Source organism: Acomys minous (assembly GCF_964271855.1).
Source record: "Acomys minous genome assembly, chromosome: 1".
Classification (NCBI taxonomy): domain Eukaryota; kingdom Metazoa; phylum Chordata; class Mammalia; order Rodentia; family Muridae; genus Acomys; species Acomys minous.
The window spans coordinates 113,010,106-113,586,821 of NC_140483.1; the positions used below are offsets into that span (position 1 = coordinate 113,010,106).

The 576,716-nt window shown below is 40.1% G+C and overlaps 3 protein-coding genes and 1 long non-coding RNA gene across 4 annotated transcripts; 2 read left to right on the forward strand and 2 right to left on the reverse strand.

The window, feature by feature from the left end:
• Positions 1–39,274: 39,274 nt before the first annotated feature.
• Positions 39,275–68,175, reverse strand: LOC311600708. The gene is made up of 3 exons (XR_014780323.1): positions 64,685–68,175; positions 47,815–47,939; positions 39,275–42,425 (listed from the first exon to the last, which is right to left on the reverse strand). It is a non-coding gene; the product is annotated as an uncharacterized lncRNA (long non-coding RNA).
• Positions 68,176–68,182: 7 nt separating this feature from the next.
• Positions 68,183–70,520, forward strand: SOX17 (SRY-box transcription factor 17). The gene is made up of 2 exons (XM_084786609.1): positions 68,183–68,764; positions 69,231–70,520. Exons 1-2 carry the CDS (start codon positions 68,458–68,460, stop codon positions 70,208–70,210), a joined length of 1,287 nt encoding a protein of 428 aa, XP_084642735.1. The 5' UTR covers positions 68,183–68,457; the 3' UTR covers positions 70,211–70,520.
• Positions 70,521–175,206: 104,686 nt separating this feature from the next.
• RP1 (RP1 axonemal microtubule associated) lies at positions 175,207–471,853 on the forward strand. Its single transcript, XM_084776855.1, has 32 exons — positions 175,207–175,267; positions 193,912–194,062; positions 195,811–196,449; positions 197,169–197,340; positions 240,254–240,417; positions 245,906–245,992; positions 254,289–254,421; positions 273,101–273,252; positions 276,611–276,689; positions 282,507–282,582; positions 283,972–284,048; positions 284,311–284,342; positions 284,496–284,625; positions 290,725–290,828; positions 292,494–292,670; positions 294,967–295,179; positions 309,546–309,723; positions 319,022–319,156; positions 344,115–344,314; positions 351,068–351,154; positions 361,804–361,936; positions 362,599–362,750; positions 365,067–365,221; positions 378,203–378,261; positions 378,578–378,619; positions 397,585–397,748; positions 435,367–435,586; positions 447,786–447,940; positions 450,051–450,129; positions 461,795–461,876; positions 470,021–470,094; positions 470,196–471,853. Exons 3-31 carry the CDS (start codon positions 195,823–195,825, stop codon positions 470,079–470,081), a joined length of 4,125 nt encoding a protein of 1,374 aa, XP_084632981.1. The 5' UTR covers positions 175,207–175,267; positions 193,912–194,062; positions 195,811–195,822; the 3' UTR covers positions 470,082–470,094; positions 470,196–471,853.
• Positions 231,343–231,639, reverse strand: LOC311600063 (signal peptidase complex subunit 1-like; the record flags this gene model as incomplete). Its single annotated transcript, XM_084786318.1, has 1 exon — positions 231,343–231,639. One exon carries the CDS (start codon positions 231,637–231,639, stop codon positions 231,343–231,345), a length of 297 nt encoding a protein of 98 aa, XP_084642444.1.
• Positions 471,854–576,716: the final 104,863 nt, after the last annotated feature.

Genomic DNA, 576,716 nt, shown 5'->3' on the forward strand with positions numbered 1-576,716 from the left:
GTGAATATTGACGTAAACATCCTTCTTAGAGTCCCTCATCTCATTTCTCTTGTATGCTGGTTAGTTTTTGTCAACTTGATACAAACTAGTGCCACTTCAGAAGGACCCTCAACTGAGGATCTGCCTCTGTCTGATTGGCCTATGGGAATGTCTGACGGTGAGTGTGTGCTGGGAGAATTAATGACTGATACAGGAGAGCCCTGTACACTGTGGGTAATGGCACCCCTGGGAAGGTGACCTTGGGCTGTATAAGAGTAAGCTGAGCGAGCCATGTGGAGCAAACCAGTAAGAAGCATCTCTCCATGGTCCCTGCATCTGCTCCTGCTTGAGTTACTGCCATGATTTTCCTCTATGACAGACTGTGATCAGGATGTGAATGCCAAATAAATTTTGTAAATATACTCAGAAGTGACATTTCTGGGTAAGATGGCAATTCCATGTTTAACTTTTTGGAAGAACACTTTACACACACACACACACACACACACACACACACACACACACACACACATTTAATTTTTCAAGACACAGTTTCTCTGTGTAGCCTTGGATGTCCTAGAATCCTAGAATCACTTTATAGACTAGGCTGACCTCGAACTCACAGCGATCTGCCTGCCTCTGCCTCCCGAGTGCTGGGATTAAAGACTTGCACTGCCATGCCAGACTATTCATATTTTTAATACAAATATTCTCCAGACTTTTTTGTTTCTTACAACATTTGGATTGCTTGAGATGTGTGTAGAGGAAGTTTTGTTTTCTTTAAAAACTCAGTTATGTTGCTGAGCATGGTGGCGCATGCCTTTATTCAAGTACTCTGGAGGCAAATACAAGTGAGTCACTATAAGTTGGAGACCAGTCTGGTCTACAAAGTCTAAGACACCATAGGACACATAGAGAAACCCTGTCTCAAAAACCCCAAACCCAAAACAAAACAAACAAAACAAACCCCTCAGTTATGTTATGTAAACAGGCTTTTCTCTTAATACCAAGTGTGGGATATGGGACTGCTTTGGTTTGTTCACAGCTGATAATTAGCTTATGTGGCTCTGAGAGGGGTGTGGTCTTTGCCAGCTGGAGTTAGTGGAATTTTGGGGATTCTGGAAGAGTATAAATATTAGAGCCCAGAGAGAGGCAAGGGCTTCGAAGAGATAGATGCAAGAGAAAGATGGCACTTGTTTTTCCTGCTCATTTGCTGTTTGCTGTTGCTGGACTGCTAGATATCCTGATGACTGAGATTGATCACGACCCAACTGGAACTAATTCTAAAGAGATCTACATCTCCTTTCCCTTCGAACATTCTTTCTCTTTAACCTAAGGTTGGAGGGTTGGAAGGAAGGCAGAGGCTTAAGGAATGCCAAATAAATTAGAGTTTAAAAATAATGCCTACAGATATGACAGTAAATACTATTCATAAGGAGTATAAGCATAGTTGATACACATACAGATTCTACATTATAAATTATTTTAACTTAGATAGCTTTTATTTAATAATATAATTATTCACCTTTCCTATATTCTATGTAGCAAGAGCTACGGTCAGGAACTGGTCTGATACGGTGCCCTACATGTGAGGGGAGATCATGTGAGAGATGTGCTGTTACTCACTCCACCTTGCACATGTGGAAACAGAGAGACAAAGAGATTAAGTGGCTTGCCCCAAATCACAGAGCTAAGAAGCAGTAAAGAGGGCGAGCCAGTTTTCTGAGTCCACAAAACACAGGCCTTGTCACTGTTTTGAGCACTTCCTCTATGGCATGCCATCTTCTGAGACATGTCAGGATGAATACTAGAAACAACGCTTCATAAATCATGAAAGCCACCCACGTATTGAGCTTTAAGACAAGGTCTCCATTGGAGCAGATCCAACATTTGGTGTCAACTCCTCTATTTTTTTTCATACTCTTCCATTCTTCCTTCATGAGATCCAGATGTCAAAGGGAACTAGCTTACCTTTGCAGTTGATAGTTATAAAACAACCACATCTGTCCTATATTATAACTCCATGATTGGACAATGCACTGTCATGGACTTTTGTGACATCACAGTAATGCTGATGAATGCTCCTATTCATCAGATGTCAGTTTATTACAAATTAATATGGCATTCTGGAATATGTGACAGAGACTCAGATGTTCTGAGAGTCCAGTGTGTTGATTGCATTTATGTTTTGAGATGTTCTTTACCAGCTGACAGAGATAGCTAATCCATGATGTCATATGGACTTACTGAAAACCATGATTTTTCTTTTGTTTCATAGCAAAGTTATTCTGTTCATACTCATAATTTGGGGGTGGTTTCCTCCACACTGTACTGGACACTCGGGGTGTTTTTAGCAGCCTAGTGCTGCCTCCTGTGAACATCATTTCATTAGGATCTATTCACCTGAGCATCCATCTCTTCTGCTCCACCCTTCTTGGCTTTTGGTCAAGATTTACAGAGCTGACTGAGACCCATCAGACAGCAATGGGTGTATTTAATTTTAAACCCTCTGGGAAAAACTGAAGTCCATAAAGCTCCTCTGGGAATTAAAAGGCTGTACAAGGAAGTCAGAGATTACACCCAGGGTAATAAGAACTTGCTCTAAGGAGGGGCTACTCTTAAAATAAGATAAATTATAGCATTCATGGCCATCAGCAGCCCCTTCTTTAACCCCTGTGTCATTGTGTCATTGTCACACATCACCATTATTGCTTTTCCATCCTTGACCCAGAGAGATGCCCTGGCTGTCCACCTACTCTGTGCAAAAAGCAATGGTGCCTCCCTTCTGCCAAGACAAATATCAACCTGCTCTCTATGCCCAGGATTCAAGTGACAACATTTAGCTAAGTCATTCTAGGGTCAGACCAAAGAGACAACCAATAGCCAAGAGGAGGAGAGGGGTTAACTCCATGTTTATCCCAATGGGTGCTGAAATGTCATTGTCTGATGATGGCCCTGAACCATCCAAACAATCAGTCTGGGAAACAACTTGGTCTCATGGATCAGTTTACAATTCTGGAACTTTCATGCTTGTTAGCATCAGGCCTACAAGAGTGAGAAATAGATGGTGGAAAGAGAGGAAGGGAGAAAGAAAAAGCCAGGGTGGGAAGAAGCTCCTACAATGGGTACTGGCTGAGAGCAGACAGCTTCATACTCTTGACATTTCTGGGCCTTAGTGAGAGCTGTTCATAAGCTCATGGAAATGGCAAAGGGCTATGAAGAGATCAAAACCAGCAAATGTTTATTAGCAGAGGTGTGTGTGTGTGTGTGTGTGTGTGTGTGTGTGTGTGTGTGTGTGTGCGTGCCTACAGCCCTTGCAATGAGAGTCTAGGAGCTGGCTAAAGTTTAGAGCTGCAGAAGATGTGCACTTATAGCAATCATGGAAGGATGGTATTTTAATCTTATTTGATAAGAAGAGATATAAAAGTCATCAAGAGTCAGGATCCTCATGTCAGTAAATGATACAGCCAGGTATCTTTCACTGCTCTGACCTCAGCTCCTCCTCACATCCTCCACATAGAAAGCAACAGACATGGCTTGGGAAAGAACTGTAAAAGCGAACAGCATCAGGTCAGCAGGCTTGGGAACGAGCAGCTGCTGCAGGCAGGTGGGCAGGGAGAAGGCCTGAGAAAACTGACAAGGAAGTTCCTAGTGCCTGGCCCTGGGAGAGCATTCCACATCCATTGTTCTGCCTTTATTACACAGCTCACTGTCTATCATAGATGGAAGTGAAACTGGTCTGGAGTGGCTTCCTCTTCCCACAGTCTTCTTGGCTGTGGATGATAGATGACTTTTAGCTATAATATCCTTACAGATATGAAAATTAAGCTGATCTGTCCACTTGCTGTCCAAGCCTGACTTTTCAAATTTCTATTCTAGGTTGAGAGATAATGTATTTGCCTTTGTGGACTGCTAAGACTTTCTTGCTACATCATCATCAGAGAATAAAGAGAATCCATTTCCCTGGCCATGCTGTAGGCGTGGAGCAGCCATTCTCTGTACTCCAAGAACTCATTTTCCCACTTAAAGGTTTTGCATTGACTGATCCCAGCTGACTGGTTTTGTTTTTTTGTTTTTTTGTTTTTTTACATACATACCTTCACTGATGCACAGTGATTGTGTGTGTTTATGGGATCAGTGTTCACATCTCAATACCTGTATACAGCCTTCAGTGATCTGGTCAGGTGATTGTCATGCCTACTCCTACGATGTTTGTCATTTCTTTATCTACATTTGTCACTTCTGTGTGTTGAGACCGTACAAAAGTCTTTATTCCTATAGGTCACAGTTTATGAAGCAAGGTCTGGTGAAACTAGCCGTCTTAGGCTGTTTTCTCTTGGCTGAAGTTTTCTTAGGTTTTTTTTTTAGTAGTTCATCGCCTTAACCACTTGGCCACCTCATCTTCCTAGGTTTCTAGAATACCCAGTTTCTTAACCCTGTTGCCCTATGCATCTGCTGAACAATAGATCAGCTTTAAAAAAAATTATGACCTAGAAAGCATATGCTACATCTTTTATGTTGCCTTTCTATCTAGAGCCAGCCTGGTGGGTTGTTCAGATCCTGGACAGCCTGGTGATACCCTTGCATCTGCCATGTCTTTTTGGTGCCATCATTTCTGAGACCTTTGCTTTCCTTCCTCTTTCCTTGTTATACTCAGTCTCTAAGGGTTTGTCCCCGCCCCCAACAGATTCTGCTAATACACAAAACATGCTGAAATTGCTTTTCTTGAAGCTCATTCTAGCTGCATTTATTTTCCTTGGCAAACCCTGAGTAAGCTCCTTCATCCAATGGATGTTTTCCTGTTGGTAGACGAACTGCTTCTAGAAACATCTCTAGGAACCCAAAAGGTAGGCACTACCCCCTCTGCATTTTGTAGATGAGAAAATGGGCTAACAGCTGGAGGTTGTGACTTAGTGGTTCAGTACTTCCGACGTATGCACAAGGCTCTGGGTTCAATTGTTGCATTTTGAATATAAGATATAGACTCTTAGACATAGCAGACCATTTTCATTTGCTTGTATCTTTCTTTTCCATTTGTAAAATTAAACCAAGAAACAAAACCTGAAGGAGCTGGGGATTCTGAGGTTAAAAGCACTGGCTGCTCTTCCAAAGGACTCTGAGTTCAATTCCCAGCACCCATATTGCAGCTCACAATTGTCTGTAACTCTGGCTCCAAGGGATCTGACACCCTCACACAGGCACACATACAGGTAAAATACATAATGCACATAAAATAAAACCAAATTATACGTAAAAGAAGAAACCAGAGACAATGAGATAATTATCTTACCTTCTATACTGTGAAATTATTTATTGGCTTCTAAAAGGACCGTCTACTCTTTTATACTGTTGAGAGGGAACTTTCTGGTACCCTATCTTATTAGGAACATCTGACTAGGAACAGAATTCTTAGATTGCCTGTCCATTTGTTGAAGGTTTTAAGAGGAAACTGTTAACATAAATCTGACTTCTGTAGATTTGAGTTATAATCTGGACATGACTAGAAAGGAAGTCTTAATAAATATGTTAAGTTTTATTTCATATGTATGTGGGTGTTTTATTGTGGAAATGTTGCCAAGCATTTTGATCCCATTTTCCCAGAGAAACTTGACAGTCTGGAGAATAGGGAAGCCGGGAGGAGTGGAGAACAAAACCCAAAGCCACATCCTTGAACTCTTTTGTGTGTTTAGAACAATGTCTAGTTGAAATCAAACAATATTGATGCTAAATATGTCTAGAGTAGTCCTTGGTGAGGGCTCACGCTTGATGGAAGGCTGCACCAGAAGAGGCATTGGGAGAGGTGATGAGAGGGCCCAACGCTGTAGCGCAGGCAGCAGGGCGCAGCAAGATACAGTATCTTTGCAATAACCCTGTCATCGCCCCTGCAGGCCTACAGCTTTAAAATTCCGCGCCAGCACCCAGTGAGCTGAGAACAAAAGCCCGGCCAGGCCGGGTGGGCGCAGCTCGTAAAGGAGAAGTCACGAAGTCTGGTGCTGTGGCCAGGTTTCCTGCGGAGGCCGAGGCGTGGCCGCGCCTCCGGGAGGGGACCGGAGGGGACGGGAGGGGACGCGCGCCGTTCGGCAGGCTGCAGCGCTGGCTGGCCCGCGGCCAGGGAGCCCGACGCCAGCGCGGCCGGGCGGTGGGAGCGGTCGCTGCGCAGGGACACAATGGCATTATCTCGGGCCAGCCGCGGCTGCAGAAACGCGCGCTTCCTGTCCTTGCCCCGCGGCACAAACTGTCCGTTTGGCGCTCGCCGCCCCGCAGGGCAGAGACGGCTGTAGCACTTTTTCCCTGGGAACTGCAGACGCTGCAGCGCGCAGTCCATTGTGCTCACCCCACCCCTGAAAGGAGCACGGTGCAGAAAGCCCTGGCTCTCAAAGCAGCTGGCCAGGGCGGCATGGGTGCTGCTTGCTCGCTGCAGCTTCGCCTGGAGGGGAGAATTGTCCCAACGTGTTTTAAATCCTTAGATACTCACCGTAGCCCCAGCATCTTGATTTTTTTTTTCTCACCCTAAGGGTGAGTCTTTCTGTGTTGCTCACACTGATCTGAAACGTGTGACCCTGTAGCCTTGGCTTCACTTCTGTAGGAAAAGTGGACGAATGTGACCCAAAATGCTTACTGTTCCTATCTAACCATCAGCTCTCAGGGTATTATTTTACTATGCTTGGGATAGATCCCAGGGCCTTTTACCATCACCAACCGATTATGACATTCCTAGCCAACTCACTGTTCGCATATTTGATTGAATTATTTTCAAACTTACTGTATTCTTAAGCAAAGCCATGGATTAAACTGCAAACTTTTTTCCTTTCTTTTCTGAGACAGGATTTCTTTGTGTAGCTCTGGTTGTCCTGGAACTCACTCTGTAGACTAGACTGGCCTTTAACTCAAAGATCCACCTGCCTCTGCCTCCGGAGTGCTGGGATTAAAGGCGTGTGCCACCACTGCCTGGCTTAAACTGTAAACATTTTTTTTTTAACTGTAAACATTTTTAAAAGCCATTAAACCCACTTAGTAGCGATGGGTCTAAGAGACTAAGGAGTATTTTTTAAAAATTGTTTGGTGTTCTCAGGCTTGGCAAATTTCATTTAGATTATAAGCATCTAGGACTGGCCCATGCCAGAAAGTCTAAAACTTTGAGCCGCCTGCTCTCAGAAGTCAAGAGGTTACCAGAAAAGCTCTCAAGCCTCTGCTCCTGGGTCAGCAAGTTATTGGCAGGAGGAAGTTCACAAGAGCCAGAGCTTGGCAGAAGATGTCCCAAACCAAAGAGGGTTGGGAAGCTTGGCTTAAGGGTGAAACAGAACTCTCTAGGTGAAGATACTTGTTTCATGATCCTGGAAATTTCTCTCCATGCAGGGCAACTCTATATTAGACAGAGCTGAGGAGAACAACTTTTCCAAATACGTGGCCTCGAGTGTGGTGACACACCTGTAGTGCCAGCCGATGCAGAGAGAATTGCTGAATTACAGGAGTTTGAGGCTTTCCTGGGAGAAATGACAGACTTCAACTCAAAAATAAACTCAATTAATAAAATATATTAAAAAAATAAACTCAAAGGCTGAGCATGGTGGCACACACCTTTAATCCCTACACCCAGGAGGCAGAGGGAGGCCAGTCTTTTGTGAGTTCAAGGCTGGACTGGTCTATAGAATTGAGTCCAGGGTAGCAACGGTTCTGTTAAAACAACCAACAAAACCCAATTCAGATGCATCTACCTCTGCCTCCCATGATGGAATAAAAGGATATTATTTATCATGTGAACACACTTCAATTCTTTTGGCAGTACATATTTATATTAATATGAATACATATATTTATATGAATTCAGTATATAAAATATATATTCAAGGGTGTGACCAATTGGTTTATGGAAACTCTGTATTTAACTTTTTAGAACTTACTAGACTGTCTTCCAGACAAACAGCGTTATTTTAAGTCCCATTTGGATTTAGACACATCCTCAGGAGCAATTTTTTTTTTTTTTTTTTTGCTGGTCATTCTTTATTACATTTGGCTCTTGATTTGTTACTATAACCTGCTTGCAAAGTCCTTAGCTCCCAAAGTCCTGTAAAAGCAGGATATGTTCCTGTTTCCAGTCCCTGCCCCTGGCCTTCCTTTAGGCTAGATACTAATAACACAATTTCTCCAACAGGTTCTCTTACCTTCTACCCAACTCCTTAAAGACCAAGCTTACAGGACAAGGGGATGGGGCGGTAGGGGGTGGGGTGGGGGGAGGGAGCCTGGCATTTGAAAACCAATTCATTCAATTAGGAGGTAACATTCAGAATACAAAGGAACTGAATAACTCAACAACAAAAGGATAATAATAAAATAAATAACAATACTAGGGCTTAAAGTAGGCAAAGGATCTGAGTATGCATTTCTTAAAAAGAAGGCATACAAATGATAAACAGTGTATGAGAAATGCTCGGTTCACTAACCATCAGAGGATGCACATTGAAATTCACACTAGAGACCATCTCACCTGCATGAAATGATTATAAATTAAAAAGACAAAGGGAAATATTTGCTGGTGAGGATGCAGAGAAGAGAACTTCTACTCTACCGATCTAAGTTACTATAGTCACTAAGAAAAATACTACAGAAAGTATTCGATAAAACATTTCCTCAAAGGGTAAGAAGTCAACACCCAAAGATCTAATCTGCAACAGAATACGGACAAGAGCAGACATCTGTTTGATGTGGTACATGAAACACTATTTAGAAGAGAAAGATATGTCCCTTCATTTTCTGTAGTGGTTGCGACTGAACCCAGGGCCCTGTGTACACATGCCAGCTGCCTCAGGTGTACGGCCAAAATATAGAATCCATTGAGGTGTCTGTTAATGAATTTTAAAAATGTGGTATATGCACAGTGGAATAGTTTCAGCCCCCAAAGAGAGTTATGTTATTTGTGGCAAACGTGGATGGAAGTCATAATGTTGAGCAAAACAAGCCAGACATAGATATATAAATGCTATATTTTACTCTCCTAAACACATTCAACTCATAGGACAAGTGAGCAGAATAGTAGTTGCGAGGGGTCATGGAGGGGATAGGGGAGAAGCTGTCTAAGGGGTACAAAGTCAGCCTCAGACAGAGAGAGGTACTATGGCTGTTATTTCACACAGCATTATCACTGTTGGGAATATGGTATAATGTCATATCCACAACACCTCCAGGAAAGAGTCCAAATGTTCTTATCACAAAATGCTCAGTGTTTGATGAAGACATGTAAAATAACTATAGAGTTGCTTATTATGTGTGACTAAACCAAGATATTACACAATAGCCTATAACATGCACTGTTATTATCTGTTAAAATTGTTCTTAAAAGGTGATGTTTTCTGCTCTATATGTGTAATGGCATGCAGCAGTATAAAGCCTCCATAACTTCACTTTTAAGATAAATAGAAATAATCTAGACCACTATGGTGTTTTTTTCTGACATTTTTAGCAGAATTGAATTTATCAGATAGCATGCACTTTAGAATCATTAAAATTAAAAAAAAAATTATAGTTAACCTGGCTAGGTGTGGTGACACGTGCCTTTAATTCCAGCACTCAGGAGGAAGAGGCAGGCAGACTTGTATGAACCCAAGGCCAGCCTGGTCTGCATAGTGAGTTCCAGGACAGCTAGAGCTATGTAGAGAGGTCCTGTCTCAAAAGACAAAAAGAAAGCAGAATTATACTTAGCTTAATATTTTATAGTGTATAGGAAAGAGCTTTCAAAGGATAATAAGATTTCTGTTTTCATGAGTAGAATTCAATTCAAAAGGAGATTATGAGGTTTCAAATTGAGTTATGAGGTCTCTAAAATTTGAAATGATACCAGGGTTCGGCTCTTAATTTCCCACTGCCGTTTTAATATGTATCATTTTACAAATAAGTTACTAAAAACTTCATTGTAAAGAATTTGGAAATGGCTGGGTGGTGGTGGGGGGGCAATCTGTAATCCCAGCACATGGGAGGCAGAGGCACGCAGATTGCTGTGAGTTCAAGACCAGCCTGGTCTACAAAGCCAGTCCAGGACAGTCAAGGCTACACCGAGAAACCCTGTATCCAAAAACAAAACAAAACAAAAAAAAAAACGAAATTGGAAATGAACATCAGGCAGTAAAAAGACAGTGACTAATCAGAGAACCCCAGGCGTCTTGCCTTTGAAGCACTACTTAGGGAATGTTTTCCTAGGTTCAGTTTCAACGATATAGATGCTGTTAAAACTGTGGTTTAAGGAGGCCAGCCTGTATCTTGAGCTGACAGAAGAATTTGGTGTCGTCTGAGTTCTACTGATTTCTCCAGCATTCAGACTGCAAGAGTCATAGGCTGCTGTAGGATTGCGCCAAGGTTCTGGATATCTGATATACCGCCAGGCAATGCATAGAACTGTTGTACTATCTGTGTAATGTTCCTAAGTGGGCTGAGCACGAAGCTGAAAAAGCAAAGACTGGGTTGCCACGGGAAGCACCAAGATATTGAGAGTCATGGGATGTGACTCTGAGGAAAGCTGCAGGCGCTAGCTGAAGCTGGACCAAGAGAGAGTTCATAATCATCACGGGCTGGAAAGTCAGGAATCCTATAGCCCGTAGGAGCTCAGATGTTACACACCGAACTGCAGCACTGTTTTCTTTCTTGCTGGGTTTTAGTTTTGGATTTGGTGTTATCTTTCCTTTGCATGCCCTGTCTCTCTCTCCCTTTTGGAATGAAAATGTCTGCTGTATACCACTGATTATCAGAAGTGTTTAACTTGTGAGGATTTGTTTTTATTTATTTATTTATTTATTTATTTATTTATTTATTTATTTTATCTTACAGCTAATAGACCTTGAACTTTTGAGTTGAATTGAGACTGGTAATACTTTGAGATTTTTGAAACTGTGCTATTTGCGTTTTTGCATTATGCGGTCCAAGTGTGGAGTGTTGTGGTCTGGGTCTGAGATCTGAACTCTAGGTTCTGAGCTGGTCTTGTGAGGCTGCCGGAGATGCTAGCAGTAGGATCTAGTTAGAGCAAGGAGGTCACAGGGGTAGGGTCTATACGCACATATCGTCCTTGCTGTTTTGTTTTTGTTTGTTTGTTTTGTTTTTCCCCCCCTGTCCTTTCCATGTTTCCTGATCTGTTAAAACGCACAGAGTCCTACCTGCACTCTCCAGCCACCATGAAGCCACTTGCCTCCATGGCTTCCCTTGATGAACTATATACCCTCAAATCACTAGCCAAAATAAAAACTTCTGCCAGGGCTGAAGAGACAGCTTCCGTTAACAGCCATTGATGCTCTTCTAGAGGACACGAGTTTGGTTTTAAGAACCCAAGTCAGAGATATGATAGAGAATAATTTAGGTACAAAGCTTTAGACTCACGTAGATAGGATGGACAGTATTTTATTCAAGGTTGCCAAATACAAATGAACTAAACATTTTGAGTGTAACTTTTACATAAGGCCTTCCTGATTGTTTCATAACCATTCTTATTGTATGTAGTTTACTATAAATAAATAAAGTCCATATGCATAAAAAAGAAAGAAAGAAAGAAAAGGAATCCAGATCAGGCAACTCACAACTGTCTGTACCTCCACCTGCAGGGGATCTGACCTCTGACCTCTGCAGGTACCCACACTTGACATAGACTCACACAGACACAGATACACATAAATAAAAATAAATCTTAACAAAAAAACCTTTCTCCCTTACATTGCTTTGCAGATGTTTTGTCATAGCATTATAATGCATCAGAGATTGAAGCCATGCCTGCTTTCACAGAGGACCGAGGTTCAGTTCCTAGCACCCACATGTTGGCTCAAAACCATCTGTAACTTCAGTTCTAGATGGTCCAGCATCTTCCTCTAACCTCCACAGCTCCAGGCATGCATGTAGTGCACAAAAATACATGCAGGTTAAACACTCATATGCAAAAAAAAAAAAAAGTAAGTTAATCTAAAAATAGTATAAAGTGATTAGCCCACCCACCTTGCTCAAGGGCAAGTGATGTTTTTGCATAATATTCATAAATACTTTCAGGGCTTCGTGACACACCCCTGCGATTCCAGCCTTCAGGAGGCTGAAACAGGGAATCTCAAGTTCAAACCCAGGCTCAGAGATTGTATCTCAAAAAGTTTTGGGAAAACTATGAAGACTAGCTACATGTGGTGGCACACACCAGCACTTGAGGGCAGAGGCGGAGGACCTCTGTGAGTTCGATAATAGCCTGGTCTACACGGTGAGATCCAGAAGAGCCAGCACTACCTAGTGAGTCCCAATCTCGAACGTCAAACCAAAACCAACACAAGACCTAAGAATTTTGAATACTTCCTCAAATTCAGTATTTCAAGAAGTCTTTTTTTTTTTTAGTTAAAAGTAGACTCAGTAATTTTTTCCTAAGTAAGTCAGAGTGATGAATCAGCAAGAATATCTTAAATAAGTATTTTTAAAAATATTTTCTTGTCCAAAGTAAACAATTTATTTCAGAAGGATTATCTCTATTGTCAGGGAAGTTTGGGGAAAGAAAAAAGTCACTCAGCTGAGGAGGCTTCCTGGTAATCAGGGAGGCCATGTCTGCATCTCTGGGAGGTCTGACTTGAGTAAAGGAAGCTGAGTGAGGAGATGTTACTCATTCAGCAGGGGGGGAGGGGGTGGGCTCCTGCTGCACAGACTTCTGGGAGGAGGGAATGCTGTATAGCTTCAGTGACAGCCTCAGACACTAAGTGAGCAGCAGGAAGGGTAGTCACCAAGGCTGCTGCTCTTAGTTTGTCTGATTTTGAAGAGATGAAAAAAACAAAAACAAAAAACAACAACAACAACAACAAAAACAGAAGCATTCTCTGGTCTTCCTCAAATAGAGGAACAGACAAAAAACAAAACAAAAACTATAGCCTTTTACTCATGTTTGCCTACACACTTAGTATGTTCCCGTAGGTTATATGCCCAACCCTCTCAGAACTATTTTTCTTCCCAAGTGGAAGCTGTTTCCATTAAGCACTTGCGTTTCATTATGGAGCCCTCGTTCCACCTGTCTTCAGTGACTCCCCTACTTACCTCACAGAAGCACAGCCACCACTTCTGTTTATTTCACTTAGGGCAGTGTCTTCAAGGTACAGCTTGATGGATTTATCAAAAGATTTATCATCTTGTAGCTAGAGCCCCAATCAAGAAACTTGACATTTCAGGACCAGGCAAGATGGCTCACTCGGTAAAGGAGCTTGTCAAAAAGTCTAAGGACCTCAATTCAATCTCTGAGTCCCGCACGGTAGATGGAGAGAACTCACTGCTTCAGTTTGTTTTCTCACATCCATCATGCACTCTGAACACTTGCAACCCAACAGTGAGTATCACACAAGTCCCAAGAGCCTGAATTTTGGTTAAGTTCTACCGTACTAGGGAGACCACGGGGACAGCCATGTCCTCAGTCAAGGATGAAGGGTAAGGCTGTGGTTTCCAGGCCTCTTCTTTCTATTACAAGAAGCTGTACATTTTGAGTTTTTCATGTTAGGCTTTCCCTGGCTGTCAAAGAAAAGCCCACAGATCAACGTAGGTCTTCCCAATGCAGAGCCAAACTGAATTCAACAAAGGCCAAGAGCTGTTCTGCACGCTGTATTACAATGTAGATGAAACAGATAAAGTTGAATAATTTACTGTGTTTCAGAACATACGTATGGACACATAAACAGCCTTGTGGCACATGAATGAAGCTAAAATTAGATCCATTTTAACTCTTTTGAGAAATATATCTGTGATACGCCTAGATTACCAGGTAAATGCCTTAGGCCTCACTCCCATGTGTGTAACTTGCTGAGGTAGCCTCTTGCCTAGGAAGGCCTGCCTGGAACCTTCACAGCATGTGCGCTGCACTTTCAGGGCACATTGGATTTGACTGTGAGTCAGTGTCAGACATTTATCCCTGGGCCCTTCTGCTTATTGTATGCGTAACTTGACTGTTCCATACAGTCCCAGCTGTTGCCGCCTTTTATAAATGCCTGGTGAATAGATGTAAATAAATAATTGCCACCCCTCAACACCCACAGTTTTGGAAGCTGCACTTTCTGATACGAAAACTCTTCTTCCTTGAATAAATTACTTCGTTTCTTTTTCTGGGACACTGGAAAACAAAGGATTTGTCCCAATATTGACCCTATGAGAAGGGTTTCTTTAACCAAGTGCCTTAGAAACTTTTGATTAAATAGAAGCCTTGTGTTATCATCATAAAAGTTGATGTACACACTCTATCATCTTGTTTGGAGATTGTGAGAAATTATTTTAAAAATCTATGTTTTTAACCAAATCATATTTCTTGACCTAGACACAAATGACCCCCCCCCAGTTCCATTAGAAAAAATAATCTAACATTGAATGCTTGCAATCTCAGCACTCAGGAGGAAAGAGTAGGAGGATGGCCATCAGTTTGAGGTCAGTCAGGTCTGCAAGGCTAGTTTCTAGCTAGCCACAGTTACATAGTGAAATTCTAATTCAAAAGGCCAAAGAAAACAATGACAAATACTAATATACATATATGTACTCTTATGTATGTGGACACACACACATATATATGACAGTACATGAAAGAAACATATTCCTTCCTTCCTTCCTTCATTTCTGAGACAGGACCTCATTATGTAGCTCTGGCTATCCTGGAACTCACAAGGATCCAACTACCTGTCTCCCAAATGCCAGGATTAAAGGCATGTGCCAATATGCCCAGCAGCTTTTTGTTTCCTTTTAAAAACACAAAGTGGAGTCAGGAGAGATGGTCTAGTGAGTAAGAGGGCTGCTGCTCTTGCACATGATCTTAGTTCTATTCCTAGATCAAAAAAGCTGTCATTCTAGCTCCAGGGAATCTGTCACTTCTGGAATCCACAGGCACTGTACTCTTATGAACAAACACACACACACACACACACACACATACACATACACATAGACACAAAATAGATATTTATGGCCTTTAATTTCAGCCACCCAGGAAGCAGAGGCAAGCAGATCACTGTGAGTTCAAGGCCAGTCTGGTCTACAAAGTGAGGCCAGAAAAGCCAGGGACACACACACACACACACACACACACACACACACACACACACACACTTGTATGTCATTATCTATTTTTAGAGAATTGAGGACATGCTTTTTAGTGTTGATTCCAACACAACATTGGAACAGAATCTACCAGTCGATAAACTAATTCTTTACAAATTTCCAAATATCTTTCCTGAATTATTGAACAATGGTGTTCTCATAGATAACAAAGTGAGCAACCTACAACTTGTCATGTAAGGAGCTATCCACATGACCAAGGGGGCATTTCAACACTACAAATCTGTCTACTATTTAGCCTTAGGTTGAGGACAACGGAAAAAGCATTAAATTGTAGAAAGACTCTCTTTTGTATTGTATGGATGCAACACCTGTCAGTTAAAAAACCTACGAACCTATGCTTAGGCAGGAAATAGGGATGGGACATCCGGCAGGCTGAGAGGATTCTGAGACAGAGTCAGGCAAGTGAGATTCAGCTAGCAAGATATGCGGAAGATGAATGCATGGTGCCTCAAGTAATGCATGGCTCAAGTAACCAGCCCTGTGGCAGAATTTAGATTAGTATAGTGGGCTAAGTTATGAGCTAGTCAGAGAAGGATCTAGCTGTATGGCCTGGGCATTTGTATAATTAACGAATCTCATGAGTCATTCTGGGAGCTAAGGGGTGGGAGGAAAAAGCCACCCGCAGCTTAGCGGCAACCTACTACTATATTAAATTATCATGACTAGGCAAAACTACTGACTGTTTATGGTTGTGCTTGTGTTGATAACAAAAATTGGAGATTTCAGACCAGGCATGCTAATGGCACATCTTTAATTCCAGCACTCAGGAGGCAGAGAGAGGTGGATCTGAGAGTTTGAAATCAGCCTGGTCTATGTAGAGATATATATAGTAAAACCTTGTCAAAAAAAAGTTAAATTAAAAATTAGAGATTTGAATAAAATAATTTTGGGTCTATAAAATTATAGTTTATTTAGAAATTTTAATTTGAACCAGGAGCCATTTTATTTTTTCGCTTGTGTTTGTTAGATATTTTTTAATTTTTAATTTTATGTTCGTGGGTGTTTTGCCTGTATGTGTGTCTCAACCATAAGCAGGAAAAGGCCAAAAGAGGGTACTGCATCTCTTGAGACTGGAGTTAGGGAAGGTTGTGAACCTCCATGTTGGTGCTGGGGATCAAACCTGGATTCTCTGCAAGAGCAGTCAGTGCTCTTAACATGACGAGTCATCTCTCCAGCTCCTATCACACACACGCACGCACGCACGCACGCACGCACGCACGCACGCACGCACGCACGCATACAACTTAAGTTGCCAGCAGAAACAGTACAGTAAGCTGGCTGGGCACTGAGTCATTGCACTTGAAGTATTTTATGGATATTAGGGATTATCAGACATAACCTTTACTTTTTCAGATTCTTGACAAAAGGGAAATAATACAGAATTCCCACAAATAGAGAAATGATGCATCCTCCTCCCTTGAAATGGGGTTTTTATTTGCATATATTAATACAAAATAATGGATTTCATAATGACAGTTTCATAGACATATATGATGTGCTTTGATTGTTGTCAGCCCTTGCTCTTCCTGTATGTCGCTCTCAGGACCTTCTGCCCTTAGCCTAGTGCCCTACTGTGAAGCCAAGAGGATATTGGAAGAATTTTTCTTTGCCGGCAAGTATTAGAAAGACCATTAAGATGTCTAATTTGTCCTAGTAGGTCTTGTGAATGATTCATTGGGTGACTTAGTGAAATCATTTTCCATGCATGACTGTGTTTCCCTGCCATGAAAGTGAAGCTAAAAATAGACTGTCTCTATGAGTTATAATAAATCCTAAATGAGTAATCTCTACAATGATATTGTCACTTTTTCAGACTTAAAAAAAATAAAGCATCAGAGAAACACCTATTTTATTATATAGAAACATGTCTAGGAGTCATATGACTCAAATGTAGAAAACAGAATGGAAGACTTCTTCAACCACTTTTGTTGGAAGGCAGGCACAACTGATTAGATTCTGATGTTCTTTGAACTTGGCTGGGAAACTCAGATCCTCTGTTCCCTAAGCCAATTTCTCCTGGGCAGAGTGAGCTCAGGGCAGAGTACCCTGTTCTGTGCTAGGCCACCAGGGAGCTGCTGGCCTACTCACCCTGCAAGCTCACCCAGAGATAAGCCCCATGATGGATTTTCTCTTGCTAATATAGTTTACAAGTGCTGGATATTCTGACTTTAAACAGAAAATTTCTAATCTACTTACATTTAAGACATGATTTGTTCTTAGATTTGAATGACCAGTTAGTTCTTATGGCCAGGAAGGTTTCACAGCAGTTAAAAAAAAAAATCAAAGTGGAGCATGCCTTTGCCTACTAGTTTAGAGCCTTGCATTGTTCTTTCAGGCTTTTACATCTTTACACTTATTTTTTTTTTTTTTCGTGACTGCTTCATAAGAGGGAAAGAGAAATCTTCGGGTGGTTGTGGTGTCTGGGTGAGAACTGTCCTCATTAGGAATGGTGTTTGATGTGTGACCACTTGCTTCCTAGTTGGCAGAGGTGTTTAGGGAAGTTTTAGTGGCTCAGCCTTCCCTGGAGGGAGACGGGAGATAGGCTTTGAGATTAACCAGCCTCACTTTACTTGCGGTTTGCTGTCTCTGCTTTGTGTCTTCTGCTAAAGATGTGAGTTCTCAGCTTCCTGCTTTTGCTGCCATGCTGCCACTTGCTACCATGTCTCCCTGCTGTAATGGACTCACTGGATACCCCTCTGGACTACAAACCAAAACAAACTCTCTCTTCCTTAGGTTGTCTTTGGCTGTGACATTTTATTACAGTAGCAGAAAAATAAAATACAGAAGTTGTCATGATTAAAGATTTTCTATTTATTTTTATTTGTTTCACAGAGTATATATATATATATATATTGTGTAGCACATCCCTTGCCTGATGCTTGACTGAAAGCAGGCAAACTATACTCTGGGGGAGACTATGTTTGGGAGGAATTGGGGTTTGAGCACAGAGTGGGGTCTAGCAAACACTGGAGCTAGAGGAAGCCAAGAACCCAAATTGCTGTGATCAGTGCCTTCTCAGTGGCTGATGAATTATTCATTCACCTAAAGATGAGACAAATGGCATTGTTTAGGGCAATTAGGCCCCATATACTTTGGGAAGTTGTTGGTCTTATACACTCTAGCATATCATTGGGTCACACATACTTTGGAGGTGTCACTGGATCTTAGACACTTTTAGGGATCATTGAGTCCCACACACTTGGGAGATTAGGGTTGATAACTTTCGGGAGATTATTTGTTTTCATTCGCTTCAGGGGTCATTGGGTTTCAAATACTTGGGAGAGTCACTAGCTCCCATATATTTTGAGGGGGGTTTCTATACTTTGTGAAGTTACACGTTTTCAAGTACCTTAGGGTCACTGCTTCTCATACACTTTGTGGGAGTTGGGTTTTAAATACTTTGGAGGAACATTGGGTTGTATATGTAAACACACACACACACACACACACACACACACACACACACACAGAGAGAGAGAGAGAGAGAGAGAGAGAGAGAGAGAGAGAGAGAGAGAGAGAGAATTCTCACAGGTGCCAGGATCATGGCAATGAAAGGACACCTCCCTGTCTTCTGGGGGCTATAATCAGGTAGAAAGGGACAGACAATTCGACTGGAGGAGTTACACTTTAATGTGGTGAGTGTTATGTGGGTTTTAGAGCATGCGTACTACGCCAGTTCTGAGGCTACAACACAAGGCTGGAGTTGGTGTATCTGGGAAGATGGAAAAGGTCCAAATGTGATTATTACTCGCTGCTTTTGGGAGATATAAGACACTTCAGTTCTAGCTGGTGGGAGAGGCAAAAGAGGGGGATGACGCTCAGAGGGTCAACCTTGCACATCCTGTGCTAGAGAAGGTCATCCCCAGCTGAGGTCAGCAGCTGCTGAAGCCTGGAGGAAGGTGTCAGTACCAGCAACAGTCAGGGGCTTTGTCCTATGGAAAGTACACAAGACTGAGGCTAGCGGCTGATGAGGGAAAAGAGGAAGAGAAGCAGAGGATGAGACTGTCTCCTCTGGGATGTCTTGGTGTCATTTATAGGGGGCATGCCTTTGATCTTGACTGTTACCTCTAATACCTGTTGACTACTGTCTTGGGAAAACCGTGGGTCTAATTTCTGGGTCTCAGGGTCCACCTGTAAGATCAGTAACAGGACCCCGAAGTGTCACTGCACTGCATGGGTTAAATATGTTGATCCATGTAAGCCTCAGGTCAGCAGCTAACTCATGCCAAAGCCTCAGTTAGCTCCCTGACTCTTGAGGAAGACTACACTGGCGTTGGGCAACTTAATTTTGTTATAATGATGCAAAGCTACATTCTGATGTTAAAAACACATTGTCTGGGGCATGGAGAGATGACTTGGTGGCTATGGGGCCTGACTGCTCTTCCAGAGGACCTGGGTACAATTCTCAGCACCTATAAGAGGCTCACAACCATCTGTAACTCCAGTTTTAGAGGCGCCAACATGCTTTTCAGGCGTTTTCAGGATCTAGGCATGCATGCAGTACACATACATGGCAGTCAAAACCAACCATGTACTAAAGTAAAACTAAATTTAAAAAAAAAAAGCACATTATCTTCACCCTTGTCAGTAGAATTGACCCAGAGAGTGCTGCTACAGAAACCCAGGAGCATCTTTAAGCAAACCTTAGACTTCTAGCAATTAGAACCATTAGTGAAATAAACTGCTTTGCCTTATGAATTGCACCCTCTTGCATCCTTTTGTACCAGCAGAAAATAAACCAAATTGCTGTTGTAAAACTGATCTCCCTTCCATTAATTGCTACTAACATTTTGTTTTTCAAAAACTGTATTACTCTTAGCCCCTTCAGGAAAAAATTGTTTTTAGAAGCTTTTGGTTTATATATGCATAGCCTCCCTAACCCATCCATACCTGCAGTTACAACTGATGCAGCTACAGTGACACGTTGTTATCTTTCAGGGCCATGGTATACTTCGGTGTTCACCAACTCTTCATAGCACTGACTAATAATACACATTTAGATTATGATTTGAAAGCACATGCACCCTAATTGCGAAACTGAGCACCATTGCATCTTAAGATCCTCCTCCTCATCGTCCTGCCCTCACTAATGAAGCTTGAGGAAGCACTCTGCTGAGCCCACCAGCAGGCACTTACACTACCCCTGCAAAACTTGGAATCTCATCTTCATCTGCACATTTGCCTTTATTCTAGACACACGTGACCCCGTGGCCTCTTAGCTCCTTGGCCTAAGGACCCTTTTCTCTGCTTAGCCTTCACTTCCTGTTCTCACGGTTCAGGCTGTGAAGTCGGAACCATATTATCTCTTCAGTGGCTCCACCTCCACCCTCAGACCCAGACAACCTCTTCACTGACACGGAACCTGCAGCTTGCTCAGATCTGCCATAGTTACCCTTCCTCTCTCTAGGCCAGTTTTTACTCCCCCTCCCAATCACTAATTCTCATGTATGGTCCCTTCCAGGTGACTTGTCCTGATGTGCAGCCTGGATACTCTGGTCTATGATACAAACCTTGCACACATTCCAGGCTCCATGCTCTTATTACACCTGGCAAGCTTGAAACTCAAGTGATCCCAATACACTCTTTACCTTTTGGTGTACCAGGCAGCTGAGGGCTGTCGATGGAGAGCCCAGCAGCCAGAGTGGGATTACTGCACGTGCTCCCACACCAGCCCCACATGGTCCACCCCGCTCCTGGCAATCTCACATGCTTTCCTTGCCTACTTACTCTCCTGCCTTTTGACAAAGCTTTTTCATCTCCAAATAGCTTGCCTCCCCCTGTTGGCTTGTCTTCATATGCCATTTAAAAATTGCCCCTGGTGGTGGCACATACTTTTCATCCTAGCACTTGCTTAGTTCAAGGTCAGCCTGGTCTACAGAGAGAATTCCAGGACAGCTGGGGATACATGGAGAACCCCTGTCTCAAAAACAAACAAAACAAAACAAAACAAACAGAAAGAGAGAGAGAAAGACAGACCAACCAAGACTTCCCCAAGTTTGTGTATGCACACTCTTTTCTTCTATTTTTTCCTCCTTCTTCTTTTATCAAACTCCTGTCCCTCCTCTAAACCAGGACTTGTACCTGTCAGAATGAGAAGTAGCCTTGTGGTTCCAACAATATGGAAGCCATTGGTGATCTTAAAGAAAAAAATCTGTACTGAAGTGAGGTGAGAGAGAGCTTTAGGATATGAAGAAAGAAACCTGATGGGGAATGGAATTGCTCCATCATCTTCTTACTCATCCTCCATCATCCCCTTACTCATCCTCCATCATCTGCTTACTAACTCTCCATCATCCCCTTACTCACTCATCCTACATCATCCCCTTACTCACTCACCCTCCATCATCCCCTTACTCACCCTCCATCATCCCCTTACTCACCCTCCATCATCCCCTTACTCACCCTCCATCATCCCCTTACTCACCCTCCATCATCCCCTTACTCACCCTCCATCATCCCCTTACTCATCTTCCATCATCCCTTTACTCATCTTCCATCATCCCCTTACTCATCTTCCATCATCCCCTTACTCATCCTCCATCATCCCCTTACTCATCTTCCATCATCCCCTTACTCATCCTCCACCATCTTCTTACTCATCCTCCATCATCCCCTTACTTATCCTCCATCATCCCCTTACTCATCTTCCATCATCCCCTTACTCATCCTCCATCATCCCCTTACTCATCTTCCATCATCCCCTTACTTATCCTCCATTATCCCCTTACTTATCCTCCATCATCCCCTTACTCATCCTCCATCATCCCCTTACTCATCTTCCATCATCCCCTTACTCATCCTCCATCATCCCCTTACTCATCTTCCATCATCCCCTTACTTATCCTCCATCATCCCCTTACTCATCCTCCATCATCCCCTTACTCATCCTCCATCATCCCCTTACTCATCCTCCATCATCCCCTTACTCATCCTCCATCATCCCCTTACTCATCTTCCATCATCCCCTTACTTATCCTCCATCATCCCCTTACTCATCTTCCATCATCCCCTTACTTATCCTCCATCATCCCCTTACTTATCCTCCATCATCCCCTTACTTATCCTCCATCATCCCCTTACTTATCTTCCATCATCCCCTTACTCATCTTCCATCATCCCCTTACTTATCCTCCATCATCCCCTTACTCATCTTCCATCATCCCCTTACTCATCTTCCATCATCCCCTTACTCATCTTCCATCATCCCCTTACTCATCCTCCATCATCCCCTTACTCATCCTCCATCATCCCCTTACTCATCTTCCATCATCCCCTTACTCATCCTCCATCATCCCCTTACTCATCTTCCATCATCCCCTTACTCATCCTCCATCATCCCCTTACTCATCTTCCATCATCCCCTTACTCATCTTCCATCATCCCCTTACTCATCTTCCATCATCCCCTTACTCATCTTCCATCATCCCCTTACTTATCCTCCATCATCCCCTTACTTATCCTCCATCATCCCCTTACTCATCCTCCATCATCCCCTTACTCATCTCTACTGACTTTTCTCCCTTTCCTTCCATCTCATAAATGTTCAAAAGTCTCTATCACCTTAACTACAGCAACAATAACAAAAAACATCTTTCTGTTCTCAATCCTGTGGCTACTGGCCTGTCAGTTGCCATTCCTCATAATACAATTTATCAAACGAGTTATCTCACTTCCTACCTCCTCACCCCCATCCAAACCATTTACATCCTATTTCAAGATGCTTTTATTAGGTCATCAGTGACTTCTAAACTGTGAGGACTACCTACCTGCACGTCTCAGCTTCCGAGGATGTTGTCCTCAATGCAGCTGCACTAAGGGGAAAGTGACTTCTCGAAGCGCATTGTGAAATCAGCTCAAAAAATAGGTGGCATTTTTGGAGACTGCACACTTGGAGACTGTGCCTAAGGGATGAGAAGCCACAGTAACACAAGCCCACCACTCCTCAGAGACCTGCATGCTGGCCTGTAAAGTGAGTCAAGCATACCTTACATCACACATGGGCTGGAAGACCCCTTTGAGAACGCACAGGGAAGAAGAAGGAATGGCTTCCTCTGCTTAGCAGAGATCTTGAGTCAAATATGGGTCAGGCTAGAGTCTGAGAGGTTGGTGAGCCAGGGCTATGCATTGAAGACCATGTGTATGGCACACAGGAAACCGCTCTGCCAGGTGTCAGAGTGAGACTCTGGGTGAAAGCTGTGCTTTAATTGAATCCTGGTCTCTGGGGTAGTTCACCAGTGGAGTGTAGCATCAGAATCTGTAAGTATGGTCCTCATTATCAGAAAGTGCTGGATAAATGGGGGGGGGGGAGAATGATGAAAGGATTACTTATGTGTGTGTCTGTGTCTGTGTTCATGTGCACATACATGGAGAAGCCAGAGGAAAACCTTGGGTATTGTTCTGGAAGCGAAGACAGGATCTTTTTCTGGGATTTTTGGCCACCAGTTAGTCTAGGCTGTTTGGCCAATGAGAGCCCATAATCTGTTCTTCTCTAGGAATAGGATTATAGCACATACATGGCTTTTCACATGGATGCTGGGAACAGACCTGAGGGCCTTATGCTTGTGTGCTCAGTACATCCGTAACCCCTTGTTTGAGTACATTAAGCTGACACATTGTTTGCATTGTTTATATTTAAAATGTGAATGTATTTCAAATGTTTAGAATGTAACCAGGCACAGAGTACGTGTGGAAGTGAGATAAAATGTGCAGGCACTGGTAGCTAAATACCCAGGGTTCCTATCCCAGTGTCACTATTTTTCCATGACTTTATGTAAGTTCTTTAACACTTTGGCATCATCTGCATACTGAAGTTGCTGATAACATCAAACTGACAAAAGTTATCATGAAGGTAAAATGAGTTTGGATGTGCAAAGTCCCCAACCCAAAGTCTGGTAATATTTCCCAATAACTGTGCAATTACTGCTAAGTAATGAAAATTCTAATAACGTACAGTACAATTAAATAATTGTTCCTACTATGAATGAATCCTTCTAAGAGTTCTGAGTCCTAAAGCCATCTCTCCCACCCCATCAATACTCCTTTCCTGGTCTGTCCCACATACTTGTGGTATACATCACACTCCAGATGTGTCTGCAACACGTGGGGACTTGGAGGTAAGCATCATAACATTCCAGAGTCTATGACCCTTCCTTCTTATCCTAAGTACCACTGAGAGAGTTATTCACACGCATGTGTGATTTTCTGGAATTAAGCTCAAGAAGGCGAATGAAGTAGCCATTTGAGGCTAGAGAACGGCCCAGCTGGTAAAGGCACTTGCTAATCAAGCTGGATGAAGGTGGTCGCCAGAACTCATGTAGAAAGCGAGAACTGACTCCCGAAAGTTATCCTCTGACCTCCAATAGCATCATGCCTGTGTACTCATCCCCCACACCCAGGCACTAATAGTGTAAATGGAAAAAATTAAATGTAAAAAGGCAGGCGTGATAGAGGCATGGCACCTATATCTACAGAATAACAAGTAAACAAACAAAAAGTAATTTGTCCCAGGAGTGTAGTGTTGAGCGTTCCCATGACATTCTCCATATTTTCTGTTTATTGGATGTTGGTTTTCAGATGTACTGTTCAGCTGATTCCCCGCAGTTAGTGTTTTTTTGCTTTGTTTTGTTTGTACAGAAAAACTGTACCAAGCCAAAGTGCAGAACAACAGACAGCAGCTTTAAGGCTTTCACTTTCAAAGAGTTTCCAAGCACCCAGCCCTTTTCCTAAAGGACTCTTTTCCCTTTTATGGATGAGCACCTGGCTCCAAGACAGAGTAAACAGAACTTCCTGCCCCAGGGACGGGCTGGCTCCTGCAGGAGCCCAGGGACCCTTTGGGAAAAGTTGATAGGAACTGTGAGCGGTGTGTGACCTGAGGCGCTGGAGCCAGCTGAGCCAAAAGGGAGGAAAGCACATTTAACAGCCCCTTTGTGTGCACTCTGGTCCCAGAAGCACTTCTGGGAAAGTAAGTCCGGTGCCGTACACACAGTTCTTCCAAAGAATGGCAGGGAAGCTGGCCTGGCGAGCGCCAGGCCCAGATTAGGCGCCTGAATCCTCGACCCAAGTAACTGGAGGAATTCAGAGATATCTGGAATATTCCCACAGTTCAGAGGTCCTGAGCTTCAGTGCGTGGGGCTTTAACAACCAGCAGCAGCACTTGAGTGGAGCTCAGTGCAGGAGCTTAGCATGTGAGAAGGTCCTGCATCGAACAAAGAGGACAGAAGGAAACCAAACGGGTTCTGCCCAGCGTTAATGGAGTTGAAGAGTACATACGTGTTTAATGCTTGCCAGGGGCATTAAAATTAAAATGTTTTTCTCTCTCTTGGAGAAATGCTTTCACTATTGTCATTTAAAGCACAGGGAAATATTAGAGAGCTGACCTATGGGCTGGAGAGATGGCTCAGAGGTTAAGAGTGCTGACTGCTCTTCCAGAGGTCCTGAGTTCAATTCCCAGCAACCACATGGTGGCTCACAACCATCTATAATGAGATCTAGTACTCTCTTCTGGTGTACATGCAGACAAAATATGATAAAGAAATAAATCTTAAATAAAAAAGAGCTGTCTTATGGTCTTCACATGCCTCCCATGTCATATGGTCAGTCTGCTCATTACTTGGCATATATGCATGCACACACAAACAAAATAATAATAAAATAAAATAAATTGTTTGAACACAAACCAAGAAGTTTTGATTGCTAATTTAATATAGAGTAAGTAAATATGTTACCATGTTATTATAGCATGTATACTCATAAAGCATAAACAAGAGCAAAATTTCAAGTGCGACATAATTAAATATAAGCTAAATATTTTTAGATTTTTTTTCCTTTGTTCTGACAGTGCTGGAGATTGAATTAGGGCCTTTTGCAGACTGAGCATGTTCTCCACCACCCTAGCTTAAGCCCAGAAATTTTTATATTTTCTTTCGAGTGACAGTAGATTGTCTGCTGTTGGGAGAATGGGCATACACCATGGGCTGAAGTCCAGTCTGCACTCTCTTTACAGATACTTACTGTTTTGAAGGTGAGCAGCCTTTGGCCCAAATGGCTGAGCCATCCCTGTGGGCAGTGTGTTAGTCGCCCTGTTGCCAGGTGACCTTCCTGGCTTCTGTGGGTTTTCCATAAGCACTTCCAGGAAGCAACCAGCATGCTAGTGTGTCCCTATGTCTGCTTCTGCTAATATTAGATTTGGAAACTTAAAAAGTGAGCCTAGGGGGGAAGGGAGGAAGATCACAGAGGGACCCCACAGTGGGGCGTGGTTGAAGTACATTATATATTCGTATGAAAGTGTCTTTATGAAGTCTGCTACTATGTACAATGAGAATGTGCCAAAGGGTATGTCCCATTGTGTTCTAGCATCGTCCACCACCTGAGGGCTTTAGAGAACTTGAATAAAATTTGTAGCTTTATTCCCCAGCCAGACATAAGAGCCTCAGAATGAACTCAGATTTGCTCTTTCCTTCTTATGCTAGAAATAAAGGCCAGATATTAAGCTTGCCACTGTTAAAAATGAGCACATATAAAGTTAAGAAAATAATGCCACTCAGAATAACAAACTCAGGTATAATTAGAAAAAAAACAGTAAAACATTGTTGAAAGAAAAATTTAAATTTCTAAGTAAATAAAAATACACTTGATAGGTTTGGAGACTTGACAGGGTTAAGATGAGACTATCTTCTACTCCACCTTCAGCTCCAAGCACATTCCTACCCAAACCCAAGTGCCCTGACGCTCACGGATGGAGGCCTGGATAAGCACAATGTGGCACATTTGTATCCATGTGAAACATTAGTGGCTCCTTGCCTGTAATTAGAGTTTCTGGTATAGGAATGACTTGGGACTTGTCTACTTGGAACAAGGGCAATTTATTAGTGGCTATACAATGAAAAATATTTTCTTTTCCCCAGTACTCAGTAACTGCCTGTCCAAAAACTCTCACATGATGAAAAGGTGATGGGCACTGTTTTATAGATCTTGTGTAGCTAGCCACAGCTTCAGTGAGTTCAGAACAATGACCACATCATGACCAGAAGACACTGTTTCACAGCAATATTCCCAGAAGTTCAACTTTCACATGTTTTTTATACGTTCCCCAAGGTTTAGGGGAAAAAATGTGTAAAATAGACAGGCAGGAGAAAGGCTGCCTTCCATAGGTTGGCAATTTCAAAGTTGTAAATTGGGCTATGGAATCTTTCTCTGTTTTGTTTTGTTTTGCTTTGCTTGAGACAGGGTGTCTCTGTGTAGTCTTAGCTCTCCTGGACCTTGCTCTGTAGACCAGGTTGGCCTCAAACTCTCAGAGATCTGTCTGCCTCTGCCTCTCAAGTACTGGGATTAAAGGCATGCACTACCACTCCCTAGCTGGACTGTGGAATCTTAAGCATCAAGTTGGCTTGGGGAATAGTTACGTTTTACTTTAGAATGGTATTTATGTTGACTAAAATGTACTTGTTATTTGTATGTGTGTATGTGTGTGTGAGTGTAGCATGTGTGTACAGATGCTCTTGCTTATATGTGCCCTCACAGAGGAGATGTGAGGTGTCCTGCTCTATCAACCTCTCTCTCTCTCTCTCTCTCTCTCTCTCTCTGTTTTATTATTTTAACACAGTCTCTTGCTGAACCTAGACATAAGCTAATGGCCAGCAAGACTCAGCAATGTCCTTAGTCCTTCCTCAACATCCCTGGGCTTACAAAAGTGTGACTTCACATATAGTTCCCCGACTCCCCACCCCCACCCTCACCCTCATCCCCCTGTAGATTCTGAAGATTTGAACTGAGATCCTTGGCTTACATATCAAGAACTTTAATACATGCAGATTTTCTATTTTAAAGATCTTTTGGTTTTAAATTATGTGTATGTATATGTGTGGTGGTGGTCGTGGTAGTGTATACTTGAATACAAGTGCCTTTGGGGCCCAAAAGTGTAAGATCCCCTGGAACTGGTGTTATAGGCAGTTGTGAATCCTTGGACATGGGAATTGGGAAACTCTTCAAAAGCAGTAAGTGCTCTTAACTCCTGAGCCATCTGTTCAGACTCAGAGTTAATACTTTAAATGAACAACAAATAAGTAGCTATTTTAATAACATATTCTGTTTTAATTTCTAGTGTAGTTAAGAAATACTTGTGATACACATAAGAAAAATGTTTGGTTGTTCTCAATAATTTTCAGGGTGTGGGTGTGGAGGGCTCTGAAGACCTTGAGTCCCACAGGTGTCATACTGACCTCATTCATTTTTTTTAAATTTTAATTTTATTAATTTATTCAGATGAAAACTCAATTGTTATCCCATCACTTGTATCCTCCCATTCCTCCCTCCCTCCCGGTTTCACCCTATTCCCCTCCCTTAGGTCTATGACCGAGGGGGACCTCCTCCCCCACTCTATGGTCATAGGCTATCAAGTCTCATCTTGGTAGCCTGCTTATTCTTTCTTTGAGTGCCACCAGGCCTCCCCACCAAGGGGAGGTGGTGACCTCATTCTTTTGGTAACACAGCTGCCTCCCACCTGAAGGCTGTGAGATGATAACCTACAGATTCCAGATCTCAAAGTCCTCCTCACATTTACATTCCTTATCTCACCCTTAATCCCTTGACATTCTTGTCCTCTCCCTTCCTGAAAACCTTTCTCCCTTTGATGTGATGACACCAATCCTCTCCATATCTCTTCCGATTTTCTTTTCGTGTCTTTCCAATCCTCTGGTTGCTCCTTGCCCTGACAAGGTTACAAGCCACGTTTTTTTTTTTTCTCCTCTTTTACCTTATGTGTCTCCTGGCCCTTCAAGGCTTTGGCTCCAGTTATGACCAACACTCAATGATTTCCAAGACTGGCTTTATGTCATGGGCTTTGTGCCACCATTTCCCATTGCAGATTGACACCCAGCAAGCATCCCAAAGGGAAAGTGCCCAGCCGAACACATGAACTTCCCCTTCCTAAATTCACTCTTTGGCTTACAGGCACTTTTTTGGTCAGTGATATTGTTGTGCATTTATTTGGAAACTCAAGACAATAGCTTTTGAAAATAAGCTCATGAAGTTATCTTTGGTGCCTCCTTTTCCAGTGTTGTTCCTCCCAATACGGACCTCTGGAGCTAAGTGCAGCTTCTAGACACCCCCTTGCCTTTTTTCCTGGCTTTCCCTCCTCTTATTTACCCTTACTTCATCCTTTTCCTGGACTGCTAATCAGCTCACCTCCAATTTTCCTCTTAATTGCTTACCAGCGTTTCCTTTCAAGTCCGCACAATTGTCGTTGCACTTTGGGTATTTATAACTCTCCCAGTCCCTCTCCTGACCCTACAGGAGAACACTCACACTGCTGAGCAGCTGGAGTCACTTGGGGTCCTTCAATTTGCTGGACTATCAAGCTGTGTCTCCTGCCATCCCTAATTTCACTGTTTCCCACAGATGCCTTTTGACTCTGCTGTCACCAGGTGGTTTCGGAATGCCTCTTCCCCTCACTGTCAGAGAATTCCCCCGTGTATCTTTGCTGCACTCTATTTGTTCCAAATCTCTTGTTAAAGGTCAGCTCCTTTCTGAGGTCTCCACCCCCTTCTCAGCACAATGCTATCCCTGCCCCAAACTTCATAATCAGTTCACATCAGCCCTTATCATATCTCACTGTACTGCGGGGTGCTTGCTTGCCCGGCTAAGGCTAATTCCCCTCTGGACTCTGAGCATTTGACTGTCTCCTTGACGATTACCTCTGGCCACACCCTCTGATAGGCATGTAAGTTGATTACCTGGATGGGAGGATTCCTTCACTTTCTCTCGGAGCCAGCTATAGCCACCCATATTTCTCCATTTCAGACGTGAAGGATCATAGCCCTATCTCAGAGCACAAAGAGCATCAAAGAAAGATGCTAGTGATGCTGGCAAAATGAAGTATCCCTCTCACAGGCGGCAGAGATCCTCCCTTAGACTCCCGTCATTTGCTTCCTTTTGTAAGGTAACAGTGTGAACCAAGATTTAGAGCGGGGCGGGGGAAGAGATTCTGGATGAAGAACTCATGAGGAAGAAAGGGAAAATCAGCCAAGAGACTGGAAGGAAAGCATCAAAGATGTAGGGGGAAGTGTGATGAAGCAGGACCAATGAATAATGTACTTTGCTGCCAATTAGGATTTCAGGAGCATGAGGTATCCCCATCAGCATGCAGCTTCCAGTTCTTTTCAGAAGTCAAGCACAGGCAGGCTCCCTGACATTGTCTTTAAAATGTGTGTGCCCAGTGCACATGTCCGTTGATGCTTTCCCTGGGAAGATCCTGGCAGGCAAAAGGCCTGGGCCCTACAAGGAGAGGAAGATGCCTTTTGTTTTGTTTTGTTTTTGAGAGAGGGTTTCTCTGTGTGGCCTTGGTTGTTCTGGGATCACTTTGTAGACCAGGCTGGCCTTGAACTCACAAAGATCCACCTGCCTCTGCAATCCTGAGCACTGGGATTATAGGAGTACAGCACCACGTCCTGCTGAGGAAGATGTCTTTTGAAATACAGCCAACTATTTTTAGGAAGATGTACAGATGATAACCCAATTGTGATGAAGCCACTCTAATAATGACAGGCTTGGTGGAAAATATTGATGAGATGTCCATAGACCTCATGTAATATTTGATTTTTATCACCAGAGACATTTATATGAATTCTAATAACTAAAAAATTCTAATTCTCATTCATGTCAAAGATCAGAAAGAACTCCTTCCCAAAGAAAACACAAAAGACCAAGTCTGATGGATGTGGTGGCTAGTGCTCGGGGCCTGGGAACTGGGGGAAGGAGGGAGGGGAGTTGAGACCTTGTGCCTCACTTGGGTTACATAGTGAGATCCTGTCCGGAAAGGCAGAGACCAAGGCTTTAGTCTTCAGTTAAAGAATACAGAGCTATGCATTCACTCACTCTCTGAAGCAAAGGGCAGCAAGATGATTCATCCAGTAAAGGTGATTGATTGCTGCAAAGTCCTGAGTTTAAACCCGAGTACCTCTGACTTCCCCTACACAGGCATGCGCACGTATGTGTGCCTTCCCACTCCCACGTACACACTAAATGTGAAAAGAATTAAATGTAAAACTTTGCAGCAGAACACAGCTTATGAAACCAACTTCACGGGCTGGAGAGATGGCTCAGAGGTTAAGAGTACTGACTGCTCTTCCAGAGGTCCTGAGTTCAATTCCCAACAACCACGTGGTGCCTTCTAACCATCTATAATGAGATCCGGTGCCCTCTTCTGTCATGCAGGCAGAGCACTGTATACATAATGAATAAATAAATCTTTTTAAAAAGGAACCAACTTCATTTTTGTGATAGCTTTTTCCAGAAACTGAAAATTAGTTTTGAATAAAAATGGATTCAAATATTGAAAGGACTGTTATACGGTAACGCTTAAAAGCAAGACATGCATTGTTGTCACACCTCTTCCTACACCTACCTACTGTCAAAAGAATGCACAAAAGCTGTGGTTTTTTTTTTTCAAAGTCATAAGTTATAAAAATCTGCGATTCAATATTCTCTCCTATCTGTTGTTAAGGGGTATAGGAAAATCCTGTTAATCTAGATATTCTCACGTCTGCATTGATACTTTCTCTCTTGTTTTCTAGTTGTCCTTAAATATCAATTATCCTGAGCATTTGGAACACAGAAGTTTGTATCACCCGAATAAGGTTTTGTCAGCTCTGAACAATAACCCTTCTTCTTCCTCTTCAGGAAGCTGGGTGTCTGGGCAGAAAACAGAGGCAGAAACATTTCTGTCAAATGTAGTGCTTGGTTTAGCATTCTGCCCTGCCACTTGTCTTCTTTAGTACTCTGTCTAGATCTCTCAGACCTTGCATGTTTGAATCATCGAGTCCCCCAGCCTGAAGGCAGAGACGATATTGGAACTAGCTTCTGTTTGTAACCCAAAACACCTGAGGGCCAGAGAGCTGTCCTCAGCACACTCAGAGACAAGCACAGGTGGACCTCAGCTTCCTGACTCTAGCCATGTGTCACATCCACCCCATCCTTTCCTTTCTGCCTCAGGCCAAACCACACATACTTTAAGAAAAGTGGTGTTGGTTGTCATGGAAGAAGGAGGCACTCAACAGCATTCTCTATGTGATATGTGCTTACAAGTAATAAAAGGGAGAAGTCTGGGGTCTGGTGACTCCCCAGAACAACAAAAAAGGGTATTTTTACAATTGAAATAAAAATAATACAAATACTGATAATGTTTTTAGGACTGTACAGAGTCAGCTCATGTAACTCCAGAGTTTCTCAAGTAAAAGACACCTCTGCTGTCTAAAAACAAGGGAAAGGAGTTACTCTATCCCAATCAGTATTCTGCCCTCTATTAACTGAATGTCTGAATCAATTAAAAAAAAAACCAGAAACCCAAAATAGAACAAAGAAGAAGAGCATGCTCCCAAGTCAAAGAGAACTCTCAGAATTATCTGAAGACCTTCCTGTTTCTTCAGCTCCTAAAGCAGCATTCAGGGCAATTAGGTAAGTTGTTTACCAATGCTGGCCGTTCCTGACAAACCCAGGGTGTGTGCCTTTTACAGAAGCATGTCAATCAACAGGGCTATACATAGAACAGAGGGGTTTGTTCAGCAGCCAATGGGTCCCCACAGAGAACAGGCATACAGACTGACCAAAGAGAGGAAACGCGTTTCCCTGTTTCCTTATTTGTAGGCAGGCAATGCATAGTCTGTATGCAGTTGGTTGACTATTCGAATAAATACTGAAAAAACTTAAATGCTCATTGGTATGTATAATGTCACTATTACCAAGAATGCCGGTATTATATGTGTTATACTTAAGGGAATCACAAGTTTAAACTCAAAAGGAATTAGCAAAACTAAATATAATTCCTGTATAGTTTGAAAACCCATACATTAACTACTGAATTCAGTTGGACTATGTCCAAAACACAGATTAGCAGGTATTTGTGCAATGGTAATGGCTTTCTCATATTTCCTTAATGATGTTATAATTACCTATGGAAATACAGAAAGCCACTTCCCATCCGCCCAACACAAACATGTCACCTCCTGTTTTTCATTTCCTCACAGTGCCAGTTAGCACTTCTCAATATTTTCTGGGCAGTCATCAGTCCTAAAGTTGTTTTTTAAAGTTTCTCCCTTAAGGATTATCTCATAGGCTGGTACATTTGCATAGGAGGTAACAAGGCAGGTTGCCCCTTGGCAGTCCTGGAAGAGCTTCTGCTACACCGCCTGAAGTGTGCTAGAGTGCCTTGGCCTTTTCTGATTCCCTTTGCAATGAGTCCATACAGAGTCCCAGTGAAAGTCTGTCCAACCTCTGCCAAGCCAGGACCAGCTTCTCCCTCTTTCCCTTCCTTGAGTTTATGTACAAATCTGCATGGGGACAACAGGGCTTTCTTCATAGGGCTGCTTTAGGGTACCACTCAGATAACCCAGTGAAGAAGTCCCTTAGAACATTACTCAAATTTGACCACTATTCTTTATTTGTCCTGATGCTATTTAATGTCAGCAATCATAATGTTTCCTGGGTTAGCTATTGAACTTCCATATCAGTGATCTTTCTCTTGGTGCCACTTACTGCCCAGTATCAAAGTCTCCCCATGGCATCACTTCCTGGTTACCTCAGGAGTCACTGGATCATTGTGCTCACCATGCATGGGGCAACCTGCCTCCTTTGACTTTGAGGCATGCCATCCTTTTGCATCCTTCTGCTTTGGGTTGGGAGAAGAGGAAGTGTAATCCCTCTCACAGAGAGATTGTCTCTGCTTTATGGTCTAATTACCCAAAGAAATATCAGTCATGTGGACAACTGGCCAGGACCATAGCTCTGTCTACTGGTTTGTCAGTCAGTGGACTCCAAGTGTGAAGCACCTGGTGGCAACCTGGCCACAACCAACTCCTGGCCTGCCTGAGATGGACAGAGAGGACAGGGGCCGCTTGAATCCAGGTTTGTTTAGACCAGCTCTTCTCAAGTCTTTAAAAAACAAAACAAAACAACAACAACAACCAAGCTCTTTGTTATTTAATCAAATCAATTTGAGGGTTGTTTATTTTTAACCTTTCAAACTGGAGACCTTATTGCTATGGCAACTTAGGAACCTCAGTGATCAGACCTGCCCCTGACCTTTGAAGACTGTAGCCTTCTGGCGAAAATGTTGCACCAAGTACTCCCTTTTTCTGAAATTCTTTTTCATTGCTTTGCTTGAATAACTTTGATTCATTTTTCAAGAACCGCATCTGGTAAGCGAACCCTGGCTTCTCTTGACCCCTTCATACCACATATATTACATACTAGCTGGCAGTGTACTTGCTGGGGACTCCCCACAGACTGTAGTATCTCTGACATTGGTATTACACCTTTCAATGTTACAACACAAGAATCTGTATCCAAGCACTTTTGTACCTTAAGGAACAACTAACGCCTCAGAAATAGAAGATAAGTGATTGCCTCAATAATTTAAAATTTGATTTCTGGGTGTCTTGGTTAGTGTTATTATTGCTGTCACAAAACACCATGACCAAAAGAAACTTGGGGAAGAAAGGGTTTATTTCATTCATTGCTCCATATAACAGTTCATCATCAAAAGCAGTAGGGGCAGGAACTCAAGCCAGACAGGAACCCGAAGGCAGGAGCTAATTCAGAGGCCATGGAGGAGTGCTACTCTTAATGGCTTGCTCCTCATGATTTGCTTAGCCTGTTTTCTCATCGAACTGAGGATCACCAGCCCAGGGGTGAAACCACCGACAATGAGCTGGGCTCTCTCTCATCAATCACTAATTAAAAAGATGTTTTTACAGGCTTGCCTACAGTCCAGTGTATAGATGGTTTTTTCTTCCTTTTGGAAAAAAACCTTTTTATTGACTGTGAAATCTACACCATGCACCCCAATATCACTATCCCATGGTATCTGCCCTTGCAAGCACCCCCCAAATAAAAGGAAATAGAATAAAAAACATCTTGTTGTAGAAGCTGTAGTGTATCACAGTGTGTCACACAGTATACCCTTCTGTCCCCACACATCTTTACTTGCAAATGTTTCTAGGCCTCTGTCTTCTGGTACGGTATCTATACTGGATCCTCTCAGACCTTGATACTAGACTTCTCTAGAATATTTTGTTGATGCCCTGTGCCATGAAGATCTGCAGGACTGGCCCTTTCATGTGCTCCAGTAGATCATAGATGCTCCAGCAAATTATAGATGGGGTAGGTGTTGGGGTGGCCAACGCCAAAGCCCTGGATCTGGGTCTGGGAGGCAGCTGAGTTGGTCAGTCCTCTAGCTCTCTTTTGCCCACACCACCAGGGTGAGTTCTCCAGCCCTGCCCCATCTCGCTCACCCAAAGCTGCAGTCCACAAGGGGCAGGCCTCCTGCTCTCATGACCTCAGTGGTGGCTAGAGGCATTTTCTTAATCGAGGTTCCCTCCTTCTCAGATGGCTTTAGCTTGTGTCAAGTTGACATAAAACAATCCAGTACACTGTGTTTAGAAATATCACTTTCATTGGGTCAGTTGTAGCCAGGCATGGAAAACACTGCAGTTATAAAGGCCAGATGGTACCTCCCAGGATCCACAGAAGGTGAATGTGGAGACAGAGAGGAGAAATCAGATTTGAGGTATTCAAAAGATAACATTGAATATTGAAGAAATATAGGATAAAGACAAGAAAGAACCCCAAATAAGTCCAATTTCTGGAGTCAGGAAAACACAGAGAGGAGGTATTTTGAAGTTAAGGAAAGAAAGTATTTTCTTAATTGTCAAATTAAGATATATATATATAATCTTAAATATATCTTCCATATATATATATTTTCCATATATATATATATATATATATATATATATATATATATATATATATATTCCCTTTAAGAGGTACAATACAGTGTGGTCACAAGAGTTTCTAACTACTTCTATTTTCTAATTCCAGAAACTCTCAAAAACCAAAATCTTTCTCAGGCCCCTCCCTGCCCCATCCTCTGGCCTCCAGCAATGACTAATCTCGTTCTGTCTCCAAAGATTTTTTTCTCTTCTGGGAAGTTCATGTACCATGCTACATCTGTAGCCAGTAGTGTCTAGGCTCTCTCACTTCTCATGGTTCTTAAGTGTTATCCTTGTTAAGCCTAGTCCTGGTGCTTCAAGCCATTTTGTGGCTAAATCATTCCCATTGTGCAGCTGTTGTGCGGTTTGCTGTCTAGCTGGTGGATACTTTGGTTGTTACTACCCTTTGACTATTGTGAACTGTGCTCTGCAAACATAGAGCAGGTTTTCATGTAGATGTACCCTTTGGTTCTCTGGTTATGTACCCCGGGGTGGGACTCTTGGGTTACATGGTAGCTCTACATTGACCATCTGGAGGAACTTTTATTTGATACTTTTGTCAATGATTTGGGAAGACTCCCTCTTTCCCCTTAGCCAGCCTTAGGCACCCTTTGTTATAGACTGCTGTTTTGATGAGAGAGCAATTTTAGTTAATGATTTTGATTTGCATTTCCCTGGCCAATTATAAGGATGAGCATTTCTTTCATGTGTTTTTGACTATTCCTGTATCTTCTTTGGAGAAATCTTTCCCTGGCTAGTTATAAGGATGAGCATTTTTTAAAAATGTGTTTTGACCATTCCTATCTTCTTTGGAGAAATATCTCTTCTGAGTGTGTGTGTGTGTGTGTGTGTGTGTGTGTGTGTGTGTGAGTGTGTATGTGTGTTGTCTATTTTACTTCACAGTCTCGTTTCTGTATCTGTTTAGCACATTCTGGAAAGTTTGAAATTCAAAAGTGCCAGTCCTCCAATTTTGCTCATTGTTCCTAAGGTCATTTTGACTTGTCAGGGATCCATGAATTTGGATATAAATTTCAGGTTCTGCCTGGACCTTTGTATAGTTAAGTCAGCTGAGATGGTAGGAGGCCATCTTAGCTTCTTTTCAAGTTGCTGTGATAAAGTACCAGGACAAAAAGCAAGCTAGGGGACAAAGGGTGTATTTTAGCTCATGACTCCAGGCCCAGCCCATCACAGCAGGGGAACGCGTGGCAGCAGCATGAAGCAGCTGGTCACAGATCGTCCCCTGTCTTCAGACAAAGAGGTGCTCACTGCTCTCCGTTGTGTGCGGTCCAGGATCCCTGGCCCGGAGTGCTCCAGGCCACAGTTAACATGAGTCTTTCCATATCATTTAATGTAACCAAGATGGTTCTCCACAAACACACCCCGAAGCCCACCTCTCAGTCTGTCAAGTTGAGAATGCACATTAACACCCTCATGTTGAATCCATAGAGTCATTTGAAGAGTATTTCCATCTTACAGTATTAAATATTTTTGGCTAAAAGACCTGGGCTATGCTTTCACCTGTTTAACTGATTCCAGACAGCACTGTTTTCAGTCTCTACTCTTATTTTCACTTATTTATTAAGTTTATTTGTAAATGTTTTGCTGTCATCGATATTGTGATGTTATAATAGAAATTTTGTAATTTCTTTTCAGGATTGTGTATTGCTGTTATAGAGAAATACAATTTATTTCTTTAAAGCAATGTTATATTCTGCAATTTTCTAAGCTCATTTATCATCTGGTAGGTTTTTTTAATATGTATTAATTCTGTTTTTGAAATAATAAATTTTAGGTAGTTAATGTGCTGTTGAAAAAAAGGCCTAGGCCTCAAAAAGAGTCTGAGTTGGCCTGAGCCATACCATTATTGTTTTGTTTTAACTACCCAAAAATCCATTTTTAAGGGAATGAAAAACTGAAAATTAAGTTTTAGAATTTTTTTTTTTTGAGACCAGTTAAAAATATCTAGGTCCATTAGTGGCATGGAGACAAAGAGGGAGGAGAATGTGGAGGTGTCTGTCTTCGCTTCCTCTTGATTTTCCCATAGCTGACATTCCTCCTCCTCCTGCAGCGCAAGCCCCATGGCTGCACAGCTGCCTGGTGACTTGCTGTCAGGGATGCTCTAAGGTAATAGGTGTTTCCTTTGGATGGCATCCAATACTGGGCAAGAATGTGTCTGCCTGAAATGACATCCCTCGTCAGGGGATTGGTCGGCTACAAGATGCTGAGTCCCCTTTGCCAAGGAATTCCACAGATAGCACTGATCTCCACATTCTAGTCTCCTGGTTCAAACAATATGTATTGTATGACGCCCAGGGTGCCAGTACTTGTGTAGAAACCTATCAAAACATTTTGATTAAAACTTGTGAACTGGCCCCAGGCGTGGTGGCACACACCTTTAATCTCAGTGCTCAGGGAGGCAGATGCAGGTGGATCTCTGTGAGTTCAAGGCTAGCTTGGCCTACAAGGTGAGCCCAGGACAGCCAAGGCTACACAGAGAAACCCTATCTCAAAACTAAAACTAAAACAAACAAACGAAAACATAACATCCCCCCAAAACTCAAAACCAACCAACCAAACAAACTAACTAACTAAAACAAAACCCCCAAAACTTGTGAACTCCAGAAATAACTCTAAGAATTATTTTTACAGGAAGTAGGCACACACATACTGAGTCTTCTTTATTTCTTTAAAAAGATGATGAAAAATTCTTAGTTTTAAATATATATAGCTACTTTTAAGCCTATGTATGAAAAATCATGACATTTGTGATTTTCATGTTTTAAAGTGATGTCTTAGTGATCAGCAATTGATTTATGTCTTCATCGGTGAGTCATATTGAAAGAAAAACAGTTTTAGACCCATTGAAAAATTAAACTAAAATAATCATAGTAATAACAATGATGTATTTATTTATTAAAGAAATTTCATGTATCCACCTACCAAGCCATTTAAAAATAGGTTGACTTTTCTCTAGATGAAACTTCATTGCCCTAAGTCCTGAATTTAAATTGTGGCTTAAACCATTCTTCCTGTCAAAGTCATCATTCCAGAGGCTGAAGTGTTGGCTCAGCAATTAAGAGCACTGGCTGCTCTTCCAGAGGACTAGGGCTCAATTCCCAGCACCCACATGATGGCTCACAGTCATCTGTAACCCCTCTTCCAGGAGACCCGACACCCTCTTCTGGTCTTCACAGGCACTGCATGCATGTGGTATACAGACACACGGAGGCAAAATACTCATGTACAAAAAAATTGAAAAATTTTAACTACAAAAAAAAAATCGGCCGGGCGTGGTGGCGCACGCCTTTAATCCCAGCACTCGGGAGGCAGAGGCAGGCGGATCACTGTGAGTTCGAGGCCAGCCTGGTCTACAAAGCGAGTCTAGGACAGCCAAGGCTACACAGAGAAACCTTGTCTCAAAAAACAAAAAAAAAAAAAAAAAAAAAAAAAAAATCATGTTTCAAAACAGAAAAAAAAAAACAGAAAAGAGCTTTGACTGTGTTGTTAAAATGTAAAAAGACCTATGTGACAACTAATTGAGGGAACATTTTTTTTGATGCTCCACCTCATCATCCTCGCTAAGTCAGGATCCTAAGTGTCCCCCCCCCCTTCATAAAAGGGATCATTGTATTATCCAATTCATTGAAAACCAGCATGGCTTCCTCTCACAACTATGACTAAAGCCGTAAACTACTATACCAAGTATCAAAATTATTAGTTATTCAAAGATCTAACTTTATAAGCTATGGTGTATGCTCTGAGAGAACATGGAGTAGCCCTCTCTCCCCGAATATTTGAGTCAAACTGAGGCTAGTTCATGCTCTCATGAGTTGTGGAGTCTGAAGCTATGGAGAGCAGGACAGGACAGGATGGATCACTGATGCTTGTGGTGCTCACAGATCAAGTCCCAGGTTATTAAACAGGGGCCAGGGAAGGAATTCCCAGAGTATCTGGGAGAGATGCTCTTGATAACCTTGTACGTTCTAGAATTGGGGACACGTGTCTAAGAAGCGGCCTCCTGGTTGCTGGTTTATTTGGGGGGATTTATCTTGTGCAGGGCGGTCCTCATTTGGCTCGTTTAGAGAAACTCAACGGAGCCAATTGCCCACCCAACACTCAGTGCTTACTCTCTGCTCTGTGTGGCCTGAGCTTACTAGGTAACGACATTCCTCCTCCCGCTGTCTTTCCAGATTTCCCAGTGCTTTCAAGGGAGGGGAGAGCGAGGGGCAGACCTGCTCTCTAACTGGCATCTTCTCTCGACGAGCATCCGTTCACCCACCTCATCTGTCTTCCTCCCTGCTTCTGGTACCTAACATATTTCAGTTGCTTTGAATGAGTTCTGGCCTTGGCATCTCCTAATCCTCCCTGCTGTCTCCACCTTAGCCAAAGCAGCCTCATTAACACCTTGTGGACACTTAGACATTGTTCCGGGTCTCAAGGAAGATCTCTGGTCTTGGAAATCTTATCACCCAGCAGGCTGAGTAGTGTATTTTGGCTGGGTCAGGCTGGCAATGATGTGAGTGCTTATTGAGAGAAAATAGGTAACGCAGTAGAGTATGCACCCTAGGGTTGGGAAATGGGGTTCTCATATTCTATTGCACTTCTTGATGGGGGATCTTATTGAAAAGAAAGCCCTCACTAGTGTATTTGAAACATACTTCTTTTTAAGAGAATGTTTTAAATATATTTTTATTTATCCTTTGAGAATTTCACACATGCATATTACAGGTATATTCACCTTCCGTCCTTCTCTTGATCCACAAGCCTTCTCAGGTTTGCCTATCTTCAGTATTGCGGACTGAAGGAAAGGAGGCTTCGAGAAAGTAAAGGAAGAGGAAAGTGAGGCGTGTGTGTCGTAAGCCAACCTCTCTGGGCTTTCTCTGCACCTGTGTGGGGCCTGCCTGGGCGGGCTCCAGGTGTGGTTATTCATTCTCCTGCTGCCGGGTCTGCCTTTGTGACGGCACTCTCGGCACTCTCGGCACTCTCGCCAAAGGGTGGCTGAGGCTGGCGGAATGAGTTAAAGATACACTGGGTGGGGTTCGACGGTGGTGTTTGCGCAAGCGCATAGGAAGGCCCTGTGCTGGCCTTACAAGATCTCACTAGAGGGACAACCGCTTGAAAGGTGAAAGGCTCAGAGCTGTCTCCCCTGGGCCACTTGTAATAAGCAGCAGGACTCAGATGTGGCACTCTACAGGTTCAGCCTTCGTTAGTTATGTGATGATACTTATCTGCTCCTGCTGGCTCCTCTACCCTGACCAATCCCATCCTTACATAGATTAGCCAGGGTTGACTGCTACAGCTGCTACTTTAGGAATGCCCATTTAGGGTAGTATAGAAGTCGAGGAGCTATGTGAAGATGTGTCCACTTCTCAGTTCACAGAGGGCTGCATCCTCAGGAACCAAGAAGCGACTGCTTTGAAACATATAACCAGCTAGTGGTAGAACATGCACACGTCCACTGTTCCGTATCTACAATGCTGTAATCCAGCGAGCTCTAAAAATACAGATTAAGCCCAGCCTAACTAGTTTCTTGGCTAGTCAAAATATGTTATTCCAGCCTGCACATTGCTTTTGCACAGTTCAGTGCGGTGTGACTCCTCCAACATCACGATCCTGCATTAGAGCTTTGTCCATCTGCCCGAGCCTGTTGACCTGCACCCCAGGGGCACCCACCGGTGGGTGGATGTTCCTGTCCATAAGCACCAATAGCTTTTCTTGACTGGCAGTAGGTGAGAGCTGTGCCCTTTCCCTCAGGCAGGCTCATCCTCCTGGGCCAAATCCTGCTAAATGAGTAAGCACATAGCAGAAAGTGAAAAGTCGTATTTGCTGTTCCAAGTTGCTATGAAAAGCTTTCCTCTCTGCACTCCAAAGAGCGTTCTTATAATGGGCAGTCTACTTCAGATGTGAGGAACACGTGGACTGAACGAATCCTTTGGTAGGTCCAAGATCCCTCAAGTAAAATTCTAAAAACATTAATAACAAAGATCCAGGACTGAAACTCACACAACTTTACAACCTATCAGACACTGAGGGAAATGGGTGTTAAGGTCTTGTTTCAATTTCATTTATTTTGCACAGTGAAAATATTCACATTCGTGCTCACATTTCAATGTTTGCCTGCAGGGTACTGTAGCAGACCTCTGTGCAGTTCATTGTTTTTCTAACAGGCCCAAAGGCTTTGAAATAAGCATTTGGATCTTGTAGTTGGCCAGTTATGTTGGCATATGGCTACACTGGGGAGCCTGAGACAAAAAGATCTCAGGTTTGAAAGCCAGCCTCAGCTACAGAGCAAGACCTTGTGTCAAATGCAATAACACCACAGAGTTCCCGTAAGCTGTTTATGCACGTGCCAGAGGTACACTCACTAGTGTACGGAGAGCACACCTTGTACCAACAAAAACATTGTTCCTGGAGGCTGGAGATACAGCTTAGTTGTTAGAGTGTTGTAGAATGCTTGAAGTCCTGGGTCAAATCCTCAGTACTCCTATACCAGGCCCAGTGGTACATGCAGCATTCGGGATGTACTCAGGATGCAGGCGGATCAGCAGTTCAAAGTCATCCTTGGCCAGCTGAGTTCAAGGCATGCCTCTGATACAAGAGCCCCTGTATATCAAAACAAAACAAAACAAAACAAAACGTATTCAGGGATGGGAACAAAGCTCAGTGGTGGACACTTGCCTAATATGTGAGGCCCTGGGTGCTGATTCCAGCAATGCTCTCACACAGTTATATAACATACTTTATTCTAAACAGAAGGATATCTGGCGTACATATTATAACACAGTACTTTCTAGCTGTGAAGTTTCTGATACCCAGAATGCTAGCTAACCATCTTTGTTTTGTAGATAAATATAATTGTCATTGCACAGATATTTTTAAAAACACCATATATTTAGTGTTAAATGCTTTCATATTTTATTTTAAATATGACTATATTTTTAAATGAAGAGATTTAGTTGGGCATGATGGTGCATGACTAAACCCTACTCTACAGAGCAAGAATTCATGCAGGGGGGTTGAGAATTAGAGCACCTGAGCTACGAGCTGTGTAAGAAGATAGCCAGGAAGGAAGGAAGGAAGGAAGGAGGAAGGAAGGGAAGGAAGGAACAAAGGAAGGAATGAAGGAACGAAGGAACAAAGGAAGCAGAAAGACATTAGAAAATCCTAAACATCACATTGGGTGAGGTGGCACACTCCCTTGATCCTAGCACTTGGTGAGGCAGAAGCAGGCAGAGCAGGCAGATCTCTGTGAGTTTGAGGCCAGCCTGGTCTACAAAGGGAGTCCAGAAAAGCCAAGGTTACATGAAGAAAGCCTGTTTTGAAAAACCAAAAACAATAATAACAACAACAATAACAACAACAACAACAAACCAACTTTATGTGAAAACTGTTTTTGACAGTGAAGAAGCATTGCTAACTCTTTCTCCAGTTTCTTTTCATTATCTTTTGTCTGTTTAAATGGTTTATCTGGGGCCATTGTGTGCAAACACAAGGCCAAGAAAGCCACTCAAACAATATTGTAACCAAGGTGGTATCTATGCTGATTTTTAAACCAACACCCCAAACTATAAAATTACATAAAACTCCATACATATTCCAAGAACATATTTGAGTTTTCCAAAGTTCTAGAAACTCTGCTTTGAAAGCCGTGTGGAAACTCAAGGCCGATCCAACAAATGTGTCTTAAGTTCTCCAAGCAGATGGACTTGGTCTAACCACAGGTCTGACCAATGATGGGTAAGAGTCAAACTATCCTTGTTATACAGTGGATGTTCAACATATTGCTAACGATGCCTGGCAGTGAATTCAGGTGACATTTTAATTAAAGCTGGTCAACTCATATGTTTGCTGGGGATTTAGTTGTTCTGAAATGTGAAACCCATCTTTTGTTGATGGAGAGGGAACTTCTGGAGACAATTTCTTTATTTTATTCCACGAACTTATGCAGAACATTTTGCTCATCACATCCATTTATTTCCAATTTAATCGGATTAGATGCTAGTGTGCTTTCTGTCACAGGATGATCTGCCTGATGTTGTTTGAAAGGCTGAGGGGCAATGGCGCTTGTGGAGAAAAGTGCACTTAGGTGGATGGAAGAGGACAGCAGCATCTTTCTGTCACCACGGTAGTGAAGAAAGTTGCCTCTGCTTTGAAAACCTGCAAGTTTTAATCTTGCAATCCACATTCACAAAACTGGGTGTAGGAATAAGGCAAGGCTTCAGAGACCCCTTAGGTTCAGCTTTTGGGCTTGGTATCTAGGACATTTCTCATGCGACTTTAAGTTTATTCCACACTATGAAAAGAGTGAAACACACACATGAGATGGGTTGGAAATAGAGGGTCCCTGGCTTCTTAACAGCCCCTAACTGTTCACCCTGAGAACATTATGAAAGACAGCAAAATTAAACGATGTTTAATGAAATTCTTGCAGAAAACTCAGCCGCTCTGCGGCAAATCATGCCATTGAGGAGTGAGTGTGTAGTGTTCTGTGAAGAGCATGAGGTTTTCTAGATGTGGGCAGGGCTCAGAAAGAGCATCCGTCCACACTGATGGTTCTTATTGTATGGGTTAACATTCACCACCCACCATCTTTAATATGTGGTACCACAGGCAAATTCAGTATTTCCAAATAGCATGAAACCATTCTAGCTTAAACTAATATGAAAAAAATATTACAAGTTCTAATTTTGTCTTCCAAATTTTATTTCTGTTTTTTTTTTTTTTTTGCTTGCACTAAATAATGACATGGTGTTTATTTGCCTAACTACAATTTTCTGTAGTATGATGCCACAAATGAAAATGAAGCAGAGCCATTGTGTTCAATATATGGTATTACTCCATTACTCTAATGTGCACATTGTAAAGTAGATCAATTTTGGAATTATCCCAGTTCTCAATATAACGATCAATACCAGGTATTGAGGCTAACCCCTGTTTTAACAACACAGGATATACACACACGCTATACGGTTCTGTCTCATCATCAGTCCTTTATGTTTGGTCAGTAACAACCTACCCGGAGCCAGTAGATCCTTCCCTGCCGTAATTCCATCTGTTTCCTTGCAAGAATTAATGAAAATGTTTAAAAATCCTCCAGTTTTCTCAGATACTTTATTATTTTTTAAGTAGATGCGAGAGGGGCAGGTGATTGCATTTGTAGCCCCGAAAGACAACATGAACAGGACAAAGGCTTCTTTCTCCAGTGTTGGAAAACTCAAATCTGAAACCATGTCCTCGTTGGTGTCGACTGAACTGTCTTTACAGACCAGCGATTTGAATCTAACTATATTGCCATGAGAAAAAGAGATCATTTTATCCTGCTCATCTGAGTCTTTTCTAAATGTGGTTTGTCTTCCCAGTGGGAGATTTTTATAATTCATTACTCTGTAAAAAACAAATGTGATGCTGAATAAATGGTTAGCGCCACCTGTTGGCTACTCAGAAGCACAGGCGATTTTTTTCACAATTCTTTTTCTTTTTTTATATGCACATTGATGTTTTATGAAAACCACCATAGTTCAATTCTGGTAATGATAGTGATAAATACAGAATTCTTCTAAGTTACAGCTTCTGTTAGTGTCCAGTAGCTCTATGTGCAGTGACAGTCTAAATTTCAATTATAAATGGAAATTTTAAAAAATTATCAAGTACAAGAAAGACCTTCATGATACCACACATTATACATATATATGTTTTTATTGTTTATCTTGAGTACATCAGATCACTTACAAAAATCTTTTGAAACACCATTTTTATTCTTCTTTTCTGGCATTTAAGAATTTGAAATAATTAAAAAATTAAATTCCAATACTTACCTATATTAAGGATTAGTGGGTCACAGATGATGCTCAAACAACTGAATTTGCACGTATGAAATAATAAAGTTGGATTCCTACCTTTAGCCAGAATGACATTTAACTCAATGGGTTTATTTACTTTTTTCCCTAAATAGGTTTATTTGTACAAATGAATATTTTTCAGCCTTTAAAGGAGAGACATTCTGACACTGCTGCAACATGGATAAGTCTTGGAGATTCTGTGCTAAGTGAAACTAGTCCTTTGTAAAGGGCCAATAGTGTGTAATTTCTCTAAGATAAGATAATCCAATTCACAGAGATAGAAAATAGAAAGCTACCTGTCCCTGCTGGAGAAAGCAGGAGTTGGGAGATGTTGTCTAATGAACAAAGAGTAGGAGCTGGGGACCCTGAAACAACTGCTCAGCAAATGGGAGCCCATTTAACACTGTACAACCTACTCTTTAAATGATAGACAGCTGGCCATGGTGGTGCACATCTTTAATCCCATCACTGGAGCCCAGCCTGGCCTACACAGTGAGTTCCAGGACAGTCAGAACTATGTGAGAGACCACAACTCAATACAAAACAAACAAACAAACAACACGAGGCAGGGGGTTGGGGTGGGCCATAGAGACAGGCATTACAAAACAGGTAGCAGTAAGGACCACCGAGACTTGGAAAACCTAAACCCAAATGTATGGGTAGTGCATTCACAATGGTGCAGCTGCTGTTAGAAATGGTCTAGATGATGCTTAGATGGTTGCACAGTCATCATATGGCCAGTGTTTCTACCCCCAGGAACTTGAAGGTGTAAGCCTGCGTTAGAAGACTGTGCATAAGTGTTCATAGTAGCATAATCTGTAAGAGCCCCAAATAGAGACAATTGAACTGCTTGCAGCATACCCGTAATTGAGTAAGGTGATTTGAACTATTGACCAAAATGAGATGTTGGCCCACGTTTACAACACAGATCAGTCATAAAAACCCTGTACATAAAAACCCTGTGACTGAGGGAATACAGTCACATAGACACACAGACACACACACACACAGAGAAACAGGTATGATAATGATTCTATTTATGTGAAGTGTTGAAAATAGACAAAACTGGAGGATAGAAGTCAGTTTAGCATTTTTTTAGGGTCAGGTTTAGGGTAAATGAGAGTAACAAATTTCTTTGGCAAATGATGAAATATTTTAACACTTATGGTAGTGACAGAGGTACGTGTGTGAGTACAATGGAAACCACTGATCTGGACACTTTCAAATGAATTCTAGGGGCTGGAGAGATGGCTCAGAGGTTAAGAGCACTGACTGATGTTCCAGAGGTCCTGAGTTCAATTCCCAGCAACCACACGGTGGCTCACAACCATCTGTAGTGAGATCTGGTGCCCTCTTCTGACCTGCTGGCATGCATACATGCAGGCAGGATATTGAATAAGTAATAAATACATCTTTAAAAAAAATAAAATAAAATGAATTCTATAATATGTGAATTAAATATCAATAAGAACTGTCATGGGAACTAGAAACATGGCTCAGTAGTTAAAAACACTTGTTGCTCTTGCAGAGGACCCAGGTTCAATTCCCAGCACCCACATGGCGGTTCACAACCATCTGTAACTCCAGTACCAAAGCACCTGATGGCATCACACACTCACATGGTACAGACAAACAGTCAGGCAAAACACCCCCCCCCCCCACACACACAAATAATAAAATAGACCTCTAGTAACATTTTTAAGAGAAACATGAATCACCATTTCTAAAGTGTAACTTCAATTAAAATCAGCTGTAGAGCTGGGAAGAGGCATACAGATCTCTGAGTTTAAGGTCAGCCTGGTCTATAGAGTGAGTTCCAGGACAGCAGGGCTACACAGAGAAACCCTGTTTCAAAAAAATTTGTAAAAAGGGGTATATAATATGCGCTCTCTGTTGATTAGAGGAAGGAGCAAGTGGATCATGTCAAAGTCTTACAAGGTAGGAGGACCCACCTTTGATGTCCAAACAGCACCCTCAGTTGCCTTGCGCAGAATTTCACTGACTACTGTTCTCCAAAGTACCTGGTACGACTCACCATTAGAAGACTCTCCAATTTCAGATTATAATACAAATAGCATAACCCAGAGAAAAGAGAAATGAGCCAGTATGAGGGAGGGTCTGGCTCTGATTGGCTGCAACTCTTCTCCACTTACCACATGGATGTGAGGTTTAGCACTCAGCCTTTAGAGAGCATCTCAATGTGCAGATGCAAAGCAGGGAGTTTCTGTCTGTATCTCTGGAGCTGTTTTCCCATTTCTTGTTGGGCACTTGTGTCTCCCTATTAAAGATTTTCCAGTTGTTGGGATTCCTTAGACCTTGAGAAGACAGCTTCCTCCCCCTCCTCCCCTGCCTTCCTTCATTTCTGATGCTGGACATTGGCCAGCAGAGTTACGTGTGATTCTTAGTTGATCGCATACCTTAACAGTAGGCAGAAGTGGGTTTCCCTTTGTTTTCAGTTTCCAACAGTGTGGTAGTTAAAAATTGGCTCCTATCAGAAGACTCTCTCTACACCTAATGTACTATGCCTTGTGCATACTTGATTAACCAGCACAACACGTACAGCAAAGAAGCAGGTGAGAGATTTATCGATTCTGGCTGCGGGAATGGAAAAGCAACCTTGAACACTTCATGAAGCCCCATAATGGGCTTCACAAATCAGCTCTGCAGCCAGCTTAGCCAGGCAAGAATTCAAAGTTCTTATTTTTTTTAAACAGATATAAATTGTATTTATTTTGAATAGAATTAGTGTTTTAAAAAATACATTTTGCTAGCTATCTTGGGAAAATATTTCCTACTGGCTAATACTTTGAAATAAATTTATAGGATGAATAATTGCCTTAAAGTTTAGAACCTACTCAAGGTAAAGTCCAGTGATCTGGCAATTCTAGAAAATTCTAATTGGGCTACAGATAAGAACAGGTCAGTATTTAATGAGCTGATATTATACCACAAATATTTGTTTTGTGGGCACGCAATCCATCTGATTCTAATATGTTAACAAAAAGTATTATGAGGCTGGGTCTTCTGAAACTAGATATAACCTTTCTTTAAAATTCTAAATCACATCAGAATAGAAGATAAGAACTGTTAAGCCATCTTTCTACTAATTAACTTAGAAAAAGAAATACAGAGCATAATGATTGCACATATATTTACAACAGTAAAATTTACTTTTCTACCCAAATTTTCATGATGATCTGTTTGTTGGTTTGAGAACTCTAAAAAGAGGTCTGTCTTTCTTTGAGTGTTGGTTCTCATTCATTGTGGCTTTCTGTTTACAGTAGTGATTCTACCACCCAGTGAAAGTGGAGAATCCCTTTTATATTATCTTATTTTAGAGAAATACATTAAAGTGGAAAAATGTAAACCATCCCGTTGGCTGACAAGAAATCTGGTGGTGCATGCCTTTAGTCCCAGGGCTCAGGAGGCTGAGGCAGATGCATCTTTGAGTTTGAGGGCAGTCTGATACACAGAGCAAATTCCAGGACAGCCAGGGCTACACAGAGAAAGACAGACAGAGAAAGAGGGAGGGAGGGAGGGAGGGAGAGAGAGAGAGAGAGAGAGAGAGAGAGAGAGAGAGAGAGAGAGAGAGAGATTCTTTCAGATAGCTAAATTTTTCGCCCTTGGACAAAATAAAAATGTCCAAAATTTTCAAATTGGACTTCCATAAAAGAACCAAAATGAGTGAAATTCTTCATTCTGATTCTGTCATGACTACTTATTTGGATACAGAGGAGGAGGAGAGGGATAAAAACTTCTTGATTTTAAAATGCATGGTAAGGCTTATCACTTAATGCTACAGAGAGTCTCATATTTATGGTTGTGAGCCTAGCCTTTAACGGCTGAGCCATCTCTCCAGCCCCTCATATTTTTTTTTCTACCAAATGTTTCCAACAGAACATTTAGCACTGCCAGCTTTAGGAAGACCTTCCCTTTGTAGACAGGAGGGACAAGTTAGGTGTTTACAGGCAGCTGTCAAACATTCACTACACCTCATTACAGTAGAATGTCTCCTGCCCTGTACCTGTGATGCCTCAGTTTACAACGAGAACTTCAGCAATTTCTCCTTTTTCTGCTTTCTTTGATTTCTGTAGTACTGAGAACTCAACTCAGAGCCACCAGCATGTGAGGTAGTCGCCCTACCATCCTCAGACCTGATTTCCACATTTTACGTACACTCTTAAACAAAACCAATCTGGCCACCATAGCGCCAGACATGGAAAGCCTTTTACTCCCCAGGCTCTGGCAAAAAGCAAGCGTTTCTCATTAAACACAGGGGTCACATGCCCTTCAGCCTACTAGTAAGGTTGTTTTAGGTCACGTGCAGAGAAAACAAAATAGCCACTACTAATGAAAATTTTCTCCTACAGAAATATATATATATATATATATATATATATATATATATATATATATTTTTTTTTTTTTTTTTTTTTTTTTTTTTTTTTTAGGCTGCCTCAGCCTCAGTTCTTACATAAAATCACCACACGCTGGTCTAAGGTCTTCTAAAATGTCTCAAGTCTCAGGGTAAAGAAGGGAAGGAATGTTTGATAAAAACACACTGGCCACACTGGCCACACTGGCCAGCCCATTCGTATATCAGGACAGAGGGAGCATGCTAGGTCGGTTTTTTTCTCATCCCTTTCTTCCCTTCCCACACCATGTTGAACTTGATGGACCGAAGGTAAGCTTCTCCATTGTTTCAGTTCCTTGGAATTCCTCAAGCCTAGTTGCCACTTGTTGTTAATAAAACTGAAAGAAAAAAAAAATGAGCGAGAGCCGCCGCCGCAGACAAGGCGCTTCCTCACTGCAGGAAGAGAGGAGAAATCTCATTTAAGACGCTAAAATAAATTTGCACAATGCTTTAGGCAAACTGAAAACAAATAAAAAACCTCTTTTAGAAGTGTCCGTGAATTCGTTTCCAGTAAGCCCTGGTGTTTGCATTTTTATCTGTTGGTCTAAAAGCTTATGGATAGAATGTTTTTCTATGAAATGCTTTGGGGGTGGGCAGATGATCGGTTTACTGCTAGGGCAGACCATGCTGGAGAGAAATCCCGACTGTGCCACTACGGCCAAGCTGGTTTTCAGCCCCAAACCAGATCTTCAATATTTCTGTCCCACGCCCACTACCCCGCCTGGATTGGCTCTGGTTTCTATGTTTTAACATAACTGCATTATTAAGGTAAAATTCATATACAATAAAGTTCACTTGCTTCGAGAATACAGTTCAGTGGGCTTTAGTATATTCTGATGTGCAGTAATCACTACTGTCAAGTTATAGCATTTTCATCAAATAACCTCAGCTCTTGTCCCTCAGGAGCAGCCTGTAGCCCCGCTCCTCCATACAGTGTCTACTGAGGACATTACTTACCAACAGTTTTAAGAAATGTGTGATTCTCTATGACAGGTCTCTTTAAACATTCCTAATGTTTTCAAGATTCAGCGTCTCAATTAATTTTAAATTAATTTGGGAACACTTTTAAACTTACAGAGAATTGCCCACCTCTTCTGGGTATCAGCTATCTACACTCATCAGAAACGTCACCCAGGCGACACCCATTTTATAGAAAACGTGATAGACGAAGTTAACGAGATTCTTTTTCTCGTTTATCATTTTGCAAGCAATCGGGGATTAAGAACCAAAACTAGCGCCCCTCCTCCCAGCAGTGCTGGTGACTGAATCCAGGGTCTTGGGATGCTTGGACAACTCTATCTACCAAGTTCTGCCTCCAGTCCCTCTTTTAAAACTTTCAACATGGGACAGGGCGCTTACTCAGTGGGCAGAACACCTGCTAAACCAGCACAGGAACCCAAGTCTGATTACATGCACCCCCCCCCAAAAAAAAAAAACAGAGGAAGAAACAGAAGGATTCCAGTGGCTCATGGATCAGCTAGTTTAGCCAATGAATGAGCTCCAGGTTCAGTGAGAGACCCTGCCTCAAAAAGACAGGGTGAAGAAGCAACTCAAAAAGACATATCACTGCCAAAATTCCAGCCTCCTTAAGTGACCAGGCATCCACACACACATGCAGCCCTCCTAACCTTTACCTCACAACAAATACACAAATTCTCCTTATATTATGATAAAATAACACATCCTTTGGCTAAGGAGGGGAACTCCAGGGTGCTTGGCGGTACAGACTCCCAAGGCCCTCTGCAGATCCACTAAGAAAAATCTCCTGTGGAAGGAATCTGGAAACCAACTGGAAGCATGTGCTACCATCAGAATTTATAGGATAAATATAGTACACTCTATGGTCTTATATTTGTTATTCGCATTTAGTCATATAGAGCACTATTGCAAAGATATTTCATTCGAAGTATATTGTAAAAGGTAAAATATAACTCAGTAGTCAAATGTTTGCCTAACTATAGGGATCAGTCTACAGCACACACACACACACACACACACACACACACACACACACACACACACACACACATACAAGACCACATGCTCACACTCATGCACACACACTCACACATGCTTACACCCTTGCCACACTCATGCATACTCACACATGTATACACATGTTTTCATAAACACATGCTCACAGACTCACATTTATGTACACATGTAAGACACATGTCACATCACATCTTGAACCACCACTGGAGTGTTGTTAGTGAACAGAAGTTCTTCCAGCAATGGAGAGAAAGACACTGGCTCACTGGAAGGTGGTGGAGCTATTCCTTTGGTTATACAAAGCCAAACTGGTGGTTTGGAGTACAGAAAGAGCACAAGCTATCAAATGAAACCCAAATCCTTGGTTTGGGACTCTCTGTGAGTCACTGCTCACTCTAACTCCATTTCCCTTTGGGAAAAAATGGAGGCAGCTGAACACCTACTGGCAAGGTGATTTCTAAAGTAAAGCAGAGCACATATACAAAAATACTCAGCAAGGTATTATATAATGTGATATTTTTCAAAATGTAATAATAATAAATTCTCAAATCCATGTATTTTAAAAAGCTATAGTATTATAACAACTTTTCACAAAGCAATATACTATTTTAGGTATATTTTGTAAGTCCAATTATAAAAAAAGAATGAGTCTGTGAGAGAATTTACTTTCCTCCTCTGTGCAGTCCTCTAAAAACTGTATCAATTCTGATAGCATTACAGTTTTATATCCTATGTTATTGAAAATGCCCTCTCAGAAATATGGGAAGACAACTGAGGGTGGACGTTCAGTTTGAGAAAATGTATAGAAATGTAAAGTAGGTAATAAAATTCACAGACCCTTTCTGCTACTTAGGGAGAAATTCTGAATGACTATAGTTGTATTATTGAAGAACCTTTGAGAACACAGCTGAATTTAAAGTGAAACGAGTGCAGACAGATCTTCCAAGCATCTCTCTGTGTACCAAATCTCATAGTGGATGATGATTACAAACTCTGACGTTTCTGATAGCTTTGTCAGACTTAGAATGGTAATATTTGGTGCAGAGCACTGATGTTTGTATAATTTCCCACGTATGGAAATTTGCCACAAAGACTGTTTGGTTGCTAAGATTTTAAGGTCGCTGAGAAGGACACTGAATGTTTATGTAGATATGGTAGAAAGAAAGCATGTCTTTAAAGTTCTGGGATCAGAGGCTGGCCACCTAGCCTGATTCCACAAGAAGGACAAACAGCCATGGAAACTGCCAGGGCCACAGATGTGATGTAGCTGTGCCTTCTGCTGCCAGTGCCCTCAAGTGCCCTCGATTCAGACCCCCAGTCAGTCTTCCATCAGGAGAACACAGAGAGAAATATTTGGTATGAAGGAGTAGCTATGGCTAATCAAATGGGCTTAAATATTTGGCAGCTGAAGAAAGAATTCAGCCGTGTGGTTGAGAAGCGGGTCACTGGAAGGTTATGTTAACCCGAAAGCTCCCATTCCCCATTTCCTCCAGCCTTTTTACCCTAGACACACCTACACTCCATCCCAGCAGAGATGCCACAAGATCCATGTTTGCACTCCTGGGGGTGATGATCCCAGTTTTTCCAAGGTGACGTCAGTATCGGCAATAAATGGAACACGGTCCACACAAGTTTTCCCCTTACAATTTTAGTTGAGGATCTTATTTTTTGAACTTAGGACTAGTGACAACATTGCAAGATGTAAAAAACAGGAGACTGCTCCCTTGAGCCCCCCTGGTCTGTTGATAAGACCTTTGTATACACCAGACCAGTAAGGGCAGCATAGAAACCAGGATTTGAGTTCAGCCACTCGTAGTGCACAACACGCCCTTGTATTTTGCGCACTTTCATTTGTCTAGTGGTTTCTTCTCATTGTTTGTTTAGAGGTATCATGTGCATCAAGTTGAAAGGAAAGGGCCGATCTGGTATCTGTGAGCAGATATGCTGTAAGAAACCCTACTTTAATGAACTTTTAATACCAAATTGTGACTCTGTGCTACAAAAGACTGAGTCCTTTTCTCCCTAGGAATAGTAATCCAGGCACAGAGCAAGGGGTGGGGCAGGAGGCTGGTTCTCAGATCTCTTTGTTTGCCATGGGTGTAGGAATCTTTCTTTAGTGCATCTGCAGGTGGCTTGACAGAGATTCCTTCTTCCCAGCTTCTGGCTCCAGGTGATAACTGGTCTCTCAGCCCCTCTGCAAACACCTTCAAAGAGTACACTGCAGATATGAAGGGCGGGAGACTGGCTTTCTCCAAATACAGGGAGACTGTGCTCCGGGAGCAGGTGAAAATCATATTCTTAATCACAAACAAACACAATTAGCTGGCAACTAGATTAAGATACCTAATCAGGGAAAATTATTTAGAGGCTCTTACGAGCAGCACCCTTTTTTGGAGAGTTCCCTAGTTCCCCTTTGAGATAATACTGTGTTAATGAAAATACACGTTCACAGGGGTGCCCCTTTTAGAGGCATTCCTTCCCTTACAGTGACATAATGAGGCTTCAGTAAGAGAGATAAAAAGCTGTAAGAGTAAAGAGTATTTTCAAGCAAAAGAGGAGATACGAGAAAGTGTAATCAAGTCTTTGCCAGCTTCAGTCCAACCGCTGGTCATAGAAGAAAGCGTTGGCAATCCTTTATTCCCTCAACTAATTCGGTTGCATTCTCTACTGCACACTACAGCACTGAGCACAAGGCATGCCAAAGCCATGCACAGCGCAGGCGACTTCACAGGGAGCTGGCGCTAACGGGCTAAGGTTAGATGACAAGCAAATAAATGTAACGACTGAATGTAATAAGTAAAGAAATAATGGAGCAGACAGGAGAACAGTGGCACCAAGTTGAGGAAGAAGAGGGGAGCCTGATTATCATAGGCGGGGTCGTCTCAGAATGTGTAATCAGAGTTAGCCCCAGAAAATTATCTGTGTCCTTAGTAACCTACACAGGGAAGAGGACAGACGCCCTGAGGGAGAACGATCTTGCCATGTTCTAGAGCAGCGAGAGCCTAGCTGGCTGGAGCTTTGTAGTAGGAGATGAGGGTAGAAAGCTAGAAAGAGCATACACATTCCTGGAGGACCATGAGGCTACCACTGTGGCTATGTCATTTGCAATAGGATTGAGCTGGAACTAGAGACTATGATGCTGCAAATGTGCACCGACTGTCCTCTTGCTACTTAAGAAATGCTCAAGTCAGGCTGAGGATGTAGCCTGGTGTGATGGTAGGAGGAAAAGCCTAGGTTCAGTTTTCAGCACTGAAAAACAACCAAAACCAAAACCAACTCAAATCCTGTAGGAAAGTAGTCAATGTATCTTATTGATCATCTTTATAAATAAGGTATTATAATTTGTTTGCTAACCAGAATAAGCCCTGGCAAAAGCAGATCATAGAGACCCTGTAAGTTACTGACTGCTGGAAATTTATAACTGAGTAGTCATGAAAGATGCACTTTGCAAGTCTAGCTAAATCCTACTGAGGCCACACCAGTTGCTACATGCACATTTGACTGCTATCTGTCAACTCCTTCATGCTTGGAGCCCTTGCTTTAGCAGAGGTTGCCCCTTCTGCTCTGGGACATTTTACCAACAGCTATTGTGTAGGCTTGCCTGGGCCTCTTGTGCATCAGGAAAGGGAGAGACTTGCTCAAAGGGAATACCTGGGGTAAGTGCCTCTCTTAGTTTGGGTTACTGTTGCTGTGATGAAGCATCATGACCAAAGCCATTGGAGGAGGAAAGGGTCTGCTTCTCTCACAGTTACATATAGCAGCTTAGCATCAAAAGCAGCGAGGGCAGAAACTTCACACAGGGCAGGGACCTGGAGGCAGGAGCTGATGCAGAAGCCATGGAGTGGCGATGCTTACAAGACGACTCATTGCTTGCTCAGTCTGCTTTCTTGTAAAACCCAGGACCAGCCTGGGGATGGCATCACCCTTGGTGGGCTGGGTTCCTTCCTGTCTGATGAATCTAGTCATGTGACCTAACTGGACCTGACTGTTTTGGGCTCTGAGCTTTTTTCAGGGACAGCAGCTCATGGTTGGATGCAGATTTTAGAGGTGGTCAAGTATGTTTCGGAGAAATGGGGGTTGGTCTTGGTTTCATGTCTCCCCGACGAACTTTGTCCTGTGGAAGGTGGCCGTGACTCATGGGAACTTAATCATGCATAAAAAGCAGTATAAATTAGATGGGCCAGTCCCTACCTTGAGACAAGTCAGGAAATTCGACTTGTTACACATTATTTTCTTTGTGTAAGGTCATTGAGAGTGATGGGAGTAGGGCAGAACAGAATGGTGACCATAGTCTGTGAGATAGCTCTTCAAAGATGTCTATAAATAATTCTGAAAATCTTACTGAGTGTTCTTCTTTCTTCTTGTGGTTTTGTTTTGTTCGTTAAAAAATAAAAAATATTTACTTTATTTATTAATTTTCTGTGGTGCTGGGGATGGAACCCAGGACCTTGCCTATCCTAGACAAGTGATCTACATTGAGCTTTGACGGTTTTGAGTAGGGAAAGTCCATGCGATCAAGCAAATTTCTAGTCTTGCATAATCCATGATTGCAATTCCAAAAATCTTATTTTTGTTTTTTTCATGGTACAGTGCTGTAATTTCAAAACTCCGAGGGATCCTGTTTAAGCCAAACAGAAATGATGCTTTATGATTTAGTTTTTAACTGTTTTCCAAAAGAATTTGCGAGCAGGAAAAGAGACTGAGTAAGAAAAAAATTTTTTTCTTTATGGCCACATTGATTAGCTGAATTGAAAAAAAAAATGTTAATGTGAAAACTGGGCCTAGAGAAATGTGTGTACAGTCTCAGAACCTACGAGATAAGGCAAGAGGACTGACAGATTCAGGCCTGGGCAGAGCAGGGAGGCAGCTCAAAAGCAAAGCAAAACCAAATGGAAATTTAAATCAGCAGCTCTGCTTCCTTCTTCTTAAGCATTTGTTTACTTGGTGTGTGAGACGCACGCACGCACGTGTGCTTGTGAAGGTAAGAGGACTGAATACAGGAGTTGCTGTTCTCTTCTGACCCTGTGGTTGCCAGGCTTAGTGAGAAGTGCCCTAACCTGCTGAGTCCCCTCAGGGACCCCAGCTCTTTGCTTTTCTTTCTTTGGGGCATGGAGGAAGGGAGGTGCTGGAGAAGGGACACCCAGAATTGCTGGCACACCTGGAAGCAAAGAAAACAGAGGACAGATTGGGAAGATGCTGTGGCTGGGGCATGATTACAGCGAGAAGGCACACAGGCATGCAGGGGTATGGGATAGTTCTCGGTTTCCCGTGGGAAATGGCTTCTACATTCCTGCACATACACCTTGAATTAACTGAGAAAACTACTATAAACTACTATATAACACTGAAAGTCAGTATTAGAAAGAACCTTAGGATGGGATTGGAGTTGGATGTATTGTCAACTCAAGGCATATATGTGCACATGTGTAGGAATAGTTACATATCTTGTGGCCATGGGCTTACATATACGAAATCCCTCATTCGTGGGGCCTATGCCTTATGGTCCCCCCAGAAGACACCTGAAGGCAAGCATAATACCGCCCTCTATATTACTGTTCATCCTATACATACATTTCAACGGTAGTTCTATTTATAAATTAAGACACGTGGTAAAAGGTTAATAATTATAGCAATATACTACAATAATTTATTTAAAACTTTGAATTGTTCATTTTTAGAGTTTTCCATCTAAAATTTCTAATCTGTGACCCTTGCCAACTGAAACCACACAAAAGGAAGGTGTGATTAAGGGACTGACGTGGTCCCTGGCTGCTCAATATGCCTAGAAGTAGTGATGCCTCAGGGTCCAGCAGAGCCCAGGCCTTCCATTCTTTTTTTCAGAAACAGATGCTCCTGACTCCCTGCAGACAGGGCCAAGGCAAGGAAAGTACAGGATGAATCTTGAATGTCTGATTATGCCAGATGTATGAAAATGGGCAGAAGTGACTAGGAATGGAAAGATAAAGAGAAAAGCTCAAAGGGTGGCTTCAAGGTCAAATCTGAAACAGTAGGAAACCTCATCTGATATCAATTAAGGACAACAAACTGTCCAATACAGAACCTGTGAATCGATGCCTATACCAATAACACACACACACACACACACACACACACACACACACACACACACACACAAATAAAAATAAGGAATGCATGAATATACAAGGGATAACAAGAAGAGAATCTTTTCCTTGTCATTTGTCAAGTACAGGTCCGGCCCTGAGTAGAAGTCTGATAAGGCAGTTTCTCCTTTGGGGGAAAAAATCCCAAATATTAAAGGGGAAATGATGACGTCAAAGTAGAGATACTGAACACACTGATGTGGACAGGTGACTGAACATCACCAGTGCCTTTCACACCCACACAGGAGTGCACACCATCCCCCAAAAGTTTCCTGCAAATAATGCACAGGCCAACATCAGCCTGACTAAGCTGTGAACGTCCTTGCAAGGAAAGACTCTGAAAGCTAAAAGAGACTCAGAAAAAGATGATGAGACCTGACAGCAAAATAGTCTGTACAATTTCATAATTTAGACCCAGGAAAATGACAATACTAGAGCAGTTTTCAAAATACACCAGATATGAGACTTAGGTGACAGTGACATAAGGCAGTGTCCTACACAGGTTTTCTGTTTTTGTTTTTTGTCAACAAGATCTGGGGAAACCTCACGTGAGAAAATGCTTCCATAAGATTGCCTGTAAGTAAAGGCTATATGGCATTTCTTGATTGATGCTTGATGTGGGAGGTCCTAGATCACCATGGGTGGTACATCCTGGACAGGTGCTCTTGCGTTATATAAGAAAGCAAACTCAACGAGGCACAAGCCAGTAAACAGCGTTTATCCATGGTCTCTGCTTCAGTTCCTTCCTCCACGTTCCTGGTTCCTGTTTGAGTTCCTGTCCTGATTTCTCACAGTGATGGATTATGACATGAGAGTGATAAGCTGAAACAAACCCTTTTCTTCCCAAGTTGCTTTGGGTCATGGTGTTTATCATAGCAATAGAAAGCAAACTAAGATAGGTAGTAACGATGCTCACTTTGTGATTGCTTACATGGCTGCACACTAACGTTAGGGGAAGCCACACTGGAAATGTACAGCAAGGATGAAACATCCTGCTACAGATTAATGTCTTAGAAGACTGATGTCATATATACAAACAGTTTGACATACAGAATGTTACTTGTATACCCATATTAGCACCTATAATCTATAGTTTTATGTTAATGTCTTATATGACAGGACATATAGGTTTTGCATACTAACTACTATTAGTATATTGTTTTTATGCATTTTTATATATTTAGAAAGAAAAAAACAAGAAAGAACCAATGTAGGGATCTTTTGTTTATTTACCTAAGGAGAGATGGGTTAAACAAGAAAATGTCAACAGTCAGGAGGTTCTCTGTGAGGAAACTGCAATGTGTTCATCTATTTTGTAATTGTTTTGCATGCTTAAAAGTATTTCCAAATAAACTGTTTTAGGATAATAGCTTGTACTTACACAGATGTATTAGTTAGAATCACTTTCAAATATGGGAGGATTTCTTTTTTTAAATTTTTTATTAATTTATTCTTGTTACATCTCAATGGTTATGCCATCCCTTGTATCCTCCCATTCTTCCCTCCCTCCCATTTTCCTCTTATTCCCCTTCCCTATGACTGAGGGGGATTACCTCCCCCTGTATATGCTCATAGGGTATCAAGTCTCTTCTTGGTATCCTGCTATCTTTCCTCTGAGTGCCACCAGGTCTCCCCCTCCAGGGAAAATGGTCAAATATGAGGCACCAGAGTTTGTGTGCAAGTCATACCCCACTCTCCACTCAACTGTGGAGAATGTTCTGACCATTGGCTAGATCTGGGTAGGGGTTTAAAGTTTACCGCCTGTATTGTCCTTGGCTGGTGCCTTAGTTTGAGTGGAACCCCTGGGCCCAAATCTGCCTATCATAATGTTCTACTTGTAGGTTTCTAGGACCCTCTGGATCCTTCTACTTTTCTATTCTCCCATGCTTCTCTCATCTAGAGTCTCAATAGGATGCCCTCCCCTCTGTCTATGGGAGGATTACTGTGCCTTAAAATTCTCTCTAGGAGAACATGAGGGCAGGATATGAGGTATGCAATCTTTCTCAGAGTTAGTATCCTATAAATGCCAGTGCAGCTTTAAGGGAAACATGAAGTGATGTGGGGAGAAATGTCAAAAAGAAAGAGTTGTTAATTCTGTTTCTACAATCTAAGTCTTAGTTAACCCCTGGAGTCATCTGTCAGATGACAATGAACTCAAGTATGCCCATTTAGTCCCAGCTCTGTCAAACAGAGTCTATTTCCCTTGGATCAAAGATGAGACCTTCTCTTACACAAATAAATTAAAACATTAAAAAAAAAACCTCTTTTACTCTATGGACAAAACAACATCCTATTATAATCATTTGGCCTCTACTTCATTTCAGCATAGTCTGCTTCTTTCTTTTTTCCTAGAAATGCTTCCAACTTTTTTTTTTTAAAGACAATTGAATACAAGACAATTTGAGTGGCTTACTAGCTCTGTTGGTATCAAGTTATTGAACAACCAAGCTAGAATCTGGAATTCTTTTTCCTCTACAGCACAGAAAGGCCTGGGCTGGCCTGGAGGATTTGTGCAGTTGTGGATGTTCATCCTTTGATGAGAATGGCTGTCTGTGTCTGTGTGCCAGGCATTGTCACCAAAATTAAACTGTGCCTTTAAAGCTCCAGGAAAAGGATTTAGCCCCACACTAGGCTCAGGCAAGGGCTGCCTTCCTTGCAAGGTGTCTCTTTGTGTTTCAGTTTTGTTTTGTTTTGTTTTTTTAATGGAATGACAAATGTTTTATGACTCTGTGTATTTTCCTTTGTGTGGCTTAGGATTCTATTTATTTATTCTTTAATAGAGATATTTGTTTTATGTATATGGGTATTTTGCCTGCATGTATGTATGTACCCCTTGTGTGCACCTAGTGTCCTCAGAGGTTGGAAGAGGGTAGCTGAGTCCCAGGAACAGGAGTTACAGATGAGTATGAGCTGCTATGTGGGTGCTGGGGATAGAACTTGATCACCTGGAAAAGCACCAGTGCTCTTAACCACTGAGCCATTTCTTCAGCTCCTAGGCTTAGGGCTTTAGAAGGTTAGTATGACTTCTCCCAATTTTTATTCTTACCACCAGAGTAAAAAAAAAGTTTGTGTTCAAACATAACCAGAAAACACACAATAGTTTGCAGACTCCTCCCTGAAAACTTTGGAATAAATGCTGGCAAGAGCTGGTGCTAGCAGATATTTCTACTAGAGATGTGAGCGTGCTATGACGTCGACTTGTTCAACTGCTCCTTTCATTCACCCCTACACAGTGGCAGCTTCTATTCCCCTAGGCACACATTTTCACTGATTTAAGTACTTACTATGCGCCTGGCCCTGTTTTAAGCCCTCTATGAACAATGAGCTTCTCTCATCTTTATAAAGATCTCAGAAGTTACTGCTATTATCATTGTGCTTCAGTTTACAGATGGATTTTAAAGAGATTCCATAACATTCCAAAGATATACAACTTGTGTGTTACTTAAGTAGAATTCAGTTGTAAACAGCTCATCCCTCCCCGGAGTTTGTGCCCACTAACAAGCGAGTCATGATGTATCTTTAACAGGGACTGGATAATTGTGATTAAGTGAATGGTCTTGTCTCGGGATGATTGGAAACATCAAGTAAATCATTAAGTTGCTTTGTCTTTTAACTTTCTGTTTTACAAGAAGGTAAATGAAAATTTTCTTTCCTTAGGAACAACTAGAGTGCGGAGAATTTACCAGTTGCCACATTAGAGCGTTCGCTAATTGCTGTGGTTCTATGTTTTTAACACCCGCTTGATAATGTGTTTTGAAGTCACCGCTGATGTAAGTAGGTGATGGGTGAGATCATAACAGTTCATCAATGTTCACTAAGTCCTTTACAGCTCGAGAAGACATGGCACACAGTGATAAAGTGTCAGTTTCCTTATATTTGCATGTTAGCTCCAGCTTTGAACTCTTTTCTTCTAACTCAGTTGAATTAGAATTTGTCCCTATGAAAAGATGTCAAAAAATAAATGAGATGTCATGTAAGAGTTAGACTGTCTTTGTTTGTTTGTTTGTTCATTTGTTTTTGTTTTTGGAGACAGGGTTTCCCTGTGTAGCCTTGGCTGTCCTGTACTCACTTTGTAGACCAGGCTGGCCTTGAACTCACAGTGATTAAAGGTGTGTGTCACCACACCTGGCGCTAGACTGTCTTTTCTAAAACCTAGATATTTTAATTTTCTTTTTCAATCCTGGAACTTCCTCTATAGACCAGGCTAGCTTTGAACTCATAGAGATCTGCCTGCCTCTGCCTTCAGAGTGCTGGGATTAAATGGGTGCACCACCACCACCACCACCATCACCACTGGGTAAAAACCTAGGTATTCTAAATGATGCTTTCTTTCTGCATTGTTGGTATTTCTGATTAAAAATAATTACCATGACGCAGTTAATAAGAACACTGAATTCTTTTCCATCATTCCTTAATCCATCACTACCAACTTCTTTCTTAATCTAGTCCTTGTAAATTCCAATTGGTCCTCATTATTTGTAAACATGCCTAGAAATAAATTCAAAATAAGACCTGTTACTGTTTTCAACTAGAAAAATTGGATTGTTCATGAATGCTTGTTATGTGACCATAGTCACACTGGTTCTCTTTCTACCTCAGTCTCCTAAGCAAAAGGGGACTAAGGGGTAGCTGCTTTGCTAACCTCCGGGGCAGCTGTGAGGGTCAGATGATCAAAGAAAACTGCTTTATAAACAATACTGTGTTTATGAAGAAACTAAGATAGACGTTTGTTTCCTTCTGTATCATGGTTACAGGTCACATCATCAATGTGTATCGTCAGCCTGGGTTTCTGCACTGAGAGCATTAAGAATAGCCTCAGGATTTAAATGCCCTGTGCTGTGTGATTTCAGTTCCGGATTGAATTATTGAAAGAGAAGTGGAAGGAATGCTATTCTCCAGAAGCTCTGTGACTAGTTGAGCCTCTAAGGTCTGTGGAGCCGGTTCCCAATGCTTTACTCAGAAAGAAGATGACGCTAGGACTGAACTGGACACTCTTTCCATTATCCACAACTACTAGTGAGTGAGTTGTGTGACCCAGGATGGAAAGATGGAGACAATAGGGAAGGCCCTGCATTGTTATGAATAAACCAAAGAAAGGAAAGTTGTTGGCAAGTCCAACAGATGGATGAAGAAGAGCATTCAGGTGACCAGCCGCTGAAACCCAGGAAGGCTTCCTAACGCTCCCTTGCCTGCTTTTAAGCTTCGGAAGCTAAATTAAGTTCAGATTCAAAAATCTGATCTGCTTGGGAGCCAGGTGCATACAGGAGGTTATGAGTGCTGTCAGGAGTGGCAGGCCCTACAACCTATTTAACTTTGATCGTGTGCATGATCACAGAATGCATACCTTGCCCTAAGGAACCATCTGGCACCATTCAGTCAGTCCTCCTAGGGGACCTTGGAAGCAGAGTTTTCAGAGTAGAAATGCACCTATTGCCTCTTAATACGAAAACAACACAACACAACACACAACTCAGTGTGCTTGACTCGCTGTGGTCAGCATCAATTTCACACACCAGGAACAGATTCTTACAGGAGCGTAGACTGAGGCCGGGCAGCTGGATCTTAATAAGTCAGCGGTAAAGACTAATAACAAAACACTGGACATTGCTGGGAAGCATGCCCTGCCCTCGGTGCTCTCCTTTGGATGAGAGTGCAAGTTCTCCTAGGAAGCCCTGGCCTCCTCTAGGGTGTGGATGGCAGCAAAGGTAACAGGCTGCAGCAGCCCCCACCTTTATAAAAAGCCAAGCCACATTTGAATTGCCTTTAAGTTCAAAGAAGACCCCCCCCCCCACGAAATGCGAATAAGGCTTTCTTTAATCCTGGATCTCAGACCACCCTTCCCAAGAGAACCTCGGGGATCCAGAGACCGGGCAATAAAGAGAAGTAGTCCATACTTTATCTGGGGCTCACAGTGGGGAGTGTGGGTTCTAAGAAAGCTTTCCGACCAGCTTCTGGGCTAGGAAGAGAAGCGGGAACAGCGCATTTCCTGCTTCGCCCCGCTAAAAACTCAGCCGGGGCCAAGCGGGAAGGAGGACGTGGTCTTGGAGTCGCCAGCTGCTAGGGTGGGGCTTGGGGGACAGCCAGAGAGGAGCCACAAAGTAGAGGAGGATTCAGACAGAGGATTACATGAGACCCTGCCCACTTAGGATGCGCGCCCCCATCTTTGTGGGTACTGAGTCTCCAAAGCTAATCCTGGGGGCCACACTTTCTTAGCTACCACTGGAGAGGCGGGTGAAGCCAAGACTGCAACGTCTGTCCTGGATGTCCAGGGCCACCATTAGCGGCGGGTGACAGCTATCGCTCCTGCCACTCTTTTATCTCCTCTCTTGTCCACTGCTAGCAAATTTCGATCTCCATCCCGGACCCACTGGGGAACGACCCGGGTCAAAGGGATTACGAGAGGGACGCGAAATGTATACAAGGGAAAAGAGAGGGCACTCGTTTGGTACCCGGGTGAGAAGTGCCAATCGGCGATGTCGCCGTGCGTGGCCCTACCTGAGAGGTGCAGAGCCCCGGAGCTCGGAAGCTACGTGCCTTGTCACTTTTCTCTTTCCAGAGGCTTCCAGAGGCAGCCTCTGAGGTACGGTTTTTACGTCGTCCAGCCGTGCTATAGTCTCTTTATCTTAGAGGCCGCCGCGGGCTCTGCCCAGGATGACGGCCCGCACTCTCCTTTCTCCCTCCCCCTGAACTTGCTCTCCAGGGGCCACGGAACTGCCTGGGCGCCCACGGGTCCTGCGCAATTAGACTTGAGTGCCCTTTAACAGGCTCTGGCTATCCGAACACAAACCCCACAAAACCTGCGAGAAAAACTTGCTCACTCAGGAGCTGGCGATAGAGCATGGCTTTGACTCTTCAAATTCCGAGCCACAGTTGATCACCAACCCGCTTGTTATAGGCCCTAGCATTCGCGGGCACAGCTTCTTGTTACATTTAGTCGTTTCCTTGCCCAGCCTTTTCGGGCCTCAGAAGTCGCTCGGGGATGTGGCGAATTCAGCAGCCGCCCAGAAATCCTGCACTGTGCGTGTGTGACACCGCTGCAGGCTGCGGCAGACAGGCGTGCCAGGCTCCTACTCTTGATTCCCACCCCCACCCCAGTAAATCTCTAGTGTTGAGGGAAGCAAGGCTTGCAGGAAGCCGCTCCGGATGTTTGCTTCTTTACATGTGGCATTTGTGGCTGGCTTTGATAACGTCGTGAGCTGGGCTCCAACACCCATTTAGTGAAGAAACTGAAATATAGTCCACTCACACCGGGGCGGGTCTGCGGTGCGGTTGCCCCCAACACTCCTCCCAAAGTATCTGTCAAGAATGGTCAGCAGACATTAGATCTAGGTAAGAGGACGGGAAGGGAACTAGTCTTGGGAAAGCGCCATATTTCCTGATAGATTTGTTAAGTAAAGTACTACCTTGTGACTCCAAGGGAGGCTTTTTAAAGAAATGGAGCAGAAGAGTCATAATGTGTTAGTAGTTTGTGCTTCCTTTCACACAGATCAGTATTTAATTTTCAAGGATGAGTGCAAATAATGCCGGGGCACCCATGGGCTTTCTTTCCCAACACTTTCTGGGTGTTCTAGGTTCCCCTCACCGAACAAGAACAGAAGGAGGAACCCATGTAAAAATGATGCAAATACATTTTCTAGACTTACACCTGTATTATATTTCTGTTGTCTCTTTGCTTTCGGAGAAATCAGTCAAGACAGAGAAGATACAGAAAATGCACTCTGGACCCGGTACTGTTTTCAGGCTTCATTTCAAACAAATCTCTTAGTTTGTAAAAGATTTCACACACACAGAGAGAAAATTCGGCCCTGGGATCTTTGAAAAGATGTCTCTTATGAGCTGCAGAAGAAAGAGTCCACCATGGAGGTGAGGGCCTGCACTTTCCCGAGCTGCTGGTAAGCAGGAGGGGTAAGCAGGGAGATGCTTTCTCAAAACAAACAGCAGCAGCAGCAGCAGCAACAACAACAACAACAACAAAAAAGAGATTAAAAAAAAAAGAGCAACTGGCTAGAGATTTAACTTGTATTATTGCTATATCTACCCCTATGGTTTGCTCAGTTAAACATTTGAAATACATTTTTTTGTCTTACTTTTAAGGCAATGTGTTTTTTAAAGAAAAATATAAAGCTTTGAGGAAAAGCACATCACCAGTTAAATTTGAGATCAACTGCTTTCAAATCACCAATTAAAAAAATTTTTTTTTCCTCTGATTTGTTAAGGCAGATTTAACACCCCACCACCACCACCACCACCACCATGAACCTTACAGACCGGGGGACTTTAACTGCAGTGTCACTGTTCTTTCTATACAACTACTAGCTGTATACAGGACAGAGGTTCACTGCTGCTTTACAAACAAAGCAAATTAAGGAAAAGCTGGATTCTGTATGAGGTGTTTGTTTGTTTGGAGAAAAAGTAGTTCCAGAAACAGATGGCCAGAAGCTAGCAAAAGCTCTCTGCTTTTTGGAACCTGCAGTATGCCAGACTTGGTCTCTGAAATAACGCACAAGAAAGCCTTAAACATGGTATCCATCATAGGCACATGCAGGGCCATCCCGGGCCCTGAAGCAACTGATACTTTTTAATCAGCTCTTCATAGTAAGCACAATCAGTTTTGGAAACCGCTGTGTTGGTCTTTCTTTTTCTTTCTTTCTTCCTTCCTTCCTTCCTTTCAAGACACGGTTGCATGTAGCTCAGGCTAGCCTCTAACTCCACATGTAGCTGAGGATGATCTTGAACTTATTATTCTGCTTCCATTTTTTCAAGTGTTGGAATTATGGAATCACAGGCAATAGCCATCACATGGGCTTTCTTCTATGCTGGATTCTTCTTGCCTGGTAGGTGAGCATTCTAACTGAGCTATATGCCCCCACCAGCCCTCGGATTTTCCTCCTTCAAAATTATGCAAAATAGCTATGTTAGTTCTCTTAGAAAACAACACAAATATGCAAACAAATTCAAATGCAAGCCGGAGCTTGCGTACTTTTGGTGCTCCTGGTTTGCCGGCTGGCTGGTGTGATCAAGGTCCTGCCTGTGGAGCAGGCCCGTGGACACTCAGTTTCCCCACCTGGAAGCTATAATGCTGGCCATTCGAAAGACTAGTTGGGGGCTGAATTAGTTTGCTAAGGTTTGGAGGGTGCTGAATGGCTGGCTCCTGGGAAAATGTGTTTAGAAAGACATAGAAAAGTAGGTTTAGGTCTGAGATGAATCTAAGATTTTTTTCTTTCATTCCAATCTTAAGAAATACATAGAAACTCTGTAACCATTTGTCAGGGTAACCTACGGATTTTGCTGCTTAAATGGACTGACCTTTTTCCTCCAAGGAGCGTCACAGGGCTGCTGTCTTTGCATTTTATATTATATTTTATTTTTGCGGCGTTTGGGATCTAAAGAGTAGCCTCTTGCTACTCCTTAGAAATAAAACCAGGTTTTGTCTCTTTTATTGAACACACGAGAGCAGCTTTTGTTATATATATTTTGTTTCACACAGAAATTTTCAAGGGTTGACTTGAACTTTTAATTCGTTGAGTGGTGAAATATTAGTGATGTAACATTTTATATTCAACTTCGTTTTTTAAATTAAAATCTACCTTGGACATTTTTGATATAACATAAACATGTTGACTTCTTGGGAGAAGAACAGGATTACGCCCCCCACCCCCCCCCCCCGAAAAACCATGTGAAGGTAATTACCTCCTGTAATAAATACGTGTTTTTTCTTTTCAAATAATGGAATGGATAGCTAGTGTGTTAATATGAACTACCTCGGACCAGTGCTTCAATATTCCGGTACAGTGAGCACCCCCAGGCAGCTGTATTTCAGCAGTCCTATTCGCCGAAGTCGAGAGGACTAGGCGCCAGAGCCCGGCTCCAGCCAGTTTTCCCTCCCCGGCAGGTGTAGCCCTAGACTCTGCGGGAGGAGGGGAAACGGGCGGGTGTGGGGTTGAACTGAGACTTGGGACTCGGACCACCGGCTGGGCGGGGGCCTAGCGACTAGGGTCCGGCCCGCCCCCGCCGCGCCATTGGCCGCATCTATAAAGAAAAGGGCCAGCGGCCTGGGGACACCCGCAGTGTCACTGAGTAGATCTCTAGTGCAGGCGGCGGGTGCGTTAGGACTAGGTGGAGAAGCAGCGGGAAGTTTGCGCCCCAGCTAACTTTACACAGCGTCCGTCTGGGCATCTCCAGGCTAGCTTCCCATCCCTGCTTCAGAGTCCAGGGGAAGCAGCGTGTCCCGGGGCGGGTAGCGGAGCGCGGGGTCGGTCTGGAGCGCCATGAGCAGCCCGGATGCGGGATACGCCAGTGACGACCAGAGCCAGCCCCGGAGCGCGCTGCCCGCGGTGATGGCTGGGTTGGGCCCCTGCCCCTGGGCCGAGTCCCTGAGCCCCCTCGGGGACGGAAAAGTGAAAGGCGAGGTTGTGGCGAGTAGCGGGGCGCCAGCCGGGAGCTCCGGCAGAGCCAAAGCTGAGTCTCGCATCCGGCGGCCGATGAACGCCTTCATGGTATGGGCCAAAGACGAGCGCAAGCGGCTGGCACAGCAGAACCCGGACCTGCACAACGCAGAGCTAAGCAAGATGCTAGGTGAGTGCGACTGGGGGAGCTAGGCCACCACGGGCACTCCAGCGTGTGGCTGAGCCACATCCTTGGGACCGAGGGTGCCTTTTCTTTTTCTTTTCTTTTCTCTCTTTTTTCTTTGTTGAGTCTTGCCCCCACCCCTGACACAACCAGTGTCAGGCTCGGTCCCTTCCTCCAGTCCCCTCTCTCGCGAAAGCCGTCTTGGCTTTTTGGTCTTTAGCGCCCAAGAGTTTCTCAGCGCTTCGTAGCGGCGATCTGGACACCCCGGGTGCCTACCCCTTTGAGTGTAGGAGACTTTGTCAGATTTTTGTTTTTGTTTTTTTCCGAATTAACCGGAGATAGGCTAGGGAGAAAGCCTCTTTTAGGCGGTCTGTAAAGACTGGTTCGCTCCACTGAAGGTTGCACGGCAGAGGGGCCTGGGCGCGGGGGCTCAGCTGGCTACCGCTGAGGGCATCTCCGCCTTCCCTTGCAGGCAAGTCCTGGAAAGCGTTGACGTTGGCGGAGAAGCGGCCCTTCGTGGAAGAGGCAGAGCGGCTGCGGGTGCAGCACATGCAGGACCACCCCAACTATAAGTACCGGCCACGGCGGCGCAAGCAGGTGAAGCGCATGAAGCGGGTTGAGGGAGGCTTCCTGCACGCTCTCGCTGAGCCTCCGGCCGGCGCCCTGGGCCCGGAAGGCAGTCGCGTGGCCATGGATGGCCTGGGCCTGCCTTTCCCGGAGCCGGGTTTCGCGGCCGGTCCGCCGCTGCTGCCCCCGCACATGGGCGCCCACTACCGCGACTGCCAGGGCTTGGGCGCGCCCGGGCTCGACGGCTACACTTTGCCCACTCCGGACACATCCCCGCTGGATGGCGTGGAGCAGGACCCAGCCTTCTTTGCTGCCCCGCTGCCAGGGGACTGCCCGGCCGCCGGCGCCTATAGTTACGCGCAGGTCTCGGACTACACGGTGCCCACAGAGCCTCCCGCTGTCCCTATGCGAGTGGGACCGGATCCCTCGGGTCCTTCGATGTCGGGGATCCTGGCGCCCCCCAGCGCCTTGCACCTGTACTACGGTGCGATGGGCTCACCCCCGCCGAGCGCCGGGCGCGGTTTCCACGCGCAGCCCCAGCAGCCGCTTCAACCGCAGGCGCCACCACAACCGCCACCGCCGCCGCCACCGCCGCCACCGCCGCCGCAGCAGCACCCTGCGCACGGCCCAGGGCAGCCTTCGCCCCCTCCCGAGGCTCTGCCCTGCAGGGACGGCACGGAACCCACCCAGTCCACTGAGCTGCTTGGGGAGGTGGACCGCACAGAATTCGAACAGTATCTGCACTTTGTGTATAAACCTGAGATGGGTCTTCCCTACCAGGGACATGACTGCAGTGTGAACCTCTCAGACAGCCATGGAGCCATTTCCTCCGTGGTGTCCGACGCTAGCTCAGCGGTCTACTACTGCAACTACCCGGACATTTGATGGTTGCCTACCCCAGATCTGCAGGCCAGAAGCAGTGTTACACACTTCCTGGAAAGAGCTGTTTTGTTTTTAAGTTGCCTTGGCATATAATTTATGGTAATTTATTTTGTCTGCCACTTGAACAGTTGAGGGGCTACATGAGATTTTGTTTAAAATGCATTGAGGGACTTGTTCCCCACATCACTGTCCGATTTCAACCAGTTTTAAATATCTCGCCAACTTATGCCATTTCTTGAAAGTGTATTTATCCAAAGAAATTTTGTCATGCGTGTTTTTTAAATCTTAAATAAAATCTGGAATCTTTTAAAAATCAACCTCTATCACACTGGCTTTATCAAAAATTAAAGGTCAACAGTGAATATTATACCATTAGAAGTGTAGAGTTAACTTAAAAATTTTCATTTTCTTACAATGGTAAACCCAAATGCATTCAAGAAACCCTAAATATTTATAAATGATGGGGTGTTCAGATGTAATGTAATTGTTCAATTAAAGAAAAAGTCTCCTGAGAATGAACTTGCTAGGTACATTCCAAATGATCCTGGTTTCTAAAAATAATATTGTAAATGTTTTTAATTCTGTACACTTTAAAGAGAGGTCAAAAAAATTCTGGCTTTTCAATCATGATCTTGAGATCTGCCAAAAAGGGTTTTTCAGATATGTTTTCCACTTGTCTTTTCTTCCAAAAGTCTTGCTCCCCTCATTCCACAAAATTTACCTTTAATCCTCGCATACTTAGAGTCACAGGAACTAATTAAAATAAAAATTGTGTTGTGACTATCAGTGAACTTTATGTAATGTCAACAGTGTGTTTTACTATAGGTAGCAAATGTGGATGGCTGCATTCCGACATTTTGCAGTTTTCAGACTCCAGGTTCTTCCTGAGTGTGCCTGGTGTGCTTTACACAAGTGAAGACACAAGCCAGCCCTAGCACACCTTCTTCACACGCTATTGTAAAGAAATAGGTACAAGGCTTCAGCCCTTAGCCCTGGTGAGAATCCGCTGTCCTAATTACTGCTATACAGACCCGAGACCATGGGAACTGATGACTTGTAGTGGGCATTTCCTGTGCCAGATGTTTCCTCAGTATCATTCTGTACCGTTTGTGTCTGGGCAAGCCTTCCAGTTGGGCACTATTCTCATTTTTCAAGTGATAGTGATTTAAAAAAGAAAAGCACATTTCTGGCAAGTTTACAAAGGTTTGGCAAAGTCATCTCTCCTACACCCCGCAGGCTGTGGACTAATGCATGTGTCGCCTTGTGTAGGGGGCATAGTTTAAGCACTGGGATTCATATTCTGGCCAGCATGTAAAGTAGTTACGTGGTGGGGATCCCTAAGACTGGATTCTCTTGGAAATAAAATAGCAATGTGCGTTTTTAAAAGGGAGTTCCTGGTTGCTAGGCATGGAAGGGTAGACAGTTTCAGTGACAAAAGATTGAGCCTATTTTGATTGAAAATAGTAGAACTGACTATAATCGTTTTAAAAATTCTATTTAGAAATTCAAAGTTCACGTGAGGGTGGTTATCTGACCTATTTCCTTTTCCTTTCTCCCTCGAAGCCCCTGCCACTAGGCATGGAAACCAGAGTCTTGTATAAGTTAGGCAAGTGCTCTACAACCAGCTGCGTTCCTCAGGATTACACACACACACACACACACACACACACACACACACACACACACACTCGCCTCCCCCTCCCCCAATCCTTGGTCTATCCAGGAACTCACTATATAGATTCTCAGCCCTCTGCCTCCCCATTGCTGGGACTAAAGGCATACACCACTATGCCGGGGAGCATGATTTTTATTCAGTGTTTTTCCTTGTTCCATATTATTTCTTTCTCTGATCCCAGAGAGGTTCTGCTTCCAGCTTAAGTTCATTTCCTAGGATTTCCCAGAAGTTCTCAATAGGCTATGGAAGCAGGCAGAGGGGTTTAGCAAGCTCACTTTTAAGGCCACATGGTGGCTAATTGAGATTTCTCTAGACATTTTAGTGTTTGAACCCAAACTGTTGGAAGCTTGGCTGCTATCTCTTGACAAAATAAAGAGGGTAAGCAGGGAAAAGGGGAAGGAAGAAAAGGAGATAGTGTCTAGTGTAAAGCCCAAATCTAATTAAATGTCACACTTTTAATCACTCCTAAGGCACAGATGGGACTACAAGGCAGCCAAAATTATTAAGACAACGTTATTATGTGCATGGAGGCCTCTTCATCCTCATACACAACACCTGTGTGTGGTTACTGCAAACCAGTTCCTCTTATGATCAAATTATCTGCTAATGTTTGCTTTGTTATGTGATAGTCATCTCATTTTTTTTTTTTTACTGTTTTATGGAGGAACATACACATAAATGACACCCTACCTCCTCTTTCTGAGACCCTTTAGTGTGAACATTTAGGGCAGGTTTTTGTTTGTTTGTTTGTTTATTGGGTTCTAAGCGGCCTTAGATGTAGCAGGCACACAGAGGACACTCCCTTTGTACTTAGGTACAATTCTGGAAGTGTGGGACTCTTTGCAACTCTCAAAGGGTTACAGAAGCCTTGGGTTTGCTCAGCAGAACACACAGACAGCTCCAGCAGCCAAACCAGATGACAGGCACCAGATATTTGAAATTAAAGAACTGTTTCATAAGGAATTTTGTTTTCCTATGATATGCCTCAAGAAACAAACAGATGCTATTCTCCTGTGTTTAAAAGGAGCCTCTAACATACGGGTAATATGAAGATGTGAGCTTTTGTCAGCGCCACTGTGATGGTGAGATCTAGATTGGAAGATTGGCCCCAGACAACCTACTTTAGGCCTTTATGCCTATGCGGCATTCCTTCCCACGTTTTAATCTGAGTGGGATTTGCTACTCTCCAACTCCCTAAAAGGTAATAGAAGTGAAACTGTGACAGTTATAAGACTTGACTTGTAGGAAGGCTTGGCAGATTTTGTTTCTTGTGTTCTTGGAAAGCCTGGACCATTGAGTTAAAAGATTAGTCACCACTTAACCAACATGGGAACCGCACAGAGATAAAGAAGAGAGGCCTAGGCTTCTCACACCTAAAGTTTCAGAAGCCTGGGAGAAAGAGGAATGGAAGGATCCAGTGGGTCCTGGAAAACTACAGACGAGTCTGGGCCCTGGGGCCCTCCGCAAACTGTGGCAACAGCCAAGGAAAAAATAGGCAGTAAAAACCTTGAACCCCTACCCGGACTAGCCGATGGACATTCTCCACTGTTGAGTGGAGAAGGAGATCTAACTTTCACACAAACTCTGGTGCCCCATATTTGAGCATGTCCCTTGGACGGAGATGCCTGGTGGCACTCAGAGGAAAGATAAGAGGTCACCAAGGAGAGACTTGATACCGTATGAGCATATTCAGGGGGAGGAGGTCCCCCTCAGACACAGACTTAGGGGAGGGGAGGGGAGTAGGGGGGAAGTGGGAGGAAGGGAGGAATGGGAGGATACATGGGATGGGCTAACAACTGAGATGTAATATGTATAAATTAATAAAAATGTATTAAAATAAAATAAAATAAAATAAAAAAAGAAGAGAGGCCTAGGGTTTCTCTGAAGAGGGAGAGGGGCTCAGTTTCTCCAGGCCACTCACGCCCGATTGGAACTGAAACAGTTGAATAGGAAAATACCCAGAAGAAGGAAGCTAGGGCTCTAATTCAGTGTTAAAGTGCTTGCCAAGATAGATTTGATCTACAGCATCACTGAACAAAACAACTACAACAACAACAACAACAACAACAACAACAACAACAACAATCAAACAGAAGAGTCTAGGCATGCTATATGTTTGTTTGGTTTGTCTGTTTGTTTTTGAGAGGGGATTGCTGTAGTCTGGCTATAGACTTCTGAAACACCTGTTGTCCTTAAGCCCTTGTTTTAAATTAAAGAAATATAGGTTTTGGTGGCAAAGGCTTTGGGTCCCTTTAGAGACATTATTAAAGTGAAGGGCAGTGGTTAGGGTTAATATTGCTAGGATGAAACACCATGACAAAAAGAAAGTTGGGGAGGAAAGGGTGTATTTGGCTTACACTTCCTTCCACATCATAGTCCACCATTGAAGGAAGTCTGGACAGGAACTCAAACAGGACAGGAACCTGGAGGCAGGAGCTGACGCAGAGGTCATGTAAGGGTGCTGCTTACTGCCTTGCTCCCCTTGTGTTGCTCAGCTTTCTTTCTAGTATAACTGAAGGTGGCCTCATCTTCAACGGGCTGTGCCTGTCTTCCTATGTCAATCACAAATTTTAGAAATGCTCTAGAGCCTTGCCTACATCACTGTCTCAAAGGAGGCTCCCTTCTTCGCTGATAGCTGTAGCTTGTGTTTAAGTTGATGCAAAATTAGCCAGCATTGATAGGATATAAAATGTGAACAAGAATTGAAAGACTCTGGTATCGTCACATCTGTAGATGGACACACACACACACACACACACACACACACACACACACACAGAGATCCAGGTCCAACCACTGTGATATAATCCAGCCTGTAGCTAATCTTTGTTTTGTTTTGTTTTGTTTGCTTTTTAAGACAGAGTTTCTCTGTGTAACCTTGGCTGTCCTGGAGTCCCTTTTGTAGACCAGGCTGGTCTCAAATTCACAGAGACCTGCCTGCTCTGCCTCCCTGAATGACAGGAGTACAGGCATGTGCCATCCGCTACTCTTTTTTTTTAATTATTTTATTTTTGTACATATACATTTATATTACACATATATATAATAGATTACCTATGGCAAGAAGATCCATGACACTTTTTTAAAAAGTATATAAAACTTACCTTGGAAATAAATTCATTATAGGTAAATTGATTTTTCATTATTTCTATTTTCAAAGTTCTTTAGAATTGTCTAGATGTGAGAATCCAAACTTTTCCTGGCCGGATATAGCCAGACTTCAGACTGATATAGAATCTGAAAACACTAACAATAAAGCTGTTTTCCCACAAGAGGACACGATGTGCTCTCTTGAAAGCCACCAGGTGCTAAACGTCAAGTAAGTTTGTAAATTGATTGTACAAGTAGCCAAGATGATATCACAATGAAGTGATTTTACTTTCTTTTTCATCTCACTCTGCAGACAGTACCCACGCCCTCTTTAAGTCTGTGGTGGGACTAGTAAGGAAAAGTGCTGGCAAACCAAAGGAACTTAGGGCAAGCGGAAAGGAGTGCTGGGATCCAAGTATACTTACTTAATTTTACATTCTTACATGGTTCATTTCGTTTTAAATCCTCAGAACTGTGTCTGTACAGAAAATGCCATTCATGTTCAATATCCACTCCCCACTCCGCCCCCCAATTGTCCCCCCTTCCTTTGACTTGTTTTGACAGTAGTGGTCAGGGAGAGGTATTTTACAACCATTAGTTCAGCACAAATTTATTCTTCCTGCTTACAAGGTGCTTCCTTTTGGGTCCAAAAGATTCCTCTGAAGAAAAGTGGTTTCGATGTTCGCATCTGGAGGAGGCTGGGGGAGGGGCTTCCACTCCTCCCACATACTGAGCCTATACCCACTGAGTATTTCATTGGCTCTCTGGTCTTAGGTCTAGCTGTATTTCCTCCAGTTTTCACTCCCATGCCTTTTTCTGCTTTTCTAAATAAGAAGGTTGCTGTGTGCTATTTCCTCCCCCCTGAATAACCAAGCAGCGTTGGATTTAAACTGCTTAGTGTCTCATATATAAATGCAGAATCTCCACCACTGACCCTTTAACTCCACTGTGAATACTAGAAATTGTCATGGCCAAGTGCTTGGTACATAGCAGGTCCAAACATAATATTGTGGTTGATAATGGTGCTCTTTATTGTATAAAGTTCCTAACAGCTCCAAGCAAAACCAATTTGATTGAAAACCAGAATAAAAACTTATTCTTGGGCCATTAAAAGGGCCCAACAAGGTAACAGCCCTTGTCACCAGCCCTGACAACCTGAGATCAGTCTCTTTGACCCATAATGGTAGAAGGAAAGAACTGACTTCAGCAAGTTGTCTTCTGACCTTCATAGACACTCTGGCAGGTGTGCTCAAACACACACACACAGACAGACAGACACACACACACACTCACACAAACACTCACACACACACTGACACACACATTCACACAGACACACAAACACACACACACTGACACAGACACACACACTCACACATACATAGTTGTAAGAATAAAACAAAATTTAATTATTCTTGTTAAGAAGCTACCTTCGAGAATTTTGTTTCTACTGTAACCAATATCTTGTTAAACATTTGTCAAAATGAATTTAGAAGATATATTCACCAAATTGAAGTCACTGAAGATAAGGGTCTGCATGAAGATGAAAACAAACAAACAAACAAACAAACAAAACAAAAAAGACAGGCCAGGAAGAGTGTGATTTTCAGCTTACTGCTCCCTTGCAAAGCACTTAGTAAACCATTAGAAAAGCACATTAGTAGATGTAGTTACCCACTTGGTTGGCAGATAAAATACACCTGACAACCTGTTAAAGAAAGATAAGAACTGCAGCATGTGTACCTATCAGATTCTTCGGGAGAAGTGAGGCAGGATTGGAACATTTGTTTTTTTGTATCCCTGTCCTGGTACTTGCTAAATGCACAAAAAGTTGATAGAAGGACTCCTGTAGTTGCTGGTGTCTCTGTTTTCTTTTTAAAAAAATAATTTATTTTTTTATTTTATATGCATTGTTGTTTTGTCTGCATATATGTCTGTGTGAGGGTGTCAGGTCCCCTGGAACTGGAGTTACAGACAGTTGTGAACTACCACATAGGTGCTGGGAATTGAACCTGGGTCTTGTGGAAGAACAGTTAGTGTTCTTAACCACTGAGCGATCTCTCCAGCCCTGTGCCTCTGGTGCCTCTGTTTTCTGTTGGTTCAGCGGAGAGAATTCAATTAATTCTTGCTTTGGTGGCTGTCATTTTTTCTCTAATATAATATGTTGGGACATAAAAGTTAAGCAATACAGAACAGCAAGATATTGGAGCTAAGAGCCACTGAGGATGGCTGAATAAAGCTCGGAGTGTTCTCAAGAAGAAGAAGAAGAAAAAAATCCTCTGCATCTGGAGCCAGAGGTTTGGTTTACCTGGTTCAGGAACACAGTTCCCGTAGGCTTGACGAAGTTACTGACATTTTCTGAGCTCTGATCTACTTTTTATTTACCAAACAAATAAATAAGGAAAGCCCAGAGTGGTGGCACATACCCAGGAGGTCTACAGGTTATTTCCAGGACTGCCAAGGCTATACAGAGAAACCCTACTTCAAAACAAAACAAACAAAACCCAAGTAAACAAAAGCAGGGAGAATGACCAAAGCTTTATGCCTGTATGACAAAGCTAACAATAGAAGTCTTAGAAGATCTGCTCAGGGATCCTAGGAGATCGTACAGAAAGGCACTCAGGGGTGTTGTCCTGGGTGCCTCAGAAGGTGGTCCTCTGTTCTCTGGCTCATCGTTTGAATTTGGTGTATGTCTATCTAGCTATCTATCTCTGCAGTCTTGGGCTCAAACATAACTCAACTCTTCCACTGCAAAAGAGAAAGACATCAGAACTCACCTTCTCTGCCTGCTTTGATTGACAACGGAACAAGAGTGCCAATATTAGTCTTGAAAGAATGTACATTTTGGGGGCCCAGGATCATCTTTGTTTTGTTCTGAGCTTTGGATTGCTCAATGTCTTTGAGTATAGAAGAGAAATTATTTTCACCTAGGTTAAGTGGATAGAACATCTCAGTACCCATACACCCCAGTTTTCAGGAAACCCTCAGGGTATTTGAAAGAGGATCAACCAATGGAGATACTCTCTTTGCATCCTCCCCCCTCACCCCCTCAACACTCACCTTGACTAAAGCCCTCAGTGGTAGTTTCACACCTTTTCCTTTTAAAGGAATGAGCAGGCAGAGTAAAATAAGGGAGGGAGGCAAACTGAGACCCTCCTTCTCAGTTCCCTGTAGTGTTAAAAACCTGACACTAGGTCTCTAAAGCTCCCAGCCCTCAAAGGTTATTTCCCCAAAGCAACAATGAACAGGGCTGAAAAGAAAAACCCAAAGCACCCAGCGTCAAAAGGAAGGATTCTGTTGCATTTGTGAAAAATTAAAAATTTAGATTCTTGCAAATAATAGTAGGGAGAGGAGGTGCACAGCTACCAGGTAGGTGCCAAAAGCAGAAGCTCCCACGCCAGAATGTCAAGCTGAAAATACTACGGAAGGAGCTTTAGAAACAGTACAGGCTGTGGACTTTATGTACTTAATAAAATAATTAAAAATTCAAATCGTGGATAGCTTGCAAAAACACAAGCAAAGTTAGATAGGCTGGGTGTGAAAGGGTTCGCTCTTCCGACTCAGTCCTTCAGTGTCACAATCAATACATTTTTAGCCCCTCCCCCTCCCGCCGTTCCCCCCCCCCCCAGACTACTTATATTAATTCTGTTCATCTGGTTATTTAGTAGTCGAATGTAGGTTTGTTGGTTGTATTTACTTCCTTCTGTGAGAACTAAAAATTCCCTATCCACCTCCGCTCTATGAATGTGGTTACGTGCATCTCTATTTCCGTCCAAATTTTTCTTGGGTTGCTCAAGCATCATTTAGCTTTCCACCTCTTTTGCTTCTTAGCGAAAGTAGGGTCTTGGGTCCCTACAGGAAAGCTAGGCTAGGGTGTAGTCCCTCCCCCCCCCCTCCCCGAAGCGGCGTTTCTGCGAAGTGACATTTTTCAGAGGAGTTTTTCTGTTTTGTTTTTCTTGAAGGGATATGTTCAGCACGCAGAATGTTGATTTATCCTCTTAATTAAAAAAAAAAAACCTCATTTACTTTTTGCAGCATTTCCCCAAAATCAAGATTGCCATCTCCTTAAGGAGTTGTAGCCTCGCATTCACGTCCCTTCCACTCCAGGAGAAACCGTGTTTGCCCCGCCCAGGTCCTTTCTCCAGTATTGTGTGGCCCGCTCCTGGGGTCGGGTGCAGGCGGCCATAGCACACACCAGAGGTGCCGGCTTCCTTCGCCTGAAGTCCGCGCTTAGGCTGCGGTTAATCAGGGGACATTTAAACAAATCTCTGGAGTGACATTAACTAAGAAGGTCAAAGAGCACAGATATGATAGTGGGGACAAAGGCGGGGAGTGTGGGTGGAGGAGGACAGCCGGCTTGCGGCTTGCGCTCCAGATATTTCCTGCTCAGTTTTACCTCGTGCGGTGCCCAGAGGCCTTCCGAGCCAAGGTCAGAGAACTTGGCCCTCACTGAACCGCATTTGCTCCGGTTCAGAAACCTGCCTGCGGAGCTGAGCCTTCGGAAGTGACTTCTAAGACCCATTTTCCTGCGATCAGGAGAAAAAATTTTTTAATCTAAATTTTTGTCGTGTGTGTGTGTGTGTGTGTGTGTGTGTGTGTGTGTGTGTGTGTGTCTGTCCCTGAACTCATGACTCATGACCCTTCTACTTCGGGCCCCCGAGTGTGGGTTTACTGGGAGGGGAGGCCAACTCTTAACTGTCATTTTCTTTCTTTTTTTCTTTCTTTCTCTTTCTTTCTCTCTCTCTCTCTCTCTCTCTCTCTCTCTCTCTCTCTCTCTCTCTCTCTCTAAACTGTTACTTTCTATTGAGTGCCTCTTTATTGAACCAGGTAGGTGCCAAGTTCAGACTCACAAACGGAGTAGCCCTTTTGGCATAGTCTGACTCAGTACACCTTCTCTTTCTAGGGCATGGGTGTGTTGTGTGGCCAGCATGGGCCATGGTGCAGAGCCTTGGGCCAGAGGGCTGAGATGCACCAGTGGTGCTCAGTGACAGCATGGCCATGCCTCTGCCCTTGGGCTGTGTCAGGGAGCCACTTTAGGAGCCTGGAAGTGAATAAAGTGTTAGGCATTGGCTAGCCGCTCCCCTTTCCTGTAGAGAAAAGCTCAGGCTCACAGCCCTGGACTTCAAGGTTTCTGAGGCATCAAGATGTGGGTAAAGCCAAGTGACCAGCATCTGGCCTGAGACTCTACACACAGCTAGTGAAGAGGAGGAGTGGCCAGGAACCTGGGAACAGCGGGATTATAGAGGACAGGACGTTTCCTTTGGGGGAATGGTGATTAAATTTAGGAAAGGAAACCAGACGTTTCCTTGGTACCAAAGTACCAACTGTTATCAAGGACAGACAAGTGCTGTAGGTCTTGGGAAAGGTTTTAGGGTACCTTCTAATGAGGTGTGGTTCTCCAAAGAAAACAGAACGACCTTGTTTCTAAGTTTTAATTTTACTTAATTTTTCAGAGCTGAATTCCTTCTTCATTTTTTGGGTGAGGAGTTGAGAGTTGGGGAATAGGACAGAACATGGCTGGTCATGAATGTCTCTAGACAGGTCTTCACTAACACAGCTCAGCAAAAAGCCTAAAACATCTGCCTAGCACACTGGAGCTTTGGCGAGCTGGTGTTGCTTAAATTTGTCTTAGAAAGGGGCCTCTATTTGTGAACAGAGCAAGCTTCCAGAATCTTTGATGCTAAGGGATAGAAACACTCAGGCGTGTAAAGAAAAAGAATAAAACGGCGGGGCTTAATTTTATCACACCAATGCAAGGACATTACTCCTCTGCATGGCATTTATGTATGTATATATTTGCTTACTTCCTTACTTACTTATTTTCCATATCAATTTAGACAGCCCAGGGACACAGTCCTTACAGCTTTGGAAGTAACTTCTCCATCCCTAACTGCTCAGTGTTCCCTGCGACATATCTTTCTTCTGTGTCCACAACCACAGAGACATACAGGATGGCATTTCCATCCTAATTCCAGGCTCCCTTTTCCAGTTGGGGTATTCCCTGGCATCTGTGTATTCCTGGAAAGTAGGAGGCATCACTCATCTCATCTCCAGGCCTACCTAAGCTTGCCTGTGACTTAGTCTCACTTACACCCAGAGCTCTCTACCAATTATGCAAAACCCGAGTTGCTTGCAAGACCGGTAAGAAGACCCAGGGAAGCGCATTTCATTAGCAAAGATAAGGGGTGAAAACTGTGTGCGCTTTTACTGCAAACTCCTAAAAGACAGGGTCTTTTGTGAAGGATCCCTTGGGTGGTTTCTGCCAGCTCGTGGGGAGTGCAGGCATGGCAGGCTAGGGTGGACACTCTTTGGAGCATAGACCTTCAGCTGCCTGCCTAATCCATTGTTGTCTAACCAGGGCGTCTTTCAGGCATTTCCAGGACCATAAAACAGCAGGCTGGGATGCGTCCCTAGTAGCTGATTCAGCTGAGAGAGTGACTTCTGCCTTAACCACTGTAAGTCCTTGTGGTCTCTGATATGGGTCTCCCCTGATATCGGTTGTTAGTGTTTCGTAGGCACCTCTCTGAGACATATGCGCTCTCCTGTTGGGACAAGACTGCGTACACAGCAAGGCAGGCATTTGGACAGAAGCTGCTACAGAGACAGAGGTGGCGCTCAGAGGGGATACAATGGGGCCAGGTCAGTGCTCAGGACAGCTCTCTAGGCACGAGGACCTTGTGACCCTGAGCCCACCCTCCTTTTACCCTCCAGTGCCCTAACTCAACACTGCCTGGAGCAGAATTCTAGGGATTGAACAAGCCCCTCTAAGTTGTTACCCTTTGCCAGCTTTAGAACGCACACCCTGGGTTCCCCGTGGAGTCGGACTAAACCTTCCCTGCAGCTTAGCTCTGGGGAATTGAGCCTGCCGTGCCACACCTGGTACCAAGAATCTGACTGATCTCCAGGGCCAGACCTCCTACCGCCCTCCAGCGACCAGGACTTGTATATTGTGCAGTGGATTCTCTCCCCGACCCGCCATGTGGCTGTGGCTTCCAGATGCAATTGCAAACTCATCATTATCACCGCAATTTGTCAGCTCAGCAGCACGCCCAAGAGTGTCTATGTTATGATGGTGGATCCGGGAAATGCTCCTGGGGACAGCTCAGGCACTAGCTGCTGGAGTCCTCTCTGTTCAGCCCTCTGAGTTCCACTGCTCCTTCGCTACGTATTAATTATTGCTACTGTTGGAACACGGGAAACATTTATCCTTCCCAGAGTAAAGGCCAATATTTGACGTTGTTAGCATTGCCAAGGGGGATATGCAGAAGTGTTTATGCAGAATCGATTTCTATCTCCATATATTATTTCTGCACTAAGTACAGATTGCATTTAGAGAGTGAAAAATAAATGCACAGTAGAAGGAAATACTATTTTCTTAAAAAAAAAATGGATCTTTCAGGCTATTTTAAAAATTAGTTTATTTATTCATTTTGCATCCTGGTTGTAGCCTCCTCCTTCCTCTCCTCCCAGTCTCACACTCTTACCCTTTCCCCTCTCTCCTATTCCTCTGAAAAGGGGAACCCCCCCCCCCCACCTACTCCAGCTCATCAAGTCGCACCAGTACTGAGCATCTCCTTCTCTCTTGTGCCCGCTTTCTGGCTATCTTAAAGCATTCTTTCCGTAACATTTATTAGCCTTTATGTGTCAAGTTTTTATTGACATATTTGTAAATTTGAAAATAAAGCCTTTTAAAAAGCCACTGGGACCATAGTAGGTCCCAGCACCTGCGAGGCAAAGGTGTGTCAAGCAGATCTTTGTTGGTTCAAGGCCAGTCTGGTCTACATAGCAAGTTCCACGCTAGCCAAAGCTATATAGTGAAAACCCCATCTTTTTTTTTTTTTTTTTAAATATGTGTAGGAGCTGGAAGGTGGTGTGGCTTAGTGGGTAGAGTGTGTCTTGTGGCCCCATGAGGACCTGAGTTCTGGTCTCCGACACCCACCGAACAGGCAAGCGGCAGGTGTGGTGTCTACAACTTAAGCACCAGGGATGTGGTAAGAAACAAGAGGATCCCTAGAACTCACTGGCAAACTAGCATGGCTGAATCAGTGAGTTTTGGATTAGCGAGAGACCCTGTCACAAAAAATACAGTGGAGAGTGATTGAGGAATTACTTGAAGTTGACCTCTAGCCTCCAAACACACATGCACACACAAACACACACAACTTATATATGTACACACACACACACACACACACACACACACACACACTTGGCATGTATGCAGAGTTTGTAGTTTGCAAAAATTACACAAAGTATGTTTGTGTCTGGGTCTCATAGGAAACAGGGGACATATGTAGTGGGTGATGGAATAAAAATCAATGAGAGCCTCTATTAGGCTAATCTGCTAAGGCTGGAAGTTCACAGGGCAACAGCTGCTTAATAACCAGTCACCAACCTAGGCTTGTAGGGTGGAGAGGCAGTTACTAAAGCCAAGGGTAGGCTAGAGCGCCTGTCAAAAGGAGCTAGCTATGGCCTTGGGAAATGGAATGGACTGACTGTGGCCTGTGGCCCAGGAAGATGGTTCCAGGAAATAAACCCCAGGGAAAATCCTGTTTCCTCATTTCCTGGCCAACCTACACCCACACAGTAGGGGTGAATGTGGTTGTGGAAGAAGGTGTGGACATGCATCTAGATGGGGCCAGGGTTTTCAGCATGCCTGTGGGACCGAGGCGCAACTCCACTGGAGGACCTGGCACAGAACTCAGGATGAGCCGGGTGATACTGCCTACACCTGTGTGGAGTGTTGTGAACAGTCGGAAGGAATGCCAGCTGCAGTGGTTGTTTTCAGGATGTTTGTGGTTCCAAGTGGGACAGAGAAGGAAGGGGGGGAGGGAAGGAGGGAGGAGGGAGGGAGGGAGGGAGGGAGGGAGAGAGAGAGAGAGAGAGAGAGAGAGAGAGAGAGAGAGAGAGAGAGAGAGAGAGAGAGAGAGAACACAATGCTGTCAGGCAGAAGGCCCTCTCCTATTTTCTCCAGCTGAGCTCATTTCCTAGAAAATTTAGGCAACACCCTCCTAGGAACTTTTGTTTTACACCTTAATAATGCTACACTTTAGAGAGCCAGGTAGGGTGGGACATTTGTGATCCCAGCCCTTCAGACGCTGAGGAGTGAGGACTGACAGTTAGCTACCAGTCTGGGCTACACAGTGAAGTTCTGTTTCAAAAACAAGCAAAACAAAACCAAGACAAAATAGTTAAGCAGAGCAGCTGGGGTGGCGGGGGGTGGGGGGGCAGGGGGTGGTAGGGGGGGTGGCGGGAGAGACAAAGAAAACCAAAACTAACCATTCTAGTATTAAAAAAACTTCAGGATGTTATTTACTGGAAATACAACTCTTTAAAGAGACTTTTAAAAAAGTTTAAAGTAGATTGTTTTTTTTCTCTTTCTTTCTTTCTTTCTTTCTTTCTTTCTTTCTTTCTTTCTTTCTTTCTTTCTTGTATTGGCCTTTGGCATACTAGGTCTATCCCAAAACCAGACCTCCATTTCTATAATAACTGCAGCTAGTTCAAGCCTTCCTGCTGACCATACAGTTCCCATTTTGCTGCTTACGATGTTACTTCAGATGCTGTGTGATCTCAGATATTTTCAGACCAAATCTCAGTTCTGGGTTTGAAAAGATTTGGATACTTGTCCCCATATCCACACTGTAGACATGGGTAAATCGATCCTTTACCTTGGCTTTTCAAGAAGAATGTTTATGGTCAAAATGCAATATTTTAACGCTCACCTAATGAGCCATTAAGAACTGGAGAGATGACTCTGAGGTTAAGAGCCCTGTCTGCTCTTCCAGAGGTCCTGAGTTTAATTTCCCAGTAACCACAGGGTGGCTCATAACCATCTACAATGTGATCTAATGCCCTCTTCTGGCCTGCAGGCATACTTGCAGGCAGAATACTGTATATGTAATAAATAAATAAATAAATAAATAAAATCTTTAATTAAAAAAAAAAAAAAGAACTGGAGACAGACAGGGCAGTGGTGGCTCACTTCTTCACTTCTTTAATTCCAGCACTTGGAAGGCAGAGGCAGGTGGATTACTGAGTTTGATGCCAGCCTGGTCTACACAGTGAGTTCCAGAGAAACCCTGTCCGGAAAACCAACCAAACAAACAAACAGAAGAATTGTGGACAGAGCTCCCTTTGTTGTCCAGATGGGATGGGATGGTAGCATTTGCTGGTGTCTCCCCAATCTGTGTTCCATCGGTGAGGCCTTCTGCCTGGCATCCAGCCATGAGATTGGTAAATGTAACTTTGCTCAGTGAGACCTGCACACTGAACTGTTATTATCAAGTTGAAGGATGGGTATGTGGCCAAATTCAGGCCCAAAGGAAGAGTATGACCGCAAGATCCCTGGGCACAATTGTGTGATGGGCTATGATGGCTGAAGCCATCTTGTTTACTAGAGGAGAACTGTAGGAAATCAGAAGTTAGAAAGCATCAGTGAGAGAGAGAGGACAAAGACCCGAGAGAGTCTAAGTTCTAGGTGACAGTATCTGAACCTCCAAATCAAGGCTCCTGGGAGACAAGCCCTAACTCGGAATGCTCAGTTATGAGAGCAAATTTTAGCTAGTTCATTTATTGTTTACCATTCCCCTTCCCCCCTAGCTGTGATGCACAGGTCAATAATCTTAGCATTAGGGGAGTCTGAGACAGAAGAATTTCTAGGTTCCAGGCTAGCCTGGGCTACTAGCGAGACTACGTCAACAAAATAAAACAGAGCAGAACTACCAGCACGGCCAACAAATACCCTTGAATTGGTTTCTTGCTTGAAAGAAAAGGATTCATAACATAGGACCAGGAGAGAGTCAGGCTGGGATGTGTGATTATTCGTTGCTCTGGAAAGTCCTGCATGAAGTGCCATGGGCCAGGAATTGACATTTGCACTGTCTGAGAAACTGGTAGGAATTCTGTGTTGGCTTCTGGTGTGGACCAATGTGTTTTAAGTTGAAATGTGTAAGATGTCCCAGGGAGCTTGCTCACATGTCCACTCTGGCAGAGTAAGTCACACTCTTCCAACAAGCTCCCAGGCAAGATTGATGGCCAAAAGAGTAAGGCCTGATATTTGTGACCCACACTGACTTCTTAGGGACTGTCCTTGACCTAAGACATGCCAAGTATAGGAGCATACACTAAAGAGTCACTTCAGAAAAGCCTTTCAACTAGACAGTTTTGAGTGACTTCTTGGTTATTGGCCATGTCTTTTTTTTGTTTCATCATTGAGCAGTCTGTTGTAATCTGTGGTCATCTTTCTCTTCTCCAATGTCAGTCCCTCTTTCATTCACTCTTGCCATTGCCCCCCCTCCATTCCCCATGCCCAAGTCTTACTGTATAGCTTTGCTTAGGCGGGACTGGACCTCCATCATGTCTCTGAGCTCCGGGATTGTAGGCGGGCACCGCCACCACACGGGACCTCTCTATAAGGGGTTACTGAACTGGAAGGAGACCATGAGACATTGAGGCGAGGCGTGGACTCCCATTCCTCACCCCATGGAGTGTTTGCACTGACCTCACCATCAACTGCATTATTGTTTAACCTCACAAGAATCTCTTTCTTGTTTGCTTGTCTCTCTCACTAGATTAGAGATACGCCCTACCGGTAACACAACTTGTCCGAATTAGATACAAGGGTTTCACTACCTTTTATGAGCCAGTGACTCTCAAATGAGACTGCACAATGGAATTGATGAAAGGCTTTTGTTTGTTTGTTTGTTTTTAAGATCCCTGGGAGTTTGAAATGTTACATAGCAGGCTACTATTAATTAATTTATTTTTTCCATTAATTTACTTATCTCTTCACTCTACATCCTGATCACAGTCCCCCTCCCTCCTCTCCTCTCACTCCTCCCTTATACCTCTCTTCCCCATTCTCCTTACCTTTTCTGAGAGCTCCTCACCCCAAGGGTACCAATTTGCCCTGGCAATCAATTTGCAGCAGGACTAAGCACATCCTCTCCCACTGAGGCCAGAAAAGGCAGCCCAGGTAGGGCAAAGGGATCCAAAGGCAGGCAACAGAATCAGAGATGCCCCACCCCCCACACTCAAATTGTTAGGGGACCCACACGAAGACCAAGCTGCACATCTGCTACATATGTGTAGGGGGCCTAGGTCCAGCCCATCCATGATCTTTGGTTGGTGGCAACCTACTATTTTAGAAGCTTCCTAAGTATATAGTCAAATAAGAGTATAATAGCAATTATCCTACATGGGAGATGGTGCTCATCCCAGAAGCTCAGTACTAGTTGTGGGATACTTTCCCTTGAGTTGTTGGTCAGGGGTGTTAAGAGTCCTACAAACAAACAAACAAACACTTTTGTTACAAACAAGAATTTGATAAAAATCCTATTGCTGAAGACACCACAGATTCAGTCACAGGACGTAGAGAAATCAAGCTTGAGCTAACCAGGAAGCTGGCTAACTCTCATAGTACCAAAGGCTCCATGCAAACTCTTACAGGGCAGGGAGGTCATCAACAGTCTTATCCAGCTATGAAACTGTGAACTGCAATACAGACCAATGTTGCAAGAAACACCCATGGGTGCAATAGTGATATGAATGTTACAGAGAGATGACCATCTGATTTCAGATCGAGTTTAAGGGTTGTACACAAGGAGGAAATACATGCCTGGTAATGTAAATATGGCCAAGCACCAGTGGTTGGAGAGCTCAAAGGCCACAATGGTGAAGCTACTACTGTTATTTTGCTAAATAGACATAGTATTAAACTACTCTCTGTAGGTTTGTACCCATGGATTGGTTCAGCTCTCAGGTTTCATCAGAAAAAGGTTCTTTGTTTGTTTGTTTGTTTTTGTTGTTTTTATTTTTTCTGGAATAGATGATGTTTAATGCAGAAACTCAAAACTGGTCAAAGTGCAGAGAATAAATGAGGAAGCAGTGCTTTCCCACAAGTGGAAAATTTGTATCACAGCCCTCCCAAAGGCTCAGGGATGATCATGCAAGAGAGGGAGGAAAGATTATCAGAGCCAGAGGTCAGGGAAGACCAAAGCAAAATAGTGTCCTTTGCTCATGTCCGTAGACTCAGAACAGCTGTACTGGCCTGCACAAGATCAAACCAGGCAGCACTCCAGCAAGGTGTAGGGTGGGGCTCATGTTTTGGAAAGTTTATGGCTTCTCAGGGAGAGAGAATAAGTTTTCTTTAATGGTGTGGCTACTGATAGCTCTAGTATATTCCAGGGTGTAGCCCCACACTGAGATTATATGGACAGCACAAATTGGAGTTGATGGGTTATTAAATAAATAAATAAATAAATAAATAAATAAATAAATAAATAAATAAGAAAAGAGGGTCTGGACAGATGGCTCAGTGGTAAAAACAGTGGTCTAGAAGAGGCCATGAGGTTCGATTCCAAGCACCCAAATGTTGTCTATAATTTCAGTTCTAGGGTATATGACACCCTCTTCTTACCTGCATGGGCACAAGGCATGCACACACAGACTGCACAGGCACACATGAACTCTGTGACAAGAAAATCCAGTCAGAGTGTGGAAAGAGGGATTCCTAGGATCGTGGAAAACCTCACACATCTCTGTGGACATCGGGATGAATTCATTTCCAGGTTAGGATAAAAGAGCTAAATTGCTGAAATCAGGTAAGAGAGTTCAGGCCAATCAGGAAGGAGCTCTTATCGACTTTGCTGGCCAAGTTGCAGAGGAGTGGTATTAGCAATGCTTTGTTTCAGGGGGTTTCCTGCTAGAGCTAATTGTACCTGAACACTAGGAACCAGGTTTTATAAACCAAGAAAAAGCCTTTCCTCATAATCATCTCTCTAATAATGCCCTGAGGCAAAGTTCCAGTCCCTGCCCTCAGTGTTCTGTTTAGCATGTTAAAGGCCCTGGCTCAGACTTTGCCCCTCCCCCATGCCTAAAACCTTTATTCTACAGGGACACACCCTATGCCTAACCTGTGGTATACTGAAAGTCCTGAAGATGGCTGGCTTTCCCAGAGTTTTCCTGAGGTTTGAGAAGTAGCTGGAGAAGAAAGCTGCCAACTAGCACCTTCTAGAATCCCCCTCTAGAGGTCTAGCAGATGAGCTCTTTGCTCTGAGAGAGACAGTACCACCGGAGGGACCCACACTGCGAGGGAGAGGGCGGGAGACGCTGGGGGAAAGGGGAGACAACTTGAAATGATGGGAGCAGCAGGGCCTCCTGGCTGGGAGGCCTTTCTCCTCCTAAGTGAGCCGAATGTTCCACAGGCCACCCCTCTAGGAATGGGAAAAAGGAGAGGCACCTTCCTTTCCCTGCTGTAGCGTGGGGGCGGCTGTGGAATTGTGGACCCAAGACTGATGACCGTCAGGCCTCTGCCAGGGGTGGGGGAGGGGGGCTAAGGTGCAGGTATTTATAGCCAGGCCTGCACGCCCTCTGTTACTCACAAGGGTTGGCCCAGCTTGAAAGCATGAACAATCTCTTCCGGGCACTCCCTGTGTCCACTTCCTTCGGATCACAGGGCCCCCTCCTCTGGCTGACCCATGGGGTCAGCATCCTTTCTGGATGATCCGCCCCTGTTTCTCCTTGAGACTGGAGGCTGTGTTTTAGCCTGTGGGGCTCCGAGGAGAAGTGTTTCCTCTGTGTACCCCCTCCTCCACTCCCCTCGGGGGTCCTAGAACAGTGCAATTTCGAAAACAGAAAGTTTAGTATAGTTACAAGTTGTGTGAAGAAACCGTTTGGAAAAGGTTTGAAATCTTCATCTGTCCAAATTGGCGAAGGAACACCAAATATACAGAGGCAGGAGCTTTTGGGGTACCTTTTAGGGAGTGTTTTCAAGTGCCTCCACGGGGAGAATAAGGCAGGGGGAGGCCTGGCCTTCGGCTTTGAAGGCTCAGGGTTCTGGGTCAGCCACACAGAACACCTGTTTTTAGAAAGCAGACAATAAGTACAGGCAGAGCCGCCGTAAGGATGAACACTGCTTGCATAAAGCCTGGGCAATGGTATTAGGAGCTCTGCGTATCTACGTTCCTTGGACTTGATATTTCTATCGGTCAGAGTTGCTGGAGGCGGAGGGCGCGGCAGGGCGTGGCTACTATTTCACCGCGCAGGCTCTGTCCCCATCTAAGCCACAGGAACATCTAGAGTAACTGATTAGTTTACTGAGCGAGTCATTGACGTACAAGGATTTTATTTTTATTTTTTTGCTCCAAGTAGGCTTTAACTACACTTTCTTAAACCTCCCAGACTGGAGATCTTGGGGGAGATTTTATTACTTTCTAGTTATGTTAAAAACCTAACTGCTTTGAAAATGAAGAATACCAAGAACCAACTTAGAGAGAAATCTCAATTCTATTTAAGTCTTATCCAGTCTGTGTACTCCTTCATGGCTGAAGGAGGGATCCTATTTCCTAGTTACTGAGGATGGGCAGCGGTGCCTCCCTGATAGCAGATATCACCCCCCCCCCTTTACTGCCGCCTTTGTGGGTAAGGTGTTGAGTTTGTGTGTGTGTGTGTGGGGGGGGGACTCAGGAAGGAGAAATACGGGGTGCACACGTGACTTTCTCTTACTAAGCTACTTAGCAGTTCTGCCTGATACTGCCATGCAGATTACTTACTGAGTAAATACGACATGTCTGGTGGGCCACAAGTGCAGCTCTACTCTGCTGCAGTGGGAGACAGGACTGCAGCTGTCTCTTGCCTCGTATCTGGACTGGGGGTAGCCCACAGACTCCGTGCTGAAGCGCTTTCATTCTCCTGGATCAGCAGCCAGATGGCCAAGGCCTGGCCACTTTACACAATGTCCTGGGGACCCCAGGGAAGCCATGCCGGAGCCAGTGACACCGCCCTTGATGAGTCCTTCCCGACCCTGTCACTCACTCCTGAACTCTTTTGTTGCTTTTTCTTCCTTAAGACTTACTTTATTGGTGGCACTCAGAGGAAGGATAGCAGGCTACCAAGAAGAGACTTGATACCCTATGAGCACATACAGGGGGAAGAGGTCCCCCTTAGTCACAGTCATAGGGGAAGGGAGTAAGGGGAAAATGGGAGGGAGGGAGGGAGGAATGGGAGGATACAAGGGATGGGATAACCATTGAGATGTAATATGAATAAATTAATACAATATATTTAATAAAAGACTTACATTATTATTTTATTTATTTAATTTAATTTAATTTTTTTACTTGTGTGAATGTTTTGCCTGCACGTCTGTATGTGCATCATACGTATGTAGTGCTCTTGAAAGCTGGAAGAAGGTACCAGCTACTCCGTCGGGAGCTGGACTGACAGGCAGTTGAGAAGTACCTTGCTGGTGCCAGGAACTGAACCCAGGTTCTTTGCAAGAACAGCAAGTGCTCTTAACCACTTGAGCCATCTCTACAGCCCCTTACCCTTGTGTTCTTTGTTTTCTCTGTTTAGTTTGATTACTAGGCATGAAAGTTAGAACCAGAGCTTAACTAACCTTTTTTTTTTAAATCTCCTGTGAGAGTTTACTATATAATGTATAAGATGTTCCAAATTACACATAGTAACATACACTTGCTTAGCCCCTGATGTCGTAGTCCAGTCCTTCAGGCAGACTTAACATAGCACTACTTTTGGGTTGTTATGCTTTATTCGTCCCCAAAAGCAAAAGCGGACAGTGCTGACTACACAGATGCATGAACAGGCAGGTGGGCGTCTTCACCTCTTCTCTCTTGAGTTTCTTTCTGCTGGTGCTTCAGTGCCTTTGGCCTCCAGAAGACTGCAACCACATGAAGAGCTCCACGCAGCCCCGTTGCTGGACAGGTGATGAGTTTCTGCCAGCTCTGACCAGAAAATTCTGGGGCAGTTGCATCCATATCTTCAAGTCAATTAGTGACTGTGTCTTGGGGCACTAGGCCTTAACTTAGGCTGGACCTGGTTTGTCAAGGATATGTATTATATTTCTAGAAATATTTGAGGGCGGCTGCTCAGCGCTATTTAGCCGCCCACTGTATAGGTTCATCTCACTTTTAAAATATATGAGCCATGGAGAGCACGTGAGGGCCAACAACCTGGATATGTCAGCAGCATACCACATCTGTACATTTTTCCTAAGTTTTATATAAGTCTTCTGTTTCAGTTTGCCTTTTTTGATGTGGCGCTAGGGAATTGAAGAAGGGTGCTTCCTTGTCAGAGCCGGTGTGTGCGCGTGTGTGTAAGCCCAGGTTTCACAGCTGCCTTTCCTTGATACTTGGTAGATACTCTTTTCACTGTTGGTGAAGATTGGTATCTGACACTCACTGTGGTCTCCGTGACATCCCAGATGGCCTCAGAATTTCTGGGCAATTGTGAAAATCTTAACTCTCTGCTAGATTTCTCCTGGCACCAGCCCCATTGGAGATGGGTGGTACATTACTTCCAAAGAGAAATGATTTTATTATTTAATCTGTCAAAAAAAAAAAATCTGCCCCCACAAAGCTCCTTAGCAAACAAACTTCTTCTGTTGGATCCCATAAAAAAAAAAAAGCACTAAGTATCCTCACTCACATGGCCCATAGTCACCCTTTGCAGTGTATTTATTTCTAGTTTGTATTGCTGTTTTGCTTTTGAATAGTGTCCTGACTACTTAGCAAATTGTGCTTTTTGTTTTTTTTTAATGCTTTGAATAAGATGCCTAGAATGTGGAAACACCTGACTCAGAGACCAGCCCTGACTACAGGCAGCACAACTATCATATGATTCTAATTTGTCTTCCTTGCTAGAATTACTTTTTCTGGCCTGGAACTTGCTATGTAGACCAGGCTGGCCTCAGAGATCTACCTGTCTTTTTCTCCAATATGCTGAGATTAAAGGTGAAGTTTACTTGCTGGTGCTGGCATTGTTCTCAATGACAACTTTGTGAAGCTCATTTCCTGTTATGACACTAACTTTGGCTACAGCAACCAGGTGGTGGACCTCATGGTCTCTAGGGCCTCCAAGGACTAAGAAGCCCTGGACCACCCACCTCAGCAAGGACATAAGAGCAAGAGAGAGGCCCTCGGCTCCTGAGGAGTCCCTGTTCCAACTCAGCTCCTAACACTGAGCATCTCCTCTCACAATTTCCATCCTCGAGCCCCAGAGAAGTGGGAGGAGCCCAGGAGCCATACTCTCTTGAAGACCATCAATAAAGTTCACTGCACTTAAAAAGAAAGAAAGAAAGAAAGAAAGAAAGAAAGAAAGAAAGGTGAAGCTACCCTATATGGCTCCCTTTTTAGCAATTCTTTATTCCCAGATAGCAGAGTCCCATATTGTTTGATTGTTTGTTTGTTTGTTTGTTTTCTTTCAAAATTATTTTGGTCATTTTAGCTCTTTTATATTCCGTACACATTTTAGGGTTGGCTTGTCCAATTCCCAATGACATCTGTTAGTATTATTTTTTTCAAGTTTGTTAATAAGTTAACTCATATACAAAAGTTTATACACATTACTGTTTGGTGAAATATTTTAGATTTAAGTTTTTATTCTTGTTAATGTATGCATCTATCTGCATGTGTGTTTGAGTTTGGGAACACATGTGAACTCTTGAAGGTCAGAAGAAGGCATCAGATCCCCTGTAGATGGCATGGAACTCTGGTCTGCTGCAGGAGCAGCAAGCACTCTTAACCACTGAACCATCTCACCAGCTCCCAGTTCGATGAGTTTTGACAGGCATATACATGTACATTGCCGTCCCCTATCAACATGTCTACCATTTTAACATAGTTCTCATGTCTCCTCTTAGTCCATGCAGCCATTGGGCTGGCTTTACAGTTTGTAGTTTAGGATTGTTTTTCCTACCATTTTTTAAACTTATGGAATAACATTAAATTTGCTCTTTTATGTGTAGCTTATTTTGCTCAACATGATGTTCTTGAGGCTCAGCATCATTAATGAATATGATACTCATTTCCACTTCATTGCTAAGCAACAGCCTAGAGCATAGTTTATACCATCTCTTGTTCATTCATTCATCAGATGACGGACATCAGGGATTGCAGATTGAAGTAGTCTGAAGAAAACTGTTATAACCATCCTGGATAACGATCACTATGTAGATATATGGTTTCCTTTATCTAGGTAAGTAATAGTGCAAAATTGAATGAATTGCATGTAAATATAGATTTACTATCTTGAGAAGCTGTCAAACTGCTACAACAGTCCCGCCACCAGTTAGCAATACCTTTAGTTACGTCTCATTCTCATCATCAGCTTCTGTAGCATCTTCTTTTGTTTGTACTGTTTTGTTTTTTGAGACAGGGTTTCTCTGTGTAGCCCTGGCTGTCCTGGAACCCACTCTTGAGACCAGGCTGGTCTCAAACTCAGGCATCCACCTGTCTCTACCTCTGAAGTCCTGGGATTAAAGGAGTGCGCCACCATGCTGGCTGTTATGGTATCTTTAAACTTCTAATTTTCAGTGGATACATAACAAGTGGTTCCTTACTGTGATGAAAATTTTATTTCTCTAATATTTAAAGACTTGGAGCATTGTCATGAGCTCATTTACATGCATGTACCTTTGAAAAATAGGTGTATTCAATCTTGTAGTGCCCTTCAGATGAGTTTTTATTTTTTATTTTAAATAATCAGACTGAATGTATTTGTGTATTTTAAAATACAAGTGTTTTGTCAAATATTAGTGTTGTGAATCTTTCCTTTTATCTTTTTTGTAATATTATTATTATTGTTGTTATTATTATTTAATTTTTGCATGTGAGTCAAGCATCACTGTTTTTGTGTATGGATATTCAGTATCCAGTATTATTTGTTAAAGAGATTCATTGTTCCATTTACTTTTTTTTTGGCATGATTGTTAAATATCAGCTACTAATACATCTGTGGGCCTATTTATTTTACATTCAGTGTAACAGTAAATGACGCATGGAGGCAATAGCATGCTATCCCGGATACTGTAGAATTGTAATAAATTGTTGACTAAATAATAATCTTGAATTTAGATAGTATACATTATCCATTCCATCCTCTTTTAATAAGAAGTTATATTGTAGCTAGCAAGATGGTTAGAGCATTTGCTGCTTTTACAAAAAATCCAGTGTCATTTAACAACTCTTACATGGCAACTCACAATCATCTGTAAGTCCAATTCTGGTGCACCCAGTGTCCTCTTCTGGCCTCTGTGGGCACCAGCTACACACTTGGCACACATATTATACATGTAGGTAAAACACTCACACGTAAAATAAAAATAAATACATCTTTAGAAAAATGGCATTGTCAACTTTAAGTATTTCACCTTTTCTAAATATTATCTAAGTATTATCACTTGGTAAATTTCTCCAAACAAACAAAGAAAAAAACAAAAAACAAAACCAAACCAAAAACAAGCCTGTAGGAACTAAATATTGAGTGAAATGTGTAATCAATTTGAAAAGACTTAACTCTAATAACACTGATCTTTCCAACAATGAATTATATCTCTCTGTTTAAGATTTCTTTGATTTCTCTTACTAGTGTTTTTTATGTTTCACTATCTAAATACTTTATATATTTTATTAGACTCAACTCCAAATATGAGTTCTTATGCAATTACTAATTATGTTTAAATTTCTAATTGTTTGGAAATGTGTTTACTTTAAAAAATCATCTGTTGACTTTGATAGCTCACTTATCCTACTACTTTTTTGAAGACTATTAGAGGTTTTCTTTGTAGATGATTATGCTATTGTCTTAGTCCACGTTCTATCTCTATGAAGAGATGCTGTGACTCACCAAGTCTTATAAAAATCATTTCCTTTTGGCCTGCTTACATTCAGAAGTCTAGTCCATTATCTTCCATGGCAGAAATCATGGGGGCATACAGGCAGGCATGATAACGGAGAGGTAGGTGAGAGTTCTGCATCCAGATAGAAGAAAGCAAGAAGAGACAGAGACACTGACCTGGCTTGCACTCTTGACACATCAAAGCCAACCCCCTTCCTTCAACATCACCACACATATTCCAACAAGGCTACACCTCCTAATAGTGCCAGCTCCTGTTGATCAAGCATTGAACCGCATGAATCTATGGGGCACATACTTGTTCAAAACACCACAGCTGTCTATGAACCAAAAGAATTTTAATGAATACTTTCAAATTTGCAAATTGTTTTTTCTTTTTCTTGTCATAGTGCATGGGCTGAGTTTCTGCATTGTGAAAAGAAGAAATGTTCATGACTTCCTTCCTGTTCTCATTTACAAGTCACTTGCCACAAAAGTAAACATACATGTTTTATTCCTGGGATCTGCCTCCTTTACACCCACTTTAAGAATAAGTGCATATCTTGAGAAAAGGACAGAATGAGTTTTGATGGTTAGGGAGCAGAAAGGTGCATGAGTTAACATTTCTGGAAAGTTTCTTCCCTGGGAATTGTGGGCATGAATGCCCCATTACCCAATATGAATATGATCGCCGATTGACACAGTTCAATGTTATTGTTTTTTTCCCTCAGACAAGATGCCACTGTGTATCATAGGTTGGTCTTGAATTCATGTTGATCCTCTTATCTCATGCCCCACATTTAAAAAATTATAGGTGTATATCATTAACCCCAGCTTAATAGGATGTGTCTTTGGGGAAGCTGGTCTGAGAGGAGAATGGTGATTCATTTAGTGGAAATGTTTGCTACTTGGGCCATGTCATGGCCCAGGTGTACCTTTGAGTATGAGGAGGTGTATGATGCTGCATACGATGTCATAGTGGGGCTTGGGACAGGACAGCTTTCATTTGGCTAAAAGGAAGACTGTGGCTAATGAAAGGTATGGGTGACAGAAATATGTTATCACAATAGTCAGGATTTGAGAGACAGGGCAACTGCGGACTTGGATGCACGTGGGAGAAGTTGTTACAAAGGTCCCTGGCTTGCACAGCCTGAAGCTCTTGGATGCTTCAGAAAGCCCATGGAGGGCAAAGGTGTGAAGGTGTTTTTCTTGCCAATCAAGAACTTGAGGTTAAACTCAGGCCTTTCTTTTTTTCTTTCTTTCCTTTCTTCCTTCCTTCCTTCTTTCTTTCTTTATTTCTTTCAGTTTGGTTTTTCAAGACAAGGTTTCTCTGTGTATCAAGCCTTGGGTGTCCTGGATTTGCTTTGTAGACCAGGCTGACTGTGGACTCAGAGATCCCCCTGCCTCTGTCTCCAGAATGCTGGGATTAAATGTTTGAGCTACCATACCCTGATAAAGTCAGGCATTTCTTGTGTCTTGCTGTATTACTAGGCATTGACAGTGTGTATATCAGACAGGTTTTCTAGCACTCGCTACACTCCAAGCCTTTAACTTTTTTTTTCTTACAGTTTTCCAGAATGGCCTTACACTCACTTAGTATGTTGTCTTTGCAGGTCTTGACTTTGTGATGTTCTTGATTTAGCCTTCTGGGTATCTGGGGCTATAGACACATGCCTCTATACTCTGCCTTCAATTTTAATATGAATGTATGAAATACAATAAATGAGAACCTTTTGAAATGGAAGAGTTTGTTAGATTATAAACTCTTAAAATTAGACTGAAGGGTTAGTATCCTGATTCAAGGCAGACTCATTACATCTTTAGTCAAAAAAGCTGTGGGCATGGCAAGTGTACATACTGCAGCTGCTCCAGCATCCTCACAGGTGGAAGAAAGAGAATGCGTGCAGAAACCTTGGGGCCGGGTAGATGCTACATTATGGAACATACAGCCCTTGCGCTTGCACTTGCACTTACATTCGAGCACGCATGCACGCACACACACACACACATACACATACACACACACACACACACACACACACACACACACACACACACACACATACTCGTCAGCCTGTCTGGGTGGGGTGAATCAAAGGGTACAGTGAAGTACAGGGTTGTAATAGAGATGGGCAACACTTACTAACTTACTTAAATTTCCCATAATGAGTTAAAAATGAGGCGATGATCTGAACATATTCCCACTTTCTCTTATCACACCACCATCCATGGCAGTGGGCATTTCTTGGAGATATCAAGGGAATACTTATTGTTCATGCAGAGGGTGGCAGCTCCATTCAGCTGGGAGAAGCTATTTAAGAACCCATGGTCTTGGGCTCTTTCCAAGGCATTGTAAGATTATTTTATGGTGTCTGATTTACTTTAAAGTTTCTTGTTATTGCAGTTTAAAAACAAAATTTATCCTGCACACATCCTGTTTAAAACAGAATTTTCTTCTCTGTTAGGTAGAGATAAAGATGTAAGAAAGTACACTCTATCACACTGGTTACACCTTGGTACTGCATGAAAATGGGCCATGGTATTTTTAATGACCAGACTGATGGTCAAGGGAACATGAAATACACTTGAAATGGTAGTTGTGCTATGGCTGGAAGAATGTAAAGAAAGTGGCTGGTGTGTGTGTGTGTGTGTGTGTCAGAGAGAGAGAGAGAGAGAGAGAGAGAGAGAGAGAGAGAGAGAGAGAGAGAGAGAGAGAGAGAACTGTAATCCAGGGCTTCACACATGCTATACGAAGACTCTACCTAGAAATTACACCTTTATCCCCAGTGTGGTAGTTCTAATTGTCGTAAGTAGAAGGAAAAAAAATCTCCTTTTTCCTCCTCCTTCTCCATTTCTACAGTTTCCTTTTCCCTTTGCTTAAAAGTATACGTTCTCATAGCCGCCATCACAACCCTACTTCAGCATTTGGACTGATTGAATATCTGTGGTGGTTTGAATGAAAATTGAGAATGGCCTCCATAGGTTCATGTGTTTGAATGCCAGGTCCCCAGCTAGGGTAATTGTTTGGGAAGGATTAGGAATGTGTCTTTGGTGGAGGAAGTATGGTGCTAGGAATAGGCTTTGAGGTTTCAAAAGCCCACTCATAACTCAGTCTCCCTCTCCCTGTCCCTCTCCCCTACCTCTCTCTGTGGTTATAGTACAATAACATTGTTTTCCATTTAATTTTTTTAAATCCCTCTAAGCCCTCCCATTTAACCCCACCCTGCTCTCTTTCAAATTCATGGCCTTTTAAAAATTTCATCATTGTTACTAATATATGTAACTTTATATAGTCCATATAATATTACTAGTATGTATGTGTTTTCAGGGATGACCACTTGGTATTAGATAACCCAGTGATCATCACTGGGCAAAATAATTTCTTCCTCTCTCGGCATTCTTTAGTTGTTGATAGTTTTTGTCTAGGCCTGAGGCCTTGTGGGACTTTCCCTCTGCTATGTTAACTTGTCTCTATTGGTGCCTCTTTTGTTCAGGTCATGTTTAGGCATCTGTGTTGGTGAGACTGACAACATGGCTGTAGCTACTCTGACATTTCTATGACACATAATATCAGAGCGAAGTTCATGCTCCTCTATGTCTTAGGATTTTCCCACAATATTTCTTCTTCTGAAACGATCCCTGGGCCTTAGGTTCAGGAGTTGTGTTGTAGATGCATCAGTTGGGTCTGAGCTCCACAATTCCCCATTTTGATCAGCTGTGGCTCTCTGTTAAGTCTCTTTTATCGAAAACAGAAATCTCCCTGCTGTGTGGGAGAGATCTACACTTGTCTTTGCATCAAGATAAATATTTAGAATGCAGTTAGGGTTTAGGCTTACTTAGTAAAGTTGCAAGTTGTAGATTCTCCTCCAAGATCTAAGACCTCATTAGCCCTGTAGAGTTGCCCAGGTTTCTAGTAGCAGGCATGGTTTCCCTTTTGTTGAGTGGGCCTTAAGTCTAAGCAGAGAGCTGTTGGTTGCTGCCAAGGTATGCATGCCACTACTGTTCCCTTAGGGTTTTCGTGCCATGCTAGTTGCTGCTGTGGTTCATAGATATAGATCAACTGGTTGCTTCTCTCCTTTGTAAGCTTGCATGCCACCTGGTACCATGAAGGCTAGTTCTTAGGGAGGAACCTTTCTGGATAGGTCCAGCTTGGACCCTCTGGGCCCCGTTTCTGAAATGCCTGAATTCTTGAGCAATAGGGACTTACCTTCCACTCCTGATGGGCAACTAAGTATAACAGCAATAGCCTGTAATGTTTTGGGAATCTTTTGGAAGACCCTGAGCAACAAGTCAAAATAGGGCTTCTTATATCTGGCGTTGGAGTTTTTGTTAGATAGTTTATGGTTCTTGAGAAAGCATTGTCAGCCCAAATGGGAAATTTTCACTTAAATCACATATGTTTTATGTATACAGAGACTCGCATGTGTTACCATTATTTTTAGGTAGATAGCTTATGATATGATTTCTTATGACTTTTCAGACATTCATACTGTTATTTTACCTTCCTTCTTCCTTCTTCTCTATCCTCCCCTCAATTACAATGCTCTCTGTTTATACTTTAATAGTGAGGTTTTAAATAGTGAATTTGAATAGTAGAGTATTTCTGAGACAAGGTCTCACTATGTAGCCCACGTTGGCCTCACAATAAGGATCCACCTGCCCGAGTGGTTATGCTTAGACTTGAAATCTTCCTTTCAAGATTGGTGTCCTTAAAAATCTGTTCTAGCCTGTATTTCCCATGAAGTAGGGATTCATAAAGGCTCCTTGTGATATATTCAATGCAGAATTAGCTGTATTGTAAACAGTGAACATTATTCTCATTTTTCTGATTTTTCACCTGTAATAAATAAAGTTAATAGCTCCTGATTCAAGTGGAAAGATTTCAGTGTGTTTGTTTATTAGCAATAAATCATTTCAGAACTAATCTAAGGATTGGTCAGTTGTAGAACATTTCCCTACCATGCATAAAGGTTCCACAAAGAATAAAACCATTGATATTAAGAGGAAACTTAAAATGCAATTTAACTAGTGCTTCCTTCTTGCTGGTGCTCACAACCTTGCTGGTGCTCACAGGAAGGCACCACAGAGGAGTCCCCACCTCCCAAAGCTCTCAGTGACTTCCTGAGGCCCAGGGAGAGGGGTAAGTACACTCTCAAGCTCACAGCCTTCACTAGGCAGGAATGTGATTTGGCACAAGAAGCAGCCGAATTATAAAGGTGCCATCTGTAGAAATAGGCACTATGAGTTAAGTTCAGTTCAGAAGTAAACAACGTGCCAATTCTGCGCTGCTGAGTGGTATGGGATGTAAGATGGGAAATCCGTTCCACCGACAGGAAAAGTCGTTATGTATCTCTGCCGTCATCATTTCTGGATGACGCACATTAATGGCAGTAGAAAGGTAAATCAAATAAAGAGAGCTTTTGCAATTGATCAGAGAAGGAATCTGATGCCGGGTCCACTGTTCAGTACCTGAGCAGAGCTCTCTGCTCAGATAAAACCCAAATTGCAACACCCAGCTCAAGCAGTTCAGTGCCCAGCGCAGGCATTACGGATGGCATCTTTATAGCTTGCTTCTGCTTCTTGTGCCAAATCACATTCCTGCCTAGTGAAGGCTGTGGGCTTGAGAGTGTACTTGGCCCTCTCCCTGGGGCTCAGGAAGTCACTGAAGGCTGTGGGAGGTGGGGACTCCTCTGTGGTGCCTTCCTGGACTTTTATCCTCTTAGCATCCTCACCTGCATCTCCAGGAGAGGTCTGCTCTTTCTCATTCTAGCTTCAAGGAGTTGGGTGTTGGGGACTCAGCTACTTTTACTCTTTCCTGGGATGCTGTGCTTTTGGTCACCTTGAAGCATCTTCTGGAGACCACATGGGGCTTCCAGTTTCTACTTAAATCATAAATATACTTGTCATTTCTAGTTTCATGCTTAAAAATTGGGTAGGTCAGGCACTTGCTCTATGCATGCATCTCTAGCCCTGAGGGGTCCTAATCTTTGGGGCTCGGGGTGGGGTGGGGGTGATGTGGGGGCTTGTGGGGGGAAGGGGGAGGGTTGACAATGCTGTGGCACCAGCAAGAAGGAAGCACTAGTTATTTGCATTTTAAGTTTCCTCTTAATATTCCTGGGTTTATTCTTTGTGGAAGCCTTATGCATGCTGGGGAAATGCTCTACAACTGAACCATATCTCCAGTCTTTTAAACTATTTATTGTTAACAAACAAATTAGCCAAACCAGCATCATTCTTTCTGCACTCTTTCTAACTACACAAAGGCTTCTGTGTTGGCATCCCTTAGGCTTTTTCCTAACATAACTATAGTTATGTGTTTCAAAGTCTAATATAACCATGCAGCAAACAATCATAATAATTATGAACACCATTTTATTTGTATGTCTTTGGCTCTATGCTTCTCTGCCTGTCCATCTTTCTCTGTTTCTGTTTCTGTTTTCATTTATTTTTGCTTGATTTGGCAATGCTAGCAAGCAATTAAACCCAGGCCTTGCATATGCCACACAAGTGCTCTGCCACTGAGCTATATCCTTAGCCCAGGTTTTTGTTTGTTTTTTTGTTTGTTTTGTTTTGTTTGTTTGTTTTTCTTTTTCTTCCAACTCCTAGTAATCTGTGAGTTTCTGGACCTTTGTTTATTATAGATATTTAAAATTTTATTTTTATAATGTGTTTATTTTTAATTTATTCCCTTTACATCCTGATTGTGGCCCCTTCCTTCATCTCCTCCCCATCCCTTCCTCCCTCTTCCCTGCTCCCTCCCTCTTACCCTTCTCCCCTAGTTCTCAAAAAGGAGGAGCCCTCCTCCCCTATCATCTGACCCCGGCTTATCAAGTCTCTTCTGGACTGCCTGCATCCTCTTCCTCTGTGGCCTGGCAAGGCTGCCCTGCCAGGGGGAAGTGATCAATGAGTGGGCAGCATAGTCCATGTCAGAGGCAGCCCCTACTCTCCATATTAGGGGACCCAGAAGGAAACTGTGCTGCCTATCTACTACATCTGAGCAAGGTGTCTAGGCCCTCATCATGAATGGTCCTTGGTTGGTGCATCAGTCTCTGTAGGTCCACCTGGGTCCAGATTTGTTGGCTTTGTTGTTTTTCTTGTGGTGCTCCTGTCCCCTTCAGGTCCTTCTATCTCCCAGCTCTTCCATAAGTCCCCTTGCACTCTGTCCCAAAGTTTGGTTGTGAGTCTCAGCGTCTGATTTGATCCTTTGTTGGGTGGAGTCTTCCAGAGGACCTGTATGGTAGGCTTCTGTCCTGTTCCCTCTTCAAGAAAAAGTTCTATTTGTTCTTCTGAATGATAATTAAACATCCTCCCTGGGCTTCTCCTTGATACTTGTTTCTTTAGGTCTGTGGATTGTAGGGTGGTTATCCTGAATTACATGGCTGATATGTGCTTACAAGGAAGAATATACCACATGTGTCTATCTGGGTTTGGGTTACCTCACTCAGGATAAGCATTTCTAGTTCTACAATCCATTTGCCTGAAATTTTTGAGATTTCTTTGCTGTTAATAGCTGAGCAGTATTCCACTGTGTAAACGCACCACAACAATTTCTTTATCTATTCTTCAGTTGAGGGACATCTAGGTTGTTTCCAGAATCTGCCTATTATGAATAAAGCTGCTGTAAATATAGTTGAGCAAATGTCCTTGTTGTATGGAGGAGCATCTTTTGGGTATATGTTCAGGAGTGGTATAGCTGGGTCTTGAGGTAGTGCTCTTTCCAATTTTCTGAGAAGGTGCCAAATTGCTTTCCAAAGTATTGTACAAGTTTGCACTCCCACCAGAAATGGAGGTGTGTTCTCCTTTCTCCACATCCTTCTCAGCATATCCTGTCACTTGTGTTTTTGATCTTTGCCATTCTGATGTGTGTAAGACAGAATCTCAGAGTTGTTTTGATTTGCATTTCCCTGATGACTAAGGACGTTGAGCATTTCTTTAGATGTTTCTCAGCCATTTGATATTCCTCTGTTGAGAACTCTCTCTTTAACTCTGTACCCCAGTTTTTAATTGGATTATTTGGTTTAGTGGTGTTTAATTTCCTGATTTCTTTATATATTTTGGATATTAGCCCTTTGTTGGATGTAGGGTTGGTGAAGATCTTTTGCTGGTCTGTAGGGTGTCATATTGTTCTGTTGACAGTGTCTTTTGCCTTACAGAAGGTTTTCAGTTTCATGAGGTCCTATTTATTAATTGTTGACCTTAGAGACTGAGCTACTGGTGCTCTGTTTAGGCAGTTGTCTCCTGTGACAATGATTTCAAGGTTCTGCCCCATTTTTTCTTCTAACAGATTTAGTGTCTGGTTTTATGTTGAGGTCTTTTATCCACTTGGACTTTAGGGCTGTGCAAGGTGATAAATATGGACCAATTTGTACTTTTCTACCTGCAGACATCCAGTTAGAACATCACCATTTGTTGAAGATGCTATCTTTTTTCTATTGTATGATTTTGGCTTCTTTGTCAAAAAGCAAGTTCCGTTGGTATGTAGATTTATTTCTGGGTCTTCCATTTGATTACATTGATCCACCAGTCTGTTTCCATGCCAGTACTATACAGTTTTTTTTATTATTGTTGCTCTATAGTACAGCTTGAGGTCAGGGATAGAGATACCTCCAGAAGATCTTTTATTGTACAGGATTGCCTATTATAGATTTTTTAAAAAGTTCACTTAGACTCAGAGAAGCCAAGGATGGGACCTGCCACAGCCTCTCATGTCTATGCTTATATGGGAGAGAGAAGGACTTTACCTAGTCTGGTGGGTAGAGGTATATCTTCCTTTAATTAGTTGTCATTTTATCTTATTCATGTTACAGTAAGAGTTTAACTTTTAAAATAAGATACAATTATCTCTCAATAGTCTGGCATAAGATATTTTTAAAAATTTAAAAATTTCAACAGTCCTGAATGTATCCAGACTTTTTTCTTGACACTATTCCCTAAACAGTCCTGCATGGTAATATAGCAATTCTGCTATATTAGAAAATGTAAGTAATAAAGTCATGACTTAAAGTATAAGGGATATATTACAGTAGGTTGTGTGTAAATCCTATGATATTTTATAGAAGCATTCACAGACTGTGGTAATTCTGTCAGGGCTTCTTAGAATTCATATCCCACAGATACGGAGAGAGAGAGAGAGAGTGCGAGAGAGAGAGAGAGAGAGAGAGAGAGAGAGAGAGAGAGAGAGAGAGAGAGAGAGAGAGAGGGAGGGAGGGAGCATTAGCTAATCTTCGAAGGGAAGAACACTGCCACAAGCTATAACATACATGAGCCTTGAGGCCTTGTGCTAAATAAAATAGCACACTCATAAGGAGACAAATACTGTGTAATTTCATTTCTTTGTGGGATGACTGTGAAGTGAGTCCTCCTCCTTATCTCTTTCTGCAGTCTCTTTCTGACACAGGATGTAACTAGTGGAGTTTATGTGCTTCCACTGATGAGGAGGAGGAAGGAAATGCACATTTTCTCCCAACATCTTAGCCTAGATCAGGAGGAAAAGCAGGTAGTGAGTGAAACACTTGGAATGTCACGAGTTGGGTCAACCATGAGGATGTCTGAGAAGCTAGACTTGATCATGCCAGTGCTATACACGAAAGTATAAAGGACGTTTCTGTTGAAAGAGTGGAGCATCTGAGAAGTGGAAGTATAGAAGTTTGATTGGGAATGGTAGACATATTAGTTACTTTTCTGTTGCTGTTATAAAATACCATAAACAAAAGTAACTTATAGAAGGAAGTGTTTATTTTCACCCTTTGCTCTAGAGGGAGAGTCCACAATGGCAGAGGAGGAGTGGCAGGAACTGGAATATGTGTGTGTGTGTGTGTGTGTGTGTGTGTGTGTGTGTGTGTGTGTGTGTATGTGTGTGTGTGTGTGTGTGTGTGTGTGTGTGTGTGTGTGTGTGTGTGTGTATACCTCACATAGAAATCAAAATACCCAAACTGGAAGTGGGATGAGGAATAGATTCTCAAAGCCCAGCCGTAGTGTGGTATTTCATCTAATAAGTCTCCACTTCCAGAAACAGCATGACCAGCTGGGGACGGGTGCTCAGATGCATGGATACATGGGGACACTTCTCATTCAGACTGCAGAAGTAGGAAACACACAGATACAGTAGCACAGTGGTTTCAGTCCTAGGCAGACCCCTCAAGAAGATGACAAAATACAGGCTCTTGTGTTGCTGAGCCAGAGTCCCCAGGTTAGGCAACAAGCTTCCACAATTTCAGAGTAACCAGCTAAGTATTGGTGTAGTATGATTGTAAAAAACTGCTAGATAGAAGTCACGGAGGAGCCAAAAGAAATTATACATAGGCAAACATCTGGCAAGCTGGAAGTTGCTACAGATGTTCTGATATGAATAACATAACAACAGTGAACACTGAGCAGAAATATATTTAATAATTACATTTAAAATATGCTAAAGAAAATATATCTTCTTTTTAATGTGGTCAAAATAACTATTTGTTTGTAAGGAGTACTTTTTACCTATTTTATTGGGGTTTTTTATATCTCTTCCTCCCTTCCAACCCTTAACCACCCTACTGCCTTCCAACTCCCCAATGCTAGGTAGGAGAAAAAGAAGATTAGAGGGGAAAAGGGCAATATATGTCTCTTTACTACTTCCTGCTGCTTAGGGACGTACTTCCTTGGGGCAAGTCCAATCTTCATGGTCAGGATACCCAGCAGTCCAGTAGGTCAGCAAACCAGCAATAGCAAATGCCGCAGAAGGACGAGCCGCAGCCACTGCAGGTCCATTCTCACAGGGTTCTGCCATCTATTCCCTCTCAGGGTCCCCAGAATTAAACTATCTGCAGCTGGCACAAATCACGAGAGGATCAGAGTTGACAACTGTGAACAAACTGAACCAGCCCCATATCCCACACCTAGGATTAAAACAAAAACCATGCTTACATAATGTATCTGAGTTTTTAAAGAAACCAGAACTTCTACTACATTTGTTACCTTCTCTAAAATTGAGAAGTAGCATTGATATGGGAGAAAATATTAGAGAAGGATGCTATGCTGGTATTTTCCTGTGGAATGGGAGTAATTAACTTGCGCCAATATTAAAATGTATGCCGCTAGATATGCAATGAATGACTTATCTAGACTCACAAAGCATAAAGGTAGCTGATATTTAAGGCTGACATTTAAGTTTCCTCTAGACAGGAGAGTGCTCTGGAGCCAGTCTTGTTTCTTATTAGACCTGTGCTTTGCCCGCTGTGTGGAAGGTCAGAGTGGAGAAGGCAAAATGTCCACAAATGGGCCAATTTTCAGGAAGCCCTGGAACAGAGGTGCCTGGGTGGAAGTGGGTGAGCTATGGCTTTAAGCTGGCTTCCCCTTCCCTTTGCTTCCTTGGATAGGACTATAATTCTTTTTGCCTGAAAGTATTATTATTACTGTTTTTTAGTTTTCTTTTGTGATCCCAGATACAGCTTGAGAAAGCCTGGACTTTAAGATGTACACAGTGCCAGCTTTTCTGACTTAGGTCTTTAAGGTTGAAATTTGAAGACTTCTGAGGCATTCTGTCATATGCATTCTGTAAGCAAAGGCTTCTGGGCAGAAGACTAGCTGTTTCCTCAGACTTTCAAAGGAGCTGTTGTCTAAAGTGGTAGTTAGCAAACCATAATGCCAAATTCTAGCTTTCTGTCAAAATATGGCAGTGTCAATCACTGCGGATAACAAAGCATTCCACGTCTGAACTATAAAAAGTTCCAGGATGTCATCAAATGTAACACAGAAGGCCAGCCTTCTACTTTGGGTCTCAGCAGTGTTTGGACTGGCATCCCGCTCTCTTGCTCATCTGTTCTTCAGGCTGTAGACATCCTGAGTGCACTGTGGATTATCTTTTGCATCTCTGTTTTCAGCTTTGGCTTCCTTGTCAGGAGAAAGAAGGTAGCACATCCACGGTCTGGTTTATTCATAATGAGTTACCTATTGCCCAGAGCTCATTGCTTTGGCCATTACATTAACTGGAGGATTTAAATAATCTTCATCTGCCAGGAGCCATCCTAAACTAGAGTTTAGGCTGTGGCTCTAGAGGCCGAGACCCAGAGAACTGCTCAGGTACCACAGGAGTGGAACACATGAGATGCTCAGGTACTACAGGAGTGGAACACATGGAGCTTAGACCCAGAGAGAAGTTCATGTACCACAGGAGTGGAACACACACACAGCAGAGGCAAAAACAAGATGGTGATCCATGTAGATAGTTCATTTACTGTATTCTCTCATGTCTCAACCTTCCCAACCACTGTCACTAGGATTTGAGGACCTCTTCTCTTCATCCCGTTACACAGTACGGACAATTCCTGGTCTTCCTCCTTCTTTCCTCTTCCCCCTCCCTCCCTCCCTCCCTCCCTCCCTCCCTCCCCCTCCTTCCCTCCTTCTCTTTTTCCTTCCTTCCTTCTTTCCCTTCTTTCCTTCCTTTTAGGTGCTGAGGTTTGAACCCAAGGTCTCACTCATGCTGGATGAACACTATACCACTGCGCACACCCTCAGAGCCCTTCCTGGCCCCAGTTAATTACTTCTCCTCCAGGCTATTGATTCAATAGTTTAATACTTACTTGCTTATAAGGTTGGTGTCCACAGCTACCCTTCTCTGTAGGTAACTCACAAGAACTGTGCTCATCACTTAATAGGTCCTGAAAAAAGTAGGGGCCACGTTGCTCATGAGGTGCCCAACTGTCAAGCTTGAGGATGCGTCTTATTGGGTTGGTAACAAGGGCTGTACCGGGGGGTTTTTATACAGCAGTGCACAAGAATGTTTTTTGAAAAGCCTGAGAATATATGAGCATGCCTTAAGTCTTCCATGGATTTGGCCATCTGGCTTTGATAAGGGACAACCCAAGTAGGGCTAGTGTTAATTTTTACCTATTTAAAGTCTTTTTCTTGTCTGTTAGAGATTTTTTTCTGGTTGTTTTTTTCTACTTAAGATATTATAATATTTCACTATTTAAAATTTTCAGTAGGACTTATTGAAACCTAAAAGGAAAATAGCAACCAAATGGTGTCACATAAAACAATGTTTTGCTGCATTATCTATTCTAGTTCTAGCAAACATAATATTTTGCTAGTTGTGGTGGCTCACACCTCTAATTACAGTACTCAGGAGCCTGAGACAAGAGGTCAAGGCCAGCATTGGCCACACAGTGTGTTCAAAGTCAGCCCGAACCATATGAGATCCTATATAAAAACCCAAAGCAAAAGTTTTCTTGTAAGTATCCTAAACAAATCTGAAAATACAGGAAACAGGTTTCACTTATGACAATGTTCTAAGCAATGCACAGGAATCAACTTTGTAAGAAATACACAGGGATTATGCAAAAAATTAGAAACTACTTTGTAGAGAAAGGTTTACATCTTGTAGATTTTGAGGAACAATGGAAATAGAGTGAATGGTACATATTTAAAGTCCACACCTGTTAAGTTTGGAATATGTGCAGCTCCAACAGCAGATGCTCCACCCAGCCCAGATGTTTCCATGTGTTCTTGTCAGTCCTTCCTTCCCTCTCCTGACTCATCTCCACCAGCCAGAGATCTGTTTTTCCTATGGACGAGTCTATGATGTCTGCAGCTTTGAATAATGGAATTGCATGGTTTGGTTCAGACTATTTGAGATTTAAATATGGAGTTGCTGATGCCAGTGATCCAGTCCTCTCTTGTTGCTGACTAGTGTTTTATTGTGTGGATAAAGCAGAAGTTATTTAGCTGTTCAACTATTGTCGGAATTCGGATTGATTTTAGTTTTCTGTTATTACTACTACTATATATACTAATATATATAATATATTATATATAAAACATATAATACATAGTGATCTAAAATATTTGAATAGATACCAATTTTCTTTTCTCTGGGGGTAGGTATTTAGAAGTGAAGACAGTGGGCTAGAAGACAGTATTTACTTTAGCTTTTAAGAAAAAAGTTCTTATGCCTGCGGGTGGTGAGGCACATCTTTAATCGCAGCACTCAGGAGGTAGAGGCAGGTAGATCTCTGAGTTTGAGGCCAGCCTGATTTACAGAATGAGTTCTGGGACAGTCAGTGCCATACAGAGAAATTTTGTCTCAGAAAAAACAAACCAAACCAAACAAAAAAACCAAGCAAAACCCAAAGTAGTTCTATCACTTACTGTCTCTGCCATCAGTATTTGTAAGCTCTAGTCCTCTTCAGCCTTAACCAACACTTGATATGATTTGGTGATTTAATTTTACTCATTCTAGCCATTTAAATAGGCTTTCAGCTCTAACTTATTATAAATTACAGTCATACTGTATTTTTTAGACCATAAGAGGCACCTTTTCCGCCCAAAAGTGGGAGGAAAATTAAGGTGAGCCTTTAGATCTGATTGCTGTCCATTGGGCATCAATAAAGAGGTCACTTACCGATGTCTTCAGTGTGCCATCCGAGGAATGCACGCACGGTTCAGTGTGTCCTTGGGGAACAGGAAAAGGTGTGGGTGGCATCTCTGAAATCCCTTTGCACACAGAGCTTGGTCTTCCCCCTGCCCCCCCCCCCACCTGCTGAATGCCAGTCTTAGCCAGGTAAGCAGGTGTGTGTCAGCTTGCTGCAGGGAGCTGGGCAGGGGGAGTACAGTAAAATGTGTAGCAATAAGGAAGCTCTAGCTACCATTTGTCCCACCTTGACTTTAGTGGGGCCACATTTTGGGCTTTCCAGAAAACTAGAAAAGTGCTGGATTCTCTAAGTCTTTCCTCCTGTTGAATTAACACTGCTTAATATTACTGTATTTTGCTGTATTTTAATAAATATTTTAATATAGTAGTACTAATTTTGTTCAGAATATTTTTTTCTTGTTTTACTGCTCTAAAAACTGGGTGTGTCTTATAGTCAGGTGTGCTTTATGGTCTGAAAAATACCATATATACTTACGGGGTGTAAAGGGGTGGTAGGATTTATAAATGCAAAAAAGTATAATTATATCAAGATAATTGACAAATACTTTACACTAAATGCCTAACTTTCCTTGTGAGAACATTTTAAGTTACTCTTTTAGTATCTGTGAGATCCACATTATATTATGACCTACTGCATGAAGTGTGGTAAATCCCAAAGATAAAACTTTCATCCCTTCTGTTTATTTAAGACTTTATCCTTTGATCATCTTCTCTCCTTGAGTCTTCTTTTGTGAATTTGTTCAGATTCTATATATAAAGGACACAATAGGCAGAACCTCTTTTACAGAGCTGGATAGAGTATCTATCAATCATCTATCCATCTATGTCTGTCTGTCTGTCTATCTATCTATCTATCTATCTATCATCTATTATCTTTATCACTGATTGATCTATTTCTTTATCTACTACATATATCTATCATCTATCTATCTTCCTACTTATATGCTTATCATCTCTATCTGTCATGATCATCATCATCTATCTCCATCAATTATCATTTATCTATTATCATCTCTATTATCTATCATCTATCTATCTATCTATCATCATCATCATCATCATCATCTCTATCAATCATCTATCATCTATATGTTTCTAGCCTCTTTATTTAGTCATTAGTTGAAGGAAACAGGTTAAATATCAATCTTAGCTATTGTGAATAATGTTTCATGGGACATGGGAACACACATCTCTGTAGTCACTAGAGTGAGATTGCCAGGTCATATGGTAATTCTATCTTTAATTTCTGAGAAACCTCATAAATTTTACATAATGATGTTAAAATTTTAACTAAAAAGTTAACCTTTTCTACCAAAAATGATTTTTTATTTTTGATTTTACCTTTGAGATTATAATATAATTATATCATGTACCCTTCCCTTTCCTCCTTTCAAGCCTTCCCATATACCCCTCCTTGATCTCTTTCAAATTTATGGCCTCTTTTGTCATTAATTGTTGAAGCATGTATGTTACTTTTATCTCTGTTTTCTGGGCTGTTTGTTATTGGGTAACCAATTACTGTGCTCTTCCTGGAGGAGGGCTAGTTTCCTCACTCTCAGCATTCCTTAGATGCCTGTAGTTCTTTGTGTAAGGTTGAGGCTTTATGGGCTTTTACTCATCCACTTTGGAATGTCTATTGGTATGGTCATGTTAAGGTAGCCATGTTGGTGAGACTTCATGGGTGTAGCTTCTGGCATGACAAGGAGATACAGTTTTACAGCAAACTCCCTGATTCTGGCTCTTACTGTCTTTCTCGTCCCTCTTCTGCAATATCCCCTGGACCTTAAGAGTGGGAGTTGTGCTGGGCACAGTGGTGCACACTTGTAATCCCAGGACTCGGGGAGGGAAAGATAGGTGGATCTACAAAGTGAGTCCAGGACAGCCAAGGCTACAGTGAAACCTTGTTTCAAAAGAAACCAAAAACCAAAACCAACCAACAAACCAAACCCCTGCCCCCGCCCTCAATGGAGCTGTTTTGCAGATTTCTGTGGAAGCTGGACTCTACGACTCTGCGCTTAATTGACTAATCTGGGCTGATAGGGGCTCACAGAGACTGAATTGACAGCCAGGGAGCCAGAATTCATCTGACCTATGCCCTTTGCATATTGGATACAGTTGTCTGGTTTGGTTTCTTCTGGGACTCCTAACAGAGGGAGCAGGGATTCTCTCTGATTCTTTTGCCTGCTTTTGGGTTGCCTTGTCCAGCCTTAATACAAGGGGAGGTGCCTAGTGATGTTTAAAAAAACAAGTCCCAAATGTTCAATTTTACCAATGAAGACTCTAGAGCCAGAGGCTGGGGTGAAAACCTGCTATCTCAGAGAGGCAGAGAAAACACCCAGCTGATCTTCCTACTCAGCTCACATCACGATTTATGTAAGTTCCCAATGAAGCTGCTGACCAGTGATAAAGACTTATGTTTTTGGCTTTAGGAGTGTCCATGTGTGTTCTCTGGTGGACTTACCTCACGACAATTGCATGCATAACCCTGTGCCATATTTTCAAAACACTTTATGAAAATAATTTGAAATGTAATGCTTTTTTTAGTAGTCAAATAAATTGCTGTTTCTCCTTCAAAACTCCTTCAGCAACTGATCCTTAGAAGCCATTTTAACTCAATATGAGGCATGAAGATGGCTTAAGATAAGCTTCTTTGGCACTGGTAGACCATCTTGTTTACACTAGCTCTGGAGCTTGACCCCTTGATGGAAAGCTCATGCATGGTGGATGAAGGAAGTTCACTATAGCTGCCTATACCCCAAACCCAGTCATTCTTTAAAATGACATCTCAGACCTTCAGCTTTGCAGCCCTCTCCCTACCCTTTCCCCATCTCATTGGTAACTTTCTACAGTACAGAAAGTTTTCAATATAGGACCCTCTAAAGTTTTTTGGAAATTCTTCAGAATGCCAACAAGGCTTCAATTTCAGTAGTCTCCTATTTCACTAATCTGTGACTAGTAAGATAGTCACCCTATCTACTCTTTTTTCAAACTTAGGACCTCATTTATTTGAGGAGTGAGAACTACAGATTTTTTTATGTCTTGGGAAGAGAATATCAATATCTACAAAAGTAGAGAGGCAAAGTAGGAGTAAAACACAGCAACCCTGTTTCTTTACCAAAAAAGTATGCCACCTTTCTCTGGTTGGATGTAACTACATGGCTGGTTTTACATTCTTGTATTTGATTGGCTGTTGGGGTTTTTAGAGAGATTGTATTATTATTGGTGAAAAGTATTATTAAAAAAATCTGAAAGAGTTGCCGCTTGCCAAATTTGATTGACAACAAGTAAGCCTTGTAGAAAATTTATAATATAGGCTCATCATAAGTAAAATAATTTGTATTTTTTATTCTAAATCCTCAATATAATAGCCAGCATTCTGTCACTATGACAAAATACTTGACATAAATTAACTTAAAGGGAGGAAAATCATATTTTTTGCATGATTAGTAAGTTTCAGTTCAAGCTGGCCAGAATGACTCAATCTTTAAAAAAACAATATATTTTCTTTAAAAATTTAATTTAATTTATTTTTTTTAATGCGTTCACTTTATATCCAGATTATAATCCTCTCCCTCATTGTCTCCCAATTGATCCCACCCTCCCTTCCTCATACTCTCTCCCTCATTCCCCTAGACCACAGAAAGAGGAGACCTCTTCTCCTAATATGTGACCTCAGCCTATCAAGTCTCATCTGGACTGCCTGTATCTTCTTCCTCTGTGGCCTGGGAAGGCCACTCCACTAGGGGGAAGTGATCAATATGTGGGGACCAGAGTTAATGTCAGAAATAGTCCCTACTCTTCATATTATGGGGCCCACATGGAAACTGTGCTGCCTACCTTCTAAATCTGAGCAGAGGGCCTAGGTCCTCACCATGTATGGTCCTTGGTCGGTGCATCAGTCTCTGCAGCACCCCTCTCCTCCACCCGGATTTGTTGGCTCCATTGGTCTCCTTGTGGAGCTGCTGACCCCTGTAGGTCTTTTAATCGCAGCAGAGGCAGGTGAATCTCTGTGAGTTTGAGGCCAGCCTGTTATACAGATGAGTTTCACAACAGCCAGGGATCTACACAGAGCAACCCTGTCTTGAAACAACAAAAACAATACAACAACAACAACAACAACAACAACACACACACACACACACACACACACACAAAGTTTCATCTCATAGTTGCTTGGCTTTCTTGCTTTGGGCATATGATAAAGCAGAAGAATATGACAGGAGAGAGTTTTTGTTGGAGCAAAGCTGCTCATCTCATGGATGCCAGGAAGTAAATGAGAGAGGATTCAGGTACACACTCAAAGGCATACCCCAAAGACTTAGCTTCCCCCCACTAAGCTTCACCTCTGAGCGATTCCAACATCTTCTAAGAGTTCTATGGGTTAAGGATCAAAATTTATTACACATAACCGACTAGGAGACACTTGTGATCTCAACCATAGACCTAGATTGTAGAGAAGCAGTGTTTTATCACTTCAGAGATCCATCCTAGGAGTGGTTGATGGGTGAGAGATGAACATGTTGGTTAGGGGATCATCGAGCTTTGTTTCTATCCTCATGTTTTGTGCTTCTGGGTACCAGAAACTACCATGAGAGTCAAGACCTATCATGATCCACAGTGCTCTGCCTCAAAGAATACCAGGACCAGGAGAGGTAAAGCATGTAATTTTACTTTAAAACAAAGAATCGTGAGACTATTGATTGTTTCTAGCTCTGGATGCTTAAGTACCTTGGATGGGATGTGACTGGAACTCAATAGTACAGTGTGCTCAGGAAGTTCCTTGGTTTGACTCCTGGTACTATCCTAGCCAAAGAAAACAAAAGCAACAACAAAACACTAAAAGAACCCCACTAAATTTAAAAAAAAAAAGGGATTTAAGATGTATTTCATCCTGATATTTCAAGCCCAAATCTCTAGCTATTGAATGAAACTAGGAGTGTGTGTGCATTTACATTACTGGTACAAAACATTTAATATTATCAATTTTTACATGTTGGGGCCTTGAATGAATCCATTGAGAGTCTGTTTTTGGTCTATCATGCACAGAAGAGGAAGTAGGTCAAGGCTGGAATCATTCCAGAGGCTTCTTCTGCAGAATTCCTGAGTTCTAGGTCAGAACACCTACACCTAGTCTTTCCAGATGACTGGGAAAGAATCTACCTTTTCTCCAAGAACGCAGAGTGATTGATCTTAGAGAGGCATTGATCTGGTTACATTTTAGGGACTACTGGACAATCTAAATTATTTGGTCCTTTAAAGTCATAAAATCCAAGAATCTAAGCCTCGGCCTGTCTGAAGATAGCATCTAAGTTAAGAGAATATAGATGTTTCTCCAAGAAGAACCTTATGGTAAGATGAATGTTCTAAGTAAAGATATCATCAGAAATTTTCCTAATAGAATCTTGGCCTTACAATTCTGTTTCTTTGATAGCTGTGCCTTTAGTGCGTCATTACCACACACAACATACTGTTCTCGGAGAGCATACGCATATTGTTTTCACAGCTAGCATGGTTAAACATTACCCATTGCAGTCATGCGTTTAAGCGGGACCTACATTTTTTTTGAGATGCAGAATTCCAATGCTTCTGGTAGGCACTGTGAAGCAAGACCCCCTATAGAGAGAAGAACTTCCTGTTGGACTGCATGTGGCACTCTACCTGTAGACAGTCTTGTCCACTGGGCCAGAACTGTAGCAAACTCATGTAGTCCAGGAACCTTTTGTCTCTCAACAAGGCAGTGAATATCATGTTGACTCCTTGGTGTCCACTACCAGACAGGCCTGTGTCAGCACACTGCTCCACAAAGATTTCAGCCTGTTTGTAACTATCTGTGTTTAGACACACTTTGCACCTTTTGGAAAGACATTTTTAACTCATCTTTAATTAACATAACCTCAGACAAAATATGATTCTGCTTAGGTCTCTTGTTTTTGTGGGGTTTGTTGTTGTTGTTTGCAATTACTTAAAGGAGGTACAGTGGCTAATCGCTTCTTATCTCACTGGAGTCTGCAATGCATACTGGTGTCAGATGTAGGCCCCTTCCTTTAGGATCACAGAGCAGATCCCTGGCTGATTCTTACGAAGTCAAACCTTATATGTTTTAAAAAATATTTATTTTCCTGTTATGAGTGTTTTCCTGGATATATATATATATATATATTATATATTATATATATATATATATATATATATATATAATATATAATATATATATATATAATGTACATGAGTGTCCATTGAGACCACAAGGCCATGTGGGTGTTGGGAGCTGAACCTGCATCCTCTCAAAGAACAGCCAGTGCTGTCACTTACTGAGACATCTTTCTAGACCCTCTAGTTCCTCTATCAAATCTGAAAAATTAAAAAAAATACACGAATGAAAGAAAGAAAGAAAGAAAGAGAAGAACCAACTAGAATCTCCTAAATCTAAGGCGATGTGAGGAGGAACAGTGCTGTGCTCTTTCATGTAAACAAACTATTCTGTCATCTAATGCATCTTATTTCCTAATTTAGAATTGCACCCATATCCAGGAATTCTCTTTTTCTCAAGCAGAATCAGACATCTTTATGGTTTCTCATGATGCAGTTTAAAACGAGAGGAAACATGTTTCAGACATTTTCCTTGAGCCTTCTCCTCTGGGCAGGAAGTGGGCAGTGTCAGCTGAGAAGGTGGAGGAAAAACCTGTCTGCTTGACAAATTGCCTTCCTCCCCTCCTTGGTGTTTTCTTCCCTGGATTTTTAACTTAGAGACAAAACTATGGTTCAGTGATATTTAGGTGGCAGGAGAGACACAGCCAAAACACAGCAGAGGCCAGCAAAGAGGGCACTGTGTGCAGAGCTTGCCCAAGCCCATCTTACACCCTGGAGTTTCACAGCTGCCTTCCTCTGCAAAAAAATGAGTCAAGGCCTTTAGAGAAACGGAGGTTCATTGGCAGCCCATCTCTATCAGCATCTCACTTGGTGCCTTTAGATGCCCGTCGTCTCAGTTTCCTCATCTTTGTAATGGTGGCAATAACATGGAACATTCTATAACAGGAAAATGATATAATTAATTCAAATGTCTCCCAAAATTCTCAAAATGTTAGTGTACAGATCTATGGAAGCACTTGTGCTCGCTTCGGCAGTAAATATACAAATCTATAGAAGGACTACTAAAGTAATCCTAGGGGAAAAATGCATTTCTCTTCTATTTGGGAGGGATGCCAATGTTTGCAAATTATTCCACAAGACAACCAAAAACAATATAGTCTTCATGGGCCCAGTGTGAGGGTTACATTTCTTTGTATTCCTAGTTCTTTGTTTTCCCCAAGTTTCTTCCTCTTTGATAAAATGAGGGTTATTAATTTTGATTATGTGCATGTGTGTGCCTATGTTGGGGGATGAAGATATTAGTGCAGGGGATGAAGGAGTCCAGAAAAGGATGCTGGATTTCCTGGACCTGGAGTTACAGGCAGGTGTGAGCCACCTAACACAGGTTCTGGGAATCAAACTTGGGTCTTCAGGAAGAGCGGTGCATACTCTTAACTGCTGAGCCATCTCTTTAGTACCTCCGTGTTTCTTTTTAACTGTTAAAAATAGACCTCATTAAATAAACATTGCTTACTTACTCTGCATGAGCCCTGTGCAGTTCTTTGTGGAAACATAAAAACGATGAAATATTACCTGCTTCTTACAGAGCTCACATCACCCGCGTTTCCCTGGAAATAAGCATTTTGGTATCGTTGAACTGATTGTGGACTTTTAACAGGTATGCTTCCTAAACTGTGAGGAGAAAACCGTGGGGAGTGCCTGAGGCTAATGTCTGCAGCACAAGAGCCTTTTATCAGATAACAGAATGTGTTTCTTAGAACGGAAGCTCAGAAGAACCAATTTTGTCAGATTGCCGACCTTGACCTTCTGCAGCCAAAACTCCTGCTTCCCTGTGTTTTTAAAGGAAGCACGTTTGAAAAAAAAAAAAAACCTCCTGATCCCAGATTCGGTGGTTTTCCTTAAAGCTTGTTTGGAGAGACAACAATGGAATTCTGGGAGAGATCTGACATAAGTAGGTTCATCTGATGTATCTCAGGAGAGAGAAGTGTTTGTTTACTCTGAGCAGTCCTCTATATTTCTATGTAGGTGCTATTATTAGATGCCTTTGAAGTGGGAAAGTCATAGGTCAGACCTGGATGTGCTTAAACGTTTTAGGTTGTTTTTCTCTTGTGTGTATAGAGTAAATGGATAAGGAAAACACCTGTTTGTTGAAAGTAAATTCTGAGTGAGGCTCACGGAGCAATGGCTTGCACATTTCAGCTCTCTCTACAGCGTCTGTCGTTATTTATCTTATGTCCTAGGCTACTCTAACATAGTGTTCAGATGTGGCTGTCAAAAGAGAATATGGTTATTCTTGGAACTGTGGAAATCTGTAGAAAAGTGTGTAGTATCTTCAAAGTTAATCTGAAAGAACTCCTGCCCTGACCACAAATATCATGAGTACCAAATACAATAAGCTGTATGAAATAACTTTCGAAATTAGTTATAGGAAACAATTTTATTTATTTGGATTTATGTCTTGAAATCCAAAACATAAAGGCGAATCTGGGTGTGGTGCGCATACTTATGATCCCAGTGCTTAGTAGGGAGAGGCAGAGGACAAGAGGAGTTCAAGGCCTTGGCTACGTAATGAGTTCTAGGCCACTCTGGTCTACACAAGACCCTCTCTCAGAAAACCAACCAACTGAACTAACATTTAAAAAACATTTTAAAAATTATATGCAATGCAATTGCTTTTATTCCTTTGCAGCATTCTAAACTCTTTTCAAAGGCATACATTTCTCTCATTTTTAGTAGACTAAAGTGAGTCCCTCTGTGATAGTGAAATGTGTGTACAAATTATTTTAAAATAATTTCCTGCTTGGCTATTAAAATTCCACATTGATCATTCATCTTGTAAAAAAAACTTTTATATATTCTTAAAATGGCAACTAAAAGTAAGACACACAAAAAGAGAGATATAAAAGAGAATATGAGGACTGGAGAGATGGCTCAGTAGTACATGAGGATCAGCATTTGGATCTCAGCACACATGTAAAAAAGTTGAGTGTAGCTACAATATCTATAATACAAGTTTGTGTGTGTGTGTGTGTGTGTGTGTGTGTGTGTGTGTGTGTGTTGGGGTGGTGGTTAAGGTGGGAGGCAGGAGGATCTGTGACACTTGCCACCAGTCTCCCGGCTTCAGCGAGAGACTCTGTATCAAAAGAGTGAAGTGAATGACAGGGCAGCACAGCAAACAGCCTCTGTCCTCCACGGCTGTGCTCACGTGCGCGCACACCCCCCTCCACCAAGACAGAGTGCTGCTGAACATGTGGATTCATGTGGTTCATGCATTTAGAGAATAGATTGTAAAGGTAAGATTATTCAAAAATTATAGAAGACAATCATCCTTTTCAACTTTTGCACCCAAAAAGATGAGGTAGACATAGACTTTCAATTCTTGCTAATGATATCCAAAATTTCTAAACAATTTACAGCAGCAAATATTAGGAGACTTCAAAAGATATAGAAGAGAAACAACTGACTAAGAACCTTAGGGCCTGAGTGAATGTTTATGTTATCTTGTATACCCTAGATGTAGTTAGAGAAAAGTCATAATAAAATCTGCTCTCTCTGGCCAAGGGGCAAAATAGGTGGCACCCAAAAGAAAAACCTTTTATGCAGTTCTACTTTAATACTGCAAACCCAAATAGCAACAAAAGCAAGACTGGCCTCTCTTCTCTTAGACCTCTCTGATGGCAGAAGCCATTCAGTATGAAGGTGGCCATGTCCCACTGCCGTGCTGTCATCGAAGGCTGAGTGGGGTGTGGAAACTTCATCCCTCCCCTGCAGTGTGAGCATCACCACTTGCAATGACCATCTACCTCCCCTTCTGGGATGAAGTCAGAGAAAGGAGAGTATGAAGGAACAACGATGGGTCTTTCCTTCCTTCCTTCCTTCTCCAAGGGTGTATCAAAGGACATGGCTTAAAACAGGAGATTCAAATAGGATATAGATTCAAATACCCAATATACCCTCAGTGTGTGAATATCACTCACTGTAGCAAGATACTAGAATTGCACGATACAGATTTTATTATTATTATTATTATTATTATTATTATTATTATTATTATTACTTTATGCAGATTACAACTCAATTGTTATCCCATCACTTGTATCGTCCCATTCCTCCCTCCCTCCTGCTTTCATCCTATTCCCCTCCCCTAGGTCTATGACTGAGAGGGACCTCCTCCCCCACAATATGGTCATAGGCTATCAAGTCTCATCTTGGTATTCTGTTTATTCTTTCTTTGAGGGCCACCAGGCCTCCCCACCAACGGGAGGTGGCCAAATATGGAGCACCAGAGTTCATGTCAAAGTCAGTCCTCACTCTCCACATAATTGTGGAGAATGTCCTGGCCATTGGGTAGATCAGAGTAGGGGTTCAATGTTTACTATTGTATTGTCCTCGGTTAGTGCAATAGTTTGAGCAGACGCCCCTGGCCCCATCCACCCATCATGATGTTCTTTTTGTAGGTTTCTAGGACCCTCTGGGACCTTCTATTTCCCTATCACCTATATTTCTCTTACCTAGAGTCTCAGTCAGATGTCCTCACATCTATTCCAATCTCCTGGTTAGCGAAGACTTTCATGGGACATGCCTTTTGGGCTAGTGCCCAATTATAAGTGAGTATATACCATGTGAGTCTTTCTGCTTCTGGGTTAACTCACTCATTATGATCACCTCCAGTCCCATCCATTTGTCCATAAATTTTGGGATTTTCTTGTTTTTAATAGCTGAGTAGTATTCCATAGTGTAAATGTACCACAGCTTCTTTATCCATTCTTCAACTGAAGGGCATTTAGGCTGTTTCCAGGTTCTGGCTATTTGAATAAGGCTGCTATGAACATGGTTGAACATATGTCCTTGTTGTGTGGTGGAGCATTTTCTGGGTATATTTCAAGGAGTGGAATAGCTGGGTCTTGAGGAAGTTCTATTCCCATTTTTCTGAGAAAGTGCCAGATAGATTTCCAAAGTGGCTGTACTAGTTTGCATTCCCACCAGCAATGAAGGAGTGTTCCTCTTTCTCCACATCCTCACCAGCATGTGGTGGCACTTGAATTTTTGATCTTAGCCATTCTAATGGGTGTAAGATGGAATCTCAGAGTCATTTTGATTTGCATTTGTCTGATGACTAAAGACGTTGAGCATTTCTTTAAGTGTTTCTCAGCCATTCGATATTCCTTTGTTGAGGATTCTTTTTAGTTCTGAGCCCCATTTCTCAATTGGGTTATTTGTTTTGGTGGTGTTTAATTTCTTGAGTTCTTTATATATTTTGGATATTAGACCTTTGTCAGACATAGGGTTGGTGAAGATCTTTTTCCAGTCTGTAGGCTGTCGCTTTCCCATACAGATTTCTAAGCCACCACAACAAAACACTTTTGATCAATTATGAACATAAAGAGAAACAAGCTAAACAATTAGAAAGTGGCAACAAAGAAACAAGATAGCTCTGACTAGAAACAGATGATGTAAAGAGGAACCAGGCAGCCTGTGCCTGAGAACACCTTTAATTCCACCACATGAGAGTCTGAGGCAGGAGAATTACAAGTTACCACACGATCCATGCTTAGATATGGTGCAATCCTGTCAAACAAAGCAAAACAAAACCAATCACACCTAAAACTGTAAAATCTGTCACTGAGAAATAACCACAGAGCTCAGTGAGAAGGCTGAGCAGAGCAGTGGGGACACAGGTGCAAGGATGTACAATGTGTAAGACAGAAAAGAGAGACTAGAGGCAAGCAGAGCAATGAAGAAAAAACAAAGCAAAAAAAGTAACCGGCCAAGCTCTTAGGAACCTGTGGGACTCCAAAACAGCTCTAACGTCCACGCTATCAGACTCTGAAGGAAGAGGAGATAGTGTGTGTGGTTGAAATTTTAGTAGAAATAAAAGCTGAAATTTCTTCAAATTTGGCAAGATTCATGAAACTAAAGATACAGAATTTGAGCAAACTCCTAGTAGGATGAACTAAAATATTTTGGTGCCAATGGACGCCATAACCAAATTTTTGAAAATTAAAAACAAAATAAAAACTTGAAAACAGCCAGAAAGAAATATTTTGTTTTTAGTAGAATGCAGGTAGTCAGGTAGTATGAAGGGGGAACTGGGAATATGGTGGTTGTATTTAAATGAGGAGAAGGATGGGAGGATAGGGCAGAGGATTGATATGGGGAGGACAATTAACACTAAGAATGCCCAAAAAGCATATAGAAACCTACTGTGTTTTAAACATGTGTGTGTGTGTGTGTGTGTGTGTGATTGTAGTTACCATACATGGAGGAATACTGCTCCTCCCAGAAGCCACAGGTTATTAATCAACAAGAAAAGCTTCTGTATAAATTATCTCCTGTCAAGTTGTTAGCCAGGCTCTTGATCACCCACTGGAATGAAGGACCTTATTTCAAAAGACAACACACACTTTGGTCACAGGACATAGAGAAATCCACTTAGTACTGACTTGGAAGTTTCTTCACTGTTGGCTAGCTTTCATAGTGCTGAAAGGGACTTTGCAGGCTGCTGGGGGAAAGAAACCATCAAGAGTCTTAGTCAGCTATAACCCTGTGAAGATATACCTAATGGTACAATAATGGCATGGATGCTATGGGGCAACCAACAGCCTTATAATTGGACCTAAGGCTCATTCTACAGGTGGGAATTTATGCATGGTTCTGTAAACCTGGCTAAGAACTTTTTGCCCAAGTAGTCATAAGACTCTATTATTATTATTTAGGTGAAGGGTCATAGTATCAAACTACCTTCTAAATACTTATCTTTATACCTATAAACTAGTGAAGCTTCTCATCAGAGAAGCCTCTTTATGCAGTGGATGTTGATTAATAAAGAGACTCAGAACTGATGAAAGTGCAGAGGATAAGTGATGGTGGCGTGCTAATCCTAACTGGGACATCTACATCATATCTTCACCCCAAGGCTTGGGGAGCACACTGGAAGAGGAGAATGGAAAGACTGTAAGAGCTAGGGTTCAGAAGGATTGTTGGGGAACAGCGTCTTCTGGATATAACAGACAGGGCCATTTCAACCCATGAATTCACAGCAGCTTTTGTGGTTGTCAGCACAAGATCTGCACATGATCAAGCTAAGCCACACTTCAGTGTGGAGAGGGGAGGGGATCATGAGGCCCAATCTCTAGCTGAGGAACTGTTAGCTGAGGGAAAGAGACTCTTTCTCCCCTCCCCCCTCTTTTTTTGGTTTTCTGAGACAGGGTTTTTTCTCTGTAGCCCTGGCTATTCTGGAACTTGCTCTGTAGATCAGACTAGCCTCAAACTCAGAGAGATCCACCTCCCTGTCTCCTAAGTGCTGGGATTAAAGGCACATACCACCATCACCACCACCACCACCACCACCACCACCACCACCACCCCCCAACAAGTCTCTTTTTTTTTTTTTTAGCGGTCTTTCACATGGTAGGTTATTCACCCATGCAAATACAGCAGCATTAATAGAATTCAGTGGATTAAACAAGAAAAGAGATGGAGAGAACGTAGAGTTGGGAGGGGTCAGGAGATCCAGGGGGAGCTGAAGGGGAGAATGGGTGGTGGATAATTTGTATAATTATGTGTAAAATTACTAAAGAATAAATAAAAATTAAAAATAAATTTTTTTCTAACAATATAAGTGTCAGTGATTTTTTTCTCATCAAAAAGCTGAAAAAGAAAAGAGATAAAAGGAATGAACGTCACAAGGTCATATAGATAAGGCAGTGGGACTTAACAAGCCTGGACACACATCACGATACACCTGAGAAGTAGGAATAGACGGCATCTCCTTTGCTTGATAGAACCATAGTGACTGGCATTTTAACGGTGAGAGATTGATTGCTTTCCTCTAACATAGGGAAGACATGAAACTATGTCAGAAAAATTCTCACCCTACTGAGTGAGGGTATGGCCCATTTCTCTGTCTGTATCTCAAAAGGTGCCACCACCCAGAAGAGTACATCAGTGCAGAACTTCCCTTATACTGCTGCTTTATGGATGTACTTGTCCCACTGTCAACTCCTGCCAACAATTAGGCTACTTCTCATCTCTCTTGTTTTATCACAGTGATGAAGGTATTGCTGTACAGATCTAGAATGACTCCCAATAGAGGATTAGTACCAAGGCAGGCACTGTTAGGAGGTAGTAGAAACTTTAAGATGTGAGGCCCAGAAGGAAGCTTTCAAGCCACTAGGGCATGTCCTTCAAGGAGCTCATGGATCTCTCTTCTCTTCCCCATTCTCTTTTTAATGTGGAGGCATGAACCTAGCATTTGATGTTCTGTGCACTCTGCTGTGATGCGCTACCTTACCACAGATCGGCAAGCCAGGGGTCAAACCAGGTGAAACTCGGAAATCATGAGCCAAAACAACCTTTTTCTCTTTGTTAGTTGATAATGTCCTATATTTGGTTACGGTGGCTATAACTCAGATACATAGATATGATCAAACAATGTGTGCTCTCTAGGGACTAGTGTTATCCACTCAGTTCCCATGAAATCCACGAAGCTGGCCCATGCCTCAGTCGTTTATTCTTCACTCTTACATTAGACTTCCTATGCTTTTTGAGGCTGGATAAGATTCTCCTTTATGTTTACACTGTTGTCTATTACGACACGCCAGGAAGTGGTTCTTGGCTCCTCAAGTACCACAATCCATAGACGCTCAAGACTATTGTATGAAATAGTGCATTATTTTCATCTCACCTACACACATTCTCCTTTTTATTTTTAATAGTTTCTAGATTTCTTTATATCAAATGTACAATAAATGCTATATAAATTGTGTCAAGGTACTCATGCTCTTTGGGACCCAAGCAGGATGAGAAAGCAAGCCCAGGTCCTTCCTGCTTGGAGCTGTATGCAGCTAAAATTGTAGCTCTGTGTCCCCTACCTAGAGTCTCCTGACTTTCCACGTAGAGCTCAGGTCATGTGTTGAACTCATGTATGTTTCATGTTTTGTAAAACAGGTCATACATGAGCCTAGAGCCCATCTTCCTGCCCAGAAACTTATGAGAGAAAAGAATTTACTTTGGTATGCAAGCTGTTAAAATTTCCACCTTAGATTTCCACTGTGTGGCCAGCATTAAAAAACAAAAACAACCCCCCCAAAACAAATAACCCTACAAAACAAACAAACAAACAAAACCCACCAAAACTAAAAACACCAAACCAAACAGGAAAAAACCCTAAAACCCTTTACCTGAAATCCATCTTAACACAGTTTTCATGCCTTTGAAACCTTTCTTTAACTTCCCCTAACAAAAAGTTCTTATACCCTATTTAGTAATTTTAAACTTGGAATTTTCAATATATAGTTTGTTAAATATGTGACTGTGATCTGAAAATCCAGGGCCAATTGCCTAGTGTTTTATTTATTAGTTTATCTGCCAATGGACACCTGGCAATTTCTATGCAGTCTTTATTTTTTATTAATATCTCCCAACACAATTCCTACTGCAGTCCCTCAGATTGAGTCCTTGTTGGGGTAACCTGTGCAGATCCCCAAAAGTCCAAGAAAGACCCGGCTTTTAATGCAGGCAATGTGGGGCTGTGCAGAAGAGAGAAGACTTTTCTAAATGGAACACCAGTAACATGGCTGTAGTAAGTCTCAAAGCTTTTCATGTGTGCTCAAAGAAACCAAAAAGCCAAACCAAACCAAATCAATCCAAACCAAATCACACCCCCAACACACACACACACACACACACACACACACACACACACACACACGCGCGGAAAAAAAAGAAAAAGAAAAAAAGAAAATGAGAGCACCTTCAGACAACCATCTGACCAGCATTAGACACTTAAATTCGAAGCATATTATTATCAAATGTATAAATGTAGATGTAAAAACATGGAGATGAAGAAGACTGCTCAGGGTTATCTAAAAAAAAAAAAATAAAAGGAAAATTGGATTTGACTACAGAAAAATATGTAATGTTAAAAAGATGAAAAGTTTCAGAGTTAAAAAGCAAGTGGCAGATTGAGAGGAAATGTTTGCCACACAAATGGCAAAAGTTACCTTCTGAATTTCCATAAAGAAAAAAGTGACATACCAATAGAAAAGAAAAAAAGGCTATTAACTCTTCAAACAGCAGAGATGGCCCCAAACCTGCTTAGAAGGAAAAACACCACAGCATTGTTCTAATGATGTTACAGCTAAACAGAATTTTCTCTTAAAAATTATTATTAGTTTTATTTTGTGTAGCATGTACATATGCATATAAGTGCTGGGATCCAAATTTGGGCCCTCTGAGACACTGTAAGCATTCTTTTGGGGTGGGGACTGCTGGGGTTCCAACCCAAAGCTTCTGTAAATGAAGTAAGCATTGCACTGTATGCATAATCTTTACTGGGAATCTAACTGGACAATTTATGTGGTGGTGACATATCACACCCTGGTTAAAAGGGAACCTCTGTCCATTGGTGGAAGAGACGTCCCTGAAACACAAGTGGAAAATAAGAGTGCCTGACTATTACTGATAACCGGAATATTAATGTGACAAACAGAAAACATAATGTATTAAAGATTAAAAATTGACAAAACTGGGAATGATACAGACAAAACAGGACCTTTGTCTCTGAATAGTAGAGTGAGGGGAGGTATTCACTTTATATTTCATATAGTTTTCAAAGGAATTCATTTATCTTTTTATATTTCCTTCATTTTTGACTAAGGTATCAATCATTTTCATTCATTCATTCATTCATTCATTCATTCATTCTTCATTCAGCCACTCATCTTATCTTCTATCATTTGCTCCCTGTTATTCCACTCACTGTACTGTAAACATTTACTTTAGCGCAGGTTGGGATAAGGATGCACATGTGTTTTTTTCCTCCCTGGAGCCAAGTACTAAACAATCAACACCACATAAAGCGTCTGGTGGGATCGTCTCTTGCACACCATCTGGCATGGCTTCCCTAGCCTCTGGCCTGTGTCTGCCCTGTAAGTGACAGATTAGCAGGGGCACATCCTTTATAGTCGGAAGGGGAGGTCAATAAAATTTGCACCAGTCTTTCCAATTTAGTATCATCCTAGTCAGGACATCCAAAAATAAAATTTGTTTCTAAAATAGAACAGGAGAAGAAGAAGAAGAAGAAGAAGGGGGAAAAAAGCCAGAATTGAAAACAAACAATTAATCTTCGTATGTCATAGATTCTATGAGAAAACTTATTTAAAAGAAAAAAAAAGGAAAGAGAAAACAGTTGCTCATTCAGGTGCAATGATTTTGCTGGTTGAAAAAAGCAGAACAAAAATAGTGCAGTCAACAGTCCAGCGTGATAAAAGACACCACACAGCAAAACAGGAAACTGTTTAATGGAAAGGAATAGTTGACCTCAGAGGAAGAGAGAGACATGAGGGCATCCTTGGATGCAAAGGTTTTGCATCACTGAGCAGTTGTTTTACTGGCCAGATTTGAAATGCACACAATAGGTTCTTCTGTGTCAGTCTATTAGCTTACCTCCCCAGGAAGAGAAATAGCTCTTCAAATGTAGAATGATCAAGCATTTGGAAGCCCATTATACCAGGAGAAATATATTGATTTAAATTCTAACACATGTACTTCTAGATATCAGTATTTGTGTGTATACCTGCATGTGTGGATATGTATGTGTGTGATTTTGTATTTTAATTGCTTTTAGTCGATTTTGTGTGCAGTTGGGAAGATACCCAAATCGAAAGTATTTTGCCCTAATGTGAAAAACAAATACCCCTTCTCTGTCCCCCTCCCCTCTCTCACACACACCTCAAACTCTGAAAGGCATGTGTAGTGAAGAATTCTGTGCACTTAAAAAGGGAAAATTATCTCTTTAATATTCCGTATAATTTGATTTTACTTCTAGTCAGAACCTGGGAACACAGCAATCCAGAGCTGTTTCTTGCCAGAGAATTTGTCTCAGTGTGTAAAATGGGTGTGTGTTAAAGTTTCTCTTTATTTAGAAAAGAGAATTCAAGATGTTTAGTTCTTCCTTTGATGATTTGAGCAAACCGTCTTCAATGAAGTGAAGGAACATGCGGGAGGCTGCTGCAAGGCAAGCTTTGTTTGAGCCTCCATGGTCCTCTCGCTAGAGAGGAAACAAATGCTGAAGGGGCCTTGGGCACTTGTTCAAGACAGAGGCAGTAAATGGAAAAGCTGTTTGTTTTCACTGCAGTGCTGGGGATCAAGTTCTGAGCGACACCTGCAGAAGAACTGTGTATCTTGAAGGAGTCACAACACTGCCAACACTGCAGAAGGGCTTCTTTCTGTAAGTCCCAAAGATGTGCTGCTGGTGTCCTCTGGGACCCTTCCTAGGGACAGGGATAGACTCAGTATAGCTGGAACCCAGGGACATCCAGGAGATGATTCTAGTACTGAGACTTTTGGGAATGGGAGGGTTGTTTTGTTTTGTTCATCACTGTTGTTTTCCCAGACTGTCAGCTGCTTCCTCTAAGCTGGTCCCTAGAAAGATCTGCCTCCACTGTATTTGGAGGTGGGAGTTGAGAGTGAGGTTGCAGACCCAGCTGCTGTCCCTGGGGACAGGAAGGGGCATCTTGTGGAGTCCCCCTATTTAAGGAGGGAAAGCAGGACAGGAGGTAGCTGACACGTAGGGGTCCCAGCAGGCTTCCTGAACTGTGATCCAGGTCCCTCTTCTTGCCAAGGCTCTGTGGAGGAGCTGACTATTTGGCCTAGAGCCAGAGGGCTTGTAGCCAAAGGGCACTAAATCAAAGTGAAAAAGAGGTGACATTTTAAAAGCAAAAGACATTTCTTGTTTGTTTGTTTTAGAGGGCAGAGAGAGTTACTGTAATGGAAAAAGTGTACAAGATGTGAGAAAACCCTGCCCAGAATAAAGTTATTTGTTTGTAAAAGCAATTAAACAACGTCTCCAATATTTTTTTTTTATTGAAGATGATGCATGTGTTGGGTTTTTGTGAGGATTGGTGACCCAGGTCACTCATAATCTCCACCAGGAGGCTTTGTATCTCTGCCCATCCCCCACCCTCTCTCTCTTTTCTTCTCTCATCTGTCCTAACCCTAGTTTAGATACCTCTGTTCCTGGCGAGTGTTACCAATTAGACATTCTTACACAGAAAAGTGTTTCTAAAGTCTTCCTTCCCACAACCAGCCCAGAACTTGGCACTCTCTCCTAGGGAAAGGTACTTGGGAAAGTTGGGCCTGGGCCTCAGGAGTAGTGTTTTTGGAATACAAATATTGGGGTATGTTTCCCCAAAAGAGAGTGGACACCTAGTCATTTGCTTGACCTCGTGGTCATAGCTTCAACCTTTTAATAAACACAGTGTATTTCAGGAACTTGAAAATGCACTTGATTAAGATAAACCAGCACACTCTTATTTACAAGGGAAAATTACCAAGTGACCAGAGCATAAATTGGAAAGCAACGTAGTGGGGTGGAAAGAATGCTAACTTTATTGTTCTTTAAAATTTATTAGCAGTCTCTAATGAACCTCTGTTTGTGCCAGGCAGTGAGGTTGCAAAGATGAAAGATACCCTTTCTGATCCATGGAGACTCATGAACACACATGTACACACACACACACACACACACACACACACACACACACACACACACACACACACCCCATAATGTCTCTAGGAAAAGCTTTGCAGAGTAAGACTTTGTGAACGGAGGCATTAAAGCAGAAGCGTGAGCTAGGGGTGGAGAAGAGTGGTCAGTAAAGCTTTCTTAGGCAGACATCTTGAGGCTGAAAGGTGGTGACGCCTGACCAGGCAGGGGAGAAAGAGGCTCTGCAAAGCTTGGTTGTGGCAGATCAAAAGCAAGTAGGTGACTATGGTGCTCTTGGTTGGCTAGAGTAGGTGATGCTGTGTTGGGAGACAGGTAGGGAGGGATCTCAGAGGGTACGGGTGCCCGTACACCAGGAGTTAGAGATCGGCTCTGTTGTCTGAGCAGTAGTATGGTGTACTAAGGCTACTGTGACAGTTCTAGCCCGGAAAGGTCTAAAGAGAGCGTGAGGTCTCTACAAACCATTTGGGACTCTATGCCATGTGATGGAAGCGTGTGAGTGATATACCTGACTTCCTCTGGCAAGGGAGTGATCAAGGGTTTTCTTTTCTCCCTCCTTCCAGTGTTTTATGACTCCTTAAGCAGCTTTCCAGGACCAAAGAGAGGTTAACTTGGAAGGCAACTGTTAGCAAAGATGCAAAATAACCAAGTCCTGGATTTGAAAAAGTTGGCACAGGAATAGAAGACAAGGCCAGTTTCCAGGTGGGCTGTTAAGATAGGATCTGAGAGTTTGTTAACTGAAGGGGAGAGGGTTGGAGGATAAGAATGACTCTAAACTCTTATGTGTTGTATATATCCCAGCCCCCGCTTCCCAAAGGTAAATGAAATCTAGATTTGGGGAGCTGAGATCCTCCACAGGGGAGCATTCCATTCCAGTGATGGTGTTCTGTAGGACTGGATCTTGTGGGTGAAGATAGCATATTCTAGATCTAGGGTTCTCAGCCTCAGCTGTAGATCAACTGTCTTACTAATTGTTTGTTTTTAGTGTGTGTGCTGGTGAGGCTGCATCAACCTGAGGACCATAGTGAAGGCATAAACAAAAGGATTTCAGGTCCTCATCAATTCCTCAGGCATAGACAGGGAGGCACTGAGCTGGTGGTCAGAGCCATGGCTTCAGATGAAACCCAGCTAGTGCAGTAGGAACTACTCAGGGTTGCCTGGCCAGACTGATAATACTTCCGTCTCTGTTTAGGGGGAGGGAGCTGTGATGTGCAGCCAGCCGTGAGCTGAAAATGGCAACCACAGAAGCCATCAGTGGACAGGAAGGCAGAGAGAGGAGCAGCTGGGCCAGAGTTGAAGTGAGGGGAAAAGATAAGACTCAGATTGAAATGCTGATGAACCTTATACATCCGGAAGCATTTAAAAAAGAAAGCTTCGGCTTTGATATTCTTGTGACCTTGGGCCCATCAGATAATTTTTAGAGTTTGTCTTTTCTTCCTGTATCTCTTCTGATAACTGCTACTCTATCTTAAGGGTTGAGGAAAAGTGAAGATAAAGGAGTAAGTGTAGGAGGAAGTTGTAGCCACCTAACACTACAGCACACAGGCATACCCTTGAGGGGTTTTACAAAAACTTGAAAAAACATAGTTTGGGCACGGTTGTAAAGATCAGGCAGCATTTTCTAACACCATGGCAAAAAGTGTTAAAAAAAAAAAAAAAAAAAGAACGAGAAGCATAAATCATAATTCTGGTTACTTAAGAGTTAAAATTTCAGAGCCGGGGATGTAGGTTGGTGGCAGAACTTGCCTAGCATGTATAGAGAAGCCTTAGGCTGAGTACTGCATTAAAATGAAAAAAATGAAAACAAAGCAAGCCAACAAAATGTACCAAACATTTAAAACCTTTGGTATTAAAGGCACCATCAGCAAAGCTTGGAAGATCGAAAGAACTTTGCACAGCGATTAACCAACCCACCACCAGCATAGATACAAGGGCCCCACCCTTCCTCAAAGGACAAAGATGTAAAGAGGTGAGCTACAGCAGGTGAAGCTGGAATGGCCAGTAGCTGCTTTCCATGGCATTTATCAGGCAAATGCACATGGGAACTGTAATTCCTACCTACTTCTGTACAGGGAATAAAAAAAAGGCCAGGCTGATCCATGAGGGTATACAGATTGAGAGGACCAAGAGACTCCTATTGCTGGTAGGGGTGTAAGCCAGGGATATTGCTTGATGAGCAGTTTTGTAATGCTTAGGACTATGTTCCTCGGCAAGGTACATAAAATAAAGGATACAGGCTGTAAGTGGAATTTGAAGGTGAGTAACTGGAGACCTCTGAGGGGCATGTAGAGATGGGAACAGGACAACAGAGGTCTCAAGCTGCGCTTGGGTGGAAAATAGGAAGGGTACCCCCCACGTGATGGCTCCTGCTTTTTAAGCAAGGCAGTGTTAATGTTCAGTGGGATGGGGTGTGGGCTTCTGTGAAAGAAAGTAGGCCAAGGGGAACAAAGAAGAGGGAGACCCAAAACTCTCCTCTCCCGATTTTGTTTGCGTTCAATGAGCTGCCGAGGCACACAAAACGTTAGTGATGGTCTCAATATGAAGCACAAGATATTAGCCTTTGCCCCAGATTATTTCCTTATCATTTCAGTGGATTTTAAATTTTATCACACACACACACACACACACACACACACACACACACACACACACACACACACAAATATAACAAGACCAGCAAGATGGTGACATAAGTTCAATCCCCAGTACCCATAGTGTATAGAGAAGCGATTCTGGCGATTCACACGTGGCATGTGAGCTTGCGTGCATATGGGACCATGTACATGCAAATAAATGCCTAGAAAACATTTTATGTCATTTAAACAAAATTCAAAAAAAATTAAATATATTTATAGGGTACAATGTGATAATTCCATATCTTCTTCTCAAATGTCCGTGTTCAGTAAAAACATATAAATATCTTGTATTAATTTTTAAACTACAATAAGCGTTTATCACACGAAAGTGCAGTACTTGCCGCTCAGTATATTTACTTTATTCTAGTCCTTACTAGCCTCCGTTTCGGGACAACAGAGCCCAGATTGTTTTCATGGGTTTGAGGAGGAGCTTTTCCATGAGAGCCAGTGTGCTGCACCGGTTTGTTTACAGGTGGGATTAAAATATATTCACAGTCCTGAGGATCACAAGAGCCGTAGTTTCTATTCAAGTTCCAGTGCGCAGCATTGAATGTCCACCACCACGGCAGCTAAAATATACTGAGAGCCACCATATGCCCCCGATGCGAGATGTGATGGTTTTTCTTCCTGAGGGATTTAAAGTGTTAATCTGGTCACTTGTGTTAGAGAATGAAAGTGCCACAGCTAAAAAATATTCATGAAAAACAGATCCTTTTTCACAACTTCTTTTTTTTTTTTTTGTTAAGTTAAAACTGTTAATAGTGGTAATAAATGTAACAGATGAAACATTTTGGAAAAAATAAACAAGAGAAATAAACTTTAGGCTTACTTCATATTTGTGAGGAAGAGTTTGTTTTCTTTTTATTTCTTCCATTAATCTATTTATTTACATTATATAACTTTACATGGCGACTGCAGCCCTTCTCTTCTCTCATTCCTACTCTCACACTCTCCCAATTCCCTTCTCTCCTTCTCCTCAGAGAAAGCGGGGATCCCCATGGCTAGCAACCTGCCCTGGCACGTGAAGCCTTCTCTACAGTAGAGGAGAACTGTGACATGGCTGCAGCAAGGCTGAGGAGGGCAAAAACGAAGACACAGGAACTTCGATTGAGCGACAATTTCGTTAGTTATTGTGTCACTGTGACGAATACCTGAGAAAATAACCTGAAGGAAGGCCAGATTCATCGTGGTTCCTGATTCCAGATGATCCAGCCCACCACTGTGAGGAAAGCACATTGAAGGGAAGCAGCTCACATGTGGCAGCCAGGAAGCAGAAGACACACCTCTTCACTGGCTTCATCCTTTACTCCCTTTAATCCATCTGAGCTCCCTAGTGTGAGTCTATGTGGTACAACTGCCTATATATGGAGGATACCCCTTCCCCTGAATTAGTCCTCTCTGGTTTTATAAGTCTTTTAACACCTTTTTTTTTTTTTTAGCTGAGAAGAATACTGACTTTTGGCAAGATGGCCATTTTTTATTATTAATCCTCCCGATCCCTGAGCATGGAAGATCTTTCTATCTTCTGAGATAACTTCCTCAATTTCAAACTCAGTTATAACACTCAGAGGTAGCTTAAGAGGGTGCGAACTCTATAGCGAGCTACTGTAGCTGTGCAGTTAGCCTCCTCGCTTCCTCAGTGGAGTTCAGCTTAAACCTGGGTCTGAAGGATGAGAAAGAGCTGTCCAAAGAACAGGCCTTCTTTCAGTTACCTGTCTACTTCTGTGCCACACACCCTCTGTGGACCCTCTTGCCCCTGAACTACAAGTCAAAACTTCTCTTCCTCCCCCTGAGCCACTGATGTCACATCAAGGAGAAAGTTGAGAGTCGCCCCTTTCTGATCACTTCTTTCTTTGTTTTGTTTTTTTTCCTCCACCTCTTCCACAAAAGCATTAGCTAAATGAAAACAAGGATTTTTTTTTTTCTGTATCCCCAGTGCTTAGAACACTGAGGACACGTGAGAAATAACTCTCTGGCAGCCTTTGCACTGCCTCTGACTCTAGTGTTGTCCCTCGGCATGTCTGTTATCCTGAGCTACTGTTGCCACCATCTGGAGATCTGCTCACCACACAGCTACAGAGGCTGTAACTGTTCGGAGAATCCTTTTGGCTCCAAACTGGGTCAACAAAGAGAACGGGCTCCATAGGCTGGGGGTGAACTGCATACAGCGGCTGCGCAGTAGGGCAAGCAGCAAAGTACGGTTGGTTGCCAGGAAGAGAGTAAGGACTTTGGAAGGCAAAGTCCTGGTCCACAGTAAGAAGCTCGGATGCAATCCCAAAGGTTGGGTCTCTGAGCTCCAAATACCACAAGCATGCATTTAACTGTTGTTTCCAATGACCAAGGTTTATTTGGCAGCTGAAATGTTTAAGCCGCTCTGGGATGTCCCCACCAAGACTCAGGTGGCCTGTGATTTCAGGGCTGGGGACTGTGCTGACTAATTTAATGGAGAAACCATGAGGAGTTTCCTCGATTGCATTCAGAGTTTTGCCACTAGTGCTCTGCTCTTGGCACTCTGATCTGCAAACACTGTGCTTCCCGGTGAAGGCTTGGATTCCAGGACACACTAAGGGAGTGAGCCAAGGTGAGAAGAAAGATCATAATGTAGCTGAGGAGTCAGAATTATCCAAATAGCCCGATAACCCCTAAGAAAATAGAATCACTCATTGAAAGTTTCCCAGCCAAATCCCACAGGAGCTGCCTCTGGGAGGTAGCAGATAGCTAGAGGAAGAGAAAGCCCCTTGTTTGATGAGGCGTGGAAAGAGTCCTCTCTTGAATGTAGTGAAGATAAAGCCACCAGACTTGCCAAGTTGACTGGAACCTCCACACATAGCTCTTACAGAACAAAAGAATCCAGCCATGTTTAAAGCAGGGGTTGGTTGTGGGCAATGAGGCCCATTTCAATCATAAAGAAGGGGGAGATGGGATACATTACTCACACTATTGAAGGAAAAAAGTAAGTAGAGGCAGCAGCCAGGGGCTGAAAGGCACGCTTCCTGGTCCGGTGGCAGGAGAAAAATCTGAATGAACTACAGATGATGCAGGTGAGAGACATCACAACAGGGGTGCTCAGCAGGAAAGCCCAGGCCTTAGAATCCTCAGCAGAGAAGGACACTTGGTGAGTCATCCCTGACATCAACAGAGGCAATCAGCAGCTGTGGAAGAAAGTGTAGCTGCCGCTTCACGATTACAGCAAGAAATTAGCCAGTAAAACAGAAGCAGGAGCCGAGGAACAGAGAAACTCCCTAACCTGTGGACCTAAGTAGTGCTTGACAGAGCGTGTATGTAATTGTAATTATGAATCCCCCAAAGGGCAACATCAAGATAACACCTATGAACTGAATCAAGAATAAGCCTCAACTACCTTTCATGGTACCAAAAAACATCATGCAAGCTTCCAAATGAGGGAGGCAACGGACAGTCTAGCAATGGTGCCTATGAACCACGTCATGTGACTAGGATGGCACAATAGCACTAAGGGTGCAGTGCTGGCATACCTGGAGGGCAACCAATAGATCTCTAATTGGACTTAAGACCTACCCAACAAGAGGGAGACTATGCCTGGTACTTGAAATTTAGCCAATTGTTATTATTATGTCATAAACAGTTGTCCATATACCTACAGTGTAGTCTTCACCCCTCGTCAAGGAACCTTTTTGTATAAAACAGCTGGTGAAAGCTGGCTCCAGCTTTGGCCTGAGGTAATGCTCTCTAATCATTAACTCCTGTTGATGATCCTTCGGTGTTGCTTTTGCTTTGCCCTGAATGAAATCTACAGCAAGGCTACTGTGCTTCCTATGACTCAGTCAACATGTGCAAGACGGCGCTGCTGTGGGCTAATTTCTATGTCAGCATCGTGTGTCCAAGATCTTCTTCCCTGCAAGTGGGCCTGCCTGCAAGAAGATGCTGGGAAGGTCAGCTAAAGAAACGCAAACTGTTAACTTGCAACTCAGGGGTAAAAAAAAAAAAAAAAAAAAAAAAAATATATATATATATATATATATATATATATATATATAATCTGTTGGATAAATGTTTTGTGTATGTCTATTAAGTATATTCAACCTATGGTTTAGCTTAACTCTGAGACTTCTTTTAGTTTGGCTCATTTAGAGTTGAGAGTACAGCTTAAATGTTACCTACTACTATTAAATCAGGTCCCATCTTCCCCCTTGTGTCCAACACTGTTTGCTTTAGGAAGTTTGAAACTATAATATTGAAACACATATATATATTTATAAGTGTCATATTTTTATGAATTGTTCACTTCCTTATCTCCTCTAATTTTTGATTGAAGTTGAACCTATCAGATATTAGAATGGCTTTGCTAGGTTATAATTAGCTTCCATTAACTTAATAGACTGTTTTCTACCCAGGGGCTTTCAATGTGTGCATGTTTACCAGTGAGGTACTTTTTTTTTTTAAAAGACAATAATAGCTAGATTTAATTTTTTAATCTACTAAGGTACTATTTTTTTCTTTATTGATGAGCTGAAGTAATATAAAGTTAATATTGAGAAATGCTTTCTAATTCCTGTAACTCTGTTGTTTGCATTATTGTTTGTTCTTTACTTTCTCATCTATTAGTGCTAGAGGCTTTCTGTTTGCTGTGTCAGATATGATAGATTCTGTCATATTTTTTCTCTCTCAAGAGCTTTATGTTTTTCCAATGCATTTATTCTTGAGCCTTTCTCTCTCACCACTATGGAGGGTGACCAGGTGTCTCAGTTGTGCTTGTGTTAAAATGTCATTACTTTCATGCCATTTTAAGAAGATGATTTTGTTGGATTTCAATAGCCTTGTTTGACAGCTATCAACTTGTAGAACATGTGAACTATTAAAATACTTCCCTGATTTCCTACGTCTACATATTGATGGCTAAAATTCTGATGCTATTTTGATATTTTAGTCTTTCTGAGTTGTCATTTTTCTATTAAACCAATCGATATCGTTGTTTTCTCCTTTGTATTTTTGACATCTTGACCCTAATGTCACAGAGAAGTTCCTCACTGGTCACCCCCATCTTGTATTCTAAATTGCTCTTGTGTTTGAATGTCTATTTCATTGTCTAGATGTGGAACACCTACTACAATTTCATTCAGTAGATTATATATGTTTTTGTCTTTATCTCATTTTTTTCCTATGTACATGCAGCCATGAGCATGTGCACTTGCACACACACATATGTGAACGTACATACATACCTGTATAGATACCCAACACATCCACATGCCTTAGCTTGATATCAGGTGGTTTCCTCAATTGTTCTCTGCCTTTTATATTGAAGCAATCTCTCACTTGAACCCAAAGCTTTCTAATTTAGGTAGATTACCTAATCAGCTTGCTCTAGAGATCCTCTGACTCTAATTCCTGTAGGTTGAGAAGCTGTGCCATTATCCCTGCCCAGCTTTTACATGGATGCTGGAAAGCCAATGTTCAGGCCTCATGCCTGGGCAGCAAGTACTTTACCCACAAAACTGTCTCTCTTGCCCTCATGCTTTTATCTTTTAATAGCAATAAACATTATTTAATAAGAAAGTACATGTTTTACAAGATAACAAAAAGCTACAAACTAAAAGTATCTTGAAGAGAAAATTCTTTCTTTAGGATTAATTGTGTGATTTGTTTTAATTTCATTGTACTACAGTAGCTTACAAATAATTTGTATGTTCTAAAGACTCTTTTCATGTTTTAAGGGAGCAAGGTTTGCTTCAAGAACCAGGAGAAAGCTTCTTCTATAAGGAAGAATGAAACCAATGTGCTTGATATGGCAAAATAACAGCTGTACAAAATTTGATCCCATCTGGCATCTGACATCCTCTATATGCAAGCTTATAGCTTCCTTTTACATTTTTATTTATTTTTACTTTGCATATGCCACACACAGGTATAGAGAGGAGAGGACAACTTTCAGGAGTCATTTTTACCCACCATATAGAAGTGGGGATTTGAACTTAGATCATTAGACCATCAGTTTGGGCATCAAGAGCCTTTAACAGCCGAGCAATCTCATCAGTCCAAGGTTGCTAGCTTTCTTAATGTAAGGACCAAGAGGCATAGCTCTAAAAATGTCAACGAACAGAAATCTTGCCTACTGATTCTACCAGGAATCCTCACAGTATCTTATTTGGCATAGGCTAGAGAATTAACAGTTTGTGGACCACGTGTGTGTAACATTGGTCTTGGTGTTCTATGTGTTGCTGGCTTTAAAAATTCATCTAGGAATTTGCTTGGAAGGAAACTGCAACTTTCATTCTAGGTAAAATAACAGACTAGAGGCTGAGTCTGTGAACGTGTGTTAGAATAGAAAAAAAGTGGACAACATCTCAACAGAATTTATTATAAAGGAAGAGGAGAAGGAGCTCTTCAGAAGCTATCAAAGGGCGTTAGAGGACTTCTGGAAAACCTGTCGCAGAGGAGCTGAGCACAGTCCAGCAGCACAGCTCCTAAGCAAGGGAGGCAAGCAAGCAGAATCACAGAAGCAAGTGAATTGATTGTTTTGGTTTTGGTTCTTTCTTTTCTGAGTGGTACTGGAGATTGATTCTTCGAGAGCAGGTTACCTTACAAGAAGTCCACCCCCCTAAAACAGAAAAGACATTCAAACCAGCAGATTTGTGCACACCACAACACAGAACCTTCAAAACAAGCCAACACAACCTCCCTGAAGCCCACAATTCCTTAAATACTAAATCCAAGATTGTGAAATTGGTGAAATGCCAGATAAATATCTCAAAGTCTTCTGGTAAAAATGACCAATGACCTAAGAGAGGATATAAACAAGAGGACAATTTCAATCCAGGCTGTGAAAGGCAAACTCAGCAACACAAAGAGAAAGGTCAGCAGAGTGGACAAGGAATCCAGGAATGTAGGAAACAGATTAACAAGGAAATTGTGATTTAAAGGAAGAAGGAGAAAGAAGAAGCAGGAGGAGGAGGAGGAGAGGGAAAGAAATCTGAACAAGGAAAAATTCAATGACTCCAGTAGAAGACTTTAACAATGGGTTGGCCAAAACAGAGAAAATAGATCAGACATGAGGGATGCTATTAAAATAATGCGTTAAGGAGGAGGAGGTGGAGGAGGAGGAGGAAGCAAAAGGAGAAGAAAGACTCTGAGTGTAACCTTTTTAAAAAGAAAGGGTTGCCTGATTTTGAGATGGGAAACTTGTATGCATTAAGAAGATGCATGGGAGAGATGGCCTGCATGGGTGAGGAGAACATTACCAGTGGAGGAACTAATGATTATGCAGGTTTAAGTGGAGATAGAGGAGGAAGGTGAAAACACTGAATCTGAAAGATATTTATGAAGTCTTCTCTACAGTAGATGAGAGCTGTGTTACGCCTGCAGCAAGGCTGAGGAGCGCATAAACGAAGAAATAGTAACTTTGATTGAGTGCCATTTTGTTAGTGGTGTTTGGCGTGCAAACGTATCTCATTTAACTTACAACATTCCATCCTGGCCTCCTAACGGCTTACATTTATCTCAAATAGTGTATAGCACACTCTGTCCATCTCTAAGTGTGTCTCTCGCTTCAACATTTTTGCATTGCTCAAGAGTTCAAATACAAACACAAATACAAAGTGTCTCTGAGATTCAAGGCAAAATTTTCACTACGAAGCCCTATACATCAGAAAAACACTTTGTATACTGCTATATACAGTTGCACAAGTAAAATTTTCATTCCACAAGGGAGGTATGGGGCATAGAAAGGACCAAAGAAAGATGAAAATCCCTGGGGAAACATTAAATTTGTAGTTCTATTCTGGCATCCAGACTATGTGTTTGTGTGATATAAATTCCAAGGAGTTTGGGAAGCCCCACCCGTATGGCCTGGCTATCTGCAGACCTTTGTTTCAAGGCTAACTACAATCACTCCCTGTGGTTTTTCTTGCACATATTCCACATTCTTGAGGTCTCCCATGCCTTTTGTCTTTAGTTTCTCTGCTCCATGCATCTTCCTTTAGGGGTTGCTTGTGGAATTCTGATGTAGTCATACATTGCTTGGCCTCCCTGATTTTCCCTCAAAATGCATATGGAAGCCTACATGACCCTGTAAGTCTTGCATTTTGCATTGCTGCACCATCAGCTTATATGGACAATGCCAAGATTCCAGCTGAAGCAATGACTGAACCCTACTGTACTGACCACGGCCCTCAGGGGCTGACTCTTTCTCTAGGGGAGTCCATACAAACAGGGCATCCCAGAGCTATCTTCCCAAAGCAAAATTGAACATACAGATAGGTGGATGCCATACAATTCTTGAAACATCCCTGAGACATCTTTCCTGTCATATTGATATAACATACTTGTTTTCTTCCTAATGTCATGAATCTCTTTAGCAGCCAAATTTTACTGGGCCCCAACTTAACAACTACTTCTTTTCTAGGCAAAAATACACTAAAAACCTTTTTTTTCCTATTCCTTTAAAAATTAATAATTCTTACCATAAATCTAGCCAAAAGCTGTTAGAAACAAAACAAAACAAAACAAAACCATGCTGTAAGTTGGATGATGGGCTAAACAAAAATTTAACTATTCTGTTAACTATGTAGCTTCAAAGGAAACCTCAGGACACGGACAGAACTCAGACCATGTCTTTGCCAGAGTGTGACACGCATGGTCTTAGCTCAGTTCCCTCTAGAGTCCCCACTCCTGTCTATAACCTCCTTAGAACAGTCTTCATTGTGTCCCTGCCAGCCTCTGACTTCCTAAGCTTGACCACAGTTACCCAGTGTACTCCTTTCTTGCCACTATTTAAAAAGTGTTGAAAACTCTCCCCACAAAACAGCTCTAAAATCTTCTGCATCTTATCATCTGGAAGAATAAGAGAGATGACCCCACTCCTTACAGGAATTTTCTGCATGAGTCATTTGCCTCATTACTGTATCAAACATCTGTTTCTAAAGTCCAAACTTGGGATAATTTTCTTTTGCGTCCTTGCTCCTTGCACCAGGATTTTCTTTTACTCAACAGCACATCAATATTCATTGCCTTTACAATGATATTTGGTCAAGTTTCTTGTCTAGGTCTCTGTTTTCCATCGTTATTAATCTATAGTATAATACACTCACCTTTGGAGAGTATGTTGTTCAGCTCACCATCTTGTTTCTGCCATTTTGAGTTGTTTGCAGCAGGAAGGCACAGTTCCTGTGCTGGCTTCTGAAGGGAAACAGATGTTTTGCTATCACCATATTCAGTGTAATAACAGTGGAAAGTAACGAGGCTCCTCTTTCAGCCTCCCTGGAGTTGGGCTTGGCGGTTAGAGCGGCCAGTGTCTTCTTTTTGCCTCGAGTGACTAGTACCACTGCCAATGGATTTTTCTCTCCCTCTTCTGCTATTGTTGTATTTGAAGTTGAGTCCAGCAGGTTTGAATTTTGTTCTGTCTCACCATCACCACAACATATAAGGTGTGTGTGTGTGTGTGTGTGTGTGTGTGTGTGTGTGTGTGTGTGTGTGTGAATACTATCTATCTTGTGGGAGATGCTGTTGGAACTGTAGTCTTCAAGTGGTAAAGCCTCTGGTGACCCAACACTTGCTTGCAGATGGTCTTTTAAAGTTAGATTTCAATATGGGAAACATTTCTGAGGTTTGCTCATGGTGGCACATGTGTGTATCTGGCTTACTGACTTTTCCTTGGGAGATAACATGGAATTTTCTTCCTCATTGCAACAATGGTGCAAATTCAGGCACTTGCTTTTTCCATTCCCCTGTGATTATCTGTCTCACAACTCTCTAAGTGGTGTTTGGAAGTCGACTTGTTGAATCATGACTTGTAATAGAATGTTAACTGTAATAGATATGCTGTACATTGTTAATAAAATAGACAGTTATAATCCCAACAACAGTGTATTTTTGAACATTCTGCCTTCTTTGCCTCAAAAGGTAGAACTGTGCATTTTCCAGTTTATGGATATAAGAGGACACATAGGGATTTAACTTGTATTTTCTCAATGGCTACATGAGCTTTAGGCTCTTTGGGATGGATTAGTGTTCCCTACAGATATATAGATGCATTCATGATGGTTTGGTCCTCAGTCTGGGATATCATTGGAAGATGGCTAGCCCTTTAAGAGGTGGCACCATGTGGGAGATCTTCCTTTGAAAGGGATATGGGGATCTCAGTCCCTATCTCTCTCCCTGTCTTTTTGTTTTTGTTTGTTTGCTTTTGAGACAGGGTTTCTCTGTGTAGCCTTGGCTGTCCTAGACTTGTTTTGTACACCAGGCTGGTCTCAAACTCACAGAGGTCTGCCTTCCTCTGCCTCCATGAGTGCTGAGATTAAAGGCATGCTGCATAGTGCCTGGCTCTCTCTGTCTTGGAGTGCCGTCTGCCTTACTGTGAACTTTTCAACAAGATACTCTTGTCTTCCCATAGGCCATGAATGAAAAGATGCAGTTGAACACAGACTGTGAGCCACAACAGGCATTCCTCTTTTTAAGTTGATTATCTACTATAGTTTGTTACAATGCCAGAAAGCCAACAGCCATGCGAATAGAACCATGCGATATGAAATCTTCTGGGTTTGGCTTCTTTCGGTCAGTAAAAAGCATTTCTAATTTATTTATCTTGTTGAATAAATCACTATTTTATCCACCTTTTCTTATTGTTGGCAAAGATTTCATTTTATGGATACCTAAGATGCTTATCCTGCAAGTGTTGAAGAGCGCTAATTTGGAAGTGTTATGAGGAAACCTGCTAGAGACATGCGGAGAGGCTTTAGGAGAGTGTATGTTTCCATCCACTTCAGTAAATACAGAGACCTGGGGTTTCTGGGTCAAACGCAATCATATGCTTCACTCTATAAGAAACTGTGAAGCTGTTACATTTGTATTTCAGCCAACAATGTGGGAGGTTTCTGCTGCACTGCCTTCCAGTGAGGACGTCAGCTTTTACATTTCAGCTATTTAGGGAGGTATAATTTGCCTTTCCCAGTGACTACTGCTATGAGAGATCTTTTCACATATGTTGCTTATGTCTTCAAAGGTTTTGTTCTGATGGCTGAGCTTTAGTTATTCTTCATGTATTTGTCTTTTTGTATATAGCAGAAATCACAGAGGCTGTCGGCAGGTTTTGTTCCAGATGAACCCCCGATTTCTGGTTCCACTTTATGGTGGCACCGAGATGCTACATCCGTCAGAGGGGAAAGAAATGGTGTCCTCACACGGCAGAAGAGACAGATGTGTCCTAGAGCACTTCTGCCCACTTCATGCTCCTTATATAGGTAGTAATCTCTGTTGTGGGTAAAAACCTCACCCCTGATCACCTTCCAAAGCTTGGACATCTTTGTACTGTTGTCTTGGCAATTAAATTTCAATATGAATGTGGGAGATGAGATCACCATTCAAACTACAGTGATATTATAGTTACACTCCTTTACTAGGTAGGGATAGAAGCATGTACTTCTTTTATCTGTGCCCTGACTTTTCACTCTCTTAGCATTGTCATTTACTGAGTGAAGGCTGTAAGTCTTGTTTTATGTCTTCAAATCTCCAATCTTATGTTCTTTTTCAGAATCGCTATGCCTTTTCTGGTTTCTTTTTCTTTTCCTTCCTTCTTTCCTCCCATACTCCCTTCCTTCCTTCCTTCTTTTCTCTGCTTTTTTGCCCTTTTTGAGACAGGGATCCTCTGTGTAGCCTTGGCTGTCCTGGAACATCCTCTGTAGACCAGGCTGGCTGTGAACTCAGAGATGCACTTGTCTCTGCCTCCTGAGTGCTGGAATTAAAGGAGCGGGCATTACCACCTGGCTCACTGGTTCTTTTTTCAGTTAGCATTCAAAGTTGGTTTGTCCATCCCTCTAAAGCTTTGCTGAAATTTTGATTTGTATAATACTGAGGACAAACTGAAGAGAATGTGGATTTGTTAATATTATGGTTTGGATGTGATCTGTCCCCTAAGTCTTACATGCTGAATCCTTGGTCTCTGACAGGTAGAACTTGGGAGCCAGCTTGAAAACTTCAGCAGGTGGGACCTGGTAACTTCATGGTTTGAATTGTTTTGTAAGTAGTTTAGTAAGAGCAAGCCTTAGGGAACATGTAGGCCCTCTCCCCTCCCCCGTCTTTTCTCCTCCCTCCCCTGTTTCTCATTCTACTTCCCTTTCTATGTTTTTAGTTTCCCAAAAGTTGAATAGCTTGTCCCACATACTTCCACTACTATGACGCACTGCTTTTCTACGTGGCTAGAACCAACAGAATGACAATTATGGATTTAAATATCTGAAATCATGAAATAAATTTATTTTAGTTGTTTGTATTGGGCGTCCAGTCAAGGAAATGCAGTCTCACTGTCATGCTTAGTAATATTTACTCCTTGTGTTATGGCTCTGAAGGGAAAGGTATCCTAGCAATAGGGAGCCAAGGAACACCATAAAGTCACACCGCACAACAAACCTCACACAGAGATTTATTAGGAGGGAAAACCCCAGGAGGGTGGCTGCCTCTGTTTGGGTGAGAAGCAGCAGAGAACTGAGTAGAAGAGAGGGTCTCTATAGCATTTGGGTTGGGGGAGGGCAGAGCTTTTCAGGGTGGAAATTTCCAGGGTGGGGATTGATGGGATTTCAAGTCCAGAGCCTGGGTTGTTACTCGGTAGCACAGGGACTTGGTCCTGCTGTTAGGGCAGTTGGAGTGTTGCGTGGGTGGAACCTGGTCACTGGAGGTTCTCAGGGGAGGAGACTGGCCACTCATGTGCCTTGAGGGGCTGGCCTTATACCTTTCTCAATCATAAACTGACATGTCAGTTTATTTCAATTTTAGTTTCTTTCATTGGTGTTACATATCTTTTAGCATACAAACCCTTTACAGATTTTTTTTCAAGTTTAAATATTTAATTTTTAGTCTTATTGTGGTTGATAGTGCTTGTGTATGCATGTGCCCACCTGCATGCACATGTGCATATGTGCATACGTGTAGGAGTACACACTCATGTATGTGAGTGAGGGCATACATGTGTCACAGCATACATCTGGAGGTCATAGAATAGTTTGGAGCTTTGGTTTTCTCCTTCCATCTTCTGTGGAATGGAGTCTCTCTATTGTTTTTCACTGCTGCATATACCAGGGTAGCTGGCCCATGAGTTTCTGGGATTCTGCCCCCTTTGCCTTTATCTTTCTCTAAGAGGACTGGGATTGCAGATGTGCACTGCTGTGCTTGGCTTTACATGCGTTCTGGGAATTCAAACTCAGGTTTCCGGGTGTCTGGAAAATGCTTTGTCAGAGAGTCATCTCTCTAGTCTATCAAGTGAGCTATGAAACACATTTCTTACACAGCGTTCTTGGGCCACCACACTACCTAAGTGCTCCTTTGTCCACTATACAGGGGTACCGATGCATGCACGCCACAAGGTGGCGCTTTCAAAGCAATTTAACTCCTGATGTTTTGGACTTGCTGGAATTGGAAAGGCAAGGCAGAACTTAGGAGGAAGAATTCAGACATCAGGGGGTTGTGGTATTGTGGTAGGTATTATAATCATAACATAATCAGACCTGTCTGTGGCCCTTTCTTGATTAGCATTGCTGTCATACTCAGCAGGTGTACAGATGATACAAAGCTACTGAAAGTTAATTGTTATATTTGGTGTTACTGTAAAAAGTCTAGAAAAGGGTGGATGAAAGTGAACAGGAGGAAATGCGGAAGGTTTACCTTTGTTGATGTAGTACATAGTGAAAGGGCTCTGGCCAGCATGTGGCAAGCACGGCTCTGGGGGCCCTTCTCCCCAATTCCCTTTGCCTTGCGAAAACACTGTTGGATTACATTCCTAAAGCTAGCCACTAAGGTCCCTTATTTGGCCACTTCCTCCTCCTGAGGCTGACTACCAAGGTCCAGCTATCAAAGTATTGAAGTCCAGCAACCAAAAGCTCCCTTTGGCTCACCTAATTAACACGGCCAATTAAAATTAAACACCTCATCCTAACACCATGTTCCCCCTTGCACTTTTATAAACTGCCGTTTTCCTACATGCCAAGTCCGTGTCCTCTCTCTCTCCAGAGGCAGTCCTGTGTCCTCATCTGGGACAAGCACCCATCCTTCCTCCTTACCATTCTCACTCACGCTCCATCTTCTGTCTTTGTGTCTTATGCCTTGTCCTCTGTCCCTCTGGGGCAAATACATCTGCTTTTGTGCTGAGAACTTGGTCTTGGTGGCCCTGAGCCAATGCCCTTCATTGCACATTGCATTGGAGGGTTACATTGGAGCATGAGGTGGTGGGGGAGGACTGGGGTGCACCGCAGACAGTGCAGCAGTGAGCACGGCAGTGCTGGCTATCACACTGCCCTCTCACGCAGCATCACCAAGAGTGTGTCTGTAGAAGCCAGCTGACAAAATGTTGTTGCTAGCCCCAGGGAGGAGCTCCAGTTAGTTGCTGTCAACTTTGTCACTAAACACCTTGTTAATATAGTATCCAACTGTCTCCCCATCTGTAGTTTTACTTTCTATGGCTTCAGGACCAGTGGTAAGCTGTCATTCAAAAAATATTAAACAGAAGATGCCAGAAATGAACATGTCAAAAGTTTTAAGTTGCTCACTGCTCTGAATTGCACATTCAAATCCAGCTTTACTGCTTTCTGCCCCTCCCCCCAACATCGGTCAATCACACCAATGCACTGTTGTGCATTCAGCACTTAAGTGTCCTCCCAGTCACCAGGCTGACTACTGCAGTGTCGTGTGTGATACCTCTGCTCAAGTAATGGCTATTTGCTTCATAATATCCCCAAGGTGCAAGGTGATGATGATGTGTGCAGTTTTATTATAGAATATTGTATATAGACTATTGTGTCATTTTGTTGTTATTTTAAATTGCTTACTGAGGGTTAATGAATGATTAATTAATCACCTAATTAATAAACTTGATTAAAGACATATCTGAATAGGAAAACAAAACATGGTATATATGTGGATTTGACCTGCTTTGGACTTGGCATAAATCTCCTCCAGTTAAGGGGGAACTGCTTGAAAATCGATCAAGCTAAACTTTTTTGATAAAGGAAACAGGATATCAACCTACAATCTGTCATGAACTTCTCATTCCAAAACCTGCTTGCCTTTGAGCAGGGCTAAATTTCATAGGCTCATGTCTATGTTTGTTCTAAGGTCTTAGTGTTAAATACTTAAAATGAAACATCACATTAGGGTCACTGTATACCTAGAGCCAGTGTTATGGGATGGTTAAGGGTATCCTTCTGGACCAGACTGCCCCAGTTTCTTCCTCTGCTGATAGAAAACAGTGTAAAGGTTTATTGTGGTGGGTATCATGGTGCTGAGTGCCCTGAGTGCAGTGAGGCCCATACTGTGATTTCCGGGTTGTAGTACATGAAACTCGCAAAGAAGCAAGTATCAGTTTGTTTCCCATCATGACTCAGGAAGCACCATTGCATCCCATGTATAATTGACAGACAGAGCATAATAGCTTCCTAGGGCCACAGAGTTCCTAAGTGTCAACTCCCTGGCTGAGAACTATAGATTTTCTGATTGTAAATGTAAAAAAAAAAAATGCTTATCTATTATAATAGACTGCCTATGTAGATTAAGATAAAACTAGACAAATAACTTAAACTTTTCCCCTTAAGCTTAATTAAGGATGTAACACACCACACCACATCACACACACACACACACATACACACACTTGTAAATATAAATATATTCGGATATCTGTAACAAATGTTGCTAAAATCCTGCTTGTACCTACATGCAGCATGTGGCAGTACTTTAACATTTTTCTTTCTGTTTTGAAGAAGGAGCTGATTGTGGCTCTGACTTGTTTCCAGGTGCTCTAATGGCAAAAGACTGGGAAGTTTACATAGCAAATATTTATTTCTGAAGTCCTAAGCCAGGTGACTAGAATTAGGCATCCAGGAAGGACTTTTTTTTTTATATTTATTTATTTATTTATTTATTTATTTATTTATTTATTTATTTATTTATTTTTGGTCTGTCTCTCAGTGTGTCCTCACACAGAGAAGGATAAGAGAAATTTCTGGGGTCTCTTTTACAAAAGGACTAACCCTTCACCCTTGATCAACCACCTTCCAAATACCCTAGTTCTTGTTATTATTACACTGGGGATCAAGATATGAATATGTGGATTCTTTTCCCATAACAATGGCTTGCTGGAATTGATGTCATGGCTTAGGACGGACTATAACTTACTGCTTGAGAAGGGTATATGTGGAGCATCCATTGTCTAAAATGGTTGGACCAGAAGTGCTATATATATACACACATACATATACATATATACAATATTCAAATAATTAAATATTATTTAGTTATTTACAATTAATTAAATATTTACAAATAATTAAAAGTTTGGGAGTTGGGACCTCAGTCTAAATGTGAAGTTAATTTGTCTCATGTATACACAGCCTGAGATAAATTTATGAGATAAATTTTAGTGCAGCTGTGTTTGGACGAGGATCCTTCACATGAGGTCAGGCATGCCATTTTCTATCTGTGCCGTTATTGGTGCTCCTAGGAAGCTTTAGATTTGGGGACAATTTGGATTTCAGTCTCCTGGATTAAGGGTACTCAACCTAAACAGGCAAATATTCATGGATCCTTCAGTTCTAAAAAAAAATAAACAAAAGCCTCTCACCCCAATCTCCTTAGTCTGGAACAGAAGACCAGGAAGCAGCTCCTGTCCTGCTGAGGTCAGTGTGTCAGAGTTTGAGCACGTGACCAGAAAGCTGCCTTATAGTTCTACCAGGACTCATGCAACTCCTGTTAGACACCACATTTGCTTCTCGGGGAGTTAATGTCCAGAGAAGCCCAACTGGGAAGTGCCAGCAAATGGTTAAAGTGCTAAGAATATTTAGTTACACTTAGAAAAGAAAAAAAAAAAAAAGGTCTGTATGCAAATAATTTAAATAGGTAAACCGTGGTAATAGGTTGCTTAAGTTAGTGGAATTACCTTCCAGGACCCAATAGATCTTGGCCTGTTTGCTAGAAAGCTCACTTTATTAGAGTTTTTGTGTTTTGTTGCAAGACTACTGTGACTCCCCTTCCCTCCCGTGAGAGGCTTCGAAAGGCAGGCAGGAAGCAGCCCCTCCCAGGGTAAGCAGAGGAGTCTCAGGCTTGGTGCTTGTTGGCAGCCCTTTTGCCCAGCTTCAAAGGGATTGGAAGGGTGGTGACAGGCTCCAGCCTTGGAATGCAGACACTTCTCAGCGGAGGGCCAGGCTCAGCCCTGTGGGAAAGCCCCCAGTTCCTGCCCCTCTGAACCGATAGGAAACACTGGCCTGGTGCTTTCCCTCCCTTCCTGGCCCTGGTGAGATGTGAGTCAAGGAAGAGGGCAGTGAAAGATCAGAGCAGGCCTTTCCAGGGATCTACTAGACACCCCCCCCCCCCACCGCCCCGCGCCCCTGCAGCCCTGCCAGCCCCAGAACAGCAGACCTTCCCTGGGAAAAGGGGCTGCATCAGCATAGGAGGCACTGTGACTACTAAAGATGTAGTTTACTGACACAGTAGCTACAGGACAGTGGAGGAAGAAAAGGAGAGAGAGGAGTCCAGCACCATCCGAAGGTTGAAGGTTCCGTTGGGACCCTGGGAGCACAATAGGGCAGCCGAAAGCAAGTGGAAAGACTGACATCACAGACGGAAGGGAGGGAGGCTACCTACTTCTGATGAAAGTGTCTTCGTGCCCAACAGCTGGAGCTTGAAAAGAAGCTGGAATGCTTAAAATAGCTCCCGCCAGCTGTTACCTGATTCTGGTTCTAGATACAGGGACAGTTGGTCATGACTGAGAGTTGAAGTGGCTTTTGGAGGTGTCGAAAGTGCCATGGTCCAAGATATAGGCTATATTCATTCGTTATCTCAGACTGAGTTTAGCTTGTAGGATATAGTGGAGACCTGTGCTCTTGATGATTCCTTCAGTAAACTCAAACACGTTAATGAGGTCCATGTGCACGTTTTGCCTCTTTACACACAGTAGGTGTACAATGACGATGCTATTACTGTTTTTCAGTTTGTGGTTGAACCTAAGGCTTTACACGTATGGCAAGTGCTCGCTCTATCACTGATTTCCACCCCAGCCTCCACAGAGGCATTATCCAATAGAAGGGGAAAGCTCAGTTTCTCTCACCTAGCTCTTCTTTACTTTGTAGATGGCTTAACCTGAGCTCAGTGGGAACAGAAAGAATTCCAGAAGCAGCAGAACAGGCCCAGGCTTCTGATTGGCCAGCCATGGCTTGGCTCCTGTACCATCCTCTTCTGCTTAACTGGTCAAGAAATGGTCAAGAAGCATAGGCGCTTCCGGATAGAATTGTGCTCTGTAGCTACATTCCAAGGCAACATGTGAAGGAGCCTTGCCTCTTGTGTGCTCTGTTTTACCGGAAGATATTTTCTGAATTGAAAATTAAACCAAACAGAATGTAACATTGGTCTGGGTATTAAAATGAGCAGGACACCACAAAACAAGAGCAAAATCCCCAAAACTGCATGAAAACATAGGCAGAGGACATGACCAGACTTTTTCTCAAGACGATGTACAAATGGCACACAGAGATTTCAGAAATGATTAACAGCATTGATCATTTGACTCCACCCAGGAGGGGATCCAAGCAGATGCTGAGATTCACAGCCAAACTTGGAGTGGAGCTCAGGGAGTCTTATGGAAGAGTTGGGGAGCAGAAGGACCTGGAGAGATCAGGAGACCAGTGCAGCCAACAAATCCAGGCAGAGGAGGGGGTGCTGCAGAGACTGATGTGCCAGCCAAGGACCCCAATGCATGGTGAGGACCTAGACCCTCTGCTCAGTTGTAGTTGATAGGCAGCACAGTCTCCTTGTGGGTCCCATAATACGGGAGTAGGGACTACTTCTGACATGGACTCTGGCTCCACATGTTGATCATTTTCCCCTGTCAGGGCAGCCTTACCAGGCCACAGAGGAAGAGGATACAGGCAGTCCAGATAAGACTTGATAGGCTGAGGTCAGATGATAGGGGAGGACGGCTCCCCTTTCTGAGGACTAGGGGAGGAAAGGAGGTGGTATGAGGGAGGGAAGGTGGGACCAGGAGGCAGCTAGGGAGGGGGATACAATCGGGATGTAAAGTGAACAAATTTAAAAAAAAAAGCACACTGAGCTGTTATCTCTCACACATGATGGCTGTCGTTAGAAGTTTTCACATGTTTGCAATGATGTGAGGAAACGGGAATCTTGGCACGCTATTGGAGGAGGGAATGTAAAATGGCCCCACTGGTACAGAAAATATTGTAGAGATTGCTCAGAAATTATGAATAGAGATGTCACACGCCAGCAACCTCACATCTGGGTGCAGCTACTATGAGCTTGAGTTTGGAATAGCATCATAGCTATGTACAATGTTGTTCACCCCAGTGAAGAAGTCCAAATAATGTTAAGTGCCTAGTGATAGCTGAATGGATGAGAACGTGCGTATATTTATAATCTTTCTCTCTATAGAGTAGAAAACTCTTCAGTCATAAGAATGAATACTGGATTAAGGGTGGTGGAATGGTGGTGGCTACTTATAATACTAGTACTGGGGAGATAAAGGCAGGAGGATCTGAGGTTCAAGGTTAGCCTTGGCTATATACATTTAAGGCTAGCCTAGGATACGTGAGCTCCTGTCTTAAAAAAGGTTAAGAGAGTATACTGTGTAAGCTGTTCTCAAAATGATTACCCCAATCCAATAAAGACACAAATAATTTAGTGGGTTTTGGATATATTTATTATCTTGACTGTACTAATGGTTTTATAGATACAAGTATATATTGACATTTATAGAATTATAAGTGTTAAATATTTTCAAAATCCTTGTATATCAGTTATAGGTTAGTAAAGCCTTTGAAATAAAGAACAGTCTGAGATGTTGATCCAGGGACCACATGAGGGAAACCAAAATAATGGAGACTTAGAGACATGGGTGTATTTACCCCATACTAAGGTTTGTTTTCACCACCTGTGCCGTCTACACTGCATAACATAAGCTTTGTGTAACTCAAATACATGTTTATATAGGTGGAAGTTGAGAGAGCATGTGTATTCATGGCTGTACTCCCTATAGGAATCTAGCCTGTGAATTCTTGGAAGGCCAAAGAAATTGTCTTTTCCCAGGCTCATATTTAAAGAAAGCAGGTTAGTTGAACCAATTTGTTTATTTATGGGCTCATGACCTCACTTCTTTGTGTCCAAGTAGATTACCACACCATTTCCCAAGCAGCTATTCAAAGAATATTTACTTCAAAATGAAGTGAAATGTTTCTTTGATTCCATGCCATGCTATATGACACTACAAAAGATGGACTGATTAGTAAAAGCACAAAGTGGGATATTTTGTCTGCTCTCTAATTTATCTGCTTTAAATCGACCATTACTTACTCAGAAGGAGAGGGCTGTACTCACAGCCTCACAACAGCAGCTGGGTGTCCCAGCCCGCATCATTCCGTGCCAGTGCTTGCTGAGGGGGTCATGTGAGGTACTTGCTGTTGCTGTAGGTAACATTGTTGACAGTGCAAACACCACCATTCTCTCTGACCAGCTCAGGCAGGACAGACTCAAAGCAAGCCCAGCCTTTGGCTCTTGATGCAACAAAGGAATTTCTGCAGATGCTTGAGAAATAACAGGTAAAATACGTGTTTTCTTTCTCCTTGCCTTTTTTATTTTTGGCAAGGAATGATAATCAACCTTAAATTTGATAAATAGGCTTTAGGAAGGGAGGCTATCTGCAAATTTAGTTAACGCAGAAGATTTCTGAATGGTACACAAGGTCTGCCAAAGAAGGTGACAGAAGCAGGAAAGGCCAAGCTGCCAAGGGCTGGTCTTGGTTGTTATGGGAAAAGGGAGCACATATTTTTCTTGTGAGAGATCTGTATCTATATCTATATCTATATCTATATCTATATCTATATCTATTTCTCTCTATATTTTTTGAGACAAGGCTTCTCTGTGTAACCTTAGGTGTCCTGGACTCACTTTGTAGACCAGGGTGCCCTCGAACTCACAGTGATCCACCTGCCTCTGCCTCCCTGAGTGCTGGGATTAAAGGCATGTGCTATCATGCACAGCTTCTGCAAATACTTTAAAGATATCCTTCGAGAGAGTTGAGATAAATACCCTCATGCGGATGAGCATGTGGCTCATGAGTGGGATTTGGGACACCCTTAGGATCTTATGAAACCACTGGGAAGGGACACACAGATGTCATCAGCTCGAGGTTTTCAGTAACCATTGGTATTTACGTGGCCACAGAAGGCCACGGTGAGGTGGACAGGATGATGTGCGGGGACAGTCTGTTACAGTATGACTCTGTGTGACTTCAGAAGGGTCAGGTCCAAGGTGTGAAATGAATATAGAGAGGACAAGATCAGGGACACACTGAAGAACTCTGCTCCCAATTTAGAGAGAACGCTTTGTATGGCTCGGTGGTTCATAACTTGAGTTATGTTTATTTCTCATATTGGTGCTACAATCCACACACCTAATTAATAATAATGAAGCCACCAGGAGATTTCAGTCTGAAGCTGTGTATAGGTAAAGAAAGACCTCATGGGTGTAGACATAGAGCCAGAGGGCTGTTTCCGCTTGTTCCTCTGTGTAGCATGTGTCTTTCTGAGGGAAGATGAACACCTGAACTCTCTCAGGGACAGTGGACTTTGAATAAGATCTAAGTGATACACTTTAGGTCAAGAGGGAGTTATTTTCCTTTGAGTTCCTGGGTGCTCTGAGTATGGTACCAAACATTATTCATGCCTCTATAGGACTGGAGTTGGGAGGAGCACTAGAAATCTACTGAGGCCTCCATAGCGTTTCTGATGTGGAGGGAGGCCCAACGTCTTTGAGCAGGCACCCCAAAGATGCAGGCCAGAGCCCTCCAATACCTGGCTCAATAATATATTTCTTATCCATCACCCATCTCACAACCACATGAGAAGAATGTTCCTGGTGCCAATGACTTCTGAATAGAAGGCAGCATTTCTCACTTGTTCAGAAAACCCTCTTTAGGGCATTTACCATATGTAGCTTATATAAAAGTTAGCACACGGACAATTTATCAAGACACAATTGACATTGTCGTTTGCTAACCATTGCAGTGTTCTGTTGGGCTTCTATTTTCATACCTCAAATTGAGAATGATAACACTATGGTTATGAGAGGCTGCATTGAGCCCCGAGTGCATTGTGAACACTCGGTGTAGAAACATGTAGATTTGTTTCATTGACATGGTCAGGTTGTCCAAAGAGGAAGATTCACAAATGGGAGAGCATTTGTGTCATCTCTGGTGATACTATTCAGTGGTACCAGGTGGGCCTTGCTCTGTCCTCCTCCAGTCCTTGGAGACAGGAGCCACTTTGCAAGAATGACAATCTCTGGATGCTTACAGAGCCTGCTGCTGCTGCAAACAGTCACACAGCAAATGGACATGATGGGCAGGCTGTGATCTTGGTGAACTACAGGATCCTGGCAGACAGGGTGCCTCATAAGAATCGTCTGCCAATTGAGCCCCAGCCTGAAAACAAATTAAAATTTAAAAGGCTTCTATAGATTGAGCTTCTTAACAAACTCCAAATCCCTTACCTTATTGATAAATTTTCAGTTAATTATTGTCACAAAAATATGGTATTCTGTACCTCTGCCTTTTTGGTGAAACAGAGCTTACTCATAATATCACACTCTGACTGAGAGAGAACACAGTGCTTGTTTAAATTACTAGCATGGGCACCTTAGCAATCAGTGTTTAGTTTCTGTTTATATTTATTTAGGGGCTTAGATTCATGTAATGGCAACATAACATGAAAGCAAAGTGTCACCCATAGAGACTGGTATACTCAGTAGAGATTTGGACACTTGCATTGTTGAAGCTTCCTCCGGTGTAGTGCAGGGCCACAGTGGGGACACTTGGCAGGCAGTGGTTAACTGGCCAAGTCCACAGACAAGATGATTTTCAGCTTTTTAATTAGTGGTGAGCCAACTTTCACACTGATTCCATTTATCCCGCATTTATTCACTCAAAAAATATTTTAATATATATTTTTTTACTTAAAAATTTCTTACAGGAATATACCATATATTAACTATATTTCCCATGCATTGCTAGTCAAAGATTTTTACATACATTTTAAGTAAATAAAGCCTCAAGTTACATGTTAAACAGAAGAAGAATCAATAAAAAATATTGCTAGAGCAATCTGTAAGACATGCTTGGTTGACGAATCTACATTTCAATTCATTATAGATCTGAAAATATGCAAACAAATAAATGCCATACCATTACTATACTCAGTGGGAGTACTGAGAAATAAGAGGGAAAATAACTGTGGCTGGGGAACATGGATTCAAGTTAACCCAAATACCACGTTCCAACACGATTAGGATCCTGTTATAGAAAATAAAATCTATAAAGATCTATTATTAATACTTATAAATATTTGCCAGTTAGTAGTCAGCCACTTTTACATCAATAAAAGACACAGAAAGCTGCTAGATTTTTAAATAAGTTTTATTTCACCTGGGCCTGGGCAAATATTAACCTCCTAAACTACCTTGTTATCTCAGAGCTCGACATCTCGTGCTATTTGCTCTAATAATCCCCCTCTGGGCTACTTCCCATCCCAAATAATATAAATCCTTGCATATGCTTTTCACCTGGGCTGCTTCTCTCCAGCCACGCTGGTTCTCAGAGTAAATGTCTCTCAGCCGTGTGGTTCTTTTTAAAGCTAACTCATTTCAGTCTCCTTCTCTTCTCTACTTGTGATCCCCTTCCTGTGATCCTTCTGTCCTCCAAGCCTGTGGTGAACCTTAGCTCCATCTACCTCACTTCTGCCTTGCCCAGGAAATGTTATTTGGCCAATCAGGGATAATTTTAGAGGCAAGGTTACACAGCATCATTTTTTTCACCAGAATACTGATAATTGGGCTTTTATTAAAGAATTGCATGAGTCACACCTGAAGGTTCCTGGCAGATGAAAGGACGCAGCCTTGAGGATGTGATGGCATTCACCCATGACAGAGAAAGTGGTTCTCTAAAAAAAAAAAAAAAAAAGTTTAAATAACCCAGACTTAGTCTGGCAGGCTACAGAATGATTCCTATTAAGGCCTTCCCTGGTGCATTCAGGTCTGTAAGTGTTGTAGGACCTGAGCCCTAAGGATGAAAAGCACTTGGCGAGGACTGAGAATACAAGGTTGCTGACCATGCTTACACTCACCCGTGGACCCATCTGTGGCGTGTGAGGGAAACTTCCTCCTCCAGAAGGAAGGCACATGTGTCATAAGGGCCAGCGTTCACAGGTAGCATGCATTCCCTGCATACACTTATAGCTATGTCCTAGGAAGGGTGCATCCTGTGGTTCATCCCTTGGAGGTCAAGGAAGTCTGAGGCCCATCAAGGAGGCAAGCTGCAACTCCAGCTAGCTTCATGCTTCAGCAGTCAGTTAGCCTGTAGGCTTCTGGGAATATCAGGATTGCCATGCTCTTCCATTCAAAGGTACTAATTAGGTACTTTCCTATTGCTGTGATTAAAAAAAACCCACGATCGAGGGAACTTATAGAAGAAAATGAATCCATGATGACAGAGCAGAGAGACTGAGTAACAGAATTCTGGAGGGCTGACTCGCATCCTGAGCCACAGGCAAGAAGCAGAGAGCAAACTTGGGATGAAGTGATGCTCTGAAACCTCAAAGCCTCAAACCTCCTAGTGACATACTTCCCCCATGCAGGCCAGATCTCCTAGACTTCCACAAACAGCACTACAAATTGGGAACCAAGTTTTTTTTCTTATGTGCATATATATATATATATATATATATATATATATATATATATATACATAGCCCCATCCCTCTTTACATCGCAGTCCCTTCCTGGCTCCCTCTTCCCCTCCCCTACTCCTCATAACAGGGGGTCCACCCCTTTCCACCCACTCCAGCCTATCGAGTCACATCAAGAATGAGCATGTCTTCTTCCTCTGTGGCCTGGTGAGGTAGCTCTGCCTGGGGCAAGTGATCAAGAAGCTGGTAACAGAGTCCATGTCAGAGATAGCCCCCACTCCCCTTACTAGTGGATCCACAGGAAGTCTGAGCAGCCCATTGGTTATAACAATGTGGAAGACCTAGGTCTAGTCCATGCCTGGTCCTTGGTTGGTGCTGCTTCAGTCTCCACAGGCCACTCTGCACCCTGGTTAATTGATTCTGTCAGTCTCCTTGTGGAGCTTTTGTCACGTCTGTATCCTTTCCCCTTCTCCCCACTTTTTTTTTTTAAATAAGACTCCCTATGCATCACCTAATGCCTGGCTCTGAGCCTTAGCATCTGTTTAGAGGCACTGGTGGGTGGACAACTCTGCTAGGTTCCTTTCTGAAAGCATAGCAGGGTATTGTTAATAGTGTCAGGGGGTTGGCTCTCCCTGAGCCAGGTAGGTCTTGGATAAGGCCAAGCATTGGTTGGACACTCCCTGAATCTCTGCTCTATCTTTATCCCTGCACGTCTTGTAGGCAGGGTAATTTTTGGGTTGGACCTTTTAAAATATGAGTTACTGTTCCCCTGCTTCTACTAGGAGTCCTGTCTAGTTAGAGGGTATGCCCTTCAGTCACCACTGCCCCTGCTACTAGGAGTCTCTGTTAGTGTCCCTCTCATATCCTCCCCCGAGCCTACCCTGACTTAGGTCTCCAGGTCGTCAGAGATGCCCACACCCATAGTTTCTCTTTTCTCTAAGGCCCTTCTGACCTCTTGCCCCTGCTCTCCTCAGGTCTGATCTCCATCTTCACATCTCTCTGGGCTTCCCTTTCCTACCTTGTTCCCTCTCTTCAACCACTACCTCTGTCTTTTCTATTCCCCCTTCTGAGTGATAGTTAAGCGTCCTCCCTTGCATCCTCCTTGTTACTTATCTTCTTTGGGTCTGTGCATTGTAGTATGTTTATCCTGTAATATAGGGCTAAAATCCACTTGTGTCTTTCTGGGTCTGGGTTACCTCAATTAGTTGGGAACCTAGTTTTTATAAGTCAGAGCCTATGGGAGGCATTCTTGTGCAAATCAGGTACCATGAGGGGGAAATCATAACACCATTAACAGCATATGTACCATGTTCCCAGTTATTTTCTAATTGGTGATAAGACCCTTTGTGTTGAGGGCTATGAAGGTAGTCTGCCCTCTGCCTTCCATAGCTACATCTGCCTTCCTGGTCATCTGTGACTTTCAGGAGCATGACTCTGCCTTCTGTCTCCTGCTTTTCTCTGTGAGTGTGGTTTGTGTCTAAACATGGAGCTATGGCCATATTGACTAGAAGTTTACCCTGATCCAATGTGACTTCACCTCGCCTAATTACCTCTGTAACAAGCCTGTTTCAAATGTAGTATGTCCTGAGAAGGCAGGGTTTGGCTTTGGCATGTGATGCTGACACTGGCCTTGTGCCAGGGACAGGGAAAGGGTTTTGGGGAGCAGTTTAATCCATAACCCTATTCTTCTGATTCCACCTCTCTCAATCCATTCTCTATCAGCACTCACCAAGTAAAATAGGAGAAGGGACACTTGAAGCTGTGTCTGACAAGGTTGAGCTTATCTGAGCTATCCTGAGAGAGAATATAAATCTGCAACTAAGTCCATGTGTAGACTTGTTCCACATCACTCAAAAGCCACACATTTTCCTGGCTATAGTCCCAAGGAGAGGGAGTCAATAACCTTCCATGAAACCTCCACCCCCTTATTTCTTTTCCTCAGTGGCTGGAACCACATACCACTCAAGTTTAACATGTCTACCATTCCTCCCAGGGTGGCTATTGTTGGTTAATTATTTTTCCTCTAGCATGAACTGTGGTTTTATTGGCAGCTCTTAGATGAGCTCACAGGCACTTGCTAGTGGCAGTGATAGAACCCAGAGTCTGGCACAAGGTAGGGAGAGTTCACAGAGCCAGGGCCTAAAGAGTGTGGTAGAAACCAGCTAATGTCAGTAGTGGGGAGAACTCTCAGGACTTAGCCATGGCCTCTGGTGCCAGTTCCAGAAAGACAGAACCATCTAAACAACATGTAAGCTCTGGCAGTAGGCATAGCTCTTTGCCTGGAATCCTGGGGGCTCCCTGCTTTTCCTACAGTTCATTTGAATGTGGACGATTCTATGACTCAAAAATGGGCAATTTGACTTTTGCTTATTCGTTATTTATTTATTTATTTATTTATTTATTTATTTATTTATTTACGTGTGTGTGTGTGTGTGTGTGTGTGTGTGTGTGTGTGTGTGTGTGAACCATGACCTGTGTAGGGAGGTCAGAGGACAACTTATGGGACTTGGTTCTTTCCTTCCACCTGGGGAGGAAACTTAATCCATCAGTTACCAACTGAGCCATGTCCCTGGCCCAGCGATTTGTTTTTGTGAAGAATTGCTTCTTTTCTTGCAACAGTAGTTATAGAACCTGGGACTTGGACGTCCTGGCAAACATTCTACCTCTGAGCTACACTCATAGCCCTGGAAAGTTATTTCTGTGTCTGAAACCCTGTTGAAGAATCAAGTAAAAGTTAGTCACTTGTTTCTTGGACAATGGGACCTTCTGGGTGTAATACTAATGTGATAATCTTAGCACTTAAAACCTCCACTAATAATAGACTCTCGAGTTTAAATAGAGATATTTGGATATCCTCTCCCTCTATTGCACTGCCTGTTACAATATTCGTTGTAACATAATGCTTTTTTTAAAAAAAAATTGCCATAAAATGATGGCCCTTGATTAGGAGTATGACATAAAGTGGACCAGATGTCTCAGCCTCATTTAGTTCAATCAGCCATCGCCTTCTTTTTGTCCAAGAAGAATGGGACAGAGAAGCTCCGGAGAGGCCTGGCCTTTGTTTTCCATGTGGACTGTCCAAAGCAAACAGAGCTGAGCTGTCCATATCTGCTGGCTGCTTTGGGTCTGCTGTGTGGACTTAACCTTTTAGGAGGTGGGCATTGTTACTGTGGAGAGAAAGGAAAGTCAAACTGTCAGTGTTCTGTCTTTATTATTGAGGACCCCCCCCCAAAACCCCAACAAAACAATCACAACACCCTCCTCCCCAGCCTTGAGAGAAAGAGGACTGAGAAATAACCCAGCTCTGGGGTGATGCTTGAGAAACAGGCTTCATGTGAAACTGGAGGGACCAGCTGTCATCAGAGCAGCCTCACCTTCATCCAAGGTTAGATAAGAAACCATTTTAGAAAGAACAAGTCGTACTCAACAAGGTCTATGAGGCAAAGAGTAGAGTTTGCAGTAATGTGCAGTAGGGTCAGATATCAAAGTAGGGATCCAGAGGTGAGAACCAGATGCACAGGAAGGCTTCACAGTGCAAGACCATAAGCAACGCAAGCAGGCCAAGGCTGGTGGGCCCATGGAGACTCTTGATCTTAGCTTCGTAGCATGTGCACAGATGTGAGAAACAGGACCCTGGACCATTATCAGGCAGTTTATAAAGTTCTACTTTAAAATTTAGTTTATATTGATGTTCCTGTTATCCACTGTTCTTAAAACAGAAGCTATGTTTTCAGCTATGTCTGCCTAGTTGTTCAACCTGGACTGACTCAGCTAGAAATGAAAAATAAATGTGTTTTACCTCCCAGCCTGCTGTTGGGGCCCCAGCACTTAGGGCTTGGGATTCAGCACCTAGCCTCCTGCGAGGTTTTAAAGTAGCAGCCTTCCCCTCTCACAAGATTCTCCATCCACGGCCCTCTTGGAGGAGGTTTCCACAAATCACTTTGTAACTTCTACTGAAGTTGAATGCATAACTGTGGCAAAACCAGATGTCTCGGAAGCCTCATCAGCAGCGGAAACTTTCCAGTAGCTGCAACTATTCAAGTGTGAACATAGTGCTGGGCTAATGAGTCCTCTGCGGGAAGATGAAGCAGATATAGAGGAATGCCAAGTCCTTGCACTGCTTGGCTCCCAGAACCTTGGGAACCACCACAAGGGGTGATGGGAAATGAAGCTAGGATTGGCTGGTCTGGGTGCTCCGATGGAGGACTTGTGGGAGCCCAGAAGCTCAGCTTGTTCATACACAGTTGAAAAGAGAGGCGAGGTTATTGCGGGAAGCTGAAAAAGGAGTGAGAGTTCTTATGGATAGACAAGGAGCTGAAGAAGGAGGCAGGCTCAGCGAATTTCAGCAGCAGCAGTCTTGTAGGAGACCAGTCTTCAGGCTGTAATTCGTCTGGGGGATGACAGTTTGGTGGACGTTTTCTTTCTCTTTTTCTTTCTTTCTTTTTCTTTTTTTTTTTTTTTTACATTTTAATCTTATTAATTTATTCAGATTACAACTCAATTGTTATCCCATCACTTGTATCCTCCCATTCCTCCCTCCCTCCTGCTTTCACCCTATTCCCCTCCCCTAGGTTTATGACCAAAAGGGCCCTTATCCCTCACTGTATGGTTATAGGCTATCAAGTCTCATCCTGGTAGCCTGCTTATTCTTTCTTTGAGGGCCACCAGGGCTCCCCACCAAGGGGAGGTGGTCAAATATGGAGCACCAGAGTTCATGTCAAAGTCAGTCCCTGCTCTCCGCATAACTGTGGAAAATGTCCTGTCCATTGGGTAGATCAGAGTAGGGGTTTGATGTTTACTATTGTATTGTCCTTGGTTAGTGCAATAGTTTGAGCAGACTGCCCCCCTGGGCTCTGATTGGTGGACATTTTCTAACATACTACCAGCTTTGCACTTGACCCAAAGAAAGCTTTTGCATACCTCTGGGCTTAGTCTGGAGAAAGCTTTCCCACTTCATGAGGCTGGGGTCCTGGGGTCCTTGACACGGCTGTGCCCATCATATCAACAATACACATTCACTCAGGACTTCACTCACTCCTTACAGAGGATATGCACCTGTGACTCTCCTATTCTACTCTACTCTATTGCACAGGAGGATGACTTAGGTTTTTATTGCTGCAATGAAAAACCACGATAAAAAATCAAGTTGGGGAGAAAAGGGTATATTTGGTTCACACATTGTAGTCCATCACTGAAGGAAGCCAGGGCAGGAGCCAATCAAGGCAGGAACCTGGAGGCAGGAGCTAATGCAGAGGCCATGGAAGGTTGCTGCTTATTGGTTTGCTCCGCTTGCTTTCTCATAGAACCCAGGGGCCACCATCCCAGGAATAATAACATCTACAATGGGTTGGGCCTTCACTCATCAGTCAGCAATTAAAAAAATGCTCTACAGGCTTGCTTTTGGCCTGATCTGAAATTTTGGAGGCATTCTTTCAATGGAGGCTCCCTCCTCTCTGATGATGTGTCAAATTGGCGCAAAGTTAGTCAGGACAGAACACATCATCCTGATGCTTCAATGCGTAGTCCTAATCTCCGTCTTCCCAGATGTAACTATGAGGATGCATGTAGCTTGAAAAGGAGGCCAGTGAGGTTCTGGAAAATGCAGTGACTTGAAAGAAGCCTGGGGAATGTTTGATCCCAAAGATGGCTAGTTCTTTCCTACCAAAGAGTGCCAGTGGACAGAGCAACGTGCGGCATTTTAGCATGTTTTGGTTGCTCTTTTAGAAGATTCCTAGCATGTCTAGGTGCTGTTTACATATCTTACTGAGTACTGAGTACAAGCCAGCAGCTGCTGCTGGCTTATGCAGCATCATTAGCCTGGAAGCTCAAGCTTCCACTTCTTTTAGATTACTTAATGGAAATCTGATTTACACAGGGTGGGGGTGGGGCCCTTCTCATGCTTTAAAGAATTCATCAAAGCTATGGTGGTGAGGTGATGCTCAGTGTGGACAGTGCTATCAGTAATGCACAACTAAATTTAAAGATAGTTATGAAGACCCCGCTTGATTAAATCATTTGAAGAGAATATATTTTAGGTTTCGTTGTAATGTTTCTTTAGAGTTGCCAGCTACTATTCTAAACTATAAGATGAATTTGAAAATTCTTTGTGTATGAGTTAAATGTCTCCCACCCCCCCCCACATTTATTTATTTAATCACTTTACAACCTGACCCCAGCCCACTCCCTCCTCTCTTTTCAGTTCCACCCTCCTACCATCCTCTCCTCATTCTCTCCTCTCTTCCCCCATTGGTACCAACCCACCCTGGCACATCAAGTCATAGCAAGACTAAACATACCATCTCTCACTAGGCCTGACTAGGCAGCCCAGCTAGGAGAAAGGAATCCAAAAGCAGGCAACAGAGTCAGAGATAGCCTCGACTTTGGGGATTCACATAATGAGCAAACTGTGTATATGCTACATCTGTGTAGGGGATCTAAGTCCAGCCCATGCATGCTCTTTGATTGGTGGTTCAGTCTCTGTGAGCCCCCATGGGACCAGGTTAGTTTATTCTGCAGGTCTTCTTGTGGTGCCCTTAACCCCTCCAGGTCTCTCTAGCCTTCTTCCTACTCTTCCACAAAACTCCCTGAGCTTGGTCTATTCTTTGGCTGTAGGTCTCTGCATCTGTTTTTATCAGCTGCTGGATGAAGCCTCTCAGAAGACAGTTATGCTAGGCTCCTGTCTGCAAGCATAACAGAATATTATTAATAGCGTCACAGGTTGGCTCTCTCATATGGGGTGGGTCTCAAGTTGGGTCAGTCATTGGTTAGCGATTCCCTCAAACTCTGCTCCATCTTTATCCTTAAACTTTTTGTAAACAAGACAAAGTTTGGGTCAAAGGTTTTATGCATGGTTTGGGGTCCCCTCCCTCCACTGGAAGTCCCACTTAGATACAGGAGGTAGGAATCTCAGTTAGGGTCACCCCATAGATTCCCAGGGGCCTTCCTGTCCAAGAGATGTACCCCCAATTTCCATTCTCTCTCCAGTTCTCTCCCCATCCTTTGCTCTCCCCACACTTGATCCCTCTTCCCCACCCACTCTCCCACTCAATTTCCTCCCTCCATCTACTTCAGATATGTATTTTATAAGAAAATGTCCTCAACCTAAAGAAAGATGCCCTGTATGATAGACAGGGATCTACTGGATACAGTGTTTTCTCTGCTGGAATTGGAATTAGGCTTTTAGTTTAGTTATGCCTTGCTATGTTCTGGTTCTCTACTGTGCCTCTGTATGTTGGAAGAATGCAGCCTGCTTTTTAGTTTATAGGAGCTCATGGTTAAGCTGCTAGATTTTTAAAGTATCATAATATTTAAAGTCTATGGGGACTTTTAAACATAGGTTGTATTTTACATTTTGAGATAAATATGAGGCTTTGGAGAAAAGGAGAAGATAACTTCATATTCGAAGTGAATTCAAGTTGACCAGGGTTGTGGTAATTGGTTTTAGTTATGGATTTGACACCGTGTAGACTCACCTGGTGTGGTGCTTTGAGTGAGAATGCTCCTCATCGGCTCATAGATTTAAATGCTTTATCCTCGGTTGGAATAACTGTTTGGAAAAGAATAGAAGGTGTGGCCTTATTGGAGGAGGTGTGTCACTGAGTGAGGGTGTTTCAATTTCAATAGCCCTCAGTAGGCCTCCCTCTCTCTCTCCTTCCCTGGTGCTCCTGTTTCAAAGTTACTTTCATCTCTGTTCTCATGAGAGTCGGGCATATCCTATTCTGTCAAATATTTCTCTGATTCATCACTTTGTCTGCTTCTCAGTTAGGCATCACATTCAAACGTGTCTGCTTCCTTCTACAGACTAACTTTATCTTCATTGTTTAGGATTAAAGCTATGTACTAAGGGCATGTCTATATCCTAGCCAAAGGAATTAAAGGTGTATACCAAAGTTGTGCCTATATTCCAGTCAGAGTGATCATGTTGCTGGTTTATAATCCCTCTACAGTTAGATACTATTCTGTTTTATTTAGATTATTTTAAATATTTTTCTTTTTATTGAAAATAGATTCTTTTCTCACAAACTATATAGCCTGATTTCAGTTTTGTCTCCCTAACTTCTCCCAGTTCCTCCTCACCGTCTCTACTATCCAGACCTACTCCCTTTCTGTGAAAAGAACAGGCTTCTAAGAGATGGTGATAAAATATAACAAAATAAAATATAATAAAACAAAACACAAACTGGATTCCAAAAGGCTTGGGCAGACTTACTTCTCCAGCAAGGCCACGTGACACACAGACGACTACTTTTTTAGGTTGGTGTACTGGCTAGTTTTATACTACCTTGAAAAACTAGTCATCTGAGAGGAGCAAACCACAACTGAGAAAATGCGTCCTTAACACTGCTCTGTAGGCAAGCCTACAGCACATTTTATTAATTAGTGATTGATATGGGAGGACTTAGCACATTGTGGGGCTTGCCACCCGTGGGATCCTTGTCATGGGTTTCATAAGAAAGCAGGCTGAATAAGCCATAGGGGACAAGCCAGTAAGCAGCATCCCTCCATGACCTCTATATCAGCCATTGCTTCCAGGCTCCTGCCCTGTGTGAGTTCCTGCCCTCACTGCTTTTTATGATAACCTGTTATATGGAACTGTGAGTGGGATAAATCCTTTGCTCCCCAAATTACCTGTGGTCGTGGTGTTTTACCATACCAAAGTAACCATGAGACAGCTGGCTTCCTTCATTATTGCATCCCTCTTTAGTAATGCCCATGGTCTTACTATTTGTAGTATTCTGAGGTCTTCAGTGAAACTTAGGTTTTACCTTTACAAATTCACATCATGGCTTAAAGAGGGCTTCTCTGTAGACGCTCCCACCTTACCATATAACGCCTGGCTTCAGGTGCCATCAAAGGATTTCCTCCATCTTACATTATTTATGCCTTCAAATCCAGTACCAGATGGGTGGTTCTGCCAGGATCTGCTGCCATCTTGAGATATAGCTCAGCTCCTTGGACCACAGCTCAGCATTAGGTTCTGTGTTTCCTTTTCCTATTGAACCAGAACAGAGCAGAAGGTTTCTCTTTGATCTTGCTAATATCTTTAACAAACATAGCTGTCTTCTTAGCTTCCACCTGAATGCTCTTCTGTCTTGAAATTTCCTCTACCAAACAAACTAGTCTATCCTTTTAAAGCCTAGCTTCATTTAGTTTCTTAGGGCATTGGGAGAATAAAGCCATATTCTTGGTCAAAATATCACACAAATGGACACAGTCTCACTTTCTGTCTGAATTTCTGCCTCCCAAGCTTCCACAGAAATGGTCCATTAGGCTCTGCTCCCAGCATTTAATGACTGTTTCAGTCCAAAGTTCCAAACTCTTTCATTCCTCCCACAAAATGTTACAAAGGCTTAAAAGCCACCTGGTCAAGTTTATCACAGCGGCAACTCCATTTTTGGTTTCAATTTCTGTCTTAGTTTTCTTTCCTGTTGCTGTGAACATAAGAAGAAACTACAAAAAAAAGGGGGGGGATTAGGTTTGCAATTTCAGGTTATAGTCTGTAATTGTAGAAAATAGGGGCAAGAACTTGAAGCAGCCAACCACAGAACACCCACCATCAAGAGCAGAACACAATTAATTAGTGCATAAATGCACCTACAAGTGCTGTGTGAGGGAGAAATTCGTGTTCTCTTTTTCTTAGTTGAGCAGATGGTCTCAGGGATGCTAAATGTGTTAATGAAATAATAGAGTCGTAAGTCACATAATCTCTGTCTTTCCCTTTCTTCAACGTAGATTTAGTGTGCACTGAGAAGTCAGGGAAAACAAACTATTTCCCCAAATAGGTAGATTCTTTTAGGTAACTTTCCATTTTCTTTGTTTCAATGCTTCATTGCTAAGACTGAGTTAGATATTGTCCAACCAAATTTTAATTCCAAATCTGCTGTGAAGTCTGGAAAGCTGCCTTAGTATGCTGTTTAAGAAGTGCCAATCTAGTCACCATAGCCTTTGTGAAGGAAACAGACACCATGGCTTGAAATTTCCAGATTTCTATTTGGTATCTCAGTAGACACACAGCTGCAAATCAATAGCTACAGACAGCTTAGTTTAACAAGTCTTAACATTTTCTTCAATGAGAGAAAATTCAGCATGTGATGATGAGGCCAGTCAGCACATTTTTTTTTCTATAAAGATCTGTGAAGCTGAAAAGCAGGATCACTTCTGAAATAGGAGCAGCCAGGAAGCACCAATGACTCACATTCCCAAAAGAGTTTACTCCTCTCTTGTCAAAAAAAAAGTTTTAGTTAAGAAAAGTTTCAGTTTATTATGACATGTTTGCATGACATGTCTAGTCCTAGTCATTTTCAGATTATATGCATCGGATCTAGGAATGAGTTCTAAGATTCTTTTAGAAACTTTTCCAGGAAAAAAATTGAGGGTCAGGTTATAACACGTGGTGCCATAAGAATATAATAATGGATTTTACTTTCTTTTTAGCCAGTGTCTTGCTATACCCCAAGACTTCTCTCAAACTCTTGGTCTTTCTGCAAGAGCCTCCCATGTGATGAGGCTACAGACATATGCCACCACATGTGATAACCTTTTGGAGTCAAAGATTTAGATGGGTCCAGAGTCTTTGATACCACTGTGAAATGGTCTGTAATCTAAGTGGGGTCACTGTGCTTAGGAGGACTTCTGTTTTTTTGTTCTGGTCATGGCTAGGCCAGAGACAAAAGCAGTTGCTATAATGCCTGGCATGAATCAGCCTTTAATAACTGGAGATATTGTTATATATTTCAGTCACCTGTTTGAGAGGGAAAAACAAAATGTGCTTTAGATATTCCCAGGACATTGGGATAGTTCGCCATGTGCAAATAGTGAAAGGCCTTGAGTTCTCACACACCAGTGCAGAGCTTGTAGGAGAATACCTATGTGGTTCAGTGAAATTGCACCTACGTTAAGTGTGAAAACTTCCCATCAGTCCTCTATTTCATGTACAGGAGGAAAATACATGGAAACTTTGAAACATGTTTGGAATCTGAAATTTTAGGCTGAAGAGTTGGAAGGGGTTGATATCAAGACATCAGAACAGATGTCAACTAAAATGCCCTAAGCAAAGGCTCTGGAGTCATCAGCTCTTGGTGCATCTACTCTTAGGCTGGATAACACATGGCAATGATTATGCTTACAAGAACAAGCCTCTGTGGTGGACAATGACATCAAGATTGAGTTTCAGGAAAGATGGCAGTTAATGGTGAATAGAGACGATAGAAACTGGGTGCAAAAGGAAAGGAAAGGCTAGGATTGAGGGGGACCTAGGGAAAGTCAACTGTAGCTTTGAGGCTCAGACTAGGATTAAGGGTCTAGGTTGCAGCAGAAAACAAGACCTAGCCATTCAGTGTGCTTTAAAGTTCAGAACAAGGGAACTTTTGTATTAAGATCAATCACAGAGGAAGTGAGACCTAGACAGCATGCTGTGGATTTTACAATAGGAAAGGCACTGGATACTAACATGACACTTGGACATAGCTCTGATGTTCTGTTCCTGTGCCACATTATCAGGTAGAGCTGGTGTCAGGGCCCTAGTGGGTGTGGGTATGGGCGACAGTACTGAGGAAGCACATTAGTAGCAGGCTTTGCAGGAAGAGACAGTTTATGGATACAAAACTATTAGGCTTTTGACAAAATCCAACACCCCTTTACTACAAAAGTCTTGGAGAGGGATACAAGGGACATAGCTAAACATAATAAAGGCAGGTTACAGTAAGCATATAGCTGCTATCAGCTTAAAGGTAAAGAAACTCAAAACAATTCCAGTAACATAAGGAAGAGGACAAGGTTGTCCACTCTCTTCATATCTATTCAATATAGTACTTGAAGTCTGAGCTATACCAATGAGACAACTGAAACAGATAAAGGGAATACAACTAGGAAAGGAAGAAACCAAAGTATTTTTTTTTTTTGCAGATGATATGACTGTACATATAAGTAATCCTAAAAATTCTGCTTGGAAACTCCTACAGTAACTAGAAACAAAATTAACTCACAAAAATTAGTAGCCTTAATACAAATGACAAACAGACTGAGGAAGAAATCAGGGAAAGAACACCCTTCACAATAGCTTCAAATAATATAAAATATCTTGGAGTAACTCCAACCAAGCAGGTGAAAAACTTGTATAATAAAAACTTCAAGACATTGAGAACGAAATTGAAAAACATACCAGAAGATGGAAAGATCTCCTATGCTCATCGATTGGCATGATTAATATAGTAAAAGAGACCATCCTACCAAAACCAAAGTATTGATTCAATGCAATCTCCATCAAAATTCCAATGCACATCTTCACAGATCTTTAAAGGACAATTTTCACTTCATATATAAATAGGAAAAACCCAGGACTTTTAAAACAATTCCAAATAAAAAAATGATGGAGGAATCACCATCCCTGATTTCATGTTGTACTACAGAGCTATAGTTATAAAAACAGCATGGTACTGGCCCCCAAACAAACACTTCAATCAATGGAATTGAAGACTCAGACACAAATCCACATACCTATGGAACCTGATTTTTTATATAGAAGCAAGACATATATATGGGAAAAAAGAGAGTATCTTCAACAAATGGTGGTGGTCAAACTGGATGGCTCCATGTAGGAAAATCCTGATAGATCCATATTAACCACTCTGTACAAAACTCAACTCCAAATAGTTCAAAGACCTCAACCTAAAACCAAGTACTGTTGACTCTTTTTCTGAACAATTAAATTTTACTATACAACCCAACTAGCTTACACAAGAGGGGAAAAAGGCTAAAGGGAAAAAAGAGTGAACCTTCGGTTATCCATTCCATGGGACAGGTTCCTAGGTTCCTCTGGCCTGCATGCTGGTCCAGCCTGTTTGCTGATCCTCCTTCTGATCCCCGTGAGCTCAAGCCCGGTCTGTCTGACCCTGCTGCTCCTCTGTCCTCTCTCCTGTCTGCCTGCCTGTCATGTACAAAGGGCGGTCTCCCTCTCCCATTGAGGGTCGATTAGAAATACAGTAGTCCATGGGGAGGCCCCAGGTGCGCTTCCTGAATTCCAGGCCCAGGATGGCTCCACCCAGTCTATCTCAAGGTTAATCTCAAGGAGTATCCATGGTGTGTCCAAAGACAAAGCCCGCCAAGACTGCTTTCACCTGTGACAATGCCTACAATCCTTCCCACAAAGCACACTGAACCTGATGGAAGAGAAATAGCTTTGAATTAATTTGCAAAGAAAAGCTTTCTGAACAGAACAACATTAGCACACTAACATCAACAATCAGTAAATGAGTCCTCAGAAAAATTCAAAACTTCTGCACGGCAAAGGGCACTATCATTTAGACAAAGTGGCAGCCTAAAGAATGGAAATAATTTTTTTTTACTAACTAGACACCAGACAAGGACTAACATCCAAATTATATAAAGAATTCAAGAAACTAGATTCAAGAAAACAACCCAATAAAAATTAGGTATCAGCTGGGCATGGTGGTGCATCCTTTAATCCCAGTACTACGGAGGCAGAGGCAGGTGGATTGCTGTGAGTTTGAGGCCAGGACAGCCAAGGCTACACAGAAAAACCCTGTCTCAAAAAGCCAAAAATAAAAGTATCAATATGAACAGAATTCTCAAAAGAGAATTGAAATGGCTGAGAAACACTTTAAGAAATGTTCAATGTCCTTAGCCATGAGGAAATGCAAATCAAAAGTACTTTGAGATTTCATCTCATACCAGTCAGAATGGATAAGATATATACAAGTGACAGCTCATGCTGCCAAGGATGTGGAGTAAGGGGAAGACTCATCTAGTGATAGGGGGAGTGTGAACTTGTACAGCTCCTATGGAAATCAGTGTGTGGTTCCTCAGGAAGATGGGAATTTATGTACTCAAGATCCTGCTCTTGGGCATATACTCAAAGACTACACCATCCTACCACAGAGACACTTGCTCAACAATGTTCATCAATACTCTATTCATAATAGCCAGAAATTGGAAACAACCTAGAAGAATGGATAAAGAAAATGTGGTACATTTATACAATGAGGTATTACTCAGCCATTAAAAGATGAAACCATGGAATCTACAGGTAAATGGATAGAACCAGAAAAAAAAAATCACCCAAAGTGAGTTATAACAGACCCAGAAAGAAAAATATGGTATTTGCTTATATGTTGATATTAATTAAGTCAATGCTGAAGAACCACAGAGGTTAGATATAGAGTAAGGGACCAGGAGGTACAGATAGGTCCCCATTAGGAAAGGCAAATAGCAAAGTTATGGATAGGTGTGCGTCAATGGGAGGAGGATGGAAGAAGGGGAAAGGGACTAGAGATGGAAGACAAGGCTATTAGGTATGGAAACCTAGTATAACAGAAGTTTAAAAGCTATATACATATATGAAGATGATCTAACTGAAATCAGTAAATAATTATAGAGTCAGAATCCCAACTGGCTATCCCTTATCACTAAATGAAGTTTCCATTCCAGGATTGGGTCACATCTAATTGAATTGTTGGCTAAAGGGGTCTCATGATATCCCAAAACAAGCCAGGATATTACCAAGACTATATAATTTGGTCTTCACAGACTTAAGGCATGTCCCCACCAATTGCTGAAGACAACAGTTGCACAACATTTTTTTTTTTAACAAGGATAAGTCACACTGGTGCCTACATAGAGCCTTCATCCCTACATTATAGCATCTTTGGTACAGAAAGGTGTTTGCATTCTACTGAAAGAGAAATGTAAACACCAGCCTATCCACAACCTCTTTGAACAGTGGTGTCCCGCCTGAAAGATATGCTGGGGCAAAAGTGACACAAGGCTTGTAGGAGTGACCAATCTATATCTGATTTGATCTAAAGGCTACTCCACAAGATGGAACCCATACTGGATACTGCTTGGGTGACCAAGAACCTGGAACTAGATAGCCCAGGATCCTGGGGTAAAATTACACACTACTGAGAAGAAAAAAAAAAAGACCCTTAATGGCATTCTGATACACTATAGATTGCACAGCTATCATTAGGGAAACTTCCTCCTACAACAAATGGGAACAAATACAGAGATCCACAGCCAGACTTTATGCAGAGGATGAGAGACCTTGGACCACTCAGCCATAAAAGAGATGTCTCCATGAAATTCTTCCCCTCGAGGCTCAGGGAACACAAAGAAGGAGAAGGCATAAAAAGTGTAAGATCCAGAGGATATGGAGAACAGCATGAAAACAAGGCCCTTTAAACCACCATGAACAAAACTCATATGTACTCACAAAGACTGAATAAGTATGTACAGGACATGCATGGGGCTGCACTTATATGTTTTGGCTTCCATACTAGTGTTTTGAAAAATGGGATTCCCAAGTGAGAAAACATGTAGGCTTCTGCTTCTCTGGCCTGGTCTTGGGATCTTTTCCTTCTGATTGCTTGTTTTGTCTGTTTCCAATGTGTTAATTTTTGTTTCATCTTATATTGTAGAGTAATTTTAATTCAGCAACATGGCTGCTCTGGGAAAGGATCATATGCAAAGACCTTCTAGAAAGGAAGCAGCCATGTTTGAAAGTGGCATCCAGTTGAAGGAAGACAAAGTGATGCATCAGAAAAGGATGTGACAGAATGAGTCAGAGATAGAATATCTAACTCCCACAAGAGCAGGACAGGAAAGAAGCTACCGCAGAACAGCAAGGGAGAGAGAAGGGAATTTTTTTTTCCACCAAGAGTTTTTACTGGGATGCTTTTACAGAGAGAGGCTGCAGAGAAAACAAGCTAAAAACCAAGAAAAAAAAAAAAAAACCAAGCCAGAGAGTGAACGTGAGCTGACATGTGGGGGTTTTGAACTTGGGACCTCAGCAGGAGTAGTAAGTGCTTTTAATCATTGACCCATCTTTCCTGAACCAAGCTCATTGCTTTTAAAGTTACTTCTCCAGCTGTGGCCTATAGCTTGAGCTGAAGACTCTGTCATTTTGAAATTCACCATGTTTCTCAAATATCACGTTGCCCAAGTATTGAAAGGAAAAGTATTGAGAATGGCCGAGTTCTCAGGCCAAGTTCTTAGCACACAAGAGATTTATTGGCCACAGAACAACAGAGGGCAGAGATAACGGACAAAGACAGGAGATCGAGGAAGAGGAAGAGGGGGAAGGAACGAATGAGAAGGGAGAAAAGGAGAAGGGCAAGCGGTGTTTGTCATGGGCGACCAAAATCTGCTACAGGATAAAGAAGAGACAGACATTGCACTTAGGAAAATGGGAACTCTGTGTTAGGATGAGGTTTTTTTTTTTTTTTTTTTAATTTTAACTGGGCATGTTAATTAGGCGAGCCGAAGGGGGCTTTTGATTGCTGGACTTCAATACTTTGATAGCTAGACTTTGGTAGTCAGCCTCAGGAGGAAAGTTTGGCCAAATGAGGGAATAGAACTTGCAGGCTACCTTCAGAAATGTAATCTTTTTTTTTCCTTTTCTTTCTTTCTTTTTTTTTTTTTTTCAGCAAGGCAGAGGGAACTGGGGAGAAGGGCAAGGCCTGACAGAGCCATGCTAAACCATACTCAAGCTGGCAAGAGTCCCCTCATTCCCACCTTTTTGTTTTATTATTTGGGTCGGTGGGTTTGGGGTAAGTGGACACTGTTCTCTCTGGATGCTTCCTGCTGACATTGGGGGTGTTGTTCTTAGGGGACCCAAGGATCTAGGGTAGTATTTGGTAAATATGTGACTTTGAAAAGTGTTTGTTGATGTAGTGATCCTTATTAATGTTTGGAGATTTTTTTTCCAAAATGTATCTTTCCTCTTATATTCATTCTAGAACCAGCATTTTATTACACAGTATATTATTAAAGACTCATTTTCATCCTGTTATTTTCACCGGTCTTTTCTAAACACTTCTGTTGTTTTGTTAGCCTGGATTCCATTTTTTTCTTTCCCTTTTCTCCCACTCAGCTCTTCTCACCTATAGCGATATTCTTGTACGTCCCAGCCAATCATCTGGCTTCCTACTCCTTGTATTAACTGGCTTGTTACCTCCCCCACACCAGCAATTTAATCGGTAATCACTCACAAGCCTGGCTAATCTCAGAGCCATCTGCCATGTGTTGCTGTGACCTGTGCACGGAAGGAAACCAGCTCACAGGGGCAAGGGTTGTGGCTGCACTAGGAAAGGAACAGAGGAGCCCATGCTAGGGTACCCTTCAATGCAGACATCGAGAGGTTGAGCTACTCCTGTGAATAGGCAGAGCCAGTCCCTACTCACCATGAACCTGGGTTGGCAGCTCCAAGTAGAAATGGGCATAAGCCAGTGTCGACCACAAGGTCTCTTTACACTGACCAGTCCTCAGGGCTGAGGGTACAGGGAAAGCCAAATGCCCCCTCCCCTGGCCCCAAGATCTCTGTTGTGCATGGGAGACATAGCTCTTTGTCTGTGGCTGGGAGATACAGTCCCTCTCTGAACAAGCTTATTGTTGGCAGCCAGTCTGTGTCTATTCAGGCAGGAACTGGCACATCTTTCCTTCCTCTGTTTCTCTGCCTTTATGAGTATCCCACACTCTGTTACAAATGCATTGCTATGTGCTATGGTACATTTTTGAAAAGCCATAACACTATCTGTGATACATACAGAGTTATTTAATGAAAAATACTTTATTTTGTACATTAAAATAGTATAAGCATAAATACAATTATTATGGTGTCTTGAAGGAAATATTAAGAATTGAAGTTCAAACTTTGATTAAACTTCAGTGGAAGATTATATAATCACTCCCTTCTTTCACTAGGTTTCTTGGAAGGAAAGACTTGAGAAGGCTAAGGAAATAAACGGCCACCAGAGGGCACTGTACTTATGATAGAAGCTGTTCACTGGCGATAATCAATTGTAGGAGTGGAGAACACTGGCGCATAGGATTTAAACCAGAATTCAGGCGTTTCCATTTAAAAATAAACTTAAAATATAGTGTATGTGTGTGTATCTCTGTGTGAGATTCCATACTCGGGACTATCAGGCAGGAAGATCCTGGATTTGAGTCTCTGCTGAGTTGCATAGGGCATCCCATGCTAGGCTAGAAGTAAGACCCCGACTCATAAAACAAAACCAAACAAAGGACACGTTTGATATTTTAAAAAAAGTGTTCTTGGCTGATGTTGCAGTTTAATGATAGAGAATTGCTTAGCATGAGTGTGGCCCTCAAAACAAGTTGGTTAATTGTGGCTGAGAGCGAACACCACATCAGCTTCATAGCTCTTAGGTCCAGCTGTTTATTATTATCTTCAGCTTTAGCTTTCATTTCAAACTATGTGCATCTGTGTGTGTTTGTGTGGCTATGTGCATGTGAATGTCGGTACCCGAGGAGGCTAGCAGAGGACATTGGATGCCCTGGAGCTGGAGGTACAGGAGGCTATGAACTGGCAGACATGGGTGTTGGGAACTGGACCCTGGTCCTTGCAGGTGTAGCAAGCACGCTTAAGCTAAGCCATCCCTCGGTTGCTCATTGAAGTTAGGTTTAAGTAACCTAGAATTATAAATTTTACATAGCTGAAATGAAAAGGAAAAAAAAAAACATGACAGGGAAGGGAAGCTCTCAGTGAGTGCAGCCAGTGGTGAGGCCTGGGATAGAGCTGCGATTGGGAAAGAACACCCACACACCCTTCAAAGGTAGAGACGCTAATGTCTCTTAGCCTCACTTGCTCTTAGCCAACAGGCTGTGCGATTCAGTCGAAGTAATTTCAGCGTATTTTTCTCACTGTCACAAAGAGCCTTACAACAATCCCTTTCCATTCATACAGTTTCTTTTCTTTTCTTTTTAAAAATTTCAGAATCTCCTTTCTCTAAGCAGAACGTTTCTCTCACTGCCCTAAACTAGGAGCTTAATGGTACTGTCTGGATGGAGTGAGGTTTGCTATGTTTCCTTGTAGTAAATTGGAAGCTGCTAGCAACTTAGTATTCCCCTGTGACAGGGCACAAGGAGCAACCAGGAATGACTTATGTTTTCTGAGGATGCTTCTGATAACTTATGTGACATCTTAAGGATTATTGGTTAGTTTCCAGAGAAGTATAAGCCGAGTCTCTGCTGATTACTCAAGGCAGGAGCTCTGCTGTTCTGCTTGGCTAAAATAATTAGGAATTGCTCCGTAAGTTGACATGTCTTAGGTTAGTTATGTGTGTTGAGGGCAGCTGCATTTTCTTGCTCGCCCAGGGAAAGATGAAATAGATTTGTGCTAGTGTCCCACACATTCTGAAAAACACTCCACACACGAGGCCATTCCCTCCAACAGGGAGACACTGTGGAGAAATGAAGAAAGCCATTTTTCATTATTTTTTTTTAAATTAAATACTTACTAGGTTCTGACCAACTGGCAACAACGTAATAATTTGGCTTAAATTAAAAATAAGTATCCATCAAGCAACAAAATTGTATGTCTTCATTTGAGTTTTAAAGGCATTCTTAGAATGTATAAAGCGCCGCAGCCGCTGGCTGCATGCCAATATTCATGAGCATGTGATGGTGATTCAGGTTAGTGTGGTCACAACCACCTTAGTTTACGCGGATGCACTCTGTGACATCGCATAATCCTGGAACCGCCTAACGGTACCTCTTAGAGCGCATCCCGTTGTTAAGAAATGCATGGCTGTATTTTGACAATTCTTTCTTAGACATCAAACAGCATTTCATTCTCGTACTGTGCAATAATTAGAAATAGCCTTAATTTTTTTCTTTTTATGAAGCAGGATTTTTTTTAAAAAAAAAAAATGTAGCCTAGGCTGGCTTTTAATCCTCCTGTTTCAGCTTCTCAAGTACTGGGGTTCATTTTGAAATTTAGTTTATGGTACATTTAGATTAGTTTAATTTGCTCAACCATTCATGTAGGTGTGAAACTGTAGTGTCGTTTTGCTTCTATTTGTTCCTTCAGGATAACCTAATCTTTTTCATCTTAGTCCCTACCAATTGCAGCCGGGTGACTTGATCGTGGTTATTTTCCTGCATGGGTGGTCCTACTACTATTTCCCATAGCTGCTTCCTGGCTGTCCTAGGACCCTATGTCTAGAATGCCACCCCATTCTTCTTACTCTCCTCTCTCCCCAAATCTCCAGCACTACATAGTAATAACTTTATTTTGGCAAAAACAGTACAGTGATGCTTTTTTTTCCTGAGATTTTATGTTAAAAATGAAACACATTGGCCCAAGTTCTTATTTACTATTTCCTTTCTTTTATGTTGTTTATCAAACCACAATTTTGCCAGGCTTGTACAATGCAAGTTACCCATTTAAATGCAGATGTGACAAGCATTTAGTAAAAGCCATGTTGTCATCTGTTTGTGCAAATATTTCTAGCTGTCTCTGTGCTGGATTCTTCACTTACACTGTATTACTACTTTATAATGTTTATTATAGTTTACAACATTATATTGCTTTATTTATTTAAAAGACTAAATAAATCATTGATTGTTTTATTCCTTTTTATCAAATCCATTATTATATTACTTGAGATCTACTCTGGAACTGTTTGGGAATAGTTTTCTTTCTGTATTGATTGTTCTTCGGTCAACCCAATGGTTTTTGGAGACGTCTCACTGTTTCCTCTCACCATAGTCTCCCCCTTCAGATTATATGATATCAGGATGTTTTATCCTTGCTCAAAAGTCTTCAGAATGTTTTCATGTCACCTCTTTAGCCTGCCATATTCTATTCTCTACAGTATGGCCTCAGCACATACAACACAGTGTTGAAAAGCATTGCTGCCACATGGTTATAGGAACTCACTATTTCTTTTTTTATTTTATTGTTTTGGGTAAATTTTTCTTTAACCCCAGTTTTTCTACCTAGGAGGCACAGAAAATAATAGTCTGTATTTCCTTGGGTTGTGAGGAATGAATAAAACTCTTCATTTAAGCATTAAACAGAGGCCGGCCCGAACAGAGTCATGCTGGGAGCTGCTTACCATCCTCCTCATTGCTATTACTATTGTTATTATTACTGCCCCAGCACTGCTCGATAAGGCTGCCGGTCAGTTTTGTTTATGGAATTTTGTTGATCATCAGTTCAGTTCTACTCTGCATTTTAGAATTATAAATTTGAAATGTCAGCCAGGTGAGGTGTCGCATACCTGTAATCCCAGCATTTGGGGAGGTAGAGGCGGGTGGATCTCTGTGAGTTAGAAGCTAGCCTGATCTTCAAAGGGAGTCCCGGACAGCCACGGCTATACAGAGAAGCCCTGTCTTGAAAAAACAAAAACAAAAAATTTTTCCTTTTTGAAATTTCTGTGAAACTGAGAACTTTGGCTTGGTATTCAATCACCCCCACGCCTGCCTTTTTGGTTGTTCTGGAACCCAACACACAGTCTGTGTATGGAAGGCTGATGCCTCTCCCTTCTCCAATTTCATTTACTATTCCTTATCTTCCTCCCTCTCCTCCTCTTCTTTTTTTCTTCTTCCTTGAGTCAGAATCTCACCCTGAACCCCAGGCTGGCTTCAAGCTTGTATTAGTTCTGCCTCAGCCTCGTAATGCTGGGATAACAGGCATGTGCCACCACACCTAACATCCTCATGTCTGCTTCCTGTCTTTCTTTCATCTATCTGTCTGTCTGTCTATCTATCTATCTATCTATCTATCTATCTATCTATCTATCACCTGTAATCTATCTTACGCATACGGGTGTTTTGCCTGCATGTATTTCTGTTCATCATGTGCACGCCTGGTACCCATGGAGGCCAAAAACGGTGTCAGATCCTCTGAGACTGGAGTTATTGACAGTGTGGGCCACCATGTGGGCACTGGGAACTGAACCCATGTCCTCTGGAAGAGCAGTCAGTTCTCTTAATCAGGGAACAATCTCTCCAGCCAATGAATCCATCAGATGGTGTGGGACTTAGTTACACATGGTTGTGAGACATTATGTGGTACTGGGAATCAAACCCTGGTCATCTGCAAGAGAAGCCAGCGTCACGTAATCTCTCCAGTCCCCCTCAACTGTGATTTTTAGGATCTTTTCCATATAAATGATTACTCCATTCTTTACGTTGTTGATACACACAACACTGTTAATCATTCGTGACTGTTTTCTATCGTTCCTCACAAACTAGTCATAAGCAGTCTGTATGTCAGTTATCCATTAACGTTCTGGGCTTTGCAGTCAAAATGCTCAGAATGTTTCTGCCATTTCTACAGCCTATGGTCTTGGTTTCAGTTATCCTGACTTCCTGCTTGGCTTATTACAGTACCATCCTTATTGTTTCAAATTTGATTGGACTTTTAGCAATACAATCTAGTTGACTATTCTTATTTCCTCTCAAAAGACCCTTAGGATTTCTTGCAAGGCAGAGCATTACTACTGTTCATTTTAATGTCAACGTGCCAGAGATGAGAATTCACCTGAATAGGGAGCCTAAACTAAAACACCAGTCCCGATTGCATTGCTTGATGTTGGAAGATGCACCGTTATTGTGGACAGCACTGTCTGGTATCAGCCCAGGTAAAGCGGTGTGTGAGAAGGAAAGTCACCCCCCCCCCCCTTGGCTTACTTGGCCTTCTTAGCTGTGGCTGAGTTAATTTGTCCTGTTGCTGCTGCTGTTCCCTTTGCTGCTATGAGAACTGAGCAGTCATCGTGGACTAGGGAATCAATGGATCTTCTGGAATCTTCCGGGATTCTAGCACTAGATTGAAACTAAAGAGGAACCCCGTCTTGAAGACTGAGCAACTACCAATTGTCAGTCCCCACCTCCGTTGAGAGACAGCCATTGTGGGTATGACAAGTGCTGAGGCACCCAGCCCCAAGCACCAAGCAGCTATCAGGCTCCTAGCTATCAGCTGTGATTCTGCTGTTATTAGTATTTAAACAGGACTTAATAAATTCATAAATACCCACAAAATTAGAAATCAACTCTATGGTTTTATTTGAAAATGTATTAATTTTCTCGCATATGGTTTCATTGGACAATCTTTTTCTTTCTGCACCATTATGCATTTCTGCCCTCATATTGAGCATTCTATTGTATCTGATAATTGCTCTACTGGCTGACCTTAATACTCTTTGTGTTTGCATTACTACAGTTTGGGTAGAGTGGATCCTAGAGTGGATTTCTGTTAGTTTGTCCTACTTGAATTCGTTGAAATTCTTGGATTTTTGGATTCATGTCTTCCATTAGATTTGGGAAAATTTCAACCATTTTTCTTTAAATATACCCTCTTCCTTCTCTTTTATCCTTCTGAAATTCCTATAACGCATGTTACAATGTGATAGGACTCTACAGTTCCTTAAGTTGCATCCACATTTCTTTTGTTCCAAGTCCTTTAAGCTCAAAAATTTTCATCATTGCCTTTTCAAGCTCTGCTCACTCATTTTTTCTTTCTTTCTTTCTTTCTTTCTTTCTTTCTTTTTTTGCATCTGTATGGTGAATTGTTATTCTAATTCATGTATGTTTTCTGTCTGGAGTTTCTTTTTAGACTTCCTACCTGAACTGATATTCTTATTTTGTTCATACATAATTTTATTGTCTTTATCCATATCCGCTTTTATTTATTTAATCACCTTTAAGATTGTTATTCCTATAGTATTTGTCTTCTCTGTGTGCCATGTGAGAATATTCTGGTAATTTTTGTTGTTTTTCTTACTTTCATTTAAAGTACTTTTCCTTAGTGTGTTCTTGTTGCTGTTGATAGTGTATGTCTATATGTGTGTGTGTGTGTGTGTGTGTGTGTGTGTGTGTGTGTGTGTGTGCGCATGTGTGTTTTAAGTAGTGTGCTTGAACCTTATAACATGGGAACTCTAGATATCAGATTTGCTTTCTTACTCACTGTTTGATGTTCTTTACCTTTTTATTTGTAATATATCTCTTTTCCAGACTACAAAAGAAAGCCTGACATTGGGTGTTTTCTGAACCCATGTCTTTTTTCATATATGATGACTTCTAGCTCTCCCTGTATGCATAATTTCTTTTCACTCTCCTCATCTTTAAATGCCTGTCTTTCTTTTTCTCCTCCATTAATTAATTAATTTATTCATTCACTTTACAACCTGATCGAGGCCCTCTCCTCCTCTCCCCCCATTCCCTCCCCATACCCTTCTCCTCATTTTCTTCTTCCCTTCTCTTCAGAGAACGGGAGGTCCCCCTTGCACACTATCCCTCCCTAACATATTAAGTCATTGCATGACTAGGCACATCTTCTCTTACTGAGGCCATACAAGGCAGCCCAGTTAGGGGAATGACATCCAAAGTCAGGTTTCAGAGTCAGAGAGGGCCCCTGCTCCTGTTGTTGGGGGATCCACATGATGGCCAAGGTGAAAAATCTGCCACTTATGTATAGAGGACCTAGGATCAGTTAATGCATGCTTTTTGCTTGGTAGTTCAGTCTCTGTGAGCCCCCATGGCCCCACCCCAGGTTAGTTGACTCTGTAGGTCTTCTTGTGGGGTCCTTGACCCCACTAGCTCCCCCAATTGTTCCCTCAACTCTTCCATGTGACTCCCTGAGCTCTGTCTGATGTTTGGCTGTGGGTCTCTGCATCTGTTTCCACCGGCTGCTGTGTGGAGCCTCTCAGAGGACAGTTATGCTGGGCTCCTGTCTGCAAGCATAGCAAAGTAACAATAATAGTGTGAGGGATTGGTTCTCTCCCATGGGATGGGTCTCAAGTAGGGCCCCATCTTTGCTTGGCTATTTCCCTAATTTTTACTCCGGTTTTGTCCTTGCACATCTTGTAGGCAGCAAAAAATTGGGTCAAGGTTCTGTGGGTGTGTTTGTCTTCTTATCCCTCTACTGGAAGTTGTGCCTGGCTATAGGAGGTGGCTACTTCAGGCTCTACATCCCGCCCTTTGGAAGACAGCTTCACTGCAGAAATTCCAATGCCTAACTGCACTGAACCTTCCCACATCCAGTGAATATGAAATGGAAGGACAGACCATCTGCAGGTGCTCATATATGTGTAGGTAGCCACACTGTTGTTCAGCTGATGGAAACAGTAAGGAGCAGCATGTGGAGATGGGGCTGGACCTGCAAGAGTGCTAGCTTGGCCTGGGTCCACTAGCATAGAATAAACCTTAACTCTCCACATTTTGCTCTCTGCTTGGCCCTTTACTGGCCAGTTTTTCCATAACACAGTACACATTCACAAAAATATTTCTGCTTCCACATGTGGTCAGAGAAGAGTTCCTTTAATAGTTATTTACTGGAGGAACTGAAATGTTCCTGAAAATTCAAGATGATAAGTATGTTTCTGGTGTCTAATGAGAGTGTAGACTGAGGAGTCATTCATGATGGGACAGCGCAGAAGGTTCTGGAGAATTGATTTATGAAAAGAGCCTGTGGAACCCACTCTGCTCACCAGAAAATGCCAATGTCGTGTGGAAAGGTAAGGAGTCAAGAAAAGGTTCTAAGACAAACCAGAGCTGAAGAAAGAAAGAGATTTGTGGTAAAAAAATTAATCATGATGTTTGGATAAGGAGCCAGTCTTTTGTGTGACAAGATATTTTTTTTTTCTGGGGAGAGGCAACACACATGTCTATTCACCCAAGATAGGAACCCCATGACAGACAAAGTTTAGATACTACTAAAGTCCAATTTGGTGAGCCAATGAGTTTTATTGGGGTTACTTACAAGAATGTGGGTAAGGAGTTACAGGAGAAGAAATGATGCAAAGACAGCTGCATGATCAAAGCCCATGCCAACATGGGTGACATCTTACACAAGCTGAGGACCTGGAGCATACTGCACAGCCTGCAGCCAGCTCAGCAGGTTGGAGAATGTCCTTTCCATGTGACTCAAGTTGGTCTAAATCTGTTCCAGGTAGCTCAGCTGGTTTAGGCTTCTTCCCTGAAGCTGGTAGCTTCTTTTCATCTTGGCTCATCTCAGAATCTTCTTTGCAGCTTGAGTTGTTTGAGAGAGACTCTCAGGTGTCTTTTTCTGGGAAGGAAGGGTCTAGTGAATCTGGTCTGTTTCAGGGACTTCTTGAAGCTCCTTTGAGTTGTTTACCTTCTGTTTTAAGGGGCTTCCCCAGGAGATACAAAGTTTCAGGCTTAGAGGAAATTGCTACACAACACAGACAAAGTAAAGGAGAGATGGTGCAGAGTCCGGGGATAAGGCTTAGTGGTAGGGTACTTGTATGAGGCTCTGGTTTCAATCCTCAGTGCAAAAAAAAAAAAAAAATACAGGAATGAAAATAAGGAAGAAAAGAGAACTTAAGCGAAAATTTGGAGCACATTGAAAAGGAAAAGTGGTCAAAACCATGGCGTAAGATACATGGGATAAAAAACAAAACAAAACAAACAAACAAAATAGATACATGGGTTGATACAAAATCAGAATAGTAAACCTGTGTCCGATCACAATTTGCATGCCATACTAGAGTATAGGGGCAGTTTATTCCAGGCTATGAGGAACAGGGGGTATGTTTTAGAAGAAGGCTGATACGGAAAAATGATTATTTTATTGTTGAGCATCTATTATGATGATGAGTTCTGTTGACTTGAATTCAGTTAGCTCTCCTATCCATAGGTTTTTCATTTGTAGATTTAGCAAATGAAAAACACTCAAGCTTTCATCTGCACTAACCATATAGAGACATTTTCTTGTCATTACGCCTTAAACAACATGGTACAAGGACTTGACAAATAGCGTTACACCGCATTAGACAGTATTTGTACAACAGTGATGACTTGACAAGTATGGGTTAATATAAAACATTACACCATTTCCTGTAAGAGACTTGAGATCCTGTAGAACTTAGTGTCTGGAGGGGTCAGGGGTCCTGAAATCAACTCCTCACGCACAGAGAGGGACAACTGCATACATTATTTATTTGACCCACCCTTCGAGCTTATAAAGTACGCATTGCTGCATGTGTTATAACAAGGGGAGTAGGACATAGAGAAATTAAGTGACTAGACCAAGGTTACAAAACTAAACTGAGGAGGAAGCAGTTCAACCGAAGTTTGATCAACTTCAAAGAGCGAATAAGCACTGCCACCTTGTTCCTCATGACTGGACTATAATGTCATCAGGAACCAGACAAGATTTATGAATACAGAGGTGACAAATAGGCAGTCTCATGACTGTTGAAGGTGTCAGAGGGATGATGCTTAATGCGAATTCTTGAATAGAGGCTTCTGGAGTTCTCCAGACTCATTAATCAAATATTGGTCTAGGATCATTGGCATTACAAAGCACCAGCTTCGCAGAAACCATAGTCTTTGACACACTGTGGTGTCTGAGAGAGCACAGAGGAATGGGCTGGACACCAGGTACACTTGATCTCCATTCTCAACTGAGTTTATGGGAGTGTAGTGTGTACTACAGGAGACACTTAAAAAAAGACAGCCTAGGCTGGAGAGATGGCTCAGCCATTAAAGGCTAGGCTCACAACCAAAAATATAAGAAAAAAACAGCCTGCTTTCTGCAGCCATATAATTAAGAAGTTTTACCTTTCTTAAGAGGCCCCTACATAATCCTTTGGCACTTGGCGTTCTTTCAGTGTTGAAATACAACAGATACATGTGAGCTGTTTATCACCCACAAACTGTAGGATCAATGATAAAACTAGAAATGTTACTTATGCAGGCCATATCTAACCTGAATTCTTTAACTGCACTTTGAATTGGAGCTGATAATGATGCCACCATGAAAACACAGATTTCTTTCTTTCTTTTTTATTAATTTATTCTTGTTACATCTCAATGGATATCCCATCCCTTGTATCCTCCCATTCTTCCCTCCCTCCCATTTTCCCCTTACTCCCCTCCCCTATGACTGTGCCTGAGGGAGACTTCCTCCCCCTGTATATGCTCATAGGGTATCAAGTCTCTTCTTGGTAGCCTGCTATCCTTCCTCTGAGTGCCACCAGGTCTCCCTATCCAGGGGACATGGAAAACACAGATTTCTTGTTGGTTCATGAATTATGGCTACATGGACAGTGATAACTATAGTTAGTTTATATCAAGTTAAACACCGTTGCTCCTCTTGTCTACATTTCTCTGTTTTCCATGCCTTCTCTCCCCTTTCAATAGGTGGCTTGTGACAAAGTCAGTATGAATAGGTGAAGCACACCGTGATGTGCTTGGAGACAATCATCTGGACCACATGCTTAACCTGGTTCTTCCCTCCCAGGGAACTTTCTTATTCAGTGCACAGGTAGGAAGCCCAGTGGGAGACTCGATTAGGTGAGGCTACTTTCAGTCAGTTAGCCTTTAGAAGGGTTGGGAGTATTATACGAGACTTCATGGGTAACATACTCAAACTCCTTTCTGATTAAGCAGTAGCAGAGGAGTGCAGAAGCAGTGGCCTTGCTATGGCATGCTTTGCTGAGTAGCCACATCGTTTACACTTGCAGCCACGTGCGTTATAATTCCACCTGCTGTGGTCATAGTAAAGACTAGATAAATCGTATGAAAAAGTTCTGTGTCTTTTTCTTGTCACTATCATGAGTAAATAGCATCTCACAATCATCTATCAAAGAATGACTCATCAGTTAGGACTGGGCTCCACAACTCTGCATTTTGATTGGTTGTAGTGTTCTGTAATGGTCTTCATCTGCTGGAAAATTTCCTTGATGAGGGGTGAGAACGACACTTACTTGCACGTGTAGGGATGCATATTTAAAATGTAGTTAGGTATCATCTTGGCTTAGTAAATTGATGGTTGTATGTTAAACTCTAAGACATGTGGCTTCCCTAGCTGTGGATAGTTGGCTAGGTTTCCAGTACTAGGTATGATTTCCCTGTTATTAACTGGGCTTTAAGTCCAGTTAGAGAGCTGTAAGATCCAGAGAAATAGGAGGTTTTCTGTGAGATTATGTCTCCTAGAAATGTCAGAGAAGCTACACCTATGGTGTGTCACCAACATGGCTGTCCAAACATGAATTGAACAAGAACTACCACAATAGACATGCTTACCCGGAAGGGAGAGAGTGCACAGGGCCTTAACCATACGCAAAAACTAAAAGCTACAATAAAGAAATGTTGAAAGTTGGAGCAATAGTTCTCCCCAGGGAATAGCACACTGGCTGATTGTACAATAGCAGATTGTCATCCATGAAAACATACACTTACCAATAGCATTATGCAGCCTGAACAGGTTGTATTTATATGCTTAGGAACACACACACATACACCAATTAAAGAAAAAGAGGCCATGAATTTGAAAGAGACCAAAGTGGAACAGACGGGAGGGGTTGGAGGGAGGAGAGGGAAGGGGGAAAAGATATAATAATTATTATTTTTTAAACAAGAAGGAAAATTAATTGGACTATTATAATAGGTAACTCAAAGTTCCATGATCTGGTAACACCAAGCAGGAATGGGGGTCTTTCCGGGTTGCCCGTATTTCCCTGCATTTTTTAGCCTATGGTGAATTACCCTCTTGTGTGCAGGGGATCTGCTGTGCTTTCAGGGCTGTCAGGGCTGTCAGGGCTGTCAGGTTCAGCAGGAAACGCTGCTTGGCTTAATTTCGTAGAGTCATTTCAGGTGCCAGTATAAGCTCTCAGCTGTATTTTTCACCGGGGTTGATTATCTTTGTGGTTTTTCTATGTCCACTCTTAAGCCTTTCCTACTTTCTTTCTTTCTTTGTTCTTCTCTCATACAATGTATCCCTGGCCACAGAAATTTTGAAAAGCCAAACAGAGAAAAAGAACAACCTCCCACTCCAAAAGAAAGATTCAATGACAGACCATTTTTTTTAGCAGCATAAGTTTTTTTTTAAACATAAGTAAATGAGGCAATTAGAAGAGAGATATTTGCAGTACTTTCTGCAGAAAATGATGCCTGTAGGAGAGACAATCTAAGCAAGACTCTTAACAGGGAGACTTCAGACTCTCAGCGTGCTAGGAGCCACTTTGTTTCCCCGGCTGTGGCAGCCTGGAGGTGAGCTCTTTCTGGTGATTAACATCACCTTGGATTAAACTAATTGGCTGTACCCAATCCCCGAGTGCACATGCTAATGATAAATACAGAGACATTTGTTTCTTTACACGAAACAAGCTGGTTGCATATTCAGTGACGTTTACATGATCCACTCAAACGACTCAGTTCTTTCTTCATAAAGAAGGGTTCAAGTTCTGGTAAGTAGAAAGCTATATAAAATATTTCTTCTAAATTTATGCTTTGTTCATTTTATTTTGTTTTTTTCCCCTTTCACAGTTAGATTGCAAGCCACTCTTTTATCATTAACCAGTAGAAAAATAAATGTTACTAATTATTACAGTCTGTTACTCAGATCTGACAGCAATTTCTGAGTATGCTGATATTGAAGTAAGAGAAAGCTTTAGTGTCAGGAAATTGTGATTCCAGGTTGGAGAGATATGAGGAAGTTTTATTGTATTTTTGCTTATAATAGCATTACCTATTTAACATAGAAAGCTTCAATGTGTTAATGAAAAAAATCTGTTTATCATTCAAGTGCTATGACTACCACAGTAAGTACTGTATCTTTTCTCTGGGTTTCTCTTCCCTCCTGTCCAATAGGGCTATGGAAAGTTGGGATGAAACAAACTTTGCTACAATATCATCTGTGAATTGCCCTGACAATAAACCTTCTGCTTTTTACTAGTTTTCTTTTTTTAAAAATTAATTTATTCTTGTTACATCTCAATGGTTATCCCATCCCTTGTACCCTCCTATTCCTCCCTCCCTCCCATTTTCCCCTTATTCCCCTCCCCTATGACTGTTCCTGAGGGGAATTTCCTCCCCCTGTATATGCTCATAGGGTATCAAGTCTCTTCTTGGTAACCTGCTGTCCTTCCTCTGAGTGCCACCAGGTCTCCCCCTCCAGAGGACATGGTCAAATGTGAGGCACCAGAGTACGTGAGAAAGTCATACCCCACTCTCCACTCTACTGTGGAGAATGTTCTGTCCATTGTCTAGATCTGGGTAGGGGTTTAAAGTTTACGGCCTGTATTGTTCTTTTTTTTTTTTTTTTTTTTTTTACCAGTTTTCTACATCACCATTCCTCAAGTGCCTGAATTCTTACCATGTGCTAGAAAATTAAATTGAAAGTATAATTAGTGAAATGACATATGCATCTTGTGGATCCATCATTTAGTTTTCCATACGGGTTGGGGGGACCAGATGCGCCACATTGACAGAGGCAACTGTTCAGGTCTGAGCAGCACAGAGTTAAATGTACTGCTCCCTGGGCCAAGCACTGGCCAGTCAAGCATAACCACAGCGAAACCTGGTGAACCAGACGGAATTACATTTTCCTCCTTAATCTTACAAAGGATTCATAATTGCTCCATTGTCTAGCTTTTGGCATCAAAAGTGTTCTGAACAGAGGAGAGAAGATATTGGCAGCATGCTATCCCATCATTAGCAGCCAATTTTAGTGTAAATTGGGCTGGGGGGGCAAATAAATTCTTAGTCATCTTCCTTGTTCTGGGGAGTCAGTGGGGAGGAAAGAAGCACGTCTCAAGATTCCAGTTTCTTTTTTTTTCTTTTTCTGATTAATTCTCTCCTTTATTAAGACAAATGCTTCAGTATTTCCAGATGAACATTTTCACCTGAAATAATACTTTATAAAATTACTTTTGGTGAAAATCTACATTTTTGGATCTTTCCATAAAAAAGAGAGAGAAAGGGCTGGGGAGATGGCTCAGTTCTTAAGATTCCGGTTTCCTCATTTCCTCTATCTCCACTTATTCCTCAGTGCAAGCTGAACGGATCACTTGGTTTGTTTTCTTGGTAAGTCCACACTTTATTCCAATCTCAGAGGGCGTGTTAGAAAATGCTTGGAGGAAAACTTTCCTATCCAAACTTTGATTAGTTTTATAAACTAAAACAGAAGCACAGTTGTCAAATGGCACACTTTGCCATCAAGACTTAGCGCTCATGTAGCTGGTCTTGCTCCTGTGTGGTGGCCACATGATGCGCCAGCTTCCCTTTCCTCCTGAGGGCACTGGACCCCTACTCTGCATCTGGCATTTACGCTTTCCATAGATTTCCTCTGGAAAGTGTTACCTTCTGTTTACTGCTTTCAGTTTGGACTAGACATCTCTTCATGAGTATTTCCTTGACACTCAAATACATCATCAGGTCACTCCTGAATTACACCACTAATGTTCATGGATTCTCAGAGAGGTGCATGATTAAAATGGGCAAGGTCTGACCCACTTCCTTGGAAAAGAATTTGGTTTGTAACCTCTTGCCCAGCGATTGTATTCTGTACTGAAATGGGGACAGAACCTTTTATTTAATGCTGGATCTTCCTTATGTCTGTGTTATTCACACAGGGCGTTCATCACCATGGGCTCCTAAGCTTGACTTCTATGAGTGCAAAACCACACAGCCACCTAAAATTTCCACCAGTGGTTTATTCCACTGCTGTGTGTCTGGCATCTTCCACAGCACGGTACTCTTCAGCTTGCCCATTATGGATTAGGCACAAAACAGAACTGGCAGTAATGGAATAAGAAAAAGGTAGGGGAGGGTATTAGCTCTTTCTCTATTGGGCTTTGTCTTACATTTTCTCCCTTATTGGTCCAGGTATAAACTTTTCTGCATAGTTTGTTAGCCCCCAAAGTGAAGAAATGTAAAGCTTTTCAAAAACCTTCACCATGTACAAATATGTTTCCCAAATGGCCATCAAGTTCACAGGGTTTCAAACAGCAAGATGCAGAAGACTAGAAACATTAAAATCTTTGCAAGGCCCTTACAAAGAGATGCATTTAACTTTTCCAAAAAAAGGTAGAAATTTGTCTCAACTGTCTATTTATGAATCTTCAAATAAACATACACGTGAACCAACTAAAAATAATTGGAGATAAAGGGCTTTGAAATTTTTTATTTAAATAGTGAAGGACATTTAAAAGTGGACATAGAGTAATTGCACATATTTATGAGAGATAGTGTGACATCTCAAGCCAACACGATACATAGTGACCAGACCAAGGTGAATGGTGCAACTGGTTCCTCTGACATTTACCCTTTCTTTTAAAATTTGTTTTAGTTTATTTATTCATTTTACATTTCTATCATAGCATCCTTCCTCCTCTCCTCCCATTCCTGCCCTCCCATCTTCTTCCATATCCCCCCCCCCCCACCTCAGAAAAAGGGAGTTTCCCCGTCCTAACTTGCCCTGGCACATTAAGTTGCACCAGCACTAAGTGATTCCTCTTCCACTGAGTCCCAACAAAGCAGCTCAGTTGGGGAAAGTGATGCAAAAGCAGGCAACAACAGAGTCCATGTCAGAGACAGCTGCTGTCCTAATTGCTAGGGGACCCCTATAAAGACCAAGGTATCCATCAGCTACATATTTGTAGGGGACCTACGTCCAGTCAATGCATGCTCTTTGGTTGGTGGTTCAGTCTCTGTGAGCCCACATAGTCCTTGGTTAGCTGACTCTGTTGGACTTTGTGTGGGGTTCTTGTTCCCTCAGCATCCCTCTACGCTTCCCCCAACTCTTCCACAGGACTCCAGAGCTCACCTAATGTTTGGCTGTGGGTCTCGGCATTTGTTTTGATCTGATGCTGGATGGAGTCTCTCAGAGGACATTTATGCTAATCTCCTGTCTGCAAGCATAGCAGAGTATCATTAACAGCATCAGTGGTTGTCTCTCTGGTCACAGGGTGGGTCTCCAGGTGGGCCAGTCATTGTTTGGCCCTTCCCTCAATCTCTGCTCCATCTCTATCCCTGCACATCTTATAGGTAGGGCCAACTTTGCAACGAAAGTTTTATGGGCATGTCGGTGTCCTACTCCTTCCACTGGAATTCCTGCCTGGGTATAGGAGGTGGCCATTTCACTCTCCATATTCCCTGCTGCTGAGTCTCAGCTACATCACCCCAACACTCTCCCAGGAGCCTACCCTGTCATGGGTCTCCAGCTTGTCCCAAAGATGCCACCCCATTGGTTTTCCTTCTCTCTCCCAGCCCACTCACCTCCCACCCCCACTGTCTCCCCACCTGATCCCTCCCTACCCTTCTTTCCCTTCCCACCCCTCTTCCACCCAGTTCTCTCTCTTTATCCACTTTGCATGTCTATTTTATTTCCCTTTTTGAGGGAGATTCAAGCACTTTCCCTTGCGCCTTCACTGTTACTTAGCTTCTTTGAGTCTGTGGATTATAGAATGGTTACCATGTAGGATATGACTAATATCCACTTCTAAGTGCATGCATAGCATAATGTGTCTTTATGTGGGTTATCCCACTCAGGAGATTATTTTGTAGTTCCATCCATTTGCCTGAAAATTTCCAGATGTCCTGCTTTTAACAGTTGAGTAGTATTCTACTGTGTAAATGTACCAGTTCCTTTATCCATTCTTCAGCTGAGAGACATCTAGATTGTTTCCAGTTTCTGGATATTATGAATAAAGCAGCTATGAACATAGCTACCCTTTCTTTTTGTTGGGAAGACATAACATCTCTGCTTACTCTCTGAAACAGTCAATTAAGTTAGCCACAGTGAACAGAACAGACAGGAGTCTTTCTTCCTGTCCACTTGTATTCATACACTGGTGAATCAGCTTCTTAGCTTCTTATAGTTGGAGAGGGGAAAGAGATTAAGCAGCTGCCCAAGGTCAGGCCAGTGATTATCCGAGGATGAGAAGAGGTTTCGGTTTTGCTGACTCTATTGAAAAGCTGGATTTCCCAGCTACTCACGCACTTGCCTGCGATGCCAGCTTTATTATCTTAAAAACTATAATCACTTTAGCTCTCTGGGGAAGGGAAAGGGAGAGGCAAATCATTGCCAGGTTGATCACAGAATGTTCTTTTTTTTTTCCCCCTCTTTGGAGCTGCGTGTAAAGATTTGTAAGTCACTTGGGAACGGTATGTGGAGTCTTGGATGATAGCTTGCAAATATTTATGTAGGCAATTTGAGGCAGATTTACAGTGCATGCCTGCCTTTTGCTACCTCTGTATTACCAATTTCATCTCTTTCATTCAATTTGTCTTCAAGGCTGCAGGGCTTTCTTATGCTTTCAAAGGCACTAATTGTTAAAATGATTAAAAACAACAGAAATAACGTATACTACAAAAGAAGACCTACTTCTAGATAAAAGCCTTTCTACACCTTCTAATATTGTCACTCAGATTCTGGCCTCAAGAAATCCCTCTGTGGCTTAAAATGACCTTTCTTCAGCTTGCGTGGTGGCACACCTTTAATCCCAGCACTTGGGGAGGCAGAGGCAGGCAGACCTCCATGAGTTCGAGGCCAGCCTGGTCTGCAAAGTGAGTCCAGAGGCTACAGAGAGAAACCTTGTCTCGAAAACAAAACAAAACAAAACAAAACAAAACAAAACAAACAAAAAGTCCTCTCTTTACTTCTCCCCTGGTTTCTGTTTTAGAACAGGCGGTGCATGCAGCAGTTACATGGCTCCATTTTTGTAGGTTCATAGTAATTCTGTCACTTACAGTGAGTGGTTCTCAGCTTGAGCTCAATGACATGATTTATCTTCATCTCCTCCAATTTGCAGAGGAGGCATTTGATTCTGTTTTAATGTACCCACTACAGATGCCCATGATACATTCTTCACTTCATGATACAGATCCTTCTAGGTGTACTCATTACAGATCTCCGTGATACACTCTTTACTTAATGATACATATTCTTCTACATATACTCATTACAAATCTTCATGATATACTTTTTTAGTGTAAAATCAAATCTTTACAATAATATTTCTAGTATGAACTGGTATTTTCTTTTTTAAAATTTTATTTATTAACTTATTCATATTACATCTCAATTGTTATCCCATCCCTTCTATCCTCCCATTCCTCCCTCCCTCCCACTTTCACCCTATTCCCCTCCCCTATGACTGTGACTGAGGGGGACCTCCTCCCCCTGTGTATGATCATAGGGTACCAAGTCTCTTCTTGGTAGCCTGCTATCATGACACAGTCTTAATGATACTCGTTCCTTTCCATTCAAATGTTAACCTGCAGTTCAAGCCCCCCCCCACCCCCTTCTCACTGTTAGGTCATGACAGATGAAATTGATGAATTGCCAAACTCTTACTTTTCCCATTGGAGGAGCTCTGATTTGTGTCTCTTCTGTGATTTTTTTTTTTGAAATTCTACGTTTTTTTTTTTTTTTTAATTTTTAAAGATTTACAAAGTTTAGTAATATTTTTACAAATGTGGTTGAGGATGTTGCTCGGTTGTTTAATCTGTAAATGGCCCTCATTTAGATCCCTTGCATTGAAAACCAAAACTGGACATGAAGCAATTCCACAAATACTCTCCATAGCTATAGCGCTCGGTGGTTCCTGTCTTCGACGTTTATCTCATTCTGAGGCCTCTCTGAGCTGGTCAACTTTAGAGGCTTGTCTCTGTCAGCTCTCACAGGCCATTCCTGGCTCCGGTGCACAGTGGCCCTCGGGTGGATATGGATTGATACCTGCAACTTTAAGCAATTTTCTGTGAACTTCCAGCCAGATCTTTCAAGAACTGGGGAAGGTGGGCGTATGTTCACACACCTGGAGTTCCCCTGAGTCCTTTGGAAGGAGCAGAGGTGGGAAGGCAAAGAGGATCTCAAAAGGAGATCACTTACAAGGTGTGGAATCCAATCAAAAGAATACAAGTAGCAAAATTAGCAGTCAAGGAAATCTGTTTCTTGGCCTACAGTCTTTTAAAAGTTTTATTCATTTTCCCAACTCAGCCTAAAGATTGAAGGTGATCCCAGGTGTGCAAGCCCCAAGTTAATTCTCTGTGTGCGTAGATAAAGCTTCTACTCAGTCTTTAAAAAATTCATGATACAGCCATCAAGGGTCTGTACCCTCTGCTGGACTGACTGTCACTAAAGCCCACTTCTAACGTTCAGATGGGCAGGACCCCTGACTTAGTGTTAGCGAAGGGGGCTGCTTGAGATTGTTCCAAGCACACTGCAGACAGACTTTGCTAGCTTGCTTGGTCAGTGTTGGCAGGCTCAGACCATCAGATATCTCTGCGGCAGTTCTTATAGGGCAGTTTTCCCCAGATGGGTTGCTTCACGAGCTTGCCGGACTAAGCTGGGAGCTGTCACCTCTGACATTATTTTCCTCTCCGTGGTAATCAGCCAGGCTCCCTGGTTTGCAACAGTTATCTCATCCGTTGCTCCTTTTCTTTCTTTTACGTGAAGGAGCTCTGGGGATTCTGGGAGTGTGACTATCTCTTCCGGGGTGCAAAGGATGAGGGGAGGACCTAACGTTTCACCCAGTTAACACACTGGGACAAGCTCTTCCTTGCAACACAGCCAGCTGGAGTTCGGAACACCTGGCAGCCTGGCCGAGGTTGGTGAGCAGTGCGTCAGGGTGGACGTCACTGAGCGGGCAAGATCAGGTGGTCTTGGGACTGCCTTGGCTCCATGTGGCGCTGAGAATTGGAGCCAGTTGGGAGGTTGCATCATGTGCAAGAGTTCGTCCTCTGGAAAAGCTAATTGGGGATGCTTCCTTGGTTCTTCAGGCTTGACGGTCTGTGAGGCTGTGCGAGTCTCACACTGGAATGTTGCAGACCCCGTGAAGAGAAATACTCCATAACCAAGTGTTGATGGAGTGTCTATGTGCCTAGCCTCCTGTAGTCTGTAGGGCCCAAGAAGACTGCCTTCTCCCTCAAGCAGGTGCCTGTCGCAAAGTGACTTAAGAGGTCTTACCTTAGGGCTCAGTATGCCCCTGTGCTCAGTCACCTTTCACAGAAGGCGAGTGCCCATTTAGGTGAAACAACCTCAGCCAAACCCCAGGGTGGAGCCCAGTCAGATCGCACAGCCACAGAGCTGTGAGACCACCGCGAGTCTTCACACGCTCATTCGCCATCCATCCAGAAGTTAGTCGGTTTCACTGTAAATTCCCAGTCTGTTTCACAGGAGACTAACCTACCTTTTCCTTGGAGACCAGTGCTATTTCAGTACTCCGTCATTAAATGCAGTCTCCTGCAGGTGACCCAGTGCACACAGGCTCTTCCTGCCTGTCTCTCAGGGGCCTTACCTGATCTACAAGTCCCAGGCCAGTCTCATCTTCATATACTTAGAGGCTCTGATTCTGAGTCTTACAGTTCCCTCAGCCACCGGAAGAGGGTGCTGGAATCCCAGCTGGGGTGCACATTTCTCAGTCCCAGCGACTTCAGGGCCCCAGAGCAGCAGCTGACCTATCAGGGGTTATGGTGAAGGAGAGTTCGCTGAGGGACTTCCAGGAATGTTGTGTGAATCTGTCTGGAATAAGGCAATGAGAGAAGAGGGGAGATGCCACCGCTGGACCAAAGCCAGGATAGCTCCCGAAAGGCTTTGATCCCCGGGCCAATTTGTATGCTTTTATACCCTAAAACCACAAGGCAGGCTGGGCAAGCCAGCAAATTCCTACAGCAGCCTATGCAGCACTTTGCCGGTTGTTAGGGCAACCGTCCATTGTTTCAGTTATTCTTCTAGGTCATTCTGTTCCTGGCAGCAAGTGAAGCCAAGCTTAAGAAACAGGCCGTACAGGCAGTGCTTTAACCAAATCACTAGATACACCAATATCTAATAAATTGTCTTTTCCACCTTATTCTACCGCACCCATACAAACCTGTGTTATAGAAACTTGGTAATAAGGTCTTCATTCAATTATATACCATGAATTATCTTTCTATGACAAAAAAAAAATTCAGACCCTTCAGCTGCATAGGGTTCTGCTGTGTTGACATACATACCATAACTTGTTTACGTTCATCTTTTTAAGTGCCAATGTGCTATACTAAAAATTTAACCATCGATGTCCTTATTCTCCTCCCCACCCCCAGCTGAGGACCCAACTCAGGGCCTTGAGCAAGGCAAGCGACTCTATCATTGCATTAAATCTCCCAGTTTCAGTTATTTTGGTAGTGTCTTAACACTGTCTTTCAAACTTAATAAGTATATTTAGCTAATAAATATATTTAATATTTCATAAATATAACTCTAGCACTCTTATGAATGTCTCCAGCTATAACTAGCAAGTATTAGTATTAGCATATAGTCTTAGCGGTATAGCTACAGAACATGGTGGAAATAAGTCATTCCTGCCCTCTTTAGGTCTCATGCAAAATGAGCGAGACACCTTCTACTACTTTCTCCATGGTTCATATGACTTCTTCTGAAGGTCAAGTTCCTTCTCCTCGCCATTCAAATGTCACTCATCCTGTAGTGGCTAAACGCATCAGCTTCTACAAGAGCGGAGACCCTCAGTTTGGCGGTGTGAGGGTGGTGGTCAACCCTCGTTCCTTTAAGACCTTTGATGCTCTACTGGACAATTTATCCAGGAAGGTACCCCTGCCGTTTGGGGTGAGGAATATCAGCACACCGCGTGGAAGGCACAGCATCACCAGGCTGGAGGAGCTGGAGGACGGCCAGTCTTACCTGTGCTCCCACAATAGGAAGGTGCTGCCCGTTGACCTGGACAAGGCCCGCAGGCGCCCTCGGCCCTGGCTCAGTAGCCGCTCTATAAGCACGCATGTGCACCTCCGTTCCGCTGCTTCCACTGTGGCCACCACTGCTCTTGGAATGCTCGGTGCCCCAAGGAGGCTTGTGGTCTTCCGGAACGGTGACCCAAAGACCAGGCGTGTGGTCCTTCTTAGTCGGAGGGTCACTCAGAGCTTCGAGGCCTTTCTTCAGTACCTGACACAGGTCATGCAGTGTCCGGTGGCCAAGCTGTATGCAACAGATGGAAGAAAAGTGAGTGTTCTGGTGACACCACGTCATCTTCTGTGTGCGTGTGTGAGTGAATGTGTGTGCACGTGCGTACGTGTGTGCATGTGTGCATGTGTGTGTGTGTAAACATGAGCTTATGCATCTGCACGTGCCTGTATAGATGTTCTAGTAGTCTTTTTTTTCCTGTCACAATCTGACAGGTCATTGGATTGGCAGGCACCTGCATTCTCCTCTTCTCTTATCCTTTAATACTGATTGTGCTTTGCTAAAAAATATGATTTTTACAATTTTTCTCGGAAGGGAATGGCATTTTCCTATCTAGAAAAAGCCTTTTTCTAGTGTCCCTGTGACAGGTCTGGAGCTAAGAAATCACCTTCTAGACCTGCTTGCTATTCCACCAGGCCCTTTCCCAGTTCACTTTGGATTGAGAGGCACATGACTAGAATTAGATTTTGGCCAGAAATACCACATAGCTTTTTAAAGATTCCTTTAGTTATGCCAGAAAACTTGCATGTCACCTTCTAGCTAGAATGCAGGCCCAATAGTGTGCCTGGTCTGGTTACACCCATCCTCCAACCGGCCTAGATTATTTTATGTCCATAATTAGCATCTGAAATATGCTTGGTTATTATTTCTTTCAATCTGGGGAGCCTGTCAAATTGAGCCATTCAAAGTTATAAATATACTGACTGGAGAGGACAGTACTTGTTCATGTGAGAACAGTGATTCTGATTTTTTTCTAGGTTCCTAGTCTCCAGGCAGTGATACTGAGCTCTGGAGCTGTGGTGGCAGCCGGAAGGGAGCCATTTAAACCAGGAAATTATGACATCCAAAAGTACTTGCTTCCTGCTAGGTTACCTGGGATCTCTCATCGCGTGCACCGGAAAGGAAAAGCTATGTTAGAAAAAAGAAAGAGTAAGTAACTTACAAATAGACTTTATTTTTAGCTCTAAAGTTTTTTTTTTTTTTGGCATACCAATAAAGATTATATTTAAAGGACCAAGTTCATTCATCTCAACAGACAAAATGTGTGATGATTAAAAGTATTCCAAAATGAAAACAGCTAATTTATAGATGGAAATAATCACAGAGGTTATCTGGTGAGTTTTTGACAGACTTTCCCAAAATAATCAATGATGTACATTTTTTTTAAAAAAAGGATGAGGTATACTTTTTATTTTTTTATAAAACAAAATGTCAAAATTTCTTTCTTCAGAAAGAGTTTTATGGAATTGTATGTGACATCTCTGGTAGTTGTAGACTTTTGTCTGAATAGCATGTATAGCTGAGCACAGCAAATCAATGGTTTATATAGTAAAAAATAAATCTAGCTATATATGTCCTCCTCTCTGAAGGTATTCCTGTAAAATTATCAATTCTAAGAAACACTTTTTGATCAAAATAAAGTGGTTCACGCAGCCAGTTCACACTAATAACAATAACCTAAATTGTGACAAGTTTAAGATTTGTTTAACAGTGCAGTATTATCTTTAGCAGGGAGGAGAAAGGGCTATTTTGAGGCCCAAAAGTGTGAGAATACCCCATTATTCATGTGCTCATTATTTCCAAGGAAACGTAAGCTCTATGCCAGTGTGCTGATTGCTGTTTATACTTGAATTTGAATTTCCATTCTCTTTAGGCTTGGAATAATCTTTATTTTAAGAAATAGTAATCCCTGTACTTATTGCTAGCATGGATGAAATAATTTACTGCTTTCATTTAATTATTTCAAATGTATACTCTTATTTGTCAATATACTTTTTTTTTTTTTGAGACAGGGTTTCTCTGTGTAGCCTTGGCTGTCCTAGACTCGCTTTGTAGACCAGGCTGGCCTTGAACTCACAGAGATCCATCTACCTCTGCCTCCCAAGTGCTGGGATTAAAGGTGTGTACCACCATGCCCAGCAATACATATTTTTAAAGTATTAACTACAAAACATATATTTTGCACATAGTACTCTTTTATATTGGTCATATTTCTGAAGTGTTTTTTCTTTTTGTGTCTCTTATCAGTTGATTATTATGACTTTTGATAGATTTTGGGGCTGTGAGAGATTTGTTAAATTTACTTCAAAGAGTAAAAAATGCAATATTTTTAGTTATTAAAATTATAAAAAATATTTTTTTAGGTTTATCTCCAAAAACTTCAAAGGAAATTACTTTAGGGGATTTGTGCAAATCTGTAAGGACTCCTAGGAGGAAATCTGTTACATTAAAAAGCATAACAGCCAAAGCTAATGACAGAATCCTCACATTAAAAGGCATACTAGGCTATGTCTAACTCAGCTGCTTTTTATGTATATATTAAATGAACTGCACTGATTACACTAATGCAAAATTAAATATTATCTGATCAATCAGGTACTAAAGATGTTTCTGTTTTCATAAAGCTTCTATTGTCTCTTGTGTATCTCAGATAGAACACCACCATACTCTGCTGTTTGCCTGTCTTACATAAATACACAGAACCTTATTAGATTCCAGTTTTAGTATTGGTAAACAGATAAAACAAAACCACACAGAAAACATTTTTATCTAATGCAATATACTTTATTATATTTCTTATTATATACTTTATATATTTCTTATTAACATTCCCTTATAAAGCTGTTAAAATTAAAATTCTGTGAATGCCTCCATTAAAGTATGGCTAGTTCACTTTTTAATATTAGTTTGAAAAAAAAAACAAAATTCAGTAAGATTTTCCCTAAATAAGCACTGACTACATACAGTTTAGAAACACATCTGTAACATTTTATTATAAAATACAGAAAAAAGTATTTTGTACTAACTTTTCTTTTCTTCTTTCTTTGCTGCTTCTTCTTTGGGACATTTACAACTTCTCTGCTTTCTGTGTTGTGTTTTGACATGGCATCTTTTACTCTTAAAATCTTGAAAGTGAGCACACATACGCCTTCAGTCCTAAGACCCCAGACTGATTCCCTGGCTTCGGAGAAAACATATGATTGTTACTCAGACTGTTCCATAGCCCCTGAGAATTACTTGACCTTAGAAAAACATGATTCTCACACTCTCTCAGCCTATCCTTCTGAAGATGGTGTTGAGAAGTCAATTGTGTTTAATCAAGATGGTACTATGACAGTTGTGATGAAAGTCCGATTCAAGATAAAAGAAGAAGAAACTGTTAAGTGGACAACCACTGTCAACAGAGCTGGCCTTTCTAATAATGATGAAAAGAGTAGGATGAGCAGTAATCCAGGAAAAACAGATGATCCACCATCTAGTTTAAAGCTTGCAGCCTGCTCACTGTCTGAAGACATCACAGACACTGCTCAGCAGGGCAGTTGGATAGAAGAAGAAAATACTCAAACGACAGAGCAGCAGGCGGAAATGTGTAGTTCTGCTGGCTGGGAGAATGCATCTGTGGAGACAGACACTATTCAGGCAAGCCAGACACAGGTAAAACATTTTTATCGGCCCCCAACGCCTGGGCCAAGGAGGAGGAGACAAAAGAAATCTGTGATAGGGACTGTCACTGTGGTATCTGAAACAGAGGTTCAAGAAAAGCAGTTTTCTTATAGTGAGGAAAGAGAGGGTGGAGAAAAATCTGGGTACCACATGTTTACACATTCTTGCAGTAAAATGTCATCAGTATCTAATAAGCTTGTTCAGATCAGTAGCAACGATGAGATGGAGTCAACGTTAGACAGAACAAAGGAAGGTGGAGTGCTCAAGTCAAATGCCATAAATGCCGGTGCTGCTGTAGAAATCACAAGTCAGCAGGTCTTAAAGGTGTGCCATACCAATGATTTACCAGCAACCATGTCAGAGAACTCAGTTGTGGAGGAAGGCACAGAGGACAGTGTGGTGTCAGACAGAGCTGGTGTCAAGCACTTCAGAACATATGGTAACACCAACGATCGGTTCGGCTCTATTTCAGCCAATACAACTCTTTCCTCGGGTAACAGCTCTCAAAATGACAAACATATTTTGGATGTTTCTTCGGTAGGATCTTCTACTCTCACTACACGAGTGGACAGACTTGTTAATGAATTTGCTTATTGTGGCATCGGAGAACATCCACCAGAAAATGTAAAGCAGGCTTTATCCGCTTTTACCAGCAAAAAGAAGAAGAAATCTCAGCAGCAAATGACAAATTCCAAGAATAAGAAAAAAGTGATTGACACCAAAGGGGCCTCTAATAAAGCAGGGAAAATAAACAAAGCAGGAACAATTGCACAAGAAATACTGTTGCAAGACCCAGACTGTCCTCTTAAAGAAGGCCTAGATACAGGTGACATGGTCATTGAATCCAATAATTTTTTCCCCAAAAGTAATTTCAAAATTTCCAAGACTTTCCATAAAAGTAAATTAAGTACTTTTCAAAGTCCTAAGAGCCAAAAACTTTTAGCTAAAAGAAAATCCAGACCACTAAAGACTGTAAACTTAGGGGGACTCAGAAAACAAGAAACTGGGCAAGGAGAGAAAGTACTTCTCCACAGGGAATCTAAGCTTTATAAAAGTAATTTGGAAAATCAAAGTTTACTCCACGTGTTTGATACCCTTGACGAAAATCAGAAAGCTTTGCACAGACCACAGTCCCAAATGGAGATATCAACTGGAAATCTGAGAGGAATGACCAAAAAGAGTTTCGTTCCAAAAGTTAATGATTTACACATAACTTTAAAAAGCCAGAAAAAACAAAAAGGAGATAAATTGAAGTCCAGGGTTTTAGTAAGAGAAGAGCGCGTTACACCCACGGCAGATTCACTAGCTCCTGTGAAAAAACCTGTTTTTCCTGAGGGTATCCCCCATCACTCAGTTAAGAACTACGTACAGAGATGGCTGCAGAGCATAAATCCATATCCAGATTTTGAGCATAGAAAGTCAGCTCCACTATGCCAAAACAGAAATAATGTGGTAAATTATAACAGTAATGGTTTTCCAGGAAATAATCTCCATATAACTTCTTCAAAAGAAAATAGTTTTGTTACGGAAAACAATAAGCACAAAACTAAAAATGCCAATTGGATGGGCAGCAAGAATCAAGAGGCGAGTAAATCTCTTGTGGCTAAAGATAATGGCGCACAGCTTAATCTTTGTGAGAGTCAGGATGGGTCTGTGAACGATCCTTATTTGGTTTCTCTGCATGACCATTATACTTTCTCACAAACCACCGTCAACGATCATAATACTAAAAGTAATTTATCTACTGAAATGTCAAAGCCAGAAGCGAACCTTGTTTACCAAGAAGTAAACCTAGCTACACATGGGAACAGTATCGAGGCTGCCATTCAGGTAGATACAATGGGAGAAAATGCTCCAAAAGACTACTTCCCAGCCCTGTTGCTTCAGCACCTGGAAGCTTTGGTTTCTCATAATCAGAAAAATCAGAATGGAATTACTCAATCACCAGGTTCCTTAGCAGATGTTGCCTTTCCTTCTGCAATATGTAAATCATCCACTAATCTCCTTTTAGCTTGGCTTTTGGTACTAAACCTAAAGGGAAACATGAATGGCTTCTGTCCAAGTGATGCTCATAAGATTACCAGCAGATCTTCAGAAACAGTTGCGTTGTTGGAAGTTCTGAAGCACATTGCCATCACAGAGGAAGCTGATGACTTGAAGGCTGCTGTTGCCAACTTAGTGGAATCAACCAAAAATTGCAGCGGACCCAGTGAGAGAGAACAAAACGCAGTACCAGCAAATTATATGGCAACCAGCACTCAGAGTGCTGTCAAGAATAACGAAAGTGAAAGTACACAGAAGACTATCTTGGACGAAGGCTCCTCTGTCAGGGAGGACTGTGGCCCTGAGGAGTTCTGTGTTTCAGAAATGATTGGGAAGTCACATAACTCTCCATGTGAGGTGTGCACTGTGAATATGACTTGTCCTCCAAAAGGGATAGGTAACCTGAGTGATGCCTCTGTCACTATGAGTCAGCCCTCCGCAAATGATGCTTCTTTCCTAAGAAAGACCTGTTTACTTACAGATGATGTGTGTGCCCATAAGGCTTGTGCTCAGGAGAACAGTATCTACGATGCAGCTTACCCAAGTGATGAGACTCACATTCTCACCAGAGACTGCAGTACAATTGACTCTGTGAATTCAAAAGAAAACAAATGCATTGATGATTTGGAATTAACTGAAAATCTCAAAGGAGTTGATGAAGTTCTAAAAGATCTAAATATTTTGGCAGATCCTATGTATAAAACTGACTGTAATATGTCAGCATCATCTCAAAATGTTAGTAACTTAAGCTCTCATGGTCTTTTCCTAAGTAAAACGGATCCAGAATTTGATAAGGACCATAGTCCCCTAGGAGAATCTAAAAACTGCTCACTTAAGAAAATTGTGACTAAGAAGAAATATCTACCATTTGATAAGGAAGAATCAAGGACTTCTGAAGATCCAGGATCGATAACCAATAGCATGACATCGGGTGAAAGAAATAACATTTCAGAATTAGAATCTTTTGAAGAATTAGAAAGCCAAGACACAGATATCTTTGATATAAAGGCAACTGCTGAAGAAAAAGCTGAGGAACCAATGGAAAAAGAGGTAGAAGCTATGATGAATTTGGAATTGATAAACATATCAGGTAGGAATATTAAAGAAGAGGAAAGAAGTACTCTGACAACTGGTAGTGGGCAGGTGACACCACCATCTTTAGTTTTTTGTTATGATTCCAATAAAAACACTGAAAAGGAGATCAGTGTAGGAGAAACTAAGATGAGAGTTAAAATGATGGTAGAAAACATGGAAAATGTAAGTCATACAGAGTCCTCACTTATTATAAAAAAACTTAACAGAAGCCCAGTAGCTTCAGACTGGTCAGGTTATAGAACAGACAGCGAGAATGGACATCCTTGTACAGCATCCAGTGATGATCACAGTGACAATGATGACACAGCCCAAGAGAAAGAATACAACAGAGGATTTGTTAAAAGGGCAATAGAAAAGCTTTATGGCAAGGCAGAGATCATCAAATCACCGTTTTTCCATGGGGCTATACACAAATCTCAAGTTTGTCCTTATAACCCTGTGGAAGATCAATGTGCTAAAAAGTCAAGCCTTTATGATTCTGAATGCCAGTCAATGGTCTCTTCTGAACAGGTATCTAGAAGTTCACACACGTTGCAGGAATTCCAGGAGAAAAGACAAGGTGAAGTTGATGTTAGTAGTACAGGAGATGGGTTTGCAGCCAACAGCATAGAAAAGGCTACAAAACCAACTGAACATGACAGGGTCTTTGCAGAAAAAGAGAGGGGAAAACTGATTGACCATGGCAAATGGCTCCTCCGAGAAAATCATTTGTGGAGGGTGTCATCCGACAACCCTGGCATGTATGGCAATGCAGACACGACATCAGTGGATACTCTAACTGATAAGAACAGCATTGAGGTGCCATATTCACATTTTGGAGATTTGGCTCCTGGTCCAACAATGGCTGAATTGTCCTCTTCAGAACTGGAGGAAATGACTCAACCCCTTGAAATGAAATGCAACTATTTTAACTTTCCTCACGGCAGTGACTCTGAACCCTTTTGTGACGACTTCCTAGATGTTCAGAATAAAACCTGTTCTAAAGAGAGAATACCCAAGCATCACACAGAGGAGAAGGATAATTATCCATCTGAAAGCACACGCCCGTCTGCTACTCAAGCCTTTGCTCCTGCTGGTAATAAAGTCCACCCTGTCTGTGATAATGTTATTAGAAGTCAACCATTACCCAGAAGTAATATAACCCATGGTGCACTTCAGGAAGGTGACTCTTTGGATAAACTTTATGCTCTTTGTGGTCAACATTGCCCAATACTAACTGTTATTGTTCAACCTGTAAATGAGGAAGACCGAGGATTTGCTTATAGAAAAGATTCTGATATTGAAAATTCTTTGGGTTTTCAGTTATGGATGAAAATATATCCATTTCTGCTACAGTCAAACAAAAACATGTTCAGCAGTGGGAACAATAAAGTGAGTGTTGGCAAAGAATTTATTGATAATGGCATTGGTGATTTGTTTAATGAACTCTATTTTAAAAACAGGATTGACCTGGTAGATGAAAGAATGGAACACAAACATGCCAACTCTTTGGAGGAAGAAATTAATTTGAAGAAATTCCAATTACTTTTAATAAAAAGACTTTCAGATCGTTTGCAGACATCATTGCTAGTTGTAGGGAATATGAATTCTATTACACTAAAGCCCAGCAACTGGACAAATAACTTCAAAATTGTTGATGAAAATAATAACTTAATTAACAGATTTCAGAACTCAAGAGAAAATTCCAACCAAGCAGTAAGAGAAAATACCAGTTGTCAGTTTCCCTTTGGACTATGTGGTCTAGTTTACTTCTTCGATACTTGTCAAGTTGAGAAATCCTTAAATATCAAAACCAGAAATAAATTAGAAATATATTATATTTTAGATGGTGAAATTCTTTTCATCTGGGAAGAAGAAAATGAACCGAATGTAATAGATATTGAAAGCAATAATGAGCAAGATGACTTATAGCTTCAGTATTAGCACACTCCTTACCTGTCAATATATTTTTTTCCCACAAAAAGGTGCAGTACATGGGATAGCATTTAGGGTAGATTCTCTCTAAGAACTTCTTATTCTTTCAAAATGAGAATACCCTGGAAACCTACTCTTAGATAAATGTGGTTTGGCTTTTATTGCTTTGTTCCTCATTTTCTCAGTAAGTAACATTGTTTTGTTGTTTTTAGTAATTAAAGTTTTATGTAGTTTCATTTTAAATGTTTTATCTGTGACTTTTTTGATCAGGATATCAGAAATATGGCCAGGACAAGCAATATGTCTTTTCAATTATATATATAATATATCAAATATATTAGTGAACAAATGTAACATTAAATCCCTTCATTCATTAATGTAAATGATGGTTGAATAAAAAGCATAACTGCAACCTCTCCATACAATCTGCCAGTTTTTTTTGTTACAGAGATTTGGCTCCAGTCTCCTCAGAATATTTACCGAAGTTCCTAAGTAGGACAGTATTCACCATTTTATCATTTAAAAAAAAGCACATCACTACTAAGTTGTCCCTCTAGCACATTTTTTAGTAATTGTAATCTTTAAATTAAAGGTTTAAGCTTATTTTTACAATGTGCACATTTGAATTAAAATCATGTCTTCCTTTTCCCTACTCCAATCCCTTCCGTGTCTCTCCTTCCAACATCTCCCATGTCCTCCCACTCTCAAATTGATAGCCTCTTTGGTTATTAGTGTTACATATATATGAGCAAACATTTAAGTATATAACCCACGATTCCGTTTTTGTTGTTTGTTGTGTATATGGGTTTAGGGCTGGCCTGTACTACATGATCAGTTGGGAGGCTCATTGCTGGGGAAGGCTAATTCCTTCATTCTTCAGCACTCATTATTTGCCCATAGTTCTTTATTTAGGGGTCAGACAGACCCCATAAGATGTCACTCTTCTGTGTTAACATTGTCTATTGATATTGCGTTATCAGGTTTTGGTTATGCAGCTATTTCTAAGAGAGGTAGTCTCACAGAAGACTTACTAGTATTCTAACTCTTACACTCTATCTGTCTGTCTGTCTATCTATCTATCTACCTATCTATCTATCTGTCTGTCTGTCTGTCTGTCTGTCTGTCTATCTATCTACCTATCTATCTCTATCATCTGTCATCCATCCATCTCTCTATCTCTAACTGGAGCTAGAAACTGCAGATTGAGAGAACATGTGGTGTTTGTCTTTCTACGTCTGTGATACCTCATATAAAATAATATTTTCTAGGTCTACCCATTTACCTGAACATTTCACCATTTACATTTTCTTTACTTTGATGTTCCTTGTTCCTTGTTCTGAGTTGAGCTCCTTCCAATTCCCAGTTGGAGCTTCCTTCTCATTTCTCTGCTTCTCTCTAAATATAATATACATTCTCCTCTTTCTCTCTCAAGCTTCCCCCATCCCTGTGATCCCTTATACTTTCCTGGTTTATGTGTTCACTCTGTTCTGCATACTCACATCTGAAGATTTGGAGTTAGGAACTGCAGATGAGAAAGAACATGTGGCGTTTGTCTTTCTGGGTCTGGTGTAACTCACTCAATATGATCTATTCTATCTTCAAATTTCATGATTTCACTTTACAAATGAATTGTATTTCATTGTGCATAAGTACTACACTTTCATTTTCCATTCATCTTTTGAAGGACACCTAGCTTGTTTTCATTTCCTAGCTATTGTGACTAGGGCAATACTGAACATGGATGAGCAAATATCAGGGGAGCAGGTTGTCTAGGCTTTGGGGCGTAGGCCAAAGAGTGTTATGTCTGTGTCACATAAAAAATTTATTTTTAATATTTTGAGGATGTTTCATACTGGTTTTCAGAGTGGCTGCAAACATTTGCATTCTCTCCAACAGTGACTGAGGCTTCACCTTTGCCCACAACCTTATTATCATTTGTTGTCTGTTGTTATGTTGGTACCAGCCATTCTGACTAAGGTCGTATGACACCTCAAAGTTGTTTTAATTTTCATTCCCTTAATTGCTAAGGGTGATGAACACTTTAAAAGGCATTTTTTTAGCCAACTTTTTTCTTTTACTGAGAACTTTTTGTTTTAGATCACTAGCCCATTTTTTCATTGGGTTATCTATCTTGACTTCTTGTTTTTGAGGTTCTTTTTGTATATTTTGGATATTAATCCTCAGATATGTAGCTGATAAGAATTTTCTTCCATTCTGTGTGTTTTTACATTACTTATTTGCTTGTTTCTTTAGCTGAACTGATGTGTTTTAGTTTTATGAGGTCCCAGTTGCCAATTTTTGGCTTTATTTCCTTGGCAAACAAAGTCTTGTTCAGAAAGTTCTTTTCCTATACCTATATTTTATAGGGCCTTTTGTTTGGGTTTTTTGCTGTTTTGTTTTGTTTTGTTTTTGTCTCCCCTAGTTTAGCAGCTTTAGCATTTTTAGTTTCAAATTTAGGCATTTGATCCTCTTGGAGTTTTTTCCCTTTTTTTTTCTTTTTTGCCATCCAGTGTTCCTATTGTTATTGTTGAAGATGCTCTGTAGTAATTTGGGTTGCCACGGACCATTTCAGTCGGGTATAGGTCGATGGGAACGGGAGTTCTTCGAAGCGTCGGTGGACAAAGATAGGCGAGTGACAAACAGACAAACCCAGTGATAATGTTTGAATCTGAGTATATTTTGCAGGCAAACAAGCTAGATTTTTATAGCCATTTTTTGAAACAGGAGTGTTTTTTTGTGGTTACATTTTTTTTCATACAATTCAAAATACAGGATGCAGGGTAATAATGTTGTCATCAATCTTCTTAAGTCATTAGCTTGGTACCAGTATGCATGTGTCCTCTTTATCAAAGGTCAATGTTCTCTCATTATGCCAAACATCTGTGTGTCAAGACAGTTCTTTCCTTAGCTCTTCTCGTCACTATCTGGATCTTTCTTAAACACTCTATTTGTAAGTCATAAGATAAACTATGATTAATCCTTAGCCACGTTTTTATTAACAAGTGGAATGGAATTTGGTGATAATATTGCCTGAATGACCCTTGGCTGCAGTCCCAAGTAAGGGCATCTCCTAGCAACACAGTTACATTTGAAAAGTTGTGATGAGAAAGTAAAAACAGAATGTTCCAAAACAAATGAATAAGAAAACAGGGAGGGGGGCTGCAATCAGTTACTCCTGGCAGGAACATCAGACCCACTCCAGGAGGCTCCCCTTGAGTAGGTGTCGTGGCCTCGGGTTGTGCAGTATCATTTGTCACAGTCACACAGACTCCACTGGAGGGGTCATGCATGACATTGGGTGAATTAAAAAAAAATCATTAATTTCTTTCTGATTTCCACTCTAATAAAGCATAGGTCTTTAAAGTATCCTCTCACAATATTCTGACTTTGGTGTCTTGCAACGTTTCCTTGTTCATTTCTGACTCTGTTAATATGTGTCATCTGTGCCTTTCTTTTCAGTAATTAGGCCAAGGGTCTGTCAATGTTGTTTATTGTCTCAAAGAAAATGCTGTTAGATTATTTATTTATTTATTATATATTCTTTGGATTATTGGTTTCTATTTCATTAATTCACACTTTTAAAAAATTGTTTTTTGTCATCTACTGGTTTGGGGTTTGGCTTCTTCTTGTTTTTCCAAAGTTTTGAGTAGGGTTAATAAGTAATTTATTCGTGCTCTTTCTAATTTTTAAATGTAGGCATGTAGGCCTATAAACTTCCCTCTTAAGACTGCCTTTACTGTGTCTCAGAAGTTCTATCATGTTGTGTTTTCATCTTTATTTAGTTTCAGGGATATTTTGATTTCTTTGTTGAGTTCTTTGACCACTCATCCTTGGTAATGAATTGTTTAGTTTCTCGGAGTTTATACTCATACGAGAGTTCTGTTTGCTGTTCTATTGTATAATGTCAGATAGGATATATAGAATTATTGCAGTTTTTCTGGTTTTGTTAATGCCTTTTTTTTTGTATACCAGCACGTGGTCTATGTTAGAGAGCTTTCTTGTTCTGCTGAGTAGAATTCTATTCTCTCGTCCAGTTCTCTCTTTTCAATTGCATCCAGTGTCTACTCTATTTGCCCTTTCGGATGAGAATTTAGCATCCTCCCCAGAGCCCTCCTTGTTACTTAGCTTCTTTAGGTCTGTGGATTGTAGTGTGGTTATCCTGTTTTATATGGCTAATACCTACTTATAAGTGAGTATATATGATACGTGTCTTTCTATGTTTCAGTTACCTCATTCAGGATGATCCTTTTCAGATCCATTCATTTGCCTGAAAATTTCTTGATGTCCTTGTTTTTGATAGCTGAGTAATATTCCATTGTATAGATGTACCACAGTTTCTTTATCCATTCTTTGGTTGAGAGATACCTAGGTTGTTTCCAGATGCTGGCTACTACAAAGAAAGCCATCATGAACATAGTTGAATAATGTCCTTATTGTATGGTGGAGCATCTTTTGGATGTATTCCCAGGAGTGGTATAGCTGGGTCTTGAGGTAGAGATGTTTCTAACTTTCTGAGAAAGAACCAGATTGATTTCCAAAGTGGTTGTACAAGCTTGCACTCCCACTGGCAGTGGAGGAGTGTTCACCTTTCTCCACCTCCTCGCCATCCAGAAAAGTGGCTCTTGAACAGGCTTGGAGAGAAATACAATCTTAAAAAATTGCAAACTGTCAAGGGAAATACACACTCTGTGAAGGAAAATTAAAGGAGTTGTAATGATTTAACCTGGAGTAGGAGCTTGAACTTCTCTTCAAGTTGAAAGAGAATGGCTATAAAGATATTAACAATTTTGTATGTTTACCTGTTTAATGGGAACACTTAATTACATATAAATAAAAACTTACTATGTAGATACATAAATACACTTTTCTTTTTTGGTTTTTTGAGACAGGGTCTTTCTGTGTTAGCCTTGGCTATCCTGGACTCGCTTTGTAGACCAAGCTGGTCTCGAACCCACAGCGATCCTCCTGCCTATAAATACACTTGAGTATGAAAAACATTTAAAAATAATTATAGTATATTGCCTGTGTTTCAATGGGGAAACCCTTAAAAGACTCCTTATACCCACTGATATTATAGAAATAAATTTTATAAAACTTAGAAATCTGTTGTCTAAAAGTGACTGAAAAATACAGTGAGTAATATGCTGGGAGCAACACAAGGATGTGTTAAAATAACCTGTTGGCACTGAACATAAAGGATAACTTTGTTTTTTTCTCTTTAGCATAAATTGTAAATTCATAAAAATTGAAAGATTTCTACTTCAGTTGAAAACCTCCTCTGTATTAAAGCAATGCCCTCTGCTAGTTGAAGTGTGGAAGTCATAGTGTTGTATGAGATTCTTTGGGGAGCACTGAGAAATTGTAATGAAAAGATTTAAGTCTTGGAGAAATAAGAATTAACATTAATTTTGTGCCTGTTGTATACCAAGCATTATGGTAGAATTATGGGTTTATTTTATGCTATCCTCATTAAATGTAATATTTATATGTATTAGCCTGGTCCCACTATACCTATATTATTGCATATATCAGAACTAGGAAGTGACAATTTTTCAATATAACTTTGAGATGAGAAGGTGAATTAATTCTCATTTGTATAATAGCTGCTATATCAGGATTTGAGCTTGATATTTTATGCTTGCAAATCAATGTTTTGTTCTCCTTATATATTTAGTTTTCTTCACTCAAGGAAGCAAAAGTAAAATGTTGAAACACATTAACAGTCAGGGAAATTTATATGTACACATATTTAGGCACATGTCTGAGTTAGGGGAAATGGCATAAGAACTAAAATTTTGGAAATAGATGCACAGTATTTTGGAAATAATGCCAGACCAATGGCCTTAGCACTATTTCCATTCTACTGCCCTCAGTGGCTACTGCCACACCAGCACCCTCTGTGCCTATTTCCACAACAATGTCCTTAGGGTCTTATATGATGTCCTCAGCGGCCCCAGTAGTACAGGAAAATGAAACTGAAGACACAATGCTGAGTTGTTACTAGGTGACATATAATGTACTTCTGACTTCAAAGTAAACATGTACATATGTTGATTTCTGAGGTCTGTGGCAACACTGATTAATATTCATGTTTGTGTTCCATACTAACACATTAGTGGGATATGTATCTAGTATATTCTGTATGGATGACAAATGCTGCTGATTGCATTTTTGCTTATTATTAGATTTATATTTTATCGGTAAATAGTAAAGGGCAGCAGAAATTCTCATATTTTACAAAGCAATATTTCAACAATTTTTAAAATAGCTAATTTATATTTGCTCTTAAACATTTAAAGATGTATGTGTGTAGAGATGGCTCAGCAGTTAAAAGCCCTGTCTGCTCTTCCAGAGATCCTGAGTTCAATTCCCGGCAACCACATGTGGTGGCTCACAACCTCCTATAAATGTGATCTGATGCCCTCTTCTGGCATGCAGGTGTACATGCAGATAGATAGAGCACTCATATACATAAAATAAATAAATCTTTTAAAAAATATTTAAAGGATGTTTTAATTTTCACAAGACTTAACTCTAAAGCAAATATCTTATAATGAGTTCAGGTCATCCTGAGCTATAGTGTGAGGCCCAATTAGAAAAATCTTGCAACACAGTGAAATTTAAAGCATTAAGAAAAACTTTAAATGAAATTTATGATGATACAGTTCTCATTCTTAATTTTGAGGTGAGGTACCCTGAGCATCCAGAGAAAGGAGTCTAGCGTCTTGCATCCAGTAAGCCCATATGTATTTAAATGTGTGATAGAACACATCTTGATAAATAGCCTGTGGATGACCAGGAACTGCCTCAAAATATGGTGGTGGAATTGTGCCTTTGACCACCAGGTGGCAGTTGTGCAATGTGCAGTCAGAAGCTTGGGCACCCTGAGCAGATTCTTGTATTATGGAGAATGCTGTGAGTGCAGAGGTGGGTGGGAAACTGTGTAGATATTTCCCCAAGTATTAGACTTGGAGGGCACAGAACTTTCCAGAATGAAAGGAAAATTTCTTTCAGTAAACAGAGCTGCTGTTCCTGTGTAGAGGATTACTAAGTAAGTTGCCACTATCAGTTGTCAGCCATCCCAGGGAAAACAATTGAGGAGTATGCAGGGCATTAAAGTCTTAGCCCATGTTGAAGATAAGTAACGGGCTGTTCTTTCGATAGGTAGGACTAAAGTTTACAAGACACATTCATATTGTTTCCTTCCACTTCTCAGTCCAATAACCCGTTTTCAAGATTTCCACAATTCTTGAGACCACAGTCTATATTTATGGCAATTGTTGATAAACTGGGCCAATACTGTAAATTCTTCTGAGGAGCCACCTTATAAGTTCATAAGAAGCTCATTCAATTTTTCAAATTTTAGAAGTTTTGCAAAAAACTCAGTGTTGAATTTTCTTTTTATATTATTTCCAAAAGTTGTAGGCCTTCCAGTTGAGAAGTATTTAGCTCTGCTGGCCGCTAAGATATTTAAGAGGAATATGATCAACACAACTTACATCACTCTTTAAAATTTTATATAATATTTTTATTGATTATTTGGGGAATTTTACATCATGATCCCAATCACACTTACTTCCCAGTCCTCACAGGTCCACCCTCAACCCTTGTGATGTACCCACCCCCTAGCAAAATAAAGAATAGAAAACAGAAAAAATGTCTACTGTGTATTGCCTGTACACTCAATGGAACATGGTCAAACTTCCAGTGGCTAGCCCCTTATGAAATCCAAGTCCTTTCCCACCCACAACCCAGCCAGAATCCATTAATTGTTGAGAACTGCACTCCAGCATCTTTGTCACAATTTTTCTCTCTTTTTAAATTAATTTATTCAGATTTACAACTCAATTGTTATCATATCACTTATATCCTCCCATTCCTCCCTCCCTCCCTCCCACTTTCACTCTATTCCCCTCCCCTATGTCTATGACCGAGGGGGACCTCCTCCCAAACTATATGGTCATAACCTCTCAAGTCTCATCTTGGTAGCACGCTTATTCTTTCTTTGAGTGCCATCAGGCATCCCCACCAAGAGGAGGTGGTCAAATATGTGGCACCAGAGTTCATGTCTAAGTCAGTGCTTGCTCTCCACATAACTGTGGAGAATGTCCTGTCCATTGGGTAGACCAGAGTAGGGGTTCAATGTTTAGTATTTGTATTGTCCTTGGATAGTGCAATAGCTTGAGCAGACCCCATTTTTAAGAGTTCTCTTCAATGGCTTTCTTCTATCTTGGCTGTTAATTATTTTTTTGAGGGGGGGGAGTGTGGGGTTGGAGTAGGTGTTATCACAGAAGCCTTCTACACTCCTGTTTCTCAACTAAGAGTCTGCAGCCAGTGATATCACTGCAAAAGGAACTTCCTTGTCCTTACCGTCAGATGGAGCATAGGTAAGAACATCCTCCTGGTCTCCTGTATCAGCACATGCCACAGACCTTTACATGGTCTCCAGTGGCATTACAGACAAAGGACATTAACACAGCCCTCTGCCACAGCACAGGCCAAGGACATCATCATGGGTCTCAGTGGCAACACAGAGCATGGACATTAACATGGCTTCAGTCCGTGGCACAGACCACAGACATCTGACATCCGCGTGGCCTTCAGTGGTAACATGGGCCATGAACATTCACATAGCCCCCAGCTGCTGTAGGACCATAGACATCCATATGAATCGCAGGCCTCAACAAGGCCTGGGGTAGCATAACTATGGATAACAGCCTCCTAGCCTCCAGGGGCAGCACAGACCATAGAGGTCTTTCAAGGAGGTCCAACCGAGGAAATGAACCATTCTTCCTCTCGTTGCTCAGAACCAGGGTGATTGTGTGACTGGGTAGCATGTCTGGGTGCTGAGTCCTTGGAAGCTCCAGGCAGCTGTGTAGCCAGGATGTTGGCCCTACTCAGCAAGAACATATTCCCCACCCGCTGTAGCCTCCTCTCACACCTATCCCTGGTGTCGCTGCTAGGGATTCTATAGTTCTTCCTCTCCTCGCTGTATACTCACTGCTCTGTTTCTCCATCTTTCCCACCTCTCCATTGCATATTCATTTGTCATCATAGTTGAATTGGAAATTGCAGTGTGTCACATAGTATATTCCTTTGCTCAGACTGATTTCTATACAAATTTTCATTGCAATGAGTCATTGGTGTGGTTTGAGTCCTTTGTTTTTGTCTTTGTTTTTGTTTTCCTGTGTAACTCAGGTTGTTTTTGAACTTGGGGAGATCTTCCAGCATGTGCCTCCTCAGTGCTGGAATTACAGGCATGTGCTACCATGCTTGGCTCTATTTAGGATAGCTGTTTGTTTGTTTATGATAATAGATATAAAATCCAGAAGCCTACACTTGCTAAGCAAGACTGGACCACAGAACTCCCTCCCTCCTACCACTGTTTGGAGATATGGTCTCACTACATTGCCCAGGCTAGCTCTAGAGTCCTGCTGAACTCCTGAGATGAAGCAATCTTCCTGCCTTAACCTTCCAAGTGACTACTACAGGGATATACATCACACCTGGGTGTTTTTCATTCATTTTGTCGCTACTTCTGTTATTTGTTTGTCAGGGGGAGACATTAGGAAGAAAGAGTATGTGTGCCTAGATCTGAAAACCATCAGAAAGAGAAGTCTCAAGCCACTGTAGGGAGGATTGTCTTTAATTCTAGCACTTGGGAGGCAGAGGCAGGTAGATCTCTGAGTTTGAGGCCAGCCTGACCTATAATAAGCCCTAAGCTAGCCAAGGTTACACAGTAGTCCATGTTTTGCCTCAGATCCTAGCTGGGCACCTTTTTCATCTCGAGAAAGCTTAACACTGCTTTAAATAAAAAAAAACTTATTATAATATATTAGGATTATGTCCCAATTGTTATATCCCCACACTTGTCAGTTAAAGCTGACTAACATTTTGAGACTTACGTGGTACCAAATGTTTCAAGTTTTTTACATAACATTGTCTCAGTTGGTCCTTACAATATAGTCTCGATGTTAAGAGTATCTTCAGTGTGTCCGGATGGACACTGAAGATTACAGAGCAAGAGCAGGAAAAAAATACTTTCAGGTTATTTCATCTCTGTACCCTGTGCTTATAAGTAATAGTGAGCTCTGTAGTGTGACCCTCCAAATTTTCATCTAACCTGAAAATGTAGTTACTTAAAACAACAACAACAACAACAACAACAACAACAACATTCATCTGCATTTATTTCATGCTGAACTTATTCCCAGGTCACAAGTCTTTGTTTCTTTTGTTTCTTCTGGGATATCTTTTTTTTTTTTCCTATTCAACCTACTTTCATGGCTTTGGAACAATGTTTCTCTTTTCAGTGAGGATCATCTCAGTGTGGCAGAGAGCTTGTGTACAGCCTAATATGGCCATTCAACGCTGCATCTTAGATGCTTTGTTTACCCACATATTCCTTTTTTAATTTAAATTTATTTTCTTTTAATTTATTCTTTAGTCATCAGAGAAATGCAAATCAAAATGACTCTGAGATTCTATCTTACACCCATCAGAACGGCTAAGATCAAAATCTCAAGTGACACCACATGCTGGCGAGGACGCGGATGAGGGGGAACACTCCTTCATTGCTGGTGGGAATGCAAACTTGTATAATCACTTTTTGGAAATCTATCTGGTGCTATCAGAAAACTGGGAATTGGGTTTCCTCAAGACTCAGCTATTCCACTCCTTGGAATATACCCAGAAGATGCTCCAGCACATAACAAGGACATATGCTCAATCATGTTCATAGCAGCCTTATTCATAATAGCCAGAACCTGGAAACAGCCTAAGTGCCCCTCAGTAGAAGAATGGATAAAGAACCTGTGGTACATTTACACTATGGAACACTACTCAGCTATTAAAAACAAGGAAATGCCAAAATTTGTGAACAAACAGAAGGAACTAGAAATGCTCATAATGAGTGAGTTAACACAGAAGCAGAAAGACTCAAGTGGTATATAGTCACTTATAATTGGATACTAGCCCAAGGGGCATGTCCCATGAAAGTCTTCACTTACCAGGAAATGGGGATAGATGTGAGGACATCCTATTGGGAATCGAGGTAAGAGAAGTGTTGGAGAGTGGGGAAATAGAAGGATCCAGAGGGTCCTAGAAACCTTCAAGAAGAACATTATGATTGGCGGTTCTGGGCCCTGGGGTTCTGCTCAAACTACTGCACCAACCAAGGACAATATGTGCAGGAAACTTCGAACCCCCACTCAGATCTAGCCAATGGACAGGACATTCTCTGCAGTTGAGTGGAGAGTGGGGACTGACTATGACATCAACTCTAATGCCCCATATTTGACCACCTCCTCTTGGTGGAGAGGCCTGGTGTCACTCAGAGGAAGGATAACCAGGCTGCCAAGATGAGACTTGATAGCCCATGAGCATGTAGTAGGGGAGGAGGTCCCCCTCAGTAACAGATATAGGGGAGGGGAATAAGGTGAAAGTGGGAGGGAGGGAGGAATGGGAGGATACAAGGGATGGTATAACCATTGAGAAGTAATCTTAATAAATTAATTAAATAATAAAAGAAGAAGAAGAAGAACAACAAAAACAACAACAACAACAACATCAACACAAGTCTGCATTCCCATCAGCAACGGAGGAGTGTTCCCCTTGCAGCATGAACCATTTGTGTAAGATGGAATCTCAAATTAATTTTGATTTGCATTCCTCTACTGATTAGATCTATACACCATTTAAAAATTGGATTATTTGATTTTTTGACATCTGTGTTCTTGAGTTCTTTATATATTTTGGATCTCAGTTCTCTATCTGATGTGGAATTGCTAAAAGCCTATTCCCATTCTGTAGGCTGCTGCTTTGTCTGATTGACAGTGATTTTTGCCTTATAGAAGTTTTTCAGATTTACAAGGTTACATTTATTAATTGTCGATCTTAGTGCCTGTGTTATCAATGTTCTTTTTAGGAAATTGCATCCAGTGCCTTTAAGATTGTTCCATACTTTCTCTTCTAACAGGTTCAGTGTATCTGGTTTTATGTTGAGGTCTTTTATGCACTTGGACTTGTGTTTTGTGCAGGGTGATAAGTACTGGTCTATTCTCATGCTTCTACATGAAGCTATCCAGTTTGACCAGCACTGTTTGTTGAAGAGGCTGTATTTTTTTCTATTGTGTATGACGGCTTCTTTATTAAAATTAAGGTATCCATACATGTATGGGTTTTTGCCTGGGTATTCAATTTGATTTCATTGATCAGTGTGTCTCTTTTTATCCCAATACTATATGGTTTTTATTACTATAGCTTTGTGGTACAACTTGAAGTCAGAGGTGGTGATACCTCCAGAAATTCTTTTGTTGCTCAGGGTTATTCTAGCTATTCTGAGTTCTTTGTTTTTTCCATATGATGTGGAGAATTATTCTTTCGAGTTCTGTAAAGAGATGTGTTGCATGACAGAGACAGCTTTGAATATGTAGACTGCTTTTGGTAGGATAGCTATTTGTACTACGTTAATTCTTCCAACACATGCACACGGGAGATCTTTCTATCACCTTATATCTTCTTCAGACACATGAAGTTTTTGTCATACAATTCTTTCATTTGCTTGGTTAGAGTTACCCTAAGATATTTTATATTGCTCGAAGCTATTGTGAAAGGTGTTGTTTCCCTGATTTCTTTCTCAGTTTGTTTCTCATTTGTATATATGAAAGTTACTGATTTTTCATGAGTTAATGTTATACTCAGTTACTTCCCTAAAAGTCTATATCAGCTGTGGGTGATCCCTGGTGAAAGCTTTAAGGTTATTTATGTATAATATATAATCTGGAAATAACAATACTTTTATTTTTTCATTACAATTTGTATCTACTTGATCTCCTTCAGTTATCGTATTGATCTGGATAAAATGCCAAGAATGATACTGAATAGATATGGAAAGAGTAGACAACATTGTCTTGTTCTGTATTTTAGTGGAATTGCTTTGAGTTTCTCTCCATTTAAATTGGTATTGGCTATAGGCTTGTTGGAAATTTCCTTTGTTATGTTTTGGTATTTTTCTTGTATCTCCAATCTTTCCAGGACTTTCATCATGAAGAGATGTTAGATTTTTGTCAAAGGCTTTTTAGTGTCTAATGAAATCTCTCTCTCTCTCTCTCTCTCTCTCTCTCTCTCTCTCTCTCTCTCTGAATATGCATGTTTTTTTACCTCTCAGTTTTTTTATGTTGTGCATTACATTTACTGATTTTTATATATTGAACTATCTCTGTATTTCTGGAATGAGGCCAGTTTGATCATAGTAGATTATTTTTTGATGTCTTCTTGGCTTATGTTTGTAAATATTTTATTGAATATTTTTGCATCAATGTTTATAACAGAAAATGATTTGTAATTCTTTTTTTTTTTTGGTTGAGTCTTTATGTAGTTTATGTATCAGGGTAACTATGGCCTTATAAAATTAACTTGGCATTGTTCCTCCTGTTTTCAATTTCTGGAACAATTTGAGGAATATTGGTGTTAACTCTTATTTGAATATCTGGTAGGATTATGTGCTAAAATTGTTTGGTTCTGGGCTTGCATTTATTTATTTATTTATTTATTTATTTATTTATTTATTTATTTATTCTTTTTGTACTGTTATCTTTTTCTAACTATTGATTTCAGCCCTTTGATAATTTTTTGTTATCTACTCCTCTTGGATGTGCTTAGGAGCTTAAGGTATCATGTTAAGTTGCTAGTATAAAATTTCTCCAGTTTTTTAAAAAATGTAGGCACTTAGTTCTACAGACTTTCCTCTTAGTACCATTTCATTGTCTTTCATAAGTTAGGATTTGTTCTGTAGTCATTTTCATTGAATTCTAGGAAGCCTTTGATTTCTTTTTTCCTGTCTTGACCCAGTAGTCATTCAGTAGAGAATTGTTCAGTTCCTGTGAGCTTGTAAGGTTCATATTGTTTCTGTTGTTGATATACAACTTTAATCTGTGGTAGTCTGACAGGATGCAGGAAGTTATTTGAATTGTCTTGTATTTGTTGGGACTTGATTTTTGTTAGGTTTGTGGCCATTCAAATTCAAACAATAGATATCTACAAATCTAACCCTACAGAAATTGCTAGAAGGAAAACTTCAACCTACGAAGACTAACAACACCCATGGAAACAGAGAAAATGAATAACATCATACCAGCAAAACCAGAAGAGGGGAGCACTCCCTACCACCACTACCTACTACTAAAACAACAATAATAACAACAAACAAACAAACAAACACCACTAACAACAATAACGACAACATAATGACATCATCAGCCATTGGTCATTAATATCCCTCAATATCAATGTTCTGAATTCTCCAGTAAAAAGACACAGACTAACTGAGTGTATGTGAAAAGAAGATCCATCCTTCTTTTGCATCCAGGAAACACACTCAACATCAAGGACGGGCATTATGTCAGTGTAAAGGTTGACAAACAATATTCCAAACAAATAGACCGAAGAAGCCAGCTGGTGTAGTCATTTTAATAAGTAACAATATATGCATTAATAAAAAGAGATAGAGAACAGCACTTCATGTTCATCAAAGAAATAACATCCACCAAGATGATATGTCAATACTTACCACCATCTATGCCTCAAACAGAAGGGTACCTACTTTTGTAAAAGAAATACTACTACATCTTAAATCACAAAGGCACACACCTTCTTTTCATGGAACTTTCTCCAAAACTTCTCATGGAATTTTATCCAAAACTGGCCTCTTATCGTTCAAAGTACTAAGGTGTGTGTGTGTGTGTGTGTGTGTGTGTGTGTGTGTGTGTGTGTATGTGTGTGTGTGAAATAAGTTCTTTTATAGTTTCACACGTGCACACAGTGCCTTCTAGCTGTTATATTTCTCTATTCTCTCTCACCTTCTCCAAGCAGCTCACCTTTCTCTCTATTTGTCCCTTTCCAAGATTCATAACTTTGGACTATTATTTGACCCATTTATTTTTAAGCAGGGCTATATATATGACCACTGATTTGGTACTATCCGTTGAAGCCTGATAGGGTCACCAGTGAGTCCACAACTAAAGTCTTTGCCCCTTTTTATTGTCACTCCCTCTTTCTGTGCATAGGAAATGATTCAGCCCAGGGCAGGGACTCCTCAGCAGTGATCGCTTTTGAACCCAGAGGGTGACAAAATAAATGTGAGGTGTAGAGCTGATCCTAATACCCTTACTTCTTTCTTTTTTTGTTGTTGTTATATAAATGAATCAGAAATATTCAGGTATGCTGACAGGCACATTTATGCTTCTGTAGATTAAATTTGGTAATAATTTTGTTTGAGCTTTACAAAGTTTGTAGCAGTTTTTTTTTTTTGCTTATTATTTGTTTGCTGATTTTAGAGATTGAACCCAGGGCCTTATGCTTGCTAACCAACCTGCTATATCCTATTGATAATAGTCTTTATATTTAATTTAAATAGATTAATTACTCAACATTTTTCATCATTGCCTTTGTGTATGAGAGTAATTAAATGGTAAAAGTAATATTTTGTCAAATAGCTTTAGATTTTAGAGAGCTGCAAGCTCTCATAATATTTATGATTTTTTTTGTCCCACAAGAGCGAGTTTTGTCTTTTGGGGTAATATAACCTCTGTTCATATGCAAGCACATATAGAACAATTATAGTTATAATAACCTCCCTTTGTTGAATGGCAATTAAGTACCAGGCACTCTATCATATTTTCTTTAGCTGTTATAAAAACCAATTTACAAATGAAAAAACTAAAACAAAATTTAACATCTAAAACAAAAATATAAAGGTTCATTCTCAAAGTGGCTGTGTGACATCAAAGATATTCTTTTCTTCTTCAATCTTCATAATGAAAGTATTAAAACTACAGAAAAATCAAGACATTTTATGATTAGTGATATACAATTTAATATAGTAGTTATAGTTTCCAACACTTTGATTTCTAGAAATGGTAATGTCTTTCCTGTTTAGTATTGTTTAAAGGTTATAAATATTTTCTGGTATAAAAATTGCTTCTGGTATGCTGGGAATAACAGCTGACATGTGATTATAAAGACCTTTATACTTGTAAAACTACCCCTTTGGCTTATCTAAGGACCACACATTTTCTTCCCATCTTTCTTACCTTATCTATGTCCTCATTTGCATATAGGGACTTTAGATTCACACTGTCAGTTCCACCCATCCCTGCCACATGCCCTTGGCCTCCATTTTTAATCAGGAATGTGGACTTTCACTGCTCACTCTATTCACCTTTGAAATCTAAGACCACACTTCTACAGATAGAGGCCAGAGATACATTATGAAAACTCTACCAACCCCTGTGACCTGCCTGAAGACCATGTACCTGCCTTCTAGACTCCCTTCTAACCCCCTCCATTAGAGAGGGATCTTACACATGTAGTACCTACTCCAGAAGCTCCCTTGGCCTGAAGAGAAGTCCTGGGCACCTTTCATAGCATCCTGAAAATTGACTATGAGAATATTCTAACATTGCACATATTCTGCTCTTGGGCTTAGAAACCTCACTTGGCTCAATCTGAGCAGTGCCTCCTATTAGTATTCTATTTGAACAAGATTGTCTTTCTCCAAGGTTGAACCCTAAGCCTCATACTGCTATTCTAGAGCCTGACAAGTTGAGGCACTAGAAAACTGAGCTTCAAGCAACCTGTTGACAAAGCAGGGACATTTCCACACCAAGAAACATGACTAGTGACGTAAATCCATATGCCTGTGTCCTTTTGAAGAACAAAAACATAAGTAATCAAGACAATAAGTCTCTGCCAAAATCTTTCAGTAATGTTCCTGAAAGAAAGTAATCGATTTAGATGATGATTTCAAGATAAAAATAATAAACATTATCAAGGAACTCAAAGAGCAAATGTCACAATGATGACCATAAAACATAAACAGTTGAATGAAATAATGAAACGATTTAAATTTTATGAACATGGAATATAATAAAGATAGGATCCCTGAAGAAAAGCCAAAATTAAATAAAACTCAAAATGAAAAATTTAGAAATTCAAAGAAAAAGAGAAAGAAAACTTCATTGTAGATCTTGTGAAGGGAGAGAGAATATAAGGTCTAAGAGACAGGCTAGAGAAACTGATTACTATGTCAAAGAAAGAGCCAAATCCAAGAAAACCAAAGAAGTGTATCTGGGGAACTGTAAAACTTCAAACTTATGAAATATGTATACAATAAGAAACCCATGTCAAAGGCGTAAACATATTTTCAACAAAACCATAGAAGTAAATCTCCACAATGTAAGATAAAAGATGATTATCAAATTCCAAGAGGCATACAGAATACCAAAAAGTCAAGATCATAAAAAGAAACTCTCCATATTATATAACAGTATAAGTTTACTATAAAGTTAGTATAAATTTAGTATAGCTTTAGTACCTTTATAGAACAAAGAAAGGATATTGAAAGATTTAAGAGAGAAAAAAATTAAAAGCAAGTCCATTTGAATAACAGCTGATTTTTATACGAAAGATTTATCTACAAAATTTATGTAGATTTATTGCCAAAAGCCAAAATGACATGAACAGTGTTCTACAAAATAATAAAACCACAGATGCTAGCCCAGACTATTATATTCAGCAAACTATCAATTATAATAGGAGAAGAAGGGAGAACTTACCATGATAAAAAGAGATTTATGGAACTTTTTATTTTTATTTTTATTTATTTTTATATTTATGGAACTTATGACCACTGATCCAGCAGTACAGATGATACTGGCAGGAAAAACTAGGCCTGAAGAGGTTAAACATTCCTATGAATGTACAGGAAATAATATATAGTTTTTGAACATTAAATCAAAGGAATTCTAATATAAACCAAAGAAATAAAATGACAGAAATTAACACATATTATTTAACAATAGCCTTTAATATTAATGGTCTTAACAAAAAAAAGAAAGAAAGAAAGAAAGAAAAAAGAAATGAACTAACAGATTGAATTTTAAGAACCATACCTCATTTCAGTCATATATGTTATCTTAAAGTAAGAAGGTATTCCAATAAAATATATAAAAGAAACAAACATACACAACTATTTTCATATCTGCCAAATGAAAACTAGTTAGAAGAGATATCAAGGGACACTTTATGCTTTCTAAAGAGAAAAGCCCATTAACAGGATGTTAAAATCTTAAACATATATGCAACAATACAGGATTACATAAAATAGAAAGATACTATGGAATTTACACAGAGGAGTAGGATGCAGGCTATCCTGGTGAAACCTAAGAGACTGTCACCAGACATTTGGCATGGGAGGGTCCTCCTGTCAGAAGTCTGGGGAAGGGGAATGGACAGAGGAGGGAAGGAGGGAGGGTGGGAATGGGAGGATAGGAGGGTGGGGATAGCAGTCAGGATGTGATGTGAATTGTTTATAATAAGTAAAATATACATTTAAAGGAAAAAGGTCAAAATGAAACAGACCTGGACGAAATAGAGACTCCTAACTCAAGTCAGTCTATACTTAAATGAATTCAAATTCCAGAACAAGCAGGTAACTTATATTGCTAATCCTTCTACATGGGAATAGCTCTGACACTGGCCAAGACATGAATGTCTATAAATAGACAACGCTTCTTGTTGGTTGAAGAACCCACGTGATTTAATTTTAGATGCCGTTCTTCACATGGCATGAATGAAGATTTACAGGTGTCTTTCTCCTGCCCTTACAATGAGCAGAGATCCAGCCTTAATTTCTCTGTGCCATCCTTCACACCTCATACTTTTGTAATGTTAGGACTGTATACTGCTTGTGAGAAATTATATGTTATCAGAAGAGAAGGACCAGACACTGATGCTGCATCAGACCTGACAGGATCCATTCCTCTCAGCTTTCTGAACGCTGACATCCAGCATCATCCTGCATCCTTCATGTTCCAGCCCCAAGCACTTCAGTTGCTGTCCCTCATCAACACAGGACAGCTCTCAGCACAGCCTCGAAGAGAGCTTCCGATCCCAATTGGTCCAGCAGTTCAGACTGTCCCATACTGGACTTAAATTTCTCAACATTTAGAAACTGGACTGCAAATGCTATTCCTAGCGTGCTTAACCATTTCCCCAATTGTATTTGGACCTCTACCAAGGTATTACTCATCCCAAATCATCAGGAAGAAGCCTTAAGGAGAGAACGACACCCCATTTCCCTTCAGGGAGGTTGTGTACGGTTCTGGTTGTTCTCTTGGGATCTGGATGTTTATTTGCATTGGGAGTGGCTTATATGCTATTATTGGTCTTATTCAGAGAGAAACTGAGGTTGAACTCAGGGATTTCTCTCCTTTCCTTTATCTTTCTTTCTTAGGTAGGGAGATAGGGGTTGAAAAGAAAGAAGGGGGAATATAGGAGTATATAGGCATAACAGGACAAAAAGTAGATTATTGAATCTACTCCTCAACTTAAGGCCTTAGCTGTTACTCACAAACAAGGTTATTTTTAATTCATTGGTATAGAGTTTTATATGTTGATGCAAAATAAGTTTAATTTTGATACATTGACATAGAATTCAAATTCAAGATTATTCTTCACCCACATTAAACATGTTTCTACTCTAATATAAGATAGTGTACCCATACAATTCAATTATAATACAAGGCTTACTTCCAATATCTTGAAGGTGCTATTGCAGGGTGGTTAGGATAATTAAATAATACAAATTAATTGTTAGTTAATTAACTCATGGTCATATCAACTACTAGTCTATGTCTGTCACAAGAATATACACCCTAGGTTAAAAAGATAGATATGATTCTATAGATAGATAGATAAGGTAAAATAGATAAGTTCCTCAAAAACCCCAGAGACCTACAGAATATGGCATTTAAAGATGCTTTTATGATCTTAAGGATCCTTTGACAATAAGACAGGTTAACTCCTGGCAACATGCAACATGCAGCCTACCTCAGGGAAGATGCTGGGCATCAGTGAACCTTCTGATGGAGATGGCTTCAAATGTGGCAAACTGGCCACTGTGCAAAAATGTCCTCATTTCTGTCACAAACAGAATTCTGCCTAAAATTGGGCAAGCTTGGATGAAGGCACAGTCAACAGCAAAACTCTTCCAAGACAGGGTAAGCAAATCCTCAATAGTTCCTGCTTCACAGATATAGATATATCTGCCAGATAGAATAAGTCAGAAGGCTGAAGATGATGCTCCCATGTTATAGAGAGCTATGGGTGATTTTCTAGGCAGTGAATTGTCTCTATCATTTTCTCATTTTGGAAGCTGCTATCTTGCATTTCCTGTTTATTCAGGTAATTAATTTTATTCCTTCTCAAGTCTCTGTTGGTGTTGAAGACCAAATAGTTTAGTTTTACAATTAAGCTTAGTCATTTAGGGGTTAAGATATTTTTAGGTCTAGATAGAGGTTTTCAGGTTGATAGAGATGAGCCATGATAGCTATTTATTTGCTTTCAGAATTGTAAACTCACTAAGATAGGAAAGATGTTTTCTTCAAGGTTGCCAAATACAAATAGGCAAAACACTATGAATGTTACATTTATATAATTCTTAATTGTTTCATGGTCCTTGCTATATGTAGTTTATTGTATATATATATATGTGATAATATAAATGTATATGTACAAAAATAAAATAATTAAAAAAGAATGAATGAATGCCCCAAAAGTAATACAAATGTATATGTAAAAGTAAAAATGGGATAAAAGAATTTTAAAAAACATACAAAACTAAAAAAACCCTACAGATTGACTCCAGAACAGTAATAGTGGATGCTTTCAATACCCTATTCTCACCAAAAATAAAGATACTCTGGATTTCAAGGATATTATAAATCTCATGGATGTAACAGAGATATACAGAACATTGCACCAAAACCCTAAATAAAGTACATTATTCTCAGCAGCCCAGAGAACTTTCTTCAAAATAGATCACATATTAGGACATAAAGCAAGTTTCAGCTAATATAGAAAAATTAAAATTCTGTCCTGCATTCTCTCTGACAACCATAGAATAAAAGTGGATATGATCATCAGTAGAAACCATAGAAAGTACACAAATTATGGAAACTAAACAATACACTACTGAATAACAATTGGATAAATAAAGAAATCAAGAAGGAAATTAGAAAATTTCTAGAATTGAATAAAAAAGAAACTACAACATGCCAAAATCCATGAGGTAAATGAAGACAGCCTTGAGGGGATAAATTTATAGCACTATACACCTATATAAATATTTATATATCTAAAATTAATAACATAATGATCCTCATGGAAACTTTAGAAAAACAAGAACAAATAACCTCCTACATAAAAAATGCAGACAAGAAAATATAATAAGAATCAGGGATTAAATTTATGACATAGTAATGACAAAACAAAAACCATCAGTGAAATGAAGAGCTGGTTCTTTGAAAATACTAACAAGATTGACAAACCTTTATCAAAATTAATTAAAACAGAAAGGACCCAAATTAATAAATGTTACAATAAAAAAGAGACATCACAACAGACACAGAGGAAATGAAAATATTTAAAAGGATAGTTAAATATATATATATATATTTTTTTTTCTGCCAAACTTGAAAATCTAAGAAAAAAGATGAATTTCTAGGTTTTCCAATGTTAACTCAAGATGAAGCAAATAATTTAAATAGAGCTTAAGGAGATAGAAGTAGTAATTTAAGAATCTCCCACCTTTAATTTCTGTACTCATGAGGTAGAGGCACAGAGATCTCTATGAGCTAGAGGTCAGCCTCATCTACATAGGGACAGGAAGCCTATAGCCAGTGCTATCCTAAATGAAAGAGAAACTCAAAGCATTTACATTAAAATCAGAAACAAGGCAAGGATGTCCATCACCTCCTCATTCAACGTGAGTTCTTGAAGTCTTAGTTGCTATAAGACAAGTGAAGGAGACAAATGTTCTACATATTGGAAAGGAAGAAGTCAAAGTATCTTTATTTATAGGTCATATTATACTAGATATAAAAGATCATAAATACTCCATCAATTTGTTCCTACAACCAACAAGCACATTCAGCAAAGTAGCAGGACACAAAATGAACATACAAAATCCAGTAGCTTTCCTACATAAAAGTAACAAATGCACTGAGAAAGAGATCAAGAAAACAATAACTAATTAATATTATCCTCAAAAAAAAATCTTGGAATAAATTGAATCAGCAAAATAAAAGATTTGTACATGAAAACTTTAAGACGCTAAACCAATGAAACTGAAGAAGATACTAGAAGATGAAAATGCCTCCTATGATGATGGATTTGGAGGATTAATGTGAAAATGGCAATGCTATGAAAAGCAATATAATGATCCCAACAACCCATATCAAAATTCCAATGCAGTTCTTCAAAGAAATTGACAAATTAATCTTAAATTTCACATAGACAATCGAAAGATACAGGACAGCTATAATGATTCTTAACAATAAAAGCTTGTGGAACTAACATCTCACAATTCATGATATTATAGAGCTATATTAATATAAAACAAGTTAGTACTAGGATAAAGGAGACTCCTTTATTAATGGTATAGAATTAAAGATCCAGATATAAATTCACACACCTGCAGCTACTTTCTTTAAACAACTTTACATTTTATTTATTGTGTGTGTGTGTGTGTGTGTGTGTGCGCACACGTGTGTGTGTGTGTGTGTGTGTGTGTGTGTGTGTGTGTGTGTGTGAGAGTGTGTGTGTACCATAGCCTATGGATGGAGATAAGTGGACTTGTATAAGTTGATTCTCTCCATCTACCACATGTGTCCTGGGCATCAAAGTCAGTTCTTGAGGCTTGTTACAATGTGTCTTTACCCACTGAATTATCACACCAGACTAGTTCACCTAATTTTTGACAAAGTACCCATTAATACACCTAAGAGAAAAGACATCATCTTCAATAAATGGTACTTGTCAAAATGGATGGCTGTGTATATGGGAATTAAAGGTGGATTCTTATCTTTTACCTTATGTAAATTTAACTCCAAATGGATCAAGAACCTCAATATAAGAGCCAACACTTTAAATTTGATAGAAGAGAAAGTAGGAAAGGGCTTTATGAATAAGATTCTCATAACAAAGGAATTAAGACCAACAATTAATGAATGAGATTGCTAGAAACTCAAAAGCTTTTGTACAACAAAGAAAAGCATCGTTTGAATGAAGAGGGAACATACAGAATGGAAAATGTCTTTATCAACTCTGCATCTGAGAAGGGATAAATATCTAGACACTTCAAAGAAATAAAAAACTCTAAACATTAAGAAATGTTTAGTTTAGTTTCTAATTGCCCAATTAAAAATGAGCATTGAACCTAGAAGATGCTCCACCATACAACAAGGACATATGCTCAACCATGTTCATAGCAGCCTTATTCATAATAGTCAGAATCAGGAAACAACCTAAATGTCCCTCAGTAGAAGAATGGATAAAGAAACTGTAGTACATTTACACTATGGAATACTACTCAGCTATTAAAAACAAGGAAATCCTGAAATTTGTAGACAAATGGATGGAACTAGAAATGGTCATACTGAGTGAGTTAACCCAGAAGCAGAAAGACTCACATGGTTTATACTCACTTATAACTGGACACTAGCCCAAAAGGCATGTCCTGTGAAAGTCTTCACTTACCAGGAGATTGGGATAGATGCAAGGACATCCTATTGGGACTCTAGGTGAGATAAATATAGGAGAATGGGGGAAATAGAGGGATCCAGAGAGTTCTAGAGACCTACAAGAAGAACATCATGATGGTGAATCTGGGCCTAGGGAGGTCTGTTCAAACTACTGCCCCAACCAAGGACAAAACAAGCAGTAAACATCGATCCCCTACTCTGATCTATCCAATGGACAGGACATTTTCCACAGTTGTGTGGAGAGCGGGGACTGACTCTGACATGAACTCTGGTGCCCCATATTTGACCACTTCCCCTATGACCATATAGTGGGGAGGAGGTCCCCCTTGGTCATAGACCTAGGGGAGGGGAATAAGGTGAAAGTGGGAGGGAATGAGGAATGGGAGGATACAAGTGATGTGATAGGATGGGATAACAGCTGAGATGTAATCCGAATAAATTAATTAAATAAAAAATAAAATAAAAAATGGGCATTCAAGTAAACAAAGAATTCCCAAAAGATGAAATAGAAATGGCTAAGAAACATTTAAAGAATTTTTTACATTCTTAGTTATGATGGAAATGCATATTTTAATTACTTTGAGATATTATATTACTACAGTAAGGATGATTAAGATAAAAAAGATGACAAATTGCTGGCATGGGTGGGAGAAAGGTAAACACTTAAGCGTTGCTGGTGGGAATGTAAGGTGGTTCAGCCACTACGAAGGTCCACACCAGACTGGAGAAAAACTGCCTTTGAGTTGTTGGTCTGTGGTTTTTAAATGACTTCTAAAGCAATATTAAGCTATTATCCTTGTACTTGGCTGCCTCCCAGAATCTGCATGTAACACCATATTGTTGAAGATATTACATACATTGGACATAGGATTTGATGGACTAGAGATAGAAGACTTGGAAGCTTGAAAGCCTTCTCATTTTGGAATGGAATCTATTCTTTTTTTTTTTTTGAGACAGGGTTTCTCTGTGTAGCCTTGGCTGTCCTGGACTCACTTTGTAGACCAGGCTGGCCTCGAGCTCACAGCGATCTGCCTACCTCTGCCTCGCAAGTGCTGGGATTAAAGGCGTGCGCCACCACGCCTGGCCCATGGAATCTATTCTTATATTGAATCTTCTCTCACTGGTTCAGACCAAAGTATCCCTCAGTCTTCCATCTTTCTGGGAAGGCAGAGTATAATTTTATTTGCATTTACATTTCAATTACATTTACAATGGTTCTATTTCCAAATAATTCATTTTTACAAGTAGCAGGGATTAGGAACTGAACACACACACACACACACACACACACACACACACACACACACACACACACACACTTTTTTATTTTTACCTTGAAGATAAAATTTGCTATTTAGTAACTTGTGAGCAAACCTATTAGGAAAATTGATGGAAAAGTAATTTTATTATTTTGGGTAAGTCACTAGAATAGAAGCACATGGCTGCATTTGAAATTTGTTTAACATTGGAAGAAGCTGTTGAACTGTTTCTAAATTATGGCACTGTTTCCTGTAACTTCATGTTAATAGACCACTTGCTCCCCCTCCATGCTAAGTTGCTTTCCCTCCTCAGCTATTTGTGCTGTCATCAGCACTGCTGTTCCACTCTGTGGTTTTAATTTGCATATCCCAAATGAGTAATGATGCAGGGCAAACATTTATGTATTCTTTTACTCTGTTCATATGATGAATTAGATTGGTGAATTTTGACCCTTATTTTTTTTATTCCTGACATAAACATGAAGGTTAAGTTGACTTCTTAATATTCCTCTACACTTTTCTGATTCTTGTAAAGTTAGCATAACTTTCATGATCTATAATTAATCATTTTTACTATGACATCTTTGCATATATTTTGATTTTCTAAAAAATCTTTCCCCCTAATGTTGGTATCAGAGTAGCATATATATATATGTATATATATATATGCTGGGTAAGTCACTAGAATAGAAATATATATATATATATAATTTTGAAATATTCTGAAAGGTTTCTGGAGAACTCATATTGTTGTTAGCAAATGAAAGGAAATTTCCAGTGAAGCCGTTTGATCCTGATTTTTAAAAAATAAAAATGGAAGGACAAGGAGGAGTCAGGAGCTCCACAGGGAGACCATCAAGGCCTGCGAATTTGGAGTCAGGGTGGCGTGCACACATGGATGCACCAAACAAGGACAATGCTTGCAGAAAACCTAGCACCGCCCCCACCTGGCAAGGACCTACCTCTGACATGCATTCTGGTGTTCAAGATTTGATTACTGCCCCTTGGCGAGGGGTGGGGGAAAGAGATACAGGATATCTTGATGAGACCTAATAGGCTGTGGTCACACGGTGGGGGAAGAGTGCCCCCCTCAAAGGTTTAGGGGAGGGGAATAGAGCAGAAGAGGGAAGGAGGGTGGGAACAGGAAGATAAGAGCAAGGGGATATCAATCGGGATATAATGTGAATACATTATAATAAATACTTTTCAAAAAGAAAAAAGTTAAAAAAGAATCTTACTTCACTTTTTGTCTATCTTTTTATTTTTAATTTATTTTTATATTTTAATTTAATTTTATTTTTACCAGTTATGATATGAGATGTTTATTTATTATGTACACCTGAAAGAAGCATTGCATATTTATATTTCCTGTTCTCTGTAAAAAGATTATGAAGAGATGGTAAAATAGTCATAAAATTAAAATATAATTGGATTAGAAATAAATCAAGGACAACTAGATCTCTGCACAGCTGCCCTGTGAGAGCCCAGGTGGTTTAAGCTCATGTTTTGTTTACAAAAGCAATTCAACTTACCTTACAGGAAAGAAAAGCAGGTGCGAATTGTGTGGGCTCCAATCAATTATTTTTAGCACGCCTCTTAATTTTTCTGTCCCCTGATTTCTTGTCTTCGGTGCCTAAGTCTTGAACAGGCAAGCACTTCAGGGGATGTTGGCGATAGATCAGCCACAGAGGAAGTGTCAGCACACACGAGAAAGCCAATCCAGCCATGTAGACAGTCCACCTAAACTGTGCAGCCATGTACCCGTACCCAACAACTGCAGAAAAAAGAGTAATTCCCTGAAACATCTGTCCAGATAGTTTCTGCCCTTTGTAATCCATCTGGGTGGATAGTGAGCTCAGGTATTCCAGCATGGTTGGCAGGGAAGATCAACACTGGGAATAAAAGGAGGGTAGTCGATTCTTAAGGCGTACATATGGCTTGCAGAATGAGACACTGAACATAGCCTGGCCAGCCTGCCTAGCCTGAAAGTCTATTTTTAATTTTTTACATATACATTTATATTATTACACATATATACAATAAACTATTACAGCAAGAAGAACCACGAAACAATCAGGAATTGTATAAATGTTACATTCATAGTGTTTTGGCTATTTGTATTCGGTAGCCTTGAAGAAAAGGTCCTTCCTATCTTGGTTCATGTAAAATTCTGAATGTAAATCAATATCTGTCTCCCCTCCCTTCCTCATCCTCTCTGTCTCTCCCTCCTTAGACTTCAGAAAGGGGAGAGTCCTCCCCTAACATCTGACTTCAGCCTATCAACCTGGATAGCAGGTTACCAAGAAGAGACTTGATACCCTATGAGCATATACAGGGGGAGGAAATCCCCCTCAGGAACAGTCATAGGGGAGGGGAATAAGGGGAAAATGGGAGGGAGGGAAGAATGGGAGGATACAAGGGATGGGATAACCATTGAGATGTAACAAGAATAAATTAATAAAAAATTAAAAAAAAAGAATTCTATTTAGCTCTGTGTCTCATTTTTTAATTAGGTTATTTGGGTTTGGTGGTGTTTAATTTCTTGAGTTATTTTTATACTTTGGATATTAGCTCTTTGTTGGATGTAGGATTGGTGAAGATCTTTTCCAAGTCTGTAGGCTGTTGTTTTGCTCTGTTGACAGGGTCCTTTATCTTACAGAAGCTTTTCAGTTTCATGAGGTCCAATTTTTAAATTGTTGATCTTAGAGCCTAAGCTGTTGGTGTTCTGTTCAGGAAGTTGTCTCTTGTGCCAGTAAGCTCAAGGCTATTAACCACTTTTTATTCTAACAGATTTAGTGTGTATGGTTTTATGTTGAGGTCTTTAATCCATTTGGACTTTAGTTTTGTGCAGGGTGATAGATATGAATGTATTTGCATTTTCTACATATAGCCATCCAGTTAGATCAGCACTATTTGTTGAAGATGCTGTCTTTTTTCCATTGTATGGAGTTAGCTTCTTTGTAAAAATCAAGCATCCCTAGGTGTGTGGATTTATTTCTGGGTCTTTGATTAGATTCCATTGATCAACCAGCCTATTTTTATGCCAGTACAATGCATATTTTATTACTGTTGCTCTATAGTACAGCTTGAGATCTGGGATGGAGATTCCTTCAGAAGATCATTTATTGTACTGGACTGTTTTTACTATTCCGTGTTTTTTTGTTTTTCCATATGAAGTTGAGAATTGATCTTCAAGGTCGGCAAAGAATTGTGTGGATATTTTGATGGGAATTGCATTGAATCTGTAGATTGCTTTTGGTAAGATGGCCAATTTTACTATGTTGATTCTCCTGATCCATGAGCATGGGAGATCTTTCCATCTTCTGAAATCTTCAAACTATTTCTTCAGAGATTTGAAAAAAATTTTCATACAAGTCTTTCATTTGCTTAGTTAGAATTACACCACCATACTTCATATAATTTGTGGCTCTTGTGAAGGGTGTTGTTTCTCTAACTTCTTTCTCAGCCTGTTTGTCATTTGTATACAGGAGGGCTACTAATTTTTTTTAGTTCATTTTGTATGCAGCCACTTTGCTGAAATTGTTTATCAGCTGTAGAAGTTCCTTGATAGAATTTTTGGGATCACTTATGGTCACTATCATATCATATTTGAATAGTAATAGTTGGACTTCTTCCATTTCAATTTGTATCCCTTTGATCTCCTTTAGTTGTTCTATTGCTCTAGCAAGGACTTCAAGTACTATTTTGAAGAAATAAGGAGTGGACAGCATTGTCTTATCCCTGATTTTAGTGGAATTGATGTAAGTTTCTCTCTGCTTAGTTTGATGTTGGCTATAGGATTGCTATCTCTTGAGTTTATTATGTTTAGGTATGTGCCTTGTATCTCTGCTCTCTCCAGGACTTTTAACATGAATGGGTGTTGGATTTTTTCAAATGCTTTTTCGGCATCTAGGGAGATGATCGTGTGTTTTTTCTTTCAGTTTGTGTATATGATGAGTTGATAGATTTCCATATATTAAACCACCCCTGCATACCTGAGATGAACTGTACTTGGTCACGGTGAATGATATTTTTTATGTGTTCTTGAATTCGTTTTATGAGTATTTTATTGAGTATTTTTGCATCAATGTTCATAAGAGAAATTCTCTTTTTTTTGTTGAGTCTTTCTGAGGCTTAGGTATCAAGGTGACTGTGGCCATAGAATGTGTTTGATAATGTTCCTTCTGTTTCTATTTTGCAGAATAACTTGAAGAGAATTGGTATTAGCTTTTCATTGAAGGTCTGGTAGAATTCTATGCTGAATGAGTCTGGTCCTGTGATTTTTTTTTTTGTTGGGAGACTTCAGAGACTGTCTCTATTTCTTTAGGTGTTATAGGACTATTCATCTTGTTCACCTGATCTTGATTCAATTTTGGTAATTCGTACTTATCAAGAAAATTGTCCATTTCATTTAGATTTTCAATTTTTGTGGCATATAAACTTTTCAAGTAAGACCTGATGATTCTTTGTGTTTCCTTGGTGTTTGTTGTTATGTCTCCCTTTTTATTTTTTATTATATTGATTTGAATACTCTCCCTCTGTCTTTTAGTTAGTTTGGCTAAGGTATTGTCGATCTTGTTGATATTTTAAAAGAACCAGCTCTTGGTTTCATTGATTATTTGAATTGTTTTCTTTGTTTTTGATTTATTGATTTCATCCCTGTGTTAGATGATTTCCAGCCATCTATTCCTCTTGGGTGTGTCTGCTTCTTTTTGTTCTAGAGAGTTCAGGTATACTGTGAAGTTGCTTCTATAGGATCTCTCCAGTTTCTTTATAAAGACAATTAGTGCTATGGACTTTCCTCTTTGCACTGTTTTCATTGTGTCCCATAAGTTTGGGCATGTTGTGCCTTCAGTTTCATTGAATTCTAGGACTTTATAATTCTTCTTTTTATTTTTTCCCTTACCCAGGGTTCATTGAATAGGGAGTTGTTCAGTTTCCATGAATTTGTAGGCTTTCTGTTATTTGTCTTGTTAAGTTCCAGCTTTAATCCATTGGTGGTCTGATAATATGCAAGGGAATATTTCAATTTTCCTGTATCTGTTGAGGTTTTCTTTGTGACCAAGTATATATTCTATTTTTGAGAAGGTTCCATGAAGTGCTGAAAAGAAGATGTATTCTTTTTTGTTTGGGTGAAATGTTCTGTAGGTATCAGTTAGATTCATTTGCTTCATGATGTCTATTAGTTTCATTGCTTCTGTCTTGATGATCTATCTATTGGGGGCCCAAGGGTGTTGAAGTCTCCCACTATTAATGTGTGGGGTTCCATGTGTGATTTTACCTTTGGTAATGTTTCTTTTACAAATGTGGGTGCTCCTGCATTTGAGGCATAGATGTTCAGAATTGAGACAATATCTTGGTATATTTTTCCTTTGAGGAGGATGGAATGGACTTCCCCATCTCTTTTGATTAGTTTTGGTTGAAAGTCTATTTTCTTAAATAGTAGAATGGCTACTTCTACTTGCTTCTTGGGTCTGTTTGTGTGGATTACAGTTTGCCAACCCTTTATTCTGAGATAATGTCTATTTTCATTGCTGAGGTGTGTTTCTTTTATGCAGTGGAATGATGGGTCCTTTTTTCCCTCATCCATTCTGTCATCCTGTGTCTTTTTACTGGGGAGTTGAGACCATTGATGTTGTGAGATATTAATCACCAGTGGTTGTTAGTTCCTTTATTTTCATGTTGGTGATGGTAGAGTATGTGTGTTTCCTTTCTTTTAGATTTGTGGATGTGGAGTTATTTATCCTGTGTTTTCCTAGGTGTAGCTAGCCTCCTTGAGTTGGAGTTTTCCTTCTAATATCTTCTATAGTGCTGGATTTGTTGCTAGGTACTGATCAAACTTGGTTTTGTCATGAAATATCTTGTTTTCTCCATCTATGGTGACTGATAGTTTTGCTGGGTGTGAAGGGACCTGACTCCAGGGACCTCAGGGACTCCAAAGACTCCAAAACCCTCAAAGACCCCAGTTTGCTTGACTAGACCATTTCCATGACAGGCTTCAGGTTTTCACTCTGGCTAATTAGGCCAAATGTCTAACAATTCCTGGAAAACTACAAGTAATGGACATGCACAGCACTTTGGGCACATAATCAGCTTATAGAATAAAATGACTAGATAGCATAGTTTTATTACTTAATGATCTTGGTAAAGAATACAGCTGGCCCCATCCAATCAAATTAAAGGCCAACTACTGAGTAAGAGCCAAAACCTCAGTGGTTCAAAAAGTCCTCAGTAACCAAATGAACAGCCAATCTTGAATCCTCTCATATACTCTGACTCAATTCTGACCAATCAATTAGAACTTGTCACAAATTCCCCCAACTGTCTGTAAATTGAGCCTGCATGCTCATTTCGGGGTTGTCCTATAGAAGAGAGAGGTGATCGCATCATGCCTCATCATAAAAACACTCTTTGTTTTCGCATACAGCCTTGGGGTCTTTCCTCAGCAGATCACCCAGACCCTAACAGGTATAGTAGTCTGGGTTGGCATTTGTGGTCTCTTAATGTTTGCATGACATCCATCCAGCCCCTTCTGGCTTTCATAGTCTTTGTTGAGAAGTCAGGTGTAATCCTGATGGGTATTTAGTTTATATGTGACTTGGTCTTTTTTTCTTGCAGCTTTTAATATTCTTTCTTTATTCTGTATATTTAATGTTTTGATTATTATGTGGCAGGAGGATTTTCTTTTCTGGTCCAATCTATTTGGAGTTCTGTAGGCTTCTTGTATGTTTATGGTCATTTCTTTTTTAGGTTGGGAAAGTTTTCTTCTATGAGTGTATTGAAAATGTTTTTTGGGCCTTAGACCTTAGACTTTTCTCCTTTATCCTATTGTTCTTAGAGTTGCTCTTTTTATACTGTCCCAGATTTCTTGGGTATTTTGTGTTAGAGACTTTTTGCTTTTAATATTTTCTTTGGTTGATGTATCGATAACTTTGATTGCATCTTCCACACTTGAGATTCTCTCTTCCATCTCTAGTATTCAATTGGCATTGCTGCTTTCTGTGGTTTCTGTTCTCTTCCCTATGTTTTCCAACTCCAGGATTGCCTCAGATTGTATTTTCTTTTGTTGCTTCTAGTTCCTTCTTTAGGTCTTTAATAGTTTTATTCATTTCTTTCTTTTGTTTGAATTTTCCTGTAATTTTTCATAGGATTTGTTCAATTCCTTCATCTATTTGGATGTATTTTCCTGTAATCCTTTATAAGATTTATTCAACTCTTTCATCTGTTTGAATGTATTTTCCTGTATTTCTTTGAGTGATTTATTTTCCTCTTTCCAGGGTTCTATCATCTTCATCACCTCAGATTTAAAGTTTTCTTCTTGCCCTTCATGGGTGTTCATATTTCCAGGGCTTGCTGTGGTAGAATCACGGGTTTACAGGGGTGTTATATGGCTCTGAGTTTTGTTGCTAGTCTTCTTGAACTGGCCTCTAGGCATCTATTTGTCTCTGGTGTTAGCAGGTCTAGATGTTCCTCCAATGGGGTCACTGTCCGTGTCCCACTCGGGCCTGGAAGGTTGGGACCAAGGAAGGATAGCTCGAAGCTGAAGGTTATTTGCTAGGGCTATCTACTGGCTTTCTCACAATGGTGGACAGTGGGCATTGTATCCTGCACCCAGATCAGCACAGCTAGATTGGCTGTCTGTATTCCAGCTGGGTTAGGCAAGAGAGGAGCAGGCAGAGAGAGTTCCAGGCCCAAAGCTCTTCAGGTGCCCTACAGTCCTTTTCAAGATGGCAGGGATCTGCCTATCTTCTCTGTGTTCCACATGGGCTAGGCCAGTAAGCACCTGGGGGGCTGTTGGAGATCAGAACCCATACCTTCTTGGATGCCTCACAGACCTTCTTCACATGGCAGCAAATGGGGTTGTGGTCCATGCCAGACTCAACTCTCCCTATCTGCTCTGTGTTTCAGATGGGCCAGGCTGGTAAGCAGCTGGGGGCCTGAGAGGGATCTGTGCCCAAAGATGCTTGGGTGCTCCACAGGCCTTTTTGAGATGGTAGAGCTCTGTCTGTCTTCTCTGCTACCCAGATGGGCTAGGCTGGTAAGCATCTGGTGGCCAGAGAGAGATCCAAGTCCAAAGTTGCTTGAGTGCCCCACAGTCTTTCTCTGGATGGCAGCTAATGTGGATTGTGACTGGTGATGGCACCCAGCTCTGCCTGTCTGCTCTGTGTCCCAGATGCGGTAAGCAGCAGACAGGCAGCAAACTCCCAAAGCTGCATGGGTGTCTTACAGTCTTTCTCAAGATGGCGGCTAATTTGGGTTTTCCCCCTAGACTTTTCTGTGAGTTAGTTGGATGGCCAGGGGTCAAACCCACCCATTCTCCACACAATGTGGATCTCTCTCACCTTGGAATTAGCAACATTGGTGTTTTGTAGCTCTCAGGTTGGTCTTTAGGTCACAGTGTAGTCCTGGTTGTCCTGTTGATCAGAAGCAGTGTGTGATAGGTGCTGCCATCTTGGATCGTTTCTGTCTATCTTTTTATTAATGAATTTAAATATTTCCCACCCCATATAAAAAAAGAGAAAAATATATTATAGATGTATATTCTATAGATATGTTTTCTAAATATAGAAAATAGTTTTAAAAAATTAATTTTGTATATGGAGTGATTATTTCAGGCATTTATCAATGTATTTTCAGGTATTTACCAACACTTGCATTCTGCTTTATTTTAAGGTACTTATTCACCTCTTCAACACATTTTTTATCTTTAGGCCTGATGGGGTATATGAGAATTGGGGTATATATATATATTTGGTTTTTTTCTCCTTCCTATTTATGAGAAATATAGGTTAGATACATTATAACTACTTTAAGCCTTCTGTTTCCTCATCTCTGAGTGTGTAGTCTATAAAGATTATAGACTGTGTTTGTACTTTCCTTAATTTTTATTGATATGGGTTGCATGCTCCCTTTGGCTTCTTGGTTGTTCTCTTTACATTTTGATTTAGTTAGCTTGTCTGTGGTCTAGTCTTACCTCACAAAAATTTTATAATAAGAAAGTTTTGTGTTAGTTTTTCTCATGTTTTTTTGGTAGAGGGCATATGTATTTTTATGTAGAATATAAGTAGATTAAGAATGAAGACATCTCATGTGTCCTAAGCCCACCTCCCTAGATACTGGGTTTCTAGAAATAACTCAATGATCTGTTGCCTTCTGATTGACTGGAATTAAGTTTTAAACTAAAATAGGAATCTTGGTTAAGAATTTTTAGATTTGACTCCATTTTATAGCATCTTCTTGCAAGGATAAGGGTTTAATGACTTATGGAGGGGCAGTTATCTTTAGTAAACAGACATCACATTTCATTATATAAAAAATTTCTGTCTTTATACTTTTTATCATTTTCCACCTTTGTAATTGGAAATGTAATTTCTCTCCTTATTGGTCTGTCCTTAGAACATTTAGCAGTCAGTTCTCTGTGAGATTCTTGTTAAACTACTAAGGCTGTAGTGGTTGAAAAGCTTAGTTACACTTTACTCCCTCAATCACCAACGTCCTTGGAATGTACCAGCAACATCCAGAGCACTCTAGCTCTAATATCTGAAATTTAACTATTTCTGCTATTGATAAAAATTGTTGGTGTCTTCTACTAATTAAATAATTTATTTTTCACAAAAGGAGCATCACCAAAAAGATATGGTAGATTAGTATGCCATTTTATCCTGTGCTAGACAAGTAAAATAAAACTGAGTTTTAAAGTAGAGTTTACAAATATAGCATTTATTTGATATATTTCTAGAATTTAAATCTAGAATTTGATTATTTATTATAATGATCAAGTGTGAAATATACTTTAATTCAAGTTTGGAACAAAAAATTACAGTCTAATAACAGAATGTCATTTGTATCCCTGTCTCTGAACTGATTGTTATTTTTCTTTTGTACAATTGTGAGCATGCTTTCTAATTTCACACCAATTAACATGTAGGCCACAGTTCTGATGGTTAGCCTCCAAATCACCTGGTGAAATTAAAATGAACCTGTATTAAGATGCTGTGAACTCTATTATATTCAAAATGAGTCATTTATAACACTGCTTTGGTATTGCTGCTGATACACAGTTTATTTCATATATTTGGACCTCAGCATTATCTGTTGATGGGAAAGTTAAAATAATGGATGTGAAATGGCTCAAATTCCTTATGACTACTTTAAAAAATACATACATAAAATAAATATTTGAAATGCTTAATTCTTGGTGTATTATTTGATCAAACTGGGAGTTTCATGGAAGTTTTAGAGAGACTCATAGAGTTTAGGCATGACCAGAAACAATAGGTCAATATTATCTACTTTTGTTTTTAAATTTATTTGCAATCACAATGTGGTTTTGACAATTATATTGAGAATTTTATAGAAGCAAATTTGAAACTCAGTGTTATAACACTTTTCCAAATGAGTTGAAAAAGAGTAACTTTGATCTATCTTGAACCCTCTCTTTGTAATGGTCTGCCATAACATTGTATGCTATTTGTGCTTCTGTAGGTGGAAACTGGAAAGTTTCAATAACCACGAGTGACTTTCCAAATGCAGGGACCAGCTCACAGGTTTATATCATATTATATGGACAATATAGAAGTTCAGCACCTATATACCTTTATGGAAGAGATGGGACTCAGTTTCAGGATGGACATGAAGATATCTTTACTGTAAGTCATAAAATGGAGCAAAACTTATTAATGAAGTGATACAGCTGGTGGAGCTTTGGACTTGGTACACTTATCAACTTTGTTCTTCCTATTAAATACCATATATCTTGTAGATTATCAGTCAAAAGAAATTCATGGCTGTCATTGTTCTAGCAAATTTACCATAAGTAAATCCACCACATGGGAAGAAGCAATAGCTAGGGAGCAGTATGCTCTAAAAATATGGTTGACTATCATAAAAAAGAGTTCATGTTACTCTGGTTCCATAGATAAAATTTAAAGTTAAGGTAAAATGATTAAGTAATGAAGGCAAAAAGTTGTTATCAAGCTATTGTTCCTCATCACTCCTTTTTACCTTTTGTCAAGTTATCAGATCATGGAAAGGTATACTACGATCAGAATCTAGAAAGAAATAGCGGTAGAAAATATAAAGCAGGAGCAACTAATTCCGTGTTGTTAAACTACAGTTAGAAATAACTGAAATAAAAGTAAACTTGAAGTGAATCAAACATTACCGGTAGTTCATATGACTTCATACATTCTGAGGGGACAGATAGAATTGTAGTAAATCTGATCAAAAGAATAAAACTGACAGCCAGAATTGGTTAGGTTCCTTAAATATTTCCATAGGTATGGGACATTCACTCTGATGTGACCTTTAGCATTTTGTTTACTACAGCCTGATTATTTAGTGCATATTTCTTACAGAAGACACTGAAGTATTTGGGAGCATAATAATAATTATAAACTATCTTTTTCATATGTTTTATATCAGTCAGGAGATTTTTTTCTTGTATTGATAGTGAGTGTAAGTATATAAAAAACAAAGTGTTGGCCACACCAGGCTGGGACTCAGGTAGGCAATTTTGACTCTCCTGTCCTCCAGCATAGTGTCTCTCCAGTTCCATCTGAGACCTGTAGCAGACTTCTTTCAGGACCCTATTCTCCCATCATGCCCCCATTTTCTGGGGACTCCATCAAAACTTGTCATGGAGTCAGATTTCTTCCTTCATATGGACCCTCTCAGCACCCATTTCTAGTGCATCTCTGTTCCACTGTGCCATTCCCAGACACCTAGAAACAATTTACCCTGTAGGTACTTACTCAGGTAGATAGTTCACATGATGCTTCCTATCCTCCATTGTGATCTCTCTTTTCTTATCCTCAGCCTGGAAATAATCTGCTTACAGGTACCCATTCTCCACCTCAACTTCAGTCACTGAAAACTCCAACTCTTGGTTCAGAGTCAGGGTCTCCATAGCCCTTTTATTCCTGTCTTTTCAAATCATTTTTTGTCTTACTGCAGTCTGTTTGTAGACTCTTCTTCCCACTACCTCTAACTTCCTGAAGACCCTGCCTCTTGGGGTGCACAAGATAACCTTAGCTGTTTTCCCCAAGCCTACGTCTATCCTCTCTGTACACAACAACCTGCAGCAGCTCATGGCTACCACAGCCTCAGAGATGGCAACAGAAACCAAGCAAAGGAATAGCCAACCAACAAAGACAAGACAAGATATCGGCTAGATCATGTCAATCATCTCAACACCAGATGTCTAGACACTAGCATAAAACCATAAATGTTAACAGCAAAGACAATGTGCCTCAACAAAATCTCAGTGACTCCATAACATTAGACCATGAGAAATACAATATAGGCATATGACAAGGACTTCAAAATAGCCATTATGAATACATTCAATATGTCTCTACCAGAACCCACTGAGAAATGCAGTATAGCTGAGGCTCGGGATAAAGACTTTAAAATGGCAATGATCGAACTCTGGTACCTCATATTTGACCATGTCCCCTGGAGGGGGAGACCTGGTGGCACTCAGAGGAGGGATAGCAGGATACCAAGAAGAGACTTGATACCCTATGAGCATATACAGGGGGAGGAAATCCCCCCTTAGGAATAGTCCTAGGGGAGGGGAATAAGGAGAAAATAGGAGGGAGGGAAGAATGGGAAGATACAAGGGATGGGATAACCATTGAGATGTAACAAGAATAAATTACTAAAAATTAAAAAAAACATAAATAAATAAATAAAAAGGAAGTTCAATGTACAAAAAAATGGCAATGATAACTATGTTCAAGAACCTTAAATAGGATGTGAATAATGAAGTCTGTGAAAACACAAACTAACAGTGGAATGAAATAGTGAAACAACGCAAAACATGAAAGTAGAAAGATAATCACCTCAAAAAATCTAAACTAAAGTAAAACTAAAAATGCAAAATATAGGATATCAAACAAAAACTTCAGTGTTAAGCCTCACCAACACAGTGTAAGATATGAAACATGGAAGAGAAACTCTCTGGAATTGAAGACAAGGTAAAAGAAATGAACACCCCATCAAAGAAAATATTAAACTTAAAAAAAAGGAAAGAAATCCAAGACTCAGATATCCAGAAAATCCAAGGTACTGTGAAAAATCAAATCCATAAATAACAGAAATAGAGGAAGGAGGGAAAAAAACCAAGGATAAAAACACAGAAGATATTTTAAAAAAAACTTACAGAATGAACATTTCCAACCCCAAATTAAGAGATACCTAAAAAGGTACAAGAAATATGTAGAATCTCAAATAGACATAATCAGAAAAGAAATTCCCCATGGCATATAATAACAAAAACAATAAATGTATAGAAGAAAGAAAAACATTAAAGGATACATGGAAAAGAGACAAAGTGACTCATACAGATAGACACATTTGTTAGCATCTGATATCTCACTGAATATTCTAAAAACCAGAAGGACTTGGATGGATGTTACACAAGAGATCACAGATGCCAGCCAAGACTATCAATCACAATATACATAGAACAAATATTCCACAATAAGACAAAATTTATGCAGTATCTATTTAGAAATCCACCTCTATAGAAGGCACTAGAAGGAAAAATTCAGTCTGAAGAGATTAACAACATAAAAAGATACCAGAAATAAATAATCTCAAAGCATCTTCCCCCAATCTCCCCTCCCCTACTCCTCAGAAAAGGAACCTCCCTCCTCCTACCCATCCAAGTTGCATCAGAACTAAGCACTTCCTCTTCCACTGAGGCCAGGCCAGACAGCCCTAGCAGAAGAAAGTGATGGAAAAGCAGGCAACAGAGTCTATTGACAACTGTTTCTAATGTGCTTTCTCTCTCTCTAATTTGGATGCTTTTAATTTGTTCTTCTTGATAAATTGTTCTACGTAAAATTTTCAGTGGATTGCTGAGTAGAAGTGACAAGCCTGGAGTAATTGTCTTGTTTGTGATTGGGAGCAATCCGCCAATCTTTGATCTTTAAGGATTTTATCTTTGGTTTTAACATAAACGTCCTCATATCATGTATAGGGAGTTCTTTTTTTTTTTTTTTTTTTTTTTTTGTTTTGTTTTTTGCGACAGGGTTTCTCTGTGTAGCCTTGGCTGTCCTGGACTCACTTTGTAGACCAGGCTGGCCTCGAACTCACAGTGATCCACCTGCCTCTTCCTCCCGAGTGCTGGGACTAAAGGCATGCGCCACCACGCCTGGCTTGGGAGTTCCTTTTTAGTTCTAGTTTTTTTCAACAACAATAAGAACATCCAACTTACCCCCCAAAAGTGTTGATTTTTGTCAATATTTTAGCAATGTCTTGATTATATGTGTTTCCTCCTTATTCTATTTTTAAATATTTGTTACGTTACTCTTGTTATATTTTTGTTTAACCAATGCCCATTCCTTGGATGAATTCCAGTTTGTTACAATTTAGCATACTTTTCCGTATGCTTCAAGATTCAGCCTCTCAGCATTGCAGATTTTTGTGCCAGAGTTTCTTAGGGCACCAATCTGTACCTTTCTTCCTTAGTTGTGCTCCCTTTGGGTTTGACACCAGCATCATGCTAACCTTGTAGAAGGCATTAGGAAATGCTCTCACATGTTCTCATGTTTGAAAGAGTTTGAAAGAAAATTGGTGTTAGAATTCAGTAGGGAAGACTTCTGTTTTATGCTTCTCTTAGTTGCTATGTTTTGAAATTATGAATTTAATCTCTTGTTATAGACCTTTTTGTCTTGCCTATTATATAAGTTTTGGTGGTTTGGGTATGTCTATAACATTTCTAGTAAATTTAGTTTTTAATAACTGTAATTCCCAATAAATTTAATTTGTTGACATTATATACAATATTTTTATAGTTATATATAATATTCTTTTTTATTCATGCCATATGAAGAATGGCATCTGATATTAATTCATAGGAGTTTTATAGCCACCAAGAAGCATTGTCTATGCATAGACATTCGTGTCTCAGCCAGTCTCAGAGCTATTCTCATATAGTGGGATTAGCAATATGAGTTACCTGCTTGTTCTGCTGTTTAAATTCTATAACTATTTTTGTAAAGTTTTAAAATAAGGGCTGGAGAGATGGCTCAGCCATTAAAGGCTAGGCTCACAACCATTAAAAATAATGTCTCATATTACGTGTCTAGCTTTACCAATTTAAATTGTTCTCTTCTTTTACTTAGAGTAGCCAAAAGACTATAAATTCTGCTGATTCTTTTTCTGAGGAACTGTCTTTATTTGAGAGATTCTTTTCTTTTTTTAAAAATTGCATATTCATCAGTTTAATGTCCCTGAACTTTCTTCTACGGTAGAAAATTACATTATGCATTTAAGGTGTTTCCTTATTTTTTATTTATGTGGTTATAGTTAGGATTTTCCTTCTGAACTTCATTTATATTATTTTCCATATGTACTATTTTGGTTTAGTTTATCTCCATCCATTTCATAATTACTGTGTAATTTCTTGCTTGACAAACTCATTGAGTATGCTGTTTATTTTACATATAAATTTTCCAGTTTCCTAATATTCATTTCTAGTTTTATTTCATTGTGTGTGATTATATATATGATGTATATATATCTAAGTTAAAATCTCCTCTACTTTTTTGTCAGTGTATTACTATATAGTATGGGCTTAGAATTTACTGCCTAAGACTAGCTGACATCAAACTAGTGACCTTTTTTCTTCTTCTGAGCGTTGCAATTACAGGTATGTACCACTATACCCAGCCATAATCTTTTTGAAATTTCAAGAACTAGATGCATTATATAACACATGGTTTATATTAAGGAATGTTCTGTGCATACTTGAGAAGATTATATATTTGTTGTTGAATGAAGGTTAAGTAGATGTTAGGCCAAGCTCCTTCCTTGTGGTCTTATTTTTTTTTTTCTGTTATTTAAGCTATGTTTCTACAGCTTATTAGAGCAGACTGTGTGTTCCTTTACATGATCTTGTTAAATCTTTCTTCACTGGGATGAGTATGTACCTTAGTGATACAGCATGTTCTCAGCACATATGAGACCCTGGGTTCAGTCTATAGCACCACATTTTTGGCTTCATATGTTTCAGTGCTCTGTTGTTGGTGTACGTGTTTGTCATCATGATCTCTTTATAAGTATGTAATGTTCTTGTATGAGCTGTATTAAAAAGTATAAGTAAAATATATTTTCTTGACTCTTTAGATCACAGTTGGGGATATAGGAATGCCATTTAAAATTCGTGTTGGCCATACCAATTCTGGGTGCTCCCCTTCCTGGCACTGTAAGAGGGTAAGGATGTCAATTTGTTCTTATTTTACACAAACTTCCCTGCAGATTCCTTCCAGGAATCATGTTTTGGTGAGACATTTTGTAAGTACTGTGAACCGGTGGAGTCACTGCAGCGTTCCCTAGACAGCACTGTTACTTGCCCTCTGTAGTTAATTAGTCCCAACTGACTGAGCAGAAAAAGCTTCAAATAAGTAACATTTCTCTTTCTCTATAAAGAAAAAAGAATACTTGAAGCCACTTTGAAATCCACAGAGTTCTGGATGTACTTGAATTACTGTTAAAAGATGATAACTTAATGTTGGTAATAGCTATTGTTAAAAGATGATAGTAATGATGTTAAAAGTTAAAAGATGACTGTCTCTATAAGCATCTGTTTCAAAGAAGATGTGAGTATACGTCTTTAGTGATATATCTTTAGTAATCTATTAAGCTTGGATGCCAGTCCTGGAACTTTAGGGAACACATGCTAATCAGGATAAAGCCCTTTTAATGTTTATTAAGAAAAAAAATCCTTATTTTCTATACATACAACTTAAAATGAAAAATTATACTTATATCCATATTAGCAATAAATGAAATCTTCTAACTAGACCCCTTCTTTCCTGTTTTGTGTTGTGGTAAATGATGTATTTACATCCACCATCATTGCAAATTAGGGGTCTTTGAATAAAGTTGTCCAAAGGACATGGTCATTGAATCTAATTCTTAGTATTCTTGGTGTAGAAGTTTGAATGGTAAAAGCTTTCATAGGTTCATGTGTATGATAACTTAGTCCCCAGTTGGTGAATCTGTTTTGGAATGATTAGGACATCTGGGTCTTATTGGAGGAGATGTGTCACTAGGAATGGACATTGAGCTTTCAAAAATATTTGTGCCTTTCCCAACATGCCCTTTTTTGTCTCCTGCTCATGGATGAAGTTTAGATCTCTCAGCTGTTCCTAGCATCATTCCTTTGCTCTGCCATCATGGATGCCAACCCCCTAAAACCATAAGTCATTTGTATACTTTCTTTTGTAAGTTGCTTTTGTCATGGTGTTTTATTACAGAAACAGAAAAGAAAGTAAGACAGAAGTTGATTCCAAGAAGTGGGCTATTGCTGTCATAGACCTGTTATTCTGGCTCTTATAGAAGAACACGAAAAACTTTGGGACTTGGGCTAAGAAAGTGGCCGAATGCTGTAAGCAGAGCTTAATGGGCCATTCTAGTAGGAACCTGGAAGAAGTAGTGCTAAGAACTGTGTTGACTCTCAGCTTGAGAGCTTTCAGAGAGAAGCACTATTAACAACCGTGCTAGGGACCATTCTTATGATATTCTAGGCAAAGAATTTGCCTACCTTTTGTCCTTGTCATAGGAATTTCCTGAGAATAATTTGAAAAGCAATAGACTAATGTCTATGGCAAAATAAATTTTAAGACAGCCTAATATTGACTCTGTTGCATGGTTATTAGTAATCACTGATAGTCAGGTCTGCAAAGGAAAAAGCAAGCATGCCAAAAGGACATACAAAAGTACAGTCTAAAGAGTAGAAAAACAACAGGAGATTTATTTTTGGAGCGGTAACACTTCTATTGGTCAAGCTTTTTCCCTTAGTGCTGTAATACAATCACCTCAGGATGAAACGATGAAAAAATATCTTAATCCAGTGTACCCAAGAAGCAAGTAGGTATAGACATCTTAATATCTAACAAAATAAATTTCAAACCAAATCTAATCAGAGACTCAGGGATGTCTCTCTTTTCCTTTATCTCTCTTTTGTAGGTATGGAGATAGGGCTTGATAGGAAGTAAGGGGGAATATAGAAATATATAGAGATGATAGGACCAAAAATAGATTATTGAATTAATCCCTCAATGTAAGTCCTTAATTGTTACTCACAAATAAGGCTATTTTTAATTCTGAAAGCATTCATCAGATGTTCAGGGTCTTTTATGTAGAAAATAACACCATCTACAAATAAAGATACTTTGGCTACATATCTTCCTGTTACCTTGATCTCCTTCAGTTGTTTTATTGCTCTAGCTAAGACTTCAAATACTATGTTGAATAGATATGAAGAGTGGATATTCTTGTCTTGTTTCTGAGTTTCTCTCTAATATATGTTGCCTGTGAATTTGCTGTATATTGTTGTTATTATGGTGGGGTATGTCCCTTGTATCCCTAGTCTCTCGAGGATTTTATCATGAAGATATCATGTTGGCTTTTGTCAGTGACCCTTTGGCATCTAATATGATGATCATGTGGATTTTGCCTTTCATTTTGTTAACGTGGTTTGTAACATTTATGGATCTACATATGTTGAATTGTTCCCGAATCTCTGGAATAAAGCCAGCTTGATCATAGTGCATAATCTTTTTGATATGTTCTGAACTCAATTTGCAAGTATCTTAATGAGAATTTTATCATTTTTCTCATAAGACAGACTGGTTTGAGCCAGGTGCAGTAGCACATGCCTGTAATCTCAGCACTCAGGGAGTCAGAGGCAGGCAGATACCTGTGAGTTCAAGGCGAGCCTAGTCTACAGACAAGTCCAGAACAGCCAGTTCTACACAGACAAACCCTCCTTGAGAAACAAAACAAAATGCTCAGTTATTTTTCATTTATATTGATGATATTATACAAGGCTGTTTAGTTGTGTTTTGAGTTTGCTTTATAGTGCAGCTTGAGATCAGGGATGAAGATACCTCCAGAAGATCTTTTACTCTATAGGATTGTCTTAGTTATTCCATTTTGTTGTTGTTGTTGTTTGCTTGTTTTAATTTTTCATCTGAAGTTGAGAATTGTTCTTTCTAGGTTTCTGAAGAATTGTGTTGGAATTTTGATGGGAATTGCATTGAATCTATGGATTGCTTTTGGCAAGATGGCCCTTTTTACTATGTTAATCATACTGATGATGGGACATGGGAGATCTTTTCTTCTTCTGATATCTTCTTCAATTTCTTTCTTCAGAGACTTGAATTTTTTTATACAAGTTTTTTACTTGTTTGGTTAGAGTTACACTGAGATACTTTGTTTTCTTGTAGCTATTGTTGATTCGCTAATTTCTTTCAGTTTGTATTTTGTATGGGGGGGCTACTGATTTAAATTTTAAAAATTATTATTTTTTCTTTTTACATATTTATTTATATTATTACACAAAAATACAGTAAACTACATATAGCAAAAATAACCATGAAACAACCAGGAATTATAAAAATGTTACATTCATAATTTATTTGGTTATTTGAATTTGGCAACTTTGAAGAAAATATCTTTCCTATCTTGGTGAGTCTAAAATTCTGAATGTTCAGCTATTAAAAACAAGGAATTCCAGAAATTTGTGGATAAATGGATTGAGCTAGAAATGATCATAATGAGTGAGTTAAGCCAGAAGCAGAAAGACTCAAATGGTATATATTCACTTATATCTGCATATTAGCCCAAGGGGCATGTCCCACGAAAGCTTTCACCTACCAGGAAACTGAGACAGAGGAGAGGACATTCTAGTGGGACTCTAGATGAGAGAAGCATGGGAGAATGGCAAGGTAGAAGGATCCAGAGGGTCCTAGAAGCCTACAAGTAGAACATTATGATAGGCAGATTTGGGCCCAGGGGTCCTGCTCAAACTAAGGCACCAGCCAAGGACAATACAGGCAGTAAACCTTAAACCCCTACCCAGATCTAGACAATGGACAGAACACTCTCCACAGTAGAGTGGAGAGTGGGATATTACTTTCTCACATACTCTGGTGCCTCACCTTTGACCATGTCCCCTGGAGGGGAAGACCCGGTGGCACTCAGAGGAAGGACAACAGGTTACCAAGAAGAGACTTGATACCCTATGAGCATATACAGGGGGAGGTAATCCCCCTCAGTCACAGTCATAGGGGAGGGGAATAAGGGGAAAATGGGAGGGAGGGAAGAATGGGAGGATACAAGGGATGGGATAACCATTGAGATGTAACAAGTATAAATTAATAAAGGAGAAAAAAATGTTCAAAAAAATAAAATTCTGAATGTTAATCAATATCTATCATATCTCATCTGTATCATTTTAAAACATCTATCTAGACCTAAGAACATATTAACTCCTAAAAATTTAAGCTTAACTGTAAAACTAAACTATATGGTCTTCAACCTCATCAGAGGTTTGAGAAGGAATAAAAATTAATTATGTGAGTGAACCAGAAGTGCAGGTTAGCAATTTCCAAATTGAAAAAAAAAATTACAGAGACAGTTTGATGCCTTGAAAAGCCACCCAAACTCTATAATGTTGGAGCATCACCTTCAGCCCAGTATATCTGACACGTATTTGTGAGGCAGGAAGTATTGAGAACTTGCTTACCCTGTTTGGCAGAGTTTGGCCATCAAATCTGCCTGCATCCAAGCTTGCCCTTTTTTAGGCAGAATTCTTTCTGTGACAGAAATGAGGACATTTTGTACAGTGGCTGGTTTGCCACATTTGAATGCATCTCCATAATGATGTTCTTTGATGCTCATCATCTTCTTTGAGGAAGGCTGGGTGCTGCCAGTAGTTAACTTGTCTTGTCAAAAAACCTTTAAAATGATAAAAATATCTTGAAATGCCACATTTTATAGGTCTCTGAGATTTTTGAAGACCTTATCTAACTATTTTACCTTATCTATCTATAGAACCATATCTATCTGTTAGAGCTAGGATGTATACTCTTATGATTAAAAATAGATTAGTAATTTGCGTGACCATGATTAGATCAATTAACAATTATACTGTATTACTTAATTACTATAAATAGCCTAAAATAACACTTTCAATGCATTAGAAGTAAACCTTGTATTATAATTGTGTTCTATAGGTACAATACCTTATATTAGAGTAGAAATATATATAATGTGTGTGAAGAATAATCTTAAAATTGAATTCTATACCAAGGTATCAAAATTATACTTATTTTGCATCAATATAAAAATTATATACCAATGAATTAAAAATAAGCTTATTTGTGAGTAACAATTAAGGCCCTAAGTTGAGGAGTAGATTCAATAATCTATTTTCTGTCCTATCATCTCTATGTATTTCTATACTCCCCCTTTTTTTTCAACTCTTATCTCAATCCCTGACCCAGAGGTCAATGAGTAGGGAGCTGTTAAGTTTTCATGAATTTGTAAGCTTTCTGTCATTTCTGTTGTTGTTGAGTTCCAGCTTTAATCCATGGTGGTCTGATTAGCTGCAAGGAGTTATTTTGATCTTCTTGTATCTGTTAAAGTTTGCTTTGTGACTGAGTTTATAGTCAATTTTAGAGACATTTACAAGAGGTGCTGAGAAGAAGACATATACTTTTGTGTTTGGGTGAAATGTTCTGTAGTATCTGTTAGGTCCTTTAGATTCATGCCGTCTACTAGTCTAGTAGTTCCATTATTTCTTCATTTAGTTTTTGTCTTGATGATCTCTTCATTGGTATGAATAGGGTGTTGAAGTCTCCCACTATTAATGTGTGGCATACAACATGTGATTTAAGTTTTAGTAATGTTTCTCTTATGGATGTGGGAGCTTTTTCATTTGTGGCATAGATGTTCATGATGGAGACATCAACTTGGTGCATTTTTCCTTTCATGAGTATGAAGTGTCATTCCCCATCTCTCTTGATTATTTCTGTTTAAAGTCTATTTTATTAGATACTATAATAGCTACTCCACCTTGCTTCTTGGGTCTATTTACTCAGAATACCTTTATCCAGCCCTTTACACTGAGATTATTCTTATCTTCATTGCTGAGGTGTGTTTCTTGTATACAGCAAAACGATGGGTTTTGTTTTTGTATCCATTCTGTTAGCCTGTGTCTTTTTACTGGGGGAGTTAAGACCATTGAAGTTGAGGGATATTAATAACCAGTATTTGTTATAATGTCCCAGATTTCTTGGATGTTTTAATTTTAACATTTTTTTACTGATATATAGCTAACTTCAACTGTATCTTCTACACCTGACATTCTTTCTTTCATCTCTTGTATACTCTTGATTTTGCTATGCATGCAGTTCCTGCTCTCTTCCCTAGGTTTTCCAATTCCAGGATTGCCTCAGATTGTGTTTTCTTTATTGCTTCTAATTCCCCTTTTATGTCTTGAATAGTTTTATTCAATTCATTAATTTTTTCTCCTGTTTGATTATATTTTTCTGTAATTCTTTCTAGGATTTAGTCAATACCATCATCTGTTTGAATTATTTTCTTGCATTTTTTTGAAATATTTATTTTCCTCATCTCAGGCTTCTATCATTACATCACCTCAGATTAAAATATGTTTCTTGCACTTCAGGGGTGTCAGTATCTCCAGGGCTTGTTGTGGTTTCTGGTGGTATCCTGGCTCTGAATTTTGTTGCTTATGTACTTGCACTGACCTCTATCCATATGGTTGCCTCTGGTGTTAGCAGACCTGTAAGTCCCTCTGAATGGGTCACTGTCTGTGTCCCAGGTGGGCCAGGCAGGTCAGGAGCAGGTGAAGAGAGCTCCAAGCCAAAGGCTGCATGGTAGGGCTCCCCATTGTCCTCCTCAGGATGATGGATAATGGGTGTTAGAACCCAATCACAGCTCACCTCTGATGGGTTCACTGTCTGTGTCTTAGTTGAGCCAGGCAGGTGAGGAACTCACTGAGAGAGCTCCAAGCTCAAATATGCTTGGGTGCCACAGGCCTCCTCTTCTGGCCCGCTGGCTATGTCCTTGATGGGCCAGACTGGTGAGGAGTGGCTGGAGAGAGATCCAAGCATAAAGCTTCTTAGGTATTATTCCACAGGCCTCCTCAGGATGGGGACTTATGTGGGTTGTGGTCCAACTCACCTCTTCTGGTTCACTGTCTGCCTCCCAGATGGACCATGTTGGTAAGGATTGGAGGGAGAGATATTTCTATAAATTATTTTTAATTACTCTATTTGTATTGATATGTATATTTATTTGTATACAAATAAGTATAAACAAATTTGTAAAGCAAAAGACTGTGCAAGACTACAGGGACTTTTAAATTTGAACTGATACATTTTGCAATATAATATAGTTAAGAACCTATGGTAGCCAGGGAAGTGGCATGTGGTGGTTTGTATGAAAATAATCTTGATAGGTTTATATGTTTGAATACTTGATTCTCAATATTGTGGAATTGTTGGGAAGATTAAGGGGTCTGGCCTTGTTGGAAGAGGTATGTAATTGGAGATAGGTTTTGAGCTTTGAAAATAATGGTTTCCTGTGTGCCTCTCTGTCTTTTGCTTGTGGATCAAGATGTGAGATCTCAGGGGTTTCTTCCAACATTCCTTTCTTTGTTATCATAGACCGCAACTCTCTGAAACCATAAGCCAACTAAACACATTTCTTTATAAACTGTCTTTGTTATGGCATTTTATCACAACAATAGAAAAGTAACTAAGACCCTTGGTAAAATTTCTGTCTTGCAGTTTTATAATATGAGAGAAAATTATTTTTGAAAATTCACAGAAGGTGAATCATAACTTAAAGCACATTTTCCTGTATTTTATGGATGATTGTTAGTAATGACATCACTTTTACATTAAATTCATAAAAATTCTTGAAGCAGAATGAAAAACTATGTTTACATTGAGAAACTACAGAATATAGTTATTAGAGTTCAAAATTACTCCCTGACTTTTATCTAAAATAATGTTCTTTTCTGCTTTTTCTTTTTCTTTTTCTATTTTTTTCTTTTCTGCTTTTTAGGCCTTTCAAAGTAGGATTCTTTGTTGATTCTTAAGTAATTACATGATATTTTAAATTTTTTATTGATCAATAAATTTATAAAAATTTTCCATATCTTACCATATCACTTGGTTAATAAATAATAACTAATATCATACTCACTGTGAAGTTAGGATGCAGGCACACTTGCTAGGTAGTTTAAAAAGAACATGTAAGATTGCAATGGAAAAATAAAACAATCAGAACAAAATATTCTCTTCTTTTTCTCTTTAATACAAATATACTCTCACTGAAAGACAACGTTCTGACCTGAGAGCCCATGCGGAAAAGAGAGCTTTCCTAATGCCTGAATATCAGGTGGTGGGATAAACTTAGGGCTTTGTGCATGATAAACTTAAACCTACCTCTGAGCTACCTCCAGTTCCTGAGGCACAGCTGCTCCAAGACATATTCTTTACTCAGAATCTTATTCCAAGTGTATGAAAACCTTGTATCATTTGTTGTTTTAGCTAAATAAGATCCTAGATATGGGTTATTAATGTTTTATTTAATCTCCTATAGTTTATAAGTTTGAACTATGACCTGTGTATCAGATTTGGATAAAATACATTTGATTCATTGATTTTTTTTTTTGCTGTTACAGATAAAATTGCAAAACATGAATTCTGGAGAGAAGTTTTTTATCCCTGTTCAACGATGGTTGGCACAAGAGCAAGAGGATGGAGAAATCTGCCGAGAATTTCCTATTTTAAGTAAAGGACAACCTGTCCTTCCAGGTAGGGAAGATACAACTCTAGGTACCAGAGATAAAACCAGCTTGCCCAAATGTGGAAGAACAAGGAACTTAATAAATGCATGTCGAATAAATAATTGAATGAATGATTAAGATGTTAAATGCTTTAAATCAATTACTGTTGCTGTTATATTAAATGCATTCAAAGAGACTAAACCACTAACCAAACAACATGTGTACCATGGACCTAGACCTCCCACTGATATATAACAGACATGCACCTTGATTGTCACGTGAGTCCCCTAACAATTGGAGCAGGGGCTGACTCTGACTTTGTTCCTTGCCTTTGGATCCCTTTCTCATACCTGGGCTTCCTTGTCCGTCCTCAGTGGGAGAGGATGCATATAGTTCTGCTGTGACTTCATGTATCAGGGTGGGTGGGTACTCATGGAAGGTCTCCCCTTCTCTGAGGAGAAGTGAAGAGAGGGATGAGAAAGAGAGGATGCGAGGATGGGACTGGAAGGAAATGAGGGAGGGTGCAGCAGTCAGGCTGCAGAGTGATTAAATAAATAAATTAATGAACAGTGTAAAGCAAAGGAAAGTATAAACTGAGTGAAAAATGGAGCCTGCAGAGTAATAAAGAATTGTTTCTAGTCATATATCCAAGAGAAAATTAGTAGTCTAAACTATACAAAAAAAACAAACCAAAATAACTAAATAATTATATCAAGGAAACAATCAATTCAAGTAAAAAAATGAACTGTGAATCTGAAAAAGAATATTCAAAAGAACAAATAAAAGAAAATAACTTTCAAGTGTTTGATATCTTTAATAATAAACAAGGTCCTGCAAGTTGAAATACTTTACAGTCTTACCCCAGTCAGCATGGTTAAACTAGAAAGGACCGATGAGAAGATGGGTGGAGAACCATTGCAAAGGGGCTTAGTAGGACAGAGATGCTATGAAGGGGAAAAGGGGGAACAGGAGGAAAGAACTAACTGGGTACAGAAGATGGAAGGTAATACAGAGGGATGGTAGGGTGGAGAGAGAGAGAGAGAGAGAGAGAGAGAGAGAGAGAGAGAGAGAGAGAGAGAGAGAGAGAGAGAGAGAGAGAGAGAAATAACATTAAGGGCATTTGTAAAAGCTATGGAAACATTATTTTATAAACTTAAAATAATGCTCCTCCCACAAGAGCCATAGAATGTCTAACTAAAATGCTGGTGCCAGATATGGAACCCTTCTTTTGAGTCTTTGATCACGAGGGGCTGAGAGACTCTGCAAACAGTATAAAATGTCGCTATATCCACTCTCACCAGAACTTGAAGGTAAGACCCTATTGTTGGATCTTACTACACACTTCAGACATAGGGTATGTCAGATATGAACATGAACTCACTTACGCTTACATCTTAAAGTACTTTTATCTGTATTATCTAGTAGTTTCAAAGTTTTCAGTCTTACATTAAGACCTTTGATTCATTTCAAATACAGAGATAAGAAAGAATCCAGTTCTATTATTCTTAATATGTTTTCTAGTTTTCTCAGCTGTAGTTACATGGATTTATTCTTGTGTCCCCCATTCTATTATATTTGGCCTACACATTGATTTTGTGTCAGTACTATGTTGTTTTGTTGTTCTGGTTGTGGAGTATAATTTATTGGGGGGACAGGATCATGTATTTTACAATATAATTTGTAATCAGCTACTATCATATGTCTAATGTCTCTCTTTGTGTTTGGGGTTGATTTGGCTGTTTGAAGTCCTTTGTAGTACTATAAAGTTTGTTTCTGATACTTTTTACTGGGTAGATGTATGCAAACTATTAACTCCAGTTAGGGTACTAATGGCAAACAAACAAACAAATAACAATAAGCCCCAATCCTATCAAAATATAGCTTGGTGAATAGTGAACTTATTGGTGCTTCTTCTCAGAAAATGGGTGACTTAAAGGCAGCTGGCACCACTGAAAAAGGCCCTAAGGCATGGGTGATGACTCATGTAACCTACATTATTGGAGCTTCCTTCAAAACTTGTAGGTGGGTTGATAGGAGAGTCTGTTCTCTTCCTCCTCCTCCTCCTCCTCCTTCTCTTCCCCCCCCTCTCTCCACACATATATGTGTATATATGTATATTACTGGAGATGTCCACCTCAGGCTCCTTATCCTTTGTTTCTAGGAGTCTTAACTAGGGCAAACCTTGTAAAATCCTGGGAGTTTTCATCGCCCTAGGATTCTAGCTCATCCCTGAGATGCCCATCCCCTGTTCTAGTTGTATCTCCCCGTTCTTTCTCTTTCTTTATCCTCCCCAGACCTGGTCCCACCTGGTGACATTCCCCTGTCCCGTCATCCACACTTTCTATCCTATTTCCCTTTCTCAGGGAGATCTCATGTGCCCCCATCCCTGATCCTTTCTTGTTACTTAGCTTCTCTGGGTCTATGGATTGTTGCATGGTTATTGTAATGAAAGTTTTAGTTTCTTTGTAAACGAAGTTGTGTCATGTAAATATGTCTTTCTTTTAATTTGAAAAGTGTGGGATTTCAGTTTGAGCTTTAGTTTGTTCACAGCTGTTAATTGGCTTGTGCAGGGCGTGGCTTTTGCCAATTGGAAAGGCAGTCCTCCTGTGCATGGGGAGGGGCATGAACTAGGACGAGGATACAAATAAGAGCTCAGAGAGAGCCTGGCATGTGGTATTGCCCTGTGGCATGTAGCCCTTTGAAGAGACCAGAGACATGTGACGTAGCAGTTTGGAGCCGACAGATGGAAAGAAATGTTTTAGGGCGCAGTGGTTTGGAGGGGCCTGCTGGCTGCATTTGCTGTTGACAGAGACTGATGTAGATTTAAGACCCTTCAACCCTAAACAGCAGGAAGAACTAAAGAGGCCCCTTCTCACTAACCTTCTTTCTCTCATGTAAGGTTGGGAGGTTAGAAGGGAGGTTGATGGCTACACATCCCCAAATAAAGTCAAGTTAAAAAATGCACTACATGTTATCTTTGGCTTTATAGCTAATATCTACTTAAAAGTGAGTACATACTATGTTTGTCTTACTGAGTCTGGGTTATCTCACTCAGGAATGATTTTTTTAGTTCCATTGATTTGTCTGTAAATTTCATGATTTTTAAAAAACAGCTGAGTAATACTTCACTTCATAAATGTACCACACATTCTTTATTCATTATTATATTGAGGGACATCTGGGTTGTTTTCAGTTTCTGGATATTATAAATAAGGCTGCTATAAACACAATTGAGCAAGCATTCTTGGGAAATGATGGAATATATGGCCAGGAGCGGTATAGCTGGGTCTTAAGGTAGATCAATTTGCCATTTTCTGAGACCCTGCCAGATTGATTTCCAAAGTGTCTGTACAAGTTTGCACTCCTACCAGGAAGGAAGAAGTGTTTCCCTTGCTCCACCTTCTTATCAGCATGTGCTGTCACTTGAGTTTTTGACCTTAGCCACTCTGAAAGGTGTAAGATAGAATTTCAGAGTTGTTTTGATTTGCGTTTCCCAGATAGCTAAAGGATGTAGAACATTTCTTCAGGCGCTTCTCAGTTATTTGATATTCCTCTGTTAAGAATTTTGTTTAGATCTGTACTATTTTAAAATTGGATTATTTGGTTTGTTGATGCCTAGTCTCTTGAGTTCTTTTTTGTTTTGTTTTGTTTTTAATTTAATTTTACTTTTTTCTTTAAAGTTTTAAAAATTTATTATAATTTATTCAGATTACATCCCTATTGTCATTCCCTCATTTGTATCTTCTCATTTCGACCCTTCCACCTTCCTCTGCCCTATTCCCCTCTCCTAGACCTTTGACAGAAGGGGACCTCATCCATCACTATATGACCAAAGCCTATCAAGTCTTATCTGGATAGCTTGCTTCCCCTTCTTCTGTGTGCCATCAGGATTCTCACCAAGAGGAAATGATCAAATTTGGGGCAGTTTCTATATGCAAAACAACTCCTTCTCCTATTGAGAGTCAGTAATTAAATTAAGAGGGTCATGAAAATCTAATAATATCATAAGAATTGCATAAAACTCTGATTTTTGAATTGAAGCATATGGACTTTGGATCACTTTGCTTATTTTGTTTAACTGATAGCCCTGCCATTCCCAGTTTATTTGTATCAGTATGGAAGGCAAGTGTTTCAGGAATTGGCATTCCCTTTAAAATATGTGGGTGAATGAGGTTAGTTCTTTTTATAAACTGTAAATGCTTTCCTTTAGGATATTTGTTGCTAATTTCTCCCAAATAGCTACTACAAGCTGTTGCCAATCTTCATTGATTATCCATAATGACATAATCTCAGCATTAGTAAAAGGCACTAGGATTTCAGCTGGGTTTGTTCTTGACAATTCACATAGTCTTATCCTACCTTTTAAAAATACATTTATTTTATTACACATGTATAAAACAAACTACATACAGCAGGGAGACCCATGTGACAATCATGAGTTCTATAAATGTTACATTCATAGTGATTTGCCTATTTGTATTTGTCCAGCTTGAAGTAAACGTCTTTCCTGTCTTGTTGGGTCTAAATTTCTGAATGAAGTTCAATATATATCCTATCTCAATTCTAATCACTTAACTTCTTTATCTTGATCTAAAAAGATCGTATGCCCTAACCAACTAAACTTGATTATAAAACTATACTATCTGGCCTTCAATGCCCCTCTGAGACTTGAGAAGGAATAAAACTTAAATTCCTACATGAACCAGCAGTGTGGGCTAGCAGCTTCCAAAATGTACAAATTGACTTAAGATGGTTTACTGCCTGACCAGTTACCCAATATACTTTATAATGTTGGAGCCTCATCTTCAGCTTTCTGGCCTAATATCCCTGCCAGACTTGTTTGCAGAGCGGGAACTATTGAAGACTGCTTACCCTGACTTGGCAAAGTACAGTCATTGACTCTGTCTGCATCTAAGCTGCCCATTTTTAGGCAGAATTCTGTTTGTGGCAGGAATGAGGACATTATACCCAGTGGCTGATTTGCCACATTTGTAGCCATCTCTATAAGGAGGCTCTTTGATGCTCATCATCTTCTTTGAGGTTGGCTGGGTGTTGTCAGGAGTTTACTTGTCTTGTTGTCAAAGAAATTTAGGATTATAAAAACAACTTTAAATGCCATATTCTGTGTGTTTGATTTCTTTATGTATGTTGGAAAGTAGCCCTCTCTCAGATGTAGGGTTGGTGAAGATTTTTTCCAATTCTGTAGGCTTCTTTTTTTGTCCTATTGACGTCTTTTGCCTTATGGAAGCTTTTCAGTTTCATTTATTAATTTTTTTATCTTAGTGCCTGCACTATTAGTATACTGTTTAGGAAGTTGTCTCCTGTTCCAATGTGTTCAAAGAGGTGTGGCCTTGTTGGAGGAAGTGTGTGAGGTAGGGTGAACATTAGGGTTTCAAATGCTCAAGTCAGGCCAAGTCTCTCTCTCTCTCTCTCTCTCTCTCTCTCTCTCTCTCTCTCTCTCTCTCTCTCTCTCTTTTCTGGCTCCCTGTGGATTCTGATGTAGAACTCTCAGCTCCTTCCCCTGTACCATGTCTACCATGATGCCATGCTCCCTTCCGTGAAGATAATGGACCTCTGAAACTGTAAGCAAGCCACAATTAAATGCTTTTCTTTGTAAGAGTTACCATGGTCAGCTGGGCATGGTGGCAAATGCCTCCCAGCACTGAGGGAGGCAAAGGCAGGCAGATCTATGTGAGTTTGAGGTCATTCTAGTGTACAAATCAAGTCCAGGACAACCAAGGCTACACAAAGAAACCTTGTCTCGAAAACTCCCAAAACCCACACCCAAACCAAACCAAACCAAACCAAACAAATAAACAACAACAACAACAACAACAGTTACCATGATCATGATGCCTCTTCACAGCAATAGAACACTGACTAAGCCAAAGTATGATAAAAATAAAGTCCTTTCTTCACACACTTAAAATTTATTTGTAGTGTGTGTATATGTACACATCTGTGTATGCTACAGTGTGTATGTGTGTACTTGCATGTGTGTGTAAGTCAGAGCATAGCTTGCAGGAGTTGGTTCTCTCCAACCTGGGTTTCAAACTCAGATCATCAGGCTTGGCAGCAGGCATCTTTTTCCTGATAAGCAATCTTTTTAAAAAATATATTTTATTAATTTATTCATATTACATCTCAATTGTTATCCCATCCCTTATATCCTCACATTCTTCCCTCCCTCCCATTTTCCCCTTACTCTCTTCTCCTATGACTTTGACTGAGGGGGGCCTCCTCCCCTTGTATATGCTCATAGGGTATCAAGTCTCTTCTTGGTAGCCTGCTATCCTTCCTCTGAGTGCCACCAGGCCTCCCCATCCAGGGGACATGGTCAAATATGGGGCACCAGAGTCCATGTGAAAGTCAGACCTATTAGGACTCTAGGTGAGAGAAGCATGGGATAATGGGGAACTAAAAGGATCCAGAAGGTCCTAGAAACCTACAAGAAGAACATTATGACAGGCGGATCTGGGCCCTGGGGTCCTGCTCAAACCATGGCACCTGCCAAGGACAATACATGCAGTAAACTTCACACACCTACCCAGATCTACCCAATGGACAGGACATTCTTCACAGCTGAGTGGAGAGTGGGGTCTGATAAGCAATCTTATTGGCCCGTAAACTCCATGTCCTCATTTCGACCACAGACAGAATTCTGCCTAAAAATGGGCAAGCTTGGATGTAGGCAGAATTGATGGCCAAACTCTGCCAAGACAGGGTAAGCAAGTCCTCGATACTTCCTGCCTCACAAATATGTCTGTCAGATATATTGGGCCAAAAAGCTGAAAATGATGCTCCAACGTTTTAGAGAGTTTTGGGTGACTGTTCCGGCAGTAAACTGTCTCTGTCATCTTCTCATTAGAGAAGCTGCTACCCTGAACGCCCTGTATACTCAGGTAATTAATTTTATTGCTTCTCATGTCTCTGATGGGGTTGAAGACCAGATAGTTTGTTATGCCCAAATTTTGAGAGACTCCCCAAACAGACCACCCAAGAGCAGAGTCCAAATGCAAAGGCAAGGAAGTCTTTATTGCAGGTTGGAACCCGGGCCACCCCTCCCCACACTGATACATCAGACACAGGGAAGTGGCCTCAAGTCTCAACTGAAAGGGGTTTTTATAGGTTTTAGACAAATAAATGGGCTTTACAGTATATGATTGGATGACATTTGGGCAGAAAAGCTGCAAGCAGGGAGTTACAAGCCTTGTCATCTCATGGTTGGGTAATAGGTGTAGGGGCAAGTTGGCCTATAGAAAAAAATTGGTTGAAGCAGTTATGGGGGCATTAGGAACTTTTGCCTGGCTTCTCCTAATTGGTTGTTGCTATGTGCCAGACCACCTGCTGGTCAGCTTGACCAGCAGAGGGTGTATTTGGACTTTCTCAAGGTGAGCTGATTGTGTTGCTAGGAAATATTTTTCTGTTTAGACTAGTTTGTGGTTTTTTCTGGACTCTGGCTTCAGGCCCTGGCTAGGTTTAACACAAAATGGAGTTTCTTTTTCAAATTGGAGTTTGTCTGGTCCTTTCAAATTCAGTTTTACAACTAAGCTTGGTTGTTTAGAGGTTAAGATGTTTTTAGGTCTAGATAGATATTTTAGGTTGATAGAGACTACATATGATAGATAATGATTTACATTCAAAATTTTAGACTCACCAAAATAGGAAAGATGTTTTCTTCAAGGCTGCCAAATACAAATAGCCAAAACACTATGAATGTAATATTTATATAATTCCTTATTGTTTCATGGTTTTTCTTGCTATAGGTAGTTTATTGTATATATGTGTAATAATATAAATGTGTATGTAAAAATAAAAAACTTAATAAAAAAGCTTTATTTATCTGATACTTGTCACAACAGTGGTTACTGAGAAGAATTTTCTTTAACAAACATTGTGTGGGATATTCTAAGTGATTTTTCCACAATCTGGATTTGTATCTACTAATAAGAGTGAGGTGTTGAAGGCAAGCCTTATTGGTGTGGCTTTGCTTTTTTGTTCATTAGTTTTTGTTTTATAAAGATTGGCATATTAGTTTCTGTATATTTATAGTAACTATGTCTTCACAGTGAATAATCGCCTTTATTAATAACCTGTTTTAATTCAATGCCCTTCCTTAGCTCTTCTGACTGATTTGAGTGTGAAGCTTCATTTCTAGATATTAGTATAGCTGTTTTTTTCTAGTTTTGAGTTTCCACCTGTTTTGTATATCTTTTCCCATTTTTCCCCAAATAATATTTTATGATTTGTATGAGAATTTCATATAATATTTAATCCCTAGTCCTTCTCCTCTCCAATCTATCTCCACCTGCCCACCACTTACAACTTCCTGTCCTTTCTTTCATCTTTTTTTTTTTTTAAATAACAGCCTATGTACTCATAGGTTTCGGCCACCCAATGGAACATAATTGACTAACGAGGGGCCACCTCCTTATTTTTTTTTTTATGGTCAGAAATTATTATTTATTGTTTTTTTACTTTTTAAAAAATTTTTTCTCCTTTATTAATTTATTCTTGTTACATCTCCATGGTTATCCCATCCCTTGTGTCCTCCCATTCCTCCCTCCCTCCCATTTTCCCCTTATTCCCCTCCCCTATGACTGTTCCTGAGGGGGATTACCTCCCCCTGTATATGCTCATAGGGTATCAAGTCTCTTCTTGGTAACCTGCTGTCCTTCCTCTGATTGCCACCAGGTCTCCCCCTCCAGGGGACATGGTCAAAGGTGAGGCACCAGAGTATGTGAGAAAGTCATATCCCACTCTCCACTCTACTGTGGAGAGTGTTCTGTCCATTGGCTAGATCTGGGTAGGGGTTTAAGGTTTACCGCCTGTATTGTCCTTGGCTGGTGCCTTAGTTTGAGCGGGACCCGAAGACCTCTTCTGCTATGCATGGGGGCTTATGAGCTCTTGGTCCTGTCCATGCTATGATGTTGATCATGTGTAGGTCTTGTGTGGGCACATACAGACACTGTGAGTTCATGAGTGCAGCAGTCTCTTCATATCTAGAAGTCAGAGTTTGGCAATAGTTTTCCCTAATTAAAGTTTACAAGAGAGCAAGACCACAAGAGTTATACTGAGACTAAAGAACGGATCTTTACTGAGGTACAAACTGTTGGGCTGTCTCTGAGAGAAGGGAGCACAGCCATACCAAAATAGAGTTTGGGCTTTTACAAGATGCTTTAAGTTTGGTAGAGTTGTGGGAGCATTAAGGGGGAAGGAATCTGCTGCAAACAAAGAAAACTGTTGTAAACATAAATTTTTTTATGAGGGGACTTCTGGTCATAACAGGATACCGTGGAAGTTAAGATAACAGGATGCTGTGGGAGTTAAGGCAACAGGATGCTCCTGTCTTGGGTCAGACTCCTGGGAGATCCAGAATGTGCAGTTTATATTTCCTCAGGGAGACAGGTTTCTCCTTGGCCTGGATTTGGGCCAGGCTACCATACCTGCCAGATATTGATTATGGGGTTGTTGTTGGTCTCATCTATCTACTTCCTGATGGATAAGGGACTGGTCCAAGTCATAGTCCCAGCAAGCCTGGGAGCTGATATGGGGAGAAAGATGAACAGGCTAGGAAGAGTTGGTTAAAACCAGCAGATTGTTCTATTCAGTTTTGATTGGATTTTTCAGAGACATGGGTCTAGATAGGAGAATAAGGATCCCAATAAGGGGCACTACTGTCATTAGTGGGTTTCAGAAAGGAACACAGAGGAAGCAGTGAGTGATTTGAGAAGTCCAGAGAGGCACTGAGAGGTTTCATTATAACTGCTTTTTAGAAGCTGCCATACCCCAAGTACTACTTCAATTAGGAGATCAAGGATGGTCAGCCTGTGAAAGGTCTGGAGCTGTTTAAGAAATTTTATGTTTACCACTTGGTGAAGCTTATGAAGAGCCACAATCCCTTTTACAGATTGAAGTCCCAGGGCCTATGATGGTGAAAGTGGCATACTCTTTGTTTGCAGTAACCTGCATTCCCCTCCCCTCTTCATGGTTCCTTGGTACTAGCACCTCCAGGAAGAAACACCCCCTAGTGTACTCAGTATGTGTGATAAACCGTGGTTGCATTTGGTGTTTTGTGAGACAGAGGTATTTTGCTAGGTTCCCTGTCTTTGTGTTTCAGTGATGGTGGATACTGTCTGTCATCATCTATTGAATCATAGAAAGAGAAGGTTGGGTTAATTGGCTTAGAGCAGAAAAAAAAAAAGACAAAGAGTGGAGTTGAGCATTTTACTCTCATTGCTGCTGTTTTCAGTGACCAACTGGATGCCAAGCCTATGGGAGAGTAAAGCATAATCCGGCATGGAGGAGTGAGAGGATGGTAGAAAAGGACAGTAACAATCCTAAAGTAGTTTTTGTATTAGTAGGGGTGTGGGAATATGGGAGATCTTAAGTTTAAGAGGCCCCATAGGAGTAGAAACACACTTAGGGGTTGGAAGATTCCTTCCTAACATTTTAGGGGTGTCAGTGGTGGTCTGAAAGGGAAAATGAGCATTGAGGACCAAGATGCCTTCCTGATAGTCAGAGTCTAGATGGGTTTACTGAGTCAGGGCTTCCATTAGTCAGCCCATGAATTCAGCTGCTTTTTCATCAGCCTTTTGAATTAATATATAGAGCATGTACTATCTGGCCTCAGTGGGAGATGATGAGGTTAGTTCTACTGCTACCTGATGTGCCATAGTGGGTTGGTACCCTGTGGGAGCCATGGAAAATTCTCCAGTACCTTTGGCCAAGTGGATCTCGAGAGAGAGAGAGAGAGAGAGAGAGAGAGAGAGAGAGAGAGAGAGAGAGAGAGAGAGAGAGAGAGAGAGAGAGAAATTCCAATAAGCTCCTGAACTTAACCCAGGTGCCTCTGAATTAGGTCCACAATCACCATAGTTATGGGAGTATTTCTCACTTAGACAAAGGGAACTCAGAACTATGCATCTCATTTTCCAGTGTGCTATTATATGTCCCTGAAATAATTCTTATTATAAAATTATTTTCTTTGAGTGGGCAAGTATTCTGAAGAAAACCAACAACAATTTGCTCTCATAAATTACATGAAATGCATTTTCACTTATTAGTTTTAATTGTTGTTACAGATGAACATTAACTTTACCATCACAACTATTCCTAAGCACAAAGTTTAATATCACTCATTCTGTATATGTTGTTGTGAGCCAGTTCTCTAGAACCCTGGAAGTGATTCTCTGTGCCTATCTGAGAGGAATTCTTCCACCACTCACCAAAGCTCTTGGGTCAAATATCAGTTTCTATGCTTTTAGATGCCTCATTATAATATTTACCATTTTATGACAGGATTATTTTTTAATGTATGAAAAACATAACGGATATTTATAAAATAAGGTAGTATTGCCATAAGACCTTGCAGTTCTACCAAGACTACAAAGCAATACCTTGAAGAAATATTTGAATCTGAGCACACATTTTCATTTCCATCTTAAGGACAATAGCTAAGGGACTCAGAAAACTCAATGTCCAGTGGCAGATGAACAGAATTTTGGAATATACTTAAAATAAAGTAGTATGCATTACCAAAAGAAGCCAACCCTGCTTTATCTGATGAACTGTATTCTTTGTGTGACTGCAGGATAATGTGGTAATATTATTTCATCTTTTGGAGGAGGCTCTATAGTGTTTTACATGGTAATAATTTCTTTCTTTCTTTTTCCTTTTTCTTTCTTTTTTTTTTTTTTTTTTTTTTTGGTTTTTCGAGATGGGGTTTCTTTGTGTATCCTTGGCTGTCCTGGATTCACTTTGTAGACCAGGTTGGCCTTGAACTTACATCGATTTGCCTGTCTCTGCCTCCCAAGTGCTGGGATTAAAGGGGTGTGCCACCATGCCTGGCTACATGGTAATGTCAGAATATCATATTTCAGTAATAGTTCACAAGTATTGAAACTACTGTGTTTCTAGTTTTTTACTCTCATTTTATGCAGTACTTGTTTCTGTTCAATTCGTATTGGCTTTCTTAATGACTGCATAGTGTTTTATACTATTTTTCAAATTGTTCCTATAGATATGTTGAGCTTTTATATGCTTCATTGATGATTTATATATTTTATTTGGGGAATTGTCTGTACTTCTTTACAACTTGTGAATTTGCCTTATTGTTATTTTTTGATGAGTTACACAGTTCCTTATATATCCTGGATATTAACTCCTTAGTAAATATACAATTTGTAATTATTTTTCACCATTTCATGGCTTCATTATTTACATTGTAGATTGTTTCTTCCACAGTGTAGAATATTTTAAGTTTGATGTAGTATGCATGTATCTGCTTTTGTTTTGCTGCCTATGATTTTGCTGTCTTGCTAAGAAATCACTGTGAAATTTGATATATGAACTCTTTCTCTATATTTTATTGCAGTTTAATTAACCTTAGATCTTACATGTACTTCATCAGTGCATTTTGAGTTATTCTCTGTGTCATATAATTGACTAACTCATTATTTGTTGTATAGATATCTAGCTTACCAATACTTTTTACTGAAGGGTCTTTTATCCCATATTGTGTAGTCTTCTCATGCTTGTTAAAATTACTTGACTTTGAGCCAGGCATAGTGGCACATGCCTGTAATCCCAGCACTCAGGGAAGCAGTGGCAGGCAGATCTCTGTGAGTTCGAGGCCAGCCTGGTCTACAAAGTGAGTCCAGGACAGCCAAGGCTACACAGAGACACCTTTTCTTGAAAAAAAAAAAAGGAAGAAACTACTTGACTTCAAATTTAAGTGCTTATTTCTTGGCTCTCTATTATTATAGTTTATCATTTTGTAGCATGCTATATTACATTTTCTCTGTAGTATGTTTTAAAATCAAGAAGAATGAAGTGAAGATGTCTTGTTTTTCAAGATGATTTAACTATATAGGGAGTGCCTGTACATTGAGCATGTATGATATGATGCTTTTTATTTCAATAAAAGTTCATGCTTGTTGAGATTGGTCTGGTGTTATACATTTAAATGCTAAACACTGGTCTACAGGATCTGGTTGCACCCAGACAAGTGCATTCTCACGTATATCAGCCTTTGCTATGTAAACCTTGCTTCTCAATTTTTGTTGATTGGTTAATAAAAATAGCTAGAAGCCTGTAACTGGTCAGAAGAGAGTAGGAAGAGCTTAGGGGAAGAGATGGGGACTATGAGGAAGGAGAGAGAAGCAGGAGAGCAAGTCAGAGAGAAGGAAGTCACCATGGGACAGTATGGACCATGAACACCTGGCCATGAGGGCTGGTCTGATGGAACAGAAGCAGCCCAGCAAGGAACAGTTATGGCAAATAACTTGGGCCTATGTACCTGGGAAATAGCAAATAGCTTAATGGGTTGATATTTGATCAGCTATTGTGTTTTAGAGCTAAGCATAAATCTAGAATTTCTTTGTGTAGATTATTTGGGAATTACCTGGGTAGAGAAGCTCTATAGAGTCTAATAAATTGTCCACTATACATGCTGACTTTTATTATCAATTATAATGAGTCTTTAGATTTCTCTGGGCAGTACAGTCTTTTAACAATATTAATTCTTTTATTCATAAGCATGCACTATCTTTCTGTCTCTTTTTATGTTGTTTAATTTATTTTAAGAATGTTTTGTAGCTTCCAGTGACAAGAATTTTGTTGTCTTATGTAATTTAGTTTTAAGTATTTTGTTCTCGTTGAGGCTTTTTATAAATACAGTGATTTCAGCTTTGAATATTTAGGTATGCTTAAACTGGAGTATCGAAGCAGTCAGGAATCTAGGGAGGGGCCATGGTTTTAAAACCTGCTTCTATATAAGCTTCCTAAAATATTCACACATACATAAAAGGGATATAAATAGAATTATCATATAATGGGGGACAATGCCTCCCCCCAAATACTATTGTCTGTCAAATAAAAACCCAGTGGCAGGTATTTGCTACTTCTTTTTGAGTTGGGTATAGAGAAGTCAAGCTGGTTTTGACCTGGAAGTTTCATCCCTATTGCATAGCATTCATAGTGATGGATGATTATATGCATATGACCAAGAAAAAATGTTACAATCTGTCTCTAAACCGTATGAGATACATTCCTGGCCTGGCAATACATGCCTACAGATACAATAATGACAAAAATGTTATGGAAGTAACTAACCATTTTCTGGTTGCATCTGAAGTCGGCTTCACTACTGTTAACTAGGCCAAATTCCATGGCTAGTTAGGTCATAGCCTTTAGGGGAAAACTTAGAAACAGGTACTGTTATTGTGGTGAATGGATATAAAGTAGAAGGATCCAGAGGGTCCTAGAAACCTACAAGTAGAACATTATGATAGGCAGATTTGGGCACAGGGGTCCCGCTCAAACTAAGGCACCAGCCAAGGACAATACAGGCGGTAAACTTTAAACCCCTACCCAGATCTAGACAATGGACAGAACACTCTCCACAGTAGAGTGGAGAGTGGGATATGACTTTCTCACATACTCTGGTGCCTCACCTTTGACCATGTCCCCTGGAGGGGGAGACCTGGTGGCACTCAGAGGAAGGACAGCAGGTTACCAAGAAGAGACTTGATACCCTATGAGCATATACAGGGGGAGGTAATCCTCCTCAGGAACTGTCATAGGGGAGGGGAATAAGGGGAAAATGGGAGGGAGGGAAAAATGGGAGGATACAAGGGATGGGATAACCATTGAGATGTAACAAGAATAAATTAATAAAGGAGAAAAAAAAGTAAAAATAAAAAAAAATAAAGTGACCATAAGTTCTTATAAATAGAGAGTAGAACATTTCTCAACCCTTACCACAGAATTAATTTCTTTTAGTAGATGGCAATTAATACAAAGACCAACAACGGTCACCATGCAGAGAATAAGACAGTGTGAAGTTCTCATTTCTAAATGGGACATCTATATCACTATCCATTTCACGCAAAGTTTGGGAATTATTGTGGAGGAAGAAAATTTATTACTTCCTTTACATCACCAAGCACAGCTTCCCAACTTCCTCTCCTCCCAGTCCCTCCCTCACACCTTCCCTCCTTCCAGCCCCCACTTTTCACCTCAGAGAAGGGATGGCCTCCCATGGATATCAATTCACCTTGGCATATCAAATTGCCCGAGCACTAGGCACATCTCCCATTGAGGCTAGACGAGGCAGCTCAGTTAGGTGGGTTGAAGATTGCGTACCTGACTACCCATCTGCTACATATGTGTAGGGGGCCTAGATCAGCCCCATGGATGCTCTCTGGTTGGTTGTTCACTCTCTGGGAGCCCCTATGGGTCCAGGTTAGTTGATTTTTATAAATTTTCTTGTGGAGTCCTTGACCTCTCTGGCTCTTTCAATTCTTTCTCTCCCATTGCCATAAGATTCCATGAGCTCTGCCTGATGTTTGGCTGAAGGTCTCTGCATCTGTTTCATCAGCTGCTGGATGAAGCCACACAGCTGACTCTTATGCTTCCCTCCTTTCTGCAAGTGTAGAATAATGTTAGTAGTGTCAGGTGTTGGTTCTCTCTCATAGCATGAACTGAGTCAAGTTGGGCCAGACACTAGTTGGACTGAGCCAAAAGGTTTTGTGGATGGGCTGATGTCTCCCTCCCCTCACTGGATGTTCCACCTCGCTATATGAGGTGGCGACTTCAGACTCCATATTCCCCCTGCTAGGAGTCTCAGTTAGAGTCCCCAATATAGTCTCACTGTTCCAGAGATGCTCCCCTCACTGGATTCCATTCTGTCAGCCCTCCTTCCTTTTCCCCCACGTGATCCCTGTCCTTGGTACTCTCCCCACCACCTCTCCCACCTGCTTCCCTCACTCTATCTACTTCAGATGTGTATTTTATTTCTGAGTGAGATTCAAGCATCCTCCCTTGGGCTCTCCTTGTTACCTGGCATCTTTGGGTCTGTGGACCCAAAGTTATCCTATACTTTATAAATAATATCCACTTATAAGTGAGTCCATTCCATGAGTGTCTTTCAGGGTTCCCTCACTCAGGATAATATTTTTAGTTCCATTCATTTGTCTGTAAATTTCATGATGTCCTTGTTTTTAATACCTGAGTAATATTTCATTGTGTAAATGTACCATATTTTCTTTATCCATTTTTCTTTTGAGAGACATCTAGGTTATTTCCAGTTTCTGATTATTACAAATAAAGCTACTATGAACATAGTTGAGCAAGTATCCTTGTGGTATGGTAGAGCATCTTTTGGGTATATGTCCAAGAACGGTATAGCTAGGCCTTGAGGTAGCACTATTCCCAGATGTTCTGAGAAACTGCCAAATTGACTTCCAGAGTGGTTGTACAAATTTTTGCTCCCAACAGCAATGGAGGAGTGTTCCCCTTGCTTTTCACATCCTCACCAGCATGTGCTGCCACTTGAGTTTTTGATAGAAGCCATTCTGATAGGTGTAAGATGGAATCTCAGAGTTGGTTTGATTCAAACTTCCCTGATGACTAAGGATGTTGAACATTTCTTTAAGTGCTTCTTTGCCATTAGATATTCCTCTGTTGAGAATTCTCTGTTTAGGTCTATACCCCATTTATTAATTGGATTATTTTCTTTGCTGATGTCTATCTTCTTGACTTCATTCTGTATTTTGGATAATAGACATAGGTCAGATGTAGGGTTGGTGAAGATCTTTTCCCATTCTGTGGGCTGTTGTTTTGTCCTATTGACAGTGCCCTTTGCCTTGTTTTTCAGCAATATAAGCTGCTTAGTTCCTTTAAATTTTCTTAAAGATATTTGAAGTATTATGTACTAGTATATCTTGTTTTACTGATGTGTTATTTTTGTTTTAATTTAAGGTTTAAGAAACCCTACCACAGAAATCTTATAGGTGCCATGTTTCCAATGGTGTGCTCACTTAGTGTATGTTCCTTATGTTTCATTTTGCTTGGTATTTTTCATAATATTCCAAATGTTTTTTCATTATATTATGGTGATATATGATCTTTGATGTTACTATAATTATTTTAAGGTGCCACAAACGATGCACACAATTAACAAACTTAATGGACGTGTGTGTGTGTGTGTGTGTCTGTGTGTGTGTGTGTGTGTGTGTGTGTGTGTGTGTGTGTGTGTGTGTGTGTTCACTGCTCGGCTGACAAGCCATCTTCCTACCTATCTCCCTCACTGTATGTTTCCCTGTTGCCTGAAATATAACAATATTGGAGTTAGGCTAATCAATAATGCTACTGTGTTTGAATGTAGGGAAATTTGGCACAACTAATTTTGAATTAAATAGCTAGAAGTGAATAAGCATAACCAGGGAGGAATGTCAAATGCCTAGAGAGCTTTAAACCAAGGGTTTTTGTTTGTTTGTTTTTCTAACCAGTTAGTCAAGCAATGAATGAAAAAGCTCTTGAAAAAATGAAAATTGTTCCTATAGTGAGCACATGAATGATAGGAACAACATATCTTTATGATGTTTTCAAGTTTTAGTGGTCTTCACAGAAAATCAAACCAGCCACAGTCTTTTCTTAAGTCATAGCTTAGCCATGACCAAGAGCTTAATTATCTGGAATTCTATAAAGGCTGGGGGATGAATGGAAGCTTCTGACAAAACTTTGGAAAGCTGTGACAGAGGTGGTTTCATTGGATTTAATAAGAAAACGGTATCCCTAACATGAAAGTGTAGTGAAGCTGTTAGCACTGAACAAGACATGCCTGGTTATCTGGACCATCCAGCTAAGGTAAGTGATGAGGACGGTCGGTTACACTATGATGAAGCGTTCGTGTAAGATGGTAGTTATATGTGAATCACTTTGCACGGGAAGAAAATGCTGTCTATGTCCTGTATACCTAGAGAAAAGTCATTGTTTGTCTTCAAAACTTCAAAAACAGACCAATTCTCTTGTTAGGATATGAATTTGGCCACTTTAGTTTGAAGTCAATGGTCATTTACTATTCTGAAAAACCCCAGAGCTACTATGGGTGATGCTCAATCTATTGTACCTATCTCTGTTCTGCAAATGGAACAGCAAAGCCTTGATGACAGGGCATCTGTTTACAATAAGAATTGTTGAATATTTTAAGTCTACTGTGGAAAGACACACTGTTCAGAAAAAGGTCATTTAGTAATATTACTGTTCACTGACAATGCTACTGCTTAGCCAATAGCTCTAATGGAGATGTACACTAAGATTTATAATGCAACATCTTTTCTACAGCCTGTGGAACAAAGAATTGTTTCTACTTTAATTCATAGTGTTTAAGGGATAAATTTCATATGATTACCACAGGTATTAATTCTTGAGGTGAATCTTGGCAAACAGGTGAAAATTCCTTCAAAGGAGTCACCATTCAATGTACTATTATAAATATTCTTAGTGATAGGGAAAGATTAAAATGCTAGCATTAACAGTAGCATGAAGAAGTTGGTTGTTACCATCAATGAGGGCTTTTAGAAGTTTGAGTCTTCAAAACAGGTGGGATTATCTACATAATTCAAATACGATGTGCTGCCTAGTTTTATGAGTTATCTGAAAGGAGAAAACCTCATCTGAGAAAATGCTTCCACAAGATTTGGCTGTAGGGCATTTTCTTAATTAGTGATTAGTGGGAAAGCACCCAGCCCATTGTAGGTGGTTCCATCCCTGGGCTTGTGGTACCGCTACATCTTACATAAGGTTTGGATTCTGGATTATATTTATGACCTTGAATTTAAATTATGTCAGTAATTCTTGGCACTTCAAACTTACATTTACTTTCTTTCTTCCTTTCTTTTTTCTTTCTTTCTTTTTGTTGTCAGTGACAACATATGAGGTGTATATTACAACAGGCGATCTCTGGAATGCTGGAACAGTGGCAAATGTCTACCTTTCTATCTGTGGGGAAAAAGGAGACACAGGATCCAGGAAACTCTTTAGATCAAAGAGCTCTTTAAAGTTCTTAAGAGGACAAGTAAGTAAACAAAAATATTTTGTCTGATTTCAAAAATATTATTGTAGTAAAATCACATGGAATTTCCCACACTGACATTTGAAACACATAGTTCCCTCGTATGCGAGGGAACCTCAGTTGAAGACATGTCCTTGGCAGATTGGACTGTTTTCATGTCTATGGGACATTTTCTTGATTAGTGGTTAGTGCGAGGGCTGTAACCCACTGTGGGTGGTGCAACCCTTGGGCAAGTGGTTACAAAAACAACAGGCCCCTAAGCAGCTTTCCTCCATGCTTCAAGCCTCTGCTTGTACTTGAGTCCCTGCCTGGATTTCTCTTAGTAAAAGATTGTGACTGGGATGTGGAAGCCACGTGAGCGTTCTCTTCCCCTAGCTAGGTTTGGTCCCAGTGTTCTAGTGTTGCAGCAGAAAACAAGGGAGAAGGAGTACTTTAAATGCGCAGATGCTGCTTCACATAGATGATTTGACTCAAAATGTTCCAATGATAAGACAAAAAGGTGGGGTGAAAGTCACATGCACTGGGTAGAAATCAGTCCTTAGATTTAAAGTTTTATTTATTTATTTTTCTTTATTTTGTAAGCTAGAGATTCACAGTTGGATACATAAGCAATACTGAGGGACAGCCATGAACCATAGCATCTACTCAGCTACGTATTTATGGGAGACAAAGATAAGGCTTTCCAGTATATGTGTTGCTGAGCTCAGATGTTCAGTAGACTAGATGTATCCAATGCAGTTCCAGTTTACAATGGATTTATTGGAATGTAACCTCATCATAAACTGAGAAGCATCTATAGTCACATGTATAAAATGTTTTGTAAAGTTTTCATTTTTAAAGCTGTAAATCTAATTATTCAGTAACAATTTCTCAATTTCTCCCCTTGTTTTTCTGTTTATATGAATTGATTATTTAAATACCACAGATAAGTTGAATTACAATAACTTTTAAAATTACAATAATTTTTATTGCTTGCATTTTTTTACTTAATTGCATCTATAAAGTCAGATGCAATAGTATTTTTTCTTTTAAACACTGAATAATATTAAATTGCTTGAATATAAAACCACACACTATTTATTAATTCACTTGTGCATAGATACACAGGTTGCTTCCACTTTGTGAGAACTGTGAATAATACATGAAATTACCAATATTTTTGACATAATTTCTTTGGTTACTTAGAATAGAAAACTACTGGCCTATATGGTAGTTTATTTTTAATCTTGGAAATACTGCCATCTTGTTTCCAATAGTGTTCACAATATTTTACACTTTCATCAATATTGGACAATGCCAGGAGTTTCTGGCTATGTTCTTTCTTAAGCAACAGTCATTCTTGTAGGCAGGGGTTAGAGGTCATTTTAGTTTAATTTGCATTTCTCTAAATGTTAGCAATGTTCAACATTTCTCATATGTTTATTTTCTGTTTGCAGAGGGAGAATTATTAACAGTTTTGAAGTGGGTTACTTCGTTTTTTATTCTTGAATTATAGAAGTTATTTGTGTGTAGAGCTTGGGCAGAAAGGTTGGGAGAGCCGGAGGATCAGGGAATTTGCCTCCTAGTAATATCAGAAGCTACACATTTAATGTCTCAACAACATGGTTGATCATAGGTGATACCAATAAACTTGCCAAAGTGGTCAGGGGAAAGCCCACGAAGCTTGAACACCTCACAAAGTGCTTTAAGCAACCAAGCTAAAGCTGGGAGAGGTGGTCTTCCTTAAAGAAGACCACACCAACTTCTTGTCCAGTGCCAAATGGTCATCTCTGAAAACATACATACAAGGAACATTATATAGACTCAAAAGGTTATATTTAGGAATACTTTTATTTAGGAATATATTATAATGCATATACGTTTGTGCATTCAATTATAATTATTGAATAAAAGAGATCAAGAATTTGAAGGAGAGCAGGGAGGTTTCTAAAAGAGGGTATAAATATAGAAGGAATGAAAGGAAGAAATGTTGTAATTATATTATAATATCAAAATGAAAATAAAAATCTCAACAATGACAATAAAAAGCAACCTTTTGTGCTTTCCCTTTTTGAAATTCTCACTTTGTTTATTCACTGCTCTTCCGGGCCTTAAATCTTTATGACTGCTACTTTTAATTTGTTATCAACTAACTTACCTATCTCCATTTCATTAGGGCTAATTTATGATTTATTTTGCCATTTTATTTGAACACATCACCTTGCCTCTTTATTTCTCTGGATTTTATGTGTTGGTTCAAACACTAGATAAGAACCATATGTCTCATGTGCCAGTCTGATTTAATATAGGAAATAAACTTGCCAGCCCTGACATAAGTGTTAGTGCATACTCTTTGTTCATTTATCATTACTTATTTTTTATTATTTAGTGTGGAAAATATGGATTTGTGCCTGAGAGGTATATTCTACATCACTTAGATATAGCATTTTCCCTCTTTTTACAAAAAGAAAAATGAGATTGGGTCTCAATTAGTTTGTCTAGGATAGCCCCAATTCACTTTGTAGCCAAGGAGGATGGCCTTGAACTTCAAATCCTCTTGTCACAATTCTTCTGGTTGGCAGTTATGGGTCTGTACCACCAGGGAAACTTTAAATTTTTTGTATATATTGAACTGTTGTCTGTTTTTTTTCTCCCCCAGAACATTAAGGTATCACTAAGTTTGTCATTGCCCTAAAGCCAGACAGGATGGAAGCCAGTCTATGAGAAGTAGCTGGGTGGTGTGGTGCAAATTATCTGCTTCCTTTTCTCCTCATAGAACCTGGGCATGATACGTTCTCTCTCATTGTCTTTATAGATCCCAGGAGAGATTCAATAGCAAATGCTTGTGTTCCTGTTCAGAAAGCACAATTTCAACTCTTTCACTATGTTTGTTATTGCAACCAGGGGCCTTCTGATCCCATCAGCTCTAAAGATAGAAGGGTTAGCTGATTCCAAGATGAAGCAAGTCATGGGGGAGAGCTGTATAAGTACCCACATGTTGTATCTGATTGCTTGTGTTGTCAGCTTTTAAGCCGAGTTTAAAATGCTTGATATGTGGACAATGGCTAAAAGCTGGGGCATCGAGTGTATAGCCATGTCCTTTTTCAGGGATGTGATTGTTAATCTTGATTGTCAACTCAGCTGGAATTTGAATCAACAGCTAGATCAACTGAATTAACCCTGAATATCAATCAGATGATAGATGTCACAGTCAAATCACTCCCACTTTTGTCTTTATTTTATTGCTATAGACAGATTTGTGTATTTGCTTAATGGACTCATTTTGGCAACTGATTTTTGTGACATCTTAATGTACATTTGTGGTAAAATCAAAATTATGATCTACATCTAATTAGAGTTTTTTTAAAAAAACTTTTTGCAGATGGATACCTTCTTCCTAGAAGCCGTGAACCTTGGAGCTTTGTGCAGGATTGTGATAGGCCACGATGGACTTGGCCCAGGTGAGGCTCAATTGCATAGTGCTAGTGGAGGTGTGCTTCTACTCCAGGTATAGGAAACTCTGCCCGAATCTAGTCAATGATCGGGAAAACATATAGAAAACTAATTTTGAAAGCAGAAGAACTAAGGAAGGAAGGAAGGAGGATCCTATTACATATTACTGAAATAACATTTTTTCAGATCTTTTAAATTCACATATTTTTCTTTAAAACGATATAAGCTGACCAAGTGCCACACAATAGGCCTGGGATGCCAGAAAGTGTCGTTTAGAAGGAGGTATTTGCGATGTTAATGTTGTGCAGCATGCCAGTGATGGAGACACTGTAGTGTCCCCCAGAAGTACTTCTTGAAAGACTACTCATTGTCCAAGAGTAGTGGCTTGAAACAATTGTCTTGGCGGCAAGGACTTAGCTGTGTTTTCTGCTTCCATCTTGTTCATGCTTTGCCCCAGTTTTCCCATTAACTCTGTGAGATAAGCCAGATCTTTCTAATGAACTTATTGCCTGTTATACAAACCATCATAATATAAAGAAATACCATGTAATTGAAAGACATATACTGAGAATCAAGACTATAAAGGATAATAAGAAAGAAATTTATTAAAATGTGTCAAATATAATTTCCATATTAAGAACAGTGGTCTCGGATAAATATGCAATGAATATGTGTTTCAATAATGAATGAGAGGATTGACAAGTTAACAAAGCTGGTTTAAAAAGGTTACAAAAGCTCCTAAAGTATAAACATACCATTAGTGAGACTAGACCACGTCCCCTGGATGGGGAGACCTGGTGGCACTCAGAGGAAGGATAGCAGGCTACCAAGAAGAGACTTGATACCCTATGAGCATATACAGGGGGAGGAGGTCCCCCTCAGGAACAGTCATAGGGGAGGGGAGTAAGGGGAAAATGGGAGGGAGGGAGTAATGGGAGTAAGATCAATAAATTAAGTAAAATGGGATCAGTTTCCCACAGACAGTAAACATATACCTTTGAAGTAATCTTCTTTTGGACAAAATTTATTTTTAGTTTGATCAGTCATTCACATGTTGTTGTCTTGGTTAGTTGCCATGTAGTTTAACCATCAAATCATGATCCACTTCTCCAGGAGTCAGAGGACTTTCAAGGAGCTTTTAAGATAATGCCCTAAAACATCTTTTGAAGAGTGAAAGTCATATTCTGCCTTATTTCAGTTAATTTTTCTAAACAAGGTTAGAAATTCTCAGCCTTGACTCTTAGGTTTACTCAGGAGACGTTAAATATAGAAAATGACAAATGTAGTTTTGATATAATGTGACTATGTTAATAAATTAAGTGAGTTGACTCATAATCTTATACAATAGAGTAAAATTCAAGGTGACTATCACTAAAAGGTAGAAAAAAGAAAATTGTTTTCTGATAACATTCATGATTCCTAATGAGGCTTCAATGCTCATGAGACTTAATTCAATAAAAAGTATTTAAACACATACATGAAGAATTAAGTTGAACACACACACACACACACACACACACACACACACACACACACATGCGTGCCAGAATTTTATCATGTTTTAAAAGTTGGAATGTTAGCCAGGTACTTAATTACACATGTAAGTGTGTGAGCTGTGCCAACAGGGCTGTACCCTCACTTAAAACTCCATGAACCATTTTATAGTTTATCAAGCTCCAAATGAAATCTCTGTGGGTGATTTGAGAGCTGAACCCTTTTGTTGAAATTTTATTTTTCAAAACTATGAGCCAAATACTCTTCTTTTCTTTATATAATTAAAAGAAAATATCTCAGTAAAATTCCCTCAAAGGCCACATTCTCTAATTATAATGTAATAAAATCTAAAAATTAATAAAAAAGACAAAAGCTTTAAAAACTCAGTCTCTTAGACAAAGTGCAGATCCTTCCCATAATTATAATCTAACATAGTGTTACAGTGATATTTTTATTGTCTGATTTCCTGCAGTGGCCTCAAAAATGATAAGAAAGAGGTACTCAATATCTCTAATAGTCTGTTTTGAAATATCCTAAACCTGGTTATTTATAAAGATCACAAATTTATGTGTTACTGCTATAGTAACAGGAAAGTCTGACATCAAAATGCAGAGTGCTTCTAGCACATGGAAAACCCTAGGTCTGTCCCTAGCACTGAGGAAATACAGTGAGTGCGCGCGCGCGCGCGCACACACACACACACACACACACACACACACAGAAGCACATGCACACAGAGGCACATGCACATGCATATAGGCACATGCACATGCACACAGGTACATACAGGCACATGCATGCACACACAGGCACACACACATGCACACAAGCACACACACATGCACACAGGTATATGCACACTGGCATGCACGCTTTCGTATCTGGAGAAAGTCTCTCTTATTCCTCACATGGTGTAAGGGGAAAAGGGCCAATGTGTCGTACTGAGCCCTTTTGTAAGATACTTAGCACAGTCCTGAGGGCAGAGCCCTTATGATGTAGGTGCCCCTTAACAGCTCCAACTCCTATTACTGCATTAATATTGCTCTAATTCTAGTCCTGAGTTTTCTCAAAAATGAGAAAAGAAAGACAAAATATTTTTACATGAATAGCTTTGTGCTAACTTGTTACATTACAAAGTTTGTAATGTAAAATCAATGCATCATTACCTTTAAGAATTACCACTTAGGCATCTTTCAACTGTCATCAGATAAACTTGAGGCAGTAAGTTTTAAAACAAAGACCAATATTTAGAGAATGTTCAGAGAATGAGAGACTTCAGAGCTCTTAGTCCTTAGTGGGATGTCTTCATCCAACCCTTCCTCTCAGGGCATAGGGATGGGTGTGGAAGAGGAGGCAGAAGAGCCAGAGGCACTGTATCCAAGCACAACATACTATTGCACATAAGAACTCACACAGACTGTGATAGCATATGCAAGACAGGTTCAAGTTAGCCAAAATCCCAGAACTGAGAAGCAGAAGCTGTTGCAAAGTTCTTCCCCTAACCAAGGCGCCATTTAATTTGAATCCTGCTGGGAAATGGAAAATGAGAATTCTCCAATGGAGTGTCAATAGGTTTATCAAACACACTCTTGGGCAAGCCCCATGCTCAGAAGTTGGCCAACATTAAAATGAACTCTGTGTTAATTTGGTGAAATTTTTGTTTTGTTTTGGCATTTTTGACTTACTGTTTTTGAGAGAGAGGAAGGAAGGGAAGGAGGGGGAGGGAGGGAGGGAGGAGGGAGGGAGGGAAAGAGAGAGAGAGATAGAGAGAGAGAGAGAGAGAGAGAGAGAGAGAGAGAGAGAGAGAGAGAGAGAGAGAGAACATTAAGTTGGGTGGGAAGGATCTGGAGGAGTTGGGGAAAAACATGATTAAAATATTCTGTATGGCCTAAGTGTCCCTCAGTAGAAGAATGGATAAAGAAACTGTGGTACATTTACACTATGGAATACTATTCAGCTGTTAAAAGCAAGGAATTCTCGAAATTTGTGGACAAATTGATTGAACTAGAAATTATCATAATGAGTGAGTTCACCCAGAAGCAAAAAGAGACAAATGGTATATACTCACTTATATCGAGACACTAGTCCCATGAAAGACTTTACTTACCAGGAAAGTGGGTCAGAGGGGAGGACATCCTATTGGGACTTAGGGTGAGAGAAGCATATGAGAATGGGGAAATAGAAGGATCTAGAGGGTTCTGGAAACCTACAAGAAGAACATTATGATGGGTGGATCTGGGTTCTGGGGTCCTTCCTGCTCAAACTATGTCACCAGCCAAGGAAAATATAGGCAGTAAACTTCGAACCCCTACCCAGACCTAGCCGATGGACAGGACATTCTCCACTGTTGAGTGGAGAGGGAGGTCTGACTTTCATACAAACTCTGGGGCCCTATTTCTGACCACTTCCCTTGATGGGGAGGCCTGGTGGCACTCAGAGGAAGGATAACAGGTCACCAAGAAGAGACTTGATACCCTATGAGCATATACAGGGGGAGGAGGTCCCCCTCAGTCACAGACATAGGGGAGGGGAGTAGGGGGGAAGTGGGAGGGAGGGAGAAATGGGAGGATACAAGGGATGGGCTAACAATTGAGATGTAATACGAATAAATTAATAAAATAAAAAATAAAAAATATTCTGTATGAAAAATTTCAATAAAATATTTTTAAAACAACTTAGACACAAAATTAAAATTTTACCTTTAAAGAAGTTAGTACTTAGACCTCTTAGTTGCTACTTAAACCTGCTTAAGAATTGTAGTAACCTTTTGGTTTTTGTTTTTTTTAAAGGAAAAGAATATTTTTTGTAGCACTTCAAAGTAAAATTAAAATAACATTTTTGAGGAGCAACAGTGAGGCGGAGGGAACGGCCTGTGGATTATAAAAACCTCATCATGTGACAGTGGTTTTGAAAGTGAATTTGCCACTTGCTGAAAACTCAGTTCTGAGGATCTTATCTAGTGTAGCCCACCGTCCTCGTTTGATTGAATTTGTTGTTGTTTTAGTGTGGATAATCATGAGCCGTGGGGGTTCTCTCCTCCTTGTAAAGCCTGGGACTTTGGGTCCTGGTGGGCTGTTGGTTTGCCACCCTCCTGACTCAGAAACCGAATGAGTCCCAGCAGGTACCCAGTCTCCTAATTGGCCACGGCAACTCACATGCTCACTGAAGCTTGAGAAGCGGTGGTCAAGGGGACTGTGACGAGCCGGTCACTGCTTGACAGTAAAGCGCGAGGGGCGACGCAGAGACAAGCATGGGAGGCCTTGCTGGCTTTTAATTTTTTTAAAATTTAATTAATTTATTCAGATTACAACTCAATTGTTATCCCATCACTTGTATCCTCCCATTCCTCTCTCCCTCCCGCTTTCACCCTATTCCCCTCCCCTAGGTCTAAGACCGAGGGAGACCTCCTCCCCCACTATATGGTCATAGGCTGTCAAGTTTCATCTTGGTAGCCTGCTTATTCTTTCTCTGAGTGCCACCAGGCCTCCCCACCCAGGGGAGGTGGTCAAAGATGGAGCACCAGAGTTCATGTCAGAGTCAGTCCCCGCTCTCCACATAACTGTGGAGAACGTCCTGTCCATTGGGTAGATCAAAGTAGGGGTTCAATGTTTACTATTGTATTGTCCTTGGTTAGTGCAATAGTTTGAGCAGAGACCCCTGAGCCCCGATCCACCCATTACGATGTTCTTGCTGGCTTTGTTAAGCTCTGTTCTAAAGCCGGTCAGTCTTGGCTCATCAGCTTAAGGAGTTCTCATATGAAGAGGCTATATTGGGAAATGGATCTTTGTGCAGATGAAACTACTAGTAGTAGTTAAAATATTCTATTATTTCCAATAATAAAATTGTATTTTACCCAACCATAGTTTATAAATTGATATGAAATTAAACATTTAAAAAGAGAGTATAACCTTTATATGTACCAATCTTTACCTGTCTGAGTGCTCAGATACAATATTTGCGTAATTGCTCATTTTTTTAACATATCAGAAAATGTAGATTCTGTTTATATAGACTTTCATAGTATTTGGAAAATCTTGTTAATTTTATGGAAATATAAAGTCATGAAATATATATTCTTGGAAGATGATAGGTCTAGAATTGTGAGTATAATTTCTGAAATCAAGGGTATAATCAATTATACTATAGTTATTTGGAAAATCATAATAAAATGTATGTCATAAAATAAAAAATCCTTAAAACAATGTTGTTCTTTTGTTGTATTAGAACGACTTGAGTCTTTCTCATTATCTTCTGTTACAAATGGAAGCAGTAGAGCTTTATGATGACTATACATAGCCATTAATGTTTTATCTTCTTCAATCTGTTCTTAGGAAATGGCTGGTTTCTTGAGGATGTTGTCATTAGAGATCCCACTACCAACCATGAATATGCCTTCTTCTGTCACAGGTGTGTTTACATTGGCAAGTCAGTTCATAGTAGACAGTTCTAAGTTCATATATTGGTGAGAACTAAATAGATTATTGACTACTCCAATTTGTTATATAGAATTTTATGTTTGTGAGGTTATTTTTTATTAATGTAATTTTGACAGTTTATGTGCATATATAATGCACTGTCCCAGTGATATCCCACCTTTTTACTATCTTTCTTCCATCCCACTAACTTCCACTCCCCTCCCACAGGTTGTCATTCTATTTTTGTGTTTTATTTTGTTGTTGTTCGTTTTTTTGTTTTTGTTTTTGTTTTGTGTCTCATTAGATTTAACCAGGCACATGTGCAAGAGTGTGGGAAGCTATTGCCAATGACTCTTTCCTGCAAACATCAATTGTCATTGCTCCACTGGGCATGGTCACATGAATCCCATTTATATTGGAATGTTTACAGACTTGGTCTTGTGCAGGCGACTGCAGCTGTTGTGAGTTCATAAATCCCACAGCCATGTCATTTCTATTATACAGACTTCAAGGCCTTCCCTATCAGCCAGCTCTTTCTTTCTACACACTCTCCCATGATGTTCCTTGAGCCTTGGAAGAGGTAATATGGATGTTCAGTTTATGCTGAGCACAGCGCAGCACAGTTACCTGCTCTTAATACCCTGACCAGCTGCAAGTCTGCATTAACCACCATTCACTACAAAGTAAAGCTCCTTCGGTCAAGTTCAAAGACATCACTCTTCATGGACACTTTTTCTGTTGAGAAATATTATCAATTATCTATACAATCATTCCTTAAGACTGAAATTGAATACTTTGGAAAAGTTTGCTAGAGCTTATAAATGCGGTTTTCATCTTTATACTGTAGAAAAATAAGGGTCAAAGATGTGAAAATGAGGTCTCTTTGATGAGGATACAACCTCTCTTCAAAACAATCAATGTGTATAATAAGTGTAAAATTTAACTATTATGAAACCACTGGCCCTTTGCTAATAGGTCTAGACTGCTGACTTCTCTATCAGTGGTGATAGATTTACTATTTCTTTCAGCACTCATCTTTCCTTTGCTTATGGAACTGATAGGAGCCAATTTCTCAACAACTGACTGTAACTGTTAGGCAAAGAACAGGACCAAATTAATAGCTCAATGGACATAAAGTCTACTTGCGTATTGAAGCAAACATGCGCTCTTCAGCAGATGGGTGGTTCTACCACCTCGCTCACACTCTTACTCTCATTTAAGGGTTTCCTTGTCCACCTGTACTACTCTGTCTTCATTAACTCAGTGCCCGTGCATTTTTCTCATTCCTGCTGTCTGTTATTTCTGACTTGTGAAGACAAATGCCAATGGATCAGGTAAACAAAAAGCTTGAAAATGACTGACACCTATTTTCTTTCCACAGATGGCTGGATGAAGGAGAAGATGATGGTAAAATTGTCAGAGAAATGTATGCTAGGGATAACAGTATCTTCTCTGTGAGTGAGTATCATAAATACACATTTCTTGGAAAATCATGTTTTATCATAACCAAAGAAAGTACAATATTCTTTTTTTCTTTTTTAATTTTTTTATTAATTTATTCTTGTTACATTTCAATGGTTATCCCATCCCTTGTATCCTCCCCTTCTTCCCTCCCTCCCACTTTCCCCTTATTCCCCTCCCTTATGACTGTTTCTGAGGGGGATTACCTCCCCCCTGTATATGCTCTTGAAATTAATCAACTCTCCCTTCATATTTTCAGGGAAGAAGCTAGAACGTAAGAGAAAAGAAACAGTAAGATTTGTCTCAAATGATTTAGTACAAATAATTTTAAGTAGTTGTTTGATGTCTCAAAGAAAAACAGTATGCCCTTTCTGGGAAGGCCTATTGGTTAGTAGTTTCTTCTCTTCGTGTCTTCCCAGATGGTCTCTTTTGTTTATATTTTAGTGGGCTGCTGAGAGCTGGAAGTTTATAAAAGGAAATACTCTCCAGTTTTACAACAAGCTTACTGGAGGGTTTGTCCGTCTTCATCCAGATGGCATGGTTGACGCCGTTGGTGAGAAGACAGACAAATATGGTAAAGTAGTTCTTTCATAAGAAAAACGAGCATGTTATATGTTCACAATTGCAACTGCAGGGAAGTCACATGCAATGAAATAACGTGACTGAGCACTGCCAGAAATACTTTGGATTTGTTGTACCTTTATTTTTATTTTTATTATTATTTTTTTTGCAATTGAAGTATTTCATTGTTTTGTATCCAGAAAATCTTTACTGTTGGCAAATTTTTGAGAGTGAAATATGAAAGGATTTTGGTTTTGAATGAGCAAATCCACTAAACACATAGCAAGTAAAAGTAAAAGAACAATTTGCAACTGGCAGATAGGCGCTTACATCTAGTAGAATGAATAGAGTAGCTTGGTTTAAAAAGCAAGCAAAGGATCAAATAGCAAGCAACGGATGCACATCATCAAACCGGGCACTCAGAACACGCACAGAAATGACTGGAGAAGCCCTGTTGAAGTTTTCCAATTAAGAGTCCTGAGTGGGACTGTGTTTTCTGGGAGGCTTCCCCAGTGAGGCTTCCCAATAAGAGAAAAGAGGACTATAGATTGGAAAACATCATTAAATCATGCACCTACAACATCCAGTGGAAATGGCTGGGGTAGCCCTGAGGAGTAGAAGCTGGAGTTCCTGACTGATAGACGATTGGTACAGCATCCTCACCTCAAGTAAGACCCTGGCTTCTTGTGCCCACGGCAGGCATTTTTAGTGTATTATAAAAAGTAGTAACCCCAGTTGTGTTGTGTTTTCCTTCTACTTGTTCTTAAGGGCACAATGTTTTCCAATCCCTTTCTGACGTTTGCTGTTCTCTGTTGGAGCCAGGCTTTTCCAGGACGTTGAGTCTCAGAAGACACTTGAGATAAATATGCTTGAGTCTGCCACGGGGGAGGGAGGGCCCTGCCATGTTCCCAGAGTGCACTCTCAACAGGCACAAATGACAGCTGGGAGTTCATCAGTATAACATATTATATGCCCACATACTGTTATGGACCCAGTCATATCCATGCCTCGTACACGTAGTAACTGTGCCTGTATAAATATACAGTTTTTGTCCAATGATGACACCACCTAGCCGCACATTTTCAGACTATTTACATCATTAATGAGACACAATGATATAAATTTGGGCTGGACAGCTGTCTCAGCCATTAAAGGCTAGGCCCACAACAATTGTATACATTTATATCTGGAGAGCCACACATATAAAGCAGAGAGCTCTGAAGAGGGAGGTGATTGCAGTTCATCACTAGAGCACCCCAGTCTTAGCAGTTTTCTGGTTCTTCAGACAGAAAATTAACAAAACCTACCAAATTTAAACTTCATTCTACACCAAATGGGGCCAACATATTTACATGATGACCAACAGTCAGAGATACACTTTTTCTTGGCTGCATGTTTTTCAGAGGAGATAATATATTTGGCCATGAAACACATCTTGACAAACGTAAAAGATAAAAGCATGCCAAGGATGCCTTCTGACCATCATCATGTGACACCTTAGCTCAATAGAAAATTTATAAACACAAGAAACTAGTCAGCACATGCCCTAAACGCTATGCGGAAGATGATTTCTTTGGGTATGACTTTTCAGAAGCAAAGGCAACAAATACCCAAGTGGACAAATGGTGCAGCCAACCATAAAGTTCCCACATAGCAAAAGAAGTAGTAAATAAAGAAACAACCTAAAGAACGGGAGATATATTTAAAAACTAACATATCTAATAAAGAGTTAGTATCCAAAATATACAAGGAACTCTGCATGGCAACTAAGTAATGAGAAAAATAACCTTATAACAAAATGCTAAAAGAAAAGCTTGACTAGACATTTTTCTAAAGAAGATGTTCAGATGGCCAAGAAGTCAATGCTCAGAGTCAGTAATCATCAGAGCAATCCCAAACAAAGTCACAATGACATGTCAGCTCAGGCGAGTTCACATGGCAGTTATCAAAAAACAAATACAAAAACAAAAACAAACAAAAAACCCCCCAAAACAAAAACCAGATAAACATGTTGGTGAAGATGTGGAGAAAAGGAAACCCTGTTGGTGGGAATGCTACAGCAAACATTTTGGGAAATGGTAGAGTGGGCCCACAAATATTGAAAGCAGAAACTGACTAACATTAAGTGAAATCACGGTGAAACAGAAAGACTTGTGTGAAACTGGAAAAATACTGCTTCTAGAAGATGGTACTCCATTCTACTAAATGGTAGTTCCAAGAGGAGTGAGTGGACAGAGGGCTGGACATGCCAGGTAGAGTTGATCAGGGGATGTAAATTAAATATAATAAAATATTGTTTAAAATAGTCAAATAGGTAGAGAGAATAGGTAAATGATTGCCTGAGGTCAGAAGTTAGGAGGGAAAAACCAGAAGAGACTAGGGAGTGAAAGATAGGAAATGATTGCCAGTGTTTAAAGGATGATAAAAATGCTCTAAAATTGATCATGGCGATGGGTGCACAACTTTGCTAACATTTGTTTTAAGTGAGTGCATGAACTGGAGAGTGTACATCTCAGGTTGCTTTCTGTGGCTGTGATAAACCCCATGATTGAAAACAACTTAGGGGATGAAAACAGTTATTTAATCTTACAGCATTCAGTTCATTACCAAGGAAAGTGAGGGCAGCAACTCATGGCAGGGACCTGGAGGCAATAGCCATAGAGGAAGATGTTTCCTGGCTCACACTCTCTGGTTTATGCTCAATTACCTTTCTCTTACAAGCCAGGATCACCTGCAGGTGGCTGGCACTGCCGATAGAAGGCAGGGCCCTCCCAAAGCTATCCTCAGTAAAGAACGTTCTCTACAGATATTGCCAGAGGCCACTGGGATGTGGACATTCCCTTGATTGAGTCTACTTTTGCCAGGTGACTCCTAGTTGTCACTATGACAATAAACACTGACTAGGACATTATGTTATATCTCAATACTACACTAAAAAGGGGTGCTGTGTTAGATCGGTGGCCCAGTGGTTAAGAACATTTACTGCTCTAGCAGAGGATTCACATTTGATTCCTAACACTAATATAGTGGCTCATAATCTTCTGTATAGTTAGTTCCAGGGGATCTGACATCTTCTTTTTTACAGGTTTCAAGACATACACGGTGCACTGTAACAGGCTAATTTGTGGGTTCTTTCTTCTACCTTTCTCCACCCTTTTTCTACTCTTTCAACTCACTAATGGTAGTTAGGAGAGAAAAAAACAATAGAGAGGAAAAGAAAGATCCCAGAATATATCAGGGGTCAGAAAGAGGGTGATGTTGTCATTAGACTACTTCCTGCTGCTTAGGGGGTTGGCAAGCTCCTTGGGGCAAGTTTGATCTTTGCCCTCAGGATATCTGATTTCTTCTTGTTCTTTCTTTTCACACAACTACTTGCCAAACTGTGACCCACACCAATCAACAATCAGCAACCCAGCCCATCTCTCTGGGCCCTGACATTTACCTTTTGAAAAGTCCCCCAGAATTCCACATGTAACACAATCACAGAAGCCATGTGCAGCTGGCAAAGCCACGCCTCTGCTAGAGCACAAGGCAACTCATAGGCAGCTGCTGTGAAGCAGCCCCCAGCCCCACACCTGGGATTAAGACAAAAATGTATTTTCATAATATTGCTGTGTTTTTAAAGAAACCGAAATTCTCATTATAGTACACACATGTAGGCACAGGCAAAACACTAACACAAAACTTTTTTTTTTTTTTCACAAAAATCTTATTCTTAAAGGTGTAATAAAAAGTTATGCTAACCAGCCAAGGACAATACAGGCAGTAAACTTCAAACCCCTACCCAGATCTAGCCAATGGACAGGACATTCTCCACAGTTGAGTGGAGAGTGGGGTCTGACTTTCACAAGTACTCTGGTGCCTCACATTTGACCACGTCCCCTGGATGGGGAGGCCTGGCAGCACTCAGAGGAAGGATAGCAGGCTACCAAGAAGCGACTTGATACCCTATGAGCATATACAGGGGGAGGAGGTCCCCCTCAGTCACAGTCATAGGGGAGGGGTGTAAGGGGAAAACGGCAGGGAGGGAAGAATGAGAGGATACAAGGGATGGGATAACCATTGAGATGTAATATGAATAAATTAATAAAATAAAAATTTAAAAAGTTATGCTATTTAAGAAACAATAAAATATAACATATTTTTATGTATTTAAATTTTGGTATTTATGGAATCCTTAAGCCAAATGAGAAATTAAACTATGAGAATATTTGTTAGCACATTTGTAGAAGTGCTTCCCTAATCTTAGGTTATTCCATCATTACCTCATTAGTTCGCTCAATTAGTGGATCATCTGAGCAATATTCCTTTGGGAGTTACTATCGTGAGCTTATTGATGAGAAAATTGAGACAGATAGACAGTGATTTGTTCCAGGTTACTTAACAGCATGTCAGACTTGCGTCAGGATTCCTGCCTCCTAACTCTTTTCTCATTTCCATAACATGCCAATCTTTAGGATTATCTGTAGTTACCAGTATGGCTTATTTTTTTTTTTAGAAAAGTATTTAATTATTAACCATTAAGAAGCATTTTATTTGGTAGACAATAGATCAATTAAGATTAAAAAAAATTCACTTTACATCCTGCTCTCAGCTGCTGCCTTCCTCTCCTTCTGGTCTCCCCCTCCCACACTCTTTCCCCTCCCCCTTCCATTACTCATCAGAAAAGGGGAGCCCCTCCCACCAACCCACCTCAACACATCATGTCGCATCAGGGCTGAGGGCATCCTCTTCCACTGAGACCTGGCATGGCAGTGCCATGAGTGGGAAGTGATCAGAAAGCAGGCAACCGAGTCTGTGTCAGAGACAGCCTCTGCACCTCTTCTAGGGGACCCACAGGAAGACCAAGTTGCCCATTGGTTACACAGGTGTTGGGGGCCTAGGTTCAGTCCCTCCACGCTCGTTGGTTGGCGCTTCAGTCTCTGTAAGTCCTCATTGGCGCTTCAGTCTCTGTAAGTCCCCATGAGCTTAGGTTAGTTGACTCTATAGGTCTTCCTGTAGAGTTCCTGTCCCCTCGAGGTCCTTCTATCCTTTCCCCAGTCTTCCACAGGACACCCTGAGCTCTGCGTAATGTTTGGCTGTGAGTCTCAGCATCTGTTTCCATCCCCTGCTGGGTGAGGCCTCTCGCAAGACAGTTATGCAAGGCTCCTGTCTGCAAGCATAGCAGACAATCATCAACAGTGTCAGGAGTTGTCGCTCTCTCATGGAGTGGGTCTCAGGTTGGGCCAGTCATTGGTTGGACGGTCCCTCAATCTCTGCTCCATGTTTGTCCCTCTACTTCTTGTAGGCAGGGTAAATTTTGGGTTGAGGGTTTTGTGTGTGGGCTGGTGTTCCCCTCCCTCTAATAAAAGTCCTGCCTGGCTAGAAGGTGGACACTTCAGTCTCCATGTCCCCTGCTGCTTTGTGTCTCAGCTAGAATTACCACCATATCCTTTCAGGAGCTTTCTCTCTCACAGGTGTCAAGTGTAAACAGTCACCTTTCCAATTTGAATGGTCTTTTGAACTTTTCACTTTTAAAACTCTAAATTTAAATGAGTTTAAATTTTAAATATATGATGAATTTTTTTTTAAATGTAGGGGTCTGTAGTTATCTTCTTTATCAGACCTCGCTCTTAGCAAAGTGGCCTGTGTTGGTAGGACACATAGGAAAGACAGGTTCAGCCTAGAAAATCAAATTTTGTTGCAAAGAAATGATTCTGTAGACACTGTATTATGTGTCTTAATGTATGTACCTTATATTATCTATGTGTATCTATATAGGGTATAACACACACACACACACACACACACACACACACACACACACACACACACACAACTCAGAAATAAATTTCAGAAACTTATTAGGAAATGAAATGAATCATGGCTCAAGAAGCCATTTATTTTAAAAATTATTTTATTCAAATATGTCATACCTCAGCAAACCAAAGTACATACCATGTATTATGAATTTTCTTATACATTATGGGAGATGTTTTACCTTTTTTTTACTAGTTACAAATATTAAATTGAAATATATAAACTATATTAGTATATATTTTAATGTCTGATTGGAGGAAAAGGAGCTTTTAAAGAATGTACTACTTGTTAAATAATTACAAATATTTTCTAGGTCTCTTTGATGTGATTTTCAACAAAGGGAATATATGCATTTTCCAAAGCCATGAGATGAGGCATCTCTCTCTTACCCTTGACAATGGCTTTGCCACTGGAATGGTGAGTAGCAGACTGGTCTTCACCACTCACTTTTCTGGCCTTACCCTCTTGAGTGCGGGGATCAGAGGCATGCTCCACCATGCCTGTCACTAGTAAATTTTCTCCTTATTATGTGTTTTATATGATGTGTTACACAGTGTTAGTGATTTGAACCCACAATTAGCTTAAGGGAAAATATCATTTTGAATAAACTTTTAATGTCATTTTAGGCCTAGTGTTCAGGCTAAGTGATTCATCAATCTAACTTTCCTTATGAAGTCATTTCGCTTCTGTTTTGGACTTCGGATGATGCCCTGCTTTGTGTTTCATAGCACATGAAAAAGGCCACACTGAACACTTAGTAAATATGATTTGGTGGATATGGACCCTACAGAGTTAAATGAGCAGATGAATAGGGCTGGATCTGTGGTGCAGTGTGGTGTAAATCCCTGTAGCCCCCCCCCCACACACACATGTGCACGCACGCATGAACACAATGCATCAAAAGAAAAAAAGGCTTAAAAGCAATCCCATTATATTTTTCTAAAAAAGAGTTGAGGAAATAATTTCATTACAATTTTCTAAAATAGTAAATTCATATTCACTAGGATATAATTGGCCGGTAGGGAATTCTGTCAGGTACAACTTCCGAGAGAAACCTCTTGTAACTCAGCTATCTGTGGGAAGACAGAAGATTCTGACCTCAAAACAGGCACCCTGGAGACTACAATGGGCTGAGCCCTGAGCTCAGAGTTTACCTGTTTCACATAAGTTTATACACACACACACACACACACACACACACACACACACACATATGGTCCTATTTTATTGTTTAATGCATTTTCTGCCCTCTGTGATATTCTTATGGAAACATATGTGATTTCTTTTTCTTTCTTTCATTTTTCTTAGACAAGGTCTCTCTGTGTAGCCTTGGCTGTCCTGGACCTCACTCTGTAGACCAGCTTGGCCTTGAACTCAGAGATCCACGTGTCTCTGGGCTTAAAGGCATGTGCCACCACCACCTGGCTTTGAATGGTTTCTTAAAGGTCAACAGTTCTGTTAGTATCTGTCAGACATGGCTAGATGAACTTCTCAAGGTTGGTAGACCTAGCGTCTTGGGCCCAAACATTCAGGAGTTATCAGTGAGACCTGCTTCCTCCCTGGGCCCAGAGTTGGTTATGGACTAGGAATGCCCAGAAATGGGAATGTCTCCTTCTAAAATTTTATTTTTGTTTTTGTTGTTTGTTTTTGGTTTTTGTTGAACATGTCAAACATGACCAGGAATAGGAATGTCTCCTTCTAAAGATGTTTTGTAATTTAAAAGCAAAACATAGGAATGAGTCAAAATTGTTGTTTATTTGACTTTTCAATTCTAAGCAGTATAAGTTACAAGGAGTCAAATAGTTAAATGAATAGTGGGGATGAAATGCACATTACATTTCATGAATTTTTCTCGACACCAGGGTGATTTCTATGCAATGGTTTTCATGGATTCTTGCTTCTAAGAATGTCCTTGGAATAAGTAATTGCCAATAAGGCTGGGTAATAAAAGTTACGGTGAGAACGGCATGCGCTGATGCCCATAGTTCAACGGTTATATGGCATATATACGTATGTCAAGAGATTTTAAACCCAATTGTTTCCCCTGCTAACTCAGGGTCGGTTTCTCCTATCCTCTTTTAGGTTGGTGGAGGAGACCTCTCCAAGCTGCGTGTGCTTTATCAGCCAAACCGCAGCGTACTTCTTGAGTCTGTTGTGCTTCCTGGGCACACCCTAATTGTTGATCGTCATGGAAAAATAGCTGACGAGTCATCTGCAGGCTATGCAGAGCGTTCCAAAGAATTCTTGGTTTTTGTTAAGGTAAACTAAAGGAAACCCATCAGAGTTTATAGGTCAAATCCCAGCTCTCTTCTGCCTTATAGAAAAGTTTAGAGTTGACTCTTACTGCACTAATCAGATATGTCCACTAGGGGGCAATGTTGGCATTATCATTCCTTTTACTGACTTTGAAAAGTACTGGGGCCATATTTTACAGTAGCAATGGGACTGATTGGAATAACATCCTATACTTACTGGGCGGGCGTTGGAAGTTAAATTGTGGATGTGAATTCCTAATGGAACATTAGTGACTCTTCTATTGAACTTTCCCAACCATTAGGATCTCTGCTTCTTGATTGTCCGATATGTGTGAGTCTGATCTAATACTTACATTTCCTTATAGCATTTGTTTATGAATTTACTTAAAATTATTCTGATAAAATATGTATATATATGTATAATTAAAGCTATTCTAATGTAATATAATGCCACTCTAATATAGTGTCTCTAATTTATAGGATTGCTTCTGTTTCTTTGGAGAAAGCTTTACCGTATACAAGGCTAAATTTAATAAAAATCATCTGTATTTTAAAGATGAAGGAAAATATCTTCAGGGATATTAAGTTTTGGCTAGCATAGCATAATTAGTAGAGGTCGTATCATGATTCCAACCTAAGCCTGCCTTTCAAATATTTTATCATTATTCTATATAAATATTTCCTCACATTATCTTACTCAAAAACCGTAAGTGTAACTCATAAGCTCAATAGCACTGAAACAAGGGTTTTAAAGTATTAAGCACCAGATCTTTTTCTTTATTTTATACCTTGTACACATCTACTACATATGCACATGTACTACATAGTTTCACATGTACTTTCACTGCATCTTTTATTATTTAACTAGCTTTGAAAACTAGAAACGGAGCTTAAGAAGTAAAGTACAAAAATTTAAGGCTGAAGAAAAACAGTCATCAGCTTTTTTTTTTCTTATGGAAATGTATCAGTTTCCTTTCTGTGAAAGTCAAGGCAGGTGTGATGTTGGAGGGACCAGTGTATGCCACCTGGTCACTTCTGTCATCACTGCAGTTTGGGTGTGCTAGACTCTCTCTCCACTACAAGAACTTCTGTCATCATTGAAGCTATGAGGCTCACACTTTCAGTTTATCACTGAAAAGAAGACACACATGAAATCCGCCAGGTGGGAGGAGTGTAGACCTTGGAAACGCAGTGAACACAGTCCATGTCCTTGTCCATTCCCTCTGGCGTCAGGCAGAGGTGATTACTCAGCGCTGGCATGCAGGCGTGCAGCAAGAGCCTTGCTGACCAGAAACCCTCACCTGACCACTGGGGTCCAGGCTCCACAACTGATGGAGTCCATGTGGCTGGTCTGAGTCTCCAGGCTCTGTGTAGCTAACTGACAAGGTATGACACAAAAGTCTCCACCTCAATTCACACTGCCACTTCTGGCCGGCACGAGGCACCCACACAGAGCCAGACAATTGTGGTCTAAGGGTTTAGGTCAGAAGCAGAAGCAAAGGCTAGGCTCTTTGGGTAATGTTAAGGTCTTTACTACCCTGTTCCCTTCAGCATTAACTTAAGTTGTGTGTATGTCCCTGAAATAGTACTTGCCTGACAGATTTCTATAGGACTAAATGTATAATTTCTCTAGTTACTAGTGTGACTTACTTTTCCTTGTTTTGTTCCCCATGCTCATGTTTTGCAATTTTGAAATTCTACACTTCAGAGAACCCCACATGTTGATCTTAGCCAGTTTTTGTAGTATTAGTATATTTCATATTAAACATTAATCCTATCTTCTTCTGAAAATCCAATTACAATTATGATTATTTAAGTATACTTTAGTTGTATTTGCTCTCTTTTTTTCACTCTTTCTTTTCTTTTTTTTATTGTATGGATAGCATACAATGCTTTCTATAATTCAGGTAAAAATTATAGAATTTCAATCATATTATTCATGCTTTTAATTTTTGCTTTATATAAATATTAAAATTATTTGCTTATAGTGATTAAATTTTCATAAGAGAAATAGTTGTGTTTGTATCCTGCTTTGTAAAGTGTCCATAGCATCTGAACATTACCTTCTCCATAACTAGTTGTAGATATAAATCCACCTTTGAGGTCTGATTCACTGTTACTGCAGTTATTTCTTTCTTTGGTTCATTTTCAGTTACTCGCTGCTGGTAAGCCCCTGGTCCCTGCACTCTCTCTCTCTCTCTCTCTCTCTCTCTCTCTCTCTCTCTCTCTCTCTCTCTCTCTCTCTCGCCACCTGCTCTGAGAGCCTTGTACTCACTGCTTTCCTGTCTGTTTCTCTGCAGGGTGTGTTCCTCAGTAGTGCTGTGGTTATCCTTGCTACAAGCTTGTGTCAGGCCCTGTGTCTACTGCCCAATGGCACCTGCACTGGAGCAGGGAACCAGTCAGAGCAATCCTACTGGAGAGTACATAGAGTCAGCTCTGGGGTTTGCATGTTTGAAAGTGTGAAAACCGCACGAATGTATCTGAGGATTAAGGATGGACACTGTAATGGAACGGTAAGCATCTCTCCTATTCCTACCAGCAAATGTGGGCATTTGTCTGTAATAGCAATGATGACAGCCGCCCTGAGTGTGTTGATTTAAAGTCTTACTTACAGATACATTGGAAATTGGATATTGTATGTGGCATGTTCTCTTTGTCTGGTGTTTCAATAAGTGGAGAGGGTAGCTGTGGGCCTGCGGTGCTTAGACAGAGACTGCCTCCATGGGGATTTTGAAATATTTTATACATATGAAGCAGTGGGACTTGTGCTTGTGTTCAAAGTGGACTGTGATGCCAAAAACTCTGGTTGTGAGACAAGGTCTCCATTTCTTCCCACCTTACCCTGCCTCCTCCCTCCTCCACTTTCTTATCTTTCCCATTCAAGCTACCCTTGAACTCATGACCCTGTCCTCTTGCCTCAGCCTCCTGAATGCCAGGCTTTCAGGCATGTGCAGTCTAAATGAGTGCCTACAATTCTAATAAGCTTTCTGATTTTGCTGCTGTTGTTGTTCTGCAAGCCTGCTTTACAAACCCAGCATCTAGAAAGTTCCATCTCATTGCTTCCTTACTCTTTTTAGTGCCTGGATCCCCTGCACTAAAAATCCCACACACTGTTAGCACATAAATTTAAATTCTAAGTGGCAGTCAGACTTTAGCAATCTGGGGCCTTAGGAAGGCTATTGAAGGGAATACAAATGAATAATTTCCCTGGGTAAGAAGCGTATGTGATTCTTTTATAAAAATTGAGATAGAGCCTCATTATGTAGCCATGGATAGATTGGAACTTGCTACATGTGCCATGATGTCTTGAAACTTAAAGAAATCTTTATGTCTTTGCCTCGAGTGCTGGAATTAAAAGCATACACCATTATTACCAGCACAAATTTCATTTCCATATTTATGCTCTCTCCATCTATTAACATTTGAAACAACTTAGTTTAAATGAATAACAAAACTTATAGAATAAATCTATCTATCTATCTATCTATCTATCTATCTATCTATCTAAAAAGGGTATTTATTAGAAAGGTTTATGGTCTAAAACTGGCTGGTTATGAACAGAAATCCCAAGAATCCAATAATTATTAAATCCTTGAGGCTGGGTGTCTCAGCTGGTCTTCAGTATGCACTGGAATCCTGAAGAATTAGCCTGGACTTGGTTTGTAGACCAGGCTGGCCTTAAACTCACAGAGATCCACTTGCTTCTGCCTCCTCGAGTGCCACTGTGCCTGGCTGAAGAAGTAGGTTTTAATGCTCCTGAAAGAATGGACTTGCTAGCAAAGTGTGAGTAAGCAAAGAGCAAAAGCTTCCTTCTTCCATGTTCTAGCAGAAGACATGCCCTAGATTGTAGGTGGGTTTTCCCATCTCAAAAGATTAGGTTAATGGTGTGCCATCCTACCTCAAAGATCCAGATTAGAAGTAAACCTTCCCACTTCAAGTTAAGCAAAAATCCCTCATAAGTATGCCCTCCATTTGGGGGTTCTATATAATTCCAAATATAGTCCAGTTGACAAACAGGAATGACCATCAATTCCGAAGTTCTTCTTTATTCTGCTTAGTATGACACTTGGCTAAGTGGGGGTGGGAGTACATATGTGAACTTATGTAGATAGTGAGAGGAAACAACCAGAACTTTCCTGGTCCTCCAGATTCCTATCTTAGCTTCACACTGGAATGTAGATATGTAGTACTAAATACTATCAATGCAAAAAGTTTGTGCATGAAAATTCATATTTAATTGACATCCCTATAAGAGCATAATGAAATCAGTTATACTATCATTTCATAGAAGAAGATGCTGATTTGGAGGTAAGGAGTTGAACTGTCTTGCCCATGATCTTTCAAGAGATATACAGGCTAAGTGGGATAAAAATAGGTAATGGTACAGTGAAGGCTTGGACCATGTAAATATGATGTCATCAAATACTCAGCCATTCCATAGGAGGAGTATAATGGAGTTGGTTTCTCTTTATATCAGTAATATACACAAGGTGTTCAAACCTTGAACTAATGTGTGTTGTGCTGTACATGTTGGAAATTAGCAGTCAGAGTTTCTGGGATTGAAATAAGTATAGCTTCAATGTAGAACTTGTCAACACTGGCAATTTGTATATACTATGGATGGCAAACACAGAAATGTGGACATGATCAAAGACCATTTTCAATTTAACTGTCTTATTCTCATTTTAGATGGTACATTAGGCTTTCTAGAACCCACAAAATATACACAATTGTGAGGGGAACTAATTATATTAGGTTGAATAGCAAGATGGAGAGCGTGAAAGAGAGAGGGGGGGGGGGAGAAGCCCATGATGCAGCTCTAGTTTCAGTTCAAAAGTATGATCCTCTGGAGAAACTGGTTATACCAGTCAAGATGAAAAGCTATGAAAACTGGGGTTTGATGTTTCTAGGTACCAGCAGCACAAAAATGCATACACTGGAAGAGTAGGCATGAGCTACCTGTTTTCATAACTGTGGGTCCATCTGGGCCCCCACTATTGGATGCTACTGTCCATGTTCAGGGAAGGTCTCCATTTACATATCAGTCTTCTCTGGAAACTCTCCCAGACACAGTCACAGTGTAATTCTCCAATCCAGTCCATTGTTAACATACAGTGCTCTCCATGGGTTTTTGATTTCTCCTCTTTTTAGTCTCAGTTCCCCTTCTCTGACTCTACCATTTGATGCTTCAGTGTGCTGGTGATCTTGTCTCCATGTGAATAAATGTTCATTGCAAATTTATAGTGTAATCTTTCTATCTTACACTGAGTACTTCCCGTTGTTATATGTTCCTGCTTCTCTCCTGTCTTTTGCTTACCAGTTTTTGTGTGATGACCACATAAATGTTGTTAGGGGAGAAGAATGAAAAAAAGTTATTGGATCCTGGTGAGGTAGTGCAAAGTGTAATCTCAGCACTCAGAAGTTGAGGCAGGATCATCTCCAACTGGACTCCAGCTGGACATAAATACATACATACACACTATATATGTATATACATAATTATATGTAAATATCTTCAACTCTTTACCTTTCCCCAAAGAAGATCTTGATGTTTAACTATAAGGGACTGGTAATCTAAGGAAAGTGAACAAGAAGACGACTCAAATTAAAACACTGGAGGATCTCCCTGCTCCTGGGAAACCATAGGCATGTTTGTTCTTTAGATGCCAAAACCAGGTTCACTCCTGGGGAAATAACCTTCCAAGAGACCCAAACTAGTGTCAGAGCCGGGAATGCTCAAGTCATCCTACTGCCAAGCCCGTGTAGAGGATTCAAGGTGGCAGAATGGAGAAACTGAGTCAACCTTTTTGAGAAGACCTGAGTTAAGTTACATAAAAGCTAGTGATCCAACCCTGTTGGTAGTTGTCATGTGAGTGTGCTGGTCTGAAATGAGCAGGTGAGAGGACACTGTGCAGCTTCTTCTACAGTGTGCTGTGTGTCAATGGCAGAAATATTTTCTCTCTCATTCTGTTACAGATTCCTTGATATAGATTTTCTGAGTGTGTTGGAGTTGAGGCAGGCAACCAGGAACCATAATTTCAAACCAAATATTCTTTGATGCACTTACTTTATAACTTAAAAACAGCAGAGGCATCTGTTTAACTTGCTTCCAAACAATGATGCCAAATAGAGATCTCAATGAAATATACAGTAATAGAGGTAAAGGCACACACATGGGATGGCTTTTCAGAATTTGATATGTAGAAGATTGAAAAAACAAACAAATAAAAAGGAATCAGGACTACGAGGCAGAGATTCACCAGGCCTTTTGAAGATGGGCATGCCACATATTGATTCCGTGTGTTGTTTCTTATAGGTCATTACTCTGAACCCTGCTAAGGCAACAAGTTTGTGAAGCAGGAGATGAATAGAAAAGAGAACGGTTAAGAGAAACCGTAAAAGGGCAAACCAGAAATAGTAGGTCCACAGACATCTGGGTGTTCCTCCAATGCTATATTTAATATCAGTTCAGGCTGCTGAAGTTCCTAGAATGCAGCTCTTGGAAACATGAGTGAGGCATGCTGGGGTAGGGTGGAGACGAGGCGCTGGCTGGCTGTGGGTAACCATTTTTATGATTTTGCTAGTGGGATTCTGTTCACATCCCTTTGCCTTTGCCATGGCTGTGACTCCCAGACCAGGGCAGCCAGAGCATTGGGTTACAAGAGATGACTCATTTATTCCATAGCTACAGTATGGGAGTATTCAGCACTGAAAACAGTACTGAAAACCAGTGCTCACCAGTTCAATATGAACCCTAAGTCATATAAGTCGATCTTTGAGGATGGGCAAGGAAATCTTCCTATGTATATTTTCTAAACCTCTGTGAATACTTTTAGATTAAGATGAGTTTTAGAGATCTCTCTGGCCTATGAATCCCAAGTCAATTCCTTTTGCTCATCTACACCTAGAATGCAGAGTTCAAACATTCTCTGATTTCTTGTTATTTTTGTTAAGAATTTTAAATCTATTTTAGAAAAAAAATTACTGCACGGAATCATCATTTGCAAAGGATTTGAAAATGTAGTATACCTGCCCAGAAATTCAGTGGCTCCGGAATGTTCTATAAATAGAAAAGTGCATTCTCTTCTAGCCAGTGGTGAGTCCCCTGGTATTGGCACCAGATTGCTGAGTAAAATCAAAGGGAGGACAACACGGTTTGAGTGTGTACCAGAAAATAGCCACCACCTCACAGTCACATGGCAAGCTATTTATCAAGTGGTCATTGTCATTGTTTTCATTAGCATCATTGTTAGTAGCAACAGACATCACCACCCCAGATTTGTACCTCCAACTGACACAGGCAAATGATTGTCCTGGGTTTTTTAAAAAAATATATAGTTGTAGTAATTGGCCACATGGAAATGTCTATCCTAAATTTAATGACTTTCCCTTGTCATATCTTTCCTTATCTATTGAAATGTCACAGCTGATAGTTTGAAGCAAAGGTAGATTAATAAGAGAAAAACATACAGGTTTGCTTTATTTAACAGAAAAGCCAATAGGACTGTTTAGCTCCCCATAGAAATGAAGGGCAAAGACCCAGGGATATCTGGGAGAGGTGTGCAAAGGTGCGCAAAGAGCAAAAGGGTGTGGTGTGATGGTGAGTAATAGAGACATACTATCGCCTCTTTTTCAGTGGTGTAAGGTGTGGGGTAGTGGGGACTCAGTGAGGCCTATTTTTCAGTGATGTAAGCTCTGAGTAGTGGGGACTTAGTGAGGCCTATTATCCAGTGGTATAAGCTGGTAAGTAGTAGGGGCTTAGTAAGACCAGTTTTTAAAATTCCTCTTGGAGTCCAGACTCTTCTTGGCTCAGGCTTGTGTCAGGTTGGTGGGAAGTCCTTCTTTTTGTTTTGACGGTTTGTTTGTTTCTACAGACTAGGAGAACTTTAATCATGAAAACATTGTGAAGAAAAGATAAGAGGTTTGGTGAGCCCCAGACCTATCTTCAGGACCCTATCCTGAGCTTCAGGTTTAGAGGAGAGGGCTTGAGCTATGTAGAGTTAAGCAGTACTGGCCAGGATGTGATTGACAATGGTTGACCATTGTCTTATTTCTGGTGCTGAAAGGTAGCTGTTTCTGTCCTTGTTAGAGGGGAGCCTTGCTGCCCTAAGATAATTATTCTAATTGTCCTCCAGGTTGCACACCCCATTGCCTTCACTTGAGAGCTGGTCAGATTTTGAGGCTCACTGTATTGTCATTATCTCAATGTTAGCAGCAGCAGTTAGTTTTAATAAGTATCTCTCCTATAAAGATGCTTATCAATAGGTTCTCCAATTCCTGGAATGGAAGGTAACTGGAGGTTTGGGACAATGACTAGAGTCATTTGGAGACCTTTCTGGGGTCTGAAATAGGATACTATAACAGATGAAAGTAAGATGGGTCCCCTAGTTTTAGAAATGTACTTTCATCCTTGAAAAGGGATGAGAGGAGTTAGTTAGATAATATCAACTTTTCAGCAGATACCCTGAGTGATTAACAAGCTTGCTTGTAGAGTTAAGCTGATGGATGATGGAAAATAAAAGAAATGGATACAAAATGAACATAACGTAGTTTCTAAGTGTTAGTTACTATGTCATGTTTTTTGTTTGTTTGTTTGTTGGTTTTTTGTTTTTGTTTGTCTTTGTTTTGATAGTGGTGGTGGTGGTGGTGGTGATGATGGTGGTGGTGTAAATCATGTTTTCTCACATCATACAATCAGGCATGGTCTAGATCAATTTTAGCCTATCTTTCCACTTGAATCCTTGGCCTTTCACATGAAATCATTGGGATCAGCAAGGGTTCTCCTGGCTGGCCTCCATATAGAAAGTCATTCTGAGCCTACAAATCTTGAGTCACTAATATGAGTCCCTAAGGCTACCTTCTGATAGTACCTGCCACTACACCCTTACTTCAGCATTGGCTTTTGCACCCACTTTTTTTTTTTTAATGGAACGCTTCACAAATTTGCGTGTCATCCTTGCGCAGGGGCCATGCTAATCTCTGTATCGTTCCAATTTTTTTTTTAGTATATGTGCTGCCGAAGCGAGCACTTGCACCCACTCTTTCTTGGTTGTTTTTTCTCTTTTGTTTTGTTTTTGGTTAACATATAAAGAAATGGGTTTTATTGTGACATTTTCATGCCTTCAAATCATTATATTTTTTTTTCTATTCATACTCCCTAGGCTCAGTATCCCCTTCTGTCCTCCTCTTGCTGGTCCCTTTATCCCTGCAGTGTTTACACCTTCTGCTTTCTGCTTTCATGACCCACAAATTCTAGTGCTCTTTCTTTTTTCTTTTCTTTTTCTTTCTTTCTTTTTTTATTTTTTTTGCAGAAAACCTTTTATTGTTTCAATACCAGTTGCATTGTACTGCATATGTAGGCTGAGAGACAGCCATTAAATCTGTAACTGTATAGGACACCTGTGATAATAGCAAGGAGAAAGAGTCATAACATTTACAATGGTTCTTCATTCATTCACATATTTTCTAATATATCTACAAAGTTGGAGAAGTAGACTACCTGCCTTTATTATACAAGACCAGGCCAACACATTTGTTTGGCTAAACTCACTTATTCTAGTGTAGGTAATTTTTTTTTATTATTTTTATTAACTTTTTACATATACATTTATATTATTACACGCATATACAATAAACTATCTACAACATTATAGAGAGTGTTGGGTGACTGCTCAGGTAGCAAAGTGTCTCTGTCATCTTCTCATTTGGGAAGCTGCTAACCTGCATCCTTTGTATACTCAGGTAATTAATTTTATTTCTTCTCAAGCCAGTTGAAGACTGGATAGTTTAGTTTTACAATTAAGCTTAGTGGTTAAGATGTTTTTAGGTCTAGGTAGATGCTTTAAGTTGAAAATGATGAGATATGATAGATATTGGTTTAAATTTAGAATTTTAGATGCACCAAGATAGGAAAGATGCCTTCTTCAAGGTTGCAAAATACAAATAGCCAAAAACACTAAGAATGTAACATTTATATAATTCCTAGTGCCCTTTCTTATTTTCCTTTATACCATTTCTTTATCTCTCATAGTTCCCTTCCTATTTTCATATCACGCACATACATATAAACACCCCCACACACACCCTCCCCACACCATACATTTAAATATACACTTCAAATGTGAAAGAAAACCTGCAAGATTTGTTTTTCTGTTTCTGGTTCATTTTGTTTGTTATAATGATATCCATTTCCATCCATTTTCATGTGAATGTCATGATTTCACTTTTCTTTGTAGTCAAGTAAGATTTCCTGGTGTACGTGCATCAGTTAGTTCTGTGTCTGTAGGTCCACCTGTGGATGCCATCTATACTAGTTCCATTATCTTGTGAATAGTGCAGCATTAAATATGATGTGGCAGTGTCTCTGTGGTATGCTTAGAATTACTCTTGTGGTTTTATAGAGAAGAGTCTCCATGGAAAGTCCATGACTTATAGAAAGAATTTAATAATTTTGCTCGTCTTTAAAGAGTAGCATCTTAATTTGTTTCTTAAATTTAACAAAAATGTAATTATACCATTTTCCCTTTCTCTTGAGGTCCTGATATACCTCCCCCTTCCTCTAAAATTTATGACCTCCTTGCCTTTAATCATTACTGCTATAATAAACATGTAACTTTCACCCCACTGAGGCATTTGCTTGAGTGTAAATGGTTTTAGGTCTGACCACTTGGTATTAGACAATAAATTAGGGGACTCATCCCTGGAGAAGACTAGTGTTCCTTAGCTCAGTCGATGGTTGCCTGCTGCTCTTCATTTGCATTTTGACCAGTTGTGGCTTACTGCAATGGTCTCCATCTGTGGCAAAAAACCAAACCAAACCAACAACAGCATCAACAACAAAAACAACCCCAAACAAACAAACAAACAAATAAAGTTTGTTGATGAGGGATGAAAGCTGTACCTCTCTTTGTGTATAAGGATACAATTTAGACTGTAATTTGTAGCTACACTTGTTGAAAAGTTCGATGACTTCAATAATCACATTGTTGTAGTTTGTAGGAGTCACAGCTTGGCAGGACTATGGCTTGCTTGCTTGCTTTGGCAACTTACGAAGCACCTTTTGGCTTATGAAAGGCAGTCCTCAGTGAGGATGCTTTTCTGTTAGATTCAGCTTAAACCCTTTGAGTCCTATGTCTGAACTGCCTGGTTTCTTCAGCAATAAAGTCTTACCTTCAACTTCTGGGGAGCAAGCAAGCACAACAATAACATATTTTGTTTTTAGAGTTAAAAATGTCCAGCTACTTCCTTTGAACATGTTCTGCATGTTATGATGTGTTTAATGACTCCGTTTGGTTGTGTGACTTGAGTTCCTCATTTACGGTTTTGGCAGTGAGTCTCTGTAGGCAAGATGCCCATTTTCCTCTCCTCCCGTGACTATTGACAAGTACGAGTGAAGAGCACCACTTCTCTGCTTGTCTCTGACACGAATTGGTAGACTCTTTCTGGAATGACAGTGCTTTTGAAAACAAATGATAACTTTACTGTAATTATGGTAATTTGTATATATTTAGAGGCTGAGGTAAAGCATGCTTACTGACTCCACGGGGATGTAAAATGCACTTTGAGGTAAATGGTTATGCATGTTCATATCATCATACCTTAAGAGCCAAAAGTGCCTTGACGCTGACTGCTGCTCCACAAGCACTTACTATAAAAAAATCGAATCAAAGAAAAGCATGACTGGTTCTAGTGTGTCTGCCAGACTAATCTGAGAACATTCTTTTTATAGATAAACACAGTTTTAAACCAAGTGATGCTGATCTTGTAACAAATGTTTCTATTTCTGTCACTAGAAAAGGTTTGTTCTGTAGGAGTAAATCATGTTAATAGTCTGTGATGTACTAGAGATTTAGGTTCATAACAAACAATATGTAGTTCACCGGGGACAGTTGTAAGGGAGTTACTTTCTGAAACAGCAGCCTCAGAACAACATGGGTGGGCTCAGGGGATCTCTAAGAATCAGTGAAAACAAAAAAAGCTGTAGGAGTTGAAAGAAAAAAAAAAAAACAAGGTTAGCATACCAACATGTTAATGTAACAAAGAGAATAACAGGAAGGACCATCCTACAGGATGCTTGTGAAGGACCATCCTACAGGATGCTTGTGAAGGGCAACAGTTTAGGGCTTATTGACAAGCTTTACTTAATTTTAGGCAAATAATTATAAATCATATTTTACTTAAGCAAACATTTTTAAAGAATCAGTTTAATAAAGTCATATACAACCACATGTAAGATAAATTATTTCAGTTGACTTTTCTAGCAAATGGCCTCACGTTTAATGCTATTATAGACCACAAGTCTATATATGAGTTTTTGAAGATATACAGAGGGCCTTGAAAATAGCAACAAAATTTTCTTTTTTTCTTTTCTTCTTTCTTTCTTTCTTTCTTTTTTTTGAGACAGGGTTTCTCAGTGTAATAGCCCTGGCTGTCCTGGACTTGCTTTGTAGACCAGGCTGGCCTTGAACTCACAGAGATCTGCCTGCCTCTGTGTTCTGAGTGCTAGGAGTAAAAGCATACACCACCACACCCCGGTAATAATGATCAAACAGATTTGCTAAAAGAGTATAACATCATGCTGTTAATTTTGGGAAAGAAGGTTGATTTGAAGATTGGTAATACTGAATGTACAGAATCTATATTAACAGAATGAAAAGGGTGTGTTTGTTTCATTGATTAAAATATCCTAAATTCAGAAGCCCCGACATCTGGTAGGTGCTCAACAAATACTGAATCAAAGCAAAGTAAAAAAAAGTCACTTTGGGTGAAGTCACTAGGACGTTTTCTTCTCTAATAAGCCACAAGGATGTGATCTTGGGATGCATGGCCAGAGCATGCACCTGATACCACGCAGCAGCTTCATATATTTTGCTATTGTTGCTAGTATTTAGAGGCCACGTGGGATCATTTTGTATATAGAATTCACATACTTTATTTTTCATGTGAATTCCTTTAACCGGTTACTATACGGTAAGGGATAAAATAGAGTTGTATGGTTGTTTGCTTCCTTGTTTGTTTAAAGGAAAAGGAAATAATGGAACCTGTAGTGTTTTAAAATTTAGTTATATTAAATTTAATTTTTATATTTTTACTTAAAGGATAGCATCATCCTAGAAAGAATAGAAAACCAGGAATCCCATCTAAATTGTTATTCAACTGCTTATCTGACGGCTTAGAGAGAGGATTGGTTTGAACAGTAGTCAGCAGAAGTTTCCTGAAATGGTGACATTTTAGATAGACTAATTCCACTTTTCATCATTACAGGAAAGAGGGAAATATATGACACAATCCAATTACCTTGGCAAAACTGAGACTTTTAATAGTGGTAACAAAGAGTTGGGCTTTGTGGGAAGGCCTGCCTGTTGGTGGAGCTGTAGGAAATGAAGTAAAGCATGCCTTCTCCCCTTGCTTAACTTCAGTTAAAAGAATGCAGACAGGCAGTAATGTTCCAGGGTGAAAAGAGCAACAGTAGAAATAGGTGTGCACCTCAGTGTTGGTCGGGAAGAGATGTCTATGGGAAAGGGTCTTTAAATCGTGTGAGTCAAGAGCAATTTTTTTTGAGCTCTTTAGTAAAAAGTGATATCAATATTCAACAGGATAGCTGTGGTATGTTTGAGAACAAAATTAAAGTTTATAAATCTGATATCAGTGTAGGAAGTGGCTTATTTACAGAGAACCTAAGGTTTAGAAGAACAATTAGATTATAAAAACAAAATACACTTTGACTAAAATCTACATTGTACTTATGTACACAAGTAGCTGTAGTGCACGTTAGCATGCTTACTTAAGCTGATTAATTTTCTCTCCCCTATAAAATAGTATACGTACACCTCAGTTTATCTGCTCAGCTCAAAGATTAGTCTGTTATAGCTCAACAATAAAGTTGAAGTTTACACACATACATGCTTACTTTATTAATTTGTCTGTTTATTTATTTCTCCCCTTTCTTTCCTGGGGGTTATCCAGATGCAGAAGTTGAAAAAACACTTATAAAGTCAAAGACTAGGAACACAGGATTCTGTTCTGCAGACTCATAGTTGGTCCGGTATCAAAATTTGGTTTGTCTCAACATAGACCAGTAGCATATACATTAGTCAGTTTCTTATTACTGTAATTAAATACAGGAGCAAAATAACCTTATGAAGAAAAATGTTTTCTTTAGCTCACAACTTTGGTGGCTGGAAGTCCAAACAACAGACCTCTTGTCAGAACAAGCCCCAATGGTGAACAGTGAAAGAACATGTTGAGAGGAAATGACATTTTAAAACAGGAAGTCAGAGGGAATTCTGGGGCCAGGCTCCCTTTTCTAACAACTCATTCCTTCAAATGTTCAGAGGCCCTAAGATCCTTTCATGTGGAAAACCAACCTCATAACTTCAGTCTAGGCCCTGTCTTTTTAAGGTTCCGCACTTTGAATATTTTGCATTGAAGCATCAGCTCTCAACATATAAACCTTTAAGGAAACACACAAACCATTGTTTAAGTTCCAAGTGCACCACAAATGTCTAAGGCATCAAGGTGAACATGCACAGACAAGAAGAAACAAATGACATGTTATATTTTGGGGTATGTGTTATATTTCTCAGGATTTTTGTCTATAGCTTCATCTTTTCACCTGCAGATTCCACTTCTTTAACAGTGGAATATTACTATGTTGTGTAGATATACCACCTTTTCATTAACCATTCATCAGTTGGTGAACGTCTAGGTTGTTTCTACTTCCTGCTTCTGTGATCAGAGTAGTGATGAACATGGATGATCAGGTATCTCTAAAGTCTCTTGATTATATGCCCAAGAGTCGTATAGATGGATCATGTGGTTGATCCACTTTAAGATTTTGAAGAACCACTACTCCACCTTCTGTAGTGGCTAACCCAGTTTTCACTCCTACCAACAATGAGTGAGTGTACCCCTTGTCCTTCATCTTCAGCAGCATCTGCTGTCGTCTGTTTTATTTATCCTGGCTATTCTGAGTGGGTAGGATGAAATCTCAAAGTAATTTGCATTTCTCTGATGGCTAAGAATGTCGAACATTTTAAAAATATTTCTCAGCTATTTGAATTCCAGCTTTTGAGAACTCTCTATTTAGTTCTATACCACATTTTAATTGAGTTATCTGTGTTCATATTGTTCAGTTTTTAAAAGTTCTTTGTATATTTTTGATATTATCCATCTGTCAGTTATATAATTTGTTTGGTTTTGGGTTTTTGAGACAGGGTTTCTATGTGTAGCCTTGACTGTCCTGGATCTTGCTCTGTAGACCAGGCTGGCCACAAACTCAGAATGAGCTGCCTGCCTCTGCCTCCCAAGTGCTGGGATTAAAGGCATGCACCACCACTGGCCTGGAACTCACTGAGATCCACCTGCTTTAGCCTCCCAAGTGTTGGGACTAAAGGCTGCACTACCACTTCCTGTCTTGAATGTTTTATTGACAATCCTTAAATACCTTGTGCCTACTTGAAAATTCAATCTCAAAAGTGCCCAGTCAAATGTGAAATTATCACGTAGTGAATGACTGTTGGAAGACTCTGCTACTTGAGGTCACAGTACACCATGTCCAGACAGCTCTCCTGAGACTGGTGCAGAATGGAGCACTCCCTTTCTCACCAGGGACTTCTTTCTCTCTGACTGAATTTATCTTGAGAGTGTCTCTGAGCATGATCCCTACCCATGAGGGAGGTCAGGTAGCCCATAGCCAAAATCCAGGTTCAACTCCCTTTTTCATGGTAAGAACCTGCCTGAGAAGTATCTGAAATTTCTGGATTATGAAGTATTCCTGATACCTCAAGCCCCAGCAAATCACCCTTCAAAAAACTGTGTAACCATTGTTCACCCAATAAAGTTGAGCTGTGTCACTGAAGCTGCACCTGGAAGTCAGTCATTCCATCGTACTTGAGGTCCGTGGGAATCCCCTGTCTGCTGCCTCTGCTCCTTTTGCCCTCATGGACTGATGTCAGCCAATGATCCCAGGGTATAGGAGAGGAGGCCTAGAAATGACCATGTCGTTAAAGCTGCCCCCGTTTCTGTGATTTAGAGCACTGTCATATCATATAGTTGATGCTTTTGGATGCCTGTACCAAAAGATGGTAATGGAGCTAAAATAGGCCTTTCACCTGATGACATGGTTACTATAGTCATAACATGGCATTATTATGTCTGTGATAATAGTAGTGTAAACAACATGTGCTGTCAGTTGTATATAAATATAGTAGATACAATTATAAATGGTATATATTACATAATAATCATGTTAAAATATTGTTTTGGTGTATATTTACTTACCATTTACAACTATATTAACAATATTTCTTCTTACATTTTAAAAAGTTTAATATAGAACAGTATGGTGTGTTTTAATGTCTTCTATTTACAAATTATTGCAGTATCTTCTTTCACCTTTATTGGCACTCATGTTCTTTTGATCATCATGGCCATAGAAGTAATGGGATGTAGCACACATGCCTCTCTCTCTCTCTCTCTCTCTCTCTCTGTGTGTGTGTCTCCCTCACAATGATAAGTGGAATAATGATGCATTTATTAGCATGTTGTTAAGCAAAGTGTAACTTTATTTTCTAAAGGGATAATTTCATGTTTTAATATTCTGTGTTACTCTTTGGAGGTGAGCAGCTCTGAAATGAATGCCACATAGTAGCTTTTCCTTAGTTGAAGCTGCTCTGGGACTCACAGTCCTTTATTCCTATCCCTGTACCCTCCATTTGACAATCATATCTTTGTTTCTGGACCTTATAGAAAAAGTATAAAATGTTTTAGAGTTATACAGATAGCTTGACAAATAAAAATTATTTTCTTGAGAATGAGTGGATTTCAGTTCTGTACAGTGTTTGTTCACATTTGTAAAATCATGTTATTTTAATTGTAGGGTACTGGAAATGCTGATTGTCATTTTAAAATCAAGAAGAACCTGGAAAATGCATCTATAAGTCTGGAATCTCTGAAGAGCCCAGGATTGTTTGTTGGCCTTCAACCAGATGGACAAGTAAAACCAGTCATTTATACTAACAATGAGAGTGTTTGCTTCTATCCACATGTCATCCAATGTATGTTTACTTCAAATACTTTAAATTTGGTTGATTTTATGATTGTCCATATATAATTGTCTTAAAATTTCATTTCAGTTTTAATATAAAATATCTGCTCTTGGACTTTTTCTTTATAACAATCCTAAAAGTTGTGTGAGAAAAACAATGAAGACTGCTCCCCTCAAGTGTTCAAGTAATTAATATTAAGAACAGAGTTTTAGCTATCTTGAGTTCCTTCATAACATTAAATTGTGCATGAATATGCACATAATTATAGCTTCTGTCAAGTTAACACAAAACTGTCCAGAAAGTTGACCCCTTGTCAACTTGGCAATCAAATATATAATTGTTAAGCTGTAACCTTTCTGTTCTTGTTCATCCCAAAGATCACACATTAATATCAATATCATAATACAAAAGTGCCAACTTTGAAGAATCCTAGAGTCTTTAAAAATTCAAACACTCCAAAGTTCAAAATCTCTTTAAAATATACAAATTCTCCTTTAAAATTTGGTTTCTATAGACTTGAAAATTTATTTAAAAGTTCAACATTTCTCTGGTGTTGGCCTCTGCAGTATACACAGCTTGTCTCTTAGGCTCGGGCTGGCTCTATGCCATGGCTGTTGCTATTGGCAGTTATCCCATGGCATATTCAAAATGCTGCAGCTCAGCTGCATTTTCACCAATGGCTTCTTGTAGGCTCTCTTCAGGAACTCCAGCCCTGCTACACAGTGCCAAGCCTCAGCTGTTCTCCATGACCCCTTGAGCCTTCAAAGTTATCACCACCTGGGTGACTCTTACACTACCATGTTATGCTGCCAGCATAAAGTGCAACCTTGGCTGGCCCTGGAACAGAGCGTGCTCACTCTGAGGTGACACTCTCCAGAACATTCATCTCGAGGATGCTGGTCTCTCCTTAATCACTGCTAATTTCTCAGCCCCAGAAAACGAGCATCAATTGTCCTAGTAAAGCAAAGGCTTTCTTTAATGGTTCGGGTATCTTGCTAATTACAACAAACTGTTTAGCTCTACTTGACCAGAACCACAGATTCTTAATTCAAAATGTGCAATGGTCCCAATAGTTTCTTCATGAGACCCAAACTCTTCTCAGAACTTTCCAAGTCAGGAATCTATCATCTCCATTTTTCTCAATCCTCTTATCTTCCAAGATTTAACAGAACAGCTCACCAAACTGTGAACACTCAATGGCCTCTCTACCCCAACATTTTAAAATCCTCTCACCATCCTCCACTTTCCATGATCCAAAACAACCTGGTCAGGTCTGCCATAGCAATGTCCGATGATCCTGAAACCAATTTTGTCTTAGTTAGAGTTACTGTTGCTGTAATAAAACACCATGACCAAAAGCAACTTGGGGAGGAAAGGGTTCATTTCATTCACAGTTCCTTATATGGAGAAAGAACTCAAAAGGGGCAGCATCTGATACAAAGGCTATGGAGAAGAGCTGCTTACTGGCCTCCTCAGCCTGCTTTCTTATAGAACCCGGGTGGTACCACTAAACAGTAGGCTTGGCCTTCCCACATCAATAACTAATTAAGATAACACTCTACAGACTTGCCTGCATATAGCTTGATCTTCTAGAGGTATTTTCTCAAATGATGTTCCCTCCTCTCGGAGGAATCTGCCTTGTGTTGAGTTGACACAAAACTAGCCACCCTGGTGCACATAGAATATTTTGTTTTAAAGAGTATTTCTATATATGCTAAGAGAGGGCAAAGCTCTTCAAATTCTTAGCTTCCATAGCTAACAATTTTTAATACTTCCATTTTAAAAGAAACAATAGTAGATGCAGGTTAGTATTAAGATAAATATAAATGGGATTTTTTTTAAAATAAAATGCCAGGGGGAAAAAGTCCAAGGATAAGAAAGACATGTGAATATTTTGAAATGGTTTCTCACATTTCTAGGTTCAGTTTCTTTAACAAATTATGGATTTAAGAACTTTGTATAAATAACTTAAGTTTGAAGTATATTGGCTTGAACAAAGAGGACAATGCAGTAACAAAATTGTATTTTAAAATTATCTCAAAGGTATTTTTTTTCCTTTGAGCTTTGGCTTAACCAAAATCTAACATTTCTTAGACAGTGTGACTTTCAGCTTCTGTTTTCTTCTTAGAGTGTACCTAGTATTCTCTTGCACAAGTGTGTGCGGATCATGTGTACATGCATGCCTGCCATGTCTGCATGTGTTCATATGCACGTGCATGTGTGTGCACTTGTGTGGCCGGCCATGTATGTATAATATCTTAGGGAAGATGGTTTAAGGAAGGAATATAGTTTGAGTTCATGACTGTATCCATTGACCATATATCTGACCTAGTTATTTACATTTATCTGCATCAACTCCATTTAAACCTTCACCTTCTGTGAATAAGACCTTACACATTGTTGTGCTAGTCAAACCATCAGTCACTCCACTGTCTGCTCCCCACAGGCTCTCACAGAGTGACACCCTCATTCAGCAGAATGGGTGTGCAATTGCTCATTGGGAGTCTGCAGGGCAGAGGATGATTTGAGAGCACACAGAAGGTTACAGAGCTGAGCAGAACAGTGAGGAAGGGCTAGCGGGAGGCAGCAAGCTTCGGGGGGGGGGGCGGTAAAAGAGAATGAAAGGGCAAATGATAAGGAAGCAGAGAAGAAAAGATAAGAAAGAATGGATAGTGATAATTACCAATAAATTCATAAAGATACATAGAAGAGGAGATAAAAAGAAGAGATGGTCTTCAGAGAACTGAGGGATTCTAAGAGGCCACCCTGGCCAACTTACAGGCCATAGTCACTTCACAAACTCTACAGTTCAGTTCTGTTAGAGAACATGGGCGGTTTGTATTTTCCTCCCTACTTACAGGGACACATTTTGATTTTAGTAAGGACAAAAATACAGGACCGTGCATCAGACATCTTATCATAGCTCCTTGAATTACGAACATCCTAAAGTCTACGGAAGTGTCCATGCTTCCTTACATGCAATTTCTGTTGCAGGTTTCCAGTGCTGGGAAAAAAAATCCCTGTTAAGGAAGTGCCTGTTCACACTCAGCAGGCGTGCCTCTTGGCTTCTAAGGCTAATCTGTACACTTTCCGTCTGGGGTAATGAAGAGCACATCTGCAGAGTAAGCATCTGTGGCTGCTCTCAGAATTATTTTTTGGCTCCTAACAGACACTGAACATTCCTCAAAGCTTGGCTCTTGTGTGCAGGGTGCCCTTTTGCTGTGCAGGAGCCACCATGAGAGCCCAGTGTGGTCAGATATTTATCCTCAACCCACTTCAGTTTTCTAGAAATTGCTGATCTACCTTACAGAACAGGAAAGCATAGGAACGGGTGTTCACCTGTAACTTACCCTGTCACTCCTTTGTTATCCTACGCTGTTATTAGCTGGCTTCTCTGAACATTGAGTACTTGAAAGCAGGCACTTGACCCCACCCAATGGCATCTGTAGATGCAGCATAGTGCTTGTCTCAGAGTAGCTAAATCGGATCTGTTTGTTGAATAAGCAAATGTTGTAACATCATATGTCATGTCTAGATTTTATTTTGATGTGCTAGCAGCATGCCCCTAAATAAACGTCTTAGATTCTGCTTTGTTATGTGCACATAAGAATAGTAACATTTTACTGTGGTAAGATTAAAAAAAAAAACCTTGAATCTGAGAACATTTGAAATTGCAAGCATGCATATTTTTAGTAAATAAATCCCATAAAATATGCAGGGATGTGGATTTGAGATGAAAAGATGGTGACCTTCCCTAGGTCCTTCAAAATGATCAGTGATGCAGAAAATGCTTAAAAAATCCTTCTTGGTTGGGCTGAGAGAGAGCAGGCAGATTGCTCCTTTAATGTGCAATGTCTTAGTTTTTATTTTGATTTTTCTGAAGTACGATAAATACAAACAGTTCCCTCCCAGAAAGCTCTGACAAGGTTTTGAATTTGAAAGAATCTGTACGATGTAAGTATGATGGATAGACTGACTCCTATAAAATTTATATGCGTACATCTGGTTGATAGAGTGCATATTCTCCAGGAAGAAGCAAAGACTAGTAAAACTTCGTTAACAGTAAAGTCTTGAATTCTTTGTATTTCCACACACCCCAAAGCTTTTTCCTCACCACTTTTTGAAACTTGGAGTAGAACGAACACAGTGAAGGATCTAGGGTGGAGAGGACCGAGTGGTGCAAAGAGAACACAGAAGCTGCCCGACTCCGCAGCACAAGGGTATTCTAATAGATTATGCCTGCCCTCCAAACAACAAGAGGCTCAGGAGGGTAGCATTGAGGCGGCGTTTCAGCACACAGGCTGTGATGGCAAGGCTGCTGATATCCAGGCCCTAGTTTGGCCTCTTGGCAGCTGTGTGCCCACAGTTACTGGACCACATGTCTCTGTTCTATAAAATGAAGAGAAGAATGCCTTAACTCCACACTGGTGTAAGAATGGTGTGAGTTAACAAGTAAGGGTGCCCGTCATTCTGTGGGTGCTGTACCAGTATTTCTGTTATAGCAATTGACCAAAGTATTTCATAGAGTGTCTTTTACAATTTAAACAGAGTTGATAGATTTCTAGAAGGCAAGAGATGATATTTCATCATCTCTTCTAAACACTTTGGGCAAATCAAGTTATTTCTCTGTAACTTGGTTTCTTCGTGTATAATTTGGTTGGGATTTGATTTAATTATTGCAAATGGAGAGTTTAATAATAAAACCATGTATCTCCCTATTATGTAGTTGTGACACGGTTTGTATAGCTAAACTTTTTTATTTTCTTCCATAAATTTGTGCTCAGAACTTATGAGCCTCATATGCAAGAGAAACAAAATATTTGAATTGGTATGAGCTTTTATCGTGTTGAACTGGTCAGGAGATTCTTCATGTCTTATCTAGATAACATGGGTTCTTTGGGAATTTCACTCATTCCTGTTACTCCAAGTAATACCGACACTTAAAATCTTAAATAATTAAACCTCCCTCTGTGTGGGGTTAAGAGAACCTTAGATTAGTTGGAACTTGAACATCAGCTTCAGTGTCCTCCAAGGCTTTGGGACATAGGCTTAATTGATGCACAAAAATTTGACTTTCTTTGTTCTATTTCTGGCCAGGTATTATGGTATGAACAACTCTTTATGTGTCTCTCCCTGACCCCAACCCTTACCCTCAGGACTGTGGCCATCAGTCGGAGAACAAAGGGAGCAGAGGCAGGGTGGAACCTGTAACTTCAGTTGAATCTGCAATTTCTCTTTGGTCTACTTGGTGACATTCCTCAAGTAGAGGGTGTGGGGGTCTCAGATCCCCCCAGGGAGAGAAGAGGAAGCCTTGCTGCCAAAGAGAGTTTGCTATTTTGCACTGAGCTCAGGAATTCCTGGTAATATCAGACTGAGACCTTAGCAACAGCATTTCCCTACAGATGTCCAGGAAGCCCTGAGCTCTGTACAAACCGACTGAGGTTCCACTCCCTTTCCCCATGTAGACCCTGTTCAGCAAGCACCTGGGATTCCTCCCTGTGTAAATGAGGCATCTCAGTACCCTAGCCCCTCAGCCATTGACCTAGAGTCACCCCAGATTTCCCCAACGCCTCCCCAAAGTTCTGTATATTCTCCTCCCCCCCTCCCGGAATAAAGTTGATCTGCCTCCCAGGAGTTGGTCCTGGATCATCTGTTTTCAAGGTCCTTTGAATCCCTACCCTTCCCACCTCTGCTCCCTTTGTCCTCTGGGACCAACCATTGGCCACAATCTGCAGGGGGCCAGGGAGAGCTACATCTATGCTTAAAAAAAAAAATCAATGGACACTAGTTCAACAACCTGAAAAATGTAGAAGTAACGATAAGTGTTAAATACTACATTTTTGTCACAGTAAGAATTTCTGGGGTCCCTTGAGATCATTCAGTGGGTAAAGGTACTTTCTATACATTTGATAAATTCAGTTCAGTTCCAAGAACCCATGTAAAGGTGAAAGAAAATAATGAACAAAACTGTCCTTTAACTCCACATTTGTGCTCTGACAATGTATGTGCCCATATGTATACACATTAAACAAACACACACACACACACCAATAATAAATAATAATGATTACAATAATCATAACAACAATAATATTTCAAAAAGAAATATCAGGTTTAAGTCCCATGGGGAGGTCTCTGTGACTGTGGTGGTCAGCAAAACCTTGATGGTTACAGGAGGCCAAAAGTCAGTTTAGCTCAACAGGACTCGGTAGCAGGTGCTTGTTCAAACTTCAGGAGTCTGATTTCAAGTGGTTTATTTTAGGCATACTTAAGCACAGCATAATTTGGCACAAACTGTTTTGGTGATAATAAACTCAGTCCTGCATGCACAAACAAAGCATACATAAATCTCCTCAGGGAAGAAAGTGAACTAAAACCATCAGAAGTGACTGCACCAAAACTCCTTGTCAAGTTTAAAAGATAGGTTCTAATAGCTGGACTGAGAAAAACAGATTTATGATAAGAGTCTAGGGAAAGGAGCCAGTAGCAGGAAACCCCCAGACACACAGACAGCACAGAGGTCACAGGTGAAAAAGTATGTCTGTTCCAGCCTTTTTGGATGAGAACAGAGTTTTGATTTCTTCTTTTGAAGGAGCAACCTTCCCTGCCTGCTTCCCATCCCAGGTTCCCCTACTGGAGGTTTGTGAGCACAAAGGCCTCTGTGCCCCCTACTAAGTCCTACAGATATTTGTGTTAACATGTGTTTAGAAAGTTCACTTTTACTTTATTTTAGAAAAATCTAAACATAATATTATCTACATATAAAGTCTAAGTGCAATAGTAATCAATTCATTGGATTCTAATTATGTGTCCAATAATCTCACTTATAAAAATGTGACAGAAATTCGTTCTTGTAATTATTTATGTTTTTCCTTTGTAGATATAAGACAAGATATTTTTAGTAATTAAGTTTGTAGTTTGATTGGGTTTTGACCTTGTTGACCCTGTGCTTACAATGAGATACCATCAGACCTGGATCCTTAATTGGCTATATAGAAAACTTGACTTCTTTTTACCTCCATTGTCCTTATCATTTTACATTGCTGCTAATAAATATTGACACTCAAATTTTGATTTTTAAAATTTTAGTTTTTAAGTTTCAATTTTAATTAACTAATTTTTGAGACAGTATCAGATGTAGTCCAGGTAGGTTTCAAACTCACTACGTACCCAAATAACCAAGGTTGACCTTTGAACTACTGATCTTCCTGTCTCCTCTTCCCCAGTGCTAGGGTTATAGACATGGACCATGATTCTCAGTTTTATGGGGTACTAGGGAGCAAACTCAGGGCTTTGTGTATGCTAGGCAAGCATCCCTTGAGTTAAATCCACAGCCCTCCACACTCCTTTTACAATAATGAAAATTAGATTGGAGACCACAGTGTTAGTGTAGGTGTTATCCAGAGTGTTATTGGAGGGCTAGTTTGGTGAGTCACCTGCTCCCTCTGATCAAGAGATAGGTGCTGCCTTGCTCTTGCATTTATACAACACATTTTCCATGTCCTAATGTCCTCCCACTACTGTTGTAGAAATAGATGCCATCAGTCCTTTGGAGAGTGCCAGGTGGAAGGAGAAGTTACTGTAGGGAAGGTAGAGAGACTGGAGAGGTTATTTCTCATTTCATAGTATCATCTGTGTTGATCTTGTGTGCAAACCCTGTGTGCTTGTTGCCAGTCTTTGGACAGGGATATTAGTTCCTTCATTGTACTTCCTGTATACTTTTTGTGTAGTCTTTGTAATCTCCATCTGTATAAGATCACGGGGATACTTATAAGATTGGTTCATATCCCCTTGTAATACAAGGTATTTATTATGGACCTTAAGTTGTGTTTAGGAATCTTTTTCCTTAAAGTTCTTATTTTGTCCCAGTGAATATGTCTAGCTAACTTTCCTTTCTAATATTTTGAGTTCCTTTATTGCCATCCATTTCCAGCACTTAAACATTATGGTACAGAGAAATTAAACAGGGAAACTAGTGATTCATGGAACTTGGCATTCAAAAGCTCATTATTGTGAATTTATACCTTATAACTCCTGCATGACACAAATAAGGCACGATGTCTTCAGATGTCAGTGTCCTGCTGTCCGTGCATCTTTCAAGTTATTAAGTATCAGTCACTATGCCTAAAAAGTTTGCATGCTTGCTAATTTTTTGAGTCATCCATGTTTTTGAGTGAAGTTGGGATGTTATTGACTGCTTATAAACTTATACAGTCTATACACGCAGTAAACATCGAACCCCTACCCAGATCTAGCCAATGGACAGGACATTCTCCACAGTTGAGTGGAGAGTGGGGTCTGACTTTCACACGAACTCTGTGCCGCATGTTTGACCACGTCGCCTGGATGGGGAGACCTGGTGGCACTCAGAGGAAGGATAGCAGACTACCAAGAAGAGACTTGATACCCTATGAGCATATACAGGGGGAGGAGGTCCCCCTCAGTCAGAGTCATAGGGGAGGGGAGTAAGGGGAAAGCGGGAGGGAGGGAGGAATGGGAGGATACAAGGGATGGGATAACAACTGAGATGTAATATGAGTGAATTAATAAAGAAAAAGAAAAAAGAATACAGCAAAAAAAAAAAACTTATTTAGTCAGACATCTTTATAAGTGTTGTTGCAGTGCACACTCTAAAACATGACAAGTGACCGTCATCTAAGAGACAGACCCATCCTATGCTTGATCCTAAAGAACAAACGCAACTTAACTTTGACATTTTAAAATATAGATAGCACTTCTGATTAGACAGCTTAAATCGAAGTCATTGTTCAATGAAGTTAGAGGCAGCTATTTTTGCATCAGCCTCCCAAACTGCTTGCTTTTTTCTTTTAAATAAACAACAGACAAGTAGCCAGGGTTTTTTTTTTTCATTTATAGACATGTATATATTTCTATGATTTTCATATTCTAGTAAGAAAATCATAAAGTTCTCTTTGAATGATGCTTTAGTCAGTTTCTTCTTTTGAGAAAGGCAAAGCAGTAGATTACTCAAGTAGCTCCAATTTAGAATCTGTAAGGAAAACATCTTGAATAAGTCATTTGATTCATATTGTGATGCTAAGCCGTTGCCTGGAATACAAAGCAGTGAATAGGCTTTATAGGAATGCCGTTTATGCATAGCTGCCTGGTAAGAATGAAGAGTCATTTTCTGGTAACTGTGTAATAAGAGGGAAATGATCTGAGTAGGCACTGAGATGTAATAATGGGAAAACTTAAACCTGGTGCCGAGCATATGGTGAACATTCTGAGAAGAGGCAGGGACTTTGAAAGAATAGTGTCTTTCAGTTTTTAAAGATCTGAATTTCAGTTGGCAGAGAAAACCCAACGGGAATGTCTGCAACAGGCAGCCAAGGGGAAAACAAGATCCATGTGTCAAAACACCAGAAAGAAGAAACACCACCGGAACCCACAGCCAGATGGTCCTCACCGCTGTCATCAGAAAGTAAGCCACAGCCTCTCCCTCTTCTGGTGGTTTGTTTCTCTACTTTGCTTCTTCCTTTTAGTTGCTTTAGGACAAATACTATATTATTTAAAACAAGCAAAATAACTCCCATCTCTGCGATGTAAAGTGGGATGGGTCATGAGCAAAGTACTTCAAATCCTAAAGTTTTGACTTCCTAGTTTCTGTATTTGTTTGACCGTTTTCTTTTTCTTAAATACACTCTTCTTCCTGGTAAGTATAATGTACAACATCCATCAAATTCTCTGCTTGGTGATGTAGCCATCACCGAACAGAAGGAAACAGTGTAGTACTTTCTCAATCTGGCCCAGAACTCTTGATCCTCTGTCAGAAGACTGAAAGTAAAGTTGTGTGCCACCACATCAGGCTTGAATCTTTTTCTTTCTTTTGTTTTGTTTTGTTTTTTTTTTCAGTAAACTCATTTTTATATATAACTAGAATATTACCTTTAGCAAAATGATTTTTGAAATTTAATTATATTATTGCTACACTGCTATTTCTTTTAAATAGTAATTAATAAAAATGACCTGCTTGACAAGATATGTCCACTGATGCAATAGTGGCATGACGCTATGTGGGTAGCCAAATCCTTCCTAATTGCATCTGATGCCCATTCTATCAGAGAAAACTGATTCCTTGTACTGCAAATCTGGTCAGAAGCCTGTAGTTAGAAAGGCCACAGGTCACAAGAGAGAACTTACTGCTGTTGTTTTTTGTTAAATGGGCATTATGTCAAACTGATGTCTCTCAAACTTTATTGGAGTTTTTTTTTCTCCTGCGGTGGGTAGCAGTTCATGCAGAGATCATGGCTAGTCAACTATGGAAAATAAGTGACTGTAGAATGTTCCTTTTGAAACAGGTCATAGGCAGAGGAACATTGGGAATATGGGATGGAAAGAATTTAAGAGCTAGAGGTTTGGGGAAACTGCTACAAAGGTGTCTTCTGGGCATGACAAGCTCATTGCTTCTGTGAACTCACTGAAGCTGTGGTTACCTGCCTAAGAACCACAGAAGACCAGACCTGTTGCTATTTTGTGGTCCATGGAGGAGGAGCTCTTAAGCGCTCATCATTCACTGTGGGACTATGAGCAGGTGTAGCCACTGATAAGTTGCCCATGCTCCAGTAAGTAGCCCACACTCACACCCTAGTATGCTTATTCAAGCACCCTCAATTAAATTCTGTGGGAGAGAAAGAGAAAGTGGGGGGCCTAAGAGGAAGCTTGTTGGACAGAAGCTTTTTCAGAGGAAAAGAAGGTGGTTAGGAGAAGATAATGGGGGATACACCCAACTCAAATTGAACAAATACGTGTATGAAATTGTCAAAGAGTAAATGAGTCTCCCTGACAATGCCGGCATTCTTATACCAGCCATAAGGAGTCAGCACTGGGACTGTTTGTTGTAGTGGACTAGCCCTGAACTGTATTTCCATAGAGCCCAGATTCATGGAGCAGTGTGAAGAATTACTCTTATGGGAAACATGTGGTTAGTTAGAATTCCTCACAGAAGAATTCAATTTGTGTCAGGAAGCAAAGGCTTTTAAATTAGAGTTGGCTACCTCAAGCAAACTTGACATGGCTCAAAATAGTATGCTAACTGAAATCCTCAGAAATAGACATTTTTTTTATGAATGGGAAAAAAGCTTAGAGAAACTGTCATATTTCCTATAAAAATTGTTCTTCTGAACATTCTTAAATGTTGCCATTGTTAAATTTATGAGTGGTAGAAAGTATGGAATTTTTGAATGAAGCAAATGTAATATTAGTTATCTTTGCATTACTATGACTAAGTACCAAAAGCAACTGTCTTGTAAAGAAAAAAGTTTTATTTACCTCAAAGTTTCAAAACATATGGTAGTATAAACCAGAGATGTCCTTTTATAGCATCACCCCATAGGTCAAAGGTGGGAATAAATTTTGGAAACAAGCAAGTGATTACATTTCAAATTGAATAGAGAGAGCAGAGACAGAAAGGGAGAGAGAGAGAGAGAGAGAGAGAGAGAGAGAGAGAGAGAGAGAGAGAGAGAGAGAGAGACAGAGAGACAGAGGCAGAGACACACAGAGAGAGACAGAGAGAGAGACAGAGAGAAGGGGGGAGGGAGGAACGGAGAGAGAGGAGAGAGAGGAGAGAGAGGAGAGAGAGGAGAGAGAGGAGAGAGAGAGAGAGAGAGAGAGAGAGAGAGAGAGAGAGAGAGAGAACGAGAAAGAGAAAGAGAGAGAGAGAGAGAGATCCTGTAAGACCTACCTCCATAGGTCCATCAGCTAGCAATAGTACCACCCTGGTGATCAGGATCAATCTGTGGACCTTTAACAGATACCTGTTTTCATTCAACCAAAAATACCAAATGACTTGAGCAATACGAAAGAAAGAACTAGTTCTTAGGATAAACACAGATGCTTCACACTATTTGCTTAGTCACCACACACACACACACACACACACACACACACACACACACACACACACACACACACACACAGTGTCTAACTGATTGGCAATGTAAAATGTCTTAGTTAGGGTTACTACTGCTTTGATGAAAGAGCATGACCAAAATAATTTGGGGAGGAAAAAGTTTATTTGACTCACTATTCCATGTGACAGTTCATTATAAAAGCAGTGAGGGCAGAAACTGAAACAGGGCAGGAACCTGGAGACAGGAGCTGATGTAGAGGCCATGGAAGGGTCCTGCTCATCCATTTAGATCCCAGGACCACAAGCTCAGGGAATAAACCTCCCCCAATGATCTGGGCTTTCCTGTGTCAATCACTAATTAAGAAAATGCCTCACAGGGTTGCTTACAGCCTAATCTTATGAAGGTAGTTTATCTATTGAGAAACTTCCTCCTGTCTGATGCCTTTAGCTTGTGTCAAATTGGCATAAAACTAGCCAGTTAATACGGGAGTACAGTGAGGAGGAAAATAAATTTGGCCTTAGATGTCTTGACATTTATTAATGATTGAGTGTGTTGGGTCAAACATTAAACCAAGCCAAAAAAAAAAAAAAACAAAAAACCTATAGACTAATAATGGGCATCCTATGTACAAAATAAAAATTGCATCCTGAATTTACTGTAGTCTTGTAAGTTTGTTGTTAGTAATTAATGGCAAAGTGGGAGTGGAGGCTAAAGAAAAAAGGGAGGAATCTGAGTTTAAGTGATTCACAGGCTGCTGAAACTGCAGATACACCACTAACTGCAAACACAGAAGCATCTCCTGAGATGCTGCGGCAAGTCACTCATGCATGGTCGGCTTGCACTTGGCCTTCGTAGGCTGCTGAGGGTACTGGATTCAAGAGCCTGCACAATTTTAGGTGGAGAAATGTCTTGAGGGTTTCTATAAGGCTTTACCATCCACCTCCTTTAAGGGTCATTTCCTGCCCCCACCAGATAGTTGCAACTATATGTACACTGCTTCTTACAAGAAACATTTTTCCTTTTGTTTGACAACTTAGAAGCCATGTTACGGATGCTTTGACTGAAATCCTATGAAAACATAAAATTTTGGTTAAGTTCACATGAAAATATTTGTTAGAATATTTTTGGAAAAGTTCTTCTCGCTTTTAAAGACATTTAAATGCAAATATGAGTTATTGAAGATTATGTTATCAATCCAGTTTTATATCATGAAATTATTTTTTGGGAGGGTTATTATCTACATTTTACTCCTTATATCTATTGTATCTACCCCACTTTTTCCTGTGTTAGTTCCCAAGGAAACAACATAGAAACACTATATTTTATTATTAAGCTCTAATCCTAACCGCACTATGCTGGGCAGGTTCAGAGATATTCTAATCCGTGTACCCTTAAAACCTGCCCATCACTTGCCAAACTGATGACTCCTGGGTGGCTTCTGCTCCATCAGATGTCCTCAGGGCAAACTTCTCTTGGCTTTATGCTCCTTCCCCGTCCCCTGTCTAATGGTAAGTTCCTTCCTCCCCTTTCTTCTTCCTCCTTCTCTTTTTAAAATTTTTATTTTTTTATCTTTTAAAAAATGTATTCACTTTATATCCCAATTGTAGTTCCCTCCCTCATCACCTCTTGGAACTGCCCTCCCTCCCTCCTCTCCTCTCCCCTTCCCTAGTCCTCAGAAAGGAGTAGACCTCCTCCCCTACCAACTGACCCCAGGCCATCAAGTCTCATCTGGATTGCCTGCATCCTCTTGCTCTGTGGCCTGGCAAAGCAGCCCTGCCAGGGTGAAATGATCAATGAGTGGAAAACAGAGTCTGTGTCAGAGGCAGCCCCTTCTCCCCATATTATGGGACCCATAAGGAGACTGTGTTGCCTATTGACAACATCTGAGCAGGGCGTCTAGATCCTCTCCATGCATGTCCTTGTTTGGTGCATCAGTCTCTGCAGGTCCCCCTGGGCCCAGATGTGTTGGCTCTGTTGTTCTTCTTGTGGAGCTGCTGTCATCTGACAGAGGGACAGAGGGTTAATATCCAAAATATATAAAGAACTCAAGAAATTAAATACTAGCAAACCAAATAATCCAATTAAAAATGGGGTACAGAGCTAAACAGAGAATTCTCAACAGAGGAATATCAAATGGCTGAGAAACACCTAAAGAAATGTTCAATGTCCTTAGTCATCAGGGAAATGCAAATCAAAACAACTCTGAGGTTCCATGTTACACCAGTCAGAATGGCTAAGATCAATAAACCAAATGACTATCTCATAGATAAAGCCACTAATCCATAGGGTAACATGTCCTTTCCATGCTATCAAATGTGCTAAGTGGCAACAGCTAGGAAACAGTTTTCAGACACCAGCACAGGAAACTTCTCACTCCAAATGGAACAAGTTGAGATAGGCTTCCTAAGCCCATGGAGATAGCTGCTCCAAGGAGCCAGCCTACTGAGCTATGGCTCATCTCTTTGTGTTTGACAATCAAATGAATGCACTTGAGTTCTGCAGTAGAAGGATACTACACAGTCACCAACTACCAAGTGGCAAGGAAATGTGGTTTTATTTTCATTACAAGGCAGAGTAAGTATTCGGCTTCTGTGATTTCAAAGCAGATCGGCTGAGAGCTGGATAAAGTAATTTGAGGGAGTGTTACAATCAATTGATGGCTTTGAAACTGCCATTCTGGCTCTGGGATTTCTCCTGTTGTTTCCAAAAATCTAGTATTTTAGGTAGTAAAAAATACATTGTGTTCATTTAGGGAACTTCTGGGATGAACAGAATGATTTTATTGGTTAGTGAGTAATTTAAAAGGAAAATCATGCAGCAACATATTGAGATCACTTCTCCACTTTAGATATGACTGGGATTTGGTGATTTTTTGGGCCTGTTTGCTTTGTGCTTCTCTCTGACTCTGTCCACAGCCTTCCATCAAGAAACATGTTGGCACTATCAGAGAATAACATTGGTAAATTAAAACATGTAGAACCCATTTTCCTAAGCATTCCTCATTATACATTAGAGCTGCTACTGTTTGAAGTGATGCAGGCATTTGTTCATGAAGCCCGTGAAGAATCATGCCCATGTAACCTGGCCCACATTTAGAGTAGTGGGTCCACTTGTCATATGTACCCAATTAATTGATTGCAAAATCTAAGAAGTGCTTGAATACAGATCATAAAACATACTAATTTGGGACACATACATAAGAGTGAGCTTCTAATAAGATATGAAGATGATTGAGAATGACTGTGCCTATAAGAGAGGGCAGAGCAGGTAGAATCTCACAGCTGGTCTTCTGATGTGAAGGACAGATGCAGCACAGAACATTATTTTGAGAAGCCCATGAGGAGAATTTGGATGAAGCACACAGCAGTGAAGAGTCTAGACAATGCTTACTGCAGAGGAAAGGGAGGTCTGCTCTCCAGAGCTGAGCTTTTACAGGGACTCAGTGACCTTTATCCAGATGGTCATTTTAGGCTTCAGAGTATTTCATCAAAGGTCTCTGGAACAAGCAGCCTTTCCTGGCGGTGGTGGTGGTGGGGTTTCCTGTGCCAGTGACTGGCCATTCGACTTTTGCAAGAAGGGAAAATAATGGTATGTCCATGTTCTTTACTTTGGAGCCTCCTGCTGGAGAGTAATTTTATAGTTTGGGGCTACTCAAAACAAGATTAGATAGGAAACCACAAATGACATTCATAGCGCTTCAGGATGTCACACTCTCTCTCAGAACTCCAGATATAACTCCCATTGTCCTGCCTGGAACTGGAGTCCCAAAAGACCAGTGCTTCATTTTATGAGCTTCCAGTCATGAGGGATGGGTTTGTCTGCATGTAGTACAATCCTGATGTATTATCTACTTTTTCACTGATGTAGCAAAACACACGAGCAAAAGTGGCTAATGGAAGAACAAGTTTATTTCGGACACATTTGCAGAAGGTGAGTCTGTAGTGGTGGGGAAGGCATGGCAACAGGAAACCGGAACAGGACGCTGAAAATCACATCTTTATCCACTCACAGTAAAGCAGAGAGGGTGAACCGGAAATGGGGTAAAGTGATGAAATCTCAAAGCCTACCTCAGTGATAACACTTCTTCCAACAAGGGTCTGCCTCCTAATGTTTTATTCACCTTCCCCAAACAATTCCAAAAACTTGAAACCAAGTGTTAAAATAAATGAGTCATTTCTTATTCAAACTACAACTTCTAATATCAACTCCCCTCTGACTTACCTTCCTAAGAAAAGGGCTAGAGACTCTAGAAATAGAAAGCTATAAGGAAAAACTAGCATCCTCAAGTTAGATAACCAACTTAGAAGTTTCTAAGCAAGAAGCACAAAACATTGTAGGTCAATATCAAAGGAATTTACTATGAGACACGAAGGAGGAACCCCAGTCACATCCCAGTGATGGAATGCCATCTGAGTAGACGTCTACTCAGCTGGTCAGTTTGGATGATTAAGAATTTCAGTACTTGCTTCACATAAAAGTTGACATTCTAAAATTTACCTTAGTCTTCAAATTAACTTAACATTTTCTTGGATTTCTAATAAAGAGCACAACGATAATTCTTCTTAAGTCCATTGAAAATGAACTATTCAAGTGTTCTTCTCTAAAGGGTGAAAAAAATGAAAGGGCCTTGCCAGCCAATAATGGTAGAAAAGAAAGTAAGTTATAGGTAAAGAAAAAGTAAGACCCTTAGGGAAAGACCTTTTATAGCCAGTAGGGTAGCAGTTACCTTTTAGGGATAATCTTAGCATTCTTGCTTTTGTTCTTGTTTTGTCAATGTTGGATTTTGCATTGTTTCACTGTACTTTTGGATAAGATCTTACCATTTAGGTGAGGTAGACATGGATTTTTTGATAAATATGTAGTTTAAAATTTTTTTTTAATTTTACTTACTTTCATTGAATGTCTATGATTTACACGTCATGCACCAAAATCCTTCTCCTCCCCCTAGTTAAAAAAAAACAGACAAACAAAAAAATCTTGTCACAGAAGCTGTAGTGTATCACACAGTATAGCCTTTTGCCCACATATGTCTACTTTCAAGTGTTCACTGCTATGAGTCATGGGTCTGGTTTGAGGCCTACACTATTGTTATTGAATCCTCACAAGGACTTCTGTCGGATATCCTGTTGTTGCCATGTGTCAAGGAGATTCTTAGTCTTTGAATCTGCAGGTTGGCCCCTTCATGTGCTCTAGTAGGTCATACATGGGGTAGATGTTGGGGTAAGCCCTGGTTCAGGGCCCACTCCCATGTCATCATGGCAGGGTCTGCCCACCTGCTCCCATGTCCTCAAGACAGGGTCCAGTTGGCATGGATTTTTTTTTTTTACTTTATCATTGGAAGTGCATTTTATTCTTTTTAAAATATATTTTATTAATTTATTCATATTACATTGCTATTCTTCTCCCATCCCTTGTATCCTCCCATTCCTCCCTACCTCTCATTTTCCCCTTACTCTCTTCCCCTATGACTGTGACTGAGGGGGACTTCCTCCCCCTGTATATGCTCATAGGGTATCAAGTCTCTTCTTGGTAGCCTACTATCCTTTCTCTGAGTGCCACCAGGCCTCCTACATCTGATGAAGGTCTAGTATCCAAAATATATAAGGAACTCAAGAAATTAAACACCACCAAACCAAAGAACCCAATTGAGAAATGGAGCTCAGAACTAAACAGAGAATTCTCAACAGAGGAATATCAAATGGCTGAGAAACACTTAAAGAAATGCTCAACCTCCTTAATCATCAGGGAAATGCAAATCAAAACAACTCTGAAATTCCATCTTACACCCATCAGAATGGCTAAGATCAAAAATTCAAGTGACACCACATGCTGGCGAGGATGTGAGGAGAGAGGAACACTCCTTCATTACTGGTGGGAATGCAAACTAGTAGAGCCACTTTGGAAATCTACCTGGCATAGAGTTTTATATTTCTGAATCTATATCCCAATGGCTAGGATTACAAACATATACCATAAGCCAAACCCAGACTATGTTTTGATGTCAAAAAATTGAAGAAGCACACACTCACAATCCAGAACAGAGAGCAATGAACTCATGTATGCTTGCTTGCTTAGCTTGCTTTCTCCACTTTCATGTAGTCAAGAAGCCCCCTGTCTAGAGAATGATACCACCCATAGTTGGTAGATAGTCTATTTTAATTTATGCAATGATGGTAATCCCCCACAGATGTGCTTGAAGGCCCGTCTACCAGGTGGCTCTATGTTTTGTTAAGTAGACAGTAAGCACTAACCATCAGATGACAAATAATATAAATAAACTCACTACTCTCAAAAAGAGAAGTTTCTCATCTAGTTGAAAGATTCTAGTGGTCTCTTTAAATGAGGATTTCAACCACAGCTCCTTTCTGGAGCACACTAATTTTGTTCCATCAGTCAACAGTAGCAGCTAACCAATAGTTTACTGAAACATGGTAATTTTCGAAGGTTTCACAGATAACCCTCTAGGTTATTCCAATTGCAATTTTTTTCAATTGAGTAAGTGCTCTGGGGATCCTGTGATAGATTTTGAGTAAGGGAAAACTGGTTGTAAGTTTTAAGAAGAATACATCAATCTCTGGCTTTATCAAAATTAAGGTGAAGTTAAAGATATATTCAGTTCAAATAAAACAGATGCACGAGTGTGTTAGAGTACAAAATGAAGAGCGGGATAGCTATACAAAATGGTTTTAAAATTTTCTTGTGGTTATAAAAAAACTTTTAATTCACCTTCTGCTTTCTTTGAAGACTACTACTGAACATTTGAACAATCTAAAGTATTTCATAAATACAGAGATGTGAAGAAATAAATTTCTTATGATAAGTGAGTCCTACTAATTAGTGACACCATGGGCTGCATATCTTAATGAATAGAGATTAATTTTCTTACCATTAATGGAGCCTGTAAATAAAAAATGGATGTGCTGTCAGGATGCTTTCCCCAAAGCCTGTCTTCTTGTCTTGCACATGTCTCCTTCTGGTTGTGGATTTGCAAGGTCATCTCTGCCAGTTCATATATGAATGTCAGCTATTCTTAGGTATATATGTCACAGTGATATTTTTCTTTTCTTTCCATTTTTTAAATGAGGACTCAGTTGAGTTGCAATTAGGGACCACTCTAATGGCATCATTTCACCTTGATTGCTTCACTAAATGTACCTGTCTCAAATATAGTTGCATACTGACATTAGAACTATAGCTTCAACGCATGAATATGAGAGGCCATAATTCAGTCTGAAGCATAACTTCGCTGCTGACCTGACTGGATGAAGAAGCCTTTAGATCATTGATGCACATATCCTTATGTGTCTATGAGCATAATTCCAGAAAGGATGTACAGGGATAAAGACACCTGAATGTGTAGCAATATCTGATAAGCTCGAAGCCCAGATGGATAAAAGGGAAAGTGAGTCAAAGATCAGCATTCTTCCTCCCTTTTATCTGCTTCTTTGCCCTTCACAGTTTGAGCTGAGGGTCTCCTCATAGCTTATATTCCATGAGTGATTGATACCATGGGTTAAAAGCAATGCTTTCTTCCTTTTTATTTTCATTTTAAAAACTAATTCACTTCACATCTTTTTAAATTTTTAATTTAATTTTATTTTATATTTTATTAATTTATTCATATTATATCTAAATTGTTATCCCATCTCTTGTATCCTCCTATTTCTCCTTCTCTCCCATTTTCCCCCTACTCCCCTCCCTTATGTCTGTGACTGAGGGGGACCTCCTCTCCCTGTATACGCTCATAGGGTATCAAGTCTCTTCTTGGTAGTCTGCTATCCTTCCTCTGAGTGCCACCAGGTCTCCCCATCCAGGGGACATGGTCAAATATGGGGCACTAGAGTTCTTGTGAAAGTCAGACCACATCTTGATCATCCTCTCCTCCTGTTCTCACCCATCCTCCTCCTTCCCCAGTCACCATGTCCCATTCCTCTGAAAAGGGGAGCCTCTTACCCACCCACCCTAGTTCATCAAGTCACGTGACAGCTGAACAAGTCCTCTTCCTGTTACCCACATGAAGCCTGAACTGCCCATCTGCTGCATCTGTGTAGGGGGCCTAGGGCCAGTTTATTCATGGTCCTTGATTGATGCTTCAGTCTCCACAAGCCCCTCTGGGGCCTCGCTCTGTTGGTCTTCTCATGGAGCTCCTGTCACCACCAGGTCTTTCTATCCATCACCTCACTTTTCCACAAGACTCCCTTCACTTTACCCAATATTTGGCTGTGAGTCTCCTCATCTATTTCAATCTGCTGATGGGTGTAGCCTGTCAGAGGACAGCTATGCTAGGCTCCTCCTATCTGTAAGCATAGCAGAGTAATAGTGTTAGAGGTTGGCTCTCTCCCATGAGGTGGGTCTCAAGTTGGGCCAGGCAATTGGTTGGACATCCTTTCAATCTCTGCATTATCTTTTTTAAAATCCCTACACATCTTATAGGCAGGGTAAATTTTGGGTGGAGGTCTTTGTTGGTGGGTTCGTGTTTCCCTCCCTCCACTAGGAGTGCAGTCTAGTTAGAGGGTGTCCTCTTCAGTCACTATGACTCCTGCTACTAGGAGTCTCAGCTAGAGTCACCCCCATATTCTCCCAGAAGCCTACTGTGTCCTAGGTCTCCAGCTTGTCACAGAGATCCCCACGGTTTCTCTTCTCTCTGCAGGCCCTCTGTCCTCCTGTCCCCTCCCCCACTCACCGGCTCTCTTCTGGTCTGTCTCTACCCTCATTTCTCTCAGTATTCTCTCTTCTACTTTGTTCTCTCCCTTCAACCACTTCTGATGTCTATTTTATTTCTGCTTCCAAGTGAGATTTAATCATAAGTGGGACCTCTTGAAACTGAAAAGCTTCTGTGAGGCAAAGGATACTGTCAATAGACCGAAATGTCAGTCTACAGATTGAGAAAAGATCTTCACCAATCCTACATCCAACAAAGGGCTAATATCCAAAATATAAAAGAACTCACAAAATTAAACACCAAGATACCAAATAATTCAATTAAAAATGGGGTACATAGCTAAACAGAGAATTCTCAGCAATGGAATATCAAATGGCTGAGAAACACTTAAAGAAATGTTCAATGTCCTTAGTCTTCAGGGGAATGCAAATCAAAACTACTCTGAGCTTCCATCTTACACCCGTCAGAATGGCCAAGATCAAAACCGCAAGTGAGAGCACATGCTGGCGAGGATGTGGGGAAAGGGGAACACTCCTCCACTGCTGGTGGGAGTGCAGACTTATACAATCACTTTGGATATCAATCTGACACTTTTTCAGAAAGTTGGGAATAGTTCCACGTCAAGACCCAGCTATTCCACTCTTCCTTCGTTTTTCTCCCCACCTTGTAGTCCCTCTGAGACCCCAAGCACAGAAACCTAAGCCCAACCTACTTCTCTTCTGATCAACTCTAGGCTGTTGGCAACTTTATTTAACCAGTTAGAGAATATTGATGAGTAAAGTTTATACATCACTTGGTATAGGTCAGAATGTGTTCATCTGGGCTGTAACCAGATCTTGGGGACAAGGATTTAGCACCAGACCAATCCCCAGCACAGATTCTCAAAAGTAAAAGACAAAACAAACTTGTCTCTTTTCAAAATGCTTAATTATAAAAAAAGGATAACACTTTTCTCACTTATACCAAGCAAGAATGAAATACGCGGAGTGCTGCAGTATAGTAGGGTCTCTACCATTGCTATAGCAGAATTTTCTTTTCATCAAAATGAATTATAACCACTTTTCTTATAGTAGACAATGTGAGGCAGAAACATCATTTTGGCCAAAGTCTATATATTTTATTATATAAAACTTGAAACATACACAGTATAATACATTCCCTGTGTACCTATTACCTGGTTTAAATACCCACCATAAACCTAGTCTTTTTTGATGGCCCTTCACAGTATCTTATTTCTTCCTAACTGGGTTATTTTAAGGAACTCTAAGGTATCAAATTATTTTATTTATAAATACTTAAGAAACTCATATTTTTAAAAATTATATGTGAGAGAATAGAACCCACTTCTGCTTAAATTTTGGAAATACTGCATCTAAACACATTCAGGTCAGGTATAGACAGGGAAGACACATATGCACTCTGAACTGAGCCTTCTTGGCTTCTTAGGAATGAGTGATACAGCCCAGAGCAGCCAGCATATAAGAGGCCTCCCCTGCAGCCATGGTGTTCACACCTGGATTCCAAGCCAGGCAGAGAGGCAGCCACCCTGCAAGCTTTCTGTCTGCTGTGGGTGCTTAGAGACGCTATCAGATGCCTCTAAAGCAAAGCCATTGTGTCGCTTTTATTTTTAAAAGTTTTAGTTGTTTGAGAGTATTTCACTATGTCTCCCTCGCTTTTCCTCCTTCAAAAGCTTCCCATGTACGCCCTGCTCTCCTTCAAACGCACGTCCTCTTCTTTCATTGTTATTGCATGTGTGTGTGTGTGTGTGTGTGTGTGTGTGTGTGTGTGTAATTACAATGCATACAACCTAAGTACAGTCTGTTCAGTCTTTATAATTCTACTTGTATGTATGTTTTGAGGGCTGACATCTTAGCATTGCATCTTCTTTCTTCAAGTGTGGGTACGTGCCAGTGCCAACATGTTAAAACACAGAGAGAAATGTAGTAAAAAAAAAACATGGACTTGATTTGCCATCTCAAAAGTGGAGCTTTCTCTCAAGTGAGTAGTCCATAAATTAAAATTATTCTGAAAAACTAGAATACATAGAGCACAAAGCAAAATATTAAATACATCTCCATAGGTTATATTGGGTTCAGAGTTTTATAATCTGGTTTCCAGCTAACATAAAGTATCAAATATTATAATCATGTTAACATTAAAATTTCTTTTATGAAAGAGCTTAATTTTTATGAGCAATCTATCCCATAAATAGCATAAAACATATTCACTAGGTACTTTCCTATAACTTAACAATGAGCACTCAACTATACTGCATGTCTGAATATGAAGACATGCGTGCATATTAAGAATACTACTAGAAGTGGAATTTCTGGATAATAGGCTACATTAATTGTTCTTTTTGTTATAGTCTTAGTGTCCTTTTCCACATTAAAAAAATCCTGTAAACATTGGGAATGAAATATGTTGGTTGTTTCATGATTTTGCTACTGTATGAAATAGCAATGAAAAGTTGACATACTTTTTTTTTTTATTATTTGGAGGAATTGTTGATTTGGAGATGTTCATATGTAATGCAGAAATAATCAATTCACTTTATTTTTTATTATTTTTAAATACTTTTTTCACAAAACACATTTTGATTATTTCTTTCCCTTCTCTCATCTCCTTCCATCCTTCCATACCTTTTCCGCCACCCTACCCACCCAACTTGATGTTCTATTTTTCCTCTTCTAAAAATAAAACAAAATAAAATCATAAAAAACAACAAAATAAAAAATAAAATAAAATAGACAAACTAATAAATAAAATAAAACAAAGTGCCAAATAAATAAATATAAAACAAATAGCCCACAAGAAATAATGTGGAGTGTTTTTTTGTTGGCCAACTACTCCTGGCCATTTGGCCTGGCCTGGCCTGCGATTGATATATCCAGGTCACTCCATTAGATAAAGCTGATGTTTTCCATTTCCCAGATGGTATCCACTGCGGATAGCTCTTTGGCTAGGAGTAGAACTTTGTGTTCACTACCCCTTCTTGTGCTGGTGTTTTATCTATTTTGAACACTTGCAGGTCCTGTGTGTGCCACTGCCTTTATGAGTTTACATGTGCATCAGTCCTGCTGTATCTGGAAAATGCTGACTCCTTGGAGTCATCCACCACCTCTGGCTCTTACAATCTTTGTCTCCTCTTCTGCTCTCCTCTTTGTCTCCTATCTGAAACTTGAGGGAAAGGGGTTGAAAAAGACACCCTACTTAAGGCTGAGTTCTCCAAAGTCTCTCCCTCTCTGTACACTGTAAATTTGTGCATCTCTTTGTTAATGATCATCTCTTGCAAGAAGAAACTTCTCTGATGATGGTTGAGCAATGCTCTTTTCTATGGGCATAGAAGTATGTCATTAGGAGTCACTTCATTGCTACATTCCTTTAGTAGAATAATAGTGGGTGTAGCCTTATCTACTCTTAGTTTCTTAGACACTTTTGCATGGTCATATATGGGTCCATTTCATGGAGTAGGCCTTAAATCTAGCCCAAAAGTGATACTCCAAAGAGAGTTGTGTTGGTGTACTTTTAAACAACTCTCTTTATTTGGGGTTCCTTAAATCTCTTTCTCTCTACTCTACCCTAATCTCTTCCAACATCCCAACATAGTGTTCCTTGTCTACTTCTTGTTTTTCAAGGTTGTCAGGTTCCTTGGGGGCAAGTCTAATCTTCATCCGAGGATATCTCCAGCTTCTTTTTGGCACACTGCATCAACAGCAACCAGGAGCAGCAGGAGGAAGCACCAACAACTTCCTTCTTTCTCCAAGCCCCTACTACTGCTCTCTGGGTCAGGCTTTATTCCACTGACAAAGATCATGCCCCCTCATGAGGTAGTTCACAGCTGACAAACATCACATGCTCTCTTGGGAGGCAGCTATCAGCTGTGGACAAAATAGAGCCGCCCCCATAGCCCACACCTGGCATTAAAAGAAAAACATGTTTACATATAAACCAAAACTTCCACAACATTTCTCCCTTTCTGTTTAAAAAAATAGCTTTAAGAAAAAAAAAAAAAGAATATGAATTAGACTTGTGTTTTTTATAACTTGCCAATAACCCAGTATTGCCAGAAATGGGTCATTTGCTTTTCTGGAGGAATGTACCATATCTCTCAGATGTAACGCACCGGCCATTTAGAGCTCTGAGGCTATTAGTGGTTTGATGACAATTTCTTTTCAATTGTCCAAATTTACTACAATTGAAGCACCGAACATTTTGATGTCTGAGGCTTTTGGTGACAACTGGGAAAGTTAATGTTGGTAATCATCCCTTAACCTGAAGCTGCTCCTCTGGCAGCTCTGTTTGTTTAAAATTGACCTTATTTCTTGAAACGGACTGTTTCTATTTAACACTTTCTCCTTGTATGGCCTTCTGCCTTTCCTGGCTTCCCCACCGGCCCAGGCCAAGGGGCTGTGGGAACTTAAGACCAAAAGTGCACGGAGCAGGACAGGACAGCAGTTGTGGAAAACTGTGGAGCTGAGTTACCAGGTATTATTCCTTTCCCAATGGCACTTTTTGCTCTCCAAACGCTTCAAACTCTACCCACAAAGTCTCTACTTTCACAGACAACTCTGCAATCCTTTTAAAAAGGAGAAAATTTCTCCCACCCTTTTAAAAAAATGGAATGCAGAAGGCAATGAAACAAGCCTGGAGAAGCCCTTCCGGGAGTGAAGTGTGAGAGAACCCAGTGGCAGCAGCTGCAGTGAACATTTTGCTCACGATATAGTCATTTCTCCTCTATGGCATTAGTGTTAGAACTCTGCTTCAGCCTGCCTACCTGCGCTGTCATTGCTTACCTGCCATGAGGGTGTGGCTCTGCCAAGGCTATATAAAAGCACAAACCCTCCTCTCTCTTTCTCCTGACTCCCCACTGTCTACTATCTCTCTTCTTACCCCTAGACCCTCTTTCTCTTTTCCTCTGTCTCTGTCTCTCTCTGGGGAGCCACTCCCCCCTTTCCATCTTCCCCATGCTCACTTAATAAACTTCATATAACATAACATCTGGCATCTGGTACCTTATTATCTTATCTTCTTCTCATACATAAAAATTAGAACCCAGATTTCCCATTATTTCAAGCCCTACATCTGGGTGCCAGTTGTAGTAGCTTTTTTTTTTTATAAGACAGTGGTTGTTTCTCTGAGCTTTTTTCTTATCCTGGTTATCACACAGATAATTGAGACTCCTTTATAATGCAAGGCCTCATGATACAATCTTGAGTAGTTTAAGTCTGTCCTTAACCCTCTACGTTATTTTGTCTTACTCCCAGAAAACTTCTCAGCAAATACTTGCACTTTGTAGCTTTCCTCAGCTCCAGCTCCTTCCTCAGGATCTTCTCTGGACCTCTGCCTGTGACTCAATTCCCTGGATGAATCTCCTACTTTTTCTTCTAACTCCTCCTCCCCTGGCTGGGGGGAAGTCCAGCTCTATTCTCTCCCCTTCTCATCGATTGGCTATAAGCTGCTTTATTGATGTTATCAGGGGACAACTGGGGAGCAGAGTTTATACAACATTTAGACAGTAAATTCTCAGAACAAAGCATGCAACCAAACATGGGGGCGGGTACAGAAATCAGCACTTAAATTACACAAGAGCTGTGACACTATTGCACCACTATATCTTACAGATGTGTCTCAGTTGTAGGTTGCCAGGTTTTTACCTAAGTGAAACTGATTACTTTTCTCCACCAGTAGCACACAAAGTATTTTCTACCCCCCATAAATTCTAGTCAATAGGGATGAGTCTTCTAGTTGGCAATCAGCTTGATTTTTATATGTTTAATGATATAAATAAGTTGTATATTCAGCCATAGGTTCTTACTATCAGGTGTAGAGAGTACACAAAAGCCTTGGCAATAGCCTGTGATGTTTGAAAGTTTTTATGGAGCTCATTTGTTTAATGCCTCAATAAGATGCAGCCTATTCCTGGCACTAGAGACTTTACTTGGTGGGATAACATGTCAGCTCGGGACATTGTCTCCCCCATTATATGGTGACTCCATTATAGTTTCTTTCATATATGTATGTACTTTAGGAAGCTTCTACAACAGCAGGGTTCCATATAGCTTTTCAAAAGGCCTGTAGCTTTAGTTGTCCCTCCCTGCTTTCCCTAATTTCCCCTGTTCTCCCATCTTCCTTCCAATTTAATCTATTTTAGTTTCCCCTTTATCTCCTTATACACTATGCTCTATTCCCCCTTCTTTGGAAGTCCACTCCTCCATCACTGTCCATTACTAGCTCCCAAACTTCTGTGGTTAAAATCTAAGATCCACATATAAAAGAAAACATCCAATGTTTGTCTTTTGGGGTCTTGGTCATCTCACTCAGGATGATTGTTTCTGGAATTGATTTACTTGAACGTTGCATAACTTCATTTTTTTCTTATAGCCTGCAAAATATCCCATTGTATAAATGCATCACATTTCCATTATCCACTCATCAGTCCATGAACATCTAGGCTATTTCTAATTTCTTGCTACTATGAATACAGAAGAAAGGAACACAGATGAACAAGTATCTCTATAAAAAGATGTAAAGTCATTTGGTATGTGCACAACAGTGGTATAGGTGGACCTTGTGTGGTATATTATTTCAAGTTTCTGAGGTGCCTCCCACTGATTTCCATAGTGGCTGTACAATTTTTCACTGACACCATAAGAAATAAATTCTCCCATATCCTTGCATACCACCAGAATGTGCTGTTATTTTTTTTTAAAAAGATAATGGCCACTCTTCTAACTGGAGTAAGATGAAATCTCAAAAATTTTGTTTTTAATTTCCTTGATGACTAAGAATGCTAAACAAATTTTCAAGTGCTTCTCAGCTATTTGTATTTCATCTTTTGAGAACTTTCTGTTATATATACACCCCATTTTAGGTGCTGAGCAGTAATTTGTGTGTGTGTGTGTGTGTGTGTGTGTGTGTGTGTGTGTGTGTGTGTGTGGGCGCGTGCACGCTCGCGCATGTGTTTGGGTGAAATGCCTTATAGATATCGATTAGGTCCACCTGAATCATAACATCTATTAGTTCCATTATTTCTCTGTTTAGTTTCTGTCTCAGTGACCTGTCCATTACTGAGTGGATGTCGAAGTCTCCTGCTATTAATGTATGGGATTCAATGTGTGATTTAAGCTTTAGAGACGTTTCTTTTACATATGGTATACCCTTACATTTGGGGTATACTGCTAGATATTAAAATGGCTGTCGTAGCTTGCTTCTTGGATCAAGCTTGCTTGGGAAAACTTTTCCTAACCCTTTACTCTGAGGCAATGACTATCTTTGATGTTCAGGTGTATTTCTTGTGTGCAGCAGAAGGATGGATCCTGTTTATTCATCCATTTTGTTAGCCTGTGTCTTTTTTGTGTGTGAAATTGAGTCCACTGATATTGAAATATATTAATGACTAATGATTGTTAATTCCTGTTATTTTCTTGTTGGTGGTGATAGTATTTGTGTGTGTGTGTGTGTGTGTGTGTGTGTGTGTGTGTGTGTGTGTGCATGCTCTTTCTTTTGATTTTATTGGTGTGAGATTTATTTCATGTATTTTTTGTGTGTAATCAACCTCCTTAGGTTGGAGTTTTCCTTCTTGTACCTTCTGTAGGGCTGGGTTAGTGGATACTGTTTAAATTTATCTTTCTCATGGAATATCTTGTTTTCTTTAATATGGTGATTGAAAATTTTTCTGGGTATACTAGTCTGGACTGACATCTTTGAATATACTGATAATTGCTACTTTGAAACATTTCTTATGATTAGATTAAATTTCTTGTTTCAGGGCTGAACACAAGGGGATTTCTAACTTCTGGAGGAGGGATATTGTCTTGGTTATTCATGTTAGTGTATCTAGAGTTAATACATTTGAAATATTTCTTGGTGATGGTGATATTTGATCTCTTCTTTGTTGGGTTAGTAGTTTCTTTCTTTGGTTGCAATTGCCCAATCTGGGTTCTGGCTAACTGTGATGGCTGTGGAGTCTCAGAAACAGAGCAGTTCTGGGACACACAGGTTGGTAGGAACTCACAAAGAAATGGATATGTTCTAGAATGAAAAGCTTCGAGAGGAGTTGAGAAGAACTAGGGGCCTGGGAGGAGGGACTCCTGTGGATACGTTGGCAGGATTAGGGATAAATCTGAAGAGACTGAGATGAAGTACAACAAGAGGGATGCTGAATGTTCCACACCAGAGACCTGTTGTAGTGGGGCAGTGTTGACTCTCTGGCTGAGAGTTTGATGGCTGTGGAAACTTGACTATAAATAGAATTAACTAAAATCCAAATGACTGGACACACTTGTTAAGGATTTTTTTTCTTAGTTAAGTCATTTGAAGTGGGAGGACCCATTTCTAATCCAGATCTTAGAAGTGGAAAAATAATTTGGACCACACCTTCCACTGGCAACCCATACATGAATAGAAAAGAAGGAAGCTCTCTCTTTTTGCTTGTTCGCTTTTGCCTTCTCTTGCAAGTCCATTTCTGTACTGGTGTTAGAGCTACTTTTTTGGGATTCTGGATTATATAATAGATAGATGATAGGTGACAAATTATAGCTGATATATAGATAGATTCATTATGTAAGTTCTTTTACTCTAGAGAACCCTGACTAAAACAGAGGGAGTGCATTGGTTAGAATAGTCACAAAGAAGTTGGGTTAGAAGGAATAGCTGAAGAGGACCACCATAAAAAAATAGGGTGGTCCTAGGTCCAAACCAAAAGGCTGACTTTCCAATTCTGTTCATTCAAAATATAAGTGTAATCACTTTAAGGTTTCTTTCAGAACTAAGCAGAAAACTACTCAAAATCTTTTTGCATAAAACAACCTTGCTTTGTGTTTTTTTTAAAGGTAGGGTTACTTTTTCTTTTTAAAATGTTATTTATACATCTGTTCTATCTATCTTCCATCCATTTATCCATTTGTCCACTCATCTACCTACCCACCCCAAAAGATGAATAGTGCTGTTTTTATAATACTATTTTCAGTTTATCTACTTTCTCTGAATATATGGGTTCTAGATTTTATTTATATGAATATTTCCCTTAAAGTGTGAATCTTAAACACTCTTGTTATGAAATAGGAGTGGTATAGAATGGCAATATTTCTTTAATGTCACTTGAAAATCTGTAAATAGTGCTTCCACTTGTTTGGACCTCTTTAAATATCTTCATCATATTTCTTCTGCATATTGTGATTATTAGAATATTTTATATATCACATTCTTTGTGTGTAAAATTTGTTTGTAATATTCTTAGTAGAAAAACAAACTTTTACCTCAATCCTAGCTAGATTTATTTATTCATCATTGATTTAGCCTGTGTTTCAATTCAGCATTCTGGCATATTGGAAGACAACTGATGCTCTGACATATTTGTTAGCTGTGTGTAAAGTTTTTGTTTCCTGTTCTCTTGTGTAAGTGCTTGCTCTATCTTAAATTGAGAACTGATAACTTTGTAATTACTCAAAATGTTAACATCAATTTAATAAGTTCGTTTCCATTTAAGATAACTATAGAGAGCATTCCTTAGTCCATTATATTTTCCACATAGTGGTGCTTTTATTGAAGTTAGGATTAAACTGGGACCATTTTTGTGATGGTGTCCTATAAAATGATAAATAGCATTTGCTTTCACTAGCTGCTTTACATTTTATTATAAAGAACCATTCTCAAAAATCAACTTGAAGTATAATACAAAGATTTATACACCCTCTCTCTATTGCTACATTCTGTTAGTGACATGCCTTCAGCTGTTTTTTTAGTCATCTACTTGTAAACGATTAAAACCAGCTTGTTTGTTTATCAATATTATCAATTGTTTTTTTCCTCCTGACTTTTAGGAGACCAATAGTCAAGAATTATTTTTTTATTTAATTCAACCTGATTGCAGTGTAATTAAAGTGTTCTGTAGTGCTTACAGAGAACAGACTTCAATCATGCAAATATCTTTTAGATTTTTATTCAGGGAAATAGTCTTGAAGATTAGTACTTAATCTAGCAGCAATCTCTTCAAATATTCTCACAGCTCTAAGTATTTTTAAACCTGTGTTGAAGAAGCAAAGCCTTTTATAGTTCGCAGATGGAGAAATTTATAGTATGAGACTAATGGACTTTGTTTCATTTCCAGAAGATCATGGCATTAGATGGCATTCATATTTAATTTATCACTGTGCAGACTTTGCTACATTATTCTGTGTTATAGATTAAACTATCAATTTTTATGAGTACACTCTCAGTCTGCGATGTGTTTGTGCAAGTGATGTAAGAACATGCTAATGTAGAGGCTCCTTAGCAGCCATCAGTTCATTTGCAGATTATATCAAACAACTAAGCTACACATACACACACACACACACACACACACACACACACACACACACACACACAAACATACACACACACATGTGAAAAACCCAGCTTACTCTGCGGACTTACAAACTACTCCCTGATTCTTGCACAAGCATGTATCTACTTCTTTTCTCCTTGCTCATGCTTTTCAGGGTCTCACATTCCTCTCCATCCTCCCCACTTGGAATATCTTATTTTATGTTCTTCAATACATTGGCACCTACACAATTTTTCCCTGGTCATGCTGGGCCTGTCATTATCTCTGTATAGAGTGTCCTTTCTATCTACTTACATACTTTAACTTCCTCTTTCTATATATAGTGACACATTGAGGTGCCCTAGGAAGTTTTTTCATACCAATTCCCCTCTTTATCACTTTCTGGTCTCCCACAATGGTACTTTACAATACTTCTTATTGTTCTTATGAGCGCATTTGCACAAAATACCAGTCCTTCGGTCCTCTCTAGGGCAAAATGTTCATTAGTTGTGTTTTGACTTTCTTCTTTTAAAGTGAAACTTATTTATCTATTCATTCATTCATTCATTTACTTATTTATTCACTTTACATCCTGATTGTAGTCCCCTCCCTCCTCTCCACCCAGTCCAACCCTCTACCACTCTTCCCCCCATTCCCCGCCCCTACTACTCAGAAAAGGGGAGCACCCCCCACTAACCCACCTCAGCACATCAAGTCATACTGAAGAATGAGATATCCTCTTCCCCTGTGGCCTGGCAAGGCACCCCACTAGGGGGAAGTGACCAAAAAAGCTAGTATCAGAGTCCATGTCAGAGACAGCTCCTGCTCCCCTTAATAGGGGACCCATATGAAGATCAAGCTACTCATTGGCTATATTTAGTAGGTGGTCTAGGTCGAGTGTATGCATGGTCCTTGTTTGGTGCTTCCATCTCCACAAGCCCCTTTGGACCCTGGTTAGTTGGCACTGTTGGTCTTCTTGTGGAGTTCCAGTCCTCTCCAAGTTCTTCTATCCCTCCTCCACTTTCCCACAAAACTCCCAATGCTTTGCCCAACGTTTGGCTGTGAGTCTCAGCATCTGTTTTGATCTGCTGCTGTGTGGAGCCTCTCAGAGGACATCTAGGCTAGATTCCTGTCTGCAAGCATAGCAGAATGTCATCAATAGTGTCTGAGATTGGCTCTTTCCCGTGGGATGGGTCTCAGGTTGGGCCAGGCATTGGTTGGACATTCCCTCAAGCAGTTAAAGGGATGAAGCAAGGTAGGAGAGGGAGTGCTGAGAGAGATGAGGGTGGAGATCAGACCTGAGGAGAGCAAGAGTGCTAGGATGGAGAGTCTGCAGAGAGAAGAGATCCCGTGGGCAGGAGCATCCCCATGACAAGCTGGAGACCTAGGACAGGATAGGCTTCTGGGAGGATATGGAAGTGACAGTAGCTGAGACTCCGCGTAGCAGGGGTCATAGAGACTGAAGAGGACACCCTCTAACCAGACAGGACTTCTAGTGGAAGGAGGAGAACACCAACACACTCACCAAAACTTTGACCCAAAATTTACCCTGCCTACAAGATATTTTTTACTTTCAGTCATTCACATTCTAAAAAGAGAGTGGTGCACCTGTCTAGTGTTCACTAAATAATATGGATTAACATTTTCTTAATGAAAGGGGTCCTTTCCAATGACTAGGATACTCTGAGTAAATAGATTATCAGTACCCTAGGGGATAATTTCTGCTACAGAATCTCTAATTTATCTTTTGATATATGATATACTGGTAGAACTTGGTTACAGTATTGAAGTTCTCATGTTCTTGAGAAGAAATGGTAAAAAGAGCAGTTTGTAGGTCCCATTAGAGCTTCTAATATTAGATTGTGTCATAAGGTTTTGTTGGCCCAGTTTCTGCAATATTTCCAGGCCATCTACCTTTAGTATTGTGCCCAAATGGCTCAGGCTCCATTCTAACTCTCCCTGGGCTGATACTCAGTGTGCACGTCTATGGTAAGTCATTAGCCTGTGAGGAAGAACCAGTTCTTGCACCTGCTTCATGGACGAAAGCCCTTGTAGGACTAATGTGATGACAGAATGATAGTGATGCTATTGTGAGTAAGAATTGTGAGTGGCACTTAGCACAAAACAACATCTTAAATCCTAACCATGACGTCTATGACCTGGTAAACGGTGTGTGCAGAACATAGCATCCACTCAAGCTTGTTTGAGTTCAGAGGCTTTGGAGTTAAGCTCTTGTGTCTTACTCATGTCACTCACACATTGTTTTAACCTCTGCCTCTTTTCTTCATCTTAAAACAGACCTCGGTTTCTGACTCACCTTAAAACATAGTAGTGCTGATTGAATGAGGATTGTGTATGACACACTTAACAGAGAGCCCAGAAATAGAATAGAGGAGAGTTGATAAGTGGTGATTGTTGGGCCTGGAAATGACTTAGTGAATAAAGTAACTGCCATGTAAGAATGAGGACGTGATCTTTACAGAACTGACTTGAAAATCCGGGATGGTGCCCAAAATCTCAGGCTTACGGGCAACCAGAGATAGGTAGTTCCGAGACACTCATTGAGTAGCTAGCACAGCCAAATCAATGAACGTTGGCTATATTGAGAGACTCTGTCTCAAAAAATAAAGATGGCAAGCAATCAAGAAAAGATACTCAATATCAAGCTCCAGCCCAAACAACACACACACACACACACACAGACACACACACACACACACACACACACACACACACACAGACACACACACACAGACACACACACAGACACACACAGACACACAGACACACACACACACACACACACACACACACACACGGGGGCCGGGGGGCGGGGGGAGGGGAGAGAAATGTTATACAGTTGAGATAAAAACGCCTGCTGTTATGTTGTCAAGGATCATTCAGGCCAAGAGAAAGTAATTTTCAGAAAGAATACATTAGAGGTTTTTAGATAGAATTTTCCATTTTAGTTAATTATTAATAATTTTCAATTAATAGTAGTATTATTTCAAAATTTGTTTACTGTAGCTATTGTCTAATTTCAAATCCTTTTTTTTTCTCTCTCTAGTCAGGTATTATTGTTATTTTTTATTTTTATTTTTTTAGAGATAGTTCTCTAGCCTTGACAGGCTACTTTTATGGTATTTTAAACCAGGTTTTAATTCATTTTGTTACTTTCTATTGTAGTTATTGATTATGTATAAAACCCTCAAAGCTAACAAGCAACTTTATGGGAAATCTATGGGCTGACAACTGTTGGATCTAGCATACCCTCCTGTGTTGTAGCACTGAGTTCAAGTGAAAGATCCCAGGCATGGAAGATGATTAGTATTTTAATGTGGTTTCTTTGCTATTGAGTCTCAGTTGCCCAGAACCTTGCTCTGATAAGATAAGCACAAATCAGTTCCCTGGAGGCATCACACACCAGCGACTCTCTGATTACACATCATCCATTCGCAGTTTGATGTTCTTTGATATTTTTGGACTCCAGTGTGACAAAGGGTTTCGTTAGCCTAGTGTACCTGATCTGCCCCTTGTGCTCTTCTCCTGTTCTATCCAGAAGAAAGAAGACACTCGTGGAGTACTGAGACACTTCAGCCAGACGATAAGTGGAAGGTGTTAGTGCTGACTGGTGATGCAGGAACTCAGGCCAATGTCATGCTGTGGGTGTATGGAGATGAAGGAGACACTGGACCAATCCGTCTGACCAAGGACAGCCCAGAGCAGCTCTTCCTTCCTGGACAAGAGGATGAGTTTCAGGTAAGAAAAATCAACAGTCATGAGCATTACAAAGACATGAAATATAGGATAGAGAGAAAGAGAGAGGAGACGGAGAGAGACACAGGGAGAGACAGAGATGGAGAGAGACTCATGGTCAGAAAGAGATACAGAAAGACAGAGATGGAGAGAGACATAAAGAGAGACAGAGAAAGAGAGAGAGACATACATAGAGAGAAAGACACATGGGGTGGGGGAGGGAGAGACTGTGTAAAATAAAACTAGTCTGTCATGATAACCATAAGTTAACTAATTTTCTACTGTAATTATCAAAGTAAACATATTTGCTCATGTCTCTTATATAAGGAAGTGAGGATGTTTGCAGAAAAAAAAATTCTGTCTTTAAAGAATTTATTTAAAGCCAATGTCCTAAAAATCATCAAGTGCAGGTCAAGTTGTACCCTGATTACAAGATCTGGGTGACTTGGAATAATGGCAGTTCTCCTTGCTACACTTGATGTGCTCTGAGACATTTCTCAGGTGAACTGCATGTGTGTGAAATCACTTCCGAGGCATCATCACAGGCCTCATTCTGAGGCCCCGACCATGACCATTTTAATTGCTCTTTCACTTAGTTCTTGCTGTGAGAGCTCTGAGCTGCGGTGGTTTGAGTACAGCTGGCTGCTTGTACAGTTTGTAGGAACACTGGCCAAATTTCAATTAGGACAGTTACGTTGCACTTTTCTAATCCTCACCCCCTGCAAAGCAGAAGCTGTATGGTTCTTCAGTGCATTAATTGAACAGCAGTTGCTCATCCTGAGAGTATCTCTTTGCCCACCAGGGAATAGAAAGTTATGGAGACCAACCTTAGTCACCAGGCTGCTAAGGCTGCCTGGGGATTCAGCACCTGGCCTCACTAAAACCAAGGTAGCTTTGTATCTTTAGCTGTGGGCTTCTAAATCTACTTTTAATCTACTTTTACAGTCATTAATGATGTTTTCCTAGTGGGACATGGTTGTTGACCGTGATGGAGGGGCACTTTGATGTGGCTCATGGTGGTCCCTTCCTATAATGTATGTTTTGAAAAATGAGTTCTTGAAGATGATAGTTCATAATTCAGAACGCATGTTAGAATAAGAGGCCCAAGTCATCTGCAGAAGCATGGTGTTCCTGGTAATACATCAAATGCCATGTGTATTGATGTGTTGATAAATTCTCTCAATGTTTTTCAAGAGAAAATTCCCTAGGGTTGAATCTTAGAGGCTCAAGATTGCACACTGGTATACCTAGAGAGCTTTAAAAACTAATGGCACCTGCCTGTACTTCCGGAGAACCCGCTCACTTTATTTGGGTGTAGCCTGGGCACTGAGGTTTTTAAAAGCTCTTTAAGTGCTTATAAAGTGCAGTCTCTAGTACTGCTTCTGGTTCCATCACTAGACTGTAAGCCAGGTAAACTGAATTGGTACTGGCTTCCTGTATACCAACATGAACTTGAATATGTCATTTAATTTCCCCATATCAGTATTCTCTTTATGTCTAGAACGGAAGCAACAACATCCATTCTTTACACATCCCGGGTGATGTGTGACAGAAAGAATATGCATAAACCTTGGGAAAGAATCCTATTTACTAAATAATAAATGTATTAGGTCAGGACAAAAGTAATTGTGGCAGTTTTTGTAGTGTTGAAAACTTACTGTGTGTTATTGGAATACCTTCTTAAATAAATAGAGTTAAATCATGCATCATTGTAATGTGTGCTCCCTTCCATTTATAATTTTGGCTAAGGACATGGTGTTTGTTTTACATTTATTTTATAGTATGGAAATGATGTCAGATAAAAAGCAAAGTTCAAGCTATATTCTTATTTGAGTCCAAAATGTGTAATAAAGCACTAGAGGGACTTGAAATATCAGGTGCTGCTATCGACTGTGTCGTGCAGTAGGGGTCCAAGTAGTTCTTGGCACGGGTGAGAACTCTCATCATCAGGAACCAGTGCTCCACCATCAGACATTCACAGTGACCAAGTGAGAGCAACTGTCAAACCCAGTCCTCTCACAACTATAGGAGAAGTAGCCGAAGAACTCAGAGGTGACCATTTGAAGCAAACTACAAAGGTGAAAATACCCAATGATTGGCTGCCCATGAGCTTTCTGAAAAAAAAATTGAACTGTCATTCTCTCTTATTTCTATTTACTAATGAATGAATTCCTGATGAGAGTGTGGTGTGTGACAAAAAGTAAATTGCGTACACCAAAAAGCTCCAAAGCATTTCCCAATGTCAAACTTGCACAAAATCAGTCAGGCCTGCAGTTGTGTCATTTGCTGTAGGACTGATCCCTGATAGCTTTCTGAATATCAGTGAAACCATGTCTGAGAAATATGCTCAGCAAAATTATGGGGTGCACGCATAACTTCAACAATGTTGGTCAATGGAATGGGCTCAGTTTTTCTCCTTGATGCCCCTCATTGGCAAGTCACTGCTTCAGAGGCTGAAAATACTGGGCTAGGAACTTCTGCCTCATCCTTGGTATCACCCTGACTTAGGCCAACAAATTACAATCTCTTCAGCATATCCATGTCTTTTTGCAGGGGAAATTTCCCACAAAGCACCAACTTCATGTTACAGGAATAAACAAATGTGTTTATTATCAACAAAAATGTATAACGGTTCCTAGTTTGCATAAGATATATTTGGGTTTAGGTATAATAAGCAAAAGTTCACAGTCTGCAAGCACAATACCTTTTGTATCAATGTAATTATAAATTGGTTGAAAACAGTAGCCCTGGGGCGCTCAAGAGCTCACAGTAGCTGAGGTTAGCTGCGTATGAGCAAGAACCTGAAATTCCCCCTTAGGGGAGCTAGATGACTATAGGCCTTTGCAGAACTTTTGGATATTTATATTTTTTTAAATTATGCTTCTTTTTAAAACATATACATTTATATTAATACACATGGGTAAAATAAACTACATACAGCATGAAGCACCACGAGACAATCAGGAATTATATAAATGTTCCATTCATAGTCATTTGGTTATTTGCATATGGCAAACTTGAAGTAAACATCTTTCCTATCTTGTTGGGTCTAATTTTCTGAATGGAGTTTAATATCTATCATATCTCATCTCTATTAACTTAAAACATATATCTTGATATAAAAACATCTTAACCCCTAACCTACTAAGCTTAATTGAAAGACTAAACTATCTGGTTTTCAAACCCATCAAAGACTTGGGAAGGGATAAAACTTAAATACTGAATGAAATCGGAGTACAGGTTAGCACCTTCCAAAATAAAAAAAAAAAATGACTGAGGCAGTTTACAGCCTGAAGAGTCACCCAACACTCTCTACAATGCTGGAACATCATCTTCAGCCTTCTTGCCCAATATATCTGACAGGCATACTTGAAAGGCAGGAACTGTAGAGGACCTGCTGACCCAGTCTTGGCAGAGTCCAAAGGCAACGCCTCACACCTCTCCTCCCAGCCCTCCAGTTCTCATAATCTTTTCATCTCCTCTTCTATGCTGGGTATATAAATATCTGGCTTAGAAATTAAAGAAGAGGAGATAAATTTATGAAGTCAAAAGGTTCAGGTACTCCAGAGAGAATAGGCAGGAAGAAATGAGGGGGGTTGGATACAATAGAATACCTTGCATGAATGTAAAAATTATCAAGGATAAATAAAATGTTTTTAATGAAAAAAAAAAAAAAACAGAGGCCCTGATGTCGGGAATGTGACATTAATATTAAGTGAACTTATCATTAGTTCCTCTCCTTTGAATGAGTTGCTTATCCATTTTCTAGTGATGAAGGCTGGGTCTAGGAAGCCTCTTGAACTCTGCAGATACGTGGACTCTGATATATTAGTATAGCTAATACCAGGAGCCTCTGTGGCTTGCAGAATATCAGGTCTCTTTCCATACCCACAGGTTCAGAATCTAAGTTTCAGTAAAATTCTTAGGTAATGTTGTATGTATATTAGAGTTTAAAAAGGCCTGGCCTGGGGATTGTGAGGCACTGAGGCCAGCACCTCTTGGTAATTGGACAATCCTATATTAGGTTTAGTTAGCTCATCGCCAATCTTTAATTTGTTGACTATTTCCTGTACTCCTTTGTGGTGCATAGTTTGCCTCTTCTGGACTGATATTTAATATTTTTCTTTCATCATTTAAGTATGCATCTAGCTGTCTTTGAGGACAGTGTGGCATATCTGATCAAATAGACTTGAGTTCACATTTTGTACTCCTAGAGCCTGACAGGGTGCATGCTTAAGGAACTTACTTAGCTCCTTTGAGCATCTTCATCCTATAAAGTAGACTCCTTGAAGAGCCTTCCTTTTCAGCAGGCTGCTGGGTCATTGGATGAAACCATGCAGTGTGGGGAACTGAGGAAGTTCTGAGTATGTCAAGTTTGGAATGGATGGGTATTACCAGCAAGAACCAACCAGGTCAAGGACCAAAGCTGTCGACCCATGGAAGTTGGCAAAGCCTTCCTCTCAAGGTAGACTCAGAGGAGCGGCATAACCTTCCTCAGGTTCATGTTCAGGTGGTTGTAGCATGTACAGAAAATATCCATTATAGCTTTCTCCCCCTGGATATTTATACCCTGAAGAGTCTTTGCTTACAGAGACAGCTCCTACAGATTAGCTAATCCTGCCTCATTGACTCAATGGTAGACTATAAACCCTACCTCCATGTTCGGCTATATATAGTAGTAAAAATGGCGATCTTTCTGTATGCTGCTGTTTGTTCATCAGAGAGCCCACACAACCTGACCAGAGATTTCTTATTTGTGCATTTGCATTTTCCTTATACCCTGACTGTCCTAGTCAGTTAATTTGTGGAGCCAAGCCCTCTGAACAGCTTTGCATATCAAGCCCTTGCATGTGGCTGTTATGGATTTCGTCATTGCACTGCGTGGGTCCTTTTTCCTGTGGTAACATGCATAAGCACGAAGTCACATGTTCTAAGTGACCTGACTGACTACTCAGATACTCATTTCGTGTCTTAGAATGTGGACAAAGGGGAATCTTACACTCAAGTCCAAATTGAATTTTAGAACAACCGAGGAACAATTAAAGGTTGATTTACCTTTTTCAGATAAAATGGGCACCAAACATAAAACAACTTTCTGCTTCCTCTCATGGAAAAAGCTATCCTACAAGCACGGGGACTCAGGGCAATTATGGAAATAAGGAAGTGCATCCCTGATTTCTCTTCTCCCAGTCAGCACTACCACAATCCATACTGATCTGGTATTACTTTGGCCCAGGGCTGTTCTAACAGCCAGTCTATAGAGAAAAACAGTGCTGGGAACTAACAAAACAAAACAAAACAAAACACCAAAAAAAAAAAAAAAATTAAAATCTCAAAGCATAACATGAAAATGAAAACATTTCAATGGCTTCAGAGTCATTTATGTGGGCCACATGCCTATAGTAGCCTTCAGCAGGATATTTTAATAAAGCTTCCTGTAGTCCAGCAGCAGTAGAGGATTGCCTAACAGTTAAGTAGCTACTCATTAAGAAATTAGTTGATCAGATGCTAAGTCATCCCAGTTCTGTATCTGAATCTATTTTATCACAGTGTAAACATCTGCTTTCAAATAGATTCTTCTCTGTTACACATTTTTCCAATGTGGGGACTTGTACCACTGTTTCCATTTTTTTTTTTAATATCTGTGACCTTGTACAACATCTAGATTTTTTGTTTTAAAAGTATTATTTCTGTGGTGGTTTGAATAGGTTCGGCCCACATAGACTCTTGCGTTTGAATGCTTGGCCCATGCGCACTATTAGGTGTGTTTTGTTGGAGGAAGCTTGTCACTGCCAGGTAGGCATTAACACTGCCCTCCTGCGTTCAAGCACGGCATTGCAGTCTCCTCCTGGCTGCCTTTGGTTCAGCATGTACAACTCTTACCTCCTTCCCCTGTCCCATGCCTGCCTGCACACTGCCATACTTCCTGCCCTAATGATAATGGAATAAACCTCTGAAACTCTAAGCCAGGCCCAATTAGAGATTTGCCTTTATAAGTTTTGCCTTAGTCATAGTGTCATTTCACAACAATGGAAACTCTTACTAAGACAATGCCCACTCAATATATAAAGCAAATATGGGCCAGAGATATATGCTGTAATTTGCTCACTTTAAAATCCCAAGCATTTCCTTTGAGCTCACAATAATTCCAAAGCCAGTTCTCCAAAATAAAAACTGAGTGAATAGACTCTTGGGTAGAGCTGTTCCTCTCCCTTGAGCTGTGATGTCTACATTTTAATGGGGGAGTTGGAGAGGATTTTCAGAGTAAGAGGAAGTTTTGGACTCACAAGTACTTTCTATAATCACGTAGGATTTCTATACATTTAACTTTAATTTCTTCTTCTTCTTCTACTTCTTCTTCTTCTTCTTCTTCTTCTTCTTCTTCTTCTTCTTCTTCTTCTTCTTCTTCTTCTTCAAACTACAGCCCATCTTTTCCTCATTGGCATGCGAAGTGTTGGTTCTGGTGAGAAATTTCTGGTTGTCCCAGAATACAGCACGCTCTTTATCCGGTTCCTTCCTCTGACTTCTTTTTGCATATTTTCAGTCAACTTAGAGGACATTTCTTTCTCATTATGTGCCCATGAGTTCCATGGACAGGTGTCTGAGAGGATTTTGTTCTGGAAGGCCTTCTAAGAGCATCTCAGCCATCAGCAACAATCAGCAAAGTAAAGTACATTTATCTGAAAAAGAGCAAGAGCATTGAGATGCCCTTAATCTGAAGTGTCTTAGTGACTTCTCCCTTCGCATTTCATGCAGGTTGTACTAAGAAGCACGGGCGAGATATACAAGATCAGGATAGGACACGATGGGACTGGCGGCCAACCGGAGTGGAGCTTACAGAGGGTAATGACTTTTCATTGTGTTTCACACTTAATGCTGATGAAGAGCGAGCAGGGCTCACAAAGAGGGGGAGATGGAAAACATTTTACAAATTGTCCAAGTAATGGAGACAAAAAGCTTGTGGACACAACACACCCTAAAGTGCTTCACTATGGTGAAATATATTCTAACAATAGTATTTTATAGTGATATTTGTAAAGGAATCTTTTATTAATGGGTCAAAAACCTGAAGAATAGCAAAATGTAAGAATCAAAGGGCATTTTTATTCTGTGATCTCTATGACGACCTTACTAGTTCATGGTCTTTACAACTTTTTTTGTGAATCCCTTCCATGTATGCTTGTATCTTCATTCTCTCTCTAAAATACACACACACACACACACACACACACACACACATATATAATCCATTTGTATATGAAATATTAATATGTGTAAATAATAAATATAGGTGTGTATAATATAAATATATTTATATTCAAATACACATCTTTTATGTTTTTAATAAAACCAAATCATCTTATATATGCACTTGGATATCCTATTTACTTATTTGTTTATAGTTATGTAAATAATATCTACTGAATGCTTGCTAGATGTTACATGCCTTAGCAAGGTTATTGTGTGTTTACTTAGCAGTAATTCCTTGATTTGACTACTATTAATGCTTCTATTTTATAGATGAGAAAACTGAGACTCAATGAAGTCATAATTTTGCTACAGTCATTTAGTAAATGGCCATTTTGTACATTGGTCTCTAGAGAATCTTAAGCATTGCCAGTGGACCATTGTTTTAAAAAATAGTAATTAAACTCTTAGAGGCCCTTAAGTAAATTATACTAAAATGATATAGTTGAACGGTAGAATGTCACTGCTTTAACATCTATATCGGCAATTGATTTCTTCACAGTGTATGGTATATTATTTAAAATATTTGTGGTCTAAAATTTGAATAACATTGATAAAATCTGACAAAATATTTTTCCATTTTAAGCATTTCACAATCTTATCTGTGATCTTTGTTATTGGGTCTCTGGCTGTCTAATGAAAGTAAATGAGAAAATGTGTTAATTTTGCTGAAATATTTGATGGATTTTTGTATGAGTTTTACTCATTACTCTCTCTCTCTCTCTCTCTCTCTCTCTCTCTCTCTCTCTCTCTCTCTCTCTCTCTCTCTGTGTGTGTGTGTGTGGTGTGTTTTTTGATGTACATGTCACAGTGTGTGGACGTCAGAGGGTAATTTTGTGTTAGATCTCTCCTTTCAACTTCATGTAGTTCCAGGCATAGAACTTAGATCCTTAGGCTTGAATAGCAAGGGTTTTTTACCCAGCAGGACCTTCTCTATACCCCTGAATCATGCTTAGCACATACCCAACACAAAGAAGTGTAGTTTGTGGCTAGTTGGTCCAGAAGTCTTCTGAGCAAATGGAACAGCCCCATTTTGTGATTGATACTGTGGAGAATGGTAGGAAATAATCAATATTGAGAAAATTCAACAGAGAGACAGGAGTGAACTTCAAAGAAGAACTACAAAACTCCTGGAGCCTTCAAATTAACATCCCAAGCTGAGCCTGTTGCCAGAGGAGGCACTAAGTTCTAGGAACCAGGACAAAGCCTATCCTTTTCCCTACTCCGTGAGAAAGGCCTCTGTGAATAGCAGAGTAGGACAGCTAACAACAGATTCAGTAAATGCATTCAGCAGCTAGAACTATAAACACGAAAGTGATATGAAAGAAGCGATGTTTTATACTCTTTCTTTTCACGTGGCTTCAAGGTTATAAGAATGGAGGTAATAAAAGCAATCTCCTCTCGTTAACCTTGTGCTCATCTTTACTCTCTGTTAGGACATGTGTGTATAGGGTGTGTTTTGCTGTTTGGGGGATGTTTTCAATCAGTAGCACTTTAGTCATGTGGGTATCTTGCTCATCATACAACTCCCACCCACTAAGTGTAGGATCCATTGCTGATTCTAGCTTGGACCAGTCATCACTGTGAAGGTTGACTGCATTTTTATTTCTGTGTTTCTTGTCATTCTTCTATGAAAAAAAGGCTTCCTCTTTCCATTGATTAAAGATTTCATTTATTTATGTAGCCAGCTTTCCATATATGTGTACCCTGTCTTTGCATATTCAGCCAACTATATGTGAAAACATTTTGAAAAAAGAATGTCTTTAGTGAAAACTCCAGACTTCTTTGGTAATTATTCCCTAAACTATCTAACAATTAGTTATATTGCATTTCATTGTATTGGTTATTAGAAATAATTACTAGATTATTTAAGCCATTTATGATGATATAGCCGGGCTCTATGCAAAATAATGTATTTATTATATGAATTTAAGCATTCGTTTATATTGGTGGGTCCTTGAACCAATCTCTGGCATTTCAGAGGTGCCTACACCAGCAAAATCCTATTTTAGGCTTATCTATTCTGATTGTGACTTATTTTGATGCTGAAATTATCCTTGACCCTTTAAGCATCTATATCCTTTTGGCATGTTGCTATCCATTTTAAGAAGGATTCTTTACTTTATCATATAAAAATATGTTTTGGGCTTCTTCAGTTGTTCTTTTGTCAAGTCTTGGAATCAGCTGTATTTTTAAGAAACCCTAGCAGAGAAGGGTATTAAGATAAAAAGGTATTTATATAAAACAACCTAAAAAGTTACTTTCCATTAATGCCTAAGCCCTGAGGATACTTTTTATATGATCTCCTGGATGTGCTTTTATAAGATATTCCATAGTGAATGTTTCCATGGTAAAATATGCTTCTACAATACCACAGAGCTTTTTATTCCTATCCCATCCCATCCCGTCCCATCCTGTCCCGTCCCGTCCCGTCCCATCCCATCCCATCCCATCCCATCCTATCCTATCCTATCCTATTCTATTCTTGCAGTAAGAAAGGTAAATGTATTTTTTTTGGAGTGGTTGGGAGGGACTTGTGGAGAGAGGACCTTGGAGAGTAGAGAGGTGTGGATGAGGGCACAGCTAGGGGAGATGCAGTAAATGTTGTGTAGAGGCTGTGTCTCTCCATTAATCAGTGATGGGCACAGTTGTCATGAAATGTTTCTAGTCACATATTTAAGTGGCATATTTTCCATGGCAAGTGGAATTATCTGTTATTAAAGTAGCTAAAACAGCTTCCTTGTACTTGAATGATCTTTTGACAGAATGGAATTTGGCAGACACATGTTCCTTGACTTTACTAAGGTAGATTGTGCTGATAAATGTAGAGGTTTTTTTTCCGCCACCATCTCTTACAGAATTACTTAGCTGTGTAGAAACAGTCCTGTGCAAAATGTTGTCATTGTCTGTCTGACAAATAATCTTTTTGCTTGGAGCTTCATGATTTCACCGGACATTTATCACTAAGCAAATCTTTATCATTCACAAGCTTTGCTCAGTATCATAATGCAGTCATTTTTGTGTCCTCTCTGTAGGTCCTCTTAATATTTTTTCACATATAGCAAGGACTAGCCATACTAATTTTCTGTTTTAGGACAGATAAGCCATGGTAATTTCATTTCATACTCTAACATGTCACAGTTTGAGGAGGAGAACTGTAGCTTTTTTCCTTGGACTTCAATGTCAAAATAAATAACAGCACAAATTGCACTCATAGGCCAAAATGTTTCAAGTATTGGGAGTGCAACTCATTGTAAAACATGTTTTGACTTGATGTTTGAGTTTTCTAAGATGACACAGGTGTAGTTGTCTTCAAGAGATCATTCCAACATTGACTTAACTGTGCACTTAGGCTTTTCTTGAAGATGCAATATTAATTTTCATAAGCCAGTATAATTCCCTCCATCCTGAAAAGTTTTTGGTGGAGAAGAATTGGTTCCTCTCCTTCTCTGAGGTTCTGAGTATAAAGGTTGAGTGACTGAGGTATTATAACCTAGATGTTCAGTTCCACTGCTAATTCAGCCATTGGAAATGTTGCTGTGTCTCTCAGCTATTTTATGGCTTTAGATATTTGTCTACTGGATATAATCTCTTAAATTTAGAGTTTCTGAGAGACAAAGTATTTTTATAGAAATGTCTTGTGAAACCCTTCGCATTTGGGGCTATGATTCACCAAGGAGAGCTCTGCAAACAAGCTGCAGTTTCTATTGAAGTAGTTCCTAGACCTTTCTGTTCCTTTAGGAAACTAAAGCAAGTTCTGCATATTTTATTGTGAAGACAGTGTGTATTTTCTGCATTGTTATTTTTAAAAGGAAAATGAATAGTTTGTATTAAAATGTAAACTACATCTAAAAGTTCATTCCTTGCCTTTCCCTCATTTGACATTGAAGTTTCATGCTAGTATGCAGTTCCTCAGTTCTGTTGACTGTGGTGTAGTGTTCACACTCAGCAGTTCTATCTCAGAGCTAGAGCAAGAGTCAAAGCCATAGATCTTTTAATATACATAGACTAATATGAGGCCGTGCTTCAGTATGAAAGCCAGGAGAAAATGTTCTTATGAATTAAATGAGAGGTTTGTTTCGATAATGATCCATGGCAGCCTTTAATAGACTGAGGAAATCTGAGCATCTGCCATCATTAGGTCTTGTCCCCTGAGATTCCTTCCCCAGCTGGTAAGGATGCTCTGCTTACCATCAATAGCATCATGTGATTACCAAGGAATTCACTTAGAACTCGCTATTGTTTGGGGCAAGCCAGTGAGTCTGGCAAGTGTTTGCAGAACTTGCTAAGAGTTTTGAGATAAAAATCAATAAAACACCAAACTTAAATATTAAGGACCAGTCACTTGTTTCCTGACATTTTGACAGTTGAGAGCTATCTGTCTATTAGGGGCGTGGGATATACACTGTCACTCTTTTCTTTCTCTTTGACAACAAATATTAGGGCATTTTGGAGATCTGACCTCCATTTTCAGCTATATTGATACATGTTGACCAACTATGCCAGTCAGTGCGCATTCTATAATAATAGAATGTTAATTTAGATGATTGAATTGATTGTAGTTTAACTTTTGAGCAATGTGGACTCAAAAAAGGCTATAACTGAACAGAGTCAAACAGAAATTAACTCTGACTATTGAGGAAAGAAAGAAGTGTTGTCAAATAAAATTTATGACTGCTTTTAATCTTTGTTTTTTTTTTTTTTAAATATTTCCATCTCTGGAGCTTGCTTCATTTCCAATCAAGTTATAAGCTTTAGAAATAAAGGCAAAAGCATAAAAGACGTCATTTTCTAGGGTTTCTCTAAATTTGGGGAGGGTAAGTGTTATTGTGCCCTATCCCTCCTATTCTACACACAAGTGAAAGGATTACATGAAACTCTTTCAAGTCATTGTCACCCACCCACAGCCCACTTCTCCTCAGGCTTACTCACGTGAATAGATGGAGTCACCCTCCAGCAATTCAGAACCCTACACAGTCTCCGGAATTAGTTACTTCACACACTCCCTAAATCCCAGGACTATCAGTGGCCTCACTGCTAAAACGTATCTCTATTTTATCTATCTTTCCATCATATTATCATCATTTTAGCCCAAGTTCCATTTTTTGTTTGTTTTCTTTTTGCTGAAGGTCTCCTATATTATCTCTTCAGCTTCTTTCCCCAAACATTAGTATGCAGGCTTCAGAGAGCAGACATGATCCTTTAAAAAAAAAAAAATCACATCATCTCCATCTCCAGATAGCCCTGTTCACTCCTGTGACCTCGTTGTCCTTGATCTAGGCACTCAAGCCTCACTGGTCTCAAGCTGCAGACTGCCCTTTGACTCAAAACTGAGACTGAGCAGCCAGTGGCTTTCAATGGTATTAATCCTTTTTCTTTTGTATGTAACGCAACTCTTATCTGATCTCCTTGTTTTTTGTCTGAACCCCATTGGAAAGTGCTTAACAGAATAGGAGCTATGCCATAGATTCTCAACCTAGATGAATGCTCGCCGGGCCAACATTCATGGAATTAATACATTGGCAAAATGAATATTGACATGTAAGAAATATGGACAAAATATGCAAAATACTTTGTAAGTTCATTAATTAAAGTTAATTAAAGGGAAGTCATACAGTATTGCTTGGAATATCATGGCTCAGCTATGGATGTACATGACAAATAGGTAAAGGGAGATTCTATAATACCTCGCTCATCCACACTTCAAGAGGCCAGATTGGCCCAGAGCTCTTCTCTTACCTGCAAGCTGCCTTTGCTACACAGTGCTTACATAAATTGACTCAAATAGGATAACACCCTCTGGAAACCTTTTGAGCCTTTGAGTTGTGTCAAAGGTTTAGTGAATCTGTTCGCACTTTCACTATATAAAACGATAATATAGTTGGTATGGACCGCAGGAAATATTTAGACTGAATTGAATCATCTCATAAATATCTCCATGTCCTTTTATTTTTGGTTACTTCTTCATTTCAGCATGCTAGAAAGAGCCACTGAAAGAAAAGATCAAGGAGTGAACTACATAAAGCAAGGAAAATAGTTTTTGGCTTAGTGAGCAGCAGGAAGACCAGATTTTTTTCCCCCCAGAAAATCTGTAGTCAAATGTTTAATCTCAGAAGACTCCAACAATTTATAGACACACTCTCAAAGCGGTGCTAAAGATAAATGTGTGCATTTGAGAGAGTCACCATCCATCCCCGATGCTTTGTCCAGTGCTTGTAACTAATGGGAACAGCAGAGGTGCAGGAGGAAATGCAAGTCTTCTGAATCCAGGGCTGACATTGCTCCTGATTTGCGAGGACATTTAAAATGTTCTCAAGGACCGTTAAGGTGTTATGGCTTTTCACATTCTGACATCAGAAAGAAAACCCTAATCCCTGACCTTGGCCCTGGTTCTCCCCATCAGATCTTGTAGCATAAATATCGTATCTTCCACACTTCAAATGTTCGTCAAGTGTGTTGGTATATAGTTGGCTTCATATTTAAAGTTTCCCCTGCATAGAACTAGGAAGATATTAGAAAAGAGCCCCAAACATCTCAAAAATTTAAAATTCTAATCTCATTTTGAATTTTAAAAGCGACTTTGGATCTTTTCCAGTGAAACACTTTATTTATTTATCTACCTATTTTTTTTAAAAATTGAACATTGTAGGCTTTAGATTTTTTCAAAGCCTATTTTATTTGGGGTTCTTTAATGCTTATACCTCCCTTGCAACCCAAATACCATAGATAAGAGAGAAAAGAGGTTAATGGGAACAGGAGACCTTTTCAGACACGTAGACCTTTTTAGACACAGTTCCTTGGAGCAATTCCACTCTTCGTTGTCAGGATTCCAGCAGACCCGTTAAAGAGCAAACCAGCAATTCAGCAAAGATGACTACAGCCACAGCAGCTGGAACCCAGAGCCTCAAAGCATTCTCTGGAGCGTTTCTCTCTAGGAATGTCTCAAAGCAGAGTGATGCATAGCCAAACAACGGGAAGCAATACCAAGACCAAAAAGCCAAGCCTTTGGTTTTAGGATATATATATATATATCCTCTCAGAGTTCATAGTAGGATATTTATCAGTTGGCAAAGATCATGCCACCAACCCCCTACAAGAGGCAGTTCCTCTTTTAGTAGACAAAACACCACGTGTCCTCTCACAAGTCTGTTTCCAGTGGACAAATACCATACACCCTTACACAAGTCTGTTTCACACCCCACTCTTAGGATCAAAACAAAAACATGTTTACATCCACTACAGAACATAAGATTCTTTTCTCACACAGTATATCTTGAGTAGTTTCCCTTCTCTCTATTTTTCCCAGTTCTTCCCCATATCCTCTCCTATTCAGATCCACTCCTTTTCTGTCTCTCATTAGAAAAGAACAGGGTTCTAGAAGATAACAATCTACATGACAAAATAAGATAGATAAAAATAAAACTAAAGCCATTGCATCAAGGCTGAACATGGCAACACAACAGAAGAAAAATATTACCCAAAATAGACACAAGAATTAGAGACCCATTCATTCACACACATAAGACTTCCATAAAAATACTTATCTGAAAGCTATAATATGCTCAGAGAACCCGGTACAGATTCATGGATGCTCTGTTCTTGCTGCTTCAGTCTCTGTGAGTTTTTATAAGACTTACTCAGTTGATTCAAAGAGCCTTGTTCTCTTGGTGCCCTCTATCGCCTCTGGCTCTCATACTCTGCCTCCTCTTCAGTGGGGTTCCTTGAGCTCTGAGGGGAGGGATTTGATGGAGACATCCCATTTAGAGCTGTGTGTTCTAAAGTCTCTCTCAGCACAATGACTGACTGTGGCTCTCTGTATTTGTTCCCGTCTGCTGCTCCTCTTTGATGATGGCAGAATACGGTACCAATCTATGAGTATGGGTTATCAAAAAATGGGCATGTGATTCTTTATGTAGTTGGAAAGATGAACAATTGTGAAGTTCCTTCTAGATGACTTGTTCTGGTCTACTGGGACATGAAGACAATGGCTCATATCATTAGGTGTCATTTTATTGGTTTTGTTTTTGTTGTTGTTGGTTTTGTTTGTTTGTTTGTTTTGTTTTTTGACCAGTACTATATTGTTCCAATCTGTGGAGTGGGCCTTAAGTCAAATCAGACACTGGTTGGCTATTCCCACAAATTCTGTGCCATGATTGCCCTAGCATATCTTGTAAGGAGGACATACGGTAAGTCAAAGTTTTAGTGGTTGGGTTGGCTTCTCTTTTCGTAGCCTACAGAATCTAGAAAAAAAAAACCCATCCTGAGCGAGGTAACCCAGATCCAGAAAAACAAATATGTATTCACTTATATATGGATATTATCCATTAAAAATTATAACCAACCTGCAATCTGTAGACACAGAGAGGTTAGGTACAGAGAAAGGTACAAGGGACATGAATCTCCCTTGGAGGGGCAAATATAATGGATTTTATGGGTAGACTAGGGGCAGGGTGAGGTGTGAATTGTAGGATCTGGTGGGAAGGGAGATGGGACATAGGGTTGAGGAAGGGATTGTGGGGAGAGACACTTAGAATTGAGAGGCATTTGAGGGGTGGTATGGAAAGCTAGTTCTATGATCTATGAAGGTGACCTGAATGAGGTCTCCTAATAATGGAGGTGACCAAATCCTAGGTGGCCATTTCTTGTCACCAAATCAGTCTTCCAATATTGGGATTGGGTTGCATTCAATTGAGTTGTTAGCCAAGAGTAGGAAGGGTTGGGGGGCAGGGGTCCCATGGAACTCCCCAAATAATCCAGGCTGTTTCTAAGACAATAGATGGCTCATTGCAAACTGTATGAGGGGAGGGGAGGCACATTGCTGAAGACAATATCCATACAACTCATTGCACATGGAGAAATATGCTAGAACCTATATGATACCTTCACCCCAACATTCTAGTATTTTTGATGTAGGAGACTTTGACTTCTTAAAAAGAGATTGAACCATAGTTAACATAGGTGGAAAATGTAATCAGTCTAGATGCTATCAGCTGATGATTGAATAATGAATGATCATGTGGTACATTCATACAAGGCAAATTTTTCCATCACTTGTTCAGTTTGCAGGTAAAGAGAAGGGAAAACAAATGTATTAAAGGAGATAATCCAAGAAGAGGAAAACAAATGGCACACGCTCTCTTTCATGTGTTAGTCCTAGCTTCGTATCTCTAATTTTTGTGCTCAACTTGAAATCCTTGTAGATGCCAGGAATTCAGACATTATCCACTGGGAGGGGACACTTTAAGGGAGGTGGGTTAGTAGAACTACATAATATGGCAGTGTTAGAATAAAACAGACTGTGGGTTCTAGCAGTAGAGTCTCAGAAGAAGTCCTAGGAAATGGCTGCAGCTGCTCCTACAGAGAAAGGCAAGCAGTGGCGACAGAGAGAGACGAGGCCTTTTAGAGACCATCACATGGGGTCTTATCAGAAGATGGCCATTTTATCCCTATGTATTTGGAAAGGCAAACAATTGTGAAATTCCTTCTGGAAGAACTGAGTTGGTCTACTGGAAAATGAAGACAAAGCCATGGGGAAATAGCCCAAAGGAGCAAGGCTTCTGAGGATCATCTGATAGTGGGGAGGCAAAGCCTCCCTGAAGCCACGCGAGGAGGAGAAGGCATTGTGCGGCTTCTCCACAGCCTGTATCTGTTAGAATGAGCGTCCAAGGCATGAGAAACGTTAAGACACTCTGTTGTGTGGCTTGCTCTGGTGGTTAAGATGAACACAGATTCTTCTTTCTGGTTTCTCCAGTAATTTACTCTTTCGGTAGTTGCCACAGGTAGAATTGACTCAGAATTCAATTGGACAGAGTCCATTTCAAATGCCCAAAGTTTCCGTTTTCCTTCCTTCCTTCCTTCTTTCTTTCTTTTAATATGGAACGCTTCACGAATTTGCGTGGCATCCTTGTGCAGGGGCCATGCTAATCTTCTCTGTATTGTTCCAAATTTAGTATATGTGCTGCCGAAATGAGCACTCCGTTTTCTTACAGATAAAATTGTAAGAATTTTATCCACCTGTTCGGTGATGGTTAAAAGACTAATTTTTTAAAAGATGAAAATAAGTTATTTAGCATATATTTGTCAAACAAAGATCTGATCAATGCGTCTAGTGAAACGCTGCTAACAGTCACCCTACTGCCACCACAGTGGCCACTTTGAGCAATCCCTGTAGTGGGTCTTGTATGTAGACATGGATGGAAAATTTATAACCCACTCTATTTGACCCTTGTTCCTTTTAATCCCAGGTGACAATGGAACATATGAAGAGCAAGAAAACCCTAAATTTTGTTGCAAATGTGTGGCTCTCTCGGAACCGGGCAGATGGGGACCTTGTCTGTGAGCTTCCTGTAATGAAGGATGGAGAGCCTGTTTTGCCATGTATGTTGTGAATCTTTGGTCACATGTATTACATATATTGACTATTTTGCTTGAGTTTACTTTTGAACTATGGATTTGGAGAATGATTTTTTTTCTGCTTCTCAGATTCTTGTTTTACTCATTAAGATGTAGCTTATTCGGGATCACAACCTTAACCACTGATGAATACGGGATTAAACATATCTCAAAACGGTTCTTAGGTCCAGTGATACTTACAAAAGCTAAGGCTGTGGAGATAAGAAATGTCATCCATGTGCCATCTTTGTCTGGCTTTTCTAGAGCCAGGTGGCCCCTCACTCATCACTACAATCCTGATTTATTTTCTCAGAACAGCTGGCATTATTTAAACATTATAATGTTTAATGCAAAATAAATGCATTAAACTAGTAGTGTTTGCATGATTAGGATAAAATATATTTCTATGTCATCTGTATATTAGACTTTTAAGCAATATTTTTGTTTCTCTATCTGAAAAATGTCTACTTAGAAGTGAAATTAAAATCCAAGGGTCAAAGGATTTTCAATAGGCTGAAAATACAGACAGCAGATTTGCAGTATAAGTTTTCTAGCTATTTCCTGTGGACATTTAGATCTGGACTCTGTTTCCTTGGATTCTAAGGTAACAGGTTTCCTCTTGATTTCTCTCCCCATCACTTTATCAGTGGTGAGATACCATGTTGATGTGTATACCGGGCAGTTGAAACAGGCAGAAACAGAGTCTGAAGTCTCCCTCTGCCTCTATGGGGAAAAGGGAGACTCCGGCCTTCGACTGTTGCACAGATCCAACATGCCAGTACGTTTTCAAAGAGGACAGGTGAGTTTGTGCAAAGCTCTCTCTGATGTGACCACATGAACTTTAAAAAGGGAAAAGTGCTTGGCAGTCTTCAGCTGGGCTTCAGAGCAGCTTTACTTTAAGTGTTCTGACTTTACTTACCCAAGGGTCTTAGTTATGTCCATTTTCAAAGGGTTCTTTTTAAGGATATTGTTGAATGACAAGTGGGATGTGCTAAATGTATAGTGAACAACATAGCAAAATAAATGCATTAAACTAGTAGTGTAAGAAAAAGAACAAACAACGTTGGAAAGATTTAAAGGAGAATATGTGTGGCCATGCCCCTAGTGGACTCAAGGCATTGTTCTAGGACAATTATTTTCAACCTTCCTGATGCTCAGACCCTTTACACTGTCCCTCATGTTGTGGTGACCCCCAACCTTACAACTAGAATGAAAGAAAGGCCTCTGTTCAGCCCCTGTGTCCTGTATAAGCACATGCATTTGAACATTTGGGAGCTCTCTATGGGCATCTGCGAACCTGGCTGTATTTGGGAAGAAGACACTATTTGGAAGTAGGAATTCACATGGGAAGATATCCAAAGATGTATTCGTAAGGAAAAAGGCACCTTGAACCAGTTTGATGCTCCCATTCTCAGACTTGTATGTTTGCCTTGTGAATTATAAAACATCATAGAAAGAGAAACTCACCTGTGACTTTTACTTATGAATGTTATAGAAATGGTTCCATTGTAATAAGTAGAACAGTGAGTTCTGGTTGCGTGAGACCAAAAATACGATGCCCAACTTTTGCTTTCCCATATGAACTAATTCATAGCAGAAACAATAGCTTACTTATTACATTATCAGTCTTACTTTAAGTGCTCAAGGGCCAACGTCCTCTGAATTAATTGGCTAGTTTTGCATAAGGTCCAGACTCTGCCATCCTCCAGCTTTCTAATGAATAATGAGGGCACCATTGCACCAAGCGGACATGTTCTGCAGCAGCACAGCAGCAAGGAAACTAGTCAAGATGACAGGCTGGAAATTTAGAAGTCATCTTGATGGTTGGTCTTCTTAATCCACCTCTATGGGCTGCGTTTCCCATAGAGTTGGGATGCTGCACTGTGGGATGAAACTTGAATAGGAGGCATCGTTGCTCTCTGAATAAGGAGGAGTCAAAGTGTAAATTTAATGGTATCATCTTTAAAATCTAGAACCAGAGACAAATAAATGTTTTTCTTCCCAGGTACATTTTAGAACGTATCCTTTAAAAAATGTTTTCTTCAATGAACAGCATATCAACCAGCGTGATACCATGCCAACCAGCATTAAGAAGTCATCTGGCCATGCGGCAAAAAGTGACACTTACTATGAAATATCCCCTTGAAAAGTTTCTGGACAGTGCAGGAAGTTTCCATAGCATATTCAGGAGGGTTCACAACACATTCTCACTAAAATTTGTGCGGCCTTGGGCTGGGGTCTGGCTGAAGCAAGAGAGGGTTTTTATTTGTTTGTTTGCTTGTTGTAATATTAACCAACAGATCAGACTCAGGAGTGTATTTGCAGTGGCTAAGTTGAATTAACTTAGTGATGCTGTACATCACAGCTAGTACCACTTAGCCCTGAAAGGCATCGCAGGCAATACTGAGTTCCCTTTTAACCAGGAAATAGAGCAACAGTAGCTAACAGACAGCGGCCATTTCTGAACACTTGTAAAATTTAATTAAATTCGTGACCCTTTCCTCAGATAAACCAACCATCTTGAGCAGGCCTGCGGGGAGGAGTTCTCTTTATTCTCACCAGCAGAACATTTCATCCAGGTCCTGCATCTATAAAAAGTGTCAGCACATTCTTGATGTGATAGCTCTTTAGGAATGAAGATTACAGGGTCCACTCTCACAACAAACTTCAGAACACACACTACCTTTTCAAAGGAGGGCCCATGAGGGGTATTACTGAAGAAAGGAGGGCAGGAAAGTCAGAAGGTCAGAATTGTACCCCTTGTCTCTGCACGTATCAGCACACGTTTCAAGGGCCACGCTTTGCACTTTCTAAGCAGCTTCTTCTCAGGGTCTGCAGCTAGAGACCCCTTTGTTAGTTGTATGTTTCTTTTCTTTTTCTTTTTTAACTACATCTGAAAGGACAATGAAGAAAAATAAAAATTGGAAAGAAAGAACATACTTTTAATAGATAGAAAGTAATTTGCGTATATTTCCCTCATTGCCCTTCTGCTTTTAACTGTGGTAAGATTTTTCTCTCTTCAAGCGCTGTGCTGCTCCTGGCAGCCTCGGGTGACTCTTATTGCCAGAATTTGTCATTTGTTGGATTCTAGTCATTCCCATGGGTTTCTTCCCAGGTTGACACATTTCAAATAGAAGCAGTGTCTCTTGGAAACCTGCAGAAGGTGCTGTTGCACTGTGAGGCCAGTGACAAATCCCAGTACTGGTACTGCGAGAAGATCATTGTCAAAGAGCCAAACACCATGTCAGAATCCATCTTCACCTGTGAAAGGTAATGTGGTCTTGATGTTCTTTGGGAGTAAGATGCTGAAACTGAGCCAGTGTGTGTCCCCCGAAGGTCATGGGTCCTGTCCTTCCCTGGGATTGAGCATCATGGGCCACTCATTGATAGCTCATTAAATGCTCTTTCACTGTGAATTTTATATTCTATTTTTTTACTGTCTGCTTGATGTATCACAAAAGGGTCCAATGTTTAACCCTGGAAAGTATGATGTTAATAGTAAGAATGTTTGTTGAAATAATAGTATCTTTACTAAAATTGTAGAATTAAAGCAATTTTATAAGCAATGAAGAACGGAGTCTAGCGGCAACTTCCAGAACAGAAAATACAATAGACAAAGATTCACACCCAGATAGTTCATGCTCTTTCCTGGGTGCTGATGGCAGTTCCCTCTCTCCAAAAAAATTCCACATCGCCTTGTTTAGAAAGGGGCATTTGTTTATACAGCCTTAGTCTTCAGATGTTTTCCTAGACTTTCCACCTCAGAACTCCTAGGCTTAAATATGACATTCTGTCAGAGATCTAGCAGAGGGGAATAGGATGAAAGAGGGAGAGAGGGTGGGAATAGGAAGATACAAGTGAGGGAATAACAATAGGGGTGTAAGCTAAATAAATTGTAATTTTAAAAATGACATTTTGTTAGCTAGTGTTTAACATCTCTGTCCCAGGCAAGGGCCAGACCCCAACTTCAAAAACAGGGTGGAACTTCTGTATTGAGCTCAAAATATCGTAGACATGGTGTGGGAAACTTGTGTAACTGATTTGAAATTTTTTGTTTGCATGGTGTTAATTCTTGCTGAGGCAAGCTGGGCTACATTCACACCCCCATCTTGAAAATTTGAATAGTCAATGTCATGGGTTTTCCTACACTTCTCCTCACTAGCAGGTAATCAGCAGGGATGCATCTACGAGAGGCAAACCCAAAGGTATAGATTTGGAGACGCCAAGATGTTCTCAACTGTGAACAGCAGCAAACTAGGGAGGTGATGCAATTAACAATAAAAGGCATGGAAGTCCTAGGACAGGACAGCACAGAAACGCAGCAGCAAGGGACACTGCTGAGTCCATCTCCTCTTTACCTCTACCCCATCGATGTCCCTGTTTCATCAATACTAGATTTATCACCATCACCTCCTTATTAACATCCCTTTCTTCTTTCTTACCCTGCCCACCACCTTCAAACCAATTATACAAGTAAGTTGGTAAATTTTCACCAACCCAGGAGATCACAGGCGAAGACTGAATCTCAGTGGAGGAATCGCCTCCATTACATTGGCCATCAGGCACATCTGTGCGGCCATGTTCCTGGTTAGAGATTGACAATGGAGTGTGCAACCCACTGTGGGCAGTGTCACCTCTGCACACGGGTCCTGGGTTGTATAAGAAGGCAGGATGATCAAGGCACAGGGAGCAAGCCAGTAAGCACCATTCTTCTAGTCTCTACTCTATTTCCTCACTTGGCCCAATTTAGTGATGGTTTGCAAGCTGCAAGGCAAACCAACCCTTCCCACCCAAGATGGTTTTGGTCAGTGTCTTATTGCAGCAGGAGAAACTATACTACATCAACTGCCAATGTTACCAGCGTCACTATGACATGTCACCTGGACTTCTCTTTTCTTATTTATCTCTTGTTGTAATTTGAATTTTGACTTTTAATATTCTATAAGGTAGGCAAGCTCTTAAATAAAAAAAATAGTGTTAAATATTCTAAAAGCTTTGTTTTAATTACACCTCTCTACATTTGTAAATTTTCAACAATTTTAATTGCCTAATAAAAAAGCAAAGCTAAGCAAAACAAAACAACTATGTTGTTCTGTTAGAGGCTTTACCCTCCAGCTCCACCCCCAATTTACTCTGATAGCTATCCTCTTACAAGATTTTGTGAAATAAGAGCACCTTTTATCACCGGAAAATCCTCTTCCACATTGCTGATTCCCTATGGGGGACCAACGACCACCTCCCCCCCCCCTTTTTTTTTTACTTAGGAATGCCTTTCCTCATTCTCCTCTCAAGGAGTTCTTCTTTCAAGATCTCATGTAGACTTGACTTCTAGCACAATGTGGCCAACTAGAAGGCCCAGGCTTCACCATGTGACAGGGACACACAGCACTGAAGACTGCCCATTTCACCCATAGTTTCCAGGAATTCTGGGCAACCCTATCGTATACCTCACATCTGAGGGCTAGAGAGTTCTTCACCCGGCCCTCAGTTTTCATGTTCTTCCTCTACTCTGTCACACCAACCCTGGTGATTTCTTTCCAACGTGAAAGCGCCTTACTTCTTGCTTATGCTGGCTGAGTGGAAAAGATAATTAGTGCCAACTGAGTTGGAGCTAAGGTAAGTTTAGTGACACCTTGTATGAAGCCACCAAAGTCAGTTAAATGATATGTACCCTACAACATATCAAATATCAGTGCTTGATGCCTGGCACATCAAATGCTAATATTTGATGCTCAAACAGAGCAGATCTTCAAGAAATCATGGTCCGTGCTCATCCTTCCAGCACTCTGATGAGAGGCATGCTTCCAAACACCCATTCTTTCCTGTTCTCCAGATAGAAAGAGCTGGAAGAGAGCATGCCTGCTTCCTTAGTTCTGAAAGAAACAGGATTGTGACTCTGCAAATAGAACAAAGCATAGCAGAAAGGGATCTTCCAGAAGCTGTCAATAATAGCTGCTGTGCAGTGTCAGCTAGGCCAGATTAAGTCTGAAAGGTGACATTCATGGTTGCAACAAGCAGTAGCTGCAGGGAAATGGCCCACACAAGGTGCTTATAGTGTAGGCATTAGGAGCTGGGTAGGGTACACATTAAGCCATTTTTTTTTTCTGGGATGTGGGGCAGAAATGCCCATGCAAACACATCACAAAAGGAAAAAGCAAGATGATCAGCTTAGTCATGCCCCTTGGAGCTTTCTCAGAGAGCAAATGTTCACAACATAACTGCATATGGGTGAAGGACTACCAGCTGCTAGTGCCTTCTGAGAGCCAAGCAGAAATCCTTAGGTAAAACACCGAGCAGTGCTTGTGGCAACTGCAACATAGACGCTTCCTAGGAGTTTCTCATCACTTTTACCTCCTTTCAACCCCCATATCTTTGTGGTTGTGCTTTATTTCTATGCTGAAAGACATACCATGGGATGTCTGCCGTTTATTCAGGTTTGGCCACTTAAGGTTTGGAACAACAACAACATCAAAATCCTATTTGAATAATGAGAACATGTGCGTATAAATAGATTTGCATTTTCTTATTTACTATTTGTATTAACTTTCTTTGGCTGATGGAACAAATGGCCACAAACCTGGTACTTTTAAACAACAGGAATTTAGGCATTCCAGGGTTGGCTAAGACATCTTGCCCCTGACACCTGTGGGATCTTACCCTTGTTGGGCCCTTCTGGCTACGGATGGTTGCTGATGGTCCTTATGTTCCTCAGATCTCAGCAACGTTACTCAGGAGCTTGTTGCCATGGTCATGTGACTTTGGTCAATTAGAGTGTTTTGTGTCTTTTTGATAACACACTAGTCACTGGACCAAGCTCATCTTACACTAGCAAGAACTAAATTATTACATCTTCAAGGGCCTGCTTCGAATGCTGTGAGGTTTTGGGTGCAGATGGTGTTTGGGAGGATTCTTGAGTCCCCCCGGGGATGCTACTGGAGCGAATCTTGCAACATATTGTGGTACTGCAAGCTCCAAGTTTTCTAAACTACCAACTTTCATGCAGTATTATAAGTGTCTGATCCTGTTTGTAATGGTGAAATCATTAAAATTGAGTTAATATCTATATTTAACAGAAACATTGTTACTCATGGTATGACTGTGGTAACCTAACAGGCTATTGCCATGGCTCTCAGGGTGACCATCATCAGATGTGATGTTCCTTACCTATTTTAAGGGCTAATAACAAAGCCCAAGAGTAATTCTTAGAATTAACACAGGGATGTTATTTGTCTTAGGATAATTTAGTCTGGAAACCTGGAAATCATCTGTTGACCTAGAGAGAGAGAGAGAGACATTCTCCTATGCCTGCTATGCTGTGCTAGAGGGCCTCTGAGTACAGGAAGGGCTACTTCTTAGAGCAAGATATTCTTGAGCCTCTGCAAGCCTGATTATCACCCTCAACTTTACAGGCACTCACAAAACCCCACCCATTCCAAGTTTACAAAGCATTTCCCTTGTTTAATGGCTTTGCAAGTTCTGGAGGTCATTCCAAGAAGATAACAGGAAGTGCCTGTGCCTGAAAGATACAGTAAACAAAATCTTGTTCATAGGACAAACAAAACATCGTGGATGCTCTGGAAGGAAGTGATTTCTAAACTATAAATAAGTCATAGGCTCTGACCTGTGATGTGCAGGACAGGAAAGTACCCCAGAGCAGCCCTTTGACTCTGTGCCCTTCTTTTGTGTAAGTGCATTGATAGGAGGACCTTACACATGGATGGCCTCTGTGTGCAGGGGCTGCAGTGGAGAGGTTCAAATGAATCAGTCAACCTCCTTGACCACTGACTTTCTAGCCTTAAAATTCTTGCCAGGAAGCTACAGTTCACACCCTTCCTTAACCAGTCTCCATGTCATGTTGCTTGTTTCTCAGGACTTCGAGGGCAGTTGCTTATTTCATTCTCTCCTGTGTACTGAAATCTTCTTTCTTTTTTGTGCCCAGACAGGCAGCTGTCCATCCCATCAAGTTTGTCATGGTATCTCACCAGGAGTGAACTCATGTTTACTCTCTTTAAAGTGCTCAAATGCTTCCTTTGCCCTCCATTCAGTACGTACCACGTGGCATCACTGTCATTGTGACAGTGTTTTTCCTACGCAGATGATAAGCTTCTTAAGGACAGGGTATTATGCATTTCATTTTAATTCCCCACATGGTTTCTTGTACCAAGCAGGGATTTAGTCAGTATTTCTGGAAAAAAAATAAGAGAGGAAAGGAAGAAAGGAGAAGGTGAGCACCACAGAATCCAAAGTCAGGAAATCTTAGAGGGAACATACTGTTTTTGTTAGTTCTCTATCTCAGGAACAGCATCAGTTGTCTTGTTAAAGGTAATTTATGCACCTACTTATTTTCAAAATAATTAACCTATGGACAAATCATTTCCTTTTTCCTTTCTGGAACTAGAGGAAAATGATGAGCAAAAGAGATTTTCTTAAAAAGATGTAGGCATTTTGATAAAGTATAGAAATGTAACGCACTCTTTTTATAGGGAAATAGAAATAATGAAAGTTATGAGGAGAGAGTGAGCAAGCATTTAACTTCACTGGCGTCTTCTGGCGGAAGCCAGTATTAATCATCCCTTGCTATTCTGCACATGTATTTGGCTGCCATGTATTTTCATGCTCTTCCTTGTCACTTTGAGCCATTCCTTGGTGAGAAAGTGACAAGAAATAATGGTGGGAAACGGACAGGATGAGGCACAGGGAAGAGTCTTGCTCACTTTTTGGAGGTGGGGTGGAGACATCGATTCAAGTATTTCTTGTAATATTTTCAATGCCAGTAATCAGACCCCTGTTGGAAACATATTAAATGACAAATGAAATAAAAGGAGGAGGACATGACTACTACCACTAAAATATAGGAAACTATTTTATTGTATATATAAGGCAGAAAGCAGTCAGGAGGAGGAGAGTCCAGGCTGAATGCAGATGGCAGAAACCAGATCACGAAAGGAGAGAGGAGTAAGGCAAGCAAGAGAGAAGCCACTGACCAAAAGAGGTGGCCTGGGCCAAGGGACCAAGAGGTTGGTGTAGCCAAAATGGCTGTTATATGGAGATCAGGCAGAAGCCCAGTCCCTGGGAGGGAGGGGCTAAGGTAGGAGGTAGGGCAAGAAATTCTGGGAAGGAGCCACAGGTGCTAAGATGTCCTGAGTTTGAGGTCTAACATCCCAGCCTTTTATTGATGATAAAAGGGCAGACTAATCTCTTCTGTAGCTATGTTCTGCTGAAATTGTGATGGTCTTGTCTTGAGGGTGGGACAGGAAGGTTGGTATGTCAGTCAAAGGGTAGACTGGGGGGACATCTGTTTCTCTTGCTGCCTAGGTTCTGAGGAACCACCTTAGCCTAGGGAAGGGCAGGCAGTTTGTAGTCTTCAATTGATTAGAAATCTGTTGAAACAGGTATCGACTAGGGACAGAAGGTAAAGTTAAAGAGCTTAGGGGATTTTTTTATCTTGGGTGTATGGTTCCAATGCCCTGCTAGTTGTGAGACGAGAGACCCAAGACCAGGGAAGAGAGAGAGATCCTACCCTCTGGAACAGGCAGCAATCAGGGAAACTAGGATTGTTGGGTGACAGACATATTTGGGTGGAGTCCATTTGATCTGGGAGAGGTAAAGCCAAGCCAGCTCTCCAAAGATTGCATAATATTTTTAACTTTATTTATAAAAAGATAAATGTTTTAGATGTGCTAGCATTACTACTGTTTATAATCTGTACTGAAATCTATATTGTAGAAAGGGAAGTGGATTCCAGCCTTTCAAACTTGGAAAGCACCTTCCTCCCCCGCCCCCCCCCAACCCCCCCCCCCCCCCCCGCCGCCAAAAAAAGATTTTGGGTTAAAAGCATCCGTGAGTTTTTCAGAGCCCGATAGCAAGGTAAACTGTCTTTCTCAGCTGAAGACCTAGAAAAGTGAGGCCTGAGGCTTGATTTCTACGTATGAAGAGAAGGCTCATATGCTTGGTGACAAATAGATGCTAGTTGTCAATACCATCTGAGAGGGATAAATTATAGCAGGAAGTATAATCCAAGTGGCCTATATATCAAATGACATATACTAACCGGGTAGTTAGCCTAGGCTCCCATGGTCTCCATGGCTTAGTTGGGGGCAGAGGCCATAGGTCTTTAGCTGTCACATTGGACAGCCTTTAATCTTCAGACGCCGCACAGAGAAGCACTGCCTTTAAGCTGCCAGACCCAGAAGGTCTCAGAGATTTTCCTGTGGAGTAGGAAATTGACCTACTTTGGACAGCAGAGTAGGGCACCCAATCCAAAAGTGTCCACAGTTTGGACAGGGCCCTGGCAGCAGGTGAGTCACAGGGCAATTCTTTCCCCAGTGATGGTGTCTTCTGTGCCCCATTGGCTCCTTGGTTGACCTCAGGGTCAACTCTAGGAGCTGGAATTTCTGTCTAGCATGGGAGGATTTTCATTAAACATTTTAAATGTCATATTTGACAAATTTTTGAAGAGTTTTAGGGCTATTATCTATTAAATATACATAATTTTAAAGAAAGTTTAATTTTTAGTTACATGCTTTAGGCTTAACCTTGAAATCACGTATAGGAGGTTAAGTAAAACTTGTCATTAAATGAATTCATTTGTACTTAGTATGGGTATGAACATAGTTCTGAGGACATTAAAAAAGTTGATCATTTATAAGGTAAGTTGCATGCCTTAATTATCTTTAACAGTTTACAGTCTAGTACTTTTTGTAAGATTAGGATTTTACAGCTTTATCCCTAGTAAGTTTGGGCTTTAAATTTTTGAGTTGAAGGGCTTTTTTAGTGTCAAAAATAAAACTTTAGACATATATCTATAGGTCAGTTTTTGCTAATCTTTGTAAACCTTAGGAATTTATTCTGGCATTAAACATAGTTGATAATGACATAAGTGGTAAGACATGAATTGTTAAGTCAGTTTCTGTTAATTTGAGTAGACTTTCATAACCTTAAGACAGAGAGATGCACAGGTGATGAGTGCCTTGGACGGCATAGCAGGCTCTAGGAGCTAGAGAGAGAACACTTACTGAGCAGGAGAGGAGAGGTGGATGGTTATAGCAGGTGGAGGAAAGAAGTGGCTGAAGAGTCAAATACAGCTCATGTGTTTCAGGGCCATGCCACAGAAATCCTTTCCTATTCTTACTGTGAAGACATATAGAATCTTTAGTTTTGGATTTTCTTCGAGGCCAGTGAAGAGGGCCCACTACTAATTGGGGGAGGGGTGTTATATATTCATTTGTTAGTATCTGGGTACTGTGTACAGTAACCTGGGACTGCAAGCTTATACAGATCACCTTGTATTCCACTCCCTTTACATCCTTTCTTCAAAGCTCAGTTCTCTAGCACTTCTGCTTGGAGCTGTGAGGAACTTTCCTAACTTAATACAAAAATCTGAGTCACAATCTGGAGCTTCAAGCCCTGGCTGGTTAACTTTGTGCTTTTGAGGGTTTTCTCATGTGACAGTTCGATGTATAAACTAAGGTACTCACTGAGGGACTTAGCTGCATGCCTAGACAGGCATGCAGGAGCATACATATGAAAGAATAGAGAGCCTTGACTATATGCAGAAGCACGGATATGAAAGCAGAGAGGTGCGCACTGCAGATAGATCATTTAAGGCAATTACAAATCTTCTGTCTTCATGAGCAGAGACTCTGGAGGGAAGATTTGGTGGTAAGGTTAAAACTCTGAGAGATTGACAGAGCAACCGACTATGCACCCCATGCTGGCCTCAGACTCTGAATCCTCTTTTTCAGCTTCCTAATTATTCACACCCCTGGTCTGTTTTGCTGTGCCCAGCATATAAAGCTACCTTCTAAGACTTTCACAGAATCAGTTCAAAGGAATTTATTTATTTATTTCCAATGTGATGTCCAGGGAAGGAGATTCTACATAATAGTCTTGATTTCAGTAACTCTGAAGCTAGCAGAATCGACACGGGACTGTATCTAATAATATTCAAGCTCTGCAGTGGCTTTGGGGTCACTATACCACTTTTATCCTGCCTCTTCAGGGAAAAGAGTGAGTGGTGACAGAAGCCATGGATAAGAGGCAAGGCCAGAGAGCATATTTTTAAAAATCAGTCAATATATACTGATTTGGTGGCAAGAATGAAAAAGTCAGAAAAACTGGTTTTGAAAGATAACCTTGAAAGTGACTGTCATGTAACTCAGCCCAAATCAAGACATCTAAGTGTGTACAAATTAGAACACCAACGAACCGTTCATTTCCTTTGGATTGTCAGCATTGTCATTTTACCAAAGCTTTCTGTTGTGGCTTGAGTACTTGGTCCTCAGTTGTACAAACTCTTTGGGGAAGATGTGGAGGTACGGCCTTGTTAGAGGAAGTGTGTCACTGGGGGGTAGGCTTTGAGGTTTCAAAAGCCCACAGCATGCCCACTTAGACTTTTCTCTGCCTTGTGGTTGTGTTTCAAGGTGGAAGATCTCAGCTCCAGTGGTAGTACCTTGCCTACCTGCCTGCCTGATGTCATGTTCTCACCATGATGGGCATGACTCACCCTCGGAAATTTTAAGCTTCAGTAAACTCTCCTGTGATTTGCCTGGATGGTGGTGTTCTGTCATGGCAAGAGGAAGTGAAAATAAGATAATCTCCATTTTTCTTGTATTGCCAGGTTCCTCTTTCCCATAGTGTTGAGCCATAGCTGGCTTTTGGTCTTATATTTTCAATAAGCAGCAGCAATACTGTGGAATCTCCTTGTGAGGTGAATCTGATTGATCACTGTTTCCCTGTTAGGCTGAGATCTTTTTAAAATATTAATATATTTATTTAATCACTTTACATCCCAATCGTAGCCCCCTCCTTCCTCTCCTCCTAGTCCCATCCTGACTATATTTGCTATAATGTCAACTAAGAATGAAGTACTGTGCTTGGCAATGAGAGTCAAGAGTAATAACTAACATTTTTTACTTATTTATCACTTTCTGAAATCATCATTAAGTAAACCATGTTAAACCCTATCTTACCATTTTATAGTAGATTATTTTTCTTACAGACAGTGAAACGAAGGTTTAGAGAGATCCAGGTTCTATCCTATCTATCCCTCCCCGCCCCCCCCCTGTGTGTGTGTGTGTGTGTGTGTGTGTGTGTGTGTGTGTGTGTGTGTGTGTGTTTTAAGAAATAAGGTCTAGGGTGGTCCTGGCCTTGCATTCATTGTATATTTACAGATTTGCCCTCACCTACTGAATTGAATGCTGAGATTCTAGCTCTCACCACCTGCCCAGCTTATGTGTGTAAATAACCTACCAAATGGGACTCATCCCTAGCCCTGAATTAAGTATAATTTTTTTTTTTGAAATAGGATTGCACTATGAATCTCAGGCCTCAAACTTACTTTTCTCCTATCTTTGTCTCCTGAGTGCAGGAATGGTAGTGGATTTACTACACCTGGGTTCAAATTTATTATGAAGACACTCTTACTGGAAAGATGAGAATATATAATGAAAACCCACTTAAGTAGCCAAGATTGCATAGTTGGAAAATTGAAAGTATAACATATATGTCACTAGATTCAGCAGAAAAATATTGAACACAATGCAAGTTACTGCAATCTGGTGATGGGATCTCTTGTAGTCTTCTCAGGTGGAGAGATAAGTGGTCCTGACCACTGGGTAGGACTGTGCATGCTCACAATCCACTCAATAGCACATCTGGTGAGTTCGCAGCTAGTGTGGAGGATTGGCCCCGTAGCTCTGCCTCTTGGCAATTCTCCCCCTACACTGCCTTGTGAACCAGTCTTATGCCTAAGTTGTAGCACATGAAGCCAGCCCATCATGTGCCTTTGGGACTGTTGCACTCTCATTCTGTGACACCATTGCTGGCCTCATCTGTGCCTGTCACCCAAATTATTGTCCAGCCTTCAGTTAAGTGCTGCTTTTCGTTGAAACATTTTTGCTCATTTTTTTGTGTACCTCTTTTCCCTGGCATTCAGGCTCCGTCATTTTCTTTACTGTAAGGAGCAAGGAGACTAGCTACATACTTCTTTTGTATTTCCTAAGACATTTACCACATTTTGTCATGCATATTATATTTATATTTCTCTGATCCTGGAGCTCCAGGCCAGAATCCATATTTTTGCTGCTCCTATCGCCTCAATATTCATCAAATTGTCTGGCGCACAAATGAAAACTTCTAGGTCCTCACTGAGTAGACAGGTAGATAGATGGGGAAAATGGATGTACATTTGAAAACGCAGTAGCAGGAGCTGTGGTTTGGGGGCGCAGAGTACAATAATGACATTTCTATACTACTCGATAGCACATAAAATCCTCCTAATGGCCCTCTCATTTCAGCTTGACAACAGTTTTACGAATGAGGCAGATCATTTAGTCAGCAAAACTAAGCCCCAAGAGGGCACAAATCAAGAAATAAAAGTTGATTTTTTTTTTTTTTTTTGAGTTCAGTGTTGGGATCCGGGCTGATCTACAGCTTCCCTGCAGCCCTGGTGTTTAGAGAAATTCAGTTCCTTGTGTAAAATCAAGATTATATTTGGCTGAGCTAATAATGGTCTGGGCTAGCGTCTTGGGGGAGCTGCAACTTTAGATTCTGAGAAACCAGGGAGAAAGAAACATCTTTCTCCCTAAAGGATTAGAATTATCAGTGTTCTGCCTGTGACACGAGAGATATCCTCCCTTCTGTTTGTTCAATATTCTCCGATTAGCTTTGGCTGACTTCACCTCATTGTCCATAGTTTTCTGCTCGCTCTGTCCCACTTCACTCCTATAAACTACATGTAAGAACCTGCGATTTTTAATAAACTTGCTTGGCATAAGATAGAGCTTGGGAAAGCCTTTTGCAGCCAAACTTTTCTATCTTCTTTATTTCTGATATCCTGGTCCTCTCCCTTAGGGTCTTGTCACTGAAGAATGACCTGCCAGTTCAGGTCAGACTGATTTTCATACTTTCTGCTGCAGAAAGCTTGTGACACAGAAGCTTGGTTGATCTGGGGGAGCCACTAACATGCACTATTACCCTATATGTATTTCCCAAAGTGGTTATGGGTTCAACGTGTTTTAAGGCAATATAATTTAGTCATCAAAGAACAAATTTTACATCAAGCCATGTGACAGCAAGACAGACTTCAATAAAGGAAAGAATGAAATGGTGAAATTTAGTTTCCTGTGGAAAGTTTCCCCCAGGCAGTAAGTGGGTTACATTTCTTAGGGTTCCAGTTTGGCCCACGGCAGCTTGCCACAGCACCTGTGGATTTCAGTGGGAACTGGAGATTGAGACTGATAAACTCCTCTCAGGGGCATCTGACTCTACAAGCCACAGCTACAAGATAAGCACAAAAATGAACGAATGAAAAAAAAATAAAATAAGAAAAGATGAACATGACTGTTCCTAGCCATGGTGATGGAGAAGGTTTATGGTAGATAAAAGGGAGAGCACAGGCAGAGACAGATGTCTGAGAGAATCCAGAGTGAACGTGACCCTGAGTCAGGCCATGTGAAGAGATATAGGAAGGGGAGGGAGAGGAGAGACAGGAGATTGGGAGAAGGGGAGATGGGATATGGGAGAGGAGAGGGGGGAGAGGGGAGAGGGAAGAGGGGAAAGGGGAGAGGGGGATCTACAAACCAAGAGGGGCAGTCTGAGCCAAGAGCCTGACATTGCTATAATGACTGCATTACATAGGGTCAGAGAAACATGGGGAGAGGGTAGCCCAGCCCAATATCTGGGCTGGAGAGTACACAGCTATGAGGGTTGTGTAACAGGTAGGCACTAAGGGACACTAGGTGGCCAGTGTCTGCTTTCCATGATAATGGGCACCTCAGTTAGCCATTTGTCCCTGGTCAGAGACCTAAACTTGGAGGATGTAATATGTTGGATTAGGCTTGTTTGTTTGTAAGCTTGTTTGTTTGAAACAGGGTTTCTCTGTGTAGCCTTGCCTGTGCTGGAACCTACTCTGTAGACCAGACTGGCCTTGGACACATCGATCAACCTGCCTCTGCCTCCCAAGTGCTGGAACAAAAGGTGTGTACCACCACTGCCAGAGGCTATTGTTTTTTGTTTTATAGTTACCTAATGTATAGAAAATTACTATCATCTCTTACCTTTTTTTTTTTTGGTCTCCATTTAGTTCCTTCTGGCTTACCTTTCCCCAACTTACCCCTTTTCTACATCCATGTCTTTTTTTCTCTTTTTAAATGTAGATTCTGTATATGAGAGAAAACATAGAAATTAAACTGATTATAAAAGCCAAGAAAATGAATTTTATTTTTCTTCTTCTTCTTCTGTTTTCTTCAGATGGATTCCCTTCATGTCCCAAGGTTTGATGCATTCAGAAATTGAACTCTTTTGTCAAGGTGAGGATTAATCAGCTGGCAGTGGAAGAAGGTGCAGAATGCTTTGTCTCAACTGGACATGATGGACAATGACCTCCTGATTGGCCTAGAATGTCCACATTGCTAATGTGACATGGATAGCTATTGTTACAGAGGAAACGCAGATATGTGGAAGTGTGTCTTGTGATGGTTTTATGCCCTGCTCAGAGTTAGGAATCAGCCACAGGATGTGTCACTGTTAAGGAGTTAAACTCATGCTTCTTTTTTTATTACTGTTTTTGTTCTCAGTTATAATGCCATCAAACAGATCTAATACTAACCACTTCTACTTTTGCAGAAATGCAAATAAACCATCCACCAACACGAGAGGAAGCAAATGGTAAATGCTGTATTTTCATCTTCTAATCATAGAATAATTTCTTAATATTTCCAGATTTCCTGCTCTGCACATTTTCATAGTACATTACTATTAAGGTTAAACAGTTGACTAAAAGTACTTGAAGTGAGTTCAAGGGAAAGAAAATATAAAATTGGACATACCTTTAAAAAGCTGACATGAATTTCAACTCCCTCTATCGTTAACAAATATACGTGAGAAACAATCACTTCCAGGTGCCCTGTTCTCTTTTCTAAAATATTATTAATATATATTATTTATAAAAGTAACTGGTTTCATCATTAAATTCTTGATTATATTCATCCTTTACCTTCTTTTGTCTCCACTTAGTTCCTTCAGGCTTACCTTCCCCCAGCTTACCCTCTCCCCTCTCCATCTGTGTCTTTTTTTTTAATGTAGGTTCCATACATGAGACAAAACAAGCAGAATTTATCTTTCTGAATTGATCTTTTCACTTTATACGATGGTCTCTCATTCTGTCTATTTTCCTGTAAATGACATAGTTTCATTCTTTCTTGCAGCTTAATAAAACCCCATTGTGCGTATAGATCTCAGGCCAATTGTACGACTCAGCTGTTGTGGGCAATACTACAGGACAATAGCAAGTTCAAGTATCTTGATTGTGTGCAGGCTTTGTTTCATCTGGGTATAACCTTAAGGGTGACATAGAAAAATCTTAGATTGCTTCTATTCTTAGTTTTTGAGGAATCTCCATAAGTGGATAGCTGGTTCATATTTACACTGACAGTATGTAAGGTTCCTTTTCACAATCCCACAAATTGTTTTTTGTCTTGTTTTTGTTGTTGTTTTTGTTGTTGTTGTTGTTGTTGTTCTTGGTGGCTATTCTGACTGAGGGGGATAAGATGGTGGTAACAGTTATGCTTGCCTTTACATTATGGCCAAGTACATTGAACCTTTTTTTCATGTACTAATTAGTCACTTATACAACGTAATTCGAACACTTTCTGCTGAGCTCATTTGCTCACCTATTGAAGGAGCTAATTGTTCTTTTAACACTTACTTTTAAAGTTCTATATATATTCTGGATATTAGTGCTATGCCACATGAATGCTGCAATGATTTTCACTCTACTAATTCTTCCTTTGCTGTATAGAAGCTTTTGAACATTATGTAATCCTATTTTTTTTTTTTAATTTTTCCTATTATTTTCTAGGATGCGGAGTCCTGATTTTTAGAAAGTCTTCTCCTAGGCCTATATCTTGAAGTGTTTTCTCTTGAATTAATGACTTTTTACATTTTTAATTGGTTATTTACAAGGTGAGAGATGGGGACAAAAGTTCATTCTTCTCAATGTGGATATCAGTTTACCGTCCACCTCTTAAAGAGACTGTCTCTAAAAAAACTCTGTTTGAGGTCAGGGATTATTTTTAAGCTACACATTTTGTTGTCTAACATTTCAACCATCTTAGTATCCTTGTATTTGGTGACTGATGAACTGTCTATTTTTGGCAGAGTTGTGTTGCCTTGTTTGTTCATCTCTCTTGTTCACCTTTTAAACTTGCTGTCTCTGTATCTGTTAGGATAGGAATCCCCTCTGGCTATCTTTGATATCATTCTTAGAAACTTTTTCCTGTATGCTCAGTCCTTAGCATCATTCCCAGTATCCATATCCAGTATACACTATCTCATAAGGCAGCAGCATCAAAACAACCCATATATAAGCTGGTTGCTGGCTAGCTCACAGGTTAGGTGTCAGCTTTAGGCTGGGCTCACCGTAAAGCCCTCTCTTCTTTTGCAGATTGGCATCCCTGCCTTCACTGGCTTGTCCCACAGCCTTAGTCCACAGTTTTTATACACAGGGGTAGAAAACATTGAATGGTATATTGGATGTGAGGCTCAAGGCTCCAATTCTTACCACACTAACCCATTTATGGCAGGCACACAGTTCCGGAAGCTGAGGAGTTCCTGACAACGGGTTCAGAGGTGTTCACCTCCACTGTGATCATGAGGAGATAAAGTTTACTCCTTACAGCAGAGAATAAAGCCACCAATGACCGTGTCCTTTACTGGAGCTCATTAACCCCGATAAGTTCTCAGAATGTCTAGTTTTAATCCTAACCATCTCCAGGTCAGCCATCTTCCACTTAGGCATTGTGGCAAGGTGTCCTGTGCTTGCTGCCTTCAATTGCCATTTCTTCTCAGGTCTCTAGCAATAGCCCTTCCCTCAGGGTGGCACTCAGATGCACCACTCCAGTGTATCAGTAGTGACATGGCCAATTTAAAGTCACGATTGCCATACATGGGGAATAAGTATCATACCAACTTTTCCCCACTCAGTAAGGTTTGTGATACTTGTAGGGTTATCTTGTTGACAGTAGTGCAGCTGATGTTAGGGATGTTGGCTTATCTCATTCTCCTGAGCACCCCCCAGGGCTTAAGCTGGACCCTGGGACTATTTTCTACTTCCTTACATTAACTTTCTATACCTTCTTGCCCTAGTTAACTATCTTGTCACCTCTTTCAGGTTTTCCTATGCTTTCCCTCCATTTGCTTCTTTGGAAATGGCTGTGTTTCTTCACCTTGACTGTTCTCATTTGCAGACCATGTTTAAAAAGCTTCTAATGGGTCATCTTACCAACTCTAAAGCAATTAATTTCTACACATTTTTATTAACTGTGCTTTTTACTGGCTTAAAATTTTTCTGTGCAAGTCCTTTTTTTATTAGTTTTTTTTCTATCAGGTCCTCATCAGATCAACCTGAAATCATGTTAATGATATGCTTATATTTTAAAGTGCATCTTGGTGACATGGATAAATTTCAATTATTAGTATGCATAACAGGTTAGCAGATCTCTATATCTTAAAGACTATGTGTATGTTCTTTAATAATTAGGAACTAGGCAAAGTTGATGATGATATTATTACATTCCTTAAGATTATATTCATCAGGTTTTTCACCAAAAGAGAAAGACTTCATTAAGAGTAACATTTAAATTTACTTATACTAGAAACTGTACTTTAGGTCCTATTTTATTTTGTATGGTTTTATAAGAAAAATATTCTGCATGCATATACTGGAGGCTAAATTTCACCAGTGTTCTGGGAACTTTTTGTAATCTTAAGGAGATTTAAAACATCTGTGACAAATTACAAATCTTTAAATAATAAGTCTTGAACTGGCATTCTAAATAGAAACTGTGTGCATTGCTTTGGAAAATTAGAGAGTATATATGAATAATGAAGAGTAATAGTTTCAAACAGAGGATCATAATTAAGCCTGAAATGTTGAAAGTATTTTGTCAATGATTACTATGCTTTGAATGTGAAGCAGGTTCCACAGGCTCATTTGCCTGAAGACTTGGCCTCTAGCTAAAGGTGCTGTTTTGGAGTTGTGGAATGTGTAGGTGATATGGTCCACCTGAAGGAAGCGCCTCACCAGGAAGCCGGCACTGCATGTTAAAGCCCAGTCCTATCTCTGGCACATGTTCACTGCTTCCTGGTCCATTATTTTACAAATAAGGCCAACTGTAGGCTCCTGCTACTGTAACCTCCCTCACGCCTTCCTCACCAAGACAAATTGTACTATCTCAAGTTCTGAGCCCAAATAAACCTTTCCTCTTTAAGTTACTTTGTCAGATGATTTTGTTACAGAGACAGAAAATAATTGTTATAATTAGCTTTAACATCTCAATCGACAGAAACTGAAATTCACTTGGGAAGAGGGAAACTTGGTTAAAGTACTGCTTCCATAGAGGGGCCATGAACGTCTTTGTGCAGGCATTTTCTTGATTACTAATGGTTGTAGAAGGGCCCATCCCACTGTAGTTCAAACCCTAGGAGAGTGGACCCGGGCTGTAGAAGAGCCCGATAGCAAACCAGTAAGCAGTGCCCTTCCATGGTGTCTCCTCCAAGTACCTGTCTCCAAGTCTCGAGTCCCTGCCCTCACTTCCCTAAGTGATGGACTATGACCTTGAAGCTGTAAGCAGAAATAAACCCTTTGCTCTTCAAGTTGCGGTTGGCCATGGTGCTTGTCACAGAACTGGTAAACTAGGACAGGAGCTAATATAGAAAATTGGTACCTAGGGATGAAGGTCACCAGAGTGACAAATGTGACCATTTTGCTCATAAGCATTCAGTACTAGTTTGAGGGAAGAATAGAGATAATGGTTTTCAGCTGTGGAGTAAAGCAACCCTGTAATACTGGAGTCAGAGCTTCATAGTCCATTCTGATGCCAGTACAGAAGGCCAGGGTGGGAACGTGGACAGCGAAGGCCAACCTCATGAGGTTTCAGGTAGGGAACAAGGATGCTCTTGGAAACTAGACTAAGGCTATTTGTCCTACATTATGGCAAACTGTCTGGCTACATTCTGTCCATGTCCTGAACATTTCAGTCGGGATGGATTTATACAGTAATTGGCTTTGCTTAGGATGTTTCAAAATAGCCAAGCATTCAGACCTTGGCATGGATATTGTTCACTCCACTGACCCAGGTGGAGTGGATAATGAAAAATTACACCAAAATGTGGAGAGAACATTATGAAAATGTTTGGTTTGATGAGGAAAGATTCTTGCTGGCTTTTAAAGTTGCCTGCTGCCTTTTAAAGTTGTCCCCAGGGCAGGTGTGCGCAAGGTGGGTAAAGAGAAAATGGAAGTAGTTGTGAAAGGGAAATATTACACTTTGTACTGAGACACAGGAAAGGGGACTCGATGGCTGTACCCCATCTTTTGAGGTCTCCAAGGTATAACAATTCAAATGTATTTAGAGGAGAATGCCCTAAGGAGTGTGGCCATGTTGGGGGAGGTGTATTGCTAGGGTTAGGCTTTTAAAAGTCCACGCCAGGCCCAGTGTCTCTGCCTCTGGATCAGGATGTAACACTCTCTGCTATTGGCTCAGTGCCTGCCTGTGTGCCACCATGCTCCCTGACATGATGGTAATGGATTAAGCCTCTGAAACTGCAAGCAAACCCCCAAGTAAATGCTTTCTTTTATAAGAGTTGCCTCGGTCATGGTGTCTCTTTACAGCCATGGAACACCAATTAGATAGCCACCTAAGAAAATATTTTTCCAAGTTCAGATAAAACCATGCAGACATTGAGAAGCCATTTCTTCTGTGACCCAAGGAATTCTGCACATTCTCAACTGGTAGAGGGCTTTAGTGTCATCCATGCAGCCCTGCTTATATAGATATGAAGAATTCAAGATTTGCAGGTTGTGTAGCTTGTACCAGTGTCCTAGCAAAAGCTAACAAGGATGCAGGCTGTAGCAGAGTTGAATTTCCTGCATGGAGCTCCGGTGTAGGTTGTACTTGAAGTTGTGAATTTCATGCCCAGGTTCCAGTAGAGGACTGAGGATGTTGGAGATCTTGGGAACATGGACAAACTGCCAAGGGAGGTATTGAGTGGAGATGACACAGAAAAAGTCCATGTGGTCTGCTCAGCCCATCCTAAGGTCAAGACTTCCCAAATTAATGAGAGCCTGGGTGGTGCTACCATGGACTCTGGATGTTGGGCTAGGAGCTAGACTTGTTGTTTGGCCCTGCTGGGTTTCCATCTTGTTTTCTTACAGGCTTTTCTCAAGGCCTCTGGCCTCTCTGTCTACTTGGTGACATTATATATTGGAAGTATATAACTTGGTTTGGTTTTATGGATTTTTGAACTTTTTAAAAGGCTTACAGTTCAGAAAGTGCCTTGAGTCTCAGAAGAAACTTTGGGTTTTTTGAGCAGAGTTAGCACTGTTAGATTATAAGAACTTCTGAAGCCACGTTAAAGGTACCGTGGGGACTAGGGTAGGGCTGTCATGGTTTGGATGTGAAACGTCCCCTGCACTCTCCATGTTGGAACATTTTGCAGTACACTTTGAGGAAGTTGTGGACATTTACAATATGGCGGTGTACCTAGACAAAGTAGATCAATGGTGGCATAGGTCTTGAAGGCTGTGTCTTCTAGCCTCGGCTTTCTACTTCCTGTGCCACAGAAATGTGAGATCTCAGCTACACACTCTCAACTGTCAGGTGTTCCTCCACACCCCTCCCGCCATCATGGACTACACCCTATCAAAACCACATCAGTCCTTTCTCTGTAAGTTGCCTACGCTGGGTGCTCTGTCCCGGTAGTGAGACCCTCAGTGGCATAGCAGTGTAAGCCATAGTTGGATTCTGTGCCACTGAGCAGAATTAAGATGCGTTATGCAGGACGGTTAGTCTAGGACTTGCTCAGACATATTTCGTCGAATATACTTTTGATTCGAATAATTGATTTATGTGTCTTTTTGGCAACTAGGTTCTTAATAGCCTTATTAAGGTTAGTATTTTTGTTCATAAAAAGTAGATTGCTCAGAGGTACTATTGTTTGCAAATTGTTTTTATTTAATTTTACATTTTTGAGAATAATGTTAATGTTAATTTATTAAATAGCAAGTTACCTAGTTTTTTAATATTTATTGACATGACTCTAGAAAAATTAGTGGTTGTACACTTAAGCAAAGGCACTAATTTGTGTTATGAGAATCACATTGGGGAAGAGTAAGCAGCATAAAGGTTGAGGAGGAATCACAGTAGAAAAATTAGTGGTTGTACACTTAAGCAAAGGCACTAATTTGTGTTATGAGAATCACATTGGGGAAGAGTAAGCAGCATAAAGGTTGAGGAGGAATCACAGTGTTAAGATGAGAATGAGAGTGTGGAAGAGTCTGAAAGGGTATTCAGCCTGTCATCCATACTGTCTGTAAAATTCCCTTGTAGCTAAGGAAAACTGAACAGCAATTTCAAGCTAAAAATGGAAGTGGTGATGAGGAATCAATACATTCATTTTAATTTCACAGTGGCATGATTAATATTATGTACAGTTGTATATCACTACAAGCATCTATCCATGTTTAATTAATTCTTACAATTATCTAAGACATATTTCTTTAACCTGGACACATTAGAACCCTAAAGCTGTATAATTCTATAGTTATAATAATTTTTTTAATGTAAAGCTAACTACATTTTTGAAGTATACAGAACTTGGTTGAGAGAGGATTTTCTTTTTTACTTTAATTTTAATTTCTTTTACATCCTGATTGCAGCCTCCTCTCCCTCTTCTTCTCATACTACACCGTCTCCCTTCCTCTACCCCCATCCTCCCATCCTCTCTTTCTCCTCAGGAAGGGGAGGCCTCCCATGAATATCAACCAGCCTTGGCATATCAAATTGCAGTAGGACTAGGGCATCTTCTTCTATTGTGACTGAACAAAGCAGCCCAATTAGGGATCAGGGATCCAAAAACAGGCAGCAGTGCTAGAGACAAGATAGAGCTACACATTACATATGTGCAGATGGCCTAATTCTATCCCATTCATGTTCTCAGTTTGGTGGTTCAGTCTCTGTGGGCCCCTATAGGCCCAGGTTAGTTGATTATGTAAGTTTCCTTATGGTGTCAACCTAAGAGATGATGTTTTTAAATATACATCACTAATACATATAGAACTGCATTTTCTGTTAGTAACTTCTGTAGCTCAGAAATAAAAGAGCCTTGTCCAACATTAAGCATTTTGTAAGTGATGAACTAGTATTTAAATTTGTTTTTAACTATTATTTTTGAGTCAAAAATCTTCACTACGTAGCACAGGCTAGCCTCAAACTCATTGTATAGGACAGACTGGCCTTAAATTTGTGGCAATTCTCCTGCTTCAGCCTCCAGAGTGCTGCTTACAGGTTTGAACAACCATACCACTCTTATTTAAAAGTATTCTACAAAACCACTTCATGACTCAGCTTCTTACATACTCTCAAAGATTTTGAGGGATTTCAAAATGTCAGAGCACTTACCTGTTTACTAGTAGTCACTGATAACAGTATAAATGTTAGTGTTTTGTGGATTATCTGTAATGACTATTACAATATTTTCTCTGTCTTCTCAATTCTATTTACCCATCCATGCTTGGTTAACCTTACTAGCTAATTAGCATCTACTTGAGGAAAGAAAGTTAACTGTAAGCCAGGTGTGGTGGCTCACGCCTTCAATCCCAGCACTCGGGAGGCAGAGGCAGGCGGATCGCTGTGAGTTCGAGGCCAGCCTGGTCTACAAAGTGAGTCCAGGATGGCCAAGGCTACACAGAGAAACCCTGTCTCGAAAAACCAAAAAAAAAAAAAAAAGTTAACTGTAACAATTAGTTTCAGTTAAGCATAATGATATGTAAAATAACCTAAACTATCACCACACATCCTAATGAGTTTCAATTACTTCTTGCTTTGAATCATTCAGGGCACACTTTTTTTTTTTTTCAATGATGTGGATGATAGTGAGGTGGTTCACAGAGCTCCTGAGTGGGAGAATTCTGCCCACTGGGTCATTCTTGTTTCTCGCCTAGAAAGACATTGAGCGGGTACTTGAGAGATTTGTGTCTTAAGTAAGTGTCAAATGGTAAGACACTAATGACAGAAGAGCCCGGATTGCTTCATTAGTCGCAACACAAAGAGCATGAAATTGTGTCAACCAACTCCAGCGAAGCTAAATAGGAAAAAGTAGCCAATGTCTGAACATGTTTGGAATCAAAGTGGCATAAGATAAGCCTCAAGGGATTCCCATTAGCAAACAACAGCATTTGTGTCATCTTAGAGTTTGCTTCTTAGACACTTTGCCATAGCCAAGAAGAGTTACGTGATATACCAGGACAGTGCACTGCTTCCCAATTGCCTGTTTGGCTTAAGTTTTCTCTCTCTTGACATTCAGTGGTTACTATTTGGTTATTTGCTTAGGCCACGTTGATTTTAGAACATTGCTTCATACCTTTCCTTATTCAGACAATACCTATAATTAAACATAGCAATGCAGTGGATTCGACAGTGATATGGTAACATAACAATAAGCTATCAGAATCTTCAGAAACACTGCCACAAAAGTCAATTTCTCAGCTAATCTGCATTTATGGATGGTTTTTACAAAGAAACCAGCAAACACAGCAGAATTCAGAGTGAATCAGAGGCTAGGTGTCTCAACCTTGAGACCGCTGACATTTTACTGTGGCTAACTCTGTTGTGAAGAACTGTTAAAACCTCAAAAACAAAATGTTTACCAGAATGCCTGCTTGTACATATTAGATGCTCTACACCACACACACACACACACACACACACACACACACACACACACACACAGAATTGTGACTACAAAACTAATGCCTTCATCCTCATTAAATGTCCCTAAGCAGCTCTCTCCCAATTAATAACCACTGACCTAGAGACCAAGTTTCTGTTTGAAGAGGATGCTGAACACCTTTGAGATAGGTAAGTCTAAAAAAGGCAGATGTAATTACAGATGTCTGTAACTACAACAACTCTTCTTGTCCCATGGGCCTCCTTGGAACCTTGTCATTTTCCTCAGAAAAGATCGACTCATCAAGGACAGGGCTTTGAGCTTGCTAACCTCTAGTATGTAACATAAATGATGCGCTGTTGTCTGTTGAAAGATGCTGCTGCCTGTGATTGGCTGGCTCTCTGCAGATGTTAGGTCTGGAAACCCAGCCTTACACTCTGAGGAGTTCCACACCACATGGAGAGGCATCCATGGAAAGGTGTGAGGGCCATTCCTTTGAGTCTTGGCATAGCTTTCAGCCAGCAGTAACAAGTAACCAGATGACTATGGAAGCAGCTCTTCCTGTCCTGTCCATAGCTGAATGGTGCCAATTGACATTGTGGAACAAAGATGGGTTTGTTTGTTTGTTTGTTTGCCAAGCCTAGCTCAAAAGAAAAGTCAATGGCAAAATAAATTGTCTTTAGTTATGAAATTCAGAACATTTTATCATGTGACAACATAAAAAGCTATATCCAATTGGACTGTCCATGTAGACTCAAACACACAGTTAAAACTTCTTGACCAGCACATATTAAAATGGTATTTAAATTGGTTTTTCAGGAGAATTCTCAAGTATTTTATTAATAACGAACCAAAACAAAAAATAAACAACAACAACAAAACAAAAACCAGAAGGGCAAGTCAAAGTCTCCATGTAAGCCAAGGAAAGGTGTTGATCAGAGAGGATGTCACAGGAGAGCTAAGATGGCAGTGATGCAGGTTGAACTTGAAGGGCTTTAGAATAACAACAAGGCGAACTTGTCAGTCTTGAAACTTCAGGTTGAGAGTGGTCAGTGGACGCTGGAGGCACCCTAAGAGTTTACCATTCTGTATCTATGTCACTGTTCTCCCTGGAAGTGATCTTGTTTTGCTGTAGAAATGATGGCTCTAGAGAAGGGCATGTGAGATGTCCAAACTGTGTTGGTCTTTAGGATTATCTCCTCATAGATGCACATAGGCCTGTGCATAACAGCTGTGTCCGACTGAGCATGCCTTCAGGCTGCAGTGGCTGCAAACCCCCTGACCTGTCTCTAGCATTCTTAGTTTTCTCTGTAGTCCTATAAAGCAGGGCGCCACTTTATCATTACATAAGAACAGACAGTACATTGAGTCACAGGAATTGCATGTAGTTTACTCTAAAACAGTATCAAGATAAAATATACAGTAGTGTATTTTCTGATAGTTGCATAAGGTTGCTTTCTGGACTTATGATGGAGAAAAGAGAACATTGTTTGAAATCATTCTAGACCAGATAACACGGCCATTTCTAATCCTGTGTCACATTCATCTCAACTACTATGGAAATCAGAATATACTTTATACGGTGCTTTATATGAGTAATAGGATTAGTGATATTTGTGTTTCGAACAAACAAAAATATTTTAAAGTGTTCAAAAATTTTAAATATCACATCATCCTCTTATAAGGTCATTATTTTGAAAGATTTGTGAGCTTAAATACATAGAATTTGATGGTGATAAAATAATAAAAATTATAATGCATTAATAACCTGTGCTTTCACAGGATCTTTTCTAAGTTTCCCTGAAATATATTTATTTGTCCTTCAAAGTGTAAGTGATACAAGGACATTTGTGTTTCCATTATCTCTGTGCTATCAATATGACCAATTATAAGGCAGCGACAATGGCCTAGTGCTTTGTACAATATCACCTGCAAGCTGTGTTCTTTGTTAATTGAGAAAGCTACATATTTTTCTAAACTTCTTAACCTTTTCCCATACATGTAGCCTTAGCTGTCCAGAACACTTCTTAAGGGATCCTAGGGCATTTTGGACATCAATTACTCATTTCTTTTATGAAAGGCTGTTATGTTCATACTGCACTAGACATAAGAGATGCAGAAACAGGGTAAACTTGTCCTTCAAGGGACTCCCAGCCAGGGTATGTAGGCATTGATTTCTTTGTGTGGGAAAAAGTGGATTGTGGAAGGCCCATAACAGAGGTATTCCAGAGCATGTGGTTCCTTCTGGATACAGAGAGGGGTGTTTGCTTCTTTTTGTTTGTTTTGTTATTTTTATTTTAAATATATTTTATTAATTTATTCATATTACATCTCAATTGTTATCCCATCCCTTGTATCTTCCCATTCATCTCTCCCTCCCATTTTCCCCTTATTTCCCTCCCCTATGACTGTGACTGAGGGGAGATGCTCCTGTAAATGCTCATAGGGTATCAAGTTTCTTCTTGGTAGCCTGCTATCCTTCCTTTGAGTGCCACCAGGCCTCCCCATCCAGGGGTCCTGGTCAAATATGGAGCACCAGAGTTTGTGTGAAAGTCAGACCCCGCTCTCCACTCAACTGTGAAGATTGCCTTGTCCATTGGCTTCTTACAGAAGGTTTGTGAGTTAAGCATGAAGCAGGAAGTTGAGAGATGAGAGAGGGAAATCTGAGAAAGACATCTTACCAAGTCATAGAGGTACATAGGAGCCCTGGCATCCTCCAGAATGATAAAAGGTGAGAGGAGCTTGCAGAGGGGTCCAGTGCTGCATTATCACAGCTATTTGGGCAGTGGAAGCCAGGCATGGTGACATACCTGTAAACATAACACTGGGGAGGCTTGGGAGGAAGACCAGGTCCGTACCAGCCTTTACATGGTAAGATTGCTTCAAACAGAAAAAAAGCATAAAACAACAGAAATCAAGGAAAGGCATAAGAAAAAAGCTACAATGAATAGTTGATGGGCATGGTAATCTGTAAGTACTACTACTACTACTACTACTACTACTACTACTACTACTACTACTAATAATAATAATAATAATAATAATAATAAAAATAAAAATACTGCCAGGGAGTAAAAACAGAAGTTTCATTTATCCTGACCTTTCTCATGGATCAGAGATAGTATAGAAAAATCACCCGAGCATCTGGAAGATCCACAGAGAGCTTCTGTGGGGGTGAGTCTAGTTAACTCCAGAGCTTTCTCCCTTAGTTACCCACAGTTTTCCATCTTTCTCTACTACAACAACTAAGACCAAGCAAGCAGTTCCTGCATGGTGATGGGTGTTCTCAGCCTGTCTCACCCCAACTGCAACCCGGAGAAGGTTACAGTCAGCAGATGCCCACTGGGTTTCCTCACATTCATTGCAGACTTGGTCTCACTGTTGCAGCCTCCCAGGGTCATGCCCACTGCCTGTTGCACAGCTGGAGGTAAACAGCTGTCCTGGAGATTCTTCCATGGGCTACAAAGACTTAAAGAAGGAAGCTGTGAGTTTTTTCACTCGGTGAAACTAACAATTCTGTATAGTAAGAGCTTAATTTCAATGCATCCTTTCTGCATATCTTTGAGTATTCAGTGGGAAGTTGCCAAGGAAGTGAAAAGTGCGTCTAGATGCAGCTGTCTCTATATTCAACCAAGAGTTTGATTTTTCTGAGCTGCAAAGTCAAATGCACGCAGGCTCTGTGACAGCATGCACGTAACAAATGTGATGATCTCAGGAAGGGCTGTGGAACATCACGGACTATAGGGAGTTGGTGCACCAAAAGAGCACCACGCTGAGAGTGAGCCTCCGACGGGTAATAGCACTGAAGGAAATGGCGCGTGGCCGAGCTGTGATTTCTGTTTTTCTGCTTTTTCTTTACTTGGGATACCTGAAAGACTCACTTTAGTGAAATTGCCCTGCATGCATGCTAATAGGCAAACTGTAGTATTTATAAGTAAAAAGATAGTGACCCCAGGAAGGTGGTACAGGCCTACTACTTGAGATATCTGGAAACTGACACAAGAGGACCATATGCTAAAGACTTGACCATACTACGTGGTGATTTCAAGTTCAGGCTGTGCAGAGCAGTGAGATTCTGTCTCAAAATACTGGGTTGAAAAAAGAGTAATATGAATAAATTGTAAGACTTTTTTTTAAAAAAGGAAAAAACAAAGAAGAAATAAGTGGAGGGCTGGAAGATGGCTCAGTGGTTAAGAACACTGGCTGCTTTTTCCAAGGGCTTAGGTTCAATTCCTAGCAACCCTACCTGGTGGCTCACAACCATCTGTAATGGAATCTGATTCCTTCTTCTGGTGTGCATGAAAACAGAGCACTAATGTCCATAAAACAAATAAAGAAATCTTTTTTAAAAGACAAGAAAATATTTAAAAAAGAAAAAAAGAGGTGAAAATATAAATTAAAATGCTTTTAAAGCAGTTTTTGCAGTCATCTACTTTTGTGTGGGCAGTCACCTCAAACATCATAACTCAAAAATGTTCTCATTATTTATCAGGGTGGGAGAGCTTAGCTGGGCAGTGCTTGTGGGATCCACTCAGTGGTTTCAGTTGGATAATGCAAAGCTGTAGACAGCAATGGTTGTGCTGGGTTTTCAGAGAAACTACACATGCTGCCTGTTGATGAGGCTAGGGCTCTACTGAGGCTGCAACTCAGAGGCCTGCTCTTCTGTTCAGAGTTTTCACAGTTTTAGCTTTTGGATTCTAACAGAGCAGACTGAAGAGAAAGTTCTCACAGACCCAGGGGAGGTTAGTCTTTAAGAATCTCACTCTGTAGCATTTTACTGGCCAACGCCCACATCCTCTAGCTCACAGACATGGAAATATTTCACATCAAGTTTAAATGGCCATCTTGCAAAATAGGAAGGGAGTTTGCACATATCAGTGAGGACATTTATGAATAGTGTAAGATGCCATTGCAGAATGTCTATGGTCTATTTATGTTGTCTATTGTAAATAAACCTGGTGCTTTTATGGGTTGATAGGGCGTGACCTAAGACTTTTAGGAAATATGGTAATCAACAGCACTCATTATTTCTTCTTCCATTGCAAAATCCTGAATACTCAGTATGAATAAGCACTTGTCCTAATACAGCCAAGTCAGGGTATTTTTTGAAGTACAGTATCTAGAGGGAGAACCAGAAAACAGTTTAAAAAAAAAGATTTATTGCATTTGTTTATTAGTGTCTCTGTTATACGTGCTTGCATGCACCCTTGTGAGTATATGTAAATGTGTGTGTACATGTTCAACCTTGTTCATACACAGAAGTCAGAAGCAGGTGCTTCCTTAGAGCTAGAATTATAGGCAGTTCCAGGACACCCAGCTTGTTACCTGAGTGATACCATTATGTCAGCCTGTGCGCATCTTGTCTGCTGGACCAGGGATCTGAGGACCTGAAAGAATGGGGCGGACTACAGTCTGATGCTGCAGACAGTCTTACTTCAGTTTCAGTGGACTCTTATACACGAATGCAACAAAGAAAATAATGACCCAAGGAAGGTTGTTTGAATTCAGAAAAACATTATCAGAAAAAGATGTAAATAAACACCAGCAAGCACACACTAAATATTCACAGAGCAGCCCTTTCCCAGAACTTTCTCAAGACAGACCAGTTTAAACACAATTTCCTGGCAGGATACTCTGTGTCGTATCTGGGAAAGCCTGAAAACAAGGCAGAAGGCCAAATCCAGATTCAGAGTACACTGACCAGATTAGGTTCTGTAGCAATGTCCCGAAATCCAACAAGAATAAACATGTCTTCGAAACGGAACGTAAATGTTTGTCACAGGAAGTACAAAGTCACATCCAAGAACAATCCAGGGAACAAAATGCACCTGAGGTAAAAGACCCTCTGCCTTTTTTTTTCCCCTGGAGACTCTCTCACAGTTCCCCAAGGCCTTGCTCAGCCTGGGTCAGTCTTTTGACTGTGTTCTGACTTGTGAGTGCCGGGATCCCACCTCCAGTTCTTGAGAATTGTGCAGCAAGCACTCTTAAGCACTGGACCATCTCTCTAGCCCCAGAAAACTTTAGTGATAAGGCACCAGATGTATTCCCCTTAGCGTTTATGGGCCGTGTGGTCTTTGTTAAGACTCTGCTGTTGCAGTGTGGGAAGAGCCATAGATAACACAGTGCCAATTAAATGAACCTTAGGTCACAAAATTGTAACAAGACAGATTTGACCCAAGGGCTACCATTTGCCTACCTGCCCTCGAATCTTTCTCCCAAGGAAGAACACGTGGTGTCTCACTATTGAACCATTAATAAACTTGGTTATGAGGTAAGATCTATAAATTGTACCATGTCTGTTTGATCCTGTGACATGCATGGCCACTTACACAGTCTCTTTATTATTTAACATGAAATATGGACATTTAAGATCTGTAAGTCAGCTGGTCCACAATTACTGAATGCCACTTGCCATCATAGCATGAGTTTGCAGTTTTCTAGTTGGTGTGCACCTGTACTGGCTGCATGACAAGAATTTCCACACAACCCATGCAAGCACCAATCTCACTGAGATATTGATGGTTTATTAGAACGCCACCCTCCAAGACTGGTTATGAAGAGGGACGCAGAAAGAACTCAGGACTCAGGAACTGTGACTTGGGTCTGTTCCTAAGGCAGTCTTTTTATATATTAAAAAACTGTAACCAGGTAACAGCTGGTAACCAGGTGGGAAGCAAGGAGGAGGGCAGCATCACATTACTTTGATTAGCTAAACACAAGAATACTTGTTTTTGTTCTGAGCACAATGTCCAGGTAGCTAGACAAAGCATTTCAACCAGTTTGGCTAGGATATAGGCTTGGGGACTTTTCAGTGTCCCACCATTCTGGGCAAAAGGGACATAGCAGGGTATTGTGGTCTTAACTCTAATAAACATCATTTAACTCAAGCAGAACATGCTCTTATCATCTGTTGTTTTATCCTAAGCAGAAAGCACTGAACCTTCCTGGCTTCAGGCACGTAGGGCCTGAGAACTTGAACTTAATTTTTCCTTAATAATCAAAATGGAGACTTGGAGTCCAAATGTTTTCTGATATGCTAAGAGTTGCTGTTAGCAGAGGATCTATAGTTATGCTGGGAACTAAAGTAGGTCTCAATGGAGCGGCTACAGCGCTTAAGCAGGTTTAGCACTTTACAAAACCGGTAAACTTCACTTGTCATCGAGAAGGCGTCTTATAGAAAATTTGAAGATTGTAGAGCTTAACCTGGACTACCTTTAAAGTGTTTTTAAGACAGGAAAAAAAATAAGTGTTTTAGATGTTGTGTCCAAAAGAAAAGCAAATATTTTCTAAAGTGTGGTGTCTCCAAATGGAAGTCACTGACTGCTGGTGTGTTGGGTAAAGCCATTGACAAAGAGCTGGGGCCATTTACAGCTAATGAGCTGTTATAGTTCATCCCACAACTAACAAACTTTAGAAACCTACCATAAACCATGTAAACAGAAGGTAAATATCTAGACTTAGATTTCAAGGCATTTTTTTTCTTTTTCTAAAAAATAATCGGCAATAGAAATGATTTTCTAAAATATATTAACAGAAGAAAGTATTTTTATGAGACCTAAAATGTGAGTAGATAGCAGCTGTGTGGAAACTGGAAGAAAAAGAAACTTGAACACACACACACACACACACACACACACACACACATACACACACTCCAAACCCCAAACAAACAAACATATACACAAAAACAGCTTGTGAGAATTTTTCTTGTGGTGGAAATTTTATTAGATAATATTTTTTTAACTACTTACAATTTTTGACACTTAAATCAGCAATTCAAAAACTGAAAACATATTTTTAGCACTGTTATAAATACACTATTTCACTGGACAGTTGAAATTAGATGTCGATTCCGTGTTTTGTTGTCTTCTTTTCTAAAAATGCTCCTTTAATGTGACAGGGTATCATTATGCCATCTATGCTGACCATGACCTCAGGATCCTCTGCGTCAGCCTCCAGAGTGCCTGGGCTTTAGGTGTGTGCCACTACACTCAGCTACACTTGTCTTTAACTGTTTTATAGCTTACCTAATGAGATAGCCTTAAAAGAAATGGCATGACCAAATTTCAAAAGTACATTATAGAAAACTATGAAAAATAGTTTCCACTTTCAGAAAAGAAGAATATGCTTAGAGAAATTTGAAGAACAGCAGATGTAACTGCAGCAAAATACTTTGTTAGTATTTCCTCATTAACACTCATGTCACGGTGACATGCTGATTGCGAAAGAGGACAGAGTTTTGTGTGAATCGGCAGCTCTGTGCTACTTGTCTCTATTTTAATGCACAAGCTTCCAAGCTTATATGTAAACTCGTGTGTGTGCCTCTCCTGATGATAGAGAGAGATGAAAATCCCAGGACTGTTGCAGATGGAGGGGAGGAGATAAGGATACAGGAGGAAAGAGGACCAAAATAAATAAATAAATAAATAAATAAATAAATAAAAGAAAAGACACTCTTTACTTTCAAAGCACAGGCGTGAGGTTGGCTGTATGAGTTAGTGTAAGCACTTGCTTCTCTATGGGATTGAATCTTGAAAATCCCCTGATTCATTTCTCACACAAGTCCAAGATCCTCAAAGCAAACAGGCTACAGGGTAGGCACTATCTAGCTCACCCAATTGGGTTCTGCTAAGCTTTCGGAACTCGGATATCAGGCTCCACTTCCGTCTTCATTATCAAATGTAACACTGAAGATTTTACTTGATGTGAGTCTTAGTACAGTCGCTGGAGCCTTTAAGTGGCCTTTGTGGTTATGTGGTTGGTAAAATGGCTACAAGTAACGAGCACAAAGAAAGGTGACACGTTAGTGGAGGAGGAACTGAGGATTCCGATGTCCACAATGGTGGTGGGCGCTACTACTTTTGGAATTGTACACATTATACACAAGACCATGTTTTTATGGAACATGTGAGAATGACAATAAAGATGTCTTTAAGTTGCCCCTACCGCAGGAGGTATGTCTGTGATGATCAGGTGCGTGTAATACAAAGCCTCCTGGTAGTGTTGCTGGGCAACCCTGTGGACCCAATGCCTGCTGTAAAGTTGGGGCAACTTCCAGCTGTGGGTTTGACATGTGATTTCCCAAAGAAGCAAGATGCTAAAAAAACAAATACTACCTCAAATTGTCTACCCAATGAAGGCAAGCATAGAACAATGCACAGATCTTTTGAAAAGACATTTCCTGTAATGTGCTGCTTGTCTCAACCTTTCTGTGCTCACCCTCTCCACAGCAGGAGATCAATTATCTGTTCTGTGTACAGAATGCATTGTCTTTCTCTATTTTCCAGTTTGGGTTTTCTTCGTGCACCCTCCCCCAGCTCAACTCCTTCTGCTAGGAAGGTTCTGTTTATCTAGAACTGCCTTTCTCTTTATTTACTGGTTTGGTTTTTAACTCCAAGGGGATTTCAGCATTTTTTTTTCATGGGAAAAAAAAACCCCTCAGCTTATCTTTGTTTCTTTTTAAGTCTTCTCTATCCTTAATGCTCTTCTGTCATGCTGCAATTAACCCCAGTTTTCCAAGGGTATTTCCTGGGACAGATAATGCATTCATGGCAGGACCTGTCTGTCATTCATTTCCAGTCAAAGATTTGACAGTGACACTGCGACCCACTTCTGCACAGTTCAGCCTAATGTGTAGTGCTAAATGCCTCCACCTCAGCCACTTTGTTCCTCAGAGGAGCCTCTCTTGTTCTCAAGAGACTGCTGTGGTTTGTGCTGTAATTAAAATGCTGCAACATTTCCAAAAACTGTTTCATATGCTGGCCTCCAAAGAGGAGGTACATAATAAGCCATTATTTTACTATGCCTAGCTCACAAACTTCATCCTCAAACTAAGCCAGCTAAGCAGAATTCCCTGTCTTTCTCATATTAACGGGGCTTTCTTTCATCGCTCTTCTTTTCCTTTGCAGATGGGGACTGGAAGGTGACTGTCGTTACTGGAGATCTTGAAGATGCTGGCACCTCAGCAACAGTGTCCCTTTGTGTCTATGGGGAAGCAAGATGCTCAGGACCTATTATTTTGGGATCAGGAAAGCACCATCTGTTTAACCCCAACAGTGCAGATATATTCAAGGTACCTGCTCATGACTTGAGAATGACTTTTGCTGCTTCCGTAATGTATTTGCATTATATTTTCCTTAAATGCTAAGGCAGTGTGGATACATAACAAGTAATAGAAGTGTAAGGTATTTTGTTTCAGAGCTGGAGAGATGGCTCAGTGGTTAAGAGCACCGCCTGCTCTTCCAGAGGTCCTGAGTTCAATTCCCAGCAACCACATGGTGGCTCACAACCATCTATAATGTGATTTGATGCACTCTTCTGCAGAAAAAGCACTCGTATACCATAAATAAACAAATAAACATAAAAAAGATATTTTGTTTCTTCCCCATTTTTCATTTGTATAAATCAAGGTACAAACACATGAAGGAAGAAATCTTGAAAACACAGCAGGACATGTCACTACTACTGCTCCCACGGACCTGAGTGCTTTGTTTCTGAATACTGTTCAGCCCTTGCTGAAGCCCAGGCCAGTGCTACAGTAGAACCTGCTACACATCTGGGACATGCTCTGCTGGAAAGGGGTAGATGGAAAGAGTAATCTAAACAGGAAGTGATCAGGATTTGAAGGCCACCTTTGATGCTTCAAACATGGTAGCCTGTACATGGTGTTTTGAATACCTTAGTTTCTTCCTCAGTCTCCTTTAACCTGACTTTAGAAGGAGACAATGAAATGATCCTTATCAGCCTGAATTGATCAAATACCTATGACTAAGATTATAATTCATATGCATTTATGTAGCAGATTCTTGTATACATTTTACAACTTGTACAAGAAGCTGCATAGTTTTCTTAATTATTGATTTCATTGGTTATGAGGATTATTCCCCAGTTAATTGGAATACTTTGGTGAACACTTAATGGCTTTTAGGTTTTCACTGTTATATAAATAATGTTGCAATAAGCTTAACTTTCTCCCTTCTTTAACCAAAACTATTTTATTTTGTATAACAAACTCTGAGACACGGTATTTTGTAATCAATTTTTTTATGAGTTTCATTTTCAAACATCTGTTTTATATAGCATAGTGCCTGATGGGACACAGTGAACAAATGACACATTTCACTTGTTATTGATCACTGCTACACACCACACTGCACTCTATTCCTGCTAAATGCACTGTTTACTACCTTCTAATTTAAATTCCTGAGTTCTGTTTCCAGTTACAGAGGGTGACACCAAGACCGTTAACTCTTATCTTCTTGTTTGAAGAGCTTTATTGAAATGAGGTTTCTGCATCATAACATTTACACGCTTACACTCTAATTCATGGTGTTTAATATGTTCATAGATTTGTATACTAGTCAGCACACTCTCATTTTTAGACTGATTCCACTCCAATACAAAAGCCATGATCAAAGCAGTAATAATGGAAATAGTGATGTAAGGCCGGGAGATGAGGGATTATAACCCCTAGAACACTATTCCCAGTATTCTGTTTTCTGTCTCTATAACATTTTCCAGCTCTGAGCACTTCATAAGCAGAGTGATGGAGTGACAAACATAGAACTTCAGAGTCTGAGTTCTTTTACATCCACAGTGTTGCCAAAGTTAGTCTATGTTGGAGCATGTGTCAGTTCTTCATTCACTTGTGGCTAAACTATAATCCACCCTGGGATACACTGCCCATTATCAGTCCATTCATTGATAGACATTTGCGTTATTCTCATTTTCAACTACTGTGGGTATCCGTGTTCAAATTGATGCTGTTGCCATGTGATCATTTCACTAGGAGTATAATTACTGGACCACATGCCAACGTCATACTTAACATTTTGAGAAACTGTTGACTGTCAAAAAGAAAAAAAAAAGAGAAAGAAAAAAAAAGAAAAGAAATGAAAAGAAAAAAGAAAAGGTAGAAAAGAAAAAAGAAAGAATGGCTCCATTATTGTTACATTCCTGCCAATTCTGTGCAGGATTCTTCTTTTCCTACATTCTCACCTAAATTCTTTTTTAAATATATTTTATTGATTTATTCATATTACATCTCAGTTGTTATCCCATCCCTTGTATCCTCCCATTCTTCCCTTTCTCCCATTTTCCCCTTACTCCCCTTCTCTATGACTGTGACTGAGGGGGACCTCCTCCCCCTGTATATGCTCATAGGGTATCAAGTCTCTTCTTGGTAGCCTGCTATCCTTCCTCTGAGTGCCACCAGGCCTCCCCATCCAGGGGACGTGGTCAAATATGGGGCACCAGAGTTCGTGTGAAAGTCAGACCCCACTCTCCACTCAACTGTGAAGAATGTCCTGTCCATTGGGTAGATCTAGGTAGGGGTTTGATGTTTCCTGCATGTATTGTCCTTGGCTCGTGCCATAGTTTGAGCAGGACCTCTGGGCCCAGATCTGCCCATCATAATGTTCTTCCTGTAAGTTTCTAGGACCCTCTGGATCCTTCTATTTCCCCATTCTCCCATGCTTCTCTCACCTAGAATCCCAATAGCATGTCTTCCCCTCTGTCCCACTTTCCTGATAAGTGATGACATTCATGGGACATGCCCCTTGATTTGCTCACCCAAATTCTTAGTTGCCTTTAATTTATTTAAATGGCATCCATGTGGCTATAAAATCCTATCTCAATGTCTTTCTGATGCATTTCCCTAATAACTAATGGTGTTGACTATCTTTCATGTAATTGTCAATAATTTGTGCATCTTTGAGAAATGTCCATTCTTGTCTTTGGTTCCTTTTAAGTGGATTTTTTAAATTAATGAGTGACCATATAGTCCGAATATGAGTCCATGGTGTTATATTTTATTCACAAATATTTCCCCATTTATCTTTTCACTGTTTTGGCATGTATTCTTATTCCCTCCTAGAGCCTTTCCAAATTGCCATGAGGCTTCCTGTTAGTGTACCTCGTCGGATTATCTGCTGGTGAATTCCAGGTTTTCTTCATGTGAGAATGTCTCAGTCTGAACATAAAAGACTTCGCACTCTAGTGTCTTATGCCAAGAACTTGTCCATGATCTCACCAAGGATCCTATGTGATAAGTTGTTTCTCTGTGCTACTTTTTTTCTTTGCACTTTTCAGTGGTGTGACTGTGGTATGGTGAGATGACATTCACCTTATTGTTGGTTTCCATAGCTTCTATGCTTACAGCGATATTGGCTTTCTGTGGTACTGGGGAGAGAGTCAGTTCAGTTACAATGCACAGACTCTTGTACTTACCAGCTTGTAGTTTTTATTGAATAACTGCTTTTCACATAGCCTATGTTAAATTTCTCTAGCTTCAACATTTTTTTATTATTCCTTTGCAAAAAAGTGGACTTATAGAGTGACCTCAATTAGCCATTTCAGAATTCATGTAAAATAGCTACAATATTCCTTCTGTTATTATAGTGGAGACTAAAAGAGTTAATATTGAAACACCTTATATAAAGTACAAAACATTATTACTCTGTTGAGACTGACTCGTTTGATCCCACCTACAAGTTGGGAGAGGATGTTGATGGAGTGGGATTTTAGACAGTTTTTTAGATGAATGAAGGCAGGAAGGCAGCTTTGGCAGATGGTGAGTAGGTGGCTATTGCTGGCATGGGGGTCTGTATAGAAGAGTCTGGAGGCTGGAGTAGGAGGAAGAAAGAGAGGGAGCCAAGAGTAGTTGTCTAACCTAGATCAAGTCATGGAGTGCACGAGTGATAGAAGGAACATTTATTCTGGGCCTTTTCAGTGTTTAAAAGTTAGATGTTTATGTGCACCCACATTGTTGCCCATTAGCTAGATAGATGTCAGCATACTCTTTTGATTTTTAGCAGTGTTGTGATTTTCTTCTTTATATGTCTTTTCTTGTCTCTCTTTAACCGTGTGTGTGTGTGTGTGTGTGTGTGTGTGTGTGTGTGTATGTGTGTGTGTGTGTGTATACATATATGTATACATATATTTTAAGTTCTTTTCCCCACTTTGGCGCAATTGAATCATCGAGCTTGGTAATATACAACACCAACTGCAGGATGGAGTTGATTGTAGAGAAAGTCTACCTTGAGCTTCTCCCTCAGTCACAGAGGCTAAAACAGTTTAAAATGACATCTAAAATGACTGTGAGTTCTCACCAGTAAAGTCAATGGTGCTTTCTCTCCCTAACATAGAATGAACTTCAAAGTGGACACTGGCTAGTTTCTTTTCTGTTGCTGTAATGAAGTGCCTTGTCAAAAGCAATTTATAGAGAATGTGTTTGTTTTGGCTCATAGCACCAGGTTATAGCCAATCATTTTAGGGAAGTCAAAGCAATAGAAACTTGAAGCAGCACCATCAGCACCATCCCTATTCAATGGAGGTCTGTCTGATCCACATCCTTAGTATCTTGACTGAAAGAAAGGCCAGTTCCCAGCTATCAATGGATTAAAATATCTTTGTAAAAATTCCAGAACCTGAGAGTGAAGCGGAAACGCTCCTTGTACCACAGAACCCTAGTAGAGTAGCATTAAAAAGAAACAAAAAACTCAGCACAATTTTGCCTGTGCCTCCTTGAATCTGACTGCTGGGCACAACTTTGCACAAACAGGGCTTCCTGGACCTTTGTGAGTTCTAGAAGATAAACAAGAAGCCAAGGCAGATATCCCATTATTCCATGTTGCATGGGAGGTCCACTTGTGTTTTATTTCACAGGGAATAATGGGGAAACTCTGCAGGGCTAGGCCACCTGGAGACCACCATGGACATAGAAACGTAGTAAGATTCTGAGAGAATAGTGCACAGATATTCAAAGAATGAGACCCTTGATTGCATTGTTGTCCCCCAACCAGAGAGGTCTGACAGTGATAGCAGTTCTTCATGAAGGTAAACTGACACTCCAGGGAAAAACTATACATACATTTTCCTTCTTGGGTGCCTAGAAACTGGTGTAGTCTGGTCACAGAGCTGAGCCTATGGCTCTACCAGAACATGGAACCAAGCCAGTGATGTTCCTAACAAATGAGGAAGCTTTCCAAACTCTAGGGTCCCTGATCAGGAAGCGTGGCCAGAAATTTTGCTTGACCACGTAGCCCACAAAATCCAACTCACTTCATGCCTGATTATATTGCATAGTTCACAGCCCCAGTGGGCCAGAGAGTCTAGCCTAACAGCAGCATATATATAATCTGCAGATGTCTTCAGTCTAGAAGCCTAATACTACTTCAGACTGATTGTGGAGTACAGACAGAAACTCAGCACAAGCAGAGAACCTAGTTAGTGGTTCTCACTATGAAGCATGTCCTGCAGCTCCATGCATTCAGAGAACCAGCCCGTAGTCTACAGAACCCTGCCTGCTATTTCACCTGAATGGATTTTGGCCAATAGCACTACCTTGTCAGGGCGCATTGCTGAAGTCCCTTTTATTTAAGGACAGTTATCAAGCCCAGCCTGATCTCCACCCAATAATTAATCTAAGCACCTATTCAGCCAGAAAACATAGCCTATTTTCTGTTTAGGGTTGGTTTGTTGTTGTTGTTGCTTGGTTGTAGCTTATTTGTTTGTTTGCAAGATTAGAGTCAATTGGAAAAAGTAAATCTCAATGGAAAAAAAGCATCTAATTGTCTGCTGACAAGTCTGAGGGAGTGTTTTCTTTATTAATGACTAATGTGAGAAAGTGGCAGATCACTGTTGCTGATGCCATTCTTAGACAGGTGGGACTGGGTTGGAAAAAAAAAAAAAAGAAAGCAAGCTGAGTAAGCAGCACTCTCCCATGGCTTCTGCTTCAGCTCCTGCCTCCAGGTTCCTGTTTTGAGTTCCTGCCTTGTGTTCTCTTGATGGTATACAGTAACATGTAAGTCAGATAAACTTACATGTTTTGTCATGGTGTTTACCACAGCAATAGAACACAATTTATGTAGCTTGTGAGTCATCTTAGACAGAGGCAAACTAGAACCCCAGAAGTGGTCCTTCTGACCAAAGTGCCCAGCTGGCGGCCTTATCTGTCCAGGCAGCTAGTTCAGCAATCACACTGACCATACAGTCTAACCATTTCACACGTCAGCTGCAGAGCAGGGCTAGCAGTGTCTCTCAAACTCTCAACATAAGCAAAGGCTTGTCAAGTAGAGGTCCTAACTGAAAGGCCTCTGTTTCTGAAGATAACACTGGGAGGCCCACCTGGAAACCAAGTCAAGACAGATAGTTGAAGGATTCCCCTGCTTTAAAGTCTAGAACATGTTTGAAGTCTAGGAAAAAAAAGATGCTTCCTCAAGTGCAATGACTCTAATGTAATTGTATAAAGATCACAAACAATGAAGAAACTCAGAAAAACTGATACTGTGAGAGAAAAAAAAAAAAAAGAATAATCTCCAAACAGCTGACCCAAACAGAGATGTCTAAATTGATTGCAACAGTTCAGAATAAAGGTGCTGAAGATATTCAGCATAAGACTGTGAAAACAGCAACTAAATGAGACTAGAAAAACAAGTTCAGTGAAAGACGGTAGACGATTAGGAGGAAGAGGAGGAGGAGGACGAGAACAACAATGACGACGACCTAGAAGTGTGGAGCATGGGGACAGAATAAATAAAGCCAGTTAACAGAGGGATCCAGCAGCACACTCAAGAAGAAGACAGAATCGGTGACCTCACAGACATGATTCAGCGAGGATAGCCCCTGTGAGAAGGAGCATTGCATCAGTTCCTGTGATAAAACATGGACACCAAAGACAACCCAAGGAAGAGAGAATTTATGTGGCTTACCTTTCCATGCAGAAGGGCAGGAACCCCCGCTGGCTGAGCGGAAGCATGGCAACAGGCAACAGACAGCAGGCGTGGAAGCTGACCTGTGGGCACAAAGCAGAGGAAGCCAACTGCAAGGAGGGTGAGGTGTGAAGTTTTCAAAGCCTACTCCAAATGACTACACACACTAGTGTCCCCACCAACCCATCGCCCACTCGCTCAAACCTCCCCACCAATAGCAGCACCCACTAGGGATCAGACATCCAAATGTCTTAGACAATGGAGGACATTTGTTCGTCAAACAACTACAAGCATGGACAAGGCAGGTAATGGATAGATCCATAAATTAGGACCCATGAAACCGCAGCACAGTATTGATTCTTAACTCTCTGTCCCAGGGCTGGGTATTGTGGAGTGTGCATCAGGGCATGGGCTGATTTCTTCAGGTTGTGAGCTCTAGCCAGCTTATAATGACTGGTATCTTAAAGGAGCTGGGGTGTGTGTTCTGGTAATAACAAGTAAATAACAAAGAAAAACCTGTAGTAGGTACATAAAACTTAAGGGAATGGAGTCAAAACACAGCATGGTTGCCATAATGACTGCGCCACTTTACTCTGAATGAGGGTTTCACTTTCCCTTTCAGCATGCTAGGCTTTGCTGTCAATTGTTTTGTTGATCTTTACCATTTTGACTAGGGTGAGATAAGATTTCAGAGTTGTTTTGATTTGCCTTCCCCTTTGATTTGCCTTTGTCTTGATTTTTACTTCTATTGAGAACTCTGTTTAGATTCCTAGCCCATATCTAATTAGGCCATTTGATTCCTTGACTCTTTGTTTTTGTTTGTTTGGTTGCTTTGTTTTGTTTTGAGTTCTTTGTATATTCTGGATATTAATCCTCTGTCAGATGTGCAGCTGACAGAGAGTGTCTCCCATTCTCTGAGTTTCTTCTTCATACTATTGTTTCCTTAGCTGAATAAAAGCATCTTACTTTTATGAGGTCCAAGCTGTCAATCATTGACCTTAATTTCGGGGCAAGTGGAGTCCTGTTCAGACAGTCCTTTCCTACACGTATATCTGCCAGTGTTTTCTTCTGGCAAGTTTACTGTTTCAGGTTTCAAAGTGAGGTCTTGATTCACTTGGAGATCATTCTTGTGCAAATTGATAAATGTGCATCTAATTTACACTTCTCTATGAGAACACCAAATTTTATCTGTACCAGGGGCTGAAGACTCTCTTTCCTCCATTGTGGGTTTTAGGCATCTCTGTCAAATACCAGGTGTGTGTACTAATGTTTGGATCTTCTATTTTGTTCCATTTCTACATGTCTATTTTGTGCCACTTATCACATTGTTTTTATTACTATGGCTCTGTAATACATCTTAAGATCTGGACTGGTCATTTCTCCAACACTTTCTTTTTTGCTCAAGATTTTGTTGTTGTTTTCCTATTTCTGTGAAGACTGTCGTGGATTTTTAAATTGGGGTTTTATTGAATGTGTAAATTGTTAGGCCGGTCAGCATTTTATCCCAGGTACCCTGCCTCCAGAACCTGAAGGGAAAGAGCTATTGCTTAAGGCCCTCAGTTGGTGCTAGCAAAGCACTACCAGATTACAATACTTATTTCTCCATCGCTAATAAAGCTGGGAATGACAAATGAGAAGGAGATGAATTTGCAGCAGGGCTTGAGATGGGTGAGTGGGAGGTTGGTGGAGGATGTCAGTGCCTTCTAGGGGAGTCATGCTAACTGATCTTGCTGTGTCCCTGCATAATGTACGTGTACTAACATATCTGCCCTGGCATGCACAGAAATGATAGCTGTGGATGCTGAACCACTGGAGCTTAGAGTTTATTACAGATAAGAACAGGCAAGTAGAGATAAGGCATGGCAAGGTAGACAGTGGTACTGGCTCTACCCAAGAGCATAAAAGAGAATGCCCATTTAGAATGGACAGCCAAATTGGCAAGTTGTAAAAATTGTGTGTGTGTGTGTGTGTGTGTGTGTGTAATTGTCAGATTTTTTGCATTTAAACAACAAAGATAGTCATAAGAACCACTTTTATCAAGAATATGTCACTTCTTAGCATTGAGACAAGAAATTAGAATAAGAGATAGATGTAATAACAGATGTTGAGAGGCAGAGCACATTTAGTTTGGCTGAAATACTAGTTTTGAAAATGTGAGTTTGTTCCAACAAGACTGTTACATAGAAGTACAATTTGAGCACAAACTCAAACTTCCTAATTGTTTATGCACATTTTACCCATGAGAAATGCTAGGAGATTGTCAAAAATTCTACCCAGCTGAAGTAGTTCATGGAGGGCTATAGAAAGTAAATACATATGCTTGTGCATGTGCAGGCATGCAGGCATGGACATATACACACACAAACACAAACACACAAACACACTCCAAGTTCACCATCTATTTCAGTCCACTGTATGTGTTATGAACTATGCCTGGACACCTCCAGTGGCAAAGCTTTCTTCCTAGTTTCAGATGACCCCCTTCCACCATTTGACAGTAACTCAGATGCTAACACTCCTTCCAAATTGCTTCCTCAAAACATGTTATGTTTATACAATGTAAAATACCAGTTTGTGTTTCACTCTTGCGTTTCTTAACCAGCAACACGTGTAAAGCTGCAGTACTATTTTTAAGTTCCCATTTTCTCTCTCTTTTTCTTTTCATTAAAATTTATTTATTTTGTGTGTGTGTGGATGGACATTTTGCCTGCATGTGTCTTTGTCCCCACTTGTATGGCTGGTGACTTTGGAGGCCAGAGGACGGTATCAGAACCCATGGAACAGCTACAAATGGTTGTTAGCTGTTATGTGGGTGCTGCAAATTGAACCTGTGTCCTCTGGACAAGTAGCGAGTGTTCTTAACGTTTGAGCCAACTCTCCAGCCCCATCTTTTCTCTTAATATACTGATGTCAATGCTATGGATACTCTCAGTGTATCCTAATTTTCTCATTCCTGGACTGAGCTCTGATGTTTAACATAAAATAATTCATCAATATTCTTTTTCTAGTTAGTGTTAGTCTTCTTTCTCTCTTTGATATGTCCATTGCAGCTCCCTGGATGTATTTTATGGTTATTTTAGTCAAATGCTTGCTAGTGTGATGATGAAAGAGCATAGGGTGTGTGTTCTGATGCTGTGGTTTACCCTCTGTCTCAGGCTCTGTGAACCGGAGTTGGAGGACATGGTCTTCACAGTGCTCTTACCCACCTCCAGATGTGGTACCCACCTCCAGATGTGGTGGCCTTAGTGTGGACCCTACCACTCCTCGAGCATCAGAGGCTTTGTTCCTTTGCCTTGTGCTCGCCCTGCTGAAGGGGACTTCTACAAATGGTTGAAGGGCTTTTTAAAATTGCTCTTCTTCTTGCAGATCAGATGTCTTTTCTATAGACTATAGATCAGAGATAGATTTCAGGACATCAACGGTGGTAACCAGCACCTGGAAAGAGCCTTTATTATGTGGTGTACCCTCTCTGAAAGCATTTGGAGCCATGGGATTCTGGGAGGAAAAGTCTGTGTGGGTTATCAGAACCCTGGCCTGGCTCCCACCCAGGCTTTAGCAATTTGTTGAAAATCTCTTGGTGAATTCTTTTATTGACTTACATGACAGCCGTTTTAAAATTATTAATTGATTTATTTATTCACTTCACATCCTGGTTATAGCACCTTCCCTCCTCCCAGTCCATCTACCCTACCCCTTCTTCTACCCCCTATTCCTCAGAAAAGTGAATTCCCCCTACCCACCCACCTCAGCTCATCCAGTCACATCAGGACTGAGTTTGTCCTCTTTCTCTGGCCTGGCAAGGCAGCCCAGTCAGGGGGAAGTGATTGAAAAGCAGGCAACAGAGTCTCTGTCAGAGACAGGCCCCACCTCCCTTAGTAGGGGACCTACATGAAGCCTGAGCTACCTATCTGCTACATCTATGTAGAGGACATAGATCTAGTCCGTGCATGGTCCTTGATTGGAGTCTTAGGCTCCATAGGCCCCTCTGGGCCCTAGTTAGTTGGCTCTGTTGGTTTTCTTGTGGAGCTCCTGTCACCTCTAGGTCCTTTTCTCCTTTCCCTGCTTTTCCACTAGACTCCCTGTGCTTCACTCAATGTTTGGCTGTGAGTTTCAGCATCTCTTTCAAAGTGCTGCTGGGTGGAGACTTTCAGAGGACCACTCTGATAGGATCCTGTCTGCAAGCCTAGGAGAATATGGTTCTTGATGAACAAATGATTAGGTCTGGTTTATCTCTATGGTCTCTACTAAGAGTTTGGGTTAGTTTTTTTTTTTTTTTTTTTTTTTTTTTTTTTTTTTTTTAATCTGAAAAGGTAGTACTCATGGAAAGCCATTGTTACAATTTTGATATAAACTGTCCCTTCAGGGCTTCCATATTGAAAACTTGGTCCTCAGACTATGATGCTATTTGAAAGCTTCTGGACATTCTAGAAGCTGAGGTCTAATTGGAAGAAGTAGGTCACTGGGGGCGTGTCCTTGGGAACTATATCTTGTCCCTTGCTCCCCAGGTGCTGTGATGTGGGCAGCTTTGCTCTGCCACATGTACATCTCCAGGATTTTCTGCCCTGCACTCAGAATGGCCAAGTGACCACAGGAGATGAAATCCATCCTTACTCTTGTTCAAGCTGTCACTCAGTCACTTTGTTACAGTGGTAACAAGTCACTAATATGGTTACTGATTTGAAATCTGTTTAGCTTTTACTTCCTGAAACCATGCCACTGGAATTATTCCAGACCTGAACTTAAACTGTGAATATTTAGATGTATAGGTGAATTTGTTCACGTCTCTTTTATTAAAAATTTCAGAATTGTCATCACTACTGTTGATAATGTATACAATTTTGAAATATACACAAGAACACAAATTACTTCGCAGAAACTTAACTCAGCCCCATATTTTCTGAGAAGAGGTCAAAAGACTTCCATGGAAACGAAGAAAGTCATACTTCAAAACATACCTAAATAATCAAGACAAACAAATATTGGAATGATATTTATTATAGTTTCTTTCCCTGTGGCAATTAAGTAATCATTTAAATGTTTTCAGTATATCCTGATTTAGATGAACTAAACATGTAAGCAAGAGATGGGGTCTATAAAAAACATTGTAACCATGGTGTTTGTCCAGAGTATTAAACATTCAGAAGATAGGCATTTTTAACGAGGGGAAAAAACAAAATGAATGTTTAAATACCAATGGGGAGTTAGGTAGACCAGAAAACCACTATAAAAATTATTAGATAAAATAAGATTAAAATCTGAATTAAATGTTTCATGTAGCTTCTCAAGAGTTATAGCAGCCATGTTATTATTTTCCCTTTATTCTTTGTTGTTGTTGTTGTTGCTGCTGCTGTTGCTGCTGCTGGCCCATCCCCTTGCTGCTTATTTGTAAAGATGAATGTCTTCAAAAGGTGTTATTCAATTCAAATGTTTCCAGAGAACACACAACAAAGTATAAGACCCTAAAGTGAAGCAATCTCTCCCTTGAGAAAGGTCTCTTACACATGTCAAGGATGAGATTTCAGAAATGTTGAGTTGGTGCCCATTGGGCAGCTTACTACAGGATATTTTAAGGCCTAGGGAAAGGATTGATGGTTTTCTTCTGAGTTTAGGTGAAGGAAAATCTATAGGGTACTAATACACCTTTCAGCTGGGTACAAGATGTCACTTTGAGTCAAGGTGGCTCGCTAAGCTCAAACTCAGAAAAGGAAGAAGCCGAAGCTCAGCTTTCAATTGTGCTTTCTGCAATTCTTAGCCCCCAGTGCAGTGAAAGTTACACACTGCTCACTGTTGTCTACAGTTACAACTTACCAGGAAAGTCAGTCCTAAAAAGTACTATTTTACAAACCAATACATCTTAGTAATTTTTTTAAATGAATGGATAATTTTTAGATTTTTAGTTGTATATGGAGACTGCTGGTGCAGTGCGCAAAAACATTCATGGGTCGTCACATTAACCATTAACTAACCAGATTTTACTTTTTAAATCATAGAAAGGACTAGAGAGGGGGAGAGCTGTATAGGAGTCTGCACTGTCTGTTCAGCAGCCAGGAATTGTGGGCAAACACAGCAGACAAGTGCTGGGACATGCCTGGCATATCAGAGGTCACCAGGGTTTTCTGGGGACTGTGGCTGTTGCTTTGACTTGTAGTAATATCAGTGGAATTGAAGTCACTGATGATTAGCCTATAGGTCCAAAGCATGACAAGTACTTTCCTCACTGAGTGTTGTACTCCCAATACTATAGAAAGGGGTATTGTGAATGGTTTCTTTAAAAGAGTTGCTTGCCATGTAAGCAAGTGATATTTTCGCAGTAAAGATTATTTACATGATAGATTATTTATTGGAAAAAATGAATAACATATGTATTGTGCTACATATTTAAGAAAACATACCCTACTAAGAGATATATGCAAATGCACAAAAGCATGAATTTAATGAAAGATAAAAATTGACAAACCATAAGACAATAAATAAATATCTATCTGATAGGTATGAATTGAGGAGTCAGATACAGAAGCAAGACTAACGTGTGGTGTGTGTGTGTGTGTGTGTGTGTGTGTGTGTGTGTGTGTGTGTGTGTGAACATTTTTAAGTTTGACTTTGGAGCCATATAAATATTTCATACAGTCTTTAAATCAACTAAAAGAAATGATCCCATAAAAAGAAAAGACAATACATGAGCCTCGTGTAAAGACGACACTGGCCACACAGGCAAGGCTATTCCATTCCACTGTAAGGCCAGCAGTTTGACTTGTAACCCTATGAGAATGAGTAATTAGTAGCTTGTTATTTGGAGACTATTGGTGCAATGTGGGATAAAGGTCATGGGACATTACGTTACTGCTGGTTGAGAAACAATTACCGTTCTTTCAATAATTTCCAAAGCAAAACAACAAAAAGAAACAGTAAGAAAAACAGAGGCAACAATCTGATGATAAAACCGTTAAAGCCAGAAAAGGCTTAAGTGGAAGAACAGATACGCAGTAATGCCAAAAGTTTCATTTAAGGGAACACCAGTGTGTCAGATAGCCCAGTCATCATTCTTAGAAAACAAAACCCGCAAGGATTTGGATAACTGCTGCTTTGGATATCTCACTTCATAGCAGACCAAACAAAAGCAAGTGACCACATTTAAAGAGCTAATAATGTAGAAATTGCTCATTTCTATATCAAATATTGCACCTTGGAGAAGATATTTTTAAATGCACACACTCTGGTTAAAAATGTGGGTGTCACTGAAAACATCTGTGGGGCTTTCAGATATAGGCTAGGGTCTGAAGAGCTGCTCATATCACTGTGACCTTCAGCATCATCTGATGCTGCCTGAGAAAGGCTATCTATTGCACTGACTTAGCATGGTATGAAAGCGTTTGATGCTGAGGTTGTTTCTGAGCTTTCTAAGCATCCCTGATCTTCTGTGATCACTCAATCATCTTAGAATATTGTTTCAGTAGATGTGTCCACATTTTAGTTATTCACTATGTATTAGTGATGACTGGGTGGTTGTCTGTTTCTAACTTTAAGTTACCTTCCTAAGAAGTATCTGTTTTGTGGCGGCACTATTTTTGTTCATTACAAGGTTTGAATTCTGGGCTCTGCAATAATGGAATTTTTGCTTTTAACTTTTCCACAGAAATAGAGATGCAAAAACAAGACAAAGTAATACAAATATCTTCACACTAATAACACAAATACCATGTTCTTCATTGGCTTTACCTATGGATAGCATAAACTGTGGGACTGCGCCAGGCTAACTGGATTGTGCTCAAACAAATGTCAGGACCTGGCTGAACTCGGAGCGGCCTGTCTGTCCAGTGCTCACAACATCTTGGCAATGCGACTCCGATGATTGCTTACAGTCTGGAAATGTTTTGCATTTCTCTAGAATATTTTGTCTGCAGGTGCCACAGAACGGAAATGGATGTTATGGGTGATATGGGAGCTGATAGAGAGCCCAACCATGGCCCCAGACACCTAGCAGTTTGTGAATGATGAGCCCTCGAGGAAGCTCATCGAGTGTGTATTTCACAGCAGCATCCAGATTCCGTGCTGGGTGCTGAGACAGTCATTTTATGAGGAACACACATTACATTGTGCAGAATGTTATATCATGTATAAAAAAGGGGGGATTGTGATGAATGTCCCATCTGTTTGAGACTCTATCTGAACACAGAATCCATCGCAGAGCTTGGAGGCAGATGTGCTTTCAGCATGCCATCACAGACATTTATCTTAGGTAGAGCTAATTTTAATAACAGCAACCCAAAAGGCATCTCTATAAGGTTTCCTTGGCTACATCATAGAAAGAAGTGCAATTACCATCTGGCAATCAATCTGGTGCTGGCTTCAAGTTTGAAGTTTCTCAGAGCTGTCATTTCTTCATCCCTACATTTATTTCATGAACACAATTCCAGACATTATAGGTCTTGTTATATGTCAACATACAGTGTTAGTCAGGCTTGCCTCACTATCACAAAATTCCTGGGACAATCAACTTATAAAAAGAAAAGGTTCATTCTGGCTTCCACCTTTGGACATTCTAGGCCATGATTTGTTGGCCACAGGGCTTCCAGCCTGTGGTGAGACAAAGCAGGAACATGTGGCAGACCAAACCAGGAGGCAAAGGGTGGGGGTCATGTCCTACAATTTCCTTAGTAACATTTTTCCAGAAACCTAAATATTTCCAACTAAGCCTTTCCCTGTGAGGTTTCCATCAGTTCCCAAGCTGTGGACTAGGGCTTTAACAGGATCCTCTGGAGAAGAAACTGGTAACAGTTTCAAGGTAGCCTACTGCCTCTTCCATACACATATTCCTTTCTATTTTCTTCTTTGTCATTTTGCAAAAACAGTTTTTAAAAAACAAATTGTTGCTGATCATAGGTAAGAGTGAGGGCTTAATACTTCAAGGTGAGAGGAGTAATTTTCTTCCCTCCAAAACAGTACTGTTCTGAAGGTTCCCAAGTGGCCTGTGCTCAAAATCAGCTAGCAAGGAGACATTAATTTAAGTTGCATTTGTCTTTGAAATAGAATGTGCCATAGATTTAGATCTGAATAGAACAGGCACGGTCTTGAATATGATGATATCTCATTCTTGTTTGTATGATAGCTTGAAAAATTATTTATCAAACCCCTGCATAGGGTCAGGTCTTTTTGAAATACATGAGCATCCTATTTTTTTCCCTCTGCTAAACATGGACTGTAAAAGAGACCTTGTTAAGAGGAATGGCACACACTTAGGGGGTCTAGGTCTGTGGATGGGCATCGGTCTTCTCTGATATCATGCTGCCTGCTTGGGTGAGGGACTGAGGCAGGAAAGAATCACTTGTACTTCAAGGGACAATCTTGACTGAAGCATAAGTGCTGTTTCACTCTTTTAAATTGGTGGCCATCATGGCACTGGATGTTTAGAGTCTTGCTTTGCTCAACTATGCTATCGCAGAAGTAACAACCTCACTTTGCAGACACCACTCTGACTACATGAGCAATGTAATATGTGTACGAAATGGTGGACACATTTCTCTCTGACAGCTCAATTGAGGGACTTTTGTGTTTCTATATATGTATATAATATGGGGTGTGTGTGTATGTATCTATTCTGTATATGTTTACAATATGCTATGTGTATCTTTATACATATACAATATAGTGTGCATGTATGCATCTATATATGTATACAATATGGTATGTGTCTATGTATTTATAAAGTATGGTATGTGTGGGGAATTCATCTATATATGTATACACTATCTCATATGTGTTTGTGTATATATGTATACAATATGGTGTATGTGTCTGTGTTTGTGTGCTTCTTTTTAAATAAATTGGCTCATAATTTCTTTTCAACAATTGTGGGGGAGTAAATCCAAAATTTGCAAGGTAGGGCTTGATATGCGAAGGCCATCTCCCAGCAGAATTCCTTCTTGCTTAAAGGAGATCTGTCTTTACTGCAATAAAACCCTTAACCGTTTGCATGGAGCCATGCTCGTTATGGACATAATCTGTTTTACTTTAAGTCCGATGATTAGGACAATGCAAGTCAATATCAGATTTTGAGATTCCATCTTACACCCGTTTACTAAATCTGACCACAAAATAACCTTCCTAGGCATTCAGACCCCATGGGTCAGCTAAGTTGTCACATAAAATTGACTCTCGTGTTTCTAAAGTGTTTCCCCATCAACAAAATGATCAGGAGGCAGGTCACAATATGTCAGGTTCGTAAAGGTACAGAAAGTTTCTCTTTCACTAGGATTCATCGGGAAGAGGGAAATGGTACATACTCAAGGGTCTTTTGTCTTCGACAGACTGGTGTTGACTGCATGGATGCCAGCCTTTACCAACTAGTCGGGCTGTCACTCATCTCTCCAGACAGCCCTTTTAGGATGTCTGATGTGAATCACAGATGACTTGAACCCTTGTTTATTGTCTAGCATACTTAACCATGAGGGCGAAGAAAGCTGTCTTTGGATATTCTTGTGCTCTCTACAGATGCACTGTTAGCTGACCCTGGGAGTGGTTATGATTTACTGTTGAGGGAATTCATTTCCATAAATCATAAAGTTAACTTTCACAAGACCTACCCCTTTTAACTGTATGGGTAGCTCTTCTTCATTAGTCTTACAAAGCATTTGTCTGGATTCTCCAGTCTTTCATTTTAAATGCTGGAGAACATCATTTAAATTCTTTTATTGTTTTTAGATCATAAGTGTTATGGGTCTAGGCCAGGTTGATTTGGCTTTTATTAACTTGAAGATCTTTCTAAAATGTAGGCATGCCATAAGTGTTCACCAACAGGAATGGCACAGTCGTGTGAGTGTGTGTGTGTGTGTGTGTGTGTGTGTGTGTGTGTGTGTATGTGTGTGTGTGTGTGTGTGTGTTTTCCCTTTTTTCATGCAACAGTGCACAACTTGGATCAGTGTCAGTGAAAGTTATGTCTGTGCCTCCCAGGGAGGGCTAATTGTCACATGATAACAAGGTAGCCTGGTGAGACATTAGCACCAGGGGGGATTCAGTAGAAGAGGGGGCTGCTGTTGGTGTCTGAATTATGGAACAAACCACCTCATACACACCATAAGTAGCCGGATACTGCTGTTCACAGATGCCTTAGATTCAAAACATCTTCTCCTCATTTATTTTCACCTTATGCCAAAATGACACGCTGTAAATACAGATGACTATGCCTTTCAGAGTCATCGTGCCATAAAAGAAATATAGACACACTTTGCTTGGTGGCTTTGCTAGGATAAAATATAGCTCTTGGAAGGCAGTATGGGCAGGCAGCATACCTTGACACCAAGGGCTTCAGGCTCACCACTTATAGTGGTTAGGTCGATGCTGACAATTAAGCGGCAACTTCAGCTCTTTTTCCTGTGGTGGGAATTAGACTATCGTTTGTGATGCAGTGTGGTAGAAAGCCGTTTCTTCTGAACTGCGAGTGTAATAAAGAAGACAGAAAACGTTTGACAGCTTTTCAGTTGGCAAGTGGTAGCATTTTAATAAGTCAATACTGCCGAGAGTCAGTGTAACGGCTCATCTGAAAAATAAATCGATGCCAGCTTGGAACAGTGACTCTCATTAAGCTGAGAGCACACATGATTGGAACATATATGTGAGTAACCTTTCGTAATCGACCACCTGACCATATGTTCTAGTGAGTGCCATTTAAAGCACTGTGGCGGCTTTCAGAAAGGATGCACAGTCTATATTTGGTACCAGCTATGGCTTGTAATTATTCCGAAGTAAAATGCAGCTAAATAGTACTTTAAGATGTTCTGTATGCTGAGAGAGTCCTTCTTCCCATAGAAGATGCAGGCGACTATGTTGTTCCTACGTAGAGGCTAAAAGGAAACTCTGTGGCCATTCCTAATATTACTTCTTTTCTGAGGGCAATTATTTCATTAGACGTGGAAAGGAAATATTGTTTAAGTAGATGCTTAACTGCTTACCATTTTTCAGTGTGCTTATGCCCTTACCATTATTAATTATTGAAATCAACTGTGACAGTGCTATCTGCTGAGACCATTCACACTCCATGCAGTGACTTGGCACGTAGTCTCCTAAAGCTTGCCACACAGTGGATTTTTTTTCCTTCTGTCAGGAATTTGATAATCCAACAGCAATCTACTTGTTCAAGCAATTTCCATTGATGCCCCTCATTTTCCCAGGAAAATAGATCTCTCATCCCAGTAACAGATGAAACCCAATGCTTGGGTGATGCCGCACAACACCCATGCTGAGCCCGGATGCTGCTGGGTGCTGCTCTTGAGTTGCACAGAGGACCTGCCATTACATGAGATTCAAGAAGGGTCTGGTCAAAGGGAGACTGTGGGAGGGGTGCGTATTCCCAACCCCTGGCTTCAGGAAGAACCTGTTGGCAGAGCAGGTTGCTTCTGCCTCCCAGATGTGAGAGGTTTGGACCTGTGTAAACCTATGTAAAACAACCCAATGCACATAGAGAAATTCAACCCAACCTATAGATCTCCAAGTGCTGTGAACCAGCTTTGCAGAGGCAGGTAATAAATAGCATAAGGACACCTATTGCCTTGGCCTAAGTCCCCTTCTACTCATTGCTTATTTTTAAAGATCCAAATTACAGCCAATTACAGAAAAGGGGATGAGTCCTGACATTGACCAAACACACAGGAGGCTCTTCTCATTTGATTTGATTGTGATGGCAGCATAGCCACCCTACCAAATGTGAAAGCCAGCAGCTCAAGCTGGCCTTGTCTCTGGGTTGCTTTTCAGCCAAGTCTTCTCCTGAAGCAAGGCCTGTTGTCAATATCCACCCTCAACATGTAATCATCAGCACCACTGGTAATTTTAACAACATGGAAAGCTCTGTGAGCCCTTCTTCAGTATTCAGCACCAAATAGACATACTCTTACATGTCTGTGAAAGGGGTACGCTAGAAGGAGACAGCAACTTCTGATCTCAAAGTTTAGATGGTGGTGATGACGATGACAGTGTGTGCATATGTGTAAGGTACTGGAGACGTGCATGTTTGCTTGTGCATGCACACGGGAGGTCACTTGGGCGTGGAGACTAGAGGCCAGTGTTTTATATTTCCCTGCATCACCTTGCTTTTAAGACAGCAGGCCTTTCCCTGAGACCAGCGCTCACTGATGGCCTGAGTGCTGAAGAGACCCACCTGTCTCTGGCCTACCAGTGCTAGGGTGACAGATACAAGTCACGATGCATAGTGTTTTTGATGAGTTCTGAAGCTTGCACGGCTGGCACTTCACCAACTAAGCATTTCCTGATGTCCTATAGCTGTCTTTTTTATGTAGACTCCAGAGATTTGAAAGGCTTTGTAAGAGAAACATTTGCTAAAGTTTCCAGGTTTTCGTTCCAGTTTATAGCTGGTCTTGAGATTTTTGACTTTTTTGCACAGTTCGAGGTTATATAACTTCAAGTTGGAAGCCCATCTGCCACTTATTTCCTTCTGTCTTATTATGCAAAGTTCAGTTTCTTAATGTTCCTCACCAAATATCTGACCTAGAGTCTTTTGAGGTAGCTGAGTTCTGTTTAAGTAAGAAAGTTTTATGAACGGACAAGATAAAGGTGTTCATTTTCAAGAATAGTTTGTAGCCTTTTCTCTAAAGACAGTCAACAGAGTGTTAGCATCGTGCCGTGTCAGCACTGAGGAAAACTGACAGATGCCATCGACACAGTAAGAAATGTCTACTTTTGCTCAAGCTGTTCTCTTTGAATCCATACCTCCTGTCAGCTGCATTGGCTTCGATTGTGACAATATATAGATGCCTGTTCAAGTATCTCACCCACATACATGGCTTCTCAGAATCAACCTTAGGAAGATCTAAAAGATTGCACATTCTACATGTTTACTCTCAATTCCTTTGTATTGTAAGCATATGTTAATTGTGCCTTTCTCAAACTCTGTTAACATGTAAGCCTAAATGATTACTATAATCTAGCTGTCCTCCATGGAATTACATAGAAAGCAAGAAGGAATGATGCTCCCAACAACCCTACACAGTCTCCTACAGCTCCTTATTTGTTATTCTAGCTTCTTCAATGCCTGTGGTAACTCTCACGAATCCATCTGGGCAACAGATTTTATTGGTAGGAGCACTTCTGTGCCACAAGTCAACCTTTAGTTAGTGCTCTGATTTTCCGTGGGGAATCTTATTGTAGGTAATGGCAAAGAGTGTGGTCAGTGGAAACTTCTTCTGGTTCTGTGGCTCACAACCCAAGCATACGAATCACACAGTTCAAGCATGAGAGTGAAGTCTCCGGCTAATTATACTTGAACGGTCGATCAGTTTCCTAAATCTAGTAACAACAGGTGATGGGATGGATATCTACAGGGGTCCTGTAGGATACTTTCCTTTCTCTTTTAGCTGGATCCAGAGACTGTGGTAATCCACAGCAACAATGCATGATAATAAAGGATTCTCCCTGGCTTGCCATTCTTCTCAGTGTGGTGGTGATGAGGGACCTGTATTCTGTGAGGAGCCTGTCCACAAACAAGTGATCCAGCAAGGCCCCTGTGCAGTGCTTATCCTGCCCTCTGCTCTGAGGACTTCTTTGCCTCACCCACTTATCAAGATTGTGCTCTTTCCTCTGGGTGGGTTCCTTTTTATTCATACCATTTAAGCTTCGCCTCATTGGCCACCGTGCTTGGAAATGTGCTATAACACTGTCAGCACCTGTGAGCACCTGACGCCCTAATGGATACCGGAATAAACTCCTTTGGCACAACTGGGCTGTGGCTGGGAAGCAGGGCTCTGCTGCATGCGTGTTATCACTTTGTTGAGAGAAGAATTCCAAGCATCCCCTCCCATTCTGTAAGTATAAAACACATGTTAATTTGGTGCGTCTTAACAGCAAAATATGTCATATTTCAATGGAAAACACTAGGATATTTGCAAGCTAGACTTCACAGGTAGAGTGACACATACATCCCACACTGTCTCTTAAGAAGCACAAGCTGTGTCTCCACAGTGGGTGACCATACGGGAGGTGTGGGGCTGGAAATGTGAGGCACACACAAGACATCCCACTGAAAGTTTCTGCTTTTATTTTGTCTGTTTTCCTAAATAGACCAGGCTCTGGTATTGGGGTGAAATTTTACAAAATTTGGTGGAAAAGAAATACTGAATCTTGTTGGGAGTTCAAGTCCTTGCTCTGAGGCTGTTTAAAGTGCTTGCCTATTATGTATGAGGTTCTGGCTCCCACCCCCAAAGTCTTAAACTTTGGAGTCTGAGTAGGTGATGTGACCTGAAGCCCTGTTTGCTTTTTTGTTCAGTGACAAGAATTATGCATATCTGGAAGAATTTCTGCTGGGATTTCTGATGGTCTAGGAAGAGAGCTTGGCAGAGAACCCTCTGCTGTGTAAATCACCCGTGCTGCACCCAGCCTTGCAGCTGGTGTCAGAGAAGATTGAAGTCTTGAAAGAGTTTGGGTCTTAGCCACTAGATAGTCATGCAGTTTTATATAAAAGTTTGATTCCTGGCCTAGTTTTTCTTGTAAGACAGGCTTAATGGTAAGTGGTTACAAGTGTACATATAAGGAGGTTTCTTGGTACCTATAGAATGCTCCAGACTACTCATGCAACACTACAGTTGAGCCTTAGAATAAATTCAGTAAGGAATGATAATAGTTAAAGTAAAAAACCACATTCAAAACATTTCACAGGGACTAGGGGTTCTTTGGCAGTGATTAGGACTTTAGTGTTACCATAGCATACTCGTTGAATGCTACCCTAAGGCTCACATGTTAAAAGGCTTGGTCCCTGGAGTGCTACTGTTGGGGAGATTGTAGAACCTGAAGGAGGTGCTGCCTGATTAGAAATTGGGTTCTTCGGTCACTGGAGATAGCCTAGAATAGAGTTTTGGCATCCCAACCCTCCCTCTTCTCTGACTTTGCTTCCTAGCTGTGAGTTGTAAGCTTTTTCTCTGTGATGTGTTCTTCTTATGATGTGTTAGCATAGGCCTAACAGAATACAGTCAGCTCATCACAGACTGTAAGCCAAAACACAGCTTTCTTCATAAGCTTATTTTCTTGGCTATTTTGTTATAGTAATAGAAAGCTGACTATTACATATGTTTACAGAAAACAAAATGCCTTGTAAAACCTGGAATATTTTCTTACAAGTCACCAAAACAAACAAAGAAGAAAAAAATCTTGTAGCAAACTAGTCCTGAAATGGGGACAGCTGGGGGAGGTTGTGAACCTGAACTGTGGCCTTCTGACTTGCCTGTGAAGGAAGGACGCTGGTGATTTTATTTTTAATGTTCTCAGCTCTACTGGTCACTCTTTCACTTGATAAATTATTAACTTTTTAAAGCTGGTGTTTGGTGTTGCACCAATCATTTTGGCTGTTTTATCTCCATCTTTGAGAGGTTTACCATCGATCCTACAAAGGCAGTGTGCTGTTGATAAAAGTGGAGTAAAGGAAAAACCAGTAAAACCTTAGTATCTACTGTTTGTTTCAGAGATTAAGTAATCTAAGACTCACCCCTGCTTTCCCTGGACCAACTCCATCACCATAGCTTCTGCACAGAGCCCTCTGCTTCCGAAAATATTATTGAATGTCAGGTAGCTTATGGGAGAAGTATTTCAAGGCATGCTTGGTGAGTGACTCATCATCTTAAAAAGTCTAGTTGTCGAGTAGGAATCGGTGTTTGAGTTCACTGGGAAGGTTTCTTTGATGGTTTAGCGGCAGCTTCATTGGTATAAATTGTCTATATACATTAAACCTATGAGATTTTATACATCAGTCAGACTTCAACAAGTCTGTTCAAAACAAAACAAAACAAAGCAAAGCAAAACAAACAAACAAACAAAAGACAGTCCTCCTGCGCTTTCGGTGAGTGAAATACAGAAATCGTCTGTTAAATCCTAATTTGTATTTGTACAAACTCAACAAGAAAGGGACGTTTTCAGAGGAAGCTTATGAACAGAACCAATACTGTTACTGTGCGCCAGCCAGTGTACTTTGGGGACAGCGTCCCTGCCCATAGTGTGAATATTGACATAATTACAAAGAACATGTACAATTTTCTTTGTGGTCAGGGATGCCCAGTTTTAGATCTTGCTACGACCAACTACCGGTTTGGACAGCATCATATGCTTCTGTTGCAGTCCTTGAAGGTTTGAAGATCTTTTACAAAAGCAAAAGTAGAGGGAGTAAAAAAAGAGAAAACCTTTTAAAAACTCTAATATTTTAGTTTTCACCATGATGCCTACCTCTATGTTTGCTTTGTTAATGCTAATATTTTCCAGAAAGAGTTCAATATTGGACCAGACTACAGTTAATTAATACAATGGGATTAGCTTATGTCTAGACACGTACATGTTACTTTTGCTTCTTGGGGCTTTAGTACTTGAGCAATCTTATTAAGACATGGATATGAGCTTTTAGTATATTGATTCATTCCAATTTGACTGCCACACGGCCTGAATGCCTGAGGTCTGTCATCTGCTAGGTTCACGGTGGCTGCTGAGTCACTTGGCTCTATTCTTGCACAGGTGTAAATGTGAACTCTTGGGGACCTGACTTACACAGAAGGCTAAGTCTTATAAATAAAATTCTGACCCTTCGCTTCTAACAACCCAATGAAGGAAAGGGGAGAGTATTTAATTAAGTAATTATGAAAACAATTGACTTCTGTGATGAACTATGTCCTTTGAAAGATGTGTTCCAAAAAGCACGAAGAAGAACAATTAGAAACGATGAGCAACATTAAGTGAATTCACTGGATGCAGTGGTGTCTTTGGAGATTCTTTGTCTTATACTGTTTTGACAGGGCTTTTTTCTATTTTTTTTTTAACTTTACAGGTTTTACATGTATTATGGCTTCTGGTTTTGTGTTTTTATGGGGATTCCTGTTTTCTGTGTGTGCAAGCATGTTTGTCTCTGAATTTTTATGTGTTTCTTGTGCTTTTTCTTCAGATCTTTTTCTTCTGTTTGTCTGATTTGTCCTGTTTCAGTTTGGTTGTTCTTATCTTGTCTTATCATCTTATCTTATTATTATTCTGTAGATGCCTGTTTGTTCTCTAAGAGACACAGGAAGTGTGTGGATTTGGATGGCAGGGAAGGGCAGGGGAGCAGGATCCATAATCAGAATATACTGTATGAAAAAGATTATTTTCAATAAAAGAAAAAAATTATAAAAAGATTTTTAAAAATCCCATGAAAATGATTTATAGCAGCTTTCACAGAGGCACACGGAGATGTTAGTAGCCACTGAAAGCGAAGAAGAGTAGATGGAGAAAGTGTCAATCCTGTATCAAATGGCTGATGTGCATTAAGGGTATAAAAAGATAGACTTACTTGTACTGGTCCAGTTCTGGAATGTTCCCTGCTGACTCTGGTTTTCAGTGCCTTTTATTAATGCTTATAATGTTAAGTGAGCTGAGATGCCTTATGCCAGCCAGAGAAAGTCACTAGGGGCTGGCCTTTTGAAATATAGAGTCCAGGTTTTGATTTCACCCTCTCCATACACTCATGGTACTTGGCCTGCCCAGGATAATGTACTGAACCCATCACCAATCAGTATAAACCAGTTATACTGAAAAAGTTCTATTGGGTATTTTGAACTCAGCAACATGGAATTAATAAATGAACTACTGAATCCAACATAGCTTTCACAGAAAAATCTCTAACATGGAAAATAACAAAGCAAATACATGGTACTTTAATCTAAGTAGCAGAAGGCGATTAAATGCATATCTGGTATGAATAGCTGGAAAGATACACATCAAGAGGGATGGCTGCTTTTTCACAGGACTTGGGTGCAGTTCCAAGCACCCTTATAGTGGGTTGAAACCATCTTTAACTCCAGTTTTAGGGGGCCCAACACTATCTTCCAGCTTCTGTAGACATTGTGAAAATGTGGTGTACAGACAAAAATGCAGGCAAGATGCACACATAAAATAAAGCAATTTAAACCATATATGGCATGGAATATGGTATTCCAAGTCTGTCCAGGACTCATCCCCTTCTCACCAGTTGACTTTTTAATCCCATCCTCTCTCACTCAGACTGACAGTTTAGTCTCTTAATAGTCCCTGTGCATGTCACTCTTATTCCTTTGAAGACACCACGGAGTCTTTAAAGCAGACAAACCAGGCCATGTTTTCTCCTGCTTAAAGCTCTGACTGACCTATTCCCATCTGGTGTGATTTTCTATCTTGTCCTTCACCCAGTCTGTGCTTCTCTGGGATCTGAGCAGCCCTAGATCTGTCTGCTGTAAACCTGAGCACTCCAAACTCTCCCCAACTTAAGCTCTTGAAAGGTGATGGTATGTATTTCTGCTTGCAGTTTCTCCCCTGTAGTACTCACTAGCAGCAGCAAGTCTTCCTGTTATTAAGGTTACAGACTGAACATTGTCTTCTCAGAGAAACATTCCAGGCCATCTATCTAGAACAGTGCTTCTCAGCCTTCCTAATGCTCCCACCCTTTAATACAGTGTCTCATGTTGTGGTGATCCCCCAAACATAAAATTATTTTCATTGCTACTTCTTAACTGTATTTTTGCTACTGGCATGAAATATAACATAAATATCTGATATGGAGAATATATGATATGCAAACCCTGTGAAAACATTGTTTGATTCCCCCCAAAGGGATCATGGCCCACAGGTTGAGAACCTCTGATGACCAGCATCATTCCTGTCTGGGACTGAGCACACCATCATTTTCCTTATTATTTGTGTTTATTGTCTCTCATACCCTGCTAGGAGCTATGTACCACAAAGGCAGATGACCTGACGGCTTAATTTCTTGCTCTTTCTTCCCTATCCCTAGAACAATACCGGGCATATAAAAGACTCCAATTTTGCCTTACTGGCTGACTTAGAAATTGATAACTAGGCACATTTGGGCAGACTGCATGCTTAGTGTACATGAGGCCTTGGGATTGACTTATGCAATTCCCTAACTTCAAACAGAGTGATAGCAACAACAAATAACTTGGGAGTTCTAAGATACAGAAGATCCATGTGGATCAGAGATGATGTCCCGGAGATTAAGATGGGCTGTATTTGAGCTAAATCTTTGTGTAGGGGCTGCTGGTGCCTTGTGAAGGTAGATATACATGGTGAATGTCATAGCCCAGGGGTATGGGAGGAAAGAAGATGCTGACTGGGAAAGCCCACGGTGTTGGAGCTATTGTTAAATGAACGCATCCAAAGATGAACATAAGTGAGGACTGAGACAAACGGTGTAGAAACAGATACATGGTGAAGAGTGTTTGAAAACAAGACAGAAATGTTTCATGTTCCAACAAAAAATTTAGTGTACATTTCTATGTGTTTATGTGTAAAATAAAATTATGCTTAATATAGGCGGAATTACATTACAATTATATCATAGCTATATTCTGAGGGATCTTCATACTGGTGTAGAAATGGTTTCCTTAGTAAAATATCTACAATATATCTTTATTTCATTTATTAAATCTCCCAGTAATCATATATGTATGATGTATATAAAGTAATTTTCTTCTATAAGTAACACACTGTGTTTGTTCCTATTGATCACGTTCAGGCTGCAGTATTACAAACTTCCAGTGCTAAAGAAAATGTTAATTAGCGTTCAATCTGTTTGATATTATTTTCACAAAGGCCTTTGTGAAATGTGACAGTCTCTTAATAGTAGTTTTTCCATGGAGTTTGACCCAAAATAGTACTCACAGGGATTTCAATAAAATAACTAGAAAAAAACCAAAGCAAAACAAGAAACAACAAAAATGTACAAAATCTTCCACCAGTTTTTGCATTGCAGATGCCATGGATTAATTACTTAGGGTAATTTTTTTATGCTAAGGTCACCTTATGTTGCCTTGATTAGCACTGCATTTGACTGACAGCTTTGAAGTAGCTGCTCACTGGAAGCTAGCATTCTTCATTCTGCCTGTTTCTTTGTCCTTTTCAAGCCAGCATCTCAGAACAGCAGCCACAGAGCAATATATAAGAGGATATTTGCAGTGGTGGGATGCTCTCTGTGAGATAAGGTGTTCCAGGGTGACACTCTCAAGCTGGGCAAATCAGATGTGAGAACACAGTAAGTGCCACACTGGGCCCACAGAAAGGGCTGGGCACAAGCAAGGAGAGGAGAGGATGGGTGGGTACCAATTGGTACAGAGCTGAGAACATACTCAAGTGAAGGTCACTGGTGTCCTCAGAAGAGGAAATGAATGAAGGCTTGGCCACTAGGAATCGTCACACTGGTATGTAAGGAAGGGTATGTTGCAATGAAGAAGCATCTTGAACTGCAAAGATGCACATAGGAAGGCCAGGGTTGGGGACCACTACTAAGGACTTGTCAAGAATGGTCTCCCAAAATGAAAAAAAGAAATTGGGGATACAGGATGAAGAACAATGAGTTAACCAAGGGATTTTGGAAGAAGAGCAGAGGGAGGTGTATGGTAATAACCATTAGATGAAATGGGACAGACATGTAGCTACAGACAGAGCCACCTGTATGGGGCAGAACTGAGTAAGTCCCACATAAACCAGGGGCAAGAGAGACATTCATTCTGATACACCTGTGTAGACTCCTGGGCAATCCCAGCGGTTTTCCTCATAAGAAGTAGAATTGACAAACCATACAAATAATTTCCATGCATAATCCACTCCACTTTTCATAGCTCATGCTGTGTAAAGCATGTCTGTGAACTGTGTACTTAGCCCCACATGGTGCTTTGCTGAGCAATGGAGACCTGCTCGGTACTCTTTATACCTTGGCAGGCATCCTGACCTGTGCAAGAGTGCCACAGAGCACTTAACCTCATGTGCTGGTCAGGGAAGTGAAGCGACCATTGTAGGCAGGTGCCAGAGCTCAATAAATCACATACTCTGGGGGAAAATGGGAGAGTAACTTCATGTGTTTAATTGGAAAGCTCCTTCAGATTCATAATGTAACAAGATGCACACTTTCTAATCTGTCCCTTTGTCTCAATGCTGGCTTCTCTTCTTTTACACTGACTCTCATGGGTTATAATGCATTGTATCTCTAAAATTGAACTCCCTTCAAAGAACCAGTGACCTGGAAGGAAAGCTAATTCCATATCTCCAAGAAGAAAAAAAGAGCAAACACAGAAAATTGGTCTGGAGTTTCATTTTGTTGCCTGTAGCTAAAGTAACTGAATTAATCCAGACCCAGAAAGACTCACATGGTATATGCTCATTTATAATTGGACACTAGCCTAAAAGAGATGTACCATGAAAGTCTTTACTTACCAGGATATTGGGATAGATGCAGGAGTTTCCTATTAGGACTCTAGGTGAGAGGAGTATGGGAGAATGGAGAAATAGAAGGATCCAGAGAGTCCTAAAACCTACAAGAACATCATCTTGGGTGAATCTGGACCCAGGGGGGGTCTACTCAAACTACTGCACCAGCCAAGGACAATACATGTAGTAAGCATTGAATCTCTATTCAGATCTAGCTAATGGACAGGTCATTCTCCACAGTTGTATGGAGATTGGGGACTGACTCTGCCATTAACTTTGGTGCCCCATATTTGATGATTTCCCCTTAGTGGGGAGGCCTGGTGGCACTCAGAGAAAGATTAAGCAGGCTGCCAGGATGAGACCTGATAGGCTATGACTATATGGTGGGGGAGGAGGTCCCCTTCTGTCACAGACATAGGGGAGGAGAATAGGGTGAAAGAGGGAGGGAGGGAGGAACAGGAGGATACAAGTGAGGGGATAACAATTGAGATGTAATCGGAGTAAATCAATAAAATAAAATAAAAATAAATAAAAATAAAAAAAACACATCAAGGGCTCAGCTGAGTACATTGGTCAGTGATAGCTGGCTTGTCTAGAGTGTGGAAGACCTGGGTTTGATTTCGAGTACAACAAACAAAATGGAATATAAACCTAGTTGTATTGGTTGGTTTTAATTGTTAGCTTGACACAATCCAGTATCATATAGTAAGAGGTCTTAATGACAGATTGTCTATATCAGAAAATGAAACTAAGAACAGTGAAGGGCTTTGGTCAAGGACAGAAACACAATGTAAAGGGCTTCCATTTGTAAGCAGCAAGTACCATCATTTTAATGGTGATCATAATCACAGCTGTTAATTGAAATATTGGAGACTGTGAAAGGCCATGAATTAGTAATCATATTCCGAAAGGAAAAGTGAATGCAAAATGTACAAAATATAGATATAAACATATACAATGTTACATGTTTAATTATTTATTGATTTTAATAAATAAAGGTGAGTTAATAAATGGGATTCCTGTAAAGTCCTGTGCCATTTGAAATTTTAATAAATTCACTCCCATGAAAGATGCAAACAATCTGCAAAATGTTACTGAGGAAATTTACCCAGAGAGCAGAAGGAGTCTTTGCAGAAATCTTATTCTCAGCAATCCATCATGACTTTGGATAATGGTAGCAAAGTCATTAAGCACAGTATAGTATTTAATACCTAGTGCATAAAGAACATTTAAAAAGACAATTAACAATTTTGTTTAAATATCATCACCTCTTCAACATATAGAAAACTGTTTGTATTATGTGTAGATGCAAAAGTATTAAAATTCATACTATACATTCTATGAATATTCTGAATATAGCAGTTTTTTTTTGCTTCTCACTTCCCTTAAGTATCTGTTCCTAAGTCCAAAAATGTACTGATTTTTATCTGTATGAGAAGGGAGGAAAAAACATTGAATGTGGACTCAGAAAACAAATTCATACCAAATTATGTAGGGATTTATTGTCTCAATTCCATGGCTATTCACAATGGCTTACGGGGTGCTCCAAATGTCAAATAAGCCAAACTGCTAGAGACAGGCTAGCTGCAAACCAGTTCTCATCTTCTGGATGAAACTCCTAATTACAAAAATATGCTAATAAACATCTTTCAAAAATCTAAAGTTTTACTAATTATTAGCGAGAGAAGAGGGAGAAAGGAGAAGAGCAGAGAGAGAGAGAGAGAGAGAGAGAGAGAGAGAGAGAGAGAGAGAGAGAGAGAGAGAGAGAGAGCATGTGTTAACATAAGCATGTGAGTGCTTGCATGCCAGAGAACAACTTTCTGGGGTCAGTCCTGTCTTCTGACATTTGTCCCAAGATCATGTCCAGGTATTTTTTGTGGGCAGAACTCTTAGCTGATGAACTGTTTTGCTGGCCTAACTCATTTTTCCAAAAAAATTTCAGTGGCTTTTTAATGTAAATTTAATTTATTTTTAACTGATACATGCAAACAAAAACCACACATTACTGTAGTAGCGTTTTATTTTTGGTACACTGTATAACGTCAAAATCCAATTAAACATCTGTATCTGCTCAAACAATACTTCTTTATGACAAAAGCTCTTAAAATCCTTTCATCTAGGATTTTGAAATACACACTTCATTGTTATGAACAGTGTCTCTTTCTGTACACAGCACACCGGAATTGCTTGCTTCTCGCTGTCTAACAGGAATTTGGTCCCCACAGGTCAACCCTGCTGTCCACCTCTGCTCATCACCTTCTGCTCTCACTTTCTTGAGCTTGGCCTTTTTAGACACTATGTGAGTGAAATCATATGGCACTGCTTTCCCTGACTGCTTTCTCTCACTTAGCACAATAATCTCAAACTCAATTTTTGATGTATTTACAGTCATAAGAATAGGTAGCGTTGTTTCTTGATGCACAGTAAATATATAAAATGAATGTTGCTATCTGATGTAGACATATCAAGTTTAATATCAACCTCCACAGTGCATATATTTCAGTAATCACAAGACTATGTCTTTACTCAAGGAATAAGGTGTTCCTAAAAGATAATACAGACTATGAACAACATGTGATTTCCATTTAGGATTGAATTTTTAAAAACAATTTAGGTAGTACCTACAGAGAAAAAAATGGAAATTCTCACTGGAGATCCAGAGTATACACATTAGGAAAATCCACTGGAAAGTCATTACCTGTGCAGAGTCTAAGAGTTACATTTAAGGCCAGCTCCTAGCAGAGACTACTATTTTCCATAAATTGTTGGTACAAATAGTTTGCTAGCTAGTTTTATATCAAATTTGACACAAGCTTGGGTCATCAGAGAGAAGGGATCCTCAATTGAGGAAACAGCACCATAAGATCCAGCTGTTGATAAGTCTGTAAGGCATTTTCTTAATTGATGTGGGAGGGCCCAGCTCATTGTGGTTGGTGCCACTCCTAGGTTACAGTTCCTGGATCCTATACGAAAACAGTCTAAGCAAGCCATAATGAGGAAGCTAGTAAGCAGCACTCCTCCATGGTCTCTGCATCAGTTCCTGCCTCCAGGTTCCTGCCCTGTTTGAATTCCTTGCCAGACTTCCCTCAGTAATGCACTATAATACGGACATATAAGCCAAATAGACCTTGTCCTCCCAAGTGCTTTTGGTCATGGTATTATTTCATCAGAGCAATAGAAACCCTATCTAGGATAAATAGTCACAGATCCTGTTTGCTTGGCTTCCTAGTGTTCTGTCAGACTATTCTTTAGAATCTGAAATTTTTGTGTAGAAAAGCTTCTGTGGTTGAAATGTACAATATACTTGTTCTGTGGAATTTGACCAGAAAAATGTACTTTATTGAGGTACAGTTTTCAAATGTGAGAGTCATGGGTTTTTTCCTTTAATTTCTTGTTTTCATGCACTAGTATTTTCATTTTTATTAATAAATAATAATATTATTAAATTATTTTTGTGATAATCCTCAAATTATCTCTTGAGTAGTCTTCTAATTACTCTGTGATTTTCTCCAACTGTGTCAATCAAATGAATGTCAGAAAAGGACTGTGGTGGTCTGAATACAAGCTGCCAACATGAATTTTCTGGCTTCACTGTGGAAGCCTCTCCACATCTCCCCTCCACCTCCTCCGTCCTCAGATGTGTGGAGGACGACTCATCTGTGGACCACAGTGTGTCCTAAAGGTTACTGAATTTGGTCCTTACAGTACTTTTCATTTACAAACAGAGACAGACTTAAGGCTCGGGAAAATGAAATGAGGTGAGTGTAATGTCAAGAGATAAATAAATAAAGAAAATGTGTTACATATACAAAATGATGATATTTTCTTCAGCCACAAAGAAAATGAAATTATATAATTTGCAATAAAATGGATAGAGCTAGATGTTAAGCAAAATAAGCCAGACTCAGACAGACAGATGTAACAAATAAAATTTAATTACCTATGTGGAATCTAAAACACATGTGTATGTCTTCACTGAAAGTAGAAGGACAACTATTTGCAGGAAGGAAGGGACAGAGGATCAACTGGGAGGAGAGGGGAGACACGAGAGGGTATTGGGCTGAATATAAACAGAACACAAGACACCGTACACTGATAGCAAACAAGAAAAATTAAAGCAAATGTAGTGAGACTTTTGTCCCCAGGTTTCCATGTAGACTCCAGTGAAAGGTGTCATGCTTTTCTTCTCATTCCCAAATTCCTAACAAGATATGACCCAGCTATGGCAGCTACCACTTAGAACTTCTGCTGACAGACAGAGCTCCCGGATCCTGCCATGCTGCCTGTATTACCGCACCCCCCCCCCCCGTATACACACACATATGTCACACACACATGCATGATGAACGAAGTTTTAAATTTTGAAGACTTCCAACTACCAAGTATAGAAACCCTCCAGTAGCATTTTTTATTGTACACTCCAGTTCCATAGAGGAAACTTTATTAGTATCATTTCCATTTTCAAAATGTATCACTAGGACATCAGGAATGCAGCATATTTCCAGATTTCGTTGCCTCTTTCTTTCTGACCATGTATCTTTCAATCCATAAGTCTCTTTGGCCCTTGAGTTGGGAAACCATTTTATTTTAAACTGTGTCTGTGGCCTCCTTTGAGAACATAAAGTTGCTGAGCTGTGGCTTAGTGCATCTTTGTGATGAAAGTTATCCTACATTTTGGAATCAGTGTCCTTTTTATTTTCAAATGTTGAGACCTAAATACAGAAACTAAGAGGAGTCATGTACAAGAATAATTCCTTGACAGGTTATATTTGTATTTGACTTAAGCTGAGGTGACCCAAGTTGGCTATAAAAAGCTAAAAATTTTTAACCATTGAATGCTATGCTAGACAAAGTTCGAGGGCCTTCTATCCCATTAGCTGGTGGTGTGGTTACTGTAGCTCTGGTTGGAATCAACTGACTCATATATGTATGACGTGTGGGTACTTGTTGCTAAGGTTTCTTCCTACAGGGAGACATAAGCAACATCCACTCCACTTCCTAAGTAAGGTGCCAACAACAAAATGAGGCACAGTTCCAGTGCCTTCTCAGAGGCTTTCTGAGTTCCTGAGGCTTCCTTGCAGAGCTTAGCCGGAGTTTCTTACAGGGCCATGGCGCTCTTTCTCCTCCAGCAGGCTGTACCTGGAAAGCCTTAATTCTGTAGGGGTGAAGACTTGTGCAAAGCAAGTCTTCTCTAGACTGGAGCAAATACGCAGTATAAAGAATCAACAAGCCTAGCAGGAATAATCTCTGGGAGAGGGCCCATGTAAACGCCCCAAGATGGCACAGTCACTCCTGACAGTAATTTAGTACTTGTAACACAGCATCCTTCCATAATCATTTACAAATATTTATTTTTATCACCAGTGTTAATAGGGTTTAGCAATTTCTTATCTATTCTTTGAGTTCCCGTTGGATCTTTTCTATTGTCATTAGATTTAGACATTTTCTTTTTGTCATTACTACAAAATTCTGATTGGCAAAGCAATAGTTACTAATATTTTTAGAGTAACAATTTTCAGCTAGTAGGTGTTGACTTCTTTAGGGGTCAAACTACCCTTTCACAGGGGTGGCCTAAGACCGTTGGAAAGCACAGATATTTACATTATGATTCATAACAATAGCAAAATAACAGTTTTTTAAAATAACAGTTTTGAGGTAGTAACAAATATAATTTTATGGATGGGGTCACTACAACATGAGAAACTATAGTAAAGAGTCACATCATTAGGAATATTGAAAAACCACTGTCTTAAAGCTTATAATCTTTATAAGATTATTGATAAAAGTTGAATGTCTTTCATCTCAAATACATAGGATGAAAAGTGTTTTAGATTTGGGAATATTTGCATATAGATAATGAGATATTAGTGGTAATGGGATCTGAATCTGACATGCAATTCATTTCACATGTACCTATATTTATTCATGGATTAAAGGTCATGTTATGTAGGCTTTTTAATGGTGTGCATGAAACAGCTTCCAGGGACCATAATTTCCCCTCAGAGTGTTTATCCCATTGGCACCAAACATGCTTAGATTTGGGGTGTTTGCTTTAAGGACTCCCAGTATGTATTATGGTGCTGAAACAGGATCAGAGTACTGAAGATTAGTAAAGCCGAGAAACTTGAAGTTTCTATAGCAAACAAAAGATGAAGAAACCTTAAAAACTAAGTTTGTTTGATACCAAGTCCAAACTCAAGTTCTACCCACCATACTATTTTTTATCACTGTGAATTTAGAGCGTGTTCTCTGTAAATTTGGGGGAGATTTTAGAAGATCGTTTACCTATACTACACACCACATTAACACATTTCTATGAGATAGGGCTTCAATAACTGCATGGCTTTAGAAATAATAGTCAGAGTCCACTCTAAAGCTAGCCTCTTGACTTCTTGTTTCATAAGCCACCACTAAGAGCCTTTTTGTTATAGGACAGAATTTACTAAGATCACTTGTCACCTATATGGTAAAACCCAGGATTATATTGCCAATAAGGATAGTTCAGTAGAAAAGGGCATCAGGCACATATCAACACAAAAGTAACTTTATGTGACAATACATTTATAATAACATCAAAGAGAAGCAAAAATGTTACATGAGGCTATGGTGTGGAGAAAAGACAAAATACCAGAAGGCAGATAGAATTGTTTTTAACTATAGTATGCAGCAGTAAGAATTATGATCAATTTCATGAGTTGCAAACTTGTACAACCACTCTGGAATTCAATCTGGTGCTTTCTCAGAAAACTGGGAATAGTTTTTACCTCAAGACCTAGCTATACTAGTCCTGGGCATATACCCAAAAGGTGCTCCACCATACAACAATGACATTTGATCAGCTATGTTCATAGCAGCTTTATTCCAGAATCTGGAAACAACCTAGATGTTCCTCAACCAATGAATGGATAAAGAAACTGTGGTATATTTACACAATGACATACAATTCACCTATTAAAAACAAGGAAATCTTGAAATCTGCAGGCAAATGGATTGAACTAGAAAAAAATCATCCTGAGTGAGGTAACCCAGACCTAGAAAAACAGGCAAGGTATATGCTCACCACTCATGGTATATAAGTGCATATTAACCCTACATAGATTTTTCTGAGAGACTACACCCGGAAGGAGATCAGGAGAGATACTGGAACTCGGATGGAATGCTGAGAGTTGTATGGAAGAGAGTGTGTGTGTGTGTGTGTGTGTGTGTGTGTGTGTGTGTGTGTGTGTGTGTGTGTGCGTGTGTGTGTGTGCATGTGCGTGTGTGTGTATGTTGTGGGGGGCAATGGAAGGACCTGGAGGAGTCAGGACCTCCACAGGGAGACTAGCTAGGCCAGTGGATCTGGACCCAGGTGCCACTGCACAAACTGATGCACCAACCAAGGACAATGCATGCAGAGTACCTACACTCCTGTTCAGATGTAACCTATGGACAGCTCATTCTCCATGTGGGCAGGGGTAGGGAGGCCTAAGGGAGAGAGCAGGGATTGCCTCTTGTATGAACTCTGGTGCCTGAGGTTTGATCACTGTGGGCCTTTCAGGCACACAAAGGAGGGATATGCAGGCTATCCTGATATACTGTTATCAGATGGTGGCAGAGGAAGTCTGGAGAGGGGAATAGGGCAGAAGAAGGAGAGAAGGTGGGAATGGGAAGATAAGAGGGAGGGGATAACAATTGGAATATAATGTGAATAAATAATAAATTAATGTTAAAAAATTTAAAGCTAAATGTAAAAAAAAGAAGTATGGTCTTTGACCCCAGTGTTATGTCTATGAATATGTTGACTTCTAAGGCGAAGGTGTTTTAGAGATGAAATTGGGGTTGTTGGCTAGCAAGCTTGAACGCCTGGTTTATGCAAGTGGGTCTGATCTAAATCACAGAAGCCTCTAAAATGAGCAGCTTCCATCTGCTGAAAAGCCAGGGGGTGCAAGCATGAAGTGTGCTGTACTCTCCACTGGGATCTGACACCATCCTGGAAGGTTTGGAATCCTCCAGAGCCTTCTGAGGGTGGGCTATCCCAGCCAACACACTGACTGCGGCTTGTGAGGCCTTAAAGGGAGGGCTTAGCTGAGCCACTGTGCACAGAATTCAGCTCCCCAGAAAAAGAGGAAACAAATGTGTCTGGTTTTAAGTTATTAACATTGGGGCAATTTGTTATGGCAGGCAAAGAATATAATTGACCAATTTTTAAATATGGCCCTTATAGTAATTTTCAAAAGAAAGATACTGCTTATTCTTGGTAGGGAGTAATGGTTTTGATTATTTGTTGTATCAATGGATTGGGTGCTTAGAAGAGGCATGCAAGAGAATTTAACTACATTGTCCCCTCTGTTGGTATTCTGGTGTTTCTATGCTGTGTGGTCAAAGCCAGTTTACACCTCTCTGTTCTTCAAGGTCTGCTTTTAATAGCAAAATTCAACTAATTACACCAAATAGCTCAATTATCATGTTTCTTCAGGTTTCACCAACCCATTAGTAGTACCAGTAATCACTGAAAAGTATTCATTTTGCAAAACAGTAATAGGAGAGTTGTTAAAAAGACAAAGAACTAATGAGAGCCAGGATCCTACACACTCAGTGGATATGTGCCTCACTCTAATGTAGAACATCATCTCATCTGTGACTGGTAGCTACTTACGAGGGAAACTATTTGTATTTGCGTGCTTTCATTTTTAAAAGTAAACATTGAGTTCAAACTGAGTACAAGTTTCCCATTTGAGAAAAAAAAATCAAAATTGAGGGGCAATGATTCTTATTTCCCTTTTCCTCTTTGTGGTACAGATTAATCTTAAAGATGTTGGCGAAATCTACAAAATCCGCATTGGTCATGACAACAGTGGGGAGGATCCCAGATGGTATGTGGAAGAAGTTACACTTGAAAATATAGTTACATGTGAGCTGCTTTGTTTAGCTGTGGATTCCTGGATATCTGACAGTGAAAATGATGGGGACACATGGAAAGAGGTGCCCATTATAAGGGCACACAGAGGGCCACTTCCAGGTAGGTGACTGCACTTCCTTCGTGAGGTGGTTTTTTTTAAACTAAAATAATTGAGATTATTAGACTAGGGGGTTGCCTTTTTTCCTATCAAAGACCAGACACCACATATCTTAATTTTTATGGGACATAAAAGTATCTGTCAGAACTGCTCAACTCTGTCAGCACAGCGAGGCACAGCTGTAGATAACACATAGTAAAAAGCAAGGATGTGGCCAGTAAAACTTCATCTTATGAACATTGAAATTAGAGTTTTCTATAACCCTTATTTGTCAATAGGCAGCATGCAGCTGTACCACAAAAATGCTGTGAGGTCTTCCTACCCTGCCTGGGAGCATTGATTTTGTGTCTGAGCAAGATTTTTTTTTTTAAATGTACAGAGATGTGCACAAGGCCAACTCATTTTGGAATGGCCCTTGCTACCATTCAAATGTGACTTTCTTCTTAGCTATGCTATGTAAATAGATGTCAGCAATCATGAACTCAGGAGTTCTTGAATTCCCTTACTAAGTATTTGTTATTGCTGCCTATCTTAATTAGGTTTTCTATTGCTGTGATGAGACACCATGACCACAGCAAAGGAAAACATTTAATTGGATCTATAGCTTATGGTTTCATAGGTTTAGTCCATTGTCATCATGGCAGGGAGCATGGAAGCATGCAAGCAGACATGGTGCTGGAAAAGGAGTGGAGCATTTTGTATCTGGATCAGCAGGCAGCAGGAAGAGAGAATGGCACTGGGCCTTCCGTAAGCATCTGAAACCTCAAAGCCTGCCCCTTCCTCCAATACAATTCCTCCAACAAGACCACACCTATTTCAACAAGACCACACCTATTTCAACAAGACCACATCTATTCCAACAAGGCCACACCTCCTAATATGAACCTATGAACCTATGGGGCCATTTTCATTCAAGCCACCACACTGCCTAAAAATAAACTCAGAGTTTGCCTTGATTTGTCCTCTCTATTCCCTGTATTTCTGATAACCATCCTGATTTTGTGTCCAATAGTGTACTAAAAATGTTTCTGTCAATGACTATTATTAAATGACTATATAGATAAGAGATGATATATATGTATATGTGTACATGCATATTTATGTACATTTTTATGCATATGGATTTATGTGCATATATGCATGAGTATGTACCTTTATGTGTGTATGCTACTCTATGTGTTTGTATGTGTGTGTGAAGAAATGTGAACACATGAATATGGACTGGGGTGTGTGTGTGTGTTTAATGTCCCAGACTTCTTTTTTATGCTTGGCACTTGATTCTAAAGAAGTTTCTACAGTTTCTGGAGCTATATTGAATGGGTGCTAGCCTTTGTTTTGTGGTATGTTCATCTGTGGTACCCTGGATAAGCTAACTCTCAGTTGGCAAAAACATTCTCATGTATAAAATAGGTATAAGAACAGTGTTTATGACTCAGGATGACTTTCAGAGCATGAGACAAGGCATTGTCTCATGTATAGGACTATATAGTTAAGATGTATAGGATTATATTTGCTGAGTATACAAGATTATATACTTAGCAAAATTCCTAGCATACATTTGCCACAAAAATGTTAACCAGTGTCATCAGCATTGCCACTAAATATTTCTTCAAATGATTTGTTATGAGTTGGACCTAGTTCTTTGTTTCCTCTGGTTTTTAAAAGAATACACTTACACTTTTGAAATATATACTTACAGTTCTATCTATATTTCCTTGATTTTCTTCCCTTGAGTCTCTGGCTCAAATGTTTTATTCTTCCCTGAATTTGAGCCTCTGCCTAACTTCTAATGTTAGGCCTATACAGAAGGAAAGCTTCTACTTTCAACCTTTGATCTCCTTGCCTGGAGCCCTCATTCCACTGGGCAGCTTGCCAGTGCACCACTTTTAATGTCACTCCATCCAGTCCCCCTGGAGGTAACTGCATGTGGTTCACAAGAGGCAAGTGCCTGTGTGGTCGAGGGTGACAAACACAGAGGAGGCACTAAGGATTCACACAAGGTCCTTGTTCTCTTACCTTTAGCCACCCTCAGCTTAATAACTACTTCTTCCGACTCCTCTTGAAGCCTTTTCTACGGTGTTCTCTGATACTTAAACCCACCTATCCCAAGCTGACATCATTTTTCCTGCCACTTCTCACCACGTTTTACTCCTTTAAACTTAAAAAGAAAGTCTGTTTTTTCTCTCTATTGTTTTATTGTTCATTAGCCAGCGGGCATCTCACACATAGTCTCAGTCCCTGTTACAATGAGAATAGCACAGAGCACCTGGTTGGATACCAGGAGAATGTACGCCAGCTAATCTAGAAATGGCAAGACCGAGAGAAGAAACGTGTCACACCAATTCTTTATATCTGCACTAACTTTATAATTTTCAGAAATAGCTTCTCAAATCTAATTTAATAACCAAGCTCCAGACCCTGCTGGTTTGTGCTGCCCTACAGGTTCATCTGAGGACCACAGTGGCATCCAAGGAAGTTCAGGAGATGTTGATCTGGAAGGTATCAGCAGATCCTATGAAATTTAGCAACCTGTTTTGTTCTGTTCTCTTCATATCACAAACCTAAATACTGAATACTGTACTCATCCAGATACTAAAACCTGTCAAAAACTGAATTTGAATTTAAAAAAAAAAAAGGTACTCAGAAGAATTCGAGACCCGCAGCACTGATAAAGACCAAGTGAAATCTTAGTGACATCTCCATTATTACTTCTCCACTTGTGTTTTATTGTTGTTTGTTTGTTTGTTTTTGAGACAGAGTTTCTCTTGGCTGTCCTGGACTCACTTTGTAGACCAGGCTGGGCTTAAGCTCACAGAGATCTGCCTGCCTCTGCCTCCTGAGTGCTGTGATTATGGATGAGCATCAACACACCAGGCCTCACTTGTGTTTTTAAAGGCTGTCTTGTTTTCTGATGAACTTTACTTAAATTCTGTTAGACTGCTTTGTATTGTTTTTCCAGTAGCCTCTAGTTAGCATATTCAGAGTTTGCTATATGCAAAGAAATTATGCGATACATTTTTATGTATTGAAAAACGGTCTAAGAAGAGACTGCACTGTACTTCAAGTGAACCATTGATTTGGGGCTGATTTAACATGGGCAGTAGCAGGGCTCAGCCTGTCTCCATGTACCTTCCCCAAACTAGCCACCGAAGCGTCATCCATTAGCACTTCAGGCTGCAAGGGGCTTTTTCTTTTAATTTTTTTATTAATTCATTCCATCCCGTGTATCTCCCATTCCTCCCTCCCTCCCACTTTCACCCTATTCCCCTCCTTTATGACTGTGACCAAGGGGGACCTCCTCCTCCTGAATATGAAGGTGCCTTTTCTTTTTAAATATATTTTATTAATTTATTCATATTACATCTCAATTGTTACCCCATCCCTTGTATCCTCCCATTCTTCCCTTCTTCCCATTTTCCCCTTACTCCCCTTCTGTATGACTGTGACTGAGGGGGACCTCCTCCGTGACTGAGGGGAACCTCCTCCAAAGGAGCCTTTTCTTAACTGGAAACAAACTAACCAGTTCTTAAGGCTCCTTTCCCAGCAAAATTGGGTAATACTGGAAACTTGTATCTACAGTGACACAGATTCTCATTTTTCTCAGTTTCTGGTAGATCAAACCAATATTCCTATCCCAGATTGAAAAATCTACTCATCTATGGGAGAATAAAAAATAAGATGAAAGAATAACGTCATCTTAATATTTCAGGAATTAACTGAAAAGTAGCACCGTTGATCAAGCAGCACTTGTGTTGAGCGGCGCCTGTTTGGAACATTGCTCCTGCGCCAGCTAGGGCTCAGTGACATCAACTGAACCCTCGCAGATATGTGCTGCTGAGTTGAGGCTTCTCTTCCCTGGGCTCAAGAGGAGAAGGAGGGATCCCTGGCCTTTAACATTTTTTAGGATTGTCTTCCTAACAGTCGAAGTATTTCACAGTCAGCTCAGGGAAGAGCTCGAGTGAGGTGGATGAGGAAGAGCTTTTAAAACTAAATAATTAATATTTAGCTTAGATTTCCTAATCTACATCAAGTCCTCAGGACCTGCTACAAATGATTTTTTTTCTTCTTTTTAATTTAGTGGCATAAGATGAGTGGTTTCCATGCAGTTTGTACTTTCGCTTTGAGCCCATTAATTCTGTAATTTTGCCTCTCCTTTTCAGAACATTACTGGAAGGCTTTCAAAAGTCAGGATGCTTGGGACCAATAGTCTATAAATCACTATGCCTTGGAGCCTGAACTAGATTGCGGGTGGGACCAGAGCCTTTACTCCCAGGCTGCGCACTGCCAAGTTCAGCTGGTTACATGCCTTCCTCTGATTTATTCACAGCCTGGCATGTTGGCAAAGACCAGTGCCAAGGAGCAGCTGATTGTCCTTGGTTTGTTGTCCTTAACGATCTTTAGTTAATGACCTGGCAGGGGTGCCCAAGGGCCGACAAAAACACCAACTCAGCTCACGGTGGCCACTGTGCAGGCTCCGGCTCCAGGCTATCTTCAGAGCAGAAAGATGACAAGGGGAGGTGAGGTTTGAGGTCACACACAAGGGCGAAGGAATATTTGATGACGGACTTTGGCCCGAGACAAGGTGGAAAGCTCAACCCAAATAATAACTCCCAGAGGCCACATGAAAACACTGCTGCGGTCAAACAGGGTCTGCTTCAGAGTAGTTCCACTTGAAGTAGGGAGCTATTGTCGTGACCTACCTCTAGAGAAAAAACTGCGCGGGACAAAGACTGCTGGGAGGAGAGTTAGCCTCTCCCAGGGATGAGCCTCCTTACTGGTTGTTCAATGCAGAGTGGTTAGCTCTGAAACCATTTGCAGACAAACAAGAAAAGGAGACTCGGAAAGCTGTACTTATATGTCTTTGTGAATACATACGTAAAATTTTTATATGTGTGACAACAATAAAGAGAAAGAAGCTATCAACTTGAGAGTGGAGAAGTACATGGGAGAGGACATAGAAGAGGCTAGAGGGAGGAGAGGGAAAGTGGTGTAATTCTATCTCAATTAAAAACATACTTAAAATAAGTAAAAATATTAAGCAACTAAAGTATGTTCCCACTTATGACTTTACGAAGTGAGGAAAAGTCTGAGACAGTTTGCAGGGCCTAAGTGGCTAGCTTAAGATAGCAATAAGATGACATTTCTTTTCTTAGACCCCTTCACAGTTTTTGTAGCTCACTGGGCTTATAAGTGGCGGTCGTCATGATGTCCTTCAAGGTCCTTTTTGTGTTCCTACCTATTGCCAAGTCCAGTCTCATTTTTGAGGTGTCTGCCTAGTTTGTTTACCTAATGTCCTGCTTTAGGGAAAGCCTAGGAGGACCTAGGAGGCCTCCACCATTGGCCTCAAATCCAAAAGACCTTTTCAGCGACTTCTTTTTGACAAGGCTCTACAAAACAGTGAAGAATTGCACTTCCCCATCCAATCCTCATTTCTCTCTATAGCCTTCCCTTCTGTTTTCATTAAGAAGAGAGAAAAAACAATCAATGAATAAATACATGTAGATCTAACCCCCAAAATTCCTTTGTGTACAGTGTTTAGCCACACATTTTTAGTAAAAACTGCAACTAAACTGTGTGCATATCTTTCAATACTGTGACTCTCATTTACCGTCTGTTCTGAGCTCTGATTTCTTTATGGTGTTTGGATCAACAGGATCACCATAAAGTAAGTGGCAAGAAAGCTTAATTGGAGATGTGAGATAAAGTCCTCAAACGGTCCATTAGTTAGATGAAAATAAATATTGCTCCCAGAGGTTCATGGCCCTGAGTTTTGTCTTCAGAAAGTACAGTGCTACTCCTGGCCTGTAGAGTCACGCAGGTAGCGGGCCCACTCAGAATCCTGCTCCGGCCCCCTCCTCTGCTGTTGTGGTAGTCTGAAGGCAGTGGAACAGTGCAGGCGCATCTATATAGATAGAACTGGCTCTCTGCAGGAAAGAGGTCCATGTCAACAGCCTGCAAGCCAAAGTAATTCAGTATTTCATGCAGACATTTGGACATCATCACTACAAACAAGGACAGTTCTCTAAAGATAATTATTTTTCTCCTCCTTTCTTATTAGGAAGCTATAAAAACAAAAACATTGCAATCACTAAAACATATTTGCTGAGACAAGAATGGGGATATAAATGATAGTTTGTGGCTTTCGGGCTTTCTATTTGGACTTTTGTATTTATAGGTCAAATCATCCAATTGTGAAAGGACCTGAAACATATTTGCCGAGACTGTTTCCCAGGAGGAGGTTATGGTGTTAAGATGCTGTGGCCTGGGATGATTTGACATGTGGAGAACAATATGAGGGTGGCTGTCCCAGAGAATCTTTAAGAGCACTATCTATAAACTGGGCAGCAAAATAATTGAATATTTTAAATGTGGATAATTTCCAACATAAGGACCTGCTTTGAAGGTATGGGAATCCATGATTTCTATGGAACAGTAATGGTGTTTGTCCCCACCATAAAACCTTCCATAGGAGTCACCTAAGACAATTGGAAAACACAGAAATTGGCATTGTGAATCATAACAGTAGTAAAAGTACAGTAGTAATTTTAGTAGTAGTAACATTACTACTTCATAGTAGCAATAAAAATGATTTTATGCTTAGGGATTACCAAAACACGAGGAACTATTTTGAAGGCTAGGAAAGTTGAAATAACACTGCCTTGCCTTATAGATTGGAGTCCCTGTATGTCCTGCGTTTCCACAGTGATACAGATCCATGGGTCATTTGCCAAGAAAATTTGTGCCATATATTGCATCAGGAGAATGGAAATCTGTAACACTGAGATATAGTTGGAAGGATTATCTTCCTCTTCCTCCTCCTCCTTTTCCTCCTCCTCTTCCTCCTCCTCCTCCTTTCCCTCCTCTCTTTTCTTGTGCTGGGTTTATATACCTGTAGGTAAATATTTCAGCTCTGAACTCTACTACTCTACTTCTGAGATATGTCACTAGCCCTAGAAGGATATTTTTATGTGAATCCAATATTTATTTTTGTAACGAGAAAACAATTGGATAGTATTGTAGAAAGGGAATGAATCATCCCTCTGGGTCATGGGTGATGAGGAAGCATTTCTAATGAGCTGTCTTAGGAGAACTTTCTACATCAGTGTCTGGCATAAAGGATGAAGAATGCTAGCTATAGTTCCTAATGCCTAACATCTTTCTTTAATAAGAAACCACCAGAGTACGTGTGAAAGTCATACCCCACTCTCCACTCAACTGTGGAGAATGTCCTGTCCATTGGATAGATCTGGGTAAGGTTTTGAAGTTTACCGCCTGTATTATCCTTGGCTGGTGCCATAGTTTGAGCGGGGCCCCTGGGCCCAAATCAGCCTATCATAATTCTTGTAGGTTTCTAGGACCCTCTGGATCTGGATAACCATTGAGACGTAACAAAATAAATTAATAAAAAAGGCAAAAAAAAGACAAAAAAAAAAAAAAAAAAAAAGAAACCACCAGAGGGTGGTTCATGACAGTCCTTCGAAGATCAGAATCTAGGAAGCCAAGTTAAGATTCATCATGCCACCCTTGAAGACATAAGACAAACGCAAAGTTAATTGGGGTCTAAATTTCACTAGGAAACAAGAGAAATTCATGAATGAAGAAATAAGTTCCCTTTACCCTGATGGTGGCACCTGATTTGGGAGTGAGGTTTATCCTGTCTGAGAATACAGGTACAGTTAAAGTCATGCACGGGCAGATGAACGTCTTCTGTTTATTCTGTGAATATTTACATATGCTTAGAGAGCTAAGAGTTCTGAAATTGATAGGAGCTCTGCACTTGTGAAATGAGGAGTTTGGGAGCAGGAGGCAGAGATGCCCCTGCCAGAGATGAGCACAAACCAGGAGACATATAACTTCTGCTTACTTTGACTGGGTTGGCAGCTTGGGCTTCAGACAGTCTGGTGGACCCAGTCACTACTTGGTAGACGACTAATAATTACAGGTGATTTAAAAAGACAGAATGGCCAATGTTCTTTTTATGCTTTATTCAAAATCACCCTACATTACGAAAGTTGCTTCCTGGGATTTCCCTGGCAATAGCTCCCTGCATCTATGAGGAGAATTGCCTGTCTTCTCTAAGTCATTATGGAGTTTTGATACTGGCAAGTGACACATGTGGCTCACGCGTCAGTCTGTGTCTTGTTAATTTTGCTTCCTGGGCTGACAAAATTGTCCTCAGCACCTCTTTGCAGGCATTCGGTATGATACAAAATATTGGGTTATACTAGTCCTTTTCTTCAGAGATGTACATTGATCCTTAACGCTGTACGTTCCTAAGGCCACGTATAGACATCTGGTGAGAGTGGGCTCAGTTCAGTTTTACAAACTTGTGATGTCTAAATATGTAAAACACAATCCATTCCAGCTCCATGACCTCTGAACGTGGTTGTTCTTATCTTCATTTATCTGAAGCTTCCCTTTTGCATTGGTAATTTAGGAATTGGCCACCAACAGAAAGGGGAGCTTCTTCTGTAGTTGAAAATATTATTTTCCCATACACTATATTTGGATCATGGTTTTCCCTCTAGTATCTCCTTCCAGACCTTCCCCACCTCTGCGCCCATCCAACTCTACTCTTTCCTTTTGTCTGTCTTTAGAAAAAAATAAACAAATAAGAACAATCAAACCAGAATAAAATAAAACAAACAGAGAAAGAAAAGGATAAACCATGAGAAACACATAAGTACACAGAGGTAGATTACACCCACCCGTTCTCAGAAAACCCATGAAAACACAAGATCAGGAACAAAATACTTTTTTTTTTTTCTGATTTGTGAAATATCCTGCCTAAGTGTTTTCTCTTATATCAATAGAAAACTGAAGCACTTAAGAATGAAGGAGAATATTTATGGTGATGTTAATGATTCCAGTTGCTGCTGATAAATCAGCATTAACAAACACTTGACAAAGATTTTAGCCTACAGTGGTGTTGGTGATTGAAAATAAACTTGCAAGTAACGGCCTTGGAAGATTTCCAGTTCTCTAATGAGATGCTGTTAAATCTCTTCAAATCTCATTAAACCTGCTTCACACTCATCAGCCGAAAGTATAAGTTAAAGAATGCAGACATCAAAAAGCTGCTAAGCTTTGACATGGTCACATGTTGGTGGCCTTCCCTGAGAGGTCGGGAAGCCACTAGCGCTATAGCAACCACTGTGTCTGTAAGGATGATAGTGTTGAACATAAGAGAATCAACATATATTTTTTTAATGGTGAGAATTGAGTGCAGCCATCAGTGAAGTTGGCCGATAGTGTGTCAAATAGGAAGAAGACATGCGATGTTTTGCTTCTGTAGACTGCCAAGGTAAGGGAGGTGTTCGTAAGCAACTGAAAACTTTATCACACACTCACAAAAACAGAGCATGTCATGTGAGAAGTTCTGATATAAATATCTAAGATATATAGGTGAACTACACAGAAACTTCTGCTGCTACTTTTAACCGATGCTGTTGATATTTATATTAAGTTAATGATGCTGATAATTATTAAGAGCTACTTCTTAAAACATCCTTTATGTACAATTATTTGTCTCAAAATGACTGAATAGCAATGTTTGTCATTCAATATTTTCAGATAAAATGATCTTTTCCTTATGTTAGATATCTACTCTCAAACCCCATGCCTGTATTTTTAATGTAGTATACTCAAGTTGAAGCTCTCTTCTTACACTGGATATAGCACTGTGTTAGTCTCCACTTGTAGGCTCTGTTTCTTAACAATTAGACTTTATTATACAATCAAACTATCCTATACACGAGGGGAAAAGGGTTAAAGGGAAACAAGAATAAACCTTCCAGTATCTCTTCCATAGGAAGAATCTCTAGGTGTCTCTGGTCTGCGTGCTGGCCTGGCCTGTAAGTTGGTCTCTCTCCAAATCCATGTGGGATCCTGCTCCAAAAACTGCCGCCTTCTCCTCTCTCCTCTGCCCATGTCTCTCTCAGGTTTCATCAGGTCTGGGACAGGATCCCCCCCTCCCTTGATATTTGATTAGAAACACAATAGCCAGGCTGGAGTCTCCTGGTCCACTTCCTGAATTTCAGATCCAGGATGGCTCCATTCAGTCTATCACAATGTATCCATGGTGTTTCCAAGGGGCAAAGTCCACCATGAATGCTTTCACCTGGGACAAAGCTTACAATCCTTCTCACATCCACTCATGGAAGGCGACTCTCTCTTGGGCTAAGGACAATTTGTTAGGCTCATCCATTCTTGCAACAGACTGAGTGTTAATGTGGACATATGGCTCTGCCTTAAATCAACCACCCAAACCCTGATGCTTCCTGGCCAAGGCAAAGGACTAAAGAAAGGATTTGTTGTGAGTTTCCTTTTCGAGGTAGATCACATTTAAACCATATAATATTTCAGGGTTTGTTGAGGTGGCATGCTAAGCATTCATTAAATTCTCCTTTTAGAATAAGTGTGATAAAGAAGTATTTCATAAGAATCATGAAAAGTCTGGAACAGAATTTATTGTTATAAATTTGGCAATAAATTTTATTTGCTTTGAAGTATAGGAAATGTTTGGTGAATTGTTACTGAATTAAAATAAGAGGCAATGTCACAGAAGACAGCAAAATGTCTATTTCTCTGAGTGGGCTTGTGTGTTCTTTTAGCCTCCAATTCAAAGTATGTAACTGTCTTCAATGTAATTTGTGTACGAATATAGTGTCTAATTTCACCAGCCATCTTATTCCAGAGTTTGGGTGCATTTGTTTCTCCTCTGACTTTTCTATAGCAAGTACATTTGGTTTGGCTTCTGTCTATTGTTGGTACATGTGTGTTCAGTCTAACCAACATATCTACTTTCCTGGACACCTTGTTGAGATACACCTGAGGCCACATGCAGATTAGCTGCTGGAGGGTTACTTAGGGTGTTTATGCAATGCGTGGAGAAAGTTCAGCTGCTCTTCCTGCTGCACATGCATGACTATGTGATGTGAGCAAAATTCCTCAACGACTTTTGATATGTACTTCTTAAACTTGTAAGTTTTCACATGATAATTTTTGTGTGTTTTAATATTCCCCTTGAAAGCAATAAACAAGTTCACTCTTGACCAGAAATGGATAAACAATTCCCAGCAGATGGAAACCAGCATTCTCTAGGAGACATCACAGCATGCTTGCCTTTCCTTTTGCTCTGGAGAATCAAATAGCAGTTTGGACTTCTGCCTGGGCAGCTCCAGAGCTCATCAGACCAGCTCTGCTCTGTGTACACTTTGAAAGATGCCCCCAGTAGTCCAGAAGACATGAGAGTGTTCTGGTTTTCTACTTACCTCTGTAGGCGTTCACTCTGGGGTGTTTTAGAATATATCAGAGCGCACAAAGGAACTGATTTATCTCTCTACTCATACCATTTCCCACTGTTCTGCATTTGTCTCTCTAAAGGTCAAGCATGAGAGGCACAGGCGATGGTCCTCATGTTCCTTCTTTTCTTATTTGTTGCGTTTTCATGTCTGAGCTCTTTGGAGAATGTTAATGTTTATTTTTATAAATCTAACTGTTCAATCACAGAATGTGATTTATAAAGAATTCTAAGGTCTTGGAGTAGTACAAAGTGCTCATTGTATCCAGGATATGGATCATATCACTCCTGTCAGCAAACAATCTCTTTTCTAATGAGTTACTTCTAACAGTGTCTCAGAATGACCTTAATTCTAAGGTGAGGTACAATGGGTTCTTATTGGCCAGAACCTCACTGGCACTGGACTTTTCTCTCTGTCTCTGTCTCTTTCTCTAACTGTCTCTTCGATCTTTCTATTCTTTTATTTCTCAAGGGCCATTTAATATATCTTTTATTGGAATAGTAATCTCTATGAAGTAACAGGATGGCCAGTTATAATTAGAGCAGTCAAACTTCAGTGGGAAAACCTGCCAACTTCACTCAGTTAAAATTGGGGAGAAGTTTGTGTTTAGTTTCAACTTCTCATGATACTTGTAAGAAGTGTAATGGTTAATGGAAGTGTACAATCACTAATGATAGTCATTTTGAGTCAATAGTTAGGGGAATAGCCTTCCTGTGTGAATGACAGAAATATGTCTGACCAGGAACATGTCTGAGAGTTAATACTTAAGCAAGACTTGGGGCCAAATCATGGAGAAACTTACCTCAACTATATTAAAGAACATTTTGTGTTGCCTTAACGTGCATCTAACTCTATAAATACAAACGGGAAGGCCAATGTCTGATTTCTGATATTTCAGTGGTAGCTTATGAAATTCACGTTCAGACTGGCACAAAGCCAGGGGCAGAAACAGAGTCTAACGTGTTTGTCAACCTCATTGGCACCAATGGTGATTCTGGAAAACGAAGGCTTCATCAATCAAGGAGCAGCAAGGCCAGGTTTCAGCGTGGACAGGTAAAGGAAGATCTCACCAACGCACACCTGCCATTGTTCCTCTACTCTTGTTCACACAAGACATAGAAAGAGAAAATTCCTGAGATGCTCACTTGATACTTGCCCAAAACCACAGCGGTGTTTAGTGATTTTTCCTGGAAGATTGTTTCAGAGTTCAAGAGACATGCACGTAATCAGGGCTATATAACAATAAATGAGTCCTGGCATTGTCTTTGTTTCCTATAAAATGCAAGAAGGGAAGGATTACCCAGGTAAGGTTAAGTCGTGGCAACAATGCCAGCAGCCCACTGGGAGGGCTATAGACATTTTGCATAACAACTTTGAAACCCCTCTTAAAGGCTAAGCATCTTCTTTGTGCATCTTACCAATTTCACTTGGCACAATGCTCCTATGTTTTTTGCATATGTAGCTTGGGATAGGATTTCCTTCTTTTGTAATGATAAGCAGTATTCTGTTCCAGGAACCTATTTTTGCTTATCCATTTGTTCATTAGTGATTCCTACAGTTTCTTTCATCTTTGGCTATTGCTATTGATGATGCTATAGGTATAGATGAGCCTAAAATATTTAATAAGAGAAATGAACACTCTGAAAACATGTAGAGTGATACTAAGCAACACAGCATAGGTGAAAGTCACATATTCTGAGTGGAAAGGCAGATGAGATGATAACTCACCTTATGGCTATTTAAGAGGAATTCCAGACAGCAAGAAACTAACAAAAACTAGAGAAGACAGAATAGAGACTCCATTTGGGAAGACTGAGTGTAAAGGCTGTGGGAGGGGTGTGAAGTGAGAGATGTGTTCCTTCCCCTTACACATCCTAAGGTCAATGTTGACACTGCTGTAAAAGGATATGGGTCACAAGGGAAAACTACACATTTGTTCAATCCTTCTATGTGAAATGGGAACCTTCGGAAGTGAGGAGCTAAAGACCTGAGGGATACTATCTGTATTCTTAGATTCTATTAAGAATAGACGCGAAGGCCAAATATAACTGAGTGAAAGGGTGTGATCTAATGATGACAGGTGGAGGGGAAACACGACAGTGCCTGTCTGCATTCTCCTGGGCCTCCCTCTCTGGTATGGGAAAGGAGTTCTCTGGAGTGAGAGTCTTGGGCCTGGCTCATCATGGCAAGATGCAGACAGTCCTACGGCCAGCTCTTACACAGAAAGCCAGAGGTGTGGATGGAATGAGTAATAATGTGTCTGTGTTTTCTAGTTTGCTTCGAGTGGAGAGGGGAGAGAGTTACATGCCTTGCTTATGGGAAATTAATGCTGGCCTCTGGCTGCTTTGAGAGAGAAGGATGGACAAAACACAAAAATAAAAAACAAACAAAAACCAGGGCAATAAGAGGACATAGAGAACTCTGATGCTTCTGGGGCCTCCAGTATCCTGTAGCCAGTATTTAGCACATGGAAGTGCCAGATGTAGGTGCTGTGTTCTGAGCCTCAGGTATATGGCTGGGATATACCTATTGAGTATACAGTGTGTACCATATCTACTTCATAGACCAGGACTTCATGCATGTATGTACACATGCATTTCTAGACACATAGCTATTTAATAACAGAAGAATGTGAGAGAAAACAATGGTTAAAAAGCACACTCTGGAAGCAGACCCTGCCCCTGAGGTGCTGAATCTGTTCCTGCTGGATGTGGGACAAGTCACAAAACTGTGTCCTTCTGTTTCACTTGCTGTTAAACAAGGAAGTGAACCCTACTTCCTTCATGGATTGCTACTTCCTCCCTCCTGGATGGTGCTAAGGAGTACGTGGTTAATATACATAAACAGGGCAGTCAGATACCCAGTTAGGACTGGCATTACCTATACTCACAGATTTTAAATATACATCCCAAATAAATCTTTAAAATCCTTTTATAGACTCTATGATCAAGCAAGAATTATATCCCTCATGTAAGTTTGTCTCTGCCCCAACATAGGGTAGACCTCTGCACATAAAATCATAAGTAGTAATATACCCGTGGTGTGGTGCTATCATGCATCCATGTAGAAGTAGAGTAAGGACACATTGGAAGAAATACTGTTCCTTTTATTTCCCTAGAGAAAGGAATCGTTTCATTTGTCCCTGGGTGTATTTCTCTTACAGGTGGACATTTTTTCCATTAAGGCTGTGTCTCTTGGAAAACTGAAGAAAGTTCTGATAAGTCATGATGGAACAGGTCCAGGTAAGATTTGATTTTTTTTTTTGCCCTAAACTTTGCTTTTCAAATTTGTTTGAAAAGTTGGTATAAAAAGCAAGTAGAAGATAAAGTGTATGCATAAGTCATAGAGAGCTGAGAATGCATACCTAAGGGAAGGTGTTTCTCTAAATAAACTTTCATTTTTTTTTTACTTTCCAACTTGCATGTGTCATGCAAGTAGACTTCCCATACACACCACCTGACAAGAATTGTCACAGTTAATGAGCCAGCACCTGCCACATTATTGTCAGCTAAACTTACCATTCAATGCAAACTTTATTAACTTTCCTAAGTAAAGCTTAAACAGGTTAGACTTATCATATAACTAACAATACCAGACAATATGTACTAAAGAAGGGTTGGGTTATTTTTCCAGAAATGCTAACATGTAAATGTGTAAGTGCATGTTTGTCTATTCTTTTGATCCACAGTGGTATTCATAGTCACTTCTCTCCTGTGTGCCTCCCTCCACCTGACTCCAAATGCCATGGGTTGGGGCTCCCTGCATGCCCTTTACCATTTTGCCCTTTGTTCTGGAACAGCTGAAAGTCCTATTAGTGTAGCTCATTAATACCCATTTGCCACCTATTAAAGCTATGAAGCTCAAGCTGTCAAATCCAGAACCATACTCTGTGCACGATGATGCATATCACAAGAAGAAGAATTTATTTTGCCTGTATCTCTACTCTCTCCTTAGGCTATGCTTTTATTTTCAAAACCTGGAATTGTATATCATTTATCTTTATCTTTCTAGTCCTTTATATACAGCTTGGCAGTATCAATAATTTAATGACCATTTATTGAATGACCATATTTAAAGAATTAAAATAAATTTGATAATGATTTTAATGGAATTCCAAAATGTTGAAAATATCGTCTCAAGAAAGACACATATATGTTTTGACAAATACAAAACAGAACAGTCCAGGGAGAGTCAGTGGAAAGAAACTGATGCATGAGTTCAGGCTCATATAGGGGAAATTATTAGAGTAAGGCAGGAGTGAGAAATGTTATTGAGGAAGGAAATGGCATATTTTATTCATGGTGTCACCTTATTAGGTATTATATAGAGGACTGTTACCACAAGGGGTATCACTTCAGAGAGGTATTCTATAAGGATGTGAGTAGACATGGGTGTCATATGGAATGATGTCACTACTGAATGGTATCATTATAGGTAGAGAAGTATCACTATTGAGAAATGTACCCGAAGAGATAAGCCATCAAAAAGGGATGTCATTATAGAATGGTGTCACTAAGGAGAAGTGTCATTACAGAAGGTTGTACTTGCACAAGAATACCACCATAGAAGATTGTCACTGTAGAATGAAGTCACTGTAGAGGAATGTCACTGTCTAGTGACTATGAAGTGATGTCGCTAGAGAAAGGCATCACTATAGAAGGATGTATTTGTGGAGGGATGTCACTATAAAAGGGTATATATGTAGAAAGGTGTCACTGTAGTGGGTGCCACTAAAGACACCCATTGTAGAGAGATGTCATTATAAGTGAGATGTCACTATAGTTCAATGTCTTTGAAAAGTGTGTCAGTTGGGAGTGATATTACTCTAGAGAGAAGTCACTATAGAGTGGTGGCACTATAAATGGGTGTACATTGAGAGCTTGTCACTTTAGATAGATATTAATGATAGGGGATTTCATTGTCAGGAAATATTATTATTGACTTGTATCACTGTATAGAGATGTCTTTGCAGAAGACATTCCATAGGGGCACTAGGGAATGATGTCACTACAGAGGGAAGTCACTAAATTAGAATGTCACTATAGAGAGGTGTCCACCAGGTGGATGTCATTGTACAAGGCTGTCCCCATAGATGTATTTGAGTATAAAGAATGTTCACTGTTGGAAGGTGTAACTTTAGAGGAGTGTCATAATAGCAAATAGCATTTTAGAGTGATGCCATTATATAGAGATGTCACTGGGCTGATCTGATGTACAACTAAAGATGAGTGTCGGTACAGCGAATGTTACTATAGGTGGGTGTCACTGTAGAGAGATATCACTTTTGATAGACGGCAATATAGTGAGGTATCAACTATTGAAGGATGCCGGCGTGCAGGAATGTCAACATAGAGAGAGAGCAGTATAGAGGGCTGTCACTGTACAGAGATTTTGCTATATAGAAATGCCTTATAGAAGGATCAGCATGATGGTATGTCATGGTCAAAGTGTCAGCATAGAGGTGGTGTCGATGTAGCGGAATATAATTATAGAGCAAAGTCACTATATATTAGTGTCGCTATGGAGAAATGTAACTTTGGGGCAGGACACTGTAGGGACTGTGACGGTAAAGGTGTATCAGCATAGAGGAATGTCTATGCAGTGGTGCCACTGCAGAGTGTGGTGTGTAACTAAAGAGAGGTGTCACTACAGTTGTTTTCTCTATTGAGTATTCCAGTGGATTGATGACACTACAGAGGGTGTCATTATAGATAGGAGTCACTGTAGAGAGGTAACAGCATAAAGAACTGTTACTTTAGAGGGATGACACTGTAGAGTAACATCAGTGTAGAGGACTTCACTAGGGAACAATGGCACTGTAGAGGAATATCACTGCAAAGCACTGACACCGGAGAAGTGTATCATATAGAGGGTGTCCTGCAGAGGGATGTCACTATAGAGGGGGTGTTTCTATAGAGAGGTGTTAATGTAGAGGGTCTCACTGTAGACTGCTGTCACTGCAGATAAGTATCACAGTAGAGCGATGCTACTACATTTGGGTATCACTGAGGAGGGATTTTACTATAGAAAATGTCACTTTTGAGGGATATCACTGTAGTGAAGTATTACTGAGGAAAGGTGTAGCTTCAGAGGATGACACAGTAGAGGAAGAATGCCATTTTACAGGAGTATAACTCTTGTGGGTATCACTGTGGAGGGGTGTCCCATTAAGTGGCTAACACTGGAAAGGTATTTAAGCTATAGAAGGGTATCACTATTGAGGGGTGACACTTTAGAAGGGAATGACACTTAGGGGCATGTTACTACATAAAAGGCTGTCAAGGCTAGAGTATGTCACTACATGGAAATATCACTATAGGTGCCATTGCTGTAGAGGATACTGCTAAAGGGTCATTTTTCTATAGAGGATGTTGCAATAGGATGCATTACTGTAGAGGAATATCATTATAAAGTAGTGTCACCATAGAGGATGTCACAATAGGGGAATGTCACTGTAGGTGGTCCCTATAGAGGAGTGCCACTATGGCATCATGTCATTACAAAGAGATGATAGAATGATGTCACTACAGAGAGTCTTATTGCAATGGTGTCATTATAGAGGACTGTCACCATAGAGTGGGGTGCTTAGACAGGGTATCATTGTAGAAGTCCAGTGCGTTTTCTACTATTTTCTGTAAGCTGTGCATGGATAGGAACAAAGCAGGTGGTAGAAATCGCAGGCTTTTCAGCACTATAGGTTTTCCCTTTTCCTTTAATTAAAATATTTTATGTGTATGAGTGTTTTCCTTGTATGTATCTGTATGCAACAGGTGTGCCTGGTGCCATGCACGGCAGAAGAGGCCATGGGATCTCTTGCAACTGAAGCAAAGATAAATAGTTGTGAGTCACTACATGGGTGCTCTAAACCTGGGTCCTTTGCAACAGCAACAAGATCTCTTAGCTACTGAGCCATCTCTTCAGTCCCTACTTTAAAAACAAGATTTAATTCACTCTTTGAGAGATCGATACTATATATTTTGGTCATATTCATCCTCCTCTTCTACTACCAATCAGATACACTGACATTTCCCTACCAAACCAACTTTGAGTTTGCTTCTCTAAGAACAATAATTGAGTGCAGTTTGCATTGCTTAGTTATTCTAGAGAGTGGGACCTGCTCCAGAGCATAATCAATGGACCGATGGCCATACCATTAAAAAAACTGACTTTCACTCAGTGTCTATCAAATGCTGATGCTTTCTCAGCTAGGGGAGGGACTTCAAGCCCACTTCCCACTCTCTATGCTGGGACTTGGTGTTGCCTGAGCTCGTACTGGTCCTGTGAGTCCTTTCACAATCACTGTTAGTTCATATGTGCACTACCCTGTTGTGTATAGCAAACACTGTTTCCTTGATACCACCAGTCTCCCCTCTGTGTTTTCACAATCTTCTTGCCCCCTCTGCAGCAAATATCCCTGAGTCCTATGGAGAATGGCATAATATTATATGTCTCATTTAGAGCTGGTAACTCCCTCAGTCCTTATTCACTGCATGCTGATCATCAAAGTTATCGATGTTAATGGCCATTTATCCAAGAGGAAGCTTTTCAGGCAAGAGCTGAGAGATGCATTGATCTATGGGTAGAGAAATAAGTCATTAGGAGTGGTTTAATACCATGTCGACTTAGCTGAATAATAGTAGTGGGTTCTTCTTGGCTTCATTGATGGTGCCAGGTATGCGTCTCATGGAACTTGTCTGAGATTCAGTCAGAAAGTGATTGGTTAGTCCCATAACAATCATGCCACTATTGTACTGGTAGGCATATCTTGTCAGAACCATTGTTACTGTTGGGTAAGACTGATGATTAATTTTCCCCTATGGTAACGTCTCCTATCACTACAGGAGCTAGCTAATACAGATGAAGCTTCCAGGTAACTGCCAGATTGATATTTTATAGCTCAAGTTTGTGGTGCCTTCAGCAACAGGTTCTTAAAGATCCCCTTCCTTGCCATGTTGTGTTCATTCTTGTGTGTGATGGCACCATCTTCTCTTTTAAATCACAAGAGAGTAATGTGTTACTTTTATCTTCTCTCTGCATCTCACCAGAAATTCCTATGATAGCAAGCAGTGTACAAGCACTTGAAATTTAGAACAAGTTGACCCCTCCCATTTTTTTATGATTCTGTGACTTGACACATATCCCTGTGTCCCTGTGTCTTAAGTACAATTTTTTTTCCAGTAGAAAAGCTATATGTATAGGTGCTTTTTAAAATGATGCTGAATCTTGCTTTGGTATGGAAGGAAAAAGGTGATCAAGAAAGCCTTAGATAATGTATGCGAGGTTGGAGTGAACGCAGAGCACTAAGGGTAGCTGGGCAGAAACTGCTCTGGGTAAAAGAACACAGCTGTAATGTTCAGTGGTCTGGAGTCTGTATGGGAACATGTTCTAAGCACAGTGGTTTCCACAAAATAAAGAAAATGGCAGCAAGGAAAAGGAAGGGAGCATTATGATTCTGAATTTTTGCCAGACTAAATTACTCATACAGAAAGAGCTGTCTGTGGAGAAAGTAGCTGGCTTTTAAAAACAAAACAAAACTGATCTGCCTTTCAAGGAAGGATTTGTTAACAGAACCTTGTTGCAGATATGTGTATGTTACAGTGAAATTCTCTTTAGGATTTTTTGTTTTTGTTTCTTCCTTCTCCTTCTCCTTCTCCTTCTCCTTCTCCTTCTCCTTCTTCTTCTTCTTCTTCCTCCTCCTCCTCTTTCATTTATATTTGAGAAGGAATTCTTTTATGCAGCCCAGGCTGGCTCTGAATTTACAGTCCTGTGGCCTTGGCCTCTTGAGTAGCTGGGATTAGAAGCAGGTGCTCATTCGCATTTTCAAAAAAGAGTAGTGCCCAGCAGTATCAGTATGAGTGCAGTTTGTCTGTGGGTAGCTGACCTCAGAAGATAGATATATACAGGGGGAGGAAGTCCCCCTCAGGAACAGTCATAGGGGAGGGGAATAAAGGGATAATGAGAGGGAGGGAAGAATGGAAGGATACAAGGGATGGGATAACCATTGAGATGTAACAAGAATAAATTAATTAAAAAAAAAAAAGAAAAAAAAGAAAAAAAAAGCCAAAAAACAAACAAACAAAAAGATAGACAGAAACTTTGTTGCCAAAAATTATAAAACTTCAAAATAACAAGAAGTTTTTTGAGTTGCAAAACTGAATTAAACGGACACCTAGGCCTAGTCTCAGATATGCTGATCCAGCAAGTACTTAGTAACCAGCAATGGATGGGTTCATCTGGTCCCTGGCTTTAACACAGCATGTAAGGAGTCTGAATCACATGAACTGATTCACAGTACAAGAATTGTTCATTGAGAGCTGCTCTAGGCTGGGTGCTTTGGCAAAGGTTGGGCTTGCAATGGTGGGCAATATACAGGTATTCTTGATTCTCAAACACAGGTAGGGTCTAGAAAGAAGATAGACAGATAATGAAAGTGTTTACTAAATTAATAAATATGATAAATATTCTGTGTATGATTTGCAGAATGCTAGCATGTCCTATGGTAAAGAGATGCCTCAGAGCCCTCAAAAAGAGGCTCTCCAAAGGCAAAGATAGTTGGTAGTCTGGAGTAAGTGCTAGACTTTGGCTGAATACTTGAGAATTTTGTTGAGCTTCTCGGACTGATGGAATTGGAAAAATGGAAAAAAATGATTTTATACCAAGGTAATATTTTTCATCATCAACCGTCGTGATATTTCATTCCTGGTAATTCTTTTTTTTTTTAATTTTAAAAATAATTTATTCACATTACATGCTGGTTGTTATTTTCTTGCTCATATCCTTCTGTCCTCACACTCCCTCTCTCTTCAATCCTATGCTCCTCCCCTAGAGTTCTGAAAAGGGGGAGCTCCATCTGACAACAGCCTATCAGGTGTCATTAGGACTGCCCGCGTCCCCTTCCTCTGTGTGCTGCAAGGTTACCTCACTAAGGGCAAGTGATCAAATCAAGGGGCACCAGATTTCATGTCAGAGGCAGGCCCCGCTCACCCCCTACCCTACCACATGGAGAGTGAGCTATCCATTGGCTACATCTGAACAGGGGCTCTAGGTTCTCTGCATGTGTTGTCCATGGTTGGTGTATCAGTTTGTGCAGTGTCCCCTGCATCCAGACCCATCGGCCTTGACGATCTCTTTGTGCAGTATGGAAGATGGGGAGGGCTGATAGAATGAGCTGGTAATTCTTTAATATGATATTAATAAGACTATTCAACTGAGATGGGCATGGTGGCGCACGCCTTTAATCCCAGCACTCGGGAGGCAGAGGCAGGCGGATCGCTGTGAGTTCGAGGCCAGCCTGGACTACAAAGCGAATCTAGGACATCCAAGACTACACAGAGAAACCCTGTCTCAAAAAACAAACAAACAAACAAACAAAAGACTATTCAACTGGCCTGAGGGATTAGTGTCTTTAATCAGGGTATCCCAATACCAAAGTTTTGTGTGACCTCTGTGTGGTCAGAACTGGTCACAGCACTCATATAAGAAGATGGAGCACTCATATAAGAACTGATGGAGATGGAGACCGATAAATAGAGCAGATGGCTAGTGTACACTCAGCTTCTGGTCACAGTTCATCACTGAGAATTTACTTACCTGGTTCATGCCCAGCTTCAGGGTACCAAGAGATGCCAAAGGGGAAAGAGAGCCCAGTAGAGTAGTAATCCACCCCATCTTTTCAGCATGGGATCTTTTTTTTTTTTACCAGAAATTCTGAAGGTCCCGTCTAGATCACTAGCTAATAATGGAGAAATATGGGTCTCGTCTCGAAGTTTGTAGTCTCATTGATTAAAAAATTAAGGATGGACTTAAATGGAGGCTCAAGTACAGTTATGTTAGAGATTAAAAGGAAACCTCAGAGCAGTCAGGATGGAAGTATTAGGGTCTTTCTGGGGGTCAGGGGCAGAAAAGAAAAGAAAGAGACTATTGTTTGCGTTAGGATGGCATGGGGGTCAGCCACATGACAGTAGCCAGTGAGGAAGGAAGCGTTAAAGAAAACATTTAAGCCGGGCGTGGTGGCACACGCTTTTAATCCCAGCACTTGGGAGGCAGAGGCAGGTGGATCGCTGTGAGTTCGAGGCCAGCCTGGTCTACAAAGCGAGTCCAGGACAGCCAAGGCTACACAGAGAAACCCTGTCTAGAAAAACCAAAAAAAAAAAAAAAACAAAAAAACAAAAAAAACCATTTAAAAAGCCCAAAATATTAGGTAAGTCCACAGTGCTAGGGCAACCATGGAAAGAAGTAAAGGAAATGTTATATTTTTCTGAGGAATTCAGAAAATTGAGCAGACCTACAAAGCAGCATGCCTGCAGCCCCAAAATGTGGGAATTCTAGGAAGGAAAAAAATCATTAAAGGAGAATTATTCCTTTATACCTCTTTAGCGTGGCTATACCTCTTTAACATGGTTCAAGGTGAACCTAATTTCCTAAGAGTAGTCCCTACCAGCTCCTTAACACGCTCAACTTGAATGTTAGGTCTCCACTCAGGTCAGAGATTTCATTCTCTTGACCAGAATGTTTCCCTTAATGGGCCTTTAAAGCTGCCATGTCATCTTCATGATGGAAATGCTTGCTTTTAATATTTTAATACAGTTGAATTTAACAGTATGATATTTTAAAGCCGACTGGCATAAATGCTGTCATATTTAAGAAAGTCTTCTGTATCCGTAGGTCATTCTGCTGGGGGTGAGGAGGGAGAGGGAGGGAAAGAGAAAAGAGCAGCCGGATAGGAAGAGGGGGTAAGAAAGAAAGAAAGAAAGAATGGGAATGGAAAAGAGAGGGAAGATTTGGAGAGGAAAATGAAGAGAAAGAGTGAACAGGAAAGATGAGAGAGAAAGAATAATAATAAAAGAGAGAGGAAGCGAAGAGTCACAAAAAAGTATGCGTGTATGTACATGATATGTTGCTTCTTCTTTCTGTAGAACATGACAATAAAATACACTTTCATTTTCCCCATATGGGTAACGAATGGTACTACTACCTGTAGGCTCTGTTTCTTAACAATTAAACTTTATTATACAACCCAACTAGCTTACACAAGACAGAAAAAAGGGGAAAAAAAGAGTGAACCTTCCGGTATCCGTTCCATGGGACGGGTCCTTAGGTGTCTCTGCCCTGCATGCTGGTCCAGCCTATTTGCTGATCCACGTGCGCTCAAGCCTGGTCTCAACTTACTGTTGTTCTCTCCTCTCCACCTGCCTGTGTCACGTGGGAAGGGCGGTCTCCTTCTCCCATTGAGGGTCGATTAGAAAAACAATAGTCCAGGTGGGGTTCCCAGGTCTGCTTCCTGAATTCCAGGCCCAGGATGGTTCCACTCAGTCTATCTCAAGGTATCCATGGGGTGCCCAAGAGTAAAGCCTGCCAAGACTGCTTCCACCTGTGACAAAGCTTACAGTCTTTCCCACAACTACCTCCATAACTGTGGCATTTTATCCTGAGGGTGCTACAAGGTCACCTTTTTTGTAAAGCAATAGGCTTTGCTGTGTGTGGTTTCTGCATGCACAGGCTTGAGTTACATAATTTCGTTGATTTGATTAACTGATCAGTCACACACAACTGCATGGTTCAAGTTTCAATGTACTCTGTTCACTGTAAATACATGAATGAATATATGTAAAGTAAGGCTCAAAAACCAATTTCTTGGTCCACAAATTATTACTTGAATAAGATCTGTACACCCCTTCCGAAATCTGTCTGGTAGTTTATGGCCAGTGTGCATCTGTTTTTTAAGTTCAGATCCATACAGCAAGGCATGTAATTTGACTTCTTCCTTGTTCACCGGTGAGGAACCCATTTGAGGCAGTTTGCAGCATTGCAGAGCTGAAGTTGAACATGCATTAAGGAGCGGAAAGTGATAATGATACTGATGTAAGTTCAGGTGTAGCATAAGTGACCTTGGGAGCGTTGAGCTTGCCAATGGAAGCCAGTAAAGGAGCTGAACACCACAAATGTGGAAAGTGTTTCTGACAACAGGACAGAAGTGTTGAAAGGGTACTAAAGGAATGATTCAAAATTTTGACATTGAAAACACCAAGGATGAAATATTAGAACATGTAAACCCAGACAGGAGTTAGGAGACTTGGTAAGGCATGAAAACAGATTATTCTGTACTATAAAGACAAGGGACAGATGACAAAGACTTCTTGAATTATTCTTTAAGGTTTTTTTTTTAACATACAAAAAGCACTTTGATTTTTAAATATTTACTGTTTTAAATTATTTTATACTAAATGGCATCTCTACTATTTGTTTAATGTTCATTCATATCCTTATTTCAAAGTGAGAGGTTTCTGATGACCAAAACGTTAAAAGGTCATCTTTCCGTACTGATTGTGACTGGTGCTTGGCTTGGTTCCCAGCACAAGTCCTTTGTGGCTGCACAGTGCTGTGCAGAGCAGGAACGCCCTGCATCAAGCTTCTAGAGGCAGGGAGGTCACTGTCAGCTCACATATACACTGTCAAATCCGCATTGCCTTAATTGCTGGGGACTCATAACACAATGTGGTAACCAGTGGGGTGAGTTCTTACCTTACTCTAACTCAGAAATGCTCTGACAGTTTTTTGGACTTTGTTAATCTGTGTAAATATTGCTACCTGTTTGTCAACTTTTTAGTAAAGCATTATGGTGGATTTTATTTGATGACATTAAAATTTTAGATTACTTTATAATAAACTGACACCTCTCTACCATCTGCCTAGTGAGAAGTACCTCTCTTGCTTCCTTTGGTATCATTCCTTAGATTTACAGGATGCTTGTGTAAATTATAAGACATTTCATTTTAGATTTATTTCTAAATTCTTAGTTTTTATGGTAATTTGATGTTGTAATTTTTTATTTTTTAACATATATATGTATTTATTTTATTACATATGAATAAAATAAACTACATACATCATGGAGAACCATGAGACAATCATGAGTTCTATAAATGTTACAGTCATAGTGATTTGGCTATTTGTATTTGTCGAACATGAAATAAACATCTTTCCTATCTTGTTGGTTTTAAATTTCTGAATGAAATTCAATATCTATCATATCTTGTCTCTATTAACTTAAATTCTTTATCTTGATATAAAAAGATCTTATCCATAACCAATTAAACTTGATTGTAAAACTAAACTATTTGTTCTTCAACGCCCCTCAAAGACTTTGCAAGTTTTATTGAATCATTTTATAAACCGTACCTTTCTGATCAGTGGAAGTGCTCTGGGTTCTTATTGCTTTCCTTTTTACAGTTAGCTATATTTCTCATATCTCTAATCTCTCCACTATCTGTAATTCCTTGAGTTTTCCATTTTGTATGTCCCACCTGTGAGCAGTGGGAGTTCTGTTTCTTTCTCCAAGAACACTTTTCTTTTTTCTTTTTCCCTTCTTTCCTTCCTTCCTTCCTTCCTTCCTTCTTTCCTTCCTTCTTTCCTTCCTTTTTCCTTCCTTCCTTCCTTCTTTCCTTCCTTCCTTCCTTCTTTCCTTCCTTCCTTCCTTCCTTCCTTAGGTCTTTTTTTTGGGGTTATTTTGTTTCTACCTTAAATTGCACTGTCAGGTATGATAATAAATGACAATTTGGAAGTGTTTATATTAAAATGGTGATAAAGGTCTTGTTATTTAAGCACAAATCTATAAGTGTAACTGAAGTACCCTTGTGAATTTGTCTCTTCCTTTGTTCTTGGCATACATGCATTTACAGAATTTATAAGAACTCTGCAGAGAATTTGCATATGTACTAGGACAGCCTTGCTCTGTTTTTACTACCCTGTGTGCCTCATGCCTTCACCTGTCAGTGGTACAATATAGATGTGCAAGTTATTGTACCCAAATTACCTGACAAGAGTATTTCCTAAAGAACATTTCCGGAGTCCATGAATAGAGTCACAAAACTGGCTGTTGACACAAAGTCACTTTTGTCCTTTACACAGGTAATGGATGGTTTCTTGAGAATATTATTGTTAAATATGAAGAAGAAGAGAGCTGCCAGGAGGTGCTGTTTCCATGTCACAGGTGTGTTGCCATCACTGCAAAATTCCGTTCTACTTTTTCTCGTTTACTGCAGCCATGCCACCCAGCATGCCTTCCCCACCTACTGGGCCACAAAATTCTGACTTTTTAAATAGGATCCAAAGGCTTTCTCTCCTTGGAATCTTCTCATTAGCAGCAATAGCAGTCCAGTCATTGTCAGCATTTGTTTATTCTGGAGTAAGTATGCTGAGCTAGAGAGAGAACTGGATTATGTCTTAGAGTTCCTATTTCTACTTCTCAAATATCTACTTAGCTTTCTGCTGGTTCTACAAACTTGCTTCCTACATCTGATGTCTCTAAGGTTCAAATCTTCACAAGTAATATGAAAGTAATATCTATTCTAGTTAGTGTATTTGAGTAACTTAAATGCGAATGAAATTTTTTGTTTGCCCCCCTAATTCTAACATGATTTACTAATATGGTATAGATATTGTAATAGAATCAAGTGTCAAGTGCCACTCTGATTCCTTGGCCATATGGCTAGATATGAACTACTGAAATTCTATAACCATCACCTTTCAAAATTGTATGAAAATGATTAAGTATTTCAAGGTATTCTATAGAGTTGTTATAAATGAAAGAACAGAAACCTTAAATATGATATGAAAATGGAAATTATAAAAATATTTTTTAAAGTTTTTCTTTTTTGTTTTTTTGAGATAGGGTCTCTCTGTGTAGCCTTGGCTGTCCTGGACTTGCTTTGTAGACCAGGCTGGCCTCGAACTCACAGCAATTCCACTGCCTCTGCCTCCCAAGTGCTGGGATTAAAGGCATGCACTACCACCCCTGGCAAAAATAATTTTTAAGCATTATTAAGTGTCTTATAAAGAATATGTTTGTCCACTCCTTTAATCCATGCCCATAGTAGTTGAACACTTACCATGTTGAGACATGGAGTAATAATGGAGGTCCATCCATAAGGTAATCCAGTCTGTCTCAGCAGGGACCTATGTTAATAGTAATGCAATATAATCTTAATGATACAAATGTGATAGAAATTTACATGTGATAAGAACCCAGTTGTCAAGTTGTTACATCAATACACTTGCATGTTCCTTGACTCTGTAGCATTTGTGTTTATATTGTATATATTAACCTATTAATGTAAAAATATTACAAAGAATAAAGCATTGTATTGAACTGTGGATATAAAGAGATGAAAAATGCAGAGCCCCTATCTTTTCTTTTTCAGATGGAAAATTTTAAATTTATTTTTATTTTTCAGTGGTGCAAGCCTTTATTTTTTATTTTATTAATTTATTCATATTACATCTCAATTGTTATCCCATCCTTTGTTTCTTCCTGTTCCTCCTTCTCTCCTGCTTTCACCCTATTTCCCTCCCCTATGTCTGTGACTGAGGGGGGGCCTCCTCCCCCTCTCTATGATCACAGCCTATCAAGTCTCTTGTTGATAGCCTATTATCCTTCCTCTCCCCATCCAGAGGGTCCTAGAAACCTATAAGAAGAAAATTATGACAGGCAAATCTGGGCCCAGGTGTTCTGCTCAAACTATGGCACCAAGCAAGGACAATACATGCAGTAAACATTGAACCCCTACCCAGATCTAGCCAATGGACAGGACATTCTCCACAGTTCAGTGGAGAGCAGGGATTGACTTTCACACGAACTCTGGTGACCCATATTTGACCAGAGCCCCTATGTTTAGTGAGCTCTCACTTGACAGACAAGGGAAGAAAATCATACTTCTTGTCAAAGCTAGAGAACTAGGTGTGCTGAGAGCTTAGCAGGTGACTTGGCCTCCCTGTCCCTAAAGTAATATATATTATTTCAGACCTACAGAGAAACATATTGATTGACTGGGTTTTACTTCATTATTTTTATTCTGATTAATATTCACTCTTTTGAAACTTAATAATGAGCCGGATGTGGTGGGGCACGCTTTAATCCCAGCACTCGGGAGGCAGAGGCAGGCAGATCGCTGTGAGTTCAAGGCCAGCCTGGTCTACAAAGTGAGTCCAGGACAGCCAAGGCTACACAGAGAAACCCTGTCTCGAAAAACCAAAACCAAAACCAAAACCAAAAACAAAAAAAAACTTAATAATGAGTTACATTCTCTCCAAACAAAACTTGTAATACTTCTCTGCTCTTCTATTCATATTTCTCTCAATATACATACATTTAAAATGCATATGTATCATAGCAGTATCACCATTTATAAATTTCCAGCTACAGGAAGAGACCATACAATTTTGTTTTTGTAAGAAATCGTTTTGCACAGCAAGGCTAGTTGATCAATGGAATCAAATTGAAGACCCAAATATGAATCCACACACATATAGTCACCTGATTTTTGACAAAGAAGCCAAATCTATTCAATGGAAAAATGATAGCATCTTCAACAAATGGTGCTGGTCTAACTGGATTTCTACATGTAGAAAAATGCAATTGGGCCCATACTTGTCACCGTGCACAAAACTCAAGTCCAAGTGGATTAAAGACCTCAATATAAAACCAGAGACACTAAATCAGTTAGAAGAAAAAGTGAGGAAGAGCCTGGAACACATTGACCCAGGAGACAACTTCCTGAACAGAACACCAACGGCCCAGGCCTTGAGGTCAACAGTTAATAAATGGGACCTCATGAGGCTGAGAAGCTTCTGTAAGGCAGGAGACACTGTCAAAAGAACAAAGTGAAAGCCTACAGACTGGGAAATGATCTTCACCAACCCTACATCTGACAAAGGTCTAATATCCAAACTTTATAAAGAACTCAAGAAATTAAACACCACCAAACCAAATAATCCAATTGAGAAATGGGGCTCAGAATTAAACAGAGAATTCTCAACAGAGGAATATCAAATGGCTCAGACACACTTAAAGAAATGCTCAACATCTTTAGTCATCAGAGAAATGCAAATCAAAACAACTCTGAGATTCCATCTTAAACCCATCAGAATGACTAAGATAAAAAATTCAAGTGACACCATATGCTGGTGAGGATGTGGAGAAAGAGGAACACTCCTTCATTGCTGGTGGGAATGCAAACTAGTGCAGCCACTTTGGAAATCTATCTGGCGCTATCTCAGAAAACTGGGAATAGGGCTTCCTCAAGACCCAGCTATTCCACTCCTTGGAATATACCCAGAAGATGCTCCAGCATACAGCAGGGACATATGCTCAACCATATTCATATCAGCCTTATTCATAATAGCCAAAACATGGAAACAGCCTAAGTGTCCCTCAATAGAAGAATGGATAAAGAAACTGTGGTACATTTACACTATGGAATACTATTCAGCTATTAAAAACAAGGAATTTCCAAAATTTGTGGACAAATGGATTGAACTAGAAATGATCATAATGAGTGAGCTAACCCATAGGCAGAGAAATTCAACTGGTATATACTCACTTATAACTGGACACTAGGCCAAGGGGTATGTCTCATGAAAGTCTTCACTTATCAGGAAAATGGGACAGTGGTGAGGACATCCTTAGGTGGGAGAAATATAGGTGATAGGGAAATAGATGGATCCAGAGAGTCCTAGAAGCCTACAGGAAGAACACAATGGTGAGCAGATCTGGGCCCAGGGGTTTTGCTTGATCTATGTCACCAACCAAGGACAATATGTGCAGTCATCATCAAACCCCTACCCATACCTAGCCAACGGACAGAATATTCTCCACAGTTAAATGGAGACTGGGGACTGACTTTCACACGAACTCTGGTCCCCCTTATTTGACCATGTCCCCTTATTGGGGAGGCCCGATGGCACTCAGAGGAAGGATAGCAGACTACCAAGAAAAAACTTGATACTCTAGCATCATATTCAGGGGGAGGAGGTCCCCCTCAGTCACAGTCATAGGGAAGAGGAATGGGGTGAAAGCAGGAGGGAGGGAGGGAGGGAGGGAGGAAGGGAGGGAGGAATGGGAGGATGCAGGAGATGGGATAGCAAATGAGATGTAATATAAATTATTTTATTTTTCAATAAAAATGTGTTAAAAAAAGAAATCATTTTGAAAAAAAATTGACTTTTTTTTCAGAATTGGATTTGAATTACTGTTTTCTGCAGACTGGCTCTGAAAATCTCACTCTGTTCTTAAGGAAAATAGTGGCAAAGATGCCTGCTGGATGATTTTAAACAATTTATATGATGTAACTGCAAAAATGCCATGTTAGGTTATAGGATAACAGAAGGCATTGCTGCAGATGTAATTCAAATTTAACAGTTCTTGTGACCCAAAAGCCATACATATGAACAACCAAGAAAACCATAAGACTGTTTGTCAAGTATTTTCAGATGTACAAATAAGTGTCTTATATTTTTAAATCTGGTTTCTGCACAATCTAATATGGTAACCATTAGCTACATATGGCTAATTAAATTTACATTAATTAAAATCAAATCAAATTTGAAAGTCAGTTGCTTGGTTGTTCTAGCTACATTTAAAAGGCTCACTAGACACAGATGGTTAGTGATTGCTATATTGGCTAGAACACAGACAACATTTGGTTGTATTGCAATCTAAGTATTTGGTATCATATGAAGCAATGTTTAATATTATAAAATATAGTATCATGGGTCTTAATGTGATGATGCACATTAAATAATACAAAGAATAAATAAACAGTGATTATTGCCCTATTGTAGACCTAATTTATCACATTTAGCAAAATCTAGAGAGGCATATTTTTTTTAGAGCCAAAATTAAATACACTGGCAAGACAAAGGAGTCAAGACAGAGGTGATTCACTTCTATATCTCAGATTAATTGCAAACTTTGAAAATTGGACTCATAAGAACAAAGAAATGCAGACAAAATATTTAGGGTGTTTATGGTTATTATTATTAAATGTTGTACATAAGTCCACCATTGTCTGTTTTCATCAACTGAACTATGAAAATGTTCACATTTTCCTTGCTTATTCTTATCCTTGCCTAATCTGAGGCTCCAGATTTAGGTAAGGGCTTAAGGATAAAAGTTCGTGCTATTTCTACAGAGGTAAAAGAGATCAGAGTCAAGATTTTGTTTCAGGCCTTGTTTGACAGGAAAGCAGAGCTCAAAGACATGAATGGCATGTAAACTCAAGATGAATCAACCAGAAGATTGGATCTCTAGGTCCCTAGGCATCCTGGGAAATCTTAACTGAATATGTGGTCTACTGCAGTGTTTCTCTCAACCTCTGGGTCGCAAACTCTTTGTGGGTAGAAAACCCCTTTCACAGGGTCCTCTAAGACTATCATAAAAGAGGGATATTTATGTTATATTAATAACAGCAGCAAAATTAGAGTTATGAAGTAGCAACAAAAATAATTTTATGGTTATGGGGTCACCACAGGGATGAAGAACTGTATTAAATGATCATAACATTAGGAAGGCTGAGAACCACAAGTTTATTAGTTCCATGATTTCAGTGTGATTTAGGAATTCCTTTCTCAGGAGTCAATGCCTACACCCAAGGCTGAGGTTGCTCTGAAGATGTTTGATTTGAAAATTCTGATATTTAAAGTTCGGAAGACATGGGCTTTTGTGTTCTTCCCATAAATTTTCAGCCACTTAAACTCCAATCCCTTCGTATTTATGAGAAAAGTAACTGAGGAAGAAGTTATTAATGACATTATTATGAAATTATAAACAAAACCAAGCAGAGGGTGGCTTTTGTCATCAGATCATCTAAGATTTCCCTCTTTATCTTCTGTGCTGCTGGAGGGACTATCAGAATGCCTCCATATGCAGATAATGTAGAAATATAGTGGATGTAGAGTCTTTTTCTATTGCCTGTTTCAGCTCCTAAATAATGACTCAGAGACCTATTACATTCATTAATAAGCTCTAAGCACTATAGCTGGGCAGGTATTGATATATTCTAACCCAATTATAGTAGATTGGCCACTCTTCCCAGCAACATGTCCCATGCTATTTGCCATCTTAGTCTTGCCTTGGCTGCTTCTGCTCCATCTGTCTGTCCTCATAGTGAACTCCTTATGGTGACCTCTGGTCTTTCTCTCCTCTCTCTTTTTGTCCTTTACTTGAGACCCATTGGCTGGGATTGTAAATGCGCCTTCCTCTATCCTCTTGCCTATCTATAAGCTCATATATTCTTTATTAACAATTAGAGATGTTAGAGAACAATTTTTACACAACATTGAGACCGGAGATTCTTCACAGAAATCACAATGCCCACATCTGGACTGCAACCAGATCTCTGGGCACAGGAATCAGCATCTGAATACACAGTGCATGAGACCATCCCCCAGCAGATACTAAACTCCTAGCTCAAGAGTGGCCTTCATCATGAAGCCAGAAGTCCACACATAAATTCATTTTGAAATGGGAAAGAAAGAGAAAAATTAAGGAAACATGAGAAGGGAAAGGAGTTCCTCCCTCATCCTGAGATCTGGTTGGTCTTTTACTCAAACTAGAGTCAAGACATTTCAATACAACTAATAGAGCCAAAACTGCCTAGAGAGCTAACGCATTGTTTTTCTAAAGCCTTCTCAAACAAGGATGTTAAAAACAACAAATAAGCTGCTTTCTCAGGGCCCGAATGTGGGTGACCTAGAGTTTAATGATCCTCTCTTTGCCCCAAATCTAAACAATGCACCCCATTAATATCTTACAGTTTCATTTATAGTTGGAAATTCTTTAGGATAAGACATCTCTATATTATCTCATAAAGTTTTATTTATTTAAAATTTAGGTGTTGCCTAATATTTAAACTTTGTTGTAAATTAAATTTTGAGCTATGCAAATGAGAAGCCACAGGATTGTACATGTAGGCATTGTAAAAGTAATAAAGGCTGTATCTCAATAAGCCTGCACCCATGTCTTGGCTTGTCTATTGGCCTTGTATCTCTGTTTAAATGGTTTCTAATCTCACTAAATTGCTTCGTTCCAACTCACCCTAAAGTGCTTTTCGGAGGCACTTTCAAGGTTGTGTAGCTTTAAGTGCTTGAGGTCCCTCCTATTAGAATATATGCGGCAGGCTGTACCGCAAAATAGAAATCATGTCACCTTGCTGATCCACGTAAGAGGTTTTATTAAGGGAGAGATTACAGAAAGTCTCTGGGGACACAAGAGTGAGGGAGGGGGGAGGAATTCCCTTTGTAAGTGGGCCTAGCTCATGTGCAGAAAGTGCAGAGGCAAGCGCAGAAGATGCACACGTGGCTTAGGGAACCTGAATCCTTCAGGCTGGCATGCTTCGGATGACAAGTTTCCAGGGTAGCTTGGGAAGGTGCACGTTTTCCCAAAGCCCTCAGGGCCCCTGGTTTGGCTTCAATGCTGCCTGATTACTAACACTCCTAGCAAGAGGAGCTCTCCGGGCTGCTAGTAGCAATGTTGAGCTGCATCTAATTGGTAATGCTGACTTCTAGATCCTGTCAGCAGGCCAGTTCACACTCTGCATAGCTTCCACACCACAGACAAGGAGTGTGCAGCAAAGCAAACAATCTGTATGTTTCTTACCCAAATATTATTGGGAGCTAGAACTCAGGACAGAGGATGTCCAACTCCAAAGCAGCATTGTCCCATACAAGAACAACTGCCACTTGAATCTACGAAAATTCAAATGGGACTGGTGGGAATTGAGAATTGCTATGGGTATTGGATAAATACCACGTTTCAATGAGGTAGCATCAAAAAGAGCCTTGTATAGTTTTATACTGCTTGGACTTCGAAATGCTGAATTTCTAAATTCATAAATTTTTATAAATTGGAATCTATAAAGATAAAAATAGTAAAATAAATTTCACTTTTTAAGTGTGACAACTTGTGTCACTAATATAGTTTTCTTAAAGAATGCCATAATCTAGTCAGTGTACAGCCTCACCAATCACATGACAAGGGAGAAATAAAGTCTACCAAAAAATGCCAAATGAAAATACTTACTGGCTTTAAGATGTGCTAGAATATTGTGTTATATTGAAAATTTTCTATAAAGAAAAAAAAAAAAACCCAGAATTTAACAGTGAGCCAGTCTGATCTTGAGACTTGAGCATAGCATACAGATTTGATGAAGTTAACTAGATAACTTAATGTGACTTAAAAGTGTTACATGGTTGTTAAAAATGTTGAGCCTCTCCCTGGAGCCTCTAATTTCACTTTCCTCTCTGATGAGCGCGTCTTCTTTCAGAGTTCCCTCCTACTATCTTCTCTTTCCTCCACAGATGGCTAGATGAATATCAGGACGATGGCGAGACTGAGCGGGAACTTCTCCCCCGGAAGTAGTCAAGGTGCCTGGGTAGGGAGGACCTATGCCTCTTGGGAGGGCTTATTTGGGCCACTAGCTCTCTTCCAGTTATTCTTTATCTGGTCGTGATCCTGTGTTTTCTCTTTACTCAGACTGGGGCAGATGCCCTCAGCGAGCCTGTTCACTGGACCCGGCCACTGTTTTTTTGTTTTGTTTTGTTTTGTTTTGTTTTTGAGAACTCTGAAGTTGCAAGACTCTCGGGATCTTAGCTAACAGCTGGCCAAGCACAGCCTGTGGTGCACACGTTGCTATTCCTCTCCTCTTTCCTCCTCTTTCTTTCAAGAGATGAAATTGCTAAGCTTACAAAAAAATGTTTATCTTTTTTTTTTTTGAAAATGTTTATCTTTTGAAGGACAAAAGAACCATCCTTTGAAGAAGGTACCTGGAGAGGTACCAGATAAACGTTTGATCAATGTGAAATCCTTGTTGCAACACGTTCATTTCCAAGACGGCTTTTTCTCTCCTCACATTGGTGGTAATCACACTGAGAAAATACAAAAAGACCCCTTTCAGTTTGATTACCTTGATTCCCACGCGTCTCCGTAGGACAGAGTCTTTGGGAAGCTGGTAAGTGTAAATAAACAGCAGAGAACAGTGCTCAGGGAATGCAAGCTGAGGGCTACATCTGGCATCCATTAATCACCTTTCCCCATGAAGACTCAAATGTTCATCATTGCGGGGCAACAAGTAGTTTCTAATCTTTCAGTTTTGACACATGATAGAAAACCTACCTGAAAGCTAGGAGAGGTTTTAGGGTGACTTCGTCATAGACTCTGCCTATTTCAGTCTCATTTCTGCCATCACGAGGTAGAGAACATTATGATTAGCCTTTTGCCACCGAGAGAACTGAGGCTGTAGAGTGAAGTGACTTGGGCAAGCCAGGGGTGAAATAAAACAGGAGAACCGCAGTCTGGACCTGATAGCCCTACTCCAGCCACAGACACGTTCACAGTCCGCACCCTCCCCCATCCACGTACTTTGTAAACTATGTGAAAAAATCACAGTGCTCTGAACATTTAAGGGGCCTAGAGGACCAAATTTTACACACTGCTTTCATGGCTCTGTTATACACCGGTACATCCTATTGTGTGCTTTACTTTTCTATTTATTAAATAGTGTTTGACGCAGGTTACTTGACCACAGAGGAGAAGAGCTCCATCTCATTTGAACCTACGTTAACATCCAAGAAATCATTGACTTAATGCATCATTGCAAGGTTCCCTCTATTTCCAGCACTTGGAAAAGCGCCGAGACAATCAGAGTGAAAATGAGCTTGCTCTGTTCACTAGGACTGCTTTACTCCCATGGACGATACATTTTACGATGGAAAATTAAAGCACCCAAAGTGTAGTTTCAAATACTACCTGTGCTGACGTGTAACAGAGGAAGAATTTTCTCGAGTTCTGTGAACTATCTATTCATTCTGTTCACAGTTTCTTATGCTGTACAGAAACTTTAAAAATGTAGTCATATGTGTTAGTTTGTTAACCAGAGCTTTTCCCCATGGGTACCTCCACCCTATCCCATGTCTAGAAGTTCGACCCTCATGTTTTCTTCTATCAGTTCAGTGTTTTGTATTTTCAGTTAAGGTGTTTAATATACATTGAATGATTTTTTTGCAAGGTGAGAAATATGGATTTGTTTTTAATCTTTACAGGTTGATACTAGCTTTACTAGACCCTTTAAATTGATCATCTTTCTTTATGTCTATGCTTTTTAACATTTTTGTATAATAAATTAAGTGGCCATAGCTGTGTGAGTTTATTCCTGGGTCCCTATTTTGTTCCATTGGTCTACATTTCTATTTTTTTTTTGTCAATATCATGCTGTCTTTGTCACTGTTTTATCTGTAGTATAATTTGAAGTCAGGAATTTTTGTAACTTCAGCGGTATTCTTGCTACTAAGGATAGCTTCTGTGATTCACGGCCGTTTGTGTTTCCATATGAACTTTAAATTGTGCCTGTTGTTGTTTTATTATTGTTGTCATTACTGTTGCTTCTTTCAGTTAGGTAAAAACTGTCAGTGGAATTTTGATGGTGATTGCATTGGATCTGTAGATTACTTTTTGTAGTATACCCATTTTAACAATATTAATTCTGGCAAATTCCAGACTTAATATATAGAGAATTTAGAGAATTGCAAGAATTAAGAGTCAAACAGACTAACAAATTTCTGTAGTCAAAAATGCACTAATGAAAGAAAAGGCAGTTCTCAAAGAATAAATATGAATGACCAATGATTCTTTTTAATCTGCTCTACATCCTTAGTTATCAGAGAAATGAAAATTAAAAAGTGCTTTGAGATTCTCACTCTAGTCAGAAGGGCTGTCATCTGGGAAAGTGACAACAAATTCTAGAGAAGATCAAGGGAAGTGAAATACATACTCATTCCTGATGATTGTGCCATTTTACAGATACTCTAGAACTAGTGTGGACTATACTCAAAATGTCAAAATAGAACTAACATATGACTTCTCAAGCATATATCCAAAGAGCTACATATACTGACACAGAGATGTATGCAAAGAAAAATGAAACTATAGAATTTTTATATGAATGCATGGACTTGGAATGTTATAAGCCAACCAAAGTAATTTAGACTCAAAGACAAAAGTCTCATCTTCTGTCTTATATGACGAGCCAATCTTAAAATATTTATATATAAGGGGGTATAGATTATGAAATGAGAAAGGAGATGCCGGGGAGGAAAGAGACAAGTAAGAAAAAGGGACAAGAAAGGCAAAAGAAGAATATGGAAGAGTGCGAGGGTACAATATAGTGTAAGGGTGTGGGGTAGGCAAAAGAGGAGAAGTATCAGCAGAAACAAAATTTGTTTTAAAATAGCACCATGAAGGCTAATACTGTATATGCTAATTTAAAAATTAATTAAAAAGCTATAGATTCAGTAATTTGAAGGTAAGGGCTTGATATAGCTTGGAATGTCCCCAAGTGTCCATTTGTTAAAAGTTTAGAGTGTTAGAGATAGGGCAGAGTGGGAGGGAAGAAGTTAGGACTTTGGGGGTGTGCCCTTGAAAGGGACTGTGGGACCTTATCTCTCCTTTTTCTCTCTCCTTCACATCTAAACCATAAAGCGAGTAGTTTTCTGGTTTTATACTCTTGTCATGATTAGCAGGGAGTGCCCAAAGCTGCAGGCCAGCTAAGCACAGACTGAAGGCTCCAAAACTATGAGCCAAAATGAATGTTTTTATTTTGTAAGTAGTTGTTATAGCAGTGGAAAGCTAACAAACATACAATGTTTTAATAGCTAATGATGAGAATAAAAATAATGTTTTAAAATCCAAGCAGAGAAAAAAAGGCATGAAAAATAACTTCAGTTGTTTGTGACACTTCATGATGTTCAAAACAGTCATTGTTTCAAACTCATTTTTTTTTCTTCTGAGAAAGTGTTACAGATTTTCTGTGTGCAAGACATATAATCAGACTCTAGCATACACTAGCAAGCAGCATATTGTTACCCTAAGATGCACCTATGTTTAGGAGACATTGATAAAACATGTAGGCTTCAACACAGAGTAGGAAGACGGCACTTTCTGCTTCAGTTTAAATAGCAAATTCTTGGCACACTGCCTATGTCATGAAAAGTGCCCAGTGTCTATTAAATGCATGAATCATCTCTGCATTATAATACACCTTTTAGTGGCCAGAATATCACATTGTATCAGATACAGTTCCTGTCTGTGTGGAATAAGCACTCAAACGCTCGTAAATAATTATGCTCATGCATCTAGCTTAATAGATGTTTATATAACAACATGAGTCTGAGCATGGTCCTGCCCATTCTCTCAGAAAGACTGGAGTTTGGTCTTTCCCACTTCTGTCCAGCATCCTATTCATAACTGGTCTCTTGAGAGTGGAGGCATTATCAATGCTGATTCGATCCATTTTTGTTGATTATTATTTAATTCTTATAATGCCATGTTCCTATACAGTATCCAGATTCTGGGATTGTATTAGTCTGACCATTCAAAGTCTGCCTTGAAAGCTGGGAAGGCAAAGAAGCCACAGCTATTTCTAAGTTTTCAAAGCATACAGCCCAAATGCAGGAAACAGATTTTTAAAGGGTGACTGCATTTAGGTGGTGTCCTCCCCTAACCAAAACAAAACAAAACAAAACAAACAAACAAACAAACAAAAACCTGAATGACTTTCATTCAAAACCTGTCATGTGCTTTAAACCCTGAGAAGTGAGAGACAATGTAGAAACACAGGCCAAAAGAAAGTGTGACCCATTTCAAAAAATATCAAGACAAGATGGAGTAAAGAGTGATTTCATCTGATGGATGGACACTCTACCTCAGTCAACAGCTAGTGAGCTGATGCAAGTAGGGATAATGGCACCAAAGGATGATGCAATTCTTTTGTGGTTTTAATTCATACAGGTTTTAGAGTGCAATACTAGTTGTCCTTTAATATAAGACTAGGCTGTCAGAGAATTTTCCAGAGTTAGGTTTATTGTTAATTATCAAGGGCTGATAATACATTTGAATAGTCACTTAGGTTAGTTTTAAAAGCAAGGAAACTGGAAAGCAGCCAAGTAAGCTGAGGTTTTTAAGTGGAGGTTCATTTTCGTTTACGCAGTGGACAACATATATAAAGTGAGATAAAAAATTAATCTTATTTCTAGACTATAGTAAGTCTGAAGTCCTGGAGCCGCAACATCAGCTTTTTAAAACCTCCTTTTGCAGGCCTCTATTCTGTCTAACAGGTTTATTGTCAGGACACAGTCCAAGTACAAAGTTGTGTGAGGTTTCTGAGTTCTTGTGAGAAAACTCCAAGAAACCAAATCAAGATTCCTGTGACCTCAATTTCTTAAAAAACACAGAATTGGTTTTGGATTATGCTTTCCATATCCTTCTCAGGTGTAGGATATAGGAGAGAGTTTAGTTTACTTATTACAACTGGCTATTGTTATTTGTTCATAGGCCTTTATGGAAAAAACATGTTTTTGTAACACGCGGCTTACTTTTTTGATTGTACACTTTACTCATGTGACTCCTATGAACCCTGAGAGTATAAATTGCCTGATGCTCTAAGTAAAGTTGTCTCTTGCATTAGACTTTAGCCTGCTTCATTTACCGACTCCGTTCTCCCAAGTGCCATGGTCTCTAGAGTAGTGACACTTAAGAATATGGCCATATTTAAGGCCAATATTAAAATTTGCAACTCCAGCCATATCACTTGATCAAGACATTGAAAACACATCACCTTTGAGGCCTTTAGCCACATTGGCTTGTTGGTTTAGGACATTCTTTCTTTCTTAGAACCAAAATTCAAATTCTTAGCATAAGGCATAATTAAGGTGAGTTTGTTCTGTATGTCCATGTCACCTTTTTCCCCCTTCTCTTGTTGTAACTGTCATTTTCTTATGGCTGTTATTTTAGGTCACAAACACAAGTGTGCCAAGTATAATATACTTCTTTTATTTTCTGCACAGTAATTTACTGTTTAAATCCAAGACAGCATTTTCAACAAATGGTACTGGTCACACAGGATAGCTACATATAGAAGAGTGAAACTTGATCCTTATCTTTTACAGTGAAGAAAACTGAACTCCAATGGATCAAAGGCCTCAGTCAAAGATCTGATAACCTGATTCTGATAAAGAAGAAAATCAGGAATATGTTTGAACTTGTCACAGGAAAGTACATTTTGAACAGGATCTGATACACAGAAATTAAGACCAACAATTAATAAATAGTACACCATGAAAATAAGTAGCTTCTGTCAAGCAAAGAACACCATTATTCAAGTGCAAGGGAAGAGGGCAGTCTACATAATGAAAGAAAAAAATACAAGACAACATTAGTACTTATAATATAAAAAGAACTCAAAATTTAAACATCAAGGAAATAACAGCCCAATTAAAAAATTTGGCAAAGAGCTAAACAGGTATTTCTCAAAAGATAAAGCACATTTAAAAAAAGTTCAATATTGTCAACAATCAGTAAAATACAAACTAAAACTACTTTGGGATTTCATCTTATTTCAGTCAGAATGGCTAAGATTTTAAAAAGTGGTGAAAGTCCTGACATGAATGTAAGGAACAGGAAACTTGCGTTCACTGCTTGTGGAAGCGCAAAACTGGTACAGCCACTATGGAAATCATTGTGGAGGTTCCTTAAAAATCTAGAACTAGATCTACGATATGAACCAGCTATCTGCTCATGGGAATATACCCAGAGGAGCTCAGGAAATATCTGCCCATCCATGTTCCATCACATGACTATTCACAATAGCCAAGAAATGAAAACGGGGATAATGGAATAGGAAGGGTTGAATTGGGGTGTAGGATGGGAGAACAAGATAGAGGGGGGATATAGTAAGGGACAGATGAGGCTAAATGTATTTCAAATAACTCATATGTAAGCCTACACACTACTGTAGAAGTTTTCTAATTTATATGTAGTTAAAATGGAGATACCCTACGATAGAGAGACAATGCCCATACTAGGTATAACAGGTTAGCAAATAAAAAACCCTAGCCAGAAATGGGTGACTTACCTCTTTTTGGAGTTATGCCAGTGAAGTTCCAAATACCTCCAGGCACTATAGTCTATAACTAAGGCTTTTGGTTACCATCCGTAACTTGAGAGTAAGATGTTATTTCTGAAGACCCCACATAATTGCATCATAGAACATGGAGATAGCACAGTGGTACTCACCTGGAAGTCTCTTCTCTACTGGCTAGATTTCACAGTGATGAACGGTAATATGCATAGTAAGGGAAGAGATAAGTATTCATCAATCTTAGTAGGCTATGATCCCAGCCAGCTACAAGAATATGTGGCCTGCCAACACATATCCACTAGTGCAAAAGAGGCCTGGACATCATGGGGGTAGCCAACTAGTTTCTGATGACCTCACAAGATGAGCCACATGTGAAATCATCATTTTCCCAAGAACCTGTGGCTAGATAAGTACATAGGCCATAGGGGAGAACATACTACTATTAATTTTCCAGATGAACATACTATTAAATGGACTTCTAACAACTTATCATATACCTGTAGATCAATGCGTATCCGAGCCCTCATCAGAGAACCTTCTATTTTCAGCACATGATTATTAACACAGAGATTCACATCTGGTCAAAGTATAGAAAATAAGAGCTAGTGGGATGCCTAGCCCTTAATAGGAAACCTCTATTACACCACTCCCTCCAGGGTTCAGGGATAATTGTGGAGAACGGGGTAGAAAGAATGTAAGAACAAAAAGCAGTGGCCGACCTTGAGAAAACAGTGCCTTCTGCACACAACAAAGAAGTTCACATATGAGCTCAGAGTGGTTGTGACAGAATGCACAAGACCTCTGAAAACTTAAGCCAAACCAAACCCTAACCTGAAGAGGGGAAGTGAGGCACACGATTCTGCCTGTATCTGGGGATAAGCAATTGGTAGCTCCTGGGAGAGGATAAGTCAGTTTAAGAGTGTAGCTTCCGGTGAATTGATCAGACCTGTCCTGGTTACGGTTTCTATTACTGTAAAGAGACACCAAGACCAAGGCAACTATGGTAAAGGAAAACATTTAATTTCATCTGGCTTACAATTTTAGAGGTTTAGTCCAGTATCATCATGACAGGAAACATAGCAGTATGTAGGTAGACGTGGTGCTGGAGAAGGAGCTAAGAGTTTTGAATCGGCCCGGTGACACACAGAGGAAAGGGAAGCCGGAGATCCAGATGAGACCTGATAGGCTGTTGTCATCCTGTGGGGGAGGAGGTCCCCTTCTGGCAGAGGTTTAGGGGAGGGGAATCGGGCAGAAGAGGGAAAAGAGTGGAAATAGAAAGATACAAGTGAGGGGATGCAATATGAATAAATTAAAATAAAATTTAAAAAAGAGTTCTGAGTCTTGATCCTCAGGCAGCAGGAGACTGTTTCATAAGGCATAGCTTGAGCACAGGAGATCTCAAAGCCTGTCTCCACAGTGACACACCTCCTCCAACAAGGCGTCACCTACTCCAACAAGACCACAACTTCTAATAATGCTACACTTTCTGGGCCAAGCACTAAACACATAAGTCTATGGGGCCATTCCTAGGCGAACCAGCACAGTGCCCAAGCGAAAGTCCATACATCATAGAATATATATATATATAGCATCAGAAATCTGATACAATGAGTATTTACAAAAAATGATCCAAAATTTGGTGAATCAGAAAAAAAAGAGTGGATATGGAAAGAGTTGGGAGAGGAGTGAATATGATTAAAAAAAACATTATATGAAATTTTAAAGAAGTAATACAAAGTTTAAAGAATAATAACAAAAAAGAAATAATTATACTTGAAAGCAAACACTGAATAAACAAGCTGGAGGTTAAAAATATCAGTGGGGATAGAGAGCTATAAAATTAATTTAGTAGACAGAAGAGAAAACCAACAATACAGGATGCTTGGAAATTAAAAATACAATATTAAAAATGTAGACCTAGTTCCGTGCGGGTATATCAGCAAATTAAACTAAGCTAAAAAGACAGCTTGTTTACCAAAATATAGATCAGAAAAAAATTTACAGAATTAATAGAGAAAAAAGAAAATAATATGCACTGATAAGATGGTATGAAGGTGAAGCAATAAGTTGTAACTATCCTGGCTAGTTTTATGTCAATTTAACATATGCTAGAGTCATCTGAAATGAAGGAACCACCATTGAGAAAATACCTTATTAAGACTGGGCTGTAGGAAAGTCTGTAGGGCATTTGCTTTTCTTTTTCTTTTTAAAGATTATTTATTTTTTGTATATGAGTACTCTATTTGGATGTATACCTACATGCAAGAAGAATGCATCAGATCACATTATAGATGGTTGTGAGCTACTATATGGTTGCCAGGAATTGAACACAGGACCTCTGGAAGAGCAGTTAGTGTTCTTAACCTCTGAGTCATATTTCCAGGCCAGGGCATTTTCTTTTCTTTTTTCTTTTTCTTTCTCTTTCTTTCTTTCTTTCTTTTTTTTTTTTTGTCATTTTCTTAATTAGTGAAAGATGAGTGAGGGTCCTGCATATTGTAGGTGGTGCAAGTCTTAGGCTGGTTGTCCTGAGTTCTAGAAGATAACAAACTGAACAAACCATGATGAGCAAGCCAATAAGAGGCATCCCTCCACGGCCTCTGCATCAGCTCCTCCCTCCATGCTCTTGCCCTGCATGAATTCCTGTTCTGACTTCCTTCAGTGATGAGAAGTAATATGGAAATATAAGCCAAATAAACCCTTTGCTTTCCAACTTACATTTTGGTCATGGTGTTTCATCATAGTAATGGAAATCCTAACTAAAGACAGTAATATATCCAGCTGAAATGCTGGAAATACTATACAGAATGTACAGAGGCAATATCTGAAGAGAACAGTATCTGAGAACTTCCCAGAAATATTGATTTTGCTGCTGACTTCTCAGTTAATAGAGGATCAATAAATCTTTAATTGAAAATATTAAAATAAGTTCATATTTTTAAAGACAGTTCAGTAAAAGTATGAAGTACAAAGGCCATGGACAAACCAAAAACATTTTGGGAGAGAGTCTCTGTAAAATGTAGTGAGTAAACACATACAGATGGTGTCTGTGAGGGGTAATCTTAGTTGTCAACCTGACTGCATCTGCAATCACTAAAGCCCAAGTAGCTGGGCACATCTATGAAGGCTTTTCTTGACTGTATTTTTTTTAGGTGGAAAGACCCATCTCAGAGCAGTGCCACATCTTCTGGAAGTAGCCTACATGAAAGGAGGAATCTTTTGATTTTTGCCTATTTACCCTGATCTCACATCTGTCCTGGTCCCAAGGAATTTGTGAGAAATTTGTTTGCTGGTGTTAGAACCTACTTCTGCAGGATTCCAACAGAGAGAGTGAGAACCAGACCGCTATAGGAAATCTTCGTGTCTAGCATGAGATTGGGACCTGTAAGACATCCAATCACTTGGGCTGAACAACTTCCAGATCCTTGGCTTTTCTATCAGGAAACATCTATTGTTGAACTACTCACCACAGTCTAGAAGCCACTCTAATACATTATGTACATTTATTATATATAAGTGGGATGGGACTTTCCACATTATTATCATTAATCAAGAAAGACATGTCCAGAGGACAATGTGATGGAGGCAATTCCTCTATTGAGATTTCCTTTTCTTGATATGTCTAGGCCTGTGTCAAGTCAGCAAAACCCAGCAGGTGTACTTTATAAATGCTGTATAAGGGTTTGGCCTTCAGGACTCCCACCAGAAATGCAATAAAGGTGTCATAAGTCCAGGCCAGGCAGAGTGTCATGAAGCTGATTATGAAACTTAGGCATATGTGATTTCATCAGTTACACGGATTTAGCTAAAGAGTTTCCCAGTTATAAGGAGAGCTATTGCATAACCCTAAAACAAAAGGGCTGGATGATTCAATTTAAGTTAAACCACATAAGGTTACACTCTGAATATTTTTGTATTTGAATGTCTTAACAAGTATCTAACCACTTAACAACCTAGTTATTAAGCTATACAAATCATGTTGTGGGTCCTAATTCTAGTCAATCAACCAATATGTCTGTTTTTATGCCAGAACCATGATGTTTTTATTATGGTAGCTCTGTAGTAGAACCATCAGAGATGGTGATACCTTCAGGAATTTCTTCATTGTTCATCATTCTGGTTATCCTGGTGTGTGTGTGTGTGTGTGTGTGTGTGTGTGTGTGTGTGTGTCTGTGTGTGTGTCTGTGTGTCTGTGTGTGTGTTTCCAATTAACATTTAAAATATTATTTTCACTTTCTGTGAAGAGTTGAGCTGGGATTTTTATGGGTGTGTGTGTGTTGAATGTGTAAAATTGTTAACTTATGCTGTGCATATGTGATACATTCAACATATATTTTACAGTTTTACTCACCGTAAATGTATAATCCAGTGGCAGTGAGCACACTGACAGGGCTATGCAGACATTAACAGCCCTTCCAAAAGATCCATCCTCCCAGACATAAGCTCTGCGTCTATGCCCCTATTCTCCCATTCCTCCGGTATTTGGTAGTCTATAATCTACTCTCTATTTGATCAGTTCTTGACTTTTCACATAATTAATTTTTAAATTATTTGTCTTTTGTCACTATCCTTTTTCACTAAGCATAAGAAACTAGTGATGCCTTATAATTATAGGGCCTCAAGCTTAGACAAACACAAGGGCACGAAATTGAGAGAAAGCAAAGGTTTGAGGATGGAAAATGGAAAGGAGAAAAGGATGTAATTCTATTTTCAAAAATAAAAAAATAAACACACAAAATATATTTCAATGTCAATCTAGGTTGCAGGATGTGTCGAAGCCATTCCTGGTTTTCAGCCTGACCAATATTCCATTGCGTGTTGAGAACACATTTTGTCTCTCACCACACACATTTTGTGCCTCTTCCTTGAATCCATGTTTTAGCTCATGATTAAACAGAAAAAATCAGCCATAGAAGCTGCTTAAAAGGAAGAGCAGCTTTTCTGTTGCGTAAGAGGGATGGGAATGCGGATGACAGAGGGCGAGAGTAAGAACCAGCCTTTGCATGCTGCTTGATTGCTTGGAATCATTGTCTATCTCGTGTTCAGAGTAAAGATTGACTGAACCTGTGAATTAAAACATTAAGTCATCCCCAGGAAGCTGCAGCCTCGAGATCCCCATGGACAAGGTCGTGATGAGAATGGACAAGTGGAAGCTGCAGCAAGGGTAGAAAGGCTGAGGTCTGCCTCTGGGGTCTGTACCCGTGTCTCCTGATTGGCAACGGATTCCTGGACATTGGGGATTTTCATCACATTTACCATTTTCTTTCTGGAGCTCTGTGCTTGGGCCATGGCAAGCCCACAAAAGCACTGTTTTCCTAATATAAATTATATGCATTTATGACTAATGGAGATATATAGGAAGGCTAAGAAAGTGAAAATGTCTTAGGAAAAGTATTTCAGGGATGCCAACATTGCTTTCTTTTCTTTTCATGCCAATGGTGTTAGTGATTCTTACTTGCCTAAGGCAATATTCTTTGGAAAGAAACTTGAGAAGACTTGTCTTAGCTTATTGTCACTGCCAGTTAATGCGAATGGACAAGCTCTTCAGAAAGAATTAGGAGGTTAAAAATGGATCATTGTCTGTTTAGGCTTGTTTGTTACTGCAGTGATGAAACAGCAAGACAAAAAGAGACTTGAAGAAGCAAAGGTTTATTTGGCTTCCATATCCTGAACCATAATCCACGTAGGGAAGAAAAGGCAGGTACCCGAACAGGGCAGGAACCTGGAGGCAGGAGCTGATGCAGAGGATGTGGAGGAGTGCTGCTTTCTGGCTTGCTCCTGATGGCTTGTTCAGTCTGCTTTCTTATGGAACACAGGACCAGCAGCCCAAGGGCAGCCCCACTCACAATGGAATAAGCCCTCCTCCATTAAGCACTAATTAAAATTCCCTACAGGAGTGGTTCTCAGCCTTCCTAATGCTACAGCCCTTTAATACAGTTCCTTGTGTTGTGGTGACCCCCCCCCCAATCCCAACCATAAAATTATTTTCATTGCTACTTCATAACTGTAACTTTGCTACCATTGTGAACTGTAATGTAAATATCAGTGCCTTCTGATGGTCTTAGACAATCCCTGTAAAAAGGGTCGTGACCCACAAGTTGAGAACCGATGGCCTACAGGCTTGCCTGATAGTATGGAGGCATTTTCTCAGTTTTCTCCTTTCCAGTGACTCGAGCTATCACAAACCAAGAAGTGACCACATGAGCAGTGGTGTGTTCGAGAGCCCTGGGTGCGGCCAAAACTGAAGTTGGTTGGTGAAGCTTATCTCCCAGTAGGGATTTTTTTGTTGTTGTTAATATCTGCCTTAATTTCAACAGTGAAGTTGGCGGTTATTGAAGGGAGGACAGTGATTGTGTCATACAGTCATTTGATTGTTTTGTGTATTTACATTTCTGTGGGTTCAGCAGCACAAATCCTTGCTCCTTTAGTTTTGATGGTATACAGAGAGGATGCTGTGTTATATAATCGCAATGGTCCTGCTGGCACTGGCTTTCAGGTGCCTTGTGAGGAATCAGCCCTTCTCGCTGCGCAAAGCTCTTCTAAACCTGCCACTTTCCCTTGGTTGGCACAAGGCTAAGAATGGCAGCAAAGTTAGTGCTTGGACTTGATGCTTGAATGGTGGTGACACCTGAAAATATTGTCATTAGAGTTAGTTTGATTTGGGTACAGTTTGGGCATGGCCCCGGGTTCACATGCTGGACTGCGGTGCTTGAGGGGGTGGGTAAAAGCATAAGATGGTGCCTGATGGAACTCGGCAGTAAGGTGCTGCCTCAGAAGACATTCATGCTGATTCTTATCGTGAGTTATGGAAGGGGGTGGGGGGAACCTCCGGCTCTCTGTGTTTTCCTCCCTTGCTCTATGTCCTCTTCTGTGTATGCTGTTATCACTGTGACATCATCTGTCATGAGGTTCTACCTAGAGTTGAAGTGTATGTGGCCATATCATCTTGCAAGTCAAATTACCAAAGCTAATGAGCTAAGTGAATTTCTTCATGAATTACTTAGGTTCAGATTCTTTTTTTATTGCAACTTAAAATGAACTAACACATACCTTAACCCCATCTGCTACCCCATACACTAGCCAGAGTTTCTGTCTGTTGAGCCCCAGTAAACTGCCTAGGTCTCTCCTTATAACCTCTTTTTTTTTTCTCTGCTATTTTTAATTAATTAATTAACACTCCAATTGCGGCTTTCCTCCCTCCTCCCAGCTCCTTCCTCTCAGACCCCTTTGTCTTGTCCTCCCTTTCTCCTCAGAAAAGGGGAGGCCCCCCCCCCCCATGGATATCAGCCAGCTTTGACATATCAAGCTGCAGTAGAGCTGAGTGGATTTTTCTCCTATTGTGGCTAGACAAGGCAGCCTAGTCAGGGGAAATGGATGCAAAGGCTGGCAACCAAGTCAGAGATGGCTCCTGCTCCTGCTGCTAGGAGTCCCATAGGAGGGCTCTTACCTGTTTGCAGGGGTCCTAGGTCCCTCCCGCGCACCTTATCACTTCTTTTATGTCAACTTTAATATGTATGTATGGAATAAGAATGGGATTTGTAACTAACCGGAGTAATGACTGATGTTTTGCTTTTTAGAAGTTACTTTGACAGCTGTGTGGAATCAGAGACGAACCAAATGAAAATGAAAAGGCCGTGATTGCTCAGTTTGCTGTAACAAGGGAGTTAGACATTAGCACTAGAGTTTAGTGTGAATCCTAAAGACAGGCAGAGAGGGAAGCACCGGATTAGAGGAAGGGAACAAACCACCTGTGCCTTGAGTTAGGCTTGCAGGTAGATGAGCTAGTGTGTAGGACTAGTTCAGGGCTACAGGTAGTAATTGCTTCTTTCTGGTTGTTAATTAAAAGGTGGAAACAAACTAATTGAGGTGGGTCGGTACTCTGATAGTGCTCCTGGGTATTTCCCTGAAGGAACCTAAATTGGGGTGGCATTTATAATAGCAGAGTTATAAAACCAGACTAGATGCCAATCTATAGACGAATGAATAAAGAAAACAAAGTTTTAGACATTAATGAAGAGTAACAAGGCTGGAGAGATGGCTCAGCAGTTAAGACAGATTGCTGCTCTTGCAGAAGACTAGGGCTTGATTCCCAGCACCCAGTTCAGGATTCTCACAAGTAACTGTAGCTCTAGCTCCAGCTGATCGGATGCCTGCTTTTGGCCTCGACTGATAACTGGCATGCATGTGTGTACCTGACGCTCATACACAGACACACAGACACATAAATTTTCTCTCTCTCTCTCTCTCTCTCTCTCTCTCTCTCTCTCTCTCTCTCTCTCACAAATTTAAAACTAAATATTTTTCTTTATGTGATTAAGGAACATTACATCATTCTTTATATGGTTGGCTCAGAAAAACAAACACCTGTGTGGCCTCCTAATCCATGTATGTGATACAAAAACAGAAAAGGGGCTACTTGCAGAGAAAAATGGGACCACTAATAGGAATCATGGGTGAACAGGAGAGGATCATGGGGTAAATTTGAACAAAGTAAATCATACACATGCATGAAGATATCATGATGAAGCCCATTGTCCTGTGTGATAATACAAAACGAACAAAGAAAAACAAACAGGAAAAGTGGACTATTAGGGACTAGGAAAAAGAACAATGTGAGGGGCAGGATGGGAAACAACTACAAAGTGCTATAAGCCCACATGAACCAAAGTAGTGCAATGAAACCCTCTTCTGTATAATTAGCATACAATAACATATGCAAAGGTCTAAAAAAGAATGGGAGTATTAGCAGTTATGACTCCAACTCCTGCCTTCTGGGACTATTGTCACCCAGGTTGTGTTTTGGCTAATTAGGCTTGGGGATGCAGAGATGATGGATCAGAATTCTGCTGTATGTGGTCCACCTGTTGGCTTAATTTCAGTCTGCTTTATTTATATTTAAAACACGTTCTTTTTGTTTGGTTTCCTTAAGCTATTGCTGTTATTTATAACGCAAAGGAAAAGAAATTCTAAGAAATACAGCTTTTGAAAACAAGAGTTTTCATTTCAAATCACATTCTTTGGTTGTTTTGCTGCATGAAGATTAGGTTTTCATTGCTCTTTTAGTCCCCAAATGGATGTGACCAGGCCTGACACCTGAAAACATTCTTCATTCTCATTGGGATCATGTTTTATATTTCTAAATATATTTTACAAACAAGTCTGAAACGCCCAAATAGGTTTTCTCAGAAATTGTGATCAAGATATTACTTCGAAATGTGCAATATATCAGAATGAACTGGGAAGCTTAACTAAAATATAGGTCCTGAGCCCTACAGCAGGGCTGTTGCACCCTACTTCTTTTGGTTGGCCTCTGGGTACCTTGCTCCTTGCCTGGCTTGTGTGGCACATTCTGATTGAACTTTTCAACTATTGGTTGGGAACTTCGTTGCCTCCTATGGTTGATACCTTCCACTACCACAGCAGTCACCATTTTTGTAGACAGTCCTTTTGACATCATGTGTCCACTTATATTTGTGGACATTGTACAGCTTGGAAATACTCAGATTTAAAATTGTAATATATGGGTATGTTTCATACATACATTCATATACTGTTCGACTTTCAAAAAAAGCCATACTGAGTAAAAGAGACAGATGAAGGCAAAGCCTATAGGTCAGACTCCTTTTGACATGACATACTTTGTCAAATGTCCTGGACCCGGAACAAGTGTCAAGAGTGCAGCGTCACAATGCTAAGAAGTTCAAAAAGGAGCAGAGTCACAGGCACCTGAAAACAATGCTTACAACATCTCCGGTGCTGATTTAATTAGAGGATCCACTTTAGCAATTTAACCCCAGGGCTTGAAATAGCTTTGCTTTCAATTCTTTTGAAGGCCAACAGTACAAAGGGGGCTAAAAAATTCCTGTACTATGTCAGAGAATAACTCATTCGCTCTCCCCTGAGCTGCTTTTGCCTGAATGTTAATTAGGGTTCCCTTCAAGGTACCCCTGACAACATTCGTACAGCTAGCAGGCAAAACCCAACAGGATTTGAGTTCTGGCCTGGTGCAGATCTGTGCTCTAGGAGACTCTAGCCACGACTGCTTCTGGGTCTCCTGAGTGTTTCAAAGGATTTCTATAAACAAGGAAATACGTACATTCGTGTGGATGTGTGCCAACCACAATCCCTTGTGATCTCACACATGGTTCCAGGAAACTGTTGACTCTTCCTTCACTGGATGTCATGAATAACTTCTGGACCTCTGAAATCTCAGACATGAGGGTCTCAGAATATGTGGCAACAAAGGCCAATCAGTGTTGAGTCACCACATATTTGACTTCAGAACTCAAGAAGGATTGCTTCTGTGGATGCTCTTGTCCCTTATATAAAATGCTCACCATACTTATATAGTTCCTATATATACCCTGCCTTTATCATTTATAGTACCTTAGGTTTGCCCTGTAAATAATTAGGTGAATCATATTAAATAAAATACTGTTATTGAGGTATAGACATGTTTTCTGTAATGCACACGAAAGAACTATCATATAAAGATAAAAGTAGAGGTAGAAAATTCTTTATTGACTTTGAAAAAATATGAACTCAGATCTTGATTACATAGAATACCTAATTTAATGAAAATATACATAAATGGCTCTTACACTATTGTTTAGAGAATAATGACAAGGGAATTTCTGCATTTGTTTAGTAAATAAACTTTTTTTTAAACCAAACATTTTCACTGTGTGGTTTATTGAAGTTACATAGACACAAAGAAGCTAATGCGTTTATCTTACTATTCATACATCCAATGAACTCTACAAACTTGTTCCCTAAGTATGTCCTGGAAAAAAAATGATATATGTATGATGCTTTCTCAGAGATCTTAGTGTGGTAGAGGTGGGCAGCACACTCTAATGCCATGATGCTAATTCTGAGAAAAGGCCACAGGCTGAGAGACCTCCACCTGAGGTTGCAAATCATATTCAGGATAGAAAGCCATTTTTGCAATGTTCCAGGTTTCTGTAGCTCAGTGTGATCTGTCAGCCTAGACTCTAATATGTACACAATAAAGACCATGGTATACTAATGTATTTAAGAATGTTTTATACATACACAGACTTAGTCACTTATTGGCATATTATATGGTGCAACCTACTGCAAAAATGAAGTATTGCGCTGAACACATTGATGGAGACGCATAGACAGGGCACTGAGGCACAGGGTAAATAAGTAAGGAACACTCGTTTTGCTGCAGCTGGTCACTAGAGACATGGGATGCAGTCAGGCTGTTTGCTTACAATACCCAAGTCTCTGTACATCCCACGATGGAGATCCATAGTCTCTCATGGATGTTAACCAGAATGGCTAATTTTGTATTCAGGTAAACTTACAGTTTTCTCAGTCTCCATCTGGTGATCTCTATTTTCTACATATTTTATCTTGAAGTCACACTGAACCTCAGTCTTGCTTGAACTCATTGCTGCCTTTGTTCTTGAGTGTCCCTTTCTTCTGCACATGACATTTCTGGTCCCATTTTTAATGTCCATGTTTTGAAATCATATCTCCTTTTAAACTCTGGTTTTCTTAGCACATCTAAGCAAAGCGTTCATAGGCTCTGTGTCCCTTTGGTATTTATGAGGGATTAGGTTTGCTCTGCAAATCTTTGTTTCCATCTTATCACATAAAGGGTGACTGAAGAAATGTAGGCATGTCTTCTGAACCCTAATACAAATAGGTAAATCTTAACCCAGTTATAAGGAAAAGCAATTTAAGGTGTTTCAACTTGCAGGCTCTCAGGATGTCATATTTAGGGCAAGGTGTTAAATGTCTTTTCAAGCAATAGTGATCTTGGTTAGCAGTGTATTTTAGGCAAGGGTGATTGAATATTAATTTACTTTTAAAGCTACATAAAATATTCTCAGCACATAAATACTCCCACAAATTTATACTTGTATACTGCTTTGCAAAGTCTACTTTAAACACATCCTACATCTGCACATACTGGGAGAGGGCATCCTTCCCTCAGGATTTTAAGTTTCCTTCTTTTTTTTTTTTTAAATTTTAGCTTGGTTTTACAATTTAAATTATTTCTATGTTTTTATTTTATTTTGAATTTTGCCGTTCATCTTTTTTATTTTTATTTTTACATATACATTTATATTGTTACACATATATACAATAAGCTACCTACAGCAAGAAGAACCACAAAGCAATCAGGAATTACATAAATGTTACATTCATAATGTTTTGGCTATTTGTATTTGGCAGCCTGGAAGAAAATACCTTTCCTATCTTGGTGCATATAAAATTCTGAATGTAGACCAATATCTATCATTTCTCATCATTATCAATTTAACACATCTATTTAGACCTAAAAACAAGCATAATCAGTTAGTGCATTGTACTGATACAGCCGTCAGTGTTTTTAAATAATGATGGAATACACCACTACATTCATGCTTGTTGTCTAAATAATCCTTCTGTTTATTTTAAAGGTAACTAATTTTCATAAAGCCTACACTTTTTGATTGGTGTATGATAATTGTATGTAGTGATGGGCTTCACAGAGACATTTTCATCTAGGTATATAATACTCTGTGACCACATTCACTTTCTACACTATCTTTTCTCTACCCTCTCCATTCTTGGTATATCTCTTTCTCCCCACAGATACTCTGACTTCTACTTAACATCATATGTATAAGTGATTAGATATTATTCTATGTTTTGTAATTTATCGGAATATCAATTTTCAAATCACTCCCCAATACTTTGATTATTATCTATTTTCAGTCATCATTGTTTCTATTTTTCTTTTACTAAAAATAGATTCTTTTGTGCCAGTACCATTCAGATTTTAGTACTATTGCTCTGTAGTATAACTTGAAACCAGGGATGGTTATACCCTCATAAGGTCTTTTATTGTATAGGGTTATTTTCACTATGCTGAGTTTTTTGTTTTTCTATATGAAGTTGAGAATTACTCTTTCAAGGTGTAAAGAATTGTGGTGGAATTGCATTGAATGTGTAGATTGCTTTTGGTATGATGGCAATTTTTACTATATTAACCCTACCAATCCATGAGCATGAGAGATCTTTGTATCTACTGATGTCTTCTTCAATTTCTTTCTTCAGAGACTTCAAGTTCTTGTCATACAGGTCTCTCACTTGCTTGGTTAGAGTTGCACTAAGATATTTTATATTATTTGTGGCTCTTGTGAAGGATATGAGATTGAAGTAGCCACATCCCGTAGCCAGCCAGAACTTCCAATGGAGAGAGTATCACATCAATGCACCCTCCCACAAAAGTCTTGACCCAGAATTTTTCCTGCATACAAGATGCGCAAGGATAAAAGACGGAACTGGCCAGATTTGAGACCCACCTTATGGATGAGGCCCAACCCCTGACACTATTAATGATACTCTGCTGTCCTTGCAGACAGGACTCTAGCATAACTGACATCTGAGAGGCTTCATCCAGCTGATAATAGAAACAGATGTAGAAACCCACAGCCAAATATTAGGGTGAACTCATGGAGTCTTGTGAAAGTTAGGGGAAGGATTAAGGGAGCTGGAGGGTTCAAGGACACACCACAAGAAGACCTAAATAACCAACTAACCTGGGTCCATGGGAGCTTGTAGAAACTGAACCACTAACCAAAGGACATGCATGGACTGGTCCTAGGGCCCCTACACATAAACAACTGATGACTGATCCTCAAGTGAGTCCACTAAAAATTGGAGCAATGGCTGTCTCTGACATGGACTCTGTTGCCTCCCTCTGAATCCTGTTTCTCTAGCATGGTTGCCTTGTCTTGCTTCAGTGAATGAGGAGGCACTTAATCCTGTTTCAACTTATGGGCCACGATGGGTTGGTACAGGGTGGGGGAGAGGTGGTAAGGGAGAAATGGGTGCGAGGGTGAGACTAGAAAGAAAGAAGGAAGTGGAGTTGCCATGAGGATGTAAAAAAAACAAACAAATAATTTAATAAAAAATGAAATTTCCAAATTTCATGTGAAAAAAAGAATAGATTTTTTCTAATATAATATATGAGATGTAAAATGAACAAACAAATTAATAAAAAATTAAATTTCCAAATTTTATGTAAAGTAAAGGAAATAGATTCTTTTCTCACACAATATATTCTGATTATAGTTTCCCTGCCCTTCATCCTCCCAGTTGCTCCCCACCTTCTCTCTAATCTAGATCTACTCCCTTTCTGTCTCTCATTAGAAAAGAATAGGCTTCTTAGACATAACAACCAAGCATGACAAAATAAAACAACAATAAAAAGAATAAATAAATAAATGAAAAATTATAATAAGATTAAATATTAACATATCAAAGTTTGACAAGGCAAATCTACAAATGCAAAAGAGTGTTGGGAACAGCCACAAGAGCCAGAGACCCACTTGTTTTCATGCCAGGAGTCCTATAAAAATACTAAGCTAAAAACTATAATACATATGCTATTCAGACGACCTGGTACAGAGCCATGTAGGCCCCATCCTTGCTGCTTCAGTCTTTGTGAGCTCATATCGGCCTTGCTTAGTTGATTCAAAGGATTTTGTTCTGGTGTCCTTCTCCCTTTCTGGTTCTTACATTCTTCCCACCTCCTCTTCCTCAGGATTCCATGAGCTATGAGAGAGGAGATGTGATGGAGATTTCCAATTTAGACTTTCTCTCCACCTAACGTCTGCCTCTGAGTCTCTGCATGCGTTCCCTTTGGCTGCCAGAGGAAGCCTCTCTGATGATGACTGATTTTATCTATGACTATAGCACAATATCATTAGGAAACATTTATTGATTTTTTAATTAACATCAGTCGTGTTTGGTTTTACCCTAAATCCCTGAGCTATCTAGTCTTTGGTTTGGTTCTTGGTTAGCCAAGCAGTGTCAGTTACTGGCTTCTTTTATTAGAGTGGGTGTTAAGTCAAATCAGACATTGATTGGCTAGTCCCACAAGTTCTGCACCACCATTGCCCTAGCATATTTTGCAGGCAAGACAGGTGCTAAGTCAAAGGCTTTGTCGCTGGATTAGTATTCACATTTCTCTTTTCGTAGCCTGCAGGGCACCTTCCTGAACCAAAGATAATAAAACATAGGAGTATGGGCTCCATATAGGCACCAGCTCTATTTCTTCTTGTCCAGTGAATTATGTGGGTGTTGTCCTAGGCAATAACCCATCCTGTCAGTTGGCAGAGCATATTTTTTTCTTAGCAACAACCTGGATTTGGTTAGAGATTTCCATGAGACCCCTTGGAGAACAATTCAACCGAATGCAACCCAATCCACCCCCCGGAAGGCTTACCTGGCTACACGCAATGACCAGTTGATATTCTGTGTCCTTCATGAATAGGACTCCTCATTAGGCTCACCATCATAGATTCCAGGAGATTCCACTGCACTGTAATTCCACATACCGCCCCCCACAGTGTCCTGCAATTCCAGCTGTCTCCCCCCATACTCTACCTTTACCCCATTGCCTTCCCCAGCTGATCATCCGGCCCCTGCTCCCATTCCCACCCAGAGGAGCTGTAACTTGTACCTTTGATCTTAGCTATTTTGTCTGGTGTAAGATAGAACCACAAAGCCATTTTGTTTTCATTTTCCTAGTGGCTAGGATGTTGCATATTTATTGAAGTGTTTCAAAAACATTTAAGGTGTCTCTATTGTGAATTCTGTTTATATCTCTATCTCATTTTTAATTGGCTTATTTGGTTTTTTTTTATACCAAGGTTCTTGACTTTTTATATATCTTGGATATTAGCCCTGTATCAAATGTGGAGCAGGAAAATGTTTTTTTTCCCATTATATGATGTTTCTGTATGTGATTGACAGTGCCCTTTGCCTTACAGAAGATTTTAAGTTTAAGTTCAATTTATTAACTTATTTTAATCTTAGTACCTGTACTACCAGAGTTCTGTTCAGAAAGTCTTCTCATGTGACAATGTGTTCATGGCTATTCCCCTTATTCTTTCTATCAGGTTCTGTGTATGTGGTGTCATGTTGAAGTTTCTGATTCACTTGGACTTGACTTTCCTGCAGAGTGATAAACATGGCTGTATTTGCATTCTTCTACATGCAGATATCTAGTTAGACCAGCACTAGTTGTTGAAGATGCTGACTTTTTTTTTTCCTGTGTGTGCATTTCTTGCTTCTTTGCCAAAATCAGATGTCCATATATATCAAGATTTATATCTGGGTCTTCAATTCAATTACATGATTAATGTGTCAATTTTTATGCCAATGCCATACAAGTTTTATTACCATAGCTTTATAATACAAATTTAAATCATGAATGGTAGGACACCCAGCAGGACGTGTTCTGTTCAGAATTGTTTTAGCTACCCTGGGTTTTTTTATTTCCATATGTAAGTTTAGAATTGTGTTTTCAAGGTCTATGATGAATTGTGTTGGAATTTTTAAAAATTTTAATGTATTATAACTTATTCAGATTACAACCGATTGTTATCTACTTGCTTTTAACTTCCCATTTCCACCCTCCCTCCCTCTCCCACCCTCTTCCCCTCCCCTAGACCTCTGACAGAAGAGGACCTCCTCCCCCACCAAAGGACCACAGCTTATCAGGTCTCCTACAGATAGCCTGCTTCCCCTTCCTCTCTATGCCACTGCTGCTGGGCCTCCTCACCAAGGGGAAGTGATCAAATTTGTGTCACCAGAGTTCATGTCAGAGGCGGTACCTGCTCTTTCCACAGCTATAGAGAATGAGCTGTCCATTGGCTAGATCTGAATGGTGGATCTAGGTTTACTGTATGCATTGTCCTTGCTTGGTGAAACAGTTAGTGCAGGCCCCCACCCCACCCCGGATTCAGATCCACCAGTCTTGATAGTCTCCTTGTGGGGCTCCTGAACACTCTTGGTCCTTCCACAACCCCATTCTACCATGCCACTCTCATGCAGATACTAGCAGCGAGTCCCAGCACCTTTCCCAATCCCCCTCTGGTTGGAATCTCTCAGAGGACATCTGTGTTGAGCTAATATCCACTTATAAGTGAGGATATACCATGCATGTCTTTCTGGGTCTGGGTTACCTCACTCAGAACGATCCTTCCTAGTTCCATGCAAATTTCAATATTTCCTTGTTTTTAATAGCTGAGTAGTATTCCATTGTGTAAATGTACCTGAGTTTCTTTATCCATTCTTTGGCTGAGGGACATTTAGGTTGTTTCCAGATTCTGACTATTACGAATAAGGCTACCATGAACATAGTTGAGCAAATGCCCTTGTTGTATGGTGGACCAACTTTTGGGTATATGCCCAGCAGTGGTATAGCTGGGTCTTGAGGTAGCACTATTCCAATTTTCTGAGAAAGAGCCAGATTGATTTCCAAAGTGGTTGTACAAGTTTTCACTCCCACCAGCAATAGAGGAGTATTCCCCTTTCTCCACATTCTTGCCAGCATGTGCTGCCACTTGAGTTTTTGATCTTAGCCATTATGACAAAAGTAAGATGGAATCTCATAGTTGTTTTAGTTTGCATTTTCCTGATGACTAAGGAGGTTTCGTATTTATTTAAAATTTTTCTCAGCTATTCAATATTCCTCTGTTGAGAATTCTGTTTGGCTCTGTATCTCACTTTTTAAATTGGATTATTTGGTTTGGTAATTTTTTGAGTTCTTTATATATTTTGGATATTAGCCCTTTGTCAGATGTGGGGCTGGTGAAAATCTTTTCCCAGTCTGTAGGGTGTTGCTTTGTTCTGTTGGCAGTGTCCTTAGCCTTACAGAAGCTTTCAGTTTCATGAGGTCCCACTTATTAATTGTTGATCTTAGAACCTGAGCTACCAGTGTTCTGTTCAGGAAGTTGTGTCCTGTGTCAAGGAGCTAAAGGCTGTTCCCCACTTTTTCTTCTAACAGATTTAGTGTCTGATTTTATGTTAAGATCTTTAATCCACTTGGACTTAAATTTTGTGCAGGGTGATAAATAATGGCCAATTTGAATTTTCCTTCTTGAAGACATACAGTTAGACCAGTGCCATTTGTTGAAGATGCTATCTTTTTTCCACTGTATGAATTTGGCTTTTTGTCAAAAATCAAGTGTCTTTGGCATATGGGTCTATTTCTGGGTCTTTGATTCCATTCCATTGGTCAATGAGCCTATTTCTATGCCAGTACTATGTTATTTGTATTACTATTGTTCTACAGTACAGCTTGAGATCTGGGATGGAGATTCCTCTAGAAGATCTTTTATTGTACTGGATTGTTTTAGCTATTCTTGGTTTTTTCCCTATGAAGTTGAGAATTGATGTTTAAAAATCTGTAAAGAATTGTGTAGGTATTTTGATAGGAATTTCATTGAATTATAGAGTGCTTTTTGTAAGATGGTCATTTTCACTATGCTGATCCTCCTGATCAATGAGCAAGGGAGATCTTTCCATCTTCTGATATCTTCTTCAATTTTTTTCTTTAGAGACTTGAACTTTTCTGTCATACAAGTCTTTCACTTGCTTGGTTAGAGTTGCACCAAGATAATTTATATTATTTGTGGCTCTTGTGAAGGAATGTAGTGTCCCTAATTTTTTTCTCAGTTGGTTAAAAAACAGATTATGTTGGAATTTTGATGGTGATTGAAGTGAAATTGTAGATTGCTTTTGGTAGGATGGCCATTTTTACTTTTTTTTTTTTTTCAGGTAGGCTTTTTCTGTGTAGCAGCCCTTGAACTCAGATATAACTATCTTTACCTTCCTATATTGGAATTAAAGGCAAGCTATACCATGTCTGGCTAGAACATGGTAAATCTTTCTGTTTTCTGATATCTTCTTTATTTTTTTCTCTTTTCAAAGTCTTAAGGATTTTATCATATGTGTCTTTCACGTGCTTGGTTAATTACCTTAAGATATTTTATATTATTTGTGGCTAATGTTAAAGGTGTTGGTGTTGTTTACCTGATTTTTTTCAGTCTGTTTGCCATTTTTACATAGGAAAGTTGCTGATTTTTGTGAGTTAATCTAATATCCAGGCACTTTGCTGATGTAGGAGTTCCCTAGTAAATTTTTGTGATCATTTATGTATACTATCATATCATCTACAAATAGTGATGCCTTGACTTCTTCCTTTCCAATTTTTATCCTCTTGATCTCCTTCAGTTGTCTTATTGTTCCAGCTAACACCTTAAGTACTATATTGAATAGATATCAAAAGAGTGGACAGAAGCCAGGCATAGTGGTGCATGCCTTTAATCCCAGAAATTGTGGAGGTAGAGGTAAGCAGATCTTCTGGAATTTGAGGCTGAACTGGTCTACAAAGCTAGTCTAGGACAATGAAGGTTACATAGGGAAATCCTGTCTTAAAAAACAATAAATAAATAACTATATGTACATAAATAAATGAATAAATAAAAGGTGGACAACCTTATCTTGTTTATTGTTTTGAGTTCTCTCCACTTAATTTGATGTTGGCTATAGGCTTGCTATAAATTGCCCTTATTGTGTTTAGGTTTGTCCTTTGTATCCCTAATGCCTTTAGGACTTTTATCATGAAGGGATGTTGGATTTTGTCAGTAGTCTTTTCTGCAATTAATGAGGTGACCATATGGATTTTTTTCTTTCAGTTTACTTATATAATAGATTCATTTGGTGATTTTTATATATTGAAATGCACCTGAACTAGAATAAACCCTACTTGATCATGGTATATAATCTGTTTGATGGGGTCTTGAATTGAGTTTACAAGTATATTATTGGATATTTTTGCATCTATGTTCACTAAGAAAAAAATTGATCCTATTATTTTTTTCTTTGTTGAGTCTTTATGTGGTTTGGGTATTAGGTTAACTGTGGCCTCATAAAATGAATTGGGCAGTGTTCTCTCTCTCTCTCTCTCTCTCTCTCTCTCTCTCTCTCTCTCTCTCTCAGCTAGTTTGGATAAGGGTTCATCTGCATTGCTGATTTTCTTAAAGAATCAACTCTTTGTTCCCTTGATTATTTGTATTATTCTTTTTGTTTCTATTTTAATGATTTCAGCCCTCAGTTGGATTATGAATATTTCCTGCCATCCACTCCTCTTGGGTGTGTTTGCTTCTTTTTGTTCTAGAGATTTCAAGTATACTTTTAAGTTTCTAGTATAAGATATCTCTGATTTCTTTATGAATGGGCTTCCTTCTGTCCTGACGTCTCTGGTGTACCAATCATCAAAGGCTAAATCTCCACTTAACACATCTTTCTGTGTTTTTCTTGCTGATGATTTCTAGCTTTATTACATTCTAATCAGATAGAATACTGGAAATTATTTCAATTCTTTCGTATTTGCTAAGGTAGGTCCTTTGTCTTAACTTTGGAAAAAGTTCTGTAGGTTGCTGAGAGTATGCACTCTGTGGCTGTTGAATCACATATTATGGACTACCAGTCCATCTGACCTATAGAGTAATTTAAAGCTGACATTTTTTGTTGGCTTTTTTCTCTAGCTGACCCATGATTATTGTGTTGATGTCAGTCTTCACCTTTACAGCCAGCAGTATTTGTTTAATGAAACTGAGCTTGCTGGAGTTCAGTGTGTATATGTTTAGAATCACATGCCCTTTGCTTTTAGTCAGCTATTGGATTGCTATATTTTCTTTGATCCTAGTTCTGTTAGCTTGGAATATATTTTCCTGTATTTTTACTCCAAGGTTATGTTTTGCTTTTCCAGTGAGGTGTGTTTTATTAAAATAAAAAGAAGATAGGTCTTGGTTTTTTATACACCTTGCTAGTCTATGCCTTTTGATTTGGAGCAATAAAAAGCATTAACATTTTAAATTTCTTCAAAAATTTGATATAGAATATCTCAAGATGACCAGAATACTGGAAATGACTAACAAATTTCAGAAGAAAACTATGATGTCAAGTAGATAACATAATGTGAACTTAATTAAGAGAGTCAATATGTAGATAAATTCAGCTGGATTTCACCCATATCCCAGTACGGAAAAGAAAAGTATTTGTGGAGCAAGGTCCCTTGAAAGGTGAGCTTGTGAAGCTCTACTTCATATGCATTCATCAGTAAATATTTATGCTACAGTTCATAATGTGCACAGACCATATGAGTATCAAATAACTAAAAAAAAAACTGTACAAATGTAAACAATATGAAGAACTTTTCTCTTTTCCTCTAGTGTTTTCTGAAGCATTGGCAAGAAACTCTATCAATTGGTAAGAACTCTATGAAAGCTATTTAGGAAAGTCTTCAACACACAGAGTTATGCAGTTATGCTCAAATGTATGAAATAATTCATACTGTTAGTGCAGAGTTTGGAAAGACATCCTTGTAGATGTTCAAAGACACATACTTATGCATAGTGAAGATGGACCATATAAATACAAGGCACATTGTAAGCCTTCATAGTTCCAGTTCATTTTTCATTTATATAATAACCTGCATATGATTATTTACTATTGTAGTACAATTAATTCTTTACTGTAGCAAGAAATATCAATCTTTCTTTTTCTACATATTTCTTTTCTGTGGTTAGAATTCCATTGGAAAAGCTAGAAAATTAATTCTTTTAGCTATGTTTGTGGTGAAAAGTTTTATTTCTTGTTTAATTGTAGAGGACATCTTTGTTGCATATACTAATCTGGGTTTGCAGTAATTCCCTTTCACAGCTACAAATACATCATTCAATCCTCTCCTAGCTTTTTGAGGTTGTTGAAAATCTAGTATTATTCAGATGTATTTTCTTATTTTTCCATATTTCCCATCCATTCATGTATTTATTTAATCATTTTCTATCTGGACCCCAGGCCTCTCCTCCCAGCCTTATCCTCAGCCTCCTCCTCCCATTTCCCCCTCTCCTTCCTCCCAGAGAAGGGGAGGCCCCCAGTTGGTACCAATCCACCCTGGTATCTCAAGTCAGGGTGCAAGCCAGAGGATGCAGGACTAAGTACATCCTCTCCCACCTGAGAGTGACAAGGCAGCCCAGCCAAGGAAAGTGATCCAGGCGATGGTAGCAGATTCAGAGACAATGGCTACTCCTATTGTTATGGCACCCACTTGATCATCAAGCTGCACATTTGTTACATATGTGTATGAAGCCTAGGTTCTGTCCATGCCAGCTCTTTAGTTATTGGTTCAGTCTCTGTGAACCCCCACAGGCCCAGGTTAGTGGACTCCGTAGGTCTTCTTGTGGTGTCCATGAACCCTTCAGTTCCCTCTGTTCTTCCTCACACTTTTCCACAGCACACCCCATCTTTTCCCATTGCTTGGCCTGTTTCCATCAACTGCTGGATGAAGGCTCTCAGAAGACAGTTATGCTAGACTTTTGTCTACAAGCATAGCAGAGTATCATTAATCGTGACAGTGGTTGGCCCTCTCCCATTGGGTGAATCTCAAGCTGGGCCCAGTCACTGGTTTGTCATTCTCTCAATCTTAGTCTCTGCCCCCACACTTCTTGTAGACAAGACACATTTGGGGTTGAAGGTTTTATGTGTGGGTTGATGTCCCCCTCCTTCCGCTGAGAGTCCCACTGGCTTCAGGAGGTGCCAACTTTATGGTGTTTAATACACATTGCAGAGTCTCAGCTAGAGTCACCTACACAGACTCCCAGGGGCTTCCCCTGTCCCACAGATGCCCCCCCCCCGACTTCTGTTCTTTTTCCCAGTTCTCTTCACCTGCCCTCCTGCTCTCTCCATCCACCTGTTCTGTGCTCCTATTATACTCCCCACCCCAGCTCCCTTTGAGGCAACATGAGCCATCATATTCACAACCCTAAGTTCTCCTATGGTGAAGATTTCTCTGTACCAGTATTCTTCTATGTTGGACCAAAAGGGTACTCTACTGTTTCAGCAGTCCACTGCTTAGTGGTGCCTACATAATGTGCAGAACCATTCCAATTGTCTCTCACAGTACTCTATTCCTCCATCCTTCCTCCACCTGATCCTTCCTGAGTGTCCTGATTTCTGGAGAGAAAGAGGTTAAGTAGAGGTTAACTACATTTAGCAGAGCAGTTGCAATTGAGCCCCTGCTTGCTTATGTTTGTGATAACTGCCATCCTCTGAAGTCCTTGTATTTTCTTTATAGACCCAATAAGAAAGTTAGAGAAAAGTGTGATGGGTATTACTATCCTCATATCTTTCATATCCTTGATGTTGGCACTAATCTGAGTAATCCCTCCAGAAATCCAATATTGTTCATTATGTTCTTTGGTAGAGGCAATTCCAATAATTCCATTTGCCCTTTATAATAGGTCAGAGAACTATTGTGCTGATTGTACAAATCTCTAAATATATCAGCCCAAATTGCCCATTTGTAGATTGCATGTGTAAGCAAAGGGTGAGTTTGGGGACCCACTATGATTTAGATTTTTGTTAAAACTCTGTTGAGTACATGTTTTCATTAACCTTCACTTTAACTGGAGGGTCGCAATGCTGTATTGGGTTTCCCAAAGTCATTGCCAATTCAGAACCAGTATCTAGTAGGCCCTGAAAAGTCTGATTATTTCTTTTTCCATAGTTTATAGTTATAACAGTAATATGACCTTAAAAGGGGTCATGGATTCCTTTAAAGATAGGTAGGGAAAAGGTTGATAGTAAAGATTTTTGGTTTTATAAAGGGTTCTTCCTCAAGGATTCATGGCCTTCCCTTTATTCAAAGGGTTCTGTGTCTACAAATGGTTTTAAATCTATACATTGATTGAAGGGCTATGATTTTCTGTTATTATGATTCATGGGAGCCTTTTGTTCATTTATTCTGGAATAATGAGTTCTGAACACACATATTGAGCAGGAGCTTCTTAGTCTTCCTGTCTATGCTACTTTCAAGAACACCATGATTTTTTAACCAGTGCTAAACATCTACATGAAGGTAAAAATTGTGAACATTACTTTGCCTCTGCTGTCCATCAGGGAGTGCATACTGACCTTGCCTTTTGCTAGTCAGCACTGCCACAGGCCCTTTTTTTACTTTGGAAGCCAAATGAACTCACTGCATTGAAGTTGCTCAGTTGAGCAGCCCTGTTCTCCACTATTAAATCTGTCATATTGAGATGTGCAAAGACCTAACTCACCAATCTGTTTTTTTAATAGTGCTAGTGAAGGGAGTGTCTTCTGGGTCTTCCAATTGTGAAGTATAAAGTTCAATAAGTTAATACATTCTTAGCATCCTACCTTCCTTGAACCTATGTATTTCTTTATCAACACTACTTCAAGGGATATTAAGCATCTTCAACTCATTCACAGTGAGCTATCTTTTCCCCTCATGCTTTGGTCAACTAATGAAACAAATTTGACACCTTTTAAAAACCATGGTTCTGCATAAACTGTTAAACTAAGGATCTATGCTCAATGGGCATACACTGATAGACTCAATTGGGTCTTGGTTTATGCTCCTTCCACTGTTATCCTGCAGCTTTAAAACCACCTCCGCACACATTCCCCAGGGTTTTGCTTGCATTTATTAGAGACTCATAAGGTTCTGTAGGGGTATAGCTAAGCTCTTTATGAGACACACTTTATCCCTTGTCTTCAGTGTTCTGTGAGACTCGAGGCTGCTTACAAGCCTAGAGGTAAAGATTAGTGGGCAATGAGTAGAAAATTTCAGAGAAGGACATTGATGGCTCCATGATGAAGAATTAGCTGCCTTATACAAGAGCAAAGAGAGTAATGCTGCAGGGAGTAGAGGTAGGGATGTAACCACTAAGATTGAGGCGACTCATTCTTTGGGTGAAATAAACTAAATAAAGCTAAAAGTTCAATGACTGTCTTCATCCTTCAGCATCCCCATCCTGCATATCTATAACCCAAGTACAGGATATCACTCTTTTTCAATCAGCACCATCATGTTAATTGCTGATGCCTTTTGAAGTTGGGATCAAAGTTTGCATCCTAATTAAGTCAATAGGATGTTGGGGGACTTGGCTTTGGATTCAGCAACTGTAATCCTATGGTTACTGGAGAGAAGACTTTCTTCCAGGGGACATTTAAGAACTTGTAAATTGTTTATACACAGTTGTAACTAGAACTTTCACCTCTGAGATCCTTCTTTTCTTTTGCTACTTTGTCCAGAGATGCTAGAAGCCACCAGACAGCATCATTATTTTCCTTACCTTCCACATATGTTCAAATTCCTTCTTCCTCACCAGTAGGTGAGTCAGTAATGTCAAATGCACTTAACAAATAAGCTCTTAAAATAGTGTACTCACACACATACACACACACACACACACACACACACACACACACACACACACACACACAGAGCACTCTCCATATTATCAGGATGGTCTTTTTTTTTTTTACTTTATTAATTTATTCTTGTTACATCTCAATGGTTATCCCATCCCTTGTATCCTCCCATTCTTCCCTCCCTCCCATTTCCCCCTTATTCCCCTTCCCTATGACCGTTCCTGAGGGGGATTTCCTCCCCCTGTATATGTTCATAGGGTATCAAGTCTCTTCTGGGTAACCTGCTGTCCTTCCTCTGAGTGCCACCAGGTCTCCCCCTCCAGGGGACATGGTCAAAGGTGAGGCACCAGAGTATCTTAAACTCAACTAAACCAATAGTTAAAAGACCATCCTGACAAAGTAGAGTGGAGAGTGGGATATTACTTTGTCAGGATGGTCTTTTAAGTATTGGTTTAGTTGAGTTTAAGATCAGTTCTAGGTTCTGCCAAGCCCATTAAAGAAATGCCTCCTCCTTACAATGCTTTTTCTCTAGGACCATTTTTTTGGTAGCATAATCTACATTATCAGAAATCTCTAGAAAAACAGAGCCAATAGAATGATTAGCTCCAGGGTGGAGTTACTACATTGCTTTACACAACATAGTGTAGGTAGTTCAACACTGACAGCTTGCACACTGGACAGATCAAGAACCTAATGGATGTTCATTCAGTTCACGAGGCTGGATGTTTCAGCAATTCTGATCCGATGGTGATTGTCTGAAGGGTTCCTGGAGAGCCACTGATCTTCAGTACACACTGGAAGGCTGAAGGAATGCCAATGGCAATGGCAATGTCAGCAAGGGAAGAAGGCAGTCAGATGAAAAGCAGTGCTTTCCTTTAGGACTCTGTGTGCCACGTCTGCCACCAGGACATGCTGCCCATGCTGCTTCACTATCCTGGTAAGTAATACCTTTACAGACCTACCCAGAAACATACCTGTTATTTGCTTCTAGATCTCCTTAAGTTGATAATCAAGACCCCGTAACTCCAATAGCTTTTGGGGGCATATATGAAGCAGGATCATGTGCTTTGGACTGAGATGTTAGTTACTTAGGGCAAGAAAGAAAATTGCCACAGGAGCAAAACAACCGAAAATAGAAAAGGAACAAAAATAAAAATGAAAGGAGGAGATGAGGCAGTTCAGCTAAGTGAGAACAGAAGAAAAATGAAGATGCCATCCCACAGCAGAAATATTTCCACCACACAGAAGGCTGAAGCCAAGAACCTTCATCCCCAAGTCAGCCTGTGACTTGTTTTAAGTGTGGGAGAGGAGAGAAAAGTGGCTAGGAGGCTTTGGGAGGGAGAAGAAGAGAAGAGGGGAGACAGATCAGAACAAAGCTGGCCCACAAAATTAGATCTTAAATAATAAAGAAAGTAAAAAGTGGAAAGTACAGAAGTAAAAAATAATAAATTATACATCTAAGTGTTTGAACTGTTCTGTGCAATTTGACCAGTTTGACTAAAACAGAATTTATAAAAAGGCTCATACTTACAGAAAAAAGAAATGAGAAAAAAAAAGATAAAAGGAAAAAAAAGGTATGTGAAATAAAAATAGAAATGAGACATTTATTTTTTTAAAACACCTGTAACAACAAAACTTAAGTTAATACAAATAATAAAGGATGGTTTTCCATCCTCTGAGGATGTCTCTCATCTGTCCCAGTTACTGGATCTGTCTCTATGTCATCTCTTTCCCTTCAAAAGCATGTATGTTGCTGTCGCCCAATGAAAACAGCATCTGTATTTTGCTCCTGGCATTGTCCCTTGTATTGTTTACCCTTTAATCAGATGACATCATTCACAGTAAACTAGGTTTGGAGGCATTAGAGCTTTGCCAAAAAGTAAAATATATCCATACAGAAAGAAGAGAGGATATATATATATATATATATATATATATATATATATATATATATATGTATGTATGTATAATAGAATTACATTTTCGTGTCACATCTATTTCCTTTATTCAATGTCTGTGTTGCTTCAGAAAATGTATTCTCACAATAACCAACCCAAATATACACATATAGATAATTTTATCCAGCATAATTCACAGGTTTATGTTTTCAAATATCATCTCCATTAGATTTTAAGGTCTTTATATGTCAAACATTTCATATTTAGCAGGCAATGCTTTGTGTAGCTTGACATGAACATCAAAGTTACATGAGGTACATAGGTATATATGTATATATATTATATATATAACTGAAAACCCTCTTATCTTATATATATATATAAGATATAATATATATATATATATTAGATGAAAGAAAAAAGGTGTGTGAAAGAATAACAATAAAATTTTTAATTTTGATTTGGTTATAAATATATAATAGATGGCATATATAAATATATTATATAATACATATTAGAATTTTTTTATTAAATTCTATTTTTGAAACTTAAGCTAGGAGACAATTTAAATTTCTGGTATAATATTTTTCACCTTTAATAATTTTCAATCTTGTAAACCTTCTTTTTAAAAATATATTTTATTAATTTATTCGTATTACATCTAAATTGTTATCCCATCTCTTGTATCCTCCCATTCTTCCTTCCCTCCCATTTCCCCCTTACTCCCTCCCCTATGACTGTGACTGGGGTGGACCACCTCCCCCTGCATATGCTCATAGGGTATCAAGTCTCTTCTTGGTAGCCTGCTATCCTTCCTCTGAGTGCCATCAGGCCTCCCCATCCAGGGGACGTGGTCAAATACAGGGCACCAGAGTTCTTGTGAAAGTCAGACACCACTCTCCACTCAACGGTGGAGAATATCCTGTCCATTGGCTAGACCTGGGTAGGGGTTGGAAGTTTATTGCATGTATTGTCCTTGGCTGGAAAAAAAGGTAGAATATTTTTTATTGAAAACCTGGGACTAAGAAAGATCAGTCTGTAAGCAGAGAATGGATTGAGAACACTAAGTCGTTTGAAGATTCCAGGGGTAGAGTATACTTCAAACGGAAGCATCATCATCATCAACTGAGAATAATGCGCCCCCTGGAGCTACTGGTAAGTACCTAGTAAATCATTAATCAAAGTTCTTTGTGCATTATTTTGTGGACATCCAACAGAAAGAGACAGTTCCTGAGAAGGGACTTGGTGCTGTTCTGTTACTGCAAATTTGTATGACTTTTGTGGATTTTAAAGTGAAAAGTTGTCATATTAGTTACTTTTGCCTTGCAATGACCAAATACCAAACAAAAGCTACCTCAAGGAGAAAAATCTATGCTCTGACGCACCCTTTCAGCAAAGGATTAGTTTATTGTGCCATCGTGGTGGGAGGAGCACACTGTGGAAATTGTTCAAACGATGGCGGACAAGAATCAGAGTATTGGATTGGAGTCAGGGTCACAGCATAGAGTTTAAAGGCTTAGCAGTAGTCACCCACTTCTGTCAGGAATGTTTCACTTCCCAGCCTTCAAACCAATGCCACAAGCTAAGGACCAAGCCTTCAAACCAGAAGCCTGGAGTCTGTTTAATAGTCAGATCACAGCAACATCCCGGCATTGTCTGACTGCTTTGACTTGTAGCACATAGGATGTGCTATTTTACAAGGCAAATTTTCAACATCACAGCATTTACTCAACTGCGTTTCAGGATCCTTGAACCATTTGCTTATACCTGTGCTGTGGTTCTTCCCATAGCTCCATGTTTTTACTAATCAGGATATGTTACTCTCTCCCTTCACTCCTCCTCTAAGGCTGTCTCCCAACCAGCTACCTGGCTACATAGTCTTATAGAACACACTGTCCAAGAGAGTCCTATTTATTTTCTTTTTCTGTTGCTTTGCTCCCCAAGTACAGGATGGAATACAAAAGGGCAGTGATTTTGTAGAGAACCCCAGGGCCACAATTTGTGAGTGATATAGAATGGGCCCTCAAAATATTTAATGATAAACTGAGTATGACTGGTTTCTAATGAATAGATCAGTAACGCCCTCCTTTCATTTGGGATATATTTGTCATTAAACTGGGAATAAGTGTTAAGTTGAGCCTAGTATAGTATATAATTCTCTAGTAAAATAGTGGATGGGTAAGGTCCTGTTTGCTAACCCTTTGCCAGTCTGACTACCAGTTTTCTGGGCCAGCAAAGCCAAGGCAAAGAATCTTCTCTGCATGTCCAAGTTGGTCTTTTCTATTGCTGCCAGGGAACATTCCTCTCCCTGCTTATAGCAAAGCGCTTCTCTGTGAGCTGAGTGTGGTCTGGACGGATACATCAGATAAAAGCCTCTTGTGTTAAGCTGCTATTGTGAAATATCTTCCAGTCACTTTGCACGCTCCTGACCACTCAGACCTCCAGAAGTATAATCCCCACACCCCTCTCTCCTCAGACAGCCAGAGCCCTATAAATGGCTTGGAGTTATTTCATGGTCTGGTTGTCATATAAAAAATATGTGGCCTGGGAATTTCATAAAACAGGGTGGACAAAGAACATGATTCTATTTCTTGAGCTTCGCTGAATCGTCCTTCAGGGGGAGACTATTCAGCAAAATGTTCTCATCGGTTTTATTTTTAGCTGTCTGGTGTTGTTCGTATCGTATATTTATGCTCGAACACATAGCCTGCTGGGAACCCAGAACACTACTGGTCAAGATCTATGAGAAAAAGGTGAAAAGTTAAACTTTGCTTGGATGTGATCCTGATAGAACAGAGTACCTTTAAAGTGACAGTCTTTTTTCCTACAATTTTTCAAAATTTGAAGTTCTCATCTTGAACAAATTGTGATATTTTATCAATCTTAAAGTGCTATGTAATTTCAAAACATCAAGGTATAACAATAAGAAGGTATAGTCTATTAAGCATAGATATGAAGCATAGATATCATTAGTTTTCGTAAGTATCTTTTTGCTGCTTTCATGAGCAGAAGTTTTATAAAAATTAGAATACTTATTTTGGTAGAAATCTGAAAATAGCTGTCACCATTTTAATGGTGTGGGTAATATCATCAACAACAAAATAACACAACTCTCACCTCAAATGGGATGAGAGAGAGAGAGAGCGTATTCTGGATCCAAATATGTGTGGCTGTGTCCCCGGAACACAGAATCAGGTTATCACAAAATCTGTGTTCCAATATCATAATGGTTTGATTAATTTTTCTAGTAACAGAACAAAGAAAGTCACAAGTCACTTTTCAGTGTGTTGGTAGAAACATCAAACAGGGAGGTAATAAGCCTTAGGTGCCATCTTACCTTACTACTGCCTTTGGGTTGGTTGGTAGAAACTCTGTTTGAGAATCCCAAAGCTCTTACCTAGTAGTCCCAAAGATACTAGGTCACACAAAGAGAAGGAAGGTAACGGGTATTAAGGGGACGAAAGTGGACCTCAGTAAAATATAAAGTACTGACAGTTTGTGAATGCAATAACTCTGTTGTACGGATGATAATACAATGAACAATATCAAGTAAAGAATGTAACGGCAGGAAGCCTTATTAAACAAAAGCAAACAAACAATCGAAACAAACCAGCCAGAACTCTGAGAACAAATTTCTCATGGGCACAAATGGCTACTGTTATTTCTTGACTGCCCTGAGTCACTATGGATGAGAAGGAGAAGGATGAAGTTCTCTGTGCCCTACAGTTACCCCAGGATTTCCTTTTATTATTTTTTTACTTAATGGGCTAAAAAATGAGACGTCTACTGCATTTGATACATATAAATATTTAATTTATCATAATGGTATGATTAAAAATAGCCTGTTAATTATTCAGTATATAAATTATTAACAAATTATAAAAATTAACTCCAAAGTATTCAATGCCCTTTTGCACAAAAAATGAATGGTGCAACCCTAGCAGCAGAAACTGAAACTTCAATGACATGGCTAGGGTTTCAGACCTTGACACTGCCAATGTTAGAGGGAGAGACAGACAGAATATGCTTTATGTGAGGTTTTAGATATGATTTGAGGCAACAGGTGCATAATGGTAGTTCAGAAATATCTGGAGTCGAATAAGGTTATCGAGGCAGGGGAACCACTTACCAAATCTATGAAACCTCCTGCAAACTGTGACACCATCTTTACTAATCAGCTCTGCATAGTTTTCAGAGTCTGTGACGCAGCAGGCATTTTGGTCAAGGAGACAAAGGTGGTGCCCTGTTGAATGGCCGTTCATTCAGAGACTGGAGACATGGGTTGTCTCCAGGTTTCAGTCTCATCCCACTTTGTTTCAAGCAGCTTAAGATCCAAAAGCATCCAGATGGTTTGTTACATGGGTAAAGCAACTTAAATCTTGTGAACCACTTAATATCTAACAAATTGGCTTCCTCGGAGCTTTTAATTAAAAAGAACAAGTCCTTAGATGAATAAAATAGTTTAGTACATCTCTTTAACGAGCATTTACAATCTGTCTATAAACAACAATCAGAGGCCCAAGGACAGCCACGATGCTCTGCCAACATTCTTTCTATTATCTATCATAAATATTTATGTCTATCAAATGCCATAGATTTCTCATTTTTAGCTCATTATTTTTTTTAAAAAAATGATAAAGGGAAGTGTTGGGCAGCGCTAGGGCACAGAGATCTTCATCTTTCTCTCTCCTTCTCACCCACAGTGACCCAAGGCAGTCATGAAATAACAATAATTAGAAGCACAAGCACACATGAAAGCACAAAATGAACAGTTTGTTCTGCCTGCCTTTTGCAGAATCGTGACTTCTGAGATTGACAACTAGACCTGAAAGCAGTTACTAACGATGACGTTATTGGCTCTCTTTGTTTTTTCCCACAAATATTCTATGACAAACGTAACTGAAAGGTCCATATCTTCAGAGCACTCTGCTCACAAAACTATATGATACAGTGCTAACCTTGTTGGCTAGTTCATGTTGCTAATATAATATGAGTTTTAAAAATACAACCATGAAAGCAATAAAGAGACCAGCTCTAGTACTAATTAGGTGCAAAATATCAAATACAAGTCGTAATTTGAAACAGGTTACGATATATAGACTGATTGACTAAATAGTTAACTTGGTGCCGGAATGGTTGGAGTGTAAATATTAACTCTTCTAATTGTTTTTGAAACTGATTTTATTTCTAGACTTGGGTCCTGGATGTGGGAAATATTCCTGTGGTTCAGGTTGGCTGTAAGCATTTGAGGGCTGGCATTTGAGGTGTTTTTGAAATTTTAAAAAATGAACATACAAAACAAGTGGTGCACTTTGACTGCAGCTGCTGTTTTTCCTTTTACCATGAAGCAGTGAAAACATTCTTCACAGAAGGGAAGGGCCAAGACGATGTCATCATGTAAAAATAATAATGAACACAGAAGAAGCCATATTGATAGGTCTTCAAAACAAGCCAATGAGGCTGTATGTGACATTATTTACCACTCTGTTGATATCTGCTTGTGTTTACCTGTTTGTACCACAGCATTGTCATTGTTGACAATGAACTAAAGTTCAATTCTTCTATAGTTCTAAGAGTAAGCATCATATACATATACCTACTACTGTTAATGTGTACATTTTACTGCAAATAAAAAAGAATCATGCATCAAAATAAACAAAACTTAAAGTCTATATACCTCAATAAATTTTTATAAAATAAGCATTTAGAAGCTGTGGAGCAGCTTCCAGCTGGATTTTATACACATATACTACCAAGAATCAATCTATTAGGTGGATAATCAAGGCCTAGAAAGAGAAATGACTCATGGTCTCCCTCATATGTGGAAGGTAGAAATGGTGATTTTTTATGAGTAGAGAGTAGAGTAATAGTCATAAGAGGCTGGGAATGGTGCGGATAATGTATAGATGTGGCTAGGCCGATGAGTACCAAAACATAACTCTAATGTTCCAAAGCATGGTAGGGTGACATGTCATATGCTATCATGTATCTTACAATATGCTTTATTAAAAAAGTGGAAACACTTTAAGTTTCTGAATATAGGAAATGATACATGTTTAAGAAAGAGGTGCTAATGACTCTAGCCAGATACACATGCACACTACACTCTGTATATGTATAATTATTACATATCAATAAAAACAATGATAGAAAAGACAGAACCTAAAAAAATAAAATAAAATAAAAGGACACTCAAAACAAGCACTTCATCAGTTTAAAAAAAAAAAGACAGAACCATAACATTAAAACAAAAAAGTAGTTACTACTTTCACTAGTAGTAGCACTAAAATAATAATTGATGAGATTACTAAAGACACATCTAAAAATGATTCCATCACTATTAAAGATTCCTAACTATCATCATGACCCAAAAACTTAGCAAAAATAAGATCTGTATGAGTAATTTAAAAGGATAGCTTGTTATTGGAAAATGTGATATTGTGCTGTTAAATTTTAGTATTTTATGTTTTGCTTTGTGCTGAGATTCATGGTAAATGTTTAGTATAATCAAACAATAAGTGGTTTTAGCAAAGATATTTACTTTTTCTAAACATTGAGTATGAGACATCCTACACAGGTTCAAGTTTAAATATTTGGTTCTCTCTTAGTGGGGCTGTTTTGCTGTGGCACATTTGAGGCATGGGCCTCGTAGGCAGATGTAGCCTTTTGGGATTATAACGTGACTAGCCTTACTTCCAGTCCCTTTTAACTGCTTTCTGATCCACTAAAATGTGAGAAGCCCAGGGTGCATAGTACTGCCACCAGGAGCTATCACACATTTTTCTTCATGGTTTAAAATTATGAGCCAAAGTAAACTTTTCCTTTCTACCATCAACCTATCAGGCCATAGTGACAAAGAAAGTGACTATTGCAAAGCTTTACATTTTTTTTGTTCCTGAAATACATTTGGAGAATTTAATCACAATGTCTGCCAAACTGAAGAAAGGAAATAAAAAGAAACACAAGGTCTTGATTGCCTATAGTATGGGTGAAAAAAATTATAAGTGTATATTGAAAAAGTACAGCTGTTGTCAGGGCTGTTGGGACTAGTGGTGAAATTCACAGAATACAGAAAAATTTTTTAGGCATTGAAACTACACTACAGGGCACTACAGTGGTGACTATATGGCATTATACATTTGTCCCCCAATTTATAGAATACACATAGAGGAAGAATAAATACTAATGTAAACTATGGATTTGGGTGAGGATAGCGTGTCTGTGTAAGTTCTTCATTTGTAGCAAACGTATCATTCTGGTACCAAGGTGGCAATGAGGGGATGTTGGAAGAAGACCGCTACATTCAGAAAATATTTGTGGTGTTTTTTAATTGCTATGAATATAAAACAGCTTAAGCAACCTTTGCCTTTAAAATGCTATAAATTAGGATATACCAGTACCTATATATCCATTACTGAATTTGTATTTCTTCTTTCTTTCTCTTTCTCCCTCTCTTTGTTCCTTCCCTCCTTTATGAAATGGCATGGATGGTTAACTACCAAACATAGGGGACATTTTTAGTTTTTTTAGTCAGAGATTTCTACTGAATAACCAGTATATTTTAGTGGATACCTATTATTAAGATCTCTCTTTTAGATTTACTTTTAAAATCATTAGCATTTCTATTGGTTTCATCTTTGTTCAGTTCATTTTAAACAATCATGGTAGAAGATTTTATGGATGTGGTTTCTAACAGTCTTAAGAGACATAATCTCACAGCAAAGTCTCTGATCCTTTGGCTCTTACCATCTTTCTACCCCCTCTTCTGTAATGTTTGCTGAACATTGTGTTTAGGTAGATATGTCTGCATTTTGGTTAATTATGGTTTATAGTAATGGTCTTTATATGTTGTAAAGAAAAGTTCCTCGATGACGAGTCAGGAGTATAGCAGGTATAAGGACAAATATCTAGAATGTATTTAGGGAGCATAGTGGCTTAGGAAAATATTGGTTGTAGGTTCTCCTCCAAGATCCGTGACTTGACTAGGCCTGGGTTGTTGGTTAGGTTTCCTGTACCAGATATGATTTTCTTCTTATTAAGCAGATCCTAAGTCCAATTAGAGAGCTGTTGGTTGCCACGAAGGTGTACATTCTCTACTACATTCTTAGTGTTATTGTCCTATATTGGTCATTGTTGTGATTGATGGCATTATTGCTGGGTAGGACTGTTGGTTGCTTCCCTCCTTTGGAAGCTTTAGTGGCACATTCTGGTACCATGAGAGCTAATGCACAGGAAAGGAATATATATGTCAGCTCCATCTCCTGAGGTCTCTGGGCCCTGAGTCTGAAGTACATAGTGTCTTCAGCAATAATGACTTACTTTAACATCTTGGGGAAATGACCAAGGGTGAAAGCAATAGCCTATATGGTTTGAGAGTCTCTTAAACAAACACAACCAACCACTTAAAAGAGGTCTAATCACTCCTGGTGTTGGGTTTTTGTTAGATGGCTTTTGGGGGGAAGGGCCATCAGCTCAGATGGGAAATTTTCATATATTACATGTATTATAAGTATTTTTAGGTATACATCTAACAGTATTATTGGGATTCAGATCTGGGACAAAATTTGGTTGTCACCAAGGTATATTCTGGTACATGAAGCTGTATGTCTTTCCCATAACAGAGATGGCTGTCAGCCATGTGCCTTCCTGTAATAAAGATGCCAATAAGCTATAACTCTACCTTATTTATCCCATAATCAAGATGGCAACCAACCACATGTTGTTTACCTCTTCCCTAATGCTAGCCTGAGGTGTAGTCAAGTGGCTATGGCAGGTGATATGGCCAAGAGAGAGGTGGGATGGGGTTGGACTAGGTGCCATGCAGAGGTGCTGAGGTGCTGAAACTGTGGTATGGTAAAGGAGGGGCATGGGTATAAGAGTGCAGTTTCTAAAAAACTTAGACTCATGGAGGAGTTCAGATTGAAGTTGTCTTTGCAAAGTTTGAAACACACCCAATCTGGATAAAGTTTGCAGCAGCCACCCTAGGAGTGTCTGGCAATCTGGGTTTAGACCTGGCAGTGTCCATTTTCCTAGCCTGGGCCAGTCACCTTTAGACTCAGCAGGCAATGTACAGCCCATAAGCTTGAGGTCTTATAGTGTGTGTTGGTGGGGGAGGGTAGCCCAGGTCAGACTAGGCCTCTGAACCCTATAGCTCCCCAGAAAAATGATTGTCTTGTGGAAGGAGCTTACCCTTACATGGCCACAACTCTTGACAAGGGATCTCAGGTGTTTTCTGGCCCAGGAGAAGCATCTGGTAACTCTTGGCAGCCATTGGGAAAAGGATTACTCAGCAAGTCCAAAGTTGATAGTGTTGGGTGGTGAGAAAGATAGGGGAAAGAAGCTTGGCTTGGCCTGCCATGGATGGGCCACAACTCCTGAGAGTCATAGTACCAGATTTAGATTTTCTCTCCACCAATGAAATGACCCAATTTAAGCCAAATAAAAAGTATATAAAGGCAGGTTTATTGGGGCAGCTCTCAGGAGGGTTCACTGGTCCCATGGAATGAGGCCAGGGAAATTGCAGATAGGGAGAACAGAGAGACAGAGAAGTAGGGAGGGAGGGAGAGGGAGATGGAGAGGGACAGGGAGAAACAACATGTCTAGATAATATACTATGATATAGGTTATATTTTATTATGTTGAGTGCCATCACACAAGGTTTACACTCCAAGGCTGCTCGCCTACATAATGTATCTTAGCAGAAAGTCTGCTATAGTCTAACAGCCATCTTTGATTTCAGGGTCAAGATCCTCCAGGGAGACTCTCCATCCACAGGTAGATCAAGGTGGTATTTCTCCAATGTCTCCAGCAGTCTTGAAGCATCAAAGAGTGATGATATATTGTTCTTGATCTCTGCTCATATACTGCCAAATGGGTGTTGAAGGGTTCTCTGCTTATGAAGTCACCTATCTGCTTATCTCGAGTAAATTATGTTCTGGTTATCAGGAGTAGCCTTGGATGTATTAGGGTTCTCAATAAGTTATTTGTATATATTTAAATTGCATTTTTTAATATGCTCATCACAAATACCAATGGTCAATCCTGAACAATACAAATAACATTATACAGACTGAGTGGGTTACATTTATGCATTTAAGAACACACACACACACACACACACACACACACACACACACACAATTAATTTTTAAAAAGATGTCATGGGTTTGAAATAGAGCAAGGAAGAGTATATGAGAGGATTGGGTGAGGAGAAAAGGAAAAGGAAATTATGTAAATATATTATAATTTCCAAAATTAAAATAAATTTTGAAAATATATATTTATTTCAATCAACAGGCATCAACAAACGTTTTTTTTTCTCTTGAACTTGCAAGCTTCATAATAGAAATCCTTCCATTACAGTAAAATTTGAAATTTATAAAACATTATCACCCAAAGTTACAACATTCAGGTCTCAAAATAACCTTGAGGGTAGGGAATTATAAAACTAACATAAGGAGATTGACTATTCAAGATGGTGGCACTGATCACAACCTTTCTGATCATTGGGACAGCAGTGACTGCACAGTGAACAAGGGACCAAACTGAGAGCTACAGAACACCATTGCTGCTGTTTCCCAGGTGAAAGGGGTCCATACTGTGTGAAGCATAGATGAGTTCAGACTCAGGCCACCCAACAAATCGACAGAAAAGTCTCTGGGTCTCTGGAGGTACATGTGCACTCTCCAAATTCTAGCCACTCACCTGCCTGCATGCAACATCTGTACTTTCTATCTCAGACTGCACTGTGGGATTTAAAGAAGCAGTGTCTGGGTCTCTTTGCCCAGAGGAGACCCCATAGAGTAGAACACAAATGGATCTGACCTCAGGTCACCTGGCCAATCCACATAAAGTTCCTGGGTCCATTCAGGTAGGGGCACAGGCCTCAATGACTATGCACAGGCCTGCCTGAGGCATGCTGCATCTGTACTCCATGTCTTAGACTGAACTGTGGGATACAAAACACCAGTGTCTGAGTTTTCTAGCCCAGAGGAGATCCCACAATCTGGAACACAACTGGATTTGACCTTTGGTCATCCAGCTGTTCCACAGAAAGTTCACAGGTCTGACCTCAGATCACAAAACTGATTCACGAGAGGAGTTCCCTGATCATGCAGGTAAGGGGGCTCAACTTATACCCACTCACCTATGAGCTGCTCTCAATGGCAAGTGAAAGACACTAGAAACTACCACCCAAGGCCAGAGACAGCCAGATGACTAAAGGCTAACTTAAAAACACAAGCAACAAAACCCAAAATAACATGGCAGTTCCAGAACACAGTTATCCCAATGAAATCACCCCTGAACACTCTGACACAACTGTAACAGACAAAAAAGGACCTCAGATCTTCCTTATGAAGAAGATAATGGAAGTAACAAATAAAATCTGCAAAGAAATACAAGAAGATAGAGCCAAATGAATTGATGCCCTTAAGCCACAGGAGTAGCCTATAGAGAGGAAATGAATAAACTGGGCAAAATTCATGAAAATGCAAAAATCAAGTGAAGGAAATCAATAAAACTGTCCAAGATCTGAAGATTAACATGAAAGCAATAATAAAAACACAAAGTGAGGAAATCCAGTAAAGAGGGAATTTAGAGAAGAAAGCAGGAACTGCAGAGGTAAGCATCATCAACAAAATACAAGAGATGAAGGAAAGAATATCAGGTGTAGAAGATACAAAGGAAGAATTTGATGCCACCATCAAAGAAAATATTAAATCTAAAAATTTCCTGACACAAAACATCCAATAAATCAAGACACCATGAAGAGACACAACCTAAAGATATTAGGAATCAAGGAAAGAGATGCCTGGCTCCAAGGCCCAGAAAATATTTCTAACAAAATCACAGAACAAAATTTCTACAATTTAAAGAAAGAGATGCCTATAAACATACAAGAGGCTTACAGAACACCAAATAGAGTAGACCAGAAAAGAAAAACCTCGCCACATAATAAGAAAAACAATAAATGTAAAGAACAAAGAAAAACTATTAAAAGAAGCAAAGGAAAAAGGCCAAGTAATGGTAAAACTATTAGAATCACACCAGACTTTTTAGCAGAGACTATAGAAGTCAGAAGGACCTAGGCAGAGGTCCTTCAAACCCTAAGAGACCACAAATGCCAGTCCAGACTACTATACCCAACAGAATTTTCAATAGCCATAGATGGAGAAAACAAGATATGTCAAGACAAAAACAAATTTAAACAGTACCTATCCACAAATACAGCCCTACAGAAGATATTAAAGGCAAACTCCAATGAAAGGAGGCTAACTATAGCCAAGAAAACAAACAAAAAATACATAACTTCACCTCAGCAGAACAATATTTAGACAAACAAAACAAAACAAAAAACAAACAAACAAATAAAAACTATGACCACAACCAACATCAAAATAAAAGGAACTAACAGTCACTGGTAACTAATCTCAATGGTTTCAACTTTCTAATAAAGAGACACAGACAAGCAAAATGAGTGTGTAAACAGGGCCCAACAGTCTGCTGCTTACAGAAACCATCTTAGGCAGAGAGATAGAAATTTCTTGAGAGTAAAGGACTAGAAGAAGAACTTCCAAACAAGTAGACACAAGAAGCAATCTGGTGTAGCCATTCTATTATCTAATAAAATAGACTTTCAACCATAATTAATCAAAAGAAATGGTAAAGGACACTTCACACTCACCAAAGAAAAACTCAACCAAGATGACATCCCAATTCTGAACATCTATGGCCCAAATACAGGGGCACCTGAAATTCTAAAAGAAACATTAGTAAAGCTTAGAACACAAAGATCCCCACACATTAATGGCAGGAGACTTCAACACCTCTTTTCACCAAAGGATCAGTCAAAGAAACAGAAGCTAAACCAAAAAATAATGACACTAACTGATGCCATGAATTGAATGGGCCTAGCAGGTATCTACAGAACTTTCACTCAAACACAAAACATTATACCTTTCTCAACGTGTCACAGAACCTTCTGGGTCAGGGAGAAATAAAGAAAATAGGGACTTCCTAAAATTCAATGAAAATGAAAGTACAACATACCTAAACTTATGGGACATAATAAAAGCAGTGCTAAGAGAAAAGTTCATAGCACTAAGTGCCTTCATAAAGAGCTTGGAAACATCTCATACAAGTAACTTAATGGCATATCTGGAAGCCAAGAAGAAGAAGAAAAAGAAGAAGAAGAAAAAGAAGAAGAAGAAGAAGAAGAAGAAGAAGAAGAAGAAGAAGAAGAAGAAGAAGAAGGAGAAGAAGAAGAAATACCCAAGAGGAGTATATGTCTGGAAATAATCAAACTCTAGGCTAAAAATCAATAAATTAGAAACAAGAGAATAGTTTGTAGAATCAAGGACACAAAGAGCTGGTTGTTTCAGAAAATTAACAAGATAGACAAACCTTTAGCCAAACTAACTAAAAGACAGAGAGACACTATCCAAATCAACAAAATCATAAATAAAAAGGGAGGTGTTACAACATACACAAAGGGATTCCAAAGAATCTTTAAGTCTTACTTCAAAGGCTTATATGCCACAAAATTTGAGAATCTAAAAGAAATGGACAATTTTCTTGATAGATTCCACTTACCAAAGTTGAATCAAGATCAGGTAAACAAATTTGATAGTCCCATATCTCCTGCTAAAATATCAGCAGTCATCAAAAGTCTTCCAACCAAACAAAGTCCACGGCCATTTGGATTCAGTGCAGAATTCTACCAGGCCTTCAAAGACTAGCTAACACCAATACTCTTTGAACAACTCCACAAAATAGAAATCAAAAGAACATTACCAAACTCATTCTATGAGGCCATGATCACCTTGATCACACAAAGATTCAATAAAGAAACAGAATTTCAGACCAATTTCTATCATGAAAATTGATGTAAAATATTCAATAAAATACTTGCAATTGGAATCCAAGAACACATAAAAAATACCATTCACTAAGACCAAGTAGGCTTCATCCCAAGCATGCTGGGGTGGTCCAGTATGTAGATATCCATAAATGTAATCCACCATATAAACAAACTGAAAGGAAAAAGATGATCATCTCCTTAGATGCTGAAAAAGCGTTTGACAAAATGCTTTTCTTGTTTAAAGTTTGGAGAGATTAGGAATACAAGGCATATCCCTAAATGTAATAAAAGGTATATACAAGAAACTGATAGCCAGCATCAAATTACATGAAGAGATACTCAAAGAAACTCTATGAAAATCAGGTACTAGACAAGGCTGCAAAATGTCTCCCTATCTCTTCAATATAGTACTTGAAGTTCTAGCTGGAGATATAAGACAACAAAAGGAGATCAAGGGGATTCACATTGGAAAGGAAGAAGTCAAAGTATCACTATTTAGAGATGATATGATAGTTTACATAAGTGATCCCAAAAAACTCAACCAGAGAACTCCTACAGCTAATAAACATCTTTAGCACAGCATCCAGATACAAGAGTACTTTTAAAAAGTTTGATAGTCCTCATGTACATAAATGACAAATGGGCTGAAAAACAAATTGGTAAAACTGTATCCTTCACAATAACTATGAATAATATCAAGTACCTTGTGTAACTTTAACTAAGCAAGTGAAAGTCTTGTATGAAAAAAAGTCAAGTCTCTGAAGAAAGAAACTGAAGAAGATATCAGAAGATAGGAAGTTTTTCCACTCTCATGGATCAGGAGGATCAACATAGTAAAAATGGCCATCTTGCCAAAAGCAATCCACAGATTCAATGCAATCCCTACCAAAATATCTACACAATTCTTTACAGACTTTGAAAGATAAAGTCTCAAGTTCAAACAAAAACCAAACCAAAACAAACAACAACAACAACAGAATAGCGAAACACCTTGTATAATAGAAGATCTTCCAGAAGAATCTCCATCCCCGATCTCAAACTGTACTATAGAGTACCAGTAACTAAAATAGCAGGGAAGAGGCATGGAAATTGGCTGGTTGATCAATGAAATTGAATTGAAGACTGAAATAAACCTATATACCTATGGACAATTGATTTTTGACAAAGAAGCCTAATACATGCAACAGGAAAAAGATAACATTTTCAAAAATTGTGTTGGTCTAACTGTATGACTACATATAGAAAATGCAAATAGATCCATATTTATCACCCTGCACAAATCCAAGTCCAAGTGCATTAAAGACCTCAACATAACACCAGACACTAAATCTGTTAGAAGAAAAAATAGGGAAGAGCCTTGAACTCATTGGCATAGGAGACAACTTGCTGAATAGAAAACCAATAGCTCAGGCTCTAAGATGAAGAATAAATGGGAGTTCATGATACTGAAAAGCTTCTGCAAGGCCAAGGACACTGTCAAGAGAACAACGTGACAGCCTACAGACTGGGAAAAATCTTCACCAACCCTACATCTGACAAAGGACTAATATTCAAAATATATAAAATACTCAAGAAATTAAACCCCACCAAACCAAATTATCCAATTAAAAAATGAGGTACAGGGCTAAACAGAGAATTCTCAACAGAGGAACATCAAATGGCTGAGAAACATTTAAAGAAATGCTCATCTTTATTAGTTATCATGGAAATTCTAATCAAACGTCTCTGACACCTACCAGAATGGCTAAGATCAAAAACTCAAGTGATATCACATGCTGATAAGGGTGTGGAGAATGGGTAACACTTCTCCATTGCTGGTAGGAGTGAAAACTTGTACAACCACTTTGGAAATCCATCTGGCACTTTCTCAGAAAGTTGGAAAAAGTGCTACCATAAGACCCAAAAGATGGTCTACCGTACAACAAGGACATTTGCTCAGCTATGTTCAGAGAAGCTTTATTTGTAGTATCCAGAATCTCAAAACAACCTAGGTATCTCCCAACTGAAGAGTGGATAAAAAAAACTGTGGTACATTCACACAGTGGAATACTGCCCAGCTATTAACAAGGAAATCTTGAAATTTGCAGGCAAATGGGTGGAATTGGAAAGGATAAGCCTGGGTGAGGTAGCCCAGACCCAGAAAGACAAACATGGTATATACTCACTTGTAAGTGGATATTAGCCCAACATAGATGTCTCAGAGTCTCCACCCAGCGGAGGATTGAGACAGATGTTGGGACCCTCTGTTGGAGTCTGGACAAAGAGCTGATATTTGTATGGAAAAATGGGGAGTTGGAAGGACCTACAAGGTTCAGGATCTCCACAAGGAGACCATTAGGACTGGTGGATCTGGACCAAGTAGGGGCATCTGGCCAAACTGTTGCACCAAACAAGGACAATACATGCAGAGAATATAGACCCCCCTGGTCAGAGATAGCCAATGGACAGCTCCTTCTCCAGAGCTGTGGGGAGAGCAAGGACTGCCTCTGACATGAACTCTGGCTCTCCTGATTTGTCTACCTCCACTTGGGAAGTAGACCATGCTGGCACAAAGAGGAAGGGGATGCAGGCTATCCTGATGAGAACTGATAGGCTGTAATCAGACAGTGGGGGAGGAGGGCCCTTCCCCTGTCAGAGTTCAAGGGGAGGGAAGCAGAGAGGCACAAGGAGGGAGGGTGGGAATGGGAAGATACAAGTGAGGGGATAACAATTGGGAAATAATGTGAATAAATTATAATAAAGAAATAAAAACAAAAAACAAAACAAAAAAATGAACAGAAGGAGACTGAATATAAAGAACTATAACAAACACAAGGCAAATTGTAGGTAAGGAACTATATAACTAATACAAGAATACCATGATTAAGTACCTACAACACAAGGTAAGTATCTTAGAGAGGCTAATACCTCAGAATTTTATGTCGATTATAGTTTGAGACAGAACAAAAAAAATAGATTCTTAATCATTAGTAGAAAAATATCTATTCAGATTCAGGTTTATATGACATTTACCAGAAAGCAAACAAACAAAAAATTCCTTTAAATGAGACTCAACTCCTTCCACTCAGCAAGTCTCTGACTCTTACAATTAAGATATTCCCAAAGTAAGAGACAATGGACAGGACTTGTCTTCACTTCTTTGTCCCCAGGATACTCAACCTAAAATAATAGGTGCACAGTAGATTCTGTAGCAGAGCAAGACCACACTGGTAAGACCCAGACTCCTAGCTCTATTGTTGAGAAGTTCTGTGGTCTTGGGCATGTGTTTAACTAATCCATGCCTCACTTATCTGAAAAGCAGTGGTAGTAATGATTCTTGAAGGTGTATTAAGTTAACTACCACTTACAGAGCACTAGGCGTTCAGAGTACTGGTGTTCTCTGCCGGTTGCTAATAAAATGGTATGTCTCATTTGTAATAATCCTGTAAACATGGGGATAGATCTGTGTAGAGAAAGGAGGAAATTGTGAAAATGCTAATGTGGGTAAATGGTGACATTGGGCCTCAAAACCCCTTAAACAACATAATTAACAAAGTTCCAACATTGAGGCTAGCTGCCCTGCTGAGTAGGCTCAATAACTTTGTCAGGTGATTACATATAGTAAGAAAGAAAATGGTTGTTCCTTCCGTAATGTAAAGATTTGAACACCTATGTGTTCACAGGGCAGTATCAGGAAGCTGGGAACTTTGTTATCCTTCATTAGGGGTAATTTGTCTTCTGGCTTCATGTCATTTTTTTTTTTTTTTACTTAATGGAGTTTTATTTGTTTGTTTCTTAATTTCTTGTCCATGTTTTTCAATCTTTTCCTCTGAAATCTAACTTTTCCTTTTGTGCCCTGCCTCTGTCTTTTCACTTACCCTTTCTCCCTCTGGTTTTCTCACTCCAGTTGTCCTTGTGGCTTACTTCTTTTGTAGCATAACATTTTGGAAAGCATTTTGCTTTCTTTTCTAAAAACTGTTAGATCCAAGGTGTGGTGGTGCCCGGACGATGTGCTATGTAAGTGCCTGGGCTCAGCTCAGGCTGGAATCTGGCCCCAGAAAAGGATTGCTAGCAAGTAAACAACACCTGAAGTCAGCATTCCTCATCAATCTTGTGAGATAGGTTTTTGTTTGTGAGGGGGGGGGAGCTGTTGTTTCACTTATATGTCTCCTCCAGTTACCTATGTCTGGCAATGGGTATCTGGTTCTTGCTTAACCCAACCAAGCCTTCAACAGGTCAAATCCACATGCTAGTTCCCAGGCTATTCTGGCTTGCACAACTCCAACCTGCTTCCCATAAAACTGGAAAGACTTTCCCCACTTTTTTTTTTCTGTTCTTGTTTGTCTCCAAGAGATAGCCTTGGATGTTTGATTCACAATAAACCTTCCTTTCTACCCACAGAGTGGTCTAGTTTGGTGGCTTCACTGCACCCTTGCTTACAAAAGCTATATCAAACCTTCAATAAATACTTCCTTGCCATTGCATTTGGACTCAGCTCTTGGGTGGTCGGTTCAGGGAATCTCTCAAAATTTGGGTATAACACTTAGAAGATGACTGAAACCCAGGACACAAGAACACTCCTTGTTAGCTCAGAGAGCATTGAATGTCTTCAATTTTCTTTCCTATGAAGTTGAGCTGAAGATCTTACCTTAGAGCATTGATAAAAGGATTAAATACAATAGTGAACCAATAATATGACCTATACTATGTGTCAAAGCAAGTATCACTCAAAATATCAGCACACTACTTGCTGATATGATGGGCAAGAGTGCAACATTTCCTCCATCTTATTTTTCTTTTAATTGTTGAAGCCCTTTACAGGTTTATGTAGAATCTGATCTCCTTGATGGAGAATCCTATGGAAAATTAAAATTACTCAACTTTTTTTCTAGAAACTCAAGGTCAGAAAATCTGAGCTAATTTAATGTCTGTTAAAACTTGCTGTTTGTGCAGAACCCTCTCCAGTTAATGGCTTATCTTAGCTTCTGATAAACATCTTGCTTCAAACTGGCTGCTTCTTTGAAGTGCCTCTGCAGTTGCTGAGTAAGATAACTAGATGAGGTCTCTGGCTTTAAGAATTCTGTGTTCTGGACACTCAGGGTCACACTTAGGTTTCTGAACACTTGGGCGTAATCTCAGTCAGCTGGAAAAAAGACTTCCAATTCATTATAAACTGTCTCTGAGTGGTTATATGTAATGAGCTCCTCATAAGCAAATCTGAGCACTTAGTTTCCCCTGTTTTGGGAGGCAAGTTACAAGCAAATACCAAAACTCCAAGTGCCACCAAAGAAATAAACAAAGTATTCTAGTTTGCTTCTATGTTACTGCAATAAAGCTATTGATCTTAGCCAGTTCTTCAGCTCCAGTGAACCAGCAACAATTGTTTCAGCAATGAAAGGTTTAGTTTTTACATCTTCTTAATCTGAATTAGCACATCAGCAGCTGTCATAGTCTTTGTTTCCTTCTGTAACATTGCAAACCAGGCCTTCATTGTCCATATCACTTTTAGCACTTGTATCTTCCAACCTTCAGCAGCAGCTCACTAAACTTTAAACATTAAAGGGCCTTTTCTAGTCCAGAGGTCCAAATACTTTCATAATTCTATAAAATAAAAGACAGATATAATAGAATCACAGCATCCTGTACTAGACACTGATGTATTTCTGTACTAATTTGCTTTCTTTTTCTATAATAAGTACCATGGCCAAAAGCAACTTGAGGGCAGAGGGAGGGTTATTTGGCTTATATTTTCACATCAGTCTGTTATCAAAGGTAGTTAATCCAGGAACTCAAGGTAGGAACCATGAGGCAAGAAGTGATATACAGGCCATGAGGGAAATGCTGCTTACTGCTTTGCTCAGCCTACTTTCATATACAATGCAGGCCCCCCTGCCTAGAAGTGGCACAACACAGACAGGCCCTCAGGTTCATTTGGGTGGATATAGCTCCTCAGCTGAGCCTGCCTCTTTTCAGGTGATGCTATTATGTGTTGAGTGAAAAAACCAGTGCATGAGGTGCTGAGATACAGAGTAAAAAACAAATTGAGTGTGTGTGTGTGTGTGTGTGTGTGTGTGTGTGTGTGTGTGTGAGAGAGAGAGAGAGAGAGAGAGAGAGAGAGAGAGAGAGAGAGAGAGAGAGAGAGAGAGAGAGAGAAAAGAGACAGTTTTACCTGGACAGTGTTACAGAGAGAGGTTGAATGAGAGAACAGAAAACTAGACATGGGTGAAAACAGAATGAGCCAGAGTATGTGAAGGAGCCAGAAAATTAGAGCAGATTGTTGGAGTTAATTTGAGGCTGAGCAGAGTAATTCAGAGGCTGAGAGAAAAGCCAGATTGAATAAGTTAGCTGGGAGCGGTGTTAGAGCCAGAACAGGTGAGTTGAACCAGCCAGCTATTAGCTCAGAAAGAACAATATAGGGTGAGCTTATTAAGCAGTAAGTTTCAGAGGTTGAAAACTTCTAGGCCTATGTTACATTGTACAGAGGCTAAAAGTTTGCAGGACTAGACCTAGGTTAGCAGACAGAGGCAGTAAGCCTCTGAGACAACAATTGAAATGGGTGAATAAAACTTCCTTCTAGAAAAGCCAACAAATATACACATACACACCAATAGATACACACTGATAGATAAATTCATGTATGTGCTTTTATATTCCAAGTATAATTTCTTAGCATTTACACTGGAATTGTTGCTTTGTGTTACTTCTTCTGACTATCCAAGTTACTTTTTCAGTGTTCATTGTCAGCCTCTATCCAACATTTATTAAAATCATGAAATCATCCCATATGGCTCATGTCTGAAGCCATGCTCATTCTTAGGGGAAATTCATGGACCATATGCAGAAGGCAATTCCAGGACAGGATGAGAGGGCCTTGGGGCCAGCCTCAACCAGGAAATGTTAATACTTCTGGAGTCTGAACGTGCTATTTCTGAGTGGTCATTTTCACCTTGGGCCTAGCTGGAGGCACATCTGGAAGCATGTATGCCTGTGTCTGGGTAAAAGCTTAGAGTTGTAAGTCATTATTCTAAGAACATGAGAGGACAATGTACGATGAAGACTGCCTACTGCCCTGGCTGAGGGCAAAGTGCAGGCTCTCACACCATTGTTCTTAATCCTGTGCCTGCACAATAATGGTTGTAAGTGAAAGGGAGAAAAATCACATTTAAACATTTATTATACATGCATTGATTGATTGATTGATTGATTGTGTGTGTGTGTGTGTGTGTGTGTGTGTGTGTGTGTGTGTGTGTGCACATGCATGCATGGAGGGGCACACTTGTAGAGTTCAAAGGGCAACTTGTTGTGTTAGTTCTATCCTCCTTACATGTGTCTTCCAGGGATAAACTTCCAGGTTGTCAGTCCGGGCAGTAAGAGTCCTTACCTGCTAAGCTATCTTGCCAGCCTGGGAAAATCATACTTTTATACATAAATACACATTGCCTCGTTGTCATTTCTCCCAGTAAAAATAATATGACTTATTTGTACTTTACAAATGGTGGACTAATGTTTGAATCAAAATTTACTGGAACATGAGTTACTGTTAGCTCCAGGAGAAACTGTCAATGTAAAGAAAAGGGAAGATCCAAGGTAGCCATCCATCTTGGGAAAGCAGTAAGTAGCCCAATAGAGCTAAAAGTGTGATTACCATTTTTCAGATTCAGTGTAACTATTAAAATATTAATAGCATTTGGAGGTTAAGATATTGAACCACAGAAACTAATATCCCACTGAGTCAGGTTAGCTGTTCTGTAACCCCTATGAGCTGCCTTGTGATGTAGGATGGTCCTGAGGCAGAGCTCCCTGCATGCTGTAAGCCCTTTTGGTGATTTACATTGGTGCTTTAAAAGAAAGAGCCTTGAGGCATCAAGGCAGTGCCATTTTAACTTTCTCAACCAGGATTCATTGAATTTCAGTTGATTACATAATCTCCAAAACTTTGATTTCCTCGTAAGTGCTCATATGAATTAGTCATATTAGTGTGTGTGTGTGTGTGTGTGTGTGTGTGTGTGTTTTATTCTTAGACTTTAAACTAAGTAATGGACAATGCAGGTAACAGTTTTCCTGTTTTATCTTTTGTTTTGTTTTTGTTATGAGACAAGGTTTTTCTATGTAGCGTTGGCTGTCCTAGACTCTAGTTGTAGACCAGGCTGGCCTCGAAGTCACAAAGATCCCACTTGTGTCTGTCTCTGCCTCCCTGGGATTAAAGATATGTGGCACCATACTAGGTTCAGTGTTCCTGTTCTTATAAGACTTATGTGAGATTAAATGGGAAAAGACATGTAGCAATATTATCATGATAGATTAAATGAGGTGGACAGGGTCCTTCATTTACCCACCAAACAATCCCTACACATCTAACTCCCATCTGTTGTCTGGAGTCCTGAACACACACATACACATACATATACACATATACACATACACACATACACATACACACACATACACATACACATGCACACACATATACACATAAACACACATACACATGCATACACACATACACATACACACACATACACATGCACACACACATATACATGCATACACACATACACGTAATACATATATACACATACACACACATACACATGCACACACACATATACATACACACACATACACATACACATGCACACACACATACACACACATACACATGCACACACACATACACATGCATACACACATACACGTAATACATATATACACATACACACACATACACATGCACACACACATATACATACACACACATACACATACACATGCACACACACATACACACACATACACATACACACACACACATACACACAAACACATGCACATACACAAATACACATACACATGGACACACACACATACACATACACACACATACACATACACATATACACACATACACATACACACAACATACACACATATACACACACACACACATACATACAAACCTACGCTGCCTTAGGGTTTCCATTGCTGTGAAGAGACACCATGACCAAGGCAACTCTTATAAAGGAAGATGTTTAATTGGGGCTGGCCTACAGTTTCAGGGGTTTAGTTCATTATTACCTTGGTGGGAAGCATGGTAGCATGCAGGCAGACATGCTGCTGGGGAAGGAACTGTTGTTCTACACATTAACCAGCAGGCTGCTGAAGGAGACTATCTTCCTCAGGCAACCAGGGAGAGGCTTTCATTCCACACTGGGTAGAGCATGAGCATAAGAAACCTCAAATCTCACCCCCCACAGTGACACACTTCCTCCAACAAGACCACACCTACTCCAACAAGGCCACACCTCCTTATAGTACTGCTTTCTGTGGCCAAGCATTCAAATACATGAGTTTATGAGGGCCAAATCTATTTAAACCATCACATTCACTCCTTGGCCCCCACAGGGTGGTAGCCATAGCAATGCAACATGCATTTAATCCAACTTCAAAAGTCCTTATTTCTATCACAGTCTCAACAATGTTTAAAAGTAATTTCAAAGTTCAAAGTCTCTTCTGAGATTCATGTAAACTCTTAACTGTAATCCCCTATAAAATAGAAATCAAAAACCAGATCACGTACTTCCAGTATCACAGATAAGCATTACCATTCCAAAATGTCATAGTGAAGAAATAACGGAACAAAGTAAGACCAAAAACCAGCTGGTGTCCAACTACTTTCAGCTTTGTTGACAGCATCACAATTCTTTTTCTTGGGCTGGTTCCACTCCCTGTTAGCAGCTTTCCTCCAAAGGTATCCCACGGAACTCGCATCTCTAACATCTGGGGGTTCTGAGGGAACTGCGACGGCTTCTTGTTCCAATGTCAGGGATCCACACAGGATTTTCTGGGCTCCTTCAAAGGGCTTGGGTATCTTCTTTAGTTCTGCCCTCTGTAGCACTCTAGGTTCTAGCTGACTCCATTTCAGTACAGATGCTGTTCTTGGTAGTCATCCCATGGTACTGACATCTCCAAAACATGGAGTCTTCTGGTACTAGGCTGTACTTTCACCAATAGCCTCTCTTAGTCTCTCTTCGTGGTGCCAAGCCTCAACTTTTTTGAATTATGCCTTCAGTCCTGGGCCTTCAACTGCTACAGACTACACCTTCATCAAATCCTCTCCTGGACTCTCACAGTGCCAAGCATCAGCTGATCTCCAGAATCCAAATAGGCCCCTTAAACATTGCACTTCTTTCTTAGTGCAATAACTTGTCCTTCACCTTAGAGGGAATATCTCTGCGTGCCTTGTGCCACTGGACTGTTAGGAATTTCACTGAGGTAGAAGGTCCTTGAATTTTGGTTGGATTTGTTTCCCATCACCTGATACACATATGTGTTACCAGAGTGATTCCTACCTCCTGCTCACTTAGTCCAGTCAGCATAATGTCATCAATGTAGTGTACCAGTATGATATTTTGTGGAAGAAAGAGGTTACCAAGATTCCTTCTAACTAAATTATGACACAGGGAAGGACAGTTAATATATCCTTGAGGCAAAACGGTAAAGGTGTACTGCTGGCCTTGCCAACTGAAAACAAATTGCTTTTGGTCGTCCTTATGGACAGATACTGAAAAAAAATGCATTTGCCAGATCAATAGCTGCATACCAATCTACCAGGAGATGTGTTAATTTGCTCAAGTAAGGACATGACATCTGGTACAGCAGCTGCAATCAGAGTTACTACCTGATTTAGTTTTCAATAGTCAATCATTATTCTCCAAGATCCATCTGTCTTTTGCGCTGGCCAGATAGGAGAGTCAAAGGAAGATGTGGTGGGAACCACTTCCTCTGCATCTTTCAAGTCCTTGATGGTGGCACTAATTTCTGCAATTCCTCCAGGGATTCAATACTATTTTTGATTCACTGTTTTCTTTGGCTTGCTTCCATTTAGCCTTTCCAACCATAATATCCTTCACTCCACATATCAGAGAACCAATGTGAGAATTCTGCCAACTTCTAAGTATTCGTATCCCAATTATTCATTCTGTAACTGGGGAAAATTACCAAAAGATGTGTTTAGGGACCTAGTGGACCTACTGTGAGTCTGACATTAACCAAAAGTTCATTAATCACATGACCTCCACAAGCTCCAACTTTAACTAGAGGGCCATAATGTTTCTTGGGATTTCCTGGAATCAGTGTCAATTCCGAACCAGTATCCAATAGACCCTGGAAATTCTGATTGTTTCCTTTCCCCCAGTGTACAGTTACCCTTGTAAAAAGCTGGAGGTCCCTCTGGGGAAGAACTGGATAAAGGTTAATAGCAAATCTTTTAGGTATCTTATCAAGGTTCTTTCTCAAGGGAACCTGGCCATCCATTCGTTTGAGGGGTTCTGGGTTTGCAAACTGGCTCAAGTCTGGAAATTGATTCAGTGGCCAAGATTGCCTTTTGCCATCATGCAATGTAGCCTTTCTTATATTTGTTTGAGATTCTGCTACTTATATGGATCAAACAGAAATTCAGTAGGCTTCTAATCTATTACATGCTGGAAAATACCATGATTGATTAGCCAGTACCAAATGTTCATACAAGTCAAGCCATTATAAAATTCACCTTGCTTATGCTTCCTATTATAGGTTAGGTTATGAGAGCTAAGCAAAAGCCATCTTGCACCAAGCCTCTGTCATGCCCCCAGAGTGAACTCCCACTTCCTCTATGTTCCCAAGTTGTTGGAAAGCCCACAAAAGTACACCTGGTAACATCAGGCGACCAACTCATAAGGCGAAAACCCCACAATGATACAGTAGATAAAAAAATTAGATAAGATTCCCCTTGCAGCTTGGCCCAAACCCCCTACCCTATTATACCATATCAGCATTAAGGCCAACTTCCCTACAACTCTTTTACCCAATTATGAAACACCAAGGTTTAGAAAGCCCCGCTTGTGGGTTTTTGCCTTTATAAACCCTGTACCCTAAGGAGTCAAGGCCACCATCTTCCTCCAGTTACTGGGGAACTGATGGTTCTTGCTCTGGAGCTTGCTAAATAAAAAGACCCTGTGTATCTTGCATTCAGCTCATCTCTGGTGTCTACAGGAGTCCTGCAATTTGGGCACAACAAGGTCATTATGAACATTGTTTTCTCTACTGCCCATTATCACAATTTTGCACATACCCCATCTCACTCGCAGCCTCACCCCTGGGCAGTCTTTGGTATCACAGGGATTGCATTTCACTGGGACAGGGAGACAATGAGATAAATCAGAAAGTAAAAAAAAAAAAAAAAAAAAAAAAAAAAAAAAAAAAACAATAAAGGCTCTGAACCAAAAAACAAGAAAATGGAGTCACAAAAGCCAGTGATTGTTTTAGAAGGACTATGAGAAGCTTGCCTTGAAGTTAAGGTGGGCTTTGTTTGTCTTTTTTCTTTCTGTCCTGGTCATAGCCTCATTCCTCCTCACCTCCTGGTCCCACCCATCCTCCTTCTCCTTCATCATCCTTCCCCTATTCCTCAGAAGAGATGATCCCCGCCCCTGCCATTCCACCGCAGCTCAGCAAGCCATATCAGGGCTGAGTGGATCCCCTTCCCTTGTGGCCTGGCGAGGTAGTCCCACCAAGAAGAAATAATTGAAATGCTATCAAGAGACTCCATGTCAGAGCCAGCCTCTGCTCCCTTTAACAGAGGACCCACATGAACCCTGAGTTGTCCATTGGCTACATCTTTGTAGGGCCCTAGGTCCAGTCTATGCAAGGTCTTTGGTTGGTGCTTCAGTCTCAACAGGCCCCTCTGGGCCCTGGTTAGTTGGCTCTGTCGGTTTTCTTGTGAAGTTCCTGTCACCTCCAGGGTCTTTTCTCTTTCCTCTTACTTTCCCCCTAAGATTCTGTCCAAGTCGCCCAATGTTTGGCCTTGAGTCTCAGCATCTGTTTTGAGACACTGATGGGTGGATCCTATTAGAGGACAACTTTGGCAGGGTCCTGTCTGCAAGCATAGTAGAGTGTCTTTAATAGTGACAGGATTCGGTTCTCTCCAATGGGGTAGGTCTTGGATTGGGCCAGGCATTGTTTGGACGTTCCCTTCATCTCTGCTCTATCTGTTCTATCTTATCCTTACACATTGTATAGGCAGAGTGAATTTTGAGTCGAAGATTTTGTGGATGGGTAGGTGTTCCTTTCCTTCTACTAGGAGACTTGTCTAGTTAGAGGGTGTTCTCTTCAGTCTCTTTGGCCCCTCGTATTAGGAGTCTCTGCTAGAGTCCCTCTTATATCCCTCTAGTAGTCTACCCTTACTTAGATCTCCAGCTTGTAACAGAGATGCCTCCTCCCACACTTTCTTTTTTCTCTACGGGCCTTTTGTCCTCCTATTCTTACTCCTCCCAGGACTGATCTTCACCCTCATAGCTCTCTGTGTTTCCTCTCCTACTTGTTCCCTCTCTTCAACCACTACCTCTGTCTATTCTATTTCTACTTCAGAGTGAGATTTAAGCATCCTCCCTTGGATCCTCCTTGTTACTTACCTCTTTGGGTCTTTTCATTGTAGTATGTGTATCCTGTGCCATATGGCTGAAATCCACTTATAAGTGATTACTTACCATGCTGAGCGATGGATCAGTGGTTGTGTTTGTTTTTCAAAACAATTTATTAAGCAATCTAACTCTTATTTTCCCCTTCCTCACTGAATTAGCCAAGAGAGTAAACAGGCAGGCTCACTTAAGGATAATCAGCCTCCTTATGTTTTGAAAATTGAACCAATTCAGAGCTTTGGGTACTTGATTGAAAAGACCCATTGTCTTTTGAGCCTGAGTCATTCAAGGAACAGTCATTAAGTTTGGCCCAACAGAGGATTAGTTTACACCTTGGATTGTGTTTAGGCAAAGAAGTTGTGGGAAAGAACTGGGATGTCTCAATTTCTAACATTTTGTCAAAAAGATAATTGCTTTCAGATTCAACTGCATGACATTTCCTTGGAAACTTTTAAAACACTAACCCTCAGAGTTGAGTTTAGATGTCAGGGGAACAAATAAGGCATTGTGAACATAAATAAAATCAGGAGTTTTTGGTAAAGTGATAGTGTTTATTTTGTTTGTTTGTTTTCTCTTTTTTTGTGATAGTGTTTCTTTTACCTCGTTTGACAATTTCTAGACATTTGTTTCAGGGGTGGTTTTTTTTTTCACATGTGAATTCAGGATAATTCTTAGAATTTTCATATAATCAGAACTTTTTCTTTTTACATACCACTTTAGCCACATCTTGAATCAAATTTAGATTATCTATCATTTCTGCAAACTATCTGTTGGTAGGTATTAATGTATGGTTATTACAATAATTATTATGAAAGCACACACAAAGTCTAACATTTATTGTTTTACCACTTTGAAAAAGTAATACTTCAGCATAATAACCACTTTTTTGTGTTTGAATATTAGAAGATGATAAAAATGTTATAAATATGATAATCACCAAAATTTACTACCATTACTATATTATTATTAATCAGTAGATTATTAATTACTTGATTATTATTAACAATATCAAATGGTAGATAACATGAACATTATACATATTATATTTTCCAGAGAATGTAATGTTTACCTAATTGGCCTTGGTAGTTCTTCTTTTAGTGAGTATTTATAAAATAAAAATATTAAAATACCAATCAAGCCCAAATTGCAGCATGAGTAGGGGTGGACTTATAAAGTTCTGCTCCTGAAAAGATATTAGCCTTTGATAGCTGCTGAAGATGGAGGAAACAGAGGCTTTTCTTTAAAGATGTCATTCCTAAAAGGTTACCCATCTTTCAGTATTCATATTTTTCTCTTTTCTTTTTTTCTAAAGGACAGAACATGAAACCGCGAGGGGAAAGTGGTGGGTATAATGGGGAAAGAATTGGAGGAGAGTGAAAAGTGAAGAATTTGATAAAAAGATATCATATTGTATGCATATATGAAATTCTCTATAGAAAATCACTATGAAAAAAAACTATCCAGAAAAGTTAAAGAATGTTCAAGCATTCAGTCCTTTCTAGAATGAAAGCAGCACATTTTAATAGTGGTCTGGATCAACCTCTGCTTCAGGTACAAACTCAAACTGCAAACAAGGCTTTGCACATCCTGCCTTGTCTTATGCATTCTGTTTCTTTCTGAGCTGTACACTCTGACGCAGCAATGTCCCTTCCCAGATGTGTTTCTGTCCTTGTATCAACTGAGATAGTTGACATTTCCACATAGAAATATGTTGAAGTCACTTTTTCTAGTGCGAATAAGAAAATATCCCTGCAGAGGAATGTTCTGTGATGACTACGCTTGCTTCCTTTGACACGACTGCTGCCCAGGAACTCCTAGACTTGCGTACCCTAGGCTATTCCATCATCTCCTACAACCATCTTAGTTCCCTCATCACTAAGGCTCACTGGGAAAAGAGCATTGTTCACCTGCCAGTCATTTTTTTTTTACCTTTCATCTCCAAAATGCATCTCTTTCATATATTCCTGGTACTGTTCTGCATCTTTGAGTTATTCTAATGCCCTTGCCCATTTTATAAAGTAAGTATAAACCTCGAGATTATATTTAAGTCCCAAAGGAAAAAAAAAATCAAGTTCCTAAGCAGACTCCTTCCTAAAGAAGCAAAGGCAGAGACATCAAGAACTTGCCTTTACCTCTCAAAAGTTGAGTTCTGGAATTCACAGCTCCCTTCAGCCAAGTCTGAAATGTAGGCTCCCAGAAAAAAATGTCACATCATATATTAAACATGTACTAACACCAATGCCAAGGCTATATATGATTTTTGCAAGTAGTAGCTATTCAGAAAAATCACTGCTCAGGTGCCTCTAATTGTTGAGTATTGCTTTGAAGGTTTATGGGTTGGTGCCCTTTTTATGCATGTTAGCAGGGTTAAGGTTTAGGAAAAAGAAACGGTATCTACAAAATGAAATTTGCTGGTTCTGTTGTTCACCTTATAGTACAGTCAGAACACAGCTTCTCTCCTAAAAAGAATTAGTGCAGGAATTACGCCTCTTCAGCAGGCACATTGGTTCTCAATTTAACCTCCCCTCCCTTTAGGGATCATCTTTTTAGTCTAACTTTGTCAGGACTCTGGAAAATTGCTTCTTCTCCCCTCATTAGCATCATGCTCTTTTTGGCATTTTAGAAGTATTTTAAATAATGTCTACATAAAATGTCACAATATTTGGATTTCAGCCCTTTTATTATATCATTCAATATGAAAAGCCTATGAAAATCTACAGAAAGACATTTTAAAATAAATATCCTGAAGAAGTTTTCTTCTATCACCTGTGAGACAAAAAAAAAAAAATTGACAGCATGTTGTTTCCTCATTAGCTCCCCCCTCCCTGATGCAGTCTATCAGTCTCCCCCAGACAGTAGCCACTCTTTCATAGAACTACATTGGCCCGCTCCCCAACTTGTTTGTTTTAAACCTCTTTTGACTGAGTGATTAAATCTCTCTTTGTGATCTGTAGATCTGTATGTATCTGTAACACTCTAAAAATAGAAGGTGAAGCATTGTTTTTTAAAATTTATCTGTGTTACCTGTAGGTCCGGCTAGCAATCAATCAAGCACAGACACTTGTTATATTTTAAAATAGCCTTAGTTAACCTGGGGCAGGGGAGATATCAGTCCTCTAAATTACTTTTTATAGTAGGGCCTCAGGCATGGGATCCCTGTCTTAATCCCATGCCATCTGCTTCCAATGACTTCTATCAAGCTACCTCCCATCCATAATCCTAAATACTTGCTAATGTTCTTCATCTGGCCTGGATTCTCCATCCATGTCACCAGCCATGTGCTTCTCCTCCAACTAACCCATGGCGGCCTTCCTCTCTTCACTTCAGGTCTCTCTCCTTTGCCCCCTGGCCATCCTCTGTTCTTCCCAGAATTCCTCTCTCTCCTAGCCCCACCTATCTCCTCTGCCCTGCCCAGGTGAGATGGTTTTTTATTAAACAAAAGGTTGGTCAGACAACAAACAGTAATTAACATCAAAATACGTCAGATTATCCCAATAGTAAAGTACTGAGAGTTGCATTCATGGCCATATAATTAAAGAGCTTTTGGTGAAAGTACCACCACTTTCCCTCTACTGATAGATAAAGAATGAAAAACATCAATTGCCTTGGGAATTGCTACTGTTTTCTTTTTTCTTTTCAAAATTGTACCCAGGCAAGATGACTGTCCATACCAATCCAGAACAATAGACTCAGGGTAGTGAAATTGTAATCTTTTTCTCCACCAATGCTCTTTGATCTGTTGACATTTTCTAGTTCTGAAGGCTAGGGCAACACTGAAGAGAAAACAGCTACTCTTTGTAACACCTACAGCACTAGCTCCTAGCCATGACATTAGATGTTCATTGACTACATATTTATTAAGATGATGTTGAAATATATAGAAATATAAAACATAGTTTGTCTCTTCTGTATAGACTCAATTTGGAGGGGGAGATAAGATGTGGACTCCATGTTAATACAACATGCTAATAAAACTATGGTAATTATATATTAAATACCTCAATACAATTTGATTTATAGTTTTGTCTTAGAAATAGAATTAGGGACTAGAGACATGGCACAAGGGTTAAGAGTGCTTAATGTCCTTGCAGAATATTTCAGTTCTGTTTCCAGTACCCACACTTGGTGGCTCACAGCTGCCTGCAACTCCAGCTCCAAAGAATCTGATGCCTGTATCTGGCACCTCTGTGTACTCTCACACATGGCAGCATGTTCTTGCATATTCTCTCTCTCTCTCTCTCTCTCTCTCTCTCTCTCTCTCTCACACACACACACACACACACACACATATACAATGACACAATTTTTTAATATTAATAAATGGGGTCAAGCATCTTTTCTTTTCATAGGTGGCTACTTTCATTCTTCATAATTGTTTTCAGCTCAATTTTCTAAGGCACTCTTGGGCTTTCTCCTCTTCCTTGTTTTCAAACATTCTTTATATGTTAAGAGATATCAACATTTTCTGTAAAACAAATTATAAATATTGCCCTGGGCTCATTTTCACTCTCAAGTTATTTTTACAACAGCATGGTTATTTTAGTTACATCTGTGTGCCTTTTTATATACTTGATTATATTTAAACCAAAGATGTAACCTTGAGGATCCAGACAAGACTGGAGCCAGATTGTCCTGTTACATCCAAGATTTGCTGTTGACATCAGATCTCAGTAAAAGGACTGAGGCTTTGGGATACAAGGAAGGCTGAGCAGATTGTGTGAGAAGGCAGTTGGAGGCCAGTTAGTTCCCTGGTACCCAGAGGGTAGAGGAAGCAGTGTGCCCAGAGAGCTCCTGGCCCAAGAGATCAAACAGGACCAATGCTCCACTGGGACAGAGTGAGGCACTGTTAGCTCATGGTGGGGTTTAGTCTGGTAAAAAAGGGTCTGCTGTGGGAACAGGACAGTGTTTGAAAGCAAATACTGAAAAGTGACATGTCTTCAGGGCTGCATTAATGCACTGTGTTGAGTTGTTGAATAGGTGTGCTGCCCTGGGAACCCTCCTCGCAGCACTCCATCCAATTTTCTTTATCTCTGAAATGGAATAATACTCTTTGTCATGTCACTTGTCAGGATTGCTGTTAGCACACAAGGTGACAAACTGAGAGGTCCCTGTAGACTGGGAAGTGGCAAAAGAGCACGCATTAACTCTGTGACACCTGGAGAGGGGCCCTCCTTCCTCCAAGAGCAAAGTGTAGCTGGGGGGCAGGGAAGTTAAGCAGCAGTGCTTGTTTCTCACAGGCGTAACAGGAAGCAGTCAAGGAGGTCAGCTGTCCCTGTCTCAGGGACACCTGTGTGGTCAACTACTTAAGGCCTGGCCGAGGAAGCTACTGCTTAGGATGGAGTGTGCTGGGCAGCTCCCCTTCTGCAGCCCATCGTCCTGGCACCAGGGTTTGTCAGCTATTTTCCTGCTCCTGAGCTTACACATATGTCCCTTTGGGCAGCATGAGCATCAGTTGTCTGTGAATAACCACAGGCTAGACCCCACTCTCTTTTCCCCCTGCTCTTCTTTCCCTAAACCTGGCAGCTTTTCCTTTGGAAACACAAGCCATGTTCTTTCCTCAAAATCCAATAGGAATAGTCCCTCCCCTGGCCTCCTCACTCTCCTTTTTCCCTCTTAAGAAAGGGGAGACAGTCTTCTGGAAAGGACTTAGCATCTGTCACTTCCTCAGCACACTAATGGAAAGCTTTAATAAATCGATAGACTGATCATTGATTGATGTGTGAGAAAGGGTCTCACTCTGTGGCCTAGCCTGGTCTCAAATTCCCCAAAGTCCTATGCCCTCACCATTTTAAGCGCTGGGATTACAGGCATGTACGATCATGCGTGGCTTAAGAAACATATATTCCAGATCTAGCCAATGGACAGAACACTCTCCACAGTAGAGTGGAGAGTGGGATATTACTTTCTCACATACTCTGGTGCCTCACCTTTGACCATGTCCCCTGGAGGGGGAGACCTGATGGCCCTCAGAGGAAGGACAGCAGGTTACCAAGAAGAGACTTGATGCCCTATGAACATATACAGAGGGAGGTAATCCCCCTCAGGAACAGTCATAGGGGAGGGGAATAAGGGGAAAATGGGAGGGAGGGAAGAATGGGAGGATACAAGGGATGGGATAACCATTGAGATGTAACAAGAATAAATTAATAAAGGAGAAAAAAATTGGGATACAAATAAAAAAATGAAAATAAAAATAAACGAAACATATATTTATTACTTGGAAAATATCTCCCCATATGAGCAGATGTTCACACATGTATACACACATTTATGTGTATTACTTCTTTTTAACTTCTTCCAGTTTGTTGAATTTGAGCGTTTTTCTTCCCTGATGTTAAGCTGTCTGTAAATCTCTTATTTATCTTCATGGCTTCAGTTTTGCTAGAAATAGCATCAGGCATTCCTGGTGTGATCAGCCGTTTCAATATAGTGCCAGTGTTTTTTCTAAACACTTCCTTTCCAATGTACTTCTGACCTATAGTTTTCATTTTTCCATCTTGAAAATAAGTTATCTTGGTCTGAAGTAGACCACTTTCAAACTTCATCTGACTAAAAAATAGGGAAGAACTGTTCTAAAACAGATTCCTGTCTATGACACAGCTGATCTCATGGAAGAGGGCCCTCTGCTCTTATCTACTATCTGGCCTGGCTGGACTAATGAAAGTGCTTTGAATTCTTAGAGAAGATACCTTGTCTATGAACTCAAGTTTCAGGGTGAAAAGATTATATTCAAATTCATTCTCTCTCTCTCTCTCTCTCTCTCTCTCTCTCTCTCCCTCCTCTCTCTCTCTCTCTCTCTCTCTCTCTCTCTCTCTCTCTCTCTCTCTCTCTCACTCACTCTCTCTCCTTTTCTTTTAATTCTGTGATGAGAAATCCTGGGGTCCTGGATTCATCTGGCAAAGGGAGGGAAAGGAGAGAAGGGAGGGAGGGAAGGAAAGCCCCAGGCACAAAAGGTTGACTGACTTCATGATACATTACTTTTTCTAAATGACAATGAGAAATTATCAGCTGAACAAAGACATAGGTAAAAGCAAAGCAGGCAAAGAAGGCATTGTTTACCTTGTTGCATGTAAGACTAGAGCCCTATAATTCGAAAGAAAGCAAAGTGGATATAATATTATAGATTGAAAGTTCCCTTCTTCTCAGGCTTATGAGAATGCTTTCTGTTGCAGAATTCATTAGATACAGACTGTGGCATCCATTCCAAATGCAAGCTGCAGACACTTAAAATAGCTCACAAAGCAAATGTTTACTCAAATTCGAGAAAGTGCCTACTCCATGAAGTGATGCTGGGAATGATATCACTGTCTATCCTTAAACTGTGGAAAACATTCATTTGATCTCACCTCTCCTCTCTAAGTGAGAATGCCTTGTTCCTTGGAGCAAATTTTCTGGCATATGGCCAAAGCTTAAATCATCTGTGCTCCTTGAGCTTGCCTGTTAGTATAAAGGACCAGTGGATGGACCCAGTAATGGACACCACCTTGACTCTGACCTACACCCAGTGCAACTCTATAATTATCTGGTTTGTGGGGATGTTGGTCTGCGAATGTGTAGCCCATTTCTCTGAGCCACTAACCCATCACACAGAGGAGGAGACCATACCCCATCATTCTCATGTCTCCAGGTCCTTGCTTGACAGGCAGCAAGTTGGTCCTTGCCTCCCCAGATCTGCAGCACCACGCTCTGGTGCTAAGTCTACTGAATTTTCTGAAAAATGATCCACAACCAAGAGCACGGGATACAGTAGGAGTCCACCTGCTCACTCCGTTTCTTTAGACTACATGTTTTCTTGATCTAGACCACATCATTTCCACTTGCTGCATTGTCATTCTAATGGGAGTCAGTTTATTTCCAGGTGACAGTAGTTTTGTCACTTTATAACTGATCCAATCTGTGTCCATGGTCCTGTCAGAGTCCTCATATGCATTACAGGTTTGATTCGACACACATGTTTAATTATATTTTTATATAGAATCTAACCATAAACATTAGTACAAGATTTTTCTTGATTACTTAGATACCTAGTGTGTAACAGAGCACAATAACATGGTTTTAGGGTACACACAATACTACTGTCTATATTTTATCAATGCTAATCAGTAAGAAAATGCCAGAAATGAAGTTAATATATAGATGATGCGATTGGGTCTATTGAGAGTGAGATGACTTTAGAGCTTGTTGTGTCAAAGTTTTGTAATAGTTTGGAGAGCTGTTGATGGGAAATTAATTTTTATGTGATGTGCATGGCTATGACATAAACATTCATGTCACTTCCAAGTTCCTATGCTGGACACTAACTCTCAAGGTGGTGTGGTATCAGGAAACAAGAATTTTTTAGAGAAGGCAATTGATCATGGGAGTAAAGCCCTTCTGGATACTGTTTCTGTCTTCATAAAAGAGACTCAAAGTAGCTTGTTCCCACCCTCCATCCTGTGAGAATACAGTGAGATGAGGTTGTCTGTGAACCAGATGCTCTGTGTGCTAGCACCTTGATCTTCTAGCATTCAGAAGAGGAAGAAATACAATTCTGTTGCTCAGATGACCAGTGGCTGTTAAATTTATAGTAGCTTGAGGTGGGTGCTATTAGAATGTCAAGCTGAAATGAACGTGAACATTGGTAGCATATATTCTAGGAAGATATGATTTATGTGCAAGAAGGAGTATTATCAGTTCTACTAATTTAATATTGGGATGATTTTACTTTTCTTGACTTTCAATGTTGTTAATGTTGTTTTTTATTTTATTTATGCATTTTTTGGCTTAATGTCAGAACTGCAGGTAAGATAAATGCATATGTTTTGCTTAATGTATGTATACTTAAGGAACATTTTAATTAAAATAATTTATGCCAACACTCGGAGATGCTTAAGAATGCTTGTGCTATGCATGTGTGACTGAAATTCACTGTTATGCTCCACGGAGACTCATTTTTTTCTTTTTTATATTGCAATCAAGGTCACTCTCATTGTCACTGGTATTATCATTTTACAGCAAATGAACATTGGATGGGAACTAACTCTGGGTCTTACAGCAGGTGGACTGCTGGTGAGTTCTGCACGCAGGCTTCCATTTCCACAGCAGGCAAGAGAATCCATCTCTCCCTAGCCTATTATTTCCAAATAAAGTCTGTCAAAAACATTTGAAAACCGAAAAGCACCATGAAAATATTTTAGGCACCCATTACCCAGGCACTGGGAAAATAGAAAAAAAATATTTCTTGGAAGACTTTTAATGCCATTTTTTTCTCTCTGTGCAGTATCAAGTCCTTCAAATCAACTGACACCTGTATACTAAAGACAATACAATAACTTATATTTGATTAGAGATTAAAACATATAGCATTGATGCAAAATAATAGATGTCTACTTCTTTGTGTAAATGGAATAACAGTTGATACAAATTAATTAAAAGACATACAGATCATGAGGAGGGCAATAAGAACTTGAACAATATTAAACTATTAAAAAGATTCAGGAAAAATTAATATATGCCAGAGAAGACAGAAAATATTTAGAGTGGGTAAAAGTTACATTACAGATTTATATAGGTCAGTGCGGATACTTTTTAACAGACAGATGTCTCCAGTTGAATCTCCCGGCACATATAAATGTATCAGTATTAATGATGACATTTTTAAGGTGTCAGAATGTGTTCACACACTTAAGAGCAGTTGTATTTTTCTATGGCTTGTTGGGAGGTCTTCAGCTGGTATTGACATATAGTTCCAGCTCTATGGAGGTCAAGGGTACTAATATTCTTAGGAAAAATAGAATTTCAAGATCCTGGATTTCTTAAGCCAAATTTGTGTTTCATCTATGAACTTTTTTATCCACATACACATACACAGTAATTTAAAAATGGTTTTCACTTTTTCACAGCATATATTTTACAAGAGAAAAAAGATGCCCAGTTCTACAATGTGTTGTTGCAGTCTTATATCTGTACGGTCTATGAAGCCAATAACTGATACGAGACTCAAGTGTAATTCAAAACTGCAATAACTACGCTGGGCAGAATCTAAACTGCTACAAATCTACCATTAAACGAAAATAAACTTCTCTAATCCTATGTCCTCCTAGCCTACTATATCTGAACCAATTGCCAATCTGATCTTCCTAGGGCACCTTCTCTCCCCCAAATGTCCACTCCAAATGTCAACTCCTGGCTCCTCTCCTTCTCCTCAAAGCCCCACCTTCCACTTCCTGTCCTTCTGCCCAGCTGATTAGTTAAACAGTGCTTTATTGACAACTGCTACATCCATTCAAGGCATTCCCCCGCAATGTATCAAGCAATGTGTCACCTTTTAAGACACAACTGATGGAATGAAAAGAAAGCAGAGAAGAGTGACTAGGTGGGAGAAAATATGGAGGAATATACCTATTGTTTTGAATGCAAGATACATCCCTAATAGCCGGCCTAAACAGCGGCACAGCCAATGAGAGAAACTGACTATATTTGGATCAAGTAGAAATGGCCTGCTGAGGAGAAAGTGTAAGCTGGGTTTGGTAATGTGTATAGAAGTTACTTGTGCAGATAGAAAAGTGTCATTCAGTCAGAAACAAACAAACAATGTTTTAGTAGTCAAGTCTTTTATTATTAATTAATAATGTATTAACTTTACATACCAATCATAGCTCTTCCCTCCTCTCCTCCCAGTCCCATCCTCCCTCCCTCTTCCCCCATCCTGCCTCCGGTACTCCCCAGAAAAGAAGAGCCCACCCCACCCCCACCCCCACCTCCCCATTGCACCAACCCACTCCAGCACATCAAGTCGCATCAGAACTGAGCACATCACATCCTCTTCCCCTGAGGCCTGGCCAGATGATACGCAGGGGGAAGTGATTTTTAAAAAGCAGGCAACATTTTTAATTGAATTATTTGGTTTGGTGGTGCTTGATTTCATGAGTTCTTTATATATTTTGGATATTAGGCCTCAGTCATATGTAGGATCTTTTCAGGAAGCTTTGCTTTGTAAAGTAAGTGGTGGGCTGAGGGCTGATTTCCACAGGATTACATGGATCTCAGATACACTGTAAGCTATGACATTGCCAGTAAAGCCTTAGTTACTCCACATGAATTTCCAGACATGGGAATTCCAAAGTAGCTGTGTTTGCTGATGAGAGACATGGATTAATTTTAAATGACAAATCAGGAAGAGAGAAATGACTGTTATTAACACATTGTAATTTATACTTCTTATTATATTTCAGTTGAGTCTTGTTATGTTTTAAATTTTGACCTGAGAAATAATGAAGCTTCAAAGAATAATTCTTTTCATGGACTAGCTTTTATTACTTTTTCTGTGTACCATGTGCATGTAGTGCCTGCAGAAGCCAGAAGAGGGTGCTGGATTTCCTGGGCCTGGAGATAAAAATGGTTGTAACAAGCTGCTATGTGGCTGCAGGGACTAGAACCTAGGTCCTGTGCAAGTGCAGCTATTAATTTTAGCTGCTGAGTTGTTTTTCCAGTTCCTTTATATATTAGTTTTATTTTTAATTTGGAAGCACTTTAGACTACCAGGAATCCAAATGTACACTAGCCCGTAAACTCAACACATGCCGCTAGTGACAGGATGTACATAAACATGCCTTGTAAATCAGAACATAAACCATATACTCTAACCCAAGCCACAAGTTAAAATATTTGTTGAGTATATTTGATACTAATAGAGAAAGACCAATATTTTGTAAGAAAACTCCAATAACTGAAGTTAAATGTTATGACCGAGACACACTGAGTTTCTAAACTGAAGTATGGCTCCCAGAGCACAAAAAGTGAATCTGCACGAACGAATCCTTTCTTACTGCTTCATTGTGTTTATTTATCTCAAAGTGAGGAATTCATAGTCTCTACAATAGTTTTCTACAATAGTTGACTTTCAATTACTTAACAATCAAAGTCAAGTGAAGATATCTCCCACGTTTGTGGATATAACATGTGGCACTTTTCCCTCCTCAGCACTAATTTAATCATCTGCTTTACACTGGGTTGTCATGCTAGACACAACACTTATAGAAAGGATTTGGACAAAGAATCCACTCAGCCATGAAAAGCTTTGCAAATATTCTCATGTTCATGACAGAGCCAGAACACACCAAGAGGAAATGTGGGGCAGATGTAGCAGGAGGAGATTCCCTGTGGTATAAGTGCACCTTTCTTCTTAAAGTATTTTTTTTTATTTTTTGTGAATTTTTACATTTTTCACTATGTATTTCAATCATATATAATCATACTCACTGCCCATTTCCCCCTCAAGTACATTTGTACATCTCTTCCTCCTCCTTCTCTTCTTCCTATTATAGCCCACTGAATCCAATTTGTCCTTAAGTAATGTCCACAGTCTTGTAGATTTGGGGCTCATGACCAGAATGAGGGTAACCTCCTAGTGGATATACCCCTGAAGAAAAATGACTCTTACCTGCCATCAGCTACCCAAAGTTCCTCAGCTGGGGACTTCCCCACCCGTGCAGGAATTGTGACTGGCTTGATCTTCTGTGTTTGACCAGAATTTCTGTGAATTCGTTCACATAATAGCCATGTTATGGCCAGAGGACAGAATTTCACCTCTCAAGGCTCTTATATTCTTTCTACTCCATCTGCCACAACGTTCTCTAAACCCTGAGGTGGGAGTTGGGAGGTGGATATAAGTGTCCTATTTAAGGCTGAACACTCACGGGCAATCTTAGCAAATTGATTGCTTATGAGGATCTGTGTTAACTGCTGCCCACTGGAAACAGAAGCTTCTCTGGCCAAGGTTAGAATGACATAGATCTTAACCAAATAAGGTATGGCGGACACTTGACTTTAATCATATGACAATGTTCCTAGGAGTCACAGACAAGATGTATCATTGAATTTTTCAAGGAATGTCATTAATTTCAAAACTTGTGCTTTAATATTTGCCAATAAGTATACATATTTAGAAGCAATTGGAAGCCTGACAATTTAGCAAAATAATAATAGTGGCTGTCCTATAGGCCTATGGCTGTAGTACCGGGCATGTGAGTTTTGTGTGTTGAACTTGGCATCCATGTAGAAGCCAGAAACTCAGAAGGCGAACAATGGCAGTTGGGCTATATTAATAATAAGGTTTAATAGAATATAAGTAAAATGAAAACTGAGAGGAGAAGGTTTAAAGAAGGGAATCATGTGGAGGAACTCAAAGAATGAAGTGGTGTAAGAGAAGGAGTGACCTAACTGAAGGGCCTATTAAAAAGCCATGGGGAAACCAACTGTCCTGCAACACAATTAAAAATATATTTAAAGAGGATGGAGGAACATGTGCGTTAGGCAAGAAGAGAATGAATATGTGAGGTTAAAAGTTTCAGTGGTTATAAGGGTAGGGAGATGAGGAGAGGAATACCTAGGGACCAGTCAACCAAAATGTATGAAGGTATAAAAGGCTCTAAACTAATTAAAAAGTACAATTTTAAAAACAGGATTTGACTGTAGGTAATCCTCGCGGATACAAATGCTTCCCCTAAATGTATGAGTTGTTAAACAAAAATCTTAGCGCCAGGCATGGGCTACTATACTATTGCTCCACTACACATCTGAAAGACATGGCAGGCAATTTCCACTGCTCCTGGCTTCCCATCATAACTAGATTATAAGGCCCTATTATAAAAGAGTCCACAGATTTATTTACAAGACAGAGAAATCAGCCCCGAACTGTAAGAAACTTCCTCCTTTCTGGCTAGCATTCATAGAGCTGGAAGGTGTTTCATAGGCTGCGGGATGGAGAAAAGATAACAGTGGTCCTATCCTGCACTTGACCCTGCATGCTACACTACTGACTGCTGGGAAAGATGTGGCAACTGTAATAACGGTGGCATGATTTCTACAGAGGTAACCAACAGTTGATTGATTGGATTTGAGGTCTGTTTCAAGTGTTTATTTACTATTTCTTCATTTACAACAAAGCATTTCAATCCCTGTCCTCTCGGAGCATACTTTCTTGCCAGCTAAGCAATAAATGGTAATTCTGTGTTTAAACTTTTGTTACCCACAGGAGAAGATACTCCGTGTGATCAAAGTGCACTATTTTAACCCAGATGGACAGATCCAGACGAAGCTGCCCCACATGTTCAGAGCCTCAATCTGTATTTCAAGTGCATGTGCGGCTTTAATTTGTATAGAAATGTACCTAGGAATCACAGACAGGATATAGCATAGGATTTTTCAAGGGATGTGATTAATTTCAAAACTTGTCCTCTTATTTTTGCCAAGAATTTTTGACTCATCTAGTTCTTGGCAACTATCTCCTGGATTGTGGTGGACAAACCCATTTTTAATCCAGAGAAGAAAGAGCTCCTTTTTTGATTGTGTATGTTTTTAAAAAACAAAAGCTCAATTATTTTCATCTAATATACTCATTCTCCATCTTAGGATTTTAATATGATGGGGACAGAAATAATAGCTACTGACTTTATGACATCCACAGAACATTTTCAATGAAGGTGCAAAAATATGATTTCTTAAGATATTTTCATTTATAATTTGTGTTTTAGGTATACTTTATTTAAAAGTTGTCATAATATATGTATTTGTTATGCAGTACCATTTTATACTACATATGAAAGGGCTTTAAAGCTATGTTTTCCAGTGTTTAATTTTCTTATTTTAAGTAGCTAAGTGCAGAAATGAATCCAGTGCAACTGTTCAGGATTGAAATTGGCTTTACTAAACACAATGTAATTCTCCCTTCCTCATAAAGCATACAGATCATGTGAGGATTTCACAGAGCTTGTGCAATGGCCCCATGATGTTGAGTATGCAACCTCTCTCTCTTATTGGCTCCATTACCTTTATAGGAGAACTTCTTTCTTGCTCTGAAGTAAGATGTTAGTATTCCACCATCATCAGCCTCAAGGAAGAAAAGAGAAGGGAGAAAATAGCTTAGCCAAACATTCTGCCCCTCTTAAGGATCTTTCCTCATCCTAAGACCGTTACCTTCACCCCAAAGGCCTTCATGCTCAGCAGAGTCAGTCTCTAAGATGTGAGGATGTCAGGGATCATTCAGATGGGTACCTTGCAACTTTAAAATAAAATTTAAAGTATAGTAAAGTTATGTTAGGTAGGTAGCTAGCAGCCTTAGAGACATGCAGAAACAGTAAGTAATTTTAGTACTAACAACCATTAGTGAATAGGCATGACTGCACACATGGCCATCTTTCATTATCAGAATACAGAAGTCATAGGTAAATACTGTGTAGATATATTGTGCCCCCTTGTTCATAGGAAATTAGGTTTCAAGTGGGAAAACATTGCAACTCTGTGGTTACAAACCCCACAATAGTAGTCATATTTCCGAGGGCAATGCCTGTCCTTGTCATATGTGCAACACAGAGCTCCTTTCATAAAATGTGACACTGAATAGTGTAGGTTGTTTAGACAAAGGGGAAGATGAGTTCACAAAATCAAAGGGCATGGGTTTATTGTGGGTTTTATATTTCATTTACTGTAATCCACCTTCTCACTTATTTGACATTTTAATTCCATTAAAATGTTAAAGACATAGCTTGTGAAGAAGTGAAAAGAAGGAAACTCTTTTTATTAGGCAGTGGGATGGTTGCTGCCTGCTGAGGCTTTTTTTTTTTTTTAAAGAAGAAAAGCAATTCTCTACCTTCTCTCACTGAAAGTAATGCCAGTTTTCTTATTGGGCTTTCAATGCTTCTTTGGCAGGAAAAGGGAATTTCTGTTCTAAAAGCTGATTTCCCACTCTACTGAGGGTTAGCTAATTGTCCAAATCCAGGAAAAAAATTGAGGACACATCAACTTCACAGTTACAATTTTGTGTGATCATGTTCACATTAGTGTGCTTCTTGTTCACCTTAGTGAGTCTGAACTGGCATCCCAGATTGTCTTGTGACATGCAAATGCATATGATACACACTTCACATCATAGTGGGTTAGTGCTTTATACAACATAGTGAACATGGCTCATTTACATTCACCATGGAAAATACTTTCATATTGATTGAAGAATGTGTGATAAAGCACCTTTTCATACCTGTTTAGGAGAGTGCAAACTCAACAGAAGCATGCCAACCAAGTTGTTTACTGCCTGTCCCATTCCGCCTGTCTGCCTTGCCTCTCTCTCAGGTAAGGTGATGATAACTCGAGGTCCGACATATCCAACACTGAGGCTGGCAGTAGAGGGCACATTCTGGTCCCTCTCTCTTCCTCTCCTTGGTCTGTCCCTGTGAGCCCCTCATGGCCAGTCTGGTATTCTAGGACTCACCCATTCTCTTTTTCACCCAAGTCCCCTAAGAATAATTGTTAGTGTCTTTTTGCTGTGCTTTCCTGATTGCAGGTGATATTTCTCTCTCTCTCTCTCTCTCTCTCTCTCTCTCTCTCTCTCTCTCTCTCTCTCTCTCTCTTTCCTGGGCTGGACTCCTGGGTTTCCAAAATGTTCGCCTGCCAATAGGCCACCTGCAAGTTCCTCTCCTTCCAAGGCTGTTGGCCCTTGTGCATATTGATGTTACTCTTTGTGAATACCATAAATACAAAATGTCTGCCATATATTCTCAATCTTTTATGTTTGTTTGCTGTAATGTTGAGCACAGAAAATATCTGATGCAATATGGAAAAGAAAACATTTCCCATAACAGAACTTACTGCTTCATGTTCTATAAATAGCATTTATACTTGTAAAAAAAAGTATGGTTTCAAAGTTAAAACTAAGCAGCACCTTGTTATTATTAGATACAAGGAGGGAAAAGCTAAGTGGCATCTATGCATCCCTAAGTCAAGTGGTGGTTTCTACATTACCTTACTGTATAACGAGAAGAAGCTGGACTTCACAGATAATTATTAAGTTTGAAAAATGGCAGACCTTTATTAGATTAACTTTATTTCTTTTTAAATATATTTTATTAATTTATTCATATTACATCTCAATTGTTATCTCATCCCTTGTATCCTCCCATTCCTCCCTCCCTTCCATTTTCCTTTAACTCCCCTCCCCTATGACTGTGACTGAGGGGGACTTCCTCCCCCTGTATATGCTCATAGAGTATCAAGTCTCTTCTTGGTAGCCTGCTATCCTTCATCTGAGAGCCTTAAAAATATTAATTTAAGTCATATACTATTTTGAAGAGAATTTGGAAGAATGTATTAAAACAAACTAAGAAAGCACAGTGTCAATTCTCCTCATCCTGCATGCTACTATTTGAAATCACCTGGTTAGATAAACATCACCTCAGGATATGGGGAAGCCTGTGGTCAGGCACACTTGGAATTATCCCTCAGACATTTGGGGTTGTAGCAGAACCAGAATTATCTGAGCAAACTTATTTTGCAACATTCTGCCAAATCCCAAATGCCAGAGAATTTTGGCAGACTCCTTGATAATTCAGTCTGGCTTCTGCAAGTCATTTTCCAGACTCTGGGTTTTGTAATGCTACAAGCAAGCATGTTGAAAAGAAGCAAAACTGCTCAGATCTCTTCCTTTTCTTTAGAAAAATGCCAACAACCAAATATGCTCTCAATTTAACTGCAAGAAGATTCTTGTTCTTATGCCTTTGGTTTCATGTCACTGTTCCATGTTAAAGGCATGGTGGTATAAACTAAATTTATTTCCTGTTATCTGGCCTAAGTATGAAGAGAGAAGTTAAGCTACCAAACATACTGTTCAGGATTGCTCATGGATTAACCTAGGTAATCACACCATTGCCACATCAAAGCCTAGTAGGAACAGTGTACATTACATTCTTAGCATGTCTTTGGTGACATTGAAATGAAGATGATTTTGGTCAATGTAATAAAAAAAAAAGGTTTTCGGTCGACTGAAACAATGATTTGAGCACCAAATGGTGCAGAAAATTGTGATTTTAGTTACAAAATTAATTGCCCAATTACGTTAGCAGAATACTATCTTTAATTTAACAGAACAGTATCTTTAAAATGGTCTCTTTGGTTAGTGTTTACTCTCCTCCTTAGAGTATAGCCTTCTTCTACCCTGCAGTGAACTGGCTTGTTGTACAGACTATTCTCTGCCTCCTCTGAAGTCTTTCAGAGACAACAGGGCTGGGAGTGGGGGAATGGGGGGGGTGGGGGGGTAGGGGACTGGGGGGAGGTGGTATAGGGGTGGGGGCATGGAGGGGTGAAGGGATAGGGGTTAGGGGGTTGGGAGTGGGGCCAAGGGAGGGGCTAGGGTGAGAGTTTGGTGGCATCTTGTTGTGTTTCTGCCTAGGAATATCTGTATCACAACCTTAGTAAAGTGTGGACTTCTCCTTTGCTGAGACCATGGAACTTCCTGCTCCTTTGTGTTTAAGGTTTTCTTGGCTTTCTTTTCTATTTACTTTCCTAGATCTGACTGTGGAATATTCTCTTCTTCCCCCTTGCAAAACTATGCATCTAAGGTCAGTCGCTCTTACTGCACTTCAGTTTTTGTCTCCTGTGTCCCCACTAACTGAATCAAGGTGCAATTTTCAAAAAAGGGAGACTGTACTCATAAACTTTTCTGTATGTCCTCATTGCAATGTGATAAAGTGGCTGTATTTCCTGGATTGGGTTGAAAGGGTAAAATACCCAGCCCTTAGTGGTGGGTTGTTCTGTATTTGAGACTCATATTCTGCTGTAGTGAGGTAACTGGATCCAGAAGTGAACCTAGAGTTTCCTCTATGGCCCTAGCCTCTAATATAAGGTCAGGATGAATAATTCATTCTTTTTCAGTTTCCTCTTGATCTCTACAGATCTTTTTAAAGAAGTGATTTAGGTTATATCTAAGAGAAGCAATTTTGCAATTCCTAGGCATCAGAAACTGGGGGTTAAACATGACTCCCAGCAGCCAAGGAAGTTCTGCTTACAGCACTTGATTCTGAAGCTACTTTTGTGGAGTGTGGTTCCCATGTTAGGGCAGCTTGGAACTGGGTAAAGCATGAAACCTCTGATTGCTAGGCTTTGGAAAGAAAAAAGGATGATGATAGTCCCTTCATTCATTGTGTGTGTGAGTTTCCTCCATGAGTCTCTGTGTTCTTCCCTTCTAGATGGGATGCCCTACTTTATTCCTGTTGACTTAATCTCTGGAATGTATACTTCATATTGGGACAAATTTGAGTCCCAGACTTAAAAAAAACAGTATGACTTCAAACAGCTTTGCAGAAGTTGGTTTGGGTTTCGTGTTTGTTTGTTTTGTGTGTGTGTGTGTGTGTGTGTGTGTGTGTGTGTGTGTGTGTGTTTTACCTCAGTTTAAAAAAATGGGCAGATGGGCAGATAATCTGAAGTAAAAGATTCAGCTTCATGGGAATCATCTATGAAGACAATTCAGCTACACATGAGAGCAGGCATGGCAAATAACTGTTAAATTAAGCTTGAACAATGTCCTCTGGCTAAATCTATTTTATAAAAGATCTTCTATAGATTATGTTTTCATGGATTTTATAGCTTTAAAAAATAATACCAAATTGCCTCCAGAAAATTATAAAGAAAAGTGAAGCAAAAAGCAACCAGTAAGTATAAGAGACATAGACATCACTAGGCCTGGACGTAAATTAATTGTAGGAAGAAAATGCTTGGAGATGAGAAAGAATTTTATATGCTAAAATACAATTTTGTCTTACCAGTTAATGATGGTTATAAAATGGAAATTAAAGAGGAAGATAAAACCTGAACACTGACAACATGCTGTAGAAGCCCAACGTGTGTAGCAAGGAGGTTTGCAGAAGGTAAAACATAAGAAAGATGTGCTGGATTTGACTAAGTTATACAAATCTTCAAGATCAAAATTCAATATGCTGATATAAAATTAACACCAACTCTCTCTTCACAATAATACAATTTTCTTAAAATAATCATCCACTTATAGTAGCATTTACGGAAAGCTGGTTTATAAAAAATAATTATATTTTATTAAGACAATTGCTTATATCTGCCCAGTTTGCCATGCTTTTAAACACTTAGGACTCTTAACAGAGTCAAGATTTGTTGAAAGGTATACCTTTGTCAAACTTTAACCAAAAATTCTTTCACAGCTCAGTTTAAACTCTAGTCCTTCTTTGTGACTTGTATCATTGACTTGGATGTTTAGCAATCTAACCTGACTTTGTATGCAGGCAATGATACACAGCCTAAGAGAACGGTTAGTGTTTTACATCCTGCCCCATGTCAGTCAGGTTCCAGGCCATAATAGAACACCCCCAAAAGGATCCTGGAACCTCAGTAGTCCATTTGTCCTCATGATCAGAGAGACCCCAGAGATCTTATTTTGAACTGTAACAATTGCACTCCCTGTAGGAGAGGATTCTTGTATAGAGAAATATCCCTAATGTTCCCAAGGAGCAAGGCACTAGAGCATCCCAGTAGATAACACAACTGGTAAGGGAAATTATGAATGAACAAAGATGTTCCACCTAAGACCCCAAAAGTCACCTCTTAGAACCCCAACTGGCCTTGTGGGAAAAAGAAATTCGTTAGTTTTTGGTCACCCACATAGCCTTAACCACCAAACAGAAGTATAAAACAAAAAGAGCTATGCTAGACTTTAAGGGACAAACAGTAATCCAGTTGTTATAGACCATTCCGTTATCACCAAGTATCTGCTACTTACCAGACAGGTGTGACAAGCACACCTATCCCAGCAGCACCCAGATTAAAAGATTCAAATGAATTTCCTCACTTAAAAAAATATTTTCTCTGGCTGAAGCCCAAGCAGGATTTCAACCCCTAATTAGAAAATTCTTTCATTATCAGTTTTTAACTTTTTCCCAATTACTCTTTAATACACAAGTTCTGGTCATTGAAAAATCTAAAGGGGAATATCAGAGGACACAAGCCATGCATGTTATAAAGGAAGCTGCTATTTGTACACACCCATTGATCCATAACCCCTGTGCTTTATTAACCCCAATTCCTTCTGACACTCAACAGTTCATAGTCACTGATCTTAAAGACATCCTCTTTTGTGTCCCACAGTCCTCAGGTCTCATTTTTCATTTGCAGTTAGGCAAACTGATGAAAGAGCTTGGAATAAACAACTCTTTTGGACTGTTCTTCCCCAGAGTGTTAGAAATTGGCTCCATATTGTTGGATAGGCCTTAGCCAGAGACTTAAATGACTTAGCTTAAGATAAGAGAATGATCTTAAAATATGCTCATATTCTCACTTACAGAAGGTCAAAATCATGAGTTCTATTGTTTAGCCTATCTGACATAGAATACTGTTGTGAAAGTTTTGTTTGTACGTAAATATGTTTTTGTTTTAATCCCAGGTATGGGATATGGGCTCTGTTCCAGTTTGTCCACATCTGATAGTTGCCTCCTGAAAGAGCACATGAGAGAGAGAGAGAGAGAGAGAGAGAGAGAGAGAGAGAGAGAGAGAGAGACAGAGAGACAGAGAGAGAGAGAGAGACAGAGACAGAGAGACAGAGACAGAGAGAGACAGAGAGAAACAAACAGAGAGAGAGAGAGAGAGAGAGAGAGAGACAGAGAGAGAGACAGAGAGAGAGACAGAGACAGAGAGACAGAGAGACAGAGAGACAGGACAGGTCTGGGCGCTCCAAGAAAGAAGAAAGCTACTGGCATTCCCCACTATTCCTGGTTGCTATTGATGCAGTTTGATGAGGAGAAGTTGGAGATATCCTGAAATGAGGATTGAACTTACCCCAAGGAACCCAACAACCTCAACAGCAGGAAGTAGCTAAGGAAAACTATGCCCTTCTAAATTTCTCTCTCTCCTAACTGGTGTTGGAGAGTTGGAAGGTATTGGGGTGAAGAAGGGAGAAAGAGATTTGAGGAAACCAGAATAAAAATAAAAATTTACCAAGAAGAGACTTGATACTCTATGAGCATATACTGGGGGAGGAGGTCCCCCTCAGCCACAGTCATAGGGGAGGGGAGTAAGGGGAAAGTAGGAGGGAAAGAGGAATGGGAGGATACAAGGGATGGGATAACAATTGAGATGTAATATGAATGAATTAATAAAATATATTAAAAATGTAAAGTATGTCAACAGGATACTTAGCTTCTAAGTCTAATACACAATTATTGTCCCCAAAGATAGATATTATATCTAGGATTTATCTTAACAACGACACAAGAAGGTCAAATTCAATCCACCCAGAACCTTCTAATTAGGGTCTTTCTGAGACTAAAAAATCATCGTAGGTAAATTCCTGCTTATGACCTTATGACCTAGCTGTTATGTAAATATTTCAAGAGACATGATGACTAAATCCCACTTCTTGGGAATAAGAATATAAGGAGAATTGTGAAGAATTAAAATTCCCATTGATCAAGGTTCTGGTTTTGTTGTTACTACATCCTGGTTGGTCCTTTAGATTCTGTTTTTTTAAATGGCATGATGAGGTTCTGAAGGTTTTTTACCCAGACCTTCGGTTAAATCTATTAACCATTGTCCTCTTCCATAAGAGTCAGTCCAAACAGTAGTAGTATAAGTCTTTCCTAAAATACAGATTTAGAATGAATTTGGAAATGTCATATGAATTTGAGATTAAACAGAAAAATGCAAACTTCTCTCATTTTCACTTCAATGGCCTGTTTGAACTTTTCCTTCCTTTCTTCCATGGCATTCCCCCAGTCTCTTAGGGGAGGAGCCTGATGGTGATCTCTGATTTGGGTTTTTCTCTCTACAAAATACCAGGCTGTGAGTCTCTCTGTACCCAATCCCATCTGCTGTAGGAGGAAACTTCTCTGATGACACCCGGACAAGATACCAATCTATGAATATAGCAGGTATCATTAGGAATCATTTCATAATTGTCACCATCGTCATTATCACCACTAGGAATCACCACTAGGTTCAACCTTACAGATTCCAGAAAGTTCCCTCTGCACTAGATTACTACACTACAGACATAGGCCCCCCCACTTCTAGCTGTCTCTTCATGAACTCTCTCCCTCCATTTCTCCCTGTGCAACCTTAACTCCCCCATCCTATCCTCACCCTCTCCAGTCTTCTTGCATAATCTATTTTATTTTGCCATCCCAGGGAGATTCATGTATTCTGCTATAGCCCTCCTCTTTACCTAACCTTTCTGGGTCTATGGATTGTGACTTAATTATTATTTACTTAATGACTAGTATCTACTTATAAGTGTATACATAACACATTTGTCCTTCTATGTCTTGGTTACTTCACTCAGGATTATTTTTTTCCGAGTTGTATCCATTTGTCTGTAAATTTCATGATGTCATTGTTTTTAATAGCTGAGTAATACTTCATTGTGTAAATGTACCACATTTTCTTTTATTCATCTAGGTTGTTTCCTATGGTTGTTTATAATGGAGATGTATTTTGAATTACTAAATAGTGTTCTTGCATCATGCATAGGAATGGGAATGCACAGTCCATGGGGTCTAAGCTTTCAGACAGTTTTATTGATGTAAGTTTGTGTTTTGAGTGGTGGGATAAGTACTCAGTTAGAATAAGGTCCATCATGAAGGTGGAAGTGCAGATGTCAAGGCTGGGGAAATGACTCAAGAGGTAAAATGTGCGAGGATCTTAGTGCAATATTTAGAACACATTTTTTAAGTACCTGTGTATGATAGTATATAAGACAAGAGGACCCTTGAAACTTGCTATGCAGCTAGCTTAGGCTACTTGGCAGGCTCCAGGTTAGTGTGAAAAAGCCTGTCTCACAAAAACAAGACAGGCAGCCCCCCAAAAATTGACATTGACATCTGGCCTCCATACTCTGGCTTCTAAACACAAGTGTACACACATACAAGCATAAACGTGTACTTACACACACACACACACACACACACACACACACACACACACACACACACACAGGATAGCAGTTAACCCTTTGTGAAGGACTCCTTGGACAATGGCCTCAGAAGACTGAATCTTCCGGGTGGTTTGATTTTTCTCAGTTGAAAGGTCACAGATAGCTTCTTTCACATTGTGAAAACAATGAATGCACACTCTGAAGAAGTGGAGGCAGATATATTTCTTAAAATAAGACCCAGGACTTATTTTTATCCAGGAAAAGGCAATGATAATACTTTTGGTGAAGGCAATCCAACTGAGTATGCCAGTATAAATTTCAAGTAGCCATTTATCATTCAATCTTTCTAGAGGTGAAGAATGAGAGAAGGCAGTGCACAGGTGTTATTTAATATCACTTTGAAATATTTCCTAATTTACATAATAAAGCTTACTTATAAATTATGTTTTTCTAAATTATGGCCCACAATTTCATGCCAGAATATTAGGTTTCTATATCATGCAAGATTCACCCAAAGACAACTCAAAGATTAACATCACTTGTTGTTTGACAATGCTTTCCACACAACTTAATATCTGAATAAGCCTAATAAGTTGTTTCAAAGTTCCACAAGCACTTTTGAGATATTCCAGAGTCAGTTAAAATCAAAAGATATAACAAAGAATTGATGCTACGAAAGACTCTCAAATACCAAAGATCCTTAACTTTCCATAAAAACTTCATAGCCATAGTCACTCAAATGTCATGAAAATGACTTTTTAAAGGCATTGGCCATATGGCCATAGGGGCGGGGGGGACCCTACTTTTTCAATAGAGACGCTGAGCTTTTCAAAGTATACAAAAGCTTTTTTAAAAATCTGTTTGGAGTCAAGAGCAGGCCAGTTTTTGAGAAAACTTGTGAGCTAATCATTCTAATTTCAGAACAAATTCTAATTTCAGAATGGTGTACGTTTAGTATTAAGGCATAATTTTAAAAACATATGTAAATAATCCTCTTTTGATTCTAGCCAGCTTAGTCAAGCATGAAGCTGCTTTCATACAAATCTTCTACCTCGGTGCACAGACAGCCTCCTTGACCATTTGGGCTTTTGCCATCTACTTCCTCCTCTCATTTTGGAATAACTAGTGGTTTTACTTTAGTTTAAAAACTAATCTTTCACATCTTATAGCTGTATCAACTAAAACATCCTTTACATTCCTTATATAAGGACTGACTATTATTTCAAATGTTAATTATCATACTTTAGAATTTAAAACAACATCTAGTGGTAGCCCAGAAAGTAAGCAATTTTGAACTCTTTTATATCAGTGTTTGTGCATGAACACATTGTGTAGTTTTCAGAAACATGTTTCTTCATAATACAACTCTATTTGTCTATATCCCCACATCCAGGTACGGTAATCTTACCAAGTAGCATTAAAATAAGCATTCCACATGATAACATTAAATTACCAAATATTAAACTACAAAGCAAGCACAATGATGGAAAGTAAACTATTGGTAATAAAAATAGCTACCATGAGTAACTTAATTCAGCACTCATTTGTTCACTTGTACTAAGTGATAATATAGTAGCAAATCCTGCTTTCTCTTTTTTCATCCAAAGGCTTTAACACAATTACTAACTGTCTGTCTTCTTGCTTTTTTATGAGGATGTACCTGCTTCAACTCTGACATTGTGTGAAAGAAGGGACATTATCTCACCTTGTCTACTATTTCACCTTTTGCCCGTACAGATCATCATACATATAAACACAGTAGAACATTAGTTGCAATCATTTGCATGAACACATTTTATCACATAATGTTTTTCAGTCAGTGGAGACAAACTATGTTTTCCTGATGATGTTTGTAAGTAGGTGTTTTCTCTTCAGCATATGTATAATGGTCTAACCCTTCAGTAAGGTAAATCAGAGTTCACCATCAGGCTCCTCCCCTAAGAGACTGGGGGACCCAATGGAAGCCTGTCCTTAGTAGAGTGACACAGTCTTGACTTATCATAGCATCCCACAATAATAGCAGAGGTAGAATGCTTTGGGAACAAATAGACACACTTTAGTCTTCAACTTGAAAATGACTCAGACATTTCATAACCATATATTGCTACACAATTTTATATTTATAATATCTAATACGACACATTTTTAGTTTCTAAAAAGTATTAAAATTATGAAGTTTTTATTTATTATTTATTCATTTATTTTTAGTTTCGAAGTTTTTAAACACAAATTTCCAATTCATTTGCAGTCATCTAATAAACTTCTTCATTTAAGATTTATTTTTAATTATTTTATTTATTTTTCAAGATTATAATATAATCACACTTCTTCCTTCCCTTTCCTCCCTCTAAACCCTCTCTGACACCTGTCCTTGCTCTTTTTCAAATTCTTGGCCTCATTTTTTATTATTGTACACACACACACACACACACACACACACACACATGTATATACATACACGTTCCTAGAAATTATACTTGAGTTACTGATTGATTAAAGATAGCCAGACATGCCACCTTAATGTATGTTGCTATAATGCTAAAGGTGAAGAGCCTTGGAAAAAAGCAATACAAGGATTTCTAAGTTTCCCCCACCTTGATTTACCTAAGGACAGCACTTCTAATGGTCCTCCCCTGATATCTGAAGACAACTCCTATCACAGCAAAGGGAGCTTCGTCCACGCCTACTTAGATCTGTAATCATCCTCCTCTGTCCTCCTAATGTCTATATATGTTCTCAAATTTTTCCATTGCAGCCAGGTGGTCATTTGAGTGAGCTGTCTCTCATAATTCTTGGCATTTCAGTTCTTGATGCCTTGTTAGAGTCACTGTTTGCCAAGGCTAGGGAGATATGGCCCTGCTTGAGCAAGTAGGTCTCCAAGTGTATGCTTTGAAGTTTCAGCCTTCATACCACTCCTAGTTCAGTCTTTCAGCTCCTTGCTTACAGTTGAAAATGTAAGTTCTCAGCTTACTGTTCCATCTGCCCTGCCTGTGCCATCTTGAACACTAGCTCTCTGTAACCTCAAGCTCAAATCATTCTTCTATAGGTTGCTTTGAACATGGTGTTTTATCACACCAAGAGAAAAGTAACTAACACAGGCCATTTTGTTCATTTCGGAAGTGGATGTGAGTCACGAGTCCTTGCCACTTTCTATATTGATTTGCTTGCTGCTAACCCTAAATAAGGGCTTTCTGTATTTATCATTCTAATCAGGTTTGAATTATAAATGTGATCATCTTCTCAGAGGAAGAGAAGCACCCAAGGAAGTCCTAGTTAACCACTTGGTAGATGTGAGGCTTCTGTACAGACCCAACTCTCTGACTTCACATTGTAAAAGCTCTCCATCCCTCTGTCTTAGTTAGGGGCTCTATTGCTGCAGTGAAGCAACGTTACCAAAGCAAATGGGGAGGAAAGAGTGTATTTCAGCTTATGTTCCTGTATTCCTGTTCATTATTGAAGGAAGTCAGGACAAGAACTCAGACAGGGCAGAAACCTAGAGGAACAAGCTGAGGCAGAGCAGGTGGAGAGGATGTTGCTTATTGGTGTGCTCCTCATGGCTTGCTCATCCTGATTTTTTATAGAATCCAGTACCACCAGCCCAGATATGGAATCGCCAATAATGGCCTGGGTACTTCCCTCGAAATCTAATTAAGAAAACTTCTTACAAGCCTTGCCAAAGTACAATCTTATGGAGGCATTTTCTTAACTGAGATTCCATCCTCTCAGATGGCTTTAGCTTGTGTCAACTTGACATAAGACTATTTTTTTTTCAAGACAGGGTTTCTCTGTGTAGCCTTGGCTGTTCTAGATGTGCTTTGTAGGCTAGGCTGGCCTCGAACTCGAAGTGATCCTCCTGCCTCTGCTTCCCAAGTGCTGGGATTAAAGGTGTGCACCACCACGCCAGCCTGACATGAAACTACCCATCATTGACTTCCTTGCTTTGGAGTATACAGAGAGATGAAACCTTCAACATCATTCTAAATACTGAACTCCCAAACCTTTCTACAGCATGGTTCCTTACACTGCTAAGATGGCTAAATAAGCATACCCAACCGATCTAAGACCCTACCCGAGTTGAACAATGCTTTTTCTCCTTTGCTGCTTATTTATTATTACTATTACTATTACTATTACTATTACTATTACTATTATTATTATTATTATTATTATTATTATTATTATGTTGTTGTTGTTGTTGTTGTTGTTGTTGTTCAATACATGGTTTCTCTCTGTAGCCTTGGCTATCCTAGACTTCCTTAGTAGACCAGGCTGACCTTGAACTCACAGAGATCCTCCTGTTTCTGCCTTCTCAAGTGCTGGGATCACAGGGTTGTGCCACTGCACCCGGCTTCTTCCTTGCTTAATTATTAAAAGCTTGAGTATAATTCTAAGAATGTATCCAACATTTGGCTGTGAGTCTCAGCTTCTGTTTTGATCTCCTGCTGGGTGGAGCCTTTCAGAGGAAAGCTACGCTAGGCTTGTCTGTGAGCAGAACATATAGTATCCTTAATAGTGACAGGGGTTGGCTGTCTCTCGTGGGGTACGTCTTAATTGAACCAGAAATTGTTTGGGCATTCCCTCAATTTCTGCTCTCTCTTTATCCCTGCGTATCTTATAGGCAGGGTAAATTTTGAGTCAAAGTTTTGTGGGTGGGTTGTTGTTGCCCTCCCTCCACTAGAAGTCCTGTCTAGTTAGAGTCTGTCCTTTCCAGGCTCCGTGACCCCTGGTACTAGGATCCTCAGCTAGAGTCACCTCCATGTCCTCCCAGAAGCTTACACTATCTCAGGCCCCCATGATTTCTCTTCTTTTTGCAGGGCCCTCTGTCTTCCTGCTCACTATTTTCCCCAGGTCTTATCTCCACTTTCAGTTCTCTCTGCACTTCCACCCGGCAGCAGATCAAAACAGATGCTGAGACTCACAGACAAATATTGGGCAAAGTGTAGGGAGTCTTTTGGAAAAGTGGGGTAAGGGTAGAAGTATCTGGAGGTGACAGGAACTCCGCAAGAAGAGCAAAAGAGCCAACTAACCAGGCCACAGGGGAAAAGGAGACTCTTAGCCTTGATGACTTGATGGCCCTGGGTGGGTAACTAGGGGGTGGGTCTTTCCTTTTATAAGGAGTAGGAGAGGATGGATGGAAACAGGGAAGAAGGGTGGGACTGGGAGGAGAGAAGGGAGGAGGCTATGATTGGGATGTTAAGTGAATTAATTAATTAATTAATAATAAAAGAATATATCCAATTACTTCCATCCTTTTGCTAATATACTTTACTAATAAATTGTCATAGACAAATTAAAATTTTCTCAACCTGGCCACATATATTGAAATTGTTTTGGTAAAATTCATTCCTTTCTCTAAAAATGGTAATGGTTGTAGAAATTTATATGTGGGAAATTTGCTAAGTTTCTAAATAGAAGAATTGCAGACTAAGTCCAAGCAATCCAGACCCAGGCAACCACGCAAACTGGCTTAAAATCACCTGTCCAAATCAGAAGCAATCCCCATATCAAGGATATGTGCACTCTCACAGTCAACTAACTCTGGGTGGCATTTGACTGTTATTTGGCTATATGTTCCTTTAGGCAGATAGCATTAGTATATGATACACCCTTCCTCATTTTTCAACCTTGTGAGCTGATTGACCAAAACGTGTAAATCACTGTGATAGATTTATAGAAGAACCCGGAGCACAAGGTCAATTGTGATGTTTTATCAAGAGAGGGAAAAGCTAGAGTTTGGGGAGCTTACTATCCATTTCCCCATGCACACTTTTTACATACTTGAAGTTCTCTAAAATGATCTGTTGAGAGGAACAATATCTCCATCTTCTCACAATATTGTCGACTGAATAAGCTTATTTACTTCCAGCAAACTCTTGGTTTTTGTACAGTTGTAGGTGGACATAGACCTGACCTTTAAGTGACAAGCAAATGGAATGGGGTCCTGCAATAACCTAATATGATTTGAGATAGTGGACTTCTAGACTCTTTGGAGTTAGTGAACCCGTTTCTCTGACCTACTTCTGTCTTCTATAAATAGCATCAGATCATGTTGTTGGGGAAAGTTCTCTGAATCTATTCAGATTCTCAGAGCTTCCAGATTTATGAATCTCTCTTTTTGTGTTTATTTTTCTCTAATCAAATAAATGTCACCAAACTTAGTGGGCCTAATGCTGTTAGCATATTTGGTGAAACTATTAGATAGATGCATGCATCTATTCACCCACTGTCTTCTAGAGGCTCTTGTCTTCTAGAACTTTGAGCAACCCACTAAACCCAACTTTACCTGGTCTGGCTGGACACTTTCCTATAGAGCCAGAGGCTCTCCTATAGAAGCCATCACTGTTTCTGTCATGACTTTCAAACAAAAATTGCTAAAAGAGTCTAAACTTTCCCCCAAATACCAGGTAGTTTAGCTTTAAAATTAATCTTAGTTGTTTAGGGGTTAAGATGTTTTTAGGTCTAGAAAGATGTTTTAAGTTGATAATGGCAAGATTTAATAGGTATTGATTTACATTCAGATTTTTAGATGCACCAAGATAGGAAAGATGTTTTCCTCAAGGCTGTCAAATACAAATAGCCAAAAACACTAAGAATGTAGCGTCTATATAATTCCTGTTTGTGTCATGGTTCTTCTTGCTATAGGTATTTTATTGCATATATGTATAACAATATAGATGTATATGTGAAAAATAAAAAATGTTTAGTTAAAAAAATAAAATCATGATTGTGATCAGTAAATAATTAGAGAGAAAATGAACCCATGGCCTCAGACATGACAAGAAAAGAGTGAAAATATTATCATTCTCAGATTAGTTTACTTTGGAAGTTAGAAAAATGGACAAAATGAGGCTCATTATGCCTGGAAGTGTCATGCTACCTGTGTACTTTATAGCCATTGGATGCCAATTCCGGACCACAGTGTGATCTTTGTGTTAGACATAGCGCTGTACACCATGTTCTATACAACTGTAAATTAGAACTCACTGTCTGGGAGATTGTCTTGTTCACTGGTGGATGTTTGTGCAAGCCATTGTGGCAGGGAAGCTGTAGCCATGTGCACAGACAATGTTATGAAACATCTTCACATGCAGAGTGAAGTTCTAAAGTATGGATTATAAATATGATGGGATATCTACAATGCTTTGTGATAAGAGGTGAAGTGAGCACTTAAATAAGTGTAATCTTGGACTTGTTTATTTCATGACACCTAAAGTGCACTTTATCAAAAAGTAAAATGGAGAAAGAAAAGAAAAACACAGCATTCCAAAGTCAGACATTGTCTACGCATGGAATGATTGTGTTAATAAACTCTCACATATATTACACATTTTTAGGTTAGTTTAACTGTTAAGTATAAGATTTTACTACTTTTCAAAAGAAACTTACACTATAAAAGGAGAACTCTCTAGAAGGATATCTGACAGCATGCATTTATATAGAGAATGAATATGATTGTAGACTTTGAAAGTTTGAAACAAATATGTAACATCTAGAAAAATTGCAAATGAGATTTTATGAGCATTGATTCTATCTGTTAAAAATATACAACTTGAGACTTTTGTAGGTAAATGGATAAAGTTGGAAACAGTTATTATATGTGAGGTAACCTAGACCCAGAACAATTGCCTCATTTGTGGATATTAGTTTTGGGTCTTTGGACATGTGCATTTCAGATATTTGAGATATACATAAGGGTCAGTTTTATCAAGGCTTAAGGGGGAAATAATGGGACAGGAATTATTAAACTGGGGGTAGGAAGAGAAGAGGGCAGGGGAAAGGAAGGAATGAGGAAAGGAATAAATACCACCAAAAACAATTAATGTGAGTCGCATGGATACCTACACACACACACACACACACACACACACACACACACACACACACACACACACACACAGAGAGAGAGAGAGAGAGAGAGAGAGAGAGAGAGAGAGAGAGAATGTAGTCACCCTATAATGGGAAAGTGGTGCCCTTTTGAGACAACAGAGGCTAATGAATAAAAAGCCTAACACCAGGAATAGTTTACTTTGAAGTCCAATGAGTTCCCATAGGGCCCCTAAACAGTACAGGCTGTTTCCAGTGCTCTGTGTTAATGGCCATTCCTTAATAATAAGACACTAATGTGTTGTATATGCTACCAGAAGAGAAAAGTAAACATCACTCTCACCCAGTTGTGAGCCCCAATGGCTATAATAATGACTGGTCTGGAAAGATATGCCAACTGGTGCAAAGGTGACATGAATGTCATGGTGGTAACCAGCTGCATCTCGCAACATTCATCGAAGAAGTTTCCACTTGCCGTAGATGGTGATTAACGCAGTGACTAAAACTATTTAAAGTGCAGAAAATAAAAAATGTAGAATGCTCAGCATAAATGAAATATGTATGTCATACTTTCTCTTCTCCCATGGATCATGAATCATTGCAGAAAAGAGAGTGGAAACTTTACAAGAGCCAAAGGCAGTGGATGAATAAAAATAATGTTCTCAGGACACAGCAGTGCAGTTGCACATATGAACTCATAGCAATTGAGGCCATATGTCCAAGACCTCTGGATACTCAAACCAGACCAAAGGCTAGCATTGCGTTCTTGTCAATGGTAAGCTGCTGGGATAGGCAAACATTTTTTTATAAGAGTGTAGCCCCTGGTAAGTTGACTGCTACCCAGTGGGAAGCCACACATCCAGGAAAATTTGTGTAGTCCATATTGATAGAGGAAAAAAGACACAATGTTGGGTGGATGGGGAAGAGAGGGTTGAAGGGAAGAGTTGGGGAAAGAGAGTAAATATTACCATTATACATTGTATGAAGTTCTCAAGGAACTAATTAATTTTTAAAAAGCCCAAAACCTCACATTATTTTTCTTTTGTTGAAAAGAGATTTTTTTTTCATATAATATATTCTGACTATGGTTTCTCTTCCCCTGACAACTCAAATATCCTCCCCACCTTTTATCTCTTCTGAATTTACTCCCTTTCTGCTTTTTTGTTAAAAGGCAAACAGACATCTAGATTATGATGATGATGATGATGATGATGATGATGATGATGATGACGATGATAATAATAATAATAATAATAATAATAATAATAATAATAATAACTACTTGAATAGGACAAAACAAACAAGCAGAAAAAAGTCAAAGAAAAGTACAAGAAACACATATAAAGCCAGAGGTACACATGTTTGTACAAACATATACACACAAGAGTCCCATAAAAACACAAACCTGGAAGCTATAATGTATATACAAAAGACCTATAAGGTTAAAAAAGAAAAAAATGCCCTAGCAAATCATTATGATATAAAGAATCTCCAAAGATTATGCTGAGTTTATTTTGTGTTGGCTGTCTACTATTGAGCATGGGGCTGCCCTTGAGAGTGGTTTGTATCCCCAGTGAGACACTGTTGGAGAAAAATACTTTTTCATTTGAGAGTGGCTATCTGGTTAGGAATGAGGCCTGTCTTCATTTTTTCCTGTCAGTTCTGAGACTCCATCTGGTGAAGGTGTAAGACTGAGACCTCTAGAGAGATCTCTAGTCTATTCCCGGAGTCCCCACTAAGAGACAGAGTCCATTGTCGATGCAAATGCATAGGAATAGGAATTTATTGAGCCATCGCGATGGGGTCTGTCCAGCTCTTTCAAGCTACAGAACCCGAGAAAGAGAGGCACAGGCCTTTTATAGGTTTTAGACAAAGAAATGAGTTTTACAGTATGTGATTGGTTGGCATTTGGGTAGAAAAGTTGCAAGCATGGAGTTACAAGTCTTGGTGTTTGGTGTTTGGATAATGGGTGGAGGGGCAAGCTGACCTATGGGAAAGATTGGTTGAAGCAGTCACAGGGGGCGTTTAGGAACTTTTTTAGTTGGGAAGGGGTAGTGGAAATTTTAAACACAGCTGGTTGTCCTTGAGTCCAGCTGGACTCTGAGCACAGACTGAGACCTTGAGTCAAGTTAGACTCTTCAAGGTTTTTCCTGTCCCTGCCACACACATACAGTAATCTGATATCTGTCTGTCCTTGGCTCAAGCTGGACCCCCTAGAAATGTACATGCTTTGGCCTTAATGGGGGGTCTTTAAGGGGGCTGGTTCCTTCAAAGGCTTATGCAGGTCCTGTGCATGCTGCCACAGTCTCTCGGAATTTATATGTGCCTTGGGCCTGCTGTTTGGAGGTCTTGTGTCCTTGGTGTTCTCCATACCCTCTGGTTCTAACATTCTTTCTGCCTCCTCTTCTGCAGGATTCCTTGTGCCCTAAAGGGAGGAATCAATAGAGAAATCCTACTTTGTACTGAGTGTTCCAAGGTGTTCTTACTCTCTGCACATTGTCCAGAGGTGGATATCTGTATTTGTTTCCATCTACTGTAGGAGAAAATGTTTCTGATATGGCTGAGCAAGATTCTGATCTACAAGTATAGCAGAATGGGAGTAATAGTCATTTAGTTGCTACGTTCCTTTAGCAAAACAGTGGTATTTGGTTTTCCCCTGGGTCTACCCAGTCTCAGGTTCTTAGACACTTGAACAATGTCTGGCGTAGTCTTAAATCAAATCAGATCTTGTTGGTTACTTTCATAACCTTCTTGACACTATTGTACAAGCATGTTTCATGCAGGTCATCATAGCAGGCCAAAGGATTTGTAGCTGGGTTGATGTTTACCTTTCTCCTTTGGTAGCGTGCAGATACCTTCCGGTATCACAAGCACTAGTCAATAGGGATGAAGGCTCTAGGTAGGTGCCAGCTGGACTTCTCTGTGTTGTGTAGGTTTTGTGTTCAGCAACGTGGCTTTACCATCAGCTTGTGAAAAGCAATAGCTTTGGCAATAGCCTGGATTTGTTTGGGGGAGTCCATAAGGCCCCTTTGCCAACAACTAACTTCATTGGCCAACAACTAACTTCACTGTATCTCATTCCCAGTACTAGAAGCTTTATTTAAAAGAAAAATGTGATCTCTGTAAAAAATTTAAATGAGAAGTTTCATAGATATTAATTCTATTTGTTAAAAATATACGACTTAACAGCTTCTAGGTCAGTTTTCAATAATAAATGATTGGAATAATTACTAGTTGAATTTCCAGAACAGAATAACTTTGTAGTCGATGAAAAATCAGTATGAAAATCCTGTTAGTTCAAACAATGAGATACTTATTCCCTTTCAGTTTGCATATATTTGATTAAGTATCTTTCTCAACAATGATTGTCATTAAATACAAATTCAAAATAAATACAAATTAAGACCAGTACTTCTCCATGATACAAAAGAAATACATAGAAAAGTATCGATGTATTGTTTACCATCCAAATTTCAGTTTTAAGTAGACCAAGAAGCCATTATGGTCTTTCTGATGAAGAAGCTTATTTTTCCTCCATTATCTTAACATTGGAGTTCTGTGTAGAGGCTCCTTCCATGATACAATCAAAGAATCCCAGGTGTATTAAAGCAGTTTGGGCAGCTGATACAAAATATGTAAGACTGCATATTATTCTAATATATAATGTCATATGTAACTCATAATTCTGAAGGTTTGTGAGCTCTGATGAAGCCTTGAGATATTAATGGATAGTGTCACAATGGTGGGAGGACCCCAAGAAGAAGTCACATGGGGAGACGAGAACCCAAGAGTGGGAGGGACCAGGCATTTTTATAATTCCCTAAGAAGATTAACTCTACAAGGACAGGCATTACCCAATAAGTTACCTTGCACGAAACTATTTTCTTCAAGGTTCTGCCATTCCTCCTGACAATGTATGGGGAACCAAATTTTCAGTCCATGGACTTTTGAAGGATTACTAATACCCAAACCATAGCACTATCCTTGTTGACTCTCAAGGCTTTACCATTCTTGATATTGGCATTATCTTTATCCAACCAGTATAAACGCTTCTTAAGAGCTTTGCTGTGGAAGCAGCACTAATGGGTGATGGGCAGGACTGGATTCTCTACTGTCCAAAAGCATCACTCACAAGATCATTGTGTTTACAATAGAAAGTTTGGAAGACTCCACCTGAACAAAAACACCAAAGAATGTCCTCCATTACACAACACATGAAATAAGCATCTTATGATGCTAGCCAACAAAAGCACAGATCACCATGTGGTGCTCCTGTCAGAGACTAGAAGTAGATTATAGCCATGAGAAAGAAGTCAGGAAAATCCATATTACAGGGCATTCTACAAAACAACTGATACAGATTCTAAAGTCTTTCCATTAAGTAAACCAGTGGGGGAGTCATTTCAGACTGAAAAAAAAAATCAGGAGCAAAATGCAGCAGTGGTCTTTTTCAGATTCCAGATTAGAAATAATGAAGAAGCATAAGAGATATTTGGGAACAATTGTGAACAACTAGGTATGCACTGTGCATGAGAACACATTTTATGATACCAAATACCCAAAGTGTAAATTACATAAAGCAAGGAGTGGCTAGAAATGTCATATAAAGTAAATCTCACAATTTATGGTTAGTGCACTGCATAGAAGTTGGCAACTTGCATTCAATAGGCTAAGTGTTCTGAATAGTTGAGACTTTAAAAAATAAAATGAAAAAGTAAAGAGCATATCCCTATGTAACAGTTTTACTATTGTAGATTTCCCCTTGGTTGGCACATTTACAAAATGGTTTATTGTATTATTTCCATAAACCTTCTTAAAATGCAAAATAATGCTAGTTCTTCTAGCCAATCTTCAGTTTATATCTATAAATTAATTTTAAAGGCCTGAGGCAAGGAGCTATTCCACTGAAAATGGGAAGAAGAAAGAAATTTCCATTAAACTAGTGTCTTCCAGATACAGAAGAAATCTTTGAAGAAAACATAACTTCCATAATATATCTTTTCTATGGAATTAAATCTTCACAAGCAATATAACAGCTGTGATTTTAAATGACTTTGCATGTTCTGACTAATGTCTATGGAAATCTGCCCCAAAGCAAGCAGTGTTTGAAAGGCCAACAACCTTATGAACTTTAGGCACGATTTACATTTGATAGGGGGAAAATCCTATACTATCACCAAAAGTAATAGCCAGCAAGTTTTTCAAACACTTGGGTATTTGTTATCCATCTCCTCACGTTCTGTCTTACACGTCTGAGGCTATAGTGATCACTACTGTGGCCTATGAAATCACCACTTCTGGTTTTCCATCTGGGTGAGGTCTTTTTGTGCCTGCCTCATTCTCAGATCCTCTGCTTCCTTTTTTTTTTTTTTTAATTTAAAAAGACATTTTATTAGGGAGCTAAATGAATAAATACTGAAAAAGTCCACATCTTTAAAGTTATATAATATTAAGAAATAATGGTAAAGAAAACTGACAGTAACAAATGCCATAAAGTAATAGAACATAGAAATAAAATACAGACCTATATAGGAAAAATTATAAATGCATGCATGTGCGCATGCGTGCACACACACACACACACACACACACACACACACACACACACACACACAAAGATGAAGCAATGTATTGAATTCTAGAAGGGAAAATTTTGATTCCATTTCCTTCTTACTCCTGATTCCTTAATCAGGTAGAAACCTTGCTTCAGAAGATTCCCAATAGGATGATTGGAGAATTTCAAGCATTCCTTAACATATCATTATTTTGAGGATTAAAGTGTTTTTAAGTTTTGTCACCTATTATTTTGAACCTATAGCATATTGAGTTAACTATGCTTTAAATCATTGTAAGTTTTTCCAAAACATCTGTTTGCTGATTGTTTTGGTTTTTGAATTTTGACTTCATTGAAAAGAAAGGTAGAGAGAGAAGGAGGAAGGGGAAAGGGAGGTTTTAAAAAATGGAGAAAATTTTGACAGTAAACTTTACAATATTTCAGATGAGATTCTTACATGCATACCAGGTGTTTTGCTGTTGTTCTATGGACACCAGAAAGCACGATTTTGAGGTCTGTGGAGAAAATGTTTTTGTGTGTCTGCCTAGAAGAATGCTGATTAATAATGCTATATAGATAGCTGGTTTTCCAACACATTTCAGAGAAGACAGTAGAGAAATTGCATAGTGGGGGGTCTTTGTAAAAACTTTATTCTACAAAAAATGTCTTTATTCCCTGAGAAATTATCTGTGACATGTGCCCAATGGGAAGAATTACTAGCTGCATATGTGTGTCACTTAGGAAGACTGGTGTTATGATCAGAAGGGCACTGCCCGTTCTTAGCCTCACTGTGAGGCACCAGCTCTGACTTCCATCACCAAATGCCTCTGGTACAGAAGAAAGAGTAAATGTTCTAGAAAATTTTCCTCTTTTCATTCTTAAAATCTCAGAATGAGTACTTCAGTGACAGCTAGTCAGATCAAAGAGGTGTTTCATGCTTTATACAGAAACCTGAATTTGAATAAGTATGCTTTTGGATTCTTGAGAAGTATCTAAAAAATATCATTGCATTAAGTTAAAAAAAAACATTTGTCAGAGCAAAACAAGGTAGAAGTTTTGTAATAAAGGTTCTAATATCTACGGAATCTTTTGAGGAGATTAGCACAGCTGCATGTATTGTCATATTTTTAAGTACTCCAGCATTAACTAGTTCTTACCACTAACTGTGTATCCAGAAGCAATAAATATCTGCTAATGACATCTTCTTAGCACTTGCGTTAGCAGTGACTTCAGGGTTAGTTCTCAATATGTTTTCTCCCACTAAGTTCTTTTTTAACAGATGTGTTTTACTTGGCTATTGTCCATGCAGTGCTACAATCTGTTTCTAGAACAGATAAAGGCATCCCCATCACTTATTGAAGGACAGAGTAATTTCTGTAAAATAAGACATCTAAATTTTTCAGCATAAAGATGAGTCTGGGGGAAGGGATGGGCTACAGTTGTGAGTACCAGTTATACGCAAACAAAGCCAGCATTTTTCCAACAAAAGACATTTACATTAATTTATTTAGAAAATCATTCAATAATTGTTGAAAAGCACATGGACAGTAGAGTCCATCTTAAGGTATTTTTTCAGTAGTATTTTCAGTGCCTTGCTGCTGTTTCCTGTGTGTTACCTTTGGCCTAATACAATGAAATGTTTGTACTGTTTCCCTAGAGTATCAGATCTTGAAAGATTCCAAGCTGCATATGAAACCCAGGAAGATCACTAATTTCCCTCTGAGCTATCAAACCACTGAGTTGACAGCACAGACTAGGTGCTGCATGCTTGCTGCAGAGAGAACCGGCCATGCAAGCTCCACTAACAATAAGGTCAAATAAGACATTCTTCTAAAACTATTAATAAGAGAACCTAATTTGAAAATAACTGATAATATTTGTGAAGAAATAACTTGAAGCTGGTTTTGAAATAACATGATCACACTTGTTCCTTCTTTGTGGACTGATCTGCTCCTAGTCTAGTTGGAACAGCTCTTCTGGTTTGCTAGCCTCACTCACATGATTGGGGACATAGATGTCTCAGTTGGACTTCTTATGTGAAAAATGAGTAGAGATTGCAATTGGCACCTGTTACAATTATTTTAATAAAATTGTGTTTGTTTCTTCTGACTTATTTCTTAACCTAGTCATCACAGAAATAATTGAGATTCTGTTATAACACAAGGCTTCATAACACAATCTTGAGCAGTTTATGGCTGTTGTTCTTAATCCTCTATGCTATTTATTCTTACTCCCAGCAAACATCCGAGTGATACTTGGACTTTGTAGCTTTCCTTGGCTCCAGCTCCTTCCTCCTTATCGTCCTTGGACTTCTGACTGTGGTTGAATCCCCTGGCTGAATGCCCTACTTCCTCTTCTAACTAACTCCTCCTCATTGGCTGGCAGGAAGTCCAGCCCTATTCTCTCCCCTGCTCATTGATTGGCTGTAAGTTGCTTTGTTGATAAATCAGGGAGACAATTGGGAAGAAGAGTTTACACAACATTTACACAGGAGATCAGAGTTTAAACTGCAAAATAATCTTGTGTCTATAGGCATCAGAACACAACAGTGCTCTAAGAAGTATTTATAGATCTGCGTCAGCTGTGGGTAAGGTATTTGAAGTATGCACTATTTATATTTTAAGGCTCATTCTTGGGAAAATCATAGATTACCAAGCATGTGCCTGAGTTCAAACAATTCATCTATGATGCTAATCTTTACAGTCAACTGCCTAGCTTTATGATCACTGCAAAAATATATCTTTGGCAATGTCTATGAGAGTGTTTACAAGTAGATTTAACTAAGGAGGAGAGCCAACTCTGAATATGTGGAACAAGATCCCTTAGACTGGGGTCCCAGACAGAATGAAAAAGAAGGAGTGAGCTGAGTGCCAGCATTCCTCTCTCTCTGCTCATAGAAGACTGATGTGACTAGATGCATCACACCCCTGGCTTCTGCCTTTCCCCCGCCCCCATGATGGTTTGTATCTCTTAAATTTGACTCAATATAAACCTTTCCCTCCCTAAACTACTTTTCCCAAGTATTTTTTGACACGGGAAAAAGTAATAAGCCAACATTGTAACTTACAAACATGTATGTACAAATATATCAAAACTGAAATTGAAAAATAATATATATATACATATATATTTCTATGAATGTTATTTAATTGAAATATTTTCAAAATATCACTCAAGCATCTAGAGCAGATAAAGTGAAACAAGTAAAACCTATAATTAAGAGAAAGAACCAATAGCAAACCCTCCCCACACTCTCCTGGTAGTACTTCCTCCCAGTGTTCAAATCTCCTATCTTCATAGGTTCTTATCAAACAAACACTCTTAGTCAAGTCACTAAATACATATTCATTTCCCCACCCCCACAGTCACATAAATTCACAAACAATTATGAACCTATACATTTACTGTGAACTTTCGTTATGACCACTGAGTCTTAAAAGTATAACATTACACTATAGAAGAAGTCCAAAGAGAGAGGAAATAGGGTAGATAACAGTTTAATCTTATAGTTCAGATATGTGGCAAAGCAGATCTGAAGATAGAAGCATAAGAGCAAGAGAATTTTTTAGATTTTTTTATTATAAGTCTTTTTTCATATACTATGTTTTGATCATAATCTTTCTCCTCCAACTCCAACCTTCTTACCTACATTCTATGTTCTTTCTCTCTCTCTCAAAACAAATGGAAAGCCAAAAATTGGAAACAGCCTAGATGTTCTTCTATTGATAATAAGTAACGAGAATGTGGTATATACAGTGGGATACGATATAGCTGTTAAGGAAAAAAATGAAAATTTCAGGTAAATGGATGAAACTAGAAACAATCATGTGCATGAGGTAACCCAAATCTCAAAAGACATATTTCATGCTTTTTCTTTTGTGTGGATATTAGCTTTTAATCTTTTCCCCCAATTAATTAATTAATTAATTAATTAATTAAATTTACACCCTGGTAGGAAGTTCCCCTCCCTCTGCTCCCCCTAGTCCCTCCCTCTTACCTCATGCCCTCTCTCCGTATGCCCCCTCCCTTTCTCCTCAGAGAAGAGCAGACCTCCAACAAATATCAACCCACTTTGGCAAATCAAATAGGAATTGGTGCATCTTTTTCTATTGTGGCTAGGTAAGGCTGTCCAGTTAGGGGAGAGGGATCCAAAGGCAAGCAAGCTTTTGATATGTGTGCTGAAATCCAAATAACTATAGGAGTTAGAGGATGAGGGGAATCTTCCAAAGACGGAGAAAAAGAGTATAGTTTCATAATAGATAAAGGGGAAACTAGAGTATCAAAAATAAACACACAGAAGGATTGGAGGGCTGGGTAAAGGAGAGTATTTTATTTCATTTTATTTTATTTGTGAAGCAGGGTCTTGTTATGTAGCCATAGCTGACTTGGAGCTTGCTATGTTGACCAGGCTAGTCTTGAAATCACATAGGTCTACCTGCCTCTGCCTCCTAAGTGCTTGGTGTAGATGTGTGACACTATATCTTACAGTATTTTATTATTTTTAAATTATGTGTATATGTGTGTGTTTGTGTGTCAGTATGTGTATTGTGAGTGACTATACCCTTGTAGGCCAGAGAGGGCATTGGATCCCCTGGAGCTGAAGTCACAGGCAGTTGTGAGTTGCCTGATGTGGGTACTAAAACCAAACTCAGGTCTCCTGGAAGATCAGGGCCTGGTAACTCTGCTCTAAAGAGTAGAAAGTTTCCTGGTAATAACCATGACTTGCAACTCACCAGGATCACACTGATATTGTTGTCTTGAAAGAGTGTGCTGGAGCCTCCATATTAGAGATGTGGTGGTAAGGAACACAGAGTTTTTAAGTGGGCCACTGAGAGTAATGATGAATAGAATGCATCCATACATTCATTTATTTAGAAATTAGCAAACAAGTTTATTATTATTATTATTATTATTATTATTATTATTATTATACACATATAACACATTGTAAGGAAGTCCCCATGCCCATGCTTGCAAAGTGCTATCTGTCCTTGATTTAACAACACATAGAAAGCTGTAATGGCATTCTTTGATGCTGGTTGATTTCTGACGATGCTTTGTGCTACATACAGTGTGAGTTCTATGGTCTTGAGTCTACAATTACCTCTGTGTTATGACTGCAATCTTTTGATGGATGCTATTATCTGTGGTATTCTTTGTCTATGGCTCAAGGCTCACGCAAGCTCCAAGAAAGCCATACTAACTCATACCACAAATGTGTCTGTATCTGTGTGCAGATGGATTGCTGTTCTTCTGGGAAAGAAATGGCTCAATAAAGGGGACTTGTTTAAATGTCTGGCACTTCTCCTTGGGTAATTGTTTGGTTTCAGGAACATAGACTAAGTCTGTTTCTGACAGTAAGGCATTTAAAGGGAACAGCAACTACATCATCCTGAAAGTATGTTGTGTGTTTTAGGAGTTGGTGTAAGTGGGCCACTTTATTTATGTGCTCATTGTTCCTCTGAGTTCGGTCATCTGAGGATCTCCATCAAGCCCCTGACCACAGGGGTGAACTGAAAGGACACTGCTTATAACACAATTGGTAGTATGCTGTCTCGATCATCTGATCAGGAAGCTGATTCATGGCTACTGCTTAGCTCTGGGTCAACCACAAGTTCCTGCATCCATATAACAACCAAATATCTTAGGTGCCTGTACCCTCACGACAAACCATGCTTGCAGAGCTTTGCTCATACTGAGCAATTTTGTATAGTTACCTGGTACCCTATGATCAATCTTCCACTTCTACTAGGTGGAAGACTACTAAGACTCTAATTTCTTACAAACTACATAGTTTATAAGCTAATGGCAGGACTTTGCTCCACAATCTTAGGGCCTTCTTTTATGGTTCTCAGGCTAACACTGCTCATTATGGTAAACTCTGTCCTCTTCCATGCTGACCCAGACCAAGTCATTACCTCAGCCTGAACTCATCACAGAGCTATTTCCTGCCCTGGCTCCCACTACACTCTGTAGCTTTTTGTGTCACCTGTGTATGGACTGGAATACCATTCACAGGTATGGAATGTGTTATATTCAGACTCTCAGATGCCAGTGAGCTATCAGGTGATGGGGGTGAGAAAGCTGTCTTTTACTTTAATAGGATATCACTCCCCATTCCATCATCTGGAATCTTGAAGTTTCACTAAATTGGAAGATCATCTAACATTTCAGCTTTAGAGATAGAAGTGGTACCTTCCCGTGAAGCACAGGTTAGTCCAGTACTTACTGATTAGCTCAAGCTACCCTCTAATGTGAAATCCTTCCGGCTCAGACTTCCAAGTACCAGGATTACAGGCATGTGCCAATACTCCTGGATGGGTCTAGGGGTTTTCTGAGGCTTTATATTTTGATCCCTAAAATATGAAAATCTTACTTAAGCCTCTACTACTTTACAGCACATTATAGCTGACTTCCAGTGACTATTTCTGCTCAACCTATATAAATGAGATCAACTTCTGGTCCTCTTGGCCAGTTGGAATGGAAAAGATCTCATGGGTAGTATGGCTCACTCAATCAAGTAGTAACAGCACACCCAGCACAGGACTTGTGGTCTCTTGTTTGGATGATCTGCTGATAATAGTCAAAATTCATTTCTGTATTGCTACTACTATTCTTAGGGGTCAAATCAAATGAATAAATGAATGTATGAGACTATATTAATCCAAAATATTCTTGATGGCTTAAAACCCAAATTTATTCTCTCACAAATCTGGATGCTAGAAGTGCAACATAAACTCATCAATAGGGCCATGGCATTAGGGCCAGATTGAACACATCATTCAAACACATAGTTTATGTAAAAGTACACTATCTTTTCTTCAGAGAATTGGCTGCATCTTCAGTCAATAGATTCTAAATCCAAAATTTTACTCTACTTTGCCTGTTAAAATTCAAGAACTTCTTATCTGTCTGCCCTCCATGGTGCGATCCTTTATTAACCAGATCTCCAAATTCTGGTGGGCCAAGCCTCACAAGCTAACCTATCGTTGCCAGTCATGATCATATGGATTTCCAGATAGCTATGTCTTGAGTTTTGTAAATACCATCACCCATGTGTGTAGCAGAAGTCTGCCTCTGAGCATGCCATTATCCCTAGTGTGGAGGAGCCACCCTGGGCCTCTGAATGATTTTAAATGTCTCTTTATTAACATACTCCTTTGGGCCATGGTAAATAGTGTGTCCTTTGAGTCATCTAATGGGAGAAAATCTTTTGGTGGTATATAATTCTCACATAGTATCTCCAACATTCTCATCTCCTTGAGCATCATATTCTCCTACCCAACAGAGTGACATGGGAATTTCTGTTCACTCTGCATTTTCAATGAAAGTGTCTCTATATTAATAAATTTTTTCTTATACAATTACAGATTCTTTTATCAAGAATACTTCTAATTACTATCCAACTAAGGTGAGTTTGTGCCTAGAGGAACTCCCAGTTGCAGGACATTTTTCCTGACCATAATTAGCAACATCTGTAAAACTTCATAAAAGCAAGACTGTAGTTAATGCCAGTTACTGTCTCTACCTCACCATCCACACAAGTTGGCATCTGATCCACTTGATTGGCTATTGGTTCATCCTCATTTCAGATACTGTTTTCCTAAATCACTCCAAATATATCTTCTGTTGATTCATATCTTCCCCCCAAAAGGCACCCATTAGAAGAAATGGAAGGAAATAGTTTGGTTTTCAAAGTATGTCACAGATTTAACACCCATATAATGAGAGAGGGAGGAAGAATGTAAAGTACAGTTTCGAGAAAGGTCTAACTGAGTAAATTTATGAGCCCCATGCTTCTTGGATGAGACCTTAGTGAACATAAGAACAGATTCTGGAAAAGAAATATCAAAGCCATCATGTAATGTTCAAACCCTGTAGAATGCACAGCACATTTTTAAGGATGGCATGCTAATGATAAAAATAAGGACCAATGAGAAGGGTGGCTTTACACTAGAACAAAGCTGGGATGGAACCCTTGCTCTTTAACTATGAACAATGTCTTTTCAGCTTTTCTGAGTGTCACTTTTATCTATAAAAATGAAGACATTAGTATCTATTTCTGAATATTGTGACAAGTAGACAATACAATGATAGATATAAAGCCCCAAGCCTGGCTTCAGGTATATCACTTCCTTTAAGTATAGGGCACAAGAACACTTTAAGAAAAGAGGCATACTATATAGTTTGGATTGTCTTAGTAACAACACCTTTTGAAAATTACATGCTAGCTTCTGAACTCCCAAGATAACATCCAGTTGCAACAATGACTTTATCTTGGATGAGTATGCTATTCTATTATTACTTTATTTCAGAATCTGTAGTCTCATGCTTATTACTGTGAAGACTCTAGATTCATTTTTATTGTCCTGGTTGCTTGGATCACTGTGTGTCATTCAGCATCTGGTGGGTGCCCTGGGTTCTACTTCTGGCAGGCCACTCCTGGTGCTGCCTGCTTACGGATGAGAACAGATGGACTTTGAGGTCAAAAGCCTTGTTTGTCTTTCAAGGATGGCTAGAGTGCTTTAGAGTGAGGCCTGTGTTCTAGGCCAGGCTCCCGATCTCACAGGAGGAGGTAGAAAATGAGTTTTTCATTGAGTGTTATCATTAGCTAGCTCTTTTAGAGTGAGGTTGCTGCTATCAGATGGCTATGGAGCCTTGGGAGTTCCACAAGACTGTGATAATACCAAAGTGTTACAGCCCTATGTGCCATGCAAAGCAAGGCAGAGGAAGTGGGCAGATCCCTGAGACCAGCTGGAAGGCA

What these genes read in the sequence shown, in the direction of transcription:
- RP1 (XM_084776855.1), top strand. Translation starts at nt 195,823, where the DNA reads ATGAGCGAGACACCTTCTACTACTTTCTCCATGGTTCATATGACTTCT. An exon ending in ATGCAACAGATGGAAGAAAA is followed by an intron (nt 196,450 to 197,168) that starts GTGAGTGTTCTG and finishes ATTTTTTTCTAG; the next exon opens with GTTCCTAGTCTCCAGGCAGT. An exon ending in TCATGATGGAACAGGTCCAG is followed by an intron (nt 450,130 to 461,794) that starts GTAAGATTTGAT and finishes TCCTTTACACAG; the next exon opens with GTAATGGATGGTTTCTTGAG.
- SOX17 (XM_084786609.1), top strand. Translation starts at nt 68,458, where the DNA reads ATGAGCAGCCCGGATGCGGGATACGCCAGTGACGACCAGAGCCAGCCC. An exon ending in AGAGCTAAGCAAGATGCTAG is followed by an intron (nt 68,765 to 69,230) that starts GTGAGTGCGACT and finishes CTTCCCTTGCAG; the next exon opens with GCAAGTCCTGGAAAGCGTTG.